The sequence below is a fragment of the Pelodiscus sinensis genome, chromosome 5 (assembly GCF_049634645.1).
Source record: "Pelodiscus sinensis isolate JC-2024 chromosome 5, ASM4963464v1, whole genome shotgun sequence".
NCBI classification, from domain to species: domain Eukaryota; kingdom Metazoa; phylum Chordata; order Testudines; family Trionychidae; genus Pelodiscus; species Pelodiscus sinensis.
The window spans coordinates 41,543,777-42,120,492 of NC_134715.1; the positions used below are offsets into that span (position 1 = coordinate 41,543,777).

The 576,716-nt window shown below is 42.7% G+C and overlaps 5 protein-coding genes and 2 long non-coding RNA genes across 16 annotated transcripts; 3 read left to right on the forward strand and 4 right to left on the reverse strand.

Moving 5' to 3' along the window:
* Positions 1–51,616: 51,616 nt before the first annotated feature.
* LOC142829417 (uncharacterized) lies at positions 51,617–145,699 on the forward strand. Its single transcript, XR_012903817.1, has 3 exons — positions 51,617–51,779; positions 58,607–58,743; positions 143,638–145,699. It is a non-coding gene; the product is annotated as an uncharacterized LOC142829417 (long non-coding RNA).
* On the reverse strand, positions 88,932–92,412 carry LOC142829579 (uncharacterized). Its single transcript, XR_012904123.1, has 3 exons — positions 92,279–92,412; positions 92,053–92,179; positions 88,932–89,136 (listed from the first exon to the last, which is right to left on the reverse strand). It is a non-coding gene; the product is annotated as an uncharacterized LOC142829579 (long non-coding RNA).
* Positions 145,700–150,055: 4,356 nt separating the features above from the next.
* On the forward strand, positions 150,056–180,562 carry LOC102459659 (uncharacterized). 2 transcript variants are annotated; one of them, XM_006131775.4, is made up of 6 exons: positions 150,085–150,276; positions 165,546–166,514; positions 172,748–172,774; positions 179,156–179,238; positions 179,905–179,984; positions 180,427–180,562. In XM_006131775.4, exons 1-6 carry the CDS (start codon positions 150,231–150,233, stop codon positions 180,428–180,430), a joined length of 1,209 nt encoding a protein of 402 aa, XP_006131837.2. In that variant the 5' UTR covers positions 150,085–150,230; the 3' UTR covers positions 180,431–180,562. The 2 variants fall into 2 exon arrangements, with proteins under 2 accessions (XP_075786002.1, XP_006131837.2); XM_075929887.1 differs by lacking the exons at positions 179,905–179,984; positions 180,427–180,562 and adding an exon at positions 170,621–170,674 and having other exon boundaries at positions 150,056–150,276.
* Positions 180,563–207,265: 26,703 nt separating this feature from the next.
* FREM3 (FRAS1 related extracellular matrix 3) lies at positions 207,266–270,570 on the forward strand. The gene is given in 32 exon segments (XM_075929189.1): positions 207,266–207,270; positions 207,378–207,846; positions 220,687–220,854; positions 220,856–220,911; positions 220,913–220,978; positions 220,980–221,139; positions 221,141–221,355; positions 221,357–221,567; positions 221,570–221,609; positions 221,612–221,647; positions 221,650–221,705; positions 222,130–222,353; positions 222,355–222,407; positions 222,410–222,627; positions 222,629–222,890; positions 222,893–222,936; positions 222,939–223,077; positions 223,080–223,273; positions 223,557–224,168; positions 224,170–224,270; positions 224,272–224,331; positions 224,333–224,451; positions 226,480–226,543; positions 227,320–227,384; positions 244,706–244,892; positions 248,462–248,522; positions 249,048–249,211; positions 249,213–249,285; positions 250,030–250,157; positions 251,757–251,884; positions 254,253–254,408; positions 270,438–270,570. Coding segments are annotated over 31 exon segments (4,470 nt in total). The 3' UTR covers positions 254,345–254,408; positions 270,438–270,570.
* SMARCA5 (SNF2 related chromatin remodeling ATPase 5) lies at positions 255,463–301,596 on the reverse strand. 2 transcript variants are annotated; one of them, XM_075929891.1, is made up of 24 exons: positions 301,189–301,596; positions 296,499–296,573; positions 294,313–294,479; positions 293,065–293,165; positions 291,839–291,939; positions 290,637–290,816; positions 281,517–281,672; positions 281,299–281,430; positions 280,260–280,328; positions 277,085–277,194; positions 276,576–276,802; positions 271,672–271,793; positions 271,440–271,592; positions 269,266–269,398; positions 268,124–268,272; positions 267,764–267,883; positions 267,436–267,546; positions 264,913–265,026; positions 264,555–264,677; positions 261,824–261,956; positions 259,999–260,117; positions 258,785–258,997; positions 257,799–257,909; positions 255,463–255,777 (listed from the first exon to the last, which is right to left on the reverse strand). In XM_075929891.1, exons 1-24 carry the CDS (start codon positions 301,324–301,326, stop codon positions 255,712–255,714), a joined length of 3,123 nt encoding a protein of 1,040 aa, XP_075786006.1. In that variant the 5' UTR covers positions 301,327–301,596; the 3' UTR covers positions 255,463–255,711. The 2 variants fall into 2 exon arrangements, with proteins under 2 accessions (XP_075786006.1, XP_075786007.1); XM_075929892.1 differs by lacking the exon at positions 301,189–301,596 and adding an exon at positions 300,609–300,777.
* A 13,068-nt stretch (positions 301,597–314,664) lies between these two features.
* On the reverse strand, positions 314,665–447,032 carry GAB1 (GRB2 associated binding protein 1). Of its 6 annotated transcripts, none has more exons than XM_075929893.1 (12): positions 446,827–447,032; positions 361,510–361,804; positions 351,497–351,710; positions 348,214–348,294; positions 344,127–344,719; positions 339,748–339,833; positions 339,256–339,559; positions 323,476–323,565; positions 321,088–321,181; positions 318,623–318,698; positions 317,845–317,967; positions 314,665–316,528 (listed from the first exon to the last, which is right to left on the reverse strand). In XM_075929893.1, the coding sequence occupies exons 1-12, from the start codon at positions 446,896–446,898 to the stop codon at positions 316,370–316,372; spliced, it is 2,187 nt and encodes a 728-aa protein (XP_075786008.1). In that variant the 5' UTR covers positions 446,899–447,032; the 3' UTR covers positions 314,665–316,369. The 6 variants fall into 6 exon arrangements, with proteins under 6 accessions (XP_075786008.1, XP_025044800.1, XP_006131833.1 ...); XM_025189015.2 differs by lacking the exon at positions 318,623–318,698 and adding an exon at positions 320,662–320,785; XM_006131771.2 differs by lacking the exons at positions 318,623–318,698; positions 348,214–348,294 and adding an exon at positions 320,662–320,785.
* Positions 447,033–537,958: 90,926 nt separating this feature from the next.
* Positions 537,959–561,590, reverse strand: USP38 (ubiquitin specific peptidase 38). Of its 3 annotated transcripts, none has more exons than XM_075929889.1 (10): positions 560,675–561,590; positions 558,595–558,730; positions 551,093–551,222; positions 550,734–550,835; positions 549,163–549,321; positions 546,314–546,507; positions 545,454–545,547; positions 544,651–544,757; positions 542,189–543,548; positions 537,959–538,351 (listed from the first exon to the last, which is right to left on the reverse strand). In XM_075929889.1, the coding sequence occupies exons 1-10, from the start codon at positions 561,357–561,359 to the stop codon at positions 538,190–538,192; spliced, it is 3,129 nt and encodes a 1,042-aa protein (XP_075786004.1). In that variant the 5' UTR covers positions 561,360–561,590; the 3' UTR covers positions 537,959–538,189. The 3 variants fall into 3 exon arrangements, with proteins under 3 accessions (XP_075786004.1, XP_075786005.1, XP_014433389.2); XM_075929890.1 differs by lacking the exon at positions 560,675–561,590 and adding an exon at positions 560,288–560,324; XM_014577903.3 differs by lacking the exon at positions 549,163–549,321.
* Between the last annotated feature and the right edge of the window lie 15,126 nt (positions 561,591–576,716).

The following is a 576,716-nucleotide window of genomic DNA, read 5'->3' on the forward strand; positions in this document are numbered from 1 at the left end:
CCATAGTACTATGCAGACTAAGGTCTGTATATGCCAAACCCCAGATGTTATTACATACTGGCTACGTCTAGGCTACGTCTAGACTGCATCCCTTTTTCATAAAAGGGATGCAAATTAGACGTATCGCAATTGCTAATGAAGCGGGGATTTAAATCTCCCCCGCTTCATTAGCATAAAATGGCTGCCGCTCTTTTTCAGCACGGAGCTTTGCTGGAAAAAAGCGCCAGTCTAACCGCAGATCTTTTGGAAAATAAAGCCTTTTCCGAACGTTCCCTTATCCCTCTTAAAATAAGGGATCTTTCAGAAAAGGCTTTATTTTCCGAAAGATCCACGTCTAGACTGGCGCTTTTTTCCGGCAAAGCTCCGTTCCGAAAAATAGTGGCAGCCATTTTTATGCTAATGAAGTGGGGGAGATTTAAATCCCTGCTTCATTAGCAATTGCGATACGTCTAATTTGCATCCCTTTTACGAAAAAGGGATGCAATCTAGACGTAGCCACTGTTTATTGCTGGTCCATGACTAGGCTATGTTTACACCTTAAACCCATGTATTATAGCTAAATTAACACAACATACCCCAGAGCTAGTGGAACTAGGCACAAGTCCTATTTGGCCTAGTGGTTAAGCAAGCCCTGAAAATGCTATTACCCCTTCCCCAGTACCCTAAGGAAGACGGTGGGGACAAAAGGGTTTCCAGGAGTAAGGAGAGTCCTGTATGGTTGTTCCAGGGAGAATAACAGGTAATCTGGAATCACTTGGGGTACGTCTACACTACAGCGCTAGTTCGAACTAACTTAGTTCGAATTAGTTAATTCGAACTAAGCTAGTTCGAACTAACGCATCTAGAACTAAAAACTAGTTCGAACTAGCGTTTTGCTAGTTCGAACTAGTAAGTCCACATTGAGTGGACTCTGAACAGGGCTTAATGATGGCCGGAAGCAGTGCCGGCAGGGCATAAAAGGAGGACTTAGAGCATGGAGATACTGTCTCAGGCTAGCCGAGGGCTGTGCTTAAAGGGTCCCGACCCCCACCCCGGACACACAGTTCTAAGGGGTGCCCCGCTTGCAAAGAAGTTCTGGCTTGGAGTGCCCTGAGTGCCCACACTGGGCACATCACACCACTCGGCCATCAGCCCGGCTGCACTTGCCGCAGGCTGCCATCTGGGGAGAGGGAGTAATTGGGGGGCTGCAGGAGAGCTTCCACCCCCAGAAGCCCGCAGAGCCAGCCCAGTCCTCCCCATCGGGGGCTCGTACCCCATTCCTCCCTCACCTCCTTCCACTTGCCCTTCCCTAGCCCCCCTTCTTCTTGATGTACAAAATAAAGATAACGTTTCTTCCAACATTGACTCTGTCTTTATTGAAAAAAACTGGGGGAGACTGGGAAAAGGAGGTGGGAGAGGGGAAGAGAAAGGCTGGGAGAGGGGAGGGCAACTAACATGATCAGGGGTTGGGAACAGGTCCCAGATGAAGAGAGGCTACAGAGACTGGGACTGTTCAGCTTAGAAAAGAGGAGACGGAGGGGGGACAGGATAGAGGTCTCTAAAAGCAGGGGTTGGGTGGAGAGGGTGCATTCAGAAAAGTTCTTCATGAGTTCCCATAAAGAAGGACTAGAGGACACCAAAGGAAAGGAATGGGTAGCAGGCTTGAAACTAGTAAGAGAAAGTTGTTCTTGACAAGGCAAATAGTTAACCTGTGGAACTCCTTGCTGCAGGAGGTTGTGAAGGCTAGAACTAGAACAGAGTTGAAAGGGAAGTGAGATCAAGTGATGGAGGTTGGGTCCATGGAGTCCTATTAGCCAGAGGGTAGGAGTGGTGTCCCTGCCCAAAGTTTGTGGAAGGCTGGAGAGGGATGGCACGAGACAAATGGCTTGGTCATTGTCTTCGGTCCATCCCCTCCAGGGTCCCTAGGGTTGGCCACTGTCGGCAGACAGGCTACTGGGCTAGATGGACCTTTGGTCTGACCCAGGACGGCCATTGTAAGCTCAGGGCTCAGGGTCGGGGGTCTCAGTGGACCCCCTTGATTTTCATGCACACCTGGTCCTGGGTGGCCAGGCTGGCAGCTCTCCTGCCCTAGCCGGCCACTTTCCTGTGCCTAGTGCGGAGATCGTGGACGAGGTCCACGATGTCCGCACTAGCCCAGGAAGGTGCCCGCCTCTTGCGGTCCAGGGCAAGCTCCCGGGAGCCGCCAGCCTGGTCCCGGCAAGAGGGGGTGGGCTGGGGGGCATCGGGTGGGTGGCTCTGTGCCGTGCCAGGTGCAGGGTCTGATAGCTGGGTGCTGGCAGGCTTGCACCTGGCACGGGCACCGTAGCCAGCCCGTGCCCCTTTAAGGGGTCCGGGGCCGGGAGGGGGGCATAGAGTTTCCCTGGTGTTGGCCAGAGTGGCCACCAGGGAAACCTGGGGAGGGCTAGCCTCCCACTAGTTCGAACTAAAGGGCTACACAGCCCTTAGTTCGAACTAGCTAGTTCGAACTAGGCGTTAGTCCTCGTAAAATGAGGTTTACCTAGTTCGAACTAAGCGCTCCGCTAGTTCGATTCAAATTCGAACTAGCGGAGCGCTAGTGTAGCGCATAGGAAAGTTAGTTCGAACTAACGTCCGTTAGTTCGAACTAACTTTCTAGTGTAGACATACCCTTGGTTTCCATAAAGATGGTCCTTGAGGTTTAAATAGATCTAAAATCCATGTAGTTCTACAGGTATCTGCAGGTTTGGGAGTAAGCCCGCTAATGCTTCTAAGACGAGCAACCTCACAGATTTTTCTTGCCCTCCAAAGGGTCCGTATAGCAGATTTTGTGCGGCAGTTGGACATCTAGCCCAATATGCATTGTTTTGCACTTATCTGGATTGAATTATATCTACCATGCTGTTGTCCAAATCTTTTTTGCATCCCCCTGGAGTTCCACACATGCCACTCTAGTCTTATCTGACTTAAATAAATTAGTGTCATCTGTACATTTTGCCACTGACTATTCATGTCTCTTTTCCAGATCATTAAACACCACCATTCCTAGGGCAGAGCCTCAAGGAAACCCATTATAAACTTCCTTCAAGAATGAAAGTGGCTCTTTGGGTCTGCTCTTTGCTTTGTTCCTTCTCTAACCCAGTTTCTAATCCAGGATAGGACTTGAACTTCCACCTAAAACTAGTACTTACGTTTCTTTAAAAGTCTCTGGTGAAAGTATACATCAAAGGCTTTTCAAAAGTCCAAATAAATTATAAGTCTGCTCTGCTTTGACCATTTTTCTGTTGACATCTTCCCAAAATTCTAATAATTTGATGAGACAGTTTCCCTTTACAAAAGCCATGCTGGTTTCCTCGTGCCCTCTCTTACTCATGTAGGCTTTTTAAATAACAATTTTTAATAACTGTTCCAATTTTACTTGATACTACTGTAAAGCTCATTGGTCTGTAGTTCCCTGAATTCCTTCCAGGATTTTTTTCAAGATAGGTTCAGCTCCAGCTGCCTTTTAGTATGGTAGTGGATTTTAATAATAGACTCTGGATGGGATTTTTCAAAAGCCCTCAGCATTTGGCCTAATTCCCACTACAGTCAGCCGTTGACTTCTTCAGGAGCAGAATAAAGCTAATGCTCATCACTTTTGAATGTCCCACCCCCTACATGTATTTAGCTCGGCTAAGACCTTGTTGGTAGCCCAAGTAGGGAAAATCTACATCAACAGCTCTAAGTCTAAGACAAAACTGATTTCACATTCATACAGGGAAGATCAGAAGAAGGGACATGCTTTCCCCAGCCAGCAACCTGATTGTGTGAATACTTTAGTCTCTGAGTTGTGCTGCCTCTCAGGATAATTGGGGTCAAGATTCTCCTTTTATACCTTACCATTATCATAAACTCACTTTGTAAATTTATCAGAAACTATGGAATTAATTTTCTCCTAATATAACATACAGGACTGTTGGAGCTACCAAAATACAGTTCATATTTAAACTGTTACCTTTTCACATTGCAAAATTCAACAACAGAAACCTTCATTCATGTACTGACTTTACAATAGAAATGGCTGAGCTGATATAGTAGGAGAAAATAGTGGTGTGAAATTTCCAAATTAATCAGTAAAACCATTGTCTTGTCTGCCCGATACTTGAAATTCTTGTATTATATGAATTAGGGGTGTGAATGACTTGTTGACTATCCAATAAGCAAATGCTTATCAGATAGTCGACACACTAGTCAACTAGTCGCTTCCCCCCACCTGTGCCACCTCAATCAGAGAGGCAGCAAGGCAGGGCAAGAAAAGGGGGGGCTTCAAAGCAGCAGTGCCACGTAGAGCCTGGGGCCAGACCCTGGGCTCTACGCAGTGCTGCTGCTTTGAAACACCGCATGCATCCTGGACAGCTGACCCTGGGTTGCATGGGGCTTTGCATGGAGCCTTGGGTTAGATGGGGACTCCACGGGGCCAGCAGGGGACTGCTCGAGTCCCCCACTGACCCTGTGCTTCCCACAGCGCTTTCGACTTTGAAGTGTAGCAACATTCCTGGGGCTGTTTCTACACTTCAAAGGTGGAGGTGCCCTTATTGACTAATCGAATAGTCGATGAAAATTGCATTGATTATTCACTCAGACAATTAATCTAAATTTAACATTCCTAATATGAATGCACAGGGCCTGAGTCTTTCATGTCAGGTTTAGACCCAGAGCAACTTCTATACAGCTATTGCCTTAGTTGATACTGATGTGAATGGGAGCATTCTGACCTTTTGGATAGAAACAATAGCATACTTCAAGATGGAAAATAGGTCTTAGGCCATGTTTCACCCTTCCCTCCCTTCTCTCAGCTTGAGACAGTCAAGAGACAGTTTTGTATATGGAATATTTTGGAGTCACTATATAATGCACAGGTTGGAATGGTGCTCTAAGGGTGTGTCTAGACTACTGAGTTTTGTTGACAAAAGTGGACTTTTGTCGACAAAACTATACCTGCGTCTACACTACCGCTGAGTTCTGTCGACATAACGTCGACAGAACTCAGCAGTTTTGTTGACGCTGGTAAACCTCATTTTACGAGGCATAACACCTTCTGTCGACAGAGTTCTGTTGACAGAAGGTATTATTGCATGTAGGGTTGTGTCTAGACTACAGGGTTTTGTCGACAAAGCAGCTTGCTTTGTTGACAAAACTGAATGTGTCTAGACGCTCTTTGTCGACAGAAGTTTTGTCGACAGATACTGTAGACAAAATTTCTGTTGACAAAACCCTGTAGTCTAGACGTACCCTAAGAGTGCTCTTATTAAGCTAGAAGTGTCAACGTGAAAGGCTGTGTCCACACTACAAAGAAAAGTTGGAAAAAGATACGCAAGTTGTGAACCGCAATTTGCATATCTTTTTCTGCTTTTCTTCCAAAAGAGGCTTTTCCAACATTTGACCCATCTACATTGGGCCAAATGTCAGAAAAAAACCTCTTTCAGAACATACCTTCTTCCTCATAAAATGAGGTTTATAGGGATGCGAAAAAAAAGTGTCTGCTTTTCTGAATTTTTTTTCGGAAAAGCAGACACATTCCTTGAACATGGCAGAGTGTTTCCAGGATACCAAAGGTATCCCGGAAAAACTCTGTAGTCTAGACATAGCCCAAAGCAGTCTAGCTATGACATCCTTCCACCCCAACGTGCTCACTACATCTGCAGGGGCTAAGAGCTCTTTGTGTAGAATCCAGCTATTCTGGCTTTATGTGATCATGTAGTATTGCCTCCCCCTCCCCCATTCCTGTGCCATTCCACAGGAGGAACGTTTCTCAAAAACTGAAACAGGGAGGTTGGTTTCATACTTCACCTGAATTTTAAGAGACTCCAACAAGAAGTGATTTTCTGGGTGTGGTTGTTTTTTGTTCTAGAATGAACAAATAATTTTAACCTGCTTTTAAAAACTAAATGGTAGGGAAGAAGAAACATAGTTCGAATGATCTTGACTTTTCTTTTTTTCTTGATAAGAAAAGCTATGGAACTTTGTATGTCAATTCATCCTAACCTGACCTGATCACAGTTAAGTTTTTATTAAAATGTTTTGGATCTTTCAAACAAGATACTGATAACTGAACTGATGCATGGAAACAGTATCATCTGGCTCTAATGAACAAGGTCTGCTTATACTTGAAAAGAAAGCATTCAGGGAAAGACTGGACATTTTTGTTCAAAGAATCAAAATGCAATAGTGTATTTCATAACCAGCTATCCATATGTTAAAAATTACCTTGGTGACTATAATCAAGCAGTTGTTCATATTTTTTAGATAATGTGTTATTGTTGAATTTGATATCTAGTACTTGCTTGCTTTTCTGAAATCCAGAGCAAGATAATACTGATAATGATAATGCTATGAGTTCTGTCAATTGCTATTCCCATTTTCAGATTGCCCTATTCAATCTACTACACAACAAAAATTTCTGCAAAAAACTGCAATGTATTCCTATTGATAAATGAAGGCAAATATTGTAATGCTTAATGGAAAATGACTATTTTTGCTGTGCATATTAATATTTGATACAAAATAATTTTCTTAAAAGAACTTTAAGGTTGCTAAACAAATAACTCAGAAGTTAGGAAATAATCAGCATTGATGTTGCCTGTGCAACTTTATTTCTTTCACCTTGTGCATATGAATATAGTATTTAATTAGAAGATCACAAGATCCTCTGTCTCTTTCTGTGAACAAAGCAGCCAGTCATTTAATATTTTTTTATCTTTATCCAGCGTGCAGCACTGCACAGTGGCCAATTTTTTGCAGACATGCCCTCTAATTTTGGTTGTCTAAGTAACTGAGTACCCAGCTTCAGACGTAATTGTTACTGAACACACACTCTGTTCCCGTTGAACAGAATGTTCAGTTGCAGTTGTGAGGGCTAAAGATTTCTGAAAATCAGGTTGCAGGTGTTGTAAGCTGGGTAGTTAGAATATCAGGAACACATCTGAAAACTTAGAGTTGAATGACTTGCTCAGCATCTTCTAAGAAGTCTGTGATCTAGTCAGGGATAGCTTAACAAAAAGGCTGTCTTTTTGCTTCCTGCATTCCTGGTGCTGTTTTGACTCTCAGTGCTGTGCACCGATTCAGGAATCTTGTAATCTTGTAATTAAAGAGTAAATCAGGGCTACTGAACACCCAGCCCTTTTGTTTGCGGCCCACGGAGCAGTTTGGGTTTATGTGGGGCTCAACACGCGGTCCGCAGGTGGGATCCTTTGAACATGGCCTCCACTGGGAACACACTCCACAATGGCGAGGTGTCTCACAGGCGGGTGAACAGAGAAAGATGCAAACAGACAGGCTGGCTGGAACAGATGGGTACAGGGTGTCTGCATTTCTACCCACTAGGGAAGAAGCGAAAGAAGCACCAGAACATTGTGGGAATTGCTTTGTATTCGTGCCAATGAGTGTGAAAGAAGCTATTTGCACATATTTGCATATATATTTGGATGTATATGCAACCAAACTTAAGTTGTGGCCCTTGGCATGTGCTGTGACTATCATTGTGGCCCCCGGGGCTTCCAAAGTTGAGTAGCCATGGAGTAAATCATAATGAAGACACTCTCTTGAGTAAAGCTTAGTTAAAAAATGGTGATTTTTTTTTTGTTCAGGGGCTGAATTAAAGGATTTTAAAAAATTCTGTTTGATTTAAACCTAACCTGTTTTTGTTAAATATTTCATCAAATTGAAAACTTAAAAAAAAAAGTCAACCAAAACTAAATTTGTTCACTTTATCATTTTGGTTACAGTCAACCAAATTGGTATTTCTTAACTTTTGATAGCATGACTTGGAAGCTGAAAGTTATTTTAATGTTGTTTTTTGAAAGGAGTTTCCTAGGTTTTCAAGAAAGAAAAAAAGGAACCTCCTCCCCGTAATGGCCTCCCCATAATGGCTTCATTAGTATACTTTGAAAGTAAGACCTGCAAAAAGTTATTGCAGACCTCTGTCACTTGAGTCCTGGTTTCTCATGGCAGCGAAGCATTCTGGGAGCCACATTAATAAGCATCCTGCAGACGACACCTGACCTGAGAATCCCTGAGAGGTGGATGGTGGGAGGTGTATGTACAGAAAGACAGTATCACCTAAATATTTGTATGACCTTTCTGATCAGAGTCCACAAAGCACAGGTTATATAAGTGTATTTTACTAATCTCCACTTTTTCATCTCCATGACATTCTGCTCCTCCCTTTGGCTACAGCTAGACCGCAAGCCTCTTTCGAAAAAGAGCGTCTAGACTGCAAGCAGTACTTTTGAACAAGCAAGCCGCTTTTTTGAAAGAGAGCACTCAGGCAGTCTGGATGCTCTCTTTCGAAAAAGCCCTGTTTGCATTCAAGAACGCCTTTTCTCGAAAGAGCACTTTCGAAAAAAGGCGTTCTACCTTGTGGAATGAGGAGTACCGCCGTTGAAAGAAAAGCCGCGTTCTTTTGATTTAATTTCAAAAGAACGCGGCTGTAGTCTAGATGCAGGTGAAGTTTTTTCGAAAAAAGGCTACTTTTTTTGAAAAAACCCTGCAGTCTAGACACAGCCTTCCATGGAACCTGAGAGAGGACCACAAGGAGTGCCATCCATAAGGTCCAGAGGAATCATGTAGAGGGGGAGACACATGCTTGGTGGGTGCTCCATGCCAGGGATGTGAAAGTTTAACCGGTTAACCAGTAAGCCTCACCTTAATGGGTGAGGCTTACCGATTAAGGTTAACTGGTGGGAGGGGGCACTGCAGGCAGGGGCTGCTCCAGCCCAGTCAGTGTAGCCCCTGGCTGCAGTGGTGGGGGTGCCCCATCCCAGTGGTGGGGAGGGTGCCCCAGTCCTCTTTTCCCCCCTTAATCAGTTAACTGGTTAAACAATATGTTTAACCAATTAGCCAATTAAATGGATTTTGCATCTCTACTCCCTGCCTATGGATCTTGGGGCTAGAGTGGCCCAAGAGTATTTTAAAATGATAAAATAATTGCTATTGATCACTGATGTATTCCAGTGTAGTATCTGTCTTATCCAAGTATTTTAAACTAATTGTAAAGACATGGGGAAGGATAACATCTCCTTTGAATATTAACTTCTACCTGCATTGCTTTTGAAGTTTTAATCTTGGCTTTCACTTAAAAGTCATTGGATAAGTGCCCCAATTAGTTAAAGGTATGCAACATTCTTGATGCTTCCTGATTTTTAATACTGCAGTAAAACTGACTTTCAGCTACACTAACACTAATTGTGTCTTTGAATGCATTTGTTACGGTTCCAAGAGCTGAGAAATCAATACAATTGGCCAGGATAACTAAATAATTCTGTAAAATCTATACTTCTGTAAAAATAAGGTTTAAAAATAAATACACACACTATATTGCATTTGACTATTTTCAATTTTTCTTTGGCTCCACCAACCATGTATATGTCTAATCAGGGGATTATCAAGTAGACTAGAGAAATATAACAAAGTTCTGCACTGTAGTAAATATTTGTATAAGCAAAAGCCTGGAGAAAGTTCATGTTATATTTTACTTGTTGATAATTTAATAAATCTATGGCATGCCTGAAATTGCACAATAAATGTCAAAATGTGTTGAATGATGTATTGTGCAAAAATAACAATTTGATAAAGATCGGGTGAATGGATGACATTGTCATCAGAAAAATGCCATTAGAAAATGCCTATGTTAAATGCTTTTTAAAAAAATCTTATTTGAATTCTGCTAGGTAATAAAAGAGGGGGAATGAAGACCATATTTTACTCCAGCTTATAATTAAAACTAAAAAAGTAACCTGTTATGACAAATACCAATGATTGAGGCAGACTTTGTCCATACTTTGAAAACAAGATGACACCAATCACAGGATTTCATATAACAATCAGAGATCCATAATTTCCTTCTATTTTAGAGAACAGACCATTGTGTAAACAATTGATTAAATTCACTGGATCTGTGGTCTCTCTGTTTAAAAGACAGCATGTATAGCCAGCTCTCTGCCACAGTAGTTTGTTTGCACTGAAATTAAGCAATAACGATTGAGGCGCTGAGCATTTCCTGGGGATTAATGACCGGCTGGGAGGAGTTGATGGCCCGAAGAACAGCCTTTGGCCATTAACCCCAGCCGGTCATTAAGCCAGAGGAAATGCCCTGCACCAAGGTCTTTATTGCTTTTAGAAAATGAAAACGAAGAAAAACAAACCCATAACTACGTGGGCACTTGTTATAGGTTGTGAAGTTTACAATCAATTCATACTTGCAGGGTATTTCCAGACAGCTAATACTTTGTATATTGTTCAATCAGATTGTTTGAATCTCTCAACATTATCCTGCTGTCACATAGACCTGAGGAGTTGGCAGGAGACAAATGGAATTAATGTAAGTTTAGCCAAACCTTCATTAATTTACTCCTCAATGTGATACATAAATTATGTTTAATTCTAATGTGATGTAAGTAAGGGCGAGGCATACTTTAAGTATCTCTAAGTAGTCTCCATTGCGTGTAAAGTATTGAGGGTCAGTCCTAACAGAACACCAAACTGAGCTATAAGTAGATGTTCCTGTTAAAAGCCATCCTTTTGTAAATCATTAAAATGCAGGATCATCTATATCCTATTATAGTGTTTTTTAAAGTGTTCCACGGGCCCGCTTTGGAAAAGCTGCTAGCAGGCCTACGCCACTTTGTTTACCTAAAGGTTCCAGAGCTACAGAACCCTGCAGCTCCCCTTTGCCCTGGCTTGCTGTTTCTAGCCATGGGGAGTCACAGGAAGCTGGCTCTGTCACTATGGAGTCTTCTGGTAAACAAAACATCCCAGGCCCACTAGCGACTTTCCCTAAATGGGCCCAAGGAACACTTTGAGAAACAACGTCTTAATATATTATAGTGATTATTAATTTAGAAACTATTCATTTGATTACAGTTTACAATTGATGTATATTTGGCAGGTCATCAATGACAACCTGTTTTTATGGCTCATCTCCTTTGAGGAGCAAAATTGGCTTTTGATTCAGGTTATGCAGATTTTCTTTTTCTTGTTAATGGCTTAGGGTGATTTTGATTGAGTTTTGGATTTCCCTTGAGCTGGATTTATCAGATGAGTTATATTGTGCAGCAGTTTATTAATATAAACAGATGTTCATTAAGGACTTGTCAGAGAACTCAAAACTTTTTGTATCATTTATGATTATAGCAAAATTTGAGGACAAAACTCATTTACTGATCCATTCTGATCTCCAACCTCATTTATTGATTTTATTTGTAGGCCATATCCTTATAGGTTTAGTTCTCAGGACTTCTATCTAAATGCTGTTGAACTTAAGAAGTCTAGTTCTTTAAATCAACAACCATCACTAAAAGGTTACATATTTTCTAAATAGAAAATTGTTGACCAAGGGATCTCGGCACTACTGGCTTTAGGAAATCTGCAAATGATCATTTTTAAAGAACATAAACCGAGTGAGATTTTCTCAAGCCCTTCAACTAAAGCACTATTTTAGTAACACAAAAACAAGGTTTATTAATTAACAGAGAGATTTTAAGTGATTATTATAAGTGCAGAGATAAAAGTTGATTACTTAAGAAAGAAAGATAAATGCACAATGTAAGTTCTAGAAACTAAACAGTATTGGTATCAAGCAGTGTTTCACATTGATAGTTGGTATGAACAAATTACAGCTCCTTAGGACAGGCTCGGACCATCCTTCCCCAGTTCAAAATCTTTGTCCTACTGATGTTCCTCCAGGTGTTGGGTTGGGAGGGGTGGAAGGATACAAGGCTGAGTGATGATGTCACTTCCCCTTTTTATATTTTCTTCCAGTTTGCTGGAAATATCTTTGCTATGATGTGGGGACCAGGTAGTCTCCATTGGATACATGCTCTTCTCTGGGATGGTTATTGGGAGAGTGGACTCCCTTTAATGATCCATCAGCCATGTGTGATTGTCCCTTTGTTGAAATTGGAAGGTTGGCTTTGAGCATCTCCCAACCTCATAACATATGTCAGTAACATGTATAGCAGTGCTTCATAACTTCACATACAATGACAGCATATCAATCCTACAGGATATTAGTGTTTAACAGAGCTAGACTTTAAAAATGATATTCTACAAAGCATACTTTATACAAAACATATCATAATCATATGACCATGGTGAATATAGAAATTCCAGGGTGCTACTTTGTTGAGTGTCATAATTAATTAACTTGCCATGCCAGGCATAGCTATAATAATAACTTCAAGTTATTTCCACTGAAATAATAACTTCAAGCTTTCTCAAGCTTCCACTGAAATTGCTGACAAAGCTCTCAATGACATTAGGGGCTTGGGAGAGGTCCTAGCAATTCTTGCTCTGGAACATTCTGTATCATCTTAATATAACATGGACGACAACATACCAAATCACTTTAACAGAAAAGACATTAGGATCTAATCCAATGGGAGTGATGTCATTGATATCATGGGCTTTGGATCAAACTCCTAATAAGGGTTGGTGGTCTAATATGGAAGTCAGTTGATTTATGCTGAATTACAAGTGAAGTCCCATGGTAGTATGAAACAGCCATATTGATGTGAAAAGAATTCTTTGATTCCTTCTTTACACCTACTACAAAAAGAATTCTCAATGATTAGTTATTCATCATTTCCAAATTCACCTTCAGGAGAGTTCCAGTGTGTGTAGAGAACTATGTAACTCAGATATTAGGCTTGGAACAACTGTAGAATAGGCTGTTTGTAGTACAATTCACTATACCGTGTAATACCATCAGTGCGGCAAAAAAGTATTCTTAATAACAGAAATAAAAAAGAAAATAAAAACAGCTCATCCATGTGCTAATTTGAAGAGGCCTTATTTTAGCTCCCTTTCCATTCTCTGTTCATTGGAAATAAAGCTCTCAGTAGAGCCAAGAAAGAGAACTCTGCAGACAACTAGTTTTCCACTTGTAGAACCTAATCAGAATCAGCCGTGGTTAAAAAAAGGAACCAGGTCATAAACCACAAGTACAGGCATTCTACAAACACTGCCTGTTTACCCCTGGGAAGGTCAAAGGCACACCTTGCACTGCGACTATATATGGCCAAAGGCCCATTAGTTTTGATTTTTCTTTTCTAACATCAAAGCACTTAGACTAAGCATCTTCACTGAGTTCATTGACGTTCTTAAACAGGGTGGTCTGTAAATACTAGAAAGCTTTGCTTATTGGATAAAACTACAAAAAAGCTCCATGTTGCATCACTTGCATGTAGTAAGTTTCTTTTCTAAATTATCTTTTGAAAAATATGGGAGAGTTAACCTGCCAGGTAATAAATTTCATTTCAAATCATTATGCTTTGAATTGTAGTTCTACCTACCCATGAATAGGGCATTTTTTCTGAAAGACTGTATGGTCTCTCATAAAAACAGTAAAATATAACCTCCTTCCCCCTCCCCCCCCCAGTTTTCCTATGTTTTAAATGACATTTCTTACTTACATGAGCCCTAAAGACTCACAGAAACGGTAAACCAGGGATGCAAACCAAAGAAAAGTGTAAAAGTTTAGCACGGGTGGGGAATCTAAGGCCCGGGGGCTGCATGTGGCCCCTGACTTGCCTGGATCTGGCCCCTGAGGCAGAGAGTTCCCCTCCTAGTGCACTACTGTGCTCTTCCTCCCACCCAGACCCCAGACCCCAAACTTGTTTCCTGGCAGCCCTCTCTCACACACTGAACCCCTCATTTTTGGCCCCACCATAGAGCCTAGGGAGTCCCACAAAATCTACTAGGGGACTGTGGGGAGTGTCTTCTCCTTCTCAGTTGGGGGCCACTTCAGTTAGGGTTTATTTTATTTTATTTTATTTTATTGCTTCTCACTTTTGTGTGGCCCCCAACTGATTTTTCTGTATATCGGCTGCCTCCAAACCAAAAAAGGTTCCCCCTTTCCTGGCATAGAGGTATTCCTGCTACTTATGTATAAGAAACTGGAAATGGAGCCATTGGAAAACAGGCACGATTTTAAAATAGCATGTGTTTGTGAGTGTAATGGGAGTGAAAGATGATAAAAGTCTCAGACAGCAGCAATGTACATGATGACAATGTGTTTTGTATACTAACAAAATGATTAATTGTATTAATTGTAGCTTGCCAACAAGATAAAGCCCACTAAATACACATTTCAATTGAAACATGATCTAATTGTTAATCACAGCTGAAATGTCTATAACAACCTATTAAAATTCCTTTTCAAAGAAACATTATTAAATGAAGCATTTTCAGGTACAAGACTGGTAGCTATTAATAAATAAATAAATATGGTTCCTATTTTTAAGTTTAGCTGGTATTTAGGATCATCATGAAATCTCTCTGTCTAACCCCCTCCCCCCATATCCATTGAGGTAGTTGTATGTGTAACTTTAGGAAGGCAAGACACTCTCTTTCTCTCTCCCTTTCTGCATATTATAAATGTACTATAAATCTTTAAAGTGGCACAAATTTCCTCATGGGGTAAGATTATAATTGCATTTCAAAGAAGTTCTCTTGAAACATTCTAAAACAGATTATGTTCTTAAAAACTTGGTTCTTTACTTTGCATGTTTTAGCACCACATCCCATTAAATCTGTGTTTGAAGTTATTAGGATTTGTTAAAAATTTGATAATGCCTAAGCAGATAAGAGATTATATGCTTTATGTATATATTTGAGGATTTGTTCCAGCTTGGATACAGTGCATTAATTGGCCACCTACAGTGAGAAGTATTTAATATTTAGAACCCTTTTCCTTGCTGCTAACCAGGCAGAAGAGCATGTAAGTATTCTTTTAACAAAATTTTCTGACTTTCTGGAACACATTTAAACAACGTGTGCTACTTGTGTCATATTACATTAACTTCACTTCTAAAGACAGATTGTATACATGCGTAATAAATAGCCCCTGTGGGATCAGATCTAGATTAGCTGAGAAAAATGTACCCTGGTGTATGTTAAGTCATTTACACTATCTCAGTAAACATTGGGGAAGAAATGTTTGTCTCAGCAGAACAGGTTAACAGTGCCTGCAGACTCAGTAATGATTGTAGAATGTTAAACTATCAAATGGAAAGTTACAATCACTTAAAATAGACTATTTTTCCCTCGGACTGTCTGTAGTTTGATACCATAATGTTTGTAATAACAGTGAATGTTTCTTATGCACAGGGAGAGGAGAGATGAAAGTAATAAAGCAAAATTTTATTCTGAAAAGGTTCCAACCACAGTGATTTAGAGGCATGAGTGCTTGGAGAAAAACATACATAAGAGGGCAATCTTATTTCAATAAATAAATAAATATTCATTTTAAATAAATGGCCATATCTCTCAGGCTTGAAGAACCCTGTGTGTAATTGTGCTAATTTTATTTAGGATTCACAAAATCTTTGTATCCCTCTCTCTCTGCCTTTCTCTGTACAGTGTCAGATAGTAATTACTTGATTAAAAGCACATATTGTTACTAGAAGATGGATAGCCCTGATTTTTCCTCCCATCTTTCTTCCCCCTATGCCATTTAAACCTAACAAAAAGGTTCTAAGAAAGTCTATTCGGGTCGTTTCAAAAGACTTCAGAACTCTGGCACAAACTCTCACTGCTGCGCTAGAACTTGCATGTTGTATTCACCACCTATCAAGAGAGAAAACCTCTGCTTCAACAAGATATACACATAATATCATTTTTCCATTCTTAATCCCATTTTACCTATTGTATTTCTTAATGAACTGCTCCTGCTACATAGCTTTTCCCACCAACTCCTAATGAAGATCCACCAGCTGCTGTCACTCTCAGATCCACTTAGGGTAAGATATCTTTTCTAATACAGTATTTTCTAATATAAATATTGGAAACTTAGACTTACAGCCTTTACGGCAGCCCACCGGCATTCAGAAATAATTATACTTTCTAATACTTAGCAGAGGAGCCAAGATAATCTAGTGACTAGAACAAGGGGCTAGAAACCAATAGATTTGGATTCTGTTCTTTGCCCCATGTCAAACTGTGGACAAGCCACTTACCACTGTACCCTGCTTTCTTCATCCATCATTAGAAATAAATACCCACTGTTATTAAATGATTTGAGATCCTTTGATGAGAAGCATGATATTATTTTGGTATTATTTATTAGCGTGATAACTCAGAAAAAGCAGAAATGTTTATATGCTGAGATAAGATGCTGTATGTGCATTATGCAGAAATGATTACATTAAAAATCATCCCACATATTAGTTACATAGAAAACTGTCAGAATACTATAAAAAATGAGTGTTGGAAATGAGGTGTCACTTCTATTTTGTGGAGCAATTAAAGCAGCTATTCATAAACAAAGTGGCTGAGTTATCTATAAATGATGTAGAATTAAATTAAGGCAAGTGGAACTAAGGGCTCAGCTTCAGTTAGCTCCCTTTGCTAGCTAGGAAGGCTATAAGGGGCTAGATCCTGTGAAATGGTAAGTGCTTCTATTTTCCGTATTTTCAATGAAGTTAAAGACACACAGCAACTTACAAAATCAAGCCCTAATATTTTATCTTCTTGTTTGAAGTCACAGATGAAGTTCACTTAATTTTATACTGTTGACTATTGGTAAGAAAGAAATCTGAAAGAAAAACACTGTTATCTGAGGGAACATTTGCCAGTATCGGATGAGAATAAAAGGGCCTGATTTTGATCTTGATGCAGAGGAGACTATGGTGGTATTACAAGTACAGGCAGTCCCCGGGTTACATGGATCCGACTTACATCGGATCCCTACTTACAAACGGGGTGAGGCAACCCCGCACTAGCTGCTTCCCCCCAGCAGACCAGGGAGACGCGGAGCGGCTTTTCTCAGCAGATACCTCAGCTTGAGAATAAAGGACTGAGGGAAGTGAGGTGTGGGAGAATAAAACTGAGCTCTGGAGAAATGTTTGGCTAGAGTTTCCTCTACAATATGTACCAGTTCCAACAAATTCAACTTAAGAAGAAACCTACAGTCCCTATCTTGTACATAACCCGGGGACTGCCTGTATACAGAACTGGTGCAAGAGTATCAACGTCAGAACTGAAATCCCTCCATCCTAGATCTGAGTCCTCTAGCACGGATAGTTTCTGTTTAAGCATGGTTAATCAATGGCATATCCAATTACAAATACAATATTTCTTTAAACAGTAATACTTACAATCAAAATATCATATGCGGGAACTTATTTTTCAAAATATTTCTATAACAAGCCTGATGCACTGAGACATACTTTCTTTTGGTGGAGCCCTTGATATATAGCTTAAGTGGAATTTAACTGATAAATTTACTTTGTGCTAGACTTCTGCATAGATTTAGTTTTCAACCTTTCTGCTTTTCACATATTTTAATTTGCCCTATGCTCAGAAATATTTTAAAATATCTTTCAAAATATATGTAGTCCAAAAGACAAATGTCACATAGTGGCAATGAGTCAATATATAGGCCCTCCTACAGTTACAATGCCCATATAGCAAAAGCTTGCAAGAAAACAATTAGAAGGAAATGTATAGTTCTAAACTTACCCAACTATTTTTTAAAAGTTCTGAGTTGTATCAAATCATACCAAAAATAATGAAGTAAATTACAAACCTACCATAAACTCAAGAATTATGTGGACACAATCCTTGTTACTTTAACGTAAGATATAAATCTAGAGATTTCTCATGCCATCATTTTGTAAATAATTACAGTTCTGCTGAATCTGTTGTATAAAGTTTACATGGGAGGTTCAGTGCACCCTCGCTCTTGTTTAGAACATTCGGAACCACCAGAGAGATGTTGACATATGGCTGCACTGTTTTAGTGCATAAGACATCTACTACATGGGAACATAATAAACAGGAGCATAAAGACAGGTTTGTGCAAGCAGTTTGAATTGACCTTTTTGGCAGCTGAAATCCATCTTGAGTACATGGTGCTGATGTGGACAGATATGTAAACTTAGTCTTGTTACCACAACTACTAGTTCTACAAATATACTCCAATGCCCAAAATGTACATCACTCTTAGAAAAGTGATTTTAAATGGGAGAGTTATAGCACAGCAGCAGCAATTCAGATAAGACACAGCTAAATCCATCACTAAGAGGTATTTGTGTTTGTATTAATACCACTATTGGTAAGTAAAAAGATAGGTGAGTATAGCTCACACTGATAGGATTCCTAAAGATAGTTTCAGGGGATTGACTCTTTTTATGTCAAACTAGTGATTTTTCCATAGCAAAAATGTACAACCCATTGGTGCAATATTTTAATTGTACCATCAATAGAACAGATTCTGCAATCCTTACAATGAGTTGTATTTACACGGCTAGTCTCAGAAAATGGAAATATTCATGTAAGGACTACTCGATCTGAGTAAAAGTTGCAGTGTCTGGTCTGGAGCAAGCTTTTTACAGATAGAATCAATCTGTTTTTATTTTTTTGATTTTTTTAGAAAAATACCTCAATGCAATGTTTTGTCTTTGTTAAATCTGGTATGGTTCTAACAGATAATTGAATCTGCTCTCCCTTTCACAGGCCATATGCGGGCTCTTGAGCATCACTATATGTGTATGTCTCTGCCTTGGGCAAAATCTTTAAGGGCATTGAAATTAAAAGGCTATTAAATGATTTCTCATAATAATCACAGATTTGAATAGCTCTCAGATTGTTATCTCTCACAGGTGGGCTGTGATGAGGATGAATAACATACAATAATTCGGCCTGATCCTGTAGTTCATATGTTCCCATAGCTTCAGCTGAAGTTAATGAGAACACAAGGTGTGCAGTGACTGAAGGACAGGGCCCATTGATTTTAAATGGTTATACCAAAATGCCTCTGTTAGCACTGATATCATGCTGTTAACTGTGATTTGGTAAACTTGTCAGTTTACCAGCTAACAACAAGCCTGAATGCAGCAGGAGAGAGAGGAGAAAAAGATTTTTTCACCAGCCCTGTCAGTGTGCTGGTGGAAAGTAGTTAAGCAATAATTCAATACAGATGCTGTTTATCATGAGATAATCATTCTTCTCAGGAGAGCTCTCTATGTGTAGTAAATGTCTTTAATACTGCCAGGGTTGTGATTATCTAACCTTAGTCCCACCCCTGGAGTTGCCCTATTGCTCCAATAGTAGGTTAAATGGAAAGATAAGTATGTATATGTGTGTATGCATTTTTGAAAATGATGAGGCGGTAGTAGTTGAGAATACTTTTGAAATTCTATGTCTTGTTCCAATTAATACAGCCTTATAGAATTTATAAGGCAGTTAATGTTTCCTTTCATGTAGGACACTGAAACTATGGCTGTTAGATTGGTTAGTTTTTCCTATTATTTTGTAAAAATATACATAGTTCTTGTGGTGTTCAAAAATAAATACCAAAAACGCCTCTAATTAATGAGTGGCCTTGATTCAAGTGTCAGCTGGTGGGACTAAGAAAAAACTCTGGCTCACTTTGCGCTGCAGTTTTGCAATTCAATTGAAAAACATGTTTTCCTAAAATTACAGTGGAAAATCTGGCCAATATTTAATTTCATGAATTCAGCATTGACATATGGACATTTTAGAGTTCAAAGAACATTTTCCATTTTAGGGGCCTGAACAGCCAGATAGTGTCACTTTTGCACTATGCAGTAAGTGCTCATGCAGCTCTGTTAGCTGGTGACTTTTGTTATTTGTAAGATTCCTCTTGATGGAGCTGAGCTATTGCTATTTGCTCAGGAGAAACAAAGTACTCTAAATAAATTGTCTGGTACTATGCTTATAGTCAGGTCTCTTGAATATTATGTACATACAGAAACATGCAAGTAATAATATAGGATGAGGATCAGCGAGATCACCCAAACTGCATCATGTTATATAGCTCACAGAACCTACAGTTTGTATCCTTTGCCCAGTGATACAGCAAAGGTTACTGATTCAAACATGCATTCTAATGAAACCTCACTAAGGAGCAAATTACACACCCATCTCTGTGCAGTGCGGTTCTGTTGTACGGAGAGTGGGAAGGACGTGATCACTTCTGTAGCCCTGGGAGGTAAAGAATTGAGTGCACCTTAGGCTTCCTGAGTTTGTTCATACTGGGGAAGTTTGGAGGAGGGAGCAAACTGGTATTTTTTTCCCCCTACCTCTATCCCTTAGGCTTGAGTAGTCACTGCACAACAATTCCCTTCCTCCTGCATGGCCTGGAGGGAAAGTTTTACTTTCTCCCTCCCTTTGCTCTTATGAAGTCCTGAGCACAGTTACTTAAGTTAGGTGTTGGAGAGAGGATCTGGCCATAAGGCAATAATTGCATTTTAGCTCATTTTTAATTAAAGCTGGTTTTAAACTGGCCATTGGTTCTTGTTTTCTGCCCATTGCACAGCTTCACTGGATGCTATATACTGTATTGCCAATGTTCACACACATCCAATAGATGCCATATGCGCTTTATATCTGGTTTTCATTTTACAGTATATTGATTAAGTGATGTCCTTGGATTTCACTGCTAGTAGAGGCTAATCCATGGGAGATTTGCTAAGTGGGAAGAGCAGGAACTCAATGCAAGCTTTGCCTGATTTGGACCATCAGGATTTGGTGCATAATTGATAGGAAGAGTGAGGTATAAAGGCTACAGAAGGAAACTGGGTAAAGCAAATTAGGCCTAAAACTAAGGCTCTTCTGAAGACTCTAGTTTCAGGAAGGATGTTCTATATGATCAGTTTAAGAATGTTTTATATGCTTACTGATGTGGAAAACACATGTGCATGAAAATGTTAAATACTAGTCATTCCACCAGAATTAGTGAAAGCTTAGACTTTATACAGTGCTGCATTTTACCGCTGAGGGATTTTTATATTTTGTTATTCTGGTTAAAGTGGTATTTAATCCATCAGTAAGAACTTCAGGATAAAATTCATGCTATACCTTGGGTTACCTGTCACTAGACATTTCTTATTACTAAGAATTCTTTGAGAGTTGAGTTTTCTCCTGCCCGTATATGAAATTCTTTGGCAAAGGTCACATGTGTTTTAACCCACAATATTAAGTCACAAATTAAATAGATTTAAGTGGTCTTGCCCTATTCCCTTGTGGGTATTTGTTCACCTCACGAAACCACTATATAATTTGTTACAATTCAGCTTGGTTATGTCTTTGCTCAGGAAGACTGAAATAAATTGGACAGAGGACATATTGCAGGTAAGGACTTGGGTCCATTGGCAAAGCTGTGAGAGAAATCTTACATAGTGCTTGTCTGTTGACATGCCTGACTCTAGCCAGTGCTTTTGTTTGTTTGTTTTGTTTGTTTAAGCATTAAAATTCCCTATACTCCACCAAAAATACCAGACAAAAGAGAAAAGTAAGGTGCAGCTGCCTTTATGTAAATAGACTCAGAAATCTTTGGTTTAACTAACCATCTTCCTCAGAAAGTTTCTCAGAAAGTCTCTGCAGCCTGCAGTTTTTTCTTATTCTAAATGCTGCATGTCCAAATGATCTACACAGGATCATGGAATAAAATATAGTTTTAAAAGCTTCCCTCCAGCACACACTCTTCCCCACCCTCAGATGGTTCTTTGAAAGATGGCATGTTTCACGTTTTCCTTCCTTTCCAATCACTCTGTTATGTAAAGTCTGTTTAAAGTTCAGTGCTCTTTTTAAAATATTTGGGAGGGGGGGTTGGTACATTTTAAATAAATGCTTAAGAAAGGATGCTTAGTATAATGAGCTGTGCATATCTCCTGCATGTGATAACAGTTGCATGCTAATAGCAATGTTTAAAATTCCTGCTTCTTATCTTACTTCCTGATTGATGGGAACTTGAACCAACTTCTAGCCTTCCAGACCTTGCTTAGTTTCTGTCATTTTCATTGGCAGAATGAATCATTCCATGTGAAAAAACATCAGACACACTTTTGCTTCCTCATTCAATCCCATTATCCCGTATTACCAATAGGAAAGATGCTAGTGACTCTCTTATATCCATATTGTATCTAATCAAGGTACCTGAAGAGCCCTACCACACATAGAGGCCTTTATTATTTAAAGACCTACAGGGAATGTTTTTCCCTGACAAATTTCAGTGTATAATAGAAGCGGTACCTTTGTAATTTTTCTCTATTTAACTAAGGCTTCCTGGATTTAAAAAAACACACACACACGAGTCTCCATGTTATCTCAAAGAGATCAAATTTTAAAAAATCAAATAATTTTCTACAGCTAGTCTATTTTGCTGTTTTCTTTCTTTCTTTCTTTCTTTCTTTCTTTCTTTCTTTCTTTCTTTCTTTCTTTCTTTCTTTCTTTCTTTCTTTCTTTCTTTCTTTCTTTCTTTCTTTCTTTCTTTCTTTCTTTCTTTCTTTCTTTCTTTCAAGAAATAACAGGCTGTAGGCAATGCCTGTGGCTTGCTAGTCATGCTTCTTGTGTGGTCCGTGCAGACTTTATGATTTATTCAGCTAATGGGAAAGGAGCATGACCCCCAGTGGCCACAGAAAGAGAGCTGCATGTGGGTTTAATGCTTTCACCACAAAAATGTCTGCTATGACTAAGCTGTGTGGCTGAAGTCACTGTCTGAATGGTGCTAAAAAGGAACTTAGGCATTAAGTGTTCACTATTTACTATAGATTGGCTCTTGGGATTAAGCCAAGGGTTTCTTACTCAATTTCAAAGAATAGCATGGAAGCTGCTAGGAAAATTAGAGCTGTACAATTTATTTTTACCTTTCTCCCCAGTGAGTTACTCAGTGAAGGATTTGCCTCATAACACTTTTTTCATCAGTTACGAAAGAGTAGTTCAAAATGTGCTGTTTGTTTGTGAGTTGTATTAGGTTTATGTGTTCATGTTTTCCCATCTCCTACTTTTCCTCAGGTTACTATGACTTTACAATATTGTTTTTCTTTATGCATGCTGAGAGCTATAAAAGAGAAGCCAACTTGAACAAAATAAAAATGTTGTTGCTTGAAGCTATCTGAGTTACACTGTTATCTCTGATATAATGGATGGATCTGCTAGTCAGATTATTTATTAATGGACTTGCTACTGTACCTATTTAAGGCAAGGGAAAGAACTACTTAACAGGATCAGAGCCCCGTATTATGGCAAGATTACCACCAGTTTTACTTCTTTTTTATTATTTTTAAGGACGTCTTACTGACAATATTTATGGACTGAAAGATTGCTCTCTCTATATCCTCAATAAAATATTATTCCTGTCAATAGGAAGAATAACAACGGGTATAGTGCTAATATTCAAATATCCATACATTCCTAAGCCTGAGGAGACCATTGTGATCAGCTGGTCTAACCTGTATAACTCAGGCCATAGGACTGCAATACAAAATTATTTCTACAGTGTCTCTCTAAAAAAATAGTCAGATGTTAAATGATGACAATTCACTACAACCCTTTGGCAAATTGTTTCAGTGGCTAGTTACCCTCATTCAGAGTGGAAGTAATTTTAAAATATTACTGGTCCACTGAAGGGGCTGGCCTTGGGCAGAAGACTGGCAGGCCAGTCTTCCCCAGCCTTCAGCACTGCCCAGTGCACACTGCCTGGGGCTCTAGAGGCAAATTAAAGGGCCCGAGGCTCCAGCCACTGTCACAGTAGCAGCAGTTGTGGCCAGGAACACACTAGGCTCTTTTGAATCACCAGGTCCTGGGGCAGCTGCCCCCTCTTCTCCAGCACGCTCCCATCAGCGGCCTTGACTCATCACTGTCTGTGGCCCTGAGAGGGGCAAAAAGGGCAGTGGCTTTAAATCACTTCAAAACAGCATGCGCTCTTTGAGACTATCACAATAGGGTGTATATTCTGACCCTTTCATCATGCCAGTGGCTCTTTTCTTATCCTTTTCACATTGAGCAAAATATTTATTGGAATGTTAGAACCGGTACTGGACATAGTATTCTAGAAACAGTTGCACCTTTTTTTACTCCTCCTTGAGAATTCCATTTATGCATCCAAGAATTTCATTAGTCCTTTGGCCACCACATCCTTTGATTCAGCTTATTATCCACCACAACCCCCAAAATCTTTTTCACAGTTACTGCACCTCAAGATGGAGTCCTCTATCCTGTAACTATGGCCTATATTTTGATGCCTATATAGCTATACATTTATATTTAGCCATAATAGAATGTATAATTTTTATTTGCACCCATCTTACCAATCAATTCAGGTTGCTTTCTATCAGTGACCCATCTTCTTCATTTTTTACCACTCCCCCAAAGTTTTGTATCACCTGCAAACTTTTATCAGTGAGGATTCTACCACGGTCACTAATAAAAATGCATAGAGCCCAGAATGGATTCCTGTGGGGACACGTGATGCAGCCCATTCATAGTTATATTTTAAGACTTATGCATTAGTCAGTTTTTAATTGATTTAAGATGTGCCATATTCATTTCATAACATTCTAGGTTTTTAATCAAAACATAATGTGGAGCCAATCAAACACCTCATGGAAATCTAAGTACAGTACTAACTCAACCTGTAATCTCATCCAAAGAGATATCAAAATAATCTGACAGTATCTATCTGTCATACATGCACTTTGATATTGTTTATTTCCTTACCGAGAAGAGTTTCTTGTTTCGTGTAAATGCCAGGGACAGCTTATGATAAGACAACTGGAATGCTCTTATTTCTAAAAGGCTCTTGAAGCTGACAGACCAAATTCTTTCTTCATTTAATTCCCAGGCAATCCCCATGAGAGATTCAGTGTGGTTAACTGAGTACAAATAAGGAAAAAATTGACCCCATGTTGTAATTAGGATATCACCGAGCAGGGTCTATCTTGGGACCAATCCTATTCAACTTATGTATAAATGATCTAGAGAAAGGGGTAAACAGTGAGGTGTCAAAATGTGCAGATGATACCAAACTGCTCAAGATAGTTAAGACCAAAACAGACTGTGAAGACCTTCAAAAAGATTTATCCAAATGAAGTGATTGGGCAATGAAATGGCAAATGAAATGTCATGTTGATAAATGTAAAGCAATGCACACTGTGAAAAATAATCCCAACTATACGTATACTATGATGGGGACTAATTTGGCTACAACTGCTCCAGAGAGAGATCTTGAAGTCATTGTAGATAGTTCTCTGAAAACATCCACTCAGTGTGCAGCGACAGTCAAAAAAGCAAATAGAATGTTAGGAATCATTTAAAAAAAGATAGAAAGTAAGGCAGAAAATATCTTATTGCCTCTATAAAAAACATGGTACATCCACACCTTGAATACTGCATACAGATGTGGTCACCTCATCTCAAAAAAGATAAATTGGCATTGGAAAAGGTTCAGAAAAGGGCAGCAAAAATTATTAGGGGTTTTGAATGGGTCCCATATGAAGAGAGATTAGAAATATTTGGACTTTTCAGCTAAGAAAAAAGGAGACTATGTTGGGGATATGATAGAGGTCTATAAAATCATGACTGGTGTGGAAAAAGTGAATAAAGAAGTTATTTACTTATTCCCACAATCTAAGGACTAGGTGTTACCAAATGAAATTAATAGGCAGCAGGTTTAAAACAAACAAAAGGAAGTTTTCCTTCATTCAGGGCACAGTCAACCTGTGGAACTCTTTGACAGAGGATGTGGTGAAGGCTAGCATTTTAACAGGTTTCAAAAAAGAGCTAGATAGATTCATGGAGGTTAGATCCATCAACGGCTATTAGCCAGGATGGGTAGAAATGGTATACCTAGGCTTTGTTTGTATGGAAATGGGTAACAGGAGAGGGATCATGTGAGATTTCCCTATTGTGTTCCCTCGCTCTGGGGCATCTGGTATTGGTAACTGTTGGCAGACAGGATACTGGACTAGATGGACCTTTGGTCTGACCCAGTATCGCCATTCTTATGTTCTTATGTTCTTAGGTAGTGAGAGCTTTTAAAAAAATGCATACAATTCTTCACATTATACTAAATGTTCAACAGTGCCGGGGTGGCCATTTCAGTTGGTTAACTGTCTTGTTGTGGAAAGTTGGGCTGGGTGAAACTTAGCTAATTTTGACCAGTCTATTTATTATGTAGACTCAAATATTTCAATCCTGGGTAACAAAAATTAGCCTCTTAAATCCATATTTAGGTGCCTAAGTATACATTGTGCAATGTCTACAAGTGCTGAAAACCCACATGACCCACTGAAGTCAACTGCAGGTGCTTGGTACCTTTGAAAACCAGGATTATTTTAGGAGCTTCAGGAGTTACACAGAAAACAACAAATAGTCTGGTAGCACTTTATAGACTAACAAAACATGTAGATGGTATCATGAGCTTTTGTGGGCATAGCCCACTTCTTCAGATCACTGGAGTTATGAGTTGGGGATATGAAAACTTGAAATAAATAGGAGAGGGCAAGAGGAGGGGGAAGAGAAAGAAAAAGGGAGGGGGTGAGAGACAGAGCATCATTAAGTATCTGGAGAATGGGTACTTAAACCTAAGCAGATAAAAAGCAAAGTCAACAGATAGATTCCTAAAACAGGAAAGATACCACTCAGGGAGCTGTTAGCACCTTCTGTGGTTATTAAGTAGGTAGAGTCCCCAACAGCCCATATCACGATTGAGTCCATTAGCATGTGAATTGAATTTGTGGATGAACTGGGATTCCAGGGCTTCTCTGTGTATTTGGCTTGTAGAGCTGGTTTGTGACAAGACAGCTACTTGCAGGTCTGTCAGACTGTGGTTAGGCAAGCTGAAATGCTCACCAACAGGCTTCTGTATATTCCCTTTATGTATATCCGATTTGTGTCCATTGATTCTTTCCCACAGAGACCATCCAGTTTGTCCAATATATATAGCAGAGGGGCACTGCTGTCATTTGATGGCATAGATCACCCACAAAATTACTGGATGTACAGTCAAATGACCCTTTGATTTTGTGGCTTATGTTGTTTGCTCCAGTGGTGAAATTGCCAGTGTAGATATGTGGGTAGAGTTGGCATCTCTTTTGGTTGCAGGGCTAGGTTCCTGGAGGTCTATGATGTGGTTGTGTGGCATGATTATCAGAAATCATGATAAACTGGAGGTCTATACGGGAAAGAATCAATGGACACAAATCGGATATACATAAAGGGAATATACAGAAGCCTGTTGGTGAGCATTTTAGCTTGCCTAACCACAGTCTGACAGACCTGCAAGTAGCTGTCTTGTCACAAACCAGCTCTACAAGCCAGATACACAGAGAAGCCCTGGAATCCCAGTTCATCCATAAATTCAATTCACATGCTAATGGACTCAATCGTGATATGGGCTGTTGGGGACTCTACCTACTTAATAACCACAGAAGGTGCTAACAGCTCCCTGAGTGGTATCCTTCCTGTTTTAGGAATCTATCTATTGACTTTGATTTTTATCTGCTTAGGTTTAAGTACCCATTCTCCAGATACTTAATGATGCTCTGTCTCTCATCCCCTCCCTTTTTCTTTCTCTCCCCTCTCCTCTTGCCCTCTCCTATTTATTTCGAGTTTTCATATCCCCAACTCATAACTCCAGTGATCTGAAGAAGTGGGCTGTGCCCACGAAAACTCCTGATACCATCTACATGTTTCATTAGTCTATAAAATACTACTAGACCATTTGTTGTTTTTTTAGGATTATTTTAGTTAGGAGTCTGACTTAAGACACTCAGGATTGAGAATTTTGGTCTAGATGATGGTCCAAACCATCCAGCGCCTTTGAAAAAAGGCTAGAAATCTCAAGGGAGCTTGAGAACTGTGACTTACTTTCTGCTATTGATGGGCCTAGAACCACAGTAATGAAATCACTTTTTTTCTGCAACTTGAGAGTGTGGAGGTGTGAATGTGAAGGGAGAGGAAGTGGGAGGAGGTAACTGTTTAGTTTTTTGCCTTACTAAATGTTTAGTTTGAGTTTCTTTTTGTTTCTTTGATTTCATGCTGACCCTGAGCGCATCCCTAGAATAAATAGCTCAATGTTTAGTGTCAGAAAAAATAAGATGAAGGGTATTTTTGTGCTGTACAAAGCATTTTCTCATACTTCTTTCCCCATTCATCAGGAACATAAATTGCATGAAAACGGTGAGAACAATAATAACAAAGTCTCCTTAGCTGAGTTACAGGATTTCTCTATATCAAGCAAGCAAGCTGGTGTGTACAGTGTGCTCTGCAGATGGCTCATCAGCCAGAGCAGTCAATACCGTACATGTGTTTGTGTCTGGCACACAGGTGTTTCAGCTGGTATTGTTATCCACCAGCAAGCAGACATATTTTTTCTGGTGAAGGGAAGGAGAGAGATCACCCACGATTGTTTCCTAGAATGGAAGAGAACAGGATGATGGAGGGTCAGCCCACCCAGTGTTTACACACATATCCTGTCTCTTTGATAAGCGTACTTAGCTAGAGGTAAATCAGAGGGCTCAGATGATGATTTGATACTCTTTCCTGATTCATATTTCAGGAGAGAGAAGCTCACATTTTGGCTTACATGGGACTTACAGGTACTCAGAGAGCTGTGGGTTTTCATCTGCAAACTGGTCCCCAGTCTGGTATGGAGACAATGCTTTAACCCAGTGGTCCCCAACCTTTAGAGGCTCCCGGGCGCCCGGAGGTGGGGCCACTCACGCGCCAGGCACCAGGGAGGTGGGGGCCACTCACGCGCCAGGCACCCAGGGGCGGGGCCGCACATCCGGGGGCACACCAGGGGACTGGGATGCCTTTGCACCCAGCGCCGGCGTGTGCCCTAGGGCTGGGGCTGGGGCCGCCCGAGTGCCTTGTGCCGTGGGCCCGGGGCCGGCGCTGCCGCCCAAGCCACGCGCCTGGGGCCGGCACCAGCGCTGCTTGAGCACCGCGCACCCAAGCGCCCACATGTGCCCTGGGGCTGCCCGAGCGCCGCGCACCCAGCACCGGTGCGTGTCGCGCGCCTTGGGCCGGCGCCTCCCGTGTGCCAGGGGTGGGGCTGGCCCAGGTTGTCGGCGGGTGCACATGAATGCCCTGGCGGGTGCCATGGTGCCCATGGGCACCGCGTTGGGGACCCATGCTTTAACCCTAGGCTGCATGCCAGCCACTTTGCACTGCTCCACAAACACAAAATGGTTCTGAATCTTGTGAATCCATATCCCTGGAGCAGCTTCTTTGCATTGGGGAATACTCAATTCATATGCAAATTTGACACCCTAAACCAACACATTGTATGGTTCTCGCATTACAATAGGTGATTTCCCACTCAGGTACTCTCATCTTCCTGTCAGTGTTGGAGATGAATCACATCCACTCTGATTTAATTAGCACTGATATCACGCTCCCATCTCTGTATCTCTTCCTATATATATATATATATATATATATATAAAGGGAGAGAGAGAATATATATATATTCTCTTCAAGCATCTGAAAAAGTGAATTGTTGCTCATGAAAGCTTATGTCCTAGTGCCCTAATGACTTCATTAGTCTTTAAAGTGCCACTCGACTCCTTATTGTTTCTGCCGAAACAGACCTACCTCTCTGAAACCTGTCAGGTGGTTCAGTAACAGCTGTCTCTTATGGCTGCTAGCCTTGAGAGAATAGTTGGACTTCCATGAGCCCCAGAGAACCTGGGCAGCTTCTGGCAGCTGGTACAAATTAAAGCAGCTTTCAGGATGTTCACTGTGTTAGTACTCGTGATAGTTATGTGTTGTATTGTGTTAGTTATCATTCAATAGCGGTGAGGAGTCCTGTGGCACCTTATAGACTAACTGAAGTGTTGGAGCATAAGCTTTCGTGGGCAAAGACCCACTTCGTCAGATGCATGACATGTCATGCATCTTGTGTCATGCATCTGACGAAGTGGGTCTTTGCCCACGAAAGCTTATGCTCCAACACTTCGGTTTATCTATAAGATGCCACTGGACTCCTCGCCACTTTTGCAGATTCAGACTAACACAGCTACCCCTCTGATAGTTATCATTCAGTATGCACAGAATATCATACAGATAAATTTATAATATGCCTGTTCTGTTTGTTCTTGTTTGGTTGCCTCCCCAAATCCCCCTTTCCAATACAGTTTGCTTTGGGTTTCAGATCTTTCAGCTGTCCATTGTGATGCCATTTTAACAGTTTCTTCTCTTGTATGTTCAGAGCAGTCGTAGGTGCAGATCCTCCGATTGCATTGTCTTTTAAGATTCTCTTGTGTATTTCTATCCTTTTTACCTCTTCGCTGTGAACAAGTGAAGACTTTACTTTTATTTCAAGCAGCCCAATTATGTTAACACATAATCATTTGGGCACGAAAGCTATTGTATACAATTACTTGGCGACTACTCTGCACACGTTGCAAAGATTATTTAGGCAAGTCACATGTTTTAACTTGCTTGTACATCATTTCTTGATCTAAAATGAATATAAAATGCTTCTTAAACTCACCAATGACAAATGTATTCTGAGAGTACACATTGAGATCCTCAGATGGAAGTCACTAAAGAAATTCAAAGTAACTTTTATTATTTATTTACAGCTCTTCCCCATTTAAAATCACTTTAAAAGTCAACATTTAAAGTTAACAAAAGCTGGATTCAGACTCTGACCTTTCAATTTTCCAGTGGTAACTTAAAGCTTCCTTTTTTTGTGTGTGCGTCTTGCACTTTTATATGATTTTCCATTCCCTGCTCCAGCTCTCCTCTCCTTGTATGATTTTGTATGAGGACAATTATCTGCAGTTTGGAGCCTTGCCATACATATTCTGAGTATTAATATAGGATGATCACTTCATTTCCCCCTTTGTCTGCCTTTGAAGTAAAACTGTATCCAGCCACATGCTGGACAGTAAAATTCCATCTGTAAAAAGTAGATTTTAAGACATGTGGAAGAAAACTCTAAGAATTCAGATTGCAGCTGTTCAGAATTTATTATTTGTGTTTACAAGAAAATTGTGGTTAGTGGAGGAATTAATGTCCAAATAATTGTCTGTTTAATAAATCTGTCTAATCATTACCAACCTGGTCGCCGTAGTGCTTTAGACAACATTAAAAATGAAAGTCAGTAGCCATTTAGGTCTGTCCTCACCCCCTCCTACTTTCCTCCACATTGGTTTATTTGGGACTCACCTACACACAATGATTCTTATCTGGTGGGCAGTCTAGGTTTGGCATCATTCCTGGAAGATCCACCTTGCCAACATATCTGGCAGGAAGTGCTAGCAAACAGGTGTCTACCAGATTGCTCTATTGCATGTTTAGGCAACAGAAGGCTTCACAGAAGAGATGCTACTAAAAATACCCACACACGTAAATGCAAAAAGGAAATAAGACACTGCTAGTTTTAATGACAAAAGTTCACAAAAGAAGAGGTCTGGCAGTTGCCACCAATGTTTTCACTGGCTACAAAGACACTTGAACCTTTCTGGAAACAACAAAGGTCAGAATGTTCCAGAAGTTAAATTTATCATAAACATTGGATACCAGTAGCCTTAGAATATCATAGATGGGGTTTAAGGATGGCATAGTGTCTCAGGCAATGGAGACCATAGAGAATAGTCACTGCTGAGAAATTAAAATACACAGGCCTTAAGGTTGTCAGATGACCCTAAAGGAGTTGGGCACCCAAGTCTCCCTGACATTCAGTGGGAGTTGGATATTTGCTTATCCTTAGACTGCTTTGAAATTCACACTCGGGTATTATTACTCAAATCGAGTTAGTGCCTGGGAGCTTAAGGGTATGTTGAAATTGCAGGCGGGAAAAAAGTGGGGTAGTGAATCTCAGAGCCCAGGTCAATTAACTTGGACTTTCGGGTTTGGTTTGTGGGGCTAAAAATATCAGTAAAATTCCTGGAGGCCAACCTCCAAGCCCCTCCCCCCATCAGGTTTCAGAATCTGGGCTCTAGCATAAGGCCAAAGAACTACATTGCTACTCTTAGCCCCACAGCCTGAGGTCTAGGCTCTGAGAGTTGGAACTGTGCGATTTTCTTTCCAGGATAGACACACCCCTAGTCATGGAAGCAGGACCCCATTATGCTAAGTGTTGTACAAATATGTAACACTAGGATAACTTGATATGTATTAGAACTTCAAAATGCACTACATACCAAATGGAAAGCACAACAAGACAATACATTTTGGGAAGGGGGTGGGTAAGATCTGGATTAATACTGTATTCATCAAGCCTAAAATATCTATCCTTTTTAGAGATATGGTTTCAAATCCCAGCACGGGAGGACAGCCCTTCAACCCTGAAGGTTATTCACATGTGATTTGAAATGTGGCATACTATCAGCTGAGATAATTTTTGATCACTCTCACTGTATGCTTTGACCAAGGCACTTTTTTTTTTTGGTGAAAGGAGGCTTTTCTCTAGTTCTTCTTGGTGAAAAGTTGTTTCTCTCCATAATCTCATGCCAAGCCAGTTGTGTGCCTAGTTACTATCCCTCACTCCAGCGTGAACATGTTGAAGTGATTCTGTATCACACACATATTATTCATTGTAGTCTGTTATAAACCTGTGCTGGACACAACCCTGATATGAATATTGCTGAGTAAATTAGGAGCCCATAGGAGACAAATATTAGGTTGAACTGCAGCATGTGAATGAATTTATTATCCTATACAGAGAATGGCATCCCACAAGTTGACATGCAGGTAGTAAACAAACCAAAGTGTTGACTAGCCTTTTAGTCACATCAGATTTACAATTCTGTATTCTTAAGAACACAAAATTCTGTTAACAGCTGTTTTTAGCATGTTTTCTATGCTGAAGAAATGTTGATATGTATTCCTGGCTTTCTGTTGCCCTGTCCCAAGACATCACGTAGATAAAAATGTTTCATCTCAATGGATCATTTTTTGTTAAAATATTTTTTTAAATAAAGGCAAAGAATTGCAGATATACCGGTATGTGTCTACGTATCTTATTTGCATATACATAGTAAACAGTGATAACGAGTTGGAAAGGGAGGGAAGGGTCAGTATATGTTCTGCTTCTGATTTTTTTTCCTGGAAAAAGGGAATTTAGTTTGGACAGTTTATCTGAAGGCCTCACCATATTTTTTCCAGTTGAGTGCCTACAGTGAGAAAATGTCATGCCATGTAGGGATTATATTTATTTAGTTTCATCATTCATAAGTGGCAGAATTAAATATAAGCAAACAATGTGAGACACCTCAGCAGGCTGAACCCCACCTCCCTGATGGTCCATGAGGAGAGTGGGTAAGGAGGGAGGATATACTGCGGCCGGCATTTCAAGGAGACATGAGATTTTGAAAAATACTCAAGATAAATGTTAAAGAAGTGACTAAGCAATAATCTCTCAGTTGGTTTATTATTCATTTTCCTCTATGTTCTAGGATTTTGAAGGAAGTTTCTTTCAACATCATCCAATTTTCTCAGTTTCACTGAAGAAAAAAAGTTGGAAATCCTACTTACTGGGAGTTTTGATGTTTTTAAAGTTGTTGACAGTCTCTGATGTGCATAGAACCTTTGAGTGAGTCATAAAGCCCAAGCAGCTGTCTCTCTTGCCTGTTTGTAGGTGAGACTTGTATGTACTGGCTCGGCAGACCTTGAAAGCTGGCCAAGGTCTTTGCCAAGGACCAACGTAAATGTTGCTGTTAAAAATCTAAAAATAAAACTGCATTTAAAAAAACAAGCTTAAAAATGAAATAAGGATTTTTCTTCTGCAAGCAGGTGGAAAGGTGCAAAAAAACCCATGCAAGTGTACTATGATGTTTGCCATGTATTAAGTATGTATATTGTATATGTAGCAGTGTCCTAAAGTCACACACACATAAACACAATATAATGATATTCTGTATCAATAATCTGTTTTATAACCCTTTGCATATTAATAAACTACTGTGTAATCCTAATTTTTCCATGAACCCCAACCCTCTACCTAGCTGTCATTCTCTCTAATTTAGGCTCCCAGTGCACCCTACTTAGATCTTATGCAGGGGAATGGAAACTCTATGAGTTGAAACTTGTGACTTGCGGAGCCTTTGCTGCCAACTGGCAGAGGATACAGCATATACACAGGGTTTAACAGGGATTCCCTGGATAGAGGGTATGCATAATAGCTCATTGAAGGTTTCTACCTTGAGTCAGTAGCTCACTGGTCATCATGATCATTGCAAAATGTGCATATCGATACAAACCACAGTTAGTAATTCTGCAATGAAAATTAAGAGATTGTGAAATCTATTTGAGAAGGAATTGGCAGCATAGAACAAACAGCAGGGGGTTCCCTGTCTATGAATAAAAATGAAGAATCAGTCTGGTATGTCTTGAGATGCACAAACACATGGACTTCTAGGTGGCAAACTGCCAGAGTGCTTCTCTTGTGAAAGGAGGCACATAGGTTGCCTGAGTGTAAAGCACAGCCTGGAGTTTGGGTGAGAGTAGTATTTGGGAGTGGCTGCTTATGAGGTGTGACTGCTTTAAGAAACTAGGAAGTGGAGCCAGGAGGAAGAAGAGGAGGAGTCTCGGTGAAGATCCTAGAGGGGGCATGCCAGGAAATCCCTGGAAAAATATTTGTTCTTGTTTGCACTTAATCATGATTGATTTTCAAATTCTTGGGATAACACAGTGGTGAAGAAGATATTGGATCCAAGTTTGTCCCTGGCTACTGCTCTATTCCTGATACTGTTGGAGAACCACCATTGCCATGGAGCAGATAGGATTGCAGCATTTGATGGGTACGTGATGCTCTGGAAGTGGCATATGAAACTCTTCAGTGCTCATTCCAATCCTACGTGTTAGATACCAAAGAACTTTGGATTTTCTCCACTCTTGGCATTCTATCAGGGAGACTTAAAGGCACTAGCAGCACACATGCATCCTACGTCCAAGGCCATGCTCCCATGTATTATGTTTTGGCAGTGAAAACAACTGGCAGGGAGTCGGCTCACCAATAGGTAGTGAGCCTCTGGGAACTAAAACATGTAAATGTGTTGCTCTGATCGATGAGATGATTCGGGGTTAGTTTATGGAGCAGGCACTTGTGGGAGTTTCTCCTGGTGAAATCATATTCCCAGAAGGTACCTTGCAACTGAAGAAGCTCAGTTCTTTTCCGAGACCCAAACCTCTCCAGGTTCTTCTTCTTTGCAGGTATCATTTATACCATCCACTGCTGCAGCCATTTCATTGCAGCAACTTTGGCCTAGACTGTCACTGTCAGGGGCTCTGGGCATGTCCAGCCCAGGAACAAATGTGCTGCTGATATGTAAAGCTTAACCAACTTGCTAGATGGCACTGCTGTGCCCCAATGGTCTGCTATATGGATGACCAAGGGATGAAGGAAGATTATGCCTAAGGGGATCAACACAGTGACAGAAGGAGATTTTTAAAATCTGCCTCTGCCAGTTAGCAGAAGTGGAAATACTGCTTCCGGGGGACACTGGAGCTTGAGTTTCACTCATAAGCTACAAAACCTACCATAGCTAATTTGCCATGTAGCCAGCACAGTCCACACTATTCAGATATGGAGAAATGTTGGGAAATTTTTTTTGCCAGAATGGTAACTCTCCCCATGATGTATCGCCAGCAAGCAGAGGGAATGATTCCATTTTATGTGGTCTGCCTTGGGGACAACCTCTCAGGCTAGTTTTGGGCTCTGAGCTTTACCATATTAGACTCTCAGAACACAGTAATCCACCTTGTGGGGAACATCAGAGAGATGTACTCTCCCAACTTCCATCTGAACACAGTTGTTTCCATAGCTATGAGCATCATCCCTGGGTGGATACACTGCCAATCCAATTGTATTCCATTCCGCAGAGCTCTTCTGGTGTTAAAGGGTGGCATAGCCACAAAGATTTCTCACTTGCTAGAGGAGGACATTATAGACACATTGACTCTTAGCTGTGGGTGTCAAACCATGCTGTTGCAAAAAAAGAAAGAAGGGGGACTATGCTTATGTGTGGACAAGTAAACAGAGCCTGGTTGCTATCCTATACCAAATCTGGAGGAGCTGGCAGCCCAGTATCAAGGTTTAACCGTGTTCATTATATTGGACCTACATCAGGAATATCTCCAGCATCATCAGCTCCCTACTCATGGAACATCCCTGCCTTTCTCAGTCATATGGCTTTGGTTTAATAGGATGCCTTTTGGTTTATATTTGACCCCCAGCTGTTTAAAGTCATGATCTCAGTGTTTTCTGGCATTCCTGGGTTGGTTATCTATGTACAGGACATCCTGGTTCACAGGTTATCTTGTTCTGTCCATGAGTCTTCCCCACATGCAATGATTTAATTACCATTGTCTGACCCTGAAGTGAATGGAGGAGAATTTTTTTCTTCAGGATCAACTGGTTTGTGTCAAATCAACATCTGTCATAGACTGGACTCACTCCATTGCTATCCAATATGGATACCGTTTTTCACCTATCGGGCCCCTAGTTAGAACTCCTTTAGTTTCTTTGATTAATTAACTTTTGCTTTCATGTTCTGCAAGATTATGCTCTGTTTGCTGCACCTTTATCAACCCTGTTTTGCAGCAATGTGCTCTGGACCTGGATTCAAGAGTATTCCCAGGCAGTATGTCAGCTACGTCAGCTCCCACACCAGCACTCTGGGCCTTATGAGCCCCTACTTTTGTTATGCATGATGCCTAAGTTGTAGTTCTTGGTGCTGTGCTCTCCTAGAGCCACTAGGGGGTTAAACACCTTGTGGAATTCATCTCCCAAATGCCATCCTCAGCAGGGGACAGGAGCCCCTAGTATGTATATTAGTACGTATGAAAATTGAGATAATTATGTGTATGCTAGCACTTTCACATTACAAACTACACTGTTAATGCCACCCTGGTCAGCGCAACAACTTCTTTGTATTCACAGATGGGCTGATATCCTACACCAGTCCAACTTCTCAATACAGTACCATCCAGGTAAACTCAATCAAGTGGCTGATCACCTATCACAGGCTTTACTTGACAAAGCCACAGAAAAGGAAGATTAGAAGACAGGAAAAGGCTAATTACACTATCACTGATCTCTCTTGCCACTCCCAAATCATTGTTAGAAGCTATGCTCCAGGATGTAGGATTGCATGAAGTTCTCAGATAGGTTCATCAGGATTGGCCAGATCCATGCAGTGATCATGGTCTACTTCAGGGCTTCCAGGTGGAAGTACCAGGGATCAAGCCAGCAGAGGTACTGGCCACTGCCCAAAAGGGCAACATGGGATGGTACATATGAAGCACAGCAGTATGATAGTAACACTGAAAAGCTGATCAGAAATTGTGAACCATGTTTCCTTAGTGATTACATTCTATAAGCCAACCGGTGTATCCAGGATCCCTAACCCAATGCCGCCTGAGTCATGGCAATCCATACAGCTAAACATGTGCGCAGAAATAACCCCTGCCTCACGGCATCAGCAGTTTCTGTTAGTAGCCTACTATCTTTTTTCCAAATGGTCAGAGGTGGTGGATAGCAGCCTAGGAAGAGCATGAGTCATTTGTGGTTGCCTGGAGGAGTGGTTCTCTAGATAGCATGTCAGTCTTACTTCCAGAGGTTACACTGGTGAAAACCCTGCTTGGGGGCAATGGGTCCAAGTTTAGGTCACAGATCTCACTCCCAATGGAAAGTATGCAGTGTCTAGGAGCAGTAATATATGAATTGTATTATGGGTCTCATTGGTATAGCAGTAATTTAGTCAAGGTGGGGGAGCCCATCAGAGGTGGAGCTTGTCTGGAAATCCCCACTATATCAGCAGCAGCTAAATGGGTACTGCCTGCCCCAATGGAAGTTTTGCATTTTCCAGTAGTGACTGATAGTCTTCCAACCCTGCCCCCGCCAATAGGTGACACAGAGTTCTTTATGTTCCTTCATGCTGGCAGAAGGACTTTGTGCTATAATGTCCAGAGGAGTTACTATAATTTTGAATGTTCAAATTATATAATCTGTTGTATGATTGTAGCAAGAAATGTTTTGTGGGGGGACATGTGGCATTTGGGCATGGCTGCTAATAAGATGAGACTCCTTTAAATAACAAGGAAGTAAAGGCATGAGGAGGAAGAAAAGGGGCCCTTGTAGGGGTTATTTGGAAGTGAAATCTAGAGGAGGGGAGTATCAATCGGTGTCCTGGAATAAAATTTGTTCTTGTTTTCATTTAAACATGAGTACTCCTCAAATTTTTGGGATACCACAGTGAGCAATACTCTACAAGACATGTACCTTGTTAATTAAGTCTAGGCTTTAGAGTGAGTACCATGGTTTTATTCCACATGTAACCATTTGTTCCCATTACTTCTACTTGCTACTACTTGAATTTCTATGTTTTTAAAAAAATAAACTGACACTTAAGGGAAATCAAGTCTCTAAGTTCTCCATGAGAGGGAAATCAAGTCTCTAAGTTCTCAGTTATCTGAGGTGGGACAGGTAAGGACAGTGTACAGTTTCTTTGGAAGCAGTGAATCTGTGATTACTTCAGGTGTCCAGCAGGCTAAGGGCTGGACTCTCCAGGGAGAATGTTAGGATTAGGGTAGGAGTATGCCAACTGCTAACCTGTTAGGGGGCAACAAGGCATGCAAGGCCTGGTGAGGAGAGCTTATGTTGCCTATGGCTAATGGAGTTGGGAAGCTGACCCATTCGTGGCACTGACAAGGCTTCTTCACATTAAGGGTGAGTGATGGTGAGGTGCCTGGGTACACTGGAAATTATTCTTTGAATCTTCTGTGATGGGGCAGTGTATAGAATAAGCCACAGAATCTCTCTACTAAATCCATGGATCACCAATGATCCATACGGATCTAGGGGAATTTGTTTGAAGTGCTTTGCTCTTCTTCCTTTAGCCTCTCAAACTGAACAGCTGGGTTTTTCCTTGGAAGCTAGTGAAACAGACAAGGTCCCTTTGACATGGGAACCCATTCAAAGTACTTCAAAGGCGCATGAAGTTATGCTATTCTATACAGATGTCTGTTTGCAGCATACAAACAAGCTGTGTATTACTCCCAGTTGGAGGAAGTAGTTAAGTGGGATAACTGTAATGTCTTAATGATTCAAGGTCTCCTCCAATTGTTGAGTTTTAGAAGGTCTCAGTATTTTGAGGTCTTTTTTGCTTTGCTTTTGTTAATGAGACTTAAATTATCCATGGCTTTATTTTATTTTATAGTCACGGTTCAGCTTTATTTGTAAATATTGCACACTTTGGAAAACTGCTTGTCACCTAAATGCAGGTGTTATGCCATGTTTGGGGACAACACCCTGGAACTGGGAGACCTTCAGTTATTTTATTTATCGTGAGGCTTGAGTTCTGGAATGCACTTGCTTCAGGCCCATTTCCATTAATGGCTAGATTTGGGAAGGTATTTAGACACCTAAAGAGGCAGAGAAGTACAGGCAGTCCCCAGGTTACGTACAAGATAGGGACTGTAGGTTTGTTCTTAAGTTGAATCTGTATGGAAGTCAGAACTGGCATCCAGATTCAGCCGCTGCTGAAACTGATCAGTTTCAACAGCGGCTGAATCTGGACACCAGTTCTGACTTACATACAGATTCAACTTAAGAACCCCAGGCGTCCCCAAGTCAGCTGCTGCTGAAACTGATCAGCAGCTGATTCCAGGAAGCCAGGGGCAGAGCAACTCTGCCTCGGGCTTCCTGTAGTCAGCCACTGGTCAGTTTCAGCAGCGGCTAACTTGGGGACGCCTGGGGCAGAGCAGCTCGGGTGCTGCTCGGTTGGTCCAGTAGCGCGGCTGCTCCTCGGCGCTACTGGACCAACCCAGCAGCACCCCAGCTGCTCTGCCCCAGGTGTCCTGATTCAGCCACTGCTGAAACTGATCAGCAGCAGCTGAATCAGGACTCCTGGGGCAGAGCAGCTGGGGTGCTGCCGGGTTGGTCCAGTAGCGCCAAGGAGCGGTGCTGCGGGACCAACCAGCAGCGCCCCACCTGCTCTACCACAGGCCCTGGGCTTTGCTCCATGTCTCCCTGGTCTGCTGGGGGGGGCACTAGCTGCGTCCCCCCCCAGCAGACCAGGGAGACGCAGAGTCCGGCCCCGGGTCCTCCGCCGCTTTGCTCCCCGTCTCCCTGGTCTGCTGGCTCCCCCAGCAGACCAGGGAGATGGGGAGCAGATTTTCTCGCCCCAGAGGAGGCGGGCGGCGGGACCAGGCATCCCGCCGCTCCAGTCCTCCGGGGCGAGAAAATCCCCGTTCATAACTGTGGATCCGACATAAGTCGGATCCGCGTAACTCAGGGACTGCCTGTACAGAGTAGGATTTTTTTAAACAGGCCACTGAGCATGAGTTCAATGGGAGTTGGGTGCTCATGTGGTTTTGTAAAGCCCCTTTTCATCTTTAGGAACTGACACACCTTTGGAAGGGTGGCCAGAGGATTCCTTTGCCACTGTGACAGTCTCACAGGACCCCCTCCCACGAGTGTGAAGTGGAGGGTTCATTGATTAGGGTTTTAATATACTGTTGGATGCTTCTTCATATTCCAGTGGTTTATGGACATCAAACCCTTTCTCAGTGCTCTGGTATTTCTATTCTGCTCCACATAGGGAGATGGCTGGAGGTTCAAAAGCTTGTGCAAAAAAGGATAAGAGAGAGAGAGAGAGAGAGAGAGGACATCCCTGTCAAGTGCCTCTTAGTAAAATAACCAGAGAAGACAGTAAGCCATTCATAAGGATTAAGGCTAATGGGTGAAAGTAAATTGTTTTAATTAGGTTTCTGAATTTTAATCCAAAACAAAACTCACTAAGGATATAATATAGATAGCAGCATTTGATCCTGAAGAGTGAAATGCATTTTCGGCATCTCGAGAAACAGCAGCAATTGGATCGTCATCATCTCTCACCTCTCATAATATATGTAGCACTCCTCTTAAATTACCAGCTGCCTCTCGGCCTGGCATGAAACTGCCTTGATCTTGATTTACATTGGTGGTAATGCATTTGTTTAGTCTTGTGGTTAGCAGTTTAGTAAATATTTTTAAGACCACATTTAGCAAAGATATAAGATGATAGTTACAGCATTTTGCTGAGGCTTCATCAAGTTTAACTTTAAAAGTCTTTGCTTCTTGCTTCACTGTTAATGGGGTTTCCTCTTTATCTGTTTTGTAAACGATGTTTCGGGAGCATCATATTTGGATAAAATATCAGTTGGCATTTATAAAACTCCTCCTTGTGCTGGCATTCTTCTGCACAATCGCTAGAGGGTAGGTACTCCGTTGCAGCGGACATATCATTCAGTACGTATTCTCATATAGACCATGGTTTATCTCCTCTAAAAGTTTTGGCAATGTGGTAACAGAAAAGAATGCCTTGAATTGAGATAGTGTGGCTGAACATGTAAGGGAAGGGGGCAGAAGTCATTAGCAGCCTTCACCACTTTTGTGCCCTTTTGCAGGGTCAGCCACAACAATCCCATGGAGCAGAATCACTGTTCCTTGTTAGTGCATTCAGTGATACTGGTGTCTCCAAAGCTGAAAGGCCTGAGTGAGGACAGGACCATGATCTTATCCTTCTTCCACACCAGCCAGAGTGGGGAGTTTTGTGGGGTGGCCACTGAAGTGTGCAGTATGGATTTCAGGAAGAATTCTGACTTATCAATTCACCTGCTGTTGCTGCATATTACAATGTGCATTAAGTCAATGGATGTTTCAGTTTTGGCACTCTGTTAACAAAATATAAAATGGAGAAGGACGTGGTTTCTGGCAGCTGGTGACTGATGTTAGTCTATATGGCAGAGGCCTACCCGTATTTTTCCCATTTTCCTAAAAAGCTTGTTGCAAAACTTTGTTGAGGAATGAAAAGAATCACATGGCATGCATTTGAGAGATGTGATGGTAAGGAAGATGAACCTGGCTGGGAAAAATTGTGCAGTCACTGATTACATATTCATTGGCAAACAGTGAGATACTTTTGTTTAGGGTATCAGCATACGTTGCTGTGGATACATGTATCTGAGAACAAGCAACTATTCATATTCTATGTGTGTATGCACACATTAACAAGGTATAGATTTTGTTGCAAATGCCGTGGCTACATAAAGCGTAGGATGCAGTAGATTATAAATTAACTCAGGAGAGTATCAGAACATTTTTGAATTTTTCAATTTGTTTCTGTTTTGCAGAATTTAAAATGGGCCAATTTTTTATACAAAGTCTTCAACTATAATTTAATACATATGTATGTGCATCCATGCATCAAGACATACATACAAATACTTGATTTTCAGTAAGTGTAAAGAATTTAAAATAATTTCAAAGAGATTTTGGTAAAAAAATGGTTAAAAAGGGCTAAAATATTGTGGAAAATTTTTCAAAAACAGAAGTTTCACTAATGTCATAACATTTACACAAAAAGCTGTGGCTTTTAAAAAGGTCATTTTTCATGAGAAATACTTCAATCAGCTCCAGTTAATGGCATGCATTTTCCACCAAATATATTACTGGTCAACATTCAAAGAAGACAAAAAAAAAAACACAATAAAAATTCATGAAAATTTCCCCCTTTTTTTCTCCCAGCTGTTCCCAAGCTTTATAAATACAGGATGTACTCCCTTCTTCTGGAGGAAGAGATGGACATAAAACCACTGGAATTAGAGACTACTTGACATAGTAGCTGAGCACTTCTGACAGGACACTGAGGTAAGCAGAACACAGAGACGTCACATTCAGAGAGAAGGACACCAGCAGGTGTATGACAGCTGCATAAAAGAGGCAGGTTTTTCAGAGGGAGACTAGGACACTAGAGGGCATTTTGCAGGACTTTTACTTGTTACCAGTGTTCTTCAGCTTAAGGACTATTAAATTATTGTTGTTGTTATTATTGTTATTATTTATTATATAACCTAGTGGCCCCAGCTGAGTTCCTGTTATCCTTAGCCCTGCATAAACACAGTGTGCAACCACCCTATCTCAATGACCTTGCATTCTAATAGATAAGACAGACAAAGAATGGGGAAAAGAAATCATTTTATAGATGGCAAGATGAGGCACTAATGGCATCTCTTCACTCACCATGCCAGAGATGGATATTCTGGCCCTTGATTTTCTGGGTCTAACACTGAGGGCAGCTCGGGCAGCACAGTTGTGAGGAATAAGGGAAGCCTCTGGGCGTGTTTGCTCCCATCAGCCTCCCACAGTGGGGACGGCGCCAAGTTTGGCTTAAGTTGCTTACCTGGTGTAGACTTGATTTAAGATGTTATGTTACTTAGTTACTTATAGAAAAGCACAAAGTCTACTGATGAGCTAGGGATTGAATATGGGTCTCCTGAGTCCCTGGCCAGTGCTTAAACATGAGACCAGCATTACTCTCCAGAATAGTCATCTGACTCAAGGGATGGATGGATGGATGGATATGTATTTGCTAGATGCTATTTTTTCCTTCCAATACAGAACACCTATTGCACTGGCAGCAGAAGTGAGAATTGTATTGCATAACTGTAGGAAATACGGACTATACCACCTCAAACTTTTACTGTAAGCAGATTTTGGCTGGCCAATACAAGAGTCATCAGTTGAAGTATTTGGTTTTCCACAGTCTGCAGACAATTTGCAAACAGGAAGAAAGATTAAATTAATCAAATAGGTTGTTTAAATTGTTCATCCAGTTCTAGTGACAACCCATTTGCCAAAAATAATGTGGTTTATTCCCAGATTTCTAAAAGCCCATTCAGAATGAGTCAGGGGTACAAAATCTATTTCTGGGTTCTTTACACTGACTATGGGGGGTGTTAAATATTATTTTCAGTCTTCTTAATGCAAAGCATCATCATTTTTTGTTAACACTTGAGAATATATTTTGCTGGTTCTCAGCTCAGTCACTGCACCCAACCAAATAAAAATGTCAATGTCATGGAACATAATAAAAATCAATAATGATGAAGCATAACATTAAAAATGTTGGCTTTCTGTTTCATGTAAATATGGTCATTACTTTTAAACATAGTTTAATAACAGTATGATTGTTTCTTCCAATGCAAAACAGAATCTGTAAGTAATAAAGTCACTTGTTATCTGAGTCATATGTTAATTCATTCCAGTTTGTACTATCAAACAAACAGCCAGGTTCTGAAAGACTTTAATGAAGCGGTTCTCAAAGTGTGGTCTGCAGACCACTAGTGGTCCACGGCTGCCTTGCAGGTGGGCCGCAGACTTACGGCTAGCACCCCCCCCCCCTTGCAGCAGGGAGCTTGCACAGGCACTCTAGTCCAACAGTCTCTCCCCCGCAAGTTTGAAGTGCCAGTGCCAGCTTTTGCAGTGGTGGGGCCAGATCTGGCTCACAGGGGGAGGCTTCACACTCTGCTGCTCCCCTTCCTCCCATCCAGGACAACAGCAGTGCAGGGAAACACTGCGTAGAGGCATTCCCCTCTGCTTTTATTGGACAGAACTGCAGCCAACAAGAGAGCAGGGGGTGCTGCCTCAGGAGGCATAGAGCCAGGTAAGTGCCCCCCCATCCAGCATATGCCCAGACCCCGCACCCACATTGCCTCCTGCACACCCCCTTCCACCAAGACCCTGGACCCCCACCCCATTCCTGCATCCTCCCAGAACCCCACCCCACTCTTACACCCTTCTTGCCTCGCTCCCTCCCTCTCATATTCTGCACTTCAGCCCACTCCTGCACCCTCCTTCACAGCCAGATCCTCCACCCTCATCCACTCCTACACCCAACCTCCCATCTAGGCCCCCCTACTATGATCCCACTCCTGTACCCTCCTTCCCAGCCACCCACTTCTCCTTTTGTCATCATGAGTGTTTGGCTGGAGGTCTGTGGAAAGGTGTGTTGAGCCGCGTGAGAGTGAGCCAAAAAGTTTGAGAGACGCTGTTTTAATGCAACCTGAGGTAGAAATAATATCTCATACTTCCGTGACAGCAAAGACTGATGGCAGGAATCTTTTGCTTGCTGGAATTTCTGATACACTTTTACAGCATTTTCAAATGCTTCAAAATGCTGTAACCCAATTTAAATTACTCAATATATGGGACAGGATAAAGGCAGAGCAGGTGCATGGTGGGGGAGAAGGCAGGAGCAGAGTTTGGGCAGGGTTGGAACAAAGCTGACACAGGAAAAAAAATCAGAGATGTGGGTAAGTACATGCCACTGGACAAGTATTTCCACTAGGCTGAAGAGAGTTCTGGCAACATTTCTTAATCAATCAGGAGATCAGGCCAATTACAAGTTTCAGCTGCAGTTGATTAGTTACAGGCCCTCATTGCTGACTGGATCTCCCTTTCAAGAATGCTTTCTGGGCCTGGTTTCTCTTGTTGTCCTTTAGCAAGTCCAAGATGTGAATGTTTGCAATGGGTTCCCAAGGTCTAACCTTCTTCTTAATGCTGGAGTATTGTTAGTGAAGACTTTACAGTTGCTGTTCTCTCTGCCTTTATTGAATTATCATTTGAAAACAGGAACCTTCTGGATATAGAAATTTTGAAGTCCGAGTATTTTTAAATGTAGGTGCCTGCTGGGTGGGTCTTATTCGTGGGAGAAGATTTCACCATTAGTGTGAAGAGTGTGTTAACTGAAAGAGAAACATTTATTCTCACTGTCTGTTGTTTCCACCTTTTTAGGAACTCCAAGACAGAGTAAGAGTTCAGTGAGAGGACCCAGGACTCCTCACAGCATATGCTGGAGAGAACTGAGGGCATGTGTACACTGGGGAGTTATTTCAAAATAACTCCCTTTATTTTGAAATAACAAATAGAGCATCCACACTATGAAGCCTGTTGTTTCTAAATAAAGGGCTTGTTGTTTTGAAATAATAACTCCTGCTTGTGAAGAGGAGTGATAGTTATTTCAGGAGTTATTTCAAAATAACAAGCCTTTTATTTAGAAATAGTAGGCTTTGTAGTGTGGATGCTCTGTTTGTTATTTCAAAATAAAAGGAGTTATTTTGAAAATAATGCCCTAGTGGGGACATACCCTAAGAGGGGCAGAAGGGAAGGGTTAAGGGAAGCTTGAAGCTTTTTGCAATCCGTCATTCTCATCCTGCTGGCCATCCCTATTGCTCCACCCAATACATACTCTGGCAGGAAAGAGAAGACAAATCCTGTGGAATCCATAGCATAGCTTTCTTTGTGCCTCAAAGTAGGCCACTGCTCTAGTCTAAGGAAGTTTTTCTTGGCTTGCTTTGATCATCAGCTCAGTGAATGTTAATTTAATCAAAGTGGGGTGAATTGATTTTTTTCACTGGCAATTGTGAAAAAATAAAATAATATTCATTTCAGGTTGAAGGAAGCATTTTGTTTGACATAAAATAAAAGCTTCCCTTTAGCTTTTGAGCTTTTAAAATAACATTGAAGGAAATTTCAAAATACAGTGTCAATCAATTGCAAAATGGATCTTCCTTTTTTTCAAAATATCAGAATGTTTTGATTTTTTCTGAATTTTTTAGTGTTTAAAAAAAAAGCAATATGGCAAAACTGACACCCTTTTGTGAAAGGTTTTGTGCCATAGCTATATTTTTTACAGAAAAAAAGTTTCAGCTGAAAAATTTCACCCAGTTCTAACTTTAGCTCCTGTGGGGCACTGAAGAGGAATGCCTGCTATTGGTTCCCATCATGGTCCTGTTCCTGAAACTACTCAGAGATGCCAAACAGTAACACATCTGTACAGGCTGAACATCTAAAATCCGGAACTCTCTGGTCTGGCAACATCCATGGTCTGGCAGGGCCACAAATATTGTCAGACCAGAGAGCCCCTGCTGTCCAGGTTCAGAAGAACAGCCCAGGCTGTGCTGCTGGTGGGGAGCCCAGCCCCAACGGGACCAGCACGGTAGAGAACACATCCCTGGCCAGGGGTGGCAGCAAGGAGTGTAGCCCCACCCAGGAGAGCAGCCCTGGTCTGGGCTGGTGCGGTGGAGAGTGCAGCCTCGGCTGGGACTGGTACGGTGAGAAGCACAGCCTCATTCGGGGCTGGCGGAGTGCAGGAGCACAGCCCTGGTTGGTGCTGGAGGCAGTGGCATCAGGTCCTGTCCAGGGCTGGTGCGGTGGGGGGACGTAACCCCAAACAGGCATGCCCAATGGGGGGCTGGAGGCAGCAGCAGCAGCAGGCGGCAGGGAGCACAAGCCCTCCCAGCAGCAGAGCCTACAGCCGCGTAGGGAGCCTTGACCTCCCTTCATCTGGCAAACTCCATTGTTCGGGACCACTCAGGTCCCAAGGGACGTCCAACCTGTACAATACAGGCAGTCCCCGACTTACGCGGATCCGACTTATGTCGGATCCGCACTTACGAACGGGGCTTTCTCGCCCCGGAGCTCACAGGCAGCGGTCAGCCACCTCGAGCTCCGGGGCGAGAAAAGCTGCTCCCGGTGCCCCTGGTCTGCTGGGGACTGTCTCCAGCAGACCAGGGGCATCGGGAGAAAACCCGCAGCAGCGGCGGGTTCCCGCACTTCTGAGGCTTTGCCAGAGCAACCCAGCAGCACCCCAGCTGCTCTGCCCCAGGCGTCCCCAAGTCAGCCGTTGCTGAAACTGACCAGCGCTGACTACAGGAAGCCCGAGGCAGAGTTGCTCTGCCCCGGGCTTCCTGGAATCAGCTGCTGATCAGTTTCAGCAGCAGCTGACTTGGGGTTCTTAAGTTGAATCTGTATGTAAGTCAGAACTGGCGGTCAGTTTCAGCAGCGGCTGAATCTGGACGACAGTTCCGACTTACATAAATATTCAACTTAAGAACAAACCTACAGTCCCTATCTTGTACGTAACCCGGGGACTGCCTGTAGCTGTTTTGTTCAGTGCCCCCAGTGAAATCCCCTGCAACCACTGTCTTCTTCAGGGTGACCAACCTGTGCCTCAGGGTATGTCTAGACTACAGTTTTGTTGGAAAAACAGCTGTTTTTCCGACAAAACCTGAGTTTCATCCACACTGCAAGTGCATTCTTTTGACAGTAAATCGAAAGAACAGAGGGGTTTTTGTGCAATTGGTATTCCTCATTCTACGAGGAAAAAGCCTTTTTTGCGAAAGAGTTCTTTCGCAAAAAGGCATGTGTGGACGGGGAAGAGGGAGTTTTTTCAGAAGAAGAGGGAAGAGGAAAAAGCACAGGTGCCTTGGTGGCCAATCTGTCCATAGCAATCACTGCTTACATGCGAGATAGCGTCTAGGCAGTCTGGATGCTATCTTTCGAAAAAGCGCATTGCTTTTTCGATGTGCTTTGGTGGTGTGACGCTCTCTTGTACAAGAAGTTTTTTCAGAAGATCTCTTCCGAAAAAGCTTCTTGCGCAAGAAGCTTCAGGCTAGATGTAGCTTCAGAAGGATTTATCAGTGTAGAATCATAGAACTGGAAGGAACCCCAAGAGGTCAAGTTCAGGCCCGTGCATTCATGGCAGGATCAAGTACCATCTAGACCATCTCTCACAAGAGTTTGTCTAACCTGCTTTTAAAAATCTCTAATAGCAGAGATTCCACACACTTCCTAGGCAATTTATTCCAGTGCTTTACCACCCTGACAATTAGTACGTTTTCCCTAATATCCACCTGTACCCCATGCATTTTGAGCCCATTCCTTCTTGTTCTATCATCAGAAGTTAAGGAAAATAATTTTTCTCCCTCCTCCTTGTAACAAACTTTTTAATTCTTGAAAGCTGTTACCATGTTCCCTCTCAGCCTTCTCTAGTCTAGACTACACATACCCAATTATTTCAATCTTCTTCATAGGTTTTGTTTTTTAGACCGTTTCTGGTCATTTTTGTTGCTCTTTTCTGGACCTTCTCCAATTTCTGCACCTCTTTCCTGAAATGTGGCACCCAGAACTGGACATAATATTTTTATTGATGCCTAATCAGCATAGAGTAGAGTGGAAGAATTACTTCTTGTGTCCTGCTTACAACAATCCAGATACTACATCCCAGAATGATGTTTGCTTTTTTGCAAAAGTGTCACACTGTTGACTCATATTTCACTTGTGGTCTATTATGACCTTGCAGTGGGGTACAGGAAAGGCACTCCTCCCAGAGTCTTGGTGGGCAGCCCCTGGCCTTGATGACCCACCTGACCGGAAGCCAGGAGGTGGGGCCAGGGATATAAAAGGCTGGCCAGAGAGGTCAGTGCGAGGCCAGCAATGGAAGGAACCAGAAGTCTCCCCGTGCACCCAGAGAGAGAGCTGGACCCAGGAGAGCTGGAGGACTGGCCTGGGCCACCGGAGCCCCTACTAGACGGTGACCTGGAGAGGCTGCTTGCCTGAAATGAGGATTAACGGTAGTTCGAACTAGGCTTCCTAGTTCGAACTAGCGGGGATTTAAAAATGGCGGCGCCCCGCTTATGCGAATGAAGCCCGGGAAATTCAAATCCCGGGCTTCATTTGCAATTTCGGTATGCCTACATTACCCTCCTATTTCGAATTAGGAGGGTAGTGTAGACATACCCTATGCCATCATCTGATTCTAAATCATTGTTGAAGATATGGAACAGAACTGATCCCAAAACCGAGGTGGAGTGTCATCTTTGATATGCATGTACTCAGGAGAGCATGAAGCACTACAGTGTAACGGCATTAACCGATTGCATCCTTACACAGAGGACAGCATTTACCAGAGCAAGACTATCCCAACCTAGGAACCCAAGCCTCATATACTTCAGCTAGTGTTGTTTAAGGAGTTACTTGAATAATACATATATTTATTATCTGTATTGAAATAATGACCACAGTTCCCAGTTGGGGTTTTGGGCTCCATTGTGCTAGGTATCATCCACACATCTAGGAAGATATGAAGCTTCTTCTGAAGATCTTAATTAACATAATTAAAATGCATTTCTGATGTTTCTATTAACTTAATTCTTGTTATTCTAACCTTGGTGTTGATCTATCTGTAAGCTCATCCTAACACACCTACAGCAGCATTGAAGAAATTCACTATAGAGAAATGTTAGGCTGCTTTGTATTTTTCTAACATTTAGGACCTGATTCTCATTCACACTATGGTCTGACTGTGTAAAACGGCCTTTTTGCAAAGGAAAAGAACCCTTTATAGTCCTGTTTTAGTTAGGGTCCTGATCCTACAAGCTGCTGAGCACACTCAACTCCCCAGTGCCTGGCAGCTTCTATAGGCCATCAGCGCAGAAGTAGTATTTACACAGAAAGCCCTATCAGATTTGCTGGGCACAATGTTCAGTATATCCTGTTTTTTAAATGTCAGCTTTTTTTTTTTTTCATAGTGGGTGGGCTGACTAAACAGAGACTTTTTTACATGGTACTTTGCTGTTTTCTAAACAGAGCAGCTATGTATGCTATCTAGTTTATATACAGCTTTAAAAAAAAACTGGGTACCCTTATAAATATTCTGGATTTAAAAGAAACTAGCTTTACAAAAAAGTGCTTTGTTTATAATATCTAAACGTTTTATTCATTTGGGGGAGGTTACATATTTTATTCATTACTTTTCTGTCTGCCTCTTTCTCTGTGTTTTGAAATAATTATAGATAGGTCCTACAATACAGAAGGGCAATGTTTTTTAAAGTTTTTGTTCTGACACAACATGGAATGTAGCTAATCAAAACATAAGTGTTTACTTTGCACTTCTCAATGCAGTTTTTAAGATACTGCATATTTAAGTGTATTAACTATGATTTGGGGTCTTACTACAGCATATGGTTTTAAAGCAATAAAGACAGAATCACTCCTAATTAGAACCGTTCTAAAACAAATAAGTTGCTCTCAAGATATATTAGTACATAAATAGTTTCAGGATAATTCTGCCACTATGTTGTTGTTTCTTTCAGGCTTGCTGGAATGCCTGGAAAATGCTGTCGCTGTTAATTTCTCTGAATGGACCAAATATAAAGTGACTATCTATAGAAAACACTGGATAATTCCATAAGGAGTGTATCAAACAGCGCTGGCTCCAGGCACTAGCAAACCAAGCAGGTGCTTGGGGTGGCACATTGACAGGGGCGGTATTTTGGCCCACAGGAGGAGCAGGGCAGCGGGGAGCCCCGTGGAGGCCTCCCTGAGCTGGGAACCCTGTGCCTGGCTGCTTGGAGCCTGCACCTGGCCCCGGGACACGGTGCTGGGAGGGCGGGTGGGGCACCTGGCCCCGGCGCAGGGCGGCCGCGGCTGGTGATGCTGATCTTTGCGGGGTAGGCCGCGGCTATGGTGGCTGCTCCCAGCTGCCGGCTCACTGAACCAGAGTTCAGGGGCTCGGCTGGGGCTCTGCCGCGGCGGAGCCCCATCCCCCGAGTGGAGAGCCCCGCGCCCGGCTGCTCGGAGCCTGCGCGTGGCCCTGGAGCTTTGCGTGGGCAGCCCCGGGTACTTCCTGGAGGGGCGGCTGATGAGGCTGAGCCCGGGAGACTCTTTTTCACCTTTGAGAGTGTGCCCTCCCCCCTTCGGCTGGCAATCCCCCTCCCGTTGCCCTTCCTACAACTCCCCCACTCTTGCCCCTCCCCCCCCGCCTGTGTTCTCTCCCCCGCAACTCCCCTGCCTGTGAACCCCCCCTTGACCTGTGTGACCCTGCCTGTGTGACCCTGCACACTATCCTGCACCCCTCCCCGCTACCGCCCCCCTCTCTTCTCCTCCTCGGCTCGGCTCGGCCTCTGCCCAGCAACCCCACCTCCTGGCCCACTGCAACCCTGCTGGCAGCGGTGGATATAGGGCAGGGCGAGCGGGGCGGCTGCTCTGGTGCCAGCGCCAGTGTTTTAAACCTCTCATCCGCCCTGCTTAGAGCAAGATCGGCAGCCTGGGGCCCGCGAGGGAGCCCAATGTGGCACTTTGGAAGCTCGAGCCCTGCCCCCACTGCAGCAGGCAGCCCGTGCAGGCGCTGCAGAGGCTGGAGCAAACTCCGCGCTGGCCGAGTCCAGCCGCGAGGCAGCAACAGCCCCACCCCCATGCAGAACAGAACAGCGCGGCAGGGCCCTTTGTGGTGCAGGAGCTGCGAGCCGGCGGGGGGACGGGGATGTCCCTCATGGCCGCTTCTGCCCTCCCACCAAACCCATTGGCCGGACCTGGACAATGACAGCTGCAGGAACCCACCAATCACCGCTCCCCTCAGGCTTTTAATCCCCCAGCTCGTGGCCAGGCAGCTCCTGTGGGAGAAACGGGCGAGCAGCGCTTCTAGGTAAGTGGCCCCCCAGCCACTCCCACTCCGATATCTTCACCCACATGACCCTCCTCCCAGACCCTGCACCCCAATCCCTTGCTCTGGGGCATAGTCCAAACCCCTGGCCAGACCCGCTCCAGGCCTGCTGGTCCCCAGCCCGCTTGTGTAGTCCCCAGCTGATTTTTCTGTGGGGTCAGTGTCCCCTAACCCAAGAGAGGTTTCCCACCCCTGCCACAAATACAGGAGGCCCCTGCTTTATAATAGCCCACTTTATGACCCTCCCCCCTCCCACCCCACCACCATTATGACCTTTTTCCGAAGTGGGGAAGAGGCCAAAATCCCCCGATTTAAGTACTTGGCCTATTGTAAATGCAGCTCGAGTTATGACTAGGGTTGCCAGGTGTCTGGTATCTGCCCTGACAGTCCAGTATTTGTGGCTTCTGTCAGGTAAAAAAAAAAAACCCCAGAAAATACCGGACCAGTAAAATGTCTGGTATTTTCAGTTTTTCTCAGCTGGAAAGCCACTTGGGACATTCTTGCCCTGCCATGAATGGGGATGGGGAGTGTGAGATGTAAAGGTGCCATGATTATTTTTTTGGGCGGGGGGGGGGGGGGGAGGGAGGGCACTTTTTTTGCTCAACATTTGGACATCCCTCCCCTTTTTATTAATGCAGAATTTTGTTTATAAATGAATTACAATATAATTAGAATAAAAAATATCCAGCTAAATTAAGTTTCTATCAAATTTACCCAATTCACATTTAATATGAAAATAGCCTTCAATATGTGCATTTGATGCCTTTTTTCTATTTTTTTTCTCCAAAGGGGGGCCTGGAGAAATTGTGCTGCCCTGAGCACTGCAAAACTCTCATCTGCCCCTGCATGCTGGGACTCTATCTTCTCTTCTCCCACCTCCTCCCGCCTCCCACCTGGATCCCCATGTCTGGCTCTCTAAACAATCTCCCCTCCCCCTACTCTCTGGGCCCTGTACCCTCCCCCCCCCCACACACACACCTGCCCAAGAACCCAGCCCACTTGTGCTGTGTCCTGACAACTTCACGCTGCGTGGGACCCAGCTGATTCTCCCTCTCCCTTTGTCTAAGGAAGGGGAACTCTGGTGTTCACGGTGCCCGTGTCCCCAAGTCCCTCCCTGGACAAAAAAAAGGGGGAAGCGGCCAAAATTTTTTTCTTCTTGGGGCGGCAACAAACCTAGAGCCGGCCCTGGTATCAAATCAAGTTTGAGATAATGCATGGTAGAATGTGTGCTGGAATTAAGGGGGGGCTTAGGGGGAGAGAGAGGGGCAAAATGTGTTCCTATACTAAAAAATGCACACAGGTGTTCTTCGAGAGTTTCCTTCAAAATCTTCAGTCAGGGATTCCCGTTCCCCACACTTTTGTCATGGGCCTTGGGAGATCTCCTGGAGGTTAGGGCCTTCTGTGGGGAGAACTTTTCTCCCTCCAATTCCTGCCAGTGCAGCAGCAGCTTCTTCTTTTCTGTTTCAGATTTTGTGCCTTCTCAGACCCTATTTCTTTCTCTTGTTCTTATTTTCTCTCTGGGGACAAAGTCAGCCCTGGAACTAGCAGGTACAACTCCTGCTGTAAGCAACAGCTACAGCAGGACTAATTTTTTCTTTCTCCCTTATATCTCCTCCCCCATTACAGTCAATGGCGGGTTTGCCAATGGGGGGAGGGGACAAAAGAGGCTGTTGCCCCAATGGGAGGCGAGGGGAGCATGAGAAGTCCCTTGCCCCCTGCCCTTCCAGGGGCATGTGGCAGCTAGAGAGAACAACCGGTTGTTTTAAAACAGCTGGCAGTTCCCTCTCATGCCATGCACCCCTAGTGGGGAAGGAGACTTCACATGCTACCCCATTCCCAGGTCTCAGTTGGCCTGGGGGCAGGAGAGCAGCAGGGCAGCCACGGGCTGGATCCACTGGCTTGGCAGGCCAGATCTGGCCCACAGAGGCTGTCTTGCCTACTGTGATCTACACCATCTTTGACAGGTGTTTCTCTAAGCTGCTCTTAAAACTTTCCAGTGATGGAGATTCCACAACCTTCCTAGGCAATTTATTCCAATACTTAACCACCCTGACAGTTAGGAAGATTTTCCTGATGTCCAACCTAAACCTCCCTTGCTGCAGTTTAAGCCCATTGCTTCTTGTCCTATCATCAGAGGTTAAGGAGAATAATTTTTCTCCCTTCTATTTGTAACAACTTTTTAGGTACTTGAAAACTATTATCAAGTCCCCTCTTGGTCTTCCCTTTTATAGACCAAACCCCAATGTTTTCAATCTTCCCTCATAGGTCATGTTTTCTAACTCTTTAATCATTTTTATTGCTCTTCTCTGGACTTTTCCTAATTTCTCTACATCATGCCTGAAATGTGTTGCCCAGAACTAGACACAGTACTCCAGATTAGGGATGTTAAGGACTAGTCAACTATCCGATAAGCAAATGCTTATTGAATAGTCAGTTGACTAATCGATTCCCTGCCCTTGCTTCCTCTATCAGACAGAGGCAGCAAATGGGAGGCGGGGGGGGTAGGTGTTACTTCAAAGGGGCAGTGCTGCACAGCTGAGCCCGGGATCAACTGTGCACAGTGCTACCCCTTTGAAACACCGCCTCGGCATTTGAAATGGACAGCCCCACACAGCTGAGCTGGGGATCAGTTGTGCGGCTGCCCCTTTGAAATGCTGAGGTAGCATTCAAAGTGGCAGCACTGCACAGCTGAATTTGGGATCAACTGTGTGGTGCTGCTGTGCACACGGAGCCCGGGCTCAGCTGGGGATTCCCCAGCTGATCCCGGGTTCTGCTGAAATGCTGCACATTGACCCCTAGTTGACCCCGGCTCCGCGTGGCATTTCAAATCGGTAGCGTGTCATGGAGCCTGGCATCAGCAGGTGACTCTAAGTCCCCTGCTGATCCCAGGCTCCATTCTGCGCTGATGCTTTGAAATGTACAAGAGCTCCCACTGGAGACTCTTGTACATGTCAAAGCTGGCATGCTGCGTGCAGCCCAGAGTCAGTGGGACTTCCTGCTGGCCCCAGGCTGCTCGTGGAGTTCCACATTCCCCCTTCGAAATGCACCAGAGCCCCAGTGCAGGTAATCGAGCAGTCCATGGAAATTCCATCAACCACTCAACTAGTAAAATAACTGATAGTTAACATTCTTATTTGAGATGAGACCTAATTATCACAGAGTGGAATGGAAGAATTACTTTTCATGTCTTCCTTACCACACTCCTGTTAATGCATCCCAGAATGACGTTTGCTTTTTTTTGTAACAGTGTCACATGGTTGAGTTATATTTAGCTTGTAGTCCACTATGACTCCTAGATCCCTCTCTACAGTGTTCCTTCCTACACAACCATTTCCCATTTTGTATGTATGAAACTAATCGTTCCTTCTCAAGTGGAATACTTTGCATTTGTTCTTGTTAAATTTCATCCTATTTACCTCAGATCATGTCTACAGTTTGTCCAGACCATTTTGAATTATAATGATAGAATCTTAGAATACTAGAACTGGAAGGGACCTTGCAAGGTAATCAAGTCCTGTCTCCTGACTTCATGGCAGCACCAAAGATCATCCCTAACAGATATTTATCTAACCTGCTCTTAAATATATCCAAAGATGGAGATTCCATAACCTCCCTAGGCAGTTTATTCCAGTACTTAACTACCTTGATACATAGGGAATTTTTCTAATGTCCAATCTAAATCTCCCATGCTGCAATTTTACCTATTGTCCTATAATCAGAGGTTAAGGAGAATATTTTTTCTCCCTTTTCCTTGTAACACACATTTAGGTGCTTGAAATTCTATCTTCCAAAGCACTTGCAGCCTCTTCCAACTTAGTATCAGCTGCAAACTTGATAAGTGTACTCTCTGTGCCACTATTTAAATAATTGATGAAAATATCGAACAGAACCATTCATAGCACTGATCCCTGTGGAACCCCTCTTACTATGCCCATCCTCCATGACTGTGAACCATTGATGTCTACTCTCTGAGAACATTTATCCAAAGAGTTATTGACCCATCTTATAGTAGCTCCATATGGGTAGTATTTCCCTAGTTTGTTAATGAGAAGTTCATACAAGACTGTATCAAAGCTTTACTAAAGACTAGGTATACCACATCTACTGCTTCCCCCTTATCAACAAGGCTTGTTATCATCTGAAGAAAGCTATCAGATTGCTTGACATGATTTGTTCTTTACATATCCATGTTGACTATTACTTGTCACCTTATTGTCTTCCAGATATTTGCTTATGGATTCCTTAATAATTTCTTCCATTATTTTTCCTGGTACAGAAGTTAAGATGACTGGTCTATAATTTCCTGGGTTGCCCTTATTTCCATTTTGTTAGATGGGCACTTTTCTGCCTTTTTCCAGTCTTCTGAAGTATCTCCCGTCTTCCATGACTTTTCAAAGATAATAGCTAATTATCACATCAGACATCGCATCAATCAGCTCCTTGATTGACAAAATGATAGGCAGTGGTCTTCACACATCAATAATTGTCTTTGTTCTGGGTTTGTGAAGCACATAGCGCAATGGGGTCCTGTGGTTTGTGGGTCATTTTAATTAGATTATCTTAGTTGTGGTGGTCTGTGAGGTTTCATGCACTAGTTAGGCTGTATTCTGGGGAGCAGTTGTATTCATAGTGAAGAAAGAAAAAAGCCGTACATTTTCTTCCCAGGCTCTGACACCAACAAAACTTTAGCACTCATTGGTGGAATAGGAGGTGCTAGGATTCCTTTGGCTGTGTGGGAAATGGCATGTGTGTTTATATGGCCGTGGTTTCACCTTACGTATGGACCACCAGGTTTTAATGACACACTTGGCCACAAGAGGTTCAAGCCACTGACCACTGTGTTTATTTCAGTGAGCCAACCAGTTGGCACAGTGAAACTTCTTACCCCAGATTACACCAGGATGTGGAAATCAGACAACAGATTTCTTGTCCATGTTCTCCTCTACATCACAGGCCCTGTGGATTCCTAGGGAAAGCATTTTTTCCATATGCTTCACAACCTATTAGAGCTAAATGTCATGGAGGATGTTTTGCTCAGAGAATGTCATGTAGAGTCAATAGGGAAAAATGAATTTAGGCAACACATGTTTAAAGAAATTTAGAGGGAAAACAATTTATCTCCTCTTAATGTGCTGTTTCTAATTAATGCTTTGTTTTCATTACTCTTACTTTTCAAAGTAAATAGGGCACAACACTGCTATTTTCTTTAGAAACTTCATGCATGTTGTCTGTATGCTAAAAATCCTTTAGGCTATTAATTATAAATAAAAATTTGTAAGCTTTCACTGCATGTTTTTATTTCTCTCCCTTCACATCCTCCCCTTTCTGTGTGTACACACACACACACACACACACACACACACAATTATTGGAAGTAAGGGAAAATCAAGTAATCCATTTATTCTCCCCTAACTCCTCTAAAATTCCAAACTGATGAGCTAACCTTTTCTTTCCCCAAGGAGGGATGAATGCTGTTCCCTCCAGTGCCTATACATGGTAACAGGACTTTTGTCTACAGCAGTGCTAGTGACCTAGTCCTGATTTAAAAAGGTATTGGATTAAAGCACAGCTATGGTCTTAGAGCAATTAAAAGGAGTATTGTCAAACAGATGGATAGAGTGATCCTATGGCAAGGCCAGTATATAGATTTAAATCTGGATTCTATTTCTAGTGAAACTATAAAGCTTAATCTGTTCTTGATTGAGTCAACCAGTTGTAACATCTAGGTTGGAGGCATTTGTATATTTGTAAATGAAACCAACCTTGAAAACTTGTTGTGGAATTGGTGAAAGCCTGGTTGTTTTTGGTACTGAGTTTTTAACCATGCTAACCACAAACTGCCTAAAATACAAAGAGGCTCCTTTTTACTCAATCCTTGTCTGATGTAAAAAATATTGGCCCTTTGGAATTTTGACATGATGAAAATGCTCTTCTACTTTCTAACATATACTGTACTTTTAAAGCAATGACAGGTTTCAATTAAATCTGCTTCACAAGCTATTGTTTATAATTATTTGTTTTAAGAGATTTGAAAGATTTTGCTTGGCAGGTTCTAACTGTTCTAGATGTTTCTCCAGTAATGAACCTTTAATTTTCACAGTGTGCAGTCAGATTATGTCCCTCCATTTGTTGATTGCACCTTTGCTAATTACTTTCTGGCTACATATTGAATACATTTATTTTCACGTTGTCAATGAATCACCAGCAATAATTGGAATATGGTCTGCTTATTATATGTAAACACACAAACAGGCACATTTATTGCAATTTTCCGACTGGCAGCTAACGTTCTTTTATTATCAGCTCCTCCCTCACGGTCACAGTTCTCTAATAAAAATAAAATCTGGGAGTATAGGAGGTCTAATCTTAAATTCTGCACCACAAAATAATTACTAGAAAATTTGAGGGCTTACCAGCTCCCTGTAATTGCATTTAGTAACAAAACATTCCGTAAGGAATGCCATGAGGATTAGTTAATATTCAATATGTCGAACTTGTAAAGTACTATGACCCTAATTCAGCAAAGCATTTGAGCTCATGCTTAATGTCCATTTAAATCAATGTGACTTAAATATGTGCCTAAAGTTACACAGATGTTTAAATACTTAGATGAATCAGGACAATTTGCTGATTGGGGTTTATTAAAGACCTTCCATATTCTCTAAAATGCACTATGGCAAATGAAACAGTTTGAAATGAACAGCCCTTTCTACTACCCTTCCCTCCAAAACAAAGACAAAAGAACAAAACTTTCTATTTTCTTTCCATTTTCACCTGGAAAGTAGATTCACATCTCTTTTTCACAACAGGAAGTGGAGGAATTAAACCTGGACAAGTGAGTGAAAAACTGGGCTAAAAGTTACAAGGGGAAACTTACAACACCTGTTCCTGTAGCCATTTGACAATGGTTTAAATGTGAGCACATCCGCCGGATAGGGCTCTAAAGGTAAGCTAGATGGGGATGTCTGTTTTGTGAATCTCATTGGGGCTTAGGTTTGAGTTAGGTGCCTAGTTGCTGGGCACTACCAGGACTAAGATTATTATGCATATGTCCAGTCTCTAAAATTTAGGCACCTTGAGGACTATAACAGCAGAAACATAAGCATGTAGGGATTTAGGGGCCTACATGATAGGGGTGGTTGTGAAGGCTAGATGGCTTAGGCTTCTAAGTTCTCCCTTATGAATCCAACCCAGTAATTTTCAAATCTGTATTTCCTTATGGTATCGCTATAAGGCAGAGTTACGGTTATTGGGTGTATTAACTGTGTTTCCATGCATGAACATGTTTAGAATTCTATTGTTACCTTAACTCTGAATTTCCTAACTTTGTAACATTTGGTTTGGAGATAATTACAGCATCTTTGTAATATATTTTCACCTTCAATTAATGGTATACTTTCATCTTTATCTTTATTTTAACATAGTTCTTGATATGCTAATGTTCTTATTTTTAAAAATATTATTTAAAATATCATATTCTACCACGAAACAGTAAACCCAAAGAGAATGCCATGTTATATTTCTAATTGAAGTCATGTGTAGTAATATTTCTATTTGAAGATGTGTAATGTCAACTTTAAATCAGTTTAAAATTTAACTTTCATAGGCAGATTCACCAGGACTATAGAACAGGACAAACCTTAGAACATACTGGCCAGGTGAGAGGGATTTACAACTGCTTTGAATTTCCAGAGCAGTGCAGACTAGATGGAATGGTGAATCTTGCCCTTAAATTGAAACTGGCTGCTTGATTTAGGGGGTTTATTGCAAAGGCAGCCTCTCTCTGAAAGGAGGGGATAAGGTTACCCAGTTCTTGAGTTCTAATGTCTCTGTGCGTTAACTACTCCCCCTTCACTCTTGCCTTATTTATCCTGGCATTGGAGCTGACTCAGCTGGTACTAATGCCTAAGCTATCATTCAGTCATGGAACCTTTAAAGACCAGTGATGATTTAAGTTGCTTAATCTACCAGTAAGAACTCAACATAATATGTTTTCTAATTCATTACAACCAATAGAATTGTTATATGCAAATTAGCTGTATAGGAAGGGTGGTAATTAACTTAGAAACTTCTAATGTCACAATGACATCACTTATGTGTGGACTGGCTGTTGACCTGAGCCATTCTTTAGCCTACTTTTAGAATTATGGTATTAAATACAAGAAACGTTAATAACTTTCCTTAGTTACAACCTAATTTCTTCAAATATAGCCTACATGCAAGAAAACCGTTTAATTAGTTGTGAAGTTTGAAGACTATGTTGTTTCATTAATTAAGTTAATTTAAAACAAAAAAAAGACAGTACACTTCTTAAATGGTACTATTTTTAATTTTCCCCCCCATAAACTAAGTAATGGACTTCTTGTAAGTTCTCAGAAAATTCATTCTGAACTTAGAGAAAGTGCTGTACGTTTGGGGAGGATATGCTGTATTTTTCATACATGACAAAGATACCAAATCCCTGCTTTTAATGAAAAAGGGAGAATCACAACCAGAGCCCTCATAATCATCTTCTGTCAAGATGACTACATGAATGTTTTCATTTATCAAAATAACTAAAACGTGACTTGAATATTTGGTTTGAAAGACTTAACATTCTTCCTATGCAAAGACAATAGGAATTTGTGACTGTTGAAATGACGAAAGAGACAGTTGTTAAAATAATTACTCAAAGCATAATAAGCTGCCAAGTCTGTCCAAGTTCTTTAAATTTCTCAACAAAAATCCCTTCAGGAGTAACCACTAATTAAAGTTCTTTTTTATTTTCTTTTCTCTTTTCTTTTCTTTTCTTCCTTCCTTCCTTCTGTAACTATATGACTTCCTCCTTAGTATCTGAGCTCTCATACCCTCCACCTGGATTTTGCCTTCTAATGACATAGACAGAATACACCGTTTTGGTTTTTTTTAACTTTCATAAGCATTATTGCATTCCTTCCTTAATGCAACATGTGTATCACATCAGGAATGGTAATGTTCCATGCAATCTCAGCCCCATTATGTTGGCTACCATCAAATGCGTGCAGTATTGTGTCAACAGTTCTTTTCCATTCATGCTCTTTAAGTCAACTTGTGGAGTAGGGAATAATAAAAATGTGGTATTTGGTGGCAAAAAAAATCAAAGGAGGTCTGTTTAGCTATCTAGTATCAATGGATTGTTCTGCCTTTTTTCTTTAGTTCACCTTATCGTTCTTTGGTGTCCACTTAGTGAAATTCAAAGCTGTCATTCGTTCATTTACTTTGTAGCCTACTGGCTGCTAATTCAATTTTAGTTTTCTGAAATCTCGGGGTCCCTTTTGCCAATAACTAGTATATTAATTGTGTTGGCAAAAGCTGTAATTATAGGTGATAACAGAAAATCTTTCTTTAGAAAATCTTTCATGCCCATTCTGCAGCCACTGAAAACATTGCTACTGAGAATCACATCTCATTACAATTATCTCAATATCTTCAGGTGGTAATTGTGGCAGCCCGCATCTCAGTAAATTGAAATGTGTATTAGAACTTAGCAAAACAGCCTTATTTTTGGTTCAAGGCATTTCATAAAAGTAAATATGGCCTTATGTTATACTCCCAGGTGCACAACAACTAATGCAACAGAAAAATTACAAGATAAATGCATGTGGTTTTTTTTTCAAAATTGGGTTTATGAAGTTTGATATTTGAAAAATATTTTAGTACCTAAGTAGAAATTGTTTGATTTTTAGAGGCAGTTATTATTTAGCACTGTCAAAGTGTTTGACTCTCTAGAAGACAAAAAGATATTCATTTAGGGTGTGTCTAGACTACAGAGTTTTGTCGACAAAAGTGGACTATACCTGAGTCTACACTACCGCTGAGTTCTGTCGACATAACATCGACAGAACTCAGCAGTTTTGTCGACGCTGGTAAACCTCATTTTACAAGGTATAACGCCTTCTGTCGACAGAGTTCTGTTGACAGAAGGTGTTATTGCATGTAGGGTTGTATCTAGACTACAGGGTTTTGTTGACAAAGCAGCTTGCTTTGTCGACAGAACTGAATGTAGTCTAGACACTCTTTGTCGACAGAAGCTTTGTCGACAGTATCTGTCGACAAAACTTCTGTCAACAAAACCCTGTAGTCTAGACGTACCCATAGTGTAATATACTGTACCTCTCTTAGCCCCTGAAGACAGATGCTCAGCTACCATCAATTGTGAATAACACCATTGACATAAATTGAGATATGATAATTTAAACCAGCTAAGAATCCACACCTATATATTTAGGGCCTGATCCAGCACTATCAAAGTAAAAGTAAAGGCTTCTACTGATTTCAGTTGTCATCAGATCAAGGTCCTAAAAAGTTAATAATCATCTGCACTCCAAAAGGTTTCAGTTGAAGTTTTGGGTGAAAATTCCAGTTGCTTATTATTTTATCCAATCTGATTTGCCCATCCTTCATTTTCCCTGGGCTGTTTTGGAGCTCCGCCGACCATTTGTTGGAGGCTAGTGGAGCCATCCCTGCCATCCTAATGGAGATTGAAGAGTTGTGTAATATAAACAGTTTAACCTCTAGGAGACACAGGTGCCGTGTATAACCTCAAATTTTGTTTAAATAAATATTTAAGCAGCACAGAAGCCCTAATGGATGTCTCTGGCCTTTGTAGCTCTCCAGAAGACCCCCACAGTTGTGGCACACACTGTATCATAAAGCAGCAACATGGGAGGGAAAGGAAAAGCAAAGGTGGGTCCTTCAGGCTGCCTATAAAGGCCTTACTGAAACAGCCATCTTGGAAACTGACAGAGAACTGGTCCTCCAAGGGTTACAAGGACTAGCAAAATCCAATCAGAGCAGGCTCAGATGGAAGGAACTGCAGGATCCTAGCAGAGCAGAGTCTGGCTGGAGCCAGAGGATCAAAGATGTGGCTCTTTGACCACAGGATTCTAAGGACTAGCCAGGGTCTGGCTGCACTTACTTAGCTGGGTTTGCAGTGAAAGCAGGACCTGAGAACTTTGGCCCTGGGCTAAGGGTGAAGATAAAGGGGTCAGGTAGGAAGAAGTGCCAGTGAGTAATTGAATTGAGAAGCATATGGTTACTAATCATTGGGTCCCTCAGTTGGAATCTGGAGTGGACAATGGGGCTGGGTTCCCCCATTGACCAGAGGTGGGAAGAAGCCTAATCTAAATCACAAAAAGGGGGACAGGGTTCCTTTGAAAGCCCAAGTGAAGTGCTGAATTTAAAGGGCCCAGAGCTGGGACAGAAGACCCTGGGGAGGGCAGTTAAATTATTTCTTGGACTCTCTGCTATACCACAAGAGTTTCATTGTGTGACCTGGCCAAAGGAACAAGCTGCAGAAAACTGCCAGAAGTAAGCAGATGGCACGTATGGGGTGTCACAAGCAGAAAAAGGACTCCAATATTGCACCAAGCTGCAAGGAGGCACTTGAGGTAAGTGGCTTCTCCTCTTCAACACCTAATTGAAATATATTTTTACAGTGGTGGGACTAGTGAGTACTGGGATTTGTGAAAAGCCATCCAATCAGTATCTTAGATGCCTATATACAAATGTGAGAAGTATGGGTAATAAGCAGGAAGAACTGGAATTGCTAACCAATAAATACAACTATGATATCATTGGTATTACAGAAACCTGGTGGGATGGGACGCATGATTGGAATGTTGGTATGGAAGGGTATGGCTTGCTCAGGAAGGACAGACAGGGAAAAAAGGGAGGAGGGGTTGCCTTGTATATTAAAAATGTACACACTTGGACTGAAGTGGAGATGAACGTAGGAGATAGCTGTGTAGAGAGTCTCTGGGTTAAGCTAAAAGGGGTAAAAAACGAGGGTGATATCATGCTAGGAGTCTACTACAGGCCACCTAGCCAGGTGGAAGAGGTGGATGAGGCTTTTTTTAAACAATTAACAAAACTATCCAAAGCCCAAGATTTGGTGGTGATGGGGGACTTCAACTATCCAGACATATGTTGGGAAACTAACACAGCGAGGCACAGGCTATCCAATAAGTTTCTGGACTGCATTGGAAACAACTTTCTGTTTCAGAAGGTTGAAAAAGCTACCAGAGGAGAAGCTGTTCTGGATTTGGTTTTAACAAATAGGGATGAAATAGTTGAGAACTTGAAAGTGGAAGACAGTATAGGGGACAGTGATCACGAAATAATAGAGTTCATGATCTTAAGGAAAGGTAGAAGGGAGACCAGCACAATTGAGGTAATGGATTTCAGGAAGGCAGATTTTGATAAGCTCAGAGAACTTGTAGGTAAGGTCCCATGGGAAGCAAGACTGAAGGGAAAAACAACTGAGGAGACTTGGAAGTATTTCAAAGGGACGTTGTTAAGGGCCCAAAAGCAAACAATTCCGCTGTGTAGGAAAGATAGAAAATATGGCAAAAGACCAGCTTGGCTTAACAAGGAGATCTTGCACGATCTCAAAATAAAAAAGGAGTCCTATAAAAAATGGAAACTAGGACAACTAACAAAGGATGAATATAGGCAAGCAACACGGGAATGCAGGGGCAAGATTAGAAAGGCAAAGGCACAAAATGAGATCAAACTAGCTACAGGCATAAAGGGAAACAAGAAGACCTTTTATAAATACATTAAAAGCAAGAGGAAGACCAAGGACAGGGTAGGCCCACTGCTCAGTGAGGAGGGAGAAGCAGTAACAGGGAACTTGGAAATGGCGGAGATGCTCAATGGCTTCTTTGTTTCGGTCTTCACCGAGAAGTCTGGAGGTGTGCCTAATGTAGTGAATACAAGCAGAGAGAGGGTAAGTTTAGAAGATAGGATACACGAAGAACAAGTTAAAAATCACTTAGGAAAGTTAGATGTCAGCAAGTCACCAGGTCCTGATGAAATGCATCCCAGGATACTCAAGGAGCTGATAGAGGAGGTATCTGAGCCTTTAGCTATGATCTTTGAAAAATCATGGCAGACAGGGGAGATTCCAGAAGACTGGAAAAGGGCAAATATTGTGCCCATCTATAAAAAGGGGAATAAGAACAACCCAGGAAACTACAGACCGGTAGGTTTAACGTCTGTCCCAGGGAAGATAATGGAGCAGGTAATTAAGGAAATCATATGCAAACACTTGGAAGGTAATAAAGTGATAGGGAATAGCCAGCATGGGTTTGTGAAGAACAAGTCATGCCAAACTAATCTGATAGCTTTCTTTGATAAGATAACGAGCCTTGTGGATAAGGGAGAAGCGGTGGATGTCATATACCTAGACTTTAGTAAGGCATTTGATACGGTCTCGCATGATATTCTTATTGATAAACTAGGCAAATATAACTTAGATAGGGCCACGATAAGGTGGGTGCATAATTGGCTAGATAACCGTAGTCAGAGAGTTGTTGTTAACGGTTCTAAATCCTGCTGGAAAGGGATAACAAGTGGAGTTCCTCAAGGGTCTGTTTTGGGACCCGTACTGTTCAATATCTTCATCAATGGTATAGATATTGGGATAGAGAGTACGCTTATTAAGTTTGCAGATGATACCAAACTGGGTGGGGTTGCGACTTCTTTGGAGGATAGGGACATAATTCAAAATGACCTTAGCAAGTTAGAGAAATGGTCAGAGGTAAACAGGATGAGGTTTAATAAAGAGAAATGCAAAGTGCTCCACTTAGGAAGGAACAATCAGTTCCATACATACAAGATGGGAAGCGACTGTCTAGGAAGGAGCATGGCGGAAAGGGATCTAGGGGTCATAGTGGACCACAAGTTGAATATGAGTCAACAGTGTGATGCTGTTGCAAAAAAAGCAAATATGATTCTAGGTTGTATCAACAGGTGTGTTGTAAGCAAAACTCGTGAAGTCATTCTGCTGCTCTACTCTGCACTAGTTAGGCCTCAGCTGGAGTACTGTGTCCAGTTCTGGGCGCCACATTTCAAGAAAGATGTGGAGAAATTGGAAAGGGTGCAGAGAAGAGCGACAAGAATGATTAAAGGTTTAGAGAACATGACCTATGAAGCCAGGCTTCATGAACTGGGCTTGTTTAGTTTGGAAAAAAGAAGATTAAGGGGGGACATGATAGCGGTTTTCAAATATCTAAACGGGTGTCACAAGGAGGAAGGAGAAAATTTGTTCCTCTTGGTTTCTGAGGACAGGACAAGGAGTAATGGGCTTAAAGTGCAGCAGGGGAGGTTTAGATTGGACATTAGGAAAAAATTCCTAACCGTCAGGGTGGTCAAATATTGGAATAAATTGCCAAGGGAGGTGGTGGAATCTCCCTCTCTGGAGATATTTAAGAACAGGTTAGATAGACATCTGTCAGGGATGGTGTAGACGGAGCTTGGTCCTGCCTTGAGGGCGGGGGGCTGGACTCGATGACCTCTCGAAGTCCCTTCCAGTCCTATTATTCTATGATTCTATGATTCTAATCCACATCATCAATTTGACCCATCTCATTTTCCCATCGATTAGCCCAAAAGGGTGTTCTTTAAAACTACTGCTGTGTATTATATAAAGCTAAGCATGGTATCAGTGTTAAATTATAATAGTAAATCCACAATACCATTCACATATTTCTTATGTTAGCCTCTATTTCGGTTCTCTCTCTTAGGCATGCCTCTGCGCTTCTTAGTTCTGGATGAATACAGAGCTGCCAAAATATGTGAAAAAAAATTCACAAAACTTTTGGCCTAATTTTACAGGCTTGGTTATACTCTCAGATGCACGTTTACAATTCCCATGGGCTTCAGTGGAAGTGACATGAGATGTATGGCTGCATCTGAGGCCAAAACTGAGCCCAAGATATTCCACTGTTAATCCATCAGTGATTTTAAAGTGATTATTAGTGTGAGTATTACTCAAAATAAATTTTTATTTTACTATAGATTCATTCCTCTGACCCCATACAACAACAAGCTCCACTCATCTGAAGAAGTGGGTTATACCCACAAAAGTCATGATTTTAGTGTGTGTATGTGTATAAATAACCTGATAGTTGAAATAACCTGGTCGTGTAGATACAGCCTGAGGCAAGGACCACTCGTTGTCCACATGAGAATATCTCTTATCTCATTGGTTAGAGCCTTCTGTTCAGATCCCGTCTCCTCTTCAGGCTTAGGCTTGGCATCTAGCTGAGGCATGGTGGCCCTGGAACAACTTTTTAGGTGGGGACATTGAGAGCCATTGAATCAAACTATAAACCCTATGGCTACGTCTACACTGCAGGCTTTTTGCGCAAGAATGGCTGTTCTTGCGCAAAAACTTGCAGATTGTCTACACTGCACAGGCATTCTTGCACAAGTAACTTTACAGTAAAGTGTCGGAAAAGAGCTCTTCTTGCACAAGAGTTAGTCCTATCCTCATGAGGAATTAGCCCTCTTGCGCAAGAGCTCTTGTGCAAGTCGGCAGTGTGGACGGGCAACGGGTTTCTTGCGCAAGAAACCCCTATGGCTAAAATGGCCTTCAGAGCTTTCTTGCACAAGAGAGCATCCACACTGCCACAGATGCTCTTGCACAAAAGCCCATTTCTTGTGCAAAAGCACATGGCAGTGTGGACGTGCTCTTGCGCGAGAATTTTTGCGCAGGAACTCTTGCGCAAAACAGTTCTTGTGCAAGAAGCCTGCAGTGTTGATGTAGCCTATATGTAATGGAAACCACTTCAAGCCAGAGGGTGATACAGTACCCCTCAAATCTCCAGTTCTGGTACCTGTGCTGAATCAGAGTCTCTTAACATTCTGGCTTTAGTGAGTCCCATTCTGAGGACCTGTATCTTTCCCTGTTAATTGTCCAGGGAGACTAAGCACCAAACCCAGGCTCTGTGAATCTGGTGATATTCTAGGTGCCTAAAATTTAGGCATAGGTATGCTGAACAGCATGCCTCAGTTTCTTTGTGAGTCTAACCAAGTGACTTGTCCAAGGGCATAGAATGTATGGGAGAAAACAACAGTTCACCCACATAGCTACTTTATCCACAGTAAAATTGAGGCACATTGTAGAAAAAAAATTCCATATGGTAATAACAGTCTCTGGCCTTGCTGTGTGGACAAACACAAAAGGGTGACATCGTTGCCCCACTGAAGTCAATGGGAGCTTTGCACTGACTTCAGTGGCATCAGTATTCCATTCAAAATGTCAGTCTTTTACAAGCCCTAAAAATGACAATTTTTTCAAATAGTAATTTTCCCAAACCAACACCTATGTTCCTCCCACTCTGTACCATACCACAACACTTTGAATTTTAAATGTACTAAATCTGGGCTAATTTACTAATATGTTTCAGATCAATAACATTTCAATGGCAAAGCTGCATGTCCAAGAAAGTTCAACCTTGTTTTTCCAAAGCTTGCACTGAACTGGTTTCTAATTTAGTTGTCAGGCACAGTAAGTCTGTCTTCCTGTAAGAACACAGCAGCTCAGTAGTGGCCCAGGGTGCATAAATATCTATCAGATAAAGTGAATGATTCTATGCCAGTGGTTTAGTATAGTAAATACTGTGACAGGATCGGTGTCTTCTGCTTTGAAAATAAACTTCTTTGGTTTCAGTCAACATCTGCTTTTCCTCGGCCTCTATTTAGCAGCAGGAGACCATTATCCTGTGATGACTTTCTATTCCACTGACATCTCATCTGGTGCACTGATATTCTTAGCATTTTTGTCCCCTGCTGCGTCCCTTCCCCCTTGTCCCCACATAACCACTGTGTAACTAAGCCTCTAGAATGGTATGTGCTATTATTTCTGTGAGTAAGAGACTTAAAACGGCCCTGAATTAACTTCCTTTGCCATTGACAAAAAGTGTGTCCTTTACATTTACTTCAGTGCACTCAAAAAAAGCAAACCAAACTTAAAATACTGCATGCTTATCTAAACTATCCACACCCCTTAGAATCTGAAATATGGGGACAGGGAATGTGCAGACTCTCCCTGGCAAAATTTGAAGTTCTTTCTGCTTCCAGTCAAGTTATAGACAAGAAGCGTATGAAAATGAAAAATAATTAAGTAAACCACCTGATTTCTTTTTAAAAGTTTCAGAGGGGTAGCCTTGTTTGGTTCAATTTTTGAGGAAAATATGTGGATCATCCTGATTCATAGAACACTAGTGTTTAGATTTGCTAGCTTTATTTCATGGGGTACTTAATTTCTTAATACTATAGCAATTACCACAAAAATGTATGACCAGGATCAGTCCAGCATGATAACGGGAAAGGAAAGTGCCAGGAGCTTCCCTCCTCCCTCTTGTCCTTGTGCAGCTAGACCTCGAGGGGACAGCATGGCTCTTGCTTCTTTCTGGCTCTTCTACGAGGTGGTAAGTTCCTGGCAGGGGTAGGATAAAGGAAAGGACACAGATCCAACCTCCTCTCTCTCAGACAAACACCCTCCCGCAGCCTACAAAAGTAGCTGGCTGGGCAGAGGAACAAGAGAAGCATAGCTTCACTCTCTTGAAAGTGGTGCTTTGGTTGCACTGGTGTGCCCTTGCCAGGTACTCCAGGAAACATTCTGACTTGAGTCACCTGGGGACTCAGGCTATGTCTAGATTACATGGCTCCGTTGATGGAGCCATGTAAAATAGTTTATTTGGCATAGTCAAAGAAGTGGGGATTTAAATAATCCCCGCTTCATTAAAATAAAAATGGCCGCCACACTGTGCCGACAATCAGCTGATCCAGCACAGCGCGGCAGTCTAGACGCGGCACGGTCGACAAAGGAAGCCTTTGTCAACCGCTTTGTTTGCCTTGTGAAACGAAAGCCATGTAGTCTAGACGTAGCCTCAGTTACTAGGCCTGGGTGTGTACAGTTAGTACACAGTCACTGTGCATTAGAACCCAGTCACTGTGAACACTTGAGCCTATGGTGTGCCTACAGCAAAAAGGTAGCCCTCGGCTATTTTTCCATTGGCATTATTAGTTTGAATCTAAAGTATGGTTATAGGAGGATGTGCTAAGTGATGAGTTAAAAGAGATGGTTTGACTCTGCCATATGCCAGCAGCAAATAACATCTCTCACATTAGAATAAGACCTACTCAGTAGTGTTATATCTGGGTATCAAATGATTTTTCCTATTTGTGATTATCGTTGAAGTTATTAAGTGAACAAAGATTGCTTCGCTTTTGTGTTTCTGTAAGCAGACTGAAATAATGTGTTTGTGTGATGAATTTAAAACCTCTTGCATTTGTTTTTTCTTCACTCTAAAAGTGGGATCAGTACGTTCTCTGTACTTTCCTAATTTTTTTAAAGGAATCTTTGTGGAATCTTGCAAGTTTTATCTGGGGTTGCTGCCCCCTGCTTCAGATTATTTAGTGCATACTGCAGAACCAATACGTGTATTTTTCTTGTTCATGGGTCATTTCACTGCCACATACCTAAGCAGCTGGAATGAACTGACACTCAGTATTGGAAACTCATTCTAGGTGATGTTAGCAATTTAAAGGCCAGTTTACATTTAGATAATAGTTTCCCAGTTTTGTTCTAAGCTATGTATATTTCAGAATTTAATAGAGATAATTTACAGCGCTGTTCAAAAATTGTGAAAATGTTCAGATTTTCCCTACTTTCCCCTAAAAATGATCCAGGATTTGGTTGGAATATTTTCAAATCCATCTCCAATAGTCTGGCTTTTGGGGGCAGTTTGAACTCATCTCCTACTATGTGATAAACTACCACCACCAAAGCTGTAACAGTAAAAGCAAATTCGGTTAGAAAATAGATCATTTCTATTTGAAAGACACTGAAACATAATAGTATATGAATCAAAGTTAATTATACAACTCTCGATAGTGAAGAGTCATAATATTTTTAGTGTAGAATTAGGGTGGCTTTAATGTTTTGCAGATTTGCAGTTCATTCCATCATAGACTTAAGTGGCTTTTTAAAAAATAAGTATCTGCTAAAAAGAATCATTCTGACCAAAAGCAAAGCATTAATGTTGTTGGCAGTTGCCTTCATTCTTTACCACAAAGGATGAAAGTAGTAGTATGTCAGGAAGATGACACTCTTGGTTTTGTATTTTTAAGATTCTTTACCCAGCTTTGGTCATGGTAAGATACAATTGCTCTGTGAACCTTTTCCTACACTTCTCAATGAGATCTGAGTCTCTGAATTCTGCAAGAGATGAGAGCAGTGTAGGTTGGAGTGAAGGAAGAGAACATCCCACTGCCAGCAAGGACACGTTCACAGACCTGAGCTCTTACCTGCAAAACAATTTCAAAGAGGAGTCAGTTGAAAGAGGAAAATGTTGTTGCTTGGTACATTGCAAAGACACATCTACTTTTGGCACAGGGACAAGATACTGAAAAAGACATGGAGTAATTAGCAAGAATAGGTGACGAGTTGTAAGGCAGGAGAAACTGGCAGAGTGCAGTGTTCAAGAAGGAAGGTTGGAATTTACTGAGTAACGATAGAATACTCTTTAAAAACGTTCACTCTTTAAGGGTGGCATTTTTCCCCCCTTTCAGGGATTAGAAAAGATTCCTTCAGGGCAGAGTTATTGGCTTAATGCATAGGAACTGATGTACTAGATTAGACAAGTGGGCTATCTAGTCTGATATCCTGACTGTGACAGATGCTCAGAGGAAGCAAGAAATCCCATAGCTGATGTCTACCCCGGAGGAAGCTTCTTCCTTACTCCAAGTAGTTCTAATATAATATGTCCTGTTTAATATAACTATTGATATTCCCATTGTCTATAAAATTACCTGATTATTTTTTTAAATCCTCCAATCCTAAAGTCTGTCAGAACTTGATTTTTTTCTACTCTATATCACTAAGCCTCCCTATATCTCTATATCACTATAACTAAATCACTAAACCTTTATGAGCAGGAGGAGATTCTGAAAAGTTTACTTAGGCTTTGATTCTTTCAAGGATAGGATGGAAGCACATTAGGGAAAGTGAGTAAAAATAATAAAGTCTAGGATATTTCAAACTTGTTTCTTTTCCATAAGGACAATCTTATTTATTTGGCTGTGCATGTAGAACCCTCACAGAGGATGAGACACACATTAATGGAAATCACTAAGGGTACATCTGTACTATCTTGAAATAGCTATCCCTTGTCTTTACAGCAAGCCCGTTATTTCGGGCTCGCTATTCGGACGTCCCTGTAAACCTCATTCTACAACGAGAAAGGGACATTTCAGACATAGCGCTTTATTTTGAAATTTGGCATTTTGTAGACGGTGCCAAATGACAAAATAAACTATTTCAAAATAGCATTGAAATAAGATACACAATTTTGAGTTCTGGTGCAGTGTAGACACACCCATTTGTTATAAAATTTACAGCAAGTGAGTGAGTAAATGTATGTAGTCGTAATTGCAAAGGATTCTGACACTTCCTGTCTAAGCTTATTTCATGGCATCTCTTCCAAAATAAAAAGGTTTTATGGTCCACCTGTAAAAAGATACTTTCATTTCCTATTTTCATTAATTTCCTTAATGCCTGATGTCTGGCCTTGGATTTTGGTAACAGTTCCTGCCATGCTGTATTGTTAAACAATAAATCCCATCCTACACATAGCAATAGGTAATATATCTACCAACTCCCAAGACCCAAAAGAACTCTGAAGATTATAGAGAGAATGCTCCAGCATGAATACTCATCCAAATACATATTCTGACAAGAGAACCTTTCCAGGATCCAAAATACAAAATCTCACGAGTATTCAGGATCTTCTCTCTGTGTCTATGTGCATGTGTCCTAACAAATAAAAAACTGTTCATACAAAAGATGAGAAAAAACAAATTCCATCAAACCAAACTTGTGGTTTTACTCAAATGCTTTTTGCAGGGGTTTCTTTACCCTATATTTCCTCAACATTAATCCTTGCAAAGGAAAAAAAAACCAGATTATTCAATACTGCGAATGAGGAAATTCAATAGAGAACTGACTTGTTAAATAACAGGTCACTTTTTAAATGTACATTTTCTGTACACCATACCTTCCAATGCAGTCTTATTGTTTCTAACATAAAGGGTACCCCATACAGACACTTTACTCACAACTCCATCCTTGCCTACCTTCCTGCTCTCACTTCCTACTATACTCACTACCTACTTTCAATCCAGGTCCTTCTCTTTATGGGTCATTCCATTCTTGATTTTATGCCATTTTTCCATGCAGCTTCTTGGACTTGGAACAGCTGCTTTTAGTTAATGCACCATACAAACTGTAGTGTGAGGATTTAAGACACAGAGCCATGCATTAAGCGGTAGCTAAACAATTCCTTTACCAGTAAGGAAGCCCTTTCCTTTACTAAGCTCTCTTTGCCACACATCCTGGTCCTCTCTGGCAATTGTGGGGCCCAAGAACTCTGTAACTGCTCTATTTAATCTATTTATTCATTCACATCTCTCATGTTTCTGCTGTAAAGTCTTCAATTTTTTATAAAGTTCAAATGTTTTGGTTTACATTCAGTAGAATGATTGAGTGTAGAGTTAAGTCATTTCTTATTTGATACAAATCATTCTACCCAACTGACGAGTGCCAATTTCTAGTGGATGCCACTTAGCATCACAGTTTACATCTTTTTCTACATATTCTTCCCAAAACATTCAAAGGACTTTAAGGGTATGTCTTATGCTTTAAAAAGAAAAATCTCAAAGCAGCAAGTTTCAGAGGCTGGGTCAACTGATTTGGGTTCACATGGCTCACTGGAGGACTAAAAATAGACAAGTCAGTGTTTGGACTTGGGTGGGAGGTCAGGCTCCGAAACCCAGAGAGGAAGTCTCAAAGCCCAGGCTCCACTCTGGGCATGAACATCTATACTCCTATTCTTAGCCTTGCGGCATGAGCCCAAGTCAATTGACCCAGGTTCTGAAGCCTGGAGGGGGTGAGGGAAAAGGTTGTGTGTAGCTCAGAGATGGGCGATCATTTTTTGCCAGGGGCCACTTTGGAAATTTTTGAAGTTGTCCCAAGCTACACCCAAGAAGGGGTGGAGCATTGTGCGGAAGGGACAGAGACAAGATATTTCTGGGTTCCCCTCTCCCAGACAATGATTAGTCTGGGGGTGAAGGAGTGCCTTTGCCCCCATACCGCATTCCCCCAAGGTGCCCATGCCTCTGGTGTGGGAGGAGACTTCCCTCGCTCCCTACACCAGTGGTCTCCAACCTTTTAAAGCATGAGATCACTTGAGAGTGCCACTGTGCACTGTGCATTGTGCATTGTGCGCTCTCCCACCCCCAAGCCAATTAGGACCTGGGAGTGGGAGAGCACACAAAAACTTTTCCGCTCTGCCCCTGCCCTGCGCGTGGCGCTTCAAAGCAACATGGCCTCTGTGAGCCAGATCCACCCTCTTGGTGGGCCGCATCTGGCCCGTGGAAGCTCTTTTGCCTATCTGTGGTGTAGATGAACCCTTGCTGTAACTCTGAACCCCATGTGAGTCAAAGACCAACAGCCCTGCCCAAAGATTTCAAAGTCCCCATCTGTAATCTTTCTGCCCACTGTACCCCCTCAAAGTAGCATTTTAGTATTCAACAGTCATTTTGTTGGTGCTTTTGGAATGGAAAAGTATTCCCAGCATCTGAAAAACATATTTCTGAGTTTACATAAATATGAGGAAATCAAAGCTGAGTTGTTTTTTTGGAGCTGCCAAAGTTTCATAATAAATAGTTTCAAACATTGCTGCTTTCTGTAGACCTCAGGCATGCCTACGTTGAAGCTGAAGATACAGTCTCTAGCTATGGTGGACATACCTGCACTAGCTTTGATTTGAGTTAGTTTCACGGTTATGGTTAGTGAAGTGGGGTAGCTAGTCACTCCAAATACACTCCCATCTGAAAAATCTAGGTAGGTATGTATTCGTAGCCCATCCTGCCATCCATGCTGTTCTGCTATTTTTATCCCACTAACACTGATCAGGCTAGCAAAGGTATGTCTGAGCTGGAAACTGCATTACCCACTCTAATATAAACAAGCTCTTAGATATGCCCTAAAACTGACAGTCTGTTTTTAATGTAAACCTGTTTGCTGAAAAACTCAATGAAAACTATCGGCGATATAACAGTTATCTGGGGGTTACTGACCTAGTGGGGGTTACTGATGGCTGATGCTTGGGTTGCAATAAAACTCCCAAACTATTCGGACTGCAGATGGAAAGATTTTTCTTAGTCTCGCCTGCCATAAGCACAACATTAGATGAATGTCAAAGATGTTTTGTTGGTGAATTAAACGTACCTAGATGCTATTGGACCAGAACCACTGCAGGCTATGGTTGTCTAGCCACAGCAGTTACAGCTTGGGCACTGGCAGTTCAGGCTTTCCCATACTCCTCAGGCAATGTGCCTAAGCCCTGACCTTCCCTCATCAAAGTCCAGTATCAACTGTGCATTTGTACAAATGGCCCTTTGCTTTTGTGGAAAAAGTGAACTGTTCAAGGCAAAATTATTGATAGCTGAACCACATGCTTTCTGGTGGTTCAGACGAGCAATTCATTGTTTTAGGCTATGTCTAGATGGCTGAGAAGTCGGAAAAAGATATGCAAATCACGAACTGACATTTGCATCTTTTTCAGCTTTTTTTCTGAAAGAGGCTTTTCTGAAATTTGGCCCGTCTACATGGGGCCAAATTAAAAAGAAAAAAAAAGTCCTCTCACCAGGGCTGCAGAAAGAAAGAGGTATCCCGGAAAAGCTCTGCAGTCTAGACATAGCCTAATTGTGAACTATTAAAACATTTAGAGATGCCCACCCATAACATCTACCTTCTCTGCCTCCTCATCTTTTGCTGTATTCAGGATGCTTCCCCAACTCTGTAACAGCAGGAACCTGGGCAGCCATCCCATCTACTGGGAGCAGTGCACATTTGGAAGGCTCCTGGTTATATCACCCAATCATTGACATGAATCCTTGTGGGGAAGGATTTCCTGAACATCTCCCTGGTCTAGAGCTGTGTATTTTCCTTTTAGGTATATCAGGGTGTTCTTTTACCTTGTCATGTTCCTTGCCTTTTTGTGCAATAAACAACTCTGATATCCTCCCAGAAGAGCCTTCTAGATTTTAATCTCAATTAGAAATGAGTTTGAACTAGCATCCCCAATTCTCACATACCTACATTTAGCATTGTTCAAAATCTGAACCAAACCTGGGCCCAAAGGTTGATGTTCAGGTTGATTGTTAATCTTGCTAGATTCCATAATGGACACTGATATTTGCATTATGACCAGTCCTATTGATCAGATCATTGCTATTAGTCAAACAATGCTGACTTATCCTAGCATTAAGAGAGAAACTCTTCCATATGCTAATGCATTAGTAACTGGAGTCTTAACAGCACTATTAATGTGACTACTCCTATTATGTGAATTTGAACAGAAAATGTAATATTTCTACTTGGTAGAAAAGAACAGAAGTTGTCCTTGCTTAGACTATAGCCTGGTGTGTGACTACTGAGCAAAGATGGGAGTGGAGGGGAGGAACCAAGTATTGTTGTTCAGGGAGTAGGAGATGATACTCGGGGCGGATATAGGGCAGGGCGAACGGGGCGGCTGCCCCGGGCCCCGCGCTTCAGAAAGCCCCGCGCTTCAGAAAGCCCCGCGCATGCGCTGAGGCGTCACTGTGCATGCGCCGTGGCAAAGGAGGGGCCCCGTGGAATTATGCTGCCTGGGGCCCCGCAAAATGGTCATCTGCCCCTGATGATACTTTTATGTTGTCAAAACTGTTTGAAACAACAGTGCTACCTAAAAGTGAGGATGTATTCCCAAAGAGACCTTTCACATGACTGTAACTGATTTTTTGTGCCTTTAAAACACAATTTCCATGATCTGTAAGTTTTTCTAATCAAATATTTGTAGATCAAAAACTTCTGTATGTCTTTATCAGATATAGTTGAAATAATTGTCCATGTGTGTAAATCACATGTATAGATACACAAACACACTCTTCTGCTGATATAGCTATGTTTCTGGACTTCGTTAGTATGAACTTTTTCAAATGCAATAGGAAAATGTTCTGCTTTTAAGCTAAATAATCTTTAGAAGAACAGGAGGTGCTGATAGAGTAATTGTGTTTACTCTTCCCATTTCACGATATTTCTTTTATAAACATTGTTTTGCATTATTGGGCTCCATGTTCCTCCTCCTCATCTGATGTTTTACAAATATTTCTTTAATTGCTTCAGACAATGTGATCCAATAAAATTACATTGACTTTCTGCTGAACTTATTTGTCTGATCCATTGCCAGAAGTTATAGGGAGCTAGTTAGCACACTTGGTCTCACTTTCTCTTTCCCTCCCCCATCCCTAAAGCAAAGCTTCAGACAGCCCTATACTCTTAAAATATAAGTATATGATTATTTTTATAAATCTAAAACATACATTTTACATTCCTAAGCCTTTCAAGTGCTTTAGCAATGTAAGGAACTGTGAGAGAACTTAAATTTGAGCCACTACATTGTGGAAGACTTAAAAGATACTGAATAAATGATTAAGTCCATTTCTACCCATCGTATGTAGGTCAAAACAAGAGTGTGTTATATTTTAAAAGAGAAGTACTGTTGTTCTGCCCATGGTCCCATTTCATTGTGTACAGTATTACAAATACCCACCTTAATACAGTTCTTTGGGCATTGAGAAAATAAAGACAGATGTGGCCAGAAAATGAAATAGTGGAAGATCTGTCAGAGCAGAGCAATAGTGGTCCCAAACTTTAATAACAGAGTCCTGTCAGATGAATTGGAACTAGCCAGAGACACAAATTATAGTTTTCTCTTCCCAAGTCATGACTATCACTCCAATGGTTATGATCAGAACATCAGGCACTGTTTCCGTGACAATAGAGGTGTTCTGTTCTTTATGAACTTGTGATCTTTCCCCATGTTGCATCTAATTCGGGGCCCCTCATTACAGAAAGGATGTGGACACATTAAAGAAAGTCCAGTGGAGGGCAACAGAAATGATTAGGAGTCTGGAGCACTTCTCTTCTGAGTAGAGGCTGAGGGATTTGGGCTTATTTAGTCAACAGAAGAGTAGGGGGGACTTGATTACAACCTTCAACTAGCTGAAGGGAGGGTTCCAAAGAGCATGGAGAGAAGCTGTTCTCAGTCATGGCAGATGACAGAACAAGAAGCAATGGTCTCAAGTTGCAGTGGAGGAGGTCTAGATTAGATATTAAGAAAAACTATTTCTCTAGGAGGAGGAGGATGAAGCACTGGAATGGGTTACCTAGGGAGGTGGTAGAATCTCCCTACCTGGAGGTTTTTAAGTCCCCTCTTGACAAAGTCCTGGCTGGATGATTTAATTGGGATTGGTCCTGCTTTTAACAGAGAGTTGGACTCAATGACCTTCTGAGGTCTCTTCCAACCTTATGATTCTATATTGTACACAAGTTTGTAGATGTGCCATTTGTGGAAAGATCATGTGCAGAGTGTAGGCCTTATTACTTTACACATTTTATGAGCATTTGTTCACCATGTGCATTGTTGTAATGTGATTTCCTAACTCAATTAGCTTCCTGATATCTGGAAGCCGTTTTAAAAGCATCTCAAGGAAAATAACTAGTGCTGGTTTATTACCACAATGGAACAGATATGGTATGTGATCAGTTAGCTGCAACCCACAGGTAAACACATTTCAAATCCATCATGCTTTATACAACCTTACAAGCACAAATAGAAAGCATATTATAATTGTCATGCTCTGATTAAAAAAAAATTATGATTTCTAGAATTTTATGAGCAAAATAAGAAGCTTCAAGGGCTTTTCCTTCACATTAGTCACCTAAAATTCATTTTTATCCCAGCAGAAACAATTTAACTTATTTCTCTCCAATAGATTTTTGCAATTTTGCGTTATTCATAGATGGAATATAACCATGCTACTTCATTTATTTAATGATTGTCTGTGTGGAGTGTGAGCACTAATTTTGTGTGCTTAGGCAAAAGTCACTTACTACCTTCTGTAACATGAACATTAATATTTACCTTAGCATAAGAACTTAAGACTGGCCATACTGGGTCACAACAAAGGTCCATCTAGCTCTGTATCATGTCTCCTGACAGCGGTCAATGCTAGGTGCTCCCAGAGGGAATGAACAGAGCACGGAATCATCAAGCAATCCCACTCCTGTCACCCATTCCTAGCCTCTGACAAAGAGAGGCAAGGGACACCTTTCCCACCCATCCTGGCTAATAGCCATGGATGAACCTATCCTCCATGAATTTATGTAGCTCTTTTTTGGACCTGGTTAAAGTCCTGGGCTTCACATCGGTCCTACGGTGTTTGTTCAAATCCTTGGATGTAAGTTGAGAGATAAAAGTAACATAATAGCATATACTAAAGCAAGGTACAAGGACTTAAGGGGGGAAATTCTGCAGCCCTTGAGCAAAACTCTCACTTCAGTCCATGGGAGTTTTACTCAAATAAGGACTACAGAATTTGAGGGTAAATAATCATGCAAATCCATCATGCTTTATACTGCTTTTCTAGCTTTCTCACTGAATATTTAGCAAGGAGACAGCCTCTGACACACTGTACTCAGAAAAAAATAGCTCTCTCACACAAATATTACAGTTTGACTCAGACACATACATGCAGATGAGTTGAGTAGGATTACTCAATCACAGATAAATATTGCCCTAAAAACTTTAAATTAATTTCTCATGTCACTTTTATCTTGTGAGTATGTGCATTCATGAACATATACATATAACATCTGGAAGCAACATGAATGTGTAATATAAGATCATCTCTCTAACTAGATCTCAAAAAACAAATTTACTCATTCTTTGTGGTTCCCCCACACTTGTGCATGCCCCAAGTAATTTGGCTAACCATTAACAATTAGTTAATTTTAGGTTTCAAAAATATGCCCTTCCCGTTTTGGCAACCCCAGATCATCAGGTTATTTGCTGAAGCTGTGTCAAATACTGCCTTTGAGTTTGTGTAGAATTAGCTGGCTTCCTAACTTCCAGTTCTTCCGACACATAAGACGACTCCTCAGTTGAATTGGGCAGATATTCCTTTCTCTCAGCTATTCTTCTCTCCACTGCCCTGGTAAAGAATAATATATGCACTTATTTGTGAAATATTATATGATCATGAAAAGCACAGTAGCCATGTGTTCAATTGGAAATTTCATGTTTCAGACAGAGCTACTCTGGGTTTATATAAATGAGGGACCACATCAGCCACTGTAATCCAATAGTGCTTAGTACACCTACAGCAGTGGTCTCCAACCTTTTAAAGCATGAGATCACTTTTTGAATTTAAGTGCAATCCAGGATCTCCCTCAAACCCAAACATGCTTGCCCACCTCCCTCCTGCCCTTTTTGCAAGGCCCCACCCTTGCACACTCCATCCTCCCTTCCCCACATTTACTCACTTTTATCAGGCTGGGGGCAGGAGTTTGGGGTGCAGGAGGGGTTCAGGACTGAGGCCAGGGTTCAGAATGCAGGCTCCAGATGGGCACAATTTACCACAGGTGGCTTCTGGGTGGTGGTGCAGGGGGCTAAGGCAGGCTCACATCCCTACTCTGTCCCTGAACCACTCCCCAAAGCAGCCAGTAAACTGTCTCCATCCCTGGCCCCTGGGGTAAGGATGGAGGGACACCCTGACATCAGCACCCCCCTTCCTCTTCTTCCCGTGCCCTACACAGCAAGCAAGAGGCTCCCAGGGTGAGGGGCACCTCCAAGGCAGAGGGCAGGAGCAGCACAGCAGTGCTGAGGGGCAGATGAAATGCCGGCACTTGATAGCTTTCAGGATCACCTGTCAAAGGTACCAAGATCTATCAGTAGATCCCGATCTACTGATTGGTGACCACTGGTACACAAAGATAGATTTTAGCTTCTGGAATGCCACAAAGAAGCCTTACTGAATGGTAAAATCTAGTCTGCAGGACCATATAAAAGAAACATAACTATTGTAAAGTATCATCTCATTGTCCTTTGTCTCTTTCCATCAAAAGACAAAGAGCTGGAATCCACCTCCAATTGTTTCAGAGACAACTAAAGAAAATTAGTTCCTGTCAAGACCATAAATAGTTACGGTGATGTAAGACCCACTTAGAACAGCAGCACTGAAGTAACTGGCTCTTCATCTTGCTAGTTTTTCATAGTGTAGATGGGACATTGCAGTGCACATGCCTTTTCATCTGAAATACTATTGTGCAACCTATTAGGTAAAATACGACTTCTTTGGCATCACTGACTCTTGTTGAAAGCCTCCATGCTTCTCCACATCTGTGTCTGTAATACAAAATTGTAATTGTTTAGCATTGGTATAGCTGTTTATGCACATGGAGAACAAAGAGAGAATTGGTATAAACAAAATGTCATATTCATACAAATCTTGATTAGGAAAAGATAATCAAGCTGGCACCATCACAGAACACTGAGTGCAAAATACATTAACCTGCCAAGTAGTGATGGGAGAGCCTCAAATGTCTTGAGATATGGTTCATTTAAATACTGGCAAATGTAGGTCATAGATCCTAGAATCATAGGGTTGGTAGAGTCTCAGGAGGTCTATGAGTCCAATCCCCTTGCCAAAGCAAGACCCATCCCAACTTAATCATCAGTCAGGGCTTTGTCAAGCCAGGACTTTAAAAACTGCTGGGATGGAGATTCCACCACCTTCCTAGATAATCTATTCCAGTGCTTCATCCTCCTCCTAGTAAAGTAGTTTTTCCTAATATGCAAACTAGAACTCCCCCTGCAATTTGTTCTGCCATCTATCACTACTGAGAACAGCCTCTCTCCATCTTCTTTGGAGCCTTCCTTCAGGTAGTTAAAGGTTATTATGAAGTCCCTCCAACTCTTCTCTTCTGTTGACTAAATAAGCCCAAATCCCTCAGCCTCTCCTTGTAAGTAATGTGCTCCAGCCCTCTAATCCTTTTTCTTGCCCTCCACTGTATAGAAGTGGAATTGGAAATTTGTAACTAATTAGTTATAATAAATGTATGTTATAGCAAAAGGTTTGGATTAAACTTAAATACAAGATGTAGGCTGCAGACAGGCCAGGCAGTCTTAGCTCCAACTCTGTTTGATGTTAGCATATTGAAGTGAAGAGATGGAATATTGTAATACATACTGATGTTAATATTAGGCAAGGCCTTGTAGTAGATAGAAAGCAGTTTAATGTTGAAAGACTTTGTAATGTTGTGATTAGAAGTACTCTTTTCTGTCCCATGCTGCAATTATGCTAAATGTATTGTTTGTGTGAATAAGCGAATGTTTGGGAAGAGATAAGTGTGAAGGTTATTGCATGTCCAGATGGTCAGAGGAGGGGCCGGAGAGTCAGTCGGACACCAAATGAGTCATCAATTAAGCTGAACACTAAGTGAAAGCACACTGAAGATGCAGACTGATGAACTGTGAAGCTAGTGGCAAGCACCCCTTGATAGGGAACCAATCACAACTTTTGCTGGAAAGACAACACCCAGGAGTCATCATCAACATACTGATATCAAATGACTGTGAGAACAACTTCTTCCCAATAAGAATATGTTGTAGGAAGATTTATTGTGATGCTGAATGACTGATTAAGGCCTGACAAGGCAAAATGCATAGATTTGCATGGAAGGAAAATCCTATAAAAGATGGGGTATCTTGTATGGTTCTTCGGGTTCTGTATTGCTAAGATCAAGACCAAGAGGAGCATTAGTACGAACTGACACTAAACCAGCTCCCTCCCTCGCACCTGACCTATCTGGCCAATAGGTTGGGTCGAGCAACAGACTGGTAACTATTCCATCAACAGGACACGCACGCGCGTGTGTGTAAATGCATATGCTACTTTGTTATATTATCAATAAATGCAGCATGTTGCCTTATCCCCCTGAAAAAGATCCCATGTGCTTCTTTTAAGCATAACAACTGGACAGAGTAAGGGTGCATCTTCTAAGATTCCATTTCTCTGCAATCTCCTTCACACAGACCTCTTACCACTGGTTTCCCAGATGCCTAAATCACTATGTCCCTCCCTGTCTTCCATTAACTCTCATCCAGGCACCCAGTGACTCTACTCCTGCAATAGTCCTGTCTCCAACACTTCAGCAGGCTCCTGTTTACTTGACTTTTGCTGTAAGGATGAATAGTAGAGGGGATTTTTTTTAAAATGGAGAAATAGTATCATGTAAAACTTGGACATTTTGAATTTTGTTTCTTAGGGTTTAAATAGAACACTTTTAAATTTTTCAAAATTTCCCATGAAATATTTTTGAGAAAAAGTTGATTTTAATGGTCTCTCATCTCTCCTCCTCCCCTTCCCTCTTTTTTTCCCCCCCACTGGAGTGCAGTAACATTAATTCTGCCCAGGATTTTACCCTTGGATTTTTTTTTAAGGTTAGCGTGGCAAAAGAGAAAATTAGTAGAGTACCTTTACTTAAATTCTTATACTCTCAGTGCCTAGTTAATGCATTGTCATAAACAGACACAATGTATGACGTATCGGTACCAATAGAGCTCTTACCCTGGTCAGCTGTAATGCATGTTTGTTTCTTTCTTTCTTTCCCTTTCTCTTTCCCTTTCCCTTTTTCTTAAACTAGACCTGGAAGGGACCTCATGAGATCATCAAGTCCAGAATCCTGTCCTCACAGCAGGACCAAGCACCATCCAGATCATCCCTGATAGATGTGTATCCAACCTGCTCTTAAATATCTCCAGTGATGGAGATTCCACAACCTCCCTAGGCAATGTATTCCAGTGTTTAACTACCCTGACAGTTAGGAACATTAAAAGGTCGCAGAGCAGTTTTTAAACTAAAAAATGTGGGAAAGCCGATTGGTGTGGGGGAGCACATGGATTGGACAGAGAGGTCTCTTAGAGGAGAATCTATTGATAGAGATTCTCTAGGTTTTAGTCAGGAGGAGAGGATGGAAGAGGATAAAGTATGGGCCAGATCAGATGAAAAACATTCACATAAAAAAGAATCTGACACATCAGAAAAGGACAGATAAACAGTGACAAGTTTTTAAAGTGCTTGTACACAAATGCTAGAAGTTTAAAAAATAAGATGGGTGAACTAGAGTGCCTCATGTTAAAGGAGGATACTGATATAACAGGCATCACAGAAACCTGGTGGAGTGAGGGCAATCAATGGAACACAATCATTCCAGGGTACAAAATATATCGGAAGGACAGACCATATCATGTAGGTGCGGGAGCAGCACTATATGTGAAAGAAAATTTAGACTCAAATGAAGTAAAAATCTTAAACGAATCAACACATTCCATAGAATCACTATGAATAGTAATTCCCTGCTCTAATAAGAATATAACAGTAGGGATCTATTATCGACCACTTGACCAGGACAGTAATAGTGACTATGAAATGCTAAGGGAGATTAGAGAAGCTATCAAAATAAAGAACTGTTAAAAAGTGGAAGTCAGATCCTAGTGAGGTAAATAGAAAGGAGCATAAACACTGCCAAATTAAGGGTAAAAATGTAATAAGAAAAGCCACAAAGGAGTTTGAAGAACAGCTAGCCAAAAACTCAAAAGGTAATAACAAAATGTTTTTTTAAGTACATCAGAAGCAGGAAGCCTGCTAAACAACCAGTGAGGCCCCTGGATGATCGAGATACAAAAGGAGCACTTAAAGACAATAAAGTAATTGTGGAGAAACTAAATGAATTCTTTGCTTCAGTTTTCACGGCTGAGGATGGTAGGGAGATTCCCAAACCTGACCCATCCTTTGTAGGTGACAAATCTGAGGATTTGCCACAGATTGAAGTGTCATTAGAGGAGGTTTTGGAATTAATTGATAAATTTAACAGTAACAAGTTGTTGCGATTATGAGGGTTAGCCAGCAGCCTGGGGATTAAGGGGTTAACTACACCTAGCCAGGTGGAGTGACCAATAGGAATGTAGGTGGTACTTTTCAAACTGGGACAAAGGAATTTGGGTTTTTTCTTTTCTCCTTTTTGTCTCTCTGAGAGAGTTCTCTGCAGCTACAGAGAGGGACAAGCATGTCTATCTCTCTCCAAGACACCATTCTTCATTTTCTGTAAGTAGGGCAAAGTTTAGGTAGTTTCATTAGGTTTTATTGTTTTAAGGATTGGGTATGGGATCTGAGATCTGGCACTGCTTAAAAGATGTTTTGGCTTTTCTTTGTAACTAAGTTCTAGGCCCATGGAGTTTCTCCATGAGTATATTTTGTTACCTCCCTATCTAGTCATTATGTTTGCAACAGGAATATTGTTGTAATAATAATAAAAGTTCTTTCTTTTCTTTTTATTAACCTGGCAGTAGTTAATTGTGTGCCTGATTTTTATTTTAGGGGTAAGATTTCCCAAATGATCTTTCCCCTGGTTTCTTTATCAACATTTGGGTGGTGGCAGCGGAAGTTTTATTCCCAAGATCTAGGTTTTTAAGATTTGGGGGGGAGTTTGATACCAAAGCCTGGTAGATAAGGCTTTGGGGTACACTTGCTGGCCCCCACTTCTGCATTTATCATGCCAGAGTGGGGAAGGAGCCATGACACATGTCACCGGGACCAGATGGCATTCACCCAAGAGTTCTGAAAGAACTCAAATGTGAAATTGCAGCACTATTAACTATGGTTTATAACCTGTCCTTTAAATCCGCTTCTGTACCCAACGACTGGAAGGTAACTAATGTAACACCAATATTTTAAAAAGGGCACTAGAGGCGATCCTGGCAATTACAGAACAGTAAGTCTAATGTCAGTACCGGGCAAATTAGTTGAAACAATAGTAAAGAATAACATTGTCAGACACATAGAAGAACATAATTTGTTGGGCAAAAGTCAACATGGTTTCTGTAAAGGGAAATCATGTCTTACTAATCTATTAGAGGTCTTTGAAGGGGTCAACAAACATGTGGACAAGGGGGATCCAGTAGATATAGTGTACTCAGATTTCCAGAAAGCCTTTGACAATGTCCTTGACCAAAGGCTCTTACGTAAATTAAGTTGTCATGGGATAAGAGGGAAGATCCTTTCATGGACTGAGAACTGGTTAAAAGACAGGAGACAAAGGGTAGGAATAAATGGCAAATTTTCAGAATGGAGAGGGGTAACTAGTGGTGTTCCCCAAGGGTCAGTCCTAGGACCAATCCTATTCAACATATTCATAAATGATCTGGAGAAAGGGGTAAACAGTGAGGTGGCAAAGTTTGCAGATGATACTAAACTGCTCAAGGTAGTTAAGACCAAAGCAGACTGTGAAGAACTTCAAAAATATCTCACCAAACTAAGTGACTGGGCAACAAAATGGTAAATTAAATGTAATGTTGATAAATATAAAGTAATGCACATTGGGAAAAATAACCCCAACTATACTTATTATATGATGGGGGGTAATTTAGCTACAACTAAGCAGGAAAGAGATCTTGGAGTCACCATGGATAGTTCTCTGAAGACGTCCATGCAGTGTGCAGCGGCAGTCAAAAAAGCAACCAGGATGTTAGGAATCATAAAAAAGGGATAGAGAATAAGATGGAGAATATCTTATTGCCCTTATATAAATCCATGGTACGCCCACATCTGGAATACTGCATACAGATGTGGTCTCCTTATCTCAAAAAAGATATACTGGCATTAGAAAAGGTTCAGAGAAGGGAAACTAAAATGATTAGGGGTTTGGAACGGGTCCCATATGAGGAGAGAATAAAGAGACTGGGACTTTTCAGCTTGGAAAAGAGGAGACTAAGAGGGGGGATATGATAAAGGTATATAAAATTGAGAGCGGTGTGGAGAAAGTGAATAAGGAAAAGTTATTCACTTGTTCCTATAATATAAGAACTAGGGGCCACCAAATGAAACTAATGGGCAGCAGGTTTAAAACGAATAAAAGGAAGTTCTTCACACAATGCATAGTCAATCTGTGGAACTCCTTGCCTGAGGAGGTTGTGAAGGCTAGGACTATAACAGGGTGTAAAAGAGAACTGGATAAATTCATGGAGGTTAAGTCCATGAATGGCTATTAGCCAGTATGGGTAAGGAATGGTGTCTATAGCCTCTGTTTGTCAGAGGGTGGAGATGGATGGCAGGAGAGAGATCGCTTATGTTCCTAATGTCCAACCTACACCACCTTTGCTTCAATTTAAGCCCATTACTTCATGTCCTATTGTCAGAGGCCAAGGAGAACAATTTTTCTCCCTCCTTCTTGTAACATCCTTTTAGATTCTTTCAATAGCTTGTTAAGGAAGTTGGTGGGACTTCATAATATCGTACCTTAAGAGGTCTTCTTTCCAAAAGCAAATTTAATACTTCTTGAAAATGTGACCAGGATGGCGATGAAAGTTGTGAATTTTGTTATTGTAGAGCTCTTAATTATAAGGTTAACAACACTTTTTCCAGAAGTCTTAATATTCCTGATTGCTGAGATACAGCACTGTCAGATGACTAAGTTGAGGATGCAGTCTTGATTGTTGTGTGTAATGTGTGTGGAAGAAATCAGGTGTTCTGAATTTAAAAAGATCACCCAGAACTAACAAATTTGCCCTGAGTGAATTACTTGATTCCCTCCCCCCGCCCCTCCCGATTTCACTCAATGGCATAAATGTAAAATGTCAAAGCAAAGAAGTAATTAGAGCCCTGTACAAATACAAAATTGGTATCCACATTTGCATCTGCAAAAATCATCTGCAGATATTTGCATCCATATATGTGGATGGGCAGGGTTGTTCATAAGGGGCTTCAGAGCCCAGGACAAATCACTGGTATGGGCTCCCTTTTAAAAAAATGTTACAGGTCACTGTTCCCTCTAATTTTTTTCCACCCCAAAGAACTTGTGCTGATACGCTTCCTACAAGAATACAGAAATTAGTACCTAGGCCTATCAAATATTTTTTGTTTGGATTATTATAACTATTGAATGTATTGATGGTCATGTTGGTCATGTAAGAGAGAGGTGCTAACCTGCAAATGCAAGGCCATGCTTGTGGAAAAGTTGTTAACTTTTACACTTGTAATAACAAAATCAAAAAGAAAAGTTCCAAGTTCAACAGTTTTACTTAATGGAAAAAGTAAAGGTGTAATTTAGCAATACACATGTTCATATCACTTTGTATATAGAAGATTATACCTGCTCTTTGGCTGGGGAACCAATTGAGGTCCCTGAGTCTTCCTTAGTCAACACTTCAAAGACTCTATGTAGTTGAATTTAAATAATGAAAATCAGCACTTTGTTATTTTGTTGTGGTTTGTGGCTGGTAGCTTTCAAAACACAGTCTTTGTTCCAAAAGACAGTGTGACTTGGTAGTTCTGCTAGGTCAGTTTATCCCCTATTTAATTAAATTGTGACACTTGTGATTTGCTTTTTTTCTGGTAGGAAAATAGGAAAATGTCCTATTGCTTGTACTGGGTCATCTAAATCGCGTGACAAGTCCACTTGCTGCCAGCACATCTTTGGCATCACATCTGTGTGACTAAGCAGACCTAATCGACATATGGATGAAAATGACGATACCTGCCAGTAAAAGTGTCTGTGGGAACTGAATTTCCATTTTGTAGAGAATTCCATGAGTTCAAAAGATTTTCTTTTCATTCCGGAATGGAGCAAATCCACAAATTGTAATTTCCCCTCTTTTCTCCCCCCAGCCCCCATAAAAGACAAAAAAAAAGTTCATGTTGATTTAAATGATTTATGCTGATAAAATAGAAATGTCCCATTATGATTTCAACATCTTAAAATATTTATAGTAGAAAATAAATTTCAAAATGAAAAGCACTATCAAAATAGATTCCTTTCTAAGTTCCTATGTAAACAAACTCAGTTGCTTTTTAGCTGTCACCTAGCTAGTTTTTTATGTATAACAATATATTGCGCCTCTCACCTCAAGTTTACTAAGCTTCTTTGATAGCCTCTTGTGCAGGACCCTTGTCAAAGACTTTTTGGAAGCCTAAATAAATTCCAGTTGGCTTCCTTATACTCATGAAGCAGTGAGATACAAACAAATCTGTGTATCTTACAGTTTTATACTGCCACTTCTGATTAAATTATCCATTCTTGATTGACATTGTTTATTCACGTATTATTTACTTTTAAATAATACATAAAAAAGTACCTGTTCAAGGCTCAAGGTGCAATTAATCCATTAAATCTCAGGAGCATTAAATGAATGAATTTAGTAGGAACCCAGCCAATCAGACATCTAGAATAGCTGTTGCATAACACTCAGAAGCCAGAGAATGAAAAACTATATTTTGAACATGCAGCCTTAACTCTGCCCCCATCCATACATGTACTGTATTTTAAACTACTTGATTACACATTATTTTTGACAATGTGGCTACACTTCTTCTTCGAGTGATGTCCCCGTGGGTGCTCCACTACAGGTGTCGGGCTCGTCCCGGCGCCGCAAACCGGAAACTTCTTCGTAGCAGTAGCCCCCTCCGGAGGACCGCGCGTGCGCAGTGTGTCCCGCGGCGTTCGCGCCTTTTCTGCGTCGCGCGGTCCGACCCGCCAGTTCCTCCTAACCGTCCACGGCCGCAGACGGATCTGGAACACGCTCCTCTCCTGAGGAGAAATCGTTTAGTTAAAAAAATCAGATATATGTCCAGTTGTTTCCCAGTTAGCCCCTTCCCAACGTAGTGTTAGTCAGTGTTATTTCGTTAGTTAGTTAGATTGGTTAATTGTTTAAAAAAAAAAAAAACACCCCTGTTACTTCAACCCCCTGTTTTAATCCCGGGGGTTACACCCGCACAGCGAACCATGCCCGGTTCTCCCGGGTTCAAGAAGTGCGCATCATGCGGCGAGGCTATGCCGGTGTCGGATGGCCACTCCCGCTGCATTCGCTGCCTAGGGGAGGGCCATATCCCTCAGAAGTGTGGCCATTGCGCCAAGCTAACGGCGCGCACGAGGCGTGACAGAGAGATGCGCCTTAAAATGCTCCTCTTCAACAAGGCTCTTCAGCCGCCGACGTCAACAGAGCGAGAGACCGAGGGTACGCACAAGACCAAAGAAAAGGCCTCCGCTTCGTCCAGGAGCCTAAGTGCGGCAGACTCGAGAGCCGCGTCGGGCCACCCACAGGCGATGGAAAAGCCTTCCAAAGCCCGTAGCACATCGGCGCCGAGCCCCGCACTCTCTGTGGCATCGGCCCCGCCAACCCGTCCGGAGTCGGCACCATCATCAGCGGCACCGAGCCTCCGAGCGGCACCGCAGCCGGATTCGGTGCGGTCCTCGGCACCGAGGCAATCGGCACCGTCGGCGCATGACCGTGCCCCGACTAAGACGGCACCGGTGGCCGGCCCAGCACCGAAGCCTAAACAGGCACCGAAGCCTAAGCCGCAACAACCTAAGGCACCGGACACGGCACCGAGGAAACACTCGGCACCCAGATCCCATCCAAAGCTTAGCGACGCAGCCACTCCTCATCCTCAGGGCGCGTCGGCACCGCACCGCACCGACCGATCGCTGGAAGTGGAGCAGCCGTCTCAGTCTCCCGTTTCGGCACCGGATCCGACGACCTTACACCCTCAGGTGTCGGGACAAAAAGTGCTTCCGCCTTCCTCGCCTCCTGCGCCTCAATCACCATGCCTTCCAGGGGAAATCTCTGATGGGGCCTCACTTATCTCGATCCCAGATAGCCCGGTCCCCCATACTTCTAGAGCGGTACCGACGAAGGCACAGAGGAAAACACACCACCCTCGTACCCCTTCTCCAGGTTCGGACAGGGCAGCCTTCTCGCCTGGACCTTCGATTTCACCTCAAAGACGGCGGAGCCACTATCACGAGTACTCTCCTGCACGCCGCTACTATAGATCCCCGAGAAGGTCCATCACACCGCCTCACTATCACCGATCATACTACTCCAGATCGCCGTACCGTTACTCGTACCGTTCTCGTTCCCCTCGATCACCTACCCGCTCCCGCTATTATCGTCATAGGAGCACTCTGTCCTATTCTCCACAATACTCTCATCGTGCGTCTCGTCACCGCTCACCGCATTCGGAGCGTTCACGATCAATATCGAGGCGCTCACCCTTGTCTCCGAGCCGACAGCAAATATATTCGCCAACGACCCAAGGCTCTATTCCACCGGCTCAACGCCCACCAGCGCCTACGGGAGATGCGTCCACGACTTCGGTCCCACAGGACGATACCACTCAGTCACCAGTGGCGGAACACCAGTCAGTGGCCTCCCCGACAGATGTCGCTTCCTCTTCTCCTGATGATGCGGTGTTTAACGACGAACCCCCTCTAGCAGATGATTATAAGCAGTTCCATGAGCTTTTTACACGGGTAGCGGATTCACAAAACTTACGCACCTCGGGGGCGCCTCCAAAACACCATCCGCTGCTCAGAAATTTACAACATTCTAGTAAATCCAAGCTAGCTCTTCCTTTCGATGCCGCGATATTGGAGGTAGCCAATGACATCTGGCAAACTCCGGCGTCTATGCCTCCTACCAACAAACGCACGGACAGGAAATATTTTATCGACGCCAAGGATGCAGAGTTTCTCTTTACCCATCCTGTTCCGAACTCTATCGTGGTTGACGCAGCACAGCAAAAGGCGAGATCCGCGCAGGCGAGAAATTCTATCGCGGACAAAGAGGCCAAACGCTTGGATTTGCTAGGCAGAAAGGTCTATTCATCTGCTACGGCCACATTGAGGATGGCAAACTACTCTGCCCATCTTGCCAACCACGACTTCGACAACTATTCGAAGTTAGTGCCGCTCATACAGCATCTCCCACATTCCCAAAGGGAGGTACTGAAGGCCATAGTACAAGAGGGGTACACAGTGGCCCGTAATGCGCTCCAGATATCCCTCGATATCGCGGACTCGGCCTCCCGCACTACCGCGACGTCCGTCGTCATGCGACGAGACTCTTGGCTCCACCTGGCTTCCGTGCCAAAGGATCTACACCCTAAGGTGGAGGACCTCCCATTTGACCGAGCATCCCTGTTCGCTCAAAACACAGACCAAGTGTTCCACTCAGGAAAAGACTCTAGAAATACGTTAAGAACTCTAGGGATGTACACCCCGCCCTTCAGGCGCAGGAGAGCCTGGCCATATAACAGGCAGAGGCCGCCTCCTTCTTCGGCTTCCTACTATACCAACCAACGATTTAGGCCATACGACCAGCATAGACAGAGGCAGCGCCCCCAACGTCGCCGCCAGCAACCTAACAAGGCCAACAACCAGCAACAATATAGACAGCAAGTTTGACATACTGATCGAGAGTCTGCGAGCCATCCCTCAACTAGAACCCAACGCGAGAGTAACCAAACTCTTCAACCGCCGTCTGTATCCATACTTCCTTCGTTGGTTTGCCATCACCACAGACCGCTGGGTCAGGGAGATTGTAACCTCAGGACTCACCATTCCGTTCTCCACCTTGCCTCCCACCAACCCTCCCTCCCCACCCCTTTTCAGGGACCCCTCCCTCGAAAATCTGTTACGACAGGAAGTAGTACACCTACTTACCATAGGTGCAGTGGAAATAGTTCCTCCCGAATTCCATCGCAGGGGGTTCTATTCCCGATACTTCCTCACAGAGAAAAAGTCGGGGGGATGGAGGCCGATACTAGACCTTCGCGGTCTCAACCGCTACCTGCGAAGATGCAGATTCAAGATGGTTACTCTGGGTTCCATCATTCCAACACTACAAAAGGGGGATTGGTTCGCGTCTCTCGACCTGCAGGACGCATACTTCCACATTCCTATCCATCCAGCTCACAGGAGGTTTCTGCGATTCACCGTCGGAGACGACCACTACCAATATGCGGTACTTCCCTTCGGCCTATCCGCAGCTCCGAGAGTATTTTCAAAGACCATGGCAGTCATAGCGGCGTACCTCCGTCGAGCGGGGATCACCATCTTCCCTTATCTCGACGACTACCTCCTCTCAGCACCTTCGAGAGAACAAGCCGAGATGGCAGTTGCCACTACAAAAGGCATCTTCGAGACCCTTGGCCTAATTATCAATCTGCCAAAATCTACTCTAACTCCGGCCCAGTCCATCGTGTTCATTGGGGCCAGACTAGACTCTACCACTGCTATGGCGTATCTGCCTACGGACAGAGCCGACACCATTCGAGACCTATCGAACGTCTTGCTCACAGCCCCGAAGGTCTCTTACCTTACCTGCCTGAAACTATTGGGCCACATGGCCTCTACCACATACGTCATAGCCCATGCTCGCCTTCGCATGCGATGTCTGCAACATTGGCTCCTCATAGCCTACAAACCGGGCATTACCAATATCAACACTTTCATAACCATCCCTGCCCGAGTCAGGAAATCGCTCGTTTGGTGGACTCTACCTGCCAATACTCTAGCAGGCGTTCCATTCCGGATCCAGCCCCCATCCATTCAATTGACCACGGACGCGTCGCTAATAGGCTGGGGGGCGCACATGTTGCACTACCGGATTCAGGGACTGTGGTCCCATCAGGAATCCCTACTCCATATAAACTTCCTGGAGCTCAGGGCAGTCTTCAACGCATGCCGCCACTTTGTCCAACATATACAGGGGACCACCATACAAGTCCTTACCGACAACATATGCACGGTTTACTACATCAACCGGCAAGGCGGGGCCCGGTCCAGGACTTTGTGTGCGGAAGCAGTGCGCCTGTGGAACTGGGCGATCCGCCACAGGATCGCGCTCGTAGCTTCCTATCTCCCCGGCAAAACCAATATAATTGCGGACACGCTCAGCAGATCATTCCACTCCCAACACGAATGGGAGCTCCTTCACTCTGTAGCCCTCGATCTGTTTCGGGCATGGGGTTACCCAGAGATCGACCTCTTTGCCACTCGCGACAACAGGAAGTGCCGCTCTTACTGTTCGAGAGCGGGGATAGACAACCAATCCTTGGGGGATGCCTTCCTTCTCAATTGGGGAGCGTACCATCTCCTCTACGCTTTTCCCCCAATCCCGCTGATACCGCGGGTAATACAGAAAATACTATCAGACTCGGCGACAGTAATCCTCGTGGCTCCCTTCTGGCCGCGCCAGACTTGGCTCACGCAACTCATGCAGATGTCGGTGTCCAGACCTCAACGTCTTCCAAGGATCAACAACTTGATCTCACAACAAAACGGCAACTTTCTCCACCCGGATGTCGACCGCTTGCACCTGACAGCTTGGCTCCTAACTGGCTCCAGGGCTTAGAGTTAACCTGCTCCCAAGCAGTCATGGATGTACTCGTGCAAAGCAGACGACACAGCACCCAACGATCGTACATCTATAAGTGGCGTCGCTTCTCAGCCTGGTGCCGGCCACAAGCCATTAACCCCCTAAATGTGCAGATCCAGCGTATTCTGGACTACGTCCTGCATTTACACTCCCAAGGATTGGCCGCTGCTTCGCTAAAAGTACACTTGGCAGCTATTTCGGCTTTTCACGCCCCCATAGAGAGCTTTTCCGTTTTCTCTCATCCACTTACGAAGAAATTTCTCAAGGGAATTTCCAATATTTGTCCACCACACAAGCCTATCCCGCAGCCATGGGACCTTGGCCTTGTACTGGACACCCTTACCCGCCCACCATTTGAACCACTTGCGACTTGTGAGTTACAAATTCTCACGATAAAGGTTACCTTTCTCCTGGCAATAGCCTCAGCTCGGCGAGTTTCAGAGCTTGCAGCACTCTCAGTGGACCCGCCATACACGATGTTCACTCAGCAGGGAGTCTCACTGAGATGTCACCCATCCTTCTTGCCAAAAGTCAACTCGTCCTTTCATGTCAATGAACCTATAATCTTCCCTACTTTCTACCCCAAACCGCATGCTACACCGGAGGAAGCCCGCTGGCACACTCTGGACATTAGAAGGGCATTGGCATTTTACCTTGACAGAACACGTCCATTCCGGAAGTCTCCGCGTTTGCTATTATCACTCGCTGATCGCTCTAAAGGTCATCAGCTGTCGTCCCAACGTATTTCCAAACATATAGTTAACTGCATCACCCGTTGCTACACTCTCAGGGGGAAATCTCTGCCCTGTTCGCTAACAGCGCATTCAACCAGAAGTATGGCTGCCTCCACGGCTTTTATGAAAAATGTATCTCTTACAGACATATGCAGGGCAGCGACATGGTCGTCCGCATCCACCTTCGCTAGACACTATGCCCTTGACCGTCTCAAGGTCGCTGACACAGCAGTCGCTCAAGCAGTCCTTTCGTCCGTGCACAAGTAAATCCGAAGCACAATCAGTGCGAGGGTGACTGCTTCATACTCACCTGTAGTGGAGCACCCACGGGGACATCACTCGAAGAAGAAGAAAAGGTTACTCACCTTGTGCAGTAACTTCTGTTCGTCGAGATGTGTGTCCCCGTGGGTGCTCCACGACCCGCCCTCCTCCCTGCTTCGGAGATCTCTCTTGTATCTTGCAGATGTTCCGGCTAGGAGGAACTGGCGGGTCGGACCGCGCGACGCAGAAAAGGCGCGAACGCCGCGGGACACACTGCGCACGCGCGGTCCTCCGGAGGGGGCTACTGCTACGAAGAAGTTTCCGGTTTGCGGCGCCGGGACGAGCCCGACACCTGTAGTGGAGCACCCACGGGGACACACATCTCGAAGAACAGAAGTTACTGCACAAGGTGAGTAACCTTTTCTTTTTAACCTGCTATCTTAGTCAGAGCTAGCGCAAGTATGTTAACTTGAGCTAGAAATTATACCTCTAAATGTAGACATGTTCTCAGATATAATGGCTACATTTGTCTTTGAAGATGTTTGGTTATTATAGATGTAAGTTCACAGTTGGGTGTGGCAGCTTTTTGACTACTTACTATAAAAGCCAACTCTGGACAAACAGGTTTTTACTTCATCAAGTGCAACAGAAGATGTTTTCCTGTTGTCTGTGGCTAGTCACTCATTTTTTACTCTCTTTGTTTTGAGTGTAGAGAGCCATTGTTTATCATGTTCTGCGATGCCTGTCTCCAGATTGGATCACCAACAACTTGAACAATCTTTTGCTTAGGCTTCCCAAACTTCTGGCTCAGTATCAAAACATCTCTTTTGCAGGCATCTTGAAACCCAAGTGTTAGGCATCCTCTTTGTCTTTGACCCTCCTTTAACTCTCCACTTCTTTAGGGAGCTTTCCATCTTGCATCCTATGCACATGACCTAACTAATGAAGATGGTTGTGCATGATAATAGCTGTCAGGCTAGAGATTTGTGTCCTCTTTAGTACTTCTTCATTGGTGATTTTATCTTGTCCACAGTGGATTTCAGGCACCATAGATGGAAGCTGCTGAGTCTCTTTTCTTGCCTGCTATATGAAGTCATCTCTTGTTGCTGAAAAGGAGGATGCTAGCTATGCAGGCTTTATAATTCAAGATCTTAGTCTTCATCATAAGCTTCTTGTTCTTCCACGCTCATTTTGTGAGGCAGCAAAAGTTGGTGGCTGACTTCCCAATACAAAATGTCCAACTCCTCATCCAGTGACAAGTTCTTTTAAACAGTAGCTCCCAGGTAACAAAATGAGTCCATGGTTTGGAGATTAGTATTACTGAGTATAATGGAAGGCTTGCATTCTATGCCTTTGTGACGGCGCGTTGGGATTTTCCCATCTCCTGCACCCCTATAGTGGCACGAACAGACTCCACCAGCCAGTAGAATAGAGGGAGTTTATTGCTCCTCCAGGATACAGCACAGCACAAATGTAATCTGGTTACAGGAACTGGAGCTAGGATGCCTCAGCCCCCCTTGAGATGGGGGAGACTGGGCTCCTAAATTCCAGCCCCTTTCACTAGGCTTTCTCCTCCATGATCCCAGACAGAAAGTAAACCACTCACTTCCAGCCCTGCCCCCAGCCAGGGCTCCACTCCCCTTCTTCCCATTGTTCTGCTCCCTGGGAGATACCTGATTGACAAGTTTCGAAGCCCCCTTGCATAATGACTCATCCCCTGCCGTGCTGCAGCCAGCAGCCAGTGGAGGTCACTTCAACCCACTGCCCAGCATAGCAACCAGCAAGGTACCCCCCGCTACGTCACAGCCTTGCTCCATGATTACTGTCTTTTTCCACACTAATGGTGAGTGCGAAAGTTCAACATGCTTTTTAGTTATGATTATGAACTCTTATAGGTGAATTTCACTATGAGAGACGAGCAGTGGCAGCATAAAGGAATTTTCTCAAAGCAACTTTTTGAACCTTTGTCTTTGCTTTGAGCCTAGCAAGGTTGGACAGCTTGCCATCAGACTGCATATGAAGATAACATTATCTGTTACATTTTTAAATGCATAGCTCAAAAGTACTGAGAAGAATATTCCAAACAGTGTAGGTGCCAAGACACATTCTTGTTTTATTCCACTTTTTATCTCTACTTTCAGAGGAGTTTCCTTTGAATTGCACTGTGTTTTGCATGTTGTCATGGAAAGATTGTATTATGCTGAGGAGCTCTGTGGGGGCATCCAATTTTTGAAGTGCTTTGTACAGAGGATCTGCTAACCGTGTCAAAGACTTTGATCAGGTCATTGAAGGTAATAAAACCTTTCTGTTGTTCACTACTTCTTTCCTACAGTAAGCAAAGTGAAACTATCATATCTACAGTACATCTATCTGCTCGAAATCCACGTTGTATGTCTGGGTAGACCCTTGCAGCTGAAATTGCTGCTGTGAAAGCACCACTTGAGCAAACAGTTTGCCAGTGATGATAATAATTGAAACGCCTCTGTAGTTGTTACAGTCTCCCTTGTCTCTTTTGTTTTTGTAATGATATTTGCATCACACATGTTCCAAGGAACTTTTCCTTCTTTCCAGCATTGAAGGAGGAGACTATATAGTTGTACGAGTTGGTTTCCCACATTTGAGTAGTCCTGACAGAATACCATTTTTTTCAGTTCCTTTTCCAATAATGAGAGAATCTAAAGCCTCATTCGGCTCTTCAGTGCTTGATTCTTGGTCAAGCTTAATTACTATATCAAACTGAGATATCTTGAAGTATGTTATCAGGAATGTCATTATAGCAGAGTAACATTCTACCCTACATGTCATCTGCTGTGATTTGTGTGTCAAGATGTGACTATCTTTAGAGTTGATAGGAGCTACTTTGGATATCGTTGGTCTGTGAACCCTTTAATGCCATCACACAAGGTTCACAGATTTCCTGCATCTGCTATAGATTTTATACTGCAGCTTAGGTTTATCTTAAATTCATCAGAACATTTCCTCAAAGCTTTCTGCAGCCATCCATTATTTTCCCCAGGTTTTCTAAAGTTAAAGGCATTGGCTTCTTGACATGTTTTGCATAAAAGTCTTCCTTTGCTTGAATGAATGGTTGCAGCTCCGGTTTGTAGTATTCATACCAATCTTGTTCCACGTTTTACTTTGTTTTGTTTTGAGGGTATTTTAAGCACCTAAAGTGTTAAGTATAAATTCATACATTTTTTTCTGCAGAGATCTCCACTTTTTCTTTGCATCACTTTCAGAATTTTTAGGTAAGCTCTAAGCAAGGGATTTGTTAAATTCTGCACACAGTTTAGAATCACACATTTTCACACATTTATTTGAGTACAACCTTTGTTTTTAGCTTAATATATTTTTAGCATATTTTTTTCTCTGCTAATAATCAGTGAGTGCTCTGTATCTCCCTGTCTGCGCTATGATAGGAATGAGAGTTCTTAACACACTGAAGATTGCATTTTTGAGTCAGCACCATGTCAGGCTGGTGCCAGTGGCCAGATCTTGGATGCTACCAGGCTACTTTGTGCTGAGGTTTGCCACAAAAATTGGTGCATGTAACACAAAGTTGATACACAGCACAAAAATCATTGACCATTTTCATTCATTTTTCCTGTTCAATGGTGCCCTTAATGTGAAGGGCTTCATGGTTAGAATGGACTCTGGCATTAAAACTTACCCCACTGAAACAGCTTATCTTGTTTTGGGATCGAATCCAGTGTTTCATGAAGCCTGTTACAGAGTGATCCTTATGATCAGGATCATCATTTAAAGTTGGTGCATAACTATGCATAAGCATTAACTATGTTAACTGATCCACATGAAGAATGGAGTCACAGGATAGTAATCCTGTCAGACTTAGTTACTGGTCTCTGTACCATTCTAGGAAGGGTGTTTTTCACCACGAAACCTATTCCATGTTCCCTTTTTTCATCAGGCTGTGTTCATCTGCAAAAGAATGCTATTTTTTCCCCCAAATGGAACCTATATCAGTCAGTCTAGTTCCCTGTAACCCTGCAATATCACCATTAAGTAGATTCAGCTCCTGATCAACTAGAACTGTCTTCCTAATGCAATCTGTCTTTTCCAGACCCTTTGTCATTTCTGGGCACAAAGTCCTGAGATTCCAACTTCCAACTCTAAAAATGTAAATATTGCCCCTCCAGTTGGGGCAACATGGATATTTTATCCATTAGCTCACACTTAAGAATCTTCATAGCTTGCACTAAATTGATTCAATGCTGAAAGACAATCTGGATGGCAAGAAACAGCTTTCTTAATAAAATTGCTATTTTGCATAGACTATAGTAAATCAATAATATATTTTCTCATATGTTAGATTCTCCAATGTTCCTCCCTCTTCTAGCTATTTTTATGACCCCTTCAGTACAGGAAATGAATTCCTCATTTATCATGTATTGATGTGTTTAAGGAAAATACATTGTGGGAAGTATTTCACATCTTTAATATAGGTACATATTTCTGTCTTCCAAAACAAGCTTCTCATGGTTGTGCATTTTGCTGTCTTTTAAAAAGAGAAATCACTTAGCTCCTTAAAAACAACAAGGAGTCCTGTGGCACTTGGAAAACTACCAGATTTATTGGCATAAGCTTTCATGGACAAAAACCCATATTGTCAGACTAACACAGCTACTTCTCTGATACTTGTCACTTAACCCCTCTCAGTGGCATTCTCAATACAGACTATACTACATGCTTTGATTTCATTTTACTTCAGGGATAAGAAGTTGGAACCATTCTTAAGGAAGGATTTTTACCGTTATTTTGCCCTCTCCACCCTTTAATTGCATCTTTCAAGGAAAGTTTCTGAAGTACAGCAGGAAGGAAATTAATTTCTTTCTAATTTCTACATATAAGAGATGGAGCTTGATCCATGATTCCTGATCCATATGACCCCACACTTTGAGGAACCTCATACCTAGTGCTAAATCTTGTGGCTCAGGTCCATCTGTAATACGACCTGTAAAACCTGTCTAATCTAAGGATGGAATTTACTAGCAGATCAGAACTTCCCTTCTAGAATACTAACTATGACATTTGTGATTAATGTAACATTACATATTCTAGATGTGTTCTTCCCCACAAGGAATGTATGAAAATCCTATATTTATCCTTGTATCAAACCGGAGCATCCTACATCGTAGAAATCTTGCCAGAGCATAGCCACTTTTGTTCTCCTCAGGATGGATAATTTCCCTGCAATATAATACAGAGAATATGTGCCATGTAAACCAGGAATTCAGAATACAAACCATTGGACCCACAGGAGAGGTTTGTTTTATCTGAGCTTGGAAGAAATGGACCTATGAAAACAAACCAGTTTGCTTCCAATCCAAATTACTGTATCAACTGGAGAGATTCTTCAGCAAAAGACCAGAAACAGATGTTGGTGCCTTTTCTCCAGGATTGCAAGCCAGTCAGCTCAATTTGCAGTTTTCTCCCTTTATGATAAAACCTCATGTTCTCAGGCAAAGGAAAGCCCTGAAGTAATTTGACACCCATTTGGCTTTATCCATCCTTCCTGCAGATGCTGAATGAGTTACCGGTCCTCTTTACTATGGGGCATGCATTTACAGTACTCCTAGTAATTAATCTCATTAGAAATATTTTCTTATTTCTGTAAAAGGAAGCTTTATCTATGGGGATTTTAGACTTCCCTGTTTGGGGAGTAAAATTCCACCTCTGGAACAAAGGTGGCTTATGTATCAGCTTCATCGACATTGTATTTAACGCATTACTTGTTTTTACAATGCAAGTATAAACATTTTGGATCTGAAACTGAGCATCCATAGCAGTGTGTTAATGTGTTGGCTTTTCACAGGCTAACAGGGTTTATATTAAAAAAAATGACTCCACTGACAAGTGAAAATGAGTGAGTTTGGCAGCTTGAAATGATTGCCCTGCATTCTATATCTTACAGTTTAGCACAATTGGCAGACCTTGTTTCAAGGAAAACCAGAACTAGAACAATCCCTTGCTTTCAAAAAGGTCAAAATCAACACTTTGACCCTCAATATTTAAACAAGCCCCTTATTTATTTTTATTTCATATTGTTACAATTCTCCCAAGATGTACAGGTTTTGTCATGTATCACTGTGAGCAGTTCTCCATCTTGATCACTGACTTTGTAGGGCAATATCTCCTCCATAGAATGTGGAGATTTAAGAATGATGCAAAATGATCTATGCTCTTCAGAACCTGAGTAGAGTCCTGGCTTCTTGAAGTTTTGGCTAGTGGAGAGGTTCTATGCTGTAAAAGTCTATAGGGTAAAAGAAGTTTTTAAATCTATTTTTAATCCAATGAGATATATTCTTCATTTGCTTTAATAATGAACCTTGGAATTAAAGTGAGAATGTTTCCAAAGTGGGTTTCTAAAGTGAGTTTCCAATGCTCGTTTTTCCTGTATAAATCACACAGACTTTATGGAAGAAACTTCTATCCCTGTTAAATATCATCTATGAAATTCTGGCCTATTAAAGTCACTGGAAGTTTTGCCACTTATTTCAGTGGGGCCAGGATTTCATCCCATGTGTCTGGCCAAACGCGTTTATCTCTTTTGTAGCTCAATGTCCTGAAAATATGACACAGACCAAGATAACTATTAGATACTTGCATATTTCTCTCTTTGTGTAACCTCTGTACACTTAAGTTCTATGGCCAGATTCTCAACTAGTATATGCTCTGCTTATTTTAATTGAACTCAGACAATTTGAGGATCTGATCTCCAGTGTTTTGGACTCATTCGTGTGTGTGTGTGTGTGCGCGCGCGCGCGCCCATCACATAATCTAGTGGCAGGGAAACAAATATCTCACAATAACATGAAACTAGCAAAACTCCTCATTTTCAGTAAATCCTTGGGATCAGCCACACCAATTACTGCTGAAGCAGTTCTGCAGCTACCCTGCAGACTGTCACGTGTGCTGCCTCTGGAGCAGCTTGGAGCCAGCCACATACACTGCTGCTTTGGAGGCCCTGGTCAGCTGGCTTCTTGGATGCCCTGAGCAGCATCTGAAGTGACTGGCTGTCGGGACCACCTGAGCAGCAGTCCCAGGGGCAGTAGGAGCAGCTTCAACTCCTGGCAGAGGTCCCATAGCAGCTGAAGCAGTGGTTCTCTCCCCCCGCCCCCTGGCCCAGCTTCTCACCACCAGCAGCTGGGGTGGCAGCCGTCTCCCTGGCAGCAGATGCTGTACCCTCCCGCCACTCCCCGCAAGGTTTGCTCCATGCAGCTGGTGCCACTTCCCCCTGCCAAGATTCGATCAGGGGTATTTGTGGTACAAGTCATGTACATACGAAGGGCCATGATTTTTTACTTTTTGCCCCAGACCCGTCCATGACTTTTACTAAAAATGCCTGTGATTAAATTATAGTTTTAACAATGGCCCCTCTTTTGTCCTGCACATAAGGTAACCAGGCAGTGCTGTTATCCCTATGAAAACAATCTTAACAAACATTGGTTGAAAGGCCACAAGAAAGGGCTTAGGTGCGAAATTGCTTTTGACAAGATCAGCTGGGTTAAAGTTAAGTTTTAGCATGTTCTACTTCCATTGTATTTTTAACTTACTACCCTTGCTCACAATCTAAGTTGTTACTTTTGTTAATAAACTTATATTACTAGACTATTATATTATGCTTATAAATAGAATCCAGTGCTGTACTGTTATACTGGAGCTGGTACTCCGTTGAATCAAACAAGTTGATGTGTTTACACTAGCAAACCAGGCCATTACTGTGAGTGTTTGGTGACAAGGCTGCACACTTCAGGCAGTGCCTCTCAGGAGTTCAGGACCTTGATATAACAAATGTTTATCTGCAGAACCCAGAAGAGAGAGCTTGAGTGGTGGAAGGGTTGGCAGCGTCCAGGGATCTGAAATCCTGCTACAAGACAAACTCCTTGCTAGACTCAGCATGGTGACTCTTGGTCATGGCTACACCAAGAAAAGTCTCACATAATGGAAAGCAAGTGTCATTACCGATGGGGGAATTGAGGCACAGAAAGGTAAAGTCACTTGACCACGGTCACAGAGAAGGTGAGTAGCACAGCTAGAAGCAGAAACCAAATCGCTTGGCTCTCAGCCCAGGGCCCCCTCTATTGGACCCTGCTGCCTACTTGATATATTATATTGAATAAATTCCACTTTGGAAAGTGATTTAACATGTTGATGTGCCCATCATAATGCAACAAAGATATGCAGAGGTTACTGCAGAGTAGAATGAAATACTGATGCAGTCAGTAAAACCAACCTGCTCTCCTTACAAATCTGTGGGTGGGCCACTTTGGAGCCACAATTATTTTAGGGTATTTGGCAGATATCTGCAGTAGACATGTCTGTTTTTCCCTCCCCATTTTGGCCAAAGAACAGTACATTATCTGTGGCAATTTGTAACCACTTAAAAATATCCTTAAAGCAAGAGAACTTTCATGATCTGCAAAGATTATCAGATCAACCAAATAACTTTGGCTACGTGATTCTTGTGTGTGTGTGTGTGTTTGTTTTGTTTTGTTTTTTTGGTTAAATCTAGGGCTTCAAACAGCTTTTCTTAATATCAGCTTCCTTAGTTTATTACGTATCATTTTTCTTAAGGTCTTGCTTACTGGAAGATCTGTTTGGATAGGGTTAGAAGTGAAATATTAAAGTCCTCCAGCATCTTTGACTTTGTGCCTTTATATAATTTAACTTCCTCTGTGGTTTGATGTTAATCATTGTAAATCCAGTGAACTCTTTAAGCCTTTGCTGCTGCAAATTGTGTTTTGAAGGATGCTTTGTCTATAACACAGATGCATTTCATACACACAAATACACATGTTCTTCAGGTATATCTACACTACCCTCCTAGTTCAAACTAGGAGGGTAATGTAGGCATACCGCACTTGCAAATGAAGCCCGGGATTTGAATTTCCCGGGCTTCATTTGCATAAGCGGGGAGCCGCCATTTTTAAAACCTTGCTGGTTCGAACCCCGTGCAGCGCGGCTACACGGGGCACGAACTAGGTAGGAAGCCTAGTTCGAACTACCTAGTTCGTGCCCCGTGTAGCCGTGCTGCACGGGGTTCGAACCAGCGGGGTTTTAAAAATGGCGACTCCCTGCTTATGCAAATGAAGCCCGGGAAATTCAAATCCCGGGCTTCATTTGCAAGTGCGGTATGCCTACATTACCCCGCTAGTTCGAACTAGCAGGGTAGTGTAGACATACCCTCACTGAGATCTGTAGGCTAGTGTTAGTGGTTCAAGTGTATATTATGTGACAGACCCAGATGGGTTGGTTGCAGTAGTCTGGTCCTATTGGAATTGCACCCGTCAACTTCTAAAGGACCCTCCCCAAGCAAACCAAATAATTATGAGGGACAAATAAAAAAAAACAAGGACAGGTATGAAGATCAAAGAGCCAAAACAAGGAAACCAGCAGGGGACCCTGAGCAGAGAGCCCCAGACAACACCCACTGCTCCCTGAAAACATCAAGGGAGTCAGCAGATGCTGCCCAGAGGAACTCTGCCTAGACATCTGCACGGATACAAGAACAGAAAGAGGCCCCACAGTTGCAGGACCCTCCCTCAGCCAACCTCCCTGGGCTGGACCCTGGAATAGAAGATGGGCATGAGTTCCCCCCAACCCTTCCCACACCACCACTGAGACATTCCCTCAGAGGGAAATTTGACACTAAATGGCCATCACTAGCAGGAGGTTGATGAAAAGGTCCTGTGACTTTGTGGGGCCATGGACGGGGTGTGCATAAAGCAATAGGTGAGGGGAGAAGTGCAACCAGAACCTCAATGCAGTAGTTTGGAAGAAGGTAAGTATACTGACCACTGGATGAATAATTTTCTGTTCCCTGAGTGAACAGGGCAGGAGCAATTAGGAATGTGCTAGAACCAATTAAATCAGGCAACACCATAACACACCTGGAGCCACTCAAGAACTTGATAGCAATTAAGGGAGACAGGCTAATCAGAACACCTGCAGCCTATTAAGAAACTGCTAGGACTAGTTTAAAAGGCTCTCCTTCAGGGAAGGGTGACTGGGGGGAAGAGCTGAGGGGGGTACTTCCTCAGGCACCAGGAGAAAGATGTTGGGAAGAACATTTAGCGAAGTGGCCTAGGGCAGGGCTATAACTCTGATAATAGAGGAAGAACTATCTGTTGATGTTGCAATTAGGGTCCCTGGCCTGGAACATGGAGTAGAAGGTGGGTCTGGGTTCCTCCAACCCTCCTGATGATAACTCCCCAGAGACATTCCCTGAGAGGGAAGACAGACACTAAGAAGGGTTCTCATGCCAAACCCCATTGTCTGGCTTATGAAGAAAGTGGCTCAAGGGGCTGTGATCCTTGCCTCTAGAAAAGAGAGAGGCTACATCGAGGTCACAGTGAGCCTCTGAGGCCCACCCTACCTGCCTAGAAGTACAGAACCCGGAGGCAAAACCAGAGCTTTGCCACAATTACTTCTCAAGAATGTTAACATTATATAAAGCTACCATTACAAATCTAGGAACTGCAAAATTAAGAGAGTACTTCCCAGACAAGGAACCAGTTATCTTAACTCTGCTCCTGGAGCAGTGCCCTGAAAATAAAACAAAAACCAGATGCATGCACTGCCTTTAGCCATCCAAACTAACAGGTGGGCTCCACCTCAGTAAGGAATAAATAAATCACCCTCTGGCAAGCTGAATGAGGCTAGTTAGGAATCCCATAGTCCTTAAAAACACTAGGAAGTTTCTCATCCCATCCTCGCTTTGTCATATATGTGTTCGTTCCTCTCCTCCGCCCCTTGAGCCCAACGTCTGTAGGAGGTTTTGGCACCACTGCAGAAAGTGAGCTTTCATAGTGGGCTGTCAAGTGTAGAGAAGTCTAAGCAGGGAAATGAATGAATGTCTCTGTATTGCCTGAGAGAGTGGGAGAAAGCACTAGAAGTTTTATGAACTCTGTTGTGAATGAATTCGCAGCACAGGGACTTTGACCCAGGAAGCTCACTAAATGGAGCATGAAGGGAAATAATAGTGCTTCCTCCCCCTTCTCTTTCTGTGCCTCAAGCCTCTCTTGGATTCTCCTTGGACCCCAGTGTAAGTGTGAATTGTGTCTTTTAGTGAGGCCACAGGAGAACAGGCATCTGTATCAGCCAGAGAGTATCTTTGGAGCTCAAAGACATTGTGATGATACATGCCGGCTGTGTCTAGACTGCATCCCTTTTTCGTAAAAGGGATGCTAGTTAGACATATCGCAATTGCAAATGAAGCGGAGACTTAAATCCCTCCCACTTCATTAGCATAAAAATGGCTGCCGCTTTTTTCCGGCTCGGAGCTTTGCCAGAAAAAAGCGCCAGTCTAGACGCGGATCTTTCGGAAAATAAAGCCTTTTCTGAAAGATCCCTTATCCCTCTTAAAATGATAAGCACTTTTTGTGGAAAAGTGTCCGTATCAATCTAGACGCGCTTTTCCGCAAAAAAGCCCCGATTGCCATTTTTGCGATTGGGGCTTTTTTGCGCAAAACAAATCTGAGCTGTCTACACTGGCCCTTGCGCAAAAGGACTGCGCAAAAGTTTTGCGCAAAAGGACTTTTGCCTGAACTGGAGCAGCATAGTATTTCCGCAAGAAGCACTGATTTCTTACAGTAGGAAGTCAGTGCTTTTGCGGCAATTCAAGTGGCCAGTGTAGACAGCTGGCAAGTTTTTCCAGAAAAGCAGCTGATTTTCTGGAAAAACTGGCCAGTCTAGACACAGCCCCACAGTTAAATACAGATCTGATATTTCCCTGGTTCTTCAGAGAAGAAAGCAGTCCCTTTGTACTTTCAAGTGCTGTAGTTTGCCAAAGAGCAGCACCATTTGCAGTTGACACCAGTTTTTATTCATGCTAATTGACATATTTTCTTCCTTTTAATGAAAAAGAGGGACCATACTACAGGATTCAACTATAACATTCTTTAAAGCTGTGTTGCTCTGCTTTCATACTTTTCTCTTGGTTCAGGTTTCACAAACTTGAATCTTGCTTAGGGTATGACTTAGGTATGGTTTTGTAATTCTGCACCTCTAGAATAGGTGTTCCTTGACCAGGCAATGGGTTGACCAGGCAATGGGTATCCCAACTGTTGCTAAGTCATGGTTTCAGGTACACTGTAATAAAATAGTAATCCCTGTCTGACCTGCAAGTAAAATGGCTATTTTCTAACCTAGAAATATCATGCTCTAATGCACGTCTATGTTTGTGCAAATACTCTGTGGATCTGTGTGCCTTATCAACTATTTAAATCAATCGTCCCATCAAAATACACACCCTAAGAAGAGGAAATGTATGCAAACACTGGCCAAAGTGGGTTATGCATCCAAAAGAAAAGGGAGTGTCTGCTAAGTAGTATTAACCGTCATCCAGTTCAGCTCTTACAGTTGTTGGCTTTAGCTTTGTGTCATTAAGAATTAACTGGAAAGAGCTTTCATTTAAGAGGGTTCACTTTTTGATAAGTTTGATAACAGTTGATAATAGGTGAATAATAAACTATGCAAAGATGTTGGTTTTATATTTTCCCATTGACAGTGTAATGATGACTCAGAAGACAAAATATCACGTTAGGTTATTTTATTGGCTGAAACTCTATTATGGAGTTGATGCTAAACACCACTTTGCAATTTCATCACTGGCGTTGTCCTACAATAATGTACTTTCTGCGCTGTCTTGGTCTAATCTGAACTGAATGTTTGTTTGTTTCTGTGTCTTTGCTATCTCCCTTCAACTTCAGAGCCTCTAGGACAATGACCCATGTTTTACTTTTCTTCCAGGATCAGTTCCAAATACAAACTGAGCTGCTGCTTTAAAAAAAAAAAAAAAGGATTTTTCAGTTCTTGGAACATCATTGCTATTGGGGCCCCAAAACTTCATTTAATTCACGGAAAGTAAACATCCAAGTTTGCTGAAAGATGCCTGTTTTCTACATACACCAGTCATGCTTTTGCAAAAGGTTTCCCCAGTGATGAGATGACGTTACAGGCAGTCCCCAGGTTACGTACAAGATAGGGACTGTAGGTTTGTTCTTAAGTTGAATCTGTATGTAAGTCGGAACTGGCATCCAGATTCAGCCACTGCTGAAACTGACCAGCGGCTGACTACAGGAAGCCCGAGGCAGAGTTGCTCTGCCCCAGGCTTCCTGGAATCAGCCACTGATCAGTTTCAACAGGCTGAATCTGGACGCCAGTTCTTACATACAGATTCAACTTAAGAACCCCAGGTGTCCCCAAGTCAGCTGCTACTGAAACTGATCAGCGGCTGATTCCAGGAAGCCCGGGGCAGAGCAACTCTGCCTCTGGCTTCCTGTAGTCAGAGCTGATCAGTTTCAGCAGTGGCTGACTTGGGGACGCCTGGGGCAGAGCAGTTTGGGTGCTGTTGGGTTGCTCCAGTAGCGCCGCTCCTCGACGCTACTGGACCAACCCAGCAGCACCCAAGCTGCTCTGCCCCAGGCGTCCTGATTCAGCCGCTGCTGAAACTGACCAGCAGTGGCTGAATCAGGATGCCTGGGGCAGAGCAGCTGGGGTGCTGCCGGGTTGGTCCCGTAGCGCCCAGAGCAGCGCTACGGGACCAACCGGCAGCGCCCCAGCTGCTGTACCACAGGCGTCCGGAGCAAAGCCGCAGATCACTGGGGCAGCGGGACAGCCCAGACGCGCCGCTGCTGTCCTGCTGCCCGCGTGCTCCGCAGCTTTGCTCCCCGTCTCCCTGGTCTGCTGGTCTCCAGCAGACCAGGGAGATGGGGAGCAACGCGGAGCAAAGCCGCGGAGCACGCCGGCAGCGGGACAGCCGCGGCGCGTCTGAGCTGTCCGCTGCCCACGTGCTCCGCGGCTCTGCTCTGCTTTGCTCCCCATCTCCCTGGTCTGTTGGTCTCCAGCAGACCAGTGAGACGGGGAGCAAAGCCTCTGAGGACGCCGGCAGCGGGACAGCCGTGGCACATCTGGGCTGTCCGCTGCCCGCGTGCTCCCCGGCTTTGCCCCGTCTCCCTGGTCTGGGGAGACGTGGAGCAAAGCCGCGGAGCATGCGGGCAGCGGACAGCCCAGACAGGATGCTGTCCCGCTGCCGGCGTCCTCAGAGGCTTTGCTTCCCATCTCCCTGGTCTGCTTGTCTTCAGCAGACCAGGGAGACAGACAGCAAACCCCGTTCGTAACTGCGGATCCAACATAAGTCGGATCCGCGTAACTCGGGGACTGCCTGTATATATTGCTAGAAACTCACCAGGAGACTAGAGTGAGAGAGCTGAGTCACTGGGGAGAATCAAGGTCCCTGTGGACAATTTTAGTATTAACCAATAAGGAGGGTGAGAGCGCACTGTTTTTGTTTGCTTGTTTACAGTTAATTTCCTCCCCTTTACTCTCATTTCAGCTCTTGTTTCTCTTCCCCTCCAGCATTGTTTTCTCTTTCACGCTTTTTCTTGAGGGGAGGGACCAAACTTTCCTTCTTTTCCAGACTGGAAAACCTTCTACTTTATCTTTGTTCTTTCTTTATCTCCCAATTCCCCTGTGATTCTCTTCCCCTTCTCTATCTTCAGTGCTCTTTGATTTCTTTGTGCTGCACTTCATAATTCTTCCCCAAAAGCAGCTCAGCTTCTCTTCCCCCTATTATGCACAGCAGCAGGCAATGTGGAGGGGAGTTTACCAGTTTGAGTCTATCCCTCAGTCCTGATTCCAAGGCTCCCCACACAGCTCCCAACAAAAAGCCAGTGCGCAGCCAGTCTCTTTCCAACCACTGCTTTCAACAACTTTTAATTCCTTTGTGAGCTGAGGGAAAGAAATCATGAAAACTACTCCAGCCCACCCAGAAGTTGGCCACGTGACTGAGGGAGCTCTCACCACATGACATGGAAAATTGTGGCTGGGTGGGGGGAGCCAAAACCCTTTTCCTATCAGCACAGCCCTTCTAGGTACATACTGTTTTACAGATGAGTGGAATGAGGAACAGAGAAGACGAGTGACTTGCCCAAGGTCACACAACAAGTTGCTGGCAAAAATGGGAATAGAAGCCAGGCTTTCCTGCTCCTTACTGCTCTGCCCAAACCCACGACCCCCACAATTTTTTCAGAATTAAAAGGCCATTATGCCCTGTTGCTTCATAACGAATGATTACAGCTGCAGATTTTGCATGTCATTTCGTATCGAAAAGCACAGAGCAATCACGCTACCTTTAGTAAAAGTCCTGGCTTACTACATTTACCCTGACAAGAGTCATGATTTTTTATTTTAAATGCCCTCTTTTTCATTCTGACAATGGGGCACCGATCAGCTGCAGCAGTGTTCTGCCCATACCCCTAATTCTGGCCCAGTGAAGAGGGAAATTCCTGCGATGGGCTAGAGAGGAGAATCCACTCCATGCTCACCTGTATCCTCTGTCCCTGTCTCTTAGGGATGGACCCAGCTCCTTGTGCTCATCCTGTAGCAGCAACTCCTGCTACTTCTCCTCCATGGGCTGAGCCTGGCATCCTAGTCTGGGTATTCTGTGCTGGAGCAAGGAGTCACTGTACTGCTCAGATTTGCTCATCATCCCACCTCTGCAGAATGAGAGTGATGGCTGGGCCAAACCTGAGCTGTGCTGCCACCCAGTGACGTTTGGCCATTCAGTTATGATGGGGAGGGGAGAGAGTGGGGAACCAGAATGCTGGTGCAACCTTGCAGGCCAAGTCACACCACCTGGGTTATGGGCCTGGCACCCTCTGACAGGAGATGCTGCTCCAGGGAGAGTCACATACACAGTCACAGACACACACAGGAAGATCACACTCTGTACATTTTCCCCAGACAAACCTGCAGCCCTACAGAGAGCAGAAAATAAATATCTGGAAACTGTTATTGACAAATGAAAGGGCAGACAGATATTCTATATACTGAATGCCATAAACTGGGAGTGCCATGGAACCAACATAAATGTGCTGGTGTTTGTGTGGTGGACTTGTTTAAACATAAACATGGATTTATAGAATGCTTTGTTTGGTCTGCTAGATTCCAAAATGTGTGTAGAGCGAATTTCTGCAGGTCAGAATTCAACAGAAGTCTCAGGAACTGATTCTTAGACTGTAATCACACATTGATATGCAGGCTTTTGAGAATATCATATAGGGTCACATTTTCAAACAAAGGGGCCAAAGATGTACCTACAAAAGGTGTGCCCATGTGAACAGAAAAGGGATTTAACTGACATTTGCATGCCCAAAACAGGTAGTTGTACATGCTGCAAGGAAGCTATTGTGCAATCTGATTCAAGGACCAGTGAAGTTTCTCCATGGATTTCAACAGGCTTTGGATCATAAGACCTATTTTCAAAATTGAATCCAACTGAAAGCAATATTTGCCCTGTGTTATAAATCAAAATGAACAACCAATAAATGGTCTTCTCTTGTGTTAATCCTATCTGACTCTTGCTGTATCCTTTGAAAGAGAAGCATAGATATATTTTATTTTAAATGGTTCTGATATATTGACACGGGCTATGTCTAGACTGGCATGATTTTCTGCAAATGCTTTTAAAAGCATTTGCAGAAAAGAGCGTCTAGATTGGCACGGACGCTTTTCCGCCAAAGCACGTTTTGCGGAAAAGCATCCGTTCCAATCTAGACGCGGTTTTGCACAAGAAAGCCCTGATCGCCATTTTCTCCATTGGGGATTTTTTGTGCAAAACAGTTTTTAACTGTCTACACTGGCCCTCTTGCACAAAAACATTTCCAGAAAAGGGCTTTTGCCTGAACGGGAACGTCAAAGTATTTGCGCAAGAAGCACTGATTTCAGACAGTAGAACGTCAGTGCTTTTGTGCAAAATCAAGCGGCCAGTGTAGACAGCTGGCAAGTTTTTGCGCAAAAGCAGGTGCTTTTGTGGAAAAACTTGCCAGTCAAGACACAGCCATGGTGTTTAAATTACAAGCTCTCACTTTAATATAGACGAAGTTTCCTGGAACTGCTTGTAGGCTACAAGTTGCTATATGAAATTATGTGGAGCCAGTTCTACAGAGAGCTAGCCTAGAATAAGGTGAGTTGTGCCTCTGTTTTACAGAGCAACTTGCTTCATGTATCTCTCTATTTTGAGGTCCATATGTGTTATCATTTTGAATGTTAAGAAATCAAATACTATTATGTCACAACCCTCCAGGAAGAATCTTTTATGTTTGTATACAGGTTCTCTGTGTGCATGCTGTAAATATAACATTGGCCCATGTGCTTTCTTCCATGCATTACTGAGGAGGCCAGACTGGTTAATTTCTTCCTGCTGCAGGCATGTTCTTGCTTTTCGGTCTCACTCACAGACTTTGATACCGTTACTTAACCTGCAGCAAATTGCGTGTATCATCTGTGTTCTTCTCTTTCTGGATTAACTTTGTCGTATTTACACAACAACAAAAAGGATAAAGCATTCCTAAGCCAAGCCCAATTCTCCTGTCTCAGAATCCGAGTGTAACTGTCATCAGTAAGAATTGCTTGTACTTTGCACTGAGAGAATCAGGCCATGTTTCCAGCTAGCAGTCCTGAAGCAATAAAAATTGGACTCTAGATTCTCTTCCTTTAGTCTTTACGAAGCAATAATCCCTGGTTTGCAACATCTCAGATTACTTTTTGCCTGTCATCTAATATGGAATAATGAAAATTAGGATCAGCATTTATACTAATGCATTTAAACCATTAATCCCATTGAAGCTACTTTCAACAAGTGTAAGCTTTAGGACAATTCCCTGCTAATTGGTAGGGCTTAAAGTGTGGGTGTCACCTTATTTTAGACTATGCCATGCTCTGAAGGATAAGAAAACGATGTGACTAAATTGGATGCTAAAAAAAAGATTTTAAAGCAGTTTGTTATTTTCTATCATCCTGCCTCATTTTAGCATTCAAATAAAGGATGGAGCTGGGGTGTTGCTGCTGTGATTATGAGGGAGACTGATGAGAATATCAATGCTAAGAGTCTGCCTATCTGTTCAATTAGCTTGTGCTTGAGTCCCTGATTGTTCGAAGGTTTGTTCACTTCTTGAGGGGAAAGAGTCCTGAAGAGCAAAATCTGCAGGAGCTTCTGGGATGAGGTTGTGGGTACTGCCAGCAATGAGTAGGAGAAGACAGGAAGTTGCTAGTCTCTTCTCAGAAACTTCAGAGGAAGGCGCGTTCCATTCCCACTATGCGCTGGAAGAATTGAGGAGAGGTGCAAGATGAAGGAATATGCAATAGGTTCCATAACAATACAAGTCAATAAATAGTCTTCGTCAGTAGTTGGCAGGGCAAGCTGTGGTGTTTTAGATGCTGTTTGTATTTATTAGAACTGGGAGCACTGGCTGTTGGGAATCTGGAAGCACAGGAAACAGGAAGGAGGGGGGAGGAGATGGGCCAGGCTTGAGTGAAAGCTACAGAGGGGAGCAGCAGCAGCAGCTTTGTAAAGAGGTTTCACCTTTGATAAATAAAAGGCCTGTTGAAGTTTCTTACTACCTTGCTTGCATGATACAACACAAGCAGGCCATATTCCCTATGAATTCTGAGAGGGAATCCAAAGCCAAGGAACATCTCCTCACTTCCTTGCTTGAAGCTTGTGTTTCTTCCATGCCCTGCTCCTCAAGGATTTCTCCCTTCCCCCTCCCCCCAAACAATTCTCTGCCCTCAGAGTCTTTACAAGTTAGAGACATGATGTCAAATTCTAAGAAAGTGTGAAAAAAGGGGAGATGGTCAAACCTCTTCCAAGCCCAAACTATCACAATTCATGCAGGTCAGTCTGACCCCTCCCTGCAGGAGGACACCACACAGGAATGGTTTGAATGCTAGTAACTCAGTTCATACACTCTGACCTTTCAGGGGATGTCATGGGGTGGGAAGCCAGCCCCCTGGGAGGCCAGGCTGGAAGCCTCTTAGATCCCATCTGGGTGCCTCGTCTTGTAATCATTCCTCCCCCGCCCCCACCCATGTAAAGCCACTGTCAGTGGGGCAGTAAGGCCCAGCAGCCAAGTCCATAATGCCATCAAGATACCCCCCTATGGCCCTCAAAAGAGGGGGGTAAGGCAGGGGGACCCAGGCCCTCTCTCTCCACCTGGTCCCAGCCCAGGGCCCCGTCAGTGGTGGCCATTAGCTCTGTAGGGAATCCACTCAAAGCACACTGGTTACGTCTAGACTGGCATGATTTTCGGCAAATGCTTTTAACGGAAAATTTTTCTGTTAAAAGCATTTGCGGAAAAGAGCGTCTAGATTGGCATGGACACTTTTCCACAAAAGCACTTTTTGCAGGAAAGCGTCCGTGCCAATCTAGACGCGCTTTTCTGCAAAAAAGCCCCGATCGCCATTTTCGCGATCGGGGCTTTTTTGCGCAAAACAAATCTGAGCTGTCTACACTGGCCCTTTTGCGCAAAAGCTTTGCGCAAAAGGGACTTTTGCCTGAACGGGACCAGAATAGTATTTCCGCAAGAAGCACTGATTTCTTACAGTAGGAAGTCAGTGTTCTTGCGGAAATTCAAGCGGCCAGTGTAGACAGCTGGCAAGTTTTTCCGCAAAAGCAGTGGCTTTTGCGGAAAAACTTGCCAGTCTAGACACAGCCACTGAGCTCACCAGGTGGCCTCTGGCTCCCCGCCCTGGGCTACTTCCTCTCCTGTCCAAAGGCCAGCATCTTCCCCCAACTGCATCTTCCCAGCTAGTCATTCCCACTGCCATCCACCTACTGCAGTAGCTGCTGCAACTGCTATTGTGGCAGTTGTTCCTGAACTTGAGCAAGAGCTCCTGCCCATTCCATGGTCAGCACAGACTAAGCTGCTCCCCTGGCTTTTATACTAATCCTGCAGTTGGACTGTGGGGGAGGGGCCCTCTCAGCCCAGCAGGCCTAGTTAACCCCTCCTGGGCCAATGCAGAATTGGTACATCCCATCACAGGGGACTAGATGTCTCTCCTACTGTTACAACCTGATTCTGTAAGATGAAAGCAGTTAATTTCATGACACATTTTTTACATCATCATCATCCAGTATCATACCATTGACCAATATGTCTATAATACATCTACAGCTTCATTTCTTGTGGCAACTTTTGAAAAAATAGTCATGTGAAGCAATTTTATTCTGGCAAAAGTAGAAGTATATTTTTTTGTTAATCTTTGTGACTTCAATTTAAACCCCAGACATTTCTGTTTGGCTCTTGGACTTAGGTGCAGCTTTATTCCAACTATGGCTTCACAATGCTAGATCCTATTCTCTGTTACATTAGTATACATCTGAAGTAACTCAAATGACTTTATGCAAATGTAACATTGAATAGACGATGTCTCAGAGTGTGGGGAGATACATGTGCAGACGGAATCAAAAGTTATGGCTTCTGCTGCTCTAGCTGCTTTCTCAAATTAACATCAGTTTCATCTTTGTTCTTTCTTTTTTTAGAGGAGCTGAACTTGTTTTGGTTCACCAATTTCATGAACAATTGAGCATTTGTTCTTCTTACATTGCAAGAATACATTAAGATCTGACTGCTAAAGCCTTGATCTATAATCCAAATTAGTACATATTTTGAAGCTTCTAGCCTTATGTTAGTCCTTGCTATATGTCGAGGTTTTCCAGGGCTACTGTGTTCAGAGCCATAGACTCAAAAGATAATAGACAGCCATCTATCAGGGATGATCTAGATGGTGCTTGGTCCTGCCGTGAGGGCAGGGGACTGGACTTGATGACCTTTTGAGGTCCCTTCCACTTCTAGTGTTCTATGATTCTATGAACAAAATGGCCAATTCTTGCTGAGGAAGGTGGAAGCTGAAGCAGATGTCATGCAGAGGAACTGCAGTTTCCCTCTGTAGTTACCTGCCTGCCTCTCCTCACTCAAGGCACTGTAATGTAGATTTTTTTCCTCTGCCAAAATTGGAGGACTCAGGACACAGTAATCATTCTACATAGCATGTACAGTGTATGTATCCCCGGTGGCAATCAGAGCAAAATATATTGTATAATAAATCACTACTGTTAAACTGTCCACCCTCGTTATTTTGTATTGCTGTGGATGGGGTAGGTAGATACTAGGAATGGGGCACATCATGCAGCAGTGTCATGGCGCTGAGAAACCCAAGGATCTGCAGATCCAAAGCTTCAACTTTTCATGTAGCACTCTGGCTACAAAATCTAGTCCTTCCCCAGCCGTAGCTTCAGGAAGGGATGATTTAGCAGTAGCAGGCCAAAAGCCCGGGATCTGGCCATCACTTTTTTGGCTTAAAAGGTTGAAAAGGAAACATTGGAAACCTCTCTTCTTTTTTCCCCCTACCTTGCTGCAGTTTGAGCCCATCTTCTCGCACATGTTCCTTCTATCAGGCATTTGATGACAAGTGTGAGTACACATACACACCTATCTATCCAAAGCCATGTGCTGAGTGTAATGTCTTTTCTGACTTAGGTACTCTCTGAGGGTACGTCTAGACTACCGCATTTTGTCGACGGAAGTTTTGTCGACAGATACTGTCGACAATTTGCGTCCAGACACATGGAGTTCTGTCAACAAAGCAAGCCGCTTTGTCGACAGAACTCCGTAGTCTGGACGCAACGTTACAGGCAATAACACCTTCTGTCGACAGAACTCTGTCGACAGAAGGTGTTTTGCCTCGTAAAATGAGGTATACCAGCGTCGACAAAACCGCGGAGTTCTGTCGACGTTATGTCGACAGAACTCCACGGTAGTGTAGACGCTGGTATTGTTTTGTCGACAAAAGTCCACTTTTGTCGACAAAACTAGGTAGTCTAGACACACCCTGAAAGAGTTCCCATTTCTTCCCATCTGGGCACAGAATCCCCTCCATGTGGTATAACACAACCAAGGCGCCAATCTGCAGTTGGTTGCACCATAAGAGGTTGTGTAGGAGGACCTCATGACTCCTGTGTGAGTGCACAAATTATTGTTTGTAATCTGAACACCCTGGCCTATCACAAATTACTGGTTAGTAACTCCTATTCAAGTGCAATGGTAATTACAATTGGGTGAACCATTCAGAATATAAGCCTTCTAAACCAGATGAGATCAGAATGTCTACGATCAAGTGCAGGAGCCTTGAATGTTGCAATGAAAGTTATGACAGGATATTGTGGTGTGAAAGTTCTGCTGAATTTGGGGGTTACGTATTCTTAACGTAAAAATGGGAGCTAGAATGAGACACTATAATGCAGTTTTGTTTTCTGGCTCTCCCTATTCTCCACAGATAGTCTTTCAAGAGTACAAGTGCTAGTATCCATACACGAGCAATGTCTTTTCCATCCCACAGAATACTAGCCTAGCCAGCTCAGGAAACAATGCTTTGAGCAGCTCCCAACTGAATGATAATAGTATGAGTAGTTCTGAGTGTCTGTGTCATGTGTCATACAATGTGCATGCTGGTAGCCTTTCTTTTTAGTTTGCTAGACTGCCAACCTGTGCCAATGAAAACATTGTGGTGCAGCTGTGGTGGGACAGGAGCCAGGGATCTGTCCTTCCGTTTTAGATCTTCAGAAGTATGACAAAGGAAGCATGTTTTATCCCTCCCCTTTTGCTTTCAGTCCTCTATGTTCAGAACTCCATACAGTGCATAGTGAGGTAGAAATATACATTCGGCTACAAGATTTAGGAAGAAAGATTCATTGCAATATTTGAATCAGTAACATATACGTTTGTGTCTTATTTAAACATGTTCTGACAAAGTAAAACACAAACTTTCATGCTGTTTATTTAGCCCTTTTAGAAAATATAGTCTTGTCAATCAAGAGAAAGCTTCCAATTTCTTAGCCTTTTAGAACCATTTTATTAACAACATATGTTTACTACTGGGAGAAAGAGGCTCAGTGTGCTAAGATTTTGTTTGTCAGTCATTCATTGTAACCCCACTGTTTAATAGCGCACAATGGTTTGTGGTTATGCCACAATTTAACCCAGGTTTAAAAATACAATCAAGCACCATGGTGGCCTGCTGAGAACTGCGACTAAAGCAAAGGTCTTGGTTGAACCTACCTTGTGGGCTGCTGGTTTGGAATACTGTGCAACCTAATCAATTTTATTGACTAGAATCATGACTAAAAGGCACACACATGACTGAATGTGGGTGGGTGCATCCAGGTTAAACTACACTGACTGTAAGAAGAAAGCAACTATTTGGCCTGCATTCCATAAAGACAAATTGGAAACAGATATCACTAAATTGGGGGATTTTTAGCAGTCTAATAAGAAAAAAGATATTTTCCTGTGTGGTTTTTATTTTATTGATATGGGGGATGAGTTCAAAATGTACTAAAAAAAAGGCTTCAATAGTGAATGCCTACTATATGAAACTTATATTACTGTCCCCTCAAAAATGCCTCCTATATGCCATTTGAGGGTGGCATCAAACAAAAGGCAGAATCTCAGGTTCCAGGCATTAACTATTACGATATTAATAAAGTTTTTTCATAAAGTAATAGATTAAACTAATTCAATAGTGGGGCTTTAAGGACATTTTAATTACCAAAGTTTGAATCCCACAGACTCCTCTTTGTTCAGAACTCCAGTTGAAGTCAATGAGAATTCTAGTTAGAGGCCTTTCTGGATCAGGCCCCTATGCATACATTTCCTCTCTTCTACTAATGGTGGATGGACCCTAGAAAAACACTGGGAGGCTCTGCAGTCTGGCTGCCATAGACCTCCAAACCAATGCTTCAGCCCTAACAAGCTTATACACATTCCCTCAGAGTTCCACCTCAGCACAGGCACATTTCAAGGACAATGTGTCAGGCAAGCCATGGTTTAGCAAAGGAATTCTTAACCACAGTTATTTTACTTTTAAGAATGTACTGGAGGGTGATAGATTTTTTGCAACATAGCATAGTCCTCTTTCTCAGTGCAGCCTTCCCCTTAAATTCAGTCTCTGACCCTATTTTGCCATGGTTTAAGCTGATAAATTCAAACCTCTAACCAACCACCATGTGTTGGAAACCTAGCCTGAGGCTGGCCAGTCACTGAGAGTCATTGAAAGGTGATAACCTTTGATGGCTGTGTAATTGATAGTCCTCTCTGAGGTGCCCCAAACTCTCCTAGGCAGGACAGTGTCTGCTTGCCTCTTCAACAGACAAACAAAATGACAGTACAACACAAAATGGAAGATGGCATCAAGTCACAAACCAAAATATTGGTTCATAATATGATACAGACCTATCCCACTCGATCTCTTCTGCTCTTCCAAACCTTTGGAATATACATTGCACAGGATTATAGATCATGGCTTTTATGACAGAGTTGTGTTGGCTGTAAGGGTGTGTCTAGACTACAGGGTTTTTTCGAAAAAAATGGCCTTTTTTCGAAAAAACTTCCCCTGCGTCTAGACTGCTGCTGCATTCTTTTGAAAGTAAATCAAAAGAATGCGGCAGTTTTTTTGATCACGGAAAACCTCGTTTTATGAGGAAGAATGCCTTTTTTTGAAAGTGCTCTTTCGAAAAAAGGCGCTATGTAATGCAAATTGTGCTTTTGCGAAAGAGAGCGTCTAGACTTTCAAAAAAGTGGCTCGCTTTTTTAAAAAATCTGCTTGTGGTCTAGACGCTGTCTTCCGAAAGACGCTTTTTCGAAAGTGTAAGTGTAAATTTACTGTAAGTGTAAATTTAGCCTAAGTGTAAATTTACTGTTGCTTTAGAAATCTCTGGTTTCCCATATCCATTCACAGACCCCTAGTTTAAAATTTGAAAATAATTCAATGCTGATAGTGGGTGCCAGTAAGAGATGTAGACGAACTGGTGCTGAGTATCATTTCGCTGTAAATGTAGACCAAGATAAAACATGTTTAGCACTGTGTTGGACACTGTGGTAAGTAGATGCTGTATGTGGTTTGTCTTTCTCTACATTTGTAATCTGACTATGGCTCAGCTTCACCCACTGCTAACACACATTGTTACAATGCCTGATTTTTTTAGCTCTTACTGTTAGCCACATGGTTTCAAGGAATCTGTAACATGATTGGAACTCACCAGATGGCACTATTGCAGATGATCTTGTTTGGTTGGTTTATTTGAATGCATACGCATTTGGATAAATATCCATTGTCATTTTAGAAGCTGATCATGTCCCCACTGCATTCTTTCTGTCTGAATCAGTCTGATTACACCAATTGCATTAGGTTACACCCACCTGAGCAAAAAAACCATTCAAGCCAATCAAGCCTAGACAAAACTTCAGCTGCCATCCCTATCCTATCTGCTTAGAAGTTTATAGCAGATCCCCAGTGCCTCCCTCATGATTGCCACCCCTATCCTTGAACTTTATTCAACTTGAACCCTAGGGCTGCAGACTCCACTTATAATGGAGAGCTAAATTGTAGTATACTATTTTACCAGTGCAGAGTAGAGCGGCAGAATGACTTCACGAGTTTTGCTTACAACACACCTGTTGATACAACCTAGAATCATATTTGCTTTTTTTGCAACAGCATCACACTGTTGGCTCATATTCAACTTGTGGTCCACTATGACCCCTAGATCCCTTTCCGCCATGCTCCTTCCTAGACAGTCGCTTCCCATCTTGTATGTATGGAACTGATTGTTCCTTCCTAAGTGGAGCACTTTGCATTTCTCTTTATTAAACCTCATCCTGTTTACCTCTGACCATTTCTCTAACTTGCTAAGGTCATTTTGAATTATGTCCCTATCCTCCAAAGAAGTCGCAATCCCACCCAGTTTGGTATCATCTGCAAACTTAATAAGCGTACTCTCTATCCCAATATCTACATCATTGATGAAGATATTGAACAGTACGGGTCCCAAAACAGACCCTTGAGGAACTCCACTTGTTATCCCTTTCCAGCAGGATTTAGAACCATTAACAACAACTCTCTGACTACGGTTATCCAGCCAATTATGCACCCACCTTATCGTGGCCCTATCTAAGTTATATTTGCCTAGTTTATCAATAAGAATATCATGCGAGACCGTATCAAATGCCTTACTAAAGTCTAGGTATATGACATCCACCGCTTCTCCCTTATCCACAAGGCTCGTTATCTTATCAAAGAAAGCTATCAGATTAGTTTGGCATGACTTGTTCTTCACAAACCCATGCTGGCTATTCCCTATCACTTTATTACCTTCCAAGTGTTTGCATATGATTTCCTTAATTACCTGCTCCATTATCTTCCCTGGGACAGACGTTAAACTGACCGGTCTGTAGTTTCCTGGGTTGTTCTTATTCCCCTTTTTATAGATGGGCACAATATTTGCCCTTTTCCAGTCTTCTGGAATCTCCCCTGTCTGCCATGATTTTTCAAAGATCATAGCTAAAGGCTCAGATACCTCCTCTATCAGCTCCTTGAGTATCCTGGGATGCATTTCATCAGGACCTGGTGACTTGCTGACATCTAACTTTCCTACGTGATTTTTAACTTGTTCTTTGTGTATCCTATCTTCTAAACTTACCCTCTCTCTGCTTGTATTCACTACGTTAGGCACACCTCCAGACTTCTCGGTGAAGACCGAAACAAAGAAGTCATTGAGCATCTCCGCCATTTCCAAGTTCCCTGTTACTGCTTCTCCCTCCTCACTAAGCAGTGGGCCTACCCTGTCCTTGGTCTTCCTCTTGCTTTTAATGTATTTATAAAAGGTCTTCTTGTTTCCCTTTATGCCTGTAGCTAGTTTGATCTCATTTTGTGCCTTTGCCTTTCTAATCTTGCCCCTGCTTCCAGCTTCCAGATATGGAAAAAACTGTAACTCCTGAGTTGTTTCCTTCTGGGTACGGGAGAAAATTCCATATTGCCTCTCTGCCAGAGATATCCTACTGACCAGAAGCACCCAATTCACAGGAGGTGGCTCTCCCCAAACCCATGTGAAATGTCTTAACTATAAAGTATCAGGGAGAAAAAACAATCAGTTTTCCCAGGTTAGCAATCACCAGAAAAGTCCCCAGACTCCATTTGTAGAGGAAGTCACATGCTAGTTAGGCCTCTGTTGCTCTGGAAACCAAGGAAAGGTTAGGATTTGTACTATCTGGGACTTGCTCTGCACATCGAGAAATTTACCTGCTTCATGGCAAGATGCTACAGCTGCTTGTTCTCTCCACCTTATTTCGGAAAGGTCTCCAGGGTGGGGAAAGTCTGACATGGTGACTGTAGGTGCACTGACTGGTGAGTTGTCACACAGAGTTGAAAGTTTGTATAGGCATGAACGCCTCACACAAGCAATGGTCAGGCCTGTGACTTTTGTGTACCTGTAACTGTATTTAATCTTTGGTCATACCTAAAGCACTCCAGATATGGAACCCTGTTGACCTGAGACCTATTAGTAAGTTCTAAGCTTCAGCCATTTAAAATCTACATGGGGTTTTGAGTACTTTTGTAAGAAGGGATATTTTATTTGGGGGAAATCTAATTGTTGTGAGTTCATTTATTTGTTCCCCTTGATTTCCCTTTCCTTTGCCTTTTATTCCAATTCTAAGCCTTTTTCTGTCTTTAACGCTGCCCATTCCCCAAATACTGTGTTTGTTCTTTCCTAAAATTGGTTGGTTCCTGTTTTTGTTTTTTAATTCCTACCTTTCTATAAGTAATGGGGACTTTTCACTAATTTATTTGTTTAGCTACTAATTTATTCGTTTCACTGCACTCTGAAAATCCAGTGTTCGCAAGCTAAGAGTTTGCTTCAGCCTAAGGAGGACTAAGAATCCACGGTCTCACAATCAGTTCTAGGTGGGGATGAGATCTCACTGATTGTGAGACCTTTGTAGGCCCTCTGCCCTAAAGAATGATTCTTTGGCAAGAAAATGTGGTGATGAGAATTTCCATTGGTTTTCCTTTGGGCCCATAGGTTTGCCATGGGTGTAATCATGTATTTTCATCCTGTTGGTAGTGAATACAAGATGCTGTGGAGGAATGGGGAAGAAAACTGATGATACACATGCATGGTATAATCTGCTCATGTTACCCACACACTCACATTCTCTAGGAGCACCCACCCTTACCTGTTCCTAGGGCTCAGGCGTAGCCCTTTCAGGATAGGCACCCACCCTTACCCTTCTACAGGCTTAGGTGTAACCTTACACTTTGCAGGTTTGTGGGGTCTTTTCCCAGTGAAAGAGCCTTACACAGTAATATCCTACTTAATCTCTATCTATTAACAGTCATCAAAAACAGATGCACACACCAGACATACAGTGCTCACCCCTCCCAATGAGACAGATGAACTCGTTTTGATGGCCAGCCAGGATCAGCTCCATTTGGGGGAATCCAATCTCTGAGCGGTGTCATTGGCACAGGGTTGAGGTCTGGCATCTCTAATCTTGGTGCTGTGTCCTGGAGTTGCTTCCCAAAGAATTTCCTCTTGGGCCCCAGTTTATATAGTGAAGCCTGAATCCTGCTTAGCTCTACCTTAACCAATTATTTTAGTATAATTTTACTAACCAGTCATAACACACTGTAACAGAATTACCTAACCTATCATACCCCACCACCTTAGTTGATTTACACCAAGCAAAATTAATTATACAGCAGACAGAAACAATTAAAAACCACACAGAGACCACACAGACAAAGAATAGGAAAGTGAGGACTATAATCACTTGGGGTACGTCTAGACTACATGCCTCTGGCGACAGAGGCATGTAGATTAGGCTACCAGACATAAGAAAATGAAGCAGCGATTTAAATAATCGCCGCTTCATTTAAATTTACATGGCTGCCGCGCTGAGCCGACAAACAGCTGATCAGCTGTTTGTCGGCTCAGCGCGATAGTCTGGACGCGCTGAGGTATACCTGGGATGAGGTATACCTGGGTGGTCAACAAATACCTTTGATGTCGCCACCCATGCGTCCAGACTATCACGCTGAGCCGACAAACAGCTGATCAGCTGTTTGTCAGCTCAGCGCGGCAGCCATATAAATTTAAATGAAGCGGCGATTATTTAAATCGCCGCTTCATTTTCCTATGTCTGGTAGCCTAATCTACATGCCTCTGGCGACAGAGGCATGTAGTCTAGACGTACGCTTGGATTCCACAACCTCAACTCTTGATAAATGGTTTCTTGCCAGATGAAATGCTTTACCCATCTTGACACTTTTTTATCTATCTGGTGACAGTGGGTGCCATTAGGACATGATCTCCTTCTAAACAGCCTGGTGTGACATTATTTTAATGCAATTTAGATGAAATGAGAGTATGTGACTCCAAGCTTTACAGCTAATGGTTTCTGATCATCACTTGGGCTGCAGAGGAAGGCTTTAGGCCTTCCAATATGGCTATAGAAAAACTATATTGTTACCCATAGGCGATGTTTTTTGTTTTGCTTCCTAACTCCAGGCAGTTAGGTCCCATTTTTTCCCCACTCAAGATCGTCTAATCTAAGGAAGATTACCCATGAAAGCTCATGATACTATACATATATTTTTGCTAGTCTCTAAAGTGCCACAGGACTACTCATTTTTTAAAAGTTGTTTTCAATATTTTATGAAATTTCCTATTTCTGGCTTTCAAATTTTGCATTTTAGGGAGGAGGAAACAGGAGATAAAAGTTGAAAATAAGGTTGACACATGTCATTTTGTTCAAATAGCTTTACTTTTCACAGAGAGCATTTTAATGTATTTGAAGAAGGACCACACTGGATATGCAGCAGCAGCATGGCTCAGAAAATCATTGACCATCGGTGAAATGATGAAAGGTTACAAGGCATGTGCAACTTGACACATACTTGCCATGTTAATAGATCCATATTTAAGGCTTAGATCCATAGCTTCCCTAGAACTTGTCAAAGAAACCTCATGGTGACTGGTTAAGAAGAAATTTGGAGTATAAAGAAAATGCATAAGAGTTCTAGAATATCAGTATCTCAAGCCTTTCCTTACTCTATTCAACATTTCAAAATAGTGGCAATAGCCTAATTTCTTTGATTGGGGATTTCATGGATAGAAGGAATCTGTCACAGGTAATTTCTTTGATACTCTAGCGACAGGCTCAGGAATGCATACCAGAAATGGATGCTGCCTCAGTGAACCATGTAATGGTATCAAATCCTATCCCTTGAATTCAGGGGAAAAATCATACTGATCTAATCTTCCCTGTGATTTGCTAAACTACCCGTGACAAATGGATGTTCTAAATATAATTTTAGCATGGAAAAATATAACAAACCAGAGATCCAGATTGCTACCAGAAAATACAGAGCATCTGGCATTTTTAAATGTGACCTGCCAAGATTTCATAGTATAATAAGTTTACTTTTGTTGGCGAGGCTGCATAACTATCTAGAAAACTGAACACTGCATGTCAGGGGTTAATTATGTTCATGCTGTCTTCTGGTGTTCCCCACGTTTCCATTGCTCCGTGAGAATTTGAAGTGGGTAAAAGAGTTGTTCCGCTGTGGTGTGGCTCCTGTCTGTACTAAGAGCTTGCCCAGACAACTATAAACCATTCAAAATTCAAAAGCAGATTAATCAATTAGAACTTTCTGTGACAAATACCATGGCCCTTTTCCATTCAGAGCCACATAAAAGGATTTTGGATGAGAAACATGCATTAAATTAGGATAACATCTAGCAACCGTTCCATGATCACCAGTAAAACAAAAATAACACCCGGACTTTTTTATGTAATGGTAGCCATAAATCCTGTTAATTCCTCCCCACCCTAACACGCATACTATATCCTCTCTTTGGCACATTCATTTCCAGTGCAGTCTAGCATCTACATTGTCTCTGGGTAGTTGATCACTAGTCTGGGAGAATGTTCTTGCTTTGATATCAGAATGCAACATTTTATCTTTAATTGTTACCTTCACTGCAGGCATAACACAGATCTGGTGGAAAAACATAGGACCACATCCTCTGGACTTGTCATATTGGACTCAGTACATAGACAGAAGACCCTGATCAGAAAGGTTCAGAGGGATTTTTATACCATCTTTGTGACCTTTTCCCCCAAATCTGGAGAGGGGGCAGGCCCAGTATGGTACCTCAGTGCAAGTTAGACAAGGCTATGTGTTGTCCTTAATTATGCAGGCTGAACAGGGTCCCTAAAAGGTTAATCCAGCAGCCAGGGAATTCAGAACATGGAGTACCCTGGTTAAGGCCCTCCCTTGAACACATACCCTGTGCCAGGGCCTGGGTGGGAAGTTACATACATGCTGCCACAGCACACCGAGATGCTTACGTGGCTGAGTAAAACTGCTTTAGAGAAGTTTTGCACTGCCAGGCCAGTGCAAAGCAGCTAGTGCGAGGCTGAGCATCTTGACAATTTTTTCAAACTGATTTTTCTCTTGAAAATCGCTTGGGTTTCATCTGCAAAGAAAAATGATTCACAAAAGTCAACACAAAACTCCAAACTGTGCTGCATTTCCTCCTTCTTGAGACTGAAGTCCCCAGATGGCCTTTCCCCAATTTTTCAGTTGTAGGAATCAGAGCTTAACAGAATGGTTATTTTAGGCAAAAATAATTAAAATCTTTTCAACAGGACAAAGATGAAACTGAAGGAACTAGAGACAATGAGCAAAATGTTTGTGCGAGAGATTTTACATTTGTTGGATCCAGGCCAGGCCAAAGGATTTGCTGGGCCAAGGTGGCATGCTGCGGTTTGCTGCGCCGCACAGCCAGGTTGTGCCCAGCCAGGGCAGCGAGCAAGTGGCTGGGCAGGCAGATGCCGGGAAGTGAAGGGCCCTGAAGGTGTGAGGCCCAAGGCAACTGCCTTCTTTGCCTTGCTCTGAGGCCAGACCTGGTTGGATCTGACATTAAATTCTCTTCCAGATCCACACAATGGCCATATGTGGGAAATAAGCCTTATTTATTGTAGAATTATATAAAGGCATTTCCAGGGCTCTCAACACGTATACCAAATAGCTAGACTATGATAAACCAGTACAATAAAAAAGCAGCATCTTCCCTGAAACCAGTAAGCAATTCCCCTGCTCCCGTAGTCCCATATTCCTCAGCTCAGCCCTCCACTGGCAAAAGCCTGGTAACAGAGATGGGCTTTGCAGCTTGCCCTGAACATCAACAAATCTGGATGCTAAAGGCCAAAGGGAGATAATTAGGGCTGAATTGAATGCCTTTTGAAGACTTGTATTGTCTTCATCGGGCTTTGGATTAGGTTCTTCATTCACGATAAAATGAGTTATTTTGATTTTCAAGTTGAGTTAGTTCAGTAGAGATACTGGGCTTTAAATGACGATGGTGGGGGCTAAGCTAAAATATAACAATTGTTTAAAAGCAACTGGCTTTGACTCACTTTGTAGATATGAAGGTACATGGGGCCGGATCCCGGTTTGTGTTCCTGTTTCTTTGCACTGCTTGACTGGCACAAATGAGGGCAGAAAGCAAGCAGAGCAGACCAGTTGTGAATTCCCTAACTTGGGAAGCTTTCAACGCCCAGTGTGTGTGGAGTTGGTCCTTTCACCTCCCTCTCTCACATTTTGCCCCAGCCGAGGGAATAGTCTGAGGTTGTGTGTGTGCAAGGAAGTGAAATAGTCACAGTACACTGACTTCTGGTTATGCTCAGCTGGCGCACAATCCCTTAGTGGGATTATCAGGCAGAAGTTAAGGGAGCCTCCAAGGTGCTCCAACCTGTTCTCAGGGCCATTGTACGAGCTCTGCCCTTTTATAATCAAGAAACTATAACCAATTCCCTGATGGCCCTGCTTGTCTGAAATTCCTCCCTTGTTAATATTAAATCACATTAGGTCACACTATATCTATCTTTATATCACTGATACTCTTCTTTCATGGACTGTCTTAGTATTAGAACGTATTTATTAAATATGCTAGGCTAGTTTCACAAATACATGCTAATTGCTTTGCAAAGAGATGCAAAAAAATCTGAGTATACCCATGAATCTAGCCCAGTGTGTTTTCTTTCAGTTAACAACTATCTAGTACTTGCAGTATTTAGGCAGTTACAAACTGTAGCTAGCATTGCATTTAACTACACCTTTCACGTGAATCATAAAACAGATTTTCAATAGCTGTAGTTTTAAATTTGTCTCCATGAATGCAATGGAAAATGTGACTTTTATGCTTTTCTATATGTTTACAGCAGCATAAATAACACACTGATGTGAAGTGTTTTAAGTACAGCAATGGACTACTTTAAACAAAGTAGTGAAAATATATAACTTACAGTGTCCAGTTGTTTTGATTTCTTTCAAGGGTAAGATTTCTCCCGTGTGATTTAACTTTTAACTTTGCATAACTTAATAAAAAAGTCCCTGTGTACTGTACCTCAAAGTGAAATGAAGTTCAAAGTCAGATGAAGGCTACATGATGAAAACAAGCACAAATAAAAACTGTGTGGTATAACTACTTGCTTGAATTTTTAGGGTTTTTGAGAGTACCAAAACTTCAATCTTGAATTGCTTTAGTATCCAAGGACTGTGAATTCTTGTGACAAAGCAAGGTTTGAGTAGTTTCTTAAAGAAGAAGTAACTTTCAACTTACTGAGAAGACTTTTTGTGAGCTGATTTTAGTGACTAGTCAGAAGCCTGTTCTAGAGCTACATAACTACAGTTGAAAACCATGAGCAGTCCTGTGGCACCTTAGGGTATGTCTACACTACCCCGCTAGTTCGAACTAGCGGGGTAATGTAGGCATACCGCACTTGCAAATGAAGCCCGGGATTTGAATTTCCCGGGCTTCATTTGCATAAGCGGGGAGCCGCCATTTTTAAAACCCCGCTGGTTCGAACCCCGTGCAGCGCGGCTACACGGGGCTCGAACTAGGTAGTTCGGACTAGGCTTCCTATTCCGAACTACCGGTACACCTCGTTCCGAACTACCTAGTTCGAGCCCCGTGTAGCCGCGCTGCACGGTGTTCGAACCAGCAGGGTTTTAAAAATGGCGGCTCCCCGCTTATACAAATGAAGCCCGGGAAATTCAAATCCCGGGCTTCATTTGCAAGTGCGGTATGCCTACATTACCCTCCTAGTTCAAACTAGGAGGGTAGTGTAGACATACCCTTAGAGACTAACAGATTTATAAGGTCATGAGCTTTCGTGGTTAAAACTCACTTCAACAGATAAACTGGAGTAGAAATTATAGAACCCAGTGTGTGTGTGTGTATGTGTGTATATATATCAACAAAAGAAGTTGCCTGTCGATTGCAGGACCAGTGTTAATGAAGCTAATAAAGTCAGGGTGGAAGTGTCTCATTCGTAGCTTTTGCTGTGGAGCTGTGAATATCAAAGGCAGGGAAATTGCCTTTGTAGTGTGTTAACTAGTTCAGATCTTTATTCAAACCTAAGTTGATCATTTCAGAAGGGTAGCCTTGTTAGTCTGTCACTTTAAAAACAACAAGCAATCCTGCAGCACCCTAGATACTAACACATTTATTAGGTCATGAGCAAAACCCACTTCACCAGATGAGTTGGAGTATAAATTACAGAATTCAGGGTATATATAACAGCAAAAACAGTTACCTGTCTATTGTAGGGCTACTTTTAATGAAGCTATTTAAGTCAGGCTGGATGAGTCCCTTTCGTAGCTTTTGATATGGAAATGTGAATATCAAAGACATGGGAAATTGCCTTTGTAGTATGTAACCAGTTAATATTTTTATTCAAGCCCAAGTTGATAAGTGTTGAACTTGTAAATGAGCTCCAATTCAGCTGCCTCCCTCTGTAATTCGGTGATAAAATTATTTTGTAGAATGGTGACTTTTAAATCCATTATTGAATGTCAAGGGAGTGTAAAATGTTCATTGATTTTTTTTTTTTTTGCATTCAAACCAATCACCTGTTTAATATTAGACTGTCAATGTGGTAGGTAGAAAATATTTCCTTCAAACTGAGTTCCATCTTTTATAGTTGAAGGATGAATATAATTTCTTTAAAGAGTGTTTGTTTTCTGGTGTATGATACAGAAGTATCTGAACCTTTCTGGCTCTCCATACTCATGGGAACAAAGGTATTTTGTCATGAGCACTGGGTCTAGACATGTAAAATCATGAATGTATTAAAACATAGTGTTTTCTCTTAATCAAAAGTGCAGGTGGTGATCCTGAATCTTCTGCTTCACTGAACCCCTCAGACACCACATATGGAACCAGTAAAGGAGTACTGTTTCTTCCCTGAAATGGGCCATGCTGTTTCATTTGAAATGACATGTGTTTCTGCTGGGTGTTCTGTGGTCCTGTCTCAACAACATTACTCAGAACTCAAATACAGCAGGTATCAGCCAAGGAGCTCTCAAGTATCTGAGGGACACATAAATCATATTTCCAAGAAACACCCATCTATTTCAACTAGCTACATAATTATACTTAGACCCTAAGACGTAGTATAAGCAGTTTACTCTCCTAAAAATGAGAAGTCAAAGAGCTTCCAGTAAGAGCTAAATCAAAGTAATCAGAATGAGGTTGAAGCATCTGTCTGAAATGCTCAAAAGCATGAGAACCAAACCCTTTAACTCTATCTGTAGTTTTGGTGACCTCTAGTGTTCAATTGAGAGAATGCTAGTTCAAGGTGTCAGTACTTGAGTCTTTCCTTTCATCAAAACTAGATTTAATAACATTCAGTAACATTTCATAAAGCCTAATATGCATTCTCATTACCCTATGTTTGATTTGAAAAATACATTAACTATTACATAGAACCAAAATCTTAGTATGAATTTCAGGAATTTTGAACTACAGAGTACATATATTTGTGTTTTTTCTTAATTTTAGTTGGCTGTACAATTGTTTTTTAATTGGGAAGAGGAAATATATGTTTGGAAAAATATAAAGTAATCTTTTATGAAAATCAAAAACCATGGAACTTGGTAAAATCTAATTAAAATCTTGCCATAAAATCTAATTAAAATCTCCTAAAGCCTGTAGATCAGGGGTGGGCAAGAGGCGGCTAGCGGGCTGGATATGGCCAGCCAAGCCACCAGTTCTGGCCAGTGGCCATCTCACCAGCACCCTTAGTGCAGAGAAGGAGCACCTACTTTAAACAGCAAGCTGTTTCTCCTCTCCTCTGCAAGCTGGCCAGGGAGGAAAAATCTTCGCACGCTGCTCCCGCCCTTTAGCAAAATCCCCAAGCTCCCATTGACCAGTTTCCAGCCAATAGGAGCTGAGAAATTTTGCTGACTGCAGGAGCAGCGGATGAAGCCGCCTCACTCCCTCATTTCTTCCCCCACCTCACCTCTCACTGTGCTAGAGCAGAGGAATGGAGTCTCCAGTGCTACTGGCTGCCTCTGGCACTCCACCCTATCTCTCCCCTTAACTACCTGCCCCAGGCCACCACCCAAATCCCCTGTATCCCATCTCCCCACCTCCTCTAGGTCACAACTCCAGACTCTGCACCCCCTCTTACATCCCTCCCCCAGGCCATAATTGTCTCCTGTACCCATAACCCCTCCTGGACCCTGCACCCCAAACTCCTGCCTCAGATTATAACCCTCTCCTACATCCAAACTCCCTCACAGACCCCACACTGCCTCCTGCACCCCAGTCCTCTATCCCAAGCTCCCTTCTACGCCCTACCTGCTGTTCCAGACCCTGAACCTCCTCCACAGAAGTGTGGCATTTGGCCACTTACCAAAATCTTGGAGTGGCCCACCATTAAAAATTATTTCCCACCCCTGCTATAGATGAAAACAAATTAGACATTGACACTTGTTTACATGCAATAGAACTCACATTTATACTGTCTCTTTCATTCAAGTATCGCAAAGCACTCTCCTAGGTCACTTCCTTTAGCAGTGAAAGGGAGCCACCATTGCAGGGATATGCTTTCACCAATGCATAGCAACACTACATAAAAAATTAAAGATGGAACTGAAACTACAGAGGAAATGTAGGTAGATTACATTGGGGCAGACAATAATTTTTGATGGGAGGCCACTCCAAGATTTTGGAAAGTGGTCAAGGCCACTGCACTCTTCCATGATATTAATGGAGGAGATGTGGGGTCTGGGACAGAGGTTGGGTTCAGAAGGGAGCTTGGAGTAAGGGATTGGAGTGCAGGAGGGAGACTGGAATCTGGGAGGGAGTTTGGGTGAAGGAGGTGACCTATGGCAGGGGACTGGAGTGCAGGGGTTTGGGATGTGACCTAAGGTAGGAGGGGATTGTGATCTGGGGCAGGAGATCTGGGAGGGGGTATTGGTGTAAGAGTATGTTGTATGGGTATGTTGGGGGGGGGGGGTAAGGGTTGGGGCAGGAAAGGGCTGGGGTAAAAGAAGCAGGCTGTGGCCAAAAGACTTACCTACCAGCTGCCAAACTAGCCTGCCTACCTACAGAGCTTAAAACATTTCCCAGCCGGCCTGCCTACCTGCTTGGCTGGCCATGTGCTTCACTGAATAACGAAGCCGAGGAGAGGGACGTGGTTCTTCTTGGCTGCATGTTATTCCAACAAGCATCTCTCATTACCTGGTTTCTGGCCAGAAACCGTCCAATGGGATTGTTCTGGGGGTGTGGCAGCTCCTGAAACTTCCCCCTTCCCCTCCAGTTTTAAAACAGAAATGGAGCCCAGCAGCATTTCTACAAGGCACACAGAGCTGCAGGGCAAGCAGGGCAGCCTGCCTGGGATTCCCCACTGATTCCATGGGCCAGATTTGGTGGCATGATGGATTGGATCTGGTTTGCAGGCCATATTTTGCCCAGGTTTGGGTTACATTGTTGTTAGCCAGTTGGAATTTAGTCAGGACCATGAGGAGGGTTAAGTCTCTTCTGTTACACAAATATCCAGTGGTCAAGAACTCAAGAATTTAGGCATACCTCACCCATCTTGTGTCTCTAATATCCTGAGACCAACCCCTCCAGCCACATCATAACCCCTAATCTAGGATCAAATTGACTTTTCCTTTTGATAGAGACATGGGAAGGAACACTCACCTCATGGCTTTCCTTCCAAATTGCTTATTGTTTAGCTATCAGTTAGGTGTGGAGTGGGGGAGGCTTCACTGGATCAAACTGCAGTTTTACCACCAAAGCCCACAGATTTTCTGACAGGACTGGAGGTCAGGGCCATCTGTGCTGGCCCGGAAACTCCCTAACACTTCAGCATCATGACTTTCCTGAAGCCCTTTATGAAGTGACCCCTGGAATCCTCCTTAAAGTGGGGCTCCCCATTTTAGCTAAATAAGCACTTTTCTTATATGCAAGTCATCCCATAACAGCATGCTGCACAGTTTCTGGCACTTTCCTCTCTAGCATCAGCATCTGTCCACGCTTGGAGAAAGGATTCTGCACTAGATGGATGATCTGGCAACTGCACAGTTAAAATAAAAAAAGCCAGCCAATGGCAAAGATAGGGGGCCATATCAGTAGCCAGTGTAAAATGTCACAGCTCAGCTCCATTGATTTCTCCAAGCTACAACAACTTATACAAATTGAGGATCCAGCCACAAGTTCCAACTGCAATTAGCAAGATAGCAGCCTAACTATTGTGCATAATACTTCTCTATCAACCTCAACAGAAATATAATAAGCCATGCTTTAACAAGAAAAAGAGGTAGAGAAAATGGCACCTATGTGAAATGCAGGTAAATTGATATCATAGTTGGGTTCTTAAAGGAAATCATGACTTTACTGAAGCCATTAAAAGTTTTGCCATTCACTTCTATCAAGTCGGGATTTCAGCTCTTACATTTATTGTTTTTTGACGTTGTAATTTTAATTGTGCAACTTTAGGCCCATAATTTTCAAGAATGTTTGTCTTTTTATGAGAAAACAAAGGATTGAACAAAGGATAAACAAAAAAATTCTCCAAGACAAAGTCAGTGAGTTTGTAAATCTCATAATAACTAATCACCATTCTATAAAACTGGTTGAAAATTTTCTATGTAGGCTTTTTTTTCTTCCTAATGAAAGCGTGTTCTTAAAAAATATGCAGAAGTTTGAGTTTGGGGGACAATCCCCCCAAACTATATCTATCACCAAAATCTCAAATAAATAAATAGTAAAGTAGCCCAATGTCTGTGATTGTGTAACACTGAAATGCTGGCTGTTCCCTCTGGGCAGCGCTGTTGCCTCCCGCTATGGCGCTCAGCTGACTTCTGCACTGCTCAGCTGAGCTGCTGTGCGGGAGAAAGTGGCACAAGCAGATGTTTAGGGTCTGCACTCCCCATGCAGCACGGGGGTGCTTCATGGCAAGTGCGGGGCCCAAATGGTCGCTTGCGTCACTTGCTCCCACCGGCAGCCAGACTGAATAGTGCAGAAGTCGGCCGAGCACCACAGCGGGAGGCAACAGCAACACCCAGAGGGAACAGCCAGCATTTATCCTGGACAAGCGTGCATCTCTGACATCAGGAAAGGGCATCAGATTCAAAAGGAGGAAAGCAGAGCGGACATGGAGGAGACAGAGAGGAGAACGGAGGAGGCAGAGGACAGCGAGAGAGAGAGTGAGAGAGACGCAGCAGGAGGAGGAGAAGAGAAACACAGAGTGAGAGATGGGAGGGGGAGAAGAGAAAGAGAGAGAGATGGAAAGAGAGGCAGGAGGCGGACGAGAGCTGAGAGAGAGAGAGCGAGGCAGTAGGAGGAGACGAGAGAGAGAGGCCGTTTGTGCTGCTTGCTCCCACACAGCAGCCCGGCTGAGTGGCACAGAAGTCAGCCGAGTGCCACGGTGGGAGGTGAAGGGGAGTGGGTGGTGACGTACACGCCCAAGGGGTGGGGCCAAGAAGAGCGTGCATCCCCAACGGAGACAGAGGAGAGCAGAGAGAGAGAGAGACAGGAGGGGGAGAAGAGAAAGAGAGAGATGGAGAGAGAGGCAGAAGGCGGAGGAGAGCTGAGAGAGAGAGGGGGAGGCAGTAGAAGGAGGAGAGAGAGACGGAGTGAGAGACCGGAGGTTCAGGAGAGAAGACTGACGTGGAGGAGAGACCTGAAAATCCCGTCTTATGACAGGCTAATTGGCTAGTAAATAAACAGTAATACATAAAATAAAAAGGTGTTCAGTTTTTGTTGAAAAGCTAGGCATTTTTGTGAAAACCTTTGAGAATATTATTTTTGTTTCTTTTGTGGAAAATATTTACCATTAATTTTTAACCAGTTCTATTATTTGGGTTTTAAAACTTCTCTATAAATAATAACAAAGGAAGTGGCACAGAGTCTGAAATGGTAAAATAAATCCTAAGGCAGAAGATGAAGAATAAGATATAGATGCTGAAAATACACTATACTTTATGTTGATATGGGAGATGAAAGTATTTTACAGAGTTAGCTGAAGGAAGATGATGTTTGGATCTATATTTTGTTTAGGATAGAGTTCAAATTCAAGGCCAAACTGCAACTAGGAGTTGGATATTTGGCCTTGGTAGTACTAAAATCTTCCATTGTTTTGCCCCTAAATTTTGGAAATTAGTTGTTCTGATGAGATTTCTATTATTTCGAGCTGTATTAAACTTTGATTTATGAAACAGACCCCTTCTGATTTTAAATTCTATTCCATCTCCAATTAAAACTGCAATAAGCATTACTCTTATAATTTATTAATTTCTCATGTCATCCCAGCCAAGCAACAGGGCAGCATATAGAAGAACTTCTTATTAAATGGAATATTTTTCTAGTTTTACTGTGAACATGAGAATTTTGAAAATCTTTTGAAAATCCTTTTGAAAAATGTGGTGTCATCTGCCTACTTACATTATTAAGCTAGCGAATTAGCCACATGCTTTTGTGTTAGCAGAAAAATGAGCCTTTTTAAAAATTACATTAGCCCTCTTCTGTGCATACGTAACTGGACCTATAAACCATATTTTATAGATCTTCCACACCATAACTGTTTGTCTTTTAGTTTGAAACATGCATGATGTGGTATGAGTGTAAAGTACTCCACATCTTTCCACAAAAAAATACAAACTGAGCTCAAATTTTACAGTGCCTCTCATTTCAGGAACCTCTCCGGAGTCTTATAAGAAAACAGTGATCATCATTATGTGGCAAATGTCTGGCCGCACAAAAAATAATGTTAACATAAGACTTAGACATGGCTTCGTATTGAGTATTGGTGGGTATGGCCCTGTCTATGCTGAGAGCTTTATCTTTGCTAGGAAATTTCTTTATTACAATGGAGGTCTGCAAATGCTCTCTGCCAATATGGGTTAAACAATTGGCTAAGTCCAAGCAGTGGGCAAAACTGCTATTTTAAAAACAGTAATAGAAGAACTTTTAAACTAGTGCCCTAAGAGCCTAATGGCCTAGCTTCAAAGGACTGTAATATTACCATAATAGATGGAACAACAAACAACTCTTAGCTCACTGGAAAACATCTGAACATGTGTCAGAGTAGGGAAAGTGGAGAGAGGACTGCAAGAAACCTTCTATCTATACCAGCATTATAAACCAGGCCCAATCCATTTACACCCTTGCAGATCATAAATGCTAGGTTAAAATCAATATGTTGTACAAGTCAAAGCCAGTTACGTGACTTCATTTCTAATGTAATATGGAGATTATGGGCAGTGAATATAAGCAATCTAGCCACAGCATTTAAACCATTCAGTAGTTTATGTATGGGTTTAGCAGGAGAGGCAAAATAAAATGAATTGCAATAATCTAATGAAGAGACTATATAGTAGTGGATGGGCGAACTGTAGTTATTTTTAAAGGACTATGACCAGCTAGAATCTTAGCCCAAACACAAGCTGGAACAATTTCAAAAGTTCAGAAAACTTAGGAGAAACAACTTTTAGGGTATGTCTAGACTATATGGCTCCATCGACGGAGCCATGTAGATGAGTTTACTAGACATAGGAAAATGAAGCAGCAATTTAAATAATTGCCACTTTATTTACATCAAAATGGCTGCTGCACTGTGCCGATCAGCTTTTTGGCAGCACAGCAGGGCAGCCTGGACGCATTGCAGTTGACAAGGGAAGCCTTTGTCGACCATTCCAGTAAACCTCATTTCACGAGGCATAACAGAGCGATCAACAAAGGCTTCCCTTGTCGACTGCGGCGCAACCAGACTGCCCTGCTGTGCTGCCAAACAGCTGATCAGCACAGCGTGGCTGCCATTTTGATGTAAATGAAGCAGCGATTATTTAAATCGCTGGTTCATTTTCCTATATCTAGTAAACTCATCTACATGGCTCCGTTGACAGAGCCATGTAGTCTAGACATACCCTTAATGTCCTACGTGATCTAGGAATACTGTGCCATAGTAAGCTTCTCCTGCTACACGGAGATCACATAAAATTCATACTCGGTTCACAGTATAATAGGTCTCTGGCGAGACTGGACTTTTTATTGTCTTCTTCAAAAACACATCCACTAATGTGATCTATGCCAGCAATGCCCCGTTGCAATGTATATCAGCCAAATTGGACAATCTCTATGGGTAAGAATTAATGGACACAAATCAGATATCCAAAAAGGCAACATGCAAAAATCTATTGGAGAACACTTTAATCTTCCTGGACACTCATTAATGGATCTCCAAGATGCTGTTTTGTTTCAAACCAATTCCACAAGTCAAATACACAGAGAAGGATTGGAGCTTAACTTCATTCACAAGTTTAATTCCCATGCCTATGGTTTGAATCCGGATATGGATAGCTCGCACATTATCAGCCAACCAAACAATGAAGGTGCTAATGGTTCTTGATGTCTGTCTAGAATCTGATATTGGTCATCTTCCTTTCCACCTGCTAACTAATGGTTCTTAACGGTCTCGTTTAACTACTCAGTCTTTAAGATGCTACTAGACTGCTTGTTATTTTTAAAGTTTTTCCTGTTACAGACTCACTCAGCTACCACTCTGAAGCTTATCTACTCGCTGTCTCTTTTCCTTCCTCCCCTTCAATGTTTTTCCTTCTCCCCTCCCCCCTTCCTCCTTCCCTTATTTATCCTTGGATCTGGACTTCCAACACTCCGGTCATCTGTAGAAGTGGGTTGTACTCACGAAAGCTCATGATACCATCTACATGTTTTGTTAGTCTTTAAAGTGCTACCAGACTATTTGTTGTTTTTTAAGTGTATCCTGTTACTCGGCTACCCCTCTGAAGCTTTAGTACATTCTCTGGCACTTCTGACCCAAGATCCAACTGCTATCCTCCCAGGGAGCCTAGAGAGCATTAAAACTCTAGGAACTTCTGCCTACTTCTCCACTAAGTGAAGGGTTTAAAAGGAAGCATGGAAAAGGTAGGGTGTAGGATGTGTGAGAGAAGCTCACTTGCAGTAGAAGTGGATTCACAGATACCTATGATGCACTCTCCCATTCAGCTAGCTAACTGGCCTCCTCTCACACCCTAGCCCCCATTGACTGTGAGGTGCACAAAGTGACCATTACTGTTTGTTCCAGCAGCAATAACTTACAAGTGGATTTTCATTCTGGTTATCTAAAGTAGCATGCCATGAAGAGGGACCACTCTGTCTGGCTGTAGTTCAAAGCAGTAGAAGCCTGATCCTGGCAAAATTAGAGCACTAGTATGTTCACAGGCTCTAAAGATAGGAGGGAGAGGCTGTTCTGCGGCTTCCACCATTTTCAAGGTTTCTCTGCCATGTTTTGTTCTTCTGAATAGCAGAGTATGTCCCCAAATTAGAAACCAGCAGCTTTCAGAACCTATCAGAGATATCTAGACCTACAGAGCCCCCTTTTCATTATTGTGTTGTGGTTATCTTGGTGATGGAACAGAACAGGGATTGCTAACATTTTTAAATTATTCAAAACAAATTAGGAAAAGGTCAAAACCAAGAGAAAATGTCCCTCAAACATTCCTACTAAACATCTGGGAAATTTTAGTTTTAAAACAGTATGGCAGGCACAATGGAAAATCCTTGAGAGCGATGACAGCTGTGATTTCACATGTATTTGAAATCCTGTATTTTGTTTATTTTCTTTGGAGTTTTGAATTTGACACAGAAAGATATCTTAAAATAACGGACATGCCAGCTGTCAGCCTCTCCTTCACTTGCAGTTAATAGTGACTGAACCACATCACAGCTTGGGGATGAAATGGGTACCTATAAAAATCCAACATTCCCCCTTTTGAAAATTAGGCTTGGCATGAATTCAAACTACTACATTCAGTTTGTGAATTGAGATGAGCGGGGCCAGGCGAAGACAATCATTGGGGTGAGATTTGTAAGAGACTTGTTACAAGCCAAAACTTTCACCTGGTGGGGGAGGGGGATTGTTTTGAACACAAAATTTGGCACGGTTTTATTTGGCAAGCCTTTTGAATAACTTGTGCAATATTTCAGCCTTACTTTTGATTGAATCTGGGCCTATTTTCAAATCCTCCCTCTCCGTGGACAGTTGAGCAGGATTTATCATTTTGGGTGGCAGGCATGAGAAATTAAACAGTCTTACGTAACTTATGAACTCTGAGAAGCCAGTCACTGCCTTGCATTATGTTAGCGAGCAGTGTCTAGAACAATGGGCACTGATCCTTAAGTGAGCACTATCACAACACAAATAAATAGTAATAATTAATCATAAGAATTTGTACATGAAACCAGACCAAATCATTGGATTCAGCTAAATTTGACTTTGATTTTGGAGTAACAGATTCAAAGTAAAACTCATGAGGTGTAACCCCAACTGTAACTCTAATTAGGGCTCAGTTCTTATCTTCAAAGTACAGCATGCAAGCTGTGTATGTATTGTGAATATGGCTGATAAAAAATTTAAAGAAATTGTCCAACCCTCATTCCAGTTTGAAAGAAGAACCACATCTAAGTTCTTGGATAGGTTTGTGACTATTTGTTCAAACTCCTTTCTTCCCAAAAATCATCTTCTAATAATTTTGGTGAAATCCTTGTCAGGGTCTCAGTAGACCTAACAGTGTCTGCTTGATCAACTCTTGTCCTTAGGTCTCCTGACTCAAGTCACTTCTTTTGAGTCAGAAAAGTAGCAATGTATTCTGGGATGCCTGGCCTAGAGAACTCTTGAAAATGAGATTTGACTAGAGAAGTCAGGCAGAGACCAGCAGGAAAAACATGAGACATATGCTGTGATCCAGATTATTAAATTAATAAAGTATTTTAGAAGAGTTTGAGTGACTAACACTTTCACAGCATACATTAAAAGTTTTTAATTTAATAGCCTCATGCATTTCATGTAATATTATTTAACTTACAGTTGTGGGTTTAAGAGGTACATTGGGGATCAGATACTTTTGTCTCTTTTATGCTAGTTTCACCTGGACGAACCTCCATTGACTTTAATGGAGTCATTCCTGATTGACAATGGTGTGACTATACTTACTTTTGTTTGGTGTTCTTTTAACAAGAACTTCCCTGTTTCTCCCTTTACCATCTTCCATTTATGTTGGTTAAAGCAACAGCACAGAAAGACCTAAATCACATGGGGCTACCTGTAGGGTTATTCTACAAAAAGTAGAGGTGTTAAAATATGTGGCAGTAGTCCTCTGAGGTGAAAGACACCTGCATTTTTCTCCTGCTCTTCAGCTCTCTTGAAAGCCATATGTAAACTGGGGCCAGCAGAGAGGGAAAGAATGACTTCACTTCCTGAACCTACTCAGTTCTGGGTGGATTTCAAAGTGAGAATCCACCTAAGAGTCAAACTGGGCATAATTTCCTCTGCATGCTACAAGCCACCTCCCACACAAAGGGAAGACGGAAATTGAAGGCACAGGGCAGAAAGCCTCAGCTTTGTGTAGCTACTTCTGTGGTTGTCCCAAGATACCTTAAATTTCTGGGGCTAAATTTTTGCCCAATTTCTGGGGCTAAATTTTTGCCCAATTCCTGCCCGATTTCTGGGGCTGCTACTTTCATAGTGGGGCAAACCCTGCTCTTCTAGCAGAAAGATTCTGAGGAAACTCAGCGTAGATATCCATGAAATTTCATAGCTAACTATTGGCGGGGGGGAGGGAGGAGGACTGTGTAAAGTCTTATGAAGAAGAGATCAAAAGAGCAGTTTGTATGACTCATTCTGTAATAGTAGCTCTCTTAACCTGCCCCACAGGGAGTATTAGAGTGCAAAGGTCATGGACAAGCATCGCTGTGAGGGGCTCACTTTACTCTTAAAGGTGTGGTACATAGAAATCTGCCTTGCCATTACACAGCTATATGCAGTACAGTTTCAAAGGGGAATGGTTAACACTTTTCTCGGTAGTAAATATCTCATTATAGGTCTAAAAGTCTCAGAGGAGTAGCCGTGTTAGTCTGTAACTAAAAAGAAAAACTAGAACAATGGTGCAGCACTTTAGAGACTAACCAAAATATATAGATAGTATCATAAGCTTTCATGAGCACAGCCCACTTCTTCAGATGACAAATATCTTCAGAAAGCTCGTGATACGATTTATATATATATTTGGTTAGGATCTAAGGTGCTACAGGACCATTGTTGTTTTTTAATTTTTTTCCATTACACGTCTACCACTAGAGGTCATTCCACTACTCCAAATCACCTACAGTCATGTTTGTTTTTCCCTTTGTATGTTGTCCAAAAAGGACTCCCAAATCCATCTGCACAATCTCATTTTATTATAGGGCCTGACAATCATTACTGTTTTATAGGTTTCCCTTCACTATTGTGTCCTTTTTATAGCTTTATAGCTTCCTACTGTCTGTACAGCAACCATTGAACATTCATCATTGTATCATATCCCATAAGTGGTATCCTGGTGGCACCTAATCTCCCCACTGTCCTCAAACAAGATTATTTCTTAGAATGAGAGATTCCAATGCCAGGAGGAACCATTGTGATCACCTCCTCTGACCTCCTGCAAAACACAGGCCACAGAACAACCCCACCCTCGCTCCAATAATCCCAGGGCAGATCTTTTGGAAGAAGATCCAAACTTGATTTAAAAATGTTGAGTGGTGGAAAATCCACCAAATTGTTCCAGTGTTTAATTATTCCGTTAAAAATGTACTGCTTATATTCAGGTTGAATTTGTCTAGCTTCAACTTCCAGCCATTGGAACACGTAATACCTTTCTCTCCTAGACAGGAAAAGTCATTAGCTATTCCTCGTGAGGATACTTACAGACTATAATCAAGTCACCCCTTAACCTTTTCTTTGTTATACTAAATAGATTACTCTTTTTGAGTCTATACCTACAAGGCAGGGTTTCTAATCCTTTTATCATTCTCATGGCTCTCTTCTCCAATTTATCAACAATCTTCTTGAATTGTGGGCACCAGAACTGGAGTCCCCAGCTGATCCCCGGCTCCATTTGCGCTGCCCCCTTGAAGTGCTGCTCCAGCATCTTAAAGGTGCAGCGCTGCATGGAGCCCGGGGTCAGCTGGGGACTCCAGCTGACTCCAGGCTCTGCCTTGTGCTGCCCCTTTGAAATGCCACCATGGCACTTCCCAGGGGCAGCCCTGCATGGAGCCCGGGGTCAACTGTAGACTCCAGCTGATCCTGTGCTCCATGCAGCACTGCCCCATTGAAACACCGCCGCGGCATTTCAAAGGGGAGTTACACGCGATTAATCGTACAATTAATCACGATAAAAAAAATTTAATCACGTGATTAATAACGACAACCCTAGTTAATACTATTATTAGATCAACCAAATTTGTAAATTCATTTAAAAATCAAGGTAGATCCATAAACCCATGTCAACTAGCTTTAATTACATTATCCTCCTCTAACTGTTTATTGCCTATTAGCCACTCTGTTATCCTTCCCTGGATTTGTCAGGCTGATAGGCCATAATTACCCTGGTCATCCCATTTACTGTCTTTAAAAATTGGTACCACATTATCTTTCTTCTGGTGCTTTCCCAATGCTTCAAAACTTATTGAAAATCAGCTTTAATGGTCCAGTGAGCCCCTGAAATGTATTCTGCTTCCACATTATAAAAGTGATAAAAATCACCGTACTGAAACTACCTCTAAAATCTGGGACTCTCTGGTCCGGCAGCATCTGTGGTCTGGCAGGACCATGGATATTGCTGGACCAGAGAGCCTCGGTTGGTCAGGTTCAGAGTCTGGGTTGGCAAAGGGGAGTGCAGCTCCAGCAACATCAGGTCAGTATGATGAAATGCACAGCCTCACCTGGGGCTGATGGCGAGGAGGACAGTCCTGCTGGGGCTGCAGGCAATGGGGATGGTGTCCAGGAGTGCCGCTCCGGCAGGGCTGGGGGCAACTGGGCTGGTGGGAGAGCAGAGCTGACAGCTAGGTAGGGATCCTTGACCTCCCCTGGTCTGGCAAAGTCCATGGTTCGGGACCACTCATGTCCTGAGGGTACCAGACCAGGGAGGTCCAACCTGTATTAATTTTTAGTTCTGTGATCAGTTCCTTTCTATCTGTTAGTAGAGGATCTAATCAAGAATTCCCCTGTGTTGGTTGCAACACTTTTTGCATTAGGAAATTGCCATTTATAATGTTTAATGATGCCAAGAACATTTTAGTACTGGCAGCGTGAGACGTCCAAAGTTTTAAGAGCAAAGATGGGAATCGGGCTAGCTGTTGGGACTGGGGACAAACCACACGGCAGCAGTTGAGTCCTAGGGCCTGGGAATCTTGTATTTATACGCTTTTCTCTGGCTGCCCTATAATGGGACTGGCTTCAGCACTGGACTCTTAAGGGGAAATGGTGACACTAGTGAAGTCAGTAGCAAAATTCCCATTTATTTCAATATGACCAGGTTTCCACTGCTGGATGGTTGGGGCGTTTGCTGACCTCTTGCTTAGGAAACCAGCTTCCTCTCAGTTCCCAAGCTCTGGGTGATCTAAAGGCTTCTGATCTAGGGAACTTCGTATTTTCTTCTGGGCTGTTTGCTGTGTCTTAAATGGGAGGGCTGAGGAAACTGACAGTGAGATTAGGCATCTTTTGCCTCTTGATTACCAAATCCAACCCACCTCAGTGCCCAATTCTGATGCTACAGTCTGCTGGACAATAATCTCAGTCAAGTTCCCAGTGACAGGATGTCCAAATAACAATGAGTGTCCTTTATCTGACAGAGAACATCCTATTTCCAGATCTGCTACTATGGTCATTATTAAAATAGGAAGCCTAGAACAATTCTTGGCAAAATTCCACAGTAAGAGTGGAGACCCCCAGCCCTGTAATATAAAAGCACAGCAAAACCAGGGCATATGACCTTTATGATCAATTTTATTTCACGTAATTTTGCTTGATTTCAAAGGTACACGATTCAACCCCCTCAGCTGGAAATATTTTTGCTCATCTGGCTCCTTGAAAACATTTCTTGAAAGATTAGTGGTAGAAGCCGTGAACTTGGGTTGGGTGAAGTTGGTCTACAGATATCACATGAAAAGACAAGGCAACACTGATGACTAAGTCTGTTGAAAAGGCAATGATATGCCCAACCAAATCTCAGGCAGCACTGGAGTTCATTTACACTTCAAATATGCAAGTGACATGACTGCAAGGGACTCAAAACATCAGTTAGAGATCTAACATAGAATGGGACTTTTTGAAACAGCGACTTTTGGAGAAACGAAGGTATTACCATGAAGTGTAAAATGAAACTGCTGCAGCCTTTCCTGGTTAACCTTTTGCTATATGCCTGTGAGACATGGATGCTAAGGAAGCAGGACATTAAGAGGCTTTCCGTCTTTGACTTGAAATGCTTTGGGCAATTGCTGCAATTGGCTATATCTCCCACATCACAAAGAGGTAATTACCTAAATTTACAGCATAATTGGGATGATACCTGATATCATCAGGAGGATCAGATGATAAAAAATTGAGTTTGTGGGACATGCAGGTTGACTGAGCAAAGGAAAATTGTCAGAGCAAGCATTATAGGAGTTGGTGCTAGGGGTAAGAGGTGTTCAAGGGGACACTCAGTGTGGCTGCCTGGATGGAATATAGTATGGTGCATTTTTCACAGCTGTGGGGAGCCTGCTGAAAGTGGAGGAAGATGGCTAGACAATAACTCTCACATATTGTGTTTATTGCTTGTGGAGATGTGAATCTACAGTACTTTGCACTATGAGACAATGAAGCAGGAGTGTTAGAAATGCAGCAGGGTTATATTCCTTTTAAATATATTGCTCTGAGATAGAGGAAAAATATGAATAAACAAAGCAAAATAAAAATCACTTGGAAGAAAGGAGATGCAGAACGGTCCCACACATAGAGGAAGGTTTATATGGTAGCACCCTACTGCATAAGCACCAGCCCTCTTATCCCCCACCCCCAATCGATCTCTGTGGCCCCTACATGGTATCTATGCTCGATAGTCAAGAAACAATTTCTATTGGACTTTTTTCTTATATTAGGGCTGCTCTAAGCAGAGATAAACTATGGTTTGATAAACTATGCAGGAAGCATAGTGGATAGCAGGTGAATGCCAAGACTACTGTGCTATCTGTGTGGTGGGGTTAGTTTAGACTTTAGAAGGAACACATGCTGAGATCCACAAAAAGCAGTTTTATTTCCCCCCAGGCGTCCACAGTCTCTACATGAAGAAATGTCTATGTCTCTCCTGAGCATTCCACTCTGCCCCCAAACTTTCTTCCTGGAGGATGTTATGAGAAGCAATGACTCAAAAAAGACCATGCAGTGACATGGATCAGTATTTCCTTGGGAAGGCCTGATGGCCTGCATGAATTGAATCTGGTTCAAAAAGGGGAACTTATGTTTATCCAATAACGTGTGCTTGTGGCCATGATGTCTCAATGCGAGGAAAGATTTTTGTCATGGAACAGTGGGCATGAACATCTTACACTAGAGACTATCTCAACAAATAGTTGTTGAAATAGTTTGTGGATACCACTGCACTGTAATTGGAAATTCTGTAACGTATAAACGTGAGTGAGCAGTTTACTTCTTTTTGTCTTCCTGTATTCCCGTGTGTTTGGATACATATTTTATTTCTCTGTTTTCTTTTCACTTATATTTTGATGTTTTCTAAATTCATAAAAAGGAAATAATTAAGCTGTAATAAATTTTAAAACCATCCAGCTGTTGGAAATTAACTAGCTATAGATTTAGTGCAGACTTGAAATTATCTGGATGATTTGATTGACATTTATGTTAACTATAGCAAAACCTTTTTAACAGACCACTTGGGCAACAAAAATAACTTGTGGCGATCTTCTAATGAAACCTGTGCAGTACTTATCCCATTAGATCTGTCGATGTTTTGGAGCTGTCTATTAAGTCAGGAAGTTTCCTAATAAGAGTGGTCTTGAATACCGGTTTCACAGAAGTTATCTTGAATCAAATATACTAAAATGAAAGTGGATCCCAATGTATGTACTACTTAGTTATTTGTATGTTCACTTCTTATGTCTAAACAGAATTTGACAGTGAAAGTATTTAAAAATACTAATGAAATCGGTGCCTGGTATTAATGTTAGTACTTAATATTTAACATCAATACATACACTGTGGCTCACATTTTCAAACTTTGTTCCCAATATTAGGTTCCTTAGTCTGAAACATCTGACCACTATTATTAAAAAGGGGAGAATGCTCATTTACTTATAATGATCTAGATTCTAGAACTCTAAATCAAGGTTCCCTCTAAGCTGTGCAGTAGCATGGCCTTGCAGCTTCCTAATGAACTCCTGCCCAGCCAGAGGCTCAGGGCTCCACGCATGCAGCTGCCTGGCTAGAGAAGGGGCACTTCTCCCTCAGCTACAGTAGCAGCTCCCTGCTGAGTGATGAGTCTCTGCCAGTCATTTGGGAGGGGACGTGTCCCTATCGGCTGGGAGAGACTCACTGCTCTGTCCTCAGCAGGGAGCCGCTGCTATCGCTAAGGTACAAGTGCCCCTCCCCCAGCCTGGCAGCTCTGTGTGTGGACCCCTGAGCCCCTGGTTGGGCTGGGCTCGTTAAGCAGCTGTGGGACCGTCCTACTGCACAGCTTAGAAGGCGCCTTTCTCTGGAAGCAGGCAGTTGAGTTCTGACTGTCGGGTGTCCTCCACTACATTTAACAAAATACAGACCCATGTGCCAAGATATCTCACTGCAGAGCTATGGCCTCAACACCAAGAGAGCAGTTGAATGCTGCCAATAGTTATTTTATATGCTAGAGAAGCCTGTTTCTCCCAGGAAGAGGTTCTGATCATGAGAGAGTGCTGTGACCACAGATTCATGTTACCTAGGTTTGTTCATTAACCATCATTACACACTGGCACAACACAGACAGAGGTGATACTTTCCACTATTCAGTGGCATGGGTTCTTTTTGAGGAAACAATAGCAATAAAGACATGAGGTGGATTTACACATTATTGAAATCCCTTTCCTGCAAGAGATTCATAGGAACACGGGGTCCCTCCGCACAATTTCCTTTTCAGAATTGGAGCTTTTAGCTTAGACAACACACTCATGTAAGGGGGTCTTGTGTTCTTTACACCTAAATGCACATTTCAGTTATGTATTTTGTTTCCAAGTTTATGAGTATTATAACCCAAGCCACCTCCTGCTGAATAACCTGCCTGTCACAAAAGCCCAGGGACATCAGAGGGATCTGTAAGGCCCTAAATCCTACAAATAACAAGAATGTGCTTAATTTTGGGCACACAATCTATTTGTGATCCTGTTATTCTGAACATTTACTCTCATGAATAATTCCAGTGAAGGCACTAGAGGCTACTTGTGTGGCTAACTTCTTACCAGTGAGAATAAGGGGCTTGCAGTCTAACCCACAATTAGCCATTTTGATTACAATAGGACTGCTTATTTTGTGCTTAAAATTAAGTACATGTTCAAGTGTTTTACTGCATAGGAGCTGAAGTGTGCCAGGAATACAAGGTTAGACCCATCACCTAATACATCTCACACTTTGTTCAGTAATTTACATAAATATTTGTACCTTATATATTTGAAAGTGTCATGTGTAAGAAATGTAATGATTATTAGCATTTTTGCTCCAATTTTCCATGTAAGTCTGATACTTGAATCTCTTATGAAATTGTACATGTAAAGAATGCCATCCTGCAAATGTTGATGGAGACGAAATTCCAAGCTTGTGTTCTGACTTCAGCTGGACTTTGCACATGAGTAAGTAGTAATGATTATTTGCAGAACCAGGTCCTTAAATAGTATTGCATACGGTAAAGGTAGCATTTTATGACACCAAATAACCATTGATATATACATAACTGCTTTCTGTTCTGCATTTTGTAGCTGTTTGGTTTCATTCACTCTCACTTTATCAGTCCAAAACAGACGCTCACAAGTAAGCATCTCCAACATATGTAATTTTCAGAAATGGCATGAAGGAACATTTCTTGGAACATCTAATCCTGTCTCACACATTTTTTACTGGTAGGTGTGTCTAACAGCACTGAATACTGGGGAAGTGGCTCTTTTTATTTCATCCTTTCCCCCAGGGACCTCTGTAAAATCATAGCGCTGAACGTTTGTAGCTGTATGAACTCCACCAGATTTTTTTTCCCTGAATAACTATGTTGACTTATGACATTTGTAAGATGCTAACAGAGAGCCTGGTGCAAACCCAGAGCACGACACTTCCACTGCAATCACCCCAATTCAGTTTCTCTCATTCTTGGTTCTCCTATCACACAGCCACAAAATAACTTTCTGTCTCTTATGGGCTGAATCATTAAGCTCTCACACAATAAATACAATTCCCTCAACCTTTCCAGCATCAAAGCCCATTTGCTTCGGGGCTTTCAATAGACCCTGGTTCAAGCTCTGGCTCCCTCAGTTCTCCAATTCCTTCTGAGCAAGGGAAATCCATGGTGTCAGTTGAGCCATGTCTACCCTAGGAAATTATTTCAAAATTACTAAATTCGAATTCTGAACTCCCAATTTAACAGATTTGAACGTGCATGTCTGCAGTATGGGGAAGCATCAGAATTAGTCCAAGGCAGGCTCCATTAACGTGGAGTGGCTACCTTGGACTCAGAGCGCCAGCAAACACTCTGGAGAGCTATGTGAGGCCTCCTGGAGGCCAATAAGTTCAAAAAGCTGTACTGGAGCGCTCACGCTGATGTTATTTCGGACTTTACAAGTTTGGAATTAGCATTATTCTCATGAAAAGCAGCACTCCAGAGTTTGAATTCCATGACCCCTTATTTCAGAATAACAGGCTCGGGAGCATTGATGCACCGCTTACTAATTTGAATTTGGGGAGGAAGGTTATTTCGGAATAAGATTCTAGTGTAGACCAGGCCTTGGAGAGGCCTACTTCTTGGATAATTCCTATCCCTTTCCCTGTGCTCAGACTTCTTCCCTTGGTCTCCATAGCTGTCCTTCTTGGGGCTCCGTTTGAATCCCAGCAGGCATCCCTATGTCAGCCTTGTTCCAATCTTACCAGAAGGAGGTCTTTCCTCTGGCTCCAGCTTTTCATTGACGGAGTTCAGAACACTTCTTCTTTAATCTTTAGGTGGTAGTCACGTGCTTCAGGCAATTGACTCCCCTATTCCCATTTTAATCAGGTGATATTTATAAGTTGTAGCTATTCTTAAAGGAGATATGCTTTGAAGTGGGATTGTCTTTTCCAGGGGTCTTAGAAGTCCAACACACTTCCCATTGTGCAGCAGAGCCTCGTTATCTTTATAGGCTCTGTATATTTAGTGGAGGCCACTGATGGTAAGATGACCAGCGTTCCCTCTAAGCTGTGGGGCAGCACAGCTGATGAATCAGCCCTGCCCAGTCAGAGGCTCAGGGCTCCTTGCATGGAGCTGACTGACTGGGCAGACCTGATTCATCACCTGTGAAGTTGTGCTGCTGTGCAGCTTAGAGGGAACACTGGAGATGACCCTTCAACAGAAGTGTCCTGGATCATGCATGATACGCTATAGCCCTTGAGTACAGGGATCAAATTCCCACACAAACAGTCATGCAGCTGTGCACAAAGACAGCAGAATCTACATCTGAGGTACTGAGATTTCTTTTGCACTGTAAGCTCCCACCTTCACCTACCTGGAAATGACTGGGAGTGCATGCGAGCTCAAATTCAGAAGCAAGCCAGACCAAGTGTACTAGCGACCAAATTTCATATTCTCTGAATTGTCTGCACCCCCAAATATGTGCTCCAAATCAAATGGCATTCTGTGCGTGCAGCATATAGCTGGGCTAGACTTACTGCCTTGTCTTTGGGCTTGTCATTAGTTTCTGCAGATACAATTTGTAGAAGGGGCAATTCCTGTTTTTCACACATTTAGATTCTTCCCATTTGTTCTGCATGGGATGTCCTTGCCCATAGAGAGCCCTGTTTTGGGAGAAATGAGGGCACATGCATGTTTGAATTTTTTTGAAAATGTAATTCCAAACATTTTTGTTGGCTTGACAGCTCATGAACACATCTCAATGGAAGGGTTTGCTTTATGGCCTGAGTTTTTTATTTGAAGACACTGCACCGGCTATATTCTAACCCAGACTGAGCCCCTGTCTTTCAATCAGCCCAGCTGGACAACTCGGCCACAATTTTGGCAGACACCCCACACCTACCCATAGAAGGTCTTAGGGAGTTAGATTAGAAATATCAGCTACTTTTATAGCTTTCTTAGGCTCTGCACAATTCACTTTGAAATTCATTGTATGAAATTGATTTCTGATCATTCTTAAAAGTTCCACGTCCTATACAATGTTTGAGCCATTTTTATCAGACCATTTTTTTTTTATTTCTGCTGCTTCTTATTGGCTGATTACAACTTCAAGCAAGCCAGAGGGGCAGAGAGATAGTGAGAGTTAGTCTGTTGCCTGAGGGCCACACATAGCTTGCAGGTTTGCAGGAACGGAGTTTTTGGTTTGTGTTTCAGGGTATTTTCCTCTGGTTAGAAATTCAGAAGAAATGAAGATGTGCAAAATTATGCCTCCTTTTATTCTTTTACTATCGGGTGAGTGAATGATTTTGTTCTTTTTCTTGTCAGTTATAAACTACTAGAAGATTTAGCCAGTGTTGCACAGGTCCCTAACTCAAATAATTTTTGTTGTTTTGGAAAATAAAATGAAAATGTATTTACTTCATTTAAATCACTGTTCTGGGGTGGGTGTGGAGATGAGGGGTTCAGAATGCAGGCTGCCCCAGGAAAGGGGACTACCCCAGCCCTGTCTCACTGCAGCAGGTTGGGGCCAGCTGAGAAATGCCTCTCCATAGCTGCTGCAGCTCCAGCCCCTGCCCCCACAGCCAGGGGAGGGGTGCATTTCCCCCAGCTGGGGCAAGTTCAGGTTTGTCTGCCCACTGCGCTCCTTATCCAGAGTGAGGAATACAGCAGACTGTAAACTTTCCCCTCACTCCCTGGCATATGAATTAATTGAGTTAGGAACCTGTGTAATGGCGTGGCAAATCATACAGATATTTTGCAAATTTAATGTAAATGATATCTCTATAATTACTAATCTTAAACAAAAAATATGGTCAAGTTATTTCAGAAGAAATCCATTGAATGCACAAGAGGGCCAAGTACCAACATCTTTTTCCAACTTTAAACATTTTATTTTCACTTCTATGTGTCAAAAGTAAATATTAAGATTTAATGTAGCAAGCACATTAAGCCATTATTTAGTGTGAATCTAGAGATCCACAGCTGTTATGTGATATCTCAAATAGGGCAGTATATTGACTGTGCTTTTCTTAATTATAGTATTGGTACTTGACAAACATGAATTAATTTATTTCCATAGCACCCCTGTCAGATTAATAGCCCCACTTTACACCTGGGGAACTGAGCGAGTAAGGCCAAAATTTTAAGGTATCCACTAACTTTGGGTTCCTAGCTTGTGATACTTAGGACCTGATTTTACATAGTACTTAGCATCACAGGATTATACCTTCTAAGCACGGTCCTGCTGACTTCAGCTGTAGTTATGGGTGCTCAGCACTTCTGCAAATCAGACCCCATGAATCATACTGGGCACCCAGAAAATGAGAACCACCTGTGAAAAAATTAGTTTAAATCACTTCTCCAGTATCAAATAGCAAGACAGGGATAGGATCAAATTCTCCAGGGTGGCCTTTAGCTAGAAGACCATCTTTTCTTGTCTAGTAATTTCCTGCCTCATTCACTTTCCCAATTCTGTAACAAGAGGCCAGGGGCTTACAGAGAATAGCTGTAAACAGTGCTGTAACTTTAACTATTAAATGTTGACACTAAAAACCTTTGCAGCTAAATGATGTTCTGGTTTGTTTTCTGAAGGGTCTTCTTATTTAATATCTATGTTATAATAATCTATTTTATAATAGCCCCTGGAGGTGCTTATCTGGCTTGGTCCTTGCTATTATAGATTCTATAATATACATACATAGACACGATGCCCACTCTAAAAATGTTATGATCTAAGAATGGCATATTTTTAGTAAGGGGAATGTTCACTGCTTTCTGTTCTAGCCTCATACAGCAAGAGCAGCATATTGTGCATAGGGTCAACATGAGACCTATGTGTTATTGAGGTCCTACATATGCCTTTTGAGACCTTGTGCTGCCAGCCCTTTGCACAGGAGGAATTTCACCCACATCCTATATTAAGTTAATGAATCTTCTGCTTTAAGAAGGGCACTATATTCTCTCTTCCACCGTAATTCTTTCTGGTACGCTCCGTGACGTGATTGTCCATAAATAAATTTCTGCAATGCTTCTGCATGTTTCTTGAGCATTTGGTTGTTAGATTCATTAGAACGGATTTCCACAGGAAACATGGCTCTTCTAAAAGCTGCAAATATAATTGAATTGCAGATGGGAACACTTGGGTTCAATCTGGGTTTTGTCTCAGAATCCATGTTCAAAAACAGCAACACGATTGACAACTGGTGCTATGGCTACATTGCTGGGTTTTTTCGGACGCAGATATGCAAATTGTGCTCTCATTTGCATATCTTCATCTGATTTTTTTTGAGGAAGAGGTTTTCCTGATATTTGGCGCCATGTAGACAACGCACAGCTGCCATCCGGCAGGACCATCAGGTGGGGGTGCACATCCAGGAGGCACTGAGGGAGAGTTTCTCTGAAGGACCCCAGTAACTCTCCCCTGGGCCTCCCCACTAGGGGCCTGTGCTTTGCCTCTCTATGCCTTCCCCAGAGAAACCCCTCCCTCCCCCTTTCCCTGGAGACCCAATAAGATCAGTTTTGTGTTTTTTAAAAAAACTTTGTATTTTTTTTAATAAAAGTAACTGAGGAGGAGGGGGGGCTGAGAACCTTGGAGCAGAGGCTCAGACGTGGGGCTGAGTGGTGCATGGTGCAGCTGGAAGTTCCACCTCAGGTTCAGGGACCTCAGTGACCTCAGGATGTGGAGGGCCAAAGAGAGTAGGGGGGTGGAGTGGATCATGCATGGCAGGGGGGTCAGGGGCTGACATGGCAGGGGGAGCAGGGGCAGGCATGGGAGGGGGGCAGCTTCAGGCATGGGAGGGGGGCAAGAACAGGAGCTGGGTAGGCCATCATCTCCCAGAGGTGGCACAAATGTTATGGCCCTGCTGCACCAGCTTGGTCCACATCTGGGCCCAAAATCGTGCATCATCACGGACCTTCTGGAGAGCATCTGCTGCATGTCCCGGAGGACAGACATGTGCTCCCTCATTAGGTCCTCCTGGACCCTCTGTGGCTCCCCCAGTGTCAGGCGGCTGGTTCACCTGGTGGTAATTGGCCCACAGTCATGGCTGGTCTAGCTGGGGAGAATAAAGAGAGGTGGCCAGTCGCTCCTGGAGACACTTTCCCAGAGGCCTTGCCCTCATCAATGAGCTGACAGGAACAGTCCTTGGGCCAGAGGATGATGATGTCCCGGGAGCAAGGCCATGTGTGGCCTGCACAGAGGCCCTTGCATCACAGGGGACCAGAAGTCCCCAGGGCCCATGCTTCCTGCCCTTCCATCCCTCATCCCATGGACAGGCAGGCAAAGCAAGTGTCCAGCCACACTGGGATCCCATGCTCGGGAGAAGGGCCTCGAGTAGCCTGGGCTCCCATTGGGGCCGCACACACACCTGCACCTGGCAGCACTGTCCCCAGGAGTGGGTGGTACCTTGAGCGTGCAGGCCTGCCCGTGTGCCGTGTGCAGCACTCCAGAGTCTGTGTGTGGGCGTCCGTGTGCCCTTGTCCCCAGCCTCCTTCCAGCTGGTCAGAAGTGTGTCTGGCCTCCCCAGAGCCTGTGAGCAGGAGCCCAGGGATGCTCTGGGGTGGCCTCCAGGGGCTGCATGGTGCAAACCGGCGCTGCACATGCATCCCCATGCATGGACTGCAGCACAAGGGCCAGGCTGAGAAGGGTGAGCAACGATCCCACTCCCCCCCCCCCCCATCCTGTGTTTGTGAAAAACTAAGAGCGCTCACCTGCTGATCTCTCCCTGGCCTTGGAGAATGCCTGGCAGACATGCAGACCCTGGGGTACCGGCTCCAATGTGAGCGTTGTCATAGTGCTGACTGTCTCCTCCTGCTTCTCCAGCTTCTCCTTCTCCTCCTCCTGGGCTGGGACCCCCGGCCGGGCAACGATGGGCATCTCCAGCCCTGAGTTCATGACCAGGAACGGGGAAGGGGCTTCAATGCCCCCCAGGATGCAGTGAAATTTTTCATAATAGGGGCAGGAGTGGGATCCTGCCCCAGAGCAAGAGCTGTGCTCTCTGGCCTAGCCCTGCTGGAGCGCCTTCACTTTGCTCCACACCTCTCCAGACTGTGCTGGTAGCCCTTCGTGGCCAGGCTGTTGGCCATCTGGCCATATATGTTGGCATTGCACCATCTGGAGTGGAGATTCTGGAGGGTCTCCTCCTTGTCACACACCTCGAAGACAGCCAGGATCTCTGCTCTAGACCAGGATGGTGCACGCCTTTTCCTGCCCATGGCAGGCTCCTGGAAGCCCTGTACATGCTCCCTGGGAGGGGCAGTGAGCTCTTGGGGGGCTTGTGGCTGGGACATGGGTGCCCACAACTGTGGAACTGGCAGCCACTTAGGGTATGTCTACACTACCCTCCTAATTCGAACTAGGAGGGTAATGTAGGCATACCGCACTTGCAAATGAAGCCCGGGATTTGAATTTCCCAGGCTTCATTTGCATGAAGCCGGCCGGCGCCATTTTTAAATGCCGGCAGTTCGAACCCCGAGCCGTGCGGCTACGCGCGGCACGAAGTAGCTAGTTCGGATTAGGAAGCCTAATCCGAACTAGCTACTCCGTGCCGCGTGTAGCCGCGCAGCACGGGGTTCGAACTAGCCGGGATTTAAAAATGGTGGCACCCGGCTTATGCAAATGAAGCCCGGGAAATTCAAATCCCGGGCTTCATTTGTAAGTGCGGTATGCCTACATTACCCTCCTAGTTCGAATTAGGAGGGTAGTGTAGACATACCCATAGTGAGTTGTAGCTCCCAGGTCTAGCTTCCTGCCACAAGCCCTGTCCCAGGTGTCTGTGGCTTTAAATGCTGCAGGGAGACAGGAACTATAGAGTTGTGATGAGTGTGGACAGAAGGCACCTGTGTTATTTCCCGGAGGCCTCTTTTTTAGACAGAACTCCCTCTTCTGCATCCGCACATGCCATTTTCTGAAAAAGCTTTTTTGGAAAATGTGCTATTCTTCATAGAATGAGATTTACTGCTGTCAGAAAAAGCCCTCTATTATTTCGACTTTTTGTCAGAATGCTATTGCAGTGTGGACACAAGGATTATTTTTCCAGAATAACGGCTGTTATTCTGGAACAGTGCTGCAGTGTAGATGTGCCCTCTGGGTCTGGACCCTGAAGTGAGTCACAAGACTATTTTAATGGGGTCACCCAGGTTGGCTTAGACTTGCTGGGGACTATGGCCCATTCCTGAGTCCCACTGCCCTGGGCTGAAGCCAGAACCTTTGGGTTTCAATACTAGACAGCAAGGGCTCAAGTTACAGCCTCTCTGGCTGCAGTTGAAGCCTTTGGCTTTGATCCTCACTAGGGGCACTGGCAATTGGGCTGTGGTCTCCCCCATCTGGGGTGATGGGGCTCAGGTGATCTCGGGCTCCAGTCCCCCTTCTTTGGGTTGTGTACTACGTTTTTTTGTCAGGAGAAGATCATAGTGCAATAAATGTTGAGAATCCCTGATCTATGGCATGTGCATGGCATTTATTACTATAGTATCCCATCCCAGGAACACCTCAGAATCTTCTATGTGGTTTTTTTCCCCCCTCCCAATATTCCTGTGAGATAGGGAAGTGCTATTTTGCAGAGGAGATCTAATAATTCCAGTGCCTGTCTTTAGGAAATATAGCAAAATCTTGTTCTTGGGGAAAAAAAATCCTTTCCACCTTAAGAAAGTGCTTGATTGCAGTCTATAAGTATAGACATGGGGAACAATTATTTGATGATGGGATCTTCAGTTTAGCAAACAGGGGTATAATAAAATATAATGATTGGAAGCTGAAGCAAGAAAAATTCAGCCAGAATAAGTGGTAAATGTTTAGTAGTGAAGGTAATTAACCATTGGAACTATTTTCCAAAGGTTGTGGAGGATTCTCCACCACTGGCAATTTTTAAAATTAAGACTGAATGTTTTATAAAAGTTATGCAAAAGGCATGGGGGGATTCTAGAGCCTGTGCTACACAGTTGATCAGACTAGATGATCACAATGATCCCTTTGGACCTTGGACTCTGAGTGTGTCTGCACTGCAGGGCTTAACTAAAAATAAGCTATGCAAATTGAGCTACGTCAATTGTGTATCTTATTTCGAAATAGCTGATTTCAAAATAGGAAGCATCTACATAGGACTTATTTAGAAATAGAGCACTCTTCCTCCGACTACCCTTACTCCTCGTACAATGAGGGTTACAGGAGTCGGAGTAATAAGTCCTCCATCTTGACAGTATTTTCACATTATTTTGAAATAGCTGCCTACACAGACTAAAACAAAATACAGGACTATGTAGCACTTTAAAGACTAACAAGATGGTTTATTAGATGATGAGCTTTCTAAACCATCTTGTTAGTCTTTAAAGTGCTACATAGTCCTGTATTTTGTTTCAGCTACACCAGACTAACACGGCTACATCTCTATCACTATTCTACATGCAAGGCACTACATTTAGCCGTTTGGAATGGAAATACACAGACTAAGTTATTTCAGAATAGTGCTAGTTATTTCAAAATAGTGTTGTAGTGTAGACATACCCTATGAATAAAGATGCTCACAATACCAATCCCTCTACAGCCTCTTAATTCCTATCAGCCATACTAAAAAAAAATTATCCCAAGCAGAGTTTTGACCCCCAAAAGGGAGAAGTGTCAATGACTCCATGAAATATATAATGGCTTTGTTATGGCTATTGATTTTATGTAGTAGGCACTGAGATGCTATGGTAGTAGGCAGCAGTTTAAAAACTAAAATAAAATAGTTCCTCAGTTTAGGAATGGGGCTATGAGGCGTCCGAAGGCCCCTTCGACCACAATGAGAGCCCTGGTGAGCCTGGCATTGAAGGTGCCCCGTGTACAGTTTCATCAGCCCAGGGTGAGCTCTGGCTCCATCGTGCCAACTGCGGCAGTGTCCCCAATGGGAACCACTGACACAGGCAGGCAGACAGAAAAACACTTTGCTGTCCCTCGGCGAGGTAGGCAAGCAAGCGGAAAAGCTGAGAACCGACTGTCCAAGGGGGTCCTTTTAAGCACAAGCCTCAGATAGCCTCAGACAGCAGCCACACAAAGCAACTACTGACTTGATGCCCTGCCGGAACCGGTTTCAGCTGCCCTTAAATGCGACCCAGCGTCCAATCAGTGTGGATGCACTAGTTCGAATTAGAAAAATGCTAATTCAAATTAGTTTTTGGGTCTAGATGCGCTAATTTAAATTAGCTTAGTTCGAATTAACTAATTCAAATTAAGTTAGTTCGAATTAGTGCTGTAGTGTAGACATACCCTTAGAGACTAACAAAAATATATTTATTTGTGTGTGTGTGTGTGTGTGTGTGTGTGTGTGTGTGTGGCGGGGAGGAGGCTGTATAGTTAGTCTCTAAGGTGCCACAGGACTATTTGTTGTTTTTAAAGATGCAGACTAGCATGGCTACCCCTCTGAGACTTTATTGTCAAATAAGCATTTATCATGTTTGTAAGTAAACAACATAGCAGACATTGAAGATCATAAATGACAATACTCCCTTTAACTTTACTGGAGGCAGGCTTTCACCCCGGATAGATATTTAACTATTTCAAACATAGACTGATTTCATTTTTGATGCAGTGATGCCAGGTGACTCTTTCTCATAGCATTACTCACTAAAGATAACACTATACATAATATTATTTGCTGTAGATTACATATGAACTGTTTTACTTATCTTCCTATGCAATAGCTTTTATATTTGACTCCCATTTCTCTAACAAAATAAAAAAATGTATCAGGACATTCTTTTTCTCCTTCTTTTCCCTTGTTACATTTTTGTTCTCTCTCTCTTTTTACTTAAGTGTAGTCCAGTGTTTGTGCTCCCTTCCATCTACTTATCTCACTTTTCCTTTCTTATAAATATTTTAATTTTTCTCTCCATTTATCCCCTTTTCTATTCTTCAGAAAGAGATCTGCCTCGTGCATTTGCTGAATAATGCAGGGGCCTTGTAGAAATAGCAATTTGTGATTAAAGTGTGTATCATGCTGCTTACATGCAAGGAAGATAACATTAAATTAGACAGGCAAACTGAATTCTGGCTTTTCGATGCTTGACTTTGCACATTTAACATTCCTTTAACATAGATTTTTGTGGGTAGTTTCTCATAGTTTTAAAAACACAAACATAAAAACAGCAAAGCAACTATCATGTGGAATAGTATTGAGCCTCCTATGTGTCATTAGCAAGAACAGAACTCTAAAATATGAATTAATGGGATAGCTGATAACAGTAACAAGTTATCATCTTCTATGTGAACAAACCACAAAATGGGATCAGACGTGCCTGTTTTCAGTGGGCTCTGCAGTTATTTGCTAGATATCAATGAAGTGATGGCATAAAGAAACCCTGGATTCGAGTCCCGGTTCTGGAAGGGATTATGTACCTCACAGTTTGTCTCCTCTCCACTCGCACGTCATTCCTTCAACCTCCTAGGGCCATGCACAGAAATTTAACTTTGATCCCTTTCAGGAGCCCTTCCCTCCCCTGCCAGCCTGACAGGTCTCCCTCACCCTGCCACAGCTCAGGCCAGACCTTGGTCTCCTCACCCACAGTTGCGGAGCTGGGACAAGCTCACTCCCTCTGGCACTGCAGCCCCGGGGCTGGAGGCATTCTGTGCCCCTTACAGTTATTGCAGGGGGAGGAGGGGGGGCGCAGTGTTCCTGCTTGCCTCTATGTGTGTGTGTGTCTCTGATTCTTCCCACAGCCCATCTCTGATCCTCTCTTCTGACTTCTTAGCCCATCACTCACTAGGGATGTGAAAGTGTAACTGTACAGGAGTTCCTCAGTTAATGTGCATGGTTACACGCAGCATTCCCCCACCCCCCGTGTATCAGAGACAGCAGCATGCGGGGGGGGGGGGGGGAGAAAGAGGCAGGAGCTGGTGTGCACAGGGAGCTAGCTTTTAAGCTGTATCAGAGGCAGTGGAAGGCAGGGGATCCAGGAGCTGGTACAGGCTGGGAACTGGCTTAAAAGCTGGCTCCCGCATGCACTGGGTGCCACCTGTCTTTTCCCAGCCCCCACAATACATAGGTAGCAAGAGGGGGAGGCAGCCAGGAGCTGCCTGCCCCTGAGTATAAACGCTGAAGTTTTCAGGGGTTAGTGGTCTTCAACCTTTTTAAGCATAAGATCACTTTTTGAATTTAATTGCAATCCAAGATCTACCTGAAACCCAAATACCCTTGTCCCACCTCCTTTGTGCGCCTTTTCCGAGGTCCCATCCCTGCTCACTCCATCCTTCCTCCCTCCAAGACCCTCCCTCACTTTCACCTGGATGAGGCAGCGGGTTAGGGTGCAGGCTCTGGTCTTGGATTAAGGCATTTGGAGTGTGAGAGGGGCTCTGATCTGAGTGTAAGCGGGGGAATGGTCCCGCTATTATGAAGAACTTTCCTGGCTTCTATACCACCCCGGTGAAATGGACCAGCGAAAGGATCTGAGTCCCCACTCCCACTTCTTTTACCCAAAGGCCTCCCTCCCCCTGAGGGCTCCCTCCCTGACTCCTGAGTAGCAGAGTCCTCGAAATCCTAACAAGGCTGGGCCCAGGTTTTCTGGGGCTTAATCCCCGACCTTGTAGTCATGTGGGGCAGAGGCTAGGGTGTCCCCACTCTGCGGTGCTCTCTGCACACTGCATGCTTTCTTGACCCAGTGATCATTTCATACAGTTCAAAGCAAACACAATTTATTAAACAAGGCTGTGTCTAGACTGCATCCCTTTTTCATAAAAGGGATGCAAATTAGACATATCGAAATTGCAAATGAAGCGGGGATTTAAATCTCCCCCACTTCATTAGCATAAAAATGGCTGCCGCTTTTTTCCGGCTAGGAGCTTTGCTGGAAAAAAGTGCCAATCTAGACGCGGATCTTTCGGAAAATAAAGTCTTTTCCGAAAGATCCCTTATCCCTCATTTTAAGAGGGATAAGGGATCTTTCAGAAAAGGCTTTATTTTCCGAAAGATCCCTCATTTTCCGAAAGATCCCTCATTTTAAGAGGGATAAGGGTTCTTTCGGAAAAGGCTTTATTTTCCGAAAGATCCACGTCTAGACTGGCGCTTTTTTCCAGCAAAGCTCTGAACCGGAAAAAAGCGGCAGCCATTTTATGCTAATGAAGCGGGGGAGATTTAAATCCCCGCTTCATTTGCAATTGCGATATGTCTAATTTGCATCCCTTTTACGAAAAAGGGATGCAGTCTAGACACAGCCCAACTGATTAAAGAGAAAAGAATAAGGAGAAATGAGGTTAAATGAGAACACACAGTCCTGCTCTGTAGCAGTCTACAGAGTCTAAGGACAGTTCACAGTGGCTATGTCTACACTCACGGCTTCTTGTGCGAGTAATATGCAAATGAGGCTAAGCGTGGAATATTGCCGAGCCTCATTTGCATACCTAATGAGCCACCATTTTTTTCAGAAGTGGCTCTTGCACAAGAAGGAGCATCTACACTGCCCCTTCTTGCGCAAGAAAAACCCTCCTGCGCAACGCCGTTACACCTATTACTGTTCAGGAAGAACGGCGTTGCGCAAGAGAGTTTTTCTTGCACAAGAAGGGGCAATGTAGATGCTCCTTCTTGCGCAAGAGCCTCTTCTGAAAAAAATGGTGACTTATTAGGTATGCAAATGAGGCTCGGCGATATTCCACGCTTAGCCTCATTTGCATATTACTCGCACAAGAAGCCATGAGTGTAGACATAGCCAGTCTGTTCCTTATAGGTCCTAGGGCTCTTTCTCAGGCCCTGGCTGTGCTGCAGGGGGGCTGCAGGCTGGACACGCTTGCTCTGGCAGTGATCACATGGCCTCAGGCTCTAGGTGGCAGGACCCCTCTCCCAGTTGGAGTTACAATCCCTCTCCAAGACTGGCCTGCAGGGCCTCTTGGCTGGTGGCGTGTCCCTGTCCAGAGCCTCTTTCCTCCCCACTTTGCTGGTCCCAGCTGCTCACCACACCCAGCTGCAGACTGTGCTGCTTTGCCAGACTCCAGCTCCTTGTGTTGCTTCTTTGACCCCTTTAGCTCTCTGGTCATTGCAGGTCTGCTGCTCAGCACAGGGTCTTCGCTCCTTGGGCTGTGTGTGGCTCTCTCACTGCAGGACCGCCCCTCAGCACAGCGTTGGCCTCTTCCCATTGTCCCTGGGGGTATGTCAGTCTCAGGGCCCTGATTTCTCATGAACCTTTCCCCTTTTGATAGTGGGAGCTGGCCAACCAAAAACTCCCACTGAGTTTTAGTAAGGGGCTAAGTCCCCTCACATGAGCTTGGGGCAGGCAGTTGGGATGCCAGAGGGGGTTTTAGGTACAGGCTCTGGGAGGGTGTTTGGATACAGGGGTGCTAGGGCAGGAGCTTGGAGTGCAAGCCCTAGTAGGGTTCATGACGGGGAGGGTTTCGGGATGTGGGCACCAGCTGGGCCCTGCTTACCTCAGGTGGGTCCTAGGTGGTGGTGCAGTGGGGCCAGGTAGATTCACTCCTGCCCTGGCCTTGCACCACTCCCCAAAGCAGCCAGAAAGCTCCAACCCACGTCCTGCTGTGCCCCCTCTCTGCTCTGTGGAGATAGGCTACAGGGTAGGAGAGGGGCCACCCTGACATCAGCACCCTCCCCTGCCCTGCCCTGCCCTGCCCAGCAAGTAGGAGGCTCCTGAGGGGACAGCTCCAAGGCAAATGGCAGGAGATGCGCAGCAGTCTGGGGGAGCGGGAGGAGCAACTGAAGCACTGGGCTTGATCACCTTTAGGCCAAACCCATCAGGATCACCTGTCAGAGGCTCCAAGATCTACCAGTAGATCCCAATGTACTGATTGGTGACCATTGGGTTACATGATTACTTCATTAAATGCATTTTGACATCTGTGTCTTTCACCCTTCACAGTTTGTCAGGTAGCTTTCACCCTTCCAGAGAACCAGAAGCAGGAACACTGACAACACTGAGTATGGAGAATAGTGATAGAGATGTAGCCGTGTTAGTCTGGGGTAGCTGAAGCAAAATGCAGGACAATGTAGCACTTTAAAGACTAACAAGATGGTTTATTAGATGATGAGCTTTCGTGGGCCAGACCCACTTCCTCAGATCAAATAGTGGAAGAAAATAGTCACAACCATATATACCAAAGGATACAATTAAAAAAAATGAACAAATATGTAAAGGACAAATCACATTGCAGAACAGGAGGGGGATGCGGGGGGGGGGGGGGAGAGGAAGGAAGGTAAGTGTCTGTGAATTTACCAAGATAGTTTCCCCAATTATCACCTCTAATACCATTAACTCACAAACATCCCACTCTCCCTACCTCTAATATCATCAATTCACAGACACTTACCTTCCTTCCTCCCCCCCCCCCCCCCGCATCCCCCTCCTGTTCTGCAATGTGATTTGTCCTTTTCATATTTGTTCATTTTTTTAAATTGTATCCTTTGGTATATATGGTTGTGACTACTTTCTTCCACTATTTGATCTGAGGAAGTGGGTCTGGCCCACGAAAGCTCATCATCTAATAAACCATCTTGTTAGTCTTTAAAGTGCTACATTGTCCTGCATTTTGAGTATGGAGAGGCATTCTTTCTGCTCTTAGCTCTGGTGTCCGGCCCTACAGCAGCTCCCAGTGAGCAGGAGGAGCAAGTATAGGACTATACAACCCTGAGCTAGGGATTGCTGCTGAACAGGTGCAAACTTGAGATTTTTTTAAAGATTTATAAATCAGCCAGATTTAGACAGACAAACGACATAACCCGAACTCTAGTGGGACCCTTTCTAAATGTCAAGTCCTTACCTCAAAGCACAAGGGCTCTAGACTGTCTAGGGCTGTGTCCAGACTCAGGGGTTTTTTCAGGAAAAGTAGCCTTTTCCCGAAAAAACTTCCCCTGCGTCCAGACTCAAGCCGCGTTCTTTCGAAATTAATTCGAAAGAACGCGGCTTTTCTTTCGATGGCGGTAAACCTCAATTTACGAGGAAGAACGCCTTCTTTCGAAAGTTCCTCTTTCGAAAGAAGGCGTTCTTCAATGTAAATAGGGCTTCTTCAAAAGAGAGCATCCAGACTCACTGGATGCTTTCTTTCGAAAAAGCAAGCCGCTTTTTCGAAATTTCTCCGTGCAGTCTAGACGCTCTCTTTCTAAAGAGGCTCTTTCGAAAGATGCTTTCGAAAGAGCCTCTTTTGAAAGAGGCTTGCAGTCTAGACGTAGCCTAGGAGAAAAGGTTCTAAGGATTAGAGGCTGTCAAGCAATTTTTAAAAATTCATCACACTTAATGGTGCAATTAATCACACTGTTAAACAATAATAGCATAACATTTATTTACAGTATTTTGGGATGTGTTCTACTTGTTAAAATGTATTGGTTTTAATTGCTCACTTTTTTTTAATTATAAATATTTATTTTTTCAATTTATCTAAATCAAGTTCTGGAGTGCAGTCTCTATCATGAAAGTTGAATGTACAAATGTAGAATTGTGTACAATACATAACTGGATTCAAAAATTTAAAAAAGTCAAACTTTAGTGCCAACAAATTCACTCAGTCCTACTTCTTGTTCAGCCCATCGCTAAGACAAGTTTGCTTACATTTGCAGGGGATAAAGCTGCCTGCTTCTAATTCACAATGCCACCTTAAAATGAGAAAAGGCATTTGCATGGCACTGTCGTGGCCAGCATTGCAAGGCATTTTCATGCCAGATACACAAAGATTCATTTGCCCCTTCATACTTCAACCACTAATGCGGAGAACATGTGTTAATGATGCTGATGGGTTCTGCTCAGTAACGATCCAAAGCAGTGAGGGCCACCAGCAGAAAGTTGATGTTCTTTTTTGGAGGTTCAGGTTCTGTAGTTTCTGAATCCAAGTGTAGCTCTTTCAAAGCTTCCGAAATCATGTTCCAGGCTTCTCCCTCAGATTTTGGATGACACTTCAGATTCTTAAATATTGGTTTGAGTGCTGTAGCTCTCTTTAGAAATCTCACACTGGTACTTGTGAGCATCCCTCAGTGGTGGGAGGAGACTTATAGTCTCTCTACCCGGTTGTCTGCAGGAGAGGAAGTGTCTGGTCTGTAGCCTGGGACCAGGCTTCTTCTTACCTCCTGTTGTGGCTGCTGGGAGTTTGGGGGACCTAGGCTCACCCACTCTTCTGGATCCCGGCTCAGGGACCCTATAAATAGCAGTTACCTTCTGAGTCTCAAAGAAGTTGGTTGCTATCATGTTCCCTGGGCCACATCCCTGGGAAGTTGCTCTATCCAGCCCTTTCTCTTGGGTCTTGTGGTCAAGTCCTTCCTGTCCAGGGTTCTGCAAGGGTTGCTGTTGGCTTACTGGCTAGTCTCCAGCCACTGGACCTGGTTCTGAACAGGTCAGAAGTCTAGCTCCCAGTGAGAGCACGGTTGTTCTCCCAGTCAGCCCTTTGGTCTGCCTGGGTTGAGCTCCAGGAAAGAACTGCCAAGCCCTGGCCCAGCAGCTTCTTTTATATCGGCCTGCTGCCCCTGATTGGCTGCAGCAGAGGCTGCCACTCTATTCTGTTTGGAGGACCTCTCTTCTGTACCTGTTGCTGGGCAGGGTACAGAAAGGCCTCCAGCCTCCAGCAGGGATATTGGGGCCTAGTCCATACCATCATAGGTACCTTCTATATGTTTTGTCAAATCTGCAGTGAAAGTATTCTTAAAACAAACAGTATATGCTGAGTCATCACCCGAAACTGCTCTATGAAATATATGGCAGGATGTGGGTAAAATAGAGCTGGAGATGTACATTTCTCTCCCAAGGAGTTGAGTCAAATTGAATTCCTGCATTATTTTGTTAACAACAGTTATCAGCATTGAAGTATGACCTCTGGAATTGTGGCTGAAGCATGAAGGACATACGCCTGTTTAGTATATCTGGCACATACATTTTCAGTGCTGCCTATAAAAGTCCCATGCAAATGCTTGTTCTCACATTCTGGTGACAATGTAAATATGAAGTTTTTGAGTGTAGTCATGTAACAAAACCAAAAAAACCCCAAAAAACAAAAACAAAAAAACCCACCCCATTTGTAAGTTGCACTTTCATGACACTACAGTACTTTTATGAAGTGTTTTATCTTTTTAAAATGCAAATATTTGTACACAAAAATAATTTTAAATGAGCAGTGTACACTTTGTATCCTGCGTTGTAATTGAAAGTAATATATTTGAAAATGTAGGAAAACATCCAAAATATTTCAGTTGTTATTCTATTGTTTAATGGTACAATTAAAACAGCAGTAAATCCTGATTAATTTTTTGAGTTAATCACTTAATTGACAGTCCAAGTAAGAATATTTTGCCCCTGGGTAAAATGATGCATTCTTTTCCTTAACCTTGTTCTAGAAATGCCTAAACCACTTTAAAAACAATGAGGAGGCCTGTGGCACATTAGAGACTAACAAAGTTCTGTTTTTAAAGTTACAGACCAACATGGCTATCCCCCTGAGACTTGAAACCATTTTGGTTGAAATTCTCTTGGCCTGAATTGTTAAAGTTTTGGCAAAGATATAAGCAGCTAAAACCAGAGTTTTATAAGTAAAGTGTCAGCTAGTCTTAAGAAAAGGCAGTACTTCAGTTCTACCAGTAATAAATGATTTTCTTTTAATATTATGTATGCACAAGGTTTAGTATTCATGATTGCAGCCAGCGAGACTACGACCATGGAGACGAACAACACGGGGGTAGTGAGCACGGAGACGGCCATCACAAAGGTGGTGAGCACTGAGATGACCAGCACGGGGGTAGTGAGCACGGAGACGGCCATCACAAAGGCGGTGAGCACTGAGACGGCCAGCACGGAGGCGGTGAGCACTAAGGCAGTGAGCACGGGGGTAGTGAGCACGGAGATGGCCATCACAAAGGCGGTGAGTACTGAGACGGCCAGCATGGGGTTAGTGAGCATGGAGACGGCCATCACAAAGGCGGTGAGCACTGAGAAGGACAGCATGGGGTTAGTGAGCATGGAGACGGCCATCACAAAGGCGGTGAGCACTGAGACGGCCAGCATGGGGTTAGTGAGCATGGAGACGGCCATCACAAAGGCGGTGAGCACTGAGAAGGCCAGCATGGGGTTAGTGAGCACGGAGATGGCCATCACAAAGGCGGTGAGCACTGAGACGGCCGGCATGGGGTTAGTGAGCATGGAGATGGCCATCACAAAGGCAGTGAGCACTGAGAAGGACAGCATGGGGTTAGTGAGCATGGAGACGGCCATCACAAAGGCGGTGAGCACTGAGACGGCCGGCATGGGGTTAGTGAGCATGGAGACGGCCATCACAAAGGCAGTGAGCACTGAGACGGCCAGCACGGGGGTAGTGAGCACGGAGATGGCCATCACAAAGGCAGTGAGCACTGAGACGACCAGCACAGAGGCAGTGAGCACTGAGATGGACAGCACGGAGGCGGTGACCACTGAGTCGGCCAGCACAGCGGTAGTGAGCACGGAGACGGACATCAGAAAGGCAATGAGCACGGAGGCAGCCAGCACGGAGGCGGCAAGCATAGAGGCGGCCAGCACGGAGGCGATGAGCACAGTGATGGCCAGGATGGTGATGGCCAGCATGGTGACAAGGATAACAATCCCAGAAAACAGTAAGATGAAAAACTTGCTTCTTTTCTTTCAAACACCTGAAGCATGTTCAGAGATTGAGCTGAATACAGTACTTAAATATGAAAAAACAAAAAAACAAAAACCCCTCAGTTTCAGGGCTCTCATTGGTAAAAAGCTGCTCAAATTCTATCATGAAAATAAGTGGAGGATCAACTATCTTTTTCAAGTCTACTGCTAAACATCTAAATTCACAGGACAAGTTAGTCAGATCAACCTTTACCAACCAGACTTCTGGGCCAGATCTGTTGTTTTAATTAATTATTTCCTTTCAGTGTTGATTTGAATATGTTTTACCCTCCTGTGCACATACAAGTCTTGCTAATTCACTATGTTCTGCTTTCCCTACCATTCCTCTAGTGATGAACTCTTGCAGATTTTTTTCTTAAATCAGATGTCACCTCTAAGTCACATTTCTTAGGCAAGAAAGAGCTGCTATTGCAATGGAGATGGTACATGGCGCCTTTTCTTAACTTCTGTTAAGACCTGCTGTTTAAATCACTACCCATGGAGTTAAAATGCCTGCACTTCATTCTTACGGGTTCAGCAAAGATCATGCTATCCCCAGTTTTCAGAAAAAGGAGGGCTTTAAGCTAAGCTGTCCTTTGTGTTTTGATGTAGTTACACAAAGACTCTATCTGCTGTTATTGAAGTAGGTTTGGCCAGACTGTACTTATTGGCCAAACAGCTAATAAAGACCCAGTGATTTGATTTAAGGAAGTAACTGCAGTGTTATAAACATCAATGAGATTGATTTAACATTGCCAAATATTAGTTTAACATTATTGGAATAAATATTAATATTTTGATTAGAAAATCCTGAACATTTCTAACCATTTGTATTGACTATTTTTGGGAAGGAGGGGGTGACCAGTCACAGGATCAGTATGATCTTTTTCTATTTCTAAATAAAACACAAAAACTCAAAAAATACAAAAATGCAAACATTAAAAAAGTAGAAGCTATTTTCAGTAACTTTTCAACCAGTTCCATATTTTAAAGCATTGTTTTAGTCAAATTTTAGAATAATTATCGGAAAATATCCTCATCCTGTATTTTGGGGGAGGAGGTGAGAGAACTATAAATGATTTTCCCATTCCATGCATATTTCCAATTTTTTTAACAATTTTGAATTTTTTTCTCTTCATTTTTTGGAGTCACGACATTTGTTGAAGTAGACCCTGTTTTGCAAACAGCTTGGCTGTATCTAGACTGGCTAGCTTTTCCGGAAAATCAGCCGCTTTTCCAGAAAAACTTGCCATCTGTCTACACTGGCCGCTTAAATTTCCGCAAAAGCACTGACTTCCTACTGTAAGAAATCAGTGCTTTTTGAGGAAATACTATGCTGCTCTCGTTCGGGCAAAAGTCCCTTTTGCGAAAAGTTTTGCACAAAAGGGCCAGTGTAGACAGCTCAGATTTGTTTTTCACAAAAAAGCCCCAATCGCGAAAATGGCGATCGGGGCTTTTTTGTGGAAAAGCGCGTCTAGATTGGCAACAGACGCTTTTCTGCAAAAAGTGCTTTTGCAGAAAAGTGTCCGTGCCCACCTAGATGCTCTTTTCCGAAAATGCTTTTAACGGAAAAGTTTTCTGTTAAAAACATTTCCGGAAAATCATGCCAGTCTAGACGTAGCCATGGGGTTGGAAAAAAAACTTCACAGACCCATATACAGGAATTTTGAGGGGGATGCTTTTTTGTAAATGTGGACCTAAAGGATGGAGGGATGCGGAGAATGAGTCCCAGCCTTCCCCTGGCTGGCCAGAACATGGAATAGGGAGGCCTGGGCAGCACACCACTCCTGCTTTCCCCCGGCTGTCTGGAGCACGCTTCCTTGGGGAACCATGGGGGAGGGGGTTCTCACATTTCACACACACCCACATTCAGGCCTGTCTCAGGAGGTCGAGTCCAACCCCCTGCTAAAACCAGGACCAATCCCAGCTAAATCATCCAAGTCAGGACTTTGTCAAGCTGGGAATTAAAAACCTCTAGGGATGGAGATGCCACCACTTCCCTAGGTAACCCATTCCAGTGCTTCATCCTCCTAGTGAAACAGTTTTTCTTAATATCCAATCTAGACCTTCCCCCACTGCAACTTGAGACCATTGCTCCTTGTTCTGCCATCTGTCACTACTGAGAACAGCCTCTCTCCATCCTCTTTGGAATTCCTCTTCAGATAGTTGAAGGCTGCTATCAAATCCCCACCTTACTCTTGTCTTCTGTATATCCAATCCCTCAGCCTTTTCCCACAAGTCTCATGTGCTCCAGCCTCCTAATTATTTTTGTTGCCCTCCACTGAACTCTGTTCAATGAGTCCACATCCTTTCTGTAATGGATGGTCCAGAATTTGATGCAGTACTCCATATGTAGCCTCACCAGTGCCGAATAAAGGGGAATAATCACTTCCCTAAATCTGCTGGCAATGCTCCTACTCATGTACCTCAATACAGTAATTCCTCATTTAACACTATCGATACGTTTCAGAAAATGATAGTGCTCAGTGAAAAAGTGTTATGCGGGGTCAATTTTCCCATTGAAAATAATGGAGAAGGTGGGGGTTGCGTTTCAAGCGGTGGTGTCTGTTGGGACCAGGACATAAGGTTGGGGGAGAAAGGGGACTGGGTTACAGCAGGGAGGGGAGGTTTTTGGCTCTGGGGAAGCGAAAAGGAGGAAAGAGAAGGGGGATTGGGTTAGGAATATGCCCCTGTGATGGGTCTGCCAGGACCTGCACTGCGTCCGGTGAGGGGGGGTTGCCGGGGAACGGCGCGGTGAGTGGCAAACCCTCCGCCGCTTTTCAGGGAGGCGGGAGAAGTCCCGCACCGCTGCTGGTGATGGGCCGGCTGGGGGAAACCCAGCCGCCAGCCTGTAAGTGGGGGCGGAGGAGAGGGGACAAGGCGTCCGGCAAGGGGGAGTCAGCGGGGAATGGTGCAGCGAGCGGCAAACCCTCTGCCACTTTGCAGGGAGGCGAGAAAAGTCCTGCGCAGCTGCCAGCAACAGGCCAGCTAGGGAAATCGTGTTATTCAGGGGACTGTTGTGTAATTCAAAAAACATTCCCTAAAAAAAAAAAATCGTGCTATCACAAAAACGTGTTACGCGGGCACGTGTTAAATGAGGAATTACTGTATTCCATTAGCCTTCTTGGCTACAAGTGCACACTGTTGACTCATATCCAGCTTCTCATCCACTGTAATCCCCAGGTACTTTTCTGCAGAACTGCTACTTAGCCAGTCAGTCCCCAGCCTGTAACAATGTTTGGGATTCTTCTGTCCCAAGTGCAGGGCTCTGCACTTGTACTCATTAGATTTCTTTTGGCCTAATCCTCCAATTTGTCTAGGTCACTCTGACCCTTTGCCTACCCTCCAACAATCTACCTCTCCCCCTAGCTTAGTGTCATCTCTGAACATGCTGAGGGGGCAATCCATTCCCTCATCCAGGTCATTAATAAAGATGTTGAATAAAACCAGCCTCAGAACTGACCTTTGGGGCACTCCACTTGAGGCCAGCTGCCAACCAGACATCGAGCCGCTGATCACTATGGGTATGTCTACACTACCCAGCTAGTTCGAACTAGCGGGGGTAATGTAGTTATCCGCAGTTGCAAATGAAGCCCGGGATTTGAATTTCCCGGGCTTCATTTGCATGAAGCCGGCCGGCGCCATTTTTAAATGCCGGCTAGTTCGAACCCCGTGCCGCGTGGCTACACGTGGCACAGAGTAGCTAGTTCGGATTAGGCTTCTAATCCGAACTAGCTGTACGCCTCGAACTTTTTAGGCCCTGAACTTTTTCCTAGGTCCTAGGCACCATGCCTATTATATCCAATGGATAATCTGGCTCTGGTTGAGCCCAGTGATTTAGCCAGCTTTCTGTCTACCTTACAGTCCATTTATCCAATCCATACTTCTTTAATTTTCTGACGAGAATACTGTGGGAGATGGTATCAAAAGCTTTGCTAAAGTCAAAGTATATCACGTCCATCACCTTCCCCATATCCACAGAGCAAGTTACTTGGTCATAGAAGGCAATCATGTTGTCAGGCATGACTTGCCCTTGGTGAATCCATGTTGACTATTCCTGATCACTTTCCTCTCTTCCAAGAGCTTCAAAATGGATTCCTTGAGGATCCCCTTCATGATTTTTCTTAGGACCGAGGTGAGGCTGACTGGTCTGTAGTTCCCCAGATTCTACCTCCCTTTTTAAAAGATGGGCACTGCATTTGCCTTTTTCCAATAGTCTGGGACCTCCCCTGATTGCCATGAGTTTTCAAAGACAATGGCTCTGCAATCACATCAGCCAACTCCCTCAGCATCTGCAGATGCATTAGATCTGGCCCCACAGATTTGTGTATGTCCAGTTTTTCTAAATAGTTTTTAACCTGTTCTTTTTCCACTTCCCACATTCTCTCCGCACTTTGCTGCCCAGTGCAGTAGTTGGGGAGCTGACCTTGTCTTTGAAGACAGAGCAAAAAAGCATTGAGTACTTCAGCTTTTCCCACATCATCCGTCACTAGGTTACCTCCCTCATCCAGTAAGGGCCCACACTTTCCCTGACCACCTTCTTATTGCCAACATACTTGCAGAATCCTCTCTTGTTACCTTTCACATCCCTTGCTAGCTACAATTCCAAATGCACTTTGGCCTTTCTGATTAACCCCTTCGTGCTCGAGCAATATAATTATTCTCCTCTTTAGTAATCTGTCCAAGTTTCCACTTCTTGTAAGCTGTCTTTTTGTGTTTAAGCTCACTGAAAATATCACTGTTAAGCCAAGATGGTCACCTACCATATTTTCTTTTCTTACTGAACATTGGGTTGGCTTGTTCCTCTGCCTTTAATAAGGCTTTTTTAAAATACAGCCAGCTCTTCTGGAATCCTTCCCCCCTCATGTTAGCATCCCAGGGGATCCTGTCCATCATTTTCTTCAGTTGGCTTTTCTGAAGTCCAGGGTCTGTATTTTGTTGTTCCCCTTTCTTCCTTTGGCCAGGATCCTGAACTCGGCCATCTCATGATCACTGCTGCCCTGGTTGCCACCCATGTCTACTTCCCCTACTAATTCCTTCCTGTTTGTGAGCAGTAGGTCAAGCTGAGCATGGCCCTTGGCTGGTGCCTTTAGGGTTTGTACCAGAAAGTTATCCCCAACATTCTCTAAAAACTTCCTGGGTTGTCTGTGTACTGCTGTAGTGGTCTCTCAACAGATATCAGGGTGATTGAAGTCCCCTATGAGAATCAGGGCCTTTGATCTGAAAGCTTCTGTTAGTTATCCAAAGAAAGCCTTTTGTCTGCTTGTGCTTCTTGTCTGTTCTGTGCTTCTCACTGCAACATGGGCATCTGAGGCAGAGAGTGGAATAACCAGTAAAAAGTCAGGAAGGAAAAGTGAAATCAGGCATCAAAACCACACTTCTCTCCACCTCACCCCATAGGGTACGTCTAAACTACATGGCTCCGTCGACAGAGCCATGTAGATTTGTTTGTTTGGCAAAGGGAAATGAAGCCATGATTTAAATAATCGCGGCTTCATTTAAATTTAAATGGCTGCCATGCTGAGCCAACAAACAGCTGATCAGCTGTTTGTCGGCTCAGCGCGCTAGTCTGGACGCTCTCCTGCCGACATGAAAGCCCTTTATCGACCTCCCCGGTAAACCTCAGCCTACGAGGCATAACGGGGAGGTCGATAAAGGGTTTTCAGGTCGACGCGGGAGCGTCCAGACTAGCACGCTGAGCCAACAAACAGCTGATCGTTTCCCTTTGACGATCAGCCTAATCTACATGGCTCCATCAATGGAGCCATGCAGTTTAGACATACCCATACTGTGAGGATGTCCCTTACCTCATTAGTAACAGATTATAATTAATAGCTATTTGCATTTCAATGGAATGGAAGGCTACTCTCAGGATTGGGGTCTCGTTGCACTAAGAGATGCATAAGAAAAGGCAGTCCCTGTCCCAATAAGCTTACAGGTTAGACAAAAGATATATGGTGGAAGGGGGAAATGTGATGCAGCATACAGGCAAAGTAGTGACTAAATATAAGTATGTAGCAATTAATTGCTGGAAGGGAAGTTACTCTCTGTGGTAGATAAATTACATATTATGTTTTATTATTGTTCTGGTAGCAGCACATCATGCTAGATGGTGTACATACAAAAAAGAAGGTTAAGGCCCTGCCTCCAAATAACCTATTTTTCCTCCTCAAAATTAAATTGGTTTTGTTTGTTTGTCTTTCCATAGCTACAGCAGAGCAGCCGTCCCAAATAGGTATGTAAATAACCTTAATATACACATTTCCATTCATCTCTCTCTCTCTCTCCTGGGTTTCTTTTACCATTGCCTATATTCATCAAAGGATGAATATAGGAAAACAGCACAGGAATGCAGGGGCAAGACTAGAAAGGCAAAGGCACAGAATGAGCTCAAACTAGGGAAACAAGAAGACGTTTTATAAATACATTAGAAGCAAGAGGAAGACCAAGGAGAGGGTAGGCCCACTGGTCAGTGAAGAGGGAGAAACAGTAACAGGAAACTTTGAAAATGGCAGAGATGCTCAATGACTTCTTTGTTTCAGTCTTTACCGAGAAGTCTGTAGGAATGCCTAACATAGTGAATGCTAGTGGAAAGGGTGTAATTATAGAAGGTAAAATAAAAAAAGAACAAGTTAAAAATTACCTAGAAAAGTTAGATGCCTTCAAGTCACCAGGGCCTGATGACTTGAATACTCAAGGAGCTGATAGAGGAGGTATCTGAGCCTCTAGCTATCATCTTTGGAAAATCATGGGAGACAGGAGAGATTCCAGAGAACTGGAAAAGGGCAAATATAGTGCCCATCTATAAAAAGGGAAATAAGAACAACCCAGGAAACTACAGACCAGTTAGTTTAACTTCTGTGCCAGGGAAGATAATGGAGCAAGTAATTGAGGAAATAATCTGTAAACACTTGGAAAGTGGCAAGGTGATAGGGAACAGCCAGCATGGATTTGTAAAGAACAAATCATGTCAAACCAATCTGATAGCTTTCTTTGATAGGATAACAAGTCTTGTGGATAAGGGAGAAGCAGTGGATGTGGTGTACCTAGACTTTAGTAAGGCGTTTGATAGTCTCGCATGATATTCTTATCAATAAACTAGGTAAATACAACTCAGATGGGGCTACTATAAGGTGGGTGCATCACTGGCTGGATAACCGTACTCAGAGAGTAGTTATTAATAGTTCACAATCCTGCTGGAAAGGCATAACAAGTGGAGTTCCGCAGGGGTCTGTTTTGGGACTGGCTCTGTTCAATATCTTCATCAACTATTTAGATATTGGTATAGAAAGTATGCTTATTAAGTTTGCAGATGATACCAAGCTGGGAGGGATTGCAACTAATCTGGGGGATAGGGTCATAATTTAAAATGACCTGGACAAATTGGAGAAATGGTCTGAGATAAATAGGATGAAGTTTAATAAAGACAAATGCAAAGTGCTCCACTTCGGAAGGAACAATCAGTTTCACACATACAGAATGGGAAATGACAGCCTGGGAAGAAGTACGGCAGAAAGGGATCTAGGGGTTATAGTGGACCACAAGTTAAATATGAGTCAGCTGTTGCAAAGAAAGCAAACATGATTCTGGGATATATTAACAGGTGTGTTGTGAGCAAGACACGAGAAGTCATTCTTCCGCTCTACTCTGCACTGGTTAGGCCTCAACTGGAGTATTGTGTCCAGTTCTGGGCACCACATTTCAAGAAAGATGTGGAAAAATTGGAGAGGGGCCAGAGAAGAGCAACGAGAATGATTAAAGGTCTAGAGAACATGACCTGTGAGGAAAGGCTGAAGGAATTGGGTCTGTTTAGTTTAGAAAAGAGAAGATTGAGCAGGGACATGATAGCAGTTTTCAGATATCTAAAAGGGTGTCATAAGGAGGAGGGAAAAAACTTGTTCATCTTGGCCTCTGAGGATAGAACAAGAAGCAATGGGCTTAAACTGCAGCAAGGGAAGTTTAGGTTGGACATTAGGAAAAAGTTCCTAACTGTCAGGGTGATCAAACACTGGAATAAATTGCCCAGGGAGGTTGTGGAATCTCCATCTCTGGAGATATTTAAGAGTAGGTTAGATAAATGTCTATCAGGGATTGTCTAGACAGTATTTGGTCCTGCCATGAGGGCAGGGGACTGGACTCGATGACCTCTCGAGGTCTCTTCCAGTCTTAGTATTCTATGATTCTATGATTCATTGCTAGTTTTGAACAATAGAAACTATATTGCATGCCCACAATGGCCTGAAAAGAACTGCATCTATAAAGGAAATTTTGGAGAACGTTTCAATATTTATACAAACCTTAATGCTGCTGTTGTATATTCAGCTAACTGGCTAGTAAGAATGGCATTGTGCTGTATTCTACTGAAGTACTGATTTATTTTTATTTCAATAAAAGAGTCAGTATTTTCCCCCTTTAAGTACTCTAATGTTACTCCTGAGTTTCCAAAACTAGAGTTAAGTCGGGGATATAGTGTGGTAAGTGGTAAGGAGAGACAAAATGAAGGAACTTAACTGTTACTTTACAAATGCACATTTTGGTTTTGTGATTAGCAATAGTTATTAGTGTGAGTTTCCTCTCCTATGTGATGCTTTCTCATTTAACTCCTTAAAGAGAACTTTTTGCTGAGGTCTCACAGCACTCAGATGCCTTAAGCCCGTGGTGTCCAACATGCTAGCCACTAGCCACATTTGGCTGGTTGAGTGTGGCTAGTTCACTACAGAGTACACTAGTGAGTAGTGGCTACTGCTTCAGAACTGGTTGGACACCACAGCCTCAGACAAAGATTCTTGAGCTTTTTTCAGTGTGGCCCAATTCATAACAGAGGATTGTTTCATGGAACCTCTCCCCTCCACAATTACATAACATATATGTGGCTACTGCAGCACTTGCTTATACAGAAATAAAGAAGGATTTTATGTATTGTAATTTACTTATACAGGCAGTCCCCGGGTTACGTACAAGATAGGGACTGTAGGTTTGTTCTTAAGTTGAATCTGTATTTGTCGGAACTGGCGTCCAGATTCAGCTGCTGCTGAAACTGACCAGCGGCTGATTACAGGAAGCCCGAGGCAGAGTTGCTCTGCCCAGGGCTTCCTGGAATCAGCCGCTGATCAGTTTCAACAGGCTGAATCTGGACGCCAGTTCTGACTTACATACAGATTCAACTTAAGAACCCCAGGCGTCCCCAAGTCAGCTGCTGCTGAAACTGATCAGCAGCTGATTCCAGGAAGCCCGGGGCAGAGCAACTCTGCCTCGGGCTTCCTGTAGTCAGCGCTGGTCAGTTTCAGCAGCAGCTGACTTGGGGACGCCTGGGGCAGAGCAGCTGGGGTGCTGCCGGGTTGGTCCAGTAGCGCCCAGAGCAGCGCTGTGGGACCAACCGGCAGTGCCCCAGCTTCTCTACCACAGGCGTCCTGAGAAAAGCCTGGTCTGCTGGGGGGGGGGGCGCGCACTAGCTGGGCCCCCCGCCCTCCCCAGCAGACCAGAGAGACGCGGCCGGCAGACCGAGACGCACCGCGGTCCCGCCGCCCGGGTCCTCCGTGGCTTTGCTCCGCGTCTCCCTGGTCTGATGGTCTGCTGGAGACCAGCAGACCAGGGAGACACGGAGCAAAGCCGCGGAGCACACAGGCAGCGGGACAGCCCAAACGCACCTCGGCTGTCCCGCTGCCGGCGTCCTCGGAGGCTTTGCTCCCCGTCTCCCTGGTCTGCTGGAGACAGCAGACCAGGGAGACGGGGAGCAAAGACAGCCGTGGTGCGTCTGGGTTGTCCCGCTGCCCACGTGCTCCACGGCTTTGCTCAGCGTCTCCCTGCGGACCAGGGAGACGCGGAGCAGTTTTTCTCGCCCCGGAGGACACAGGCGGCGGGACCGCAGCGCATCTGGGCGTCCCGCCGCTCCCATCCTTCGGGACGAGAAAAACCCCATTCATAACTGCGGATCCAACATAAGTCGGATCCGCGTAACTCGGGGACTTCCTGTAATGTAATTTATTGTGCTGAAGTGAGGAAAATGAGCCGACAATATGAGACTAGCAGGTCACCGACAGGATGGGGCAAAAGAGGCAATTGTTCTGGGTACCAGCCATTCAAAAGGGCTTGGGGCTCCTGGCTGCTGCTGCTGTGGTAGTGCTGGCAGCTGGAGCCCTGGGTCTCTTTGAATTGCCACCAGAGCACCACATCAGGAGGCTATGAGGGCTGGGAGGGGCCAGTGCTGACTGACTTCGGCCCCGCCCCTCCCGCACTCAGCCCTGCCTTGTCTGGGGGTGTGGACTCACATCCCGTCCTTGCCCTGAAGCCTATGGTGGCTGTCAGTCCTGCAGGAGACTAGCCAGCTCCCTATGGCCCAACAACTGGGAATTTCTGCCTTTCAGTATAGCAAAACTTTCATAAGTGGTTACCTTCAGGAATGTATTGAATTAACTAGGCTTCTTGTTGGGAAGACAAACACTAATAATTCAATCAAAATTATACCATTTTATTACAGGGCTTGACCTTTGCTGTAAACCATGGCCATTGTGATGGACTTAGGGGAGAGGAAAGCTCAGATTTCATGAGGGGATACTAAGTTATCTCAACTCCTGACACTTCACAAGAGGTGAATCCCAGGGAGAGAGAGGAATCATTTCAATGCCAATGCTGACACAAAAACAAATCAATAAAAACTGGCCATCAGCAAGTTTAGATTTGAATTAAATCAAAGTTTCTAACCATCAGAGGAATGAAGGTTAGATACCGCCTTCAAAAGGGGACCAGTGGTGCGGCTTCTTAGCCACTTAAGTGTGGCTTCAAGAGTAAGCTTGATAAGTTTGTAGAGGGGCTGGTATGATGAGACTGCCTATAATGGCATGTAGCTGATCTGTGACTGCTAGCATCAAACATCCCCCATGGCTGGTGATGGGACACTACGGAGAGTTCTTTCCCATGTGTCTGGCTGCTGGGTCTTGCCAAAATTCTCTGGGACAAACTGACCACTATATTTAGGATTGGAAAGAAATTTTCCCTTGGGTCAGATTGGTAGAAACCCAGAGTTGGGGGACATTGTTTCTTCTTAGGGTTGTTTTCTATCTTCTGTAGCATGGGGCATGAGACACTTTAACATTTAACTTAATGTAAATGGTGGAGTCTCTGGAACTTGACGTCTTCAAATCATGATTTGAGAATTTGAGTAACTCAGCCAGAGGTTATAGGTCTGCTACAGGAATTGGGTGGGTCAGGTTCTGTGGTCTCCAAAGTGCAGTCTCAGATAAGATGATCACGGTGATCCATTCTGGCCTTAATGTCTGTGAACTATGATTAATCCTTTGAGCAGTAAGATATCACAAACTTCTTGGGCTGTTAGTCAAATAAAAACAGGCTTTTTCAGTATTTAAATACTTCTTGTTCCATTACCAAACAGAAGTAAGAATGAAGGGGAAGAAGAGATATTCTATCCAAATATTTCATAGCCTAAAATCTTATTCACATTGATTTCAGTTACTGGAACCCATTTATCCTGTGGGTTATTATTTTTAACCAATTCATCTAAACCAGGGCTACTCAACTTTGGAAACCTCGAGGGCCACAATGATACTCAAAGCACATGCCAAGAGCTGCAAGTTAAGTGTGGTTGCATGTACATGCAAATATATTCTTTCACATTGATGGGCATGAATACACAGATTAAGGCAAGACTACACAACACACAGGCCCCATTTAAGTCAATTCTGCTGATATTAATAAATTGCAATATTTACCCGATTTCCACCCATATGACAGCACCTTTAATGAGCAATGACAGTCCAGGAATTTAACTACTAAAACGTATATCAACAGAAGACCATTATATTGACTATTTTTTTGTTTTGGCTCCCACCCGTGAGTCGCATGTTGAGTCCCGCGTAAACCCAAGCCACACTGCCGGCCGCAAGCAAACAGGCTATGTGTTCAGTAGCCCTGATCCAAACTTTCTGACACTCTGTTTATTTCTATGGATGGAAAAGTCACTGTGGCTACAAAGTGGCTTCACCTTGTGTCATGTACCTCATCTATCTTTCTTCCAAAAACAAGGTAAAAATAAAAGGAAATCTGAAAGAAAAACTGGAATGTAACAAACTGCAAGAGGTTAATACTTCAAATCCCGTAAGAGGCATGTACTATTAACCCTATCATGCTCTAAAAGGAGTCTCATCATATTACACAGTGGGGGCCACAGGCTTTTAATAAAATTTCACAAATCATCGTATTCCAAACATTTTCCAAGGGCAGATCAAAAAGTTTGGAGTCTTGGAAGGTCCTAATCTAAAATATAGACCTATTGTTTGGGAAAATGTTTCTAAGCCTAGTGTTGTCCTTCATGATATTCAGCAGACACTTAGAGGAGGTTGGGGTTTGCTGTTCTGAGCTGATTTGCTAAGGTTTAGGGTATGTCACATTGTCCTACAAAAAAAGCAGTTGTAGCCACCATGTTGATTTCCATACTCATCAAGATTTTTTTAAATGTTCCATTTTAATTTGAAGATAAAGGTTTTGCTATATTATATAACTGTTCTGTATTGTGCTATTATATCCTGCATATAAGGATGGACTTGTTTGTATCTTTTCTTGATGACTCATGGTAACTGGGCTATTTGTTTTGCTTATTCAGTGCTAGGAGTCTCCATTTTCTTTGGGATCATCATTGTTGTAATTCTCATCTTCATATGTGTCTTTATATGGCGAAAGTCAAGAGTAAGTGTAAACTTTTTATTTTTGTTGTTGTTATATTTTATATTTTTATATATTTTTAATTTTTTCTGTGATGTCTCAGATTTGCAGTGCTTGTTTAATGAGGTTTCACCCACTGCCTGATCTCCCCATGAAAGTCTAGCAGTGGGCAACACCCTTTCAGGATCTATGTATTTGCCTTATAGCTTAATTACACAACACTGCTGGTTAATTCCAGGCTTGTCTGGGGTAATGCTAGTCCGTCGTTTTCAATGCTATCCCCTTCTGAGACATTTTTCTGTTGCCAGGGGTTCTATATTAACAGATGACAATCCATCTGACCCTAAGTGAACATAGCCTATCCAGATTAGATAATACTCTATAATTGGTTGAGGCTGATAGGCAAGACACATGGAAAGTGAATATGTTGGCACATTAACATGTAAAGCTTTTTATCTATAGCCTTAATGTTAAAAAGTAAATTAATGCTTACTGAAATATTTAAGCATGAACAATTTTAATATGCCACGATATGACTGAAACTGATCAGTGTGAGGAAAAATAGCTTGCAGAGATTAAAAGTAAGACCAACAGATCTTTTATTATTATTTATTATTACAATATTGCCATTTGGTTTCTACAGCCTGAATGTGTACAGCAGTAAAGTTAACATTTCTATTTCCTGTACAGAGAAGCTCAGTTACCTTGGACCATGCAGAAGTAACTATTCCCTTAAAATCCATTGACACACAAGAAAGAACCAAGCTCAGGTACAGTGTCCTTTGTTTCATTCTGTTCTTTTGAATTGCCATTACAATAGAGGATGTAGGAGAGTATTTTTTTATGATTGAGCATACTATGTAATCTACTTGTGGCTTCACTCTGACCCTGTGAACCAACATTCTAGAGTTGTGTGCTTCACAGGAGTCCACTTCAACATTTTCTTCCGCTTCAACCAATACAGTTTCATGCCCCAAAAGTATAATTTTTGAGTTTCAGATTAAAAGTCTGAGTATCCAAACTTTGACTCAGTCGAAGTCATTTGGCTACAGCACTAGAACCAGTGGGACTCAGTTTCATTTCTGGATCCAGACTAATGGGCTTTATTTTGTATTTGACTATATTATACATTACAAGAGAGTGTGTGAACCATCTTATTCTCAATTCACATACATTTTTAATGTTTTCTGTTTTTCCTTGTATCATCTTCAGGTAAAGAGAAGAAATGAAAGCACTCTCACTTAATAACCATTTAAGATGTCACAAAAGGAATTAATAGTGCTGAATCTTCAGGGAAATTAAGACAAATTGAAGTTCAAAGAAATCTATTTAAACACAGAAAATGGCACTCAGTTGTGTAAACCTCTTTTTAAATGGAACATTTAGTATGCCCCCAAATCGAGTCACAGTAATAAGCAGATATTAATTGGTACTGCCTGCTAAAGGTTGAATCTCTCTAGTTCGGCACCCTCAGGATCTGTCTGGTTCTGAACCTAATGGTACGGCTAGACTATAAGAGTTTTTCCGGGATAACAGAGGTATCCCAGAAAAACCCTTCTACGCCCAAGGATGCGTTTGCTCTTCTGTTTTGTTTTTTTTCTGGAAGAGCAAACGTGCTCTTTCAAAAGCCCCTGTATTCTTTGTTCTATGAGGAATAAGGGGGCTTTCAAAACAGGGGGGGATTCTGACATTTGGCCCAGTCTCGATGGGCCAAATGTCAGAAAAGCCTCTTCCAACAAAAGGATTGAAAAAAAGCGATGCAAAATGTGGAGCGCATTTTGTGTAGCTTTTTAAAAAAAAACGTGTCAGTGTAGCCATACCCAGAGATTTTTCTGGGCCATGGTAGATCAATATTGTCTAGCAGCATTACCTTTCACTGCTTACTGGGCTGTTAGAGGACAGTTAGGGCTAAATTACAGTACAGAACACTGAAAGCCAGGACTGGTAGCTGTGAACAATCTTTGTGTGACCATAGGAAACTTGGCTACACCCATGAAAAGTGGACACTTGACTAACTACAGTCATTCCAGACAACAGATGTTTCTGGACCAGAGAGTTCTGGACTAGAGAGGGTCAACCTGTATCAATCGCTATTCATTTCCTGTTCCCTTTTGACTGTGGAAAAAAGTCATCCTTTTTAGATCCAGTTATCCAAGGGCAAAATTCCACCATTTAGGTACAGATCTGCACAAGCATATAGGGAAATAGGGGAGGCATAATCGCTTTCCAGCATGCAGAAGAAGCATGCCATGGCCCTTCCTTTTCCTTCTCCTCTCTACTTCCTTTAGTGGATTTCTAGCCCTGAGGGTGCACAGCAGGAAGGCGTTATGAAGGGAGCGGTCCCTGTCCTTCTCTGAGTATAGGGCTGGGATCTTTCTACACTTTTATGTGGGAGCCCCCCAAAGAGTGTGGGGCAAACTCCTTATGTCCCCTGCTCTCTTGGATTCATCTGCCCAAATGCTGGTGACACTCTAGCCCTTCATTCATTGTACAGTAAAACTCCAATAGTCCAGCATCCGGTTGTCCGGAACTCCTGATAGTCTGGCATCAACTGGAACCCAGAACTGCACAGATCAGCCGCTCTCACAGCCGGGCCGCTGTGAGCTGCATGCGCACTCACGGCCTGCACCGTTCCGTTCACAGTCCCCAGCGCACACAGCCTCCAGCCTGCATGTGCTAGCAGTCAGCCGCTGAGCACAAGCAGCTGCTTCGGCACCCGGACATAAGGTTGGGGGAGAAGGGAGATTGGGTAACAGCAGGGAGGGGAGGTGTTTGGCTCTGGGGAAGGGGAGGAGAGGGGGATTGGGTTGTGCACGGTGTCCTGGCCAGCTCATTGAAAAGCCGGCCACTCAGCGCAAGTGCCCCAGCGTCTGGAGGGAGATGCACAGCTGTACCAGCAGCTCCGGGACCCGAGCATAAGGTGCGGGGAAGGGGGATTGGGTTGGGAGTATGCCCCCTTATAGTACCTCCTGGTACTCTGGCATATCCGATAATCCAGCACCACCTATGTCCCAAAGGTGCCGGATTATCGGCAGTCTACTGTACATAGCTTGTTTTACAGTAAATGAACTAAGTAAAAGTGAGTCTCAGCACGGTGTATTTCTATTCTGTGCAAAACTGATTGTGATGCATTGTTAAGATTGAAATGTTATGCTCACTGAAAACAGAAAATGTAAAGTTTAGAGCCCAGAGCCTGAGCGAGTGCAAAATGACATAGCTTGCTTGACCTCACCGGAGCCCTATTGATTGACATCAGCTCAGGATCTGGTCGCAGGTTTCCAGAGACACTTTAGCACAGTCTGAGTTTTTTTACCTTTTAATCATAAAACATATACATGTAATAGCACAAAACATTATATTTGTGTATCGAGAGTTATAAAACAACAGCTAGTTTTAACACGAAAGCCTACAATCTTATATGCCATGTTTACAGTTTTACAAACACAATGTAAGAAAATACTGTGGCTTCTTTCCTTTGTATGAAGTTATTATTTGCTAAATAGTATGATTCCAATCAGGTTTGTACGAGCCTAGAAGGAAAAACATCTCTTGTCTTATATGGGCCTGTCCGCCTCTCCCCTCATACCAATATAGATTAAGAAGTTCTCCACTGGAGCGAGCGAAAATATATCTGTGTATACATGCATGATCAGGCCCCTAAATATTCAAGCTGAAAACTCCTGAAAGTAGGAATTGTGGTTTTCTCTCATTCAGCTCCTGTGCTTAATAATCACAATAACCAATCAAAGGTTAGGAATCTTGCATTCCCTGAATTTTATAGTACAATTTAAGAATGTTATTCCTCTATGCTGTTCTGAGGAGGAAGTACTTACTTAACTACTGATGTCCATGGAATGACACATGAGTAAGTACTATGCAACATAGTGCAGAATCTAGTATGTAGTAGTATCTAGCCTCCCTATATAAAGTTGGCATATTAAAAGTGGCAAGGTGAGGCAGGATAACCCAGTGGGCATGGTACTAACCCAGCACTTGGGACACTGGGGCTCAGTTCCCTGTTCCACCCCAGATTTCTTGTGTGGCCTGTAGGTGGGCTTGGATTAAGGGGGGAGGCTAGCTGGGCAGCTGTCTGGGGCACCAACCTACGGGGGGCGCCTGATGGCAGCTGCAAGGGGCACCGTGTGCCTGGCCATGCGGCGCCCCTTAGAGCTGCCATCAGGCGCCGCGTGCCCGGGGCCCCAGGCGTGCGGCGCCTGATGGCAGCTGTAAGGTGCTCCGCGCGCCGGAGGGCAGGGCCGCACATGCGTAACACGCCCGCTGCCCAGGGCACAGGAATGGCTCGAGCCAGCCCTGCCTGTAGGCAAGCTATTAAGTCTCTCTAGGCCTCCATTTTCTATATGTGGACTAGGAATAATAGCAATTCCTTACCTCACAAAGGTGTTGGGAGGATAAAAATTGAGGTAGGTGCTTTGGCAAGTGTCTTGCATAGGAAACAGAGGTTTTGGACACTTTCCAAATCTGCTCAGACATGAAGTTGAGTTAAATCAGCTTTCAATCAGTAATTAGCATTCTTGAGGATGCAAAATCTAAAGCAAGATACTCTTTGTGTGAGAGAAACAGAAGATGAAATCTGCACCATTGAGGGCAAAAGGAATTTTACTATTGACTTTGGTGGATCGGGATAAGACTGATAATGGAAAATGTTAGGCACATTTTTTCTTACGTGCTAAATGAAAATTTTTTGTATAAATGTGTTCTGAGTTAAGGATGAGCTCATTACAAGAATTTTGTTTCACTCCATTCTGACTAAGAATTGCAATTATAATTGCTCTTCCATTCCACAAAAAGAATAATAAATTACAAGTTTTAGAAGAGTAGTCTCTCATTTTGTTTTTGCTTGATATAGACATACTCAGTAGATTTCAGAGTATTGGGTTAAAGAAATGTCATAGCCATTTTGAATTAATTGAAAGTTAAGCCTATGCTTAAGTTTTTTCCTAGACTTTGTTCCCCTGTACAGTCTCATATTGCTGGCTGAATGTTGCAGAAGCTGGTTCACAGCTATTAGTTCATGTATCAGCAGTTCAGATCAGCCATATTTGTGATCTTTCTTATTTATTGTTCCTTAATATTAGTGTGAGTGGTATTTTCCATTTGTAAATGTTTCTGGAGTGCCTGTTCTTTGTGTGAACAATATTATTTGTGTGCTAAAAGGAGTATTTGCTATTCAATATTTGGTGTCTACCATTTGTTAATGTCCTGTATAAAATGTTTGTCACCCAATGAGCAATCAGAATCAATGCTATGTGACTCAGGTGGTCAATTACACACCATGAATAATGAGTACCAAATAGTTCAACAGCTCAGAAGTTGAGAATGGTTTGCCCTCACTATTTTGTTCATGGAAATGTTCCAATATGTCATGTACACTAGGAGAAATCTAGATCAGTCTGTGAACAGTTAGAAAAATGAAGAGAAAAAGAATGCCAGTCCTTTGTCAATAAAATAATTCAGCCAGCTCTAGCAACAAAGCCAACTTTTTCTAGGCAGTAAGTATGGGTAAAAGATTTGTGCCTGGCATACAACTTTTTCACAGGCAGTAAGTATGGGTAAAAGATTTGTGCCTGGCATTTCTTGACAACTGTATGTACCATGTTATCTTAAATAAAGCATTCTTAGCAGAACGGAAGGAATCAACAGTTATTCCCAAAAGGTGATCAATCTACGGCATTTATATTCATCCCCATCCCTAAGAGTTTCAAATAGAAATGATATCACTACAGCTGTCCCAGCTACGGGTGGATCCTTAGTATTCACAAAGCAAGAGTACAACTGAAAGTTACACAGATGTTTTACAACCCAGCAATGATCTAGACCAACAATTTTTTTTCATAGACGTTCCTAATACACCCATCACTGCAACAATTAAATGCCCAGAGCTACAAACTGTACCAGAATTTATAAAGAATGCATTCCCTCTTAAGGCCAGGGTGATTATTTGTGGGGCCTACTTTGAATGGGGTGCTGTGGTCTGGGCCACTAGCGGCTGCACACCAGGCCAGGGGCTCCAGCTCTGCCTGGGTGGGGTTCTGGCAGCTGCTCCCCCATGGCACAAAGAGCTCCCAGACCAGCAGCACAGGGAGCCGGGACGTCTGGGATGCCATTGCCACCAGCACTTGCAGCAGGCTCCTCCTCTTCTCCATGGGCTGGGGACCCCACCGGCGGAGGGGACGGACAGTGCCATGTGCAACCCGCATCTTTGGGATGTGCCTCAGGTACGGCGTGCCGTCTGGGCAGGCAGGGCCAATAAAAAAGTGTGGAGCCACGTGTGAGGAAACTGACTTCAAATGCCTCGCACCAGCCCTGCCCCCTCTGGCTTGAAATTTAAGGGATTTTTTAAAAAACTTGCTGTCTGAGATGTGGGGTTTGGGGTTTTGTTTTGCTTTGATCTATAATTGTTGCAGGTAGGAGCACTGTAACTGAAAGAGTATAGGAAAAAAGTTTGTATTTCTTTTGGTTGTTTTGTGCATTTCACAGTATTTTGTGTGGCTGAAACTGTATAGTTAGCTACATGCTCAGCTCTGCGAACACTGATACTCCTGCTTAACTTTATCCATGAATATTGCAATTCAAGCCAATGGGATTGCTCCATATAAATTAAGCATATGCATAAGTGAACTTGGATTTACTGATGGATTGTGCTGTGGCTGCACTGTCAAAAATGAACAATGTACATTCCCTACACCTTTTCATCAGACTAGCACTAACTGGCCTTTCTCAGCATTATCAAGGAATATTTGCATCACCTCCTTACAGTCAATGGACAAATATTCCACATTTATCTTGTCTTTTATTCTAATCAAAATCTCATTAGGATTTAATGTTGCACTTGAAGAAAACATTGGACAGTGCTGTAGTACCTGTAAGTTCCTGTTCTAAATGCAAAGTGAAACTCAGTCTTACTGATGCAGCTACTGACTGGTGGTAAACAACTGGATCTCCCGTTGAAGTTAATAGATAATGGGATTGCTCACTGCCTTTTTAGATCCAGCACTGAGTATTTACAATTTTAAGAAAAGAATGAGATCTGTGTAGTAGCAAAATGTTACTATCTTGGACAGTACCTTTGATCTTTGGGGGGTTTTAATCAAAAATCTCAACTAGTAGAAATTAGTATACCTCATTAGGCTTCCATTTCTATCAGTTGAGGTTATGGGTCAGAATGACAAAGAAAAATGATCTACCATTTTTTTCTTTTAGTTCTGATTGTGATTGCAGCATCAAATATTTCAGTGGATCCAGCTCTTTTCTGGTATGGCAGAGTCTGGGTCTGTGAATAAAGACATTGTTATTCCTCCATCCAGCTCATCACATGTAGGCAAGTCTTGTGCCGTGTCCTAGGCATCTCATTGTAATGCAGGAATATATTTTGATTGAGAGAGATAATCTTAAAGTCAAATGAATGGCCTTAAAGATTGAATTATTGTAGGGATGATTAACAGATATCTAAAATTCCTGATCCACCTTTGAATAACAGAGTTTATCTAAATTGTGTTTTAAATCTTAGTATTTTGAGAGATGAATCAAATGGCAGGATTTGCTTTCTCACCTGACTCTTGAATTTGATTAAATTGATGATAAATATTCGGGATTGAAAAATGGACTGCACACTTCAGGAAGCATCTTATAAAATTAATGAGGGCTGTAACAGGCTTCAAAATCAGAAAGTATCTGAAGCATTGCTGTAACTGGTAGATTCATTACAAAAACCAGTAGATATTATTGCAAGGTTTATTTTAAGGCCATGGTTTGTGTAAGCCAGTTGTGCTCAGGGAGGGCCGGCTCCCCCTCATGGTTCGTGGGCAGCCACTCTGACCCACTACACTTGAAATAAATAAAATGGAAAAAGAAACATATCTGCCTGGAATTTAAAGGATTATTGGTTTTAGGTATTTCAAAGAAGATTAAAATTACATTTTTTCTATTAAGACATAAGGTTGGTCTTCCAGACCAACAAGATCTTGACTTAATGTATTTAGAAAATAACTGAAATCTAGCTCTCAAAAGATATATGCAGAGTATTTTAAAATATTTTCATTAAAGCCATACAGACTCTGAACTCCATACAAAATAAATGTATGGCATTTTTATTAAAAAACTGAAATAGTTTGTATGGATTAACAGGCCACTTAGTTCCAAAAAGCTTGGATTGGAGATGCCTCAGGTTCTTGTGGATGATTTTCATTGCAGATTTATTGTTTCCTGCGTGATCACACGAGTTCACTGGGTTGCTAGAACTGAATGAAATGGGATTAGTGTTTATATTAGAAAAATATTGGTGAGTACAGCTAGCAATTGAGGGGAAGAGTTTTTAGAGCTCAGAACAAATGTTACATATAGCATCACATACATATTTTAAAAAATTATTTCTAAGGAAAGCAGTGAGGGTGGAAGATGGTGTAGTCAGTAGGAAATGACCCCTCTCCCCCTCCACTGGCATCTAGCTGGTTAAACACATTCCTGTGCTTTTCCCCTTCCCTTGACTCTGGCTCTGGCTCTCTTAGCTATAGTTTGTTGGGTATCAAGCAATACAATTTATGTTAGGCTTTTTACAATGGTTTCTTGTTACTCAAGGCCATAAAGTAAAACTTTGTCTAAAAACCATATTGCTTAATGTTTGCTTATGAATATGCATGTAGCCTATGGAAAGAGTGTGAAGTGTGAATGAGAAATACCCAATCAAAGGCAGTATAGGATCTATAACCTTTAAGGCAAAGAAAGACCCTGCAAAGTATAAGTCAACTGATGAGTGGCCAGGAAAATCAATCTCTCTCTCTCTCGGATAAGATATAACAACACAGCAGAAACCTGGGACTGGCCCAGAGAAAGTAAAGCCTCCTGCAGATCCAAAGGGATCTCCTAAGGAACCTCATGGCTGAGTCTCCAGGAAGCTGACACCTGGAAAGCACTCCAGCCACCTGCAAAATCAAAAGTAATCTACACAGCACTTGCAGCCTGCCTCCAAACTGCCAGCATGAATGTGATGTATGTGTGTATCACCTTACCCTTTAGTATGTGTACCAATAAACAACCCCAAAAGCAATACTGCTCCAGCCCACCCTCTGTCCGGGTATGTTCCTCAACAGGTCTGAGGAAGTTCAACAGATGGAAAGATAGACAAATGGAGGGACACTCCTAGGAGCAGTCTCTATCTTTTTAGGTCACCAAAGCAAATCAGAGCCTGGGATAGTTGGCTGCAGGATAAAGCATACCTGATATCTACACTGCAAAAAGATGAACCATGGTTGAAGGAAGTGTTGAGGGGACTACAGTGTGTGAAAGCATTCCAAAAAATACCTGGAAAGATTGAAAGAAAAGGATAGAGTGGTTTGATAGTAGTTTTGTGACAGGACAAAGCAGCTGTCAGAAAATGGTGGAAAGGGCACAGGTCTTCGCTGGATTTGAGCGGAAATTTGGCCTGAGTGGTAAAGTATATGGTAGCACTAGTTCAGATATCTGCATCATGTGTTTTTGTAGTGGAGCAGAGTAGCCCCCACTAACCCCGAGGAGGAGGCACTCCTCCTTGAGCCTTTGTGAGCAACACCTGGCCCTGACAACCCATCTGACAGGAAGCCAAGAGGCAGGGCCAGAGCTATAAAAGGCCTGCCAGGGAGGCCAGTGCCAGAAGGAGCCAGAAGCCTCCCCTGTGCACCCAGGGGAAGAGCTGGACCCAGGAGAGGCAGAGAACTGGCCAGGGCCACTGGGGCCCCTAGTGGATAGTGACCTGGAGGGACTGCTTGCCTGGTCCCAGACCAACAAAGCCCAGAAGACCTGCACCAGGTTCAAGTACCACCTGAGAGGGAGAAGGGAAGAAGCCCAAGGGAGACTGACCACAGTTTGGTGGAGCCAGAACCAGGGCAATACGTTTCAGAGTGGATCCCCACTGACCCAGCAGCAGACAGCTCTGGGCCCTGGGCTGGAATGCAGTGGAGTGAGTGGGCAAGATCCCTTATTCCTCAAAAAAGGAGGTATACAGGATCTTGCACAAAAGGGTTTTTTTTCCACAAAATGGCCCCGTGTACACTGCGTTTTTTCCCACAAAGATCTCTTCCGCAAAATGTATCGGAAGAGACTATGCAAATGAGAGAGTGCGAGAAATGCTAATGAGCGCTTCATTTGCATTTCCTCTTCCAGAAAAATGCTACAGTGTAGACATAGCCCGTAAGATGATAAGTCTGCATTAACTGCTTATTCTTTAATGCCAGAAGGGACCATCCCCATCTAGAATAGCACATTGCAGAGCATAGAACTTTACTCTTCAACTCCTATAATAGACCCCCTACTTCTGGCTGAGTTACTGAAGTCTTCAGATCATTATTTAAAGACTTCAAGTCACAGAGAATTCACCATTTACACTAGTTTAGCTCTGCAAGTGATTCATGCCGCATGTTAGAGAAGAAAGTGTGGGGGAAGGCAAACCCCAAGGTCATTGCCAATCTGACCCACAAAAAAGTCTTCCCTCACTTCTAATATTGTGGTAAGTTAGACCCTTAGCATAGGGGCAAGACCCAACAGCCAGACACAAGGAAAGATTTTTGTGTTATGACTCAGAGGCCTCCCCAATTAATGTCCCACTGGGCCTTGCAGGTATTTGCTACAAGCAGTCACAGTTCAGCCACATGCTATTGTAAACAGACTCATCATACCATCCTCCCCATAAACTTACCAAGTTTTTTTTTAATCCTTATTATTCCCCTTAGAAGGCTGTTGCCAGGCTTATAGCAAAAAATATTTTTAGTCCCTAACCTAGCACTCTGCACTATTAAATTTCACCCTATTTCCATTACTCTGGTTTTCAAGATCGAGATTTTCTTGTAAGATATTCTCATTCTCCTCTATATTAGCAGTGTCTCCCAACTGTTCAAATTAATATCAATTGAGATGACAGTTTTTTTACTTGGGCACACCTAACCAACTAAGACAACCAATTTTTTTTAATGTAGACTAATTTATAACTATGACAGTTAAGAGCCAAACTGACAGGGTTTCATATGAGCACCTTTGGAATCATGAGGTTGGTATAATTTCCAATATGTGAAGTTGCTCAGGTACACAGTTTGGTACTTTAAGTGTCCTAATTTTTTGGGTGGAAGATCAATTCTTTAAAACAAGGGCTACTGTATTGTCAGAATCCCAGCTGGCTAATTGGCAACAAATTAGGGCACAGACTCCTCCTTAAAAATTAAATGTATGATGATAAAACAAGTCCTAGTGAGCAAACAACTAATGAAATATACCTAAATCCTGCCCTCCGAAAGCATGTTGCTAAATAGTCTTCCTGTTCATGCCAACAGAACCCACAGGAACAGAAGCGTGGTGGAAAAGAACCCCCAAACCAAAAGGCATCTGGTTGTTTAATTTCTGGTTTGGCAGCTGTAAGTGTGTTTCTCTAAACTTGCAAGGGCTAGCCACAGGCATTTGGACAAGTATAGGTAAGAACCATACAGTGTGTCACCGCGTGCTTATGGAAGCACATTTGTGCATATCTCATAAAACAGACTCAAGCTGGGAATGACAAAAATCAAGATGTGACTGTGCAAAAATAACAGCTGAGGTTGTACAAAAAGAAACCTAAGCAAAGAAGAAAACATTTTTCCCTACTAGTGCTAAGCAAATGTTTGCGAACTCTAATGGAACAATTTTACTCTATCCAAATGACAGAGAAATAGGATGTCTTGATTGCAAGCTTTTTTAAAGGATTGCTTTAGAATTGCATCATTCTTTTCAGACTAATTTACAATAACTTATTCACCAAACCCAACACACAAACTCATCAACTCCTCTATTTTCCATCTTCCTGTCTCCCTATTTCTTAGCAACTTATCTCTTTCCCAATTTTCCTTGTCAGAGGACACTATCTTATGCTATGGCCAGCTAGGGCCCAGCAGAGGATGGAAGAGCAGGTGAGATGGAGGAAGGAGTAAAAATCACTGGAAGAGATGGGGAATGAGTATGGATAGAACTATGATTATATTGTAATTTCTCCCCCCGCACACCCCTCTTCTGTGCAGTGCCAAATCCAGTTGTAAGGGGATGGGAACCACACAAGAGCCTGAATAGATTGATACCTTGGTTGGACCAGGGTGCTAACTGAAAGACATGGTTGTACCTACAGGTCTTGAATGCTAGTGGAAGCTTTGCCTTTACCACAAAACAAATTCATTTGGATTCAGTGTTAAAAATATAAACCACCGGTACATTGGCTCATTTGAACTCAGAATGAGATGTCACTGGAAAATGTGAGCTTCTGAAATGCCCTTATCCTTTTTCAAGGCACAGCATGAAACCTTGTAATCTACAAAAGTGTCACAGATAAACAATACAATTTTGTCATTTTAGTCATACAAACTATATGCCCAAAATGCTTTTCCCAATTAAACGACAGAGATACTGAGCTGGAATCTCTCCCCTAAGCTTTTATTTATTAATTTAAGCAGTACAGTACAGAACGAGCATGCAAAAAAAGATGTTTTTCCAAGGAGATTTGAGAATACATGGAGAAGAAATTAGATGGAGAGATATAGGAAGGCTGTTCCAAATGGCAGGATATTCCAAGGACAAGGACTTCCATGGCAAACTTATGTGAAGGAGAAATCAGGAAGAAAGTACTAGGCCAGGGCTACTCAACACACGGCCCATGGGCTGCATGCGGCCCGTGGCCCATTTGTTTGCAGCCCGCGGTGCAGTTTGGCTTTACACAGGGTTCAACACCTGCCCGCAGGTGGGATCCTTTGAACATGGTCTCCACTGAAGTGTCTCCCAGGTGGGGTGAGCATTGAAAGATGCAAGCGGACAGGCTGGCTGGACCAGACAGGTACAGGGTGTCGGTGTTTCTAGCCCCCAGGTTGGAGGTGCAAGAAGCGGTGGGGCATTGTGGGAAGTGCTGGCTACTTTGCCTTGTGGGCAGAGCCTCAGAGGTGCTGACTGGCTCATACTGGCCATGTTTAGGTCTGGCACTGCAGCTTAAGGCTTAATCTTTGTATCTATGCCCGTCAGTGTGAAAAGCTATTTGCATATATATTTGCATGTATATGCAACCGCACTTAAGTTGTGGCCCTTGGCATGTGCTGTGAGTATCACTGTGGCCCCCCAGGGCTTCCAAATTTGAGTAGCCCTGTACTAGGCAATCAAGAAGACAAAACCCAGAGATAAGATAAAATAGGCTTGGCTACTTCTATTATATTTTAAGTCCAAGTTGATATGGAACCCTGTGATGGGGGTGTCTGCCCTACGCTGGCCCTTTAAGAGTAAAACCCAGCCCTGGGAGAGGGCTGAGAGCAAAGCCACCCAGCTGTGGCAGGAATTAGCCAGTAAGGGCTCAGCTGGTGCTATATAAGGGCTCCAGGAGGGAGGCAGGGACAATCTTGCTCCAGCTAGAGAAGAGGAAGGACCTAGCTGCTAAGGAAGCTTGGTGTCTTCCTGAGACAGGGTAGTGCTGGGGAACTCTGGCCTGACCTTACCCACAAGCTGCAGGGCCTGAAGCAAGGCCTGAGCATACTAAGTCTGCAGAGAGGCAGCAAGGAGAGGCAAAAGCAGCAGGCTCGCATCCCCTTGCCAATGATGAGTGGCTATTTCAGACTGCATTTTCCCCTGAGGTAAGGGGCTTGATGATGACTGGCAGTGGGTCACTGAGGCAAGCTGGGCATAGGGAGCCTGGGAGTTCCCTGAGTGGGAGGAACCCAGAGTAAGGGCACTGTGGTGGGGCAGTGCCCAGAGGTAGAGAGTATAGGTAACCGGGGGTGACACCAGCTGAAAAGGGGTGCTCCAGCACTGAAAGAGCTAATTCCCGGATGACCAGCAGGAGGCGACAAGATGGTGAGTGTTCACACGGTTACAAACCCCAGTAAGTCAACCTATTAAAAATGTGCATGTTTAAAAATACACTTAGTACACAGACTGCCTTACAACTGAAAACATTCATTCTGCAAATCCTCATGCAGTATAGAACAGGGAGTGCATGTTTGCACTTCCACCCATAGCTGACTCATAGCACTTGAGAGGTGTGCTGCCTCTCTACCCCCACCAAAATTTTAATTGCTAAATGGGGTTCCTCCACATGTCCTTGAGGAAAGTCCCAAGCCCATCTGTGCCTGCTCTGAACTGAACTTGCTGGCTGTGTCTAGACTGGCCAGTTTTTCCGGAAAATCAGCCGCTTTTCCGGAAAAACTTGCCAGATGTCTACACTGGCCGCTTGAATTTCTGGAAAAGCACTGACTTCCTACTGTCTGAAATCAGTGTTTCTTGCGGAAATACTATGCTGCTCCCGTTCAGGCAAAAGTCCCTTTTGCGCAAAGCTTTTGCGCAAAAGGGCCAGTGTAGACAGCTCAAAAAATGGCGATCAGGGCTTTTTTGTGGAAAAGCGCATCTAGATTCCGCAAAAAGCGCTTTTGCGGAAAAGCGTCCGTCCCAATCTAGACGCTCTGTTCCGAAAATGCTTTTAACGGAAAACTTTTCTGTTAAAAGCATTTCCAGAAAATCATGCCAATCTAGATGCAGCCGCTTTATTTTGGGAACCAGTAAACTATTCCACTTAGCATTTCTAGACCAAAGATCAGAGTCTTGGCAACATCCCAACCCAGCTGTACCATTCACCTGCAACTAGCAGCCATGGTTTCCAGCACAACCCTACATCCTCCAACCAACTCTCTGAATCCAGAATGACCCACCCAAACAAAGGTTAACGTGGGTTTATGCAAAGAGATGGGAGGCTGATTATCTGCCAACACCTGGGAGGAAACGTGTCCACTGAAATTTCCTATGGCACAACACCTTGGCCATAGCCTCTCACCTAGCCTGCCTACTCTGGGGTAACAATACACTAATAATAAGTAGAGGTGAAAACTCATTATCCCCATTTTGCAGATGGGGAAACTGAGGCACTAGACAAGTCACTTGTACTTCCCTAACTACCTGCATAACTAGGCCAAGATCTCATGTCTCCTGAAGACTAATTCAATGGTGGAGTACTAAATGAGGTTTCCAGACACCAGAGAGAACCCAGGGATTTGCACACACAAAAATTCCTAAATTACCCAAGAAATTTCATGACCAAAGTTTGGATATTTGCACATGCAAAGGGCCAGTTTGGTGTTTTAACATTCAGCTACGTGTGAAAATACCTGATTTGAAATGCAATAGCACATGGAACATACAGTCACTCGCATCGGTGCCCCTGAATTTCCAATATTTTCAGTCTGTCTCTTCAAAGTTTTATCATTAGATGTCAGCTTTTGCTGTAATCAAATAAAATAAGTTATCAGTAATGGATATTCTTAGCATTGTACTAGACAGCAACTATACTTCTTTTTCCTGTTTTGTTTTAGGCACCCATTGTAAATACTACCATCTATTCCTACTGTTCACAGTTGTCATTGTTTGGCCCACTAAAATGCCAAGTTCTTCGTGTGACCATAACCAGTTTCTGTTCTTCAGAAAGGCAGGCTTTATCATCCTCAGAACTTGTTTTGAAATATCAAATTGAGTGTTCCTGGCTTGAAGCAGATTTTAGGTTTTAAATGAATGGTGGCATTTCACAATGAAAGACACTAAGGCTGTGTCTACATTGGCAAGATTTTGTGCAAAAGCAACTGCTTTTGCATAAAATCTTGCCACCCGTATACACTGGCCGTGAGTACTTGCGCAAGAACACTGGCGTTTTAATGTATGAAATCAGTGCTTCTTGCGCAAATACTCTGATGCTCCTGCTCAGAGATAAGCCCTCTTGCACAACTGTTCCTGCGCAAGAGGCCAGTGTAAACAGGCAATGTTAATTTCTTGCACAAGAAAGCCCGGTGGCTAAAATGGCCATCTGGCTTTCTTGTGCAAGAGAGCATCTACACTGGCATGGATGCTTTTGCACAAAAGCATCTCTTGCACAAAAGCACATGCCACTGTAGACACTCTCTTGCACAATACTTTAACGCAAAAACTCTTGCGTTAAAAGTATTTGCGCAAAATCTTGCCAATGTTGTCGTAGCCTAAAGTTTTCCACATTTTTATTAAATCAGGAACTGTTCCTGGTGACTTGCCAGTGTTTGCAAACCATTGCAAAATAATGACTAAAACCTGACTCAGGAAGATATTAATGAGCAGCTCCCTTAAAAAGCATCCACCCTCTTCTGCCTCCCCCCTTTGGCCACGAAGGTTGCCATGCGTAAAGGAGAGGAAGCTGTGAGTGGATGGATAGGAAAGGCTGTATGTTAGAAAATCTGCACATGGCTTGAGTGACAGGACCTATGGAGGCCTGAGCTGAAGATGATGTCTAGATTATGAGCGTGGTTGATAAGCAGGATGATTCTGTGGTCAGTGATCAAAGAAGGATGTAGCAGGGATGGCTTGAGGGGAAAGGAACAGAGGTAAAGAGCTCTTACCTTGAACCGAAGACTAGACCTCCAAAAGATGTTTAAACACAATTAGGAAAAATTTCAATCCTAATGCTTCGGGATATACTATACCCTGCTGTCCTTGTGGCATTTTACAGTGCTAATGACAAGAGTTACTGCAGCTAATCTTATGTGATTGCAGAATCATTCCATATACTTACAATTTTCATCATATTTCTGATGCCTTGTTTTTTATAATTTGACTGAAAGATGCTAGTCGCACATGCCCTTGGATTAAAACTGGCTTCCCCTGCCAGGAATGCAAAGGAAGAATGAAACTAGTTTAAATAAGGATTCCAGCTTCAGGGTTAATGAGCACAATATTGTGAAAGCTGCAGCTGCCACTCCCAAGGACAGATTGAAATGTTGGTGTGTTGTTTCCATCTCAAGCTTCAGTTCCATGTGGTATAGAATATAACATGAGCTGGTATATATTGACCGAGTATTATGGTGATTACTTGATTCCCCTGGGAAATCGGGGGTTTCTTGTTTTTATCTTATCACAGCTTTGGCTTTCCTTTCTCCTCCTATTTAATAGAGAATTTCCACTTACTATTCCCCCAACTCACTCTCTGCATGTTCATGCACACACACCCCTGCTCTGACCAGGAACTCAACTCCTCTCTCAAGTACCTCTCTCAACTCCTCCTGACTAGTGCAGCACAAAAATCTGGGGCAAATACGGAAGGAGGAGATTTTGCACTAAATCTTAGGCTTTGAATCGATGCTGGCCCCAAAGTTGCTTGAGTTAAGACAGCCTCATTTTGTATTAGTAGGGTGAAAGTACTGTAATAACTGAATTAGAATTAAGCTTGAGGCTACATTTTCAATCCAAATTTATGACCTCTAAAATTACAGGTACAAACCCCCTTTAATGGGCTAAAAACATAGACAAGAAGAATCACCTCTAGAATTCTAGAGGTGGGTTTTTTAACAGTCTTCTCATCGCTGAAAGTTCTCAAATGCTGCTGGCCTATGTTTTAAAGTGAGTCAAAATCATTTGGCAGATAAAAATCCAAAAAAAGGGACCAGAAGAAATATGGGCTTGTCCACTCTGCTGTAGACACCTCCTTTGTTCAGTGTCTTAATTTCTTTCTTTCCTAGCAAAAGCAAAGACATTTAGGAATCTAATTTGTAGTAATCTAATCTGAACAGGAAACATCACCTGTGCCATAATGATAAACTAAGGACCATGAGGGTTAAAATAGGGTTGCTTCTTTTGCAGAATTAGTGTTCCAAAAAAGTGGCATTTATCTTTTAATAGCCCTAATGTATGTTGATTCTTTTATATTTAGAATATCATTCATCCCAGAGCAAAGGTTCCCCACTCCTGTCCTAAAGAGGACTCTGACTACACTAACATGACTGTTTACATTAGGAAAGCATTATTTTAGAGGAAGATCTGACTTACATGAGCAGTGTAAATATGGGCCTGCACAGAATGGAATCTCTTCTTGTAGGGTCAGTGGTGGCATCTTTTTTCCCCTGGAGAATGAGTGCTCAGTATTTGCTGAAAAAGAGGCCTCTTCCAAGTGTTTCAAATTGGGCCCCCAAAAATGGAGGCAAGAGAAATCACAAGTCAGTTTTGAAAATCTTGGCCTAGCTGTCTATACCATAGATAATAAGAGTCTGGCTCAAAGAAGGTGATTACATGGACATTATGTAAAGGAAAAGAAGCTTCCAGCTCAGGATTAAGTGTATACAAGGTATTTCTCCATCTTCAAAAGGTAAAGTTGTGGCTGATGCTTATGACATTTTCAAGAGTTCTGCACCTACAAGGCTGACCTCTTGAAAATCTAATAATTTGTATTAATGCTTAAATTGGAGCTGAACTCTTTTGAAAGAGTTATGGTGCTGAATCCTTCTGAAAAACGCCATATTTCACAATTCATTTTAGCAAACAATAGCCTAAAGAGGCTAAGCATTAAAATTAAGTACATATGGTCCCAAGCCCCAGATCTGAACGCCCAAACTTGATAAAACTTTGAATCCAGATCTGAGTTTTTTCTCTCTGCATGGGTCACATAAAAACCCTAGATCTGAGCTTTTGGGAAAATCCAGTTGTACCTGAATTTTGTCATTTATCCAAGTCTTTAACATTAATCGGAGAGGCTAGTCCAGTGTTTCTTAAACTATTAAGACTGTGGAACACCAAATGATAATTTTTTTTATGGGGAACACCAAGCATTTTTTGTTGAGGGGGGAAAAAAAAAAGGTCTGGGGAAAGTTGAGCAAAAAAAAAAAAAGCGGCCAATTTTGTTGTTCTCTGTGGCGCACCTACGACTATCTCGTGGCGCACCGGTGTGCCACGGAACACAGTTTAAGAAACACTGGGCTAGTCTAATAGGGTATGTCTACACTAGAAAGTTAGTTCGAACTAACTTTCCTATGCGCTACACTAGCGCTCCGCTAGTTCGAATTTGAATCGAACTAGCGGAGCGCTTAGTTCGAACTAGGTAAACCTCATTTTACGAGGACTAACGCCTAGTTCGAACTAGCTAGTTTGAACTAAGGGCTGTGTAGCCCTTTAGTTCGAACTAGTGGGAGGCTAGCCCTCCCCAGGTTTCCCTGGTGGCCACTCTGGCCAACACCAGGGAAACTCTATGCCCCCCTCCCGGCCCCGGACCCCTTAAAGGGGCACGGGCTGGCTACGGTGCCCGTGCCAGGTGCAAGCCTGCCAGCACCCAGCTAGCAGACCCTGCACCTGGCACGGCACAGAGCCACCCACCCGATGCCCCCCAGCCCACCCCCTCTTGCCGGGACCAGGCTGGCGGCTCCCGGGAGCTTGCCCTGGACCGCAAGAGGCGGGCACCTTCCTGGGCTAGTGCGGACATCGTGGACCTCGTCCACGATCTCCGCACTAGGCACAGGAAAGTGGCCGTCTAGGGCAGGAGAGCTGCCAGCCTGGCCACCCAGGACCAGGTGTGCATGAAAATCAAGGGGGTCCACTGAGACCCCCGACCCTGAGCCCTGAGCTTACAATGGCCGTCCTGGGTCAGACCAAAGGTCCATCTAGCCCAGTAGCCTGTCTGCCCACAGCGGCCAACCCTAGGGACCCTGGAGGGGATGGACCGAAGACAGTGACCAAGCCATTTGTCTCGTGCCATCCCTCTCCAGCCTTCCACAGACTTTGGGCAGGGACACCACTCCTACTCCCTGGCTAATAGGACTCCATGGACCCAACCTCCATGACTTGATCTCACTTCCCTTTAAACTCTGTTCTAGTTGTAGCCTTCACAGCCTCCTGCAGCAAGGAGTTCCACAGGTTAACTATTTGCTTTGTCAAGAACAACTTTCTCTTACTAGTTTCAAGCCTGCTACCCATTCCTTTCCTTTGGTGTCCTCTAGTCCTTCTTTATGGGAACTCATGAAGAACTTTTCTGAATGCACCCTCTCCACCCAACCCCTGCTTTTAGAGACCTCTATCCTGTCCCCCCTCCGTCTCCTCTTTTCTAAGCTGAACAGTCCCAGTCTCTGTAGCCTCTCTTCATCTGGGACCTGTTCCCAACCCCTGATCATGTTAGTTGCCCTCCCCTCTCCCAGCCTTTCTCTTCCCCTCTCCCACCTCCTTTTCCCAGTCTCCCCCAGTTTTTTTCAATAAAGACAGAGTCAATGTTGGAAGAAACGTTATCTTTATTTTGTACATCAATAAGAAGGGGGGCTAGGGAAGGGCAAGTGGAAGGAGGTGAGGGAGGAATGGGGTACGAGCCCCCGATGGGGAGGACTGGGCTGGCTCTGCGGGCTTCTGGGGGTGGAAGCTCTCCTGCAGCCCCCCAATTGCCCCCTCTCCCCAGATGCCAGCCTGCGGCAAGTGCAGCCGGGCTGATGGCCGAGTGGTGTGATGTGCCCAGTGTGGGCACTCAGGGCACTCCAAGCCAGAACTTCTTTGCAAGCGGGGCACCCCTTAGAACTGTGTGTCCGGGGTGGGGGTCGGGACCCTTTAAGCGCAGCCCTCGGCTAGCCTGAGACAGTATCTCCATGCTCTAAGTCCTCCTTTTATGCCCTGCCGGCACTGCTTCCGGCCATCATTAAGCCCTGTTCAGAGTCCACTCAATGTGGACTTACTAGTTCGAACTAGCAAAACGCTAGTTCGAACTAGTTTTTAGTTCTAGATGCGTTAGTTCGAACTAGCTTAGTTCGAATTAACTAATTCGAACTAAGTTAGTTCGAACTAGCGCTGTAGTGTAGACGTACCCATATTGAGCTGAGAAAATGACAGATCTGAAAAGAGGAACTGTGGATAACAATGAATCCATTTATAGGATTGTTGGCAGCAACCATTCCGATATGTCAATGCAAAGTAGAAAACTGTAAAACTTATTTTGCCACTTAATAGCACTTGGTGACAAGCAGGGAGTTGGAGCATGTTATTGGGCATGCCGTTCTGTGCACTGGACTGCTGAAAGGACGCCAGAGAAAGTGGATCAATGCATAAGTGCACAACCAGACTACATGAAAATTTAGCAGCATAAAGTATTACAAGTGAAAGTTTGCTAGGGCCACAGAGGGAAGCAAACTGTCTAAGGACGGAATCTCATGTTGATTCATAAACTGTAGAAAAGCATAGAATAAACTTCAGAGGGGTAGCCAAGTTAGTCTAACTGGAAAAACTTAAAAAACAACTAATAGTCTTGTAGCACCTTAGAGACTAATGAAACATGTAGATCTGTGGTTCTCAACTGTTGGTCCATGGACCACTAGTGGTCCATGGTGACTTTTTCGGTGGTCCACAGGAACATTGTCCAAGTCCACACGGCATGAGCAGATGCAACCATTAGGCTGTTTTACGCCGTGTTCACAAGCACGTGGAGCATCATCCATAGCGTCACCTAGGATGCAACTGTGTTGTGTTGCCAGTAACTTCCATCTGAGGCTCTGAGCGTCAGTGTACCTGCCTCTGTCGTGCTGAGCGGTTGCTGTGTCATTCGTCCTGTGCTACATGTGCTGGAGGTGGTCCACGAAAATGATTTGATTGGCCTTGTGGTCCATGGACTGAAATGAGTTGAGGACCACTGATGTAGGGTATCATGAGCTTTCGTGGGCACAACCCATTTCTTTATGGAATAAACTGTCAGTCAGCTGTTAGAGTTGACATCAAAGACAAAAGGCCATGAAACTGACCCCGCGACATCACTGGCCAATATTGCCTGGCATGAAACCTACCACCAGCAATGGACAGATTGGATTCCGCTGCTGATGCCAGGAGGGATTTAAGGAGAAGCCAGCCTAGAAGCAATTCTGGCAGAATTTATTCAAAGGTCAGTTGAAATAAGAAACAAACTACCAGAACTGGCAATAAAAGTAAGTGATATAAATCAGTTCAAGAAGGTTTTGCACAATTTATTACAAGGAAGGAGAAAAATCTGGCAACATTGCTACTTACCAGGTAATAAATCATTTGAAAATCAGCTATAATGATGGCGTGCAGATGAGAAAGAGAGGAGTAGTTTTTAGGATTAGCAGAATAGTTCTTCATGGACCACTTGCTATTCTCCTGGCACTTAAAAGATCTAGCATGAAAAGTATAGTCACATCCATTACTCTGTTATTTCCTGTGTGACATCTATCATCCCTCGGCTTCATGGTACATTTTGGGACAGAATTATACTGCTCATTTGTCAACACTAGACATGAAGTCTGAGCACAGACTTTGAACAGTATTTATTATTCTCTCTTGAGCAGCAAAAGCTCCTGGGGTGCATATATAGCCAGGCTAAGATTGGTGAACCTTTTGAAGTAATCAATGTATTAGTTCCTTGAGCTACGTTTTGACAGGACTTATGAGTCTTGCTATTCTGATGCTGGAGAGAGTTCTGGTGTGTTCTAATGAGCTTTTATGAACTGCTCTAGTTCTAGTATCTGGACCACACTCCTTGGAGCACTAACTTGCTTTGCCTCCTGATGAGACTAATGCCAGAAGCACTTGACCTCTTTCTCCTTCCAAGTCTACAAATCTGACTAGTAGAGGAGTGATTTTTTTTAAATATCCCCCCTCTATGTTTTCTTTAAGAGAACAAAAATAAATCCTGTCCTGGCTGTTGCACCAAGTGAAGCTACAGATCTAACTGCTGCCTGGAAGGAACCCACAAGGAGGACCAGAGTACAGGGCTGAGTGAGGAGGGCATGTTGTATCTATGAGCTCCACAAAGTATGCCCATCCTGAAATGAAATTCTTGATGCTGACCATGTTAGGCATTCCCAGATGGCTGGGAGCTAGACAATCCCCTACTACTTCTTAACCCTCAGACCTACTGATGAATTGTATCTCAGATGGGACATTAGGATCTGTTCTCCTATAGCTCTCAAGAGCTATAGTGACATACCAGCCTGCTTTTTTTCATAGATTTGGGAAAGAGACTTCATGTGCCCTAATTCTCTTTTGCCTCTCTTGCTTGAGCACCAGTATGACAGAGAGCAGAATTTAGCCCATAGTTTTTCAGCAGACCCACCCAAATCACAGAAGCTTCATTTCTATTGGAAGATTTGAACTACACAAGAATGGAGTGGGGTAGCTTGGATGCCTTAATGCTTTTCGTAAAGGAAGCTTTTTGGAGACTTAATGTTTTCTACATTACAAATACTTGGCTCCATGAAGCTTGTTTTAATGCTTAGTATCTTCACATTCTGATTCCCAGTCTCAAGTATGAATTGGTCAAGGAGAGAGAAACATCTACACTGGCTGCGTATACTTCTAAGGTTGCATATAAACCCAAAGGTTTTCTATGAAATGGAAACCAATTTGCTCTAGCCATCTGATTCCATCTTTGTGTTCATGTTAACAGTGCTATATGCAAAAGCAATATTTTTTGCATGCGATTGGAAAAAAAAGTATTGTCAACACCCATTTTATCAGAAATATTTGAACAATACAGATTTGTCCCAACCTGAAATAATTAGATCTTTTTAAAAACTCCACTCTCAGTATAAAACAATTGCTGCTAATCAATAGCTACAAATATTATAGCACTTGTGCCTTTTGTGTGCTATAAGAAGGACACTAAGGGTATGTGTACACTGCAGGGCTAATGTCGAATTAAGCTATGCAACTTCAGCTACGTCAATTGGTTAGCTTAAATCATAACTTAATTCAGCTTTTGGTGCTGTCTACACAGCAGGAAGTCGAAGGAAGAACATTCTTCCTTCAACTTCCCTTACTCCTCTTGAAATGAGGGTTACCTTGAGTCCTCCAGCTCAACATTATTTCAAAATAAAGGCTTGTAGTGTAGACGCCCACTGACATTATTCCGAAATAACATTGCTATGTAGACATACCTTTACAGAATTAGTGTTAAAAGGGTTCTAGATCCAAAGTTCCAAGTGTAAAGCCAAGTTTTCAAAAGTTTTGGGAATGGATGACTCCAATATGATATTCAAGTCCATTGAAAACTTCTTGTTATCCTAAAAGCTCTTGAAGGATATAGAGATAGTTAAGTGTTGAATAGGCTACCCAGGGAGGTTGCAGAATCCCTGTCATTGGAGAATAGTGATAGAGATGCAGCCATGTTAGTCTGGTCTAGCTGAAACAAAAGACAGGACTATGCAGCACTTTAAAGTCTAACAAGATGGTTTATTAGGTGATGAGCTTTCGTGGGCCAGACCCACTTCCCCAGATCAATTTGTGGAAGAAAATTGGCACAACCATATATACCAAAGTGATACAATCAAAAAAAAGTGAACACATATAAAATTGACAAATCAGATTTTAGAACGGCATGGGAGAGGATGAGGGGGGAAGGTTAGTGTCTGTGAAATAATGATATTAGGGGTGATAATTGGGGAAGCTATCTTTGTAATGGGTGAGATAATTAGCATCTTTGTTAAGACCCATACGTAAAGTGTCAAATGTAAGCATGAATGACAATGCTTCATAGCCCTGTCTTTTGTTCCTGTCATTGGAGTTTTTTATGAACAGATTAAAAAGACATCTGTCAGGGATGGTCTTGGTGTATTCAGTCCTTCCTTAGCACTGGGGCTTTGGGTAGATGACCTCTGGAGGACTCATCCAGCCCTACATGATTCTGTGGCTCTGATAACAAACACTCCATAGGGGTATGTCTACACTAGCTCATTAATTCGAGCTAGGTAGGCATATCAGGGAACCGGGGTTGCAAATGAAGCCCGGGATTTAAACCAATTGGTTGTGCCAGTTTTCTTCCACTATTTGATCTGAGGAAGTGGGTCTGGCCCACGAAAGCTCATCACCTAATAAACCATCTTGTTAGTCTTTAAAGTGCTACATGGTCCTGTTTTTTGTTTCAGCTACACCAGACTAACACAGCTTCATTTCTATCACTAGTATTGATATATCGTCCATAATTTAAATAATTAGAAGTTACTTTAAATATGAGAGGTACTGCACTGCTTATACTAAAGGCCTTTTATTTATCAAAAAAAACCACCCTCTTCTTCCCCCCATTCTTTTTTTTGGTAGTAACTTCTCTTCCTACAGCAGATACTGTGCTAATAGCACTATGAGGATTGCAGGTACTTTTATTTTCTTAAATGACATTTTTGACAATTTCAACATGTTCCTGCAGGAAATCTTGTTTTTTGTCAAAACAACATTTTTGACAACCAAACATTGAACCAACATTAGGTGTTTGAGAAGATAGAATTCTGACACTAATTAAAACAATTAAATGATGAACTTGCTTCCTTATGCTTTGATCCCTGACATTATTCCCTCTAATTCTTTTCTTTATACATAGCATTTATTTTGCTTAATATACCTTTCACAACAGAACCCTGATAAATGTAAACATTGACCTAACAACATCTGTCTCGCTCTTTAAAAAAATCTTTTAAGAAAACCAAATTTAATTAAAATTGGTTTCTGTATAGTTATCCATGACACACAACAAAATTAAGGGTTACGTTAAACAAAATACACTAGAGGGCAGCATCTACTGATAATTGCTCTCAATTAGTCTTGGTCACAGAGAATTTTCAATAAGGATGATTTTTTAAAGACATGTTTTGAAATTAGTGTTTCTTTCAAAAGACTAAGACAGCAGAATTGCATAGCCAACATTCAGGGCTTGAGTTCATTAAAATGTGTTTATGCCTTTTTCCTTCAAAAAGAAAATATTCATAATATCTAGAAGAGTTCTGTGGAATGTGGCTTTGCCCATTTCCCGTCTCAATTATGGACTTACTGTAACTGGTTCAAGCAATTCAGATTGACACTGTGGAAGAAAACATTGTCTTCACTCTGAGTTTGTAAGCAACAAGTAGCCAGAGGCAGTTTTATTACGAGCTGCAGCAAGGGAAAAACTGGTTCGGACAGGGGGGGAGTCTCCCCCCCCTCACCGAGGCAGATCCTTCGAATACAAGCAATTATGAAGCAGTTTATATACTGTATATTAAATATAATAACAATAACAATTAGTCTCTTTCCTATTACAAACACCAATGACTAACAGTTATTTAGTTCCACCTAGATGCTCCTTATCTCAAGGTCCTTACCAGAGTCAGCATTCTATCCTTATCTCCGTATGGAGGCGAGAGGCGAAGGCAGCGTCTAATTACAGATCTCGCGTTGTCAGGCTACAAACTTAGCCTGACTCTTGCTCTCTTGTTAACAAGACCAAGATGGCTGCACACAAATTCCCTTATTCCCTTTTCCTGCCTCCACAACACCTTGCATACTGCACAAGCACTATTTTTGGGTTATTTTATTAACCGTTTTACAACTGAAGATTTGAATTACACCAAAGTTCTCTAAAAAGACCTCGGCCAAAATCATGGGCAGAGTGAAGCAATGCATCTGTACTAACGCAACTAGTTTCAAAGTTCAGTAAATACAAAATCTAGAACTTTATGCATCAATTCATAAAAGACTGTTACATTACTGGATTTTAAAGGGAGAAGCCAGATCACTGTTGCACCCATGGGGGGGGGGGGTGCCCTAAAAGTCTGTACAAAGGAGGTCATGTGGGGTGTAACATGAAAGCTTATGTTCTACTGAGGGTAAGATCCAGAGTGTAATTGATTGGGAACTGTGGCTGGTTTCATGGGACCGGAAGAACCCGTTCAAGGTAGGTGAGATTGGGTTCTATAACCCCTCACCTGTGTGTTAGGCCCGGGGCTGATTGGGGCACAGGAAGAGCTGGGGTGTTAGAAGGGTTTTGCTTGTGAGGCTTCCGGCTGGCCAGATCGGCAGCTGAAGTGCTCAGTGTGATTGGTTTGTGGCCTATTTGGGAAGGGTCTCCAGTCAGGGGCTGTAAGGAGCCCCAAGTTTAAGCAATTCGTCCTGAGCGGACACCCTCAGCCGTACCCAGACTCAGCCCAGTCTGTCACAAGGACCCCAAAGCAGTCTTTCACTCATCAGCTCTCCTTTAAGAATAATGGAAAATCCTGTATAGCTGCTTTGTTGAAAATAAGAATATATTTAAGGGGAGGGGCACTCAAATGTGCATTCCTGTTTATTATTGAAATTGCACACATAGGTATGACATAATCTCTGATGATTTTTGTCATTACTAAAACATTGCCATCAGTATTAAAAACTAAGGCTATAAAACCGCATTTTGCAATTTTAATAAAATGATGAAGTTAACTTAACCATATGCAAGAAATGAAAAAAACGACTAACTTAGTGATCATCTGACATCATGAACAACTCTCTGGTGTTCTCTCACCTTTTCTCTACCCATACTCCCCAGTCTCCAATTATGGATAGGGAAAAGTCCAAACCCTAGGCTGACCCAGATGCATTTAAAATTACCTAAGCTGGGTCTCAATGTTCATAGAATCCACCAGACAAGAAGCCAGATCCTTTAGGGTATGTCTACACTACACACTCATTTCAAAATAAGCTATTTCTGAATAAGAACTTCTGAAATAACTATTTCGAAATAGCGCATCCACATTACAAATGCCCATCGAAATAGCGCGTCCACACTGATTGGAAGCTGAATCACATTGAAAGCCCCCCAAAAGCACTTCAGGCAGGACATCAGGACAACAGTCACTTGGAGCTGCTGTCTGAGGTTATCTGAGGCTTGTGCTTAAAGGGACTACCCTCTATGGCCATGATGCAGGCTCTTCACTTTTGCCTGCGTCCTCTGGTTGCCCTTGTGGACACCACAGCACTCCAGCCACGGAGCCAGACCTGCTGCAAAGCACTTGCCAGCTCTTAGACCTCTTGCTGCACCTCCTGGTGCAGTTACTGCAGGTTACCCGCAGGAACAGGACCCGCAGCTCACTGCAGGGCACCTCCTCACCTCTCTCCATGTGCTGCTCATGCAGCACAACCCCTTCCATCCTCCCCTGCACACCGTGCACTGCTGCTTCTGGTAAGAGGACACCAGTACCAAGTGGTGGGATGATCAACAGTGGCTCCAGAATTTTCACATGCAGAGGGATACCTTCCTGGAGCTGTGTGAGTGGCTCACCTCTGCCCTCAGGTGATGGGACACCCCACTCCCCTTCAGAAGTGCATCGCCATCACACTTTGGAAGCTCGCCACGCTGGTTTGGTGTAGGGAGATCAACCATTGGGGCCATGCTCATGCAGGTTTGGCACTCTCGTGCTATTGTCCCAGGAGGGAGGTAAAGCACTGGAATAGGGTTCCCTATGGAAGGAGGGGTGTGGACTCTCACTCTCTGGAGGCTTTGTAGTCCCGCTTTCACAAAGCCCTCCCGGGGATGGGGTAAGTTGGGGTTACTCCTGCTGTGGGAAGGGGGTTGGGCTCAGGGAACTATCAAGGGCTCTGGCACCCCTGTGATTCTCTGTTTGTATCCTCTCACACGTGGTGAGGGCCGTCTATGCCATCCTGCTGCACCGGGTCATCATCCTGGGCAATGTGGACCTCATCATCACTGGCTTTGCCACCATGGGCTTCCCCAACTGCAGTGGGGCCATTGACAGCGCCCACATCCCCATCTGGGCCCCTGACCATCAGGCCTCCAATTACATCAACCAGAAGGGGTACTTTTCAATCATGCTGCTGGCTGTCATGGACTACCGAGGCCAGTTCAATGACATCAGCATGGGGCGGTCAGAGAAGGCACACGACGTCCACATCTTCAGGAGTTCCAGCCTGTTCCAGAGGATGCACGACAGCACATTATTCCCCATCTGCACCATCAGGCTCAGGGACATGGACATGCCAATGTCCATTGTAGGGGACACAGCCAACCCTTTGCTCCCCTGGCTAATGAAGCCCTACACAGGACACCTGAACTCCACCAAGAAACGTTTCAATGGCAGCTCAGCAGGGCCCACTGTAACAATGTTCCTTTCTATAGCCATATTGGAAGGACTAAAGCCTTCCTCTGCAGCCCAATTGAAGAGCATCAGCCATTAGCTGTAAAGCTTGGAGTCACATACTCTCATTCCATCTAAATTGCATTAAAATAATGTCACACCAGGCTGTTAATAGATGTCAGCAGATGAAGAAACAGGTGTCAAGATGAGTAAAGAAAACAGCTTAACAGCATTTTGTCTGGCAAGAAACTGTTTATCAATAGTTGAGGTTGTGGAATCCTCATTCCATAATTATGGTCCTCACTTCCCTATTCTTTGTGTGGTCTCTGTCTGTTTTTTTAATTGTTTCTGTCTGCTGTATAATTAATTTTGCTAGGTGTAAATCAACTAAGGTGGTGGGGTATGATTGGTTAGGTAATTCTGTTACAGTGTGTTAGGATTGGTTAGTAAAATTAAACTAAAATAATTGGTTAAGGTAGAGCTAAGCAGGACTCAGGTTTCATTATATAACATGGGGCCCAAGAGGAAATTCTTTGGGAACCAACTTCAGGACACAGCTCCAAGATTAGAGATGCCTGCCCTCAACCCTGTGCCAATGACACCGCGTAGAGATTGGAGTCCCCCAGATGCAGCTGAGCCTGGCTGGCCATCAAAACGAGTTCATCTGTCTCATTGGGAGGGGTGAGCACTGTATGTCTGATGTGTGCATCTGTTTTTGATGATTGTTAATAGATAGAGATTAAGTAGAATATTACTGTGTAAGGCTCGTTCACTGGGAAAAGACCCCACAAATCTGCAACGTGTAAGGTTATGTCTGAGCCCTAGGAATGGATGAGGGCAGGTGCCTATAGTGGAAAGGTTATGCATGAGCCCTAGAAACAGGTACGGGCAGGTGCCTATCTTGAGAGGGTTACACCTGAGCCCTAGGAATGGGTAAAGGTGAGTGCCCCTAGAGAGTGTGAATATTTTGTGCAGGTAACACTGCATTGTTGTGGAGGGCACTTTCGGGTGTTTGAAGGGGGGGTTCCACTGTCTCCTCACCCACGTGGACCTCGGCGAACAGACCGTCCCCCAAGTTGTGTCGCCCTGCTGTGTCTCTCACAATCTGTGCAAGAACAAGGGGGAGACGTTCCTGCCATGGTGGGGGACAGAGGCCAAGCAGCTCACAAGGGCCTTTGAACAGCCATGTATTGCTGCCATCCGGCAGGCCCATCAGGAGGCTGTGCACATCCAGGAGGCCCTGAGGGAAATTTTCAAACAAGGACACCTGTGACACTCTCTCCTGGGCCTTCCTACAGGGGGCCTCTGCATTGCCCCTCTGTGCCTTTCCAACCCCACCCTTTCCTTCCCCTCCTAGCTCCTCCCCTACAATTACAATAAACCAGATTTTTTGTTTTGAAAGAATAAACTGTTCTTTTTATTTGGGGGGTAAATATAACTGGGGAAAGAACCTGGGAGGGGGAAGGAGGGAGATGAAAGAGGGAGGAGAGGCTCAGGGTTGGAGCTGGGACTGGTGCTTGCCTCGGGTGGTCCCACCACCCTGTGTGCAGGACCCTCGGCAGCCACGGGGAGAGGCAGAAGCCAGAGGAGCAGGAGCAGGCAGCAGGAGTGGGAGGGCAGCTGCTGGATCACTCAGCTGTTGCACACGTACGTAAGGTCTCCTGGCACAACTCCCTGTCAGCACAGCGCTCCTCCAGGTCGACGTCCAACCTCCTGCTGTAGATCTTCCTGGGGTTGTCTGCGGCCATGGTTTTTGTGGGGTCATGAGGCTGGGGCAGGAGATGGTGGACGCACCTCACTCTCAGCTGGTCCAGCTGTGAAGAACAGAGAGAAGAGTGACTGAAGCCTCGCCCTAATATGTGAGCTGACCCCAAAAGGTCTTGGTTCAGATGATGATGATGTGATGGCAGCCTCACCCCGGCAGCCTGTCCCCAGACCACAGTGACGGGGGCCTCTAGGGTGGCCCCAGACAGTGTCGATAGCGGCAGTTGGGCCTCCGGGGCTAGGACCAGACCATATGGGCCTCAGCAGTAGGGCCTCCTTCCAGGGCGGCCAGGGCAACGTGGCTGCAGCCATTGCTGCAAGGGGGCACAAAGTCAGGTAAGGTCCCCCTCATGCCCAGAATCCCCCACCCCAATCCCTGGCACTCCCAGCTTGCTCCGACACCCTCCGTTGTTCCTGCACCTTCTCTCCTGGCCAGACACCCCACCCTCCCTTGCTCCTGCTCCCTCCACCTGGCCAGACACCCAACTCCTAGCCTGCTTCTGCACCCACCTCCCTCCCAGATCCTGCACCCCATCCCTATCCTACTTTCTGGTAGCCCTGTCTTGTGCACTGTACCCCTCATTTTTGTCCCTATCCCAGAGCCTAAGGAGGTCCATAAAATCCACTAGCTCCAGAACCCCAGAAAAGTAAATCTGGTCTATGGGAAGCCCTAAACCTTAGTCCCCCCCCCCCCGCACACACACACACACTGTCCGTCTGCTATGTACATTGGACAAACATCTCAGGGTATGTCTACACTACCCTCCTAGTTCGAACTAGGAGGGTAATGTATGCATACCGCACTTGCTAATGAAGCCCGGGATTTGAATTTCCCGGGCTTCATTAGCATAAGCGGGGAGCCGCCATTTTTAAATCCCCGCTGCTTCGAACCCCGTGTAGCGCGGCTACACGGGGCTCGAACTAGGTAGTTCGGACTAGGGTCCTATTCCGAACTACCGGTACTCCTCGTGAAACGAGGAGTACCGGTAGTTCGGAATAGGCACCCTAGTCCGAACTACCTAGTTCGAGCCCCGTGTAGCCGCGCTACACGGGGTTCGAAGCAGCGGGGATTTAAAAATGGCGGCTCCCCGCTTATGCTAATGAAGCCCGGGAAATTCAAATCCCGGGCTTCATTAGCAAGTGCGGTATGCATACATTACCCCGCTAGTTCGAACTAGCGGGGTAGTGTAGACATACCCTCAGACACTTCGCCAAAGGATTAATGCCCACAAAACAGATATCAGACAAGATCACAAAGAGAAAACAGTTTCTTGCCACTTTAACCAGAAAGGACACTCTCTAAATGACTTAGCCACCTGCATTCTGCTACAAAGACCTTTTACATCTGCACTTGAAAGGGAATCCTCTGAACTGTCATTCATGTTAAAATTCGACACTTACCACCAGGGACTTAACAAGACTTTGAACTTTCTCACCCATTACCAAGACAGTTTCCCCAATTATCACCTGTAATACCATTAACTCACAAACATCCCACTCTCCCTACCTTTAATATCAGCAATTCACAGACACTTACCTTCCTTCCTCCCCCTTCCCACCCCCCCGCATCCTCCTTCTGTTCTGCAATGTGATTTGTCCTTTTCATATTTGTTCATTTTTTTAATTGTATCCTTTGGTATATATGGTTGTGACTATTTTCTTCCACTATTTGATCTGAGGAAGTGGGTCTGGCCCACGAAAGCTCATCATCTAATAAACCATCTTGTTAGTCTTTAAAGTGCTACATTGTCCTGCATTTTGCTTCCCCTCACCCTGTGAGACTGGGGCACCAGAGGAGCGAGGTGTCTCAGTTGGGGCCACATCAGTGAGCTCTGGTGAGTTTGGGAGGAATTTTTGTGCTTCTCACTTGTGTGGTCCGAACTGATTTTCCTGTGGGTCAGTGACCTCTGACCCAAAAAAGTTTCCCCACTCCTACCAGAAATAAAGAAAACATTGAAACCTTTTGTGTTGGACATAATATTTCACGTTATTTAAAACGAAGTTTGATAAACAAACATGAGAAAATTAAAAGGTTTCATCCATTTCCTAATTTAAATTAAACCATTCTCACTAGCTGAAGCTGGTTCAGAAAATAAGGTCACTGTACCAAGCCTGCCCTTGCCTCCCCTTCTTTTTCCCCTGGTACGCAGATCCGTGAATAAGTTAAATCTCAGTACACCACTTCTGAAAGGTTGCCGAGCCCTGCTCTAAAAGGTAAGATCTGCAACTTTATTTATGATTTATGATTAATGAAGCTGCTGTAAGTAGGACTGTTATTGACTTTTCAAAGTATCACTGGCACTCAGACCAATACATAGAGGCGAATAAGTCAAATCTTGGCACTCCACCTCTGAAAGGTTGCTGACCCCTGCCCTAGCGTGTTGCCTGGGAGCCAGAGACACACGAACTCTCGGTCCCATTGGCCCATTGCCTGGGAGCTTCCCAGGAGGCACGAGCTCTTTCAACTGCTTCTATTCAAAGGTTAGCAGCAGGGCCAGGAGCTGCCAGCCATGTAATTCTAGGCCTCCACCCCAGACAACTCTGGGAGGCAGCTAGCCCCCAGCACCTTCCCATCTGCTCCAGGTCCCTTCCATTGGCCAGAAGTCAGGGGGCAGGGAGCCTAGGCTAAGCAAAGCTCTCGACCTGGTAGGTTCTCAATCCCGCCCCTTCCAGGTCCACCCGCAACCACTTCCGAAATTTGTGAAGTGGCCCCTCTTCCATAATTATTGTCCACCCCTGGTTTAGGAGGAGTTCTTGAACAGACTCACAGATGGATGGACAGACAGACATTTCTAAAATATAGAGTTAGGTTTGTATTGCTGTATCTCCTAAAAGGCCTTTATGGAATAGAGATCTCTTTTAAATCTAATTGTAACAGAGTAACATGTAACAGAGTTCCCCTATATTCTTTACTGACATATTACTAAGCCATTTATCCTTAAATTAATATTTCCCAACATATTAACAGCTAGATACATTTATCAGCTATTTGAAAACAATCACTTTAGAAATGAACGCCAGCTGAACAGCCTCTCTTAATATAGCTGTATAGTGTGTTACTTATTTTAACTAATTGTAGGCCAATTATTTGAGGGAAGTTTGTCTGATATACTAATTTTCTGATCTGGAGATCAGTGACTCATTATTCAACTTATCTGAGAATGTACAGAGACAAATATTGTCCCTTCTGTCCTCACAGCTACTCACATCCTTGCATAGAGCAGAATGGGTGTTGCTCAATTGTGCGGAAGCACAGGATTTGGGGTGCTCACTGGGTTTCCAGGAGCGTCTCCACTCCTTCATGCTGCCGAGCTCTGCACATAACCATAGATGGCATTGGAGTGTGACCCTGGTATATCCATGACTATGCAGATCCACTTGCCATTCTGGTTCTGGTTGTGGAGGCTACTTTAGACATGAAACATCCAAAGATTTTAAACACTAACTTCTTATAGTCTTTTAGCTGCACTAGTTGCAGTCTTTGTTTGTTCCCTAGAGTACAATGTCCCCTAGCCAGGGGACAGCTTATCAACATGTTAAGCAGTCTTGTGTTCAATCGAGTTTCCTTAATGTTTTTGTGTCACTGTCCAATTGCCCCACCTTGTCAATCAAACTCAGTGGAGCTACAGATGCCATAGTAGGGGAAGGGAATGGCATGAAATGCCTACTAGGGCATTCCACAGGGAACTTCAGATAAAAGCTTCTGAACTGTATTTGTCCTCTGCAGCTGCAGAGTTAAAGAAACCTATAAAAGTTGTGTGTGACAGCAGATACAGAGGCTTTTTTTTTTAAGTGACTAGAGTAGAATTGCCGTGTGTCCGGTTTTGAACCAGACAGTCCAGTATTTGAGCTTTCTGTTCAAGAAACAAATTGAGAAAATATAAATGAGAAAATATAAATGTCCGGTGTTTTCTAATTAAGATGTAATGTAGATGTTAAGTGTGTCCGGTACTTTTGTTAAAACCAGCTGGCAACCCTAGACTAGAGCCCTCTAAACGTTGAACAGTAGTTGGTCATTTTCAATATCAAGATTGTATCCACAAACTGTATCTTGTAAGTTGCAAAACTATTGCTAAAAAAGGCATTACACTTGGTAAGTATCAATAGCTGCCCCTAGTATAGAACATGGCAGGGGGGATTTTAGAAGCATTCTCTTATAATTCTACACTACCAGAATTCCATACACATTGAATCACATCCTGCAGATCTACTCCAGCTTACTCTCAGACACTCACCTTACAATCAAGCTACATATGAAGCAAGCGTTCTGCATGTAGGTGCCTGACCTATGACACAAGACATCTGTTTTACATAATCTTTCTTTCATTCATATCCAGTGAGATAACTTCACATGATAAATATGTCCTAACCGCACGCAATACACACAAGTGAACTGGCAAGATTTTTTTTACTGAATCGAGAAGCATATAATGTAGCTCCCACACTATTTAAATCTCATAGGCCAAACTCCTATAAATTAAATTCAAATCTAGTATGTGGGCACACCCCTTTGCAACTTAATGGAACTGTGCCTGCTTTATCCAGCAGTAAATGCAGTACTTTTAAGAATTTGAAATATAACATAAGTGAAGTATATACTGGATATGCAGACAATTTTAAATACATTGCTTGCCATATATTAAAGAAAGATCACAGTTACATTAAAATACCCTTTTAACTCTTTCATTTTCTTTTGTTGCTGCAGCCAAATGTGGTGACTTTCTTTGACTTGGTACACTGGAAGATGACTTCCAGGAGATGGGGAAATATTTTGACTTCTATATTTCAAGTGACATAGGCCTTGCATGTGAAGCTGTGATATCTAATAGTTAGAACACAGGTCTGTAAGTGTGGAGACCTGTGTTCTAGTCCTGTAGCTCGTATTTGATGTGTGATTCTGTGCAAGTCACCTTGCTTTTTCATGTCTAAGTTTCTCTGTCTTTAAAAATGAGACAATGCTCTCATTATTTACCTTATAAGGACGCTGTGTAAAATGTTTGATCTCCTCTGATAAAGCCAGTAAAAGTGCATTATTTTCATTATATTGCCCAACCAAGTCACCTCTTTAAGTAAACCATGTAATCCACAGCATTTAGTGGATACAATGTGAATGGCATTGAAAAGTCCCTAATCTGTAAAGATGTAAGTAGTACCAGTAAATACAATGAGCTACCCATATGGGCTACGTCTAGACTGGAATGATTTTCCGGAAATGCTTTTAACGGAAAAGTTGTCCGTTAAAAGCATTTTCGGAACAGAGCATCTAGATCAGCACGGACGCTTTTCCGCAAAAGCACTTTTTTGCGGAAAACAAATCTCAGCTGTCTACACAGGCCCTTTTGTGAAAAAGTTTTGTTGCCTGAATGGGAGCAGCATAGTATTTCCGCAAAAAGCACTGATTTCTTACAGTAGGAAGTCAGTGCTTTTGCGGAAATTCAAGCAGCCAGTGTAGACAGCTGGCAAGTTTTTCCGCAAAAGCAGCTGATTTTGCAGAAAAACTTGCCAGTCTAGACACAGCCCTGATGTAAAGTTAAATGTAAGCCATTGTAGGATGGGGTCTTAATAGGTTAAACACTAGGGCTGTGTCTACACTGGCCCCTTCTTCGGAATAGCCATGCTAATTTAGAACTTTGGAATAGGGAAATGTGCGTGGGATTTAAATATCCCCCGCGGGATTTAAATAAACATGGCCGCCGCTTTTTTTCCGGCTTGGGGAAAAGCCGGAAAAGAGCGTCCAGACTGGCGCGATCCTCCAGAATAAAGCCCTATTCCGGAGGATCTCTTATTCCTACTTCAAGTAGGAATAAGAGATCCTCCGGAATAGGGCTTTATTCCTACTTTATTCCTACTTCAAGTAGGAATAAGAGATCCTCCGGAATAGGGCTTTATTCTGGAGGATCGCGCCAGTCTGGACGCTCTTTTCCGGCTTTTCCCCAAGCCAGAAAAAAAACAGCGGCCATGTTTATTTAAATCCCGTGGAGGATATTTAAATCCCCCGCGCATTTCCCTATTCCAAAGTTCTAAATTAGCATGGCTATTCCGAAGAAGGGGCCAGTGTAGACGTAGCCTAGCAGTTTACTAAAAAATGTAGGTATCTGCTGGGAAGCATGCTTAATTCTATACATTTGAAACATGACCACAATATACTTTTTAAAAATTGGGTTCTCTAATGCCTGTGCATTTCAGATTTCAGATGTTAGGAACACTTCCAAATCTGATGATACAAGACCAGGGTTAGTGCTAGAAATTGCAGGACCTATGAGAGCTAAAGTTTGCTGGTTTCTGTCAAATATCTAACCTATATAGCACATCTGGGTGTATCATTTGAAAGCTGGGTGGAAGGTTTGTATGACAAGAATATGTCCTTAAGGAAAGATGGGGAAACTCAGTAACTAGGAAAAGAGGATTAGGATGCATAGTAATTGTGGGGACAAGTCACAGATTTTCATCAGCAATAAAGGTGAGAATGGAGGAGTTCCACATGTAAAATGCAGCTCATGTTTTCAAGCTGGTAGTGGGTCAAACGATTAAGTCAGCTGAGAGTATTTGCCTAGCATGCACCCACAGGCTATGTCTACACTCGCAGCTTCTTGCGCAAGTACATCTTGCGGAAGAAAACGTCCACACTGCCATGTGCGAGCTGTGCTTTTGTGCAATAGCGCTCATGGCAGTGTGGACACTCTCTTGCGCAAGAAAGCTCTGGTGGCCATTTTAGCCATAGGGCTTTCTTGCGCAAGAAATCTCTGCCGAGCATCCACACTGCCCTCTTGCGCAAGAGCTCCTGCGCAAGAGGGCTTACACCTGTTAAAAAAGAGCATAGCTCTTGTGTAAGGAGCCCTCTCTTACCACGCCGTACTGTAAATTTTCTTGCGCAAGAGTGGGCGGGCAGTGTGGACGCTCTGCAGATTCTTGCGCAAGAACAGCCATACTTGCCAAGAAGCCGCGAGTGTAGACATAGCCACGGTGTCCTCCACTCAAGGGAAAAGAGGATGCTAACAAAGCAAGGCTGTACACTTACCACAGGGCCTGCTTTGTGTATGGAGTCTCCAGGTGTGTCTACACAGCAAAGAAGAACCAGTGGCTGGCCCATGCCAACTGACTCATGCCTCTGGGACTCAGGCTGCAGAGCTGTTTCACTATAGTGTGTAGACTTTTGGGTTCTGGCTGAAGCTTGGGCTCTAGAATTTTCCCACCCCATGACAACATTTTTATTACACGTCTCTTCTACATTTTATTTTTTGGACTGTATGGCCTCACAGTGCTCTGCTGCTGTGAACCACAGGCTCTTTTGATTTGCCAAGCCCTGGAGCAACTTCTCCCTTTCCTCTCCTCCAAACCCCATTGGCAGGCCTGGATGCACAGCTGGAGCAACATAGTGATGTCAGACCTTTTACATGCTTTTTTCCCCTTAATGCTTGTCCAATCTATATTCTACACACATTCCCCAATCACACAATATATACTGCTTGAAACACAGGTTATACGATGACTAGTTGACATAATAGCCAAGTACCGCTAACCTCATTCAAGCAAGTAGACCAGTGTTAAACTGTGTTCCGCAGCGCACAAGCCATGAGGCAGTTGGAGGTGTGCTGCAGAGAACAACAGAATTCAAAATGGCCATTTTTTTTTTTTTTTTTTTTTTTTTTTGCTTAATAACTTTCCCCCGGCCCTTTTTGCTCAACAAAAAATCCTTGGCATTCCTCGGTCTTAAAAAGTTTAAGAAACACTAACGTAGACTTACTGACCTAGGCGGAGCTACTTATGAGATTAGGGTGAGCAGAATGACCCCCACTTTGTATAGCATTCTTCATTCAATCTTCATTATCAATCTTATTCAGGTGTAAAATTCAAAGCTTGTCTATCTTGCCAAAAGAAGTTAGTTCTATAAAATAATTTTATACAAATATTGGTATTAGGGTGAAAGTAGATGATGGGACTTACCAGTGCACCCTGCAAAGGGGAACTGCTCTTGGCCCCTGAAGGGGTGGGGCTAGGGCACCTTCTGCCCACCCCAGCCAGTTCTTAAAAATCTCCAGTGATGGTATATAGTTTTCTCAACCATGCTTTAATCTTAACTCCAAACAATGTGGCCAAGGAGTACATAGAACTATAGCTTATCCTACTGTACTTTAAAATGTTATATCTGAGAGGGAAAGTCTTGACTCTTAAATCACCATTGACAATTTTAAAAATTAATAGCAGTTAAATGTATATAAAGCTCTGGATAAAAATGGTATCTGGTCTCCTGGGCTATGTCTACACTGGCGGGTTCTTGCACAAGAATCCACAGAGCGTCCACACTGCCCACCCTTTCTTGCGGAAGAAGATTTATAGTACGGCATGGTAAGAGAGGGCTTCTTGCGCAAGAGCTATGCTCTTTTTTTAACAGGTGTAAGCCCGCTTGCGCAGGGGTTCTTGCGCAAGAGGGCAGTGTGGACGCTCGGCAGGGGTTTCTTGCACAAGAAAGCCCTATGGCTAAAATGGCTATCGGAGCTTTCTTGCGCAAGAGAGCGTCCACACTGCCATGGGCGCTCTTGCACAAAAGCACAGCTTGCACATGGCAGTGTGGACGTTTTCTTGCACAAGAATCCTTGCGCAAGATGTTCTTGCACAAGAAGCCGCCAGTGTAGACATAGCCCTAGTGTGCCCTCTACTGCGAACAGAAACATTAGAAAACAGTGTTTTGAAAGCTTTCATGGTGCAAAAGAAAAACAAAACCACACAAAATAAACAAAAATGTTTTTAAAACACAAAAAGAGTAAAGGAACTGATCTTGATCTCATTATAGACAATGGCAAACTACCAATTGATATAAATGGAAGCAGTAGCAAGGCAAACATTAAGAAAATACATGGAATTGGCTTTTCTTTTCAAGTTCTTAAGAGGATATTATAAAAAGGAAATGTACTGATACAAGTATTTTATAATCTTGTTCCCTTAGCAGAATAGTGTTGAGACAAATCTCATCAAAAAGCTAGTTGTTATAATGTTTTAAAAGAACTAAGTCTTCATTTCTTTTCCCTCTCTGCAACCCTAGCATTGAGCTACTACAGAAGTGAGGAGTTAAAATTAACAAGAAACTTCACTGTAAATATAAAACAGGCCAGGTTATTTTCACTATCCAAACTGCAAACAGTAAAACAGAATAATGCATAAAAAGTAAATGTGATTTTACAGTATTTCAATTGTAATAATTTAAGCAAAACTGAGTACACAATATTAAGATAACTTGTGATCACTAAATGGTTTTGTTGTTCATTGCATTCATAGTGATTTTTGTTTATTTGTTAGTTACAAAAAAAAGGCAATAGTTTCATTATTGTTGCATTTGCTTAGAAAAGTGCTTTGTTATCTGTGAGAGTTGCCATTTAGTAAATTGCTGTCTCTAGCTTTCCTAGTCTCTTCCTAATGCTATAGAGGTATAGTATGCGGGATGGAAGAGTGTTAATAGTAACAGGAGTTTTTTAAAAAATATTGCTTGGGAATTGCCCCCTAAAAACTTTTGAAGAGTTGAAGAAAGATGAGTTTATGGTCATAAGTGATTTTAAGTAGGTCACAGTTTGGACAGCACTTCACAAGCTTCAGATCCACAGCTGAGAAGAATTATGTAAGAAGCCCTTGGTATTAGTTGTACTATAGAACAACTACATAAGTTAGCTGATTGAAGATGAGATGAAAAGCCCCCAGCTGCTCTCATTGACACCTGTGTGAAGACACATACATTGGATTTAAACAGCATTCAGAGGCTGAGTTAATACTGAGCCAAGGAAGTGGTGGTTCCTAGAGTTTGACAAACCACGTTCAGTGAGGTGAGAGTCAGATTAATAGTTAGAGAATAAATGGAAGGGGAGGGGGAGAAGCTGCACATTAAATCGGGATCACTAGCGCTGGGACTGGAGCGCTAGGCAGCTGAAGTCGCTACACTCCCAGCAAAGAAAAGTGGCTCCCTGCAGTGAGAAAAATGAGAAGCGAGAAAGGTGGTTTCCACGTCCCCCTCTCCCGGGGCCTGGGTTACTTTGTGCAGGGGTTGTTTTCTCCTCTAGGCTGCAGGGCGGGCGCTGGGTCCCCGGGTGGTCTGTTAGGCTGGCTGGTGCAGAACAGAGCGCACCGAACTCCGCAGGCAGCTGTTGGGAGGGGAGGCGCCGGAGCACGTGGAAGGAGCCGCCCCAGTGGTAAGTCGGGGGACTATAGCTAGAGGCCTGAGCCGGCCACCTGGCGCTGCGGGCCGGTGTCGCTGTGCAGCCTGGCGGCGGGGCGAGAAGCGCAGCAGCTGGACGCGGGGCCACTTCCCCTCCTCCTGCCCCCCCTGCGGGGCTCGGGGCGGCGGCGCCCCCGGGCTGCTGGTGGCCGGCAGGGGGCTGCGGGTGGCCCGGGACTTGGCGACCCGCGCGCCGCCGGGCAGAGAGCTGCGAGCTGGCGGCGCTGCAGAGCGAAGAGCCGGGCTCGACCCGCCCCAGCGCCTTCTCCCTGCCGCTTCGCGCCCGGCACCCACCACGGCGCCCCCAGCCCCGGCTAGACAGCCCGCGCCTCCGGCCGCTGGAGCTGGGGGAACGGCTGGGGCTCGGCCCGCCCCTGGACCTCCACCTGCTGGGCTTGCCCGAGGCCGCTGCCCGCTCTCGGGCGCCCCCTGGACTCCGGCTACAGCAGCGACTAGGGGCGGGATCCGCCGGACCCATGGACCAGGAGCAAAAGGCCCCCGCCCAAGGCAAAACACCAGCATCCCCTGAGTCCATTAGCCAGGAGGTAGCAAATTGAGAGATTTTTCTACCAAAAAACACAGTTCCTCTGAATTTGCAACCAGCCAGCAAAGGTAGCAATTCGCAAAGGTAGCAATTCCTGAGCAGTTGTACCGAATGTCATGTATGTATGACAGAGTCTGTGACGGTCACAAAAACAGAGAGGTTTTGCTTTTTGCCTATACACCGGCGCGGAGCCGGATACTTCCCCTGGCGGCGCGGAGAACAGGGCTCCTCGCTGGACGTCGCGGCGCTGCTGGTGGCCGAGGGGCTCGGTTCGTGCTCCCCGCCCTCACGCCTGACGTGCCGCGGACCGGGAGAGCCCCCCCCCGCCATCCCCACTTGCTGGTCTCCAGCCTCCCCTGCCCCGGCGCAGCCCCTGCGGGCGGGGCGGGGCGGGGAGGAATTTGCCCCCAGAACTGTATCCAGGCTCCAGCCTACGGATGACAATCTTCAGAAAGCGCTACCTGTGCTCCACTGACCTGGACACGGATGACAGCGAGTTGAAATACACCCTGCTTTCACCCCCCAACAGACATAGATGAGAACCACCCTGTGCTGCTTGGGGAGAATGTGCTGGCAGAACCCTCTGGTGTCCGTTACTCAGTTCATCCAAGTCCAGGTGAACCATCACAAAGTAGCATCCCGAGGAGCTGGGTATCACCCCAAGGGTGGTGGAATTTAACTACAGCCTAGAGGACTCCAGGAGCAACTGTGTGCCAGGAACCTTCACTCTCTTCCTGCAGCCAGTGAACCATCAGCCACCCCAGGTCACCAGCACAGGCTTCACTGTTCTTGAGCAGAGCAGCTTTTTTTCTAAGCGCTAATCAGTTGGATGCCACAAACACAGACCAAATTGTCTTCATCTTAAACAAGGCACTCCAGCACGGCCACCTGTGCTACCGGGAGGGGCTGATGGTCCAGGCTGAATCTTTCTTGCTAGATGATTTTGCCAGTGGGCGTATATCCTACCAGCACAGTGGTGATGAATCCACCAGTGACTCCTATCAAGTGGAAGTGAGTGATGAGCCACTCCGTGCCAATCACTGTTAGGATCACTATGTAGCCAGTGGATGAGAAAAAGCCCAGCATCGCTCTACATGGTGGCAATGGACTGGTGGGACCCTCTATTGATGTGCTAGAAAATGGTGTCCTTGAGCTCACTACTTCCTTTATCCAGGGCACAGATGAACATACCAATGATCTGGCACTGACTTTCGTTGTGAAGGACCCTCCCCTCTACTCCTTCAGCTGGGTGACATTCTGGTAAATTGAGTGCCAGCAAGAACTTTCTCAGTGGGACAGCAGTCTATGCTCACAGGGTGGAGAGCTTGGCCTGCAGAAGAGGTATGACTCTTTGGCTGTGTCTACACTGGCATGAATTTCCGGAAATGCTTAAAACAGAATAGCTTTCGTTATAAGTATTTCCGGAAAAAGAGCGTCTACATTGGCAGGCTGCTTTTCCGGAAAAGCCCTTTTTCCGGAAAAGCACCTGTGGCTACTGTAGACGCGCTTTTCCGGAAAAGAGCCCCGATCGCGAAAATGACGATCGGGGCTTTTTTCCGGAAAAGACTACTGTGCTGTCTACACTGGCCCTTTTTCTGGAACAGTGTTCCGAAATAAGTACTTATGCCTGAGTGGGAGCAGCGTAGCTTTTCCGGAATAGTGGCTGATTTTGTACAGTAGAGCGTCGTTGCTTTTCTGGAAATTCAAGGGCCAGTGTAGACAGCTCGCAGCTTATTCCGGAAAAGCGGCTGATTTTCCGGAATAAGTGGCCCAGTGTAGACACAGCCTTTCAGTCTGACCTTTCCTATGAGTGGGTGATGGAAGGCAGTACAGTGCTTGGCATGCACATGTCTGTTACTGTGCTCCCTGTGGATAGCATTGCACCTGAAGGGATGGAGAAGCCAGAGTTGTTCATTGTCTCAGAGGGAGGGAAGAAAGCTCTGACCCAGCAAGACCTGGATGTGAATATGGCCATGGATAACATTTTGTGCACCATCACTTCTGGATACCTAGAGAATCTCTCCAGCCTCTGAGTCTGAAAAGTCTAGGGGTGACACAGCCATCAGTGCCTTCTCATCAAAGATGTTCACTTGGGACATATCAGCTATGTTCAGAGCATCCACAAGGCCATGGAGCCCTTAGAGGACAGAGTCACTTTCTGCTGCTCTTATGGCATCAATGTTTCTCTACACCACTTATTCCCCAGTCTCATCATCCCTCCCAACAATGAAAAGCCTGAGCTGTTTTTGCTGGAGTTTGTGGTGCTGGAGGGGATGATTCTGGTTATTGACATGCCCAATTCTCAATAGCACAGATGCTGATCTTCCTCCAGACCATTTGCACTTCTTTATCAGTGTTTTCCCCGTGCCCCCAACCATGGGTGAATTGTGCAGCAGCTGTTAACTGGCACCTGTACCCAACTGCAACTTCACACTGGAGGAGATCCAGGAGGCCTCCAATATTGTGTATAAGCATGATGACTTTGAAGTTAAGGAGAACAGCTTCAAAATCCAGCTAAGCAATGGCCAGTACACAATGGAGCAGAAAGTGCTGATCATGATGAGACCTGTAGGATGACTATCAATGATGGGCTGGAGATAGTGATGACCTTGGACTCACCATGGACTCACCAATCTCTAACAGAGACCTTAAAGCCACAGTCATAGATTCAGAGGACAAGAACCTCACGTACATCATATGCTTGGCATCTAGGCAGGGCCTCCTTCAGCCTGTGAGCAAACGGAGCTGTTAGTGGACATGAACTTCACCCAGGATGATATAGACCAGGGTTATATCTGTTATGTTCATGCTGTCCAAGTTGTCCGTGACCTAGCTAAATTTGATGTTACTGATGGCATTAACCCCTTGATAATGATATAAAAAGTATCTATCAGCAGCATGGTTGTGGTCTTCCCTGAGGTGATTATCTGAGGCTGTGTCTAGACTGCACGGTTTTTTCGAAAAAAGTAGCCTTTTTCGAAAAAACTTCACCTGCGTCTAGACTACAGCCGCGTTCTTTCAAAATTAAATCTAAAGAACGTGGCTTTTCTTTCGACGGCAGTACTCCTCATTTCACGAGGAAGAACGCCTTTTTTTGAAAGTGCTCTTTCAAAAAAAGGTGTTCTTGAATGCAAACAGGGCTTTTTCGAAAGAGAGCATCCAGACTGCCTGGGTGCTCTCTTTCGAAAAAGCAGCTTGCTTTTTCGAAAGAGGCTTGCAGTCTAGACGTAGCCTGAGAGAGGGTAGAAAGGTGAAGCTCACAACTGACCTGCTTAGCACTAGTGACATTAACAGCCCTGATGAAAACCTACACCTCAGTATCACCCAGGCCCTAAGCCAACGGCATTTAGCGAGCTCAGACAGTCCTGGGGTGCCCGTTGCTTCCTTCTCTCAGCTCCAGCTTGCTAGCAATAAGATTTACTACCTCTCCACTGCAGAGGATGAGATGAAGATGGACAGCTTCGAGTTTGAAGTGACAGATGGCTATAATCCAGTCTTCTGCACCTTCAAGGTTTCCATTACTAGTATGGACAATAAAAAGCCAGTTCTAACGATCAATGATCTGGTGGCTGCTGAAGGGAAGACCAAACTGATTACTCCCTTTGAGTTGACTGTGGAAGACTGGGACTCCCCTGACCATTTGCTCCATTTCACAGTCACCCAAGTCCCTATCCATGGCCAGATTTTATGTAACAGCAGCTATCCTGTGACTAGCTTCACCAAACTAGACTTGAATGAGAATCTGATCAGCTATAGACATGATGGCACAGAAACCAGCCAGGATAACTTCTCTTTTACTGTGGCTGATAGCACCCACACAGACTTCTACATTTTTTTTTTCTGACACCCTCCTGGAGCCTCATCAACCCCAGATGATGAAGATCCAGATCAATCCCCTGGACAATGGGATGCTACAATTAGTGGTAAACAAGGGTCTCAACACTGAGAAGCTTTCTGATTGGACACTGCGGCTTCTTGATCACCAGCAAGTCACTTGGTAGAAGACCAAGACAGTCCACACAAACTGCTGAAGTACAGAATCACAGATGGTCCAGAACATGGGTTCATCATTCATCTTTGTCTTGGAAATGAGCGCATTAAGATGTTTACACAAGGTTGGTGCTAATAGATGTACTCATTTACAGCCTTCAGATCCAGCAGTGTACCATAGGCAGTTCGCTTTCTCACTTGTGAGGTGATATAAAATTTACTGGATTGTTTTTAGAAAAATGATAAAGACAAAGATCTTAAGGTACATGGTAGCCTTGAAATTAGATTCATTTTAAAAGGAAGTAGAAAGGCTTGTTCTATTTACTAACACTTCACCTAAATGTCTCAGATTTACTTGCAAGACTTGATAACCCTATGCATGGTTCAGTGGTTAGGTCCTGGTACCATGCACCAAGAGGCATAGAGTACATTTTTCAAAAGCACCTGAGGTATCTCTACATAGCCCATGCCAGTGAACTTGTTTCAGATCACTTGGGATTGTGGGATTCACTCTAGCACTCCAAAAATAGCTGTGTAAGCAGCACTTTTGACGTTGCTGCACAGCCTGGAGTCTAGAGATGTCTACTCAGCTATTTTAGAGTACTGTATTAGCACAAACCCAGTAAACTTGAATCTTGATCCTGGCTGGAAGGCTTGTTGCTGGTTTGTTTTCCATGGGCTGTGTGGACATACTTTGTGATTTAGTAACCCAGGGACCATTGATTTTTTTTTTTTTCAGTGAGACTTCCAGTGGATGCCAGAATTGCTCCACATCACATTTGAAGGAGTTAAGAGCCTACATCAAATAAATACTTTTAAAAAATGTAGCCCTAGCCTCCATTCCAGTCTTGGTGTGTGACCTAGGCAAATTCATTCTATGTTTCTGTACTTCAGTTTCACCACCTCTAAAGATGGGATTTGTAGATTTGCTGATAATGTGTCAAATGGGGATGTAAAATCCCATTTAAAATGTTAATCAGTTAAACTATATGTTTAACTGGTTAATTGGCCAGCAAGGCGTGTTGTGGGCAGGAGGCCACTAGAGCAGCTCCTTCCCATGGCGTGACATGGTGAGCCCAGCTGGGCTGGAGCAGCCCCCATTCTGTGTGCCCCACAGTACAGTGTGGTGGGCTTGGCTAGGCTACAGCAGCCCCTCCACATGTGCTGCACCATGGGTGCTGCTCCAGCCTGGCTGGGTGCTGGTTAACTAGTTACCTAAGTAAGCAAGCCAGCTGGGCAATGCTTACCAGGTAACTGTTTACCCCTACATCCCTAGTGTCAAAGTGTGATCTGGGAGCCTATTGTTCTGTCACAGGACACAAGCAGTTCCCATGTATAGCAATGTGGAGTTACTCATCTCTTATGGGGGATAATCAAATCTTAATATGGCCCCAAAGCGCTTTGACTATAGATCTTCTTCCCACCTCCCAAGATCAAAATGGGGACAAAAGCAGAAAGCAGCCACCTTTGTTTCTGGATTTAGAAAAGAAGAGGCTATCAGGTTGCAAATATGGATGTAAGTAGGTGTGGTTAGGCACGGGGTCAAGAAGGATGGGTGCACTCCATGGATTGTCCTCCACAATCCCCTCTGGGAAACCAGCAGAGAATCTGTAAATATAACACTATAAACCTAACACAGTCCGGGACTATATTAAACTTTTCATTAACTCTTTCCACATTGTGGAACCTCTACCTTTTAGAGACTTTATCCATTCACCTGCACCACAGCTGAGCTGACAAAAGCCTCAAAAGACCGGTTGACACTCCAGCGTGGAATTTGTGCAGAAGTCCACTGACAGATTTTGCTGCCTCATCTTGGAGCATCATTAGGTTTTTGGGTGCTCATTTTGAAGAGGACAAAACCCTTGTAGCAGAAAATATACACAGATGACTAGAAAAACTGCATGGTTGACTTTCACGCAGGTGTACAACCTAGTCATGTCTAAATACTAATTAAACAGTGCAAGAAATGGCTCTTTCCACTGCCCTTAGCTGCTTTAGTTCTGTTATTACATGCTGAAGAAATGCACAACCTTAATTTGGGAAGAGGGGAAAAAAGCTTCTTTTATGATGCACTTATTTGTAGTTTCAAGACTCTAGTCTGTAACAAATTTCAGATTGAGTTCTTCTTTAACACTTTATTTGTCTTTCAGTTCATCTTTCAATCTCTAGTGTAGTGAAAAATGTTTACAATGTAGCTGTTAATGTTCCACATCTGTAAATAATTGTTTCAATTAGAGCCTGTTACCTTCAATAGCAATTAACACCCAATTATGCAGAGAAGCATTAGATCCAGAATATTTGCTTTGCTGAATTGTGTATGAAGAAATTGATTCACAAAGAAGGTTCACATAAAACTGAAACTCTTAACTTTGTTTGTGAAGAAGAAAAATATCTTCAGTAATCTTTGAATTAGCAAGTTCAGAAATGGTCACAATATAAAATAAAATAATTCCCACACTTCCCACTGTTCTCCCCCCCCCCCCCCCCCCCCCCCCCCGATATAGTCATGTGCAGTAGTTTTGTGTATTAGGGTTTTTTTAATCCAAAACTATGGGGCTCAAGTTTTACCCTCCACTGTATAATTAATTTAAGTGTAGCAGAGTCATTCTTGCCATATTGTTGGTGAAGGGTTTCTGATAACCAGAATTTGCATTTAGTTAAAACTTGTAATTAATATATTAACAGATTAAAACAACAAATTAGTTTTTAGCTTTAAATGTGTAAACAGGTTAATTACTGATACTTCCTACCTTGCTCTGTAATGCAATGCTACTACAACAGTGTGTTCTTGTGGGGAGTCTTCTACAGCTGGCTGTTTCTTTGTCTCAGCTAATGTTAAAGCATTATTCTTCAAAAATAATTAGTAGTTTATGGGAATGTGATCAAATATTGTTTACTGAAGTAAAATACCTATAATTAAATTCTACTGGTAAGTTTTATATTCTGCAGTAAAATGCTTTGATTCACTTATAGCATGTTTCTTTTATCAGCTATGCCTTAAAAGAGGGTGACAATTCTTCCAGTGATATTATCTACTTCTCTAATGAAGATAATGGTAAGATTATACCTCTTACATGTACTATACCTTAACATGAGATCCAGCAACAGAATGGTATTCATATTGAAATTAATGAAATATTTCACTCTATTTTATTGCAAGTTCATGAACGTTATGTATAATTTTATTCTGAAATAATGGCTGAGCACATATTAAATATATAATGAAACGAATGTAGATTTCAGCAAAAAAAACAAAAAACAAAAACAAAAAACAAGGAGTCTGGTGGCACCTTAAAGACTAACAAATTTATTAGGGTATTAGAGCACTGAATGGTGTAAAAATTCTTAATAGGTTACAAAATCTTTCACCAATATGTCACTACAGGCAGTCCCCGGGTTACGTACAAGATAGGGACTGTTGGTTTGTTCTTAAGTTGAATTTGTATGTAAGTCGGAACTGGTACATATTGTAGGGGAAACTCTAGCCAAACATTTCTCCAGAGCTCAGTTTTATTCTCCCACACCTCACTTTCCTCAGTCCTTTATTCTCAAGCTGAGGTGTCTGCTGAGAAAAGCCGCTCCGAGTCTCCCTGGTTTGCTGGGGGGGGGAACTAGCTTCGCGTCTCCCTGGTCTGCTGGGGGGAAGCAGCTAGTGCGGGGTTGCCTCACCCCGTTTGTAAGTAGGGATCCGATGTAAGTCGGATCCATGTAACCCGGGGACTGCCTGTATTTCAAATCTTGTCACAGGTCAGTAGTAATTGGAAGCTATGATTGCTTTTCTGTGGCCTGAGTGGAAAGTTGTTGTTGATACTAGTAGAGTTCCAGACATGCATATCACAAAAACTTAATATCACTCTATGTAGCCCCTTGTTAATAGTGTCAGCAGAGACCAAGAACAGAGTCAGCATGGAGGCTGAACACTGCATTGCCCATACACCCAAACAGGGAGTCCCTCTACCTCTAGATCAGGGGTGGGGAAAATCAGGCCCATAGACCGGATCTGGCCTGCCAAGCATTTCTCTCCAACCTGTCCAGCTGACTAGCAGAGTGTACATGCTTGCAGGTGTGTTCAGCTGCCCCTCCCTTACCTTGCTCCCTCCTGCAGCTGAGCTGTTCCCAGGATTCTGCCACTAACTGAGCAGAGCAGGGGGGATGTGTGTGGAGAGGAGAGGGGAATTCTGAAGTCAGGGTGTGCCCCTGAACCTCATCTCTGCAGAGCAGGGATTGGGGAGTGGGAGTCACACAGCGGAGCTTCTCCAATCTGTAGCATGGATGGTTAGTGACTCAGAAGAGTGCCTGTCTGAAGAGGCAGTGAACCGTTTTTAAGATTTTAGTGCTCATGCACTCTCTGTCATATGCACATGCTCACACGTGTGTACATACACGTGCACATACTCTCTCTCTGTCACACACCATCTCTTCAGAACCAGGGAAGGGGGAGACAGCAGAGCTGGGCAGCTTTTCTGGTCTTAGAGAAACAGAGCATGGCTTATCTCAGAAATTCAGCCAGCATACACACACTGTATCTCTGTGCCACATTATTTCTGTGTCATTCATATATACACACACACTTCCAGTCTCTGTGCCACACACACTCAATATGTATCACAAAGTCTGGTAATGTGAGCTATGTATGTTTTTATATGACTTAGCAGATAAATGAAGTCCAGTAAAGTGCAGGAAGGGCAGAGCTGGCATCCAAACTTGTAAGGGAGATGCTTGTATAAAGGTTTCTGTAATTACAATGAATGTGCTAAAGGAATTCCATTCGTAATGACTTTCAGGGTTGCTCTCTGCTAGGATGTCAAAAGATGCTTAGAAAAATGGTCTCATGAGCAAAGGATTCATATGCTAAAACGAATGCAGGTGGCGAAAATCTAGTGGCTATAAAAGTGAGGTTGGATTTTAATTAGGGCTGTCTAGTAATTGCGCAACTAATTGCAATTTTTAATCTTAAAAAAAGATAATTGTACGATTAAACAATAAGACTCCAGGTCACCCTGGGCTCTGAGTTGTGCTGCCCCTTTGAAATGCCACCGCAGTGTTTCGAAGGGGCAGCACAATGCAGAGCCTGAGGTCAGCTGGAGTCTCCTGCTGAGGCTAGGCTCTGTGCAGTGCTGCCGCTGTGACACTTCAAAGGGGCAGCACAGTGGGAACCCAGGATCAGCTGTGCAGCGGTGCCTCTTTGAAAACCTTCTGCAGCATTTCAAAGGCACAGTGCAATGCGGAGCCTGGGGTCAGCTGGAGTCCCCAGCTCATCCTGGGCTCTGCTTGTGCTGACCCTTTGAAATGCAGCCATGGCATTTCAAAGGGGCATTGCTGCAGGGAGCTTGGGGTCAGCTGGGGACTCCAGCTGATCCCGGGCTCCCACTGTGCTGCTCGTTTGAAACACCCTACCGGCGTTCAAAGGGGGCAGCGCTGCAGAAATGCCCGCGATTAACACATTTAAAAAATTAATGCATTAATTGTGCTCTGCATTAATCGCAGGCGTTGATGCGCATTAATAGACAACCCTAATTTTAATATTGGCCAATTACTTGGTAGAGTGCTAGGAAAGTTTAATGTGATCATGGAATTATATGACTAGAAGGGGCCCTTGAAAGGTCATCTAGTCCAGTCCCCTGCACTCATGGCAAAACTAGACCAGAGGGTGGTTAATAAGCCCCAGGTGATTCGCTAGAGTTAGCCCCTGGCAGGCCACTGGCACATTTTAACCTGTGCGTTCGCAGGTACAGCCACTCACAGTTCCCATTGGTGCTGGATTGCTGTTCCCAGTCAATGAGAGCTTCAGGAAGTGGCACAGAACAGGACACGAGTTCCCACAGCTCCCACTGGTTGGGAACGGCGATCTGTGGCCATTGGGAGCTGCAAGCAGCTATACCTGCAGACGAGCAGGTAAATACTGGTAGTCTTCTAGGGGCTAACCCTGGTGATCCATCTCTGGCCTGTGGTGTCTAACTTTTAAAAATCTCCATTGATGGGAGATTCCACAACCTCCTTAGGTAATCTATTCCAGTGCTTAACCACCTTGACAGCTAGAATGTTTTTAATATTTCCAACCTACACCTCCCTTCCTGTGATTTAAGCCCATTGCTTCTTGTCCTATCATCAGACGTTGAGAACACTTTCTTTTCTCCCTCTTCCTTGTAATAACTTTTTAGGTACTTGAAAATGGTTGTCACCTCTTAGTTTTATCTTTTCCAGAGTAAACAATCCCAGTTTTGCCTCCTAGATCATGATTTCTAGATCTTGTACCTTTTGTGGTCGTATTCTTTGGACTTTCTCCAATTTGTCCACATTTTTCCTGAAGCGTGGAGCCCAAAATTGGACACAACACTCAGTGTGGAATAGATCAGAAGAATTACTTCTTACATCTTGCTTATGTCACTCCTGCTAATATATCCCAGAATGGTGTTTGCTTTCTTTGCAACTGTGTTACACTCTTGACTCATATTTAGCTTGTGTTTCTTGATTTCTTTTTTTTTGAACCATTACATCATTTTATGGAAGTCAGAATAATTTAAAATACTGAACCAATTTCAACCCTGGTTGAACTGAATCTTGGAAGAATTTGTCTTATGCTTACAAACCAAGATGGAATAGTAGGCTGCTAGAATGTACAGCCTTCATAGTCTGAATGAACCAATTTTCGTTATGGTTTTAAGTTGGGTGAGTAAATTATTTCATTGAGCTTCAAGGAACTAGAAGGCCTCTGCTTCATCAATGAATGCACTATGCCATGTTTCATAGCTGGCACTTTGTATGCTTGGCAACATTACAGCTGGAAATATCTTCTCTTTTAGGAGCCAATAGATTAATAATCAATAGACAAAGCTACAACACGCTGCAAATGGCCTTTGGTCTGTACTTCCTTTGATGAAAGAAAAAAGTTGAACATAGGCTATCTGGGAATAAATTGGCAAAAATAAAATAGATTTCTTATAACAATTATTGTCTAGCTGATTTTGTAGTGCCATGTAACTGATGATGTTAAACAATATCTCTTCATTCAATGGAAATGCATTTCTTGTTTTTCCATTTGCTAACATTGCTCTTACTATGCAGGAGAAGTTATGAAGTGCCACTTACTTTTCTTCCAGATGTCTTATTTTGCTGTCAGTTGATGAATGTTTGAATCCTTTACTGGCTATGTCATGATTAGCTTGGCTAACTGCAAAACAATTAGAAAAACTGGGGGAGGGAAAACCACACACAGTTGAACAGATGGTGAATTTCATTACTTATAGACTAAGGGACACAAAGTCTGTAGAGCTGGAGCTAGGTTTTATTAGCAATACTTGTCTTTGCTAAACTGAGCAATCTTGTTTGATAAATTAGTAGGCCATAAATGTACTTTACGATACTACTTTTATAAATAAAATGGAAGAAGAAAGCTGTTGTCTAAGGCAGTTGAACTGAGGGAGTAAATTATATTCTGTAGCTATGTGTATTTATAAATGAAAATGGCTAGAAGTTATTGTCTGGGTTTTTTGCATGCTAATATAACTGGCATAACTTCAGGAAAAAACTACGTGACCATTGTCAATTAAGAGGGTGTCATATCAATGAGTATCAGCTGTCCAATGCAGAAAATAAGCAAACTGAAAATTAGAAGGAAAAAAAATTTCTGTCCAGTCACACTTTGGCTTATAGCAGGGGTGGGGAACCACAGGTGCGCTGGCTGCACGCAGCTCGTCCGAGGTAAGCTACTAGAACAGGGATGGGCAATAATTTTTTGCCGGGGCCACTTCAGAAATTTTTTTAAGCAGCCCCAGGCCACACCGGAAGGCGCCTTTGCCCTCCCCCAGAGCTTCGCCCTAAGAGCCCATGCCCCTGGCGGTGAGAGGAGACTTCGCACGCTCCCCCTTTTGCCCTCAGGCCAATCAGGGCTTGGGGGCAGGGAAGTGCGCAAAGTCTCCTCCCACCCTGCCAGGAGTGCATGGCGCTTCTAAGCGTGGCACGCTCGGGCGGAGAAAACTTCATGCGCTGCCCCCAGGCCCTGATTGGCCAGGGAGCGGCAAGGCCTCCGTGGGCCGGATCAACCTGCGTGGTGGGCCAGATCAGGCCCGCGGACGCCCTTTTGCCCACCCCTGTACTAGAGGGTGGATGCTTTGTTTACCTGAGCATGGAGTCCTGTAGGCATGGAGCCCCTCAGCAACCAGTGATTGCAGTTTGCCGTTCCCAGCCAGCTCCCACTTGTTTAAAAAAAGGTAAACAACGCTTCCTGCCAGGGGCTAATCTTGATGAACTACATGCAGCCTGTGGGTCGGAAGCCTCCCACCCCTGGGCTTACAGTGATGTTTGGAGTTACTTGTACCAATAAAAAGTAAACATAATTGAGACAGAAGTGTCATCTTTTAAGTTTGTCCCTTTTTAAATCACATAATTTATGAGAGAGAGAGAGAGCTTTCTTTGGTACAGTAATTACCCAGTCCCTGCCACTCTCTCCTGCCCCCCCTCCGCTGCAGGCGTGGAAAGGGAAGTTGGGTAGTGCAGCCTGGGCCCCCTGGGAGGTATGTAACCCTAGCCCCTGGGAGGAGCTACAGCTGTGTTATCTGCTTAAACGAAGCACACAAGATCTTTTATAGGGGGAAAAGGCAGTACGCCGCATTTATTGAGACTACAACAATTGCAATGCACATGCACACGCACACACACCAGACGATGTTATAGTTACCAGTACAGATTCTGTATCAGTCTAGTGGCCAGCTAGATTGAACACAGAGGGAGAGCAGGGCCTTGGTTGATGCTCTTCTGGAGTTGGTGGCAAGACAAACCCAAAGTTCCATAGCCAGGCATCCTGCTTTTATAATCCTTTTATCTGTTGAAGTCTATGGATTTCACTGTGTCAGCCCATGACCAGAGTGTTATCTTTGGCGTCAGTGTTCCCAAAACATTTTCCAAAGCTCATCCTGTAATCAGTCATCTTTTCAAGAGTGCTAGCTCTGCTTTAAGGCTGTCAATCTGCCAATATCTGATCGTCTTATGAGTAGGAATCCGCATCAATGATTATAGATGGTTTTTCTTTGACGCCAGGCTGTCTCGTTTTTGCCCACGCTCACCCTGCCTCCTTTGGCCATCTGGTTCTGAGCAATAACTTTTGCATCTTTATCTCAACATACATGCCTCTTTCACACACAAACAATCTTTTACAAGGACTTCTCAAGGGAGGGCATAGCATCAATATCTACACTGGGCAAAGCAAAAAGGCGTTGTAAATCAAACAATTAAGACCTTAGCCTTCTAGACATTCTTCTAGTCTCATTAACACAGACACAATATCAAAAACTATCTTTTTACTTAGGCCCATCTACTAAACTCACTAAACTTTAGGACAAAGAAATAAACATTTAACTAAAAACTTAATTTAATGAAATGTGTATTAACATACACCTTATATTGCTATATTATTGCTACATCATTAAATTATATTGCTAAACCTAAAATACAAATATAAAACTTTTGGTTCCAACAGCTGGAGCAGTGCTACACTCATCCACCAGTAAGCCCTCCGACTCTGACACCTTTCCTAAGCCTCCAGCATGAGTCCCCATGCCCTGATTCCTGCACCCACCCTTGCTGTGATCCCCCTTCCCTGATCTCCCTCACCCCTCTTCCCCTTGTCATGATTCCTGCACTCCCACCCCCTGTCCTGAGTCCCTTGTCCTGAACCCTGGAGTCTCTTGCTCTGCACCCCCTGCCTTGAGTCCTGCACCTTGCATCTCCCTGCCCAGACTGCTGCACCTCCCCACCCCTTATACTGAGTCCCCACAAGGACCTGTGCAATGCCAGGTAAAAACTCTAGTCTGCAACATAAGTATGATCTGCCAGTTAGGGGAGTTGCTGATTTATTGGTGGTTTGTGTGACTGACTCAGCACGAAATTTTCAAAATTTTCACTACACAAACTGGACCCACTACTCAATTGTTGGAGAAAATCTGAGCATTAGTGCCTCTAATCAACTGCTTACAGTGCAGACTGTGTAGTTAGTCACAAGTATTTGGTTTTGTGTCTGTGGTTCATTTTGTTGGCCCGAATGTTGGCAAAAAGTGAACCTACAAAAGGAGGTAAGGTTCAGGTGCTTTAAAATGTACTTTTAAATCTGTGTTAGTGAGTGTCATAATATGTTTGTTCAAAGAAAAACATGTAATGATTTGCAGTATACTGAGAGCCTGTTACTGTTGCCTTTACTCTATGCTGACATTTAAATACTGAAGAATTCATTGTTTTTTTTTCCTGAGGCTTTTCATGCAAACAGCAGTAAACCAAATAGTGGGCACAAGACAATACTTCTCCACATTCTTTTATGTTCAGCATTGCTATGTATAAACAGCTCTTTACCACCTGGAGGCTTCTCTTTTTCCATTTATCTTTGTCAGTGCCCTTAACCTTTTGACACCCACTGTCATTGCTGCCCTGCGGGCCTCTTTTCAATTACTGTAGCTAAAAGAGTAGGGAGAGTTAAAGGACACTGAAGGCTACCCGGTTTTGCTGATATCCTGCAGACAGCTTCTAAACACTTCATGGAAACCTGATTTTAAGCTTACAATTCTGTTGGGTAAGGGAATTTTACTGCAGAATTTGAAAGATGGTCTGCTGACCATTCTTAAATGAAGAGCATTTCCCTTCATTAGCACAATCCCTAAAACAAATCTACAGGTAAGGGACACTTACCACACTAGTAATCTAAAATATGGGGAATGCTTGTTCTGTGGGTCTTTGGGATAGCTCCCAGCATGCCTGGAGTGAAATCCTGGCCCCATTGATGTTGATTGGAGTTTTGTCACTGACATTAATGGAGCTAGTATTTCAGCTATGGGCTTCCATTCATCAAAGACTGATAATGGTAAAAGTATGCAACAAGTGAGGTTAAGGACATGCTTCTAAAGTATGTTTTCTCCTGCATTTTTCTTTTATACCAACCAAAAATTAAAGAAGGAGATTGAGCCACGGAGTTCAAATTCAGGTTCGAACTTCCTAGGAATTCAAGGTATGTATTCTGCATAGGCCAATTGCAGTAAGATGGCTAAACAGCAAAATTCAAATTTGGATCAGATGTAGATTCAAACTGCTTCAAGGTTGGAATAAGAGATGGGGTCTGGTCTAGGACTATGGTTTGGCTCCATATCTAGTGTGAATGTTAAATGCTATAAAACACAACATATAACCCTCCCCCTACCCTCGTACCTCTCTCCTTCCTCTGTGTGAGTTCTTATTGCTCTTTTATCACCTCTCACCTGGGAATAATTTGCCATGAACCAGGCATAGTTTATATTGTAATTTCTTCTCATCGTTCTATTTTTTTTCAATGAAATTGACTTTAGACCTTTGATAGAAATTAAATGCGCTCTACATTGTTTGTTAGTTTCACTAATCTTTAATAATGACTTTCCATTAGTCTCTTGATATTGTAACAGATTAATACATGTAGGGTAAAATAGCTAGTGCATTTACTTTCACATCTCATGTAAAAGAGTGCTTGCTTTTTTCTCAGCATACCCAATTCAGTTGTAACTTTTTTTCACTTGTGTCCTTTCTCACCTCAGAATCTCAAAGTACTCTGCAGACGTTAATTGTGAAGTAGGCCTTATTATACTTATTTTAGAGAGAGGTCATCCTGAGGTGCAGAGACCCATGGGCAGTGCCAGGAGTAGAACATGGGATTTCTAATTTCTGGACCATCTTCGTGCGATAAATAAGAAACCAAATTCTTTCCCAAGCAAGTTTAAATAAAATTTAAGAAAACCTCTTTCTAATTTCATTAAAAATCAGTAATGTCACTCAGCAAAGACATGTGATTTCTTGAATAACAAAGTATGTCAAGAAACTTGCACTATAGGAATCTTTAGAATTTGGTAGGAGGATGCAGACCTCTTTTTAACACACTTTCATGTGCTATAATTTTGCTTTCTGCATTGAATGATGCCTGTTACCTGTGTTGACCCCAGGAGTGGGATACTTTATTGTGATACTCGTGTTTGCAAAGGCATTATGTTTCTGCTGAAAGGAATAAACATGAGCTCAAGTGGAATGAAAATACCCAAGTGTTCCTGACATGGTTTGGATTCATCCCTTATTGTTTCAAGAAACTCTGCTTGCAATGTTTTAAATAAAAATTCTGGCACCAAAATTGTTCAGACTTGTGGTTCCCTATCGGTTGGTCATCGGTACAAGAGCACTGAGTGTCCACCATTCTTGATGACATAACATAATTTTACCATTAAGTAATCTATATTTATGTGCAAACTAAATTACAATTTAATTAACCTTTTTTGAGAATTTTTTTTTTTTTTTTTTTTTTTTTTTTTTTTGGGAAGAAGTTTGTGATATTTTCATGCTCCTTGGACCCCCGAGTAGGTGGAAATGGGAGCCGGTGTTTTTCATTGTCCAGCTCACTCTACGTAGGGCCAGGAGAACATCAGTAAAAAGGCTGATGCAGAACGGAAGAGTTATTCACTCCAAAAGCTCCCCTCTTCCCCTTCCCACCATGCTGATTGTTGGGATTCCACTCAGCTTCCCAAGAATTCTGTTTGACTCTAGGCTTTGCCACTCAGATGTCTTTATTTGGCAAATAGCAATACCATACACAGTTGATCAGACTGAAACACATCAGGTATGGATGGATGGTGCATCACAGCTCCAAGTTACCCTCCCTTGTGTATACATTAAACATCTCATTGCATGTTTCAGAGGTAGCTGTGTTAGTCTGTTTTAGCAAAAACAACGAGGAGTCCAGTGGCACCATAAAGATTAAAAATTGTGTTACAGCATAAGGTTCAAGAGTTGCAGCTCATTTCATTAGATGCATGGGGGGGGAGGGGGAGAAGAAACAGATAGGGTTGCAGGGATGAGAGTGTTACATCAGAGCTAATTCAATCAGGTGCATGTGGATTAAAAAGGTGGGAATACCTAAATGAGAGAGCCATTCCCAGTCTCTGTTCAGACCCATTCAGATGGTGTCACATTTACATATTAATTCCAGCTCAGCAGTTTCATGTTGTAAAAGCTTGTTTTTTAATTTTTTTTTGCTTGGCAACTTTCAAGTCTAACTGTTTCCCAGGAGGTTAAAATGTTCTCCTACTGGTTTTTTCTATGTTGCCATTCTTGATGTCTGATTTGTGTTCATTTTTTCACACATTTTAGGATTTGCTTTGTTACGTTGCAGGAACCAGTTCCCATGCAGCATGTGCTGTCCATGGTTTGACTTGCTCTTTACCTCATCTCAATATTCCTATTACCTTATTTTGTCCCTAGTTATTTAATTGACAAGGTATAGTTCCCTGGGTGTTCTTCTGCTTGTCTTAGTTGGTTCAGACATTCTATGTTCTTAGCCTACTGACTTTTATTTAACACATATTGTGTTTTCAACCTGATGATTCATTTACGTCTCTAATTTTGTCTTCCAGAAAAATGAGATCATGAAGGAAGAAGTAATTACTCATGTCACAATAGGCCTCCACTACTCTGAAACTTATTCGAGTCTTCAGCTGCTTGATGAGCTTAATTATCCTCAGCATCTCCACAAGTTCAGGTTATCTTCTCCAACCTCCACATCCCATCTTCCGAGATTCATTTTCCACTCTGTTCCCCCATCTCCAGTCCCCACCTTCTCCTTGCACCTCTTGCTCATCACTCCCTATCTCAGGTTTCTCTCTCCAGTCTCATTCCCCTCTCCAGTCTCCGCTAAGAATGTAAAATCCTGTTTGTTTAGTTTAAAGGATATGTTTAACTGGTTAACCAATTAAATGAGGGTGGGCAGACAAGAGTGGCTCCCCTGCCACAGCATTGCTAGGCTGGGCCCACTGTGGACCGGAGTGGGGGGGGGGCGATGCATTCTGGGTGAGCTGAAGCGCCTCTGCCACAGCATGGCTGAGCTGGGCCTGCTGTGGATTGAGGGACCGCTCCAAGTGGACTGGAGCACCACCTGCTTGTGGTGGGCCCCATGGTGCTGGAGCAGCCCTCTGTGAGTCGTGAAGGTGGGGGGCTGCTTCAACCCCAGCCGGTTAACCATAACCATTAAGCATCACGCAGTAAGGGTAATGTTTACCAGTTAGCCATTCATATCCCTAGTCTCCACCTCCTCATCTTGTCTTCTGGCTTGGTTTTCCTCTCCTGCATGAATGTGTCTCGCTCTGGAATCCTCCCTCCTGGGTTCCCTCTCTTGGACTCTGATCTCTTCTACAGCCTTCCAGAGAATAGTTGAACACTTCTCAGACAGGACACTCACCAGGATAATGAAACTGATTAGTGTAGACTGATACTTTACTACTTTCTTAAGTCTTTAATTCTTAAAGGTTAATATTTCTAAATAATTCTTCCCTTGATAGAGCACCTTCCTATGATTCAAAGCTGCCCCATTTCCAAACATATAATAAGCAACGTGTCTCTATGAGAATTGAAATCTGTACTTATGCACCCAGATTCGTAGGTCCATGAACTGAGCTGCTGCTCAGTGATGGTGCACTTAGTGACCTGTTTAAAAATATGGGTCCCTGGGGATTTCAAAAGCTTTTTGTTCCTGCTTGCTGCCCAGGAGCTGGGTTCTGAAAAGTGGATAGGGAGGAGTTTGAGCTCATGGCCCTCTAGTGGCTCAGAGAAGGTCAGTGTAATCTGTTGCTCCATCCTAATGGATGGGACAAGAGGTTCCAGTGTTGCTTTGGGAGTGCGGTGGCTTCAGTGCGTTCTGTTCTGTGGGGTGTGGCATTCAAGCCACAATCCAGCCAGTGGGCAGGTACCTTTTATATATTAAAAAAAAAGGCTTGATTCTCAGAAATATGGCGTCTTCACCCCTTGTACTGACATTGGGGGAAGAAACAGGTGTTCAGCACCTCTGAACATGAAGCCACATACTTAGATGAATGACAATAGCATGAGACCATAATCAGGCCCAGAGTCTCAATTTCAAACAATTTATCAAAGTTTTGTTCTCTGCACACAAGAATATTTAACGTGGAGGATCATATACAGTCAGACTTAGCAAAAACATATCCGCTGCCACTCTGAGACCAAGTTTGGAAGGTGTCAGCCTGAAAGGAATGTTATTACTATGGTTATGATTATCTAAAAAGTGGCTTTGTCTAGTAATTGCATATTAGCCTTAGCTGTAGTGTTGCTAGGCTCAGACTAGGACTGACTTAAGATATAACTTATCAGATGCTTCTGTCTGTCTCACTCAAATTCCGTTTACTTTATTTGGAGATCTGCATAAATAAGAACATAAGAACGGCCGTACTGGGTCAGACCAAAGGTCCATCCAGCCCAGTATCCTGTCTCCCGACAGTGGCCAGCACCAGGTGCCCCAGACAGGGTGGACCGAAGACAACGATCAAGCAATTTGTCTCCTGCCATCCCTCTCCAGCCTCTGACAGACAGAGGCCGAGGACACCATTTTATTCCCTGGCTAATAGCCTTTTATGGACGTAACCTCCATGAAATTATCTAGCTTCTCTTTAAACTCTATTATAGTCCTAGCCTTCACAGCCTCCTCTGGCAAGGAGTTCCACAGGATGACTACACACTGTGTGAAGAAGAACTTTCTTTTATTAGTTTTAAACCTGCTCCCCATTAATTTCATTTGGTGTCCTCTAGTTCTTCTATTTAGGGAACTAATAAATAACTTTTCTTTATCGGCCCTCTCCACACCACTGATGATTTTATAGACCTCTATCATATCCCCCCCCCTCAGTCTCCTCTTTTCTAAACTGAAAAGTCCCAGTCGCTTTAACCTCTCCTCATATGGGACCCTTTCCAAACCCCTAATCATTTTAGTTGCCCTTTTCTGAACCCTTTCCAAGGCCAAAATATCTTTTTAGATGTGGTCTCCTCACCTCAGTACACAGTATTCAAGATGTGGGCATACCATAGTTTTATACAGGGGCATTAAGATATTCTGGGTCTTATTTTCTATCCCTTTCCTAATAATTCCTAGCATCCTATTTGCCTTTTTGACCGCTGCTGCACACTGTGTGGAAGTTGTCAGAGAACTGTCCACGATAACTCCAAGATCTCTTTCCTGATTGGTCATAGCCAAATTAGCCCCCATCATACTGTACATATAGTTGGGGTTATTTGTCCTGATGTGCATTACTTTACACTTATCCACATTAAATTTCGTTTGCCATTTTGTTGCCCAATCACTCAGTTTGGTGAGATCTTCTTGGAGTCCCTCACAGTCTGCTTCTGTCTTGACTATCCTAAACAGTTTTGTATCATCTGCAAACTTTACTACCTCACTGCTTACGCCTTTCTCCAGATCATTTATGAATAAGTTGAAAAGGATTGGTCCCAGGACTGACCATTGGGGTACACCACTAGTTACCCCTCTCCAATCTGAAAATTTACCATTTATTCCTACCCTTTGTTTCCTGTCTTTTAACCAGTTCTCAGTCCAAGAAAGGACCTTCCCTCTTATCCCATGGCCATGTAATTTACACAAGAGCCTTTGGTGAGGGACCTTGTCAAAGGCTTTCTGAAAATCTAAGTATACTATATCTACTGGATCCCCCTTGTCCGCATGTTTTGTTAATCCCTTCAAAGAACTCTAACAGACTAGTAAGACAGGATTTCCCTTTACAGAAACCATGTTGACTTTTGTCCAACAAATTATGTTCTTCTACATGCTTCACAATTTTATTCTTTACTATTGTTTCGACTAATTTGCCCGGTACTGAAGTTAGACTTACCAGTCTGTAATTGCCAGGATCGCCTCTAAAGCCCTTTTTAAATATTGGTGTTTATAAAGCCTCATTTATTTTTGTTTTAGATTCATTTAGGTGTATTATCCCTATAGAGAGAGCCAGAACTTGGTCCTTTATAAGTTTAGAAGACTATTGTTGTTGTTACTGATTTATCACAGCCTGAGCACATGAGAATAATTAAGAACAGAGTGTGCTTTTGGAAGGGTTTGGTGTATCTAAACACAAGCTTTTTCACAATATTTTTGGTAGCTTAGTAATTATGTACTATGATTCAAAACAAAAACCCTGACTCTGTTTTCTGTGAGCATAGTGAATGGTGTTTAAACCTTTGATTTGTTAGCTAGCTGAGATTTGTGTTATAGCTTCTTTCTCGCTGTGCCAAGGATAATCTTTGGGGGTAAACAGGGCAAGTATGCTTTTGCCTTCCTGCGTCTTCATCTGAATGCACCCTATTCTCGGTGTTCAAAGATGTACCAAGAACTGATTCTGAATGCTACTTCATTTGTCAAAAACCATTTCATGCTTGTTTGTAGTTTAATAAGCATCATATTTCAAAGTTTATGGTGGAGTAGGTAATTATAAAGAAAGATGCCAAGAAGAAAGGAAATCTTAATTGTTCTTAAAGTATGCATTAAGGCTATGTCTAGACTACATGGCTCCGTCGACGGAGCCACGTAAAATAGTTTATTTGGCATAGGCAAAGAAGCGGAGATTTAAATAATCCTCGCTTCATTAAAATAAACATGGCCACCGCGCTGTGCCAACAATCAGCTGATCCGGCACAGCGCGGCAGTCTAGATATGCCGTGGTCGACAAGGGAAGCCTTTGTCGACCTCTCCGGTATGCCTTGTGAAACTTTCATCTGGTTAAATTATGATGCATCTGTGAAGAGGTTACTGGCACCTCGCGCTGATGTGATCCATGAGTTTATGGGCCCATTATCTAGGATTAAAGCAAAACATGTTAGCAGGGTTGTTTTGGTATCAGTCTCTCTTGTCTGATGCGGCCCCTTGGAATGTGGTTGCCAGGGCATCTGTGCCTTTTGTAGGGTCATGCTAACTGTCTGCTTGTGAGGTTTACAGGCCCGTCTCAGATTTAGGATTGAATGGGGGTTCTTAGCAAAATACCATGGGCTGCCTCAGTTTACCCTACAGGCCTACCTGCAAAGTTCAGATCCCTCCCCAAATTCAGTGATAATCAAATCTGATGCTTTCATTTCTGTCCTTGCTAGCTAGTCTTTTCATGAGGCAATTCAAGATTCCCCACTGCAGGTTGATGACAATCATGTTAGCTTGTTTGTGAAAGAAATACTGCTGTGATTAAGCAGCTGCTTTTCCTGGCAGTGTAAAGCTGTAATAGGTTTCTCTGTGAAAGCAAGTGATAAGAGTTATTCATATAGTTCCCAGGTAGCAATCTTCTTTTTCACTTCCTAGAGTTGATTCATCCTGAGCTCTGCTTATGCCACTCTAAGGCGTGTTCCCTAGTGACTATAGTGTCAGCTATATTGCTCAGTGTTGACACACTGATGTCATTTTGGGAATTACAAATCCCACAGCTTTCCAAGATGGCAAGTCTGCTTATGGAACTCAGCAACTTCAAGCCATGAATCTGTCAGCTTGCCTCTGGTTAGAACTCTTTAAAAGTCAAATGATACAGTAAATCTCCTGGGCTGATTCATGATTTACAGTGCCTCTGAGAGCTCCATATAGAGCAGCGGCATAGCGAGCGGTGATTTGGGGAGGGGGGTAGTTGTCCCCGGGTGCCATGCTATGGGGGCACCAATTTAGCTGCCTGTGAATAGCCTATTCACCACAGTCTGGGTGAGACAGTGAGACCCGACTTCTTTTTATGCTGACACTCTGTGCGAGATTGGAGCAACCCCACCATGGCGACCCTGAATTCGGGGGATGGAGGGGTGGCAGCTGGAGTTCAGGGATGGAGGCTGGGCTGCAGGCCTGGCAGACCCTGGAGCTACGCAATCCCCAAGAGCTGCAGGGGCCGTTACAGGCGAGGGCCGGCCCCTAGAGCTAAGGCTTCACTTGCTGGAGGGGAGTAGATGGAAACCGGGGCCGGCTCCAGCAGTCCCTTGCCCCCATGAGGATCCATTGCAAGAGCTGCATCACATTTGCCACTGGCCAACCCTGATAAGCTACCCCTGCCTTGCAGTGCCCTGCCATGAGCCCTTCACCTCCCACTGCCATCCCTGACTCCTGCATCTCCACCCCCGAACTCAGCCCCCTGCATATTACTCCTTAACTCCACCCTCGCCCTTCCAAACACCAACCCCGTCCCGAACCTGCTTCCTCACACCGGAACCCCCTGCCCTGAGCCCCCCTACATGTCCCATTTGTCTGCTGAAGAACACGAGCAAAGCCGGGGATGTTGCTCGGTGCTCTACAGAGACCGGCTCCCACTCCGGCAAACACTCTGTTCACATGTCTCCCAGCACAGATTGGATTGTATCAAGTCCCACAGGTAGTAACAAATGATTGGGGGGTGGGGAGGGGCGCAGATTTTGCCTTCACCCCCTGGGCGCGTATCACCCTCACTGTGCCTCCGATATAGATTTAGTATCTCCAGGAACCTGAACTGCCAAACATATTAATGTGTCATAAAAGAGCATTGACTCGGAGGAATAACTTAATTTATGACTAAAGCTACTGTGCACGTTACAAATAATCAACTTTATCTCCTGCTAGCACACAAGTTGGAAAACATAGTTTTTCCCGCTTTATACTAAGCGTTCTGTAATTCTAAGTTATGGTTGCCCTGAGATAATTATATTCCTTATGATCTGAACACTAATGTCTTCCATGAGAGATTGTGATAGCCATTTTCTCAGGCAATCATAATCAGGTAATATATTTTGTCTTACTGCTTAATGAATACTGTGGAATTGGATGTTGTTAACACTGTACTAGATTTGTCTTAAACAGAATAAGCACACTGCATTCTAAATGGGGTGGTGTTTGATGTAATGTTATGTACTTTTATGTGTGTCCCTCTTTCTTCCTTCATTTCTTCCACCATAATTAAAGATCTAGAGAACATGACCTATGAGGGAAGGCTGAAAGAATTGGGTTTGTTTAGTTCAGAAAAGAGAAGATTGAGGGGGGACATGATAGCAGTTTTCAGATATCTAAAAGGTGTCATAAGGAGGAGGGAGAAAACTTGTTCATCTTGGCCTCTGCTGATAGAACAAGAAGCAATGGGCTTAAACTGCAGCAAGGGAGGTTTAGGTTGGACATTAGGAAAAAGTTCGTAACTGTCCGGGTAGTCAAACACTGGAATAAATTGTCCAGGGAGGTTGTGGACCTCTTGACCTCTTGAGGTCCCTTCCAGTCCTAGTATTCTATGATTTCTGGTGGAGGTGCCATTGGGAATATTCAGATACTCAAGGAGGGGGTTCTTCCTTTCCCAATACAGGAATTAAATGTATAACTGAATGATTAGTATCTGACAGAGAAAGAAACTTACAAATAATACAGTGCTTAGGTGAAAGGGACTGGCTGAGGGCGAATCTCCACATCTGTCTGGGACTGCCCAAGCCTTTTAGGGAGGGCAGGGACAGCTGAAGCCTCCATCCCATTCTTACTGACATTGCAAGATGTGTAGAATATTTGGCCAGTCAGTCACTTCAGCTGCGAATGCTTAATGAGCTATGTGCATTGTGTTTCAGGAAAGCTGTCTGTCACCTCAACTCATCCATTATCCAATGTTGAGCTGATTCTTAGCCCTGATGGCACTCATATGGGCAACCACAAGTGCTCTAACCTACTAGATTATAATGAAATCCAGACCAGACATGGTTTTAATATGGGTGAAATCAGGAACCCTGAATTGACTGGGGCCACTTCACCCTACCAGTAGAGCAACTCTCTGTGATCTTCTAAGACCTTGTGTTTCTACCATAACCTGAAGGCCTGCCTCTGGGAGTTCAATAGCTACTATCATAGAATCATAGAATAATAGGACTGGAAGGGACCTCAAGAGGTCATCGAGTCCAGCCCCCCGCCCTCAAGGCAGGACCAAGCTCCGTCTACACCATCCCTGGCAGATGTCTATCTAACCTATTCTTGAATATCTCCAGAGAGGGAGATTCCACCACCTCCCTTGGCAATTTATTCCAATATTTGACCACCCTGACAGTTAGGAATTTTTTCCTAATGTCCAATCTAAACCTCCCCTGCTGCACTTTAAGCCCATTACTCCTTGTCCTGTCCTCAGAAACCAAGAGGAACAAATTTTCTCCTTCCTCCTTGTTGACACCCTTTTAGATATTTGAAAACTGCTATCATGTCCCCCCTTATCATCTTTTTTCCAAACTAAACAAGCCCAGTTCATGAAGCCTGGCTTCATAGGTCATGTTCTCTAGGCCTTTAATCATTCTTGTCGCTCTTCTCTGTACCCTTTCCAATTTCTCCACATCTTTCTTGAAATGTGGCGCCCAGAACTGGACACAGTACTCCAGCTGAGGAAAAGACTAACTAGTGCAGAGTAGAGCGGCAGAATGACTTCACGAGTTTTGCTTGCAACACACCTGTTGATACAACCTAGAATCATATTTGCTTTTTTTGCAACAGCATCACACTGTTGACTCATATTCAACTTGTGGTCCACTATGACCCCTAGATCCCTTTCCACCATGCTCCTTCCTAGACAGTCGCTTCCCATCTTGTATGTATGGAACCGATTGTTCCTTCCTAAGTGGAGCACTTTGCATTTCTCTTTATTAAACCTCATCCTGTTTACCTCTGACCATTTCTCTAACTTGCTAAGGTCATTTTGAATTATGTCCCTATCCTCCAAAGAAGTTGCAACCCCACCCAGTTTGGTATCATCTGCAAACTTAATAAGCGAACTCTCTATCCCAATATCTACATCATTGATGAAGATATTGAACAGTACGGGTCCCAAAACAGACCCTTGAGGAACTCCACTTGTTATCCCTTTCCAGCAGGATTTAGCACCGTTAACAACAACTCTCTGACTACGGTTATCCAGCCAATTATGCACCCACCTTATCGTGGCCTTATCTAAGTTATATTTGCCTAGTTTATCAATAAGAATATCATGCGAGACCGTATCAAATGCCTTACTAAAGTCTAGGTATATGACATCCACAGCTTCTCCCTTATCCACAAGGCTCGTTATCCTATCAAAGAAAGCTATCAGATTAGTTTGGCATGACTTGTTCTTCACAAACCCATGCTGGCTATTCCCTATCACTTTATTACCTTCCAAGTGTTTGCATATGATTTCCTTAATTACCTGCTCCGTTATCTTCCCTGGAACAGACGTTAAACTGACCGGTCTGTAGTTTCCTGGGTTGTTCTTATTCCCCTTTTTATAGATGGGCACAAGATTTGCCCTTTTCCTGTCTTCTGGAATCTCCCCTGTCTGCCATGATTTTTCAAAAATCAAAGCTAAAGGCTCAGATACCTCCTCTATCAGCTCCTTGAGTATCCTGGGATGCATTTCATCAGGACCTGGTGACTTGCTGACATCTAACTTTCCTAAGTGATTTTTAACTTGTTCTTTGTGTATCCTATCTTCTAAACTTACCCTCTCTCTGCTTGTATTCACTACATTAGGCACACCTCCAGACTTCTCGGTGAAGACCGAAACAAAGAAGCCATTGAGCATCTCCGCCATTTCCAAGTTCCCTGTTACTGCTTCTCCCTCCTCACTGAGCAGTGGGCCTACCCTGTCCTTGGTCTTCCTCTTGCTTTTAATGTATTTATAAAAGGTCTTCTTGTTTCCCTTTATGCCTGTAGCTAGTTTGATCTCATTTTGTGCCTTTGCCTTTCTAATCTTGCCCCTGCATTCCTGTGTTGCTTGCCTATATTCATCCTTTGTTAGTTGTCCTAGTTTCCATTTTTTATAGGACTCCTTTTTTATTTTGAGATCATGCAAGATCTCCTTGTTAAGCCAAGCTGGTCTTTTGCCATATTTTCTATCTTTCCTACACAGCGGAATTGTTTGCTTTTGGGCCCTTAACAACGTCCCTTTGAAATACTTCCAAGTCTCCTCAGTTGTTTTTCCCTTCAGTCTTGCTTCCCATGGGACCTTACCTACAAGTTCTCTGAGCTTATCAAAATCTGCCTTCCTGAAATCCATTACCTCAATTGTGCTGGTCTCCCTTCTACCTTTCCTTAAGAGCATGAACTCTATTATTTCGTGATCACTGTCCCCTATACTGTCTTCCACTTTCAAGTTCTCAACTAGTTCCTCCCTATTTGTTAAAACCAAATCCAGAACAGCTTCTCCTCTGGTAGCTTTTTCAACCTTCTGAAACAGAAAGTTGTCTCCAATGCAGTCCAGAAACTTATTGGATAGCCTGTGCCCCGCTGTGTTAGTTTCCAACATATGTCTGGATAGTTGAAGTCCCCCATCACCACCAAATCTTGGGCTTTGGATAGTTTTGTTAATTGTTTAAAAAAGGCCTCATCCACCTCTTCCACCTGGCTAGGTGGCCTGTAGTAGACTCCTAGCATGATATCACCCTCATTTTTTACCCCTTTTAGCTTAGCTGTGTAGAGAGTCTCTGGGTTATCTCCTACGTTCATCTCCACTTCAGTCCAAGTGTGTACATTTTTAATATACAAGGCAACCCCTCCTCCCTTTTTTCCCTGTCTTTCCTTCCTGAGCAAGCCGTACCCTTCCATACCAACATTCCAATCGTGCGTTCCATCCCACCAGGTTTCTGTAATACCAATGACATTATAGTTGTATTTATTGGTTAGCAATTCCAGTTCTTCCTGCTTATTGCCCATACTTCTTGCATTTGTATATAGGCATCTAAGATACTGATTTGATCTTGCCTCCCTGTTGTGCCCTGACCCTCCTTTCTCCTTGCCATTATAGGCCGTAGTCTCCCCCATTTCCAACCCATCTCCCAGTCCCGCACATTCAGCACTGTGGGCTTTGCTCACCTGTCCCCGTCAAACCTAGTTTAAAGCCCTCCTCACAAGGTTAGCCAGTCTGTGTCCAAACAAGGCCTTCCCGCTCCTGGAAAGGTGAACTCCAACTCCGCCAAGCAGTCCTTCCTGAAAGAGCACCCCGTGATCAAGGAAGCCGAATCCCTCCTGGCGACACCATCTTTGCAGCCAGGCATTCACCTCCAGGATGCACCTCTCTCTGCCCGGGCCCCTGCCTTTGACAGGAAGGATCGAAGAGAATACCACCTGCGCTCCAAACTCCTTCACCCATACTCCCAAAGCCCTGTAGTCACACTTGATCCGCTCAGTGTCACACCTGGCAGTATCATTTGTGCCCATGTGGATGAGTAGTCAGAGGGCCGGATAATCCTCGACAATGCCTCCGTAACATCTCGGATACGGGCCCCTGGCAGACCGCATACCTCTCGAGATGAACTGTCTGGGCGACAGATGGGTGCCTCCGTTCCCCTCAGCATAGTTCAGACATAGCATAGACTCTCTTCTATGTCTGAACTGCTGCCTGCTTGTGGCGGCTCCATTGACACACATGGCCAAGTATGCATCATTGCAAAAGCACTTGTCTTTAATTGCTACATTGATGCAAGCAAAGGCAGAACTTGGACCTATGGACAACAGGCCTCATGTATTATTGGAAGGCTCCTGTGTACCTTTAGGCTATGGAAATATGATACCCTTTCAGCAGTCCCTAAATTCAGGGGGTCTGATCATTGACAGATGCACAATGCTCAGTCATTTGAACAATGACTGCATCTAGGTAGAGCTGCCAGACAGGTGATACAACATAGCCAGAGGCCCAGGTGCTGGGAAATTTTTAAAAAGAAAACATACACATGGAAGATAGGGCTCCACTTTCCTGAGAATAACCGGCCATGACCCCAGACCTTCTGATGTAGGAATCACTAGAATGTCCAACAAAGGCCAGACATGCCCTGGCCACTCATAATATCATCTGACAAACATCAGGAGCACCATCTATTTACACCAGAAGGGAGCTGTTTTATAATACAGAAAATGTTTCAACAAACAGGGGAAAAAAGAAACTGAAGCCACTTGCTTCAGCGATGGGGGAGATTTGTGTGTCGTCTCATTGCCTCTGTCACTGTGCGCTTATACATGCTGATACCTCCAGGATATCACTCACCTTTTGCTTCTACAGGTACTTCTCTGACAGCAGTGGTGTTATCTGCTGACCTTCCTGACCTCACCTTTGGGCACCACCTGTTAGAGTGAACCAGCTTTCCACCAGCCTATGCAGCAGTGGTGCTTTATCTCACTTAGCTGTGAGTTCCCATTCAGAGTTGGAATTTGGGGAGTGTGCAATATGCAGTACTTACTTCCATTCAGATGAAAGATGTCCCTGAGGTGTATTCTATAAAATCAGCCAGAGACTATTCACACCAATTCGATCACATGTAAATTTAATGGTTTCCAGCTGATTTACTTTTGCATAATGAATGCTCACCACTGCCTGTTAAGGGCTATAGCTATTACTATTCCCAGTAAACAGATGGGGGGAAGAGAAAGGTTTGCCTAAGACAAGACAGCATTAAGGGCCTTGTCCAGAGAGAATCAGTGTCAGAGAAATCTCATGTTACTGTGATAGGGGAAGTACAAAGCAGATAAATCATGATCTACATTCTACATTGTAATCTGTGCTGGATTACAGTGCAGGTTTTGAGCCTATGGTTGAATTGGCTAAGAATGGAAAATTATGGAAAAGGAGAAATTATATAGGATGAGCCCTTCAATGCGTAAATCAGTTACAAAGCTCAGAATAGAACTCAGTCGTCGTGACACCTAGGTCTGAGTCCTCTTCACTGAACCATCCTGCTTCCCTGAGAAAAATATTTAAAAATCAGCACAAGAGCGGCTGCTTTGGCGCAAGATCGTGCCAATGTAGACACAGCTATAGTGTTTAGACTAAAGGATTACAATAAAGGTATTGGCAGTGCCCTATATTTTGAAATGAAGCACTGGTTTGTTCAGAAACTATGGAGAAAAGTTTGTGCTCTCATACTGTGGATTTTTTTAAACTTGCAAGATACAAGATTATTCTGGTACTTACACAGTAAAACATATCCCATATACTGCTGCACTCAACCAGGAATATACCCTTCCTATCATCAGTAACCTATGGGAACCAGTCACTATCAGGTTCCAACAGTTATAGCATTTTTATTTAAGGTTACCTATTTAAATGCCTTACCTCTCTTTTAGTGCATTACATTGCTATAGAGCCATGTTTCTCTGGTGAATCTCACATTGTGCCATGAGTAAAGTAATTTTTCATTTACTTCTTTTGCACTTCATTATAACCTGTGGCATAACTGCTTCCCCATAATTTTTACACCATGCTCATGGATATTAACAACTGAGCTGACTGAACAGCACTAAAACCAACTTTAAAAAAAACAACTGCGACTCAGCTACATTTTATGGCAATACACTGAAGTGATGCTGGTGCAATGGAGTGGGAAATCAGGCCTATATACTTGACAGTTTGTACAGATTTGCCACAGACATGTGCCTGTTTGAATCAGAATATGCCTGTGCTTATAAAAATAATTAAGTGGTATAAATGAATATAGTGTTCCATGAATTACTTCTTTTATACTATAGGATGTCTTAAGTATACTCTCGTTCTGTTGGAAGGAGGAGTACCCAGGTAGCAGGTTGAGCGAGGGGATTGCAAAACTGAGTACTTGTCTTCTAATTGAACTGCAGTGTTGCCATAATTTTCAAAACTCCTAAAGATAGGATTGTAAATCAATAAGTAGGCATTTACATTAGTGCACGATATAAAAAGCAGTACCTCTTGATTTCAATGGGAGTGGCAGTGTGTTTAGCTTTTTAAAATATTAGGCCAGCAACTTAGGTGCTTAAATTAAGGATGTTAAGGACTAGTCAACTATCCAATAAGCAAATGCGGGGGCTCCAGTGGGGGCTCTTGTACATATCAAAGGAGGAATGTGGAAGTGCCTATCAACTATTTGACTAGTAAATTTCTTGATATCCTTAGCTTAAATAAGAATTTTTATGCCTAATTTGAAAAAAAATCTGTATCAATGTAAATAGGACTCATTAAATGCCAAGTAATGAAAAAAGTGCCATAATCTATTGCAAGCTAATCATTACTCAGCCATATTTAGTACATAGAGGAAGTTAACACTCCGTTTGATGACTTAAGGGGTTAGGGTTGCTGTAGAAATAATTGTGATTGTTTTCAGACTTGTGCAAATATGCAATCTTAAGGTTACAGCAGCAGGGTTTGGCTTTTTTCCTGAATTAATTTATTATGTGGAGGAACAAAACTCAGGTGTTTGGGATGTGGTGCATGGAGTTTAGGTCATTAATTTAAATATGTTCCAAAGTCATTTATTGATTGTTTGGTACATGTGAAAAGAGTTGGTGTAATCAATCTAGCTTCACTGATCTCAGCGCTCTTGGCCTAGATGTGGTGCCACCACATCCAGTTCTGCATGTGAACCACTTGGTAGGCATTGACCAGCATGGTGCTGGACACCACAGAAGGAAGGAGTTGGGGCTTGAAAGATGTTTTCAAGCTACACAGTTCATGACATAGTATCATTCATGGGACCAGGTGTAGAACTCGTACTGCTCTTCAGTGATTATTTTATCCCATCCAATAGGCCCTGTACAGCAGCCGTGCACGTATTTTATATTAAGATTTGAGATGAACAGAGTACTGAGTGATTGATTCACTCAACTCTGCAGTAAAAACTGATATTTCTGTTTACCATAGATCAGTGATACAATTGCAGCTGAGTTCAGTCTCACTACCAAACTGTTCCTGCTGTCCAGCAAGGAACTCTGGATACCTGATGGCTCCCTGGGATTTGGAGAAAAAATTGATGTTTTCTTTACAGGTACTGAAGGTAAATACATCTTTTACTAGCTTGTATGCCATAACAGCTCTTATGGACACTGAAATAGAACTACTTTTAACAATAATTGAATGGTTTTTACACATTTTTATAGCACCTATTAAAGAGGCAGCTGTGTGTTGGATATGGGATTTCTAAATGTTTGTCAAAGGCTTGCCATGATTGTCATTAGAATGTAGCTCTGGTGTGAGCACACCCTTTATTGGGAAGATCCTACCACCAGAAAAGTTCAGCTTACTCTCATGTAACTGGGACTCTTACTACACTGAAATACAGGCAGTCCCTGACTTACGCGGATCCAACTTATGTCGGATCCGCACTTACGAACAGGGCTTTCTCGCCCCGGAGGTCGAGGTGGCGGATTGCTACCTGCGAGCTCCGGGGCGAGAAAGCCCCGTTCGTAAGCTGCTCCAGTGCCCCTGGTCTGCTGGAGACCGTCTCCAGCAGACTAGGGGCACCGGGCAGGTTCCTGCGCTTCTGAGGCTTTGCCAGAGCAAAGCCTCAGAAGTTCAGGAAACCGCCGCTGCTGCCGTTTCAGTCCCGGTGCCTGTGGTCTGCTGGGGACCGTCCCCAGCAGACCACAGGCACCGGGACTGAAGCGGCAGCAGCAGCGGGTTCCCGCGCCTCAGACTTTGCCAGAGCAAAGCCTCAGAGGCGCAGCACCCCGCTGCAGCTCTGCTCCCCGTGTCCCTGGTCTGCTGGGGGGAGGGGGGCACGCAGCTAGTGTGCCCCCCCCCCCCCCAGCAGACCAGGCTTTTGTTTTGGACCCTGGGGCAGAGCAGCTGGGGCACTGCCAATTGGTCCTGCAGCGCCACTCTGGGCACTACTGGACCAACCCGGCAGCACCCCAGCTGCTCTGCCCCAGGTCCTGATTCAGCCGCTGCTGGTCAGTTTCAGCAGCGGCTGAATCAGGACGCCTGGGGCAGAGCAGATGGGGTGCTGCTGGGTTGGTCCAGTAGCACCGAGGAGCAGCGCTACTGGAGCAACCCAGCAGCACCCCAGCTGCTCTGCCCCAGGCGTCCCCAAGTCAGCTTCTGCTGAAACTGACCAGCGCTGACTACAGGAAGCCCAAGGCAGAGTTGCTCTGCCCCGGGCTTCCTGGGATCAGCTGCTGATCAGTTTCAGCAGCAGCTGACTTGGGGACACCTGGGGTTCTTAAGTTAATTCTGTATGTAAGTCAGAACTGGTGGTCAGTTTCAGCAGCCGCTGAATCTGGACGCCAGTTCCGACTTACATACAGATTCAACTTAAGAACAAACCTACAGTCCCTATCTTGTACGTAACCCGGGGACTGCCTGTACTGAAGTAGACAGTGCAAAGACTTGAGCACATATTACATGCTTTCTCAGTGTGCCCTAAATATTCTGGGTGTGTTTTAGAGATTTATAATATAGTTCAGTTATGTCAGCATGACTTGCAAAACTGGTTTCTAACACAAGACCTCAATACGAAACCAACGTAGTCAGCTTGCTCAGTATGTTAGACATGCTGGCTGTGTCTAGACTGGCCAGTTTTTCCGGAAAATCAGCCACTTTTTGGAAAAACTTGCCAGCTGTCTACACTGGCCACTTGAATTTCTGCAAGAGCACTGACTTCCTACTGTAAGAAATCAGTGCTTTTTGCGGAAATACTATGCTGCTCCCATTCGGGCAAAAGTCCCTTTTGTGCAAAAGGGCCAGAGTAGACAGCTGAGATTTGTTTTCCACAAAAAAGCCCTGATTGCGAAAATGGCGATCGGGGCTTTTTTTTTGCGGAAAAGCGCATCTAGATTGGCACGGACGCTTTTCTGCAAAAAGTGCTTTTGCGGAAAAGCATCCATGCCAAACTAGATGCTCTGTTCCGAAAATGCTTTTAACGGAAAACTTTTCCGTTAAGCATTTCTGGAAAATCATGCCAGTCTAGATGTAGCCATTGGATGATGTAATATTTTTGTATTGGACCAGCTCTATTCTATGTAAGTTTGAAATCTTGTCTCATACCAACAGAAGTTAATTGATATTATGCGCTTTCATTCTAAAGTATCCTGGGAATCTACCTGGCTACACAAACACTGCACAGATCGGTACTTTATTTGAGCATAATAGTTATCTTGTTTTGCCCCCTCGTGAAAAGGAAAAGCCTGTTTAACCAGGAAACACTGTTTCTAATGCGGTAACTATTGCAGATTAGTAGCCAGTATCAAATCGGTACTAAAGATACTATTTTCAACGACATGCCTACTAGCCAGTGAGACCTTAATATGACCATTTCCTGATTGCACAGCCATAGGTCTTATTGCATTGGTTTATGTACCCTTGTTTGTACAACATGAAAGGAATTACTTCCTATGTGGTTGCCAACTATTAATTTGCTTTATTAGGGCCTGAAATTTATGGTTGAGTGATGATGGACCCTGTTCAGAATGTAGGAGACACTTTCATCTGCAGCATTGAGGTGGTGTTCCAGCATTGATGGATGTATGCCTATATGGGGCCTGGATCACTCACCTACCCTACTGTACAGGGTCAAGATCTTGGTATGTAAATGGTTATTTCACATTCAGTAATTTAGAAATAAAGCTTGAAAATAGTAAACTGGCAATGTCCAGGAAGACAGGGGGCAAAGCAGAGCCAAGCCGCGGAGCACACGGCCAGCCCAGACACATCTGGGCTGTCCGCTGCCCGCGTGTTCTGCCGCTTTGCTCCCCGTCCCCCTGGTCTGCAGACCAGGGGGACGGGGAGCAAAGCAGAGCAAAGCCATGGAGCCCGAGGGCAGCAGGACAGCCACGGCACGTCTGGGCTGTCCCGCTGCCCCCGTGCTCCGCGGCTTTGCTCCAGACACCTGTGGTACAGCAGCTGGGGCGCTGCCAGTTGGTCCCCTAGCGCCGCTCTGGGCGCTACTGGACCAACCGGGCAGCACCCCAGCTGCTCTGCCCCAGGCATCCTGATTCAGCCACTGCTGGTCAGTTTCAGCAGCGGCTGAATCAGGACGCCTGGGGCAGAGCAGCTTGGGTGCTGCTGGGTTGGTCCAGTAGCGCTGAGGAGCGGCGGCGCTACTGGACCAACCCAGCAGCACCCCAGCTGCTCTGCCGCAGGCGTCCCCAAGTCAGCCGCTGCTGAAACTGACCAGCGCTGACTACAGGAAGCCCCTGCCCCAGGCTTCCTGGAATCAGCCGCTGACTTGGGGATGCCTGGGGTTCTTAAGTTGAATCTGTATGTAAGTCAGAACTGGCGTCCAGATTCAGCCGCTGTTGAAACTGATCAGTTTCAGCAGCAGCTGAATCTGGACGCCAGTTCCGACTTACATACAGATTCAACTTAAGAACAAACCTACACTCCCTATCTTGTACGTAACCCGGGGACTGCCTGTACTATGCTCAGGGTAATGAAGAGTACTTACAAGGGATATTAACTATCACTTATTTTACTAGTCAATGGAATTGCCATCAACTACTCCACCAGCCAGTAGGCACTTCCGCATTCCCCAGCTGACCCTGAGCTACACACAGTGCTGCCACCTTGAAACACTCTAAATAAACCAGGAGTTCTCAAACAGTTGTTAGCTTTTCAACTGGAGCTGTTTAAAAAAAGTCAACTGAAACCTTTTATTTATTAATAAATGAAGCCTATTTTATTACTTTAATGGTAAAAAAAAGTTCAGCACAGCTGTTGCATTTAAAAAAGTGAAACTACATTAAGTACTATGTTTCTAGTTCAGTAAACAGATGAACCTGATGTCCTTTAATGACATAATAGTTGAGCATTGTACAGTACATCTTATGAAGACCCGTAAATTAAAGAACTACTTTTTAAAATTTAGTGATTACAAAAGTTCAGCATTCACAGCTTTAACTTCTTTTTCCTTCCTCGACCATCAGGGGTACCATCCATTTTACGCTTCTGTGCCTGTAAGATAATACATGAAAATATGGGTCACTATTTTATTCTGCCTAAGATGTGCTCATTGTAACCAAAAATCTACCCACTAGGCCTTGTTTATACTAGAGATCAAATAGTTATACAACCCTTGCTTTGCAAGGACATTAAACAGTATAAACCTGTGTTAAAACTGTTTGGCTAACTAGCTGATTTTCAATATGGCTGAGGGTTCCAAGACTTTCCTCTACTTAGCAGAAAGAGCTTTCAGCTATCAGCTTTACATAATATATTGGCTATTCACATCTAGAAAAAGCATGTTAACTGAGTTTTAAACTGAGTATTAGAGACTTGAATATGCTTTTGGCTCCTCAGCATCCTCTCATGGTTATATCCTTATTCAATCAGCTGGGCTGTCTCTACACTGGCATGAATTTCCGGAAATGCTTAGAATAGTTTTTGTTATAAGTATTTCCGGAAAAAGAGCATCTACATTGGCAGGCTGCTTTTCTGGAAAAGCATCTGTGGCCAATGTAGACGCGCTTTTCCGGAAAAGAGCCCCGATCATCATTTTCGCGATCGGGGCTTTTTTCCAGAAAAGACTACTGGGCTGTCTACACTGGCCCTTTTCTGGAACAGTGTTCCGGAATAAGGACTTATGCCCGAGCGGGAGAAGAATAGTTTTTCCGGCATAGTGGCTGATTTTGTACAGTAGAGCATCGTTGCTTTTCCGGAAATTCAAGGGCCAGTGTAGACAGCTCGCAGCTTATTCCGGAAAATCAGCCACTTTTCCGGAATAAATGGCCCAGTGTAGACACAGCCCTGCTGTCTTCAACACACTTACTACATTTTATCAGGGATAAGAGGGCAACAATTGCACTTAAGGTGCATTCACTTTGTGGAAATTCTGCAAAAGTTGAATAGTTGTAGAATTATCTTTATGTGCATGAACTAAGTTAACACTGTCATACTTATAGAAGGGTCAGTACTGAAGGTCAGAATTATCCTGTTGGCCTATACTCTTGATGGAACTTGCATTTTAAATTCAAATCTAACGTAATTTATGGGCTTTTCTACTCACTGCAGAGATATCTGCCAGTCAGATCTTCACCATATTTTTCCAAAAGGTATAGCAAAGTGACTAAAACCAGGTTAGAAACTAGGGATGTAAAAATGCAACCATGTAACCGCTAAAAATGATAGTGGTTAGAGAGTTACATGCTTATAGAGACAACAGCAGGCTGCCAGCCCGACAGGGAGGACAAGCTGGCCCTGCTGAGCATAGGGCCCCATGGAGCTGAAGTAGCCCCCAGCCCAAGGCGAACAGGGAGCTTCTCCAGCCCCTACTGGCTAACCAGAAATGGTAAGCCTTACCCATTAAGCACGAGGCTAACCCTTTACAACCTTATTGGAAATACAAAAAAAAAAGGCAAACAATTTTCATTGGAATTGCTTAGCATAGAAATGCTCATGAAAATGGGTAGAGAATGGCTGTGAACAAAAATAGCGTTTTCTCTCTTAAGCCTGAAAAGAGGCAGATGCTAAGTAATTTCAGTAAAATAAGCTTAAAAGTACTGCATATGAAACAGGAAAATAAGCCATGATGTTATTCTGCCTTTTGAATTCATAAAACGGTCAACCAAATTTGGATTGCAAGATTTATTGCCACTAATGCAAGATATTGAAGAAAGTTCAGTTTCAGATACATGGTTGTGTTATAGGTCTGTAGTTGGATTTTACAATCTTGGTGTAGTTTTTTTAAGGACCCAAAATAAAATAAAAAGCTAAGTTCTCTGAAAAATCTTTGCACTTATTTAGGTGTAAAAATATAGCATTAGGATCCTAACTACCAGACCCACTGGTTTGTAAAATAGGATTATTTTAGTTAAGTAGATGGAATCACAAAATGACATTTCAGGCACTGCTTTTTCATTTTCTAGACAACCAGTAAGTACCCAATACTTCTCAGACACCAGAAATACAGCCTGTATAACCAGGTAGTTTTCTTCACCCAAGCATTTGAACATAGAGTTAAGATGCATAAAACTCACTGAAGAAGGCTTTGGTCCACGTTTCTTCTTCTCTGCCTTCTCCTTTTCTTCCAATTCCATGTTTTCTCTTTCAATCAAAGTGATTAAGGTATTGCATCTTCGCTGTAGCTCCTGAGTTACACACAAGATATCAGTTTGACTCCTACATAGTAACCATCTTCAAATGATTTTTTACATTAACTTTACACAAGGGGGATCATAACATTTTATAAAAACAAATTCAAGACCTTAACGATGATCTAGTTGCTGTAACTTATGCCAGTGTTTTAGCAGATTTCTGTATTTAACAGCGGATAGTCTTGAGTATGTCTAACATTTAATCTAGTCTCAAAATAAAACACACAAGGTTTGACAAACGCATAGTGGAGTCAAAAACTCCCCTTTTCGGGGTGGGGAACCCTTTTGAGTTCTGGAGCCACTGCCCCACAGAAAAATCTGTCCAGGGCAGCACACTGGTGAGAAATAAAAACAAAAAACCCAAACCACAAGCCCTCACTGACATGGCTGCTAAGTAAGGCGGCAAAAGTCACTACCCATATTCCCCTCACACATCAGAGCCTAGGAGGACCCAGCCTAGTAGATTTTGTATGCTCCAGTCCCATGGTGAGACAGTGGGAGGGCTGGTTAAACGACTACATACTAACATCTCTAGTACCTAGTCAGTATTACACATTTCTACAATCAAAGCTATTAATCATGATTCCTTGTTAATCTTACTAAGTTACAGATGCTGCATATAACCACCAAAAGCCTAAACTTCATCAATTTTCAATTATGAAAACATTTTATATATACACTCATATATATAAGTATGTACCTCTACACAATGTTTCTTCTCTATAGGAACTTAATACATATTTCAAAGGCCAAGGAAATGTTCTCTTCCTGGTAGAGTTTGTACACAGGTTTTAAAACAACTGACAAACACGTGAATGAGACAGTGTCGTGTGAATAAAAACAATGAACATATCCAAATCGACACATACCATTGCAGTTCTGGACTTAAGGAACCAGTCAAATCTGAACTGAGGAGAATTTCGAATACACTGCCTTAATTCATCATATACATTTTCTTTATCAAATCCTAGCTTGTGAAGCATACAGATGAGAAAGCGATCCTCCTCTTCTGTATAATTCTTCCCTTTGTTAGTTCCATACGATATCCTCAACTGGTGGAAAGGGGCTTTATATCTGCCAATCTAAGGGAAAGAGAACACGGCATATACAAAATTAAGATGTAATTTAGAATTTGAGACAAATGTTTTATATCAAGCTACAGATCGTATACAAGAGACATATAGCCAATACTAAAAATACATAATTTAAATAGTCCATGGCAAAGTTAGTCAATATAATTGTAAAATAAGTCAAATAGATGAATCCATCAGTAAATATCTCAAAAGCAACATAGGCAGCTGATCAAGACAAGTTTGTTAGGGTGAATATTTACCCTTTGAGTCCCTACACAACTGCCACATTTGCAAAATTGTTATTCAGACCCTATTAGCAGTTCAACAATAGTTTTATATTATCCCAACTATGGAAAGGCAGATATCCTGCTTCAATTAAAAGCTCTGAATACCAGTGTAGGTTAATGACAGATTCATTAACTGTCCAGACAATACATCCGCACCAAGCAAGTTTCTAATGATCATTTTAGCCCATGTTGCAACCAGACAGATGAGTAAAGTACTGTGGCTCAATTACATTCTGACAGTAGGGCCAGAATTCTTTTGCTGTATAAAGAGAGTTTGGCTAAATACTTCTGAAGACCTAGATTTTTTTAAAGTTTTCGGTTTTCACATCTCCTAAGTCTGTGGTAGGCATTTAGAGTATCACACTGAACAAATCCTATTGTGACACTACAAAAAACTAACAGTAGATTAAGCCTTAAAAACACCCAGTTTGAAAAATTATGGGTATCAGCCAAAATAGGAAGAGGTTAGCAACTTATTAGTGCAGAAGCAAATTATAAATATGTATATGGAGAGCAAAGGATGACCTTTTATGAAGAGATGGGAAGACCAGGGAGACCAGTTGTTGGCTGTAAGAATAGTATTGTTTTATCTCCCTAACCTTTCAGCATAGCCTCCAAAACACAGGACAAGTGTAGCACAGATTCCTCTTAAGACCGGTAGCTAGAATTGCAGCATCATGTTTAGCCTAGAACAATATAAAGAAAAAAAAACCATAACAATACCTTTGTGTCAAGTGCTTTTTTTATACTAATCCGCCTCTGAATTCTAGCTTCTCCTCTTTCAATCTGAGCCATGATCTTTTCTATGTCCTGGAGCTCATTGCATCTTTCCCAGAATACAGCTAAGAATAAAAATCACTCGTTAGTCTCTTCTTACACAACTTTTAAGTGCACATGTGTGTCAAACACTTCTATATGGTAAAAACATGTTAAATGTTACTGACTTTCAGTTTCCTTTGGTCAGGCACTAATTCCTAAGTCTGCATAATAGGGATAGCCATAGCACTATGGTTGATCTAGCCACAGAAACTTTATATAGTAAAGCAGCTCCATCTGCTGAAACTAATCTTTGCTTTAACAGCCCCCATAGCCAAAGTAAGATGACATAAGCCAACCACAAGGCCCACAGACTGGAAGTTAACAACCTCACACAAGGCTGAAAGCAGCAGCTGGGAGGGGGGGGAAGAGGGCAGCACCTGCAAGCTCCCAGCACACCCCAGCCTGGGCAGACCCCCAACCATTTCCATTTCAACAATTAACTGGTTACCCAAATGCTCTCTTGCTCAGCACTGCTTGCCAGTTATGACTGTCAAGCTTATGGTAGGGATGTAAACAAGTAATCAATAAACCTAAGCTTATTGATTAATCTTCTTAAGTCCTTGCATTTCTCCTCCTCCCTCCCCCGCCCCCCCCCCCATTGCAGCCTCTGTATCAGTCACAGCAAGCGGGGGGGAGAGTAGGAGCTGGGGGGAGCCAGCTTAAAAGCCAGTTGCCCCCAGAACTAGCTCCATGGTGCCACCTGCCCCTGCTGGAAGTGAGGGGGAGCCAGCCACAAAGCAGCCTCTGCCATGGTAAGTCTGGATCCACCACAAGCAGAGGCTGCTTTGCAGTGCACTCCCCGCAGACAGGGACTATTGCCCATTGCCAGCCCGGGCTGACACGGACAGAGGCTGCTTTGCCATCCCCTCCCCACATAGAGGCAGCAGCATGGGGAGGCAGGCAGACTATCTGTGCAGGGAGCTGGTTTTTAAAATGGTTCCCCTCGCGGACCAGCTCCACCTGGCACCCCACACTGCTGCCTCTGATATAAAGGCAGCAGCGCAGGGCAGCAAGGGTCTCCCCGGGAGTGGGGCCAGAGCACTGGCTGCCAGTCCTGTTCCCAGGAACTAAGGATGTTAAGGACTAGTTGATAGGATAGTCAACTAGTCACTCCCCTCCTCCCCCTTGCTGCCTCTATCAGACAGAAGCAGCAAGGGGGAGAAGAAGGGTACTTCAATGGCATTTCAAAAGGGCAGTGCCACCCTATCGACTGATTAGTGATTTATACACGCTACTTAACATACTTATTGGAAACCATAGAAAAGTTGAGTAACCAATAAGAATTCATATGGTTACTTGACTATTCTATTACCTGCTATCCAACATCTCTAGTTTATGGGCATTCTCTGCAATACAAGTCCTATTTCTATGCATTCCTTCAGATACATTAGACCAGGAGTGTTCCCCCCAGCCACAGGATACAACTACCTCTGCAGAGGAATTATAGCCCTTTGCTACCACCACAAGATAGAATACAATAGTAAGAAAACAGATGCAGGAATGAAGCATAAAACTGTTTTGGGGCCAGTCTCCAAAGGTATTTAAGCATATAGCCAATGTCCTTTTCCAATGTCATATACATTCTCACCGCGTATCTTGAGCCATTATATAAAAACTTCTCAAAAACATTAGTATGTTTACAGGCATTTCAAATTGGGAGAGTGCCACAATTTATTAGATACCATCCACAAGTTAATTTTATGTTCACATAATTCAAGAAGAAAATTACCTGAATACTCAATTACTTCCTCTGGAGTTTTTCCTTCAACTTCACGAGCTATATTTTCAATATCATCACGGCCCCATTTTTCATTAGCTTTGATGAATTGGTTAAAATCTCTTTTATTCCAGTTGGTAAATCCCTTTAAAGCAATACAGACATCTTTTAGTTAACTGTGTTGGCTTTTGATAATTTAAAAACCCACAAGATACTAGTTTTAATTTATCTACTAAATACATTAATACAGTGCCTTAACATAGTGGCTCTCAACTTTTTCAGATTACTGTACCCCTTTTAGGAGTCTGATTTGTCTTCCATACCCCAAGTGTCACCTCACTTAAAAACTACATGCTTATAAAATATGACATAACAGTACACAGAAATGTGTCAGCACACTGTTACTGGAACACTGCTTCCTTTTTTTAATTTACTATAAAATAATTGGATTACATTGTGTATTTACATTTCAAAAATACTGTATATACAGCAGTACCAACAAGTAACTGTATGAAGTTTTGGTTTGTACTGACTCTTGCTAGTGCTTTTTATGTAGCCTGTTCTAAGACAAACTCATCTAGATATTTGCTTTATGTAACCCCTGGAAATCCTCTGCATCCTCTCATACCCCAGGGGTAACATACCCTTGGGTAGAAAATCATTGCCTCAGCACAACAACAAAACAGCATTAAAATCTGTTTTTTACTGATACAGTTTGTTTCATGCTAATATGAAAACATTTTCCCCACTAGAGTAGAGGGGGAGAAAGACTTTGGGCAGGAGGCTGGACTTGATGACCTCCTGAGGTCTCTTCCAGCTCTACGATTCTAAGTTATTCCCTCCACTTTCATAGTGTTGCATAGGAGTATCACAGAATTATAAACACTATCCCTCCAGTAAGAATTCTACTTTTATTTTTCCATGTCAAGGCCTTCATTACACAAACACTCCCATTCTACACCTTCAAAGGTTTCTCCTTATCAAGGCATTCATGGAAATTCCCTCCTCAAAATTTAACACTCCATTGTCAGACAGCAGAACCACAAAATACATGTTAAATGTCATCTAGCATGACACTGTGCATTTTGCACGAATACTCTACATCTCTCCCATGCACAAATGATTTTGGCCTAATGATTAGCTCTGGGTTAGAACTGGTGGGATTCTTCTCACTAAGATGATGAACAGGTAATCACTTAACAGATTACCTGCAGAGAGAGGACTTCTTCTCCAGCCCCTCTGGGCCTACCCCAGCGTGGGCCAGCAGTCCCATGGGGGTTGTGTCCCCTCCCCCATTTATACCTTTAATAACTCCATCGAAAGAAGTGCGTTGTGCCTATGAAAGCTCAGGATACCATCTACATGTTTTGTTAGTCTTGCAGCATCTTAAAGACTATTTGTTGTTTAAGTTTTTCCAGATAACCTGGTGTGTACCAAAATTGGTTCTTCTCACATTGGTGATATATTTTTTCCACATCTTGTAAGTTTTATTTACCATTTATTGTTTTTAAATAAAAATATTCAGCCAGCCATATCATTTGAGACACAAATCATTTAATCTGTTACTTGAAAAAGTAGTATCAGAACATTGAGAAGCTGAATTAAACTTGCTTTAATGGATATACCTGCTTAGTTATATATCCTCCATTCTGTATTTATCCAGTTAATTTCCTTCTCAAAATACGAGTATATTTATTGGTACCAAATTTCCCCTCAATCTGTTGACTCATAATGGTTTGGAAAATCTCTCTATGCACTTTAAGAATTCTGAATGATTTTATTAACTATGTATATCTCTATCCCTCACTGTATATTATATCAGCTATTTGCTGACACGAACAATGATGTTCTCACAAAATGATATCAGAGAATCAAGTTGTTAACATGGAATGATTTTACTGGGGCAATACAATGGACATGTTGAAGAGAGATTGGCCAAGCTGTTCCTTATTTTAGATTATCTAGAGAGAGAGTTGGGGCAATAGAAATTCCCCAACAGAACAGGAGAACAAAGCAAAAGGTGCTCAAGTAGCTGATGAAAGGCATTTGTTCTTGAGGCTACACGAACCACTCTACTGTTGGACCTGAACAGATGAGAAAGACTTGAAGGCTGAGCAGGACACAAGGATCTAGGTCCTCTGAATGGACTAGCCTAAAACAAGCTCTTAGAGTGTGAGGACAATGGAGGAAAGGTTTTTGCATGAGTTGGTAAGTCTCTGTGCTTCCTCTATGCAAAGTATGAGTTGGTAGGAGGATGCTGTGTGTTTAAGAATTTAGCTTTGCCAAGTTCTTGGAAGAACTCTGGGAAAGGATGTGCTTAAGCTAATTAGACTGGGGGTAGGGGGTCATCTTTGGTTTTGTGGCTCAGGACACCCACTGCAAGGTCTGAAAAGGAATATTAGGGAGTGAGCAAGTGAGGCAAGAGGCAGATCCCTCCTCCCTCCAATGCTTTTCAGATTGGTAGGCTTAGATGCCCACATGACTTAGTGTTTGAATCCAAACATAGTAGTATGGTGAGTGTCCAGCATGGGGAGCTCTAATGAGCTAAATTACTCCAAGCCTCATTTCAATAGATAATCTGATCGAAATGGCAGAGAAAGATTCCAAAACTAGATTCACGATGAGTTTAAGAACCAGTGGTCTATTCCACAGAGTCAACAGGCTTTCCCCCTCTATCACTCTGCAAAGATAAAGCAAATGAAGTTAGGTACACCTGGAGGTTATTTTAAGAGACTGACAATACCTGTGTTAGTAATTTCTCCTTTTCTTCTAATTCTTCATCGTTAAGGGGATCAGCTTCATCAATTTTAAGCTGTTCTTCCTTTTGTGCTTGGGCTGCATTTGGCAAGTCTGGATTACGAGGTACCTGAGATATTTTAGAATATGAAATTTTATCAGCTTTTACATTTCAGTTTCACAGAAGTTAAGCAGAACTCTCCAAATAAGACCTGATTATTTTTAGCATACAAAATAACAGTGCTCAATTTGAATTATCTGCATGATAAATCAGCACACACAGTGTCAACATCATTTTTCATTGAAGTAATTAAATCTTTTCAAGACAGAAGAGAAGATAAACACTGTAGAAGCAATTTTAATACCTTGTACCCAATAGTTTTTCTGTAATACAGAATCTCTTTTTCTAATAGTTCAAACAAACGTGGAGGAAAAAACTGGAAATCTTGAACATTAGGCTGTTTCGGAGGTCGCGGAGCCTAAAAACATAAAAAAGATGCATTTTACATTTGTTTCACTTTTAAATTTATCATCTTTTGCTTATAATTAAAAACAGGTAAAAATTTTAGTCCATCAAAAGTTAGAACTTTGGTTGCATAAGAACATGCATAATAATCTTTAAGAATTCACAATGGAAACTGACACAGGCAAAACAGGTGCCAGCTGATGCCAAGGTCTTCATGTCTGGACACTAAGATACATAGCTGGAATCCATCTGTCTGAATTGTGTTAATATTGATAAAATAGGTATTAGAATTATAAGAAAGCATTTAGTATTTCAACTCTATTGAATTTCTGTAACTTGCTGCATGCACTAATCTTATTTGTCGTATCGGTGTTCCATATTGCAGCGTAGTGTTTGAGTAGTAGTATCCTGTGTCTCTGTGACCATAAATCAAAATGCAGAAAAGGGACATTAGTGTGAAAAGTTGCTCTTCTACAAAAATTGTTAGGTTCCACTTGGAAGAGGAGACCCATTAATACTAGACAGGCTACAGTTGGATCTTACAACTGGAAACATCAATCTAGATTTAAGTCACAAATGGTTTGGAGCTAATGAAGTGTTATTTATCCCTTTGCATAATTTCATTAGGTGTCCCTTGGGGATTTTTTGTTAATAGGAATCAGGTTTAAAAAAAACACACCACACACACACACAAGGAAGTCTTCACACAATGCAGTGTCACCCTGTGGTACTTGTTGCCAGAGGACAAAGCCAAGGCCAAAACTATAATGAGTTTCAAAAAAAGAATTAGGTAAAATCATGGAGGATATGTCCATCAATAGCTGTTAACTAAGATGGTCAAAGATGCAATTTCATGCTCGGGTGTGACTTGCCTTTAACTGCCAGAAGCTGGGAGTGGACAACAGAGGCTGGATCACTCCATCCCCCCCGTTCTATTCATTCCCACTGAAGAACCTGGCCATTCCCAGAAGACAGGATACGAGACAGGAAGGGGCACTGTCTAATCTAAAAAAGCGACGAGGAGTCCTGTGGCACCTTATAGAGTAACTGAAGTGTAGGAGCATAAGCTTTCATGGGCAAAGACCCACTTCCTCAGATGCATGTAGTGGAAATTTCCAGAGACAGGTATAAATATGCAGGCCAGGATCAGGCTGGAGATGAGGAGGTGGATCCAATCAAGGAGGATGAGGCCCACTTCTAGCAGCTGATCTGGAGGTGTGAATTCCAAGAGAGCAGAAGCTGCTTTTGTAGTTAGCAAGCCATTCACAGTCTTTGTTTAATCCAGAGTTGATTGTGTCAAACTTGAAGATGAACTGTAGCTCAGCAGTTTCTCTTTGAAGTCTGGTCCTGAAGTTTTTTTGCTGCAGGATGGCTACCTTTAGATCTGCAATTGTGTGTCCAGGAAGATTGAAGTATTCCCCTACAGGTTTTTGTATGTTGCCATTCCTAATATCAGATTTGTGTCCATTGATTCTTTTACGTAGGGATACCTGTCTAATCTAATATAACCCTAAAGAGCGGAGCTTGCTGATTACAGAAGCTTCTATTACCTTTGGAAAAGTAAGATTAAATCACACTTGTCTATGTTTACTTATTTTAAATCTTATAAATAATTCTGATTTCTTTTTTTTATTTAACAAGTTTTCATGTAGTTATTATAGGATTAGCTAGAGTGCAGTCTTTGATATGAGACCTAAAATGGTAATCGACTTGGGGTAAAAGTGACTGGTCCTTTGAGATTAGCAGTAATTTAAATATTGCTTTGATTTTTGGTGTAAGAGGCCATATATCACAGAGATACACTCACCTGTGTAGCATGAAAGACTTGAGTACCCAATAGGACTGTCTATGACTGCACTATTAAGGTGCCTGAAGACTTTGAAGGTGGTGAGTGAAATCTAAATTAATCTGTAATAAACTTGGGATTTGTGCCAGGGTTTTTAAATAGTCTGCCTTGGCAGACGCAACAAAACACCACTTCAGAATACTACAGGAGGAAAGCTACTGTTCATATTATGGAGGGGATAACACTGCATATCAAGTGTGGTTTTGTTTTTTGTTAAAGAAGTTAGAAACCATGTGACCAATAAAACATTTTAAGTAGGACCAGGAGAAGGCTGAAGAATTGCATGAGAAAGTTAACTTAGGAGAAAGCCTTTATTTAAAATAATTTTCTAGCACCTCACAAAAAAGGAGAATGAGATCTTCCTTTCCCTCCATGAGTCTTCTGTTGATAGTCCTTTGAACACTCAAATTTGCATATTTAAAGTGCCTTTATATACACCACTCATTTATTTTACAAACATTTTCCACCGATGGAAGTTTGGAAAAGTGTACAAATTGATTTATAGTTGGAAGCAAGCTAAGTCAAGTTTGTGTTCTGTACATTTCAATCATTTGATAGTTTAATATGTCAACTCACTTTCGGTGCTTTTGGTTCACTGACACGAAGAGCTTCCCTGAAGTAAGCATCAACAGCATAGTTGGCTTTTCGTTCTCGTTTGGGTGGTTCAATCCACTCTGTGAATGCCATCTATATTATTAAAAAAATAAAGAGCTCTCAAGTTCTATACAATATTTTATACAAAGTACAATTTTACACAAAATTAGAATAATACATGGAACAATAATAGCCTTCCACAAATTTAATATAGAAGGAATCTTCATATTGTGCATCACATGTTCACTACTCCAACAACATGCAGTAAATGTGGAACTGCCAACAGTGAATTCTTCCCAAAACAAATTACCTTTTGTTTCTCTCTATAATCTTCCCCTTCAAAGTTGTATACACTGGACTCTGTATCCATTGTAAAATTTCTGAGTGAACTTTCACCCATCTTTGAGAGTTTCTCATTCATTTCTGCAGTCTGGAAAAAATTGATCAATCAGCAATACTTTTCAAAAAAGCTCCTCCTTATTCATAAGTGCATATTCTCAGATTCAAATTAAAAAAAAATCAATAAATGACTTACTGGCACAGATTATAATGTAAAAAAAACACATTCCTGATATTCTATGCAAATTTCAATCTGAAAATGTTTAATTCCATTTGTAATGTTCAAATTCTCCATAATGGGAACATCTCTCAGATTTAATTTTCACCTCACCTTCTTTGCACCTCTTTCCAAAATACCATCAATATCTTCATCAGTAATCTCACTCTCCTTGGAAGCAAACACATGCGTAGCTCCATGTCGAATCATCTGCAGCATTTCATCTTTCCCTATTTTATTCAGATTTTGATCCACCAGTCTTCCTAAAGAAAACACACATTAGAGGACAATACACCTTAATTACAGAGTTTAAATTGCTTTTGGGACAAAACATGTCTTTAGGCAAATCACTTGGTTGTATCAGGAATGAAACAATTCTGTTCCCTCCTTGTTTAGTGTGTTTGTCAAAGGCCATTTACATGTCAGTCACAAAAACTATTTTCAACATTTAAAATATTTGTTCTAACAAATCTAGATAGTTAAGCAAGAACTGATTATTGCTCAGAAGTACAAATTGAGTGTGTCCATCAAAGAATAGATTCAGTAATTTTAGGTCTTGCTTGTAGCCTGTCATTCCTGGTCAGCATTTTCAAAATTTCAAGACCACACTTCCCTGCGAACATGGCAGCAATAGCTATGTGCTTTTTAAAATAATTGATTTCAAGTCAGACTAATCAAGAAGTTGGACTAATGTATGGAATTACATCCTCCTTACCTTTTTATTCTATTACTCTACAATTAGACACAGTAGAGTGACTCTTACTAAACACAGCTTTTTAAACTTTCACTTGTTTACATTTTTATTCAAGTATACCTCATTCTTGGCCATCTGGAATGCCCTAGTCATTCCATAATGCAGTAATAAGTACAGGTGTAAATGGTTAACAGGTTACCCAGTAAGCATCACCTGATAAACATTACCAGGTGATGCTTACCAGTAACTGGTTAACCAGCACCTTGCCTGGCTGCCGCACTCCCCTGACTACAGTGTGCTGCAGCAGTCAGTTAACCTATCAACAAACATATAGTTTAACCACTAAACATTTTGAAAAGAGATTTTACATCCCATAGTGACAAGTGTTATGATGAAAAATTGCTACACTTAAAAACAAAACAAAATATGAACTCATGGTCCTGGTGAAGACAATAGCAAAACTCAAAATTAACTTCAATGGGACCAAAACTTCATCCTGATTGTTCATGCAAAAGAGAAATAGCATAGTACAGAGGAAGAAAAGCTATTTCAATATACTTACCTTGTTGAATGACTATGGAATCCAAACGAAGTTTCATTTCTGCTCTTTCCACTATTCTTTCCTCCACTGTGTTGTCCGTGATAAATCTGAACACTCTAACAGTCTTTGTCTGGCCAATTCTGTGTGCTCGATCCTATGCAGAAAATTATGACATGTATTTAGCATTGCATGTGCTTGTACTAAAATATAAATACATACAATTACTGCTTGGATTTTAAATCCTTTTAAGAGGGTAGTTCTCTTTTATCACCATACTAGTTTGTAGAAATAAAATACCCGATTTTCATATTAAAATCCTTTCATTAAACTCAGTTGACATAGCCACTCAAAAACAGTTTTTATGGCACAATAAAGCTTAATTAATGAAATCTTTTGCACTGAGGAGAGAAGCATGCAATAGTACACGTAGCTGCAGATTTCTGTCTATAAGACATGCACATATTTAACAGATATTTCACATTTGCTAAGAGACCATTAGATGATCTAGTCTGACCTCTTACATATAAACAGCCTTTCGTTCGCTTATTGATATACTGAGTTTAATAATGTGTTAGACTAAAACATCTTCTAGAGAGGCTTTGCTTTCAAGTCTTATTTCAAGACAGATGGAGACTACATCCCTCCCCCTCCCCCCCCTTACAGTTTGATCAAAAGATAAATTATCCTTTCACTGTTAAAAAGTTGGGCCTCATTTCCACCTGGAATTTGTCTTGCTGTAACTTCCATCCCTTTGTTTTTGTTATGCCCTCGTGTCATTCTTTTGAACAGCCTTTATTAAGCATATCTGAAAACATCTTCAGCCTGGCTGAAATGTTCAGATTTGCAACATATTGTGCACACAGACTCACTTGTGCATATACGTTTTATAATTTATGCCTTCAATATGAAAGCTTTTTAAATATTAGCTTTATTGCTTTGCAATGTCTAGGACAAATTATTGTTCTCTCCATAAGATCAAAGACATTATTGCATATAAGGATTAAGCATGTGCACACTTTTAATGTAAATTGGTAACAGAAAAGTTGATTCAACTCAGAAGATAATAAAGTCTCAGTTATCCAAACTTCACTTAACCGATCTTCCATTTTATCCAACGGTGCTGCCTGTCACGTGACAGCAAGGGGCTCCAAGGACACTTCTTACCACAATGGCCTTGCTTTCCCTTTTTCCAGGACTGGGCAGGAGCTCTGGTTGGCAGGTCTGCGGGGGCTCCCCTCATCCTGGCACGCAGCACGGGCTCGGCAACCTTACCTCCACACCCCACGCCTGGGGCAGCTCATGCCCATGCTGCAGGCTCACCCGTCCCTCAGGTATGCTGGGCCCGATCCAGGCCATCCTTGCCACATTAGCAGCTCTGCTTTTAGGAGTGATCCCGGACCCGCTCCCCCTCTTCCAAAACTTTGCATGCTGGAGTGGGAGGCGGAGAAGGGAGGGGGAAGTCCCCCTGTGGAGCGAGCCCGGCTCCTGGCCGGAACAGGTGGGGAGTCCGGCCCAAGGCAGGAGGGTAGGAGAGGGGGGTGGCAGTGATGGGAGGAGCTGCCGCCAGGCTGAGGAGAGGCAGGAGCACCAGGTCCTTGGGCACGCCCGGGCAGCCTGGGGGAGGAGGGAAGTAGAGGAAGGGGGAGGATGCTTTTAGGAGCGGGCCCAAACCAGCTTTCCCCTCCCAAAACTTTGCGGTCAGGGGGGAGGGGAGAGAAGGGAGGGAGTTGCCCCCCCATGGAGCGAGCCCAGCTCAGGCGGGAAGGGGAGGGCGGGATGGCCACCACTGGGCGAAGGAGAGGCAGGAACACCGGGGCCTTGGGAATGTCCGGGCACCCCTTGGGAGGAAGAGGAAGGGGGAGGAAGCGGCCCCTCATGAGCACACTGCATCCAGAATCCGTTGAGGAGGGGGCAGCGCGCGCGTACCAACAGCCCCGAGACAAAAAGCAGAGCCTGCCTGAGAGCCCGCCCCCAGCCACCACCGCTGCTGCTGCCAATGCTGCTCCGCTCCCGCCCCTTTTAAACATCAACTACTCTTTTAAGATGACAGCACTACTGAATTAAAGTGAACAAAAAGTGTATATAGAACCTAATCCAGGACACAGAAAATGCTATATACACACACATTTGTATGTCAGTTTTCTTAAAAAAACAGAGTTTAAATAAATACAATGTTATTTGTCTGAATTTCTTACCATAGCTTGCAGATCTACTTGTGGATTCCAGTCTGAATCATAAAGAATTACGACATCAGCAGTAGCCAGATTGATTCCAAGACCACCAGCCCGTGTGCTCAACATAAACACAAACTTGGAGCTGCCCGGTTCGTTATATGCATTAATAGAAGCCTGTATAAATAAGAAATTGTCAAAGTAAGTGTACATTTTGAATACAGAATTTTATTTGTAATTTTTTTTAAACACTCACTTGTCTCTCATCATGAGGTGTTTGTCCATCCAATCTACAATATTCATAATTTCGCCACATGCAGTAGTCTTCTAAGATGTCTAGTACTCTGGTCATCTGACTAAAGATTAGTACTCGTGAGCCTGTTAGAAGTAAAATTGTTAAATTACTAAGAATTATATATAAATACTATAGCTGTTTTGGTTTGCTTTCTTCTACTTAAACATAAGATTGTAGGGGTCAGCAACCCCCGGCATGTGTGCCGCAAGCAGCATGCAAGCCAATTTCCACTGGCATGAAGGAATTCAGCCCCGCCCCACCACTCCCCCTCGCAGCAGGGAGCTCATGCTGTGACTCCAGTCTCAGCAGCGCAGCTGCAGGCTGGAGCAACAACTCCGGCTTCCTGCTGGGGTGGAGGGGTGGGAGAGGCACCTGTGCATCCCTGGGGATGCCCCCCCATGCTACAGGCTCTCCTTCCTGCTTTGAGAGGGGGAGGGACTGGGCCTACTCCACTGGGCAGAAGGTCACACACAGTCCACAGGGAGCAGTGCAGTGTGCTATGTGCAGGGGCAGGTAGCTCCTTCCCCAGCACCCTGCTGTGCCCGCCTGGGCAGCCCAGGCTCTGCCCGCCACAGCCTGCAGGCCATCGGCCAGGCCAGGCAGGGAAGAGACTATGCATCACCCCCGCCCTGCCTCTCCCTGCCCTAGCACTGCTCCCGGGGGCAGCAAGTCCCAGTGGGGGATGGAGGGGCAGAACAGGAAGGGGCAGAGATTGCACTGAGGGGCATGAGGCGATGCAGAGGATTTGGCTGGGGGAAGCAAGGCTGGAGCAGAGGGAAGATATAAGCAAGGATACAATTATACTTTGCAGAAGCTGCACTTTCCTTTGCTCCCCACTTCTTTGCCTTCCTCCCCAACTAGCTATTTAGCTGCATTCTTACCTCTCACTTTTTCTGCATTACTTCCCCAACCCCTTCCTGCCCCCAAACTCCTTCTCATATCCCTGCTGGTACTCTCACCTCTGCTGCCAAACTCCCTTCCAGACCTTGCCCTTCTCATCCAGTCCTGCACACCCCACCTACCGCCCAGATCCTGCATCCCTATCCCACTCATTAGAAGGCCTGACCTGCACACTGAAACCCTCATTTTTGTTCCCAGTCCAGAACTTAAGGAGAGGTCCACAAAATGCACTAACTCTGGAACCCCAGAAGAGTAAATCTGGCCTTTAGGAAGCCCTGAACTTCAGTTCTCTTGTCCCTTCTCCTCATCCCGTAGAGCTCGAGTGCTGGAAGAGTGAGGGGTCTCAGTTGGGAGCCACATCGGTGAGGATTGGGGGTTTGGGAAAGAGGTTTTTTGCTTCTCACTATGTGGTCTCCAACTGATTTTTCTGTCAATCAGTGATCCCCCAACCAAAAAAAAATTCCCCCAATGCTGCCACAAATAAGAAAATATTGAAACCTTTTGTACTGAACATTATAATTTACTTTATTTAAAATGAAATTTGATAAACTAAGATGAGAAAGTTAAAATGCTTACTCTGTTTAATAATTTAAATTAAACCACTCTCCCCAGCTGCAGCACTAACAAAATGGTTTGAGCATAATTATGTAATTAACAGTGATTTTTCCATTAGCAATTGGTAGTCTGCGGAAAGGTTTGTATTGACTAAGGTGGTCCATGGATGTGCAGTGGAGAAAGGCCCTCCCCTCCCCAGGAGGGTTAAATCTTGGCATACCACTTTGGAAAGGTTGCTGACGCCTGTTGCAGAGCAAGATTATGACTGGTAATTAAGCCATGTGGACATCTAGTCATAATTAGCGATTTAAGCGACAAGTTGACTAGTCCTTCGACTAGTAAGAGGCAACAAGGGAAGGGGAGCAGGAGCCAGTTCCCCCCAGCACCATCTGCGCAGGTGGCAGGGGGTAGTGGGGACCAGGTGTAGTGCTTTTTAAAGTATTAAGAAGCTGCCGTGACATTTAAAAATCAGAAGTTAAGCAGGGGGGTACCCAGCATGAGCCAAGACAGTTAATTCCCGGCTCACTCTGGGTCCCCCCCCCCACAGCATTCCAGCCTTTTTATACATTTAAGGCTGGTGCCAGGGCTGAAAGCTAACCCCACTACGACTCCCCTGCTTATTGACTAGTTGATGGAAAATCCATCAACTAATTAATTGATTAAATTTAACATCCCTAGTTATAATATACTTCTTTCAGCATTTAAGAACCTACCCATAAAATTATACCAGAGAAAAATTACTAGCAATGTGATTTTTTTTAAAGTAATCTAATTAAAATTAAGATAAGGTATTAAAAGTGCCATTTAAGGTTCTAAAACCTCTTAACATGGAACCTTTAAGTGAACACAGAGACATATATAATGCTGACTTACAATAGTCAGATATTGCTATTCAATATTTTACCCATAGCATCACAGACATTTCAATATTCTTTAAAAATTCTACCTTCTTAGTGTGAAAATTATATTGATACTTTACTGGAAGTTGTATACAAGTACAAAAACTGCCAATACACAGATAAGCACTAAATAAGATTATAAAAACCACTATCCATCCATCTTTTCATTAAAAGTAGCAGAATCAAGCCATTTCCCCAATGCCTTCGCACAAACACTAGAAAATAAAAATCTGAAGAGCAATTGATCAGTCTAGTGTATATCACAGTATTTTAAAAGAATGATGATTTAAATAAATTTTTAAAATGAATCAAACTTATCAAGATCAGCATTCAAGAATGCATCCTACTGCAACACAATAGAACTGAAATTTACTGGTCTGTTTATGATGTTCATAAATAGCCACAAAACTGCCACAATTATTTCTTACAATCAGTCATGACACTTATCCTTTACAATGGATAAGGGTTTGTGCATTGCAATCCATTTTTAATTAATTCAGACAATTTTTTGGAGGACTTAAAGGCAATTGCCACATGATAGGTGAGACTAACAGCATATACAGTAAACTTCCAATAATCCGGCACCTTTAGGACCCAGGAGGTGCCAGATTATCAGATATGCCGGACTATCAGAAGGGGGAGTTATGAGGGATCTGGGGTGGGGTGGGGTGAGAGGGGAATGCCACCTCAGACCCCTCATTGCCCCCCCTTCCGATATGAGGGATCTGGGGTGGGGTGGGGGGAATGCCACCTCAGACCCCTCATAGCCCCCCCCCCCCTTCCGATAGTCTGGCTCTTCCCCAGGCGTCCCCAATTGAGCCGCTGCTGGTCAGTTGCAGCGGCTTCCCGGAATCAGCTGCTTGTCAGTTTCAGCAGCAGCTGAATCGGGGATGCCTGCAGCAGAGCAGCTGGGGTGCTGCCAGGTTGGTCCCATAGCGCTTCCCCTCAGCGCTGCGGGACCAACCCAGCAGCACCCGAGTTGCTCTGCCCCAGGTGTCCCTGAGTCAGCCGCTGCTGAAACTGACCAGTGGCTGACTCCAGGAAGCCTGGGGCAGAGCAGCTTTGCCCCGGGCTTCCTGGAATCAGCCACTGGTCAGAGCTGCTCTGCCCTGGGCTTCCCGGAATCAGCTGCTGGTCAGTTTCAGCAGCAGCTAAATCAGGGCGCCTGGGACAGAGCAGCTGGAGTGCTGCCAGGTTGGTCCCACAGCCCCGAGGGGCAGCGCTACAGGACCAACCCAGGAACACCCCAGCTGCTCCATCCCCAGCTTCCCCGATTCAGCTGCTGGTCAGTTTCAGCAGCGTCTGAATCAGGGAAACCAGGTGCAGAGCAGCTCCAATTGTCCGGCTGCCCCGAGCACTTTTGGGTTCCCGATGGTGCTGGACCATCAGAAGTGCCGGAGCATTGGATGCTGGACCAATGGAGTTTTACTGTAGTATCAAGCCTCAGAAGAAAAAAAAAAATGGCCAACACTATTATTTTGATTTGTTAACTTGTATCTACAGTCTTTTAATGACACCTATCATTATAGTATCTGAGAGTCTCCCAAGGGATAAAACAAAAACAAAGGCCAATAGACAAACGCTGGGTTAACTTCTTACTGTCCATGGCAGCTTTTTTTTTTTAAGTGTTCCCTTGCTCCAAAGTTTTCTACTACTGTCTCCTTCTTTGCTGTGCTTAGGTCTGTCTACACAAACACTAACTGAATTAGTAAGTTTTATGCTTTGTTCTAAAGGCAGTAGTAATATTTGTGGTGAATCTGATCCATCGTAGTAGTAATTCCAGAACCTAAACCTTATTGCCAAGAAAACACAGTTTCCCCACTTTCACAAGCTTCCCCTTAAGTTGAGTTTCAGATGTCTTAAGAAATGCTGTACTTAGGGGATGCTGATATGCTTCAAAGTATCATGGAGTAATTCCGAGAGGGCCTTGAAGGTTTAACAAGGTTTTCAATAGAATCTGGTATCTATCTTAAAGGCTATGTCTACACTCCAGAGCTTTTCTGGGAAACCGCCACATCCAAGGAACGTGTCCACTTTTCCAGAACAGTTTCCAAAAAAGCAGATGTGTTCTTTCAGCATCCCTGTATAAACGGGTCAAATTTTGGAAAAGCCTCCCCCTTCCTCCCAACCCAGAAAAAGATTTGCAATTTGTGTATCTTTTTTCCCCAATATAACTCTGCAGTCTAGACAGAACCATAGAGAGCCACTGTAGTCAGCAGAACTCCACAATACTGTGCTTTTCGCAGCTGTCTCAGAGAGCAGGCTACTACATTCAGGACCAACTAAAGCTTCAGTGGCCCCACTTAACCAAAGAACAGATTTCAAAGTCCTGATCCTGATATATAAAATCTTTAATGAATTGTGATCCCATTACCTATGAGGCCACCTTAGCCTCCACAACTCCAACATATCTATGATCTACAAAGAAAATACATTTAAAGAGTAAATTCTATTAATGAAATGAATCAGACAAATGATTCAAATACACATCAGAAAAGAAATGATTCATACCTTGTTCTTTCAACTTTGGTAGCAATTTGTCCAATACAACCATTTTGCCACTGTTGGTAACCAAATGCATATCTGTTGTGTAAGGTGGACCTGGTTCTGCTCCATCAAAGAGGTAAGGATGATTGCAACATTTTCGTAGTTGCATCAGGATGTTCAATAGTCTCATTTTGTCCAGCTTCCCAGCAGAGTTCAATATATCTATATCCTTCATTAAGATTCGTGTATACCTATATTGAAAGTGATACTTCTAATTATCGAAGGCCATTTTTTATTGTAGAACTTATGAAGGGCTGGGGTTGCCAGCGGTGTCCAGGCTCCCCACAGACAGAGGTTGCTCAGATGCTGGAGCAGCCACTGTCCATGGCATACCCCCTGCAGGGCTAGAGCAGCCCTCTGCCTACAGAAGGCGGGGTACTGCTTCAGCCCCCACCGATTACCAGTTAGCTTTTCAAATCACTACTTTTTAGTCAGCTTTCACAGTAGTACAGATAAGTGCCTGAATTACTTACCATTCTCTTTGCATTTTGCTTAGACCCACATAAATTTTAACTTCTTTCTTTGGAGGCAAACTCTTCTCTACATCAGCTTTAATACGCCGTAGGAGGAATGGCCTGAGCACCTAAATAACATTAATGTTTAGGCTGAGTTTCAAATAAACCAAGAAATTAAATGTTTCACTATTTGTTATTTCCTAGATAGCAAAAGGTATCATCCAATAGAGAAAATTAATTGAATATGTTTCTGGAAACTAATCCATTGGTACTGGAGAGCAGTATGTTTCATTGTTTCTCCTAGAATTTCCAACTTCTTATTGGGCCCTCTGGAAAAATGATTGATATGTAGCAGTGGTGGGCAACCTGTGGGCCATACTCAGTCCATCAAGATTCTATATGTGGCCCATGAGACATTTTGTTTATCGGCGCCCACATGCAGGATTCAGATTCTGCAGGTTACCATACGCATCATTTTTCCTACCGGTATTACTAAAGTGACATGCATGTAAAGCAAGGGGCACATGACATGAGATACATGCTGATTTCACACAATATAACAGAGAGCCATGTGCTCCCATTTGCATCCGGTCATAGTACTGCTACAGTTCAGTTTGCTCAGCAAGTTATAGATATGCAAGTGCAGTCAGCTATCCCAAGAGACTGTCTTGGACATTACAATCTTGTGGCCCACTGAGATGAAGGAGGGCTGCTGATGCAGCCTATTCACTATCCTAGGTTGCCCATTACTGATATATAGGCAGCTATTTTCCAGAGGAACGCACCTAAGCTTCCTCTGAAGAATTCAGATATTGAAATCAGATTATGCTGAACAGAGACAGGAGAAATGGAAGAAAAGATCAGTATGGCTAATATCAATATTGCTCTGGTGAAAATGACTCCTCTGTTTTTGTTATAAAACATGGCAAGTATTTACAGATGATCATGCTATAGGAGGATGACCCAAAGTCAAAATGGCTGCTGGAGATTTTGCAAAAATAAGCATGTTCATCAAGCCATAATGCTCTAGGAAATTACCTCCCACTAATGCTAATTTTGCTTTAGCCCGCACCACTCACACTAAGTGGGAGTTACTTGTGTTAGCCAAGATGAGTAAGAATACCATAGAGCTATTGCATTTTCTTCCAATTTTAGAATGTCTGATACTTTCAATATATATGATTGTAATTGGAAAAAGATATGAATTCATCACTTTAATTTCACTGTTTGGTTTTTCATGTGCTTCCATTATAACTCACAATGGATGAATGTCAGAATGTTTTGAAAGAAAACATTCAGCTAAATGAAGGGTTTCACAGGTGGCGGTTGTACACACAAAATTGTATGCTTACCAAAAATAAAATATGCCCCTTCCCTACTGTGCCTCATACAAGCTATAATTTGGTTGTCTAATGTCCCTATTCGCCTCTGTAGGCAGAGCTCCCTAGCTAGATATCCTGTCTAAGGCTATGATTTAGTCAGGAATATTTACTTTTACTAAAAATATCCTCACTAAATCTTAGGTGCTGGGAAGGTGGGGATAGTGGCAGCTTGGGGCTCTGCCTCTGCTCCAGGGGCGCTTCAGACCAGGTGCCTGGGGCTGCTGGAGCAGCACCTGTTGTAGTTGGCCCTGGGCCACCCTAGGGTCAGCTGCACCAGTCACAGTAGAAGTCATGGAAGTCCTGGAAAGTCACAGAATCCATGACTTCTGCAAAAGATTTGCAGCTTTAGTCACATCACATGCTGCATTTGCATTATGATGCTCCCTGACTGCATAGGCTATAATCATCCAAGGGAGAGACTGTGGCGCATCATGGGAGACTTAAGAACAGAGAGCCTGACCTACAGAGGAGAATGGGATCACAAGAAAATAGGAGCTGTGCTTTGAACATAGGAAACACTAAGAACCTGATATGTAAGAATCATGGGGCTCTCGAGCTGTGCATCTAGAATTACCAGACACTTGATTTCTCTCTGTGCCTTAGATACCCATCTGTAAAATGTGGCTATCCGCCCCCATTTCACAGGAATGTTGTGAAAATATTTACCAATATTTATGAAGCACTCATATTATAGTGATAAATGCCATACAATAGTCAGAGGAAATTAATTCTGTCTTCTGGACAGGGGTTTAAGAGTGTTCAGTAAATAAGACACTGGACCGTTTATTTAAACAATAACAAGAAAGCCTACTAAATAGCTTTTGATATTAATTTAGCACCATCCATCCTATGCACAGAATGAGGCAGGGATCCCATGGAAAAAAATAAGATGGGATCCTCTAACTAAAGTCTATCACAATGCATAAGGTTGTATAGACAACCTTAATTCAGGCATTTCCTATATGAGTACTTGACTCTGCAACTTTAATAATATTCTTTTAACACAGGGGATGGAGAAGGCTATTTGAACACACAATTCCTGGCAACACAAAAATATCTGGCAAAAGAAAGTTGAGAAGTGCCCCAAGTTCATGCAAAATGTTCTGAAATGCAGTTAAGAGTAGCCAATTTGTAGTCCTGAATTCCCTCAAACGTTATATTGGAATTTGTATACTTGTTTCCAAAACCTAAGATCTGGACTCAATGCTATTCAATCAGGCCTATTTCAGAATTATATACATCCTTTGCATCACTTAAGTCAGAAAGCAATTAACTTGCAAATAACAATTGGAAAGTATAGCCTAATTTTTTAAATAAGGTTATTTTCCCTAATGTTCTATGAGCAAAGACATCAGAAAAGTCTCTGGAAACAAGCAGACTTGTTAATGAAGTGATACTGACTCCTTCAACATTACATGAATTAGGGCTGTGAACAGGTAACTGACTAACCATTTACCTGGTAAACATCATCCATTAAGGGTGATGGTTACCGAATAACAGTTAACCATTACCCAGGAGCTGTACACCATGGGTGGAAAACTGCTCTAGCCATGTGGGACAGGCAGGGCTACCAGCAGCCATCTCCTCCCCCCTTCCCTCCGCTGTTGTTTCCACCCAGCACAAGCAGGTCAACAGCTGGGAGCCAGCAGCCTTCCCCTCTCCACTGCATGCAAAGCTGCTAAATCCCAGCCACTCATTTAATCCATTAATGGGTTTAATTAGTTAACCAGTTAAATGGTAAGTTTAACAGGATTTTACATCTCTTATGAATGTGACGCTTATATATATATATAAAAAAAAAAAACACTCACCATGTGGAGACGTTCCACCAGCTTTTGATCCCCAAGACAGTTATTTGTATCAAACCATGAATCGAAGTCCTATATTAAAAAATATTTTATATACAGAAATTAACTATACCAAGTTAATTATTACAGTAAGAAAAAAGTAGCTCACCCTATAAACGTGTTATAAATTCAATTTAATTTTCATAATATAAGTAATTCTGCTATACCAATATAAGTACATTTATACTAGCTATTATGGCATCCCCCCTAAAAAAAAATTCTGCTTTAACTATATCAGTATCTAAACCAGATATGATTATAGCAGCACAAAACCTGTGTAATCATCCTGAAATTACACAATGCTGATTGTGTGACACTATACTCATTTCCATGTCCTGTCCACAAAAACAGGGTGACTTCACAACAGAAGCTGATGTAAGAGGGAGGAAAATGTGTTCAATTTCAAATAAGAGACAAATACAGAAAACAAATAGCCAAGTTAGTTGCTTTTGGAATCCAAGTGCTATTTCTCATTTGTTCCATTTATAAATGTCATGTTTCTCCAAGTCTTTATGGGAGACCTCGTATACTCAAAATAAAATTTAATATAGTAGCTCTTTTCTGTTGAAGGGAGCCACCAATCACATCTTCTATAGTAAAAAAGTCAACAGATGTGAGCATAAGCCACTCAAGCTTTGTAATTGGCCGTTTACTCCTACAGAATCAAAATCTTTGAATTTTAAGATGTGAAGACTTAATGACAAAATGATTCTTTAAAATTTGATTTGATACTAACGTTAGTCACTCATACACCCACAGTTCATAACCCTTTAATATCAAATCACACTGTCCGAAACACTCAATATTCATGCTATGTCATCAATGTTTAAAACAACTTACAGTATACAGAATATATTGGCTGAATTCATCTGCAAATTATATCTTTCAACAACCAGGCATGGTTACATCATTAACCAAGTCTATTAATGTTATTTCTATTTCTCCAAAATCAGTAAATTATTAAAAATTAAATAAACTGTTAAAGAAAAATAAGAAACTTTACATCAGCTGAGTTAAAGACATCTGGCAAAAGGAAGTTGAGAAGTGCCCAGAGTTCATGCAAATTGTTCTGAAGTGGAGTTCCAGTTAACAGCAGCCGATTTGTAGTTTTGAACTCCCTCACAATTTCTGACAACTGAAAAAGACCACAACAATTGAGACTATTACTGCAATGTTACTGTAATCTATGCAAATATCTACTTGGAGTAAAATCTAAATTACCTTCGATTTTTCATTTTTGATCCTGTGGGCTTCATCTATAACTAGATATCTCCAGTTAAATTTTTTGAACACAGATTTCTCTTTAATAAGCATTTCATATGATGTTACACAGACATCCCATTCTCCTGGCAGCAATACATCTCGGACAAAAGCAGCCTGGTTAGAAAGGAAAGAAGATAGAACTTAATTATTGAAAATTAGCTACCTTTTCTCAGAACTAACCAAATCATATACAGGTTGAACCTCCCAAATCCGAGACTCTCTGGTACAGCAACATCTATAGTCTGGCAGTGCCACAGATAGCGCTGGACCAGAGAGTCTGGGAGGCCAAGAGTGGGATTTAGCCAGGAGAATGTAGGGCTGGGAAGCCCTGGCTGTGCCAAGAGCAGCTGGGCCAGGTGGCAGCTGCAGAGGCCAGGCCAGGCCAGGCAAACCCCGCCATGAGTGGGGCCAGTTGGCAAACTGGGAGCCCCTGCCCCAGCTAAGGAACCCCAGGCAGAAGCAAGGCCAGGCAGCGGCCAAGCAGTCCTGGGTCAAGGAACCCCAAGGAACTCTCGCTGGGAGCAGGACTGGCCCCAGCAATGGGGCCAGCGGCAGCCAGAGTATGAGAAACTCCGAGGATCCTCTGGTAGCAGCGGGGCCAGGCAGCCGGGGAGCCCAGGCCAAGGAACCTGGTAATCCAGTGGCAACAGGGCTGGAGTGGCTGGAAGGCTCCAGCAAGGTAACCTCATGAGAGGGAGCCTTTTCCGAGGAGCCCTGGGAAACACCCAGCAGCAGAGGGGCTGGAAGCAGCCAGGAGGTCCCAGCTGGAACCTGGGGGGGAACTCTGGTGGCAGTGATTAGGCAGCAGGATGGGAGCCCCCAGCCTTGGGAGCTCTAGGGAAAGGAGCCCCGGAGCAGGGCAGCATTGGCATCCGTTGATCCAGGACCCCTCAGGTTCCAAGGGTGCCAGACCAGGGAATTCCCAAACTGTATATTCTGTCTAGGGTTGAAAACAAAATTAAAACTAAAACTCATTTTAGCCTCATTGCAACAGATGTGCATCATAGTCTTAAAAATTTGCTAGACTGAACAAGTGCCAATCTCTCTCAAGTGGGGAAGAAAAGTGAGCTTTCTGTATCCGTTTTTACCAGGGAAATGTGGAAAACTTATGTGTAACATTTTTGAATGAGTAAATTGCAAGGTTAAAAATTGTACAGAGGCAATAACAGTAGTAATTTTATAATATTTTGAACTGGATTAGAGAAGTGGCTCTGTAGGCAGAAAGGCAAAGGGGAGCATACACACACTGCCTCCTTGTTCTTCCACCAGAAGAGGGAAGCTTTGACTCTGGGATAGCAGGATTTGTCCCAACTGTTTACTCGGCTATAGACTATCTGTGTTCAATGCTGCAGACAAAGGCAAAGTCTCATGACAAGTATCACAACTCATGATAAGTGTCAACATATGACCTTTTAAAAGGAGGCAGCAGCAGACATGAATGGACATGTGTAGGCTCAGCTGAAGATCCCACTGAAAGTGCTTTCTAATGTGAGGCTAGGGTTGGTAAGAGAGGAAAGGACAGATATTATGCTACTGTATTCTTGGTTGCTTCTTGGGTTGCTTGTTCCACTTTTGGTGATAAAAGGGTTGAAGGCTGGTCACTGCTTGTGTGGTCGAATCTGTGGTGTTTGCTCCAGGGTCCTGCAATGTAGATACCAAGAGAACAGAAGACTGCTGTGGAGTCCTTTAGTTGATGTTTTGAGTCATCTGTCTTCTCACTGAACAATTTTTGTCTTCTTCAAAGGGCAGATCCTTCACTATGAATTGGACTTAGGGAAATCCAGAGAACTGGAGCCACAACTTCCAATGCATGGTTAGAGACATCATCCTAATCAACCAGAAGACTGTATCCAATAATCAACAAGAAGCCTGGAGAAAAGAGTTACTCACCTTGTGCAATAACTGAGGTTCTTCAAGATGGTTGTCCTGTGGGTGCTCCAACTTAAGTGTCTGGGGCGACGCTGCACCTCTTGTTGAAGAATTTAGGTAACAGTGTCTTTGTTAGACTACTCCGCATGCACAACCAACCATCCCTCCTGTTCCTTCCCTGCTCCAGAAATTAAGTGGTGGAGCACCCACAGGGACAACCACCTCAAAGAACCTCAGTTACTGCACAAGAGGAGTAACCCTCTTCTTCGAGGAGCGTCCCTGTGGGAGCTCCACATTAGATGACTATGAAGCAGTACTCATGCTCAGAGGAGGGAACTTCGGTTGATTGCTTTTATACACAGCAGCTAAAACTGACTGGCCAAAGTGAGCGCTATGAGACAGGTAAGTTTCAAGTGCATAGTGCTTGGTAAACATGGGAGCAGAGGCTCATGTGACAGCTCTACAAATGTCCATCAGAAGTATGTTGTTCAAGTATGCTGTAGAAGAAGTTGCTATTGCTCATGTAGAATGAGCACATAGCTACATCGGCGGGTTTCTGCCCAAGGTATGGTAAGCCAATCTTATACAGTCTATGAGCCTGGACAACCTGTTTGGAAATTGGCATGCCCCTTGATCTTTCAGTAGTTGATACAAATAATCTTGGTGATTTGCATATCTGTCTAATTCTGTCTAAATAAAATGTGACTGGCTCTACGAATGTCCAGTTTGCGACATGCAGCCTCTCTGCTATCTGCATGGGGTTTGGAGAAGATGACAAATGGGATAGTTAGAATGGAAGGGTGTCAGGACTTTCGGGAGTAATTTGGGGTGCAGGTAGAAAATGACTTTGTCCTTATGGAATGCCATGAAAGACAGATCCGCCATAAGAGCACCCAGTTCCCCTACTCTCCTCACAAAGGAGCTGGTGACTAAGGCGGCTACCTTTACAGAAAGGTGTAGCATTGAACAGGTAGCTAGGGGTTCAAAGGGCTTGCGAGTTAGCACCCCAAGCACTAGATTGAGGTCCCAAGGTAGGGCTGGGTTTTGTGGGTAGATAAGTATTTTGGATCCACTTCAAAAAGCATTTAGTGATGGAGTGGGTAAAAACCAATTTATTGGGAGCTGAAAGGTGGTTATCATGGCCAGATGAACCTTTAGAGAGCTGAAGGAGAGCCCCAAAGGTTTTGAGGGATAATATTCTAAAACTGGAGGGAGGGAGGCAATTGCGGGGGCTGTTTCTAGTAACCCAATGGAGAAGTGGGATTGGTGGGAACACATATGATAGTGGCGCGCTCCATGTTACTGTGAATGCATCCCCATGACAGTGCATTCCAATCCCGCACGAGAACAGTACTGTGGATACTTCTTGCTGGCACTGGTTGCAAACAAGTCCACCATAGGGAATTCCCCAATAACTGAATACTTGAGATAGGATTTTGGTATTGATCTCGTATTCATGATTCGAGTTGAAATTCCTGCTGAGATCATCTGCCATGGTATTGTTCTTGCCTGGTAAGAAGGTGACTCAGAGGTGTATATTGTATGGGATATACCATTTCCATGCTGGACTGCCACCATAAAGAGGTGGTAAGATCTGTCTCTGCCCTGGTGGCTTATGTAGTACTTAGTTGTCAGATTGTCCATGAAGATTTGTACTGTCCTGTTGCAAATTAGATGTAGGAAGTGAGCTCCAGCATGTTTGTGTGTAATTTGGACTCCTCTGAAGACCACCAACCTTGCATCATTTGTTTGCCGGTATGTGCACCCGAACCCATCAGAGATGCATCTGTCATGAGAGCTATGGATGGTGGTTGTGGGTGGAAAGGAACTCCTTGGCACACATTGAGTGCATCTGTCCACCAACCTAACAACTGCTTCACCTTCATAGGAATGGAGATGGTTTTGTTGATGCTCTAAAAAAAATGTGGTTTGTAGACTGTCCTTAGCCATAAGTGCAGTGGTCTCATGTATAATCTGGTGTGTTGCATCACGAATGTGGCTGCCGCAATGAGTCCTAATAGTTGAAGGCATAACTTTGAACTGACAGGAGGATGGCTGTGCACTATTCAACACCAGTTCTGTGCTATTCCCACCGGTTCTGAGACTGCCTGGAAGTGTGGTTATCCCTACTGTGCAGTCCAGGTTAGCAGCTATGAACTCTAATTTTTGTGTTGGTGTGAGTTTGCATTTTTGTAGATTTATCTGTAAAGCTAGATTCTGAAATATTGAATAGTAAGGTTCACTGCTTCTTATGTCTCTTGACTGTTAAAAGCATAGACTTATCAAGATACAGAAAATGGTGACTCCCGGTCTGCAGAGGCATGCTGTCACAACGGCCACTACTTTGGAAAAGACCCGTGGTAGTATGGAGAGTCTGAAGGGGAGCACCTTGTATTGAAAATGTTCATTGTTCACCACAAAACAAAGGCATTTTCTGTGTGCTGGATGAATCAACATGTGAAAATACGCATCTTGAAGGTCGATAACCAATCTCCTTTCTCTAAGGCAGGGACTATTCTGGATAAGATGATCATCTTGAACTATTGAGGGTGTATGTAATGGTTGAGCTTTCTTAAACTGAGAATCTGCCTTCATCCTCCCATTCTCTTTGCTGTAAGGAAATAAATGCAGTAGAATCCCTTCCCCTCTGACATGGGGGTATAGGTTCTATTGGTTCCAGTGGGAGTAGGTGATTGAGCACCTGGATGAGATGTGTCCCTGAAGGTCAACGGGAAGGGAGGATGGGTTGGAGGAATAAATGAAAAAGGGAGACAACCTTGACAATGTATCCAGAGTAATGGAACTCCATTCGGATAGAAGGGTGTCAGGCAACTGTTCAATCTAGGTAGTCTCTCTGGATGCCTGAGAGATATGTGGCTTACTGTATCCTCAACCAGAAAGTCACAATGTTTGTCTAGAGTTTGAAGGTTGGGAGGCTGAGGGTTGATCGGTGCTCTGCCTGTGCCTAGTCTAGCACTGTCTTCATCTGGCCTCATATTGCCTCTGTGATTGATTGACGGGTAAGGACCTATATCTGTGTGTAAAATATTTTCCCTGCTTCCTGTGTTGCAGGTACTTGGATACCCAGGATCTTCAATGCAGAACATGAGGGTTTTTTTGTTTTTAAGAACATGCAGAGAAGCATCCATGGAGTTGGCGGATAGCTTTGAGCCTTCAAAGGGAAGGTTCTCCATGGCTTGAACCTCCTGTGAAAAGCCAGGTAAGTACAGCTAGCATGCTCTTCTTAGCATCATGGCTGTGGCAATGGAGCGAGCTGTTGTACCTAAAGAGTCCAGGGCCGTTTGCAAGGCATTGCAGGAAATAAGGACACCTTCATTTATGTTTGCCTTAAACTGTTCCCTTTAATTGTCTGGAAGACTTTCAATAAAATGTGCCACCTGTTCAAATATGTGGTGTAGCTGGGTAGGGGGGCGGTGTAGTTATCAATATGTAATTGCTATGATGCCAATAAATAAGCCTTCCTGCCCTCTAAGTCCCAACATTTCCATTCTTTGTCATATGGAGTGGTCAGGCAGCACTTTGTTTTGCCCTTTGATTTACCACTTCTATCACCAGAGATTTTGGAGAGAAATGGGAGAACTGAACATCAGCCTCTTGTGGCATCACATATTTCCTGTCTGATCTCTTACAGACCAGTGGAATGGTAGCAGGTGTCTTCCAGATAGATTTGGCTGGGTCCATCAGGGCTGGGTTCATTGGTAGTGCTAATTTCACCAAGAAGGCATGAAGAATACTGGTCAGCTTATGCTGGATGTCCAGCAGTTTCACCAGGGAGATCTCCAACACATCTGCCACCTTCTTATACCTCCTGGAATGACCTGAAGTCATCCTCCGATATAGGGGGAAGAGGCTTAGGGTATCTATCACCTGGCGACAAGGATGAGATATGGGTAGGAGGTGGCTAAGGCTGCCGTTGCTGCTTCTGTGCCCTATACTATGTCCAAGGGTCCTAATAGGGCCAGACAGTGAGCACTGGTACTGGAGGGAAGCAGCCAGTTGCTACTGAGGAGGCAGTTGTGATTGCTTGGTAGAGGAGTGCCTGGATGTGTGAATATCTACAATAGGCTTCTCATCCTAATTGCTCAACAGAGGCAATGCCGATCTTGCAGGAGTAGAGAGGCTGAACCTTGCCAAAGTCAGGGTACAGTCGATGTTGAATAGAGTCACCGGTACAGAGGTGACGCATAGTTCTTCACTAGATGAACAGCTGCGGTATCACAGTAATCGATGCTGGAGGTGGTGTCATGGTCAGTGCTGGCAGGATCTGCTGTGCCATCGGTGCCAATTGCTTATGTTTCTTTGGCACTGGGGGCAGCATGGAGATGGTGCTGAGCTGGACCACGGCTTTTTCGGTGCCGATTTAGACTTCAGCTTGCTTGGCACCTTAGAAAGGTCCTCAGCATCTTGGGATGCATCGGTGCCTCTCTCTCTGGTGCCTTAGGTGCAGCTGGTACCAAAGGTGTTTTGTGAGCTGATGCCCGCTTTTGAGGGAGAGTCACCACTAGTGGCTGAATGGGCTCGCTTCTTAGACTGCTGGTCTGACAGAGTTCTTGGTGCTGGAGCCTGAAGGAGCAGCTTTTTTCCCCGATACTGCCATTGTAGATGGCTGCCTTGGCAGTGTCAAATGCTCAGGATCTGATGCTAGCCTCACAGTGTTTTCTAAAAGAAACAGCTTCAGATGAAGTTCGCTGGCCTCCTTCGTGCATGCCATGAACTGTTTACAGTACTCACAAATGCATTCTACTTCCCAGTGTACCAGGCACCAGACACACAGTGAAAGCCTGCAAGACAGGCAGCATTTGAAACCTGGGGAATCCAGGGAGAAAAAAAACAGTGAAAGGAAAAACAACAAGAAGGGGAAAATATTTTTTTAAAACCAACTATAACTGTTTAACAAACTACTTAACAACTAACACCACTAACTCACTCTAATAAAACTATGAAAAGACTAGGAGGGCAGTTATCTGTTCCAAGTGAAGCCGGTGGTGGCAGAGAAGGAACTGAAAGGACGGTTGGCTGTGCATGCAGAGTAGCCGCACCACCACGTGCTGGCTGCCCTGCGTGCGCAGCCTACTGAGGGCACTGCTACCTAAATTCTTAGACTAGAGGTACAGCAGCGCCCCAGGCACTCAAGGTGGACACCTCCAGGGTGGACACCTCCTCAAAGAAGTTGTTCTTGGTTCTACGCCTACTAGCCATGGAGCCAGCAGTCACCACGCTCCAAAGACATTTCTCAGTGACTCCGCCCAATGCACAGAGGTTGACTGGAGGGGGTCTCACAGTGTAATCTGCCAGGAATCTCAAAAGCCTCCACTCAAGAGCTTAATGGGTTTTGCATGAGAAGGAACAGCCAACAATGCACTTTGAGCTACCCCAAGGATGTAGAGGTAGTAGAGGCACTTGGGGTGGATGTCAATGACCACAAAACCCTGCAGCTGGCTAAAGTTCTGGAATCCTGGGTCCTCAGTCTTATCAATCTCCTCACATGGGACTGAGCCACAGCAATAATTTTTAAAGCTACACCTATCAAAAACCCTACTTACAAATATTTATGGTTCAGTGCAGAAGCAGCTAACAAAAATACAACGGACATTGAAGAGTTTCTGTTTCACAGACACACAGCTAATCATTTGTAAAACAGGATGATGCAAAGGTGGCAAGAAATATAATTGTTCATCTGAACAAAGTTAGAGGAATTGTGAACTCTGAAAAGCAAGTCTATAAATATCAGAAGGTACTCTCAGTCATGGTTCAGTTATTTCCAGATTAAGTGTACGGGCTGAACCTCTCAAATCCAGTACTCACTGGTCCAGCAACATCTGAGGTCCTGCATGATTTTAGCCAGATGCTAAAATCTGTCATAGGTGTGACCAAGTTCCCCACAGTCCCATGAAGTTTGTTTTCAGTCGCTAGTCTTGGCTCTCAATATTCTGTGTTATTATTTACCCCCAAATGTCTTTCACTGCTTACTTGTCTAGGAGCATTTCTAACATCCAATATTGACCTCCAGTGGACTTGAAAATTCTCTGATTCTCCACTGATCAGATCCGGAGGGTACCAGATTACAAAGGTTCGATCTGTACTACCTTTAATAATTTGGAGGCTTCTGCAAAAACTGACAATCCAGTGAAGTCCGAGACTCTAGGTAGGCATCCTCCTTTACATATCACCACATGTACTAAAAAGCACTACAAGCTAAATTAGACTTTCAGTGACACTTGTGCAAAGCCATTCTCTTCAATGGCTTTGCACAAATATAACTGACTAGAATTTAGTAAGCAGTTCCATTGATGCACTGTAATATTCTGTATCTGTATTCTCCAACTCATGTTCTCTCTGTACGGAGAACAGAACAAAACCAAACCAAACCTCAGTTTTGTTACTTCAGTAAGAGGACAGTTTGAACACAATGTTTATCCAGATTAGGAAAAAGAGGATAACATTACATTGAGATTGGATCATTTTCCCCTAGACTAGAGAAATACCACTGGAAGTAATCTATAGAGCAGGGAGAGAGGCATCACTTTTAGAGCTGAATCTCACTTTACAAGGGGACAGAATAAAATTTTATTTTAGGAAAAGAGTTGTAGGGAGGGAAGATTCCATACACATCAGAAAATGTATAGCCACTGTTATTACACGTAATACCAATAATTATTGTAAGAGAGAGACTAGCATATGAGTTCTCTCTCTCCTCTAATTTATTTGATACCACTGTCCAACTCCAAAAATACATCCATTTCAACTGGTTTGTGTGGTGGATCTCCCGAACACAAAAAGAAAATAAAGTGATTGCAAAGTGACGAAAATCATAAAATGAGCTCAGGAGAAGAAAGTTGATGACATTTCAAATAGCAGCATCCTCTTAGTCCTACACTGACCAACAAAAGTACAAGTTACTTAATAGGAACATATAAAAGTATACAAATCTATCTCAATATTTGTGTGTGCACAAAAATGGACGTAATCCAGTACTGAATAGAGAGCACTTCTATGTCTAAAATGTCAATTCTCTGGAATCCACTTCTAAACCATTAATCTATCTCCTGAACAATCTACAGCAGCTGCCTGCCACAATTAGAAAATATAACAAGGTGGCAAGTTTATGTGTTGTGGCCACCATATATAAACAGTTTGGGGTAGGGTAGAAGAAAAATATAAATACATAACAAAGTGTCTCATACTTACTCTTTGGTCTTTGTCACCTATCAAACAAACTGCTTTAAGAGTTGGTACCCATCTCTTGAATTCACTCATCCAGTTGTGTAAAGTGGACTTGGGAACTAATACCATGTGAGGGCCAGGAATATTTCTGTAGTGTTTCATGTACCCAAGAAGAGAAATTGTTTGCAGTGTCTTTCCAAGACCCTGTTAAGAGGTTAAAATTCATTTGCGTAAATAATGGAGAAAAGGTCTCTTTAAAGTTAACTGTGAAATAAATTAGCTTACTTTTTTAAAAGTTTTAAGAACTAGTAAGTCTAGTGTGACATGCTAAAGTAACACAGAAAAATAGCCTGCAGCATAAAATTAAGTGCTTCAGCAATTTACGATAGCAAACACCATTTGAAAGCAGATACTTTCTGGCTTGTAGAAAACATTAGGAACAGTCTAGTAGATGCTCGTTAGTAGCAACATATAAGTTCCCTTCTGCAAAATTGTCCCTAAGTGGCTGTTGCTGCTATGGGGAACATATTGTTCTCAACAGCAATAATGATGGAGAGGGAGTGAGGCTTGTTTCTCTCTGTATTCAAATTCTAAAGTGATCACAGTCTGAGGAAAATGGTTCAGCTGATTAAAAACACAAGAATGACCATGCGGGTCAGAAGTCCATCTAGTCCAGCATCCTGTCTTCCAACAGTGGCCAATGCCAGATGCCCAAAAGGGAATGAACAGAACTAGTCATCAAGTGATCAACCTCCTGTTGCCAATTCCCAGCGTCTGACAACCAGAGGCTAGGTACCTTCCCATTGATGGACCTATCGGAACTGCCATTTTTTTTACACTTCAAATGCTTCTTAGCATGAGAACTTTATGAATACCACTCAAAATACTTGCAGCTTTAAAGTTTAGATAAAGAGCAGTCTGTTCCATAAAACAAACTTTTTCTGAGTTTGGATTTCCTTGAGGCAGATAAAAGCGATATAAAAAAATTGCATTAAATGAAGCTGTTCTATAACTGACAGTTGTTGGAGTAATGTCATTAATGTAATTTTAACATATTGTGAAACTAACCATGTTCTATATAAAAATCCAAGTGCATTATAACATCTTGCATTTTAGAATATAAACAGCTTCTTCAAAAAATTAGAGACCAAAATTTGATTACAGTTCTTGTCTTCCTGGTCTCTCTCCCCACATACCCTCCAACAATAAAAATTAGCAATGCCTACCATTTCATCTGCTAGGATACCATTGATGCCATTCTCATACAAAGAGATGAGCCAGTTCAACCCTCGGACCTGATAATCACGCAGTTTGCCCCATTTTACATCTAAAACAGATTAAAGATTTGTCAAAGAAATATTTGACATCATATTCTCTTATTGCTAAGCAATGCTATTTCTTACTTCAAGGTAGAAGAATGTGACAGTAGTACTTTCCAAAGAGCAATTAGGACATCTCTCTGAACCTGAAGAGTGAAAGCATATGGAGCATACTTTTATGTTTCTCTCAAAAAAACACACCCCTTAAACAAGTGCCCCTGCAGTACCTTAGAGACTAACTATATATATATAGTATCATGAGCTTTCATGGGCACAACCCACTGGAGCAAGAAACCCACTCATCTATATCTATCTATACTATAGGCTCCCAATTGTTGGTCCGGAGACCAGTGCCGGGCTGTGAACAGCTGGCTGGCAGGCCACGTCAGGTGTGGGCAACAGCACCCAGCATCTCCCTTCCTGCTGCAGCTGTTGGGAGAAGTACGTCCTGTCCCGCCTTTCAGCCAACCAGCGCTAGGCAGGGGTGGGATCTCCTTCCAGACACAGAAGAACGGCTCGCTGTGTGGTGGGAGGGCCATGCGGAGGCCGGCACAGCAGTCTAGGGCAGCCATGACCCAAGGCAGCAGTGCTCAGCTGGGAGGAAGCACAAGTCTACATGAGGGGGGTGGAGCAGGCACTGGGCACTCCATGGACAGGGCTACTGCTGGGGAGACAGTGAGGATGTGGGGCTCTAAGAGGTGGGGGACTGGCATAGGGGGGCTTTGGGGACTGGTACTGGGGGGAGTTGGGTGCAGTGGAGCTCTGGAAACAGGAGGTTTGCATGGAGGGGGCAAGATGCTGGCATGGGGGGTTGGGTGCAGGGGACTCTGCGGTCAGTGCCAGGCACAGGGAGATGGTGGCTCCAGATCTTCCCTATGAATTATTTCTTTCCTGCAGAATCTGAACTCATTTCCAGCTAGATAGCAACTTAAAGTTTAAAATGCCAGATCCTCAGCAGATTCAGGAATATCCAAAATCCTAACATTTGCAAATTTAAATGTTCAATATATTCTAGATTACAGGAACTTGCAGAATTGACAACCTCCTCAGGAAGGCAAGAATAATGGAAAGAGAACAATTTTAGGGTCCACTGAGGCTTTACCAAGGATAACAAATGAAAGAGCAAACCATACATGATGGTGAATCTTCAAATCGAGTGCATACATTAGTCGCCTTGGAGCTCTCTGTCAATAGCTCCTCGTCTTCCTCCTGTTCTGTTCTACGATGTCGATAGCTACACAAAACAAAATCAAAAATACAAATTTCAAACTAGATTGAGAAGGCACCAGACTGCTCCATAAGAAGTTACCATCATTTATTTGGTACCATTCTTGATAAATGTAAACAAGAGTAATCTGAAGAAACCTGTACATTCATAAATATTTGCAATACGCTTTGTAACAGCATGCTGAGGATAATTACTCTTTCCAATTTTAAGCTTGTCTACTGTTCTGTCACACTGTTTGCTGATCTGTGCTGATTTGAGTAGAAGAGTATGCTGACAGCTCAACTCCTATACACAGGTAAATTCAGATGGAAGAAATTTTCTCTTTTCTCCTGTTAGCAACACACTTATGAGAGGGTAGTGAGCAGAAAGATTGGAGTAGGGCAAAACTGAAAGACTACAGGAAGGATGCTAACATTAGCCTACAATGGGGAGGTTGCAGCAAGCTTTTCGGAGGTAGCTGCTCTGGAGCTCTCTTTCAGGAGTTAGAGAGAAGCCTACATCTTTATAAATCAAACAGCAAAAGGCAAAAACAAAATACATTTCTTTTTAGCATTTTGGTTCAGCTATAAAATTCAGTACACATGGATTCTCCAAAACCATTCAATTTACTTTTCCCACCCACTTGCTACTTTGTTTATTTCACCACCCCAAAATTCGATTAGGGATGTAAAATCCCATTTAAAATGTTAAACAGTTAAACTATATATTTAACTTGTTAATCAGCCTGCTGCATTGCACCATGGGCTGCTGGACCCAGCCAGGCTGCAGGACCCACCGCACCGCACTGTGGCAATTTGCTCCTGCCAGGTCGCTTATCACACTGCAGATGGGGGATTGCTAGCACCAGCCAGGTGAAGCACCAACTAACCAGGATGCATTACCCATTAAAGGGTGATGCTTACCAGGTAACCAGTTACCCATTTACATCCCTAAATTAGATTCTGACCAAACTTCAGTTTATAAACAACTGTGGTTATTTTAGTGCAAAGTGATTTTCCATTTTATAAGGCTTGATGGGTGTCTAAAATACTAGCAATTTTGAGAAGAAAGCACAATACCCTACATCATCACATCTTTTAAAGGAAGCTCCTAATCTGCAAAAAGATAAGAGAACTATATTACGGGCATAACTATGTTAAAAGGTATTACTTACTCGCCAACTGACAACAGATTCTGTTTCTCATCCTTTTTTATTCGTGGACGTCCTGGTTTCATTTTCAAAGGTGAAGTTGGAGTCTTTTGAGCAGCAGGCTGAATGAAGTGAGCAAACAGCTCAGTCTGCTTTAACAGATACTCAAATCTGTTTGCTCTGTCTGTTTGCTGTTGATATAATAAAAAACAACTTGAGCAAGTGAGACATTACAATATGCTCATATAATAAAAATTCAGATCTAGAACTACAATTAATGTCTTAGAATGATTCAAATTCATATTCTTTAAAATAGATAGCTACAAAAGTTAGCAGCTGTGAAATGGATTTGATCCCAAACAAGGGCCCCTTAACTGCCCCAAAATAAGCCTAAGCCAAGATCACAGGGGACACCTGCATAAGACTGAAATGTAACCAAGACCAGAGATATCCAGAATACAAGTTTTGTGTCCAAAATTGAAGAAGCCCTTATATGTGAAGTCCAATGTATTGTGGCAAATCTCCAGTAGGCTCAAGACAGCCTTTTTGTAAGTGAACCTATATAGCATTCTCAGTATAAGCCTCAAAGGTAACTGTTTCAGTCCCACTGCTGACCATAACTTTGGCAGGAAACAGCAGTATTAAACTAACAAACACTTTTAATTATCAATGTTAGTAATTCAGTATCACATGGGTAACAGTGAACTGAGAACATCCACTTCAGTTTTTTTCTTAGTAAAGCTATAAGCAGTCATAAGTACTTGAGTTATAAATAGAAAGGACCTAAAAAAAGGAAGCTTTGACAGGAGAGTAGAGAAAGTAGTGGATGGCCTCATTCCCAACATACTAGCCAGATCTTGACAGGAGATCATCCATTATTTTTTATGAATGCTAACTAATTTAAAGTAGCTGGAGGGGAATGCCAAAGAGGATGCATTGCCCCGGACCTCCGATCTATGTCAGATTCCAATGTCTAGTACATTTTGCAAGCTTTGGGTTAAATCACCAACCCACGGTCATGCTATAAATCAAAGAGCATCAGGATTATAACTCAGAAATTACTGCCTCCCAGTATAATACTCTAGACCACTAAATCATATAACCTCAGAAGAATCTCCCTACACAGAAGTCTTCCAACCTCGAATCTATTTTGCCTGGTGATTACAACTTCAGAGAACTTTAAGCACCAATACAGAACCATTTGCTACATAACTTTTTACTTTTCTCTTCCTCACACTACAACTACATATTTTTACTTTATATTGCAATCACCACTGCTCTTACCCATCTGCTCCACTCCCAGAAGCTAAGGTTCCATGGGGGAGAGGGAGGTGAGGAGGCAGAAGGAAGATCTGAGGTGGAAATGGAGTTGTAGCCAGGAACTGATATCGGGTGTGGGGTTGGAAGCAAAGTCACATCAGATCAACAACAGCAAAGCTGTGGCTGGATATGGAAGTGGAGCCACAGCCAAGTGCTGTGGCAGTGCAGCCTGTGTGACACTCCTTTCCCTGACCCAATCCTACTGTGCCCTCTCCCCAAATATTGCTTAGCACCACCTTAGCAGGGAAGAACCCCACGGTTTGGGGACAACTACAGCATTTGAATTACAAATATTTGAGATAGTCAAGTTTCTCTCTCAAACAGGAAAATAAAGGTCATGGTCATTAGACTTCATCTGACCCTATATGTTAAATAAGTCAGAGTAATTCTGTGGGGTTGACTTAAGATGCTAATGAGCTCTCCCTGAGACCAGATGCAAATTCCTGTTTCAGAGGGTGAATGCTTATTTCTCAAGTTCCCTTAAGGTGGGCCTAAGCACTTTGTAGGATACCTCTATTAACCAGCCAGAGTATGCCTAACATGTAAAGTGTCTCTTCCCACATCAATACATCACCACCAGTGCACTTACATACAAGACAAAAGACTCAAGCTCTGAATATTATCACACAATACAGAACTTCACATCAGTCCACTCTTTGTAAACAGTCCCCCAAATCCTAGGACAGCTCACTTCATTTTAACTACTAAAAACTGCAAAAGCTCCTATCATCTCTCCTAAAGTGGCATTAAGATTTCTGCAGAAATGCCTCATCAGCATACCAGTTAAAATGACTCAAATAAGAGCAAGAAATTTAACTTTTCTATAAAAAAGGAACTACAGCAGTAGTGGCCATTTGTATCATATTGCACACATGCTGAAAATTACGCACCATTTTCTCTTCATATGTAGGATCCGGTTCCTGGATTTCCTTTTGTTTTCCTGGTGATGCATCATCAAAACCTTCCTAGGAGGAAAAAACATGAAAAACAAATTGAATTCTCTTTTATAAAAAGATACCCAGCAAACATATTTTATTTAATGTTACCATTTATCCAGAGGATAATACCTCCATCTCTATTTGTTGATAAATAAAACTTATCTTAGTTTGAATGCATCAGGAATTGCAATTTTAATTTCAGTTTTGACCTATGAGCAAGGTGGCAAGTTAATGAGGAGGTAACTGTTTGATTTTCTTTTGCCTACTACATCAAGTAATTACCACTGATTATTATATTTGGGACAGAAAAGTAAGTCTCCATTAAGTCATTTGATTCCCACTCCACCCTCCCACACTTCCCCTTTCAGAAAAGGGGAGCGGAGGAGCAGAGGTATTTTCTTTGACTATCTTTTCAGATAGGGAAATAATAAAACTCTCTTCTCCCTTCTTCCAAAAAAGTATTCTGCTTCAAAATCGTGACATATGACATGACACCAGAAGAGTGCATCTTTATTAACAATTTACAAGTTTCACTGTGCTTCAGGTACTAGGAACAACTGTCATCTCTACTGGAAGCAGAAATACTACTGGTATGATCAACCCTTATACAATTGTTCTGAAGGAGTATTTTACATAGGTTCTTCAGGAGTTTAGGGAAGAGAATGAGCTATCTGGAGAAATTACCCTTCACCATCTGTTAAGAATAGATGGCCTACACTGGAAGTTATTTATCTCACCTCAGTCCCTAGTGTGCAGTGGGGAATGGACAAGTGATATTAAAACAAATCAGGCTGGAACCCACACAAAGCAAATGAAGGGAAATAAAGAACATAGACATAAAAGGAGACATAATAAATACTATGCCAAGCTAAGGCCCATCAAAAAGAGATATGAGTAAGTAAAAACAGAATTTTAGTTTGTCAGTCAAAAAAGAAAAGATCCAAAAGAAAAGAACTGGAAAAATCATTGCACTCAGGTATCAGCTCAACAACAGACCGTCCTACTCTTCTAGCCAGGATCTAACTGGAAACCCTCTCCTGCTTCATGCTTAGAGACAAGCAGAACGGCTGTGACCCCTGAATAAGAGACATACACTGCTGACAAGTTACACACATGAATCGATACACCCTAAAGTGATAGTTACACTAAGGGTGTTAACTAGCAGTTCACTGACTAATTGAGTAGTTGATGGAATTTCAGACTAGTCAGATTAAGAATTTCCATCAACTACTCAATAGGCACTTCCGCATGCAGCCCGGGGCCAGCAAGAAGTCCTGCAGACTCCGGGCTGCACAAGGTGTCAGCTTTGAAATGTACAAGAGTACCTAGCGGGGGCTCTTGTGCATTTCACAGAGGCAGCACAACATGGAGCCAGAGTCAGCTAGGGAGTCCCCAGCTGATTCCAGGTTCTACGGAAATGCTGCACTGGAGCACAGGATCAACTGGGGAGTCCCCAGCTGACCCCGGGCTCCATGTGCAGTGCCACACAGCTGAGCCAGGGATCAGCTGTGCAGCCGCTGCGCACATGGAGCCTGGTGTCATCTGGGGACTCCCCAGCTGATCCTGTGCTCCAGTGCAGCATTTCCAAGGAACCTGCGGTCAGCTGAGGAGCCTTGGCATTTCAAAACAGCAGCGCCACACAGCTGATCTTGGGCTCAGCTGTGCGGTGCTGCCGCTTTCAAGTGCCGCTTTCCACCCCCCACCTCCCTTTGCTGCCTCTATTTAACAGAGGCAGCAGGGGGGACAGGAGGGAGATCAATTAGTCTTTAATATCCCTAAGTTGTACAACTTCAAAAGACAATGGGCAACAACTGTAGACTGAATTTAACACAAGCATTTTCCACTTTAACATTTCGGTAAGATTTTGAAACTAGGCATACATAAAATAGTCAAGACACCATTGAACACTTCAACTAAATATGAACTCAAATCATTCTTGATCTTCTTTGTAAACTCATCAGCTGTTCTTTCTTCCTCTTTTGAAAAGTGTAACATTTGTTTCACTCTATGATGTTGAGCCTCATTTATAGAAGAAGGAACTGTATGAACAAAAATTCTCAAATGAAGATTTCCTAATTTCAATACCTAATTATGGTATGTCTCTCTCAATATGGAAGCTATAGTTTCTATCCAAAGAACAAAGTGTCATTGCTCTTCATACCTTCATAAGATGTATCTATATTAGCATTTTCCCTTAAACTAGGTTTCCTACTACTGGTCAGCAACATTGCCTGTCCACCAAAATTTTTATCACCATATATCCACTAATCTTAAGAACACCAACAGCTAACCTACATTAGCTTTCTCACCATTATTACTAACAGAAGAGTTAAATCTATAGTAGTAAAAACAATGAGAAATCATGTGGCACCATAAAGAATTTGTTTGGGCATAAGTCTTTGTGGGCAAAAATCCATTTAATCAAATGCAAGTAAAGGTGCAACAGGACTCCTCACTATTTTGGCAGATACAGACTAACGACTATCTCTGGAAAAACTTAAAAAACAACAAATAGTCTAGAAGCACCTTAAAGACCAACAAAACATGTAGATGGCATCATGAGCTGTCATGTGCACAAGCCACTTCTTCAGATGAATAGTTATTAAAGGTCCAGTTCCAAAATAAATGGGGGGAGGGGCAGAGAAGGAAGTGAAAAAGAGGGAAAGTAGTATTAGAGTGTACACATTACATGAAGCTGATAGGGAAGGAGGAAATTGATCTTAAGTACCCATTGTTTGGTTTTTTTAAGTCATTAGAACATGGAAGGTAGTATGCTAGCCAGGTAGTGTCTTTATTCCTAACTTTATGATGGCTATCCCTCTGAGACGTAGCAATAGTAGTTTAATAGTAGGAGATTTTAAAAAAAGCCAGTGCAGACAAGATCCTAATAGCTCTTCATACAGAAAGGAGGAAGGGGGGTTGGGTTATGGCTGGGTCTTGGCTAGTTAAGTAAGCCATCTCGGGAGGGGGGGGGGGGGGAGAGGAGGGAGGAAGGAAAGGACCAAATCTGGTAACAATAGCTAACAATCTTTCCTTCTGAATCAATGTAAAGCAATATTCCAGAGGAAGGAGGCAAAGCACTTATAAATCTTCATAAGGAAACTTTCCAATCCAGTTTAAAAGAGATACAACTACATGAAGAAATATTTTAAATAAACATTGAAAGTGGTTTGGTTTCTTCTTGAGAACTATAACTTTACAAGAGACAAAAAACATATAAAAATCCTTGTTTAATAGCTTCCAGCTTAGCTTTTATGTTTTTAAATAGGATTTATTACCCACAATGTTTTAGTTATTTGTTCATCTGAAGGAGCTACTCTAAGAAAATGGAATTTGCAAACTAGTCAGATTAAGTAGGTTGGTTGTAAAGAATGATTCAGAACATGAAATATTCATCAATAAAAAGCAGACAAACTAGTTTCCATGTATGGCTAAAGAAACAAATGCTGTTACAAAACAATCATCTCTAGGCATTAGTTCAAATCCCAGGTTCTCCTAACCCCCTGACATTTCTGAATTAGGCACCTGTTGCCAAAATAAGACATTTCAAACAACAGATGATACCACTGCTTTATAAAATGTTGCCAGATGTACTCTGTTTTTTTCATAACTTAAAGAGAAAGCACAGCTAAACATAAATCTTTGCTGGGAAGCTCACTTAGAAAGAATAGAAGAATTAATTCAACAGTTACAGCTGCACTACAAAAAGAACTTCCTGGGGGAAAAAAGGAAAAATAAATTTCTAGCTAGATACTCCTGGAATAAAACAGAACACAGAAAGGAGAGTTGGCCACATTTGGGAAACCTGTGACTATTCCAGCTTGCCTTCAAAAATCCAATTTCAGATTGTTTTCATTGTCTATCAGTCAGAGAGCAGCCGTCAATGTTTCTTTGTGTTCTTTTTCTCGTAGCAGTCTGTGGTACATCGTTCATAAAGGGGAAGGAACCTCTTGTTTGCATATATTGAGGTACACAGCGCCCACCGAAGTGACAGGCAGAGCCGTGAACAGAAAACAAACAACGGGAAGAGGGTGCGTATGTGACAAAGAGAGAAGAACCTACTTTCTGCTGAAGGGGTGGGAAGCCGACGTAACAGCTGCTACCCGCTTCCCAGCATCGCGGAGACTCCCACAGCCCCTAGACACAACGAGACGCGACTCCCGTTTCCTGACCGCCCCCAATTCATTCATGAACCAAAGAGAGAGAGACGAGGCGCACACGCTGTACAGGGGAGGCGGCTCAGCTCGGCTCCGCTCCATTCACACGCGCCGCTGAAGGCTCCTCATCCGCCCGCCCGCTCTATTGTCTCTGCCCCACGCGGCTCACGCAGCCTGCCGGCCCCAGCCCTCGTGGCACAGCACGACGGGTGGTGGCGGGCTCGGCCACCGGTTACTGCGCGGCTCTGCGGACAGACGGGGGGGGGGGGGGGAGACTCAACTCACCCCCCACCCCGGGCCCTAACGGGGGGAGTCGGACAGAGGAACCCCACGTGTGCCGAGGGAGCCGCTCGGGGCGGGACAGGAAAACCCGGAGCGGGCCTCGGAGAGCGAGGGGCCGGAGCATCGTCACCAGCTCCAGAGCGTCCCCCGCCCCCCCGGCTCACGCCCGGTCCCGGGGTTTGGGGGGGGGGGGGTCTCCTCACCTCCATGTCAGCGTCACTCGCGCCGACAGGCGGCGCCCCCGCGAGCTCGCCGCCGTTGCTGGTGGTTGCGGAGGAGGGGGCGGTGCCGGCGGGGGACAGGGTCTCATCCGGCGGCGGCTCCTGCTGCCCGGCGGACATGATCCCGGCGCGCGCGCCCCGCAGACAATGCCGGGCCGGGAGCCCGCTCCCGCCGCGCCCGTTGGGCGGGGAGAAGAAGCGACCCCTGCACGCAGCGGCGGGCGGGACGGGCTAGAGAAGGGGGGGGGGGCGCCGCTCGCAGACTCCGCGCCGAGGGGATTCCCCCCTCCCTGTCACTGCTGCCGCCCCGGCTTTCGCAGCGCGCTCCCCACCAACCAGGAACCAACCGAGCCGGCTTCCAACTCTCGCAAGAACTCCAGCAGGGAGCCAATGCGCCTGCGCAACGAACACGTCTCTGGTTGGGCTCCCACGAGGTGCGGCGAGCCGGCTACGACAGAGGGAGGCGGGGCCGCGCTCGCGCGAGGAGTTGAGCCGGGATAACCGCAGACTTATTGCGTCACTACCTTCCCATTCTCTCGCCGCTTCCCCGCGCTGGGTACAAGGAACGGCGAGGCGGAGCCTAACTGGAAACCCCGCCCCTAAGCGAGCGTCACACCTGGGAAGGTTCAGTTTGGGACACTCGCTTGCCCGCGTGCCGCCAGCCAGGCCTTGCGAGCAGCAGGCTGCAGCCGCCCGGCCCGTGTGCCGGGCGCGCCTCCTTCAGGGGACACGTTGATTTTTACATATTTAATTTTACACTCCCGCTTGCTTCGGGTGGTTGATGGTCTGAGGGCGGTTTTGCTGCCAGGCACGTGGTTAGCGACCTTACCTAGAGCAAGCCCGGGCTGCTAAAGACTAGTCCACTACCCCATAAGAATTTATTGGACAGCCTTTTGCCTAGTAGTCAGCTAGCGGTAGCAAACGGAGCGGTAGCGAAGGGGGAAGGGGGAAAGGAAGGGGTACGTCAAAGTGACAGCACTGCCCAGCTGTGCAATGGTGCCACTACACCGCTGGTCTGCAGATCAGCTGTGCAGCAGCTACCCCCTTTGAAATGCCTCTGTGCCTTTCAAAGGGGCAGGGGAGCCCAGGCTCAGCTAGGGACTACCCAACTAAATCCAGGCTCACCCAGACACTGCCCCAACACCCCGAGCAGGTTCCAGGGAAGTACTGCACAGAGCCAAGGCCAGCTGGGGAGTCCTCTGTTGACCCCAGGCCATGCTCGATCAGGCCCTTGGAATGGACTCTATTGTTTTCTTTCATAGGTACCTATGTAGCCAGGTGAATAGGGAGATGCTAACACTAGAAATAGATATATTAGGAACACAGTTGGAAAGGGAAAGAGAATTTCAATTACAGGAGAAAATGAAGAGCCATTGGATCCAGGAGCCACATACCACACCGATAAGGTTTTTAAAAGTAAAAGTAAAAGATGAAAAAATGAAGCAAGCAAAGAAGTGGAAAGGGAAGAGATTAACAAACTGGAAAAGATCTCCATAACAAAGAAATGCATGAGAGAATTAAAATTCAGTTCAAAGTAGCAATGTCAATACCAAAAGAAAACTCATATTGAGAGCAGAAGAGGCATTAAGAGACTGTTGTCACAAGTCAGGAAACAAGCCAGACACAAAAAAAAATAGGACAACACATAAACCTGCACAAAATAATTGAAAAAAACCCCTACCTTATCAATAAAGCCCTATGCAGAAACAAAATTTGTATCTACATCTGTATCCGCAAAAATGAGCGGAGGATGGATAGACACAGATATAAAGTGGATATTCACAAATTTGCAGGGTTCTAGAAAACTAAATTTTTATTTTCATCCATATCTGCAAAAACAAGCTGCGGCTACACCTGTGGATATCAAGCAGATATCCACAGATTTGCAGGCCTCTATTTATTAAGATATTTATTTTTCCAGAGAGAACTGAGCAATAACACAGCATTTGTAAATATGCAGAATGGAAAGAGTAGTTCAATTAGCTTTTCTTTGTGTGAAAATTCCCAGGCGATGCTTCCTGTTTCATTGAACACTTGTTTTTATTTTTTTTTTTAAATAAGGAAAACACATACGGTATATGCTGCTTTAAAAGATCCTATTAGGTGAATAAGAACATTATTAATGTTCAGTGTCTGTAAAACTGTTTATAAGCTATAAAAAAAAAAAGATCAAAAGTGAAAGCATAACTTGATGGCCATATCACTCTGAACACACCTGATCTTATCTGATTTGAAGAAACTGAGCACTGGTAAACCTGGTGGATATTTGGGTCAAGTAAACTTGTGTAGGTTTACTTTCACAGAATATGGTAGTCATCTCAAAGAATATTTTCTATTCTCCTCCTCCAAGTAAAAGGTGAGGCAGAAAGAACGTAGAAAAAGATAGCAATGGATGTTTATAAGACCTCCCATTTTATAAAAAGGAATCACAGTTACTGTCTTAATACTTTGTTTTTCCCTTCTTTCCAGATAATATAAATCACAAATCTTCTAATATTGTTTTTTTTCCCTAAAGTTGGTCTACAAAGTGTTCCAGTTTTTTTAACAGCTTTTAAAATCCAGTTCTTGGAGAAAAAAATGGAAATGGTATGATTGTCTATAACTGGGGAGAAATGCTGTACTCTGTAAAAGGGGGATAGTCTTTATGTGTCAATATCAGCCTCCCCTCCTCACGATATTTAAATTCCCTTAGCAAGTCCCTTTCTTAGTTTTACTTTAGCATGCTTTAGTGGAGAGCCGACACATTGTCCCTGCTTCCTTCATAAGTTTGAAAGGAAGGACCCCTTCTTTTAAGTTTTTAGATAAATCCTGGCCCCACTGAAGTAAGCACTGGTCCCAGCAAGACACTTGAGCAAACAAGCACACTGGTCCCAGCAAGACACTTGAGCAAACATGATTGGGCCTGTTTTAATACTATGCAAATCACTATCTCCATGATCCAACAATACTTATTCCATCCTCAGGAGATCAGGATTTCTACAGATCACAGTGCTGAAAAGGCACATGTATTTATTGGTATTACTGTGTCTCAGTTACACCCAGCCAGCTGAGATACTGTTTCACAATATCAACACTGCTTGAAACCCAAATTGTGACGCCATCTCTCTCTCACCCAAAACCAAAACAAAATCTGCTTATCGTATGTCCATTTCAACAATTCAGTGGAACTATGTTAAAACATAATTGACTATACATACTTAATTGTTCATATGTGCTACTAAATTTAAGTACAGTAAGCACTATACTGGATTTATTCAAGTTATAGCATAATGGTGCTTGCAAAATGTTTCATACAAAATGAATAGCATTAAGTATGTTTTTAGTGCACACCCTAAATGTAATGAACTGTAAGTTGACCATATGTAGGGCTGTTTGCGCAATACAGACTCTAAAAAAAATACCACATGTAGGATAATTCCAGCTTTAGTAAACTTGACCCTAAAAAAACCCCATATAATACCTGACAACATATCTGTGTCAAACTTCACTTCAATGCAACTTCAAGTGAAGTAAAAGAACAACATATACCTATGTAGTATCAGAATCTGGACATCAGTTTATTTTTTTTTAGAGTTCCTTGGAGAATGAGTTTCTGTAACTGATGCTGTCTCTTGCTGAACAAAAATCAAAATGAAAAAGATGCTTCTTTTTGTTTTTATTTACCACACTTCTGTGACTGAAAAGCCTCATATACCATGCATATTTATATGGGTTCAATGCAAACACATATCTTATCCTCAAAATCCTAGTTGTAGAATGAAGCCTGATTTCTCTCTGATCAGTTCTTGAGTGACATTGTTTCCTGGCTAAGACTAGAAGCCATCAGGTTCACCTAAAAAAAAAAATCATTTAACTGTGTGACATTGGGCAAGTCACTTGACCTCCGTGTGAAAGTCAATTATGGGTTGAAAATAGGGTATAAAATTGGTATTAAATTGGACTTTACTAAAAGCAGGTGTTGCATATGAAAAAAAGCTTCTAGTACCCTGCTTCTGAGCACTCATATATATGCAGGTGGACTGCTGCATCCACACAGAGCACCAATGACTTCAGGGGAACTCCAGATCTGCCTGTGCCTATAAACTTGTAGGATTGAGGCCTACATCATAGCATTTTAATCTAGTTTCCTCGGTTTTCATACCTTCACCAAGCAAAACAGTTTCCTTCTGAATCATAACCTGGGGCTAGATTTTTAAAAAGTATTTATGTCCCAAAAGGTTTAGATGGATGCCAAGTAGGATTTCCAAATTGCCTAGGCACCTAATTCCACTGACTCCAAGATTACCTAGTTATATGTAGGTTATGTTTGGGTTACATACCTGAATTTTTCATATGAGCTTTATATTTATCCACAATACAGTAATTCCTTTGTTTCTGTAAAAATGCAAATTATTGGTTCATGTACATGTTCTAACTCCTTTTTACATTAACAATTGTTTTAAATAATAATGTGATAGAGCTTTGGTGATTCTTTAACATGTTCATGAGAGTTCTGCTCTCTCTGAAGGAAAATGAAGTAAAAAAGTACCTATTTTCAAAGTCATTGCTTTTCAAATATGACAGATTTTAATTTTCAAATACAATTAATAATAATTTTTAATGATGTCCAAAGACTCAGGAAATCAGTGTGACCTCGACAGATGTGCTATGTCTACAGGAAAATATTTCACAAGCAACATAATGTACTAAGTTCATTAGAATGTGAAAGCAGGGGACTTGAAAATGTGTAGCCAAAGCTGACAGGTGAAGGTGTGACAGTGCTCATACACAGTTTCAGAGAAAGATCACAATCTGACACAAAAAATAAGAAGGCATCTGTAATGAAGAGACTGCATTGTCAGAAGAATAAATGGTAGTCAGCTAAGGGTTCTGAAAGATATTTTTAAAAAGGCACCACTTTTGTTCCCATTTCATTACATGCGGAATATTAATCACAAGTGTGAGAAGTGAAGATGCTACTGAGGATATGCAGTATAAGTGAAATTCTAGCTAGAAGACTTAAAAACGGGGTATAGAGCTTGTGTAGGCCCTCTCCACACAGGGCAAATTTTGCTCTACATAATGAACAGCACTCTTTCTGAAGTTTACCAAGTCTTTAACTATTGCCTACTTGGAGAAGCCAGGAAAGATTCCTGGAGATATAGACCAGGAATATAGTTCTACAAGACACTCTCAAGTGTAAATATAGCACAGATAATTCCCATTTTGAGCAACCACTGGCACAACATAGAAAATTGAATTGAGTTTACCAATCCTTAGCTGAAATGTGTGCATAGAAGTCTTTCAATGTTTTCCCCCAGTCAATATAGTAGAAATCAGAACCCGATCATCAATTGAAAATATTACAAATAATTTCCCCATTCAAGTAAAGAAAACATGCTTGAGTAAGTTGGATGCCAGGTTTCCTGAATTTCAGGCCAATGGATTTTTCCACGGAAAAAATCCCTCCTCCTCATAAATAAAATTCAGAGCTACTTTAAATTATATACAGTATATAGTTCATTCATGAAACAACAGGAAAAAAAAAAGAGAGGAATTAATGCATAAGAGTGTTACACATGATCAGAGGCAGTATAGCCAGCAAAGTCTCTAGCCCTACTTAGACTATACAGGCAGTCCCCGGGTTACGTACAAGATAGGGACTGTAGGTTTGTTCTTAAGTTAAATTTGTATGTAAGTCAGAACTGGTACATATTGTAGGGGAAACTCTAGCCAAACATTTCTCCAGAGCTCAGTTTTATTCTTCCACACCTCACTTCCCTCAGTCCTTTATTCTCAAGCTGAGGTGTCTGCTGAGAAAAGCCGCTCAGCGTCTCCCTGGTCTGCTCGGGGGGGAGGGGGGTGCTAGCTTCGCTTCTCCCTGGTCTGCTGGGGGGAAGCAGCTGGTGTGGGGTTGCCTCATCCCGTTTGTAAGTAGGGATCCGATGTAAGTCGGATCCATGTAACCCGGGGGACTGCCTGTAATTTCTTTGGAGCAGGGATTGTCTTTTTTGTTATGTGAATGTTTTAACATAAGAACTAGGGGGTCACCAAATGAAATTAATAGGTAGCAGGTTTTAAACAAACAAAAGGAAGTATTTCTTCACGCAACTCACAGTCAACCCGTGGAATTCCTTGCCAGAGGATGTTGTGAAGACCAGGACTTTAACAGGGCTCAAAAAAGAACAAGATCATGGAGGTTAGGTCCGTCAATACTTATTAGCCAGGATGTATAAGAATGGTGTCCCTTGCCTCTGTCTGTCAGAGGCTGGAAATTGGTGACAGGGAGGGGTCATTTGATGATTCCCTGTTCAGTTTACTCCCTCTAGTGCATCTGGCATTGCCCACTGTTGGAAGACAGGATGCTGGGTTACATGGACTTTTGGTCTGACCAGTACGGCCGTTCTTATGTTTTTCTCCAGTGCCTCACACCATGGGATCCCGGTATCTGCTTGAGACTCCTACACTTTATAATGCAAATAACAATAGATGAATATATCCTTGTCTCCATGGCATATTTTATCCTATCCTTTTAAAAAAGACTGAGTATTGATTAATTTTGCTTCTCCCTTTGCTATTAAGTAAAACCTTTTTGAATGTTACCGTGTCTCCTTTGTTAAGCTGGACAAAGCTCTCGAGAGATCATCAGTGCCCCTTCTGGCATTGGTCACAGGGTTTCTCTCAAGCAGTTCTGTCTGGTGGGCTGAGCTTGCTGCTTCCAGACTGCAGGGGATGATCTGATGAGCTTGATTACTGGAATTTCTGAGAGTGGCTGCCTCCTATATGCACAAGGTGGAGCTTATCACCAATCAATAGGTCCTAGTTCTGCTTTGTGCTGTTCTTGTGACAGGGTGGGCCAGCAGTGTTGCTAACTCATGATTCAGTATAATGATTGTTTTCCTTAAATCCCCAGCTCCCAGAATCAAGTGGGTATGTGATGATTTCAGCTTTCTTTCTGAACAAAAAAATCAGATGCTTGACCTCATGGCTGTAGAGTAAGCTTCCAAATGTGATTCTAGTGCACTCTAAAGGCTAAATATAATTTTAGGAACCTAACTTTGGGCACATCTAGACTATGGAGTTTTTTTTTCCCAAAAGGAGATATGCAAATTTGGTGCTAATTTGCCTATCTTCTTCCGATTGCATTTTCGAAAGTGGGTCTTTTGAAAATGAAAGTAGTCTGGACGCAGGTTTTTTCCAAAAAAAAAACCAAACCCACTTTTTCGGGGGACAAAACGCTCTTCCTAAAAAAAGGAGGTTTACGCAGTTTTTCGAAAAAGGGGTTTTTTCCCCCCAAAAATTGCATCCAGACTACTTTCACTTTTGAAAGACCCGCTTTTGAAAATGTGATTGGAAGATATGCAAATTAGCACCAAATTTGCATATCTCCTTTTAAAAAAAACAGTCTAGACGTGCCCTTTGAGTACCAGTGGTTTGAACTTTTTACTCTTGATATGTTAATTATTGCTAACTATAGGTTGATCCTCTCTAATCTGGTACTCTTCAGACCTGACCAATTCCAAACAAGAGAATTTTACAAACAAGAGGAGATCAATATTGTCTAGCAGCATTACCGACACTTCCACTGCTTACTGGTCTGTTAAGAGGACATTTAGAGGTAAATTAGAGCTAAATAACAGCACAGAACACTGAGAGTTGGACTGGTGGTTTGTAAACAAACTAGATGGGATCATGGGAAACTTGGCCACACCTATGAAAAGTGCACATCTGTCTAACTAAAATAATTCTGGACGACAGATGTTCCCAGACCAGAGTTCTGGAGTAGAGAAGTTTAACCTGTAATTTAAAAACTCATTTTGAAAATATACCATAGCTTTGTAGTGTGTATTATATACTTGTATTTTTGTAAACTGGCCATGATGTGCAACCTTGAGGGAAGCCTCAATGGAAAGACCAAGATTGAATGACTCTCTCACAAGAGAGTCTCCTGTCATCTGAAGAAGTGGGTTGTGCCCACGAAATCTCATGATATCATCTACATGTTTTGTTAGTCTTTAATCTGCTACTAGACTATTTGTTGTTTAAGTTTTTTCCTCTCACAAGGTGCAGATCAGGCTGGAGGTACTAAGGCAGGGCCGTGTGGGGAAATCTGCAGTTTCCCTAACTTATATGTTGTTTTGTTAACAGAAGATATCTTCTCAAGGCTGTCAGTTTGGCACTTTTCATTAGCATGAGGAGGAGAGAAAAAGTCCCAAAAAGAAGCATTTGATTGTCTGACAAAGTTTCCCGCTACGTAGCTATAACATTTCTAGTCATGTGGCTATCCAACATAATTACAGGTTAGGGAACCAAGAGCCAATATTCTCTCTGAATGATACCATCCATGAAAGTATTCGTAAAGACTACATAATTTAAAAACCTATTGACTTACAAAGTGTGCCAGTGAGGGAAATTTTTTATCAAATAAGTAAAAATAGGACATTATTCATATTATTGGCCCCACCCCATTTTGCCAATTGAAGAAGAAGGGGAAACACAGAGCAACTTTTAAACACAATTAACATGCTATCTTTCAGTAACAAATACTCGGTATTTTAAACATCAGCACCCTCATCTGTAGATAAGTTTTAAAAATAGGTTGACCAAAACATGCCTTTTAGTACAATAATTTAGAGAAAATATTAAAAGTCTTTATGCAAGCTTTTTGTTCTGAATCCAGAACTATCTATATTTCCCTTATTTTGAAACAGAAAACAATTTTTAAAAGTCATAATTACACCTTGAGAAGTATGATTTTATTTGATGCTATACTTCTTATGTGCAGGAGTTCCATTTTCAGTATAATATCACAAAGGCAATCAAGGCATCTAGGTACACAGTATAACAATGCACTTTTTCTCACCACCCACACCACTGAAAGGCAGTTGGAAAAAGCAGCAGACCGCATATTTTAAAACCTTTTATATAACAATGTTCAAACTTTAATGGATCTTTTCAAACTGAATATACAACATGTTCTCATTTTCTTTTTTTTTCCAGGCATAATTTAACCAGGAAGGGCTTAGACACAATGCTGGGTGCTATTAAATACCCTAAGGTATATAGAAAATGTGCTGATTGGTTGAAGGTAATAACTTTGAAAGTTGGCTAGAAAATTAAATTTGACAGACTTCATTATAAGCAGCTTTGATGCCCATATTGTATACTCCTCTGAATAATTTTTTTTTCAATAGACTAAAATCAATTACCTTTTTTATTATTTCAGTTTTAAGTTATTTTCTTCTTGGCTCTTAACAGAAAAGGAAAGGCACTGGTTAATGCTATATTATTTAGAAACAGGAAAATCTCTTGACTGGGAAGCATTGCATAACACACTGTAGTTGAATTTGAATTTACCAAAGTGCTTTTAGTTTATTATATCTTAAGCGTACACATTACATTGCAAAATTCATTTTAAATAGCTAGAAGAACAAAAAGTCAACAAGATGAATTTAATCTGAAAAAGGACGAAAGAGAAATTCTTGGTAGGTAATTTAAACTAGTCTACTACTTCTGTGAGCAAATTCCCAAATGAAATCTTGGCAGTTATGTCCCTAGAGATTTTCTTTGAAGGAGAAACTAAAAGTGAAATACAATGCAAACAGCAGTAGCTTATCCCTTCACCTGAAGGCACACCTTTCAACTAGTCCCATATCTCACCCACCTCCTGTCATCCCACTTCTGGTACTGTAAATCACCTTCATCAGAAGAAATGCTCAATCATTAAAAAAAATAGATTGTAGGAAACTATTCATGTCAAAGAAATTAATCAACATCTCAAACTTTCATCCTTTTTTTAAAAATTGTGTCCCACCTTTTGGCCCTTGAGACAGGTTGAAAATGATAACCTACAGATACTTTACTGCTTGCTAAGTTTTAAAAACCAGTTTGGCTCTCTCTATTTCATCCATGCCAATTAAAATGATTTTCTACAGAGAGAGTAACTGTTGGACAAAAATGCACACTTTTCCGGACTCATTTTCTGGATGATACTGCCACATTGAAGACAGGCAAGAAAGAAACCTTTATGAAAGTGTTTAGTGCCATAACCTGGAACCATTGAGCAAATGAGGAAAGCACGGAGTATGCTCTTCACAACTTAGTATGCCTTTAGATATTAATCAGTTGTTCTGATATTACAGGTGAAAATCCAAACTAATTAAGTTAGAATATAACAGGCTTGCAAAACTGTATTCCCTCGAACATGTGCGTGTGGGGGTTTTTTGTTTTTGCAATAGGCAAGTGAATATCATTCAGTTTTTCATACAAAATTGTAATGGTAAAAAAGGGGAAACAAGATTTGTCTGTGGGCCGATATTTTTTTAGGGCAATTTTGTAAGATTGCAATTTAACACTAACAGCTGTGAATTCTACTTAAAGTCAGAAATACTTTCAACACAGTGGACTGACACAATCAGTATTAGCTCATAATACAGCAGGGAGTCTTTAGACTTGCCTGTGGCCCCCATTTAGCTAAATGAAGCAATGAAATCTAAATTACATTATTAAAATAGCAATACTATGTTACATCTCATAAGCCATGTGTGTGGCAGTGGCAAAACTGCCACAAGTGAAGAGACTGCCAAACAAGCTTCATTTAATAAAATAAATGTCTCAAGTGAGTTAGAATATATTAATGAACACACTTCTGCATCTCCACCTTTTTCCATTAGGGCCACTTTATAAGGCCTTCCACACAGCAGAAACACTGTACAGTAAAACTCCAATAGTCCGGCATCCTATAGTCCGGCACTCCTGATAGTCCAGCATCAAAATGGCAAGAGCCTAGTGAGTGAGCTTCGGCAAAAAATGAGTTACAAGGTAACAGCGGCAGCAGCTGAACTGAGCAAAAAGGGTAAAAAAGGCTTTAAAAAACTAAAACATTACAGTATACTGTATACAGTATGTACAATAAAAAGGGTTAAGAACACTTTATATACAGTATATAATGTATACAGTGTGTGTATATATATATATATATATATATATATATATATATATAAAACCATTTTATAGTACCTCCTGATAGTCCGGCATATCTGATAATCTGGCACCACGTAGGTCCCATAGGTTCCGGATTATCGGAAGTCTACTGTATTTTGCAGTTTGTACATTTCAACAGCTTGTGAGGAAATACACTTAATAAGCAACAATTTATGAAATGTGGCCATTAGTACTTAATAAAAAAGAAACTTAAGATGATGCCCTTTGGTGCCACTGAAATACGAGCATTTTTGAAGTCAGCTTCTTAGTACTCTAAGTACCACATAGTTTTTAGTTTTCATGAATTTCCTTTTGATTTGTTTTTCTCTCTCTCTCCTGTAAGAATGAGTAATCCTGTGGCACCTTAGATATTAACAAATATATATATAGTATCACGAGCTTTCGTAGGCACAAGACTACTCATTTTTAAAGTTACAGACTAACATGGCTACCCTTCTGAGACACTTTCTTCTGTAATAGACCAATATATACATTTTTAAAAACTGCCAAAAAGAGTCAGAATTCTATTTAGTGTCTAACGCAAACAAGGAGGCATCACAAGGAAGAGGGAAACTATGAGAAGATTTGCTAGAGAAGTGCCAAATTTCAGTCTAAGAAGAAACCAACTCTTAGCATGAAACTCTCTTAGCATGAAACTGAAAAATATTTTTGAGTTGCATCCATCCAGTAATTCACAATATACTATAGCAACAAAGCAAGTTGAAGCTTACCTGTTCCTTTAAAAAATCTTAACACATAACCAAGACAAACTTCTATTGCATTCATACCTATTGAGGTCCTTAAAATAGCACCTATTACTATAATACCTGAGTACCTGTATAAAGTTAATAACCAAAAAACACAATAGGCCATTATTCTAACTTTTCCTCTGCTTCCTCTAAATTTAAAATTCAACAGATATAAAAAAGTCAGATTCACAGCAGCAGAACAGATGAGCATGACAACTAACAGGCAGCATACAATCCTACTTTAGTTATGTTATTAGAAACAAAGTACACAATACAGTACCACCCTTACTTTCAACATCCTTGAGGCAGTACAAGCTGACAATAATGTCATACCAAAAATTAATATAAAAAATATATTAAAATACAGAACAGCCAAGAAAACCACAACAATATTGTTTGAAAAGCCTTATATCCATGCTATGTGCAGAGTCTGAAGCTGGTCCTTGATTGTTTTTCGAAAGAAAAACGATAAATACTCAAATTCTGCTCATCGAAACTTAGATCATGGATGTTCTTGAATGAAAAAGTTTAATGTAATGGGAGCTGTAACTCAAGTGAGAATGTAAGTGCACCACAAAGTATGCCTTTTGTCTAGTCAAAGAGGGCTGACATTTTCAACTTTGTGTACCTGAAATTAAGCATTGAAGCCAAAAGGAATCAGAGGTGCTCAGAACTTCTGAAAAATCATTTATTTTAGGTATTTAAATATTGATATGGGTGCCCAAATTTAGGAAACCCAGGTTAAAAAATAAATGGCCCTAAAGCACTAAAATGGTGAAAAGAATCACAGAAATTTTTCAATTGCTACTTGTCTGCTAAGAAGAATACTGGAGTTAAAAATGTATATATGACAGTGGCAAATCCCGACGGGGCCACACTGTCAGGGAATGAAGGAGAGGAGAAAGGGGAGGGAGAAATGCTCTTTTATAAACACCTCCTCCCGCCCTGAATTCTCCCACCCGTCAAGAGAATTGAAAGAAAACTCTGAATTTCAACCCAGTGTTTGAGGCCTCCTCAATGTGTATTTCCATACGAGGGTATAATTTGGCCCTGAACCCCCTTCATAATAGCCCTTTGAAAAGCACCACATTTATTGTTCAGGATAAATAAAAGGTCTGATTCTCCACTAAAACCAGTTTAAAACTGAAATAACTCCAGTGAAGTTCTGAACACTTGCGTGGGATTGGTATGAGATGTGAATTAGCTCCCACCGTCTCTTCTTTAATAGTGTGTATCCATAAAATTAGAAATTAGAATCCCAAATAAGACTACCCCATATTACTTGGACTACCAAATGCATGCTTTGCTTACACATGCTTCATCTGCAGGAAAGTTTGCTCACCAGCAAAAATAATTATGCACGGTAACACATCAATCCTTGAAAGTAATTTGCATTAGGGTAATCCTAATATAATTGTTCCCTTTATTTTTAAAGACATAATCACACCATAGTTTCACTCAAAACCATGGCATTACTTCCGCTGGCTTCAGCAGTCAGGAATTTGGTCCAATTTTTCAGTTTGGTGGTTTTTTTCATCAGCAACTGGCTTTTAAAAATATTTCAGGTTAAGATTCTTAAAAGTACTGTATTATATCTAAAATCTAGCATGTTCACAGAAAAATCTCTGTTTGGTAATGTAGGTACTTTCCCCATATAACTTAATTTTTATTGTTTTGTGATTTAATTTGACAGAGGTTACACATCAAAATTGAACAATTTGATTTATTTAAAATTCACCTCAAAATGCACTGTATTTAGATTTTTATTTAAAAAAAGAACATTGAAAGCATCAAAATATTACTAATTTAAAAAGAACCCTTGTTAAAAATAAAACAGTTTACATATTGTAGATTGGAAAAAAAAACTATGGTAGATTAGGCACAGTACTAAGGCTATCATGACAGAAAACAAGACTAACACACATATACACTCATTCAACATTTAAAAGTCTGGACAAAGAGACAATTTATTTAAAGGCATCTGTGTAAAAAAAGGTGTTAGTCAATTTTCAATCCAGACATAATAAATTTAAGTCATTAATGTATCTGAAGAAAAACTATTTTCTTCCTGACATCTAAAATATGTTTCTAAACCAAGGCAGAGTGTTTTTGGACCTGGGATAGTGAATGAAAAGGATCACAGTATACAAAGCTTTAAATCCTGTACCAGGAAAAAGCAACAAGGGATCACTTAGGCATAGTATCTATTTAAAAAAAACAGATATTAAATATCAGTTGCATAGGGATCTAAATATAAGGCCAAGCAGGAAATTAAGTAAAATAAAGATTTAGGAAGGGCACTATCGTGTCTAAACATAGTATTTCCATTTGAGTTCTATCTAATTCAAAAATCACAGTATCGTGCTAGTACTACAAACAATGAATGTCAAACTGTCCCATTAATTTCAAAATGAAAACCAACATTAGGACTTCTAAGAAATATAAAATTAAATTCGTTGTCTATACCTGATCAGTGTATTAGCACAGCGGTGCTTGGTACGTACCTGATTATTTATATATTCTACCTCCTGTAAATAATATCTAGGTTACTACTTGTTAATAAGTGTGAGATCACAACATTACTGCATGCCATCACTGGTCTGCAGGTTTACTTGATAATTAATTGTTCAATCTTTAAAAGTGTAAGATCCCACCCTGCAGAATCTTCACCCAATCAATACAGAACACTGTCATTAATAAAATACAACAGACATTCACCACTAATAACTAATGTTTAAGCCAGAATACTAGATCCTAAAATCAATATAGTTCATTATTATCAACTCACAGCAATTTTTGTTAGGAAGGTAACCTGTAGACTTCCAAATATTCTTTGCATGTATTAAATATAAAACAGTATTTAACTAAAGTTTATCTGTTGACATTTCAAGTACATTATTAAATTGTGACACTACTTCTACTAAATCATTTGTAAGTAGTTAAAATGTAGTTCAAACATTAATATCCGTATTGACAAGTAGCTTAATTAACCTAGTATTGTAATGTATAGTAGTGTAAGAGAAAATTCTTAAAGTGAATTCGGCATTAAAGTTCATTAACTGCAAATACCTGAACCAACATTTTAACTAAAAAAAGTGCATAAACATAGTAATACTACAAATGTGTTAAATGAAGAACAAAAGGTTTTTCTGGGAGCCAAGCAATACTATTTTTACACATTATTTACATTTTATGAATTATCCAGAGACCACAGGGCACAATTTTAAATCTCAAGATTTCCTTGATGATATATTTAAAACATCTTCTTACTTAGATTTCTTTGATGTATTTTAAGCCTCCATTGACTTCCATCTATTAATTCAAAAAGCTACACACCAGTGAACTGTCAAGTACTGTTCAGTCCAGGACCATGGCAGTTATGGTTCTGTATTTCATCAACATTCATTGTGATAAATGACACTTCTTTTGTTTTTTGAGAAATAGTAGAATTTTCATTTTACACTTTTAGTTGGGGTTTCAGATTCTGTAGACTGCCTCCCATCAGTCCAGGCTTCTCGTGTACTCTTCAATGCTAGTGTTTTCTGTTGGTCAACCACAACATAATCCACTCTTTCATCTGCCACACTGCTCCCTGAACCACTGCTTTTTTTCTGGAAAGGGGAGAGTGACAAAACAGTAAATTAACATATATTTACAATAAAATGAACTCAGGTTCATTTGCAACAGAGCTATGAGTGTAGTAAATATTAAAAAAAATAATACTACATTTAGTGAGTACTGCCTACTCTACTAAACATACTGCATGTGCTTTCACTTATACCTGAGAACAATAAAACAGTGAAAGACATTTCTGATAAAAACTTAGATTTTGTAACAAGACAGCAGACAACACTGATGTATACATAGCTCACAATTTTGCTGATATTTGAAAAAATACAACTGAGAGTTGACAGCCACAGGAGAATCTGAGCAGGAAGGACTAGGTAAGATATACAGGCAGTCCCCGGGTTACGTACAAGATAGGGACTATAGGTTTGTTCTTAAGTTGAATTTGTATGTAAGTCGAAACTGGCTCCAGATTCAGCCGCTGCTGAAACTGATCAGCGTCTGACTACAGGAAGCCCTAGGCAGAGTTGCTCTGCCCCCGGCTTCCTGGAATCAGCCGCTGATCAGTTTCAACAGCGGCTGAATCTGGACTCCTGGGACAGAACAGCTGGGGCACTGCCGGGTAGGTCCCCGCAGGACCAACCCGGCAGCACCCCAGCTGCTCTATCCCAGGCGTCCTGCAACAAAAGCCTGGTCTGCTGGGGGGGGGGGGGGCGGCGCACTAGTTGCGCCCCCTCCCCCCCAGCAGACCAGGGAGACCCGAGCAAAGCCGCGGAGGCGCAGAGGTCCTGCCGCCTCTGCGGCTTTGCTCGGGTCTCCCTGCTGTGCTGGGGGAGTCCCCCCCCCCAGCACAGCAGGGAGACCCGAGCAAAGCCGCACAAGCGGCGGGGTCCCCCGCCTCTGTGGCTTTGCTCCGGGGCAAAAGAGCAAAGCCGCACGGGTAGCGGGGTCCCGCCGCCTGTGCGGCTTTGCTCGGGTCTCCCTGCTGTGCTGGGGGGGGACTCCCCCCCAGCACAGCAGGGAGACAGGAGCAAAGTTGCAGAGGCAGGGGACCCCGCCGCCTGTGCGGCTTTGCTCCGGGGCAAAGGAGCAAAGCCGAACGGGCAGCGGGGTCCCGCCGCCTGTGCGGCTTTGCTCGGGTCTCCCTGCTGTGCTGGGGAGTCCCCCCCAGCACACCAGGGAGACCTGGAGCAGCTTTTCTTGCCCCGGAGGACGCGGTGAAGTTGCTGGTTTGCCTTTTTTTTTTTTTTTTTAAACTGAGTAGGAGATTCCAGTTTAAATTTGCAACAACTCTCATATTCTTCATGCAAAACAGTTTTGTACATTAGATCAGTCTTTTTTTAACAGTTATTGCATTTACCTTACGAGGTGGAGTAGATTTCCCAGAATCTAGATCCAGATCTAAATATTCTACTTGTTTATCTCCTTTGGGTTTTACCACAGGGCTACTTCCTCCGTCAAGACTGTTGCTGCCAAACAAAATCTGAAAATATAATAAAAATAGTCAAATCAGCAACAATGAACATTCTAATATTCTACTTAGTCTATAAAACACTAATATCTAAACAGTCCAGATTTGGGAATTCAACAAGGAAATCTTCTGGTGTGGTAAATAATGCATAGTTTATAGTCTATTCTTAATAAACTAACAATATTCAAAATAAAAATTAAGTTTAACTAATGTTGATCTTGGGACACAGAGTCAAAAGACTGGAGGGGAGGAGGGGGAGTCAAGCTTCAGATAGACACTCCAAAAAGATTGTGTCTAATTCTGACACACAAAAACTAGCTAAACATATTGTATAGATTTTCTGATTGACACTATGTGTCTCAAGTTTAACATTACTTAAATAAAAACTTTTGTATTTCACTGTATTTCGATTAATAGTCATTCGATAAAAACCCAGCCTTATAATATTAGTAAAGTTTTGACCAAAAAAAACCAAAAAACCCAACCCCTTTGCATTTCATTCAAAAGCTATCATTGTAACTAATTTGAAAATCCAAAAGAATTAATCAGTTGATAAAACTGCAAAGGTTTATTCTAGCTCTAGAAAATTTGGACAGGACTGCCTAAAATGAACTAAATTATATTGCATTAACCTTGTTTTCAATTAGCCCAGATTTTACCACCTCACCTCCTCTGTCCTCTCCCAGCCTGATCCCTCCCTCTTAACAGGTGTTATAGGAACAGTACAATAGAAGGACTCTTCTCTAAAAGATAAAGAAAAAAAAAGGAAGACAGAGGGCAGCAGTCAGCAAAAAAAGAAGAGCAGGCAGAAGGAAAGACAGGGTAAGGCTGACAGCAACTTGAAAGGAAATGCTGAATATTGTTTATTTAACTAAATTAAACAGAAGTATGACATGTGGGAATAAGATATATTAAAGTCAATGACAGAAAAGGATGAGAAAATTATGAACCCTTTTTAAGTTGTAGCTGAATCAATGAAAAATTTCCAAAATTTTATATAATATCAGTGCATTTTATAAACCTAATACTTTATAGCCATCTCAAAAATCACTGGGGAAAAAAACCCAATGCTTGAAGAGCTGATTTAGGTGGGGGCTTGTTCAGTTTTGTTTTTTAAATATTCCAGTACACAATTTATTCCATTATCACCAATGCCTCAATTAAGCATATGAGTTTTTACGAACATCTTTCTAAGGGCTTTACTGTAGTTCATATATAAAGTATGTTTTATTGCCTATATCATTGTTTCTGGCATGTGTAAAAACATTAATCTTTATGTAGAAAAGGGTCTATATTTCACTCAATTCCAAAAGCAGGATGTGTCCATTAAAAACAAACCCACAAAGTCTTAAAATATAGTTAAAAGAACAAAAAGGATTTGATACCAAAACCTAGACAAATGAGAGATGTATGAAGATAGAAAATTTTATGAGCAATGGACCATCCTCTAGCTATGAAATTAAATGCATTTGTTTAAGTTTAAAATTAAATTTCTTAAGCAGCATCTTGGTCTAGTGACCTGAACACAGATCAGGAAAAAGAAATGCCTGATTTCTAATTCTGATTCTGCTATTAATTTGCTGCATAGCTTAAGGTAATTTACAACCACTGTGTCTCAGTTTCACCATCTGAAAATGGGACCTATCACTGCTTACTTACCAGTAACTCCTTAACAGGGCTGTTGTGAGGATCAGTTAATGCTTGCACAGTGCTTTAAAGTATTACTATTTGTATTTTAATTCCTACTAAATAAGAATCTAAGCAGCACTTATATATAAGTGATGAGGAAAATATAAAAACTTAAAATAGCTATTACATGCCCAAGTTGAAAAGTTTGGCTACAGATATCATGAACTTTCCCAAAGTTCAAGAGTGCTCTGAACTCTGTTTTTCTTAGGAATGTACTAACCTTTTATTTTAAAATGCAACTACAAATTCTGTTTCTATTTGGGTAAAACATGCATCACTCATGATACATTTGGTGAACACCTTAATGTAATGTACACACAGTTAGCAACTTCTATACACTATCTGATGTGAGCAAGTGAAATGAAATTCAGTTCACTTTTTCTAACAATTTCTTGGATAACTATACTAAAAGCAAATTGCTATCTGAAGAAATACAGACACAATATAATCATTATTATTTTATCTTATATATAAAATACCTATTTTTTTAAAAAAGGAGTATAATAAACATACATATTTTTAGAAGAACTTGAACAAGAAATATTAATGGAGATGTCTTACGACTTTTTTGTTCCTTCTTATGTTTCTTGCAAATATGTTTAATTGCAACATTTCTTTTTCAAAAGGCCTCTGGTATAGCTTGAGAATACTAGCATTATTTATTTCCACTGAAACAGATTACTTACTGATGCATAGCTCAGGAACAATAATTACAGAAAGGAGAAGACAGAGAGCTTGAGAAAGAATGTATTTTAAATCACTCTGTTCAAAGATGTCTTACTCTCAACATATATGGTAGACATACTAACCTTACTCTTTAGTGAGCAACTCTACTCTGAACTCTCTCACTCCTACAATGTTAAAACAAAGCTAAAATTATAGGAAGAAAAAAGCTTTCTTTTTGTTTGGATGCAGAAAATGTAAAGAAAAGTTTGCCGACTGGAAGAAGGATTTGTGTTTGCATGATTTAAAAGGACTGCACAGGAAGAGAGTAGTTAAGATGTAGATTTTACATACTGGGTCTTCAGTGGACAGATTTGGATTCATGGATACATAATTCTCTTCACTGTCGTGCGAGTCACTGCTGGAAGTTGTGCTATGAACTGAATCCGGTCTGGGAGACATAGGAAACCTGGAGGAGCTAATTACCAGGAATTATTTTACAAACAATCAAACTAGAATATTTTAAAACTCCTGGTAAACAAAGAAAAAAGTATATTAGAACTTAAAACTCATAGTCAACTTTACCACAATTGAGTTTTCAGGTTATGTACTGTCCTTTTTATTTTACAAATTATATTAATTATATGTACACATCTAACACATGCTTGCACATATGGCTGTGTGCGCACGCGCGCGCGCGCGCACACACACACACACACACACACACACACACATCAGTCTGCTAGAAACACCGAAAAAGAAAAGATCACAGAGACTTACTCTCGTGCAAAACTTCTGGTGATAGGAGACCTAACGGGGGCTTGCAATTCTTCCCATTCTGGCAGAGGTTTTATTTCTAGTGGAGCTGGTTTTACTATATAAACAAACAAACAAACAAACAATCTTAAAGCACAGAACATTTGAAAACAAATATAAATTCAGCGGCTATTTCAAGGCTAACAATGCATAAAAATCAATATAATTCGTTTTATTTTAAGTCACCATTAAGTGAAAAATTTCCACATAAATTGCAAAATACACCTCTCAGGAAATTTGGTTTATTTCTGAAAGGTTTCTGAACCACTGTGTTATAAACTTTCCAGAATAATAATGATGTTGATAATGAATGCCTCCACTAATTGAGAATTTTGAAAGCTGAAGATCAACATGAGAATCTATTCTGAAAATGGCACTCTCAGATTCTAAATTTTTTGTGCCACAATGACTTATCAAATTGGCTCAGTTCATAAGTAAAAAACTAGGGGTATAGTTTTGGTTGCTAGCCTTTTATTTAAAAAAAACTGCTGGCCCTGAAAACTCTATATTTGAAATATTTTCTTGGCTCACGCAACTTTGTCAATGAGAAAGACTCTGAAGACCCAGTTCTGCATTCACGCATTTGCAACCTCATTATTAAGGTGGTAGAGGTAAAAGCGAGGCATTTAACTGGAATTTTTAGTTAAATTGATGAGGCATGAATCAGAATAGAATCCAGCTTCCATAGGTATTTTAGTTTTCTGTAGTGCTTAACTTGAGAGAAAAGGATAAGAAACATTCCACCACCATTAACCTCAGGTGATAGGATTCTGAGAAATGTGTCATTTTTACACAATTTACAGTGTAAATCCATACCATAAACTAAAAATGAAATTAAGAATAAGTAATCTGAGCTGTGCAAACAAACACCAATGGATTTCTCTATTGCAAGACTTGTAAGGAAGGCTCTTAACCATTAATCTTAGTTTTTAATCATACTTGCGATTTAAAATACAGTTATGAGTGATTAATACATTATTATTATTATTATTTTCACAAAACAGACAAAATTAAATATCAGCTACACAGGATTGTTGACAGCCCATCTGACTGTTGTCAGATCAACCTACTTACCAATATCCAACATCAGACAACTGAAATTTAGTTAATCTGCAGTGAAGCCTGTAAAAGTGGCCACTTGTGGGACTGACAAAAATCAACTGCTTAACAGAGGTACTCTTATAAGAGGGAGCAGAACTTACTCTCTACAGATAGGGGACTATTTTCAGACAGTTTTAGGATTAAAGGGTATCTAAAAACGTCAGCCCTTGGTACAGATTTCAAAGTAAATATGTTTTTAAAAATGAAATGCTACAGATAAATAATTATTGGGCTTACTCACAACAAACCTTTCTCTACTGCAGTTAAAACCTACATGTAGCTCAGTGGGTATCAGCACACATCAGTAACTTATGATGAACCAGGTTCTGCTATCTTAATTCATGCTTAGCAATGTCTTATTTAACAGGCAGTCCCATTGATTTAAAACAATCCCAATAATTTATTTCCATGAACTGCTTTAGGAATAAGGTGCCATGCAGAGTGAGTTAGGGTGGAAGAACTAAATTTATCTAAGCAACAAACACACTACTGGATGAGTGGCTAGGGTGGATGCCACCACAGTTCAAAAGCTTTATAAGGCATGAGGCTGAATAGCCGCTACAATCAACAGCCCAAATTCAACTACTGTAGACATGTAATAAGATCTTGAGTCAAAGCCCACTGAAATCAGCACGTCAGTCTATCTATGTCAATAGGCTTTGGTTCAAGCCCTAAATGCATCTGATGAAGCATGCTTAAAAATAAGTTTGCCATTTGTATGTATTTGTCCTAGCCCATGTGACTGTACTCAATACCTGCACAGTTACTGCTTATAATGAGCCAGTCAGACCCGACCTTCAAAATACTCATTAAAAATGTAAATGAAATCACTGTATTAATATGATCAATCTTCTGCTGCACCTTGACATCTGGTTAACAGCAGATTAATTACCTATGACATTTATGTTATCTCTTGATTGGAAGTTGTTTCAAACAACATACTGGTAGATCACATACCCATGTTTTTAAATAAAAATTAAATCTGAAATATGAGTAGCTATAAACTGAACAGAACAAAACTTGTCCATATAAAAATGTTAACTTCTGGTAAATCTTTATTTTACTATTCAAAATGTAAGGATGTTTCCCCCCTGCATGAGACACACGTTGATTAGCAAGTAAAATATGCCCAATATTTTAGATTACAACATTAGAAGTGACAATGCTTTATTAAGAGTTTAACCTTTAAAAAAACATACTTTTAAAAATAAATACAAAGCCCCATACAACATACAGTGCTATAGTACATACCCTTTCTTCTTGTAGCAAAGTCACCTATGGTTTGTGAATCAGTTCGCTCTAAACCATGTGGTTTAGGTCTTAAAATTTTAGGACTTTGACCTAATTGGTAAAAAGAAGACTCTCTTAATGTTTGTTTTATAATTGGAAAAAAATGGAATTCTGCAAATAAGCCGCAGAACCCCTTGCAGAAAGGTTAACTGGCATAAGCATAGGCAAGCTGCTGAGGGAGAGTTTTACAGTCCAGCTAGGTCTCATGCCAGGGCTTAAGCACCACTCTAAAGGAACAAAACATTGCATGCAAGAACCTACAAGCAAGATGTACATAAAGGGCAGAAAGCTATTTAAAAAAAAAAACATTTCTGTTGAATTATTTTATAGTTTATATAAAAATGTTGCTATGTGAGAGGAACATTTAATAAGATATGGAAAACGATTATTCTTTCAAATGTGTTATAATGAAATTGTAATGGCTAGTTTAAATGAATTTCCACTATATTAATCTTTTTCCGCTAGTGATCGTCTGTAAATATTACCTTAAAAATCCACAAAAGTCCTACTATTTTTCATCCAGGTAAGTCTTTGGGGAGTCTTTTTCATATTTTATTTGCTGACTCTTCTCACAAAGGCCTGTATCAAGCTGTCCTCTGACCCCAAGAAAGAAGACATGACTTTCTCTTGGTATCAAAGTCATTCTGTAGAACAGGATTTTCAAACTCTGAGTTGCTGCTTCTAAGGGCAAGCCATTAACCGGCCACGACAGGCTGTTTACCTGCGCATTTCAGCTCCCATTGGTCATGGTTCACTGTTCTTGGACAATGGGCGCTGCAAAAAGCAGTGTCCTGGTCTACACCTCTTCCCGCAGCTCCCATTAGCCAGGAACAGTGATCTGCGGCCAACAGGAGCTGTAATCGCCCATACTTGTAGAGGTGCAGGTAAACAAAGCTGCGGCCCAGAGTTTGAAAATCCCTGTAGTAGAGGATTAATTCCAAATTTAATTCTGAGCTATAGGCTATGGTATAAACTTAAGTCTGCATATTTCTGATCCAGCAGAGCTGCCACTGATGTCAACAGGCGGTCTGGATAAAGAACAAGAATAATGTACTCTTATGCACTCTTAATGTAAATAGAGCCAAACATTTCAGACTGTATTCCTAAAGACAGGATCTGAAATCCATATTTAGTCACACAAATAAAAATGTGTCCTAATTTTCAGAGGCGCTTACTACCTGCTGCTCCGACTTATTTATAAACCTCACTTTAGGCACTCATGTTTGAATAATTTGACAGAAACGTTCCTATAACTATTTATTATTCTCTATCTTACTGTTGTATTCATATATGTTGTTACTAGAAGTCTTACCTGTCAATTCTTCGGTCCTTAAGGGAAGGGGGCTGGAGATGTGGGTGGTGCGGGAGTCAGGGCAGGGACAGGCCTGGCCAAAGAGTTAGCAGGCCCAAAGCGGCACACTGCGGTTGACTATGCTACGCATCTGGGTGGCTCCCAGCCAGGGCAGCAAGCAAGCGAGTGGCCAGGCAGCACAGGGCCCTGAAGGTGCAGGGCCCAAGGCAACCACCTTGCTCGCTGGGCCTGGGCAGGGGCTTGGCAATGGTGGAGACTCAGGGAAGGAGGTTAGGAGTGTGGAGGGTGCAGGAGTCAGGGTTAGGGTGTAAGGAGGGACTCAAGGCAGAGTTTGGGTGCCTCAGTAGTCAGGGCGGGGGGCTCTCAGGGGAGGGAGTAGAGGCACCCACTGTCTGCTCCCCAGGGCCAATGGCTTCTCCCCCACCTTACGGTTGCTTTCATGTTTCACACAGGTTGATTAACTGCAATAACTAATTAGCTAGGCTTAACTACAAACTCTTACTAAGTTGTGAAGTAAATTTCTCTTTTACTTTTTCCTTCTATTGTACATTAAACCTATAAACTTGCACTGGAGATACCATAAGCTCAAGCTATAGTATCTGATACAGTATAGTATAATGTTATTACTAGATGATAACAAATATTAATGGACAACGTTTAGATCTAAGAAGCTATATTAGAAAACTGAAGTTATTTAAAGGTATTCCATAAGAGACCCCTCCAAGAAAGTTTTATTTCCTAGGCAACTTGACCACAAAATACTCCATACAGTTCGGACCAGGTTGTCCATTTTAAATATAGATATGATCAATGTAATTGTAAACAGTAAATCATCATAAAGTAGGTCTATATTTAGTGGAGGCCTACTAGTAGCTGTTCTTAGCCCCCATGCTATTTAACACTGTTAATCAATGATGCGGAAAAAATATATATAGTCATTACTAATACAGTTTGCAGCTGACATAAAAAATTGGAAGCTTCAGAGGGTAGCCGAGTTAGTCTGTGAAGTGCTACCTGACCATTTTCTGTTTTTTAAGTTTATCCTGTACAGACTAACAAAACATGTAAATGGTATCATGAGCTTTCATGGGAGAGTGGTAAATAATGAAGAGGACTAGCCAGTAATAGGCAGCTATCTGGATCCCTGAGTAAACTGGGTGCAAATAGACATGCCAATTTTAACATGGCCAAATGTAAATGTACAGATCTAGGAATAAAGAATGTAGGTCACACTTAAAGGATGGGAGACTTTATCCTGGGAAGATAGCAGTGAGACTTGCTAAATGTTTCAAAGCGTTCACCCTAAATATCACATAGATTTTTGCAGTCAAGAGAACTGACAATTTCTTAGACAAAAAGAAAGAATTGTAATTGTCTTGTAAGCTAAAGACTTTAACAACTATCTGAAACTTTGATTCAAGTGGCATAAGACCTGGAAGTACTGGTGAAATGCCAAAAGAGGTAGAATAGCTTTAAAATGATTACCTGCAAATTACATTCTGGGTTCTTGTGTGACAATTTTTCATTGGCAAAACCTGGCTCTGAGTATCACCTAGTCAAGGTAATTCAGAATTAAATTTACATTCTTTAATAATTAAATAATCTGTCTAACTTCTGAATGTTACTGTAGAATTGCTTGGTTGAACTGATGTGAGCCATCCCATAATTCCATTGGCATATAAATTTGATTAGAAATAAATAAGGATACATAGTTCCACATCAATACCAGAATCACCCACCCACTCATATCAGACTAGAGCCTAAGACATAAGTTTATCTTTATATGAATTAATTTAACTGATTTATTATCTCTTGAAAACTACCACCCTATGTGGTCAATTTTTCCTGTCTGTAAACACTAGAATCTAATCAACTTTATTTGCCTTTTGTAATTTTTATCTGCTTTAAAAGCAATGTTAACTAATAAAACACATCAATTTATAATCCTTCTTCATTTTGTACTTCTGCTAAGGAGCATAAATATGAATAAGAGCAGCAATCTAAAGAACAGCGAGAAGCCTACCAGAGGTAAGTGATTAATCAAATTATTTAACCGCTGTATGTAACTCGTCTTTAATGTGGCTGGTAGGTGTCCAATACCACTACCATGACTTCTTATTCTAGCTCTGTTAATGATTCTGTAGTGTCTTTGGAAATGTAGTCAATCTTTCTAAGTTGTGGTTTATGTAATACAGGGTATATACATAAACCACATCTTAATTTATTGTTCGCAAAGGGCTTTGGGTTCCTCTGTGCAGTAGCAGGAAGAGCATCACAAAAGAGCTCTTCTATGTCTCAAGGGCTGAACATAGTGAGTCCACAGTACTTTCAACTCTTGGCATCCCAAGAGTTTGGTGCAAAAACAATGATTTTGTGGCAACATACTGTTCTACCTAGCTGCCAGGCTGATCCAGTCCTACTATTTCAATATATCAGATTTGAACATTTTGTAACAGACATTTTGTATAAATTAAATACAAAGACCATCTCTACACTGTTATCAAAAGCCCTTTATATTATTCCCCCCTCTAAATATATATTTCTATGCACCTATTATAATTAGTATCAAGACTTCCTATTAATTACCCAGAAAACATCAGTTCTATCATCTTCGATTTTTCTACGATGCCTCTGACTGATGCATCTGAGCACAGTAATTAAATTCCATTAAGTGTTGAAGAGAAGTGGATTTCATGGTGGGGTCAGCTCTTTGCTTCTTCCAAATGCTCCTTTACGAAGGATGAAGTATAAAAACAATTATCTCATACTTCAGTATATTACTTGCTAAGTAGGATGATCCCTGGTGTCTGTCTTCTGAGAAAGATGAGGAATTAATTCTTCATCTCTCTTTAGTGGGAGGAGGGGGGGAAGAAGGGAAGACAAAAAGATGGGTTCTGCATTGTTCTCCAAAGTTGCCTTGATTTGGGCTCATTTAATTTTTAGCACTAGAGACAAAGTGAAGGATCTTACCTATCATTTACGGGCATTTGTCTGGTAATTAAAGTTTTACACTATTATTTTTTAAACCAAAAACACAATTTTTTCATGAAATTTTGGTTCAAATTTTAAAATATTCTATTACAGCATTTGCAACTGGATACTCCAATGTTGTGCTAATATGCAAAAAACAAAAATTAAGAAGTTTATAAATGAAATGGATCATAAACTAGCAGTCAGACAAACTAGTGAACTACAAACACCAAAAAAAAAAAAAAAAATGAAGAGTGTCCTGGGTTTTTTTTTAGTAAGCAATAATATTTATAACTGTTTGCAATGCAGCATCAGGTGGGGGCATATCTAATTAAGTGAAGTTTTCTGAAAAAAAAGTGATAAATAAAACTGTCAAACAGAAAGAGCACTTATAGATCTCATGTCAGAGCGTACCCAATCACACATGGTTTCTTCTCCCAGCATTTCAGAATATTAATGCTCCTTTTGTCTGAGAAATTGTTAGGAGTAGCCCATTCAGAACATGCCATTTCTGTATCAAAGGTCTGAACTGAAAACAGTAGCCTTAAAGATGTGTTTCTCTTGCTTAGTCTTGTGTAGTAAGCATGAAGAAAAAGCTAGCATCGGAAACCACAATTGTTCAGACAATGGTACGATCTTCATTACAACTGCAATGCCTTAACATTTTTGGTTTTCATGATACAGGTCAGACTTCCCTTGTCCAGCACACTCGGGACCTGACTGGCCCCGAACAATGGAGTCTGCATTGAACCCCCCTGAACACCAGGGGAGGTTAAAGCTCTTTACCCAGCTGTAGGCTCTGCTTCCAGGTGGGGCAGCACTTCTTGTTGCCTGCCACTGCCTCAAACTGCACCCCATGCCAGTCCTGGCAGGGGCTGCATCCCACACCACACCAGCACCGGACAGGGGCCGGCCCCCTGCCTCTAGCCCTCACCTCGCCCCACTAATGCACTGGTTTGGACTCCAGCCCCAACTGGGGCTAAGCTCCCCGCCGCTAGCCCCAGCCAGGACTGTGCCCATGCAATGCACTAGCCAGGACTCAGGCTCTGGTTCCCTCCCCATGATCCCCGACCGAGACTGCGCTCCCCATTGTGCCAGCCCAAGCCAAGGCTGCGCTCCTGGTGGCCAGCCCCACTACCTCCCAGTTCACTCCCTCACCATCGGCCCTGGCTGGGACTGCAGTCTCTACTGTGATAGCTCCGCTGGAGCTGGTCTCCTCACCATCAGGCTAGCCTGGGCTATGCTTCTGAACTTGGCCAGCTGGGGCTCTCTGGTCCAACAGTATTTGTGGTCCTGTCAGACCATGAATGTTGCTAGACCAGAGAATCCCAGATTTGAGAGGTTCAACCTGTACTTCAGGGCAGGGACAGTCATTAGTTTTGTGTAGCTCAGCACACAATTACTGAGAAGAATTGGAAAGTAAATCTAGTATTTTTCTTCAAGATGGGTATTTCTGGACTACCTAGTGTTGGCTACTTGGTTTGTTGCATCAGGAAAATTCCATTTAAATGTGAGTGCCGCTTATATAATAGTTTTTCAAGGCCTAACATTAAAAAGGTAAATTTACTGACATGATGTAAATATAAGAAATAAATCCCTGTTAATGCAGTTTCCTGGTTATCACCAACAGGACTCTAGTCCCCCCAACCAGATTAAGAGATTAGAAGTAGTAATTGTAGACTGTCGAGGGGTGCCGCCCCTTGCTCGGGAACTCCCTCATCCTGGCCTAGCCTTTTAAAGTCCCCCCTCCCCCCCCCCGTTGGGGTAAATATGGCCTTCTAGCTCAGTCTTTGAAAGTTCCCCCTTGAGGTAAATACGGCCTTCTGGCCTAGTCCTTAGGCCGGCAGGCCCTTCCGGACTCTGGGGCGCTGAGAGGGGGACGTAGGGGGACCCAGGCCCTCCCACTCCACTGGGTCCCAGCCCAGGGCCCTGTTGGCAGTGACCCGGTCCACTGCCTGCTCAGAGAGGGGTTCCTCCCCTCAACCCTCTGAGCACTCGGGGCTGTATTACTCCCTGCCCTGGGCTGCTTCCTAGCTCCCTGCCATTCCCTTGTAGTCGTACCTCTCCACGGTCTCCGGGGCCAGGGTTAGGGTCGCCAGGTGTTCGGTATTCACCTGGACAGTCCGGTAAAAAAAATTCAGAGAATACCGGACACCTGAGATGTGTGGTATTTTCTGAATTTTTCCCCAGCCAGGAGGTGAAAATGCCGGGCACCTGGCAACCCTACGAACAATCAGAGCCCGGCCTCTTCCCCCACCCCCCTGAACTCCTCTCTGACCCCCAACACCCCCAGTCCCCCGACCCCAGCCCCCATGCTTACCTGGTTCCCCAAGGCTGCCGGCTGCCGGCTGCCGGCAGTGCTTCCCCTGGGTCTTAGTGCTCAGCCGCTCCCCTGCTCCTATCCCTGCACTCACTCTTAAAGGGAACATGCTGTTTTAATGCTGTTTTATTTTAATTTTTTGGGGCTTAAGTCCTCGGAGTCTTCTTTTTCGCTCAACAAGTTTGGTCCCCCCTCCTCCGCCTTTTTCTCCTTCAACAGAATTTTTTCCCGTTTTTTTTGAGAGGGTGGGGTTCGGTATTTTTGTTTCAACCAGCTGGCAACCCTAGCCAGGGTTGGCGTTGGTTCCGGCTGCATGGACTCCTCTGGGTCAGGAGCTGGCCTTTTCAGTCCTTCCTCTTCAGCTATCAGCCCCAAGTGAGCCAGCTCAGGGCCTCTTATAGTGCAGCTCACCAGTGAACATGCCCAGCAAGGCCATGGGGGAGGGACACTCTCCGCCAGCTGGGCCCTGCCCACAGGTTCATTTATAGTGTGGGGCGGGGCAGGGCCATCCTGTCACATAGACTACAGTCTTATTTGGAGTGGGGAATGGAGGTAAGAAAGCGCCCAGTATTCAACGAGTTAGATGTCCCAAATGGCAGTTGGCTTGCACTTATCAAAAAGTATTGGCCAAGGGAAGTATAATGTACAGGTATTCTGAGTCTCTATTTTCAAAATCTTAATGAAAGGAAACTGAAATTTACATTTTTATTTACTTTGGGTCAGCAGTTTTCTGGAATTTCTACTCCCTAGTCCTGAAAAACACAGCTTGGTCTTATTTTATAAACTTCATGGTTTGCCATCCCTCTATCTGTAGATGAAGCATAAATGATGGAAAGCCTATTACTAAGGAATTAGCAGATTAACATGAAGATAAGGAATGGAAATGTGGGAAAAGTGACAGAGAGTGCCAGTTTTTCTGCCTGTGTAAAGGAGAGAGATGATAAAGAAGAATGTGGATCATATGAAAAGAGAAATGAAAGACTCAATTTCTGTCTGTGTCTGTCTGTCTGTCTCTCTCTCTCTCGGACGAGTAAGAAAGGAAAGACTCTGAATCCAAGTAAATCTTTTAACCATAATCAGTGATCTAGGGTTCACTGAGCTATAAAATATTTGCCAAGTACCACAACAACTATTCGGTAAACACCAATGAAATTAATCAAATAGCTCTACTCTGCTTTTCACACTGCATACACCCATATTTAAGTAAGCCTCAAATACGTGAGGCACTGAAAGCATTCAAGCACAGAACAATGATTTTATATTGTCCCTAGAACCCAGTGCTTCAAGCAGAGTCATAGGTCAATGATTCAGGAGCTACAGTCAGAATGAAGCTTATGGAATGTCAACTTGAGATAGCTGTGCTGGTTTTATACAGATGTGCGATGGCAGACCTTGAAGAGAGAACTTTTTCCTGAGAAATCAAGCATCTGATTAAGGCTAGATAAAAGCTGAGGGGAAACATTCCAGCTTGGATGTGGAGAGGGCTAACCTGCTCACTTTATTTAAAAGCAACAGACTTCAAAATACCTACTTATACTTCCTCTCACCAGGAGGAGAGAGAAACAATACCAAGGGGGAGGGGGAAATGCTACCAACTTTTTTATTCCTCCTCCTATTGAAATTCTTCAGGTACACAGCTCTTTAACAATATTTAGTACAATACAATCTGAAAAAATTGTCTGTATATTGCTTTTAATTTTTTTAAGCCAAACCTTCTTTATTTGATGTCCTTTCTTCTCTATCCATCTAACACTTAGCAGAACTTCACTTGCACTTGGGTTATAATTAGCTGTAACTTAAAAGAATATCACTTAACTTGAAACAGTTTAATGTTCCACCTTCAGCTTTGGGAACAGAAATTCAAACCTGGAGCCACCAGGCTGCAAATTAAGAACTAGTGGATCGTGGCAATGAGTTCTGTAAACACAAATTACATTTAAAACTACTTCCTAGACCAGGGGTGGGCAAAAGCCTGTCAGTGGGCCAGATCCAGCCTGCCAAGGGTTTTATCTGTCCCCATGGCAATTCCAGGCCCCACCCCCCCAGCACGTTGCCTGGGAGCTAGAGATGCACAATCCCGTTTAACTGCTTCTACTTAAAGGGCTCACATCGTCCCTGTGCCGGTCAGGCAATGTGTTGCCTGGCAGCCACGTGGAAGGCGTGAGCCCTTTAAATAGAAGCAGCTGAAAGGATTCCCGCATCCTGGCTCCCTAGCAACACACTAGCAGCACTAGAGCTGCAAAGCCTTTAAATAGAAGCAGTTAAAAGGGCTCGCAGTTCCCAGTCCCGCTGCTAGCACATTGCTTGGGAGCTGGGACACATGAGCCTTTTCAACTGCTTCTGTTTAAAGGGCTTGTGTGTTCCTTGCGGCTGCCAGGCAATGCGTTGCCCAATGGGCGCAGGGAAGGCGCAAGCCCTTTAAATAAATGCAGTTAAAAGGGCTCGCAAGTCCCGGTTCCCTGGCAACACACTAGTGCATCTATTTAAAAGGCTCACACCTGCTGGGCAGCTGCGTTGCCTGGCAGTCACCTGGCAGGCACAAGCCCTTTCAATAGAAGCAGTTGAAAGGGCGTGCAGCTCCCGGCCCATGCTAGCCCACTGCCTGGGAACCAGGGAAGCATGAGCCCTTTTAACTGCTTCTATTTAAAGGACTCACACCTTCCCCATGGCTCTCAGGCAACAGCCACGGGGAAGGTGTGAACCCTTTAAACAGAAGCAGTTGAAAGGGCTCATGCATCCCTGGCTCCCAGGCAACGCGTGAGCAGCGAGGCCAGGAGCAGCGAGCCCTTTAAATAGCAGGAATTGAAAGAGCTCACAGCTCCCGTCTCCCACTAACGTGATGCCTGGGAGCCACAGGGGAGGCATGAGCCCATTCAACTCCTGCTATTTAAAAAGCCCACCCCTTCTGCCTGAGGCCCCGGTCCTTCAGTTTGAGGCCGGCTCTCAACCACTTCAAACATTCTTGAAGTGGCCCTTGTTCAAAAATTATTGCTCACCCTGTCCTAGATGCTAACCTTGTAGTATTATAGTGATTTTGCACTGCCATAGGGGAAAACTAGGTTCAATTCTGGGTGCTTGCTTTTTGGGCCAACAGATCTTAGTGAAATAGTGATCATCTCCTTTTGGAGACACCGAAAAAGCAAAGAAAAAAAAAGGGTATTTTTTATATTTCTAAACAGAAGCAACTCTCATAGGATATGTCTACACTACCACCCTAGTTCAAACTAGGGTGGTGGTGTAGACATACCCATATTGACTGAACAAAACATACATATTGTTCAAACAAATAGGTAACAAGGAAATTATACATTAGGATGTTTGTAACAAAGTTTTATAATTAATCAGTGTTCCAGAATTTCCTAACAGAACAAGATGTTTGTTTAAAAAAAAAAAAAAAACCACATGTGCTGTTGAAATCAACACACAACCATGGGTGAGGAAGACTATGGCCAGGTTAGGACCAACTGAAGTATTTGCAACTATCAATCACTAGTATCTATGACAGAAGTCTCATATAAAATTCTCTTCTTTAGAGAATAACTATACACACAAAATCACATTTTAAAAGAAAATGCTAGAAGCTTCCATAGTGTAAAATTTCAGTGAAGAGAAGCCAATAGACAAACCCACACCAAAAAACAAAACAAAAACAAGAAAAAAAAAAGATACAGCTACATTTTAAAAGAAGTTATTGCTTTTTAGAAGGATTTTACTACAAGTTACTGTTCAGTGCAGTCTAATGCTTACATTCAACATGTCTCAAAGATACACTTGGCTTTCCAAATATACTCAGAGGAACTCTATAATAGTCCACACATTTTCTGCTTCAGCAAAACCGACTTTTAGATGCCAAATCTCAGTATAATATGGTAGCACCTTAAAAATACAAATAATAATAATATAGGATGCTTGTGTTCCCATCTTTATTCAATGTTTTTGTCACCAATTTCTTCTTGTCAGATATGAAATTGCAAATTATCTTCCCTACTTTATTTAAGTGTAATAAAATAATAATTAGAAGGCATTACTCTACTTAGGACTCGTCAAACCTTGTTAGAAGAATAGGGTTTCCCCCTTCACAGGTTCTCTCTCTGATACATTCACTTCTAAAAGAAGGAAGTGAAGGAATAATTAACTATTGAATCCTCCTAAGATGCAACAAGCTCCAGAAAATAGGACAAACCAAACTAAGAGTCAGGAGACTCAGATTTTGTGTGTGGTTCTAATATTTTTTCACCCATATGACTTTGAAAAGGCCATTTGGTATCTCCGTGTCTGATTTTGCCGATATGGAAAATAGAAATAAAGAGAGTGTGCATATCCCTTTGTAAAGAGCTTTGAGGTCTGCTGATGGAGAGCTATCTGAATGTTAGGTGATATATTATTTTGCTATAGCTGAGTCAGTTTTGAGATTTCTTGAACATACAGCCCTTTTCTGTATGTTAATCGTGCTGTAAAATCATGTCTTCTATTTATATATCACTGAGATGAGGGTTTCATTATTATGATTGTAAGCTCCTCCAGATACCAGACCTAGGGTGAAATAACTGGCCTCATTCAGTCAATGGGAACTTTGCCAAGTTTCCATCCTTGGCCTTCTAATTGGCTTAAGCCATGCACTATGTGAATAGATTTGTTTAAACCAGTATTTAATCATCTCTGTTTTGCGGAATATATTTCTTTAAAACTTTAGCACATGGTCATAGTACTTTTTGGCCTATACAACTGCATTGAAAAGGACAATGAGAAAACAAAGTAGGATTGTCAACAAGGAGCCATACCTATTTCTATTCCTAAATTTCTTTCTTCACTTTTTGTACTACATTTGGGTATATTTAATTCTACTTTTCCTTTGATTTAATAAATCCCACTTCAAGAACGTAATGCTTGATAGTCTCAAAGAATTAAGATGTCATAGTAAAGCTAGAGGTCAAGCTAGTCAAATACCATTAGATTCAGAAGAACACCACCCAGTTGTGCTGACAGAAACAGAGATTATGAAAGGCAAATCCCATTTTGCTAGCAATATTGCTTCCAATTTAGCATCACCACTACATGCAACTATGGCAGGCTAGAGCAGCAAAAAGCACAATGACTACAAAAGAAATACAATGCAAAAAGACTGGTCTTTTAAAGTAACATTTAAAAACATACTTTTCAAATTCAGTTCAGGACAGAAAAAACACAGGTGGCTGAATAGTCTGGATTTTGTCCCAAAGAGCATATCACTTACCTGTTATTACATTTCTCTGAAGGCTGTACCTTTAATTGATCCAGGCTGTTGGGTCATGAGGCCTCCAGCCATACTTCAAAAGGGTTTTCAAAGATCCCAGAAATTACTGAAAGCTCCCCCATTTGCGGGAGCAGCTGTGAGCCAGGAGAGGGAATGATGTTACATTACATTATTTTATAACCCCAAACTATAAAATTCTTTCTGACCAAATAAACTTAACTTAGGAAACAGTGGGGCAGACATAGCTGCACTCAGTCTACAGCTGCTACCCTTTTTTGGAGGGGGCGGAGGGAGGGAGGAGACTCATGGACACTTTGCAACTAAGTCTGCAGACTGCTAAGTCACCAGCTGCCTGAGGAGGCGGATGGGTGTTCACATGTATATGGATACGCACATATTTTGGTGAATTATTAGGTTATTATTTTAATACAAATTAATCGTAAAGGATACAAAATGGATACCACTATCCACAGTTCATCTGTCCTTTACCATAATAAACCCTGTTTTACAACACAGTAGCAAGTCCTAAAAACTAGCACTGAGAAAATATCTAAAAGGTGTCCAGATGTTCTGCTATTTATGGCTGAGAGGCTCACTCTCTTTTAGCCACGGACAGGGCCAGGTCTCTGTTGGTTACAGAGGAAGCAATACAACACTGAAAACCTCAGTTCCACAAAACAGATTGTTTTTGAGGGAGCGGGAGAGAAAAGAAAAGAATGGGGGGGAAATACCTGAAATTACTGCACCTCGGTCTCACTGAATTCTATGGCAGAACTATGTCTCCAGTGAATACACAATCTGGCCCATTACTATCCTGTAAAGCCTTTCGGTTCTCAAACACCACCACCACCACCACATAAAAGGGATCTTTAGACTGAGGAACTCAACACCACAAAAAAAACCAGAGTATGCTGTCATTATCTGTGAATTTCCATTACCTTATTAGTGTGTGTCATGGCCTTAATGTTATTTTAAGCACAGAACATGAGGGGAAATATTTATGAACTATGCAAAAAATATGTTTAACATTGTAAAAATGTGCTGAGTGGAGTAAACACTAGTTGCTGTTAAAATATTGTTGTTTCACTGCACACCTATGTAAAAAGTTGGGTCTTACTAAAACAATTGTCGTGAAGATCAAAGAAGAAGAGGGGTGCATATGTATTGATACTCCAGCTTTACTTACCCCTCCCAATACCAAGAAACCAGAATGTCCAGTTTAAGATTGGAAACTCCTTGAAAAATTAATCTTCCCCAAATTTAACACTCTTGCTCCAGCATCACTATTCTTGGCCAGGACCAGAAATATAAAGTCTTAGCAGAGTACATTCTTACCCTTTATTAAAACCCATTAGGAACACGAATTTAAAATGCAAAGACTGAAACAACCTTAGACCTGATCCTGAAATGGTATCTACTGGCATGGTTCCCTGTGGAGTCCTGCTACGGTCTACATGGATGTACAAGTCCATGCTACGTAAATCACCCCAGGAACAAGATCACATATATTACTGTAAAAGGCTTACATATGGCAATGAAGGTTCTCATCAAATACAAAACTTTATCATCCGTACCAGAGAAAAAGGAGTTGATGGTTGGCTGCTATGAAAGTATCTCTCTATAAAATTAACTGTAGCTATACATACACAGTTAAGGCTCACAGTTGCTTCCTTAGATGGAGAAGATGTGGTCCTGAAATTTCTGGAGGTCTTATAACCCAACATTGTGGATCTCTGCAGTGATACATTCTTTTAGAGAAATAGTAGTACACTCTAACATAAATTCTTAGAACAAACACAGATTATACATTGAAATTTTGCTCTACTTAAAATGAAAACTGTCAACAGTCAAATATTTCATGTGCCACATTCCTCATTTTTTTCCTAATTCTGACTGAGCTTTCTTGAAATATCAGGCCTGTCCACTAACCTTTAGCTACGTGGAGTAATTTATCACAGGACAATGTGATAATATTTTTAAGCTACAAGTTTATAAATAGGGTGGTAGAGAAGTTGCTAGAGTAATTTGGAAGTTGAAAAAGCAGCATGCCAAAACTTTGTAAAGTATGCACGTTTCAGTTATTTAAAGGACCACAGAAATTAATAGTAGTTTTGTGTTATATTAATGGCACTTCAAAGTACTCAAAAATCTTCTAAAAATTGGGAACTTCCTCTGTTGACATTTAAACATCTATTATATATTTTGAAGAGTTTGCTTGTTTGTGGATTTATTTGTGCAAAATCAAGTCATACTTCACGACTACCTTCAGATACCAAATTTTGCATAAATAATCCTGCCACTTAAATTAGCTGAATGCACTACTTTGTACACTGAGATATGTTGCATGAAAGGTTTAAATAATTATTTTTGTTTTTCATCAGAAACAGTCATGACTATTCTGATTAGAATTCATAAAAATATTTGCTAACAAAATTAAAATTGAGTCGCTTATCAACTGTCATTTTAGTGTCATGTCAGTAAAAAGAAAATTTTTACTGTTACACATCCCAAAATTATTCAAATTAGTTACAGAAAGAGTAATGAAAAACTTACAAGTTTCTGATTGAAATTTATGATGTATGGTAATTACTCAATAAAATGAATAATATTTGAAGTTGAAAGCCTACAAATTTAAAACTGTTCTTTTACTTCCCTTTTGCAAGCTCAATAATAAAACATTCTATTACATACATTTAATGTCTTGAATTTTCCTGTAAGTGTAAGCTACGCAAAATTACTTTGCCTGGTCAATGATGGGTTTCACCTGCAGTGACAAAATAAATATTCTACTTTTCACTATTATAGTCCTATTCACTGTTATAGCCCTTTACAAAAAAAGGATGTCACAACTTAATAGATGAACTCTTTGTTTTGATTGGAATATTTAAATAAGTTCATACGTAAGAATGGGTAGAACAGTGATAAAAGTCAGATATAACCGTGTTTCTCAAACTGTGGGTCCTGACCCCCCAGGGAGTTGCGAGCAACTTAGAGGGGGGCCACGGTATCACAAAGTTTGAGAACCCCTGAGATATATTATTATCCTGGATTAATAAAATCAGGGGAGGAGTGTTTTTAAAGCAGATTCCATTTCTCCTCCTCTCCCCCCCCCCATTTCTCTCACCCCTTAAAAATTTACTATTGCAAATTATAAGTCTTCTCATGGATATAGTTTTACTTAACAAATTCTTGGCAATATTCAACTATTATATACTTTTAAAATGAAAATTCAATTTCTTTAGAAAAACAAAACTAATTTTGTTTTCAAGCTATTGTATAAAGGCCATCTCTGCCAGTAGAAAATGGATAGAGCCAATCAATAGAGTTGTGTTGAATAACAATTCATTTGATAGTATATAAGTAAACCCGATGATCTCCTTTCTCCATCCAATAAAGTTCAAGACTTCATCTCAATTATGAACAGAGAATGAGCATGGAAGCCCTAACTTTGTTGCTTTTACAGAGGGCAGGAAGGCCTAATATTATTTAACATTTCTAGATATAATGGAGGTATTAACACTTTTCATTATTTAAAAGAAAATGTACTATAACCACTGGGTACTTTTACTAGGATTTGTTGGAAGCAGCATGACATGTAACACATAACTGATTTGCTCATGGTACAATTAATTTTTGAAACGCTGTAACAATCTTTTCAGAAACAGCATATGCCTAAAAAAACACCTGCACAGCTATAATTTTTAAAGCTATAGAAATATTCAGTTTTATTACTCAGCTAATTTTAAATGACCAAATGCCTTCTTAAGATTCTTAGTTCTGCTTTGTTGTCTGAATTCTTGAAAAGCAATCATTTTACACTATTTTAATTCTAGGTTGAAAAGTTGAAGCATTAAATCATTATATTTATAAAGGAAGAGAATGACTTCCACAGCATATTTTACTCGCCTTTTCTGTCAGGTTTGAGGTTCCGATCCACTGGGGGTGGTTCACATTCTGCAACAGGTACTGGCCTTCTAGGAGGGGTCTTTGGGCTGGACCTGAAACCCATGTGGGCAGGCGGAGGGACTTGCATTCCAAATAATGGAAAATCAAATGTGCCTGGTGTCATGGGTACATAGTTTGTTTCCTGGATGGGTTCAGTAAAGCTGCTGGAATGCTGCCGTGGTGGAGAGTTAGGATTCATTGGGACATAGTTTTCATCCAGTTCTTCACTTGAAACACTTCCCACTGTCAACATGCTTCTGTTTTTCTAGAATTAACATACATTTCCTTTAACAACAAAATAATCAGTTATGCTATCAGCTGTGAAATCAGATGCATGTTTTAATCTCATCTACTAAAAATACTGTGTAACTGCACCCTGATTTTGTAGTACAAAACACAGAACATGCAAATGTTTTGTCAGTATAGTCTCAAGTCAGATCAAATCATACTTACAAAGTGATTATGGAAGCCTTCCAGTGAGCTAGCTCTGTCATTTGGAAATGATCGTGGAATATCATAGCTGTCTTGAGAACTAATATCTAAAGAATGAAAGAGGTGAAAGTTGACATTTATTTTCTCATCTCAGTACCTGTCATGTAAGTACATTAGACCAGTTTTCCACAGTCTGGTTGTTTACTGTCTGCTTTCAAATGTAATTCAAGATTTTTAAAGCCACAGTAAGCAAATAATCAAGCTTGGGGAGAAAAAGAGAGAGAGACAGACAGATATACATGCTACATGATGGTGCAAAGAGGCATAAAGATTTTGGCAACCTAAGTTTGGAAAGGCTTCACTACTTCTCAGCAAAGCTTCTATCTACTACGTAAGTCTCACTTTTAAGATCTAATGTTGACATTTTCCAGGGCTAGAAACAAGTGATGCATCCTGTTGAACAGCTGGGAATGTCCCATTTCCAAATGGTACAAAATATCTACATCTATCGTAACACATTTTGAGATCTCAGTGTTTCACTTGCAGTTCTACTTGGAAAAGGTGACTTTAAAAATAGAATCGTGGGTCAGATGTTTCCCAACAGAATGATGTTCTATTGTAAATTGCTGATTCAATGGAATTGAAACATTTAATGGAAACATGTAAATCCCATCAACTTTCAAAGGAAACTTACCTGGTTTCCTGACAGCTCACCTGCCTGTCTTGTTGGCAGCCCAGCTTCCCAGGGTCTCCAGGAACTTGGCAGGCCAGCTCTCCAACTGGCTTGCTGGTGCACTGGCAAACCAGTCGACCAGCTAACCTGGAAATTTTCAAAAATATCCATTTTGGTTTTTCCAAAATGGAATGTTTTTAAAATTTCCATTTCATTGTAAAGCCTATATTTCCAAGTTTTTATTCCAAATCTGAATGAAATAATATTTCCCATGGGGCAGAAATTCTTGTCTCTCTCTCATTGAGGGTTGCATATTTAGTCTCAATATTTCCATTTCAGTTTTGCAAAGTTTAGAGTTGACAGGATCAAGGAAGAAGGTGGAATTTTGGAGTTTCATTTTAATTCATTCTCTCCATTAAACAAAACATTAAAAAATATCCATACAATGGTATAACCAATTCCTTTTTGTATTTTGCCTTAAAATGTTCCCTTCCATCCACAATCCTCTCTCTCAAGGACTTCATTAAGATCCCTCACATACAACTAATATTACTCCAGCTGGTTTAATAATCTATATTAACATTATTTACACTGTTAGGCTCACCTGTCTCAGAAAAGAAAATATCTGTTAGGGCAACATCAGTAACATTTACAAGATTAATGAAATGGATTTCTCTGTCTTTGATTGGAGATATAGCACCTGGCTCCCCCAACATTTCTACTGTTATTAAAAACAGAAATGTGTTTTGCTTATGATGGTTAATTATCTTAGGTTGGAAGAGAAACAAGAAAACCTGCACGTAGCAAATTTTTCTTTAGGCAGAGGATACTAGCCCTGTATTGAATGACTGATATTAAGTAACTATTAAACTTATTTAATAAACTTAATAATAAATAGGATAAATTATCTACTTTCAGATACCAAAGACAAATCCAATATTAATGTATTTGGCCCTCTTTTTAAAAATTTGTAGGATTGCAATGATTGTTTGCAATAGAGATATTCTTAATCAACCCTTCCTTCCTCCTCTCCCGCCCACCATGATTTTCTACTTTGTTGCCAAGAGTTCTTTTATTACCATAGCTACACTTTTTTTTTTCCCTTTTGCAAACTATCTTCAATCAGAAAAATCCTAATAGCAACAAGCTTGGCATCCAAAGACCACCCTTCAATACTTTTGTAACGGGGTGTACTGCATGCTCTGGTTCTGAGAGGGATGAATTAGGCTAGGTGGGCGCCCAAGCAGCCAATTGAACAGCAAAAGATGGTAATACAGACTGGGGCTACGTCTAGACTGCAGGCTTCTTTCAGAAAAAGCTTTTTTTGGAAGAGATCTTCTGGAAAAACTTCTTCCAAAAGAAAGCATTCACACTGCAAAAATGCATCAATAAAGTGATCTGCTTTTTTGAAAGAGAGTATCTAGACTGAATGGACACTCTCTCACATGTAAGCTGTGATTGCTATGAATGGAGTGGCCTCCAGGGCACCTCTGCTTTTTTCCTCTTTCCTCTTCTTCTGAAAGAACTCCCTCTTCCCTGTCCACACACACCTTTTTGTGAAAGAGCTCTTTTGGAAAAAGGCTTCTTCCTCATAGAATGAGGATTACCAATGCCGGAAAAACCCCTCCGTTCTTTTGATTTTCTTGCGAAAGAACGCAATTGCAGTGTGGAAGCAAAATGCAGGACAATGTAGCACTTTAAAGACTAACAAGATGGTTTATTAGATGATGAGCTTTCGTGGGCCAGACCCACTTCCTCAGATCAAATAGTGGAAGAAAGTAGTCACAACCATATTTCTTCCACTATTTGATCTGAGGAAGTGGGTCTGGCCCACGAAAGCTCATCATCTAATAAACCATCTTATTAGTCTTTAAAGTGCTACATTGTCCTGCATTTTACTTCAACTACCCCAGACTAACACGGCTACATTTTTATCACAATTGCAGTGTGGACGTTCCTCAAATTGTGTCAGGAAAATGGCCATTTTTCCAACAAAACTCTGTAGTGTAGACATACCCAGAGTGAAAAGCCTTAGCTAACCTTAGCAGAAGTGGGCTAAGGCTCACATTAACACAGGAAGCTGGCATCAGAATAGGCTTCCTGGAGGAAGTTTGCAATGGCCTCCTCTTTAGTAGAAAGCGAAGGAGGGAACCCAGGAAAAGAAAGCAACACTGGGGAGGCCTGTCCCTCAGAGTAGGGCACACCCTGAAGAGAGAATGTAGCAAGACAGCCTATCAGACACAGAGTAGGAAGCAGCTCAGGGAGTAAGCAGCAAAGTTGAGGACTGAACGGACTTTAGTTGTGTGCTGTAGGGTTCCCGAGCTAGAAACTGAAGTAGAAGGTGGGCCCTGGTTCCCTTACCAACCACTGAGAGCGTGGCTCCCAGCAGCAGTGAACATGAAGACTGCCTCAGTCATTACTGAAGTGACATTATCAGGGGAATGGCTATGAGGACTGCCTGCTGCTTTTTGTGGTAAGAGATTTTGACAGACCACCCTGGCGGGCAAGAGGCTGCAGACTGTAGGAAAAGGGGAGTCTGCCTCACAGGACTGATTCCCAGAACTGGCAGGAGGAGTAACCATCCTGCAGTGAGTGCCCTGTCACAATCTTTGAAGAGCAAGAAGCACTGGTTCTAAAGAAGAAACAAATATACAACCATTTCTGTGCACAGGGCACAAGTGCAAGCTATGTCAAGTATAAACTCACAGCCAGTTAAGGGAGGAGATGGAAGAGCAGCTCTAAACCACTCTTCCAATACCTTAATCTGCGGGATTCTTTTCAAATCCCCAAATCTAAATTGCTATGTTTTTCCAGATGCAGCCTGCTGGATATCATGTGCTCCACCCCACCTCTTAGACACCCCAGCTACAGAAAGGTGATCAGGCGGAGGGGGAGTTAGCACAGTGTTGACTATACCAATGTTGTGTTATTCATTGATTCTCCTGTGTTAGAAGGAATCCTCAACTGTTTTTGACAGCATTCTAGGGTGAATCCATGGCAACTTTGTGTCTACACAGCCAAAGACTTGTTATCCACTCGTCTAAGAGTCTATAATGCTCTAATAAAAAGAAGAGGTAATAAGATTTTTTTTCTACTTATCGGTCTTATAAACGGAGTATCAACTCTAGCTCAAGCTGAGGGTTTGGCCTTTTTATCCCTTTTTGATGTATTACCATCAGATAGAAAGGCCCTGCAACACAAAGTACACCTTAAAATTATACTTACGCAAACACACAGTATCCAAATTCTGCCCTTTGTACTACTCCAGTTATAACTTGCCTACAGGATCTTTATTACTAGTGATGACACATGAAAAGAAAATAAGATTGCCTGACATCTGCAAACCAAAATGAGTTTGACAAATAGACAAGACATATGTACATATCAGATCAGATCACTGAGACTCAAATGTGGAACTCAAGCAAGTCATTTTTCCAGAACACTTTTAGAACAGTCACTGACTTCACACCTGTCACTCATGAGGATTACTACTGCTGAGCCCTGAGCCACTACCTCTTCGAGCAAGAGCAAGAAACTCCACATGAGGGAGACAGGGAAAACTCTAGCAGTTTGGTTTAGAAGCAACTTCTAATTCCTTTAGACCCCTTCTTTTAAAGAGCTCAGCCTCTATATCCTGCTGCACAAAATGACTGAAACAAAAGTCATTCAAAAGTCATTCAAACAAAAGAATTTTGAAAAGGCAAGATCGAGTCACCCAACTACTGACCTTTACGAAATATATTCAAATCTACAGTGGAAATGGTATTACTGCGTGATGGTGGCAATCCTGCTGTAGGGATGCAATAACTACTGTCAGTGTCTGAGGCAGTACGAGTAATGCTACAGGTTTCCACAGGAGATCGATCCGAAGTGTGATGTGGTTTTGGTGGCCGAGGTGGAGGAATATCTGGAATAGTCTCTAGCTTTGAAGTTCCTTCTGGAAAAGTTCGTGGAATCTGATAAGTACCTCCAGATGTTGGGGGAATGTCATAACTAATGGAGAAATGCCTCATTTGTGTATCTAAGAAAGATGTAGCAGAAGGGGCGCTGAAAACATGTTGCTCTCCTTCTGCATCAGTCCCAGATGGAGATGTTGCCTTTGGTAAAACATCCTGTGAATAACTCCTAGGCAGGTTATAAAGGCTGCAGTCTACAGACACTGATGCTGCTCGAGGTGGCGGAGAGTCATAGGCACTTTGCTGCTGAAAAAAGCCATTCACTGCATGCTTGCTCAAGGATGGAGCAGAATTTTTATGGGAGGGTACATTATCATTGCAGTCTGTTTCAGAAGAGGTGGATTTTGCTGAGTCAATATGTGATCTAAACAAAATAAGATTGGAATGTTGATGTATAAACACATTACAACTGTGAAGAATATAACATTTCAAATACAAGCAATTAAAAGTCATTCAATTTCTTATTTCTAAAAATAACTGCAATATTTAAAACAAGTTCTAAAGTAATTATACAGGTACACACACATGTATATACATTCATCATACCACTGGCAGTTGGGGTTTTCAAAAATGACTTTAAATAGTGCCTCAAACTGGACTGGAGGGCTTTTTGTTGGGCTGGTTTTTAAAAATAAAGCATATTGCACTCTATATTCTGAGCTCATTAATGGCCATGTGAAAGGTCCAGCCATAGCACTAAAATTCTGGACTTATGGTAACTTGCTTCTTCTAACAAACACAAAAAAAATACAATTTAAAAATAATGCCTCGTCATTTGCATCAGCTTCAAGCTGGTACCTAAAGATTTTTTTTTAAAGCACAAAAAAGACAATAATTAGAGTAAAACAAAAAATGGAGGCAGAAAAGCTGAAGCACTTAGTTGGAAGAAAAAAATTACAGGACAAGGGGAACAAACTTGTATTCTGGTCTTGACCAGGAACAAAAGAAAGTTGTTTGATTTTTTTAACAGTGGGTTTTATATGGCTTCTTTGGAAATTATGTCTCATATGAAGAGAACACCCATCAATGAACTGCTACCTACACTACCAAAAAAGCAGCGGCTTCACTCACACACACTCTTCCTTACTCTGCCCTTTGTATAAAATTCCATCATCGCATTGTTTTGGGCATAAAAATTCAGTTGATAAACCTAAAAGCTTAACACAAGAGTCAAAATGAATGAAAACACTAATAGACAAATAGACCTATTACCCTTAGACACAGCATTTACCCACCATGCCCACGTAGTGGTATCGAATGTACCACGCTATTTTCTAATTTAAGTACCAATGGAATTTATTGCCAGTGTGGCACAATTTAAGCATGTCGATGCAGTAAGTACAGCTATTACTCCTACTCCTCCAGACATGTAACTGAATATAGGGCAGTTTATAAAATTATGGGAGTAAATATGTGACTAAAGATAAAATTATCATAATGTAACATTTTGGATACTACGAGCTGTAAAAAGAAAAGTTACACACATACAAATACACAACCTGATTCTCAAGCTTTGAATCAAACCAGAACTCCCAGCAAGAGCAATGAGAATTTTGCCTGAATAAAGATGATAAGGATATGCCCCATAATTTTATATACCATATCCATATCAAACAAAAGATCTCAGAAGTCGTATTTTTCTATCCTATACAAACAGTACTCAAACTACAGTATCAAAGATCATTAGTCTCAATGTACACCTTTAAAAATATCAACTAATTATAAAAAGTTACAAAAATAAAATATCAATTAAGGTAAGAAACAGAGCGTAGCATGATATGACCATACAATAAAAATTCACATAGCAAGCAATACAGCACACTTTGTTTTCACTCTTCAATTATGGGTTATGCAGTTATTACAATTATTGTAATCAATTTCACATTCTCTATGCTTCCAAATCTTACTTACCAAGTCTGAGCGCTATAACATGGACCTCTGAGAGACCTCCTAATGAGGCTGTATTGTATTTTGTTTAGTTGTATAAAATGCACAACATGCAAGACAGTCAACTAAAACAATCCGTGAAAATTAGTAGTGCAATAATAGTTCATGGATGCCACTCTAGTAGAGTACTGGTAACCTAGATACCTCTTAATATGCTACTTAGTAATGCTACCATATTAAAGTTTAATTACTTCTAAATGTAACAGTGTTTTCCCTTACTGCTTCTTGCACATATGCATTTGTGAAAACTGAACAGAAGGAAACAGGAGAGGGATCATATTTGGACTACTTGAGGCAGCCTAGCGAAGCTTTCTCTTTTCCCTAGTGGCTACAACTTGTGCTTTGGAACCTAAGCATTTTCCAAAACTGTTCTTTTAAAACAGAGTTTCTAGTTCTTATGGAAGTAAATATAACCTTCAAAATGTGAACTGGCATAACTGTTCAGTATGTGTCTGAGAATGAAGACTGAAACAGTGCTAATAGAGTAGTAAATTGCCCCTTTTCATCTTAGTGTGACAATCTCTGCAGTATAAATGATCATTTAAAATATCAGTAACAACCTCCACTGATGCTCAGAACAGACATGGAAGAACTGGTATAATCATGCAAGTCTGTACAATGTTCTGAAAACGGCATCTCAGACTGGGGAGCCAGGGTTGTGAGCTTGAGGAGAGAAGGAACACTATTATTTTTCCAAACTGATCCTAGAAGCAGGATGTTTAATGAAGGGTCAATTCAAGCAGAACAGTGCGCAATCTCATCATTTAGTATAATTTTTCCATATGCTTTCATAGCAGCTAATGAATAACTTTTCTGTACCTAATAGTGCATCAGCAGACAGAACTGATTAACATAGAGCATCGCTGCACTATGTATTTAAAATAAGGACCGAATATAGCAACAGGAAAAAAATTAGCCACATCTGTTACCAGAGTAGGAGTGATACTGCAAGCTCTAGCATCATGGTTCCACTACGTATTCTCCTTAAAAGGCTGCATTAACAGTCATAAGCACTGGCAACATAGTATCTACCCCATTCCTTTTCCCACACTAAAGCCATAACGCCACTTGCTGCACCGGAGATCAATCTTCTGGCATTTGATTTAATAGGTCTAGTTAACACCGCCTAAATCAAAAGTTGAGGGAGGCTCTGGTACTCTTAACAGTGTTCTTCCATCAGCCTCCCTCTGTGAAGATGGTACCAAGCTCAGCTTAAGGTAAACTGACTTCAGCTACATAGAATATGTAGCTGGAGTTGTGTATCTTAACCCAACTTTCCTGGTCCAGTGTAGACCTGGCCTAAGATAACCCGTGTTTCCATGGTACCATGAATATCCTTCAAGACCTAATCTGGCTCCAAAGACTGGTGTGATGGGACGTAGGACCACACCCAAACTGGCTACCATTAGCTGTGTAGCTGGGAGGTGGGTAAGAATGCATGCCCCTGACAAGGCTTTGAACTAGTTAGACACATATTTTTGTCCCTTGAACTGGCTCCTGTTTCCTCTTCCCAAAACAAACTGCTGACAGAGGATTAGGAACACAGTTTTACAAATACTCAGCTTTGAAGCAGGCTGAGTACTGTAAGTATATTGGTCACTTATCCTATACAATAGTTTTCGCTCTGTGAGAATAAATACAACAGGGCAGAAAGACAGCTCCGGACAAGGTATAGGAGCAAAGCAGCATTCAAACAACAGTGTGAGAAGCATGCATGGTAGAAATGTGAGTACAGCCTGGAAATGTGCTGTCATAGTCCTAGCTTGATTATCAAAAGTTAGATTACATTGTTTCTTCAATTAAATTTACAGCAGACCATGCAGGACATGTTTCAAATATGACATTTTCAAGCAGGTTATTGCGCTGTGCTTGATTTCTCTCTCAGACTAAAAACAGCAATTATACACTCACTGCAGTGGAATCTTTTTACTTTCAAAATCCTCCAGAAGCAGGTATTCTTTCCCTTCTTCAGACATAAAAGATGAACCTTGGCTGGTTTATAAACAGGAAAAAATGGAGTAAGATCAACAAGATAACCCCTGTTACTTTGCATGTTCCTTTGCCACCCAGCTAGAAACATAAAGATTTCAAATAGAGTCCCTGATGCAATTTTTTCTAGTAGAATCATAGATGAATTCTCAACTTTTTTTAACACTACAGTAAAATGTAATGACTAGCTAAGAGATCTCTATGTGTTTACTAATTAACTATTAGAACTTTAAGGATGGTCCCAAGTAATCTAGGCATAACAGTGTACTATGGAATAAATATTATGATCATTAACACAACTACTATTTCTAACACACACCCCAATTTTGCTACTTGTACACCATTTTAAAATTATTTATAAATAAAATATACACATGTTGACACTAAAGATGCGAATACAAAACTCTTGACAGTTAAAAAAATAGAAATAATCTAGAAATGTTTTCTCTTTGCTCTTAGCCCCCTTCCTCCAAATAAAAGAGAATGCACAGATTCCTAGATGCTCAAGAAAAGCAACATATTGAAGATATTTTCTTCTCATTTTTTGATGAACACTAGCCACCACTGAAGGATGAATTAAAAAGTAATCCAACTCCCAAACTAAAAAATTATGAAAACTACTTCAATTTGTAACTTTTGTTCTAAATTTTGCAGTAACACTATTATCTTTGTTTTTTAATAAAATAAGGACAAACAGTTACTCCACCAGAACTGTTAGTGGTTCTACTGCCTCACTATAATTACCAAATAACAAGGTTTTCAAATACTCATAACTTAAAACACCATATATTCAACACATTCCATAACCCCAAAAATAATGGACCAGAGCACCCTTAGCTCCTTTTTTCTTCCATCTTCTCTTCTCCCATGTCCATCTTGCCCCTGTCTATATCACCATTGTTCTCTCTCATTCAAAACTTCCCCATCAGCAAATCATGGGTTAAAAGCAGTCCATTCGTACACTGTGCACCTTCACACTTCAACATAATTATCCCTTCTACCTACTGATCAGTCTTATTCTTCTAGAATCCTACATCTTAACTCGATCAGACAATTGTTATATACAACATAACACATTTAGTTATTTGTAACATCACACAACCCATGATCTTCGGCTATGTCCCTCAAAATCCTACCATTCTCTATAGTATTTCTACTCCACATTTCTTCCTAATCTCCTACCTCAATCCATGCTCTCAATTCCAGTTCCACTCAACAGCTGAAGTGAGAAGATGATCAACATGTATTTCTAAAAAAAGTGCTCTTAGCACTAACACACCACTTTATCTACTCCTCCCCACAATTAGACCCCTTGAAATGCTGAGAAAGACTTCTTGTCACCAAGGCCAACAAAAGAAACCCATCTGGAGTGTCAAAGGCAAGCTGTTTTGGAGATGTGGTGAGCCCCCCCCCCCCAAAAAAAAGGGATTAGAATCGTATTTAGAACGTGAACTACAACTAAATATTGAAAACGCTACCTTTAAAAGTATTTTTTTTAAATCAAACTTCAGAAAAATCTTTACTCTGGGAAAAGATATGGCATATTTCAGAAAAATTAGGTTTTTGGAAGGGGAGGAGGAGGAAATTAGTAGTGGAATGTCTTAGGGCATGTCTTCACTACACAGTGGATTAATGGGCAGTGATCAATCCAGTGGGGCTTGATTTATCACGCTAAGAGTTCTCCCATCAACTCCAGGACTCCACCAAAACGAGGAAAGTAAGCAGAGTTGACAGGAGAGCATCACTGTTGACTTGCCATGGTGAAGATGCTGCAGTAAGCAGACCTAAGTATGTCGATTTCAGGTACGTGAATGATGTAGCTGAAGTTGCGTAACTGAAGTTGATGGCCTTGTCTATACTACTACAGGCTTAAAATTGATCTCATAATATAGAACTAGCTTGAACCTTCAATTCAGAATGATTACTACTGCTTCATTTTATACAGATTGCTTCCCCTCAGCTGGCAAGACATAAGTGAACATGCTGCCCTTTAATATTTTAGGAATTAGTGGACACCTTCTAGTCAAGCACTGTTTTGGGAGTGGGAAGGCTACTCATCATTTTCATCTTCCATGGACTGGAGAAGAGCAGATTTATTTGCCTGCTCTAACTGAGATTATGGGAGTTGGCTGCAGTCAGTACAAGACTAAGAAATACATACACCTTTGTTCCCACAGCCATTTTTTTACCTTACTTTGTGGTACTCCTGAATGCCTGGCACACTAACATGGAACCCTAGGACACAGTCACACCACTGACAAGTTCTAAGTGAATGTGTAGAAGACTCAGGCAAGACACTTTCATAGACTTCTGCTTAGCCTTTAATGTACCCATCTGCAATCAAGAGAATAATGAGCCAGCTTTTCTAGAAATACACAAGGGACCATTATTTTAAATTGTTATAGCAAAGCATCTCTGCTTGAGAGGTTTCTAATGTTTTCCAAGGACCATTCTGGGAAACAAAGTAATAATTCCTGGATATTTACCACTTCATATTACATCCTAATTTACAGGAGGCATTACATTTCCATTTAAAATGAGAAGCAGTAGTTATTTGGGTACATCAGTTACCAGGGCTGCTCAGATTATTTTTTATATTAAAAAAAATACTAGCCAGTTTTCCTATTTTCCTTAGGAGAGATAAAGGGGCAGATAAATCTTCTTTAGTTGGTGATTTCAGTACAGGTCTGAGTTGATTTTTATCATTATCACATAGCCACCACTGTAACTGGTGGAAATTTGACTTTCCCTGCTAGCAGTCTTGGTAGAAGTATAAAGCACTAAAAGAGCACCTCTCTCCCTCTTAGAGCTGATATAAGGTACAATAGAGAGTGGTAAAAATAAGGATTTATCTTTGCTATCCAAGTTGCATCTAATTCTGCACACAGAGTTATTTGATCTCCTGAACTATTAGTCTGGTATTTTTTATCAGCAAATATTTTTAAGAACTTAGAACAATCCCAACAAAAGAAGCCAGCTCCGATGCAACAATTTATTATTAAAACCAGAAATTCAAGACCAGAACACCAGGAGAAGAGCAGAAGTGATCGGGTAAAGCATCAAGTCTAGCACATTTGACTGCTGAATGACTTCAACAAAAATAATCACGTAGTACACAGAAATGTTCTGTAGGAATTTGGTCTATACAAATTAAACCAACTAACTGCATAAACAAAAAACAAACAAACTAGAAACACCCATTTACCTTGTAGGTTCTGGCTTCTTGCTTTCACAATTTATTAGCAAGAGGTAGTCCTGAGGATCTTCTTGGCTAGATGAGGACTCCAGAGGTGGGATGTTAATTAGCTGATAGGGAGGAGGTAGGGATGATTCCGTTTGTACAGATGGTGGTGAAGTGTTAACTGCTAAGGGTAATTCAGCAGCTGCTCGTAAAGAACTGCCAAGTGGCTTCACAGCATCTATGACATAAAATCACATAGATATTTATCACTCTTTTTATTGTTTCTTTTGCTCTTTAAACTATACAAATGCAACTGCAAGGTAAACAACTTGCATATTAAGATGACTGGCTTAAATCAACACACTATCTCAGCATAACAATCATTTCTGACTCACTCTAAAAACAGGTCTGTAGAATATCTGAAAAATATTTCTGAAGAAAACAATATATGGACAATCATTTAGTCTGATCTGATATAAAAATCTGGTGCCTGAAAAGAATCTCCTTCATTTTAGGATATTCAAAAATGCTGAGACTCTGTTATTCTTCAGGTTTCTCCACATGTCATCAGATGCCTGTCCCTTTAAAACTAGAGGCTGCGTCTTGTTAACATGATATTTTGGCCACTTTTCTAGTCACAAACAAAATAAAGCTGCTGAGTAGTACAGTGCAACAAATAAACAGACAAATCTGTTGTTTTAAAATAACAATCAAGAGCTCATAGGCTAAAATTCTGTTATGGCTGAATAATTCTACATTGTACACTGTGTTCGATGCATTTTTCTTGATTTCAGTCACTTTGATATTTGATACTAGAAATTAGGCAAAAGTGAAAAGAAACAGGAAAAAATGTTTAAAAAAACCCTCTACGGCTACGGCTACATTGCGCAAGAATATATGCTAATGAGCCATCATTTTTGCACAAGGGGCTTTTGCACAAGAAGAAACAGTCTACAGTGCTCCTTCTTGCACAAAAACCCCCTCTTGCACAAGAGCCGTTCTTCCTCATCTGCATATCTTCTTGAGCAAGAATGCGCAATTTAGACATAGCCTAATAGGCTTTGCTCATATGGAACATTTACTGTTGCCTACAATAACTTGTGAGATGTACTAGCTTCCCAAAGACATCGTTCTATTGCCACCCAATCCTGATCTGGTCCCCCTTGTATTATTGTGCTGCAAAATTAGATTCAGGTGCGTCTTTGGTTGTCCTCTCTCTCCTCTTTACAGGCAGTCCCCGGGTTACATGGATCCGACTTACATCGGATCCCTACTTACAAACGGGGTGAGGCAACCCCGCACTAGCTGCTTCCCCCCCAGCAGACCAGGGAGACGCGAAGCTAGTGCCCCCCCCAGCAGACCAGGGAGACGTGGAGCGGCTTTTCTCAGCAGACACCTCAGCTTGAGAATAAAGGACTGAGGGAAGTGAGGTGTGGGAGAATAAAACTGAGCTCTGGAGAAATGTTTGGCTAGAGTTTCCCCTACAATATGTACCAGTTCCAAGTTACATACAAATTCAATTTAAGAACAAACCTACAGTTCCTATCTTGTACGTAACCCGGGGACTGCCTGTATAGTTCTTTTCTACCTTCATTTTTGAATTACCTTTTCTTGCCAAATTCAATTCTTAGGTTTCTCCAGAAACACACATTCACCCATGGGCATCAGGTATGTAAGGCAGGGAAAGGCTTTGCCTTCCCAAACCTCCAGGTATAGCCCTGCCCACACTCGGTCTCCAGAACACCTCCGGATGTTGGAGAGGCTGGGGCCACACTACAAGGCACATCACACCCTGCCTCCTCCTTTCCCTGAGGCTGGGCATGTCCACTTCCCTCCCCATGGTTGGAAGGGGGGGTGCACGTATGCAACGCTCCACGCCACCTTCCGGGGGTGGGGAATGGGCAGTGCTAGAGGCGGCCCACCGCCCAGCCTTCACTGATTGCCCATGCACATACCTGAACATCACTTTGCCTGGTGGTCTGGAAAATGCTAGCAACAGCAGAGAGCAATACGCCTTTAATGATATTTAATAATGATCCTGATTCATTTTGAATGAATACATTAGTCCATCTGCACACTAATATAAAAAGCATTCAAAATCTTTCAGAGCAGCTCTGATATGACCTTTTCGGAGCTGCTCTGAAATAACCATGAATTGGAAAAGCATTCAGTGTCATACGCATGAGCACAACAAGCATCCCATTTCACTTTTAGAATTTCTGTATTCAATACATCTAGAACAAGCAGCCTTTTAAACTGGATGAATGGGGAGAGGAGTATTTTTCACTGGTCGCTAACAGATGCGTTACCCAGTTACGTGTTTGTCAGTCTGGTCAATATAAAGCTGGGTAGAAGTGCCAAGTTACACTCAAAATAGTTATGAAAATTAAACAATGGTTACAATGAAATTTTGCAACCAATAATAAGGAAAGGTTCCCCCTCACTCTTTTGGTTATTTACAATGTTGCTGATGTCTGCATGCTGAGAATAATCTAGAACAGGGGTCACCAACCAGTAGATCAGGATCTACCAGTAGATACTGGAGCCTCTGACAGGTGATTCTGGCTGGTTTGACAAAGAGGCTATCAAGTGCCAGCACTTCAGCTGCCCCTCCCCCTACTGCTGCTCATCTGCTGCCCTTTGCCTTGGAGCTGCTCCTCCCTGTTGGAAGCCTCCTGCTTTCTGTGCAGGGCAGGAAAGGGACAGAAGGGGTGCTGATCTCAAGGTGCCCCATCCCACTCTGTATCCTTTCTCCATAAAGCAGACAGGGGGCACAACAGGACTTGGGATGGAGTTTGCTGGCTGCTATAGGAAGCGGACCAGGGCAGGGGGGAGCCTACCTTAGCCCCACTGCACCACCAACCAGGAGCCACCTGAGGTAAGCAGTGCCCAGCTGGAGCCCACATCCCAAACTCCTATCCCAGTCATGAACCCCCTCCTGTAGCCCAAGCTCCTGTCCCATCCCCGAGCACCCCTGTATCCAAACACCTCCCAGAGCCTGCACCTAGAAATTCCTACATCCCAACTGCCTGCCCCAGAGCAGCTCGGAGCCCCTCTGACACTCCAGATCCTTTAATCCAAGACCATAATCTGCACCCCAATCCTCTGCCCCAGCCTGATGAGTCACTTAGGATGAGCAGGAGAGGGAAGATGGAGTAAGCAGGGGCAGGGTCTCAGAGGAGGGGTGGGAGGGAGGTGGAAAAGGGTACAGTAATCCGGAACCTATGGGATTTAGGTGGTGCCGGATTATCAAATATGCCGGACTATCAGGAGATACTATAAGCAGGTTATATACATACTGTATACATTATATACTGTATATAAAGTGTTCTTAACCCTTTCTATTGTACATACTATACAGTATACTGTAATGTTTTAGGTTTTTTTAAGCCTTTTTTACCCTTTTTGCTCAGTTCAGCTGCTGCCGCTGTTATCTTGTGACTCATTTTTTGCCGAAGCTCGCTCACTAGGCTCTTGCCATTTTGATTCCGGACTATCAGGAGAGCCGGACTATTGGAGTTTTACTGTATTTGGGTTTGAGGTAGATCTTGGATTGCATTTAAATTCAAAAAGTTATCTTGTGCTTAAAAAGGCTGGAGACCACTCATCTAGAAGGTTTGAATGCCTTTTTTATGCATAAACTTAAATTCTTTGTACTTTGCAAATAAGTACAGTAGAACTTTCTAACACTTTTGGAGTATGTAATACTTATGTAAAGCATTCACATAACAGGAGCAGAATATAAAATATTTTGAGATGGTTTATAAAAAATACTGATTTAATAACATGTCAATTGTGCTGATTTAGCATATTTGAAACTATTCTTCATAGGATATAGGTAGAAAAAGTACTGGAATGTAAAAATGGGATTTTCCCATTGTAAGCACAGATAAGACTACCTAGTTCTACAATTCTTAGAGGTGAGTCATTCCACCCAGCTACTACTATATAGATGTTCTAATTAGGAAGATTTTAAGTCAAATTAACTATTAATAATAGTAATAACCTTGAACACATCATATACATGCTATGGAGATGGAGCCATATGAGAGCCTACATATACAGAGTACACACTTGTACAGAAAATTCATCAAGAATTTGTGGTGGTGTAATACATATACACATACATACATCGCTCTACCTACTCTATAATATGTATGCAAAGGCAAAAAATGTCAAACAATCTCCAAATACACAGAGAAGCACTTTACTAAATCCCTTATCTTCCGAAGAACAAATATTGTATAATAAAGAACTTCAGTGTTTGCAATACTGTTCTAATATATCACGTCATGACACACAGAGGTTGCTTTAGCATCTCTATCCCCTTTCACCACTAAATTTCCCCCTCTCCTCTTGCATCAGTTCTTCAGTCTCTTTTGAAATCAAGGACATCATCTTTAATAAATGCCTTAGTCAAAAAAACTATATAAATATAAACTGAGTCATCCACTTGCCCTTGGATGTTTTCAATTCCCTTGCATAAAGCTATCAATATACAAGTCGAGACAGCAAATACAGCATCCATGAAAAACAGTCCTCTGCATAGAGTGTAATATAGAGATGGTCAGGAACTGAGCAGTGAAACAGTTTCAGTGAACTTCTAACAAAATCCAGGCCAGGTTCCTTTGGAAACCTACTTGCTTTCCTGCAAGCAACCCTCCTGGGCTGCTAAGAATCCTGCACTTCCAGGCACCCTTCTATTGAGCTGGGAACAAAATACCAGCCTAGAAACCTTGGGAGTCACAGCTGAGCTTGGGGACCCAGGATAAATGCTGTTTAGAAATATTTAAATGAATTATTTTGATTATTTCCAAATACTTTTCCAGCTCTTCCCTCCAAAAGAGATTTCTACATTTATACTTGGTTCTAACACAGAATAATTTAAAAACTGTTCCTTTCAACTTGCTCTAGTGTAGGATCATAAAAGCAAATTAAATTGTTACATTCTGGACTTTTTATTGAACTAATTTTGAAAAACTAACATTTCAAAAACTTATTTTTTAAGTCTCAGCAAATTACATTTAGTTTTTTCCCCCTAAAAAACCCCACACAATCCTATTTTTAAAAAATGCTCGAAGCAAAGAATTTAGCAGTTGTCTGTTTATATTTAAGATAGTCACGATTATGTGTGTTTCACAGTAGACTGACAGCTCTTAAATTTATATCATGTTATAGATAACACTTCTGCATTTCAATGTTTACTTTCTCTCAAATTTGATGAACCTTTATGCAAACTGCGATTATTTTTATGAAACACTTTTGTTTATCCATGTAAGTACAAAAGAAATATAGCAAAGCTGTTTAATTTAAAAATTCTTCTCTTCCTCCTCATGCAATTTTCAGTTCAGAGAATGCTCTCAAAATAAGGTATAACCTTACTGCTCCTCCCTACATATACTGTTTATTTAAGTAGAAAACAAAGTTGAAAACACAATACAATTAAAAAATTGCAGAGGAAATACATTTAAAAACTGGAGTTAGGGAGAGGGTTATTGGAGTTTGGGGCTGTTTGTGTTTTGTTTTTAAAGAAATCACAAAATGAACGAAGTGCTGAAAATTGATGAGTTATTCAGTTAAAACCATCAACCCTAGTTCTTTGGTTTTGTTTTTAATCACAATTAAGAAAGAGGAAAAGTGACTTACACGTCAGTCTTGGCCTCTAAGGACACCTGGTGGGGGGAGGAGACTTTGCACGCTCCCCCCTCTGCCCCAGGCCAATCAGGACTTGGAGGCCAGGGAGCGTGTCAAGTCTCCTCCCGCTTGCCAGGAGCACATGGCACTTTTAAGCACTGTGTGCTCCTTGCAGGGCAGAGAAACTTTGTGCGCTTCCCCCCCACTCCCTGTTTCTTTTGTTGGTGTTGAAATGGTGCGATAGTGTAAAGGACTTAAGATCAAGACATGGAGTATGACTAGTGTGCTGTACTGAATATTATTAAAATATAATAATAATACAATAATATGCTTTGAGCTTTTAAATGTAACTTTAATGCCAAGAACTGAAGCACAACTTGTAAGGAACTATATTAATTTATTTGTCTCTACCTGCTGGATGAGACAATTTGTTTTTTGTTTTTGGTTTTTTTTGCTTGTTTTCAGTACATCTTTTCTGAGAGGAGACAAAGCAGGATCTAGTTTATCAGATTAAGACACAACAGATTCCTATAAATCCAATTAAACTTTCCCCTTTCTATAAAGCCAAATCTCCATGCACTCCTTAATAAAGTCCCACATAATAGTTACTTTTCTTTTTTAAACACTGCATCAAGCAGACATCTTTATTAAGACCAGTTTCTTTAATCATTCTAGAAGATACTTTTCAGGATTGCATGTGCAAAGAAGAAAGGTGTAGAGTTGAGGGGTAAAACATGCAGGCTTGCTTTTCTTTTCCTTTACTACAATGGACTTCAGCTTTCCTTCCCAAAAAGGGGTTGCTGTGATTGGGCAGGTTTGCCATCCAATGCAGCATCTCTCACTGGATACCACATATCTAGATCCAAATGTATTTCGGGTGTCAGAGGAAAATTGTTAGTGTTGTATCTAATGTCTAAAGGATCCCAAGACTTGATGCCCAACAATTTCTAGATCAACTTGTCTTTCATTTAAGGTGAATTTAGTGCAAATGAGAGGAATCTATTTGATAGCAATGGGCAATAGTCAATCAATAAAGATTTTAAATTATTTCTCCCGAGGAAAAGAAATCAGCTAAGTTACATTCTTCCACATGTCAAATTCATGTGTGGTCAGTAAGATGAGTATTTGGCAATAAAGTTTAGGAAATCAAGTTATATCCTACATCGGAGTAGGCAATAATTTTTTACTGGGGGCCATTTCAGAAATTTGTGAAGTGAACTCAGGCCACACCATGGTTGGTCTGGGGGTGGAGGAGCGCAGAAAGTCTTTGCCTGCCCCTCCCCCGCCAAGAGATTCTCACCGAGGCACCGTTGCCCCTGGAAGTGGGAGGAGACTTTGCACACTCCCCTTTCTGCCCCCAGGCCAATCAGGGCTTGGAGGCGAAGAACTGCGCAAAGTCTCCTCCTCCTTACCAGGAGCACATGGTGCTTCTAAGCTCCACGTGTTCCTTGCAGGATGGAGAAACTTTGTGCGCTTCCCCCTGCTCCTAGGCCCTAATTGGCTTGGGGGCAGGAGAGTGGCAGGGCCTCCACAGGCTGGATCAACCCATTTGACAGGCTGGATCCGGCCTGCGGAGGCCCTTTTTCCCACCCCTGTCCTACATTCTGGCAGGAGAGGAGACTGGTGACCCTTCTGGTCCCCTCTAACGCTATGGTTCTATGACAAAACTTTTCAGACTAGGTTTTCTAAGTCTCATTTTTGTCACTGCAGCCACCTCCAAAATACCAGTCATTAGATTATGAGAAAAATGTCGCACTCTACTCTCTCCTAATTATCTGGCCTCATTTGGTCTCTTTAAACATCACCTGTCTGCTCTCTCCCTCTTGCCCTAAACCTAGCCCTTCTGTGATTCCCACCCCATCAATCTCAATGACTTTTCATTTGCTCTCATCCCTCTTCTTCCTTCTATAGATATTGTTGACAATCAAGCTGCCCTCTGACCCAGAGGAAGCAGACATGATTTCTCTTGGTGTCAAAGTCATTCTGCAGAACAGGGGTTTTCAAACTCTGGGTTGCTGTTTATAAGGGCAAGCCACTAGAAAAGATCCGAGAAATTAGCACTTCACTGCTTTCATGTGAAGATGGTGGCCGACATGAGCACCCACCTATTGGTTTCCATTAATTACAAGAAATAATAGTTAAGATTGCTAGGTAACCTTAATATTTATTTTTCCAGACTCACCAGGAATCCAAAAGAATTTAAGATCTTCTATCTAAAAGTATACCTAAACTCTATCTTGAAAACAAAATCCCTGTAAAAGAAGTTGTCCTAAAATATACAGTGCGGTACTGTTCTGCTTCCTTAACTCTGCTCAGAAATCTGCACAGATTCAACAGCTTGTGACACTGATGATTCAGGAACATGAATCAATCTGCTCATTGTCCAAATAACAAAATGAAGTTATTGTAATTTTCCAAAATGAATGGAGATGACGTGCATAAATCATTTCTGCTTGGAAGGCCTACGCTGGAACACCGCACAGAAAAACTCCTGTGCAAGTCAAAGGGAAAAAAAAAAAGAAAATATTAGCCTGCCAGTACCGCAGATATTCCAGTAAAGCTGCCAGATAGTATAGAAGGAGCAGCATCGTGACAGAGATACCCCTCCCACCACCAAAGCAATGTGTCCTTCACTCCCAAATTAATCCTCAAAATACAAAAACAAAACAAAGCAATGCGATAACAAAAAATCACATTTGCATGAGGAAGCAGGCTACTAGCAGCACAACATACCACTGGCCCACGCAGCTCCCCTTTCAAGTCAACAGAGTTGATCTGAAGCGCAGCAGACATAACCAAAAGCTTTCCCTCAATACTGAGCCCAGCCAGGGCTGGTAATGGAGCAAATCACTTAGTATCAAGTCCTTCAGCCAATCAGAGTGGTACTGTCAGACTCAAAAGAGAACTTGTCTTTCATTTTCCTTAAGCCAGAGGGAAGGTTGCTGCTGTCCCTCTGGGGGAAAGATCTAAATCATGTTTATAACAGTTCCTATAGGAAAACAACACTACTATTTATTTCTGAGGAAATAATCAATAAATTAGCTGGGATAAAAACATAACTACAGGTAGAACCTCTTAAATCCGGGACACTCTAGTTCAGCAACATCCATGGTCTGGATGTTGCTGGACCACAGAGCTCTAGAACTCGGGAATGCGAGCCAGTCAGGGAGTCCAGTGGAGGGGAGTCCCACCATCAGACTGGTGAGCCCCGTCCCTGGCGAGCCCCAGGCAGGTGGGACCGCAGCAGGACTAGCGAGCCCCATCCCGGCGTGGCAGCAGTAGGGCAGCCAAAGAGCTGCCCAGCCGTCAGCAGCCGGTGAGTCCCGTCCTTGGGAAGTCCTGGTGGGGCGCAGCAGCTGTGAGGCAGTCACAGAGCCTACTCTCCGGGAAGCTCCAGGCGGGACAGAAGCCAGGCAGCTGCAGAGCCCTGTACCCAAGAAGCCTTGGCCAACTGAGGCAGAAGCGGGACTGCAGTGGCTGGGGAGCTCCATCCCTAGAGAACCCCAGCCAGCTGCTGGCAGTGCTGAGCCCAACCCCTGTAGCAGCAGGACTGGAGGCCAGTGGCAATGGGGCTGGAGCCGAGCCAGCCAGCGGAAGGTATATCCTGGGAGGCTGACGGCAGGGGACCTCCTCTGATCTGGCAAATTCTCTCAGTTGGGACCAGTCAGGTCCCAAGGGCGCTGGACTAAGAAGGCCCAACCTGTAGTATAAAGGAGTTGAAGCTACTCTTTAATATATTGATGCAGACATGTGTATCTTGTAAAAATTGTATATTGAGACAGCATGCGGAAGCACAGTTGCCAGTTTTCCAGGCTATTTAAATTTTGCACTTAGGCAATGCCAGTCAAGGTTACATCCATAAAACATGAAACATTACCTTATTCATAATAGGAAAGCCATGTATGAAATGTGAAGTATAAAGGGCTTATGTTTATAGAAAACTGATCCAGGTCTATCAAGCCTTTGAATCCAAGACTATGTCTACATAGCTTCCCTCTTCCGCAAATGCCTATGCAAATGAAGTGTTGATTAGCATATTGTTTAGCGGCAGAGCTGGCATATTGGTTGAGACACAATGAGGGCATAGCTGGGATGAGGCAGAGCAGAGGTAAGTGGCGTTCCCCCCTACTCCCTGTGGAGGTTGGCCAGGCCCTGCCACATTCCCCCCGAATGTACCTCGACACCCACCTGAGGGGCATGCCCCAAACCTTAGAGACCACAGCACTAGGTCACAAAAATAAATAAGCCCTACAGATTTCATCATCCCATTTATTCCATTTAAATAATAAAAGAGCTACATTATATTTGCATATAATGCCTTTTGCCATTGATCTTTAACTAGTCCTTTCTATGGTGACATGACATAGAGTTTCTCAGGAAAAGTACAAAAATATTACATTTACCTTCTTCTGTAGGGTTGAACCCACAGATGTCACAAATACATCGAACCCACTTATTCATTTCCTCCTCGCTGTCTGCCACCAAGTAGAAAACTCTGTCAATAGTGTTGATATCAAAAATATAACTGTTTTCAAACTCTTTTTTGTTAAATGTCAATCCTGCATCCACTTGCTGACACAAGTTTAAGTCAATAATACGAATAGGTTTTTTGGCGTGGTCATTTTTGTAGTATTCCAACACATCTGGATCTCCTGTTAGTCGGCCACTGCGAAGCACGAACCACCTCCTCTTCCATGCCTAAAAAGCAAGGGAAAAAAGGAAACAACATAAGAGTGATGTTATTAAGCAGTGATTTCCACTACTGGAACGGCATTGTAAAAATAGACTGAATCTACTGCAATAAATATTTCAAATTGTTTCCAAAAGATTGCATACAAAATAACTAAACTGAGGAGAACCAGGTTACAAACTACTGGCAGTGAACTTTAACAAAAAAAAATAGTTGCCTTTATTTTTAAGACTTAGCTCAAGAAAATATGTTTCAAAAGTTAAGTTGGTATTTACCAAATGGGAAACTTCCAAAGAAAAGTTAATACAGTCACAGGAGGGAAGGAAACACACACACACACACACACACACACACACACACACACACACACACACACACACACACACACACACACACACACACACACACACACACACACACACACACACACACACACTTTTCATTTCATGCCGTTTTGTCTTCAACAGTCACTTGCTTTTTATAGCACAACGCAAAACTCATTCACACAGTCATGTTTCTCTGAATCTTAAGAGTTAATTAGGTTCATTAAGCGGTAGCATTTTATGATAGCAACTCTTATAGAAAGAGTTACTTTATTAATTGGCAGCACTTTATAGTTCTAAGTTTCATTTTGTTACAAAATTATAGAGCAGCACTGTAAGTTACTGGATTTTCTGGTTTTCTCTTTTAAACTTAAAAATCACAGACAGTTAAATTATTAATGAATATCTATATTTTCTGAGTCCAGGCATTGAAACTCCCCCATGCTGCCAACTTAGGGAGTGTGGCCAGGAAAGGAAGCGTGTCTTAGATCAGTAGTTTTCAACCCATTTATCATTGTGAACTGCATTCAACTCTACCTGTATGGCTCTGAGGATGTCACATGGGTCACAGTTCTGTGTTGATTGGGCCACAGCGATCCAGAGGTTAAGAACTACTGGCCTTAGATACTCCATGCTTCACAGATCCCCAACTGTTTTATCTGTGCCTTGTGGCACTGGCACCCAACATAATTTAGAAAAGTGTTTCCCAAATGGTGGGTCCCAATCCACCATGGGGTTGCAGGAAGAGTCTAGGTGAGTTGCTTATCACTACTCTTGCATGTCACTCTCCATGGGTATGTCTAGACTACAGGGTTTTGTCGACAGAAGTTTTGTCGACAGATAGCGTCTAGACTACAGCCAGTTCTGTCGACAAAGCAAGCCGCTTTGTCAACTTAACAGTGTGGACGTAAAGGACAGTGTAGATGCAATAATGCCTTCTATCGACAGAACTCTGTCGATAAAAGGCATTATTCCTCGTAGAATGAGGTTTACATACGTCGACAAAACTGCTGAGTTTTGTCGACATTATGTCGACATAACTCAAAGGCAGTGTGGACGCAGGTATAGTTTTGTCGACAAAAGTCCACTTTTGTCGACAAAACCCTGTAGTCTAGACACACCCTAAGAGCCCCAGAAGCACTCTTCCTATCAGGGCCACAGTAAAAGGAGAAAAAGGGTTAGTTTGTCTCAGGCCACATAATTGAGACACCTACCAACCAACTGATATTGCAATTGCGCACATGGGATCACAGCTAGTGATGTGAAAGGTTAACCAGTTAACTGTAGGGGCTGGAGCAGTCCCTAACCACTGCAGGCAGGGCACTGCTTCAGCCCCATGGAGCGCACTGCAGGCAGTCCGGCTGGAGCAGCCCCCGTCCATAGTAGTAGGCCTAGCCCAGGTATATCACAGGAAGGAGTGCTCCAACCTAGCGGGAGCAGCCACCACCCACGGCTGGGGAGGGGAAAGTGGTGTTACAGCCCAGCCATGACAAAGTTTAACCCATTAACTAAATAAGTCGGATTTTACATCCCCAGTCATAGCACCACCTATGTTTGGCCAGCCAAGAAGGCTGGACCAAACCTATATAGTGCTGCAAACCAATCTATCAGGTCACAGTGCCCAGAGCAGGAAGCTAAACCCAGCCTTACATGACAGAAGCTATTGCAGCAGAGTGTGAGTGCGAGGCAGGCCCGCTTTTGAACATGTCTAGCACTGAGTCCTTTCAGCTTGGTGGGGCTGCAGAAGGGAGCAGCACTGGGAGAGAGAAAGCACAGGGACTAGAGACAGCTGAACCACAGGCTTGAGAGCTAGGCCAGGAATGCACTTCTCATCTTGAAACAGGTGAACGCTACTACTGAGAGTCTTGCCTTGCTGGGAGGGGATCTGTACTATTTGGTGTCTGTTTCAATTAGGCCCCTCAGACACAAGGATTTTTGAAAGGCCAGGGCTCTCCCAGGACAGAGACTGGAGGGCTGGTCTCTGTTTTCTTTTGCTGCAGCCTGTCTTCCATTCTCACTTAAAGGAGTGACTTCCTCGGGTTACAAGAGTGTAACAGGAGCCCTGTCAGAGCTCTCTATCCATAAGAGCAGAGAGGTCTGGGAGAGGAGATACAGCAGTGCAGAAAGCATGCGGAGTTGATGTTTTTCTTTTTTCTTTCATGTTTGAATTATTAAAAATTTTAAAAAATAGTGGACCCGAGTTTATATTTTACATGCACAACATTATTATTATGCAATCGTGTCTTCCCAAAAAGATAAAAGGCAGCAGATGGGTCACCTCAATAAAAAGTTTGGGAACAACAGATTCAAAGAATAAATACTTTGTACTATGAAATAGTACAGAACATGCTCATTCATGCCCAGGAACTACAATTTGCACCCAGTTGGTCCAGGATTGTGGAATGCCTAAGTTACCTTTGCATTCTCCTCCTAACCTCCATTCAGCTCTTGCTGTTAGGTTGGTTAAACAAGTACATAAGTCCATCACATTAAAAAAATCCATTCATATTTTGTACAGCATGCACGGTGACCGAGAGATAGACTACCAAACTAACAAGGGGTCAAATGGAAGCGATGAGGCCCTTTACCTATCTACATGCATCTGTCAACCTCTGGCATCAAGAATTTCTCATATAGGACTTACGGAACCAGCTATTGAGCAGAAAAACAACTTCCTCTGGCTCCTAAGTCGTATAAATGCGACCTATTACTTCAGACTAAGTGGGAAGGGGAAGACATACTAAGGTATGGGGATCAGAACTGTGCTGCCATCTTATAGTTCTGGTTCTATACCAGCATAGCCAGCTTTTTACTGGGGGCTCACAAACAACTCATTGTCAAGTAGCGATGCCTTTTTTGGTATCAAGTTGAAGCTACTATGGCAAGATAATAAAGAAAATAGTGGAGGAGAAAAATACCAGACATCCTAAATTGGAATGTGTGGCATATTCAGTAGCCACCACATACTAATCATCATCTGACTTTGTTTTTTTTCAAAGACTTTTATACTTGCAATTCTACACAAATAATCATACTTTTGTGGTCATTAACATAGTGTACATAATCTGCCTTAAAATGCAGAATTAAACAATTCAAATCAGTTCTCGAGTCACATTTCTCACTGCATTAGCAAGTTAACAGGAGAGATAAACAACAAAGTACAAAAATTAAATAGAAAAAAAAACAAATTAAGCACCTTAAAATAAGCAGTGGCTACGTATGTGTAATACTCCAGAATTGATATGTATCTGACAAATGTTATTCTGCTTTATGCATTTCTATCAACTAGGAAACCTTAGATATTTTCCACACTGAAAGCCTCCAAGGCTGATAATTAACCAATATTTAGTTCTGAAAAAACATTCTGTAAGCTGCTGCTATTTCAGAAAATGGAATTACAGTAAAACTCCGGTGGTCCGGCATCCAGTGGTCCGGTACGTCTGATGGTCCGGCACCAACTGCAACCCGGAAGTGCTCCGGTAGCTGCTTCAAGTTGTTAGTCAATTACACTAACTGCGGCTGGATCTGCAGGTGACAGGCTTGCAATTTATCTTTGCTCTATCTATTGCCTCTGGGGGGCAGGAGGGGAAGGGGAGAGGGAAGAGAAGGGGACCGAGGTCGGCGGCAGGGGCAGGGGCGCCAAACTCTCCGTCATGTTCCAGGGTGGTGGAGAGGAGGCAAGAGGCAGGCAGCTGCTTCAGGAATTTCTAGTCAATTACACTGCCCTGGGCTGGATCCACAGCCGACAGGCTCTCAGTCTACCTTTCCTCTCTACTGCCTGGGGTAGGGGGTCGGCGGGCGGGGGGGGGTGCTGAACCCTTCCTCCTGTTGCAGGGAGGCAAAGCCTGCGAGCAGCGGAAGGGGAGATGCGGCAAGAGGCAGGCAGCTGCATTCAGGAAGTTCTAGTCAGTTACACTTACTCCGGCTGGATCCACAGCCGACAGGCTCTCAGTCTACCTTTCCTCTCTACTGCCCGGAGAGGGGGCCAGGAGAGGGTAGGGTCGGCGGGGGTGTGCTGAACCCTCCCTCCTCTTGCAGGGAGGCAAAGCCTGCAAGCGGCAGAACCAGAGAGAGAGGGAAAGGCAGGCAGCTGTTTCAAGAAGTTCTAATCAATTACACTGCCCGGGCAACAGGCTCGCAATCTACCTTTCCTCTCTACTGCCTAAGGGGGAGGGGGGCGGTGGGAACAGGTAGATCCACAGGTGACAGGCTACTGCTGAAACTCACAAGGGAGGGGAGATGATCTCTTGTGAGTTTCAGCAGCAGCCTGTCACCTGCGGATCTACCTATTCCCACCGTCCCCCTCCCCCTTAGGCAGTAGACAGGAAAGGTAGATTGCGAGCCTGTTGCCGGGGCAGTGCAATTGATTAGAACTTCTTGAAACAGCTGCCTGCCTCTCCCTCCCTCTCTGGTTCTGCCGCTTGCAGGCTTTGCCTCCCTGCAAGAGGAGGGAGGGTTCAGCACACCCCCGCCTACCCCTACCTTCCTCTGCCCCCCCCCCTCCTCCAGGCAGTAGAGAGGAAAGGTAGATCGAGAGCCTGTCGGCTGTGGATCTAGCCTGGGGCAGTGAAATTGACTAGAACTTCCCGAAGGCGGCTGCCTGCCTCTTGCCCACTCTCCGGTTCTGCCCCTTGCAGGCTTTGCCTTCCTGCAAGAGGAGGGAGGGTTCAGCACACCCCCGCCGACCCTACCCTCTCCTGGCCCCCCCTCCGGGCAGTAGAGAGGAAAGGTAGACTGAGAGCCTGTCGGCTGTGGATCCAGCCGGAGTAAGTGTAACTGACTAGAACTTCCTGAATGCAGCTGCCTGCCTCTCGCCGCGTCTCCCCTTCCGCCGCTCGCAGGCTTTGCCTCCCTGCAACAGGAGGGAGGGTTCAGCACCCCCCCCCCGCCTGCCCGTCTACCCCCTACCCTCTGCCCCAAGCAGTAGAGGGGAAAGGTAGATTGAGAGCCTGTTGATCCAGCAGCGGCAGTGTAATTGACTAGAACTTCTTGAAGCGGCTGCCTGCCTCTCTCCTCCTCTCTGCTTCCACAGCTCGCAGGCTTTGCCTTCTTCTAAAATGGCAGAGGGTTCGGCCCTTGCGGCGCTGTTCCCCTCTGACAAGACCCGCCTCTGCCAGAGTACCTCCTGATAGTCCGGCATTTCTGATAATCCGGCACCACCTGCGTCCCAAAGGTGCCGGATTATCAGAAGTCTACTGTACCTTCATTTCATCCAATGAGATTTTTAAAAAGCAATCTATAAAACCCCCAACCTGCTTCCCTAACAATTCATGCACCACAAATAAACTAGGTACACATTAATTTTGCCTACATTGGGGGGTTTCTGTCTAATTCAGTTAACAGGTGAAATTCTTGTTCATATTATCACTAATAGAATCCTATTCAACATTAAAGAATGATATATGACTCTTACTCCAATTTCATCAATTCATCATCTAAACAGAACTTGTTTTCAGCCCTTTATGCTACAAAATACCAACTACTAAGTACTTAAAACACTGAGTTTAGCCTACCACCTGCTACTATTTTTTTGAAGAATTTTTGCACAGTGAATATGTGAATGTTTATTTCAGTCATATAATGAGTCACTCACTGAAATTGGCACAGATTAAACTCAAAAACAAAAGCAATTCCATAAACTACACACTAATAAGGCAGATACAAAGGTTCTCTGGGTTACAGTACAAAGCACAATTTAGCAGCAGAATAAAGCCTGAAGCTAGACAAGAGAACTGACATCAGAACCCTTGCTAATCATAGTACAAAAGCTCCTCTATGTTTTGTCAAAGTGCAAAATGAGCCCACATAAATCACTCTTTGTTATCTGAAAATATCTAGGATTCTTAAAGCTTGTTCTATTTTTAACATTTCAGTCTTTGTTGCCCTAGTGAAAGCTGTATACTGCCTCATAGAGCCAACAGAATACCGACTATAACTAATGAAGAGAGCTTCTTCAATAACTCCTTTCCAAAATTGTCTGAAAGAGGCAGTGCAGAGGTATGAGAGACAGAAAGAAACTATTTATGTAAATGTGCCCTTCTTTATTATTTTTCCTTTGGATATTTTTGTTTAAAGAATGTTTCTCAAATTTCACATCTGGATAATGTGTAACAGGGATTGTAGCCTACAAAATCACTACAAATATATAATTGAATTATGCCACAATGATGTTATAGAAACAAGTAAACGTCCTCTCTTCAATTATTTAATCAGTAATAGACTCTAAACAATTTGACTTTGGTTGCACTGATTAAAGGGAATCAGATGCTGCTGACCTTCTATTGGAAAACAGATGAGAAAAATAAGAAATGCTACAGTGTCTTTTGTGTTTTAAAATTCACTTTCCTAAATCCTAGCCAATATTGGTATGAGACAGACCTTAGATATTTTGAGAAAATGAATATTCCTTACCTCGAATTATCTTATCTATCTGTTAATACAATATATGTTTATTTAACTTGCATGTCTTGTTCAAACACTGCCTATAAATTAGGAATTTATTAAATATAGATTTTTTTTAAAGTATATCTTACGAAGCACATCAAACAACAGGGCAAATAACTCAGCAATCTAAGCTTTTAAATATAGTGATTACAAAACAAAATTATGGAGCTAAAAAAGTAGGTTTTTAAAAGTACCCTAACATATGACAAGTTGTCTCACAGCTGCTGAAGCCCTGGGCACACTCAAAGAGTTGAAACCAAAAGAGACTGCAGTTGAGTAGTTTTTTAACCCAGTCTTTTTTTGATAGGGCAGTAATGGAGGAAGAGAAGAAAGCAGTATTTTTATTTTACTTGTTGAATATATTTTTCATAAATTGAGTACTGTTGGTTTAAAAGCAAGCAATTCGGCTTTGCCTCAGTACCAGGAAAGCTGGGAGAAAGCATCACTTAGGGCTTGTCTACACTTACAAGGCTGAAGTAGCACAGCTGCTCTGCTGTCGCACTTCAGTGAAAATGCTGCCTTTGCTGATGGGAGGGGAGGGCTGTTCCTACTGGTACTGGTGCCCTATGCAACTGAGCATCACTACCTCCTCCAAGGGGAAGTGGCCACTCCACACAGTGGGGAGAAAGGCTGAAGTTATAGGGGAAAAGGGTTGCCAGCTCTCCTGAACTGGACGCCATTTACTACAGTGACATCCAGTCTGTCCAATCGGGCAGAGATGGCAACCTGAAGCATAGCCAGGAGGGAGGTGCAGGCCAGGAGACTCTGGAGTAGCAGCAGTGGCTACACAGCCAGCAAGAGAAAAGCAATGCTTTTAAGGGGAAAGTGCTGCTTCTCTCCAGCCGCCCACTACGCAGTTGCCCCTGCTTCATCTGACTCCTCCAACCTGTGAGGGCCACTCACCGTGAGATGGGGCATGGGGGCATCCAGGGAATGGGAACAGGCGGACCAACACTGAGCCAGGAGCGGGCATCTGGGGCATGTGGATTGAGGTCGGAGCCCTTACACAGCATGCATCTGCCTAGGGCACCATGAAATCTGGGGCAATTTGGAGCCCCAAATTTTGTAGCTCCCTACATGGCTGCGTGTTACGTGTATAGGTAGGGATGGCCCTGCAGGAGGGCTCTCCCATTGGTGTCCCAAGAGGCAGTCGCTATGTAGCCACGAGGCTTCTTCCATCAACAGAGCTGGTGACAACTGGAGTTAGGCTGCATTAACAACATCACTCAGGGGCAGTGGATTTTCCATATCCCAAGCAATGTATTTATACCAACATAAGTTAGAAGTTTGGATATGCAGCTGCATTCTCCTGATGCATCACCACTGTGCCCCCCTTCCCCTCCCCCCTTTTTTTTTTTTAATAACACATAAGAATAGAGGACAAAACCTCCACAAATATCCTGGTACAAACATTTTAACAATAACGGTGGACTGTCAAAGACCTTAGATTATCTCAAAATTGTACTTTTTAGTAACAATGCTAAAAGAGTAAACAAATGTAATGAAAAACAAGTAAAGCAAATGTGAAGTGGAGAAAATACTGGATGCATTATTACTTTCTTTAAAGTACTTAAGACTTGTTTTCCAGGAAGCACCATCTTTTCTAACTGAGCAAAATAAGGAAAAAACAGTCTCAGTGGAAGTTTCCACTCTACTGGCTATCATCCTGATCATCTGTTCCGAATACACATAAGGCTAAATTTCCTGTTTTCAAACTATTGTCACCTTTTTCTAGTCTTATGCTGCTAGTTCTAACTTTAGCTTTGTTAAATAAACTAAAGAAAACATTGGAAAATAAAGCAGAACAATACTTCCATGAATATTTACTGTAAGCAAAATGTTGGAATTCATATTTAATCGTTTGAACTAAAATAAATAAATCAATACTGAACAATTCATTAAATTATCAAAGAAAATGCAAAGATTAAAAGAAACTTAAGTTAGCACTGCATAAGGATCTCTCCCATTTTAACAAAGCCTAAAATCACAAGTTCATCATTTTTACACTGCATTCCTTAAGTCCCTTCTATGTTAGGATTAACTATGCTAACAGGCGGGCTGGCCAAAACTCAAGATTTCTAGTTCCTGGGAAAATCTGCTATTTTAAAGTTTAGTTTAGCTCTGATTTGGAAAGAGACCAATTTTTTCCCACAAACCATAGATTTCACACACGCACACAAAATTCATTTTGGAAACACTGGAATATAGAGTTTCTGAAACAAAATAATGCTTCTCAAAATCCCACAGCTACGAAGTGAAACTGACAAGAAACATGTACATTTCAATCAAGAGCTTCCAGGGCTCCCAAGATCTGTGGCTCCAGGCATCTGTCCAGGTCTTCCAGGCTTCCAGACCAGTTGGCTTCCCAGATTAGAAACCCAAAAGCCCTGAGAAAACACTGTTCTTCCAAGTGGCTGGATCCATAGCAGGCATCCCCTGACCCAAAAACCTCTAGCCAATAAGTCTAAGACTGTGTCATCCAACCCATGTTACACCACTGGTCACACACTCTTCAAAAACTATGCCCTCCCTTAGCTGTCATCATGCTGTTTTCTCTTGGTTCTTCTCCTGTTTCTGGCCACCCCTTTAGTACAGGCACATCTCCATTACACCAGACTTCTTCAGGCTTGCAGAGGACTCTGGCCCTCTTCCATTTCCTTACCTATATTCTCCCCACTCCTGATCTCAGCACCTCTTAAACATTAATGAATTTCAGCTCACACGTCCCTGAGTGATAGGGAAACATCATCATCCTCATGCAAATAAAGAACTGACTCAGAGACTAAAAAATTTACCCCAAATCCTGAATCCCCACATTTCCTGAATCTCAGGGCAATGCTCTCTCCACACAACGTTTCTCTCTCTTCTTGGGTCTATATAATATTTCCAGGAAATCTTACCCAAATACAGCCTTCAAACTACCATGAATTTGCTGATTACTTGCAAGTTTATCTTAGCACTCCTGACCTGTCCCCATCTGTTTCAATTCCACATCTTTACCCACTTGTCCAAGTCAGCAAAAAATGCAATGTGGTCAAAAATAAGATTTGCACCACCCTCCATTACTGCTGAAGACAGCACCCTTGTCCCTATCACACCTGTTTATAATCCAGGAGATGGGCATGCCTTTTCCTGGCCCTGCCTATCCAGGTGGTTTCCAAATTTTGCTGCTCCTTCCCCCATGTTTTCAAAACATAATCGCTTCTTTCTGCCGACAGCGCTCTAGTTCCAAGTGCTCACCTCCTCCTGTTTCAACTCCCACACACACACCTCCTATCACACCTACTCAAAATGCTGCTGCTGCGATAGCCTTGTCCTTATAAGTTAAACAACTGTAGTCCGGAACCCTAAGGACCTGACCAATGCCGAACCAGAGAATTTGCCAAACCATGGGAGGTCAATACTTCCTAGCAGCATTACTAACATTTCCACCGATTACTGGACTCTTAGAGACAAAGTAGAACTAAATAACAGCACAGAACACTGAGAGCCAAGACTGACGTCTAAACAAACTTTGTGGGACTACGGATGTTATGGTGTAGTCAACTACACGATTAACCAATAAGCCTGGATTTATCAGTTAATCCTGTTGATTACATGCTAAGGGTGTTAAATTGCCGTTATCTAACTAATCATGTGGTCCATACAATTTGTATCGACTACACAATTAGTTGATAAGGACCGCTATGCAGAGCTGCAACGGGGGTAGCTCGAGCCAGGACAGAGAAGTCCCAGCTCGTGCTGGCTCCAGGAGCCACTCACGCTGCAGCTCTGCATTTTAAATGCACTCCTGGACCAGCAAGAGCCAGGACTGCTCGGTCCCGGCTCATGCTGAGTCCAGCAGCCCTTATACATGGCAGCCAGGGCTGGCTGTGGACAGGGGCTGCTGCCAGAGCAACCTCTCCTATCTCCCCCTACTGCAGCTCCTGTGGACAGTGCTATGGGAAACTGGCTCTGTTTCCCCCCCACTTGCTACCTCTCAAAGAGGCAGCAGAGAAGGGCGGCAGAGTATGTAGTTGATATTCCAGTCAACTACCCAATAAGCCTTTGTTTACATCTCTACTACACACTAACATCTCTGGGTAGTAGACCACGGGAAACTTGGTCACACCCGTAATAAGTGGACATCTAGATAACTACAATCATGCCAGACTATGGATGTTGCCGAACTAGAGAGTGCCGGAATACAGAGGTTCAATCTGTACCACAATTTGACTTCACCAATCCCTTCCTGGAATTCTTCAACCAGCTTCCTTTTCAACACACATCCTACCTGAATCAATATATAAGGCCAGGACATTTATTTCCTTCCTCTAAGGTCCAACTCTGCTGCAATGCCTACAAGCAATCAATCACCCAATTCCAGTCTGGTTGTGCACAAACTGGGGATCACTGATTTATTTAAAAGATATTTCATACCTTCATAAATCTTGCAGTTGTGGAAGAGATGTCTAACAGTGACATCTTATTTTAGTTCCTGTCATCCTTCTATATCCTCCTTTTAATATAGTCATTGTACTGAGCCCCAAAATAATACAGGAAGCTGTTGAAGCGAGGACTTCTTTTTGGGAATGTGACTAAAGGATTACGCGTAGGATAGGGATGTTTTGATGCTGATTGTGACCTTTAAGCATTACTGTAGCACAAAGAACCAGCAGCATCATGACTTATTAAGAGTACCAAGGTCAAATTCTTGAACATGCAGTAATTGGGAGAGACAACAATGCTTCATCACATAAAAATGGTTTAATTTTAAAAAAAAAAGTCAAAGTCTGGGGTTTATAGCAACACAGTTAGCTTAAAACTCATGGATGAAATCCTGGGCCCATCTAAATCAATGGGAGTTTTGCCACCAACTTCAGTGGAGCTAGGATTTCATCACATATCTTACTTTTCACTTACTAGCATGCCTGTACAGTAATCTTAGGAAGTGTTTGTAACTGGAAGATTTGAGGGGGGGGGGGGGGGGGGAGAAAATCAGTCCTATAGTTCCACTTCATTACTTGTACTTTTCACAGCATCTTGTGTACGTTCAGTTCCACGCCTTGCCTGGATAGTCAATTTCTCCTGTCTGCATGAGGCTCTCGAACAGTGACAAGGAGAAGCAAACATTTAAAATTATATAAAAATGACCAAAATATCAGCAGAGGAACTTTAGAACAGGTGCAGAATCTAAAACTACATTTTTAAAACTGCTTAGTATCTACTTGATGGTGCCCTTAAAAATCCTTCTCCAAGACATAACAGAATATTTCTTTTAGATTCAAACAACTACTGAAACAAAAGCTATAGACAGAATGACAGCAGTTTAATTTATAAATGTTGTACTGTTGGTTCTCTAAAGTGTACATTACTATACTTTTTTAAAAAAGAAAAAAGCTTCTGTGTAATCGCAGCTGTCTAATTGATAATACAGTATCCATACTAACTTACCAGTTCAACTAACAAAACATTTCTATGGTCTACTAAACTCTATCTAAAACAGTCAAATAATCCACCAGATCAAGTGTTTTGCAGAATCAAATTAACTACATACGATCATTTTTTTTGTTACCCTTCTCTTCCCTTCGCCAGGCAACAGCTCTATGAACTGAAATTCAGTCTAAAAGCAAAACCTTGTCATAACAGTGTAATAGTAACCTACATAGAAGCTTGTGATCATATCACTGAAGATCTTAAGCTCAGACAATGCAATTCCTCAAGTATTAAATATTTGTTTAGGATCATTCAGTTCCAGTTTATTTTTACTATAAGAAAAACCAAAATGACATACTATTGTTTGAAAAAACAAACAGATAGGTTTCTCAAACAATGGACAGCCATGCCAAGACATATTACACATTTTAGAACAACGCTATACTAAAATATACATTCTTTTGACTTAACATAACAGAACAAGACCATTATTTCCAGTTTGCAGTATTAACTCTTAGAAAATGTTAAATGATGTTCTAAACCATTTTATAACATAAAATTACCAACTGTGCTCAATATTTACTTTCATGTCTAAGAAACAGCTATAACAAAAATCTTTAAGTTGCACACCAAACAAAAAATGTCATCTTTTCTAGAAACGGAAAATTAACTTAAGGAAAATATAAAATCTTTCCTTAGAGAAGGAATGTATGTATTTTTTTAAACCTCATTCATTTTCCATATAAATAAAATATCATCATATTTCAGTTTTACTAATAGTTTACCTCTTTGTGTTTTCAATATATCCAAGCAACGTCCTGGCCATTTCTGTAGTTGTATCTACCCCTAAATACGCAGAGTTTTCTTTTTGCTGTCAGCTTTCCATCTCACTATACACCACCCTATCCTCATGACCTTTGACCAACAGGAAGTAGACACAATGGACTGAAAATAACAGCAATTGTAAGATGTAGAATGATTTAATATATAAGGAGAGGGTTTAAAGTATGAAAAAACCCTCATTTGGTCTACCCTGGTTTATAAAAAAAATGTGTGGAAAAAGTATGGTATCCATATAAGATTCTTAACTTCATGCTATTCTGAGGATCATAACATGTTGTCTATAAAATACATATCTTTTCAGGGAAATCTTCATGCCATAGCTCTTCCACGGATAGGAATTTCTACACAGGAATAATTTGGGTATGTAGTACGGATGTTAAAATGCCTTTAAGTAAATAACCGTGTAACCACTGAAAATTTCAGCAGTGTACATGGTTACAGCAGGGCAGCAGGTGGTTCCCTAGGAGCCGGTGGGCACAGGGAGCCAGGTTTTAAGCTGGCTAGCTGCACATACCAGCTCCCACCTTGCGCACCCCTCTCTGCCTTCCCTACACTCCGGCCTTTGATACAGAGGCAGGCTTTCCACGTACAGGGAGACTCGTACAGGGAGACTGCATGTAACCATGAATGTTAACCAATGAACCCAGGGTCATTGGTTAACCACATACATGGTTACACTTTCACATTCCTAGTATATACTCTATTAAACTCCACAGACCTGGGACTATTATAACAGTAAAGGGAGTAGAAATTCCCTACTACACACATGCCAAGTTACTTTTTAAATTGCATGATTGCTGATCATTGGGAATTTCTCTGTCTCACCAAATGTACCTGCAGAACAGTATTCCATGGAAGCTAGGAAACAGGAAAATACATTTTTTTTATCAGTTACGTAGGTGGAATATGTGAATGGTCACGCCGGATCAGATCAGCGATCCATCCAGTTTGATGTGCAGTATCTGATAGTGACCCATGTAAGATGCTTCAGAGAAAGAAAGACAAACATTGTAGGTGAACCATTATGAAGCAATAATATATCCATAGGAGAAGTCTCTTATTAATTCCAGCAAGTAAGGGATTGCCTTGTGCCCTGATGCCGGATAGTCTGTGTCCTCTTTATACATTTAAAAATCAATGTAATAATCAGGGCTCGACAAATTCTGGAAAACCCTACACACCAGACAAAAAAGGGACTCGCCACCCTCCCCCACAAAAAGTGGTTTTTTTTAATAGCATAAATTCCTAATAAGAATAAGAACACTAATTACTAATAAGTTATTAATAAATATCTTATAAACCTCTACCTTTTCCCTCTGCTGCCATGTCTCCTCCCCATGCCCCATCATCTCCCCTGGTGCCTGCTGCCCCCCAACCCCTCACCCTCTCCTGCTGTCCTGACTCCTGCCCTTCTCACAGCCCTCAGCCTTCCTGAGACCTGCCCCCCTCCACCAGCCCTTCTCTCCCCCCTGTGCCCATTCCTCCAGTAGCCCCACTCTGAACATGTGAGCTACCCCTCCTCATCCCCTCTCCTAACACCTCCCCTCTACACACCTGCCCTGCCTCTCTCCTCTGGTGCTGGTCCCACCCCTGCAGGTGTCTGCCCTTCTGCTTCACCCCCAGAATCTCCTGGCACCTGCACCCTCCTGGTGCCTCCCCCTTCGCTCTCTTTTTCCCTGATGCCCACCCCCTCACCACCCTCTGCCCCCATTCCCCTCAGACCTCTGCACCCTCACACATGACTTGCTCCATCCCCTCCTTCCTCATGCCCACCCCTTCTTTCTAGCCTTCTCCCAGCACCTCCCCCTACCCCCTCTAGCCCCCAGTGGCCTTACTCTCTCCTCTTTCAGCATCACCCTGTCTCCCTTCCCACTGACACCTCCCCTCCTGCCCTTTACCTCATTGTCTCCACTTGGCCCCCTGGCATTTGTCTCTCCTGCACCCCTGTCCCTTGGCGCCTTCCCCTTTCTTCTTCTTCTCCTGACCTCCTCTCCTCCCCTCCCCTCAGCACAAACCCCTTCCCCATATTTTTCCCCTCTCCTCCCTACCCTACAGTCCCGTCCTGTCCAGCCCAGCCCAGCCCTTTTTCCTCCCCCAGGGCCAGCTCTAGGTTTTTTGTTGCCCCAAGTAAAACATTTTTGGCACCCCCCCCTTTTTTTTGTTGTCTTTTACACATTTGCATTTTGCAATGGGTTTTTTTTTGTTTTCATTTTTGTCCTGGCATTTTAGCCCTATAAATAGCAAATAGAATTTTCATTTGTTTTTTTCCATAAAGGCAAAGGCACTTCAAGTGAACTTCCCCTTTCACTCCCCTGTCCTGTCCAGCCCCTCCCTATTGACAAGCACCCCATCACTCCTGACCCACAGGGGAAACAGGGTGCAGGGACAGCACAGAGCCAGAGGGGTGCACGGAACAGTGTGTGGGGGGGTACAGGGATGGCATGGGGAATGGGAGGCACAGAGCCAGAGGGACTCAGGGTGCGGTGGAGGCACAGGGAATGGGACGTGGGCAGGGGCAGAGGGATCAGGGTCTAGGAGCAGTGCAGGGAATGGGCAGCACAGAGCTGGAGGAGCAGGGATCGGAGGGGTGCAGGGGCGGCACAGAACCAGAGAGTCACAGGGAATAGGGAGAGCAGGGGGTCTGGGGTGCAGGGGAGCAGGGGTGGCCTGGGGAACAGGCGGTGTGGAGACAAAGGGGAGCGGGGGGGGGGGGGGGGCAGCGAGCCGGGTGGTCGGCCGGGAGTGGTCTCTCACCGGCGAGGGGGTTGGGGCTGCGACAGGACTGGAGCCGATGGGGCGGGGCCTAGCTGCGCCGCAGCCAGCTCCTGGGGCCACGCAGCCAGAGCCGAGCTGCCTTTAAAGTCAGTGGGACCATGTCACGCCAGCGTCCTGGTGTCTGCCGGCATCCTGCCCTCTGACTCGTGTCCCGCCTCCTTGCGCTGGAGCTGCACACAGGCAGCTCGGCGCTGAGAATCACTGTGCTTCCCCCTTCCCGGAGGCGCTCCGCTACTCCACCCAGCTGGCGGATAATTTCTACAACCCATCTTGCAGAAAAGTATCCAGCTTTGATTTAAAACTTGTCAAGTAACAAAGAATCCAGCACAACCCTTGATAAACTGTTCCAATGGTTAATTACTCTGTTAAAAATTTACACCATATTTCCAGTCTGAATTTCTCTAGTTCCAGCCACTCAAGCTCTTTAAAGCCTCATGAGAAAGGGTACATATGAAAACCCAGTTTACTTTTTCTTTAACAGTCATTTATTTCGTGCACCTGATGAAATCCTCTCTTAGTCATCTCCTCTATAAAATAACCAATCCTAATCTTTTTCAATCTCTTTTAAAGCCTTTCTGCACCTATAATTGTCTTCATTGCTCACACAAACTATCATAATGGAGGAGGTGGGAGGTCCATCTAGTCCAGAACAATATCCAGCACCAGATGATTCAAAGGAAGATGCAAGCGCTAATGTAGGCTCCTCTCCCTCTCCCCAATTAAGTCTCCTTCTAATTCCTTGGAGTTAGAGCTTGGCTTAAAAACACCCTGAGGCATAAAAATAGGGTGAACAGAACAGATATCCCAGGAGCATCTTTCAATGCTTTCAGGATCAGAAGAACAAATACAAGAGAAAAAATTACCAACTCCCAACACCCTGGTTCTGCAATTAGCATAACCTGGCCAGACCAAAAGATTCTGCCCATAATTTTTATATAACCATGTTCCTTCATTAACAACAAGTCACTTTGGGGATGAGAACAAACACAAATCTCAGCCCAAAATGTGAATGTGAGAAGGTTATAAGCACACAGAGAGTTGTAAGTAACATTGTTACATAACTTTTACAATGTTAACCTCTATGTAAACACACACATATTTAATCTTATATATAACTACACCCATGTTATTTACATTAGACTTCCCACATTTTAGTAGTACTTTATCAAATCCTTAACCATACCAGAATCAGAACATTCAAAAAAGCTTTGGCATCAGGTTTTACAACCTGAGACTTGATCTAACTTGCTAACATAGCAGTTCATAAACATCTGCAAATGCTCAAAATAACTGCACAAAGGAGATAATAATAGGATGTACTTCTGTATAGAATCCATTAGGGATGAAAGAGTAGTTGAGTACTTGACTACCCGATAAGCCTAGGCTTATCGGGTAGTCAGTCAAGTACTCGACTATTCTGCTTGCAAGGTCATGGGACAAATCAGCTGCGGTTCTGCCTGTCCCATGCACCAGGCTGGAACTGCTCTCCCAGGAGCCCTGCTCACACACAGCAGGCAGGGAAGTGGCCAGGGCTGCCTTGTGCTGGGCCAGCAGCTGAGGACTGAAGCCTGGGAGGGCAGAGCACAGCATCCAGGCAAGCTCGGCACTACCAGAGTGGGCTCGGCACTACCTGGTGAGCAGGGTCGATGCTGCCTGGGGCTGTGTCTCGGGCGGGCGCTGTATGGCTCAGCCCAGGCGCACTGCAACCCAAAGGGGCAGTACAGGACGAGCAGCCAAGGGCGGAAAGGGGCTCACGTGGCCCCGTCTCCACTGTCTGCCCACTCTGGCCCTGCGATTCCCATCTCCTCTGCCTGTCTCCTGCCTGGCCTGCGTGATGCCTGGGTGCTGTTACCTGGCGGGTTGGGCAGCCAGTGCAGTCACCAACAGGGGGACATCCTCACCCCGAACAGATATCCCCGAAATTGCTTCAGCTTCGCTCCGCAGGGCTGGAGGCATGAATAGGCAGGTCAAGTGCCCCTCGGCCAACTCAGTGCTGCCTTCCTGGAGTCCAGTCAGCCTGCCCTTCGGCATTCTCTCCCGGCTCCGGGATGTGTGCGGCAGGCAGGCACTTGCCAAGGTTCCCCCAAGGTGCCGGACGGGAAGGCGGGGGAGGGGAGGTTAAATGAGATGCACTGGGAAGCCGCGTGCCAAACAAAACTCACCTGCAGGCTGCCCCTTACTGGGCTTTGCCCAGAGCATTTTGCTGCCCTCAGGGCTGGCCACAGTCAAGGACTGCTGGACCCAGTGTGAGCCAGGACTGTGCCAGCTTGGCTCAGGACCGGCTCATGCTGGGTCCAGGAGCTCCCACCACTGCAGCTCTGCAGTTTCAATGTTGTAGGCGCTGGGCTGCCTGCACACCTGGCTGTTACTACATTCAAACTGGAGAGCCACAACCGAGAGGTAGCTCCCCCATCGATGAATCGTGTCGGCCAGGGGCGCACATAGGGCAGGGCGAGCGGGGCAGCCGCCCCGGGCCCCACGCTTCAAGAAGCCCTGCGCATGCACCATGGCAAAGGATGGCCCCACGAAAATGGGCTGCCCTGGGCCCCGCAAAATGGTCATCTGCCCCTGTTGTCGGCAACAGAAATTCTGTAGACACACAATTAGCTGATTACTTGTTTCTTAATATCCCTAGAATCCATAGGAACTTCTAAATACAGAACTCTTCTATTGTGACAGGGCAGGCTTTTAGGAACACCGGTAGAAACCACTAATCCTTATTTAATTACTACTGTGCATTTTTATGTCAAATTTTAACTATCTTTTGAAGTATAATTATTAATTGATTATGAAGCAGGAGAGTGATTGAGATCTTCTTCAGTCCCATAATAACAGTTATTCCGAGAGAAGGGTTTTCTCTCGGAGTAATGCGTCTACGCGCAGCAACTTGTTTCACAATACCCTGAATCCAAAATGGTGGCCGGCCGCAAATATGCTAATTAAGAGGGAGTTTGGGTGAAGGAAGGGGTTGTGACCTGGGTCAAGGGATTAGGGTGTCATGTCAGGGAGGGAGTATGGGTGCAGGAAAGGATTTTGGCCGGGGGAGCTCTAGGAGGAGGTACAAAGTCTGGAAGGGAATTATGACCTGGGACAAGGGGGAAAGGGGCTGTAGACTGCAGAGGGTTTGGGTGGTGATCTGGGGATGGGGATTAGGGTGCAGGGTCTGGCAGGGTGTTTGGGTGCAGGAGAGGATTCTGGCCTGAGAGAGGAGTATAGGAGGTGGTACAGGATCTGGGCGTAGAGGGGTGCAGAGGGTTTGGATGGTGACGTGGGGGAGGAAATTGGGGTGCAGGTAGGGTTGCCAGGTGTCCGGTTTTCTACCAGACAGTCCAGTATCTGCACCATCTGTCTGGTAGAAAAATTCAGAAAATACCGGACATGTGCAATGTCCGGTATTTTCTGAATTCCCGGCTGGGTGCCAGACAGAAGCCTGGCAGGGACGAGGAAGTGACTGGGAGGCAGTCACGATTGGTGCTGGGAGCCTCTGGTCGCGTGCAAAAGCCTGGGGGCGAAGGGAGGAGGGGGCTGGGACCCCAGTGGCTGCATCCCCTCCCCCCCACTGCCAGCTCCGCTTCCTGCCCCCCTTCCTCTGGGCCCTCCTCCTCCCGTCCAGCCCTGCGGCCCCCGACCCTCCACAGCTCTGCTTCCTGCCCCCCCTTCTTCCCGCCCCCCCCCCAACAGCTCTGCTTCCTGCTCTCCACCCCCCCCCCCCCCCCCCCGCCGGCCCATGATCAAGTGTGTCTGTTTTTTTGGCAGGGTCTACCTGATAACCCTAGGTGCAGGAGGGGCAGGGGTGCCAGAAACAGGTTCTGAATGGGAGGCATTTACCTAAACCAGCAGCGTAGCACCCCCAATGCAGGCTGGGCTCCCTGCCTGCTGAAGTCCCTGACCACTTTAAACTTCAGGCAGTTCCTTCCACATAAGGCTCTCGGTTCCAGGAAGGGGAAGAGACTAGTTCTGAGCCCATCCCCCAGGCCACTCCCAGGGTCCCCAGGTTGTTTCCAGTCAATAGGAGCTGGGTGAATTCCTATTGGCCGGTTGTTTCTAGCATATATAGAAGCTGAGGATTGGGTTGGGGGCTGGGAGATCACACAAAGCCTCCCCCCTTCCTTCAGAGCAGAGAGCCACATGACTGCACTTTAAACTACAGCAGCTGCGTGCCTGAGGGTCCCAGCATAGTAGACTATGGGCTGGATCTGCCCCCGGGACATATTTTGCCCAGACCTGGATTATATGGTAGGAGTGCTGTAATCCCTGCACAGGAGAATGTGGGTGATGGGTGACCAACATCCCTTCCCTATGTTAAAGTTTAATAAAATTTGAGGTCTGCCACTTTCAAATCCACCCATGTATCTGTCCTCGTTTCACTGGTCTGTATACATCACTGGTGGTGCACAAACTGAGAAAAATTTTAAACACACTCATCTAGAAAAAACAAAGTTTACAATTGTGCCATACAGCCTAACACATTACAATTTTAACCACGTTACCAACCACCGCTGTTGTAGGAACACTGAAGTTTACTAATTACAAGGATCATTATAAAAGGCATGGCAAGCCAGAAAACAACTCTGTCCCCCTCCTTAATATTAGAAATCACTATTGTACAAAAAGTAGCATCTCTGCCACCACCCAGATAGCAAGCAAACAGAGAACAAAGCCTCACAGAGTAAAAAAGCCTCATAGTTGCATTGTTGGGTACTTGCAATCTAATCTTTGCTCTTCTTGATAGTCTTGGCAGGAAAGCGAAGAATTGAGTGGGTACAATTGCTCCTAGATGCATGGGACCATAAAATTGCTCCTCTTGCTCCTAGATGCATGGAACCAGGGGAAAAACTGCTACTTCCTGGACTACACATTTGCTGGGCAGTATTAGAGAACATGATCTCAAAATTCAAATTTGAGGAAAATGGAATTCCACCAGTGTAAAACTAGACCAAAGCATGAAAGATTTAAGCCAAAAGATTTTGCAGAACAAAAGTAAAAGTCGATTTAAGGAAACCATTATAAACTATTTATCACAGGGGTGGGCAATAACTTTTGATGAGGGGGGGCATGCCAAGAATTTGGAAAGTGATTTAGGGCTGCACTTTTCCATGATATCAATGGAGGAAGTGCAGGGGCTGGGACAGAGTATGGGTGCAGAAGGGCGCTTGGGGTAAGGGATTAGGGTGCAGGAGGGAGTGTGGGGTCTGGATGAAAGAGACAGTTGTGACCTGGGGCTCTTGACTGGGGTTTGGGTTGTGGCCTAGGACAAGAAGGGGTTGTGACCTGGAGCAGGGGATTGGGATACAGGAGAAGGGCCAGGGTTTGGGATATGACCTACAGCAGGAGGGGGTTGTGATCTGGGGCAGGGGTTGGGGTGAAGGAGGAAGCGCAGGGATTTGGGTTGTGATCTGGGACAGGAGACTAGGATGCAGGATCTGGGAGAGGGTATGGATACAGGAGTGGGGGAGAGGATTTGGGTTATGTGGGGTAATGAGGCGGGGGGGGGGGGGGGGAGACAAAGGCTGATGGAGGGAGGGGCTAGAGTGCCAGAGGCAGCTCTGGCTGGGAGACTTCCCTGCCAGCAGCCCAGCAAGTTTCTGAGGCAGCCTCCCTGCCTATCCCGCCCCTGCACAGGCTGTAGGAGCCATGTGCCTGAGTGAATAACTATGAGCCAGAGGGGAAGAGGGTGAAACTGGCCAGTGGGATTGTTCTGGGGATGGGGGCAGCGCCTCTTCTCTGGGTTCTCATTTGCAAAAGAGATATGGCTGCAGCAGCTGCTTTTCTGGGCAGCGTGCACGTGGGTGAGGAAAGTAGGGACCTTGTCTGGGGGCTCCCCAATGTGTCTGCAGGCCAGTCCAGTGGCTTAGTGGGCTGGATTTTGCCTGTGGGCCGTATTTTGCCCAGCCTTGTTTTATCATCACTCATCTAGCTACAAAAAGTTGCCAATATTGTTCCTAAGTTATAAATATTAAATACAAAAATCCATAGCACATTAACAAAACACAAGTGCCTGGATCCCGTGAGCAGTGAAGACAGTGGGACTACTCACCGTAGTTTCAGATGCTGTCTATAACAAGTCATCTTGAAGGAAAATAGTCTGGGTGATTTCAGACAGACCAAACAAACTCTCTTCTAAACAATTAGATCTCTGAGAGTTGTGTCATTAAAAAAAAAAAAATCAAAATCAGTGCAACATTAATAGTAAATAGTGCTCATCCACCAGCACATGGTACAATTATAAAATGAATCAAGCAGAAGACCCAACACATCACAAATCAGCAGCTTTCTCACTACTCTTACAACTGTGAGCAAATGCAGCCATAACAAGCAATGTAATAGTTTACTCTATTATACATTTGTTCTAGGCTCAGGAATTAAAGGCAATAATGTGATTATACTTCACATACAACAAAAACCATAGTTAAGCACTTTCTGCAACATCAATCTTATCATACATGCAGTGTCACAGGCTAAGTGATAGAACACCTGAACTCATACTGAAAAATAGTTTAAAAGTTGGTACAGTAATTACTCGTTTAACACGTGACCTAACATGTTTCTGCAATAGCACGATTTTTTTTTTGAATAACACGACCATCCCCGAAATAACATGAAAATAATCAAGTGGCGGACTACTTCGCATGGCAGTATAAGTTGGTGAAAACAGTGGTAATACACATGAGCGGATGAATACACGTGGTCACAGCGCTCCTCTGCTCACTCACGTGTTTATCTTTGTGTTTTAACAAACCGTGGTGACTTATGTTGCTAAATATCTATGTTGACGTTGATGACCCAGCACCAACAAAACATTGACTTTGCCACCACCATCTGAAACGCAACCCCCATCTTTTCCATTATTTTTAAGGGGAAAATTGACCCTGCTTAACACATTTTCACTTAGCACGAACATTTTCAGAAACACATCTATAATGTTAAATGGGGAATTACTGTATGTATCACATCTCATGATATTTTTAAATTAATACAAGTCTCTTAAATCGTAAAGTAATTTCCATTATTTAATCAAATACCTTCTAGTGAGCTGGTAAAAGAGATGAGTAGACACAAATAGCTGCTTTTTCTTTAACTCACAATATTTATATTGTAATTTCCAACCCAAGCAAAACACATTGGTGTTTTGATACCATTGTTGTAACTTGTTTATACATCTAACTTAAGATTTTTGGAACCAGTCCAGCCACTTCAATAAACATATTACAAACAAATTTTTTGAAAAAGAAAAACAATTAAAGACAAACATTTAGCGCTTTGTCTCTGCTACATAGACACAAGTATTTGAAAGAAAAATATTATGGAAGAACATTTATGCAGCAAAAGCATTTTATCAACAGGTAAAGCAAGCAAAATATGCTTTTTTGTTGCATCACAAAAATGCACTTTACAAAGTTTTAAAAAACTGAGTAATTCACTTATACAGAGCCAAGTAAATTCTCAACACTTTTACAGGTATATTAATTAATGCACTTTTAAATTATTGCACAGAGAAAAACCAAAAAGTGCAGGATTACCTTTTTCTTTAAATGAAGGTAAAATCTGCTTTCAAAGTACAAACAACCTTTCATCAAGACATGCCTTTGTATATAGGATTCTCTTCTGTCTTCATAGACTCAAGAGTAGAGACAGAAAATAACAGCAGATATCCAAAATGATCTGTACCATTAATATCCCATATCTAACGTGGCCTTCTGCATTGATTTTGGCTCACCCACTTCCACCAGTTTCTTACTCTGCTCTATGAGTGCTCATAATGTTAAAAGCTCTCCACTCCAATTTCTCTACACACCAAAAGATGATGCAATTTACAAAATCTTCTCTCACTTAAGTCAACAAGAGGTTACCAGTTCAAAAAAAGGCCAAATGCACTAGTTTAGCACAGCACTACTTTACCAGAAAACCGTGTTTACATGCCCTGGACAAGAAATGAAAAAAAAAACACCCTACACCATTCTTCCCTACAGTAATTACAGACTAGAGATTTTTCAGATAGTTTTTGTAACATGAAATATCACATGCTGTCAGCTCCTCAGACAAAAAACAAAAATATTTAATTAATTCATGAATAATCTAGAATGTTTAATTTCAATGTTATTGTTTCTTCAAATGTATGGAAATATCTATAGGTTTGCCTCCAATAAATCAAGAGTTTACAGTGAACTAAAATTAGGGTTGCTGATTTGGATGGCTATACATATTATTGAGTTTTAAGAACAGTGAAAAGTGGAAGTGGAAAGGTAATTTTTAAGAAAACTCAAATCTAAATAGTCAAGAAATAATTTCAGTTTCTGGTTTTGAACTTTGTACACTGGAAAAAAAATAAAAAGATTGATTGAAAAATTAATTAGGACATGTGTTAAGAATCCGCAATTTCACATTAGTAGCAAACTCACTTCCACAGAATACTGCAGAATTGTGTTTATTACTTTGTAGTACATTTAAATGAATTACTTCTGCATAAACTGTAACATTTTTATATTGCATTCATTTGATTAGTTGGACACTGTAAACACCAGAACAACAAACTGTTTTATTTCTTGTAATTTCTTATATAATTTTAAATTATATTGTGTTTAATAAAACATGTGTCTAAGAATTCCCAAGTTGGTATCATAAGTTAAAGCAACCAAAACATGTTTATCAGAAACATGGTATGGAACAGTGGCTAATTAAATTTATTAGCACGGACAATGGTCTCAATGGCTGAATAAGCAAACCAAGATGACAAAAAGGTCTCTATTTTGTGCCCAGTACTTTTCCTGCGATTGCTGACCAACTAAGATCATAACAATACTGCTCTGTTGTGACTGAAAACTGTGCTAACTCCGGTGTATGGTATTTTCCACTACTCAGTAGGCTGATCGGACCCATATTAAAATAGAAGCTGCTCATCTGAACTTGCTTGCATGCTTTATGATTAGATGCAGGTTCTCCTGGTGAGAAGATTGGAAACTGTGATGGAAAAGCAATGCTACTGCTGTTCCCAAGGTCACCCCAAACTTCTTGCCAGAAAAGTGAGCTCCTGGCTCACAAAAGATGGTAATTCACACAAGGGAAGCCGACTTGTACCAAGTGCTATATAATCACCTTATGCCTACGTTCTATTTGTACAACAAAAGTTTGGATGTCCCTGTGAGCTAATGGGGAAAATGTACAAACTTAAACATGTCCATCCCAAGTTTTGCATTCCCTTCCAAATGCAAATGTCCTCTTTTGAGTCCAATAGTAGGAGCAGGAGTCCTTCGATGGTGAAAGTAAAGCCACTAAGCCACTGTAACTATCATTAAGAATGATTCTGTGGAGAGCCCCTACCTTTAAAAAAAAGACTAACAAGGAGAAAAGATAAAATGGGGGGGGCATGGAAGGTGTCATCACAGAGCATACTTGCTCTATACTGCCCTCTGCTGAGTTAGTATGCAGCCCTCACCTCAGTTTCTCTTCTCAGGAAGAGAGTAATTCAGCCATCTTCACATTCGAGTCAATAATACAATTCTTAGGGCTTGTTTATTATAAAACCTCTTACAAAAAAGAGACCACAGCAAAAAAAAAACCCCAAACAAACAAAAAGTTACCTCTAGCTTTCAGGATTCCTCTGAAACCTGATAGGGATGTAAAACTCCATTTAATTTGTTAACCGGTTAAACATTATGTTTCATTGGTTAATCAATTAAAAGGGGGATGGGCAGGGGTGGGCCGGTCTGGAGTGACACCCCCACCCCCGGCCACAGGCAGGGACTGCTCCTATCTGGCTATCGCAGCCTTTGCCTGCATGGTGCCTGGGCAGGTGGGGAACTGTTTCAGCCCCCACTGGTTAACCGGAACTGGTAAGTATCCTCCATTAAGGGAGATTCTTACCGGTTAACCTGTTGACCCTTCACATCCACGCTGCCCACTAACCTCTGTTCCCAGTTCTCTGAAAGTTCTCACTCAGTCTTAAGTTTCTCATGTCAGGAGCCCAAGCCATTCTTCTGGAGATGGGCAATTTGCACAATTATTATTCCCAAGCTCTGCTCCTGGAGAGCAGCCCTCTTCTGCCAATGTCTGCTCCTTGCTCACTCATGGCCCTAAGGCGCTTCTTACTCTTTCCCATGTCTGTAGGCATCTGCCCTGCTATGAAAGAACAGCCAGCAATTATGCTAGCCCCTTCTCCAGGTCCCTCCTTCATTGGGTAGGCCCCACTCTTTCTGCTCATCTCCAGGTCCCAGATCCTTTATAGATTCAGTAGTAACAGGATTCATTCTAAATACTACTTCTTCACTGAGCAGTCCTTTCCCCTCAGGCTTTGTGTGCATCAGACCCCTCTAAACTCCTGAAGGGCCATGATACGTGATGCGGAGGACTGACCAGTAGGGAGTTCTGCCCTTAAGGGATAGAATACTGTGACGGGGCAGAGAAGCCCCGCACTCCGGTGGACAGTAGGGGAGAGCTGCGCCAGCCGGCACGTGCAGGCGCGGGCATCCCAGGTTGCCCGCGTGATGGGACAGACAAACCCCGCACTCTGGCAGACAGCCGGGGAGAGCTGTGTGGGCCATGACACGCAGGCCCGGGCGTCCCGAGTTGCCCAGGTGACGGGTCAGGCAAGCCCACCAGGAGACGGCCAGGAAGAACTGTGCCGGCCGGGACACACATTCGCAGGTGTTCCAGGTTGCCCTGGCGATGGGGTGGATGAGCCCCATACACTGGTGGACAGCCAGGGAAAGCTGGGCCGTCAGGAGCGCGCTGGCATAGGCACTCCGGGTCACCAGGGAACACCACCCCACATAACAGCAGAAAGCCGGCAAGGACCAGGGCGGGGGAAGGGCGCAGGCATGGGCATCTCAGGTTGCTCAGGAACCTCGCTAGGGGAGGAATGGACCAAGACCCACAACAACCAAAGGACCGCGAGCCTGAGCCAGGATCAGGGGGACTCGCAGGGGAGTGGGACGAACAGACCGAGGACCTATTGTGGGGTTTAGTTAAACTGTTGACAGGGTAGGAAGTGGCTCGGAGCAGGACTTCATGGCCCGCGGGTTGACGTGTTATGGGTGGTCACCCCGTCAACCAATAGGGAGATGAGAGCATTATAATCCCTCCCCAGGGCTCTAGGCCGGGACCCAGTGAATAGGGCGGGCCCGGGTCTCCCTACCCCAGCTTAATCCCTGAGAGGCAAAAGGCCCTCTCTTTAGGCACTGCTATACTTGAGGAGAGGGTGAATGATATAACGGAGACAATAGGTACTGGGAGAACCCCCAAATGAAAGGAGGGCTACAGGAAAGGGGGGGACCTCCTCGGGTACATGGGGATCCCCTACAAATACCCTGTCACAAGGGGAAGTAAAGAGAAACTCATTACCAATGAAAAGGAATCCCTTGCAAGAAGCTCTCCTACAGACAGCAGAGTAAATGTCTGCTCTGCTTTGTGAAGGCAGACACACTGGGAATAGCAAGGCTGGGTCAGCAAAGACACCCTCAAAGAGAGCTTCCTGTTTCAAGACACAGATTTAAAAAAACTGGCTTTGTACCAATAGATGGATAGAAATACCCATGAGCTATGACTTCACCCTAGAGCAGTGGCTCTATAACAGGGAAGTTAAGAAGGCCACTTGAGGAACTGCATTCCCTACATTGCAAAAGATATTCCATCTGGCTTGGGAGCCTCATGATTTTCAGCAATGTCATGACTTAGCAAACTTCCTTGTGAGTCAAAAGTATCAAGATAGTTACTCTGCTTCAGCTATTTCATATGCTTAATAACTAGGATGGTAGACAAAGATTAAGAGGCGCACCAAAATATTCACACATCTACATACATGATTAGGACCCTACAACGTTCATGGCCATCAAAAATCCATCATGGACCATGAAATCTGGTCTTGTGTGGGCTTTTACCCTATACTATAGAGATTTCATGAGAAGACTCAAAGTGGGGGTCCTGACCCAAAAGGAAGCTGCAGGGAGGTAACAAAGTTATTTGGGAGGGAGGCTCTTGGTACTGCCATCTAGGTTGCAGGAGAGCACTGGCTGATGATTGATGGTCCCCAGCTCTGCAGGCAGCAGTAGAGAAGTAAGGATGGAAATACCATATCAGGCCAGCCTCACTTCGGCCCTGCTGCTGGCAGTGGCTCTGCCTTCTGAGCTGGGATCTCGGCCATAGATACCACTCTCCAGGGGCTCAGCTCTGAAGAGCACCACAGCAGCATAGCACAGAAGTAAGGGCAGTAGTTTGGCAAGCCACCCTACAATAACCTTGCAACCCTCCCCCACCCCAAACAGAACTCCTTACGCTTACAACACTGTGAAATTTCAGGTTTAAATAGCTGAAATAATGAAATTTAACATTTTCAATATCTAATGTCCATGAAATGGACCAAAATGGATTGTGATTTTGGTAGGGCCTGCCACAGAACAAACTTTACTGATAATTAATTTCTGTCCACTGTGTGCAAGAGTCCAGTTCAACACTGATTGACCAGTAAGACAGGATTAGAAGGGATGTGAATGGGTAATTGGTTAACCATATAATGCTGACCAGGTACCAGTTAACCAATACCTTGGAGCAGACTCCCACCCATGGTCTGTGGCAGGCGGAGGGCTGCTCCAGCAGGACCAGGATCCTGCAGCAGACATCCAGCGCTGGGACTCGCCTGCCACCACTGTTGGAAGCAGCAGGCCCAGGGACCCCACTTAACATAATCAGCTAATTGATTAAATGTTAATAGTGATTTTGCCTCCTTAGCATTCAGAGGTTAATACAACATATGTAATTTAGGTATGCAACTCTGTAGTTCATCTTGTTTCTGATTCTCCAGCATCTGACAAAACTTAGTTTGATTTTGCTTTCAAATGCTCTTTAAGTCTGTCTCTGGTTTGCAGATTGTTGATGTATTACTTCATATGCGTGTTCTAAGGACTATATCATTTCTATCTAGCAACTCTTGTTTTGATGTTTCTTGTAGGCAAGTGTTCCTGATTATATTCATATATGAAATATATTCTATTCAGCAGTATTTCTTAAACTTTTTAAGACCAAGAAACACGAAACAATATTTTTTTTTTTATGGGGAACACCAAAAATGTTTTTTGTTGAGCAAAAAAAAAAAAAAAAAAAAAAGGAGGCTTCTCCCTTTAAGGGCAGCCATTTTGAATTCTGTTCTCTCCGTGGCACACCGGTGTGCCACAAAACACGCTTTAAGAAATGCTACTATACATCCTCTTGTACATGATTTATTATTTGGATTTTGGTGGAACACATATAAGATTAATACACATTTATTCGCCTTGGAGTCTCTGTTCTTTTATCATCTTGACCAATTGGCTCAAGAATTGTTTTTTAATGATTGACTTTGCTCCAAATTATCTTTATACATACAAACACTGCTTTTACATGATCAGCACTTCCAGAGAAAAATGATAGATGCCTTAGGAATATCTTAGGCAATATGTTAATCTCAGAGATTTCATTGCCAGACTAATAGAAAATCTGTTCTTTGGTCTCACTGCTGTTATTCATTGCAAGTGCATATGTGCTTGCTAATGTTGTGCAGCACTTCTTCTTAAGCAGCATCTTAATAGACATCAACCAGCTGCTCACCACATGCAGCAGACATTCTAAACTTCATTTCTATTGCATTTTGAATAGCAAAGCCATGACTTACCTCACATCTCTTTCGCGACATGTCTTCTCTGAACGAAAGGATAACCGAGGACAACTTTAAGCAGAGAAAGGCCAACTTGCTGAACATATTCTGATAAGGCATACAATGTCAATATTGTACCATGCAAGTTCTTGCACTACAACAAATTCTTCAGTTTGGCTTGCTGCCTACCAGGGCTCAAACATTCCAAGTAGTAATCTCTTTAAATATCTTTTTATTTAAAGATTGCATTTAATGAGCTCCTTTTAGCAGCAGTACACAGTGGGTTAAATGGGCTCTCTCTAAGCCATCTTTTCTAGGCACATCTGCATGTGCGGCCAGCTGCACTATCCCTCAACAGGACAGCTGGGCAATGCAGAGTGCTGCCTATTATGAGCTATATCCCTTAGTCAATATAAAACAGAGCATCAGAGGATCAACTATATCTTAGACCAGGGTTATTGCTGCCAGTGATGTTATACTTGTTGCTTCCCCCCTTGCTTCAAGGAACACAGAGTACTCAAAACAATAATGTGCTCTTTATAGCACTCTTCCTACAGAAACATAAAATGGCAGTGAATAAACACGTTAAATAGATTTAACATAACCAACTCTGACATCAGCTTCAAAGCTAAATTCATTCCATAATGCAGAAGCTTACTTTAAAATAAGATCAAATGGAACATTTTGTATTGGCATACAGCAGCTGTGGCTTTTATCCCAAACACAAAAACAACAAAAATCACCATTTCAGCATCATCCCAAGGAACACGAAAGCATGTTTAGCAGCAGCTCCCAACTGCAGTATATAAGAAAGCTGTGCAATCTTGCAGACTCAATGAAGGTTTCAATCATCTAATGAGATGAGGTAATCTCTGTGTGTGGTTTCACCCTGCAGTCTCAATGGCAGCCCATTATACCAGTCCCCTGACATGCTGAAGCCTCAATCACAGCACTAATCAGTTTTCTCAACAATCCATCAGAAAATGAAATTACTGCAAAACAGAGAACCAAAACGGGTGAAGAAAATAGATTGCATATCATTTCCCAAATAAGCTCACCAGGTAGCTCGTCAAGTTATAAATTCAGCCACGCTAGTGCAGTGATACAGTTATGAAAGACTGTGACTTGGAGATGCTCTCTCATAGGGACAGTCTTGAAAGTATGGGGATTTGGATGTGTGCCCTTGGTGTGGGGGGTGGGAACACCCATGGCTGCGTGCAGCAGCTCACTACAGAAGCTCTCCAGTTTGTTTTAAGAAAGTTGTTTTCCTTGCTCACTCACTGGTTTGTTATTTAATAAACTCTAAGACTGTTACAACTAGCACAGGCACAAATTCTAATTAAGTCAAGCCACCATCATGGCCATTCAAAGTTATATTTCATGCATTATTCTACCTGGTACTTCACTAGTGTAATGTGCTAATTAGCATAAATATTACATTCACAAATTTCAATTAACATTTACATATTATAATTACCACAGCCTAATGTTTTTAAACATAGTTTGGAAATGTCCATTTGGTTCATTTACACATCAAATATATTAACAAGACAGTGTGAAGATAGCAAGCAAAATCCTTTCTTTTAAAGTTCACAGTTCTGTTGTCTATCTTTCCAGGTACAGTAAAACTCCATTAGTCCGGCATCCAATGCTCCGGGACTCCTGATGGTCCGGCACCATCAGGAACCCGGAAGTGCTGGGGCAGCCAGACAGGCTTCCCCCATTCAGCTGCTGCTGAAACTGACCAGCAGCTGAATCGGGGAAGCCGGGAGCAGAACAGCTGGGGTGCTGATGGGTTGGTCTGGTAGCGCTGCCCCTCGGGGCTGCGGGACCAACCCGGCAGCACCCCAGCTGCTGTTGGGGACGCCTGGGGCAGAGCAGCTGGAGTGCTGCCGGGTTGGTCCCGCAGCGCCGTCCTTTGGCACTGCGGGACCAACCCAGCAGCACCCCAGCTGCTCTATTGCAGGCATCCCCGATTCAGCTGCTGCTGAAACTGACCAGTAGCGGCTGAATCGGGGACTCCTGGGGCTATCGTAAGGGGGGGGCTATGAGGAGTCTGGAGTGGCATCCCCTCCCACCCCACCCCACCCCAGACCCCTCATAGCCCCCCCTTCTGATAGTCCGGCATATCTGATAATCCGGCACCTCCTGGATCCTAAAGGTGCTGGATTATTGGAAGTTTACTGTACTTAACAGCACAGTATGTGATTGTTAAACACAGAATATCCCCATATAGGAAGTACTATTGTCACTGTATAGGTGGTGAACTGATTCAGAAATAGATTATGTGACTTGCCTAAGAAATTGGAAGTCTGCAGCCAAGGAATAGGTTTACACGGCATGTCTGTCAACAACGTAAGCAAGAGAAAAGAACAAAGTCCCTCTTGGATCTGGAAGTTTTTTGGTGATGAAAATGGACATTTTTCCCAACAAAAGTTGTGCTGCAATGTGAACCCTCATGCAATTTGTCGACAAAGGGAACTTTTCCTCCACAAAACTTGCCAGTACAGGCAGTCCCAGGGTTACATACAAGATAGGGACTGTAAGTTTGTTCTTAAGTTGAATTTGTATGTAAGTCGGAACTGGTACATATTGTAGGGGAAACTCTAGCCAAACATTTCTCCAGAGCTCAGTTTTATTCTCCCACACCTCACTTCCCTCAGTCCTTTATTCTCAAGCTGAGGTGTCTGCTGAGAAAAGCCGCTCCGCGTCTCCCTGGTCTGCTGGGGGGGGGGGGGGGCGCTAGCTTCGTGTCTCCCTGGTCTGCTGGGGGGAAGCAGCTAGTGCAGGGTTGCTTCACCCCGTTTGTAAGTAGGGATCCGATGTAAGTCGGATCCATGTAACCCGGGGACTACCTGTATAGACAAAGCCTAAAAATAAGGTTTCCTGAATCCCAGTCTACTGCCTTAACTGCAAGATCAACCGCCTATCTTCTCCTGAAGCACTTGAAAATATCACAAACAGCCAGAAATTTAGGATGCTTTAGTCTCTACACACTTAGTGATACAGAATTTTCTCAACTTCTTCAAGAAGAAAACAGAAGCCTGAATTCAGGGGTTGAAGTAATCTTTTTAAATATATTTATCTTTTCTTACTGCACACACAGCTATTCCTAATTCAGGTCAAGGAATAGTTTATTTGATTTTACCTTTTTACCTTTTCTTTTCTTTTTTTTAAACATAGCCCTCCAGCCCAGCCCCCATTCAATCAATATACCTTTATCTCAGAACTTTAAGCTGCTTTTCCCTCCATTATTTGAACTCACTCAGCTGTGTATACACTGCCACTCTCAGTGCTAAATCTTTAGTCGGCCAGAGGTGGAAAAAAGAGTTCAGACACAGAGGAGAAGAATAGAATTGTACAGCTCCTATTTGTAACTTACAGTACTTGAAACCGAAATAGGTCGTCTTATCTAAAATTTGGAGCCCCAATTATGGTAAAAAGTAGGGATGTGAACAGGTAACTGATTGCCAGGTAAGCATTACACTTAATGGGTGATGCTTACTGGATAACAATAAACTGCTAGCCAGAAGCAGCCACACCAGAATGGGAGGAAGAGAAGGAGCAGAAGAGGCAGGGGGTATTGCTGCCGACTCCTAGCAGCACTAGGGTTGGGAGCCAGCAGCCAGGCCCCCGGGGTCAGAACCAGCCAGACTGGACCAGACCCAACCCATGGTTTGGGGGTCGCTCCAGCCTGGCCATGGCAGGTGACGAGGGCCCTCCAGCCCAGCCCCCATTCAATCAGTTAACTGGTTAAACTTAACATTAAATGGGATTTTACATCCCTAGTGAAAGTTAAAACAAAAACATACTACACAGATTTAGGTCTCATGATCCTTGGGCAGGGGGCTGGACTTGATGACCTCCTGAGGTCTCTTCCATCTCTATGATTCTATGAATATCAGACAACTTTCTCCTGAAAGACTCTAAATCTGCTGCCAAGTTAATTCAAAAAGTGAATGGATGAAGGGGAAAATAGCATGTCAACCTCATGACAAGATTCAAAGATTTTTTTTCCCTTAATTAACTGAGACCATTAGCTCAGTGAGCACAATGGAAGCCAAGATTATGGCTCTGGACTCTTGCCTTGCTGTGCAATCTTCCCTTTAGAGGACATACAAGGACCAAAAGGTAATTTTGTGGTATTGGACATTCCAGATAAATTGCATCATCTGTAGAAAGCATACATGCAGATTCTGGAATCCCATTCTGACAAGAGAACATCTGACTTGCTATCAAGTTGGTCTGTTGGTCCCTAAAATAAATTCAGAGCACTCAACAGCCTGATTTACCACTCTACTTTTATGCCAGTAAATTTATTGAATTCAGTACAACTAAGATAATGGGCACTGACTTAAGTGTGCCATAGCACTTTTCATCCATAGATCTCAATGTGCTTTACAAAGAAAGAAACACAAGCATAACTATCTCCATTTTCAGATGGAGAAACTAAGGCACGGAAAGAGGACTTGACTCAAGAACTTCTGAACGTCAGTTGGCAAGTGGGTGCAGAGGGGTTACAGTATGCACATTCTGGCTCACAAAAAAAGGCCACGTGAGGTCTCAAATAAAAGCCGGTGTCACGCTGGCCAGCAATCCCATTACAAAACATGTATGCATGTTGTGTAACTCAGGAGTTACACATCTCAACAGAAAACTATGTTCTTAAGGTCTGTGTCTATGGACTGGTCACAGAAGCAAAGGTGGAAAACAGATTTTTCTATCAGACACCAAATGTTTATCTACCTGGCTGTTAACATGTGAATTAAGTACTGGATGGTTCACACTGCGGCAGCTCTTATACTTTGAACCAAATGCTAGTGCAGTGGTTCCCAAACTTTTCGGCATCACAACCCCTTTTTGATTTTTGAGAACCACCACCCTGCCCTCCCCCTCCCCCCCATAGCAGCAAAACTTGTTGAGCAAAAAAAAGGAACTGACCGGGGCCAAAAAACAAAATAGCAGCTTGGGAGGGATTAATGGGGTGGGGGAGACTGGGTCGCCTTGACCCCCCCCCCTGGAATTTCTTCACGCCCCCCAGTTTGGGAACCCATGTGCTAGTGAACAATGCTGAAAACTTCTGAGAGAGAAAAGTGTGAGGAAGCAGCAAACAGTAGTAGGGATGTGGGGACAAGGGGACAGAGATGGCACTAAAGGTGCCTGAAAATTTGACCTTGGAAGTACAGAGACTGCAAATTTGCTTCACGAAAGTCCCAATCAGGCCCAGCTGAAAATGCTGGAGAGAACTTCGAATGAGAAACTTCTCTAGACAAAAAGTTAACTTGTTAGCTAAGTTTAGTCTCTGGAAAGCATGCTATCATTTTCTTTTGAATGTAACTGTTTGTTTCCAATATTCTTACTCACCCTAGTAGGAATCTCTGTTCTTTCACACTTATATTTGTAATGAAAAGAATCTCCTCTCTGTGCTGGAGTGTGGTGGTGCCAAGTGGTGGTGATCCTGAGCTGAATCTTATCAGCCCACATGTACTGTCACAGGCCTAGTAATGCTTATTGTGTTCTGTGGATAAAGAGCTAGACAACACAGGGAAAGCTCTGAAGATTCAGGGATCATTGTGTTCCATCCTGCACAGAGGAGGCAAAGCCTGTGGAAGCCTGGAAGGCAGAGCTTTTGTTGCCAGAAGCTGGTTTCAGGGAGCTGATGCACAACACACAGACAAGACTAGGCACTAATCAACTAAAGGCTTCCCCTTCCCGCTTCTGTATCAGAGGCACCAAAGAGGGGAGCAGGGGCCAGTGCTGGGCAGAGCCAACTTAAAAGCCACTTCCTCGCCCCCCAGCACCATCTCTGCGGCGGGGAACAGGGGAGGCAGACACACAGCGGGGGACACAGCACAAGTGTACATTTCCAAGGGAGAGGCACAGCAGTCCAGACCCCATCCAAGCACTTCTTCTTTTGAAATGTACAAGAGCAGGCGGCTCTTGTACATTTCAAAGGCAGAGGCGCAGCAGGATAGCCAGCACCCAACTTATTAACTACTTGATTAGCTGATTAATCAGAATTCACCATTCCTACTAGACAAAGCTGAGGTGCCTCACAGCTCATGTTCCTTGAAGCTGTGCGCTTGTGCGGCCACTCAAGAGAGATTCAAATGCCACCCAGCTGATTAGCAGAGCACTCAGTGCTAGGTATCAGAGGTAACAGTGTGGGGTGCCAGTTGGTAGCCAGTCTGCAAGGGGAGCCAATTTAAAAAACAGCTCCTCATACAGACTGGTTCCTCACCACCCTGCACTGCCGCCTCGGATACAGAAGCTGAGGGTGGCAGCAGCCCCTCTTCATGGGGGGTTCAAGTTCCCCATGGACAAAGGCAGCAGGTCAGGGGGAAGAGACAGAGGAGGCTGCTGCAAAGCAGCCTCTGTGCACGGCAGGCCCAGGCTCACCACAGACAGAGGCTGCTCCGTGGGATGTGTTGCAGCTTCTGTCTGTGGGGAGCTCAGGCCAGCCAAGGTTAGAGGCACCAGCATGGGAGGAAGGGCAGGTGGCACTGCAGAGCCGGTACTGGGGGGAGCGGGACCAGCTTTAAAGCTAACTCGCACCAGCACTGGCTCTGTAGGAGGCAACAAGGGGGGATGGACAGGTGGGGCTGCAGGAGCCTATACGCATGGGGAGCTGGCTTTCAAGTCTGCCACATGTATTGGCTCAAGCCTGCCTTCCTCACCCTCCACACTGCTATCTCTCTATCAGAAAGGGCAGGGCAGATCTAGTGCTCGTGGTGAGCCAGCCTTTCAGCTAGCTCCTCCCAGGCACCAGTTCCTGCTCCCCCTTCCTGCCTCTGATACAAGGACAGCACATGGAGACCGCTTGTGCTGACCCTCCTAGGGGCTGCAGGGACATGCCAGCCACCTCCAGGACCACAACCAGCATCGGGACACTTACTCTGGACATGACAGGTTACACATTTTAGAACTCACTTCTCAAAGAATTAAATTTAAGCATAAGAGAAATGCAAGTTATGAAATGCACACACCAGTCAAAAAACTAAAAACCACCCACTTTGCAAGCAGTAAAAGTAGTAATGAGATACGTGCAGTCGATAATTGTGTAGTCATTTACATGATGACATCCCTAGTCTACTTTGCTATCAGTTTATTTCAGAAAAATCCAAGTAAACTTTTTATTCATTTAGTCTATGGATCTGGTAAGGAAAACTATGTAGCACTGCTACAAGTCAGGATGAAAGTGCATTGGTAGAGCTGCATGGAGAAGACTGGAAAATGCCATTCCACACAGCAGGCCCAACCTTACCATGCTTACCCCTCCTGGGCATATTTCTAGTGATGGCAACAGAGCAGGCAGTAAAGCAAAATGCTTCAGGTGAAGTAATTCCCTCCTCTTATTTCTGGGAAGAAACGAAGAAAACAAAGCTATTTGCTCGGGAGTCATTCAAAGGGACTAATCCTGCAACCATTACTTAACAACTAAGCACACTATCTTCATGAAGATTTTAAAACAACTAAACATAAAAGTAGATTACTGCCTTTTAGTAGTCTCTGAAGAGAGTATAGTAAAAAACTACTTTCTAATAAATAATTTATTTTACTGTACATACCAGCTTCTGCATATTTAGCTTTAATTACTACTAAATTGTTTAAATACAATTTTTTCATTTTATTTAAATATTCCTTTCATCATGTGTTTTGTCTGCTGACCCTGTTAAGGTTATGGAAGATCAGGCACTGAAACTCAATGTAATACATTATGGTGTCCTCTCTCTGTGCATGCTTTGAATGCTTAAAATTTTTCATTTGGTTACAAAAATCTTAAGTCTATGCAGCAATCGCAGAAATCTTGTGTGGCTGCATTATGGCTCTAGCATTCATTTGTAACTGTAAACAAAGTGCACACTTTTAAGTTAGTTTCTGTGCTCCATAGGCCTATAGTACTAACTGCTTCCCTAAAAATACATTTTATTATTTATATGTGTTACAAATACAAGCTTTCAGAATGCTAATTTTATTATGTTCAAACACATTCTGTTAGCAACATCTTACTGCCTTGAAACATACTCTATTTGTTCTACCCAGAGGATTTCCATTACAACATTTAAGGCTGTTCATGGTTAGACAACATTAAGAACTGGAACAGAAAATGTTCTGCATTTTAAAAAATAGCTTATTGAAAACATTAATCTAAGAGCTTTTTATTGCTAACAATTTCTAAGACATTTGTTTTTCTTTTATTTTTAAGACACATTTTTAAGCATGGACATGGTGGCTATACCTTTTAATATCTCTTATGATGAATTTGATATTTTCCACTAATTTAGTGTTTAATGTATTATATAAAAACAGTGGAAAAAGTAATTACTTTTGGCTATGGGACATATGCATTTAATTTCTGCCTTATTTACTACTTATAAAAGAGTCATGCTCACACATAAGCTTTTCTGTCTGCAACTAAATATTTTTCTTATGGATAGAAACTAAGTGATATGTTTTTGTGAAGCTCCTACATTTATTTACTTTTATTGTTTACTATCAGCAAAAGGGTTAGGTATTTTACAGATACAGAGCAATAAAGAACTGCAGACCTAGTAGGTTCCTTTAAAAAAAAAAAAAAAAAAGTTACCTTTTTTGGGGGGAGGGGAGGCAAGGCGAATCAAAGTTTGCATAAGTCCAATTTTAGAAAGACCCTGAAATTGTTATTTCTTCATATACACAAACATTTAGCAAGAAGGAATTTCATATAACATTTTAATGACGAAGCTCAAAAAATGGTTTCTATCTTTTACTCATAACATGCTCCCCTATCAGTTGCAATATATTGACAGGCCATTACTGAGGAACAATATTTCAGACTACAATATAGTAAAAAGATTTTTAAGAAACATATTTTCAAGTGACAGTAATTTAAATTACTTCTGACTTTATCATCACAATTTTAAAGCAGGGCGAAATGTTTTGAAGATGGGCATTTGTCCTACAGCTGATTGCATATTGCAAGTTGCAACTGGTGTTTTATTCCTTTTTTCAAAAAATTATTTTGGTAGCTTCACATATTTGAGCATCTGTTTTAGGAAAATACAGGAGTCTCCTCAGGCCACAAATTGTCAGACTTCATTTATGGGATTTACAATTAATAGAAGTCAGAAAAGCAAACCTCAATGTATGTCACACAGGGCACCACTAAGACCATGTCTGTACATTAAGGCATGTAACAATCGCCCCTATAACTCAGGTCCAAAATATAAAAGAACCTACACAAAAAGCAGTGGACACAGCATAAGTATGAGTCAATAAAAGCAGCATATTGTAGGAACATTATTCAGGGCAAAGGAACACAGATCTCTAACTAAAATTACTTCCACAGACTCTCACTGTTTCAGACTGAAGAGTAGTGAACAACCATTACTAGGGAGAGGACCAAGTAAAGACTTCAGTAAGCTCCAAAGTGCTGCCTTACAAATAACTGGGGGAAAAAAAAATAACATGGCCTAGACAAACCTTCGAAGCTCAATTCACTCTAGTGAAATGAACCTTAACTCCCGGGCTGCTGGCCTTTCTATCATACATTTCAAAGAACTGTACTGTCCACGCAGATGACAAAACAAAAGGATAATACTCCCCTCTTTGGGCTTCCTCTACCCATCACACTTTGAATTACAAGTGTGGTAGCATGAGAGCATCTGCACATGCACATCCGGTATAAAATACAAGGAATATATTTCATGCACATTGTTGCCCTAAAAATCTTTTACAGACTGTCACATTATTGGATTCTAAAGATCGCTGTTGCACCCATGGGGGGAGGGTGTTTGCCCCAAAAGTCTGTACAAAGGGGGTCATGTGAGATGTTGAATGAAAGCTTATGTTCTACTAATTCTGTATACGCTATTCATGTAACTGTATAATATCTGTAAGTGGAGTTATAAAGATGTACTCTGTGTTGATGCTGGAAAATTCTCTGTTTGAGACAGAGTAATGGGCAAAGAATGTTCAGCCAGTGGCTTTGCTAATTAGCAAGGAGACAATGAATCTCTAGGTGCCAATACACACCTGAGGAATGTGACTGATACCTGCAATCCAGCCAGGACATAATGGCTGCCAGCATGTGAAAGAGATAGGTCATTCGACCATGTGACCTGCTCTGGCCAGGAGGATGCCATGAGAGGTAAGTGCCATGTGGCACCCTCCATCTTGTCTTCGGTTCAGCTCCTGTTCCCAGATGCAGCCTTGCAGGGAACAGTGAGCCGGAAAGAACTGTGGACCCATCCTGACATAGGATGTACACCAGAGACTTATAAGATAGCAGTTTATAACATCTCTGCTAAGAGCCTGTATCAATAACTGGGTGATACAATGCATGTAGGCTACGTCTACAATGGCCCCTTTTTCAAAAGGGGCATGCTAATTTTAAACTTTGGAATAGGGAAATCCCCCGCGGGATTTAAATATCCCCCGCGGGATTTAAATAAAGATGTCCGCCGCTTTTTTCCGGCTTGGGGAAAAGCTGGAAAAAAGCATCTAGACTGGCCCGATCCTCCGGAATAAAGCCCTATTCCGGAGGATCTCTTATTCCTACTTCAAAGTAGGAATAAGAGATCCTCCGGAATAGGGCTTTATTCCGGAGGATCGGGCCAGTCTAGATGCTTTTTTCCAGCTTTTCCCCAAGCCGGAAAAAAGCGGCGGACATCTTTATTTAAATCCCGCGGGGGATATTTAAATCCCCCGCGGATTTCCCTATTCTGAAGTTTAAAATTAGCATGCCCCTTTCGAAAAAGGGGCCAGTGTAGACGTAGCCGTAATGTATTCTCCTTAACAACCTTAATCTCATGCTTTTCCTTCTTTTATGAATAAGCCTTTAGATTGTAGATGCTAAAGGATTGGCTCAGCGTGATCTTCTGGGTAGGATCCAGAGTGTAAATTGTCTGGAACCTGTGGCTGGTTTCTTGGGACCAGAAGAACCCCTCACCTGTGTGCAGGCAAGGGCTGATAAGGGAACAGAAAGAGCTGGGGTGTCAGATGGGTTTTGCTCATGAGGCTTCTGGCTGGCCAGATTGGCAGCTAAAACGTTCAGTGTGACTGGTTTGTGACCTGTTTGGAAGGTCTCTGGTCTGGGGCTGTAAGGAGCCCTGAGTTTTGAGCAATTTGCCCTGAGCTGATGCCCTCAGCTGTGCCCAGACCCGGCCCGGTCCATCACACAGGCCAAAAACCACAAAACAACACAATAATGCACGATTCAATTCAGATAAGAATGATATAACTAAACACAGAACAAGCACAGAGAGAAGGAACTTGCTATTCCAAGCCTGGAGGACAGCATGGAAAAAGGTACAAAGTAAGAAGCTGGCATAGGGGACACACTAAAAGGCCTGGGGAAAAGCTTTGTAAGAGGACATTGCATTATCAAGTAAAATGTACATGAAACTCAAGTTTGGATGATTAAGAACTAACCCGCAGAGCTATGGGGCTAGACTCTCAGATGTGTCAAAGCAGCACTCCATACACCTGCTGCGCTCTTCCAGCCGTGAGCACCTGAGCACAAAGGCTGCCTGGAACCCCTTCCACCTCCCCCACCTTCTATACTGACGTGGAGGGCGGGGGGAAGGAAGATGGACAGCAGGAAGATTGTGTGGCACCAGGACCAGCTGGCACAGGCCTGCCTATGTCAGCTGATAAATCTACTGTGGTTCAAGGAGTTTCCAGCTGACTTCTTTAGCAGTTTTAAGATCAATTTCTACTTCTCTGCGCCTCTATTTTGTGATCCACACGATAAAAAGTGGGGATGCCAGTATATAGTTGACTATATGATTAATCAATAAGCCTAGGTTTATCAGTTAATCTTCTCTACTACATGCATTTTCCCCTCCCCTTGCTGCCTCATTATGAGAAGCAGCAATGGGGAAAGCAGGAGCCAGTGCTGAGGAGGCTGCCACAAAGCACCCTGGGTGCAGCAGTGCACAGCGGCAGGCAGCCAGTCTGCACGGGGAGCTGGTTATTAAACTGGCTCTCCTGGCGGACCGGCTCCCACCTGGCACCCCATGCTTCTGCCTCTAATAGAGAGGTACAGGGTGGCAGGGGGCTCCCCAGGAGTGGGGCTGGAGCACATTGGCTGTCGGCTGCACCCCCAAGTACTATGAAATAGTCATGTAACTGCTAAAATTTCATGTGGTTACATGACTTCTCAATTACACAATAGCTAACAGGTATGAAAAAGTGGACATCAAAGGCAGGGGAAATTGGCTTTGTAGCGTTTTAACCAGTTAATGTCTTTACTCAAGCCCAGGGTAATAATGTCAAATTTGCAGATGAATTCCAAGTTCTGCAGTCCCCCTCTAACTGAGTGGTAGAATTCCTTTGTAGAAGAATGGCTACTATTAAAACCACGACTGCGTGACCAGGTTAAAATACCCTGAATACCAAATGGTAACATGCATTTCTGATGTCTGATTTGTGTTCTTTTGTCCTTTGTCACAGAAACTATCTAGTTTAGTCAATATACATGGCAGAGGGGTTTTGCTGGCACTTGATGTCATATATCACTTTAGAAGATATTATCATAGTTATCTTCAATCTCACTTTTATCAGATCAGGTTTGAGAAAGGAAAGCTCATCCACTAAGTAATCAATTGGGAGCCTGTGTACATGCATTCTCACTCCAGCAACAAAGAGGAAGGGAGAACAATAATAATAGAGTTACTTCAAGTGTAATGTCCTGGGCTTTTTTCCCTTGGTGGTGTTCAGAATTATACCAGAATCCTAGATACAGGCTAGCCTAAAAGACCACAGGCGGTAAAAGAGCTTCTTAAATCAATGCTTCAATAATTATTCTATGTAGGTTCTGCAAGCAGAGTCCTCTCTGGGAATGGAAGTCCTACTACTTGGACATCACAAGCATTTATTAATTTCCCAGCCACTCCAAATACTCTGAGTATACTTCATACACTTCTACAAAGTATTTTTAGACTTCCTGCAACCGTCTTCCCTGTATTGCTCAACTAGACTAACTGTCCCCATCAGTCAGTTTTGCTATCATTTCCTAATTGTTCTTTCACTTTAATTGCTGGGACCAATAGAACATCAAAAGTAAAATTTACCAGTTCAAGGAAGCCAAGGGAGAAGTCTCTTGTCAGCTTTTGGGACTGAGCTAGCTTCATTCATCAAACAAAGAGGCTATCAATAGTTCTTCCATGAAGGAGAATTGTGACCTCAGTATGTGTTGGCTTGATTTTTTTAACTGTTATCACTACATAGATTTTTGTTGTTCTAGTTTCTAAGCACTATCAAAATATTTTCTACGGTGCACCTGGAGCGACAGAAAATTGACACTGCTGCTTCTAGGTCTGGTTCTAGTTATGATCCATTCACTAAAACCATTCTTAATAGGATTCATCAGCCACAGATGACTGACTGTACGAATCACAGAGAAACATGAGAAAAGGTTGGTTGTTATGGCCAAGAATCTGATCCGAAGTCCATTGAAGTCTATGTGAATCAAGGTTCCACAAGGATTTCAGTACAAGAGAATGTATTTAAAGAGCTGGCTCTGTATGGGAGAATGTTGACTCTCTCTTCCTTGTAAAAAATGGAATAAAAGTCTCCTCGGTTTAGAAGCTACCAATAATGAGAGTGTTGGCCTCCCTCAGGAGAAGAGGTGGCGTAAACACCAAAGTAATGGGATAGAAGAGGAAACAGGAGTGTCAGGAGGTGTTAAAACGGTCTGATTCAACACCATGTAGGCCTCCTTAAAATGTGAAATGGGGCAAATGCCTTTAGCTGCTCCTCTATTAGCCCATTCCCTATTCTCCTTTTCTCCTTTTGAGATGCTCATGCTGAGAGGATTATGCTCAAGGCTAAAAACCCTGAGTTGGATATCATCAAGTTTTGCTTGGCAGCCTGAGTCAGTCAGACTGCACAAAGGTGGTAAATACCAAAGAAGGTAACACATCCACCCTGCAGGCCTCTTTCAGTTTGAAGGGACACAGGGGGTGGGAGACAAAGACTTACACCATTCAACCGGGGTCCTCAACACAGTGTTTCTAAATCTCTAGAAATATTTGACAAGCTTTTATATTTTAAACTGAAAGCTTAATATTCCAGTGCACCAACCAAGCACAATACATTAATAATTCCTAAACTGCTAAAAAATAGTAAAAAAAAATGAATACATTCCGGTGAGACACCTGGAATTCTAAGTCCAATAATAAACTGAAAAATTAAAATCAGGAACTGAGAGTTATGGGCATAAACAGATCTGTTGAGATCATTTGATTCAGTTAGACCAACTGCACTTAAAAGGCAGTTAGGCATCCATTTCCCATTGCACCTTTGAACCTCTGTCTTTGCAAGTGCACCAGAGCGAACAATTCCAAAAAAGGGATCTCTAAAGGCAGGTTTCATAAAAAAAAATTATTCCATGCACAATATGCCTAGGTCATTTTTAGTAAAGCAATCCACATGCAGAAGCCCAAAGGAATTGGAGAGTGTTTTAATATGCTAGGAAGTAGGAGAAAGCTTTTTTCTATGTGGAACAACAAGGAAACTCATTTCTCAACAGTCTTTGGAAGACAAGACCTTCAAAACTGAAATACTGACAAGGAAAATGATTGCCTGGCCAACTCCACAACCAAAAAATTCAAATCCAGCCAAAATTAGTAGTAAACAAACAACCTCTGGACTGCTCTTCAGCTAATGTGAAGTGAGTGGGTGGTCTCAGTTACATTTCAAATGAAGCCACATCACTCTAAACTGGCATCTTGTTTAGTACCCCTTAGCAAAAGGGTGAAAGGAACTGAATCCTATTACTGAAGATGCAGAGGTAGAATAGCATCCAGTTTGCCCTTCCATGATCACATAGCCAAGTACTGCAGAGTTAACAGCGATAAAAACCATTTTCTGTCAACCGAACAAGCACATAGGATTCAAGGCAGCTGATTCCAACCACACATGATATTGATTTCTGTTTAGATGATGGGGGAGAGGAATAATTAATCAGAATGCACAAAGTGGAAAAAAATTACAAAGCAAAATATTTTTCACAATATCTTAATCTGAACTGACCAATTACTAGTAATCCCCAGGCCTAACACTAAAAAATATGTAGACACACATATACCCCAAAAGACATGTAAACCTCTCTAAAGAGAGTCTGTCTACTGACACTATCATTATGGGGGGCTACTTAAGAAGACAGAATGAGCTGTGGCTGTCTCCTGCCATTCCCTAAGTCTCTGGCTGCTTCACTGTTTCATATTTCATTTGTATTTTTTTAAATGAAGAATTATTAGTGGCTTAGTCATGTACTACACTGGAACAAGTGACTGGAAACTTTTTTTTAATTTCACTGCAGCTTTCATTTTAAATTACAGTTAGTTATTTTCTGTCTAGCTGTGTAAGAACGAATTATACTTGATATGATTACGTAAGCATCTTTATAAAGAAACATATTTCTTGATCAAAATACACTGCTTAGATTAACCAAAAGTTATGATTTTACAGCTTCTGATGGATTCTGTTTACTTAACTGTAGAAAAACTTTCAGGTTTGTGTGGGTTTTTTAAAGAATACAGTGTGGGATAACAGTTGGATGCACACACAAGCCCAGGAATGTGGGTGAATCTAAAACTTGGCATTAGTCTAAACCACACAGGACCTCCGTAAGATATGTTACCTTTACATATGTTGATTAACAACAGATACTAATCCTGCAAATACTTGAGTGCATGCATAACTAAACTATTACTTAGGAACGCACAGAACAGCCTGCAAGTCTGTGTTCTTATTACAATGCAATTAGTTCAATAAATTTACATTTGCCAATTCTGAGAATTAAACCACTAGCTTTGTGCAAGTTAGGGCTCGGAATAAGGCCCATTCTTGGTTCACTAGTTTAGTATATTTTACAGTTTTGACACCACCAGTCACACAGAGAATCTGGCAAAAGAAATGTACAGTATTAGGTCACAATATTAATGGTTTGAAGTGTTACCTAAAAATTGAATATTTTTAAAGAATACATGCTAACTATTGCGTCATATTACCTCTGCAACTAAGGTGAAGAGCAGGAAGGGGAAAAGGCAAATTCTTAACACAGATTATTTTGACTAATTTGCACTCTAAACTGTAGAGGTATCTGCAAAAATATTTGTAAAGTTAGCTACTCTAGTTCTTCTCTTAAATCAAATTAGGAGACATTGTATTGCAAAGATTTCAGAGACCTTTGTCTAGCATCTTAGGTAAATCTTTAATAATGTGAAGACTCTGCTGTAACAGCATTACTATATTAAACCCTTACCTTCCAAGTAAAGAACAAGCAAGATGAGCATTAAACACAAATACTACACTAACCCAAACATCAAGAAATGAAAACCAATGGAGCCAAGTGAAATCAAACAACCTTTGATCTTAATTAACTGAAAAAGGCTACAAAACTATGAAAAACTGACTATTAAGAAATCAAATAAGAGAATAAATACTTTTTGGGTCAGGCAAATAATGCCTCTAATAGTTTGCTAAGTTTTTATGGTAAAAATATCTGAACTATGTTTCAAAACAATAAACTTAGTTTGTTTTTATTAAGTTTTTGTTCTTCCTCAGGATGTGTGAGGATTTGTGATTTTTTTCTGTCAAAGACAAACTAAATATTCTTGAAAAAATAAAACAGGAAAAATAGGAGTTTTTAACTAATAAAGTTAATTGTTTCTCTCATGCCACATGTTGCAGGTCTCATGCAGTGAGGAGTGCAAATCTGCATACCAAAAGTCAAAGGTGAACCACTATTCTAGCTTTGTAAAATTAAATGAAAATAGATTTAGACACAACATTGAAGTACAGCCAGCTTAGAATGATTCATCACCAAAATTTAATCATTTTTTAAGTTATCTAAGCAAAAAGTTGGTGGGTAAAGATCAAAAGAAAACATACATAAAATCATGTGAACATAATTTAGCACATTAGTAATTATCATATGCCAATTGCTATTTTACTATGACTAAAAATCCTGGCATACACTATGTGAAAAATATGCTCAGAATAACACGCTAGCCTTTTTATTATACAGAAATATTCTACTGACCTTTTTTGCCAAGTCTGTTGAACAAGACTTTCATCAATGAAATGGTGTTACTTAATGACTTAATGGAGACAGACCATTAACTTACAAAACAGCGTCAGTCTGTCTAACCAGAAAGAAAGCAAAATTATCCCAGTGGGATAAAAGGGAGGCTAGTTCAGGAGAGAAGAGAGAAAATATCAAGTACATAAGCAGAGACTTGACATACTGAAGAAAGCAAGACAAAAGCAGAAAACATACCTTTCATCCAAGCTGGCTCTCTCTATATCTCTGAATCACATCATCACACTGTTCATTAGAGTGGTCTTCACAGTAGCTATACACACAGCACAAACTGGCCTACGTCCAAGTTAGTGACTTCAACTGCTCCATATTAATAAAGTAACAGAAGCAATACACAGGGGACAGAGATAGAAAATGGAGTGGATTAGATAGCTGGTCAAGCCTCTCACTGCTAACAGATAGTGAAGATACTTCACAGGAATCCAAGAAATATTATGCAGCAGACTGGCCTGTTATCTCATACCGTGTCTTTAACATTGGCTTGTGCTCTATTAAGGAAAAGATTGCATTCTCTTTCAATTATAAACACTGACAAGCACACAGAAGGATTTTATCATCTCTCAAACAGAATGGCACCAGAAATCCCAATCCAGTCACAACAAATATTCCATATTGTATTGAACAGATTCATCATCACTTTGCCAATAATACATCTTATTTAAACATTATAATTAAGAAAAATAAGGGATAACTCAAGAGAAACTGAATGAAAAACCTATCTGAAAAGTTCCTACAAGTGATAACATGTTGAATTCCTATAAGGAAGTATCATGAATATTTTGAACTATTTTGTAATACATTAACTTTTCAAATCAAGAACGTAAGAAAAGGTCACATTTGCATTGATGGCCTGCCCAAAAACTTCTTGGGAAAAGAAAATAAGGGAAGAAGCAGGGAAAGAGAAGCAGTCAGAAGACCAAGAAACAAGTAAACCAACATCTACAACTAAATAAAAGTTAAAAGCAATATGCAGCATAAAACTTTCAGATATAAAACAAATACATATTTTTTCAACTAATTCTAAATATATAAGATCAGCAGAGTAAAATATATTTTCTCTTTACAATGTAGTATGGTAAATGTTATTTTATTCAGAAAATCAATACAGTTATTCAAAAAAAAGTTTTCTTAATCTTTAAATTTTCTTCACATTCAAAGACAAAGAATCTGTGTTCATTAACACTACAAACACATATTCATTTCTTCTGAAAGTAGAGAGGAAATTCCACTGTTTAACGATTTCAAATTGTGGCAGGACATTCAGTTGCTGCTTATCTGGCAATGGTACGGTCAGAAGAGGGACATGTGAGCTACTGTGTTAAGCTAACCCATTTAACAAATGAAAACACCAAATTTAATTTCTCATTATCTCTGTTGCTTCCCAAGAATTCTAACAAGTTCACACAGATTCCGTATTCTTCATTTTTTCCAGCTAGAGGAAGTTCCCTTCCCCCCACCTGCTGGGACTGGTACATGTCAAAAGCATGACTGAAAAGCTTAAGGTCTTACCTTTAAACTTTGCAACTAATCAACCTGTATTACATAAAAAGTTCTCTGAATCAGCTGACTGGTATTTGAGTGCAACTATCTTTAAACCGAACTTTCTACTCTACAGGCAACTCGCAAGTGAAAATAAGTTTATTTTCAGCTTCTACATGGTCAGGGAAGTATTTTGAAAGCAACGCAGTTGATAAAGACAAGATCTGTTTAAAATAAAGGACTACTGCCAGGTCTACACTAGACGTGGAACATTGGGTTAAAGTATGCAACTTCAGCTATATAAACTACGTAGCTTGAGTCAACACTCCATCAGCCAAGCTTGGTGCCATCTTCACAGAGGGAGGCCAACAGGAGAAAATGCTCCCATTGGCTTCCCTTGCTCCTCACAACTGCTAGGAGTACTGAGGCCAGCTGGAGCCACCCTCAGCATTTGATTTAGCGGGTCTTAACTAGACCTGCCAAATCGAACACCAGAAGATCGATCTCCGGTGCAATAAGTACAGACGTGGCCTTAGTATACTAAGTGGTAGTAAGAGCCATTGTACTGTGAAAGGTTCAAGATGTAGTTCTGCCATGAGCTCGGAATAATGGACTAATACCCAGGAGGGAGATTGCAGTTCAGAGTCATGATTTCCATTGTAGTTCTCCCATTTCTCTGGTAAGCATACTATGTTGGATCCACACCCAGCAGCATAGCTTACATTTGCCAACATATCCGCACAGCCAGCTACCTGTCACACTGGGGGGAAGAAGGAGGAAGGGAGGGTGGAAGAGAGCCTTTACTTTGCCCTCTCACCCACCTGGGCAAAGGCTGTTGGTGGGGAGGAGATATTAGCTCCGTGGAACTGCTTCTCTTTCTACACTGACACTGGTTGCTGGGTTAGAGGAGTCTAGTCCAGAGCACTCGAGAAAGGAGGGAAGGGGCTGGGATGGGACAGGAAATGGGAGGAGGAGACACTTTCTTTTTGGCAGAAGGATGAGACTATACAAATTGCCTATTTCTCCCCCCCTTCCCCTCCCCCAATCTTAACGGATCCCTTCGCTCCCTCTCCAATAGGTGCAGGTTCATTTCTGAAGCCCTTGCAGAAATAAACACCTTTGTCCTCAGGTGATCACAAGACAAACAGTTTTTAACACCTCTATGTTACAAGAATTTTGGTCTACTAAAAAGCAGAGAAAACAAACTTCGGTAACTGAATCCGAGTCCCATCCATCAAGCAAGGAAGACCCAGCCAGAAGTGAACAACGGTAAAGATAAAATAGTCAAGACGAGACACTTGCTACTGTTCAAAAAGATTTTTTGAATGACAGTTTACACAAGTGTCAAAGAGGTACATGTGGGACGCGTCTCTATTCTTGCAGTGGGAGGTCAAAACAATGATTCAAACAACACAATCTCAAGCCACAACTTGCCGTGAGGAAAGATTTTAGGTGGACCACTGACTAGAATCTAGAAGTGAGACAATGGGCTTGAGGTGAGCAGCTTTGACAGCTTGGTCTTTTCCCCACTCTCCCCCCCCATCCCCATCCCAAACTATTGTTTTATTACTTCATAGACCAAATCCTATAAAGAAACAGCTGCTGAAGAAGAGGCCATTGGCCGAATATAAAATTTAATTCTAATTTTCTTAGATGTCCTTCAGCATATAGGATAATTCAAGCTCCACCACACAGTAGAGAGGATTATAAATCTTCATTCTCAAATATGTCACTTTTCTGGGTGTTCTCAGATCCATTCCACAATGAGCACTCTCCTCCTTGTTAAATGGAATTTCTCCAGTTCAATTGTGCTTTGGATCCTTGCCCAAATGAAGCTGTATTATTTCACATAGGGTGAATCTAGACTACAGAGTTTTTTTTTGAAAAAAGTGGCCTTTTTTCGAAAAAACTTCCCCTGCGTCTAGACTGCTGCTGCGTTCTGTCGACAGTAAAATCGAAAGAATGCAGCAGTTTTTTCAACCACGGAAAACCTCGTTTTACAAGGAATGACACCTTTTTTCAAAAAGTGCTCTTTTGAAAAAAGGCGCTATGTAATGCAAACTGTGCTTTTTCGAAAGAGAGCATTCAGACTTCCTGGGTACACTCTTTCGAAAAAGCGGCTTGCTTTTCGAAAGTACTGGTTGTAGTCTAGATGCTTTTTTCCCCCCAAAAGAGGCTTTTACGAAAGTATCTTTGGAAAAAGCCTCTTTCGAAAGAGGCTTGCAGTCTAGATGTAGCCATAGTGAAATAGCTGCAGGAGGAAAATGTTAACAAGTTTTAAAGAAATCTCCCTGAAGAAGCTTCTTTTGATAAAAGCCTTAACCAGACTTCGGTTTGATAATTATGGGTCAGTAACTAATGCTCCTTTTTTGCCACGGTCCCAGAGAATGTTGACAGTAAATGTTGAACAAGATAAAGTTATGTCTGAAATCACTGCAAGGCAATGCTTAACTCTAATGAATAGGAAAGGATGGTTCTTGTTGGGTTTATTGAATGTATCAGACTTTCCCACTCCAGTCAAACACTAGATTGGCTGTCAGCGATCCTTAATCAGCAGCTTCTGTATTGGGATCCCATAGGGCTCTAGTGGGCAGTGAACAATGGAGGGAATTGCCAATACTAAAAAAATCTCCCCCAAGTAGTGTAATCCATACCAAAATGAAAAATTCCTTTGGCAGTCCAGAAGAGAAAGAGTAAAGAAGAGAGAAATGATGGATAACACTGGGGGACAATCCTGCAATGTCAATCTCAGCTCAGTCTCTAGTCAGATATATGGAGTAACCAACAAAGAATCCATTTCCCTAGGGGAGAAGACTCTGTTGCAAAAGGCTCTACTTCGGAGAGCCAAAGAGGATGCAGGCGTCTGCTCTCCACCACACAGGAGAGTGACTAGGGAAGGAATGACAAGTTCAGTTAGCATAACAACAGGAAAAGCTTCATGTCTGAACATAAAAAACATTTTAAAAAAATCCTGCCCCCATTCAGCTGGGCTAAGCAGGAATATTCTGTCCCATGCAGTAGATCCAACAGAAGAGAGAAGCTTTTCCAACTTAACTTTTGAGTTTTTCCTCAGACAGTGTTTGCTATTTAAACCTAGACCACATTCAAGAAATTCATTCAAAGGCCACATCCCTCCCTCCATTCCAAAAGTTCATTAATCTGACATTCTAGCCATCTTGGATCAGCAACTCACTGTTCCATCTCTACATCATATTTTGCAGTTGACCTGAAGGCAGCTACACAAGAATGCCTCTAAAAACTGAAGGTGCCGGGGCCTGTTCCAATGCTCCTCCAACTATATTCACTTGACACTGTAATTCAAGACTCCAGTGGAGCCTGAAGCAACAGATACAGGAAAGTGTAACTCAAAATCACATACATACCAAGAGTCTAGATTTTTCTTCCCTTACTACTATTGAATCACCTATATCTATCATCATAGATCCAGCACTACCAAAAGAGCTATTATACAGGTTGGACATCCCTGGTCCAGCACCGTCGGGATCTGACTGATCCCGAATGAGAGCATTTGCAGGACCAGGGCAGGTGTCCCCTGCCACCTGCCTGGAGCCTGCCTATGGCCCCTTCTACTCCCTCCCGAGCCGGGCTGTCCATCGTGCTGCTGCTGGCCCCCGACTCTGGACTGCCATGGGCGGCCGGGGTTCTCCAGCCCCAGCACTGCCCTCATGCTGTTGTGGACGGCCAAGTTTCCCTTGCTCTGCGCTGCCGCGGGCAGCCAAGCTTCTTTGACCCTGCACTGCACAGGTGGCCAGGATTACCTGGCTCTGTATTGCTGCATGCTCTGGGACTTCTCCTGCCCCCAGTTCCACGCTGCTGCAGGCAGCCGAGTTTTCCCCAGTCCCTGGCTCCATGCTGCTGTAAGCAGCCAAGGTTCCCCAGCCCCACACTGCTGTGGGCACCAGGGTTCTATGACCCTGGCTCCAGCACTGCTGTGGGGCTCCTCCAGCCCTGCTTCCTCCAGCCCTGGCTAGGCTGCTGGCTCTCCTGCCATTAGGCTCCCAGACTCTCTGGTCCAGGAGCATACGTGGTCCGGCTTGCCAGGCCAGAGGATGCCAGATTTCAGAGGTGCAACCTGTAGTCATCTCAGCAAAATATGAATGGAGCCAACCGATGGTTTATAAAGGTTTTGAATTAGTAAAATATTTGTTTCATTTCTCCCATCCTTTCCCCACATTTCAAGGAAGACCAAATAAGAAAGAGTTACCTGCAACTTACACCAGACTATAGATGACTATAGACTGTAATGTGGCTTTTGCAAAACCTCAAGGCTAACACAACTACAATGATATTTATGGAAAAGGGATTTATGGTAAGGTAGAAATTTCAAAACAGTGCTCTAGATCAGTGCAAAAATGCAAGCTCTTTGGGACATGGACTGTCTTTGTCCATGACTAGAATTCTTAGATACTACAGGAATACAAAAAGTAACATAAAACATCAGCTGCACAGACTTGATAGCTTTTATGCAGATGTGCATTTCTAAAATGTTTTGAGTAAACTTTTGTTCATTCAGATAACCCCATTTAATTCACATTGCGATCTTGTATGTTGCGGGGGTTTCTGTTTTGTTTTTCTCTAAGTAAAAAATATTGGCAATACAAGATATTTTCTTTTATATAATTTTTTACAGGATTTCTAATTTTTATGTGAGGGGGTAAAAATATGAACTTCCAAGATGAAAAGCTTTAGATAGTTTCAGGAAGCAAAGCTATTATTAAACAATATGACAAAGGAAGTATATTTATAGGTCAGCAAAGGGTGAGGTGGGGAAAATTAGTAATAACACCTGTCTGATTCTTATGCAGGAAACAAAAACAACCTAAAAAGAAAAGAAAAAAACAACAACCTTACACTGAAGACCAAACATGGGAAAAATATTTTTGCTCTGATATTACTTAAAAAGTATTTTTTGTTTTAACACTAGCTTCTCTTTTTACCTGATCCCATTTTCATAAGATTCCTTTGCCAGTTTGCATAATTAAATCCATTAAATAATATGGCTATCACATGTTTCTATGGAGAGGGTTGAGATAGCAAAGATTCAAGCTTTCACTCCATCACTGCAAATTCACATAAGAGGCAATGAGAGAAAGAAAAAAAATGTCTAAAGCAGGTTAATTATGTTAATGTACTTTTCAGAGTCACTATTAGTAAAAAGTAGAATTCTCAATACTTGAAAGTTTTCTGAAGTGCAAGAATCCTGATTCTCCCCCTCCCCCGGCTTTTGTAGCAAGCAATATATTATGGCTTCTGTCATATCATTTTCTTGTAGTGTTGTAATATACCTTAATGAGACAATGATGCACAGAAAGTTAGACAGAGGGTATGAGAAACACCTGGATTTTATCTATCTCCTAAACTGGGCCAATACCGCTTCACCTTCCCAAGTATCAATACAAGCTGCAGCAGAAAGAAACAGACTCAATTAAAGACTATATACGTCCTGTCAACCTTTAAGAGACGTTCAAAAGACATGAAGACCGTAACTTTCTCTCTCTCACACAGGTGAACGGATGTCCTCTATATGATCCTATCAAAGAGAAATAACTTAATATGGGAAAGGCATGTATTTATAGCTCGTCTGTGCAACACAGCATGCTGTATTACTAGCAAAGACACCATGCCATCAGCAACTTTTTTACAGACACACCATGTTATCACTGATCTGAAAATGGCTAGAAAGTCTAAAAATGTCATGTCTGAAGGATTAAAAAATAAAGCTTAAAATGAAAGGGATGACCTAATGAGAAAAAGCTGCACATTTTTAAATTAATTTTTGCTATATTTTACTAGTAAATATTCTTTTAAGAAAAAAGGGCATTCTAAAGAGATTGCAATAAGAAAGGACAATTAAGCAGAGTTTTTAATCAAATATACAATTTTCTACAAGACAGCAATGGCACAATGTTAAAGGAATTGAATTAAGACTTTAAAATCATTTTGTAAAGGCTGCAATTTACTACTACAAATGGGCAGGCGGGCAGGAGAGAAAGAAAGAACACACCTAAGCTGAACTTTCAAACAAGTTTTTCCAGTTTAACATTCTGCTTCCTGAATTGATGTAGTTTAAATAAGATCTGCTGAATTAACCAAAATATAAAGATTATCCTGAAGCATAAATGTAGAATTATTGGGCTGTACTAATTTTAGCCTTTACAAGGTAAAGAAGAATAATCACACAATTTCAACACATTATAGGCCAAATATACACACACACACACACACACACACACACACACACAAAGCTACATATTAGATTATGTCCAATGATGTCTAACTACCAAAAAAAAAAGCATTCACACTATCAGATCCATCTCTGCGCTTTGAAATTCAAGCAATAAGAGTACCAAAAATGCCTTCTACCACTGCTAGTTTGCCACATGACTGCACCCATTCAGCTCAGAGGAAGCCTTACAAACCATGATTCCCACATTCACCACCTCAGGACTAGAGTACTCTTTAAGACAAACAAGGGAGTACAAAAATTCCAGATGGTACAAGTGCAACAAATCAACAAATGTTACCAGGTATCTTCATATGGGAAGGACGGGCAAGACAGCCTCCCTGGGCAGGATCCAGTCCGCCAAGCCCTTTGATCCAGATTGTGGCTTCTCTGCCGCTCCCCCACGCCCAGGCCAATTGAGACCTGGGGATGGGGAAATGTGCAGTCTCCTTCCCCGCCCCCCAGCTGGCAGTTATCTCTAGACACTGCACACCTCTGGCAGGGTTGGCGGGGAGGCAAAGAGTTCACATGCTTCCGTGCCCCAGGCCCTGATTGTGAAGTCCCCTCCCACTGCCAGGGGAATATGGTGCCTAGAAGGAACCACCAGCTGTTCAAAACAGCTGGCAATTCTCTCTTGGGGCCACATGCCCCTAAGCAAGGCAGGGGGAGGGGGCAAAGACTTCACACACTTCCCCACCCAATCAGGGTCTGTGTGCGGGGGGGGGGGGGGGAGGAGCACTTGAAGTCTCCTAGGCCTGCCCTTCCACCCAAGTCCCCGCCCCTTCTGGGGTGGCCCACAACCACTTCTGAAATTCATGAATTACTGCCCAGTCATGTCATATGTGCTTCTCCTCCATCACCTTCAGATCCAATTTAAAGCACTAGTCTTGATGTTTAAGGCACTCAGTGGGATGTGGTCAATCTAAATGAAAGACTGACCCCAAAAAGCGGCTTTTGTAAAGACCCAGCATGTTCAAATAACCCAACAAGAGACGGGAGCTTGTTACCTCTTTCCGAAAGGCAGTGGACTCAAGCAGGGATTTGTAACCATTGGGCAGGCACTCCTGGTACTGTTTCATAGATTCATAAATTCTATGGCCAGAAGAGACCACTGGAATCATCTAGCATGATCTTCTGTATAACACAGGACATGGCACTTCCTGAAAATAATTCCCAAGTCAAATCTTTGAAAAACATCCAATCTTGATTTTTAAAATGGTCAATGACAGAGAATTTATCCCAACCCTTGGTAATGTTTTCCAGAAGTTAATTACTCTCATTATTAAAATGGATCTTTTATTTGCAGTCAGAATTTGTCTAGCTTCAGCTTTCAACCACTGAATTGTGTTATGCTTTTCTCTGCTAAATAGAAGAGTCTTATCAAATATTTGTTCCCCATGTAGGTATTTATATAGACTATAATCATCTCACCTACTAACTTTCTCTTTGTTAAGGTAAATAGATCGAGCTCTTTGAGTCAATCACTACAAGTCAGGTTTTTAAGGCTTTAACCTTTTTTGTAGCTCTTTTCTGAACCCTCTCCAATTTATCAACATCTTCTTGAAGAATGGGCACCAGAATTGGGTACAGAATTCCAGCAGTGTTGCACCAGTGCAAAATACAAAGGTAAAATAACCTCTCTGCTCCTGCTCACGATTCCCATGTTTATGCATTCAAAGATCTGTTTAGCCCTTTTGCCCAGTGTCACACGGGGAGTTCATGTTCAGCTGATCATCCATTACAACCCCCCAAATCTTTTTTCAGAGTCACTGCTCCCTATGATAGAGTCCCCAATCTTGCAACAGTCTACAGTATTTGTTCCTGGATGTAGACCAGTGTTTCTAAAAGTGGTCCACAAAACCACTTTGAGAAACTTGCTAAATGGCCACACTGGTTTGTTTACTTACTGGTGCTGCAGTCACGAAGACTTCTATTGGCTCCATTTAGCTGTTTGCAGCCAAGGGGAGCCGCGGGAAGCGGTGTGGGCCAGGACTGCTACTTCCCGTAGCTCTCCTTGGCAGCAAACAGCAAAACACAGCCAACAGGTGCTGTAAAGCTCCATGGCCACAACACCACTGAGTAAACAAACCTGCACGGCCAGTTAGCAGGTTTCTCAAAGTGGTTTTGTGGACCACTTTGAGAAACACTGATGTAAACACTTACATTTAGCCACATTCAAATGCATGCTGTTTGCTTGCACCCAGTTTACTAAGGGATGAAGATTGCTCCAGAACAGTGTCCTAGCTTCTTCATTATTTACCAAGTCTTTTGTGTTAACTGCAAACTTTGTCAGTGATGATTTTATATTTTCTTCCAGGTCATTAATAAAGGTGTTATATAGCATCAGGGTTCAGATGAAAAAGTGGGTTGTGCCCACGAAAGCTCATGTTTTGTGAGTCTTTAAGGTGCTACTAGACTATTTGTTGTTTAAGTTTTTCCAGTTACAGACTAACTGGCTACCCCTCTGAAACTGCAAGACCTGTCAGCCAGCTTATAATCCATTTAGTGTGCTCTGGGTTAATTTTACCTGCCACCAGCTCCCAGCCCCCACCAGAGCAGCCCCTGTCTGCAGGGGGCTGGGCTCCCCATGGACAGATGCTGCTCCAACCAGAGTGTCAGGGCCTTCAGCGGGCAGGGGCTGCTCTGGCCGAGAGCAGTCCCTGCCCACAATGGGCCCCCTGCGAGTGGGGAGCTGCTCTGGCCCTCGCTGGTTATCGGTTAACCGGAACCACTAAACCTTTCACATCCGTACTTATTGATATGTCTGACCAGGAACAAATGGACTTGGCAAGTCAGCTGAAATGCAGCAAGAGAGGAACTACAGATTTTAAAAAATTCGCTTGAAATTAATTTTCAAGAAGTACTGGCATTTTCAATTTCTTTTAAACAATCTATACAATATACTAAGATTGATTCTGTAACATCCATTTACTTTGCTTAGAAGCACCAATTTTTGTGGTGTTCATTGCACACTAACACTATGTATATCTTCCTGCCACAAAGAGAAAATAATGAGATCACCATTATAAGATATGTCTCAGGAACAGACAGATACAGCTTGAGGACACAGCAGTGGCAGATTATATCAGGAAAATAGGTTCTTATGGTTTAATGCATTATAGTAGGTTTCCTTAGCTTTTCAGTTTTTAGCCACACTTATCTAACAAGATACGCAAGTTTGGATTATACAATAACAAACAAGCCTTAAAGCAAATGAGTAGAACAAGTTGAAACATTGGTTAAATTAGTTAAATCTCACTTCACCTGAAGGTAGCTTCTTCAGTTTCATTTATTTCCAGTAAGAACTATCTAACCCACTGGTCACCACCTAGTAGATTGTGGTCTCCCGGTACATTTTGGAGCCTCTGACAGGTTATCCTGGGACACAATAGGGCTTGGGATGGAGGGAGCTTGCTGGCTGCTGCTCCTATGTCTCAAAGTGCTCAGCATTCTTAAAGGGGCAATGCAAATCTGTCACACACACACACACACACACACACACACACACTCACTCACTCACTCACTCACTCACTCTGTCTTTCACACACATTTGTTGTGTTAATATTGCTACTTCTTTCAAGTGTGTTCTTTTAGGTTTTTGATGGTTTGTGCACTTGATCATTTTTATTTCTTTCTTAGGCTTAAATTTAATTCTTTGACTATGCCTAACCTGTCGTGGTTGGAGTAATTATCCATATGTAATTTTTTATACACACACACACACACACACACACACACACACACACACACACACACACACACACACACACACACACACACACACACACACACACACACACACACACAGAGAGAGAGAGAGAGAGAGAGAGAGAGAGAGAGAGAGAGAGAGAGAGAGAGAGAGAGAGTGTGTGTGTGTGTGTGTGTGTGTGTGTGTGTGTGTGTGTGTGTGTGTGTGTGTGTGTGTGTAGGATATAAAATATATATCCTATATCTAGATTTTTGGTTTCCACTGGTGATGCACATCTGGCTATTATCTCAATATCAATGCACATAACAAAAGTCATTCCCTCCAACTTTTTCCATCCATGTGGGGAACGCTGACTGGGAACCTCCTGGAATCAGGCTCAATCTCCTAAAGGCTCCTGCAGCCAAACTGGGAAATCACCCACTAACAGCCTGGCAGCACAGCGGGGATAAGGCAGACTCCTCCCTGCCATGGCTCTGTGCTGCTCCTGGAATCAGCAGGCACATCCCTGTGGCCCCTGAGGGAAAGGGGTCTCCACAGGCTGCCCTTGACTGCAGGCACCATCCCCACATCTCCCACTGTCCGGGAACAGGGAACCACAGCCAATTTGAGGTGTGGGGGTGGAGCCTGTGGATGGGGGGCAGTGCACAGATCCACCTTCCCCTCTGCCCCAGGAGCAGCTGCTGGACATGCTGGCCGCTTTCAGGAGTGGTGCAGAGACAGGGTGGGGGTGAACCTGCCTTAGCCCCACTGTACCACCACCTGGGAATTGTCTGAGGTAAGCAATGCCCAGCTGGAGCCTGCATCCTGAACTCCTACCCCACCATTGAGCCCCCTCTTAAACCCAAGGCTGGTGAGTGTGATTGAGGATGGGGGAAGAAGGGAGGATTGAGTGAGCAGGGAGGGGGTCTCATAGAAGGCACAGGGACAAGAATTTAAATTGGAGGTAGATCCTGGATTGTGCTTAAATTAAAAAAGTGATTTTGCATTGAAAAGATTGAAGACCACTGATCTAACCAGTTATGCACCCTCTCTAGAGAGCTCTCTTTTTCTAGATATGCTGCTGAGCGGGTGTCAGCAGAACAGCTGTGACACTATTTAATAGCCACAGATTTTCTGGATCCTTTCAGCCTGGCTTTCGGCCCAGCTGATATGAAAACAAAACTTTTGTGGATTAAAAAGTGTTGCCAGTCCTGGCAGAAATCAAGTATCTATGCTAAATGTGTTAGCCCTATCATCAGAGTTCAATACATTGGTCCATGATGATCCACACATAAACCCCGGCAGATGTAACTGAGTCGTTCAAATATGTACATTCTTTTCTCATGTGAATCTGCTGGGATGTGTGGGTGATTTCGGCTGGATTCCCACACCTCCCTCCTCTTTTCACCACAAATTCTGTTCTACCATTGTTCCTCCTCTTCAATGTATATTTATTTAAAGCCTTCGAGGGAGACAGAGACAATTTGGGCTTACTAGGTCCTACTTTCCATCAGACCAGGCTGATGCAGTCTGCCATCTCTTCGGGTATTCACCTGAGACTGAGCTGAGACCCAGGCTGGAGGGAGGCCTAGGTGACTGAAGCTCAGCCTAGAAAAGATGGAGGTGATGCTAAGAAATGCATGCAGAGGAGACAGCAAAGTTCATATATGTCCCTCAATGTAGCAGGCTCTGACATCCAAGAACCTCTGAATGCCAACAAGCAGAGGGCAGTGTGGTATTTAAGGGTTCAGGGTTTCCCAGTGTTCACCAAAAGAACGTTATATAAAGTCTCAAATGAAAACTTACATTACACTGGTCACCATAATTATTCATTGCAAGATGATGTATGCACGGTAGATATGGGAGGAGATGTGTACACACATGCACACATACGCACAAATTACGTTCTAGGTCTGTACTTTAAGCAGGTCACTCAAAAGTCCCCTGTCTTAAGACAAACTCCTCCAGACAGAGTTTGGGATCATTGTGGACCAACGTGGAACACTGTGTATAGTAGGTCATACAATGGAAGTATCCTAGGTCATTCATTAGCATTTGCTAACAAAGAGCTGACAGAGACTTCAGAAGGCAACTACCAGAAAAAGGTAAACAGCAGGGGAGGAGACCCAATCTGCTTTGAGAAAAACATAAAAGGTTAGTTCTGGTATATTTAGGGATGCCAAGAGACACCCTGACAACCTTTACCTACAAGTACATTGACAGCAGGATGGCTACATCTTAAGCAAACCTGACTGAAAACACTGGACAACACTTTGGGTGAGATAGCCCCCTGTTTAAAGAAGTTTAGCTTGTTAGTTAAGTTTAGGCTTTAGAATGCATGTTATGATTGTTGTTTCCCCATCTCCCATTTGTTCCCATTTCCCATGCTGTTTTTTTAAATCTCTTTTCTTTCTTAAATTCATTTCCTCTTGTTTTACTATAATTGAATTCATGCACAATACAGGAGCAGTGGTCTAAGTTAAAATTGGTAAAGTGGGATTCCTTTGGGAGCATCTGGGATTTTTGAAGATATCAGGGATCAGAGGCTGGATACCACAGGGACATAATTTGAAGGAACTCAGGGACAGCAGAGCCTTTGTTGTCAACATACAAGGCAAAGGCAGGGATGGTGTAGCCCAGAAAAGGATTCCTGAATGGTTGACAGGCTGGTTATGTTAGGGAGCTAACATCCAGCAAGTACACACAAGACTTCATTCGCCCTGGAAGCACCAGATAAGCTAAGTCACAGCCAGGGATGCCCTAAGAAGATTCACATGGGCTTGCTCTCTTTTTGTATCCAAAACGTGTAACCAGTGGATCTGCTTGGATCCAAAATTTAGGCACCCAACCCCCTGCTTAGGCACTTCTGAAATCTCACTAGGAATCTATCTGCATCTTTAGAGACTCACTGCCTTTGTACACACTTTAGGGCAGGAACCGTAGGACTGATTTTCAATCTAGAAAGACAGACAAGAAAGGGAAAGGTATTAAACACACAAGCAGTGAAATGAGAGCCATGACAGACATGCATCTTACTTTTACAGGTTTGCTGTGGATTTTTTCCCCTAGATAATGTTAAATATACGAAGATTGCTACCACCAACACCAATGTTCTAGCATCCTTCCCACCCCTGCCTTCCACATACAAGAGAAGTTCATTCTCACAATAAACGTATTACAGGCAGTCCCCGGGTTACGTGGATCCGACTTACGTCGGATCCCTACATACGAATGGGGCTTTTCTCGCCGCGGAGGACGCGAGCAGCTGGACCGCCGAGACGCGCCGCGGTCCTGCCGCCCACGTCCTCCGTGGTGAGAAAAGCCGCTCCGCATCTCCCTGGTCTGCTGGGGGGGCCCACCCAGCAGACTAGGGAGACGCGGAGCAAAGCCACGGAGGACACGGGCGGTGGGACCGCAGCACGTCTCGGCGGTCCAGCCACCCACGTCTCCCTGGTCTGCTGGGGGGGGGGGGGGGGGGCGCAGCTAGTGCGCCTCCCCCGAGCAGACCAGGCTTTTCTCGCCGACGCCTGAGGTAGAGCAGCTGGGGGGACCTACCCGGCAGCGCCCCAGCTGCTCTGCCCCAGGTGTTCCCAAGTCAGCCGCTGTTGAAACTGATCAGCGGCTGATTCCAGGAAGCCCGGGGCAGAGCAGCTCTGCCTCAGGCTTCCTGTAGTCAGCCACTGGTCAGTTTCAGCAGCGGCTGACTTGGGAACACCTGGGGCAGAGACTCTGGGGTGCTGCCAGGTTGGTCCAGTAGCGCCGAGGAGCGGCGCTGCGGGACCAACCTAGCAGCACCCCAGCTGCTCTGCCCCAGGCATGTCCGATTCAGCCACTGCTGGTCAGTTTCAACAGCGGCTAAATCTGGACGTCAGTTCTGACTTACGTACAAATTCAACTTAAGAACAAACCTACAGTCCCTGTCTTGTACATAACCCGGGGACTGCCTGTAAATAGGTAAGGCCAAACAAGCATATGCCACAGAAGAAGAGTCTTGTGAGACAGTAAGAGCTTTGCCACACACTCAGGAAGGTCACTCCATGCTCACCAGGGAGCAAAGAAAAAAACAAAACTATTGCAGCAGAGAAGATGGGAGACAGAGTGGTAAGATACAAAGTTGAATAAACAAATGAGGGAGGAGTTATGAAAGGCCTTGAACAGCAAGAAGCTTGAATTCGCTATGATCTAGAAAGAACCCGTCAGGTTAAATAAACATTTTTAATTAAAAATATTTTCTTTAAAATCAGGTATTTGAATATCTTTTTAAAATAAACAGATCTCAAATTGAACGTAAAGTTATGATAACCTGTTAAAATATTTTAAATTAAATAAAAAAATTACAACAGTATGTTTACTGCCAAAGGTTTGAAGGAAGTCAAAATACAGGTTGAACCCATCTAGTCCTGGACACACTGGTCTGGCACTATTCGTGGTCTGGCGTGATTTTAGTTAGCCAAATGTCCACTTATCATGGATCTGGTCAAGTTTCCCATGGCTCCATTAAGTTTGCTTACAGCCACCAGTCCTGACTCTCTGCGTTCTGTGCTGTTTTTTAGCTCTACTTTACCTCTAAATGTCTTCTAGGAGACCAGTAAGCAGTGGAAGCATTGGTTAGTGCTGCTAGAGAATATTGATCACCAATGGTTGGGCAAATTCTCTGGTTCAGCATCATTCAGGCCCCAAGGGTGCTGGACTAGGAAAGTTCAACCTGTACTGAAATGGTGGTAGTCAGTGACTAAAAACCTGGAACCAGAGTTTGTGGAAATGCAAAATCAGCTTTTGATTACATTAGCCTCTTCTGCAGGTGCAAAGAAAATATGTTCTTCATATCAGTTTATCTGACTAGTTCATTCAAAGCTGAGAAACCAACCAGGAATTAACAAACAAACATCCGTCTATAATAGCTGGTGATGGGATACTGAATGGAGATGGCTCGGAGTTATAATTCTCTGCAGTGCCTCCTGGTGGGTCTTGCCCACATGCATAGGGTCCAACGGATCACTACTCTTGCAGCTGAAAATGGATATTCCCCCGAGTCAGATTGGCAGTGACTGTGGGGCATTTTTACTTTCATCTGCAGCACTGGATAAGGGTCACTTGCAGGCTTAAACTTGTGTTAATGGCAGATTCTTGGTAACCTGAATGAGTTGAGGACTTCAGTAACTCAGCCAGAGGTTCTGAGTTGATTACAGGAGGGGTTGGGGGAGATTATGAGGCCTGCAACGTGCAGGGCTTCACACTAGACCAGGGGCAGGCAAAATACGACAGGCAAGCTGGATTAGGCCCGCCATTCAGATCTGTCCTGACATGAACCTCTAGGCTGCCAATGTCCCATGGCCCAGCTGGACCCTCAAACAAGCTCCTTACCTGCTGCACCCCTAGACACTTCTCAAAGCAGCTGGCTGCTGTGGTCAGCATGTGCGTGTCTGCACTGCGCATCCCGTGGGGAGATGAGGGGAGCGAGTCGCTGCCACACGCTGCCCCAGTACAATCCTCACATCTCCTTCCTGCAACCCAATCTCCTATCCCAAGCTCCCTCCTGTACCCAGCCTCCATCAATACCACAGAGAAGTGTGGCTCTTGGCCACTTACCAAATTCTTGGAGTAGGGATGTAAAATCCTGTTTTAATCAGTTAACCATTAGATTTAACCAGTTAACCGATCAAAGGGGGTCCCGAGGGCCTGACACCCAGCATCCCTGTGTGTCTGGCAGCCCTGTCTGTGGGAGGGGGGCCACTCCAGCCCAGCTGGGTTGGAGTGGCCCTCCACCCATGGGACCCCACTTAATTAGTTAACTGGTTAAATGTAACATGTAACTGATTAAACAGGATTCAGCATCCTTAAACTTAATATGATTCTCTGCTTTGTGCAAGGGGAGAACAAATTCTGGAGAAATTAGATTATTTTCCCCTTGTTTTGGCAGGCCCTCCTTTTTCTGTAGAGCTGGCCAATAAAAACGCATCAGAATGATCCTCCAATTAAAAAAAGCCTTTTCCACAAAAAACAAATTTTTCAAGGGATAAATGAAAATGTTGGCTCTCGGGCTGCATGAACAGATGGTACCTGTCAATTTCATTTTCCGTCAGTGAAATTGACAAAAGCATTCTTAGAGGGCTTTTGGGTGCCCTGCCTCTCAGTCTCCTAGCCAGCTATAAGACTATAGAGACTGAAAGCCATAACACTCTGCCTCAGCAGCCAACCAGAAAATGTTTCTCAACTTCACTTTCTACCAATGAAATTGCCAAGATCCTTTCAGAAGGACAGTCAGGAAGCCAAAAAAACCCTCTGTTTTGATTCCCCTAAACAAAAGCTTTTATTAAAAACCCTTCATGTTAAAAACAAAACATACCACATTTTTGGCAGGATTTCAAAAATGCCAAAAAAAAAATTACAGAAAGGAATTTCCATTTCCCAACTTGCTCTATTTCAGATGCTGTAAGAGCATAATTTATCTTTAAAGTTTTATAGATGGATAATTAGACATGAAGACCATGTCTTCCACTGCTTCACATATCTTCTAATATATTCAATTTACTACCTACTACCTGTACATCCAGTAGTTTTAAGATCAATTTAAAAAGGAAATTTATCAATGTAAGATGTTTCATTTCTTCAAGGAGACCCAGGAGTAACAGTCAGCAATTTCTATTTTAAATAGTTTTATTCTCTAATTACTTGACTGCTTTGCCCCCAAAAGATGCAGACAGGTGTCTTTTATTGTTTGAGCCAATTCAGAGAAGGGTATTCTTCTTCCCACAGCTCTGGTTGATTCTGAAGTATATCTATCTTTTCACTTAGTTGCAAAGACATTGTAGTCACATTTAATGTAATTTATTGCATAATTATGGTGGCTGGATCCCTGTATTTTGCAGACTACATAGCTCCACCATCTTGACAGTCTTCTTGATCTGTTCCCACTCTTTCAAATCTACATGTTTTGTGTAAAGTTTAGCAAAGCTGTTTTTCTTAGAGCTCAAAAAGGTATTTTCAAGAGATTTATAAAGCTATGCCTGTGGTTGTATTGGCTGTGGAGCCAAAATGTAGTGCATGAAACAGGAGTCTGAAAAGGATTTGAGAAGGAGCTCAAGGAGACACTGTTTAGCTAAAGCACTGTATCATATGACCCTCCATTTTAATACTGTTTATACTTCATTATCAAAACCCAACTGTTCCAAAAAGGATAAGATTGTCATTCATCTTAGTAGATCACATATAATTACTGAAATTCAAGTTTGCTATAATTTAATAACTTCAATTTAAAATGGAAAATTAAATTTACAAGCTAATGTGATACTGGTTGACTAGAACTGATTATTACCATAAAACACTGTGGTACTAGCCTAAGATAGCATGAAAAAAGACTGACTAAACAAAAGTATAATGAAATCTAATTTCCAATGCTATCTTTATGTAGTTAGGAGGCCTCAATACCAGAAACTAAACTTGAAAGAATCCTAAAGGGCTCTTTACTGTAATCCTATTATAATTACAGGATTCAGCCTATACATTTTTGCTTAGATTCAGCAAAATCTCCATGGGCAATTTAAAAAAGACACTTAAATATATAGATTACTTAAGTGGTACTTATTTTAAACAACACTCCTCTTAGGACATCATAATGAAAGGGATAAAATCTGTACAGGTAAAGCCATTTTCACATAGTTTGCTTCAGGACTTAATTCCCACTTATTGCTCAGTTATCAAAAACCAAATCACTATCATTTTAAGTAAGTTAATATTTACTAATGCATCAATGCCTTCCATCGCACCTCACACTCACCCAACTCCCAAAATGGTTAACTATGTTGTGGGTTTAGATTTTTAAGTGTTCTCCCAGGCTGTGTCTAGACTGGCAAGTTTTTCCGCAAAATCATCTGCTTTTGCGGAAAAACTTGCCAGCTGTCTACACTGGCCGCTTGAATTTCCGCAAGAACACTGACGATCTCATGTAAGATCATCAGTGTTCTTGCGGAAATACCGTGCTGCTCCCGTTCGGGCAAAAGCCCTCTTGAGCAAATCATTTGCGGAAGAGGGCCAGTGTAAACAGCACAGTACTGTTTTCCGCAAAAAAAGCTCCGATCGCAAAAATGGCGATTGGGGCTTTTTTGCGGAAAAGTGCGTCTAGATTGGCCACAGACGCTTTTCCACAAAAAGTGCTTTTGCGGAAAAGCATCCGTGCCAATCTAGACGCTCTTTTCCAAAAATGCTTTTAACGGAAAACTTTTCCGTTAAAAGCATTTCCGGAAAATCATGCCAGTGTAGACGCAGCCCCAATGTTGTTCATTATTTAACTGGGTATGTGAATGTGTTAAATTGTCCTTGTGAAAACAAGAAAATGTGATCCTCCCAAGGATATAAAATAGGTCCCTCTTTTTCCAGAAAGAGAGTGGAGCGCTTAAACAAGGCCTGGGCAAAATACAGCCTGTGGGCCAGATCCAGCCTGCCAAACCACCAGATCTGGCCCGCTTAGACAGCGGGGAGCCCCAGGCAGGCTCCCCTGTCCGCCCCACAGCCCTGCGTGCCATGCAGAAATGCGGTTGCAGGGCTCCCTTTCTGTTTCAAAACTGGAGGGGAGGGGAGAAGTTTCAGGAGCCGCCCCGCCCCGAGCACCATCCCATTATCCAGTTTGTGTCCAGAAACCAGCCAATGGGAGCTGCTCGGTGGAGGAACGGTAGCCAAGAAGAACCACGCCCCCTCTTCTTGGCTCACTTATTCAATGAAGCACATGGCCAGGCAAGCAGGCAGGCTGGCTGGGAAACATTTTAAGCTCTGTGAGCCTTAGCTCTGCAGGCAGGCACGCTGGTTTGGCTGCTGGCTGGTAAGTCTCCTGGCCACAGCCTATTTCCGGCACCTCAGCCACTCCCTGCCCCAAGATCTGGAACCCCAATCTCCTGCTCCAGGTGACAATCCCATTCTACCCTAGGTCACATCCCAAACCCTGCACTCCAGTCCCCTGCCCTAGGTCACAACTGCTTCTTTCACACAAAAACTCCCTCTCCAGACTCCATTGTCCCTCCTGCATCCCAATCCCTTACCCCAAGCTCCCTTCTGCCCCCAACCTCCGTCCCAGAGCCCACATCTCCTCCATTTATATCATGGAAGAGTTCAGCAGCCTTGACCACTTTCCAACATCTTGGATTGCCCTCTTCCCACCGGTCAAAAATTATTGCCCACCCCAGACTTGAGAGATGGAACAACAGAAAGAAAAGAACACTGAGCTCTGGCCACTTTATGTGAAATTTCCAAAAAGGTTATCCTCTAGTGAGGATATTCCTCCTTAATATCTCATGGCACTTATCAGATAGGAAAGATAAAGGAATAGCAAAAGCTTTTTTATACCAGCATGGTTACATCTACACTACAAGTTTTGCCATAAGAGCACATTAGCATTTTCTTGCACCTCATTTGCATACGCTCTTCCGATCCATTTTTGTGCTAGGGGTTTTTGAGCAAAAACAAGCAGCGTGGACGTTTCCTTTTTGCGCAAAACCCCCTTTTTCCGCAAAATCCTTATTCCTAAAAACCCCTAGAGCAAAAATGGATCAGAAGAGAGTATGCAAATGAAGTGCGAGAAAATGCTAATCCGCACTTCATTTGCATAGGCTCTTGCGGCAAAACAGGTATTATAAACATGGCCTAGAAGTATACTCATCTATGAGGAAATCAGAATGGGACGTGTTTCCATTCTAGGGATGAAAAGAGTTAACCAGTTACCTGGTAAGCACAACCCCCTTACTGGAATATTTACTGGGGTAACCAATTAACTGGCAGCCTAGCCAGGCTGGAGCAGCCCCATGCCCACTTGGCTTGCTGTATCACTGTGTATATAAAATAATGACCTCAGCCCGGACACCTAATTGCTTAAACTCTGGCACCTCTTTCATTACAAATTAAGCACTGCTCTTGCCTCTGGAACTGACACATCCTATCTCCCCTTACCAGTAGCATAAGGGCTGCAATTTTCAGAATGCTGCCAGTCTGACTAATGGCCTGTTTTGGCCATTCTGACCTCCTGTATCATCTATTTTAGACCTTCTCTAAAATAACTCCTAGAGCAGATCTGTTAGAAAAACCATCAAGTCTTGATTTAAAATCAAATCTGAAAAGTTGAACTGAAAGTGCAAAAATCTATTTCAATTCTAGGCAAGTTATTCCAATGGCTATTTACTCTCATCATTAAAAATGTACACTTTACTTCCAGTCTGAACGCATCTAGCTTCAATGTCTAGCCATTGTTATGCCTTCTCTGCTACACTGAAGAGCCCATTATCAAAGATTTGTTTCTCAAGGAAGTAGTTGGCTTTTCTCAGACCCACTCCAATTTATCAACATCCTTCTTGAATTGAGAGAACTTGCTGGTGACAGGAATCTAGCAGCAGTCACACCCATGCCAAATGCAGAGGTAAAACAGGAGAATCTCGAGGAGGAGTTGAGGCTTTTTATGCATCCAAGGACCCAATTAGCCCTATTGGTCACAGCTTTGGACTGGAAGCTCATGTTCACCAATTATCCACCACGGTCCCTAAATCTTTTTAGAGTCGCTGAAATGACTGGGAGACATGACTTTTGTACGGACTGAGGTTCCCCTTGGAATCACTACACTACACCATGGTGAGTAGGGATGTCAACGTGTAGATGACTACATAATTAACCAATAACCCTAAGCTTATCGATCATATGCTGTCGACCACATGCATTCCACCCCCCCTTCCCCCCCGCTGTCTCTGTATCTGCCTGCTCTACAACCCACACTACTGCCTCAGAGTCTCTTCACATTTATCTGTTCCCACCTGCTCCCCTTTGCCGCCTCCTACAGAGGCAGCGGAGAGTGGGAAGAAGAGTTAACAGCCGGCTCCCCCCTTATAAGAAGCAGCCACGGGTGGGGGGGCAAAGGAGGCTGCCTCTGAGCTCAGACCTCTACGAACAGGGACTGTTGCCATGGAGCATCCTCTGTCTGTGGGAAGCTCAGGTGCCCCACAGACAGGAGCTGCTGCTGCCCTGCGCTGCTGCCTCTGTATCAAAGACAGTAGCACGGGGCAGCAGGCGGGAACCAGTCTCCACAGAGAGGCATTTTACATGTCACAGAATACTAGAACTGGAAGGGACCTTGAGAGGTAAGCGAGTCCAGTCCCCTGCCCTCATGACAGGACCCAGTAGCATTCTAGACAATCCCTGATAGATGTCTATCTAACCTGCTCTAAATATCTCCAGAGAGGGAGATTCCACAACCTCCCTAGGCAATTTATTCCAGTGTTTAACCACCCTGACAGTTAGGAACTTTTTCCTAATATCCAGACTAAACCTCCCTTGCTGCAATTGAAGTTCTTTGCTTCTTGTTCCATCCTCAGAGGTAAAGGAGAACAATTTTTCTCCCTCCTCCTTGTGACACCCTTTTAGATACCTGAAAACCACTATCATGTCCCCCCTCAGTCTTCTCCTTTTCAGACTAAACAAGGCCAGTTGTTTCAGTCATCCTTCATACGTCATGTTCTTTAGACCTTTAATCATTCTTCTTGCTCTTGTCTGGACCACCTCCAATTTCTCCACATCTTTCTTGAAATGTGATGCCCAGAACTGGACACAATACTCCAATTAAGGCCTAATCAGTGCAGAGTAGAGCAGAAGAATTACTTCTCATGTCTTGCTCACAACACTCCTTTTAATGCATCCCAGAATATATATAAATTAACTCCTTAAAAATACATTTTCATTGGTCGCCTGTAATAAAGACAGCCTCAAATTATAGGAAAGAGGAAAAGTTATGCCTGCAGACAAACAGCAGCACTTGTTTATCATACACAGGAAGCTCTAGCTGAGATTCAGAGGTTAGGAAGTGGCAGAAAGAGCTACATCACTCAAGCCGAGGTGGGAAAATGAACACAAACTGATGAAAATTAGAAGAGGAGCAGAAGACAAAGTGGAATTAGATAGTTCACCATGGTTATTCTCTCTCTCATATACACAAGGCTGAACTGATCATGAAATGAACTGTTTTCTTATGCTTCCTTCCCTACTGTAAATGTTAAGGGACTTACTTCTGCAGCACTGAGAAGGGAATACCTGTCAGCATCAGTCCTGCTGACGGAGAAATGGATCCCTTACTTTCTAGTATTGTTGAAGCGTTGCATCTAGTTTTCCAGAACTGGAGTCTTCCTCTATCCTATCTCCTCTCCTACAGCTACGTTCAATTTGGAATTCAAAATATCCAAAGGATGATCTTCTCTTCCCCCTGCCCATGTTTTTGTCCCCTCATCCCCCAAAACATCTGGAACCTAAAGTGGCTTGTTAATGTCTACTTAGAGCACCCACCCCTGAAATTACAATATTTATAACAATGATTTTGGAGAACTTATCATTTTCATCATCACAGAAGTATTTTCAAATAGGAAATCTATGTCCTGGTGGTTAGGAAAGGATAGTTTCACTATACTCAACTTGTCATGTTATGCCCAGGTTTTCTACCACAGCTAGTAAATGCCATCACAACCAGAAAGAACACGTGTAGGACAGAAGGAAACAATCAAAAGGGAAATGAGCAAGAACTGTGTCTATTATTACACCTTTTGATTTGTATCATCATTAAAAAGGTACCCATCAGCTATTCTATTTATATTACTGATAAAACTAAAAAAATAGTGCTGAGAGAAGTGCTGAAACATTACTAATAAATGGGCTGCTTCTCCCAGAAAAGTTTATTTTCACCTCAGTCTTTCAGATCCCATGTAAAACAGGCTCCTGGGAGGAAGAGTTACATCTTAATAATTCTGTTAAACAGTAGAAAACAGGGCACTTCCATGGTAATTGAAACTCATGATACATTTCTGAAGAACTCAAGTCCTATTTTTTTTAAACGGCAGTTTCTCCTTGCAAAGAATATTTTCCTAAATCTGCAGATTATCCCAAGTATACCAACTACTTCTGCCAACCCATTTACAAAACTAACTGGATTCATAGCTTTAACTCAGAACTCAGGAATGAAATAGACAAAAATCTTGTCAATTTCACAATGCTGGCCTTCCAAAAGCCCTCCAAGCAGTCAGCTACTCTGAGTTAAGAGGTGCTACAGATTGGACTTCCCTGATTCAGCACTCTCAGGACCTGACTGGTCCTGGATGAGGGATTTTGCTGGACCCAGGGAGGTAACCAGGTTGTTTTCCTATTTCCCCTTCCTCTCTTTTCTCCCTCCCCTCCCCACAAGGTCTTTTCTCTGTTGCTGGCCAGCAGACATCTGGATTGTCTCTCATCCACCTGGTCTCTAAATCCCTCTGTTGCACATGACTCCAACAACACCGCACATGACAATTGTTACAGAGGGGCATTTGCTGATTTCAAGTACAATTCTTGTAACTCTCTGGCATCATGGATCAGATATTACTGATTGTTGATAGTCATCTGATAATGAAGAAATGTCAAAATCATTTTTCCCAGTGCTGACAAGTTTATGCTATTTAGTTTTCCTTCTGTACAAAGAGGAATACATATTCACTGTATTGTACATAAACACATAGCCATTGCAGTGTAATTTTAAGGACATTATTTCATTCTGAGTAACTAATAAAAAGATTGCCAAATTTATCATACTATGATGGTGAAAACAATCTGAACTAGAAATAATTGTTAAAATACTTATATACACTAATTGTTGGAGCCTAACATTTCTTAGACACAAATGAGTTTATTGCTTTTAGAAAACTGTGCTTCAAATTAACAGCTTCATGATCCATTTTCCAAGTGTTCCACTAAACTTGGAAACCAAGGAGCAGTTCTCCTCTTAAAATGTTAATTCCCATTTTAGGAATGAATTGGGTTTTTTCCAGGAGAGACATATACATAGTATATAGATGCACACAAACCGGTGACATACAAATGTATCTTTAAATTTTAATGTCAGTGTGCAACTCCATCTACATACAGTGTACAGCTAAAAGGAGGCAGTATTCCTTCAGAGGAACACACACAAAAATTCATGGAATTACACAATTAACATACTTAGAAATAACCAACAAATACTTTTCATCTATTACACAAAATCTGACAATACAGACTGCTAGTAGGGATATACAATCCCATTTAATTAGTTAACTAGTTAAATGTTAAGTTTAACTTATCAAATGGGGTCAGGTGGGAGGTCCCCACCCGCCATGGCAGGGCTGGAGTTTCTCCTCCCTCTCCTCCCCCTCCATGGGCAGGGGCTGCTCCAGCCCAGCTGCTTCCAGATCCACACAAGGCTGTGGGCTCCCAGCCCACATGGGGCCAGCAGAGTCACTGCCACTTCCGGGAGCTGCTGCCGATACTGGGGCTACTTCTGCGTGGGGCTATCAGTGGGGAGATGGCAGAACAGAGCAGGCTGCTGGGTCGCTCCACTTCCCATGGCTACTGTCACCGTGGTGAGTGCGTGCAAGGGAGCCCGACCCCTGCTCCCCAGTAATCCCCCATGTCAGATAAAGGGGCTTTGGGCAAAGGGTGTATTGGGGGCAGAATGAAGTAGGGCAAGATGAAGCACAGGTTGGGTAGAAGTGGAGCAGGGGCAGGCTGGAAGAGATGGAGTGGGGGTGCCCTGCACCCCCTTAGAGATGGCCATGCCACCTTCTCATTATGAAAATATATAAAATAATCACCATGTCCCCTCTTATTTGTCTCCTTCCTAAGAGTTTTCAATTCCTCTTCAAATGAGAGTTTTTCCATGACCTTGATCATTATCAACATTCTTCTCTGCACTCCCCTCTAATTCTACAATATCCTTTTTTAAATGGGGTGGACAGAACTGAACATAGTATTTTGGATGAATGCAAACCACTAGTCTTTTTGTATATACATCATATTTTCCATATTATTCTCCATCCCATTCCTTATACACCCAGGCAGTTTGTTTGCTTTTTTTTTTTTTTTTTTTTTTTTACCATGGCTGTAAATCACCTCCTCAATGTTACTTAGAACCAAGCTGAAAATAGCCATCTCTTGTGGGCTGAAGGGCTAGTTGTTCCAAGATCATTTAAGCTATTTAGAAAAAGCTTCTGTCCTACTTAAAAAAAAAAAAAAAAAACTATGTGAAGACACAAATCTTGTAAAACCATAAAAGAATTATGCACGACATTTTAATGGCAACTTTTGTCCTGTGCACTAAGTGATTCAGTGAATTCCTTCATCAGATGCATAAAGGGCAAATGATAATGTGAAGCTTAATGTATTCAATTTAACGCTGTTTATAGTTAGTGCACACAGTACAAATCTGAAAGTTTAAAATCTATATTAAGGTGTATGTGTTCATTGCTCATTTAATAACTAACCCAAATATAAATATTAACACACAGAGTCGCAAAATACTAAAAGTGTAAAGGGTGGGAGTTGGCTATTGTATTTGAATAACTTCCTGCGTTTTTATCTCATTCCCCAAAACCATACACATGATTTTTTATGATCAGCAATAAGCAGATATTGACATCTATATGAGACTAAATTTAAAAAAAAAACCTTTTAGACACTGCATAAGTATAGATGTCGGACCTTTACAACAGCAGAAATCCTAAAACTGTTTTGCTATAGAAAGCCCCCAAAGTTTGTGAAGTTTAGTCCACCTCAGCTGGCTGAGCCAATTCTAGGCTCCCACTATTTGGGAATAAGTGAGTATTTTGAAACTTCTAACTATTGCTTTTTAAAAATAAACAGACTTCCACAAGCTATTTAGAAATCTGGACAATCGTTGGTTTTAAGAGTAAAACGAGTAAAATTTGGCTACTATGTCGGTATTTTCCTGCTGTTTATAAAAAGATGACAATTCCAATCTGCAACTATTCTATTGGTCTGATCCTCCATGGCTTAGAAACCTTCTACCAGCACATGACCTGATCCTGCAAACACTTTCCCGTGCATTTAACTTTATTACTAGAGCACGGCAGATCTACAAATATCCACAGATCATTTTTAAAGATCATGGGTTGGATGCAGAAATTTTAAGTCTGGAGCCCTGCAAATTTGCAAATACCCACTTTATATCAATGGGTATCCACACTGAAGATGTGGATATCCACGGATCATTTTTGAAGATCAGCTATAGATACAGATTTTGTATCTGCGCAAGGCCCTATTTATTAACATGAGTAACCCTGAAATCAGTGGCCGCTCCCACCGTAATAAAATCAAGCAGGCTCATAACATGTGAAACACATTTTGGCCTGACAATAATTTGGGGCTCCTTGAAGATCGGGGGAATGTCACCTGCCCCCCCAGTAGCACCAGGCTTGTCTACTGGCATAGTACACACCTTCTTACATTACCGAGATGCATTGCATTCCATTCCATAAGACAATTCCACCATCACTCTGCCCCAAGAGGTATGTTTGGAGGTGTCTGGGAAACCGACTTTCATTTGTGACAGTCTTCACTATTGTACAGGTAGGTTGGTATAGGAGGGTTGCTTGTTTTTGGGGAGATGTATACAATAAGATAAACAACACATGATATTTAAATAAAATCCTAGTGGAGACAAAGCACCTGCAGCTTTTACCATACGGTAGCCAGGCCAGACAAGGTCAGAATTGTACCTGCCCATTGCTGACTTCACAACAGGACCACAGAGTATTATCTCTAATTTGTTTCTGCAGTACAACAGCCAACTGAAGTGTTACTTAACTCATGACTGAAGAAAAAACAAAAAAACTCCACCAGCTTTCTTTTGAAAGCAGTGGCCATAAAGCTTTAGGATACGTCTACTCTGCAATTAAAAATCTGTGGCTAGCTTGTATCAGCTGACCTGGGCTCAGGTTAAGGGGTTGTTTAATAACGGTGTAGATGTTCAGGCTCTGGCTGCGGCCTGGGCTCTAGAACCCTGTGAGGTGAGATGGTCCCAGAGCTTGAGCTCTCGTCCAGTCACCGACAGCACAGTTCAACAGCCCATTAGCCCAAGGCCGGTGACCCTGAGGCAGCTGACACAGGACAGACACATGTTTTTAATTGCAGTGTAGACACACCCAAATGCTGCCCAAAAGAATACTGAACAGATGTGGCCAATATATACTTTCTGTGCCCATTCTTTCAATAAGTCCCTCTTTTCAGGATAAGACTTCCAAAACCGTTTTCATTTATGACCTAAGAGGGGCACAGAACTCTGATTTCCAGAAGTGGAAGAACAGTACACTAACCCATCATACCATTTACTAGGAGCACCACCACTTTCCCTGTTTGCCAATCATTCTTCTACTGACTTTTATACAGCCACGTTATGATATATACCCCTTTTTAAAAAATGCACAAGTCACTGTTTTAAACGTGTTGACCGTAAGCGGCAGATTTTAGAAGCATATGTGATTATTCCATTAGTGCCATGTGTACTGAGCACTCGGTTTTAATAGTACCAAATTAACTAACTACCCAAGCAAAATGTGAGGTGTTAAAATGACAGAAAATCTCACATAACTGTTGAGTTGTTGGTTTGATTGTTAGTTAAGGTACACTAACATCCACACACAAAATTAAGAACTCACTTACTATGCTTTCAAAACCAGAGTGAGGGTACATCTACACTTGCTCCCTAGTTCAAGCTAGGGATGCAAATGTAGCCGACCGAAATTGCTAATAAAGCGGGGATTTAAATATCCCACGTTTCATTAGCATAATTTCACCCGCGCATTATTCTGCTCAACAGCTGATTCAAACCAGGAAGTACGCTCCGGGACACGTTAGTTTGAATCAAGCCCCTTGGTTCAAACTAACGTTACTCCTCATTGAGGGGTTTGATTCGAACTAACGCGTCCCAGAGCGCTCTTTCTGGTTCGAATCAGCTGTTAAACTGAATAATGCGCGGGCTAAATCCCTGCTTCATTAGCAATTTTGGTTGGCTACAGTTGCATCCCTAGCTCAAACGTATCCTATTAGAAGATTCAACTGTTAATTCAGTCCCATGAATTCTACTGAAAATGTACCGACTAACATCTCACTGCTGGATCATGTTGAGAAAATGATTTCAGTCATGGTACGTAATGTGAGATTATGCTAAAACTGAAAGTATTCAGGGGTGCTCCAAAACCCTCGAAAGCTAAACAAAAAGAGCCCAGAATTCCAGTCAGCAGCCAGATGCAAGGGCAAAAGTATGTTTTAAAATCAGAGTACATTCAAAATTAAGCACTATTTCACTGGAAGCCACTGGAAACACTGACCATGCATTTATCTACAGAGCTTTGATTAAACTGTAATTTATAAAAAGTAAATAATCCATAGAATTTATGGAAAAATGAAATGCAATAATCCAGCCAAGAATTAATAAAAAAGAATGAAGGAACAGGATTAGCAATTAAGGATGAATAAGCATTCTCCTGATATTATTTTGTTGTATTGTTGCTGGATTCCAAGATGAGTACATTTTGCTGCAGTAACAAGGTGATCAAAAAGAAAATGCTGGTTTAAGCATATTAGTTTATAAGATTTAGGAGCTGGATTACACACACACTGTCTTTCTCATTGCACAGACAGCTGGAATTCAGAGCAACCAAAGGCACATTTTGAAGAAATGCCTTGCTGCAGATTGGTACAGGTTAAACTGCTTCCCTTGATAATTAGATGACTATTCATTACAGCAGACTGGCTTTAAATTAAAGGGATAATGTCAGTATAAAGTAAGAAAATCATGTGACATTTTTGTTTTTAAACCTATTATTGTCAAAACATGCAAGATTACTATGAACAAAAGAGTAAGGAAAAATGTTTTCCTATTTTTTAGTTTGTTTGTTCTCTACATTTTCCCACAATGTGTGTCTAGTGTTTCACTGCTTCCCCTATAAATGTGTGACTGTAAAACAAAAACATGCTCTCAAGAGAAACTCGGGGACAGCTGCAGTATTGAAATGAAATCACTGTTAACAAAATGACAAGATTTCAGGTTGATAGTATCCCTTTAATCTCTACCACTCACTTTTTTTAAAGCAAAAACAATCAAAGAGATGTGTTATTGGTCTATGCTGAGAGCAAAACGACAGTTGATTCTGATCACCTGACCCAACAGTCATTACAAAGACACACTTTAACAGGGTGAAGCTAGAAAACAAAACAGCAGAAAGTAATCCAGCAATAACTTCAAGATATAAATTTTTAATTGATAAAAGTGCATTGTAAACAAGTTGCTGGCCTTTTTTTAAGCAACAGGCTAATAAATGCATAAGGAGAAAACAAAAACAGGGTAGATCATACCCCTAGGAATTTCCTTCCCTGAAAGACTCCTGCCAACTAACGATGGGAAATGTCATTACTGGCTGCTTATGCTATCTGGGTGTCTAGGAGCAATGAAGCATTTCAAAGGAACCCAAGATTGCAGCTTACTGATAATCAAGGCCTGTATAATAGAGAGAACTGTTTTATCCAGTTCTCTGAGCCATTTTCCTTTTCCCACCAATATCACTTCCATCTTACATTTAACTTCAGCCAGCTGCTCCCATCATTCCTGTCCTGGAAAATATAGGTGATTGGGGTTTTTAGTTCTATCTGACACAAAGGAGGTGTGGAACTAAATATCATTTGCATATAACTGGAATTTACATTTATTTCATTTTGTGATTTCCTCTAATGGTTTAATATACATGTTAACGAGGATGGGTGGTAGGAATAGGCCTTCTGAGACCAGGGGCTGGGTCTACACTACAAAATTATATTGGCATAGCTGTGTCAGTTGAGAGAATTAAGAAGCCCTCACCCCTACTAGATTCAGATTTACCAGCAACACACACACTCTCTCTCTCACACACACACACTCACAGATCGGGGCCAGGCAAAATACCGCCTGCAGGCTGAATCCAGCTCACAGGAGGCTCCCTGCCTACCTTGCCCCTCACTCGGCACTCAGAAAAGCTAGCTGCAGGGCCAAGCACTTCTGTGAATGCTGAGAGCCTGGGGGCAGGGAGGCAAAGGCTTCTCATATGGCCTGCGCCCCAACACGATCTTACAGCTCCGTTAGCCCACCCCTTCCATAGATGTAGGTATGCCAATGGAAGAGCGCTTCTGCCAGCATAACTGAAGTTACTAGGGGAAGTAATGTTACTATGCTGACAAAAAAAAAAAAAAAAACCCTCTGTCCGAATATGCTGTGCCTATACCTAAGGGTATAGGCTGGTATAATTACACCAGGAAAGCATTTGTAACAGAGACAAGACCTTCGTGCGTAAACATTCAAGATGTCAGAATAATTGCTTGTGCAGCGTCTTAAAAGAAAAACTGGTGCCAGAAGTGGGGTGTTCCATCCACTGCTGCCTGTTCTTGTGTGATTCAGTAGCCTTATGTAGAACAACTGCATGTCAAACCTTGTGAACAGACCTGGTAGCAGAAGAACAATAATTCTTCACTAAAAGGAGATAATCCCCCAGGCCAACAAGTGTCACATTCTGTTTCAACCCCAAATGTGAGTCTTCTATAATCTTGAAAAAAGTCAGAAATGTCTCTTCATCGCATCAAAAACCTTATCCAAGTTATACATGACAGCCAAAGATAAAACTATTGCTTGATCTTGATTACTGCTTGTTTCATGGTGCCAAGATCATTGTCCTCTGTGAAAGAGACACTGACCATGTCTATCAGCAAAGATTACTAGTCTTCAATCAGTCACTAGGGGTACGTCTGCACTGCGACACTATTTGAGGTGGTCTCCTCACCTCAAAAAAGATATTTTGGCCTTGGAAAGGGTTCAGAAAAGGGCAACTAAAATGATTAGGGGCTTGGAACGGGTCCCATATGAAGAGAGGTTAAAGTGACTGGGACTTTTCAGTTTAGAAAAGAGGAGACCAAGGGGGGATATGACAGAGGTATATAAAATCATGAGTGGTGTGGAGAGGGTGGATAAAGAAAAGTTATTTATTAGTTCCCATAATAGAAGAACTAGAGGACACCAAATGAAATTAATGGATAGCAGGTTTAAAACTAATAAAAGAAAGTTCTTCTTCACACAGCATGTAGTCAACCTGTGGAACTCCTTGCCAGAGGAGGCTAGGACTATAACAGAGTTTAAAGAGAAGCTAGATAATTTCATGGAGGTTAGAGGTCCATAAAAGACTATTAGCCAGGGGATAGAAATGGTGTCCCTGGCCTCTGTTTGCCAGAGGCTGGAGAAGGATGGCAGGAGAAATCGCTTGATCATAGTCTTCGGTCCACTCTCTCTGGGGCACCTGGTGCTGGCCACTGTCGGCAGACAGGCTACTGGGCTAGATGGACCTTTGGTCTGACTCAGTTCTTATGTTCTTATTTCAGGATACTTCCAGCCGAAATAGTATTTTCCGTGTCTTAACAGCACACCCATTATTTTGAAATGTAATTGAAATAACGGGTGCACTATCCCAACATCCTAGTAAATCTTGTTCCACAAGGATTAAGGGACTTGTCGGAAAAGCGGTCTGTTTCAAAATAGACTCTCTTGAAATAAACTTGAAATAAGGTACAAAATTCGCGTAGCTCAAATTGCGAAGCTTATTTCGAGCTAGTGCCGCAGTATAGACGCACCCGAGGAGCAGGAGGCGAAAGAAAAAGACAGGCCAGTGCTCTGAATGTTACCTGGGGACTCTGGCGACCCAGGTTAAAATTTGTACTTTTCACAAATTGGGCAAGTCAGTTAGTCGCTCTGTGACTCAGATGTCTTTCTGTAAAACAGCAACAATACTTTCCCACCTCACAGGGCGCTATGAACACATTAATGAATGCAAGATGCTCAGTTATCACAGTGACTGAGGCTGTGCACTTTAGATACATAGGGGCTAGAGGCACATGAGGGGACTCAAATTTCCTTCCATTTGTTAAATGGAGTGAACTCTGTGCAAGGAAGCAAAGATGTTGTTTTGCAGCCTCAGGAGAATCTCTCAGATCCAGGTGATCTTATTCATTAAGTAAGGTCAGGCCTCACTTACTGGGACACTGGGATAAAGTCCTAAGTCTACTGAAATCAATGGCAAAACTCTCATCAATCTGACTGCAGCAGAATTTTATCATAAAGCAGCAGCAGTTTAAATAGATGTTTAAAAAAGCAATTTAATTTGACCAGTGCAAGCCACTAACGTGGATACTAAAATCTGTTTAAACTTGGCTTAAATTAATTTTGTTTAAGTAAATTATGTTATTGGCTGATTATATCTTTCATCTGTGCTTATATTAAGTAAGGAATAATACATTAAGACTAACCTTAATGTATTTGTCAGTGTATTAGTTTACAAAAAAACCTGAAAGACTTTTCACTGGAGAACGTTAGGTAGCAAGTGCTTTTCTATCTCAGCATGTGCTTGTTGAGTCTCTGTAGCTTGCTTTGGACACCAATCCCACACTTCTGACCCAGGAACACACACAAAGTCACTACAGTACGCAGCACTGTATCTTTATTTTGCATACAAAACAATGCAATTCATTCTGTTTTATCCCCAAAGGAAATATTTGAAATTGTTACATTTAGCTTGCTTTCAATTGCATTGCATGGGGCTCATCTACTTAGTATTTTCTTTACCAGCATCAAAATGCAACATACCAACTTTTCTACAGCACACAGGATAAGGGAAAGGAGGAGGAAGAGACCTTGGAACTCCAATAGGGATCTTGACATAGAATGTAACTATCTGCAGCTGGAATGTAGAAATGACACTATTTGATAACCTACAGACATGCTAGTATGTGGCATTAAAATAAAAGAGCGTGTATGACATTCACTGAAAAAAGACAAGAATTTGAACACAAAGTAATGCGTGACATGTATTGAATCACAAATAGCAGCTGAGATCTACTTTACCAATTGTTAACCTCTACCACATTCAGGCACAACTTGTTGAATACAAGTAGTGTGAGCCCTAAGAAAAGTCTTATTTTATAAACTCATGTCTATCATTAAGTAACTGATGTGGCTGCAACTTATCTACACAATACACAAGGTTCATTTATTAAATAAAAAAAATTAGATGCCAATTTGCTAAACCTTGGTACCCATAAAAACTTTAGTTACATCCTAAAGTTTGTTGGTCTCACCTCCTCATCTTCTAAAAGCCTCCATTCATTTTACAACTTTAGCAACAAAAATAAACACCAAAGATTTTATATAGATACCTCCTATTTTTGAAAGCCAAATTAAGATTGTGAGATAGTTTCGTTTCTTTCTTCTCGTACACTGTCCTCTGAACTCTTATAGAAGCTTTGCATCTACAAGTGTTGAACATTTAAGAGGTACCAAAAATGTGAATGGAGGTTCATTTGCCACTTCCCAAAGCATATGTTATTATAAGCATGCACAGAACAAGCATACACAAAGAGATACCAATGGACTGTCAAACAGAGTTTCCAATTACATGAGCATAAACAGCACACAAAATACAAAAACACAAGCCTTCTAAGCCAGTTTTCTTCTGGACAGATAGGGTACACCTATCCAGCAGCATTATTTCAGAATAACTGAAATTATTCCGAAATAACATAGTGTGCGTCTACACTACAAGCCTTTATTTCAAAATAACGTCAAGCTGGAGGACTTCTTACTCCAACACATGATAACCCTCATTTCACGAGAAGTAAAGGAAGTCGAAAGAAGAGTGTTCTTCCTTCGACTTCTTGCAGTGTAGACAGCGCCTAAAGCCACGTTAAGCTATTTCAACATAAGCTACTCAATTGACATAGTTGAAGTTGCGTAGCCATTTAACTAATGAAAAAAATTATAACCCTTGCACAGCAGTCATGAAAGACTCCCTCTTCATGCCCTCCCACCCCTGCCAATGGGGAATTCTCCTCCCCTGCATCTAACTCTGCTTACTTATCATCATGTGAATATTTAAATTGCTCTGTACTGGTCCACCTGATGTGTGAAATGGAAGACAAGCAGAAAAACCTCAGTAAAATGATTATGGCACCACCACAACACCAGGCTGGGCTGCGTGCCCAGCTAACTCCAGCCCTGGCTGGGGCTGCACTTCTGTACCACGCCAGCCATGACTGAGGATCTGCTTCTTGTCAGGGCTGTGCTCCTTGCCGCCAGCACTGGCCCTGCTGGGGCTGGGCTCCCTGCTGCCAGCCCACTCCAGGCTGTGCTTCTGAACCTGGCCAGCTGGGGTTCTCTGATCCAACAGTATTCAGACCAGAGAGTCCCGGATTTTAGAGGTTCAACCTGTAGACCATATCCAACAACAGTTCAAGTGAACCCACTATTGATGACAATAGCTATAAGAAAAGAAATAGTTTCCCATCAAAAACCTTAATAAAAATATTTCTGCTTTTTTATGAGGAAAGACACCTGCATCTAAGAAACTTGGATTTTCCATTCCTAAAACAGTAATGGCTTGTTAGGACTCCAAATGCTTGGAAATTGTTTTTAGTACTATTGTCAGGCTATTTAAAAAAACCTAAACCCCCCCAAAAAAGCCCAAAACCCATGGACCATATGTCTGTGCACTAGCTTCAAAGTGTTCTCTCTCACCCTCCCTAAAGCTTAGCACTGAAACCAGATTTAACATCTGCAATTTCAGACTTCCTATCTCCCTTTACAGATGGACTTTTGGATTTGCCCCAAGAAACGTGTATTAACTAAAAAGGCATGAAGTTACAGTGTTCCATATATATGCGAAAAGTATGTGTTGCAAACACATACTTTTCCCAATGAAAATGTTTTCCTCTCTCTGCCTTCTGAGGGAGACTTCTGAAACGTCACCCATACAAAATGCAGCTTTATATAACCTTTTTTATATTGCATCACAAAGATGTACTCATAGTGAGAAGAGGCAAATCTGTATTAGTTATAGAGCACTTAGAAGAAACCCACAGAGCTGCACATAACAGCCTTTTTATTTGGACAAGGAACAATGATCATTATATCAAGTTTGCTTACTTACAAGCAGGGATTTGAGAATCTTAAATCTACAGTTCACTGGGCACCAGAGTCTCATCCCCTAGACAGCACTCCTCTTCATGTAGTGTCAGTGGATATGGCTGAAGGAAATAAATGTATGGCTTTCTGTCCTATGGTCCAGACAAGACTGGTATCAGCTGAGCTACAGTGAAGTTACTGGAAGTTTTCCCTTACTTACTCCCTACATGCCATCTTCACTCAATACAGCCTCAAAAAAGCAATTTTTTTTATTTTTAAGTGCTATTAACTGAAAACATAGGGATGACTACTTTTCAGTACAGATCAGTTAAAGGAATACTAGTGTACCATGTCATCCTATTGCCATAATTATAAAGAAGAGTATAATCACTAAAAATACCAACAGCTAAATTAAGCATAATTTCTACAATGACATGTAAGTTACATCAATGCTGAAAGTCAGATTTACAGTTTTTAATGCCAACAGAAACTTTTTCAAGCCTACTTTAGATCATCACCAGAGTTTCTTTTGGTCAGTATGTTTAAGATGGACATAGATGTTATCCCAAGAAGGACAACAGTCCCACTGACTGGATATATATGTATGCTTATAATACCTTAAAAAGTTAAATAAGTATTTATTATACCCTGAAGGTTTATTTTGGAAAGAAATTAGTGAAATATGCATTATTTTAATTTAGCAACGCATCTACTAGTGCATTCAGAAAAAGCTCAATTAACAGAGAAATGTAGAATCTTACTGGAGAAGTTAACTATGATTAATTAACAGTTAACCTCTTCTATCAAGAGACTAAATGTGTGTGATTTTACTGATCCTGAAGAAAACTTGTCAAACTTAAAATGTAGTAGATCTCCTGATGTCTCAATCACTACCAGTACTATACTTTTACCACTGCCCTAACTGTTCATACTTATACAGTCCAAAAATGAATACCTGTATAAACCCAGTGGCCAATTTAGTAGCAAAGGTATAAAGATTGCATACGTCATATAACAATATTCTTAGTGAAAGACTGATTCTGTGATTTTGCAATCAAAGGGATTTTTGCCATGCACTCCAATAGGACAGGACTGGGTCCTGAGGAGCTTTTACTTGAAGACGCAGGACAGTCCTGTTTAACCAATTCTTTCTCATTTAAAAACTCAATGACAACAACTAAAGTTTACTTCTATCTTGCCTTTGTGGAACCTACTCATAAAGACAGCAAGAAATATTGCGACATAGCAACCTTGTGTTTGCTGATTCTCAAATAGTTTGTCTGCTTCAATAAAAGGGGCACCTTCAAAATCCATTTTCTATGTAAATGAAACCTAAAAATAGCTAAGTGAAGAAACAGCACCTTGTACCAATTATAGGGATCACAAGCCACTTTGGTACCATGGGAAGGCCCTCGGCAAAGATCACTTCTGGCACCATTCATCCCTCCTACGTGACTTAACAGCGTCTCCAAAAGCCTTAAAAAGCTAGACACCGTTGCTGTCCCTGTGTCAAAAATTCACCCTCTCAGCAAACAAACACCATTTTCATGCAACTTAAATGTCATGTCTGCTATAGGGTTGGACTATTTACTTAGGAGCAACTGTGGAATTTTATAAAAAGGAAACATTTCCTGTTCGTTTTTTTTTTTTTTTGCTTTTCAATTTGCAAGCTAAGGGTTTCTATCACAAGGGGGAAACGGTTCTTTCATGCGACGTGTACTCAAGAGAAGAAAAGTGCTTCTGAGATACCTTCAGAAGAGACCGTTGCAAAAACTTGGTCAATTACAATGCCAGGAACAAGTTTCCACTAACAGTATCAACAGGCCCGCTGTAGAGGGACTTCTGTACAGTGACTCTAAGAAAAGGCTACCTAGTGTTTACATTTAAAAGACAGAAGTAAAGAGAGGGTCTAAAGGGAACAACTCCGCCCCACGTTCCCTTTGCACGGCAATAAAATCAAGATAAAAGACCTGGCCGCTCAGGGGCCTTTCCTCACTGATATCAAACTGAACTACGGACGTAGCAGTTTTTTTTAAAAGGTGGTGGGAAAGCCGAAGAGGCTGTGCGGTGCCAGTGGACAAAAAGTCTCTGTTGTCAACACAGTCACCCCACCATGCTAGCAACCGCTCGGGAGAGAGCAAAGGCAGAGGAAGGAGGGCAGGGAAGGAGCGAGCGCTGGGGTAAAGGTGCCGGGCGGGGAGGAAGAAGCAGCAGGCAGCAAGGGGCGAAGGCACCCGGCGGAGAGACACCACGGGACGGGAGAGGGGGGGGACGCCCTCCCGCCCAGGGGATAAGCCGTAGGGTGAATGCACTCACGTATCGCTTCAACTTCTTCTCCGGCGGGGACTTTCGGAGCCAGCCCGAGCAAACCACCTCCCCGCCGCTCATGGCTGCGCCGTCTTCCCGCTGCGGGGGTTCCTCGGTCCGTAGCAGCGGCGCGGCCGGGCCGGGCCGAGAGACCCCGGAGACACAGCAGCAGCCGCCGCAACGCGCCCGCTCCGGCCTCCTCCGGCTCCGGGGAAAGGGGAGGAGGCGGCCGGGGGGAGGGAACGAAGGAGGCGGAGGTGGGTGTCTCCCTCCCAAACTGCCCGAGCCGGCCACCGAGTCACACACGCAGCAGGCAAGAGCAGCGACGGGCGCCGCCCCAACTTCAGCGCCCGCGTCCCGGGGAACAGCCCTGGCGCGGACTGGGCTGCAGCTTCCGCGCGAGGTCTTGTTTCCCTGACTGCTCTGCCTCGGCTGCCCGCTGGCAAATCTCAGCGCCGCTGCCTAGCGCGGCTCCTTCCTCCTCCTCCTCCTCCCGCCGCAGCTGCTGCCGCGCTGGGAGGGCGCAATGGGCCGGGCAGCGCTAGTGTCCCTGGCTCCCCCCTCCCGCCGGGGCTGGAACCTGGAGCCCGGCAAAGTTCCACCCCGGCAGCGCTGCGGTTCGGAGGGTTGGAATCTTGCTCCCGGGAGAGTTCGGCTGAGCGAACGCAGAGACTTGAAGGGGAGGGGGAACCCCGGCCCCATAGACTACTAGGCACGGATGGGAGGAGGGGGCCCTCCCTCTTGGCCCGGGAGGGAGGGATCTGCCCTGGTATTCAAGTGTCCTGCCTCCCCCACCCCCTCTGCTACCATCACCAGCGGCCTTTGCTGCTGTCAGTTGAGCACAGTTTCCCCACCCCTTACCCTTCCTCCCCACCGGTGGCCTCTGTGGGCCGCCTCGCCCTCCCCGTCTACAGTGGAGGAGCTGAGACTTTCTCTGAAACTCAGCCAGAGGCTTTTCCAACAAGGACAGGGAGGGGGGGGAAGGAAGGTTATTGGGCTTCGGAGAGGGATCCTGGGATCTGTAGTTTGGAGGATGGTACAGCCCATGTCTGCTTTACGGGCAGCCTGGCTAAGGGGAACTACAGGGGTGGCTGCATAGCTGCAAAGGAAGGTGAAGTTGGAGGAGGCCTGAGAGAAATCAGAGAGGGTGAGAAACTTTCTTCTTGGAAAAGTCTCCTGCGTGAATCTTGTCCATTTAAAGCAACACCTAACGCACTGTCTGTTGGCAAGCGTGTGTGGCTGGGCGGGGAAGGAGAGGGAGAGTGTTGGGTTTTTTGTTTGTTCGTTTTGCAACCATAGATTGTAGAAGTTTGAGTTTGCAGGCACAGAAGACCAGCTGCAGGTTGAAAGTAATAGAGTTGTGCTTGTTACAGGCTTCTGAAGGGGTAGCCTCTTTCTGTACCAAGTGCAAGTCTGCCAACTTATGGCTACTTGAATAAAAGACAAAAACATAATGACAGTTTGCCTGTCTTTTAAACTCACAGAAAAATCCTTAACTTCTAGAAGAAGAAATTATAAAAACTACATTGAATTTAACCCAATGGGAGAACCTTCCTAGCAAATCTGAAACTGTCCTGACAAATTAAAAATTTTAGTGAATAGCTTGGAAAAGTTAAATATGTTCACCTCTTGCAGGAGTAAGTCATTTAGTCAAGAGAGTGGTGAGTCTTCTGGCCGTGAAAGATGAAAGTGGAATGAATAAAATAGAGTATAAGAATATCAGAAGGCATTTGAGTTTCTCCCTGAAATAAATATATAGAAGCTCCTTCATGCCAAAATGGAGACAGACTCTTAAAAACAAAACACCTGTCTCCAAAAGACTAAATTTTCAAGATTGTCTGTTTTATTTATGCATAACATTTCTCCTGATAACTTTAAATTGCTTTTTAAAAATTGAAATGTCCCATAAAATAAGGACAACTCTGCCAGTTTTTTTAATAAGTGAATAAACAGGTAAACTTGGTATCTTTTGTTGGTAGTACCAGGGTTTATGCATACAAATTAATGCTTTTTAGATGGTTGCTTACATCCATAAGTGGGACCAATTAGTTACATTGTAGAAAAGGGTCAGTTCGTTGTTTTTTTTAAATGGTAGTGTGCTTCCACTACACTACAGAGAAATAGTCCCTCTACTGTGCCACTGCAGTAGAAAGCATTGTGGTATGTGTTGTATTTCACTGAAGTATACTGCATTTAAGTTACAAAATAGCACATGAAGCATTTTCACAGAGCTGCTTACAGAAGTAGCAAAAAGACAAAAGGGTGACATTCTTGACCCATTGAAGTCAATGGGAGTTTTATCTTTGATCTCAAAACTATCAGGATTTCCTCTTAAATTTTTATAACTAGCCAAGTAGCCATTTTCTCAAATGCTTGCAGGTTTGCTTTAAGATAGGTGCAATCTGAATAATAATTGTTCAATGAAAAAGCAATTAGTATAGATCCAGAGGACATAATTTTAACATTTTTAAGAAGGAAATCAATGAACTCTTGTTTTTACCAATCTTCTCTACAGCTCAAATTTTCTTCACCTCATTTGCACAAATAGTCCTTTCATCCATCTCAATGAGACTACATGAGAAAATAACGTGAGCACTTAAGATTCTTAAAAAGTTAGAGCTCAATTCAAATCCTAATATTGGGTTTGGTTTTAAGATTGTTGTTTTGATTCAGTCCATTATAAAGGTGTTGCCTAGAATTACAACATTCTAAAACAATTTCCCAGTGAAAACTGAAAAGATCATAAGGTATTCAGGCTCCTTTAAATATCCTGAAAGTGAGTGCAGGGTTGTAGGATAGCCAGAATGTAAAAGCCAGATGTATTTAACTTTTATTATCAAAAATACCCATTAGGAGGAAATAACAGAATTCCTTCTTAAAAGTGGAATTCATTCACCTTTCTACAGAGCATCTGACCAAACTCTAAGCATCATTAAAGTCCCTATTTGGGGTCTTAGCATTCCAAAGATCTCCAAAATCTAGTTCAGTCAAACAATCTATATGGATGATCCAACTAAGCAAGTTACCTGCCCCTAAGAAGCAAAAGGGTCTGCGGTTTCAAATTGCAACTGATCTTATAAATGTAAAATTTGCATTAGAAACCATGCAGGGTCTTTCACTGGTTTGCTCTAACAGTTCATAAACTACATTTTCTTAAAAGGAAATTTTGTTCAAGTTTTAGGCTTATCAGATAGCAATCACTCATAGCAGTAGGAAGATTTGGGAAGAGAAGTTAGAAGTTAATATTGGGATGGCACATGGCAAGAAAATAATGAAAATGTAACACTTATTGCGCAACTTGTTTGTTTTGTCTTGCCACTATACAGCTAGGCATAAAAATTAAACACAAAAATGGCTTGCTGAATTGTTGTATTTAAGAAAATGCAAAGTGCTTATGCAGGGATTTTCAAATGTTTTCCATCTAGATAGACCATATCTTATTAAAAATACTATCTGTCTTACATCCCTTTCTGTTTATGATCATGTGCACCCATTTCTTTTCCTACTTTTGTGTATCACACTTATATGACATGAAATTTCTGGGGCAAGTACATCAATTGCCTACAGTAATATTCAGATAAATAAAAATCATGCAATATAATATTTCAAGGCAATTTATGTGGAAGATGTGGAAATAACTGGAACGAATACCATGTAACCAGCTAGCCCAGTCTTGGAATCTCTGTATGAGCAAAACCAAAGAGTTCAAGAACATTGATGAAGTGCATTAGTAGCTCCATAGATAAGGTTTGGTTTAGGATTTGTCCACATGAGGAAATTGATAGGCATGACTGTAGTAGAAAAATTAGTCCCTCTGCCTCAAGTGGACACTATTTTGGAATAAGGTCATTTTTATTCTGAAATAGTATCCACGTGGAGGAGCTATACCAGCATAGCTATAGTGAAATAATATACCACTGCAGATATCTATTTTGAGAAACTGAGTAGCATAATTCAAGGCTTATGATTAAACAATAAAGGTCTTTACCAAAGCTGTTTCATTTGAACAAAAGTACAAAATTTTAGGTTTTAGCTAGTTTTTCCTAATATACTCAGTTGTGCTTAAAAAATTCTATGTAATTTAAATTCTGTCTTTTGTGAAGTGCCCTTAAGAAAGGATCTGCCCATGAAAATACAGGACCAGTGAGGCTATGGAATATTCTAGGAAGGTTATTACTCAGACACCGGGCTACACAGTCATTGATCTGATGGACTCGTAGAATTAACATTTATGTAAGCAGTGGCACTTGGACATCTTCAACCACTTTGGGTATGTCTACACTGCAAAGTTAATTCAAAATAACAGCTGTCATTTCTAATTAACTTTAATAGCATCTATACAGGCAAACCGCTATTTCGAAATAGACTGCTTAATTTGAATTTAGTAAACCTCATTCTACGAGCAGTAATGCCAAATTCAAAATAGCTATTTCGAATTACGTGCTGTGTAGACACTTATTTCAAAATAGGGGATCTCCAGCCCTTCCCAGAGAGCCCTAGTGGCACTCTGGGCACAACCAGGAAAACTTACTCTCCTCCAGCCCCGGAGCCATTAAAGGGGTAGACCCTGGCCACAGTGCCTGTGCCAGCTCCAAGCCTGCCAGCCCAGAGCCAGCAGCGGCCACTGGGGCCCCTGACCCAGTGTCCCCAAAACATAAGCCAGCAAGCCGCTGGCACTGCTCCCCAGGAGCAGTCTGCCAGCTCCCAGGATCCTGAAAGGGGCTGGAGAAGGTGGGCGCCTTCCTGGTCCAGGGTGGAGATCATGGACCTTATTCAACTTTTGGGGGGATGCCCCCAAAGTCCATGATCTCCACACTAGACAGAGGAATGTGGCCGTCTGTGGCAGGATAGCTGCCAGCCTGGCCACCAAAGACCACATGTGAACCCAGGAGCAGGTTTGCATGAAAAATCAAGTTGGTCCAGCAAGACCCCCAACCCTGGGCCCTGAGCTTCCCCTCCTACTTTTTCCCCTTTCTTCCCCCTCCCTCCTCCCAGGTTCCCCCCTTCACTCCCACCCTCTCTCTTCCCCTCTCCCACCTCATTATCCCCAGTGGTTCATTCCCCCTCCCCCAGTTTTGTTCAATAAACCCAGTTTCTATTTTTAAACATACGTCTTGTTTGACATCAGGAAGGGTGGCTAGGGATGGGTAAGTGGAAGGACACAAGGGAGGAATGGGGTACGAGCTCCCGGTGGGGAGGACTGGGGTGGCTCTGAGGACTCCTTGGGATGGACGCTGTCCCGCAGGGCCTCCTGGATCCTGACAGCCCCCTGATAAACCCCCCCCCCGGACAGCAGCCTGCAGTAAGTGCAGCCGGGATGATGGCAATGACCCCACGAGACGCACCGGCATGCCCAAAGGCAGCTCTGGCTCCATGTGTCCGAGTGCTGTGGTGTCCCAAGTTTGGGCACTCCGAAACAGGACTGCTTTGCTGTTGCTCATTGAGGTCGACAAGCAAGCGGGGAACCCTGAGAACTGCCTGTCCGGGGTAGCGGTAGGGTCCCTTTAAGCATGGAGCTCAGTTAGCCTCAGGCAGCAGCCCCACACACTAAGTCCTAACCTGATGCCCTGCCGGCACTGGTTCCGGCCAGCCTTAACTTTGGTTCAGGGTCCACTCAGTGTGGAAGCGCTATTTTGAAATAAAATGCTATTTCAAGATAGTTTGTGTATAGATGCATTATTTCAAGTTAGTTAATTTGAATTAAGTTAAGCTATTTGAATTAAGTTAACTCGAATTAACGCTGTAGTGTAGACATACCCTTTGTCCTTGTAGATCATTACTGAAAAAGTGCGAGACGTAAGAGTAGTCGGAGGAAGAGTGCTCTACTTTGAAATAAGTGCTGTGTAGACACTCCCAATTTCTAAATAAGCTACACAATTGATGTAGCTCAATTTGCATAGCTTATTTCGAGTTAAGCCCTGTAATCAACCCTATGATGATTTATTGACTCATTTTGCATGTAAAATTACTTGAGTTCAAGACTAACCTGACTACTTCTGTGGTAACAGTATGTGAACAATTCATTGTTGTTAGATGATTTTCGTTTCCTGAGGTTCCATGTGTGTTTAGATGGCTGGGATGAGCCACTTGGCTATTAACTGGTTATTTGGAGAACAGATATGGAGTAATGGATTCCATTAGCAGAAAAAAGGTATCCTTTAAAATCTGGAAGTAAATCTTAGTGAGGAGAATAGTTGGAGAAGCATAAGCCAGTGAAATGAAAAGTATAATTAGGCAGACCAAAAGAAAAATTAAGCAACTTGCTAAAGTCACAAAAGCTAACAGTAATAATTGTTTTAAGTACATCAGAAGCAGGAAGTGGAGCCCCTAGATCAGTGGTTCCCAACCTTTTTTATACCATGGACTAGTAAACCTATTCAAACTTTTGGCAGACTGCTAACATTTTATTTGCATATTCATTATGCAAATGAATATGCAAATAAAATATTACCAGCCCACCAAGAGCCCCAGCCCCCAGAACCACTGGGAACAGCCAGCTTCCGATTTGGCAGTTGCCACGTGCTGGGAGGCTGCTGCAGCTGAAGCCAGCTGTTTGCAGCAGCTCTGAGGGATGGGGTTGGGGTGCACCCTGGCTCCATGAGCTTGCAGGACCAACCATAACCCCTTGTGCCCCCCACCCCTTAGTGCCAGCCACTGACCCCAGAGTCTCCTGCACCCAACTCCCCCAGTGCCAGCCTCCCACCCTCAGAATTCCCTAGTGCCAGCCCCACATCCCAAATGCCTCAGTGCCAGCTCCCTGCCCCTTAGAGCCCCCCTACCAGACCTCTCTCCAGTGCCAACCTCCTGTTTCCAGAGCTGCACTGCACCCAACTCCTCCCAGTGCCAGCACTCTATCCCCAATATTTGCCTCATTCCTGGAGCTTCCCAGTGCCAACCCTGCCCCAGGAGCAGGAACACTCAAGGAAGACAAAGCCATTGCAGAGAAATTAAATTAATTCTTGGGTAAGTCTTTGCTACTCTTTTTGGGTGACACATCTAAAGTACTGCCCCAAACTGATGTGTCTATAGAAGAGTTTTTGGAACAAATTGATCAACTAAAGAGAACCAGGTGGCATTTACCCAGAAGTTTTGAATTCCCTCACCAAAAGCTCTCCAGAAAACTAAGACACCATAGGATATGCAATACCCTCGCGGATCACTGACCAGCAGAAAGATAGGAAAAAGGGTTAACAATAAATGGTCAGTTTTGACATGGGGGAGAGATGAACAGCAGGGTCCCTCCAAGGTTCTGTACTGGGGCCTGTGCTGTCTAATATATTAATTAATGATCTGGAAAAGGGGATGAAGTGGCAAAGTTTTTAGATACAAAATTCCTCAAGAAAGTTAAGTTCAAAGCAGACTGTGAAGAGTTAGAGGAATCTCTTAACATTGAGTGGGCCACAAAAAGGGCAGATTATTTTTTCCATTGTGCATTACTTTGCACTCAACATTAAATTTAATCTCAACTATACATATATAGGGATGAGTTCTGAATGAGTTCTTACTACCAGAAAAGAGATTAGAGAAACTGTGGATGGTTCTCTGAAAACTTCCACTCAGTACAGAGCAGCCACCCAGAAGAGATTCAGGTACTGACCAGCTGTTTAGCAGAGCACCCACAGCCACCCAGAGGTGGCAGCATGTGTTTCTACTGGTGGTGCACAGCTGCACATGCCTTGCTGCACATAAAATTTATTCTGCACATAAATGGAAAAAATTAGAGGGAACATTGATCAGCAGTCAAAAAGTTTATTATATTATGAGGAAAGATATAGAAAATAAGACAGATACCACCATGCTACAATTTCAATCTATGGTGTACTTATACCTTGAATATTCTGTCCAGTTCTGGTTGCCATATTTCAAAAAGGACACAGTGGAATAGGAAAAGGTTCAGAGAAGGACAAGAAAAATGATCAAGGATATGGAAAAGCTTCCATGTAAGGAGAGGCTACAAAAGTTAGGGCTGTTCAGCTTAGAAAAGAGGTGATGGGGGAGGGAGGATAAGAGAGAGGTCTATAAAATCATGAATGGTATGGTAAAAATGAATGGAGACATGCTATTGATCCTTTTACACCATACAAAACTAGATACCAATGGTCACCAGATGAAATTAATAGGCAACAAATGTAATACAATCAAGAGGAAGTGCTTTTCCTCACATCGTACAACTAAGCTGTAGAACTCATTACATCGGGATGTTGGGATATCCAAAAGTACAACTAAGTTCAAAACAGGAGTGGATAAATAATAGAGAGGTCCATCATTGGCTATTAGTCAAGAAGGCCATGGATGCAACTCTATGCTCAGAGCAATCCTAATCACGTAACAAAAAAGACAGGATTATACAGCACTTTAAAGACTGTCTTTTGTTTCAGCTAGACCAGACTAACACGGCTGCATCTCTTTCACTAATCATGTAAGTACCAGAAGCCAGGAGTAGAAGACAAGGGTGGATCACTCCAGAAATGGCCTGTTCTGTACAGTCCCCCTGAAGCTCTGGCATGACTGCTGACAGTGACAGGATAGTGGGCAAGATGGACCATGCTCTGAGCCAGTATGGTGGCTCTTGTGTTCTTATATAACCATTTGTTTCATAGAAGGTTAATGCTAATGGAGAGATTCTCGATCTATGTCTAGCTAATATAGTGATAATGAATAATGAAGCAGCTAAAATGGAATTGCCACTAACTGAAGACTTTGCTAAAATTATTTATAATGTTGGCTCTCAGCTGCATTAATCACTGCTTCAAGTTTTTTCTACACTAGCTGTGATAGCCCATAATATTTTTTATTTGGAGCTCAGCTGTGATGGAGATGGATACAGTATAGAAACATGAATAGAACTAAATTGAATTGATATGTGACTGACCAGTCATCCCTACTCTGCTGTAGATCTGATGACCACGTGGGTATCATGCTTTTGTCACCTTCCAGCTAGTTGGCGGTATTGCGCTCAAACCTATGGCTACTCTGATGATTGCTTCCTTGATGCCCAGTTGGTACAGAGTGCATTTGCTCACTTCTTGAATGGAGCAGGCTACTGTGAGCACATAACATGATGCTCTAATCTCACCGACTTTTCTGTTCATTTGTGAATGCAATCTAAGTTGTGTTAAAAATGTTCTCCAAAATTCGGCACCGAATACTTGCAGGTATAACCTTATGAAGTACATAGAGACAAAATCCAACTATAATTAATTTCATTTTCCAAGTGGAAGCTATTGGGCAGAAGAGGAAATTAAGTTTAAGATAGATTTGCTTTTTTATTTTCTCCATTCATTTTCCATTCCAATGGTTAAGCAATTCTTCTGTTGCACAATTTTACAACAGATTGAGGTCACCATTGTGTTACTTATCACATGAAAAGCTTGACTGTGTCTTTAGAGTTACACATTGCGAGCTGTAATGTTGCTGAAATTCCTGATGTAGATCTTTAAAACATTGTATGGCTTATATTATATTTTAGAAAACAATGTGTACAGAAATATGGAGAAAGAGGCTTTCAATATTAATGCAAGTCAGATTCATTGGAGAAATATAAATACTTAAATGTGGGGCTTGATGTATAGCATGATACAATGTAAGAGTGCAAAACCCAGATTATTTTAGACACCAAAAAAATGTTACCTGTAGGTATGTTCTCACCATAGATATTTTTCATCTAAATTCAGGAATCTTCCCAGGTGAATTTCATGTACAGTTGAAAAAATTCCTTGGTTAGTTTTGGTGACTTAAGCCAGTGTTTTTCAGATTCCAAATAATGTAGGTTGTCTGACAAAAAGATTGAGTAAGAAATAATACAAAAAACAGACATTTAAACAAGACATGACTTCATGTTCATGGACTTCAAGATTGTTTACTGGTTGTTCGTTTACATTTTATACTTTGATATAATTCTTGTTATTTTTTATTGGTGTTATGGGGAAATAAAGAGAAGGGTACATACAGGACTTGTATAAACAGGCACAATTTTTGTTCCAGGATTGGTAAAACATTTAATTAATTTTTTTGTGATTTTGGTAGAAGACTCCTTCTCAGGTATGAAGCGGTAATTTACAGGTAAATATTTGCTCAGTCATCTGATTTATGCCAGCAGGATTTGGTTAACACCCTTATATCATGCAAAGGATTTCCCCTTTTCCTCCAGATAAAGCAATGTAGAAGGAGCAATAAGTTGGCTAGCCAGTCTTGTAGAAACTCCCTGCCATCAATGAAGTCATAAATGAATACATAAATAAATCAGCAGGATGTATTCCCCCCAACAAAGAATAGCTTTGCACCTGCTGAAGTTTAATGAAATTGGCGTTTTTTCTTTCTCTTGCTGTAAACATTTTACAGTTCAGGCACAGTGAAAATGCAGTGATCCAGCCCCACCCATATTGTGGGGTGCAAGGATGGTGTCTAACTCATCCTCACAAGAAATGGCTTAGGCACTTAAGTCACCTGACACCAGGGAAGAAGTTCCCAAATTCCCAGCTGTGAATCCCAAGCAGAGGAAGACACCTCCCTTTAGTTTAGACTATAGGTGCCATAGTCTCTGAAAGAGGTGGGGCTTAGGATACACCCCTCTCCATGGCTTTTCCCATTGGCTAGTTTAGGCTGCTTCCTACCTGGCATGCTGCTCTTCTTAAGCTTTTCTCTTTCCCCATTTATTGTGTAGGGAGCCTAGGCACCTAACTCAGGCTTTACAGATGTTGTTGTTCAGCATCTAAAAGGGATACCGGAGGTATCCCAAAATAGCTACCCCACGTCCAAGGAATGCATCCACTATTTCAAAATAATTTTTGAAATAATAGACGCGCTATTTCAGCATCCCTGTAAACCTCATTCCACGAGGAATAAGGGATGTTTTGAAATTTGGCACCAGGTAGACATATGCAATTTGCGCTACACATAGCTTATTTTGAAATAAAAATATTTCAAAATAAGCTAAGATATGCTATGTGTAGCGCAAATTGCATATCTTATTTTGATTTTAGAATGCAGTCTAGACGTACCCTAAGCCCCTGTGGATCTGGGCTTTGTATTCAAATTCCATGGATGGTCAAGACAGTAAGAGAGCACTGCACCCTAGAGACACCAGCTGGCAGGTAAATAGAGCTGCAATAAGAGCCATGTCCAGCTTTCCTATGCCAAAGAGAAGATTACTGCAAAGTGGGGCACTGAGTGAGGGGTAAAAAAGCCAAAGAGTTTGCAATAAAAACAAATAGCTTTGAGGTTATTGTATTTCAGTATGAAAATCATGCGTGTCAGAGATTGGTCACAGAACTTTTTCATATAATAGAGCAATTTGGATAATTGGGTTTATAATATATTTATACTTATGTGCTTTGCCAACTAACATTTTTATTGCTATTTTTCCCCTATCTAATAAGTCCCCGTGCTTAAGCAATGCTTTGTAACTGGTATTTTGAAAATAAGGAATTGGAAGATTAACTTAAAATGTTTGAAGGGTAGAAGGTGCTAAAATACCAGAATGAGATAAGATGCTTTTATCTGAAGGTCTTGATATTCCTCACTAACAGATTAAACCCTACATCCAAAATAAGCTATAAAGTTCACAGAAAAATCATGTAAATAGGTTAAAAAAATTAAACATGGATTTAAAAATGCACAATGACTTATTGGCACTGCATTATGAATAAGCAGTCAAACTCCACAAAGAAAGGAGCCAGTAGAAAGATGTTGGTTGGCAAAGATCTCTCTTAACCTGACTGAAAATTCATCAGAGAACCTACCACCAAGTGAGAGTGAACATATGAGCAGATGCCTTTCCTAAGATGGTCTTAAATTGAAACTTCACCCACTAGAATCAATGCTCAGCAGTTATTGGCTTTGCGGACATAAAAGTTATCACTATAACAAAGTGAAGTTTAAAACTTCTCTCCATGGTTGGATGCCCAAAGGTCCTTCCCTAAGAACATCCTTAACAGTTTTTCTACAGAGAAACACACTCACTTCTCTCATATCTAGATGGTACAATGAGCCACTTGGTCCTGTCATAAAATAATTAACATCTGCTAACAAGTTGGCGGGGTGTTAAGCAAAACCTTTTTTTAATTAAAACAAAAGACTTCCGCAGTGTGCTTGTGCAGTCAAAACTCTTGTCCCTATGCCACGGACCAGGGATATGAAATCTAAAACATTCATTCCTAAAGGTTAGGTCATCCAATCAGAGAAAAGACATTGTATTAGTCAGTAACACAGCTCAGATATTGAATATTGATTATGTGAATGAATACTCACAATGAACAGTTTACTAGCAATCCATAGATTGACATTTGTTTGTACATCACATTTATCCAACTGTGGCAAATAGTAAACAAATCAATAAAAACCACAAGCCCAGGGACAATTTGTGAACAGACACAAAGGCTAAATTTGGCAAATAAATGGTTTCTGAAATTTGATTCACTACGTCTACAGGAGATCATTATACTCCACCATGAAGGACTTCATTTCACCATTTGTTCTGTAGTATAAAATCTTGTGCTTAATTTAATTTTATTCGGATTTCCTAATCATTTGTCTCTCAAATTCTAAGTCCCAACCATTTACGCAATAATTTTCAACAGCCTTTTGGGTTTCTTCTTGGATCATGCTGCATCAAATTAAAATAGTAGCAAATGATGCAAATACTTTAAAGTGATGCAAACTTAAGTCAGCTACTTTGTTAAAGATAATCCGTGGAACTTACAGGAAAACATGAATTGCAATTCCAATAGTCTTAATAAAGGTCATTTCAAAATACTTTGTTTAAAAGGGTGAATATTACAATATACTTTTGTGGCAACAGGTGCTAATATTCTACACACTGAGATACAAGCATCCAGGATGAAACTCATGTTGCACCCAAACAGCTCTTAAGGGAATTGTGTAGAAGAGTAAGGCAACCTTTTGTTAGGCAGTGAACCTTTTTCTAAGGTTTCTTCGTGATGCAAAGGAGCCACACAAAGGGTATGTCTACATTACATCACAAAGTCGAATTAAGCTACACAACTTCAACTACATTAATTGTATAGCTGAAGTTGAAGTAGCTAAACTCAGCTTTTGGTGCTATCTACACTGCAGGAAACCAAAGGAAGAACACTCTTCCTTTGACTTGCCTTACTCCTCATGAAAGCAGGGTTACTAGCATTGACCAGAGTGCCCCTCTCTAGCTTAACTAGACCGCTAATTTAAACCTTGGAAGATCGACAGCGGCAGCTTCGATCCTCCTCTGTAGTGTAGACATACCCAAAGACAGATAATGGCCAGAGCATCTCTCAGTACATAGTCCTAGATAAATAGCTTTGATTAGGGGGTTACCTAGGTAGAAAGGCCAGGGGTTACGGGAAGGACAAGAAATCATGTCCCTAAACAGAATGTGAGTCCAAGGGTGTCAGAGGCCTAAGAAAACAGCTTCTTAAAGGACAGTGGATGGTAGATGGAGTTTCTGTAAGAGAAAATTGAAGGGAATACAGTTTGTTATGATCCCTTTTCAAGGAAACAGGACTTATGTCCATTGTAAATAAACAAGCTACCCTGAAACATATCCTGAGTCTGCACCACTAGTATATGTTCTGAGGAAAAATTGGTCTGCCCTTAGGCCCCCCAAAATTGCTATTATTCAACCTCATGGCAACAAGGCTTCCATTTAAAAAAAGAGAGGTGGCTTCTGTCTTCCTACTGAAAGTTATCTATGTTGAACTTGGATTGCAAAAACAAACTCCCTCAAAATAATTTTCTACAGTTTTGCAAAATTTTCTATGCAAAATGAAAAAAAAAAAAACACTTCAAACCTGCTTATTTTTGAGTTTACAACACACTTCCACATAAGCACAAATTTGGGCAAGGCATTTTCTGTGCTCTCTAGAGGTCTACAAAATATTGGAGGCATCTTGTTATGAAATTCACAGTATGTTGTCTTTCAAGGTGGAATTGATTACAAGGTGAAAACTGAGTGGCTGAAACCACAATTCACTTCATCTCAGTATAACAATGCTACCTTCGACTCTATTTATGAAAAATGAACTAAGTTGATCCATTGTTAGATTTTATGGTAGTTTTGCTCTGCTGAGACTGATTTACTGTGTACTTTTACACAAGCTAAGAAGTCTGCTTTATTTAACATTCTTATATGTATCTTGAATATGTTAATGATGCATTATTTATATTTAATTCTCCTTATGGTATTAGATGCAGAAAAAATTACTATCTAAAAGGGGAAAAGAGAGTTAGCAGTACTTCAGTATGCCCCATAATTGAGCAGTACATTGAATCCAGTATGTATTACAGCCACAGATGGCTGTGTGGTGCTGGTAACAAGCATTCTGTGTAGCGTACAGGAGTTGCCAACACATATATTTAGCATGGAATCCAGAGCGACAGCTCAGAAGACGAGCACAGCTGGGTTGAGAGGTTCAGGGAAGGAATGCCCCTGAAGTAGAGCAGTGAGTTCCCTCATCGAGTGGTGGAGTCAGTCCAGGCTCAGGAAGTGAAAGGCGAAAAGGCAAGTGGTGGGGACAGAGGGGGCCACTTGTAATCAGGCCAGGAAGAGTTGGAGATAGCGGAAGACTGGAGAATGATGAAGAAATGTGTCTGCAGATATCTCTGGGGGAAGAGCTGGAATGGTACATAGAAAGCAAAAAGCAGGGCAGAGAAGCACACCAGAGGGAGTGGGCAGGGAACAGGTGTGGTGAGAGACACAGGAGTCACACCAGAGAGCTAATGCATGGTGAGAGATGGAGCGATATCAAAAAGCTTAAGTTAATGAGAGGTGCCAGAGATGTGGCTGCTGTGTCGATAGACTGTTGGAAGTGGAAAAATGGACTGGTACTCTTTGCACTGTGCTGGGAAATTCTGGATTGTGGAAATTATTGAATAAATTAATTTCACCAGGGCTATTTATAGCCTCATTGGAGTTACTAGGAACCGTTGACGGGGAAACTGAGGTGGGCTTGTGGCAGCTTTTCAGAAGGCACCCTAGGAAGGGAGCATTGTCTAACATAACAGGCAGGTGATCAGCCCGTGAGAAGAAGGTAACTGCTGGTGCCCAGAACAGGGAAATCAAGGCAAGGGGCCACTTACAAGGCCACCTCCAGGCCACAAGCAGATGCCAGGGAAGCAGTCACCCTCTGACTGGGGCACAGGCAGATTGAGAACATTTCTTCTATTGATTACACTACTGAACCTGAGAACAAGTTGAATGTAACCCACCCAAAACAACTAGGGAAGAGATTGGGGAAGCAGACAAAGAAAGGGGTAAAAAGAAAAAAAAAATAGTAAAATTGATTCCTTATGAGTTCTACTTTCAATTCAGAACATACCTCTCATATTTTACAGAAACATTTGAACTCTCTATTGCAGTCTGCCTGAAGTTATACATAATGCAAAGGCAATTTGCTTTTGGAAAGGAAAGACAAATGGAAGGGAGAAAACAAGCTATGTACATAGGCGCTATAGGCAAATGTCACTTATGAATCCTTAGTGCCAATTGCTAGCTAGTATTTTTGCTGTAACAATCCAAAAAAATGCCACCAAAGCTAGGGAATCCTGTCCTAGTCAGTGTCATTGAGTGGACTGCTTGACTAGCAAAAACACTCAACAATTCAAAAAACAAAATATACTTATATGAGATTTATCCAGGGTGACATGGGTGCAAGCCCCCCCCCCCCCCGTGCCTCAGTGCCCCCTGATTGTCCTCATATAGCCCCTCTCAGGGTAAGTTACAGTCTGTATGGGTTGTTCATCATAGGCATTTGTCACCCCGGCTCTGCTTACCTAGTCGGCCTCCTGATCGGCCCGCAAACCAGAGTCTTTGTCTCCAGCCCCTAGTCAAGAGGCATCTTGGCTGGCCTACTTCCAGCCTTTGCTGGCTCTCCCCAGCTTGTCTTCCTTCAAGGAGCTCCTACTTCCTCTGCAGTCAGCCCTCCACTGGCTCTCCCCAGCAAACTGTGCTTCTCCCTTTATAGCTGACAGCTAGGCTCACCTAGCCACCCGGGCTTCCCTGGATCTCTGACAGCTGGGGTCTCATTAGCCTAACTGCTTCAGCTGGGTTCTTCCAGCCACCCTAAGGCTCAAGGCCTGAGCCTTGGGCTTAAAGGCCCAGTGCAGGGCAGGCACCCTGTCACACGGGGATACAGAGAAGCCTTTGGGACTGACAAAACAGGGCTATTCATACACCAGATCTTGTTGGTATTGAACATTCAGCTCCTATTTGATTTCAGCAGGAGTTGAGGGCACTCAACGATTCACAGGATTGGTTCTTACACACAAAGTATTAGAAAGTTTTGGTATCAGCACCATGTAGATCCAGGTCTCAGTTCTGTAAGTCTTCTACAGACAAGATGTTTGTAATCTTCTATGTAGATCTCATGGTGAGCAGGGCCGGATTAAGGCATGGGCTAGCCAGGCAGCTAGCCTGGAGCCCCAACCTATGGGTGCCTGATGGCAGCTGTAAAGGGGCACGCAGTGCCCCTTATAGCCACCATCAGGCACTGCGCACCCGGCTCTCGGATCGCGGGCTGCAGCAGCCACCCTGCAGTGGCCACTGGGGGCGGGTGCCGCATTAACCCCTGCAGCGCTGGCCAGCAGCGCCCTTCCCCCCGCAGCCGCGAGGCCCTGCACGGCCACGCTCGGCCTGTGTGCCAGCGGCAGTAGCCGGGCCGGGCACGTGCGTCCTGCTGCCGCCAGCTCCACGCACCCTCCCCCACATGCCGGGCGGGGCCGCACATGCGCCCTCCCCCAACCCAGGGAGCACTTAAACTATCTGCCCTGGGCACTGGAATGGCTCAGTCCAGCCCTGATGGTGAGTAAAGGGAGTTTCTGGGAGTGATGCGCTAATTAGCAAGGTGACAAAAATGGGGAACTGCTCAATGGGCCTTTTAGGGCCATATGAATTCCTCTCATAATTTCACTGAAGTAATGTTGCTTTTAAAAAGTGAAACACTTAGGCTCCAATCCTCAAAAGTACAATATTTAGGCACCTAACTCCCATTGATTATATTCAGAGTAAGGTGCCTAAATACCTTCCTGTTTTAGCCCATCTATTTTTTGTTTCTACCTTTTTAATATAACTATCATGGCATAATTTTGAACTGAAAATAATTGTTTTGTTAGCTAGGACAGGGCTGAAATTTCTTTCAGACAAAGTGACAGCAGTTGTCTCATGCCATTCAGTATCTTTTATGCACCTTTTATAGCAATAAGGCAGCTCAGGAGCAGGACATACTGGTATATTGATAAGCTTCAGGGGGAAGCCGAGTTAGTCTGTACAGAAAAAAAAGAACAAATAGTTTGGTAGCACTTTATAGACTAACAAAACATGTAGATGGTATTATGAGCTTTTGTGGACACAGCTCACTTCTTCAGATGGCTGGAGTTCTGAGTTTAGGATGCGCAGACCCAACATAAATAGGAGAGAATGTTTTGTTAGTCTATAAAGTGCTACCAGTCCATTTGGTATACAGGCAGTCCCCGGGTTACATGGATCCGACTTACATCGGATCCCTACTTACAAACGGGGTGAGGCAACTCCACACTAGCTGCTTCCCCCCAGCAGACTAGGGAGACGCGAAGCTAGCGCCCCCCCACCCCAGCAGACCAGGGAGACACGGAGCAGCTTCTCTCAGCAGACACCTCAGCTTGAGAATAAAGGACTGAGGGAAATGAGGTGTGGGAGAATAAAACTGAGCTCTGGAGAAATGTTTGGCTAGAGTTTCCCCTACAATATGTACCAGTTCCGACTTACATACAAATTCAACTTAAGAACAAACCTACAGTCCCTATCTTGTACGTAACCCGGGGACTGCCTGTATTGATGTATTCCTGGGTTTGTTGCAAGACACAAGGCCTTAATCCTCATGATTTGAGCTATTCACAAAGTACATTATACCCTGAAGAAAAATACTCTGAATCCCTAAAAAGTGAATCTAAAAACTTGATTTTGTGAGGATATATGCAATGTGTCCTTCCATTCTAAAACACAGTTCCTAGTAAAAGGTTAAGAGAAAATACTAGGGAAAACACCAAGAACTTTTTCTACTATTTTTAATATATATGCTTGTTCAGTTTAGCCCCTCCTCCCCACAGCGATCTCTGGACCATTTGGACTTCTTCCCCCCATACACTCCCATGTCTCTAGGGGTATGTCTAGCCTACACGCCTTTTTCGACAGAGGCTTTCTCAAAAGTATCTTTCAAAAAAGCCTCTTTCGAAAAACAGCATCTAGATTGCACTAAGCAGATCAAAAAAGCGATCCGCTTTTTCGAAAAAGAGCGTCCAGACTGCCTGGATGCTCTGTCGAATAAAGTGCACCTGGAAGCACTTCTGCCAGGGCACGGAGGCAGCCTTTACTTCCGGGTCCTGCAGCATGCTCTTTGCAGAGACGCACGCTTTAAGGGACCCCCCTGAACAGCTGTTGCTCTGCTCCTGCAGCTGGCTTACCTACCTACTAGAGGGACAGCAAAGCTTCTGCAGTGCTTGCTTTGAGTGCCCTGCTTTGTGGGACACCACAACATTTTGTTTCCTGGTTGGTTTTTGTGCTTTCAACTGTTTTTTTGCCATGGAGCCGGAGCTGCCCCTGGACAGGCAATGGCCTCAAACTGTGATGCTGGAAGTTCTGCTGCATGTTCATGAGACCATCATTATGTTCATGGCAGAGCTGGATTCAGAGCCCAGCTTTGAGCCCCTCACTCGAGCTGCAGCCCCGCTGCCCTTGCCACCTAACTTATTCCTGGAGAGGCGAGTTTGGAGGCTGGACACCAGTGCAGACTGGTGGGACCGTCTTGTTAGGGAGCAGTGGGATGACGAGGCTTGGCTCCGAAACTTCTGTATGTGGAATTCCACATTCCAGGAGCTGTGTGCCTGGCTCGCCCCTGCCCTACAATGCCAGGACACCCACTTGCGGCCATCCGTCAAGCCCACCACATTCGGGAAGCCCTGATGGATTCTCCCAAGGAGCCCGATGAGTTTCCCAAGGGCCTTCCAAATGTGGGTGTGCCCAATGCCCCCAGTGCCTTCCCCCCCCCAAAACCCATGCCTGCCCCACGTTGTACACATTCACACAGAGAACAGAGACAGGTGTGCTTGACAAAATGCTTACAGTTTATTGCACTGTTGTATGTTACAAAACCTATATCACTGTATCGTAAAGAAAAATAAAGTTTTTGTTAACAAAGTTAAGTGCTTCCCTTACTGACTCTCTCAGGTGGGAAGGGGGATGTTAACCTGAAAGGGGGAAGGGAGGCTCAGGGCTGAGGGTGCCGCCTGGATGAAGAGCTACTGCCACCTCGGATGCAGGAGCCTGCTCGGAGACGGCTGTGCATGCAGACTGGGACAGTAGGGGGCTGAGCAGAAGGTGGGGCTGCGCCTGGGTCTGGAATGGCGGGGGACTGGTCAGGGGGTGAGGGAGGTGCAGGCTGAGCAGGAGGAGCAGGAATAGGCCCAGGACCAGGAAAGGCCATCACCTCCCGGATAGCAGCGCAAATTGCAGTGCGCTGCTGGACAAACTCATCCAGCAAGCGACTGCGCCACTCTGCCTATGCCTGCATCCTCTGTGTTATTCTCTCCTGCATCCCTTGCAGGACTGAGATGTGCTGGTGCATCAGGTCCAAGTATGTACGCCAGTGCCGACGGGTTCCATGCAGCCGTCTGGGTGGTGGGACAGGTGTGGCACTCCCCTCCTGGACAGCTGGTCCAGCTGTGGAGGACAAGAAGGAAAAGTCGTCAATCATGCATGCTCACACTTCCCCTGAGAGGGCATGCCCTCCTTCTCAGCAGGCAGTGCCTATCCTAGGGTCAGAGGATGCTCACGTGGTCTCAGCAAGGCAGGGTGTGACTTGGCCAGCAGCCACAGCGTCCCTGGAGCCCAGAAGGTGTGCAGGCCACCATCCTGCCTCCCCCACCCCCTGCCCCCACACACACGCACACCATAGCCAAGCAGCACAGACAAGCGTCAGGCCACAGTTGGGGTTCCCACAGGTTGCTGAGAGGCCTGAAACTGTGTGGCAATCCCAGGGTCCCAACCCCATGCCTGCACCTGGCATCACTGTCTGTGGGAGCGGGTGGTGCCTCGCACCCATGTGGGTGCAGCGGTAGGACGGCCCTCCCTGCCGTCGGCCATGTGTGGGGGCCCCCCCAGGCTGTGGTCAGCATGACACATCACAGCACTGCACCATCCACTTTGCTCCCGCCTCCCTTGCCCTGTGCATGTTGGACCCTCACAGCACTCACCTGTTGTCCCCTCCCCGGTGTCCGAAGTTGTCTGGGAGGCCTTTTGCGTCTAGGTGTCCGGCTCCAGAGTGAGGGTCACTGTGCTCCTGGTGTCCTCCTCCTCCTTGTCTTGGAGCTGCTGGTCCTCTGGGGTGTCATCCTGGAGCTGTGGCCGCTGCTTCACCGGGGTCTCCATCCCAGACTCCACAACCTTCTCTGGAGACAGGGATTCCCCTGCCCCCAGGATCCAGTCCAGGTTCTCACAGTATGCACAATAGTGTGCTGTTTCCTCAGAGCAGGAGCTGTGCTCACGGGCCTTAACATACCCCTGTCGCAGCTCCTTCACCTTTGCTCTGACCTGGTCTAGTGAGCGGGGGGGGGAGGGGGTTGGCCTTTTTTGGCAAGGCCATCAGCCATAAATGTCCACATTTCTCCTCCTGGACTGAGGAGCCTGAAGAGACTCCTCCTCAGACCAGAGCTCCAAGAGGGCTTTGATCTCAGGCGCAGACCAGGAGGGTGTCCAGCGTTTGGTGCCCATGGCTTGGTGCGGGGATGTGTCTCTGGAAGGGCCAGGGGGTTCTTCGGGGACTTGTTCCTGGAACATGGCTCTGAGCAGGCCTTCCAGCAAGAGCCAAATAGTCAGGGTCCTGGTTGGAGCTGGCTTGCTGCCATCATGCTAATCCTGGGTGCCTGTGCCTTTTAAAGATGGCTACAGGCAGGAACAATAGAGGTGAAAGTTCTGGCAGGAGTGTCCACCAGGGGTTCTTCCTGGAGGCCTTTATTTTCAAAAAAATAAATTCCCTGTGTCCACACATACCTTTTTTCAACAGATCTCTGTCGAAAATAGCGTTATTTCCTGTAAAACGAGGTTTACCGCCGTCAACAAAACTGCCGCATTCTTTCGATTTACTGTTGGCAGAACGTGGCGGCAGTCTAGACACAGGTAAAGTAGCCTTTTTTCAAAAAATCCCTCTAGTCTAGACACACCCTAAAACAATGGCTGTCCTATTAGTAGCAGGTGGTGGCCTAATGGCTAGTTTAATTATTTTGCTTTTATAGAAATTAAATTTGAAATATTTAATAGCCCCTATTTAGATTTTGCACTAGCACATGAGTTCAGAGTGGCTAAAAGAATCACAAACCGCTGCTTAAATGGCATTTGCAGGTTTGCCAACTTTCTGACTGAAGAAAACAGAACATTCTTGCCCTCCTCCTCCAAGCTCCCACCCCACTCATTACATTCCACTTGCTCAGCTGTTTGTTCTCCCCTACCCTCACTTGCTCATTTTCACCAGGTTGGGATAGGTCCCTTTTTGACCAGTTGTTTGTTTGAAAACCAGACACCTGGCCACCCTAATTGGTGGAAGGGAAAAGGGCAATTTAAAAAAAATGGGGTAAAGTTTCTAAAGTGCCTAAACAATTTAGAAGCACAAGTTCCACTGAAAGCCAAAAGGTGCTTTTGAAAAGCTCTTTACTTGCTTTTCCCTCCAATCCCTGAAACTCCATGCACAAAGTGTTCTTTATTATCTTCACAGTGTCCCTACTAAAGTTTTTCCTCCATCTATGCAAGAATTTTGAGTGCATTTCAGTGGTGAGATCCCAGTTACTATGTGGGAAATGGTGCATGACTATGATACCATCAATGTGCCTTTGGATAATCAATGTTTTCAGCCATACTCTTTCAGCAAGCAGAACACTGCTGTTATGTGTGACCAGCACATAATGGGAACAGAATGACTGAAACTTACATCTGAGCACAAAATATTCCAGCTTTCTCTGCCACCAACCACTTTGTGAACATACCTCCCTTATAGGGCAAAGAGGATTCTTAGGGTCTGTCTAGACTGCATCCCTCTGTTGGCACAGGGATGCAGATTAGGCTGGTCAACATTGCAAATGGAGCCGGGATTTCACTATCCCGTGCTTAATTTGCATAAAAATGGCCACCATTTTTGCCGACTCAGCACTTTGTCAGCAAAAAGAGGCAGTCTAGAGGGGGCTTTTCAACAGATCCTGTAAACCTCCAGACTGCCTCTTTTTGCCAACAAAGTGCTGAGTTGGCAAAAATGGCAGCCATTTTTATGCAAATTAAGCATGGGATATTTAAATCCCCGCTTCATTTGCAATGTCAACCTGCCTAATCTGCATCCCTTTGCTGAAAGAGGGATGCAGTCTAGACATACCCTTACTGAGCCCTTCGTTCTTCAGACTTGATATCTTCAGTATTAAAGGAGACTGGTTCAAGGAGTCCTGAAAACTTAAGTGCCCACAAACTTAAAATCAGGTACTGCAGTCTACTTGGAGGCAAACCTCCCACTGAAATCAATGAGCAACATCCCTATTTATATAATCTACTTTAGGAGGGTGTATAGTGAATGGAAAAGTTTATTATTTTATTATATTCATTGTCCATAAAGATTTGCACATTAATTTCCAAATGTGAATTTTTTAAAGTTGTTGTTTGCCAGTCATATTTCATTTATGTGATTCTGTCTTAAAGGCACTATAGCTCTTCCTACATAAATGAACAGAAGAAAGTAAACTCTGTGAGATCACAGTGAAATTCAACACGATTACCAGAATTTAATTACACTAATTATTATGAGCTAATTCTTGGCCTCCCATTGTAACAGGGCAAGCACTCACCACCATGGTGCCTCCTGCTGGTAACTCCAGGGAATTAGTTGGTCATCAGCAGAGCGCCTCCTCCTTTCTGGTGTCTCCTCCATCTGTGCTCCACGCGCACGTTCTGGACCTGCATCGCTCCCAGACCATGGCATCTCTTCAGGACACTGCCTCCTGGCTATAGTGGTCTCTTGCCCTCTTCAGGGGGTTGTATTAACAGTCCTTAGTCTCTGCTTGTTCTGTGGCCAGCTTTGGTCTCCGAGTCTAGTCCCTCTGCCTCAGGGGCAAGCCACAATCTGTAAGGGCCATGTCTTGGTGCCCAGGTGTGATGTAAGGAGAAAGTGGGGGATCCAGACCCACCTACTACTCTGGATCCTGACCCAGGGACCCTCTGGTGGCAGCCTTGTCCTGCTCTCTTCTACAACATTACTGCTTCTTGTTCTCTGGGCCACTTCCCCTGTGATTCATACACCTCCGTGGCCCTTGTCACAAAGCCTGCAGCCTGACAGGTATCAGGCTGGAGCCTTTGTTTCCAGCTCACCTTAGCCTTCCCAGAACTGCTCTACAGAGCTTCTCAGGGAACTGGTCCTGGTCCTGCACCTGTCCCCCTGGCTCGTTTAGGACCTAACTGTTCACTGTCTGCTGAGTGGCTCCTTATATATCGGGCTGCCTCAGCAATCGCCCTCTGGTTAGCTCCTTAAAAGTCCCTCCAGCCTTCTTTAACCCCTTCTGGCCTGTGTGGGCAGTCACCCCACCACACCCACGTACAAGCCTGTAGTGTAGGAGGAACAAAGTGTTGTCTCCACAGGTCTAAGAGGTGTCCTTGAGGAAAGGGGTTTGGAAGCTTTGGAGGGATAACTGAAAATCTCAGGAGCCTTCAGATGGAGGGTGAGATAATCCATTATATACCTTAGTACAACTCTTTGACTCTCCTAAGAGTCCTGCATGCCTTTAGTCATGTTTTGCCCAAAAGCCCTTCTCTGAAGAAGTGCATAGTGGCCCATTGGGCAAGAGCCCCATGAAGTCACCATCGAGTCCCCACAGGTCTTTGCCTATATGTTTGCCCTGGCTGCTAATCCATATCCCTATAAAATCTGTAGCACCCTAATTGCATAACGTTTGACTTCAGTGCCACAGGTATATGTAGTAGTGCAAATCTTTACCCTGGTGTGGAGTACTGTTGAATCAATGGGATTCCTTACAGATGTAAAGGTGCACACCACCTCATCTACTGGCTTAACTAGGCCCCTAGAGAGGAAGGGCTCAATGGGGTTAATGAGCATGATGTGAAATACACTCAAAAGCCTAAACATCTAACTGAAAGCAGAGCGGTGAGTCTATTTTCTATTCCTTTTATTCCCTACACAGCCACTTGTTTGTAAGTCTGTGAGTCCCTTCTATCCTATTTGGAATGTTTTGATGAGATCATAAGTGTTTAGAATATCTATTAAAAACAACAGCCACTCTCAGAACATGAAAGAAGTCAATCTGAGAAAGTATAATGGTCTGTCTTTACTAATGGAGATTATTTATTCTGCTTACAACTTGATTGTGCAGCACTCTAGACAGACAAGTGCACTCTAGACAGATAAGTTAACTTAAGCAGTATTGTTTTCAGATGAGGACGATCTGTCTGCACCTTCTGGGAAGATGTACCCAGTCGTTATTTGTAAGACAAAGAGAAAGGCGCTACCAAACAACAACAATGCACTTCCTCCTGCTCCCCTTTTCCCCCAAAAAATAATATAGATCATGCAGATCACATCTTCCGGGAGGAGTTCAGAGCTTTATTATTCCAAATAACCTACTCCCCCAATGGCTTTCTGAAATAAAAATAAATGTTAATGAAATCTATATTTTCTAGCACCTAATATATCACTATATCAATAACAGTAAAGAAAATCATATTAATGTTTCTTAGATTGGTCCATTTTCTATGGATACATTAATAAAAGTCCCAGTGCTGTTGGTTCATCTCTCTTGCTCTCTCTCTCCCCCTTTTTCTTCGTGAGATGTATTTTATCCACATATATTTTTAGTATTTTTGCATGCATCAAGGCCAATGTGTCATAAGCACATTGTACAAATAATAACTTGTGATATCAGATAGACTTTGTTGGCTTTTAGTAATTACAGAAGAATAAATGTTATTGAATCTGGTATTTAATCTTTCAAAGATTAAATCAAGGGTGGAGAACCTTTTTCGGGCTGAGAGCTGCTGACCCACAGAAAAATCAGTCGGGAGCTGCACAAAAGTTAGAAGCAAAAAAAACCAAAAACCAAAACCAAACCAAAACTCCCCACATTCCTAACGTGGGACAAAAAATGAGGAGTGTGTGGCCAGGAAGCAAGCTTGGAGTGTTGGATCTGAGAGGGAGGTAGGATGCAGAAGGAATGGGAATGCGGGGTCTAGGCGGGAAGGGAGCCACAGGGCTGGAGCACTAGCTCCCAAATGGTGGATGCTGAAGTGGGACCTAATTTACATGAAAATATGAATAATTCACTCAAATGTAGTCATCAGCTAAACGCTCGTGTACACCTTAGTCACTGGCAGCCCTATTTTGAAGGTTTATGTGCAGCTTATGTGGGGCACTGTCTTTGTACCAGCACTCTGAATTTCACCCATTCTGAATAGCTGACAGTAGCAACCAGTTTCCAGTGTGGCATCTGATAAATATTCCTCTCTCATTTTCTGCAGAGTAACTAACAAGTAGTAAAGAAAATAACCAGTGTGCAGCAAGCAGCCATGCCCAATGCAACTACACATACTTTCCTTCAGTAAGAAGAAAATTGCCATTAAATATAAGGGTTAGGCTTGACAAGAATTCAGTTCAAACATGAAGATCCCAACCTACAAGATCCCACAGCTACATGCATACATACTCACTATGTTGTGATTGAGCTGCATGACACTTGTCACCTTCAGCTCCAGAAACATGGACCCGGGGAAAAATGCAACTCTGTGGCCAAGGAACTAATTTCTGACATTCCATTTATGGGCACGCAGGAGTATATGTGTACACTATAAAAGATATCACAGTGTGAGTTCCACCAATTTCGATGGGTTATGGGCACCTATTGATGAGTGAGTACACTACCTTATATATCATACAAGTTATTTCCATACACCATCATGACCCAAAGCACAATTTCCAGATGGAAGATATCCAGATGTCATGGAAATTGGCAAAACACCATAATGTCAGCAACTTTTAAAATGACCATTTTAGATGAAGGTAGCTGTGATTTGTAAGTCATCAAAACTGTCGTGAACACCACTTGGGGTAGGAACGGGGAAATCAATAATGAATTCCTGTAATCTAATGCATTACAGTAATAACTCCATTTTATATAGACTTTGTGTGCTTAAAAGCATTGTCAGCAGTCATAGACATAAAGAGCTTAGAGGACTGGAATTTGCAGTACCATTTATGGAATTATTTTCTTGTACATTCAAAACATTACTATGAGTTTGCAAAGCCTTTTGGGCCATGCTGTTGCACACAGACACTACGACACTGTGTTGCACACAGACACTAAGGCATCAGAAAGGAAGCTACGTAGCCACACAGCCACTTCTGTGCTGCCCCACTCTGTGGCTAAGCACACATCTAGGCTGGTCTCCTAATATAACAAAGAGCTGCCGAAAGGTTACTCTACTATGCTGGTTCCTAATGGACCCAATGGCCCATTTCAGCAATGGGATGAATTGCTACACTATCCCTATGTATTTGGAAGATTTCCCTTCCCCCTACTGGCAGAATGTTGCATTCACCTACACTGGTGCTATTGCAAAGAATCCTATTTGTTTTTACTATTTGTGCCAGCGATTGGCAGTCTACAGTCCCACGGACACGTACAGCCTGTTGAGGAGTCTGAGTGCAGCCCACAAGACTTTTTGTTTACCAATGCCCATGAGCAGGGTTGCCAGATTCTGCCGGTTTCCTTCCCCATTGTTTTGTGTATGTTTGTTTTTTTGGTATTACTAAGTGACATGCACCTAAAACAAGGGGTATTTGCTGATTGCACACAACATTGACTGAGAGAGACATACACTCCCACTGCATCCAGTCAAAGTGCTCCTATGGTTCATTTGGCACACCCTGCACATTCTAGGCATGTAGGTGCAGTTAGGAAAACTACCCTATACCAGAAAATTGTCTTGGTGTTATGACAATCTTATAGCCCACTGAGTTGAAGGAGGGCCACTGAAGCGCCCACTCACTAGCATAGCATGCCCCTTGCTGATTTATACTATGAGCTCTTTGAAGCAGGGGGCTGTCTTTCTTCTGCATTTTCACAGCACCTACCATAACAGGGTTCTTGTCCATCACTGCGGTTCTTATATAATACCACATATAAACAGTAAATAACTGGTGTAACGGAGCAGAATTTGGATCCCATTGTATAAATTACCCTTATTTATTCTCATTCAGGCTCTCTCCCCCTTAAAACTGTCATGTGCATCAGGATCCAAGCTGTGTCCCAGGATCAGCGAGGTGCACTGCCTTTCTTGGTCCCTGCACCCACCTCAACACTAACACAGGTCTCTCTTCTTCCTGTAGAGAGAAACTCAGCTTCTTCTTTTAAAAGTGGTCATCTTACAATTCTCCACCATCTTTGTAACTACCTCTTAATGAGCCACAGCTGAAGCCTCTTCCTTCCAAGCCTGACTGCGAATGCCATCTTAAAGGCCCTGACAGGATCTCTTCTTTCACCCAAGAGAAGAAATTTAGGCCCAGATCTTCAAATATCTAAATACCTTTGAGGATATGGGCCTTAACACCTTTACTCTCAAGCAAGGTAAAGGATACATAAGCCCTATCACAGACTAGAACATAAGACATGTCATTGGTCCAATTCAGAGCAGCTGTTACAGCTTTATGTATATGTATTCTTCTCTGTTGGGTGTTGCTCTGAAATGTTGCTGAATGAATACTTCTCATACAATAAGGAGTTCACCCATTGGCTGAAAAATCATGCAGTTTCTTAAAATAAATCATATTGAACATAAAACATTTATATCTAAGTAGGAAAGAAAAAAAACCAAAATCAACTCAGCAATAACCATTAGAACAGTGTTAAGTGCTGGCTCTCATATCAATCATATTCAGTTTGCTAATACAAACACAAATTGCAGTGGTTACCAAATGATTAAATTTCCAACAATCATTCTGCTGTGACGGATTTAGTTTCAGCCTGATCCTTTTCTCATTAAAGTCAGTGACATAACTCCCTTTGAAGTGAAACAAAGCAGAATCAGGCTCTTTGTGTTTTACTGTAAATGGCAAATGTCCAACCTAATGTGAATCTTCCAAATCTTCCAAAGCTCCTAACATAGGGTCTTCTAATGAATGAATACAACACCACTAGTCTGGAGAGCTGATATTTTGCAGGAGAAGAAATAGTGTGCTATAAGGAAAGAAAGGCAATTATTTTGTCTTAATCATCAGGGCTGTGTCTAGACTGGCAAGTTTTTCCTCAAAATCAGCTGCTTTTGCGGAAAAACTTGCCAGCTGTCTACACTGGCCGCTTGAATTTCCGCAAGAACACTGACTTCCTACTGTAAGAAATCAGCGCTTCTTGTGGAAATACTATGCTGCTCCTGTTCGGGCAAAAGCCCTCTTGCGCAAATGATTTGCATAAGAGGGTCAGTGTAGACAGCACAGTACTGTTTTGCGCAAAAAAGCCCCGATGACTAAAATGGCGATCGGGGCTTTTTTGCGCAAAAGTGCGTCTAGATTGGCATGGATGCTTTTCTGCAAAAAGTGCTTTCGCGGAAAAGCGTCCATGACAATCTAGATGCTCTTTTCCGCAAATGCTTTTAACAGAAAACTTTTCCGTTAAAAGCATTTGCAGAAAATCGTGCCAGTCTAGATGCAGCCCATGATTATTTCTTTTCATAAGCAGTATAACAATTTCTGGGCTGGGTTCTCTAACTGAACGCTAACCTAGCTTGAGTAGTCTGTTTAATTCATGTTTCTCTCTGAACATTTTTATTTTAGAGCATAAATTCTGTACTTTCATTGAGAAATTAATGCTCTTGCTTTCTTCTGAAATATACAAAGCAATACCTGGTACTGCAGTTATATTTAGTTTCATAAAGGTCAAAGTATTTTCATTGCCTTAAATTTGAAAAAGATGGTCTATATCTTTTTCTAGCTGTCAAAATAATGGTGAAGATAATAAGTGATAATAATTGTTAGTAATGATCTCAGAACTCATACATTTTTTTCTGAGAAAAAATATATAAATAAATAATATGCAGTATTCTACTTATCATGCAACTATAACATATACATTAATTCATAGATTTTAAGGCCAGAAGGAACCATTAATATCATTTAGTTTACCTTGTATCATGCTGACAAAGAACTTTGCCCAATAATTTCTGCATCAGACCCATATATTTTGTTTGAGCTGTATGTTTTTTAGGAAGATATCCTATCTTGACTTAGAGACAGCAAGTGATAGAAAATCCAACACATGCCAAGGTAAATTTTTTCCAGTGGTGAATTGCTGTTAAAATTTTGCACCTTACTTCAAGTGTGAATTTGTCTAGTTGCAGCTTCCAATCATAGGATTTCATTATGCAGCTCTTCTGTTAAGAGCTGTCACTATCAGACATCTTTTCCTTTCTGGGTACTTATAGGCTGTGATCAAACCATCTCTTGATCTTCTCTTGGCTAAACTAAATGGATTACATTTCTGTAGTCTCTCATTATTTGGCATATTTTCCAACCCTAAGATTATTTTAGCTATTTTCTGAGCCCTTTCTAAACTGCTTGTTGTGAAAATATCTAATACCTTAGGGCACATCTACACAGCAGGGCTAAAGCCATAATAAGCTATTCAACTTGAGCCACGTCAGTTGCGTAGCCTTAGTTGAAATAGCTTATTTCGACTTTTGGCGCTGTCTACACAGCAGGAAGTCCAAGGAAGAGCACTCTTCCTCTGACTTCCCTTACTCCTTATAAAATGAGGGTTACAGGAGTCGGAGTAGGAAGTCCTCCAGCTTCACATTATTTTCACATTATGTCAAACTGACTGCTTGTAGTGTAGACGTGGACTAGGTTATTTCGGAATGACAGTTATTCCGAAATCACACTGCTGTGTAAGCATACCCTTGGAAAGAGACGTCCTTCTTGCAATACATTTAATCGTCATTCTGTCTTGCATTTGAATCTAGTTCAAATGTGGATAGCTAACTTTCTATTGCAAAAAGTGCATATGCAGCCTTTACAGGTGCAAAATTAAGTTTGCATTTATGTGCACAAATGGGCATTTGCGCATGTAAAACTATCTACTCAGACAGTACGTGAATTGGTAGGGGATTTTGAGCACAGCAATTAAAAAGGCTGCATTTGAAAAACTGCTCTATGGTGTCTAACAGACTGACAAAGAAGCAGCGACTTCAGAAGTACTGAAACTATGAACGTGTCTCCTTTGTTGCTCAATAGAAAAACAAGCTTATGATTTTTGTGTCTTATTTTTGCAGGCAAGGTCCGATGAGTGAATTTATGATAATTACAGTGACAACACAAATGCCTTTCTGCTCCTTTGGGATTTTTTGGTTTTCTTTGTTTGCTTTTCCTATTGAACCATAACCAGTAGTTAATACTTTGTAATAGCTATGGTTCTTGTCAGCAAGAGGTGAGGGAGAACAGATCCTAAGCATGTCCAATAAGAAACTTGCTGCTGAATGTTATGATGCATCTTTGCCAGTAGGTATCCCTGCAATAAGAGGTATTCTTTTCTTTTAATAAGACCTTACCCATAAGAACAAATGAAGGGATTTAATAAATTAGGGTATGTCTACACTACACAGTTAGTTCGAACTAACAGACGTTAGTTCGAACTAACTTTAATAGGCGCTACACTAGCGCTCCGCTAGTTCGAATTTAATTCGAACTAGCGGAGCGCTTAGTTCGAACTAGGAAAACCTCATTTTACAAGGATTAAGCCTAGTTCGAACTAGCTAGTTCGAATTAAGGGGTGTGTAGCCCCTTAATTCGAACTAGTGGGAGGCTAGCCCTCCCCAGGTTTCCCTGGTGGCCACTCTGGCCAACACCAGGGAAACTCGTCTGCCCCCCTCCCGGCCCCGGACCCCTTAAAGGGGCATGGGCTGGCTACGGTGCCCGTGCCAGGTGCAAGCCTGCCAGCACCCAGCCAGCAGACCCTGCACCTGGCACGGATCGAGCCACCCACCCGATGCCCCCCAGCCCTCCCCCTCTTCCCGGGACACAGGCTCGCGGCTCCCGGGAGTTGCCTGGGACTGTAAGAGGCGGGCACCCGCCTGGGCTAGTGCGGACATCGTGGACCTCGTCCACGACCTCCGCACTAGGCACAGGAAAGTGGCCAGCTAGGGCAGGAGAGCTGCCAGCTTGGCCACCCAGGAGCAGGTGTGCATGAAAATCAAGGGGGTCCAGTGAGACCCGACCCTGAGCCCTGAGCCGTACTGGGTCAGACCAAAGGTCCATCTAGCCCAGTAGCCTGTCTGCCGACAGCAGTCAACCCTAGGGACCCTGGAGGGGATGGACCGAAGACAGTGACCAAGCCATTTGTCTCGTGCCATCCCTCTCCAGCCTTCCACAAACCTTGGGCAGGGACACCACTCCTACCCCCTGGCTAATAGCACTCCATGGACCCAACCTCCATGACTTGATCTCACTTCCCTTTAAACTCTGTTCTAGTTCTAGCCTTCACAGCCTCCTGCAGCAAGGAGTTCCACAGGTTGACTCTTTGCTTTGTGAAGAACAACTTTCTGTTATTAGTTTGAAGCCTGCTACCCATTCCTTTCCTTTGGTGTCCTCTAGTCCTTCTTTATGGGAACTAATGAAGAACTTTTCTGTATGCACCCTCTCCACCCAACTCCTGCTTTTAGAGACCTCTATCCTGTCCCCCCTCCGTCTCCTCTTTTCTAAGCTGAAAAGTCCCAGTCTCTTTAGCCTCTCTTCATATGGGACCTGTTCCAAACCCCTCATCATTTTAGTTGCCCTCCCCTCTCCCACCCTCTCTCTTCCCCTCTCCCACCTCCTTTTCCCAGTCTCACCCAGTTTTGTTCAATAAAGACAGATTCCATTTTTGAACACAATTGTCCTTTATTTTGTACATCAAGAAGAGGGGCTAGGAAAGGGTAAGTGGAAGGAGGTGAGGGAGGAATGGGGTACGCGCCCCCGATGGGGAGGACTGGGCTGGCTCTGTGGGCTTCTGGGGGTGGAAGCTCTCCTGCAGCCACCCAATTGCCCCTCTCTCCAGATGGCAGCCTGCGGCAAGTGCAGCCGGTCTGATGGCCTAGTGCTGTGATGTGCCCAGTGTGGGTACTCTGGGCAATCCAAGCCAGGACTGCTTTGCAAGCGGGGCACCCCTGAGAACTGTCTGTCCGGGGTGGGGGTCGGGTCCCTTTAAGCACAGCCCTCGGCTAGCCTGAGACAGCATCTCCACGCTCTAAGTCCTCCTCTGATGCCCTACCGGCACTGCTTCCGGCCATCCTTAAGCCTGGTTCAGGGTCCACTTAAAGTGGACATGCTAGTTCGAATTAGCAAGATGCTAATTCGAACTAGTTTTTTAGTCTGGATCCGTTAGTTCGAATTAATGTTGTAGTGTAGACGTACCCTTAGATATGCCAAAAACACACAATAAGCAAAACAGTGAATAAATATGCATCCCCGCTAGGAACTCACCCACATCTGAGATTTCCTTACTGAAGCTCTTATTCATATGTTTTCTCCTCTTGTTTTAACTCTTGCAGACTAATTCCTCTCTGTATGGGCTTTCCTAACCCCCAATTCTCCATACGTAGATTTTCTCAAAATGTGATGACTCATCTCATCCCTAGAAACAAGAACTCATCAGCATAATCTTCCAGCATTTTCACAGTCTTCCTATTTCATATTCTAGTACAAAATCTGCCTCCTAGCCTTAAACATGGCCCATGGTCTTGTACTGCGTTTACCATTTTAGAATGCTAGCTGCTAGATGGACAAAGTCTTAAGCACTGCACCACTCTGGTGTTGCAACACCCAACTTTCAGGTGCCTTGCTACCCAGTGGAATCCACAGCTTTGAGGTAGATGTCTACAATGAATGGGGAAAGACAGGCACATAAGAATGCAGTCCACAAAAGCCTGCACACTGAGCAGGGAGCTAGCCAATGGGTCCTAAGCTCTGTCCTTCAAAGGACTTAGAAGTCTAGCTCTGGGCTGAAAAATGGTGCCTATCTGCACTTGGGATTCATAGCCATGAACCCTTTCCTGGAGTTAAGCACCTGAGTTTTGGTTAAATTCCTATATCCTTTCGCCTAATGCAGGGGTGGGCAAGATACATCTCGTGGACTGAATCTGGCCTACCAAGCCACTGGATCTGGCCTACAGACACACTGCTGGGACCCTCAGTTGCACAACTGCCACTGTTTTAAATGCAGGGCTGCTCTATCTGCCTCTCTGCTGTGGAGAGAGGGGGAAGCTTTATGTGATCTCCTGCCCTCAGCCCAATATGTCAGGTCTTATTGGCCAGAAACAACCAGCCAATAGGAGGTGATAGATTGGCCTGCGGGATGGGGGCAGAGCAAGCCGCTCCCTACTCCTGGAGCTGAGAGTCACATGGAGGGAGCAGCTTACAGTTTTAAGTGATCGGTGCTGCAGCAGGCAGGGAGCACAGTCTGCCTTGTGGGTGCTGTAGGGCTGTTGGCCGTGAGATGCTTAGGTAAGTGCCTCCCCGTCAGAGCCTGCCTCTGGCACCCCTGCCTCTTCTGCTCCCTGACTCCCCCCACCCCAGGTCACCTTCCAAACCCTCTGCATCCCCTGCTTCAGGTCGCAACTCCCTCCCAGACCTTGTACGCCCTCCGATACTCCTCCCTCAGGCCAGAATTCTCTCTTGAACCCAGACCCCATCCCTGATCCTACACCCCAATTCTCTGCCCCAGGTCACAACCCCCTCCTTCACCCAAATTTCCTCTCAGACCTCACACATCTGTACCCCAGTCCCTTACCCCATATGCCCTTCTGCACCCAGCCTCCATCCTAGACCCTACAACTCCTCCACTGAAAAGTGCGGCCCTTGACCACTTTCCAAAATCTTGGAGTGCTTCCCCACCAAAAATTATTGCCCACCTTTGACCTAAAGGGTAGGGCATTAATGTAGAATATAAGAGACCCAAGTTTAATTTTCCCCCCTTCTAGAAAAAGGATTTGAACGTGGGTCTCCCCTCTTTAAGGTGAGTGTCCCTAAACTACTGGACTTCTTGCTCCCTCCTCCTCCCCCCTTGTTGCTTCGTTCTCTTGGGGAAACAAGGGGTTGTGTGTGCTGTAGGTTTCATTTCAGGATTTCTTTGGTTTGGGTTTAACCTGTGGCCATGTGCCTACTCAGTTTTCTTCAGACAGGAAAAGAAACATGCAGAGCAGAAGATGATTAGGCATGTCCAGAGATTGTGGGGTCAAGTACTTTCACATCCTATGGGGATTAAGACTTTTCTGTGAATTTTTTCTCAGTCCTGGATACCACAGAGTATGTGTGTCCATCTGGGACTTGGTGGCTTCTGGAGGATGTTTCAAGGTATACACAGCATTGAATGAGGACAGAGCTGAACAGTATCTGGCACTCAGAGCTAACTACAGTACTGTCCTAAATGGACACCTGGTATCATGGGCAGCATGTAGCCCCCGGCCCTGCCCTTTCCGGCTGAGGTTGCATTCCTTCTGCCTGCCCTGCACTGCAGCCCAGAATCCCCTCAACTGCAGCTGCTAGCCCACACTCCAGGCTATTGCGCCTAGTCCCTGCTCTCCCTAGTCCCAGAGTGCTGGGAGGGCAGGCAGCACAACCCCAGCCCTGGAATGCCAGGAGGGCGAGTGGTGCTCCTTGCTCCAGCACCAGCCCAAACCAAAGCTGGAGCCACTGCATGGGGGACCTGGAGAGAATGGGCCAGAGCAGGAAGCTGGAGGGAGCCTATAGCTGGAGCATGGGTGGGGCTGCACCTGGCTGTTTGGGAACGCACATCCTTCCCCTACCTGTAATATTCACCGCCCATGCCCGGTAATGATGGTTTGCCTATTGAGTTTTATGAGGACTTTTGTACCATTCTTTGGACTAACTTGTTCCAGGTTTCTGAGGAGAGCATCAGCGAGGTGATATTTACACTTAGTTCTCATTGAGTGGTTCTTATCTGTTGCCTAAGAGGGGGGACTTTGGAGCGTTGATGGATTGGAAACCTGTATCTCTGCTTTGTTCTGTTATAAACTTTTTTCAAAGGCTTTGCAAATAGACTGAAAACTGATTGGGTCGGTCCTGCACCTGACCAGACCTACTGTGTCCCCAGAAGATTCGTTTTTTATAACCTTTTCCTAATGTGGGATGTAATTTCAGCCTTGAAAATGTTTGATTTGCATGTTGGTTGATTTTCCTGGGTCAAGAAATCATAGATATTTATTTTGCATCCTTTTTGATTTTGCACCCAGATTTATCTCCTAAATTAAGTTACTGTATGGCTAGACAGACAGACAGACAGAATAATGTCAATATTTTCTGCTCCTGCTTTCTGGTTTTCAGAGAACAGGGTAGTTCCATGTCTGGGTTATTGATGCTTTTTCTATCAAGCTATTACGCATGTTGCAAAAGAGCCTTTCTGACCTTTCTTTTCGTGTTCCAGCTTGTATTTAAAAAAAGTCTCTGCATATGCTGACTATATAACTGTGCTTATCACTCATGACTGTGATGTCCCAGTTTTGACTGAATGTCAGCACTCTTGAGCAGATTTCCTCAGCTCACATAAATTGTGCAAAGTGTGACAGTCCTGCTGGGGGCTTGAATGATCTCCTATCTCAGATTTTGCTGAGAGCGGTGGGGCTACTGTGCAGCCAGACTCGCTCTAAGGAACTGGACTGCATGATATTTTGGGATAGAACCGGGAGGGACACATGCAGGGAATATTGCACAGGTGGAAGTGGTTGAAACATAAAACAGGACTATGTAGCACTTTAAAGACTAACAAGTTGGTTTATTAGATGATGAGCTTTCGTGGGCCAGACCCACTTCCTCAGATCAAATAGTGGAAGAAAATTGTCACAACCATATATACCAAAGGATACAATTAAAAAAAATGAACACATATGAAAAGGACAAATCAAATTTCAGAACAGAAGGGAGGTGGGGAGGAAGGTAAATGTCTGTGAGCTAATGATATTAGAGGTGATAATTGGGGAAGCTATCTTTGTAATGGGTAAGATAATTCATGTCTTTGTTTAAACTTAGGTGTAAAGTGTCGAATTTAAACATGAATGACAGTGGTGTTTGTCTCAGCTCCTCTTCCAAGTCTGGGTGCTAGTCATTAATGATTTAATAGCCTCTATGTTGTGGCACAAAAGCGAATTGTTTTGGATTCCACTCCATTCTTTTTTAGAAAAGGGTTAGATGTTTCTTTTGGATTTTTTCTGGGCTGGCCATTGGCCGAGACAGAGCATTTTGTATTTGCTCATTGTGGAAGGGGGTCAATGTTTCATTGGCTTTTGGAGCAGAGTAACTACTTTTCTGTTACAGTCTGCAGGCAGCTTCCTTGGAAACATAGGTGCTGGAACTAAGGCTGCTGGTCCCTGAAAAGGTTTCCATTACAGTTTGGTTCAGTGGCTATCAGCACCAAACCCACTCCCCCCCATCAAATTGTTGCAGCAGCCTTTGCACAGAAGGCTGCTGGCCTTTGCTTTTATTCAATGGGTAGGGGGGATGGGTTTTGATTGGGAACCTTTTGTTGTTAGACTGCAGGGTTTTACCCTGTTTTTATCAAGTTCTCTTACTTCCTGAAGATTTTTTTTAACATGAGTTAATAGGAGGGGTGTTCCCAGGCTGCTCGATGAACTCCTTGTGTACAACCCTGCCAGGAGGATTCTCAATCTTGTTTCTATAGGTTAAACTGTCTAGCACTCTCTGGTCCAGCAATATCCGTGGTCCAGCATGATTTTAGTTATCCAGATATCCCCTTATGGGCGTGGCCAAGTTTCCCATGATCCCATAAAGTTTGCTTAAACCACCAGTCCTGGCTCTCAGTGTTCTGTGCTATTATTCAGCTCTAATTTACCCCTAAATGTCTTCTAACATCCCAGAAAGCAGTGGAAATGTGGGTAATGCTGCGAGACAATATTGACCTGTGGTGCAACAAATTATCTAGTTTGGCACCAGTCAGCTTCCCGAGGGCTCTCTACTAGAGAGGTTCAACCTGTAGGTGTCTTCTCTCTTCCCTTATCACAGCAGGTATAACACCACTGGTTCCTTTATTTCACTAATTTTCATTGGGTATCTTGGCTGTCAAGCTCAGTTTTCATGCTATTCATTGAGTTTCTCAGTTTTTATCAAAGGTTGGAATCAGCCCTTCACAGAGGCAGTATTACCAGGATAGATAGTTGCCTCTTGGAGTGAGCCATTCCTGATGATGCCCATGTTCCTATTTTCTAGCCTGTTGTACCTGCCATTGGTTGGGATGTTGGCATGCTGGGCAGCTGGCTTGCCTTCACTGAGCCTTCTTGAATTTACTTTTAGGCCATAAATGAGTGTATATACTTGTGGTAAAGATATGTCATTTTTCAAACACTTTGTGATTATCTCAATACGACATAAAGACAACATCTCCTGGTGACAAACGCCAGACAGCCAGTCTCATGAACTGTATATAAGTCTCTAAGGCTATGTCTAGACTGCAAGCCTCTTTCGAAAGAGAGCGTCTAGACTGCACGTGGAACTTTCGAAAGAAGGTGAGTGATCTCCAATAGAGAATTCTTCACGGAGTTATTGCCATGAAGTTGTTCGTGCATCATTTGATTCCAGAGGCGACTGTGCCGTGTCCTTTTTGTGACACAGTGTAGACTGTTTTATACATTTCTTACTTGTTCCAGGTTAAAACCATTATTTGTTTTACTTCAGGATAGTTTTTAGTTACTACCCCTTGATTTTTTTCTCCTGCTGTATTTATTTTTACTGTTAAGTATAGGTTCATAAATAGACCTGTAGTATGTCGTGCAAACTTTTTTTGGGTCAAGCAAAGAAGGCTATTTTAAAAAGTAGATGATGTAAAATATTTATTCTAGGGTTGCCAAAGTTCTTGGGGTATTTTTAGATTTTTTTGTGATTTTGCACCTTCATTTGTGTAGATATTATGCTCATAAGCAATTTAGATAAACGTATTCAGCAGCAGGCTATTGGAAATGCACTTTGTACTGTTTGGGATGGGCAATTATTTATGAATTTGTAATTCTTTTTCTTGTTTTCACTGTGTTTTGGTACTGATTTTATTTAAAGTGTTTTTAAAAAGTCTCTCTGTGGCCAAAATACTGGTAATTATGTATACACAGTAGAATGTCGTCAGCAGGAGAGATTGTGAGAGACCACTCCAAAATGCTTCTGAAAACCAAACCAGTAGTTAGGGCTCTCACCTGAGAGATGGGAAACCCAAGTTCAAATCACCTCTTCACATCAGACAAAGAGCAGAAACTGAACCCCCATGTTCCATGTCTTAAATAACCAACCAAGTGCCCTGAACACTGGGCTCAAGATCATAATGGGGGTCCCAACTTCCATTGCCTTTCTTCCCCCTTCCCTCTCACAGTTGTTCTGTGCCAAGTTAGGTGGACTCCCAGCACAGCTATTGGATTGGGTACCACAGTCATGGGAACACCTAGTATGAGGAGCCCACTGGGGCTTAGGCATGAGACATGTGACCAGGCACCTAGACTAAGGCAGCTATGTGCATGCACAGTGGGAGAAACTAAAGCCTCTCTAGGCCAACGTGAGACAGTAGCTGGGCTGGAGGTTTGAGGCTCTCACTGGCACCTGAATGGTGGACTTAAGCAAATGACACAGAAGTTAGGTGCCCAAGTCCTTTTATGGATCTAACCCATTCTCTCTGATTACATCTTCCTTTGCTCTCCAGCCCATTCCTGAGTGCAAAATACTAAGCTACAGTGGTACTGCTGATTCCATGAATGCTGCCCTCACCAGCTGGGCTACAGTCAATACATAACTCCTATAAGACACTTTTCATTCATCGACTGAAAACACTTGACAAAAGTGGGTAAATACTATTACTCTCCTTTTACAAGTGAGGAAACTGATGGACAGAGATAAAGTTTGTTTGTGGGCTTTGCAGCTGAACTATAGGACAAATGATAAGGCACCATCAATGTAGTATTTAGATGTCTGTATTCCTTCCCCCCACCCCCAATGAAAAGTCTGACTTGCCAACCTGCATTTGTGCCAGGTGTGAATGTCCTCCTGAACCCCTGGATTTTTGCATGTTCTACTGGACAACAGATTCTTAGGGAAATCACGCAAGAATAGAATTTGTTGCACCCAGGCTCCTTTGTGTGCCAGAGCTTGGGTTGACAGATGCAATCACTTTCACTGCAAAGAAAATCTCCTCTGTGGAAATGCTTAAAAAAGTGTTTTACAGATAGAAGTCTGAGACACTGTTGAAAGATCGTACAACTGTGTCCTCTGCAATTTTCTTGCTCCCCCCAAGTTTTCCCATTGGTTGTAAGCAATTTATAGAAATCATGCTTTGCATAGGAAGTCACAAAGGGAAAATAAAACTATAGAGTTAATTATGTGGAAGACAAAATCTAGATAAGTAGTTTGCTTCAGTGTGTCACATGTGACAACTCCTCAGGGTATCATAATCTTTCTAAATCATATACTTCTTGACAAGTGTTGGAAAGAGATAGAACAGATTCTGCTCTAGAAATAGTTGCAATAACCCCAAAATATATTGTCATGTGCTTCCCCTCTTTCACTGGTTAGGCTTCCTGTGAGAAGAATTAGAGATGGGTTATAAGAGAATAGGAATGGAAGTGTGTTGAACTGAAGAAAATTTAGGCATTTTTCTAGTTAAATCCCTGGATGAATTACAGATTTAAAAAAAAAATCAGATACCCAAATAGTTTTAGTATCTTCCTCATAAGTGGCACAATATAGCCAAATCTTTTTAAAACAAACGCGCTCTCTCTCTCTCCTAGGTAGAATTAGAGGAGCAAAATGCAGCAAGTAATAAAATTCAAAGGGAAAGCTATGTCATGGACTAAAATCAAGGGGGCTGGGATGGCAGCCTTGATAAAAATCTATCTTGAATATATCTTTATTTCTGACATTAAAATTATTTTCATGCAAAACTCAAAGTCACAGTTCCAGCCCCAAGGCAACACTTTTATACCAACATATATTTTGCTTTGTCTCAAATGCCAAATACAGTGACTGGTGCACGTTCTTCACAATTCCATACTTCTTGTTTTCTGCAAAAGCTTGAAGTGATAACGTAATGGATTTTTTTAATCTCCATAGAGCAGCTGTATACCAGAGGAATGGCTGAACAGCCTACGGCCTGGACCCTGTGAAGAAGTAGGGGGAACTTTGTTTTCCCTTTGTTTTAAGAAAGAAACTGGCTTGGACACAAGGGTGTCAGAGGCTCAAATTCCCTTTGCAGTGGATATTAACTTCTGATCTTGCCGGGGATTGCTGGGTGAATCAGGACCATTTTGTGGGCTGCAGTGTTATTTGGTTTGCCTTTACCATTTTTGTTACTGCTTTACATCTAGAAAGGGTGTTGCCACTTCCCCAAGACTAACAGATGTAGAACTACACTCTGAACTGGTTTTACATGAGACTACAGCACTTGTGATAAGAGGTGTCCACCGTTACCCCAGCAGGGTGCCCTCGAGCTAAATCTATGACAGGCTGCAGCTTTATCTAACCTTTATATACACTGTGCAAAGGATAGGGTTTGTTGCTTATGCCTCCTCTTTCCTTCCTGCACTCACAGGCATAGGGGTCAATTATAATCTGATCTATAAAGAGGAACCAATCACAACAGCATTTATTTCTAAATTAAGAGAGGTTCTGAAGTAAAATCTTTATAGTGGACAGCCTGCTGAATCCCAGAACTTATCACTAGGGTCCTACCAAATTCATGATCCATTCTGGTTGATTTCATGAACATAGCATTTTAAAAATAATACGTGTCATTGTTTCAGACATGTACATCTGCAATGTCACTATGTGGTAACTGTGGGGGTCCCAACCCAACAGGAGTCAGTTGGGGGAGGGGTTGCAAGGCTATTGTATGGGATAATTGTATCGCCATCCTCATGTTTATGCTGCTGCTGGTAGTGCTGCCTTCAGAGCTAGGGTCTCAGATGGCAGCCATGGAGCTACCTGCAGCTGGGGGAGCTTCCTGGAAATGGGTTTGACTTGGCCACAGAAAGTGGGCCCTGCAAGAGAAGAGGAAGTACGCTCCCTCCCCAGCCTTTTCTGAACTAGGATCTGGAGACCAATGTATGGTAAGAGCCCCCAGCCTGCCCCTCTCCTACACTAGCCAGATTTCATGGGTGACACTAGATTTCACGGAAGAGATCAGATTTCATAGTCTGTGACATATATTTCATGGTTGTGAGTTTGGCAGAGCTCTACTCATCACAATATTTTAAACACAGGCAGCTCCAGCAATATGAACTCATGGGGTTTCCTTTCTCAGTGTACTACTAAATTTAACTGTTCAGTTGGAATTTTAAAAAAACAGAACAGAGAAATACCCCAAAACCCAAATAGAATCTGAGAAAAAAAGAGAGATACGAAATTCTGTTTTCCAAATGTAGGCCCAGGTGTGTAGTCAGAGAAGTATCTTTTGGTTTATACTGGCAGAGCTGACAGTAAGATTTGGCCTGTAAAAGTCTTCTATTACAGATATGGATTGTAGATTTGGAACAAAATTGCAACCTCTGAGATTCAATTTCCATTTGGGTCTGGCAAAATATGAGTTCTGGGTATGGTCCCAACCAAACAAGAATTATTTTCAAACAATACTCTCTTTTGTTTGCACAGCACAGTCTTCCACTTAGTTATACATACATCTTTTAAATTCAATTTCCCTTTTTAAAAAAGAAATGTTTAAAGTCACAAAGGAGTTTGCTGAATTTGAAGAGGTTTTATGAAACCTAAAATTTCTTGATAGAGGGGTATTCTAAAACCCAAACCAACACTAAATTCTGCCATGCCTACAAGAATAGATGAATCTTTTTACCCCTTCTTTTTCCTTCCCCATCCCCTCTCTTTCTTTGCTATTTATGTGTCCCCTGATCACCTTAACTTCATTCATCTGAAGAAGTAGGTTGTGCCCACAAAAGCTCATCATACCATCTACAATTTTTGTTAGTCTCTAAAGCATTGCAAGACTATTTTATTGTTTTCTAAGTTTATTCTGTCACAAACAGTTGTTGTTCTGGTCTCCTCTGCTCATCCTGTAACAATGAAATACACACTGCTGTTTATAGGAAGTCTCAGAGGGGTAGCCATGTTAGTCTGTAACTTTAAAAACAACAAGTAGTCCTGCGGCACCTTAGGGTATGTCTACACTTGCTCCCTAATTCGAGCTAGGGATGCAAATGTAGCCGATGGAAATTGCTAATGATGCAGGGATTTAAATATCCCACGCTTCATAAGCATAATCTCGCCCGCACGTTATTCAAAAAATGAGTAACATTAGTTCAAACCAAGGGGTTTGATTCAAACTAATGCATCCCGGAGCGCACTTCCTGGTTCAAATCAGCCGTTGAATGGAATAATGTGCGGGCAAGATTATGCTAATGAAGCGCGGGATATTTAAATCCCCGCTTCATTAGCAATTTCAGTCGGCTATATTTGCATCCCTAGCTCGAATTAGGGAGAAAGTGTAGATGTACCCTCAGAGGCTAACAAAAAAGCTGATGGTCCTATACCTCTTTGTATCTAAGGCGTCTCCAGGACTAATTGCTGTTTTTTAGTCAGCAGTGACATCAGTTTTCTTTCTCTCTTCCCTCCTCAGTCAAACAGAGCAGGCAAACCATGCTTTTCAAAACACCACTGCTGTGGACCACACACGGAGCTTGAGGTTAACACTATTACTGCTCCTGTGTCAGCCCTTTTCTGGTCTGTCGTGCCAAACCCACTGCTTATTTCTTTATTACATAAGATTTTTTTCAGTGGCTGTCTCCCTCAGCCTTAATACAAACTCTTTCCTTGGAGGAAAAAGGTCAGCATTGTGATCACTCCATAAAGTTACAGAGTCAGCACTGTATCAGGGAAGTTGCAGAGAGTTCCCATTTTCTCTGTCCCACTCACAGGAAAGGCAACAAAACCAAAAAGGAGTCAACATATTTCTCCTTCCTTTTTTTCAATCTGTGTCTGAAGACAGAGTGTGTGATTCCTTTTCAGAGCTTCAACTCTGATTACATTTCTTCTTTCAGCTCGTCTCATGAGAATCAGATTCTTCCAAATACAGGCAGTCCCCGGGTTACATGGATCCGACTTACATCGGATCCCTACTTACAAACGGGCTGAGGCAACCCCGCACTAGCTGCTTCCCCCCAGCAGACCAGGGAGACGCGGAGCGGCTTTTCTTAGCAGACACCTCAGCTTGAGAATAAAGGACTGAGGCAAGTGAGCTGTGGGAGAATAAAACTGAGCTCTGGAGAAATGTTTGGCTAGAGTTTCCCCTACAATATGTACCAGTTCCGACTTACACACAGATTCAACTTAAGAACAAACCTACAGTCCCTATCTTGTACGTAACCCGGGGACTGCCTGTACACCTGAATTTAAAATTAAGATTTGTCTTTCTACAAAACATGAAGTTCTCCTTAATTCAGAAAGTGTCTCTGCAATATGAGACCATGTTGACAGTAAAATCTTCCTACCATAATAAATCACACACATCCTTCAAAGGATAAGCAGCCATTTGGGGGCTTATTTCCCACAACACAGCAGTTCCAGGGAGGGGAGGGGCACGGAAATGGAATTTCTGCCCATGTGCTCAGAGTGGCTCTCATTTCAAGTGCCCCTTGTCATCATAGTATTATCAGCATGCACCCAAGACATTTCAAATCTATTCAAGTATAAAATGTACTCTCAACTACCTGAAAATCATCATATTTATCTGTGACAGTTAGTTTCAGCGCACAGCTCTCACATTTACAGTGTTTCCTCTAGCTTTCTTTAGGCAGAGGTATGAAGAGATTTCTGCGCCCAAGAGATTCACCTCTCCTTTATTCTGTGTACTACTTTTCCCCGCAGTGAAATCTTTCTTAGCCCTTTCTCTATTTTTCCTATCCTCTGTGTTCCACACAGTATTCCTCCCTCCATTCTATTCCTCATTCACTTTCCCTAATGCTCTTTGTATCTCACCCTCTTCTGTATCTCCTCACATTATTCTCTTCACATTCTGTGTGCCTCACATTCTGCCCCTGTGTATTTCCTCATTCTGAAATTCCTGACCTTTGTCCTCTCATCACAACTAAGAACATTGAATGGGCACCTCAGGCCACTGACAAGGAACCCAGATTATGGGAATTCTTCCACTTGTAATATTGGGAGCAGAATTAATGGCCTTGTTCTAATCAGTGCTCTGATCCCTCCTCTGCCCAGATACTGATTGGAACAAATATTTCACAAGTGCTCACAGTAGTGCAGCAGCTGGGGAGATCATCCTGTTTCAAGCTGGGAGGCCCCCTTTCTTGGTGTGGATTCTAAAGCCCCTTGGCTCTGTCTTATTCCCCATTCACAGTAGCTTTGCTCAGAAGTACCAATACATCAGAGAAGCCCTAAGCTAAGACAAGATCTAGGTAGTTTCCTGCTTGGATGACTGGCTAGTGAAAGTTAAATCTGTCCCCCACAGACTCTTTCAGTGATACAGGTTGCAGCTCCCTAAACCGGGACTCTCCAGTCCAACAACATTTGTGGTCCAATAGGATCACGGATGTTCCTGGGCCAAAGAGCCGGTGGCTGAGAATCAGGCAACAAGAGCGGTGGCAGCTGGGAGCTCCTGGGAGGCTGGTGGGGCTAGCAGCAGCCCAACAGGGGAGGTGAGACTGCATGAGCAGGAGGGCCAGCAGGGGAGCCAGGGCTGAAGCTGCGCAGCAGCCCAGCTGGGGAACCACGCAAACTGGGAAGCCAGACCAACGCGGCAGCCTGGCTGAGGCCCAGAGCTGCACGAGCCAGAGAGCTGAAGCTGGGGAGCCAGATTCAGGGCCATGACAGTGCGGCAAAGGGACTGAGCAGAAATCTGGGGAAGAGAACGGGAGGGGGGGGTGAGCAACCCCTAGAGCAGCTGGGTCGGGGCTGTACAGAGCTCACTGAGCTGGGACCATTGACAGGCAGCCCAGCTGAGGCCGACAGCAGCCGATGACCAGCCACGGCCAAAAGTGGAGTTGGCAGCGGGGGACCTCCCTTGGTCCAGCAAATTCCATACGTTGGGAGCAGTTAGGTCCCAATGGTGCTGGATCAGGGAGATATAACCTGTACAGGAATTATTCTTTATTCTCCCCCATCTAGGATTGATAATCTAAAAAAAGAAGAAGATGTCTTCATATTTCTCACTGTGTGTGTGTGTGTGTGTGTATATATATATATATATCTTCAAGAATTGTGGTTTCAGCCCAAAAAAGGATAACCAACATACACAGTTTAGTTACAAGCACTGGACTATTGGAGAATCCCATGCTCAATTGGTTTCATTACTCATTATGGTTAATTATGTTGTGCTTCAAAGCTTCGTCTAGGCTTCAAAGATATCTTCCTCTACCTATTAATGGCGCAGGATCAGCATTAATGGTTAGCAATCAGGCCTCATCTCTGCAAGTTCTCCTTGCTAATGGTCATGCATGTCCTTTCACAGATTGGACTAATCACTAGACGATGCAGATTGGGTCCTAATAATATTAAAATTTCCACCTCAATTAGTCTCTCTCTTCTAAGGCTCAATTATCCAATTTGATTCAAGCTTGTACTGTCACAAATAGATTAGCTCTATCAGATTTTAAAACAATAGTGATTAACTGAAAACCATGTAAAGGTCACAAAAACTTGAGTATAACATTGAAAATCAGATTTGTTATCTTCTGTGGAAAGTTACATAGTTGAATAGGAATTAAGTCAATAGTGTTCTATAGAAATTACTCTATAAACCTATGGAATTTAATAGAATTTTATATAATAAATTATTTCTTACAGGAGAGGTTGGGTTTTATAGGAATCTATATGACTTTTCATAAGTAGAAAGCATTGCTCTTTTTTCAGAACTCATATCAAGTGGGAGTCAGTCCCTACATGTGGTTGTCAAAAAGTACAATCATGATATCAGAAAAATCTAACAAGTTTAAGAAAAAGATTCTCAAATACTGCATATAGTCTCCTTTCCCCGGAATTATAACTTGGGAAGTACAAAACAAACATGAGCCTAGGAACATCTCCTTGGCAAAAATATGATTGGCTCTTAATACTGTTCATTCACCCAGTTCATCTTGACCTTGATGCCAGCTTTCTTGTTCCGCGGTTCTAGGGTTCACAGGCCTGCTGACAGGTTCTCTTATGGAATGTGCATGTGAATGGATTTTTTTTCCTCCTAGTTATCTTCATGCTCCTAAATTTCAGGCATCTGGTCACATTATAGGCCTGAAAGCAGAGTTGAAAATACTCTCTGCATGCTACTTACATAAGCAGACTGGTGCCAAGAATGCTGCTTCCAAAGGCAAGAAATTTCCTACATTTTGATCAATCCAAATACTCCCAAGGATGGGAAAAGCCATGTGTTTGTATAGCTTATTCTATATTAGAGAATCCCAGTTCCCGTGGAGAAAAAATGTCACTTTCCTTGCTCTGCTCATTGACATTTTTTATGATTTTCACAGACAATTGAGACTGCATTTGATTTCACATTTCCTCTTTTTTTTTTCCTAAAGCATTTCTAAATTTTGCTTTAGTGCAGCATGGAAACAGAGTTCAGCTTGTCAATCCTTTGGGTTACAGAGCCCAGTATTTTCACTGTCCCGCTTTCCATGATAACCTGCAAACTTATAATTGTGTTAATCTGTGCTTGGGAATAACAAAAATGAGAACATAATTCAACTTTTTTGTATATGCAATGCACACCTGTAATGTGATATTGAACAAGGACACAAAGATATTTAAAGATGGTTTGAGTTTGAAACAATAACAACCAATTTAAAAATAGCATATCCAGAGGTGGATATGAGCAACTGGCATAGTTAATCAATTCCCAGTCATTAGAACATAAAATTGTGTGTCGTTATGTCATGTGGTTCAATTTATTTTAGATTCAAGGGAAACTAGGACACTCCAGGGCTACTTAACCACTTTGGGTATGTCTACACTACTACCCTAGTTCGAACTAGGGTGGTAATGTAGGCAACTGGAGTTGCAAATGAAGCCCAGGATTTGAATTTCCCAGGCTTCATTTGCATAAAGCCAGGCGCTGCCATTTTTAAATGTCCGCTATTGCGGACTCTGTGCCGCGTGGCTACACGCGGCACGGACTAGGTAGTTCGGACTACCGTTTCATGAGGAGTAATGGTAGTTTGGACTAGGAAGCCTAGTCCGAACTACCTAGTCCGTGCCGCGTGTAGCCGCACGGCACGGAGTCCACAGTAGCGGACATTTAAAAATGGCGGCACCCGGCTTTATGCAAATGAAGCCCGGGAAATTCAAATCCCGGGCCTCATTTGAAACTCCAGTTGCCTACATTACCACCCTAGTTCGAACTAGGGTGGTAGTGTAGACATACCCTTTCTTATTTATTGCAAGCTTTAAGCAGTTAATACAGTTGTTTAAGTTTTACAAGCCTTAAAAACAGTTACTATACAATTTAAAAATTAAATACTATAAATTCTAAAGCAATTAATAGAGCACAATGCAATACAAAAGCAATTAATAAAAAATCTACTATATACAATAATAAAGCCTAATTCACTTACACTTCACCTGTATGCTACCTACAGTACTAGGCAGGAGATTGTGGTTCTCTTTCTTCCCACACAATAGAACGCCATGCACTGGGTTGTCAGTGTGAAGGGCCTATTTATTTATAGTTACATTGAGCAGGACATGTGGGTTAATCCTGCCCATTCTTTCCCATCAATTGTTCTTACTAATAGGGTTGCCAGGTGTCCAGTTTTGAACCAGACACTCCAGTATTTGAGCTTTCTGTTCAGGAAACAAATTGAGAAAATATAAATGTCCGGTATTTTCTATATAAGATGTAATGTAGATTGTAATGTAATGTCAAGTGTGTCTGGTATTTTTGTTGAAACCATCTGGCAACCCTAGTTACTAAACCCATTTTATAGCAAAGTGAGATTTGGTCATTCTAATATTTACCAATTGATTATGTATTGTAAAATACCCAATGCTCCTATTGTAAAATACCCAATACCCATGATGTACCTAAAACTATGTGCATAGTTGACAGTTTCATGGCTTCATCTGTAATTTTTGCTGATCAGAAACAGAAATATCAGTACAAGGTTGCTTGTCCTGAGTTTTTGAAGTGGTCTCACGTACCATGCTTAATCTGCATTGTTGTTGAAAACACTTTATGACTCTCGGGCTTTGGCACCAGACTTGAGACAGGCCAGAAATCTGCACTTTGGACAAGGCATTTATTGCCAAGGCAGAATAGTCCAGGCTCTCCTACACATTATTAATTGGCAGACTGTTGTATCATACAAGCAAGGTACTAACAAACTTCAACAGGCCTTTATTTGCCAAAGGTGAAACCTCTTTGCAAAGCTGCTGCTTCCCCCTCTGTAGCTCTCACTTAGCCTTAGCTCCTCTCCTCCCCCCTCCTTCCTGTTTCCTGTACAGGCAGTCCCCGGGTTACATACAAGATAGGGACTGTAGGTTTGTTCTTAAGTTGAATTTGTATGCAAGTCGGAACTGGTACATATTGTAGGGGAAACTCTAGCCAAACATTTCTCCAGAGCTCAGTTTTATTCTCCCACACCTCACTTCCCTCAGTCCTTTATTCTCAAGCTGAGGTGTCTGCTGAGAAAAGCCGCTCCGCGTCTGCCTGGTCTGCTGGGGTGGGGGGCGCTAGCTTCGTGTCTCCCTGGTCTGCTGGGGGGAAGCAGCTAGTGCGGGGTTGCTTCACCCCATTTGTAGGTAGGGATCCGATGTAAGTCGGATCCATGTAACCCGGGGACTGCCTGTACTTCCAGACTCCCAATAACCAGTGCTCCCAGTTCTAATCATTACAAGCAGCATCTAAAACATCACACAGACTCATTCCTTGACAAAAAAATGCAGGTTCCCCAGAATATTTCTGTTTAAAATTGGGGCTATGTTGGGGAGTCCCAAATCACTAGGGAACTGTATGAATTCATTCTAGTGAGCTCCTGCTTGCTATGATGCATTAAGAAGGTGAGCCCCAGGTACAGACTTTGTTCAGACTTTGTGAAGTCTTGAGAGCCCAAGAGACTCTGGCTCTCCCATGGGTTTTCTAGTTTCCATATTCATATTTAATTTCTAATTGGATTCAAATTGGAAAACAGATCTGATATTTGTCACGTGGTAGCACCAACATTTTAGATCTATTCCCATTTAGACTTAGATACAAAACACAGCCCTACACAATAGATTATAGATATTGTTTTTGCTACTGTCAGATTTTTTTTTTAGCTATAATGGCAGCAGCAGACCTGCTCTTATTCCTATCTGTAAACTCCTTGAGTGCTGCAGACTATATCTGATACATGGAGCGCAGAGGGCAAATAATAGGAGGAGTACTCTCTTTTAAAAGGCAATTATCCAATTCCCTGGTGGATGGAGTTCAAGATCAGAGTATTCACTAATGTGGGTGGTCTGGGTTGCTCTGTGGGAAAGCTGAAAGCTGAACTCTGTGTACAGGAGTGGACTACACAATGGAAGAAAGAAGAAAGAGTGAATTTATTATATTTTACTTTATTTAGGTTAGAAATTGTTCACGGAAATATCAGTGGTGATAGAGTTTGGGAGAGCTAGAGAGCTTCATTTTTGTCTATTAAAGTAAGATTCTTGAGAATAAATTGAAGTAAAAGGAAATTAATTTCTCAATTTGAAGTGACCCTGAACCAAAACCACAGCTGCAAAATAGCCCCAAATTTTAGGAAATATCAGGTCTAGGGACATGAACTTTGTGTTGCATTGCAATTTCAAAATTATGAGCTTATTATTATTGCAACAATTTGCTTTTAGTTTATATCTCCTCCCACCATAAGCTTCTTTTTCCATAGACTATGCAACTTTTTGGGACAGTGATGTTATCTTCCTTTGTATAGGTACAAAGCTGTGCACAATTCTGTTTGGGGTTTTCAGTCACTACCACAATACAAACAAATACATTTTGGCCAAAATTAAAGATTCACTTCTGAGTAATGGATTTAAAAGGCTCCACATTCTGTTGAACAAAAGATTTGGAGACACCCTTGTAGCCAGTGTACCCTTGTGCTTCACTTGAGCCACATTTATGATGAGACTCCTATTTTCTTTAGCTGCTGTGAGTTATTATGGTGAGCAAGGAAACTTCCTTCCTCCATGCTTTAAACATTATCTGGAGAGTACCAATTTCAAGGGCTCTGGAGTTTCTTATGATTGCACCGTTCAAAAGTTTCACATCTTATCGCTTTAATTTTCATTTTATTATGACTTATTTGCCTGGGCCATCTCACAGTGCTCTGTACTTGGTAAAAAGAGCTAGTCTTTCTCACTTCATTTTTTCTAATTTTGTTCCAAATGGCAGTGCCAACAATATTGTTCAGTAACTTTTTCATTACATTTTTCTAACGCTAGTGGTGTTATGCATTGCCAAGAAAAGCTGCAGCTCACTGGCATTACACATCTTAATAACTCCGTTAAGCAGTTATATACAATGGGCCAACTGGCAGAGATTGGTGCCAACTGACCAACGGTTCACTGCTCTTCACAAACAACTCCTGTCTCAGACCTGACAAATTCACTAAATCTAATTCACAGCTCTCATGAACCAATTCAATTAATGCTTCTTGCATTCTTTACTGCACACTATCCAAAACGTGAGATCTGTATTGAAAGCTTGTAGTTTATCAATACTCTCATAGCATTGTGAGAGGTATATATGAGTAATATTTAAGGAATTATGTAATTATATTGAAAATTATGCCTGTATGGTCTTGGAGAGAAAGTGAGCCAGTAGGGAATCATGCCTCAGTGATGGCCTGTTTAAGAGGGTGGGAGCTTTCTCACCTCCCTGGCTAACTGATTATGTAATGTTTTGTTCGGTTGTCTGATCTAAATGCAAAACACTGTATTAAAGAACAATGAAGGATGCTCTTAACAAAAAAAATGGAAGTTACAAATTGACGTGGATATATACTTCACACTTCATTCATCTCCACAGTAAGATTTCTGTAACAGTCAAAATAGGATGGGCTAACAATACAAGGCAAACTCTTAATCCCATGCTGCCTTGTTTTGTTTTGTCAGTTCAATTCAGATGGTTAATGTTACTTTTTAGGTATTGTTAAAAATAAAAAGTAAGGTAGATAGATTTCAAGAGAAACTCCTGCAATCTAGACATTATCAAATAGCAAAGAATGACACTAGCAAACATCCACTTCACTAGGATCTTCAACCGAGTTACTAAAACTACGTAGACAAATATTATTCCAACTAACGTGCCATTAGAGGATCTATGCACATTTTTAATTTGCATTGTATGGAAATTCCTGCCTTGTTAAAAATCCATATTTATGAAGCTCTGAATTAATTTCAGAATAATTTTTAACAAAAACAGCTTGATTAAGGTAGAAGTGAAAATCTGAGTTCTAAAATAAGTGTTGTTGACACAGGGCTTATTTATTTGCCTTGAGAGAAGTCAAACTTCCAGAACAAAAGAATACAGTACACAAAGGATATAGAATTGAATAGGTATTTGCTTCTATAATAATGATAGTTCACAAGCAACAGTGGTAAAAGAGCACTATTTAGATAGCAAAAATTAAGCAGTCTACAGCAAGGAAAGGTCAGAATTTAGGTTGCCTGTGCCTCTTTGTGGTGTAATGCATCCTGTATTTTTCTACAGGACTCCTGTCTCTACCTGCATGCTAGACCATGCTCAGGGAATGAGATATATTTTTTTACTTCATCATCCAATTAGAGCTCCTTGCATTATTTACTGCACCCTATCCAAAGCCTGAAGTGAATAAAAAAATAATTGCCCTGTAGTCTCTTCTCAGGTTCTCACCATTGCAGAACCTGAGTGCTTTCCAAACATTAAAGCTGAGTGCTGTATCATGAGAGCACTATCCCCACTTTACAGATGAGGAGACTGAGACAAAACGACTTTGGCCGTACAGAATCAAGCAGCATTTGAACTAAGGACTGCCTGACTCCAGACTCTGTATTTATGCCCCAGACTATACTGCCTTATTGCCAGAAGTACTGAGCTGTGACAGATATGGCAATTTCCTCCACTATCTTTGGGAAATATTACTGAATTGAGTTTAAATCGCTTTATTATTGTGGGACTGGATGGTCAAAAGGCTTCATTGAACACTGTAGCTAACCAGAATGAATTTTTGGAACATTCTGTGTCAAAGAGATTTCCTAAGAAATATCGAGGAGGAGATGAATGTAAATTTCCATCCCCATGTCCTGCCTCTAACTAGGCAAAAACCCAGCCTTTTTAAATTATCCTCGGAGGAGAGGCTGTCTGCTGATTTACCTGTTCCCAAGATCAAACGCCTAAACTATATAAAGTAGTGGGGTTCTTATTCTGAGCTGAGACCGTTGTGAACTCGTGAACCCAGAAAAAAAACCTTAGTGGGTTTGAAGGACTGACTGCTGTCAGGGGCCCTTGCTGGAGGCGGTGTTCAGGAAGTGATCTCTGTTAAGCTTATTAGTGTGCAAGTAGCTTCTTTTATTGTTTTAATATGTTTCTGTGCTATGCTTTCCCTTTTAAGAATAAATGTGGTTGCTTAGAAAGAGTTGTATAGTAACTTGTACTTATGGGTAATTATACTGTGTCTAGCCTCTGAGGAAATAGCAAAGCAAGCCTGCTTAAGCCATCAGACTTGTTGGGAAAATGTGACATAGGCAGGGAGAGAGACGTGGGTCTCCCTTCAAGACAGCTGACAGCAGGGGTGCCAGAAGCTGAGGTGAGAACGCTTACTGGATTATGAGGGAGGAAATGCAGTGCAATTGCACTTAACATGATCATCAACCGCTCTTATTGGCATCAGTTGAAGCTGTAAGTGTTTACTTCTCTAGTTCAAATTATGGGATTTTAAGATGAGCACCCAGAAAATGAGCTACACACAGAGGAGTTTCGCTTTAAATGATTCACTGAGCATCATGCAAGAAGACTGTCGTTGAGGTGATTATAGAACTGAGTTCCCTAATTCTTCCCTTACTAAATCTCCATATGCCTTCCAATTTCTGGAGCAAATATAGCAGGGACCGTACAAACAGCCTCACTATTTAGGAAATTGTAAAACATTCTCTGAGCACCATCCATTATCTGCATTGAATGAAAAGAAGGTCTGACTAGTATGCAATCATGTCACTGAAGACTGTGCCATCATGCATTCACATTTCAGTGGACCAAATTAAGAGCACACTGTGCAACACTGATTCTGTTATTTCCTAATGTTCCTGCTTGACTTTATCACCTAAATAACGTTCTTTCAAAGTAGTCTTTTTTAATACTGCTTTTCCTAGAATTGTTATAAAAAAGGGTAAAACCAAATTCCTATCACAGCTGCCTCTAATCCCATCACATGAAGCGCAATTTGTCAACACTGCAACAAATCTTGAACTACAAACTAAATTAGTTAGCAACAGGGGAAAGTTTATCTCGGAGGAGGAGTGGGAGGGAAGGTCACTGGACACATATGGGGTCTGGAAGGGTGAGCATGTAAGGAAGAGCCAATTTGGTTCTCTCCCCTCGTATCCACTGGAGAAGCTACTTGTATCTAGCTTTCCTGGTGCAATGTGTACAGCTGCTACAGCCTAGCCTTAAATGCTGCCAAAACTTTATTTGCAATGCAAACAGCAGAAGGGAAGTGGTAATTTTTAAAAAGTTTAAATCTCAGCCATACCTGAACAGAACTTCAGGGCATAGACAAACTTAATTCTGGAATGTTCCTTTTCCAATGCTAGTAGTGTTCTTTGATACAACGTTCTCCCTCCACCCTGTGTAATAGTCATATAGAATTGTCAGCATACAGGTAATTTCATATGGCGTAAACTAACTTTTGGGAACCTCTCTCAGGGTTTTAAACAAATATTTGGACAGCGTAGGTAAACAGTTTGTTGTAAAATTTTTCCGTGGTTTTGCTTCATGATATTTTATAAACAAAAAGTCAAAAGTAGCTTGTATGTTTTAGTTTAAAAAATCCCACTGATAGTATCATAGTTATTTTACATAGTTTTAAAAACAAAGGTGTTATAAAGGTGTGATAGAGCTGTGAAGATACTGATGGTGTTTTGAAGATGCAAACAAACATTCCCTTGTGAAGCATTATGCAGAAGTCACCTGTTGTGAGAGGAGAGCCAGTTATTTATACACCTATTTAACTGAGTTGGAACAATGAAAAATGCTGATGACAAACTAAATGGGACAGTGTTAATGCAAGTTAAAGATAAAACAAAATACAAACATTCATTCTAAAACTTCTGCTGTAGTTACAAGCTTTCTGTTCTAACAAACGTAAATTTAATTAAGGTAGACGCACTGTATCACAGCACTGCTATGCTTACAGTACTGTACTTTTAAAATAACATGGTTTGTACTGTAACTGATCATTTTTAGGCTCCCCAATGAACAATCATATAGGCTGTAGTTGGTAAGCATAATAAGGCTGAGTTAAATATACTTTGGCTTTTTTTAAACTCAGAATTTCCTTGCTTTTGTGGATTTATGTTAACCTCACTAATGTTATTTTAAATGGTTTTTAGTGTTATTTTATCATTAATTGTATTATTATCCAAAAAAATCTAGCTGCAAATTAGTGCTATGAGGCCTGGCAAGCACATTTGTACAGCTTGAAATGTTTAATTGCAACATGTTGCTTACTTATAGGAACAGACTGTTCTTAAATTCTACACTTGCAAGAAGAATTTTGTGTGTGCTTTCTTTGGCTTTATGGATTCAACAGAGAAAAGAGAAGAATCAATAGTTTAACACTTGATGCCGTCTATTACCACTGAATCAAAAACTTACTAAATAATTAGTCACACTCACTAAGGGGGAGCAAAGCACAGAGCACTAAGCAGGATTGTACTGAAGTCAGCACAGGGAATAGTACAGAATTATTCTGATTTCTGATCTTTGGAATTATCCTAGGTAGGTTCTGAAATAGCTATGTTAGAAGCTTCTACAGTAAACTCCCATCACAAGCTCTACAAACCACACCATGGTGATCCAGTATGCTTTAGTTGATAGCATTGTGACCTCAATGAGAGAAATCTTTTACCTCAGCCAGTGCTTTGCATGCCTTTACTCTGTAGTGTGAGACACAATGTAATATAAAGCCAATATTATGAGATTTTAAAACATTTTTTCTTCTCTAGAGAGGACACATTAAATAACCAGTCACCCTGGCCTACCTCATATAAACTAAAAGATCCTAGTTTGGCAACCAAGAGAATTATATAATATGTCTATATATGGTTTCTGTTGCTATAGTATCAGAGTGCCTCAGACATTAATGAATTCATCCTTACACAATCCTCTGATGTAAGGAAGTGTTATGCCCCTTTTACAAATGGAGAACCTGAGGTACCTGATAACATGTATGAAAATAACTGTTTTAGCTACACTAGATTTGATCTCATGTGAGCTAACGCCTGGAAAAGAAACATCTATTTTGTCAGTGCAGACACAGCTATACCTACCAGCACAGATCTCATTAGTGATTGCACCTAATTCATTAACCTTCTGTCATGGAAAAGCCACACTGCAATCATGTTCTTTTGAAAGAAAAAAAAATTGAAAGAACAGACATTGGTAAACCTCTTTCTATGAGGAAGAAGCCTTTTTGTAAAAGAGCTCTTTTGGAAAAAGATGTGGGTTGATGGGGAAGAGGGAGTTCTTTCGAAAGAAGAGGAAAGAGGAAAAAGCACAAGTGCCCTGGTGGCCACTCCGTCCATAGTAATGACAGTTGAAATGTGAGACAGCGTCCACAATGAATGGATGCTATCTTTTGAAAAAGCAGATTACTTTTTCGATGTGCTTGGGCAGTGTGGATGCTCTCTTTCAGAAGAAGTTTTTGGAAGATCTCTTCCAGAAAAGCTTCTTCCAAAAGAAGCCTGCAGTCTAGACAATACCTTCTTAATAGTGAGTGCATTGAGGCTACTGCACCATTCCTAAATCTCTAAAAGGGCATGTCTACACTAGAGAGTTATTTCAAAATAACTCCCCTTATTTTGAAATAACAAGGTGAGTAGCCACACTACCAAGCCTGTTGTTTTGAAATAATGGGCTTGCTATTTCAAAATAATAACTCCTGCTTGTGAATAGGAATAAGATTATTTTGTTATTATTTCAAAATAACTTATTTTGAACTAGCCTGGTAGTGTAGACATAGCCTTAGAACGCACATTCCCACCTAAGTTTTTTATTGGTGCCTATAAATTCTATTGTAACACAACCACATTTCTGTAACTATTCTCATGCCTGTTCTCATTTTCACTTCAGTATACTGTGCTGATAATTCATGATAACAGCATATGCCAGCATTGCTCCACACTGTCTCACAGCTGAGAAATCTCACAGTTTCTGGCCATTACTGCAGCCTCATGACTCAGTTCAGTGTTCATTTCCTTCTTCATTCTCTCAGGCCCACTTATAGTCCAATCCTCGCCCTCACCGCCCCTCCTCCCCCCGCTCAAGCTGTACCATCCCCAACTAAATCATTTGAGCCAAGGTTCTCTCAAGCCGGGACTTAAATCCTCTAAGGGTGGAGATTTCACCATCTCCCTAGGTAACCCATTCCAGTACTTCACTGCCCTCCTAGTGAAATAGATTTTCCTAATATCCCACTTAGACCTCATCCCTGCAGCTTGAGACCATTGCTCCTCATTCTGTCATCTGTCACCACTGGCCTCACAGCCTACATCTACACCGCACAGCTATTTCAGAATAAGCTATTCCGGAATAGTTATTTCAAAAATAGCTTATTTTGAAATAGCACGTCTACACTGCAGGTAAGCCTCAAACTTAGTCCGAGTCAGGCTTCCCTAATGTACACGAGCTATCTTGATATAGAGCTCTAGGAGGAATAACGTTTGAGGAAAAACGGCCCTGGTGAGCAGCTATTTCGAAATAGCAGCAGAGGAGTGCCTACACATGCTTTATTTCGAAATAGCTATTTCGGAATAGGCATTATTCTTCGTAGAATGAGGTTTACAGAAGTCGGAATAAGCCGTCCATTATTTTGATTCTTTTTGGAATAATGGAATTGCTGTGTAGACGCTTGCACAGTTATTTCGGAATAACGGCTGTTATTCCAAAATAACTTTGCTGTGTAACTATACCCACAGTGCTAAGTTTGGGGGGAATAATAATTTCCCTCGATCTGCTGGCAATGCTATGCAGCCCAATATGCCACACTCCCGCAGTTGTCCCAAAGACCCCAACATTGACTGCTGTGGTCACAACTATGAATGTCCAGGGATTGTATAGTCTAGAAGCTCCCATCCTCCTGAAAGTCCCATAACATTTTTAAAAGCTTTTTCCTCATTGCCTTCTTGGTGAGCACACTTAGTCGTTATTCATTGCTGGAAATATTTTCTTCCTCTCTGGTAGGACACTTTCCGATGCCAATCACTGATAACTATGGCAGGTATGACTGTAGTACACTGACCAGTAGCATATGAGCTGGGATGGCTTGAGGATGGCAGTAGCAGCTGTGATCTCTCTGCCCTTTTTACTGTCCAGAGTGAGAGATCAGCTACAAATCACTACACTCACCGCTACCTGTGGAAAACAGTGCTGGTATTTAATGCAATGGCCCTCTGCTCATAATTCATGTGACTGAGGAATTCCCTCCTCATTTCTTTCACTCTGTTAGGCTATGCTCCCCATGGCTGGTGCTGTGAGTGGCTCCATGCATAAGCACTCCCAAGCAGAAACGCAGTGAGCAGGCCTTGTTTAAAACCTTAGGAGAGCACAGGAGAGGAGTGCTGAATCTAAACTCGCTTTCTGTTATGACTATACGGACAGAGGTATCTTGATATATTTTATCTGCAGCAGCTGCTGTTATGACCTTGAAGGGGTCCTTCGTCATCCCTGTGGAACACCTGAGCCAGATAAAAAGGAGAAAAATTAGGATTTGGGATGACATGGTGTGACGGGACAACTCATCCCACACTGGGCAAGAGAGCGTTAACCCATGTATTAAGGGCTGTGGCAGCATTACTGGGTATGTTCCAGGTGCACTGGTATAAAAGAGGGATGTTAAGTAGTGGTTAATAAGCTAATTGAGTAGTCAATGGAATTCGACTACTTGATTAGTTGATAAGGAGGTGTGCTTGCTACCCCTGCTGTGGTGCTGCACGTCCGGTTCTGACTACATTTAAAGTGCAGAGCCGCAGCAGGGTTAGCTCCCGGGGGTGGCACGAGCCAGGACTGAGCAGTCCCAGCTCACTCTGGCTCCAGGACTGCTGTGTCTCTGCACTTTAAATGTAGTAAGAGGTTGGTAGCTCTTACTACATTTAAAAGGCAGAACCGCAGCAGTCTGGGACACAGCGCAAGCCAGTACTGCTCTGTCCCATGATGCGCCTCTGCTTCCTCCTCACTGCCCCGCAGAGATGGTGCTGGGGGGAACTGGCTTTTAAGCAACCTCCCCCCAGCACCAGCTCCTGCTCCCCACCCCTTGAGGCAGCAAGGGGGGAAAGCAAGTAGTGACTCGACTAGTCGCTTACATCCCTAGTATAAAAGAGATCAGCTTAGCTCAGTTGGAGCTGACTGCCGGAGAGGGAGGACATGCACTGCCTGCTGCTGACAAGATATCACAGAAGCCCAGGGCCAGAGGTCTTTCAGCACAGACTCAAATCAGAATGCACCCAGCAATATCCCAGGGTTCACAAGTACCAAAGAAGAGGCAGCCCAGGATCCCAGGAGGTAAGATGAACACCTACAGTCCAGTTTCAGAGATGACAGCAGGAAGTAGCACAGTAGAAGGTGACAGCAAAGTGGTCAGTGAGCCAAAACTGGGAGTTGGTGTGTTTTGGCTGAAGCTTTTCCCCGTTGACTCAGTAGCTTGAATTACAGCCACTAACAGGGCCTTGGGCTGGGGTCCAGAGGATACCCCCTGCTGGGGGTTGTAAATTCCCTCCCCCCTTTTCTCGAGTCTAACTAGGGAGTAGCACAACCTGGTGAGCCAGGGCAAGCTTATTGACTCTGACTATTGGGCCTCGAAGTCCTGCAGATAAGTGCAGCTTTATTGACTCTGACCATTAGGCCGTACCGCCTCATGACTGAAGGCAAACATATGGATCCAGGTTAGGAAGAACAAAGTCAGGAGTTGCACATGTGCTCCCCTGTTTCCTAAGGGAGATGGGCACACTCTCCCTGAACTGGGCATAGTCTTCCTGAACTGTGTCACACATGGTCAATAAAATCCACCAAGCCAGCCATACATCAGACTGTGTCACAAGGTCTGGAGGGTGAATTTTGCAGACAGCCTGGAGAAGGGAAGCTCAAGAGCCCTGATGTACACAGCAGCCATGCTGCAAATTGGATAGAAGTGGCCCTGAATCTCTGTTGCCCTAGCTGAAACTAGATCAGAGGCCCGCATACATGGAGACAGAGGTTGAAGTTTTTAACAGGGATGTGTAAATTAAATGGGACTTTAGTGATTTCACAATAGTACAAAGAAAAGATGCCCAGCGAACTTTCTCTGTGTCCCAACTGAAGGCAACCTAAACTCAGAACCTAAGTGTCCCATCCTGTTCTAGCATGTTTGCCTTTGTGACCACTTGTTTTGAATGCCCAAAGGCATATTTGGAAAATAACAGTTCAACCTGACACTCCTCTGTTGGATCTTACTTTAATACCCACTGTTCAGTTAAGGTAGTGACACATTGTCTTCAGCAGCCTTTTAAAATGCTGTTTATTATGGAATATGTCTTACTGAGAATGAACTCTTTGGGATGTTTTACATGGAAAGATAGGCATGTTTTATGATCTATCCCAACACCTTTAAAAGATATATTTGCAAACTGAGGCTATGTCTACACTAAAGAGCTTTTTCCAGAAAACGGCTGTTTTTCCACAAAAACTCATGGAGTGTCCACACCTCAAGTGTGTTTTTGAGCCCACCCCCCAAAAAAAGTCAAAAGAACAGAGGGTTTTTTCCCACATAGGTATTCCTCATTCTATAAGGAAGAATGCCTTTTTGCGAAAGAGCACTGTCACAAAAAAGTGTGTGTTGATGAGGAAGAGGGTTTTTTTGTGCAAAAAGAGGAAAGAAGAAAAAGCACAGGTGCTCTGGTGGCCATTCTGTGCATAGCAATCAGAGCTTACTTTTAAGAGTGTCCATGCAGTCTGGATGCTCTCTTTTGCAAAAGCACATCGCTTTTTGGATGTGCTTTTGCAGAGTATGCACTCTTGTGTAAGAAGTTTTTGCAGACGCTCTCTTCCGATAAAAGATTCTTGCTCAAGAAGCCTGCAGTCTAGACATAAGCCTGAGTCAGACTTCAAAGACATATCATTCACGCTTTGCATAGGTTACAGCTGTTTTCTATGTTCCTACCTGCCTAATCTGGTTTTAGGTGAACTAATATCTTCCCCCCATCATTTCTAAAAATGGAGTTAGGATATAAACACATGACTAGGAGCCAGGCATGCCTGAGCTCAAATCCCAGCTTTGCCACTGACCTGCTGTGTGGCTTTGGTCAAATCTCAGTTTTCCCAGTGAGAAGATAAAGATTTACCTATCTCTCTCCTATTTCAGGCTGCTGTGAAGATTAATTTATCAAGCAATCATAGGACTGGATGACAAGAGGACATGTAGTGCAGTCCCCTGCACTCACTTATAATGTTTACATAATAGTTCAAAGATGAGACAATAAGTGCTAAATATTATTAATTGAGTAACTCTGCCACATAAACTCTTTCCATTCACAGACCTAGGATGGAAAGTGTTAGTCGGGAATTATTTTTACCAAAAGCATAACTGCTTGAAAACAGGAATTTTATAAATAGAGTTCCTATCATCTAACACTACACCATTTTAATTTTTGTGTTACTACTTATGCCCAGTTACAACATCAAATGAAAGTGCATTTATGTTTGTACATGTACCAATGAACGTTGGCTCTTTGTTGTTTTATCTGTACTCTGGAGGAGTCTCTTTTCTTCTTGTTTTTTTATAACAAGGCTAGTTCAAGTGAAGCTGCCAGCCTAGGATTCCTCAGGTTTCTAGCCTTCACTTGATCTGTTTTCATTTCACTGTAAATTGGTTTTAAATTAGACTTTTGTTATGCCATACTTCAGGGTATGCATTGCTCCAGTCAGATTTATGTCACATAGTTCTGTTTGAGGTTTTTGCTTTTTTGAGGGGAGCTTCGTTGTATTTTCATTGTATACAAAACTATTACAAAGAGTAAACAGAACTTAGGGTATGTCTACACTACAAAGTTAATTCGAACTAACGGCCGTTAGTTCGAATTAACTTTGATAGGCGTTACACACGCGATCCACTAGTTCGAACTTAATTCGAACTAGCGGAGCGCTTAATTCGAACTAGGTAAACCTCATTCTATGAGGACTAACGCCTAGTTCGAATTAACTAGTTCGAATTAAGGGCTGTGTAGCCACTTAATTCAAACTAGTGGGAGGCTAGCCCTTCCCGGGTTCCCCTGGTGACCACTCTGGGCACAACCAGGAAAACTCCTCTCCTCTCCCCCAGCCCCGGGCCCTTAAATGGGTAGACTGTGGCCAGACGGCACTTGACACAGCCAGCCCTGCCAGCAGTCTGTGCCCCGAACCAGTGGCCCCAGGATGAGCCAGGGAGCCAGTGCACCATCCCCTGCCCAGTCCCCCAGCACCCAGGGGCCATCCAGGGGCCGTAGACGGCGCGTACCCTCCTGGACTAGTGCGGAGATCATGGACCTCATTGAGGTTTGGGGGCAGGCCCCCAACGTCCATGATCTCCGCACTAGGAGGAGGAACATAGCAGCCACCATGGCCCGAAAGGGACACAAGCGCACCCAGGAGCAGGTGCGCCTGAAAGTAAAGCAGCTGTGGCAGGCATACGCCAGAGCCACCAGGGGCGGCACCGCAGCAGGGGCTGCCCCCTGCCCCTACTTCCCCGCCCTCAACTGACTCTTGGGGGGCGGGGCGGTCCGTGCCAGCCCGGGGGACAGCGAGCTGGGACCGGAGGGCCCTGACCCGGGCACATCGGAGGGGCCACCGCAAGCAGTTCCAGCACCAGAGTTGGCAGGGTCGTCCAGGGAGACCGTACCGGGTAAGTAGTTCGAATTAAGTAGTTCGGGGGGGGAGGGGAGGTGGGAGGGAGACAAGAGACCACACGCGTGGGCCATGCCTTCCACGGGTCACGCAGACACCTGTGCACGTGCGAGCACGTGCCATGCCGCCCTTGGGCAGGTGGCTCCAGCTGCGTGACACCCAGGGGCCATGGCCCAATAGGCACATGCTTGTGTGAAGAGACCTGACATGCTCCCAACCCCGGGGCAGGACCCAGCAGGATGCTTTCCCTTCACATGTCCCCTCTACACGGAGGCAGGGGACATCTCCCCCTCCACCCCCCGCCACACTATACATGGCACAGGGGCATGGGTGCAGTCTTGGGGCAGCTCCCAGTCCTGGGGAGAGCCAGACATCCTGACCATGGCCTCTGTACAAGCACAGCGGCTCTGACGGTGCAGGACATGTTCACCCTCACGTTGCATGATGGGGGAGGGAGCTGGGCATCATCCGCTGCGTCCCCAGGGAGAACTGACCACTTCTCTTCCTTCTCTACAGCTGCACCAGCTGCTCGTGCAGGGCGCACCACCCCGCCCGGGACATGTTCCTGCACCCGCGGCCTGCTCCGGACCACCACCACGGAGCAGGAGTACAGGGACCAGCACCTGGGGGCCCTGCGAGCCGTGCACCACACACTGCAGGCCTGGATGCAGGAAGACCTGCAGCTCCGCCACGAGCTGCTGGCTGAGGTCCGAGGGCTGAACTCAAACCTGCAGCTCCTGCTGCAGAGCATGGTGCCCCGTGCCGGTCCTGCGCCTGCTGCCCCCCCAACTACTGTCCCTCCTCCCACTCCTGCCCCCCCTCCCAACTCTTCCTCCTCAACCCCCACACCCTCTTCCTCAATGTCCACACCCCCCACCTCAACCTCTGCACCCTCCACCCCATCCCCCCGGGGACGCCGAGGCCTCCTCCCTCGCCGTGCTGGGAGGCGGTTGGCCCGGCAAGACCCCCACCCCAATCCCTGAGTTTCCCCTCCCCCCCCTTTCCCTTGCCTCCCCCTTCCAGCTCCCTCCTCCCAGTTTTTCCCCTCCCCTCTCCCACACTCTCTCCTGCCCTTTCCCACCTCCTCTCCCCCGTCTTCCCACAGTTTCATTCCCCCCCCCCCCCAAGTTTTGTGAAATAAAGAGAGTTTCTATTTTTGAACACGTGTCCTTTATTTTATACATCAGGAAGGGGGGCTAGGGAGGGGTAAGTGGAAGGAGGTGAGGGAGGAATGGGGTATGAGCCCCCGATGGGGAGGACTGGGTTGGCTCTGCGGGCTCCTCGGGGTGGAAGCTCTCCTGAAACCCCTCAATTGACCCCCCCCCCTCCGGATGGCAGCCTGCGGCAAGTGCAGCCGGGCTGATGGCCGAGTGCTGTGATGTGCCGAGTGTGGGAACCCCTGAGAACTGTCTGTCTGGGGTGGGGGTTGGGTCCCTTTAAGCACAGCCCTCAGCTAGCCTGAGACAGCAGCTCCACGCTCTAAGTCTTAACCTGATGTCCTGCCAGCACTGCTTCCGGTCATCCTTAACCTAGGTTCAGGGTCCACTCAGTGTGGACATGCTAGTTCAAATTAGCAAAACACTAATTCGAACTAGTTTTTAAGTCTAGATGCACTAATTCGAATTAGCTTAGTTCGAATTAAGTTAGTTCGAATGAGTGCTGTAGTGTAGACATACCTTTAGAAAGCTATTTACAATGAAGTTATTCGTACAAAGCACAAATACTATGAAAAGACAACTATATTATCCTTACCAAAAAATGAATAGTTCTACTGTTCATTCAGTGTCCATTTGTGATGAGCAACTGGACAATTTCTTCTAGCACAAAGTGATTAGTTACAAGTCTCTCAGGAGCCATTTAAGTGGTACTTTGTGGCAGTCAGTTGGTTACATTGTCCAGCCATTCATTTATTGATGGGGTTTGTTTTGTAAAATATATTTATTCAGCACTTCACAATCTACCCTAACAGTAACAGAGCCAAAGACCACACACACAGACAGTTAAGAGTCAACGTTAAGTTTTTAAATCAGGACTCATGCTTTATGAGCAACAGATGACAGACAATATTTTACTCAGTGGCATACAACATATGGGCTCTAAAAAACTCCAATTCAACTAGTTTCCTTTTTCAGGCCAAGCTTAGTAATTCATAATGGCCATTTCAGTTTGGTAAGCGTCAGATTTTTCTCAGGAGAGGGGCAATCTCTAATGTTGTTATGATCTTGTCTAGAGGCAAATAAGTAATTGCATTATCCCTCAAACAAAGTTCCTAATTGCTCTCCTACCTTATATCATAATTAACAATCCTTTTATGTAGGCTAGCCATTGCTACAGAAACTCTTACTAAAATTGAATGGAATGTAATGTCTTCTCTGTATTCAAGGTTCTTTTCTTAGATTCAGTTGCAAAAGATTCAAAAATCTTGAGTCAGGACTCTGTCACAATCATGAAGGACTCTGTGAACTGGCTCCACCTATTTCTGTGTCTGTGTGAGAATGGTGTTGCTCACTCAAACTTTTGTGTGTGGTGATTTTAGCAAGAATTCCACATTTGCCCACAGGGTTGGGTTTAGGGGCCAATTCAGGTTGACTGCCTGGGGCAATGTTTTTGTTGTTAACAACAAAAGGGAAAATAGACTGTTTGACGTAAAAAGTTTCAAGTATTCTGTATGTGGAGTCATGTGTCACTAACCTCCTAGAATGTTCTGGACCTTAGAAGAATCTCATGGACCCTTCCAGACTTTCTGAGAATTGTCTTCCCTGATCCTCCTAGAATGCTTTTGGCCAGACCCTTATGTGGTAGAAGTGGCAAGGCAGCAGCAGTCAGCCAGTGAGGGAAGTAGTGAGAGCCCAGTTGGGATGCGAACCTTGTTTTATTGTCAAAGTGTATTTGTGTTTTAAGACTTGAGGGGTGTATATAGCAACTAATCAAGGCAATACAGAGGCAGTGGCTGAAGGTGCTGGAATGCTGGGCAGTGCACTCCAAGCAGCTGTAAGGACTGGGGGGTGTGGTGTGGTGCACTCCTTCTGTCTGAGGCCCAGCCCCTTTCAGAGTGCAGAACCGCCCCCACCCTGCCCAGGGGTGCACCATGGCTGTTGGCTCCCCTGAATAAATGACATGTTTAATGAGGTCTGTGATGGGGCACTCTCTCTAGCCCCACCAAGAGGCCCGGAAAGACCCCGGGTCCACAACTCCCTGCACTATCTACCCTTTCAGAACCAGGCTCACCCGCCTGATCCATAAACACAGTATCCGCACCTACAGTTCAGGCTGGCCCCTTAAGTCAAGGTCCATGGGCCTGAGTCCATGAGCAAAGTTGCCCAAACGCAGTCTAAGGAGGCCCCTTTAAGGCTAGGCCCACTGGCCTGAGTCAATAAGCAAAGTCTTAACAACCGCAGTTTTAGGATGGCCCTTTAAGGCTGGGCCCATCGGCTGGAGTCCACAAACACAGCCTCAGTGCAGCCCTTTAAGGCAAGGCTGGCGCTGGTGGAACAGGGTTATAGCAGAGGGTGCACCCCAGGTAGGGGGACCCGGGACCAACCTACTCCACCGGGTCCCGGCCCAGGGCCCTGTGAGTGACAGGACGGTGTGCCACTCCCTCAGCGGGGAGGTCCTGCCAAAACGCACCAAGGTTCCCAGGGCGGGAGAGGCGGCTCCCACTCCTGCCCTGGGCCACTTCCTACCTGGGCCACTGGAGCTACTCCCCACGTACTTGTCAGGCTTGCTGTCCTCCCTGGGGTGACGTCTCCTCGGCGGGCGGCCTCAGTGATGCCCCACCTCACCTCAGCATCTCCACTCCCTTCTTCTGGGGTCTCAGGAGATCGCTGCTGGTCAGGAGCTCCCTGCATAGGTCTCTCTCCTCCGGCTGCCAGCCCAGACTGAGCCCTTCCTCCGACTTTTATAGTTGAGCCGCAGCCTGGGCATGCTCAGTAGGACTCCGGGGGCGGGGGAGGGCCTCTGCAGGTAGGTAACCCTGGCTGGGCCCTGCGGATTCAGTGCAGGGCTGCCTCGCCTCGTCACAAGGTCCCAGAGATATCAAACCCCTATATGCAATACAGGTTAAACCTCCTAAATCTGGAAGGAACCTGGGTGTTGCTAGACCAGAGAGCCCTGGTGCTGAGGAGTGCGAGCCACCTGAGAATTCAGCTGTGGTTGGTGAGCCCCATGCCTGGCGACCCCCAGCCAGGCAGGGCTGTGGGGGCGGGGCTGCCAGGATCCAACAAGCCCCATATCCCTTGGGTCCCCTGGCAAGCCCTCTACCCAGAAAGCCCCAGCCAGCCCTCTGTGCCCAAACCTGGAAGCAGCAGGGTTGCAGCCCAGTGCAGTGGGGCTAGAATGAAGCCACCCACAGGGAGGAGCAGCAGGGTGAGAGGCCAGTGGCAGGGGACCTCCCCTGATCTGACAAGTTCCCTCATTCAGGAGGGATCAGGTCTCAAGGCTGCTGGAACAGGGAGGTTCAGCCTGTAATATAAAAGAAATACTGTTACTTCTTTTGTCATGCTTAACCCTCAATATTTGACTTTACGACTATGGAACACAGACTTTTCCTGTCTCCAATATAGTCTGTTTTCCACCACTACAAATAAAAGATATCCCCCAGAAAAGTCTTCAGGAGCTCAGCATAGGAAATGAAAAGCTTAATGGCAGTTTAGTTTGTTGCAAGGGGCAAATTTCACAGATCCTCTAGTGCAAATGTATCATCTTATATGACTGGGATAAGCCATGCATCAAATTCAATGGATTAGAAATGCAATAAAAAAATAAGGTATTCAAAAGTTTAACAAACAGAGAGGGAGGTGCTGAAGACACTCCTCATTGGGTATGCCATTTGGGCTAGGGCTCACCCTGTCTACTATCCCTGTCTCCAGCAATTAATTGTGCCCCCCAATCAATGCTGTCCCCTGCACTTCCCACATCAGTGCTGCCTGTTCTTCAGTCCTCAGATCTTGCCTGTCAGCAGCCAGTGGTGAAAGAAAGGTGGTATGCTCTGGTGTGCCACTCCACTATAAAGAGCTGGCTGGTGCGGGGGTGCTCTGTTGCCTGAGGAGGCATGGCGTACCTCTCATTAGTACCTCTGTTTAACGGTAGAAGGCAGCAGAAACAATTTTGGAGGCAAGGAGCTGTAACTAAGGAACCCATCAGTCCAATAACTCCACATTTGAATCACTAATACAAGCTTCTTTGCCCCCCATGAGGCACACCAAATTTCAAAGTAACCATTTGGATTTTAAAGCACAAGAGTTGAGCTCTTAAAGCATATAAAATAGCAGGAATGGAAACCCTCTGGTCTCTAGCCATTTTTCTACATTGGCACATATACACTGCAAAAACATACTTTTTTAAAATACCCACCTTAGTTTGGGATACCACAAAGATTTAGTAAGTACCATGCACTATTCCAAGATTGAAAGGGTTTTGACCTGCATCACAGTAATAGTTTGCTCTCTAGCACTGAGCAATAAATACATACATCTACCCAGAATCATTTTTAAAAATTGTTTTTTTTCAGGGCTTTTCTCTTAGCTCAAACAAACCCAAACTTGGATCACTACCCCCCTACTCTGCACTCTCCAGAGTCATGCTAAATTGCAAAGAAAGCCAACTAAGCACTTCAACTTTAGGGGACTCAGCAAGGTCACTTTTAAACAGAAGTCCTGACAGTATAATACTGGATGGAATCAGATGGGGTCTGTTTCGATACAGCCAGGTAATAAGGAAAACAATGGCTCAAGATAGCCATCTACCAGTACACACTTCACAACTCCATAAGGGGCAATGCCATAATTATTAGCTTTGATGACTGTCTCAGTGTTGGCCAGCCTACTAAACTGGTTTAACCAGGAATGACCAAGAGAAACAAATGAGGGCAGGTCTCCCAGTGAAAGGGAAAGCAAAGAGGAAGTGGACTAAAATGCCAGAACTCACTGGAAGAGAGGCCAACCCTATCTAGGTCACCATCAGGAGGTAGTATGACTTTTTTTTTTTTTTTTTTTTAAAGAAAGATAACCTACAAGTGTGACTGATTTCAGATCAATTTTCTTTAAAAGCTTGTTCCTATTGCTAAATACAAATACTTTATTTTTAAGATGGCTGTTTCACCACTATACATTAGTTGTCAGAGACTCAAAAGGAAAGAACTGCCAGTGCCTGAATCCAGCCACATCTGCAGAATAAAGTGACTGGTACAAACAAGGAGTTCTTCCCATGTTCCAGGCTAAGGTATGTCTACACTGTAACACTATTCCGAAATAACTTAGTACCCATCTACACAGCAGACAGTTATTTCGAAATAGTGTCAAAATACTGTCAAGCTGGAGGACTTCTTACTCCAACTCCTGTAACCCTCATTATATGAGGAATGAGGGAAAGAATGAGGGAGGAGTGGTCTGTTTCAAAATACAGAAGACTTCTGGAACCTTTGGGACCTAGGTAGTGCCGGACTATCAGGAGGCACTATAAGATGGTTCTATATACACACACACACACACACACACACACACACACACACACACACACACACACACACACACAGTCCAGTGTCACACAATGCCAATGGCAGACTGACTTGGCGCGCGCACACACACACACACACACACACACACACACACACACACACACAGTCCAGTGTCACACAATGCCAATGGCAGACTGACTTGGTCCCGTCCGGTTTCGCTTGGTTCAGCTTCTGCAGTTCAGTGTCACACAATGCCAATGGCAGACTGACTTGGTCCCGTCCGGTTTCGCTTGGTTCAGCTTCTGTGGCTGCCGCCTTGTGATTTGTTTTTTGCTGAAGCTCACTCACTAGGCTCTTGCCATTTTGATGCTGGACTATTGGGGTTTTACTGTAAGTGCTATGTAGAATCTCCCTATTTCAAAATAAGCTAATTGCGTATCTTATTTCAAAATGACATAGCTCAATTTGCGTACCTTATTTCAAGTTAAGCCCTGCAGTGTAGACGCACCCTAACAGTGGTGGGAAGTGCATAATTCCATTTTGAGACAGGCGAGAACCTGAGGCCTAACACATGAGAGGGTGTCCTCAGTGATATCAGATGCTGGAGGTATAAACAGCCTTATAACTGTGCAACATGCCTATGCTCCTAGGAGCTCATAGCAGAAATATAACTGCTGGAGGCTGTAGCGGAGTGTGAGATGCAGAAATACCATGGTAATGTGGCTTCTTTAGCATATTGCTCAGTGCAGGTGGCCATAGCCATCTACCAATGCCTTGTGGATCCCAGAGACTCTCTGGGCTTTGCAGTAAATCCCATTTCCTATTCCACTGAGAGAACGGATACACCTCTTTCTCGCTCTAGGGAACAACTTGGGAAAAAGATACTCCATGATGAAATCAGTTTCCTCCCATCTAGCATCTATTAAAGGTTCTCACAGAAGGAGGGGATCCTGCCCAGAGTAAGGATCTCCGGATTTTGCTTTTTGTTTGGTTGCAGATATCCCTTCATTTATCTTCTGGATACTCAGAATTAGCCCTTTCCCTGATAGGACTTACTCCCCCGCCTCCCCCCCCCCCCCCCCCGCCCAGACTAGTATACATTTGTCCAATATAAAAAGGTGGTATAAATAAGAACTCTGCTTTTTCAGATGCTCCATATTAATTTAACAGATATGCTAAGAGATTAAACACTGATTCTATTAAATTAGTATGTCATTTTCCTAATAACAATATTGATATTTATGCTCTGTACTAAATTCCCACAGTGTGCTCAATGTGGGAATAGAAAATATGATCCTGGAAAGATACAATTCATCTTGTTCAGTTCTAAAATGCAACAGAATGTGGATTGTGGAGTGAAGAAGGCAGGGAGAGGCAATAAAATCCTACATCAGTAGATAATGCTGAAGGATTTCTAGAATAAGCGGGTGCGAACATAAAACAAATTGGTGGATTTTGCTGATTTGATTCAAATGTTGTACTGCATGCCAATACTACTATGCCAAGCATGATTTATATATCCAGATATTTTGACAGACTGAAAAACCTTAGAGCAGACAGAAACACCTTAGAGCAGACTGCCAATGTTTAGGGTGCTGAGTTTTTGTTTTTTTTTACCATGTAACAAACTCTCCATGGTGAGCACTGTCCTTTGTCAGCAGTCTTAGCTCATTTCTAGTTATCATGGAAATAATCTCTTGGGTTCATATGGGTTGTGCAACTTGCATGGCATATTAAAAATGCAGAGATTTTTCCCTGAAGCCACGTCACCAGTAACTGGAGGTGAGCAGCCCAAAAACAATATTGGAAAGTGAGCACTGCCAATCCACCACTCATGTGGAAGAGTGGTTTTCTTCATTGTTTCTCTCTGAGGTATTAAAAGTTACAACACAAACTGGCTCTGGGCTGTCTTTGTCTCTTTGTGCTGCCTGATTGTATTTTTCATAGTACATTTTAGTCTGAGATGATGTCCTCTGCTCTTTGTCATGCTGTTGCAGAGCTTTAGTTTGGGTTAGGGGTAGAAATGTAGCCGTGTTAGTCTGGTGCAGCTGAAACAAGACACAGGACTGTGTAGCAGTTTAAAGACTAACAAGATCGTTTAATAGGTTATGAGCTTCCATGGGCCAGACGAAAGCTCATCACCTATTAAACCATCTTGTTAGTCTTTAAAGTGCTACACAGTCCTGTTTTTTGTTTTAGTTTGGGTTAGTTTCTTTACCCATGTTGTTGCTGGATGTAAATATTCCAATTCAGTGATCTTCACCCAACTTCTTTCAGAAAAGGTCATTCTGTTTCTTTACTGTCCACTGTTTTTTGTTTGCTTGTTTTAACTACATCAAAACTTTTTGGATATTCCTTCTCTTTCCCCTGTGCCACTCATTCCCAATGGGGAGTTTCCTTGTTGTTTTTAACCATTTCTGTATAGTTCCATCCAGTGAAGACAAAATTCTTATTTTCAGGGAACCATTTTGTCTTTATTCTCTTGATATATTCCATTAGCTACAGCTATTTTTACTCCCTACTCTACAATAGCCCTCCATCAGAAGTGTCTTCTAAGGTACAGGTCATTTGGTAAGGGGAGCATTATTGGGTTCTAAGATTAAGTGGCATAGTCTTTGTCAAATGCCCCAAGTATAGTGCCTTCTTAACTGACCCCATCCCACAATACAGGAAGCTACAATGCTTGACCCCTTGAATGGAAATTTAAATTGAGGTCCATTTAGCCAATTGCTGGAGGGGACATTAATGATACTATGGTACCTTTTGAAAAAAGGTAGGGATAAAGACCTCTCCAACACCCACTCCTTCTAGCAGAACAGGTCCTGAGAAATGCAGACAACTGCCAATTGAGGAGCTGACAATGCTGCTGGACTGGATATCCCTTGAGTCAGTCAACCATCAGCATTGTAGCTTTCTCCTAGGTTGACCAGACATCACAATATTAAGGGCATAGTCTTAGACACAACTATATTTCCCCACCCTCCACTCCACTAGTACAACTATATATTAAAAAAGTGTCCTGATTTTTCACATTTGCTATCTGGTCACCCTAGTTTCTGCAGACCCCATATAGCTAGAAATTGGATGGAAGTAGCCGCATTAATCAAGGCTTGTGGGTAGATGCACTGAAGAGAACCTCTGTTGTGGCTGCTCCCATAGCAAGAGAGGATAGCCTCCTGCTAAAATGAGGCAATTATTGACACTTGGTAGGCAGTAATAAAGAAGACAGTCAAAGCCAAAGAGTCAGAAAAAGGAAGTCAGTACCTCCAGAACAATTCTACCTCATCTATTAAACCCTAGTGCTCCATACATGATGAAAGACTGCCGTACGACATTACTTATCAGGTAACTCAAAAATGCCGCCACTCAAGTGATCTGAGCTGCTAATTTTCCTGAAGTGATTCATGTTCAGTTTAATGGGAATCTCTGAATTGTGATTTGACCAATGCTAGCCCAGTCCTAACAAACCTCATTATCCCTACAGTTTTGTTAAATCCAACCTCTTTTGAAAGGAAGAAGTCTACCAAAGCATAGGACAAGAAAAGAAACCAGTTTTAACTGCATATGAAACACCAAGCAAAGTGATTTTCACTTCCTGTACTGCACCTATTGTGGATCAGAAAAAACATCATATGTTTATGACCATCAATATTATATAACTGACGAGTGATTTATGGGTGCTTGTGTAGCAATATGATGCATCATCATATCTTGATAATATATTGTGAATTTCGTTATGGACATCAGCTGGATTGAGAGGAGGCCAATTTTGTTTTTAAATAATTTTTATCATGAGGTCTTATCAACCAATGCAAGTTTTCACTTCTTGTTCCCCTCATCACTTTGCTACAGGTTGAACCTCTCTCCTCTGACTCAGGTTCAGAAACATCTTTGGTCCAGCATGATTTTAGTTATCCTGATGTCCACTTATCATGGGTGTGGCCAAGTTTCCCCGCAGTCCCATCAAGTTTGTTTACAGCTATCAGCCCTGGCTCACGGTGGTCTATGCTGTTATTTATCCCTAATTTACCCCTAAAGACATTTAGAAAATTTCAAAACTAGCATTTTTTAATGTTGCACTGGTAAAGGAGGAGTTTTTTTAAATAAATAGAAGTAATATTCTAAAGCACCCTTCCCATGGGGAGCTCAGATGCTTTACAACTAACACCATTGTGGCCCTATTATGAGGTATGAAGAGTGCCATTCATTTCACAGTTAGGACAATGATGCACAGAGAAACAAAGTGACTTGTCCAAGGCCACCTAGGAAGTCAGCATCAGAATGGAAACAGATCACAGCAGTGCTGGCTCTAGCCTCTTGCTTTAGTTCATAAATTGGTCTCCCAAAAGAACTGCAACCAATTTCTTTCTAGACATTTACATAGCTCTAGTAATGGCTGTGTGAGATCAGATATCACGTAGACATGAAAATGATAAGCTCCAGTATGTAGCTGTACATTACTAATTTTTTTTTAATGGACCAACTCCTCAGAAACATGACTGGCCAAACACATCAGTAGAGCAATTCCACTGGGATCAGTGGAGTTACAGTCAGGATTTATTTGTACCCATATTTTTTAACACAAATACATGCTAATATTAATATTCAGTATATAAGCTTATATACACACACACTAATAAATGAAATCCTGGCTCCAGAAGTCAATAGCAAGGGTCTCACCGACTTTATCTGGGCCAAGATTTAACCACACTTTGTTACCACAGGATAGATTTTGGGACTCAATGGGCAGGTGTAACACACAACTGAATCTGTATTAAAATTTACCAACCACCAAAGAATAAACAGCTATTTTCTCAAACCTATAACTGGTCCCCTAGAAACGCAGGGGCTGTTTGTACTGGGGGGGGGGGGGGGGGGGGAGGAGAAGAAGGGGAGAATAAATGTGTGATTCCTCTCTCCAAGAAAAATGTTCTTGCTGAGTCAGAATTGAATTATTTTTATATACAAGTTTTAATGTAAATATTAAAGGTTTGGCTTTAAGGAACTCAGTCACTAGCTTGGAGATATTGTTGAACTGTTTAACTTGGCAGTTAATGTGCATGCTTAAGACTGAATTAAACATTCTGGTTGATGACTTCCCTAAAGCAATACATCAAATTTAGCTGGGAATGTTTTCTTTGTTGCTTTTTTTTTTAAGTGAACTTTTAGAGCTCCCAAGTACCACCCTCAAACCAAACCCCACCCAGTCGATGCCTCAAAATAAGATTTTGCAGATCTTCACTATATACTCATTACTCTCTCTCCGTGCATCCCTTACCAGCAATGAACTAGCTAATTACGTCCAGGATGATGCCTTTATAAGTAGGCTTCAGATTTCATGCTCAATCAAGAAGGACTAATGTAAGTCACGTCTCTCTCAGTACTATTTTTCAAATTGTCCCCACCTTTGAGGGATCTCTTTACACTGTTCACACTGTGAAAATTATTTTATCATCTTAAAGGCTATATTATTATTTTTTTAAATACTAGGGGGCTGTGCCCCCTGCTCACCAACCCCCCTCTCTCTGGTAGCTTTTGCAGCCAGAGAACATGAAAGCTATGCACACCAACCTTCCTCTCTCTGGGAGTAGGTGTCTGGCCATGGCCATGTCTGGCCAGGAGAGGGGGCAGGGGGTGCAGGGTCTCAGCAGAAGGGCTGAGGGGGCTGGGCAGAGGATGGGCTCAGATGGCGGAGGGGATGTGGGATGGCCTGGAGGCGGGTGGGTGAGTCAGGCTCAGATGATGGTGGGGACCCAGCCCCAAGAGCTCCTTCCAGCAGCTCAGCCCCTGGGGCGTAAAGTGGGAGCTAGAGCTGGAACAACCCATGCCAAGAGAGGATGGTGACAAGGCTGGCCACAGCAAGCGACTGAGAATGGAAGCGAAGACGGGTGGCAGCATGAGGATGCAGATGATGTGATGACACCACTCTGTCATCCCACAGGAAAATTAGAGAGAGACAGAGAGACACAGACAGACAAGCAGACAGATAGTTCACTGAGCTGCTGGTATTCAGCCCAATTTGACTTCTGGGTAGCAGAATACAAAGTGTTCTGTCTGAGACATGGATTTGAAAGACAGTAATGCACTGAAAAAATATTCTAAAAATGGCACAACAGGGCTCATTTTTAAGTTGCTCGCAGACTCATTTAATATGCTCAGTTTGAGTAACAAGAGTGTTATTTTTAATTGGCAGCCTTGTAAAAGTCACAGTTTGCGATCTCAAAGGCAAGTTTGCTCTTCCTGGTTCATGCTCCATCATATGAAATAAAGATTCTAACTTCGGTAAGATGACATTAACTCAACACAGCCGTTTGGGATCTGCAGAATTAGCAGAAGTAATATATATGTGTGTGTCAGGAAAGTCAGCAGATACCAGTCAGGCAACATACACACAGCAAATCTATTCTTAAAGATGTTGCCATTCTTGTATTGCTATTTTAATAGTGAATGTTAATGAACTACAGCCAGAGGTTCTGTTTTTTTTAGTTTTAACCTCAAGAACTAAGATCAAAATTAGGATTAAAAACTTCTGTCATCAATCAACATTTTACCTTATCTAATTATTTCAAGAACCCATACCGCTAGCCATTCATACCGCAGGCTGTCAATCAGTTTCTAAATAAAAAGTCCTTCAATTGGCCATGGAGTATCTACAACAAAGGAGCCTCTGCTGCTGCCTTATTTTATATGCCAAGATTGCTATAACAATTAGCACAGACCCTGATGTTTTATGTTCAGTTATTTGTTTCAGACTCTGCTTAGAAGAGTCTTTGCATGGATTGGGACAGGCTAGTCAACTTCAATCCAAGACCCAGCCTAGTGTTCCATCTCCTAGTATTACAAACTTTAGAAATATAGTCTCTCAGAAAAGCAATACAGAATAGTTAAAGAATGTGACTTCCCATGCTAGAGATTACCTATTTAGTTGAGAGACAGCAATGGCAACAGTGCTCTCTTCTGGAGATTCATGTTATTACTAAAGAATCAATATTTACAAAATTTTAGAACAGTGATTCTCAATGGGGGGGTTGCGGGCAGATGTCAGGGATTACCAAGTAGGACCACTGGGCCAGCATCAGACTTGGTAGGGCCCAAGGCAGAAAGTAAAACTCCAGGGCATGGGGCTGAGGCCAAGTCCCAATCCCCACCACCCAGGGCTGCAGCTGAAGATTGAACAACTTAGCTTCGTGGGGCCTGAGCAAGAGCCCTGCTTCATATCCTCCAACACTAGCCATGGCTCTTAGATGCAGAAGAACAGTTGCTATCCCACAGGTGGTTTGTGGAAATTGTGTAGCATGTTGGGGGGGGCGCGGTACCCTTTCTGAGAAACCTCAATAATCAAGGTGCTGGCGATGCAAAAAAATAAAGAATCCAAAATTAAATCCAAGTTAGTGAAGATCTCTCACTGGGGGTCAGGCCTAGATTTAGTCAACTTGTGAAACTGAACGTGGAGCGAGTCACTGAAGTAAAACAGATTCACATGTTTGAAAAGAGAACCCACTTAACACAGCAATTCTGAGACCTACAAATTGTGAAACTTACTAAGTCAATCAAGACATAGAAAATAACTAGAAATAAGACAACCATTTTATTGAGGGAGATTTTAATCTGATATATTCACTGCCTCTCAACATTCCATACTGCCATGTTTCTTCTACTACCCCTTTAGAGGTAAATTTGAAGCTAAGAGCTAGGGATGTGAAAGTGTAAATGTGTATGCACATGGTTACATGCAGGAAGCCCTCACACACACACACCCCTACACTGCTGCCTCTGTATCAGAGGTAGCTACAGCACTGGCCGGAGGTAGCCACCAGAAGCTGGTGTGAGCAGGAAGCCAGCTTTTAAGATGGATCCCTGTGGGTACCGGCTCCATGGAGCCACCTGTCCCCCTTCGATGCTATTGCCTCTGATACGAAGACAGCAGTGCAGGGGTAGCAAAGAGTTCATACTGATGGGGAGGCAGAGGCAGCAGCACGGGAGTGGGGGAAGCAGCTCCTCAGGTACATACCTCCCCACCACATGTAAATGTGTAACTGCTGACATTTTCAGCAGTTATGCGTTTACCTAAATACGCACATTTTAACATCCCTACTAAGAAGTCTCTCATTCAATTTTTCCATCTCTATTTTCGTAAATGCTTCCCTGAAGTAGGCTAGTGTACAACATGGATTAAAGAGCATAAGAATTAATTTTATTCTCTCCATCACCACCTTCCCTTCAGGCAGCAGCAGAGCAAGATTTCCAGTTGGCCTTCACATCACCATGCAAGTGGCCAGCACCTGCTGAGAAGGCGTGCATTCTTAGCTAGCATTCCTCTTGTAGTTTACATGTTCTTATTACCAGAGCCCATGGTTCCTTTTTGAAAAGGAACAGGAAACTGAATGCATTAAGTATTCTCTAAGGGAACTTTGAACCATCCAGCCCTGCATCAGCAGAATGACTACACAATTGTCATTGCTCCACTTCCTTCTAACCCCACATACAGTGCCATCTATTAATAGCAGGATTTGAGGATGCAGTGGAAACAAAGTAATGTAGATTACACCAAAAGTGATTTGCCTGAAATGTCACATACTCATCAATTACATCCTGATTCAAGAGCAGGCCATATTTGACCTATATAGAGCTTATACCTCTTCACAACCCACTTCTTCAGATGTCAGGAGTGTTAGAAGTCCAGATTCAAGAATAAATAAGGAAAGGAGGGAGGGGGAGAGAAGGAAAAAAATGGAGGGGAGGAAGAAAAAAAAGAGATAGTGAGTAGATAAGCTTCAGAGGGATTGCCACGTAATTCTGTAACAGGAAAAAACTTAAATAGTCTAGTAGCACCTTAAAGACTACATAGTTAGAAGAGGCTGATAAGAACCATTAGTTTGTACTCCTGTCATCTGAAGAAGTGGGTTGTGAAGAAGTTCATGATACCATCTAAGATTCTACTAGCCTATTTGCTGTTTAAGTTTTTCCACAGTTCTCCTGTAGGCCCATCAGGAAGCCCCAAATTTCCCTGCTGATAGGAGACTGAACTAGTCTCTGACTCCTACATTTCTAAACAGTATTATCTAAACAGTTTGTTGGGGGGCAGGAGGGAAGAGTAAGTGTGTGCCAATCACTACAGCTCCAAGAAACACCAGGCTCTCAACACCATTGTCTGCTTTGCCTCCAAACTGAGGAACAGCAGCTGCAGGTTGAAAGCATGGGGCAAAGGGATATTCTCTATATATATTTGCAGGCCACTGGTAGGGGAGGCATTTCAGTCCTAACCTACCAACCTTCCTGGCCATTGCTGCTGCAGTCTTTTCATCTTCATCTTACACTGACACTGTGTGGCCGGGTGTTGTCTCTAGCTCACACCCCCTCATCACACAGAATGGATTTCCTGTTTTGGTTAAGGGGAAGTATGCTTCAAATATTAACTAATAGTAGAGTGACTAAAAATACACATTTTGGGTCAAAAAATATTAGTAACATTTTGTAGAGAAAAACATGCCTGAAAGCTTTATTAGGTCAAATACAAATTGCTACCTAAGATTAAACATCAGTTTTTCTGCTGTAAATGGTACCCAAGACTAGAAATGGAAACCAATTTCTGTTATATAGTAAAATAATAATGATTTCACCTTCAACACATTGCAACACACAGATGCTGAACAGCTAGCAAACTCACTAGCAATTTCTCACCTGTCAAAAGGCTGCTACTATCCCCAAGAGGTCTAATCAAAGTGATTCTACTCACCAGGATAATCTTCCATATAGTGTAGTGGGGCATAAGCAACACTATGCCTCAACATGCACTACTTCTCGGTGAAAGCTGTTTTGCCTATTGGCAGGATAGTGCATGATCTTGACACTATGAAAGCCTACTCTGATCAAGATGGAGACATGCATGTCAGGACACATCCTCTTCATATTTCTCTTTAGCTGTATCAGGGCTAAAGAGGCAGCTTCAGGTCATACTTTGGGCATGCCAGCTTCAGTGCTTTTCTAGCTAGTTCTTAAGAACTGACTAGATCACATTACTTTTGTGCAAGACTGGGAAGTAACTAGGAAATTGTCATGTCCTGTGCCAAGAGGCCCTAAGCTGATGGAATAACTCCCATCTTGGATAGACCATGGCAAGCAGCATCACAGAGTACCTATACTAAGTTTACTCATACCCATGTTGCAAGTGGACTTTTTACTCAGGGCAGCTAGCCCACATTACCACTTGCCTCAGACATGCTACCATGGCTATACTACGACTTTTAGATGCTCTAGCTATCACAGTAGTAGCCCTCAAGTAGATCTATGAGAACTGGGAATCACACTTCTAGTTCATAGCATAGATATTATCTAAGTTTGTCTAGAAATCAGTGTAGCCTGTTTCGGTTAAGGGATAAGCTAGTATTTTCTTTTAAATTCCACCTGCGCCCCTCCAAGATGTAGGCTGCATTATCATCTCCTTCATTCTCCCTTTCCTTCCTCTTCTTCATTTTTCATTTATTGGTGTCCCAACTCAAGTTGCCAGCCCTCCAGTGTTGTTCTGGAGTCTCTAGCAAATAAAAGTTTAATCTTTAATTACAGATGGCACGTGATGAAACCTCCAGGAATTCCCCTCAACCAAAATTGGCAATCTTATGCCCCACAGACTACCAAAGAGGCTGTTGAACAAATATTTAAGGCACAGCCCTTGCTACAAGCTGACATTCTGCTGCACAAATTCCAGATGGCATTTGGGAGACCAGAGTTTGCACTTGTGCATAAGGGTCAAATCACGCTGCTATTACTATAACAGTTGGCTGGAGCAGGACTGTTTTTCAAGATCATGTACATTTTTGTCCCTTACATCAAACAACCTGGTTTGTGGACTTTGTGTTTAGTTTTAGCTCTCAAATTCTCTTTACAAAAATAGCACCAGATGTGCTACATTTTTAGTTCAAATGTAACAAATGTAGGAGCCTGTTAATTTCCTAGCCTATGATCACTCAAGTTCTGAGCCGTATTATACAACATTTCTGTCTATCATCCTTGTATGTTATGCTCTTAAATCTATATATTTTTGTATGCACTGGTACAGGTAAGCAAGGAGGCATCCAGTTCATAATGAACCTTAAAAAAATTCCTGTGCGAAAGAGAACGAGTAAACAAGGAATGCCAAGTGAGGTCTCATTATTGCAGAAGACAGGATTTTGCCATTGTAAACGAGTTGTTTACTGGGTGCAGATTGAATATAATGGCTCATCCCTGGAACTGTAACAGAAGTAACTTTTTAATTGTCTTCTTACAAAGGAAGTTAGAGAAAGTGAAGGAGAAAAAAGAGCAAGGCAGAAGAGGTAAGTGGCTTGGCTTTGTCCAGTAATAGCTACCAGGCACCCCTTCCTCATTTTATAGCAAGAATACATTCAGTAGCCAGTGCCACTATTCGTTATGTAGGTGACATACATAACAGTTCAATACTACAGTCAATTGATGACAAATGGATGGGGCCAGATGCATAGAAAAAAAAGAAAAAAATAATCAGCTATGTTGGAAGACAAGGATAGCGACATAACCCAGTAACAAAAAGATTCATCCTTCCCCCCCTCCATTAAAAACTTTTTTTTTTTTAAATGAAGTTACTAAATCACCTGATGTAGTAACGATGGTTCTTCAAGATGTGCCCTGTGGGTACTCCATTCTAGGGGTTGGGTCCATCCCAGCACCACTGGTCAGAAGATTTCAGAGACATATCTGGCCAAACCGCGCATGCTCCCTGTGCCGCAGGGCAGTCGCACCCTTTCTAATGTGCGCAGTTCAGCTCCCCTCGCCAGTTCCTCTCACCGCTGGGTCTCTGAAACAAGAAAGAGAAAAAACCCAGAGCGGGGAGGAGGATGGGACGTGGAGCACCCATGAGGCACATCTCAAAGAATCATTGTTACTACACCAGGTGAGTAATTTCTTCAAGTGGCCCCTTGGGTGCTCCACTCTAGGTGACTGTACAGCAGTAGCTGAAACAAGAAGCACTCCAGGTCAATTAGTTTTCGCAGTAGATAGCACTGCAGAAGCCACTGCGTGATCCACCGCCCATCTTTGCACTATAGCGTAATGTCTCATGAATGAAGTGCTGGAAGCCCATGTGGCTGCCCTACGAATATCTGCTAGTGGAACCCCCCGGCAAAGGCCGTAGATGTCACCACTGCCCTGGTCAAGTGTGCTCGTGGTTAAGAAGACAGAGGTCTGTCCTGAATAGAATGGCATGTGGTTATACACAGGGTAGTAAGTTTGGCAATGCGTTGACTGGAGAGTGCAGTGCCCGTAGATTGTTGAGCTGTTGATACTATCTGTTCGCCTCCACTGACGGGTTCTGTCTATGTAAAAGGAAAGAGTGTGCCTTACATCAAGCGTATGTAGCAGGGCCTCCTTATTCGAGGCATGCGGGTTAGGGTAAAATGAGGGAAGGACGATCGGCTCGTTGATGTGAAACGACTATGAGACTTTGGGAATGAACACTGGATGTAATCGTAACATCACCAACTCTTTCGAGAAAAAAGTGAAAGGGGGATTTGCCATTATCGCCCCTAGCTTGCTGACTCTACGTGCTGATGTAATTGTGAGTAAGAAGATGGTCTTCATAGTTAGTATCTGCAAGGGGACAGATGCTAGTGGTTCAAATGGGGGATACATAATCGTATCCAGTACTAAGTCAAGGTTCCAGGATGGTGGGGGTGGTCTTATATTGACCAGGCCTTTGAGGAATCGTTTAATAGTTGGGTGAGAAAACACCGAAAAGCCCTGTATCGGGTAATGAAAAGCACTAATGGCTGCCAAATAAATTCTGAGGGACACCAGCGAAAGCTTCAAATTTTACAAGTAAAGAATGTATTTGAGGGTTTGGTGTAAAGGAGAAAACAGTGATTGGATGTTATTATGAAGGCACCAACAGGAGTATCTGCACCATTTAGCCAGGTAAGTATTGCATGTAGAGGCTTTCCTGCTATGTATCAGTATGGACTTGACCTGTTCAGAACAGAGTTTTTCATCTTGTCTAAGCCAGTCAGGAGCCACGCCATCAGGTGCAATGCTTCTAGTTTGGGATGTAGGAGAGATCCCCGTTCTTGAGAGAGGAGATCCCGGCATGAGGGCAGAGGCCATGGTGGCCGTAGTGACATTCTGGCTACGTCTACACTGGCACGTTCTCACGCAAAAACACTTTTGCGGAAGAGTTCTTCTGGAAAAACTCTTCCAGAAGAGAGCATCTACACTGGCATGTGCTTTTGCGCAAGAGCATCCATGCCAATGTAGGTGCTCTCTTGCGCAAGAAAGCTCTGATGGCCATTTTAACCATAGGGCTTTCTTGCGCAAGAAATTCATGTTGCCTGTCTACACTGTCCTCTTCTGGAAGAGCTCTTGCGCAAGAGGGCTTATTCCTGAGCGGGAGCATCAGAGTTCTTGCGCAAGAAACCCTGATTTTATACATTAGAACGTCAGTTTACTTGCGCAAAAACATGCAGCCAGTGTAGACAGGCAGCAAGTTTTTTGCTCAAGAGCGGCTGCTTTTGCACCAGATCGCGCCAGTGTAGACACAGCCTCTGTGTAAGAACAGATACAAAGCTTGTCTGGGCCAAGCTGGTGCTATTAGGAGTACAGTTGCTGCTTCCGTTCTGATTTTCTCCAGTGTTCTGGGAATGACGACTGTTGAGGGAAAAGCGTACAAGAGTGCCCTTTTCCAAGTGGTTAATAATGCATCGCCGAGAGATCCCTTGCCGACCCCTGCTCTGGAGCAAAACAGGCAACACTTCTTGTTGGTGATTGTTGCAAACAGATCCACTAAGGGAGTTCCCCATCTGTGGAAAATCTTCTGAAGCACATCCTGTCTTATTTCCCCACTCGTGGTCTATGGGGAAGCGCCTGCTGAGGGAGTCGGCAATGACATTGGCTGTGCCAGGTATGTAGGATGCTGTTATGGTGATGTTGTGCTGTATGTACCAATTTCAGCACCGTACCGCTTCGGCACATAGGGAGCATGATCTTGCTCCTCCCTGCCTGTTTAATACATTGCCGCTATGTTGTCTGTCAGCACCCTGACTGTCTTGTCTTTTAAGTGTGGGAGGAAATATCTGCATGCTAGAAAGATCGCTTGCAGCTCTAATTGGTTGATGTGAAGATGTCTCTCGGTGAGAGACCACCGTCCCTGTATGCGTTCCTCGCCCATGAGAGCGCCCCATCTGATGAGTGAAGCATCTGATGTTAACTGAATGGATGGTTGAGACTGGTGAAATGGTACTCCCGTCAAGATGTTTGATGCATTCAACCACCATCACAGGGACATGTGGACATCAGATGGAGGAGAAACTAAACTTGTGGATGTCATGTCTTGCGGGGACATACACAGTTGACAGCCAATGCTGCAGATTTCTCAGATGGAGGCATGCATGCGGGATGACAAAGGTGGCCGTGGCCATGTGGCCCAGCAGACATAGGCAGGTATGCACTGAGACTGTTGGGGTCTTGGCGAGTAGATTGACCAGGCCTTTTATTGCCTGGAAAATGTCCATGGCTAGGTATGCTTTTGCAGCACGGGAGTCGAGAACTGCCCCTATGAACTTTATATTTTGCGTTAGAATTAGCATTGACTTTTGTTCGTTTACTATCAGTCCAAGAGAGTCGAACGCTTGTCTGACCATTGTGAGCATCTGCATCGTCTCTTCTTGTGATGTGCCCTTTATCAGACAGTCGTTCAGATAAGGAAATATGATGACTCGGAGACAACGAAGGAGAGCGGCAACAACAGCGAGGGTCTTTGAAAATACTCGGAGCCGAAGCCAGCCCGAACGGAAGGACACAGTACTGAAAGTGCTCATTGTTTATGACAAAGCGCAGGAATCGTCTGTGCACAGGATGTATGACTAAATGAAAATAGGCATCTCGCAGGTCGAGGGCTGCGGACCAGTCATCGTTGTTAGAGTTACCATTCTGAATCACTGTTTTCGAAGATAACAATTTAACCGGCATAGATCAAGAATGGGTCTCCAGCCCCGTTTTCTTCTGTGTTAGGAAGTACTGTGAATAGAACCCTTTTCCCTTGAAGCACTCTAGGACCCTTTCCATTGCGCTGATGGATAACAGGTGATAGGCCTCTTGTCGTAAGAGATTCTCATGAGATGGGTCCCTGAAAAGGGATGGAGTAGGTGGAGTGGTAGGGGGAAAGGGATGTGAATGGAATGGTGAGTCCGGATTTTATCACCTCCAATACCCATCTATCTGATGTTATGGCGACCCATTGGTGGTAACAGGATAGCAGTTGGTGGTGGAATATGGGATTGGAATCTGACCACAACAGGAGTGTTCAGCGTGCCCCCGACCTGGGAGTCAAACCTGCTGCTTGGGTGTCACTGCGCTGTTCGCCCTAGATGGCTGAGGACGTCTGCGCTGCGTCCTCTGGTTGGAGTGGCTTTGGTCATATGGATGGTTTTGTCGTCTACGAAAGTCGCAATTGTAACAACTTTGGAATGGAAAAATAACGCCTTCGGTGTGTTAGCTGTATGTCGACAGAATTGAAGAAGGTCTTTAAGGACACTTCTCCCAAGTGTTAATTTTATAACCCGACCAATCCGCAAAGGATGGTATTTAAGGTAGCGACCCTCTCGCCGTATCTGATCACCGGAGAGTGTGAGATATTAGATTAAGGTGGCGCGTTAAATAAAAACTTAAGACTTGGTTTTAAACTGAAAACCACCAGACTATATTGTTACAAAAATAAATTTAACAAAACAATACCTCAAATTAACCTAAGGGGTCAGTCTCCTCTTACACTAAGTGAACCAGGAGGGGAAGTCCCTCAAGGTCCCTATACCTACTATAGAGTCTACAACGAAGACGATTGATGGACGCTGGCGACCTACGACCCTAGGGCTAATTGGAAGCCTTTGGGGAGGACCTGCCAGGTGTCCCTCGTCGGCTGATCTGGCGCTTGGCAACCTACGATCCTTTGGCTATTTGCTAGCCGCAGGAGAGGAACAGCCAAGGCGATCCCTCAAAGCAGGAGTTGAGATCGAAGACGGTCGATTCGCCTTCCGCAGAATTTCTGGTCCTCTACGCCTCTTCTCACGCTTCGGTGCGACTGGATCAGGCGATGGACGACTCTGGATCCTATCTATCCTAAACCTAACCTAAAAATAAAACCTTAAACTAATCCCGATGCGCCCGACGGACAGTCACGAAGACGGCCGACATGCGTGGACCAACGCAACCTGCCGTACAAACATGATGACGGGAGCTATACTATCTAAAAGCTAAACTACCTTAACCTAACCTAAATGAGAGAACTGACCTTCCGTCAGGTTCTTTAAAGAAATAGAATGAGAACGGTCATGTAAAGCTATCAGACTTAGGACAAGACTTGAAGGATCTCTCTCTCTCTCTCTAGAACCTAACCTATCCCTAAGCCCGACGCCCCGACGCAACCGGTAACTGCTGCGTGACAGAAGCTTTTACAGTTTTGGCTCATACATATTCATGAACCCAAAGGTTTAAAATGATTGGACACTAAATGATGCTCTTACGGCGTGTTTTAAACTGATTGGTAGAACAGGATGCTTGTGAATATTCATAGATTATGTAAATTCCAACAGGTAGGTGAGTTGCTATTTTCAAACTCTAACAGCTACCTGTGAACTTGATAGAATGCATAACTCAAATGGATGCTACCAGAAAGAGTTCTAAATTCAAAATGGAGTTTCAGACTCCATTTTGAGACATTGCCAAACTTGCATATTTTTAAGTTTATAAACATTTCAATAATCGAATTGACATTGACATATGTATACAAGGATAACCTCCGTCCTTTAACATTTATACAGATGTTTACAGGGTGAATCTACATCAAGATCTTACATTTGCATTTATAATTTTACACTTCTCATTTAAATATCCATTTCTGCCTTACAGGTGGAAAGGTGGAACATACATCCCAAGCGTGCGTAAGGTGGCCCGTGAATCTTTCCCCGTGTGGAGCACCTCATCCGTCTTCTTTGCGAACAGTTTAATCCTGTCGAATGGAAGGTCCTTGACCTTGGATTGCAGCTCTTTAGGTACAACAGCTGTCATGAGCCATGAAGCTCCTCTCCTGGACACTGCCATTGCTACTGTTCACGCCGCTGTGTCGGCCACATCCATGGCAATCTGCAAACCTGCCCTGGCACATGAGTAACCCTCCCGTAGTATTGATCGAATGAGTACCTTATTGGTCTCAGAAATTCTTTGAGCAATTTGTTAATTTCACGATGTTATAGAAGCTATGATTAGAAAGTAGTGCTGCGTAATTTGCAATACAGAGGAGAAGCGTGGAGGATGAGTATACTTTTCATCCAAATATGTCTAGTCTCTTTGCATCTTTGTCCGCTGCTGAGTTCCTTACTTGTAGCTCTGCAAAGAGCAAAAAGCCCACATCCACCACTAATGAACTGGGTTGGGGATGGGTAAAAAACTCAGAGCCCTTCGATGATATGAAATCTCTCTTCTCGGCTTGCTTACATGATGGAGTAGTGGAGGCCGGTGTGCTCCAGATTTCTGCAGCTGGCTCCAGAATTGCCTCATCTAGCGGTAATGCCACCCTAGATTGTTGTCTAGGGTGCAAATTCGTTAACAGCTTATACTGTTTCACCTGGACCTCCGCTAATTGGACCTCCTGCGATTTTGCCACTCTTGAAAAGGTCTTGAAATTCTCAGGTATCATCCGGTGGCGAAGAGTCTGCTACAAAAACTGCATCATTGGGAGAAGACGACTGGATATCCTCTGGGGAAGCTGCAGGTGTCTGTTCATCTGTGTCTGAGATTTGACCCTCTTCAGATTCCGAAAGAATTGACACTGAGGGGGCACTAGGAGGTGGTCTCGGTGACTGCGGCCTTTGACAAGTGGAGGCAGCTGGTGAATGGTGTCTGTAAGAAGATGAATGGCAGCAGCAAGAGTGAGAATGAGAGTGTGATCTGTCCTGTCTCTCAGAGGTGCGATAGCTCCTGTGGTAGCGAGAGTCATACCCAGGAGCTAATATTCTGGAGGAATATCTGCTCCCATGTCTGCTACGGTATGATCTGGCAGGAGAGTAGCTTGGAGAACGAGATCTGTGTGGAGAAACTCATCTATATCTATAGCAATGGCAAGAGCAGGATCATCGCCGCGGTGACTGCGGATTCCCATATGCCAAATAGTAAGCTCCCCTTTCTGATGAAGGATATGGGGATGGGGACGGCTCCGCTTAAAGTACTGGTGAAGGAGACAGTGAGTGAACCCTAGGGATTGACTTCCTAGCTGCTTCTGTAAATACTGATAGCAAGTGCTCTCTTGCAGCTGAGAGGTCTCCCGCTGTGTTAATACGGTTATCTTCCCCAGATAAGGTATGTAGGTCTGGGGAAGAAGGAGAGACTGTCTGCAGACTTGATGCCCATGCCTGAGCAGAGTGAGAGCACGCTCTCGGTACTGAGCAGGGCAGCTCACACAGCCCTGGATGTGCTGCAAAATAACTGTCCTATAGCGGTGCCGACTGTATCGTTGGCACCCTGCAGTGGGGGCCTCCCCGTGCCACCTCTTGTCTGGTGCAGATGGTACACACTCCTGCAGAGCCGTGTGCAGCACCATCTCAGTGGCTGCCATTAGTGTCTGCTCCGGCGCTGATCCTGGCAAGTCCCGCTGTTCTGGGGATGACACCTGCTCCGGCAGCATCATTGGTGGCAATTGTGAAGGGGGTCGCTTATCCCCCGATGGGGCCATAGCTTGCTTGTGCTCTGTATGAGGAGGGGAGGCCGGCGGTGGAGTGGATGCTGTGCGAGATTTAGATGATCCTGGCACCGGCCGTGGAATTGACCTATCCCTCGGCCGGCTGTTCTCCGATGTGCCCTGTCTGTCTCCTTGACTTATGGGAGGCAGGGGAAGCACGGGCAGGGAGCAGGCAGGAGAGGCTCTTTTCTTTTTTGCTGAACCGTGCACATTAGAAAGGGCGCGTATGCCCTGCAGCACAGGAGCATGTGCGGTCCAGCCAGATATGGCTCTGAAATCTTCTGACCAGTGGCGCTGGGATGGACACTTCGAGTGGAGCATCCATGGGGCCACTCAAAGAAGTGAAGACTAATCTTAAAGAGTTAGTGGAACTATGCATACAGCACCGATTCAAATAAATGGGCTGCAGGCCTCAGGAAAAAATTTCAGATATTTTCTATAGGTTTAACTTTAGAAAACAGAAATAAGCACTAATTTCTACAGCCTTGTGAAATAAACTCAGAATATTTATTCATGGAAGGAAAAAGTACTTTAGGTATACTGCTCCACAAGACAGATCTAGGATATTGTAGCAGACAGTAATGTTACCATCATTTCACTCATTTTGACAAAGTTAGATTCTTCACTCAAAAAAAAGTTTTATTCTATATGCTTTAGTTTTATTCTATATACTCAAATATTAACTTGAAATTTTGGCCTTAAGTAGTTTAAAGAAAATAATCTCATCCTAGGTTAACAAGAAGGTAGCCAAGGACACGTAATTCAATCTTACTTCATTTTATACTTAACCAGATTCATTCTGAATGTCTTATGTTGTTTAAAACTTCAAGATTTTGGCATCCAATTGAGTATGAGCAGAATTTGTAAGCCTTTAAAAAAAAAACCACAGAAAACATTGTAGAGCAGCTTTATACAGACATCCAAATTATTTTTAGGACGTCAACAAGATTTATATTTTTACAGAACAAAACATAACTGGTCCTTCCCACAGTTTCATATTTAAACAGACATTTTAAAAACAGGTCTTCAATTTTTTTTTAACCTAAAGTGTTTTGAATAATCCAAGATCACGATAAACATCCAGAGAAAAAAACATTCCTCTTGTTTACTTTGTGCATTAGATTGCCTGACATTTAGTCAGCCAATCCCAAAGGCAGGGAATTTCCTGTGTGTGTAAGCTTTTCCACACACCACTGGTAGAGAGAAAAGCCATCTCAAAATATTCACCAGATAAATACAACTGTAAAACAAATTAAAACTGGAAAGGAGAACCAATGTTGGGTGTAGATGTTCAATCCATTTTGTGAAGGTAACTGGATTTTAAATATGAGAAATGTCAGAGGCAAAGTGAACCAGTCATTTAATCTGTAGAAAGCCTATTGCCAAAACTCAACCAAATCCCAAGTGAAATTACTGTTTAATCATTCACATTCTTTGGAAAACATGTGTTTTCTGTATTTCTGTGAATATTATATCCATTTACCTTCTTGAGATTCTGTATAACATCAGGAGGTTAAGTGAAAGGTGCTTAACAGGACTATAAAAACAGATATTAAACAATAGAGATAAGACACCTCCAAAAAGAAAACCAAGGATTCTCAGCAGAACAATAGAGATGGGAAAGACTCATCTGCCTGGCTCCAGCCAGGCTAGGTTTATTTTTCCAAGGTTTAACACCATGATCCAGGGGACAGGAACCCATTAGACATATCTGCTCTACAATGCAAGAAGGGTGTGCAGCAACAGTGGAGGTATAGAGATATGTGGAGAGACTGCTATAGCGGTTGACTCACAGGAAGTATGAGAGTCTAGGCTAAACAATGGGACCAACAGCCACTGCAGACCTGGGGCAAGATGTAGGTGGGGCAGTAGGCCTCCAGTGGCAGCCAGGCAGGCATGCTGTACCCCTTTGCTCCAGTCCTCAGAGGTGTGAAGCACTGCTCCAGCAGCAATCGAAAGGGGTTCAGGGCTTTGGCTGCTGCTGAATCCATGTGCTAGATTCAGCAAATCCATTGAACTATTTGCTAATTCAAAACTCTGCAAGAGTCGTCTCTTGCAAGGGAACCAAGATGGCCCCGCTAATTAAGCCATGGTGAGATATTAGTTAAATGGATCCTACTGCACTTTCTACCACCTGAATTTAGATTAGATTTACACATTACCTCCAAATAATCAGGATAGATGTTAAAGGCAGAGATCCAAAAAGATAGGTAGGCTTCTACCTTCCACTGATATCAATGCAAAATGGGAGAGCACATGCTTTTGGGGATCTGGGCCTAAGGCACTAATACAGTACTAAAATCATTTAAAAAGATTTCTGAATTGCGACAGGTTCCAGTATTAGAAAAAAAACCCTTTTAATCAACTTCTCTTTAAACAGCAGTGAACCCAGAGGCACCCTGCTAGCATGATCCACAAGAGAACGGATTACTCTGCTTCTGTCTCCAGACACAGATATCTTGCCTAAGTCCAATCTTCTTTTAGATAGAAGCACAAGGGAAGGGGGAATTAAAAGGGAAAATTCTTGGTTGACTAGAAGATGCCAAGAACATTTTAGGTGCAGTACAAAATACCTCACAGATTGTCAATAAAAAGGTGGCAGTGATCATTCCTGAACATCTTAATCTATATCGGTCTTTTCAGAAAGCTGGAAGACTTACCCAGGAGATGACTTTTGGAACATCTCTGTATTGATGAAGATTAACTGCTCAGGATCTCCTGTACGATATACAAGGTCCGAGTAGATAAAAACAATGGTCCCTTGTGGCCACGTAATCAATCTTTTGGTTTCAAAATCACTGAAAAGATGGGGCCATAAGACTTGAGATTACCACATGGCTCAGCACAGCCAAGCAGTCAGTACGTCATTGGAATAAGGAAAGGGTCTTCACATGTTCCTTGGAGAGGCTCAAAGTGCCTAAGAGGGACAGCGCATAGGCATCACCACTAGTGATAGTCTTCCACGGCATAAAGTTCTGATTATTTTCTTTTAGAGTCAGCACACTTCTCCAGCAATCTCGATGCTGGGAAGTCAAGACAATCCTTAACCCAACTTGGTAGGCATCAGCTCAGCTGTTTTTTGAACAAAACATTTAGAGCTTTGCAACTATGGATCAGTGTTTGTGATCAGTTTCTTAATGCAGGCCAGAGAAGTTGCAAATAAAAAAATGCCCCTACTGAACTGTAAATAATGACAACAGGAGAATTTTAGAACCATCAGATTTTACTTCTGGAAAATTTAATAACTTTCCAAAATGTATTAATTTCTAATATTAACAACAATTTCTAACATTGTTCTTTAACCCTTTTACAGCCTCAGAAAGTTTTGTATTTAAGTTACAGTACTGCAAGGCACATACACAACCTCCTCCTTTCAAATACAGAGCAGATATACTTCCTGCAATAATTTAAAAATCCGCAAAACAATTAGAAATACTACAAATTTAGCAATTTCTAGTTAAAAACTTGGTTCCTACAAGACCATGCACATTTCTTGAAAATGATTTAGCAAATGTGTATAAATGACTTTTTACATTTGTACTCAAAATGCAAACATACTGAATCTGAATAACTGTTATCCTGGAAAGTACTATAGCAGGTCATGTTTTACAATTTCAGTTATTGCCTTCATTATAAGGGTGCATCATCTCTGCTACCATTAAGGATTTTCAGACTTGAAGGAAAAAAGTATGCAATTATGCCCACCTGAATTCATTCCATCTGTCTTTTACAAGAATATGAATGAACTCTTCCTTTATTCAGTGAATTGGGATGGTGTAAACTGATTTAACTGCATTAATTAGATTTTATGCAGCATCATTAGGGATCACATACAAGTCATTTTTTAATTCTCTCTCTTTTGGCCAAACACATCTTGCTAGTAAAACAATTGGATTTAAGAGGTAGTTTTTTCCCATGATGGACTTATTTCAGATAAAACCAAACGAAACCAAAAAAAAATTAACAGTTAACTGAATAAGGATCAGGTCTCAAAAACAAAAGCTTGGTATATTTTAAGCAGTTCAGTGGTTTATAGTCCTACACAGTAGTGGGAGCGGTTTTGGAACCCGTGCAGATCTTCCTCAAAACACTAGTCTACCAACAGTACTGAATCCTCCCCCACCCCCACCACCGGTCGGTCCACAGCTTCCTGGGGGATCATTGTCATCAAATCCATTGGGTCGAAAAGAACATGTGGCAGAGGCTGCTTGTAGTGCTTGTGTCCGAGCACTAAGTTCTTGTTCCTGAAATTAAAGAAGAGAGACAGTTAATTTCTAAAGTCAAACTTTTCATATAAACTAGTTCTTATATAAATAGCTTTTTTAAAAACTAGGTAGATCACAAAAACTAGGAAAAGTAAAAATAAAGTTACACTATGCAACTGAATCTCTATAAATAGTTTTACTTTTTTTGTTTTCAACTTGCAGTGGGCTAGTACCCAGGACCAATTCCAGAAAGCAAAGTATTACAGTGAGCAAGAGTATCAGAATCTGGCCCCAAGTAACTAATAAACACGACTGAAGTTCTGATAAATACTGGTGAGATTGAATTTAGGAGGACAGTACAGACCTTATCTTCTTACAGAACCTCATGTTCAAAAGCTAAATGAAACCCATTTGTTTAAGCTGCAGCTGACAACCGACGCTCAACTATTGCAGGATATTGGAATCGCACAGGGACAAAAGAAAAAACACAAAAACAAAAAACAGATGAAGCATTAGGTGTCTGTTCATATGGTTTACCCAAGTTTTTATTAGAGGTGTTGCATAGTAGCTGTCTATAATACTAGATTTACCTGGCATTGCTCAGGTCCTTAATTTAAATTAACTTGTTTTTCTTCATTTAAATCATTGGTCTTAGGTGAAGCAAGAGGTTGAGGGGTTCCGTATACAGACTACTCCAGACACAGAGCTACCTTTGCCTTCTCATTGCAGCAGCTTGGGGCCTGGTGAGAAGCACCTCTCCATGGCTGCTGCAGCTCCAGAGGGCACAGCTGGGGGAAGAGTGCATATCCCCCAGCTGGGGCAGGTCCTAGCTATGAGGAATGCAGCAAACTGCACTTTCCCCTTGCTCCTTGATGAAGGAACAGCTAGCAATGTCCCTGTACAATTTGAGGGGGAGGGGCGGGGGACATGCGGGGGAAGCAAAGCTTCACCTTCCCCTCACTAAAGGATCCCTGCGGGGAGGTGGGTGGTGGAAGGCTTGGGCAGTCATGGGGTGGAAGAGGAGATGGTGGCATCCCTACCAGCCCCTTTCACGTGCCATGTGATCATGTAGGGTTTTGAGAAGCACTCGTTCTAGGCACATTCTATTTTCATAGCACAACCCAACCCCTACACCTTGCTTTAGATCATGGACAGAGAATATTTTTGGGGTCAGAAAAGTCAGTTGGGCTCAGATTAGCAGATTGTGTGCTCCACCCCATGGGGGGCTAGAGAGAACAGTGGGGGGGGGGAGAAGAGCACTATCATTGACTCCCAATGGGGAGGTGAGAGCCTCAAGCCCCAGGTTCCCCACCCCTGCTTTAAATTATGATAAAAAAGTAGCTTTATGCTGAATTTGGGGGTTCTAGTTTTATGAAGTTTTTCAATAGACAGGCAAAATCTCTCAATTATGTACAAAAGTTTCAGAGGAGTAGCAGTGTTAGTCTGTAAAGGAAAAAACTTAAACAAAAAAAACACAAAACACAGCAAATAGTCTTGTAGCACCTTAGAGACTAACAAAAAATGTAGATGGTATCATAAGAGTCTCTAAAGTGATGCAGGACTATTTGTAATTTTTTAAAGCTCTCTCAAATATGTAGTAGATTTCAAGTCTCATGCAGATACCGAGGTTTACCTGGGTGGTCGACAAATACCTTGGATGTCGACACCCGTGCGTCCAGACTATCGCGCTGAGCTGATCAGCTGTTTGTCGGCTCAGCGTGGCAGCCATGTAAATTTAAATGAAGCGGCGATTATTTTCCTGTCTGGTAGCCTAATCTACATGCCTCTGGCGACAGAGGCATGTAGTCTAGACGTACCCAGAGTGAGGACAGGGCCTCAAGCACAGAGGTAGGGCAGGAGCAGGGCCTTGGAGAAGGGGCAGGGCAGGGGTATTTGGGGTTTGAGGTAGATTCTGGACTGACAAATTCCAAAAGTGATCTTGTGCTTAAAAAGATTGGAGACCACTGGCATAAGAACATGGGACAGAGCCAATGAGCATGAAACCTCTGATCTTGTGTTACATAATTGCTATCATACGAGTGTTACACTGGTCCTGGGATAGGTACTTTCTGTGATGCTAAAGACTGATTGGCAGTAAGAGCAACTTAGACTCACAAAAAAATTCAGCTCTAAATTTGAAGCTATTTACCTCTCCCCCTCAATTATTAAATCTGGACTGAATGACCTACTTAATTCAGATTTATTTTGCTTTTGGAATTTTAAAACTGACACTGAACAACAGGTAGAGTTTACACAGGCTATGTCTGAGTGACAACAAATTCATCTCCTGTCACAGAACAAGAATGGAATCCAAAGTTAAGAACATATTAAATACCAAACTCTAGCTAAAGTGTTATTGAGAGATAAGAAAGGAATGGTTGTAAAAAGCTATTTCTAGAGCCTTTTACTATTAACTGGAATTTCTCTTCATGAGAGATGTATGTCTAATTGAGGTTGCAAAACTTGAACCTAGCCACGTGCTCCGAACTGAATAATGTATTGTGTTTTAAATCTTTACTTTAAAAGTTCATTATATATTTTACAACATTGCAGCCAACTGGAAGCACGAATAAATGTTCCATTGTCCTAGTGTAGAAGATTCTATACAATTTGTTTGACATAGTTAAGTTGCTTCAAACAGGACAAGATCACACACACACACACACACACACACACACACACACACACACACACACACTCCCCAGCATCTTATCTTAACACACTTGCACAAGCAGTTTAACACTATGCCAAGTGTCATATTAATTTTAAATCTATTAGTACAAGGCAAGTTAGTCACAAGAGCCGTCAAAAACTGACTTAAAAAAATTTCATCCATAATACTGTACAGCTCATTTTCCAACCTTCCCGCCATAGCAGTGAATGGAGAGGGGATAAAAAGGAAGAGAGAAATTAGTGGTTTGACATTCTATGCCAGTGACTGTAAAACTGTGCCTTTACCATGAATGTTCCATTAGTGCGCCATTAACAGAGCAGTGTCTTTTTCACGGAAGTATTTCTTGGGAAGCACTATGGGGGGCAGCAGCAGCAGCAGCACACTGATCTTCTGCAGGACCCATGAAACAAATTCTGTATAGGGAGATTCCTATATCAAACTGGAACCTCTGAACAGCGTGCCAATTTCCAATGCACAGTATAAAAGAGTTTCAAGAAAGAATCAACAATCTCAGGAAATGATATTTAGAGCAACTACAACAGAACTAATCAGTTTCATTCATGTTCATAGCTTAATTACTACAGCAGGTGCTAAAAATCCTATGGTGTAATACCTGTATGTGTAATTTATAGTAAAAAATTGCTAGTCTATAGAGAGGCAAAATGGATATTTCCCCAACTTTCTATGTAATATATATTTAGCTTATTTTAATGCTATTCAGCAGGTAGCAACACACACACACACACACACACACAGTTTGATCATCCAATCTTGGATGGATTACCAGTGGCCTAAGGACAGTTTGAGAACCTCTGTCCTACAAATACAGAAATACATTAAAAGATGTGAGTTCTTGTATAACTGTGGTGTCCAACCACTATAGTGGCTACAGCTATAGCAAACTAGCAACAATATTCAAGTCAACTCAACCAGCCAAATAGCCATATGTAGCTAGTGTGTTGGACACCATGGTCCTATAAACATATTGCACATGATGCTATCTACTGGTAAATTTGATTAAAATATTACTATTTATTCCATCAACTATTAGCACAAGCGTAGCAACATTTATGAGCTGTAGGATTTTATGATTAACCCTCAGAATGTTAAGAACTGACTACTTCAGAAATAGTGAATAACTCGATCACATTTGCCAGTTCAGGAGACTGTCACTCATCACATTAGTGAGGTTTTCATCTTACCTGTAAATACAGTTTATTATCTTTTGTAATAGCATCCATAAGCTCTTTCTGCAGAGGAGGATCTCCATTCACCCAGAGTCCATTTGCTGAATTGGCATTGAAACCACTACTACTACTCTGTTTTTTGTATAGCAGCACATAAGCAGTGTCCTTTGGAAACCTACTAGTAATTTTCTGGACAGACTGAAATGAGGTAAATGTCACTCTGCTGTCATTAAATAGAAACCACTCTTTTGACATCTCATTAGCACCCATGTCATTTTCTAAAACTGCATGAGAAAGCTCCCCTGCCAAAAAACTGCTGTGGGAAGCTAAAGCCATAGTTTTTGATTGATGGCACAGTCCTAAGGAGGGCCCTGAACCAGTGATATTTCTGGCATAAGAATAATAATGCCCACTTTCAGAAGATACACCAGAGTGCACCACAACAGAACTTAAAACATAGGGTACCAATTCAGGGCAGCATACTTCTTCAGCCCGTGAGGGCTTCAGTTTTTTAGCAAGATTTTCTCCAGTGTCAGAGAATTCAATATCCACAGACCAGCCCCTTGATACCACGCCTAAAGAGGGTGCAGTTCTTTTGACTGGTAATTCCAAAATAAGTGGTAGAGACACATTGTCCAGGATTTTGCGCCTTATATGACACTTTGGATCATATGAAAATCTGAGGAGAGTGAGAATGAGGTATTCAGGTTCCTCCATGATATGCATAATTTTCTCTGCGTTCTGTAGAGAGGCACATTTTTCACAATAATATTTGTTGTCTCCATTTAGAATCTCAGGTGCCAGAAAATAATTCAGCAAGTCAGTAACTGAGGGAGTATTTTCACTTACTGATTTCTGAGACATGTTCTTACTATCCTGAACTTGGTACAGATCAGTATCTGTAATAGTCTCAGAGCTCAGCTCAGCAGGAAGGTTATTTAGAATTCCTTCATTGATAACTGTTTCACAGCCATCATTTACTGCAAGAGAATTATCAAGTGCTAATTCTTCAACAGGACTAGATGCTACAATACTTGTTTGCACCATGCAATCATCTTTCACTTCAGAAGAATGTGTTATGCTTTTCATGTCAACATTTTCCAAGAAACTGGGAGGACAAAAAGCTAATGACAGATCTGTGAAGGCTTCTTCCTTTTGAGAAGTACTTTTGCAGTTCAAACAGCATATACTAGTCTGTAGTTTCCCTCCAAACATTTTCTCTATCAATGTTCTTTCTTCACCGCTTGTGCAAGGTACCTCAGTAAACACTTGTGCCTTGTTGGCAGTTTCTTGTACCAAGGATTCATCATTCATCATATTCTCAGATGGCTTTGCTGAAGACAAAGCTTTCAAGGTTCTCTCTTCTTCGTGCAGTCTGGAAAAAAAATTCAAACGTATTTCTGAATGTCATTTTATTCAGCTGTTAAGACTGCTTAATATAGATGAAAAAAAATGTACAACAGAATCAAGGAAGTAGGCGAGAGGTCACTTAATTTATCAACATTGTGTCAATATTTTACATATTAACTTGAATTTCAAGTGTCAATGTCACCAGAAAAGTGACCACAACTCGTCTATTACAGCTCAACTCTATATGGAGATAGTTTATGATTATTGGAATCTGAAAGTATGAACTCATGTCACCAAAGTTCAAATTAAAAAAAAAAAAAAAAAGAGAGACATGCTATTTTAAGATGCATCTATTCATTCTGAGTGATTGGCCCTGTACAACTGATTAAGAAAGCTAATGAATGTATTATTTACAACAGTGGTTCTCAACCTTTTCTCTGAGCCCCTGTGAACGTGCTATAAAAACTGCATAGCCCCCCCGTGTCACAACAACTTGTTTTGCATATGAAAGCCAGGGCTGGCATTATAGGGTTAGCAAGCAAGGCAGTTCTATGTGGCCCCATGTCACAAGGGGCACCACAAAGCTAAGCTGCTCAGGCTTTGGCTTCATCTCCATTTGATTCAAAGGAAAGTTATGAATCCACAAGTCCTTACTTTCAGATTAGTGCTTAATCAAATCCCTGTTACAGAATGGGGACCCAAACCTGAATTTTCCACACCACAGGCAAGTGGTCTAAAGGATGATGGATGGAAACACATATGTTTACTGCCCTGAAAAGCCTTTCCTTGGGCCAAAACTATTAGGCCAAATTGACAAATAGTTCTGAGTCAACCAAAACTTTTTTGGGGGAAAAAAAAATACTGGTCTGAAAAATTTCACCCACCTCTATTCAGAATATCTATAAGGCAAGTAGGTATCTAGCTTAACAATGTATACACTGAGACACAAAAAAGTAGACACAAATAAAGAGTACACACAGCATATGCATCACTTAAGAGGCAGTGTCAGGAATAGAATCCAGACATCTTGACTCCCAGTCCTGCACTCTAACCATTGGATGATCACTCAATTAAAATTAAGCATCCTACAAGCCTACAGATTACTGTTAACTTAATCAATACCATACCTCTCTAGCAGAAACCTGAGATATTCTGAGCAGTCTTGCTGGGATCTAGGAGTAAACCATGGCGGCCTGGAAGCCTCAAAGAAAATCCGAGGTGCATATGCCTCCCTCTGTCAGAAGTAACAACAAAACAGTAAGCTAATTTATACAAATTATACTAAACAACTTGCGACATTTTAAGCTTTTTACCATTAATACATTTATAGTGCATTTTGTTAATGATTCACAACAAAAATACCTGGTCCTCCTTTCTTTTGCTATTTACCCTCATATTGCTATACCCTAAAGTAATGTGCTTTTTAAATTAAACTATATAAGTGGCAGGAAAAATAGAGCTATTTTCTTCTCTCCAATAAAAAGTTGCTTTAAAAGCTGATCTGCAAAGTTATTTAAAGATAAAACACAAATCTGTATTGCACAAGACCTTATATTTTACCTATGCAAGCTACCTTACCCAGCTGAATGTTTAAAATTACTTGAGGTCTAGTTTTAGGGTTACAGTTCAAGAAACACCTTCATAAAACTCTCATCTTGCCTCAAGAAGACTGGCACAAAGAAATGGCCCCGAAAGAGGGAAAAAAAACATATGGACTTCCTTGAAAACACAACTAATATTTGTCATGTTGTAGCATTGGGTACAAAGAAACCACATTAATTTTACACTTAGTCCCAGCTCTTAGTATCACATCCACACTTTTCAAAATAAATCTCTCCTAGAGCAAATAATGCCTCTGCATCATCAAGCCTCATCCGTCTTGAGTATTATGGCAGTTTTAAAAAGCGAGATGAAGTTGACTAATACATACCTGAGTATGAGCCAAAAAAGCAAAGAGATGCTGTAATTTTCTCATTAGTGAATTGCACCCATTCAGATTCAAAGATAATACATGTCTCCTGAAACTGCAAGGACAAAGACAAGAATGTGTGTCCATACAATTTTTTTAAAATGACAGCAACATGGTATAATTCATGCAAAGAGAATGACATTAATTTGACAGGGAAGGCCAAAATATATACTGCCTACTTATATGCACAGTGGTTACTTCTCTAGTATTTTTGGTTTTTAATTAGAAGACAACTCTAGAACAAGAGATTACTTCTTGCATACTATTTAAAGTTTAAGAACAGAGGAGCACACCAGAAGCATTAAAATCAGACAAAATAGTTTTAGTCTCAATATTTAATAGTATATCACAATTAATTTCAACGTCACTACAGTTTGGGGGGCGAGAGGTGCGGGGGGGGGGAGGGGAAAAAGGAAAAAAAAAAAAAGACTTCTTGGGCCTGGAGCTTGCATGTAATATTGCAGCCCAAACCTAATTTCAGAGACTGAGGAAACTGACAAGTACTGACTAAACTGCTACTAAAAAGGGGTATACATTACAACTTGATACTAATACTTCTCTGAAATGTATACACAAACGTGTAATTGAATTATGACTGTCAAAATGGTATCCAAGCAAAATTGTATGTTAACACTTTCCTATATGCTCACACCATACATAATTACTAAATGCAGGAAACTCTTATAAGGTTATTAGGAAACATGTAGCCAAGACCATTTTAATAATTATGCCTTTCACAAAATACAGTGTGAATTAATTTGTAACTGATACAGTTTATTAAGAGAGTCCTATGGAATACCAAGGACAAGGTTTACACTTACTCTGTAGCCATAAAAAGTGCTTGAATAACACTGTTCATATAACACGTATTTCCTAGGTTAATTAGACCTGTTTTCCCAGTTTCAGATTTTCCAGAAAGTCTAAACAAACAAGATGGCAAAGAACTGGATTGAGAAGTCCAGGCACTTTGATTGAGAATCAACTTAATCTTGTCTTCACTGGGTTTGGGCAATTCCTATAAAAGAGAAACATATTTAAATGCCATTGGCAATATGTTTGTTTTTACAACACACTTTTCATCCAGAAACATCTTATATATGTTCCCTTTCCTTGCCATTTTGCATGTTCCCCCTTCACTATGATCCCCCGAAAGTCTAGAAGATGTGTCATGCAGTTGCCTTTGAAACTACTGACAATACAATTGTTTGTCCAATCATGAAAGGATCATATTGAGTTGCACGAGCAACATAAATTTCTCCTGAAGGAGCATTCTGTCAACTTTCATGATACTGCAGGCCCCTAGGTTTGGGGGTTAACTTTGATCTGGATGTTCCTGCTATCTTTTTGCCACCAAAAACGGTCTCTTAAGGAACATGTTAATAGCATAACATAACATCCCCTGTTCTGCCAATTTAGAATGCCAGATTCAAATGAATCCAACTATAAAGAACACCCCACAATCCAACTCAAGTGTAAACCGTGTTTTCTCTCTCAAAACAGGAAGGACTATGTCCATGCATAGTTTCATTAATTGCAAAGCTGTCAATACAAATTATATTTGAAAAAAAAAAATCACTTCTACCAACACTTAAATACTTTATATTACACATTTTACATCATATAACACGTATTTCCTGAATACGTGAAGACAGAGAATGTTAAGGAAAGAGAGCATAACACATGACCTATCCACAGAAACATCAAATTTGAAGTGTTAGACAAGTGTCCAGTGTACTGGGCTTGTGCATGTGCACACCTTGCTCTACAATTAACGTCAAAAGTGGAGACATATGTTGCTTCATCTCAGCAAAGAAACCCACTTGCCAGTGAGGCATTTCTCCTGGCACACACATTTTTCCTCCGCATTAAGTACTTCTTCCCTTCTCCCCCCACAACTAACAGTCACTTGTCCAGAAACTTGCTTTCCTGATTTCTTTATGGCATACTTAGTGTTTCAACTCAATTCCCATATTCGAGAGTCCATGTTTAACAGCTTTCCATATCTTCCGTAGGACAGTAGCAAATTTCAATGCGGCTTTTCTGTGCTGTGAGTAATCCAAGTGAGTAAATGGATTACAACAATAGTATTTCATCTGGTTGGGCAGCACACAAACAAAATCCCCCTATTTCAGCATGTTTGTGTGACTCACCAATGTGTGTCACCATCTAATGTAAGAGAAGGGAATACAAACTGAGGCATGACCCTGAAACAGTCTTATGAGCCGTGTACTAGTTTGCATTTCAAAGAAAACAAGTAAAAGTGAACCTAAACCAAGGTCCATGGATCAGCCAATAAAAACAGAGAATTCAAAGTTACCATTGCTTGCATATTTTAATGATCCTACTCGCTTTCACCTCCAGATGAACATGCTTCACCATTCATCTCCCCATTTCTCCCCATCCACCAACATCTTCATCCCACTACAGCACTTTCAGTGCATCTTAACAAAATATGCTGAAATTCTACTTTCGAGATTGTACATTTTGTAAGTGAAATTTGTGCAGTCTGCTGATTTACAACCAGTTTGACTTTTGTTAAAATATAAGTCACTATTTTGGTAAAGAAAAGTTTGAGTGGCATGGAGATGGCACTCAGCTCTGAATAACGCTATGCAACTTAAACACCTTATTAGCAACTGGGAACAGTACTAAAGAAGCCCTCTAGACAGAGCAGTCTCCTACTCCCACCCCTCAGCAAAGATAAATCATTTATTTTAAACAAACAGCTTCACCACAGGGGGGAAAGTGTTTGTACAGATGAAAGGGAAGGATTTAATGAATTATAGGCTCAACCGAGATTCCTTTCAAATAAAGCAAATTAGGAATAATACATACCACTTGATATACCTATTTCCTGTAAGAGCAAGATGCAGTCTCCATAAAAGAGACCACACATCAGACAGCTGACTTTTAAAAAAGCCAAACCCCAAGTCCATTCTGTTTTGAAAGGCAGCTGTCTGTACGGGTGCATCTACACAGCCCCCTTAACTCAAAATAAGATACACAATTTGCATATCTTATTTAGAAATAGCTTATTTTGAAATTTGGCACGTCCACACAGCACCCAATTTCAAAACACTATTTCAAGCCATCTGTGCAACGAGGTTTACAGGGATGGCGAGATAGCACACCCGTTATTTCAAACTAACAGGCAGCTTGTGTAGACAAGGAGTGGCTATTTTGGGATATCTCTTACCCCAAAATCGCCATGCAGTGTAGACGTAGCCTATGTGCTGGAGAGAGGTTGTATTAGAGAGGTACTATACATAGCAGCATTGTAAACTTAAGGCACCCAGTTTTGTATATTTTTCATATGAGCGTGCAATGAGATGCTCAACAGTGACATTAGAACAAGAGCAGAGAGCTGATTATTTGAAACACATAGAATTAAATAAGCAAAGATTTTCAAAAACAGGAGTTAACTTCAGGTTATTTTTAACTCCTGTATCTTAATTAACTTTGCATCTTACTAACCATACAGCCATTTTTACTTTAAAAATTCATTAGTGCACAATGCTAATGGACTTTTCCCTGTACATTACAAGCACATCTGCAGGTCATACACTAATGATTAATTGCTTTCATCTTGACTAGTGCTTTACAATCAATACTTAACTCTGTAAGATCAAAGGTTTCATATCTCCAAGAAAGCACTCCCACATTACCATACCTTAACAGCTTCCAGAATAGGTTCATAGAGTTCTGGAAATCCTGAATAATGATACATCATACAGTGTATCAACTCAGTCAGCTGCACTAAGAAAGCTGTACTAGAAGGCAGGCCATCATTTTTAAAGGAGTGAACCAAATTGACCACGTGTGGAACAAGCTAAATAAAAATAAAAAAAAATAGTTACAACAATTGCAGCTCCTATTTTGGAATGTCAAGAAACTAAGTTTCATTATTTAATGTGATCCATAGTTTCCAGCTATGTATCAGAAAAAAAATACACACTATCCCAGTTCCATCCAACATGTGCAAACATTTATTTTTCAGAAAAACTTAAAAAAAAACAACAAATAGACTTAGAAAAAACCTTAAAGGCTAAAAAAACATGTAGATGGTATCATGAGCTTTTGTGGATACAACCCACTTCTTCAGATGACTGAAATATTAGAAGTCCAGATCCAATGGACATTAATTAATGGATCTCCAAGTCACCATTTGTTTCAGACCAATTCCACAAGCCAAATATACAGGGAAGGATTGGAACTTAATTTGCAAGTTTAATTCTTATGCAAGTGATATGAACAGGAACAAGAGCTGGTTCGCACACTATCTTCCACATCCTAATGATGTAACCAACCAACCCAACAATGGAGGTGCTAGTTGTTCTTATCAGCGTCTTGTAACTATTTGAATCATCTACTGTCTGTCTCTCTCTTTCTTTTCATCTTCTTTTCCCCCCTCCTTTTTCCTTTCCCCCACCCCTTCCCTTATTTATTCTTGGATCTGGACTTTTAACACTCCAGTCATCTGAAGAAGTGGGTTGTGCCCATGAAAGCTTTGATACCATTTACATGTTGTGTTAGTCTTTAAGGTGCTACTACTCTATTCATTGTTTAAGTTTTCCTGCTACAGATAACTCGGCTACCCCCCTGAACCATGTATTTTTCGGTCTCCTCTTAAGTACATTTATTTCAAGTTTTGAAGCTTTAAAAGCAGACATTCTGAAGCATGTCCACAATTTCGGTAATCATTTTAACAGTCAATTTCAATCTTCAGGCTTTTTTTTTTTTAAAAGGTTACTTTTTGAATGATAGAATTTTGTATCTATGATGTTCAAAATGCAGCTCACTCATTAAGGGTACTATTTTTACATGGTCATTGTTATTTAGTCCCCCCCACCCATATGTATCCCATATTTCAATCATTTTAGTAATGGGAGGTTTTACCTTCTTCTTTTGCCTGGTGCTCCCCATCCATGGGGAGCCAGGGATGATACAACTGGAAGTAAACTCTGGACCCTTTTACTTCCTTCAACATCACTGTTTACGAATCATTGGAGCTCAAATTCTGCCCAACGTTTCAGTCACACCACTTAAAAATGTGACAAAGGAATAACTGAGAACAAAGTTTGGCCTGCATATTCTTTACACACCTGCCAGTACAAACCTTAAAAGGATCACAGATGAAACATGAAACTCTACTTGTCATTTTCACAAAGAACCCCACTACAAATATTACAGGTGGTCCACTTTAACACAACAGCTGAAGACTCACACAATTTAGTAACTTACCAAGTGAAAAGCTTCTGGAGAATGCTGAAAACTAAGCAGCATATGAGAAAGAACAGCCAGAGCTCCAGGCCTCACAAGAGGAAACCAAAGTCGATTAAAAACCTTAAATAAAACAAATCAGACATTTAACAAAAACAAAACAAAAAACCCACCCAACTCTTACCGCAGAACAGAAGTAACTTATAGGTTTACAAAGAATATTTTGAATAAATACAGATTTGCTATGCTACAACCAAACTCTACAAGAAACATTTATATTCTTCTACACTGGGTATAAAGCAATAACATTGTGGCAAAAAAGGATGCTCTGAAGCTGCACAGAAATTAAATCCTCCTCACAATGTTCTCATCCCACATACCAGTTCTATCTTAAGTAGAGTAACATCGATGAGAATAGTGAATTTCTGGACTGCAGCTAGACCTTTCAGCAAAGCAATCACCCATGTTTCCACATGCTGAGCCAGAGGCCAAGACAGCCAATCTATCATTCTGAAAGATGAAGCAAAAAGGACAAATACACATTAAACTCTGATTTCAAGGACTCTACATATATTTATAATAAATAGTTAATCACACATTGTTCTAAATGAAGCAAGTTTGTGTGGAGGGGTTAAAAAGACATGTCAATTGATATACCAGTCCCTGTTTAACTATGCATATGGCCCTTATGTAGTTAAAATATGCACACCAAATTGCAAAATTTAATCTAATTATGAACAGTTTCTGTAAAAATATTCCTATTCATATTCTGATTCAGTCAATTTGTGGTTGAAGCCTACAATTAAAGAGAAAGCAAATTGGCATATGACGCGGTATCACATGACCTTATTAATAAACTAGGGAAATACAACCTAGATGGGGTTATTATAAGATGGATGCATAACTGGCTAGGTAAAACCTACTCTGAGAAAGTTTAACTACTCACAATCATGCTGGAAGGGTATAACAACTGGGGTTCTGCAAGGGTCTGTTTTGGGACCGGTTCTGTTCAATATCTTCATCAACCATTTAAATCATGGCAGAGAGAGCACAATCATTAAATTTGCAGTGATACCAAGATGGGAGAGATTGCAAGTGCTCTGGAGGACAGGGTCAGAATTCAATGTAGACAAAATAGAGAAATGGTAACTAGAGACTGAGGGGGGATATGATAGAGGGATATAAAATCATGAGTGGTGTGGAGAAGGCCGAAAAAGAAAAGTTATTTATTAGTTCCCTAAATAGAAGAACTAGAGGACACCAAATGAAATTAATGGGTGGCAGGTTTAAAACTAATAAGAGAAAGTTCTTCACACAGCATGTAGTCAACCTGTGGAACTCCTTGCCAGAGGAGGCTGTGAAGGCTAGGACTATGATAGAGTTTAAAGAGAAGCTAGATAATTTCATGGAGGTTAGGTCCATAAAAGGCTATTAGCCAGGGGATAAAATAGTGTCCTTGGCCTCTGTTTGTCACAGGCTGGAGAAGGATGGGAGGAGACAAATCGCTTGATCATTGTGTTCAGTCCACCCTCTCTGGGGCACCTGGTGCTGGCCACTGTCGGCAGACAATACTGGGCTAGGTGGACCTTTGGTCTGACCCAGTACGGCCGTTCTTATGCTCTTATTAGACTTCATCCTATTTACATAAGGACAAATGCAAAGTACTCCACTTAGGCTGGAACAATCAGTTTCCCACATATAGAATGGGAAGTGATTGTCGAAGAAGTATTGCTGAAAGGGATCACAGTGGACCACAAGCTAAATATGAGCCAGTGTGATCCTGTTGCAAAAAGCGCAAACGTGATTCTGGGATGCATTAACAAGCGTGTTGTGAGCAAGACATGAAGTCATTCTTCTGCTCTACTATGTGCTGATTAAGCCTCAGCTGGAGTATTGTGTTCAGTTCTGGGCACATTTCAAGAAAGATGTGGAGAAAGTCCAGAGAAGAGCAACAAAAACGATTAAAGGTCCAGAAAACATGACCTATGAGGGAAGACTGAAAGAATTGGGCTTGTTTAGTTTAGAAAAGAGAAGACTGAGAGGCAACATGATAGCAGTTTTCAAGGATCTAAAAAGGTGTTACACGGAGGAGGAAGAAAAAATGTTCTCCTTGGCCTCTGATGATAGGACAAGAAGCAATGGGCTTAAATTGCAGCAAAGGAGATTTAGGAAGTTTTTCTTAATGTCCAACCTGTCACAGTAATTAGGCTCTGGAATAAATTGGCCAGGGAGGTAGTGGAATCTCGCTCACTGGAGATATTTAAGAGTAGGTAGGATAGACATTTATCAGGGATCACCTAGACCAGTATTTCTCAACCAGTGATATGAGTACCCTTAAGGGTACTTGAGAGAAGTCCGGGGGAATACGTCAGCACAACTGAAATTTGGAGAAAACGGAATTTGTTTTAAGTTTTACAGTGCTTTATTATTTGTACTTTTTACACCCAAAAAAGTCATTGCCCGCCCGGCTACGATTAAGTAGTTTAAACAAATGTGTTGCAATGGCAGAAAAAAAATTGTGTGTCTGAAAACTGTAGGTACTTGGGGTACTTGTTTGGGGGGAGAGGGAAGAAGGCGTACTTTATAAAAAAGGTTGAAAAACTCTCATCTAGACAGTACTTGGTCCTGCCTGGAGGGCAGGGTACTGGACTCCATGACCTCTTGAGGTCCCGTCCAGTTCTAGCAGTCTCTGATTGTACTCTTTTCCAACTTGTATCCAAGCCTAATGTCTACACTGACATTGGTATACAGAGTTCAGCCACTATACATGTAACTACCTGCTATAGTGCCTGTAGTAACACAGACTGTTTCCTACTGCAGCATATAGCAACATGCTGCAGTGAAGGAGGATTTTACACTGCTAAAAATGGGAGTGTAGACATGTGAAGCACAGCTTGAGTATGCGGCGAGTCTATGGAGTTTTGATGTGTAGGACACTTCACACACCAAAGCTGTGCCTTAGTGGCTACACTGCTATTTATACCTGTGCTAGCTGGGTGAGCAGTGTCTGAACTCGACACATTGCCATAAGGGTAGATGTAACTAAAAACCATGCCTGAATGGTACCCATGTTGAATTAAGATGCTAAATAAATATGTAGTCCTTGTGACCGTATGTGCTTCTGAAATATAAAAAAACCCAACTTCCTCAAAGTTAGCAAAAAACAGGAAAATTGAGGATGGCTGCATACTCCTACTACAGAAAGTGTCATCAAGACTGTTTTTTGCAGCCTTACGTTAGCCATATGCTGCCTATGTTATAATAGGTCTTCTCACTTGCAGTTACATGTATGGTGGAGAGAAGATATGCTAAGGAATTTAGCAGTATGAATCCAGACGGTATGACAAAGATTAATAACAGTGTATAAGAAAGGCAAGTAATGTACAAGTTTTTATATCAACATCTTCTCTCAAATGACTGTAGAGAAGATTGTTTTGTATCCTTAAATTTCCCATGAAAATATAGTCAAGACAGCTACATTGATTAGAACAACTGTGTTCTAGGATCATTACAATGCTCTACTGCTTCCTGAAAGAATAAAATTCAGGTCTGTCATATGTTCACTAGAAAAAAAAAATGCTTTTATACTGTTCTGATCACTCCTCCAGCTGGTCAGATGGAAGGTTGCTGCAACATGTGGGAGAAGACTAGGGAAATGTTAAGATACATTTCCTCACTTTTCTCCTAACTTTCTTAGATGGGGGGACTACTCCATGTAATGAGGATTTGACCGCTAATGAAAATTAATTCTGCTGTTGTGATCATTCACTGTCAGGGAACAAGTTAACTGCATAGGCTCTCTCTGTATTAAGGTCTACATTTGGCACCATCCAAACTAGACAGAACCCTTCTACATAGGGTGCTGCACAGGGGTTGAGGTTTTATGCTATCCCTGTTATTTATACTATGAGCTTTCAAGTATTAACAAAGAAATAGGTATCTGATTCAATGTGTAATTTGAATATTTGCAAATCTTCTTTTCACAGTTTGCAAACCAAACACTGCAGAGTTGTTAGTACACAAGAACATAGTGTCATGCACTAAAGCAATAATTTAGGAATAATTATCGCTATCTTCAAAAACAGTACACCTAGCAAAGTAGTACTTTTTTTCAATAGAGCATCAAATACACACCCATCAGCAAATGGTCTGGACTTTAGATAATACTTAGTCCTGGCATGAGTACAAGCGACTGGAGTAGCTGACTCCTTTAAGTCCCTTCCAGGCCTACAATTCTGATTTTATAGTATATCAACTGTAATGTGAACTCAAAACTAGATACTGCACTAATTACAGAACTAAAAATGAACTTCAAATTTTAACAGACCTTACCTAACACCTAAAATTTAATTTATAAGCCATTTCTACAGGTTTACACAGTAAACTGAAAGTCAAATCTGACTGAAGTTCAGCATCCAATCCATCAGGAGTTAATTCACATACCTTCACACCTGAAAAACTGACTGAAGCACCTACAGCAGGGTGGAGAACAGAAGGCTGAAGGGCCAGATGCAGCCCGTGGCTTGCCTACGTCTGGCCCCTGATGCTCAGGGCTCCCCCAGAACTGGGGAGCCCATGCTGGTAAGGGGTGGGGATAAAATCTTGGTTACCACAATCTAATGGCCCACTGAGATGAAGACCACTTTTCCGACCCACTCACTACTCTCTAGGTTGCCCATTGCTGCTCTAAGGGCTTGTCTAGTCTTGTGCAGCCTCAGACTGATTTTAATGCAAGTCCGTGGCCCCAACCCAAAAAAGTCCCTCACCCCTGATCTACAGTCTGCCATTTTTAAAGTTTATAGACATAGAATCATAGAACACCAGAACTGAAAGGGATCTCGAGAGGTCATAAAGTCCAGTCCCCTGCCCTCACAGCAGGACCTACCACCATTTAACCTGCTCTTAAATATCTCCAGCGATGGAGATTCCACAACCTCCCTAGGCAATTTATTCCAATGTTTGACAACCCTGACAGTTAGGAAGTTCTTCCTAATTTCCAGCCTAAACCTGCCCTGCTGCAGTTTTAGCCCATTGCTTCTTGTCCTATCCTCAGAGTCCAAGGAGAACAATTTTTCTCCTTCCTCCTTTTGACACCCTTTTAGGTACCTGAAAACTGCTATTATGTCCCCTCTCAATCTTTTCCTTTCCAAACTAAACAAGCCCAAGTCTTTTAGTCTTCCTTCACAGGTCATGTTCTCTAGACCTTTAATCATTCTTGTCACTCTTTTTTGGACCTTCTCCAATTTCTCTATATCTTTCTCGAAATGTGGTGCCCGGAACTGGAAACAGTACTCCAATATAGTCCTGATCAATGCAGAGTCGAGTAGAAGAATGACTTCTCATGTCTTGCTCACAGCACTCCTGTTAATGAATCATATTTGCTTTTTTTTTGGCAATAGCGTCACCCTGGTGACTCATGTTTAACTTGTCATCCACTATGACCCCTAGATATCTTTCTGCAGAACTCGTTCCTAAACAGTCGCTCCCCATTCTGTATATATGAAACAGATTGTATATGTCCTTATTAAACATCATTTGATTTACCTCAGACCATTTCTCCAGTTTGTCCAGATCATTTTGAATTATGCACCGAAAAAGGTAAAATGTAGGCACTACAAATAAAGAGGATTGTTTAAGCATGTATTGCCCATCTTTTGACTTTTTACCTGGAGGGCTTGCAATCTGTGGGGAACAGAAATAACAGAGCCTGAAACCTGAGTTTCAACTCTCCCAGTTTGCAGTGAGGAGAAACCTAACCTTGGTATCTATTTGTATGGTGTCCAACTTACTATTTACACACTATACTATGCAGCACTCTTAAGGCAGTGATGGGCAACCTGTGGCCTGAGAGGTTCTACTTGTGGCTCAAGAGACATTTTGTTTACTGCTGCCCATCTGCAGGGTTGACAGATTCTGCTGGTTTATGTCCATGTAGTTTTTTCCTACTGCTATTACTGAAGTGACATGCACGTAAAGCAACGACACGTAAAGTGAGGTGAATGCCACTTGCCCACAACATTACTGTGAGAAATAGGCACTTCCTCTGCATTCAGAGTATTGCTATGGTTCAGTCAGCACACCCTACAAATTCTAGGTACACAAGTGCAGTGAGCAAATCTTGGTTACCACAATCTTGTGGCCCACAGATGAAGACAGACCACTTTTCTGACCCTCTCATTACTTTCTAGATTGCCCATTGCTGCTGTAAGGGTCTTGTGTAGTCTTGAAATGCTACAGCAGCAAAAAAAAAAAAACCTCTTCTGTGCTATCTATGCTAGAGCTTAGATTAACTTAATTACACCACTTGAGGTGGATTTTTAACACATCTTAATGATGGAGCTATACCAAACTAATTTTCTAGTGTAGACCAGGCTTGAATCTTCTTGAAAAAAAAAACCCCACAAGAACTCCATCTGCATTACCACATTAATGATTTTGCTCATCAGTAAATGTTTCAGAACCATCTCTCTATAGTCATATTTTTGTGACAGGCTTCCTCCACGCTAAAAACAAAAGCCTCCTTTAAAGTAGGCAGTGCAGGCTTACCCTAGGTTCCCAGGCAAATGTCAAAACTGAGGCCTGGTAGATGAAGACAGATGTTAGGACTAATTTTAGACTATTGGTTAAGGTTTCCACCCTCACCCACCCAGATAGAAGCCAGGATAGGCATGGTCTGGTGTCAGAAATAATGACAATTAATATTATGCTTCCTCTGACCAACGTAAGTGAACTTCAGCAGCCCCGCAACAGATCTTAGGATCTGGTAAAAGACACAAGGCTCTTGCCTTGTTACCAAGATGAGAGGATTTCTTTGCCCCATTTATAAACCTGCTTCACAGGAGAAATCCTTCGAGCCAGTTCTATGCCTGATCTGTGAAGCCAGAAGACTTAAAACCAAGTTTATGGTTGAAGAGACAGCCAAAGCAGGATAACTGAAAATAATTAAAATGAAAAGTAGTATCAAATGCCAGGGCTCCCCCTCCCCCCCCATCCACACAGGGAAAAAAACCCAGCACTTCACATTAGCTCTCTTTCACAGTTAAGATAAGAAGGATTTTAGTGTTCTACTCACCTTCAACAAGAGCTGCCAGGTTAGAGCCCGTGAAAGAACACTTTCAGAGGACTATTTTCTTACAACAGAAGCCCTTCTCTAGTTCTGGCAGTTTTCTAGATAACTATCATTTACATATCTGTAACTTTAACAAAGCCTGAAATGCAGTAACATGGCATGTTAACATTTATAGTCCTCTCAGGACCCCTCCCTCTCAATGCTTAAACTGGTGACAAGAAACCTGTGGGCCAACTGACACATGACGTCCTTCCTTCTGACAATATTCAATCAAGTAGAGCTGCATAGTATTTGAAGATGAAACCATGAACAGTCCACTTGAAATCCTTATGAATTTTCAACAGGCTTTCAAAGTGTAACTTGTCCTCCAAATTGTCTGCCCTCCTCAAAAGAGGACAGGACACAGATGGGAATGGGAAAAAGGAAACAATCCATCGAACAACCCCAATATGTTACTTGTGAAGGAGGCTGATTCACTCAACATGAGACCTATGCCCTGGAAGATTTCCAGATTTATCGTATTTCCCCAAATCTAAAAGGGCCACAGCAAGCTTCATCTCCATTTCCGACAGGCATTTACCCGCTTCTTGCCATGCCAAAGTATGATCAGGTCACGTTAACAAATAAGGCAAAAAGAGTTCACTGATTATATTTCTGGGGCATTAGAAATACAAATTCATGTAAAATTTCAGATAGTGCAATTTAATATTTAGATTCTCAATACATTTTTATGGAATTCAAGTGGCAAATAACTTTACAAAAGGTATGAATTAGAAAAAAAAAGCGTCTCTCTTTTTCTATGAGAAACAGTACCTGCAGAGAGCTTGAGTCATACTTGCATCTTTTACATTTGGATCTGTGGTAAGGCTCCTGATGAGTACTGTAATCATCTGTAATGGGATATGCTGCACAAGGCTTGCCAGTGCAACAGAAGGCTCAAATGAAGTATCTATAACAGTTGAACAGGACATCTTGTAAAAAACAGAAACAGCTATGTTTTACTCCTAGCCTACCCTTCTAACTGCTGCAGTAAAGTGTTAAATTGCTGCCATATCCTGCATGAGGACAAAATTACCTTAGCATATACAATGATAAAAATCAAACTGAGACTAACATTTGAGTGGAGAACACATTGAACCTGTGAGACTATTTATTCATTTGCCTGACAGATGTGAAGGAAAGTGTCATGCTGCTCAACACATCATAGGCCTATTTTATTTTGACAGGCTAAGACAAATTGTGCTCTTTAGTCCAAGAATAAGCCACAGAAGTAGTTTAAATGAGGATGTTGCATCAAGTGTTAATAATTGAATCAGGTTTAGCACAAATAGGTTATATCAACAATTCTTGGATGGCCACACGAACAATGTTAAGGACTAGTCGATTCCTCTCCCCCTTGCTGCCTCTATCAGATAGAGGCAGAAAAAGTGGAGGGCAGGGGAAAGGGATACTTCAACTTTGAAGTGCCACACAGAGCCTGTACCAGGGCTCCGCCGCCCCTTTGAAACGCTGCGGCAATTGTGGAGGCACACTGCTGAGCCAGAGATCAATGGAGTGGCGCTGCCCCTTTGAAATGGCACCGCAGCATTTGTGTGGAGCCCAGGGTCAGCTGGTGAGTCCCCAGTTGACCTGGGCTCCGCATGACATTTCAAAGTGGCAGTACAGCATGGAGCTCGAGGTCAGCGGGGGGCTCTAAGTCACCTGCTGACCACAGGCTTCAAAGGTGGCACCCGTGTGCAGCTCAGAGTCAGCGCGACTTCCCGCTGGCCCCCGGCTGCATGAGGAGTTCTGCATTCCTCCTTTGAAATTTCACAGGGGGAACGCGGAAGTGTCTATTGACTAGTAAATTTTGATCAAAATTCCATCAACTACTTGACTAGTAAGTTACTCAATATTTAACATTCTTAGGCCACACGTTTCTGCAAGAGCTAGACTTAAAATATCAAGATTCTAGCCCTTTCAACTGCAAACACAACCTCTACATGTGAGCACATATACAGACTCATTTTTAAAAGTACTGCATTTATAGATTTTAAGGTCAAAGGAGACCATTATAATCATCTAGTCTGAGCTCCTTAACACCATAAGTCATTGAACTTCACCCAATAATACATGGGTTTATGTATGAATATACAATATTTGTGTGTGTCAAACTTTCTAATTAGCAGTCATGCAATATTTTGAAGTTTTACAGCCTTAACTATCAGAAACCTTCATATGAACAGGGATTGAAGACATATCTTGAACAAGAAAAGAGGATTAAACACTTTCCCTCCTAAACTAAGTAGTAACTAATTGTTAAAAAAGTCAAGTCAGTTGGCCAAAAAAAGTTGACAATTATTAACTTTTACACATAGTGTATAAGAACACACAATACACCAAAAGCCATATTAACAATAGGAATATTACATTTCTAAAAGTAAACACTTTTTCCATACCACACGTTCATCCTTCTAAATTCTGGGCAAAGAAAGAGCATAACACCTTCTATTTGTAAAAAGTTTACCTGGATACAAGAGGGTGAGCATTAACTCAGCCTCAGTGGCCAAATTGCAAGCACCAGAACATCATTGTTTCTACACATTCATTCTGCTAGTCACCTCATACAAGAGCCTCTTATTCCCCCCCCCCCCCCCCCCACCACCACCACCACAACAATCCCCCCAAGCCTGGTAGACTCCATTATCTGACGCAGGCCACTTTCTATGGGCAATCTCTTCACTTTAATAAAAGGGTCCTTTATTACCATCTGTCATAGCAGCAGCTAGCAAACCCCAGCCTCCCTGTGATGTCAGCACTGGGCAAGTAGATTGTGTCAGGGCTTTTTGCAAATACTCGTTGTAGTTTTGTCACATGCCCACCACGCAATCCTCTCCCACCGTTCAGTTCTCACCTGTGGAGGAGATGACCGCGAAAAGCTCCTGCAGGGAGGGCAACAAGGTGTCGGGCTCGGCCTTCCAAATGCTGCGCAGGAGACTACTGACTTGGGTGACCTGAGACACATAGAGGCGCAGCTCGGGCTCCTGGCTGCCCTGGCTCTGGAAGTGGGCCATGCTGCGCACCAGCTGCTGGCAGAAGGCGAGCGAGAGCTTCCTACCGCGCGGCAGGCACTGCGGGAAGTCGCCCAGCAGCTGACACAGGCGGGCGCAGAGAGGGGGCGCGGGCCGCTCACACACCATCCGCAGCGCCTCCACCTGCAGCAGCGCGAAGAGCTCCAGCACCGAGGGGCAGCTGATGATGAGGCGCAGCCCGGCTTGGATGTAGTCCAGGATGGCGGGGTCGCGGCTGCCCAGCCCCCCGTAGCCGCGCTGCAGCAGCCCCAGCACCAGGCCGCGGTTGAAGAAGGCCTCGAACTCGTCGCGGTGGAAGCGGGCGTAGGCCTCCAGCACCTGCCGCCCCACCTGCCGCTGGAAGAGGTCGGGCCCCTGCAGGATGAGCCGGGTGCTGAGCGCGAACATGGCCCGGCACTGGGCCTGGCTCAACGGCGTCTCCGCCGACTCCACCACCCGCCGCACGATCACCCGCTTCACCGGCAGCGGGTGCGACGAGCTCACCAGCCCCTCCAGGATCTTGTCCATGGCGGGCGCCGCATCGACCGGACCCCTCCCTAAGCCCCGGGGCAGCCGCGCCTTCCTGGCCCGCGCGTCCGGGGGTTGCTCAGCATCGAGCCGGCGTCGGGCTCCCCGGCCGGGACGAGAAATAGAGACTCTCCGCGCTGACCCGGAAGCAGACCGGCGCAGGCAGGAAATAAAAGTGAGAAGGCCGCAGGGGGCCTAGCAACGCGCACGCGCCAGCCTGCCTGCGCCTGCGGCGTCATTGCCGCTATGCTGCCCAATCACAGGGGGCGGGGCAGGATAGGCGTGAGATGGGACGAGCGTGTGGGCGGGGCTGAAGTTGCACGTGTCTGTTGCCTGGAGCGAGGCCCGGCCTCGGCTGCTGGGGCGGTTTTGAAGTCGTGGGGGAGGTGCGCAGCTCCCCCCAGCTGTGCCCTCTGCCCAGGCTCACAGAGTGCCTGAGCCCACTGGGGCCCAGTTTTGAGGCAACTTGGAGCCATTTTGTAAAACTAGGCAAAATGCACAAGAGATGAGCTTTTGCGTAAGAGCATCCGTGCCAGTGTAGACGCTCTCTTGCCCAAGAAAGCTCCGATGGCCATTTTAGCCATTGGGCTTTCTTGCACAAGAAATTAATGTTGCCTGTCTACACTGGCCTCTTGCGCAAGAACAGTTGCACAAGAGGGCTTATTCCTGAGAGGGAGCATCATAGTTCTTGCGCAGGAAGCCCTGATTTCACACATTAGAACATCAGTGTTCTTGCACAAGAACTCCCCGCCAGTGTAGACAGGCAGCATGTTTTTGTGCCAAAGCTGTTGCTTTGGCGCAAGATCGCGCCAATGTAGACACAGCCATAGAGTTTGATTCTATAAAGAGTCTGCACAAAGTACTGTGGAATTCATGTGCCCAGTAAGCACAGAAAACCACCAATAGTTTTTCACAATGTTTAAACCTGTATCATGCCATTTATGAATCACAGTTAATTGTAAGCCCACCACTAAACGAAAAGTTGTTCCACAACTGCTGAATTCAAACTGCAAGTGTTAAAACAGTATAAAGTCTAAACAGTGTTACTCCAGAAAGTGTATTACACTTTGTTTTTGGGATAAGTCAATCTTATCCCAAAAACGAGGGCAAATTATGTTTATGGGAATTGAATGTAAATACATTTTTATTTTTTTTTTAATCTTGATTTTTTCAAACTCAAGCAGAAGAAAGGTTAACCGGTTATCCCTTATCCATTTAGGGTGATGCTTAATGGCTAATTCTTACTGATTCTAATAACCAGTAACCAGTGGGGGCTGGAGCAGCTCCCAGCAGGACAGGGGGCCCACCATAAACAAGTACTGGAGTTGCCCCTGCCTTCGAGATGTCCAGGTCTGGAACATAGCAGGGGCAGCTCCAGCTGCTGGGGCTTGGGGCTGGGAACTGCGAACAGGCAGCAGCCGGCTCCAATGCAGAACTGGGGGCAGGAGCCCCAAGGGCAGGGGGCTGCTGCAGCCAGGCTGGAGCAGTATGGTCCCCAGCCCAGATCCCACTTTAGTCAGGTAACTGGTTAAACATTAGGTCAACCTAACATTTAACCGGTTAACTAATTAACTGAGATTTTATGTACCTAAACGCAACATGGCACAATACTGATGTCTGGTTTGGTAGAACACAGGATGGAGCCACAAATATTGGATTTCTCTAATCCCATCTCATCCACTAAAACGTAGTGACTTCCAACAACTCACAAAATGTCCCTGTGTCTGTTTTTCTGGTCTGTCCAGATGGTAATAATAGGGAAATGTGAGGATTAATTAACTGAATGCATAGCACTTTGAACATGTGGCAAACGAAACCAGTGTGACTAATGTGCTACACGACTCTTAAGATCCAATGACGTTACTAACCATTTCAGGTTCATTCTTTGATTACTGCAGTGGCTTCAGAAACCAGCGATGTGAGTGAAATGTTGTATATCAATATGTAGTATATTCTTCCCCTATAGCTCTCCTTCTCTCCATATAAATAAAAGAATGTAACAGTTATGAAGTCGAGTGCTCAAAAATTATGAAATGCCAGGTTTGAATTTACACATGCTATTTAACTAAGCCTCTTATGCTTGCGCATTGTCATAAAGTCTTTAATTGCATGACCCATACTGTTTGCACTATCACTAGCCCCAGATGTCTTACACTTGGTACTAGGGGGAAAAAAGGAATGCCCAGTTAAAGGCCAGTTATGAATATTTTCATTTGAGTGACTTGTTCAACATTACATAAGAATTCTATTGAAGAGGTAAGAATGGGATGCAATTCTCCAATCATGCTGACCACTCAACTTGATGCATCGGCGGGCTTGGACCTTCAGATTTACAGCACAGAACTCTGCCTATTGAACTAATGCAGTAACTGGTAGCAATAGTGAACTGTTATTCTCTGATTGGATCAGACACTGGTGGTGGGGGAGAAACACACCTCACTCTGGGTTTTACAGCTATTTGCTGACAGGAAAAGAATGTAGAGACTCAGGACCCGGGGCAGTGTTCCCTGTAAGCTATGCACTTGTGCAGCCGCTCAGGACAGATTCAAATGCCACCTAACTGATTAGCAGAGAGCTAGCAGGTAGGTTGTTGTTTCTACTAGTGCTGCTTATTTGCACATGCCTTGGTTCACATAGATTATTTTTTTTGCAAATTGATGGAAAACACTGCACATGAATGAAAAATATTAGAGGGAACATTGGTCCCAGCAAGTCTCTACTGAGCATGTGTGAACCGACTCTTTTTCCAGAGGCTTGTAACTTGGTCATATGGGAATGAATGTTTACAAAGACAGCAAAAGGCACATCCCTGACACCAAAGAGACTTCTGCATTTTATTTCAAGACCCTGTTCCAAAGCAAGAAGCACAAGAACTCAGTAAAAAGTTGGAAGGATATTTTAAATGCATAAAATAACATTTCTCCCTAATCTTGTTCTTAGAAACAGTTGGACTATTTTATCTGAAACTTCACAATAAAATTTAGCCTGAGGCAGACACCCAGCATGGGAAATTTTAGTCTAAACAGCTAAAATTTGCTAAAGCAATACATAGAAAAGAGAGGCCTGTAATGAGAAGTGTTTGGCAACTCTGAGTTACGCTACCAGCTCAGCCTGTAATAAAATTATCAACTTTCCATCACCTGAGACCCCTTCCTCATCAATGTTATATCATCAATCTCCAAATGTGGGATGTCCGTCCTCTAACCCTTCAAACACATAGATGAAGTATCTTCAGTTATTAAAAACATTCTCAAAGTTTTCTTCACTGCTATTTTTCTCTCATTGGTCTAGATGTAACCTTCTTTCATCTGAGTCTTGCTTGTACCTCTGCATGTCCCTCTTGACCTAACACTGCACTTAAGACCATTGACTATGACATCCATGTTCTTTGCCTAGCAACTGTCTCCCTGGTCTCAAGCATTTACCCTTACCCCTCCAGTTTAGCTTCTCCATCCTGTCCAATCACTTCTTTGATGGGTAATTTATACATTTTATTGGTAGTTCTTTCCATACAATCTCCTTCTATGGTTTTCTCCTCTTCCCTGGCCAGCTCTTTCCTTCACTCACTGTTTATGACATATGTGGAAATAATACCTAAACCTACTGTGAAAGTATCCCCATTCTCATTTCAGCCTGTTCTTCACTTTCTCTCTCATCTGACTTATGTCAAATTTTCAGCTTTAACTTTTGGTTTATACAAGCTTGCATTTTCAAACCAGAATATATTCTTAGTAGCAGTGGAAAAGAAAAGGCTGGACAGCCTGAAAGCCCTGAGAAGTTCATCTCCAGAGAACCACTTAAAGTTCATTAAACCCGCTGATTAAAGGTCTCTCCAGTTTTAAGCATCCTAAAAGTTATACCCCACCTCCTAATTAGAAGAAACTAACTCAGGCTGACTTATTAGTCACTCGGTCTGCATACACTGCCAGGAGGACTTTTTTTTTGTGGCTGTGTATTATTCAGTATGAACTAAGGATTTCAAGAATCGAGTAAATTACTAATCTTGTACTCGATACAATTTAAATTAAGGACTCAAGCAATGTCGGGTAAATCTTCTAGTATCTTACATTTGCAAAATATACCGTATTGGAGTAGTGAACATACCACCCACTGCTATTTGTTTGTTATTCTTTTTTCAAAGGGACATCATTGAGAAATTTGTGATCTATGCCTGTAGAAATTTGAAAATACTGTATTGTGCAGCTGTAGAGACAATATATAACATAATAGTTGCACATGTGATACTTTGTCATTATGCTAACGCTGTTTATGTAAATACAGCCATAATTTCATGATCTGGAAGTGGGAATTTTGTATTCTCTAATACACTTGTTCTGTATTTATATTTAGAACTATTCATGGCACGGTAGGAGAAGCTGGTGACATCAGGGCCCTTCCCAGACCTACAGTAAGAGGTGGGGAGCTAGGTGCTGGGGTATTGGTTTCAAGGAATCAGATGTTAAAGACATATAGAGGGTAGAGGCACATGCAGAATACATACATTCTGATGGGGGAGCAGAGAAGTATATGGGGGCTAAGGGCGGGGACATGTGGGAGGGGAGAGGTCAGAGGCACTTAAGAAAATGGGAGGAGGTGGAGAAAAATGTGGTTTATAGGCATGAGGACTCGGGGGGAGGTCAGAGGCAAATGGAGAGCATATGCACATGAGGGGATGAGGTACAGCAGGTAATGGGCACAGGCAAAACATGGGTGGACAGAGAATACTTGAGCAGCTGCAAAATGGGTAAGATCACCCTTGTGAGGTCCATCAGCCCTCACAAAGAGAGCACCGCTTATAACACATGCCTTCTATTACTCTAGCCAGTCTTTCAGCCACCCACTGGCCAGGCAGTAAGTGGCACTGGACACCTGATTCGCATAGTACATGGAAGTCTAGAACCCTTGAGTGATCCATGAGCCTCAGGCTTCCATGTGGCTGGGATTATAGATATCCATGCCCAGTGTGGGTAAGGTAATATATTTTATTGGACCAGTGTCTGTTGGTGAAAAACAAGCTTTCCAGCTTACATATAACTCTTCTTCAGGTATGGGAAATTGTGTCACAGGGAAATACAAGATAGAACAGGTTGTTTCACACAACTAGTTAAAACATATTTCAAGGCACCATTCTAGGCCAAGTGGCTCATTAAAACTTCTCCAGTCGAGGGAGGAAAGGAAAGGAGGGGGAAGCTGCTGGAAGAAGAGGTGTTGTTAGTGGGTTATAGATTGTGGAGTTAGGCAACATCTTTTTCCTCATGGGCACTGAGCTCAAAGGGCCATGCAAATCATTAGCCTTCAGACATCTATTTACATATATGGGTGGGGGAGGAGATGTAGAGTCAGAAAATCAGACTGTTCCTCAGCCTATGTAGGAGCTCTGCTTGGCTTCTCTTCCCCAGAAGGAAAAGATCTGGGGAAACGGGCACCCAGCCAGTCACATGGGCTACGTCTAGACTTCAAGCCTCTTTCAAAAAAGAGCATCTAGACTGCAAGCAGTACTTCCGAAAAAGCAAGCCGCTTTTTCAAAAGAGAGCACCCAGGCAGTCTGGATGCTCTCTTTCAAAAAAGCCCTGTTTGTGTTGTACCAATAAAAGCAAGCAGGATCTTATGAGAGGGATAAAGCAAAAGCCACATTTATTGTAAAGATAATAATAAAAAATAAAGAAAAGATAGAAGTAAACAACGTTGTTTAACTACTTAACCCTTATACGTATAAATATTCATTCATCCATTTATTCAGGTTCTGTGTATTTGTTCTAGTTACCAGCCTGGAAGTTGCTTGTGACAGAATACTGGCCAGGTATTCTGTACACAAGTGATGGTAGTGGGGAGCGAAGTCCTGATCAGATGCGCATCTGAAGCTCCTGGTAGGCTGGCAGCAGAACCTTGGACTCCGATTTCATAGTTTTTTAGTCCTGTTCTTATGGGAATTTTTTCCTATGCCAGTCTATGGAAATTGCTGCATCATGCTGATGTCTTCAGGGTGGCTGCCAGGTGCTCGTCAGTGATCTCATCGGTTGGACCTCCAGTACTTGGTTTTCTCCACTTGACACCTTTTGGTTGCACTGGCACCTGACGCCTTCTTCAGCCCTTTGTTGCTGTATTCTCAGGCTGGCACCTCTCAGAACCATTCATTCATCATCCAAGCACTCTCTCTCTTACATACATTCCCTAATTAATGTTTCCCATACAGTATTTCGTATAATAACAACTTTACATATTCAAGAGTTGTAGTTACAAAAAAGTCAAGTTTCTGGGTGGCATTTCTTGAAACATTCTCTGAGTGCTGAGTTAGTTACAGTTGTTTTGAAGAGAACAGGGGTCAATTATGTAACAATGCCCTTAGTCAATTACAGGGCTTGGCTCCCAGAGCAGAGTTAGTGGCTTGACAATGTATTGTTACAAAGTATCTTTGCAATGTCAATTTCAAGCAGCCCCTTGCACAAGCTTGAGCATGCCCTGGAGCACGGGGGGGGGGGGGGGGGGGGGGGGGGGGGGCTGTTTCTGGCTACATAGGATTATATTCTTAACAGTTCTAAGTTACATGACCTAATACATTATATTCTAAAGGGGGCAATAATAATAATAAATCTAAACATTTAACAATCTTAACAAATAATAATAATAATAATAATTAATAATAAATCTAAACACTGTAAGTTGTGGGGAACAAATTATGGGGAGTCACTTCCATTTGGGGGAATCATTTTCAATACATTAATATGTTATCCCTACATTTGCATTCAAGAACGCCTTTTTTCGAAAGAGCACTTACGAAAAAAGGCGTTCTTCCTTGTGAAATGAGGCGTACTGCCGTAGAAAGAAAAGCCGCGTTATTTCGATTTAATTTCGAAAGAATGCGGCTGTAGTGTAGACGCAGGTGAAGTTTTTTTTCGAAAAAAGGCTACTTTTTTCGAAAAAAAACCTGCAGTCTAGACCCAGCCATGATGATTTCCCGGTGGGCGGGGAGCTTCTCCACAGAGCCATATATGGGTCTGAAAACATGTAATCTTCCAGAAACCCAATAGAGTATGGAAGTCTGTAGGGAGAATGAGAGCTGGTGGCTCAGTCATTAGAACATGAAAGATTGTTTCTCTGAGTGTGTTCAAGCAAACCTACTCTTCATTTCTTAGATATGTTTCATCCAATAGAACCGAAGCATTCAAAGAAACTAGAAAGGTAGAGTGACGATTGATTGTGTCATTTAGTGTCATTGTTACATTAGATATAAGAATCACCTGAGGTTTTAGGATGGCCCTGACTATACTCATACAATAAAACATTAGGTCATGGTGGATAATCAGTTGATCATGACCTCCCAGTGTGACTCTTTGGCCAAAAGAGATAATGTGATCCTGAGATGCATAAAAAGGGAATCACAAGTAGGTCCCTCACCAAAGGCTCTTGTGTAAATTACATGGCCATGGGATAAGAGGGAAGGTCCTTTCTTGGATTGAGAACTGGTTAAAAGACAGGAAACAAAGGGTAGGAATAAATGGTAAATTTTCAGATTGGAGAGGGGTAACTAGTGGTGTACCCCAAGGGTCAGTCCTGGGACCAATCCTTTTCAACTTATTCATAAATGATCTGGAGAAAGGGGTAAGCAGTGAGGTAGTAAAGTTTGCAGATGATACAAAACTGTTTAGGATAGTCAAAACAGAAGCAGACTGTGAGGGACTCCAAGAAGATCTCACCAAACTGAGTGATTGGCCAACAAAATGGCAAATGAAATTTAATGTGGATAAGTGTAAAGTAATGCACGTCGGGAAAAATAACCCCAACTATACGTACAGTATGATGGGGGCTAATTTGGCTATGACCAATCAGGAAAGAGATCTTAGAGTTATCGTGGACAGTTCTCTGAAAACTTCCACGCAGAGTGCAGCGGCGGTCAAAAAGGCAAATAGGATGCTAGGAATTATTAGGAAAGGGATAGAAAATAAGACCCAGAATATCTTACTGCCCCTGTATAAAACTATGGTACGCCCACATCTTGAATACTGTGTACAGATGTGGTCTCCTCACCTCAAAAAAGATATTTTGGCCTTGGAAAGGGTTCAGAAAAGGGCAACTAAAATGATTAGGGGTTTGGAACGGGTCCCATATGAGGAGAGGTTAAAGCAACTGAGACTTTTCAGTTTAGAAAAGAGGAGACTGAGGGGGGGATATGATAGAGGTATATAAAATCATGAGTGGTGTGGAGAGGGCCGATAAAGAAAAGTTATTTATTAGTTCCCTAAATAGAAGAACTAGAGGACACCAAATGAAATTAATGGGGAGCAGGTTTAAAACTAATAAAAGAAGGTTCTTCTTCACACAGCGTGTAGTCAACCTGTGGAACTCCTTGCCAGAGGAGGCTGTGAAGGCTAGGACTATAATAGAGTTTAAAGAGAAGCTAGATAATTTCATGGAGGTTAGGTCCATAAAAGGCTATTAGCCAGAGGATAAAATGGTGTCCTTGGCCTCTGTTTGTCAGAGGCTGGAGAGGGATGGCAGGAGACAAATCGCTTGATCATTGTCTTTGGTCCACCCTCTCTGGGGCACCTGGCACTGGCCACTGTCAGAAGACAGGATACTGGGCTAGATGGACCTTTGGTCTGACCCAGTACAGCCATTCTTATGTTATGTTCTTATGTAAACAGAGGTATTATCTCACCCTGTATTTGGCAGTGGTGTTGGGATATCAGGTCAAGTTCTGGTGCCAACAGCTCAAGAAGGATAAATTGAAGAAGGTTCAGAGAAGAGATGATAATGATTAAAACATTAGAAAACATGCCTTATAGTGAAAGACTCAAAAAGCTCAATTTATTAAGCTTAACAAAGACAAGGTTAAGGTGTGACTTGATTATAGTCTGTAAGTACCAATGTGGGGAACAAATATTTCATAATAGGATTCTCAAGGTAGCAAAGAATGGTTTAACATGATCCAATGGCTGGAATTTGAAACAACTACAGAGTGGAAAAAAGGTATACCATTTTTTTTCTGGTGAGAGGCCAGAAGGGACTGGTATGATTATCTAGTCTGATCTGCTATATTACAGGCCACATAATTCCCTAAAAATAATTCCTAGAGCCTATCTTTTAGAAAAACATACAATATTGAGTTAAATATGTCCCCACATGTCACAAGAACACTGAGAAGATTAATTAGTAAATGCTTGCAAAATGTAACATATATTAATTATTATTATTAACTTTAATAGTTATGGAGGATGCTTAAAAATTGAGTCGTCATGTTTTGGCAATTTACAGCATGTTATATGTCCCTCCCTTAATCAGCCAACACCCATTGCACCACCTTTTCTTATAGTGATTCAACTTGTCATCACAATGCAGGTCACCATAATACACAGGAATTTTTGTGAGGGGGTGCTTTTTTAGTAAATGTGGATTGCATGGTTGTGAATGCATCCCTATGGTCCCCCAAATAAGCTGGGAAATCAGCCCCAGTCTTTCCCCCTGGCCGGCCGGAGCATGCTTACTTAGGAGACCACGCGAGGTGCTTTTGCATCCTTCGCACCCCTCCTTGCATACGGGTCTACAATGTACATATTGATTTTGGAAGAAGGGAGCTTTATTCCACTGCATGTAGGTACAATGCATCGTGATTACTTTTTTTTTTTTAAACAGTAGTATAGTTCTTTAAGACTTGCATATAACTGGGAGGAAATGTCCACTGATTCAGGCAGCAATAGCAGGCTGAACATGCCATAGTTTCTGAATTAATTTCCTTCTGTCATAAGAGCAAGAAATTAAAGAGGTCTAAATAGTAAAAGACATCTCCACACTGTGTTGATTCAAAATGGTACAGATACTGTGTTCTAACCTGATTTTACACTGGTTACCTAGCCAAAAATGGACTTTAATGTGTTTTGATTAAGTAAGAGAGGCAGCACCAGACTGATGTAATGAGAATATTTTATATTCTCCTCAGTCAAAATTTTGATTAATAAAACTATTTTATAATTTAATTCTCTAAAGTGTTGAATATATGAGTAAATAATCCTGCCAGTTAACATATATCACATGGATATCGGTCTCATTACACACTGTAGCTATACAATGGTGGGCAAGTGTTATACAGGTTGTACCTCCAAAATCCGTCACTCTCTGATCCGGCAACATCCCTGGCCCTGCAGAACCATGGATGTTCCTGGACCAGAGACCCTGGGAGTCTAAGGGCAGGAGGGCCATCCGCCCAGCTGGGGAAATCACAGGACCAGGGCCAGAGCCCCGCAGCAGCCTCCAGCAGCCCCTGGGATTGTGGGGCTGATGCCGGAGCCCTGTGGCAGCGTGGAGTCGGAGTCCCCAGAGCAACTTCCAGGAGCACAGGGATGTAACCCCACAACATCCTCCAGCAGCACACGGCTGGGGTTGGGGCTGTGGCTGTATTATAAAACCATGTTCAATTCAGAATTTGTGCTTAAGTCCCTCTGAAAATAAAGATTTTCGTGCACCAAGAGACTCACAGCAACACCACCAGGGAAAACATAATCCCAACTATATGTACAAAATGATGGGGACTAAATTAGTTATTAGGACTCAAGATCTTGGAGTCACTGTGGATAGTTCTCTGAAACCATTCAGTCAATGTGCAGCAGCAAACAGCAATGTTAGGAATCATTTAAAAAGGGATAGAGAATAAGACAGAGAATGTCTTATTGCTCTATAAATCCTTGGTATGCCCACATCTTGAATACTGTGTACAGATGTAGCCACCTCATCACAGAAAAGATATCTTAGCATTAGAAAAAGTTCAGAGAAGGGCAACAAAAATGATTAGGGGTTTGGAACGGCTGTATATGAAGAGAAATTAAAAAGACTGGGACTTTTCAGCTTAGAAAAGAGGAGAATAAGGGGGTATATTATAGAGGTCTATAAAATTATGACTGGTGTGGAGAAAGTGAATAAGGAAAAGTATGTATCCCTACAAGAACTAGGGTCACCAAATGAAATTAATAGGTAGCAGCTTTAAAAACAAACAAAAGGAAGTACTTCTTCATGCAACGCATAGTCAACCCTTGGAATTCCTTGTCTGAGGATGTTGTGAAGACCAGGACTTTAACAGGGTTCAAAAAAGAGCTAGATAGATTCATGGAGGATAGGTCCATCAATGGCTATTAGCCAGGATAGGTAGGAATGGTGTCTCTAGCCTCTGTTTGTCAGAAGCTGGGAATGAGCAACAGGGGTGGGCTCACTTGATGGTTACTTGTTCTATTAATTCCCTCTGGGGACACCTAGCATTGACCACTGTCAGCGGACAGGATACTAGGCTAGATGGACCTTTGATCTGACCCAGTACGGTTGTTTTTATGTTCTTATGTTCTTGAGTCATTTACATGATTATGTAAATTTGCAACAAATTCATGCTATTCTAGAAAATATTTAGAAAGCCCTGATATGTCAAGCTGGCAAATACAATTGAACATATGGCACCGTATCTCTTTCTTATTCCATACCACTAGAAATTTTCACTCCAAATGTCTTTTGGACCAAAGGCATATTTTAAAACCTCTATTTGGAAAGTTAGCACTAATTGTATTATATTCAGGATATATGGGGACAGATGTTTACATATGGAGAACCAAACTTGCATTTGTGCTCTCATTTATTCACTTTGCATGTGCAAATGTCCGTTTTGTACACTTATGTTTGTAACTTACATACAATTTCAGTGCCTGCATGTGAAAATATGGCTTTAAAAGGATCTTATATTCAGTGGTACATATATTCTTTTCCAGAAAAAAATGGTAATGCTGATACAAACTCTTTCAAGAGCATATTGCTTTAAATGCAAAGAAAAACAGTACTTATAAGAAGTACTTCTTTTGATGAATGATACATTTGAATGAGTTCAAGTACTGGCTGTGGAAATAGCCTCTTTATATAAATGAAGGTATGCATCAGCATAGCTATCTATCAGAAAATAGTAAAAAATAGATTGGCTGCAAAGTCATCTGTGACTCAGAAATTAAACAGAATGTGGATGGTGGAAGAGTCAGCTGTGAGGCTATTGCTGAGAATACATTATGTGCGTGTTCCATTGAATTTCTGCTGAAAGATGGGTCAGGTGTCACACCTATCTCTAAAAGAAATGATTCATCAAATGAAGAAAAGATGAAGCTTCTCTATTGCTGAGTTTTATGAACAATGGACTTAAGAGGTTGATTATTATTGCATATTTTTATAAAAGTTGGGCTGAAACTTTATAAAAGTTGGGCTGATGGATGGATATACACGTTAGATTATGCAAATATGATGCAGCATTCTGCTTTAACTGGATTTAGTTGAAGTAGAAGAGCACTCTTCCCTGTATCAGTTTCTAATAAGACACCAGGCAGATTTGCTATTGAAAGTGTGCCTGTCATTTTCTGAACCATATAATGCCAGGCTACTAAACTAATGAGTAAAAAGCATCTTGGATCTGCTGCACTGCCTATCTTCCTGTTCTTAGCATAATTTCCCCAAATGAGGAGTAGAAATCATCTTCCTATTTTCCAGTCTTCTTTCACTCTACCATTTCCAGAGCTACATAATGTCCATGTATCTAGTAACTGATACCCACAAGTCATGTGTTTGGAACAAGGAGTGGTACAATTAGGCTTGGTGGGTGAGATTCTGTGGCCTGCACTGTGCAGGGGTTCAGACTAGATGATCATAATGGTCCCTTCTGACCTTAAAGTCTATGAGTCTATGAGGTGTTCTCATGTATCACAAGCACAGGCGTGGACATAGTACTGCTGACTTTTGACATAATAACCAAGGCTCAAATGTGCCCTCCCACTGAAAGCAACTCCAAAGGATTTTAGGGGACCCAGGTCTCCCAGGGATCAAATCTTCCCCATGGAGAATGTGCCCTGGAAGAGTTGGGGGTGGTAGTTAATGCCTCAAATCCATGGATCCTAAGGATTTGCAAATAGAGGAAATAAGTCCTCTGGGAGAATCAGCATGTCTGTGTACCTTCTCTGACCACCCTTTCCCAATAAACTGTCTTCTTGTAGAAGTTCTGCTTCAATTAGCCAAACACTCCGTGCCTGCACAAAATCCACTACTTGAAAGTCTCAGCTCAGCCAGTTGCTTAAGCATGTATTTAGCTTTTAGCACAAATAGTCCTGAAGTCACAAGTAGTGACTTCAATGGGATTATTCTCCTGCCTAAAGTTAAGCATGTGCTATAAGTACCTTCCTGAATGAGGGCTTCAAAAAGATTCAGGAACAAAACCAGTGTTAATGCTGGTTCAAGCAACATTAATTTAGGTGTTGATATATAAGCAAATATCCTTGATTCCTTAGAATAAAACAGGGGTAGGTGGGTGGCAGGTTTCATGGGTGTTGGAAAGCATTGCCTTGCCTTCCAGAAACTACTGTAGGCATACTGGGGGGTGGAGTGTTTCTGTCCCCCAACACTTGCCCTCCCCGTGCTCCAGGGGTGGGAATCTGGTGCCTCACTCTCCTCCCTCCCTGATGTTCCAGGGCCAAGGAAGCTGGGCCATGCGCTGCCTCATCTCCCCATGCTGCTGGAGGGGGGAGGGGAGGGAGTGAGGACTGGGCAAAAGAGGTGGGCTTGGGGTTTTCTTCACCCAGCCCTACCTTAACCCACAGAGAATGGGGTTGGGGAGAGTGGTTTGGAAAGCAGGTTCTCCTCACAACCCTGTTCTAACTAGCTTTTATATAGCGCAGTCTCTATGGTGCTCTTATGGATTTTAATTGTGTAATGGTATGGAAACTTGTCAATGGCTATTGATACCTCTTTGTATAATAGCTGTACAGCTTGTGGAATATTACCTTACATCTCTGAATGGATTACACTGCTTCATTAATTTTTGTAGTTTCATCTGTGAAAGATCTGATCTCAGATCTCTAGGCTCCATTTTCCGTAATTTTTAACAACCCAATCCATAAACGAATCACATCACACTGGAAATTATTTCTAGAGTATGCAGCCATGAAAGTATATCAGGCTTCTGGCATGGTTGAAATATTTTTCATTTAACTTCCAAGCAAAGCTGAATAGGATATAAGAAATCAGAGCACCTTCTGCATTTTCTCCAACTCTTCTCATTCTTTTATGTTATTATCTCTTCTCTCTTCTTTATCATTCTCTTGCCCTGTCAAAGTCCGAGGTCTCAATTCCATGTACATAAGCTAGGGCCCAAGGATGTCCATCGAGAAGAGGATGCCCAGGAGGGAATTACAGCACCTCTTGACCCCTGCTTGCCCAAGAGGCCGATAGCTGATCAACTCATACCCAGAAATATTATCCATGGAAGAACATGGTGGGGACAGCCTGGGTACTTACTGATTCAGCCCATCTCCTATCTGTCCTTCACTTGCATCTCCTGACCCAATACATATGTGGGGGTTGTTGTTACTTCCTTTACTGCTTGCAAAGCGTGTTGTTTTGGGTTTTTGACTAGTCTGCATTTCATAATTTTCATTTCTCTCTTATGATCAAAATTTAATTCTTTGAGTAGTGACTTCTAAAATGCCAAACTGACAATTATCCCTATGGTAATTGCTGCTCCTGGAAGTGGCTGGCATGGCCCTGTACCCTCCGAGAAAGACAGAGCAGGGGGAACCATGGCCAGTAGAAGCTGAGGGCTCAGTGCTGGTAGATATGGGGCAGCACATGGTGCCATGGAGCCATTACTGTACATGCCACCTGCTTTTCAGGAGTGGTGCAGGGCCAGGGCAGGAGTGAGCCTGCCTTAACCCCACTGCTCTACTACCCAGAAGTTGTCTCAGTAAAATGGCGCCCAGCCAGAGCCTGCTTCCTGAAGCCCTGTCCCAGCCCTGAACCTCTCCTGCACCCAACCTCCTGCCCCAGACATGAGTCCCCCTGCACCCAAATTTCTTTCCAGAGCTTGCACCTTGAAGCCCCTCCTGGACCCCAAACCCCTGCCCCGGGCTAAGCCCAGAGCCCCTCCCACACTCCAAACCCCTTGGCACAAGACCAGATCCTGCACCCCAATCCCCTATCCTAGCCTGGTGAAAGTGAGTGAGGATGAGGAAGGAAGTGGGATGGAATGAGCAGGGCGAGGCCTTGGAGAAGGTGTGGAACAGGGGCAGGGTCTCAAAGAAAGGGTGGGAAGGAGGTGGACAAGAGTATTTGGGTTTGAGGTACATCTCACATTGCACTTCAACCTTTTTAACCACAAGATCACTTTTTCAATTGGAGACCACTGAGATGAAGAATCATAGACCTGTCCAATAGCACAGGACAAGAAGAAAGGAAAACTTTCTTCCTTAAATAGAAGTCTGAGCCAGATCCGCAAGCATGGATCTTCCAAGAAAACAATAGAGAGCACACCATGTTGCATTATATTGCCCTGCAAAACTTAAAAAACAACAAGTAGTC

What these genes read in the sequence shown, in the direction of transcription:
- SMARCA5 (XM_075929891.1), bottom strand. Translation starts at nt 301,326, where the DNA reads ATGTCCGCCGGGCAGCAGGAGCCGCCGCCGGATGAGACCCTGTCCCCC. An exon ending in ACCAAAGTTGAAAGAACAAG is followed by an intron (nt 271,794 to 276,575) that starts GTATGAATCATT and finishes TACTTCTAACAG; the next exon opens with GCTCACGAGTACTAATCTTT. An exon ending in GGAAGTAATTGAGTATTCAG is followed by an intron (nt 260,118 to 261,823) that starts GTAATTTTCTTC and finishes TTTTATTCTTAG; the next exon opens with CTGTATTCTGGGAAAGATGC.
- LOC102459659 (XM_006131775.4), top strand. Translation starts at nt 150,231, where the DNA reads ATGAAGATGTGCAAAATTATGCCTCCTTTTATTCTTTTACTATCGG. An exon ending in TTTTATTCTTTTACTATCGG is followed by an intron (nt 150,277 to 165,545) that starts GTGAGTGAATGA and finishes TGTATGCACAAG; the next exon opens with GTTTAGTATTCATGATTGCA. An exon ending in GATAACAATCCCAGAAAACA is followed by an intron (nt 166,515 to 172,747) that starts GTAAGATGAAAA and finishes GTCTTTCCATAG; the next exon opens with CTACAGCAGAGCAGCCGTCC.
- USP38 (XM_075929889.1), bottom strand. Translation starts at nt 561,359, where the DNA reads ATGGACAAGATCCTGGAGGGGCTGGTGAGCTCGTCGCACCCGCTGCCG. An exon ending in CGCGGTCATCTCCTCCACAG is followed by an intron (nt 558,731 to 560,674) that starts GTGAGAACTGAA and finishes CAACTGTTATAG; the next exon opens with ATACTTCATTTGAGCCTTCT. An exon ending in GCACTTTTTATGGCTACAGA is followed by an intron (nt 545,548 to 546,313) that starts GTAAGTGTAAAC and finishes TTGTCCTTGCAG; the next exon opens with TTTCAGGAGACATGTATTAT.
- GAB1 (XM_025189015.2), bottom strand. Translation starts at nt 446,898, where the DNA reads ATGAGCGGCGGGGAGGTGGTTTGCTCGGGCTGGCTCCGAAAGTCCCCG. An exon ending in TTTGAATATATTTCGTAAAG is followed by an intron (nt 339,834 to 344,126) that starts GTCAGTAGTTGG and finishes TTCATTCTTTAG; the next exon opens with ATATTAGTTCTCAAGACAGC. An exon ending in CCTCAAACCTGACAGAAAAG is followed by an intron (nt 323,566 to 339,255) that starts GCGAGTAAAATA and finishes TTTACCAATTAG; the next exon opens with GTCAAAGTCCTAAAATTTTA.